Source organism: Bos grunniens, chromosome 7 (genome assembly GCF_055505025.1).
Source record: "Bos grunniens cultivar Pamir isolate PY7600 chromosome 7, Bosgru_T2T1.0, whole genome shotgun sequence".
Taxonomy (NCBI): domain Eukaryota; kingdom Metazoa; phylum Chordata; class Mammalia; order Artiodactyla; family Bovidae; genus Bos; species Bos grunniens.
In genome coordinates, this window is record NC_141171.1 from 72,984,306 (window position 1) to 73,561,021 (window position 576,716).

Consider the following 576,716-nt stretch of genomic DNA (forward strand, 5'->3'; position numbering starts at 1 on the left):
AAATTCAACATTCTTTTATGATAAGAACTCTCAACAAACTGGGTATAAAGGAAGCATCAGATCAGATCAGATCAGTCGCTCATTCGTGTCCGACTCTTTGCGACCCCATGAATCCCAGCACGCCAGGCCTCTCTGTCCATCACCAACTCCCGGAGTTCACTGAGACTCACGTCCATAGAGTCAGTGATGCCATCCAGCCATCTCATCCTCTGTTGTCCCCTTCTCCTCCTGCCCCCAATCCCTCCCAGCATCAGAGTCTTTTCCAATGAGTCAACTCTTTGCATGAGGTGGCCAAAGTACTGGAGTTTCAGCTTTAGCATCATTCCTTCCAAAGAAATCCCAGGGCTGATCTCCTTCAGAATGGACTGGTTGGAACTCCTTGCAGTCCAAGGGACTCTCAAGAGTCTTCTCCAACACCACAGTTCAAAAGCATCAATTCTTTGGTGCTCAGCCTTCTTCACAGTCCAACTCTCGCATCCATGCATGACCACAGGAAAAACCATAGCCTTGACTAGACGGACCTTTGTTGGTAAAGTAATGTCTCTGCTTTTGAATATGCTATCTAGGTTGGTCATAACTTTCCTTCCAAGGACTAAGCATCTTTTAATTTCATGGCTGCAGTCACCATCTGTAGTGATTTTGGAGCCCAGAAAAATAAAGTCTGACACTGTTCCACTGTTTCCCCATCTATTTGCCATGAAGTGGTGGGACTGGATGCCATGATCTTTGTTTTCTGAATGTTGAGCTTTAAGCCAACTTTTTCACTCTCCACTTTCACTTTCATCAAGAGGCTTTTGAGTTCCTCTTCACTTTCTGCCATAAGGGTGGTGTCATCTGCATATCTGAGGTTATTGATATTTCTCCCGGCAATCTTGATTCCAACTTGTGTTTCTTCCAGTCCAGCATTTCTCATGAGGTACTCTGCATATAAGTTAAATAAACAGGGTGACAATATACAGCCTTGACAAACTCCTTTTCCTATTTGGAACCAGTCTGTTGTTCCATGTCCAGTTCTAACTGTTGCTTCCTGACCTGCATACAAAGGAAGCATACCTCAATATAATAAAAGCCATATGTGACAAGCCCACAGTTGACATCCCACTCAATAGTGAAATAGCTGAAAGCTTTTCCTCTGAGACAAAGATGCCCATGCTCACCACTTTCATTAAACATTATACAGGAAGTTGTAGCCAGAGAAATTAGTCAAGACAAAGAATAAAAGACATCTGAATTAAAAATGAAGAAGTAAAATTGTCTCTTTTTGCACATGACATAATATTTTGTATAGAAAACTAAAGACTCCACCAAAAAATGTTAGATCTAATAGATGATTTCAATAAAGTTGAAGGATATAAACTCAATATACAAAAATCAGTTGCATTTCCATACACCCAACAATGAACTATTAGAATGAGGAATTAAGGAAACAACCTTACTTAAAATAACATCAAAAAGAATAAAACACTTAGGAATGAATTTAACCAAGGAGGTGAAAGATCTGTACACTGAAATCTATAATACGCTGATGAAATAAACTGAAGAAGAAACAAATAAAAATATTTCATATTATGGATTGGAAGAATTAATATTATAAAATATCCTACTAACCAAAGTGATCTACAGTTTAAATGTGATTCCAATGTCATTTTTCACAAAAATAGAACAATTTAAAATTTGTATGGAACTAGAAGACTCCAACTGGCCAAAGCAATTTTGAGAAAGAAGAACAAAAGCGAAGGCATCTCACTTTCTGATTTCAACCTATATTATAAAGCTATAGTAACCAAAACAGTCAAGCAAGGTGGGAATTTTCCTATCCATATTACAGATGAGGAAACTGAGGCCAAGCAGAGAAAATGACTTGATGCCAAGAAACTATTTAAGGTGTTTATTCATTTAATGTCTGTCTATATTTCAAGAAAGCAGAGACTTCTTTTTAGTTCATCCCTGCATCTCTAGTATATAATACAGTGTTTAGCACATATGCACTCCTTAAATGATGAAGAAAGAAAATAGAAAGGGAAGAATGAAAAATAAGATTGAAACCCAGGTCTATCTAATTTCAAAAGTTGCTCTTTGTTGCAATCCAAATCCCTCTGAGGAATATTGGCTAGATACCAGTGACCTACAAGGTCACTTCTGATTGGAGAAGTTTCAAGAATAAAGGGGGTGGAAGCAGGAGGAGAGAAGCAGACTGGAAGCTCGCCTCTTGGCCTGGTACCCAAAAAAACTGCACAGTATGTTCAGCGGAGGAGGTCCAACTACAGAGTGAATTATTTTTTGAATTTAGAATAAGACAAATTTCATCCAGATTGTAGACGGGCTTTACAGCAAATTCCTAAATACATTCCATTCGATGAATGGGTTGAGGCTTGTTTCTTGAGGATTCCATCCTAAGGGCAGTGGATATATGTAAAAGCTATATCTTCTGGACCCACATGATCCCAAACTGTTGCTTGTAAACCCATTTCTCCATCTTATTTTTTTCTTTTCTTTCTTTTTTTTTTTTTGGTAGCTTCTCACTGCTGCTGAGGCCAGATGCTCACACAATATGTTTGTAGCAGCATTTCCTGGCAGGCTCTTTCTCAGAAAGCCAGTCTTGTTTTTGGCCTTTCCAGTTGACTGTATGCTCTAAAGCTCACCCAGGATGAAGAATCAGGAGAATACCTATACCTCGAGATAAGCAACTGCCAGGGTCAGGTCAAAATTAGTGAGATAAAAAGCAGAGTCTTGGTGTTTGGAGCTGGAGACGGCCTGGTCGCTGGCGGAGCGGCCGCCTGAGGGAGAAGACACTTAGGATGCCCATGGTGACACGGAGGCTGAGGGATCCTGACGTAAACCCTTGCTTGTCGGAATCAGACGCGTCTACCAGATGCATGGCCGAAAACAACTATGACAAGGAGAGCTGTTCTTCTCACTTCTTGAAGTACAAGAACTGCCGGAAGTTCTGGGACCCTTGGGCACTCTCGTTGGGTGCCTCAACCCTTCCCACGTGTGAGGATTAATTAAAAAAAAAAAAAAAGCAGAGTCTTGACATTCACTGTTTCATATCAACACAAGAATGACAATAGCAGCAGCAATAACAACATCTCAGAACATTTACTTAAAAGGCTTAAAAACAGCGAAACATTGCTGAAGACTACCTAGGTAGCTGGCAGAATCAAAGTGCGTGGGAGGACACAGTCCTTTCCAGTTTTTTCTCAGACCCATGAAATTAGACTCTATATGGGTCAAGTCAAATCAGCTCAATCACAAGAGAGGAATATCTTGACTCATGTAACTGAAAAGTCCTGGGTTTTGTAAACAGTCTCAATGGTAAACTCTTCCTCTTCCCCCTCCCTCTTTTCTCAGCTTGAGGGAAAGAAAAAGAAAAGAGATCTTTCTTCAAGTGTGTATGTTATTGTTCTTCAGTGGCTAAAAGTCATGTCTGACTCTTTGCAACCCCATGGACTGCAGCACGCCAGGCTTCCTTGTCCCTCTCCATCTCCCAGAGCTTGTTCTAACTCATATCCATTGAGTTGGTGATGCCACGCAACCATGTCATTGTCTGTAGCTCAGTTCTCCTGCCCTCAATCTTTTCCAGCATCAGGGTCTTTTCCAATGAGTTGGCTCTTCAGATAGGGGGCCAAAGTACTGGAACTTCAGCTTCAGCATCAGTCCTTCCAATGATATTCAGGATTAATTTCCTTTAGGATTGACTGGGTTTGATCTCCTTCCTTTCCAAGGGACTCTCAAGAATCTTCTCCAGCACCACAGTTTGAGATCATCAGTTCTCTGAAACTCAGCCTTCTTTATGGTCCAACTCTCACATCAGTACATTACTACTGGAAAAACCATAGCTTTGACTATATGGACCTTTTTTTAGCAAAGTGATTTCTCTCCTTTTTAAAACATGGTCTACATTTTTCATAGCTTTCCTTCCAAGGAGCAAGGGTCCTTTAATTTCATGGCTGCAGTCACTGTCCACAGTGACTTTGGAGCCCAAGAAAATAAAGTCTGCCATTCTTTCCATTTTTTCTCCATCTACGAGTGCATATGAATCTCTCCAAGAGGACTTCACATGGCCTGAGGGTGACATGCCTTCCCCAGTACAAATCACTGAGGTGAGGAGGACTGGCTGACTGCTTCACAAAGCCCAGTCCAGAAGTGGGGAATGTGGGTACCTTGACTGATAGTCCCACCTGGACACAAGGAATAGGGCTTCTGATGGGTCTATCCAGTTGCTTCTTCAAATTCAGAAAGCCAAGAAGTTGAGTTGGGGTTCCCAGGTTCATATGAACAGGACAAGCACTGCACGTCTTCCATCCAGTACCAGGGCTCAATCTTCTTAGAATATTTTCATTTTTCTCTTGTCATGTAAAGCAAGGTTTACCCCTGCATTCTCCTGTGCTTGTTACAGCAGAAATGGGAGCATATTTCTTATTGGTTCCTCTCCTCCAAGGGCCTACTCATTAGAATTAGTGGCTTTCTTTTTTTATTGGATTAACTGATTTATTTATCCCAGGGAAAGGAAGTTTTAGTAACACAAAAGACTAAAACTACTGGAGGCTGAAAGTTTGCTTCTCTTGTTTCTTATCACATTATTTGACGTGAGGAAAAATAATTGATATCTATTCTTGTTTTGTTAATCTTTCAGGTCAATAAAACCATAAACAGAATATTCAGATAGACCTATATTAAACAAAAGTTACCAGTTATAAAATCCAGCCATTCCATGTTCTGACACATTCTTTGGCACTGGTCATTGTCTGTATTTTTGATTAATCATTTCCTATCTTGGACCTTATTGAATATATCTACAAAATAGTAGGAACTTTAAAAATATTTACAAATTTATAAAGAAGAATAAGTATTAGTCTGAATGTGCAGATAATGAGACTCAAAATGAGAATATTTAAATTGTTCAAGCAAGGCTACAAAGTTAATAAGGAGAGGAGCTGAGATTCACAGCCAGACCTGTCTGGCTCCAAGCCCATCCACCCGTCTCTCAGGACGTCATATTGTTTATGCATGAGACACCGTGTTCTTTATTATTTGTTCAAAGATGTCTTTCAGTTGACTAGCTCTTATCAAAACAGCTAAGTGAAGGCCCTCTTAAATAAAGAATGCTGTTTTTTGGTGAGACTGGGGAATACCATTCATCCAAACCTTCTGGATCATTAATAGTTAATTTGTTTCTACATCCTGACTCTCACATAGTTTTTTTTCCTTTTTCTAACTCTCCTCAGATTAGTAAATGAGTTTAAATGGTCAGTGCATAAATACCACAACAAAATCTTTAAGAAGGTGAAATAAAATTTGAGTCCACACTAATGCCTCCCCTGAAAAAGGAAGAGAGGCAATAATTATCACAGGGAAGAGTTTGCAATAGCAAAACCTTTGGGAGCTTGTTAAAAAAAATGGAACTGCTTTAGGTTTCAATCACTGAGCCTATGTTTGGGTAAATCTAGAATAGGACCGGCCAGATACAAGCATTTCACTTGCAGGCACACAACTGGGAAAATCTTGGTGCAGCAACGCAAAAACAAACCTGATGCTTGTAATGTGTGGTCCCATCCCTCATGCCCCATTGCTAGATCAAAGTCTAGTGATTATGACCTCAGATACTGACATATAGGGAACTCTGTCATGCTGCAGTTCATGGGGTTGCAAAGAGTTGGACACGACTTAGCGACTGAACAACAATGATATTGGAAAGTCACATTGTAATGATAGAAGACTGGACTAAGTGCCAGGAATCCTGGGTTTGAATCCTCTCTTGGTCTTAGTTTTCTGCTTTGATAAACATTCAATAAGCACATTTGGAAAAGTTAAAATTAAACAATACAAATGCAGAGGTTTTTTTGAAGGATTTCTGAGATGCAGCTTCTAGAGTTGAAGAACTGACAAAGGGGCTCTGAATATGACTTTTATTCTGCATGAAGACAACATTTGTGAATCTTGCCACTTATTTCCCTCAAGGATCAAACAGAGTTCTGAGGCTTATACGAATTTCTTCTGAAAGAATTTTCAGTAACCTAAGTCTATTTCCCCAGCTTCTTCTATTATTCAGAAACCCTAGATGGGAATTTAAGTGTCCTAAATCTATACACTTATAATATGTACATAAGAATCATTGATAGAAGAACAACAAAGAACACTCCTTGACAAAGATAGGCATACTGCATTCAGGTCATTCACTAGCAAGAGAGAAAAAGCAAATAAATGATCCAGAGGTAATTAGAAATAATATAACTTTTCTTACATTCTTCAGGAAAGGTTATTTGTGAGTTTTGTTTCCACTGTAAGCGGCTTGTCATTTCACTGAATTCAATTCTATTTAACCTGATAGCTCAGAATTGTGTCTATTTTCAAACTTGCCATTTCCACACAGCTCATAAAAGAAGTAAAAGTGGCCGATAGACACATGGAAATACTTGATCTCACTAACCGCTGAAGACATGTAAAGTAAAATGTTTTTTTCATGAATAAGAAATTGGAAAATAAGATGAGCAAAAATTATAACAATGTTGGGGAAAGTTGGGAAAACAGATACTCTCATTTAGCACTGATAAGAAACACAATGTGATGAGATGTATAAAATTCTCAAGAGTCCATATAATTTGACTTAGCAATTCCCTTTAGAGAATAACACATAAGAGTAAGCATGAACTTGTCCAAGATCTTCCAAAGGCTGTGGTGTGACTAGTTAAGAAGCTCGTCACTACAGACAACTTTAGGGAAAGGCTGCATGGAAAGTGACCCTGGTGAAGCATTGAAAGAAATCAGTTCTGGGTGACCAAAAGCTGGAGCCCGGGCCCTTGATCATGCCACAGGGAGGCGGTGGTGGTGGTTTAGTCACTAAGTCATGTCTGACTCTTGCAACGCCATGGACTGTAGCCTGCCAGGCTCCTCTGTCCATGGGATTCTCCTGGCAAGAATGCTGGAGTGGGTTGCCATTTCCTTCTCCAGGGGATCTTCCTGACCCAGGAATTGAACTGATGTCTCCTACATTGCAGGCAGATTCTTTACTGGCTGAGTTGTGGGGGAAGCCCACAGGGAAGAGGGGCTTCCCAAGTCACAAGCATTGATGTGACGAATTCCGTCCTATTGGTTGCTACACTGTTGTTTTTGTTTAGTCCCTAAGTCGTGTCTGACTCTTTAAGACCCCATGGACTATAGCTTGCCAGGCTCCTCTGTCCATGGGATTTCCCAGTCAAGAATACTGGAGAGGGTTTCCATTTCCTTCTCCAGAGGATCTTCCCGACCCGGGGATTGAACCTGCATCTCCCGAGTTGACAGGTGGATTCTTTACTGCTGAGCCACTGGGGAAGCCCAGTTGCTATATTACACAGCTACAAAATATGAAATTCTGAGATTCAGTAGAGAAAGATGATAGATATATAACTAGTAATGCTCTCCCTCTAGACCACAGGTTTCTCAATGGCATGGAAAAGGACAGCGGCTGTTCACCTTTCAATTTATGGTTCATAGCAGTTTACTGCCAAAGACTATTGGTGTTGAGATTGATAACAGCATTAGTTAATATTATTTACCTGGGACAGAAATTCCACACTCACTTTCTGCAATCAACTCAGATTTTTTAAAAGGTAAAGATGGGATCAGTTCAGTTCAGTCGCTCAGTCATGTCCGACTCTTTGTGACCCCATAAATCGCAGCACACCAGGCCTCCCTGTCCATCACCAACTCCCGGAGTTCACTGAGACTCATGTCCATAGAGTCAGTGATGCCATCCACCCATCTCATCCTCTGTCGTCCCCTTCTCCTCCTGCCCCCAATCCCTCCCAGAAGCAGAGTCTTTTCCAATGAATGAGTCAACTCTTCACATGAGGTGGTCAAAGTACTGGAGTTTCAGCTTTAGCATGATTCCTTCCAAAGAAATCCCAGGGCTGATCTCCTTCAGAATGGACTGGTTGGATCTCCTAGCAGTCCAAGGGACTCTCAAGAGTCTTCTCCAACACCACAGTTCAAAAGCATCAATTCTTCGGCGCTCAGCCTTCTTCACAGTCCAACACTCACATCCATACATGACCACAGGAAAAACCATAGCCTTGACTAGATGAACCTTTGTTGGCAAAGTAATGTCCCTGGTTTTGAATATGCTGTCGAGGTTGGTCATAACTTTCCTTCCAAGGAGTAAGCGTCTTTTAATTCCATGGCTGCAGGCACCATCTGCAGTGATTTTGGAGCCCCCAAAAATAAAGTCTGACACTGTTTCCACTGGTTCCCCATCTGTTTCCCATGAAGTGATGGGACCGGATACTATGATCTTCGTTTTCTGAATGTTGAGCTTTAAGCCAACTTTTTCACTTTCCACTTTCACTTTCATCAAGAGGCTTTTTAGTTCCTCTTCACTTTCTGCCATAAGGGTGGTGTCATCTGCATATCTGAGGTTATTGATATTTCTCCCGGCAATCTTGATTCCAGCTTGTGTTTCTTCCAGTCCAGTGTTTCTCATGATGTACTCTGCACATAAGTTAAATAAACAGGGTGACAATATACAGCCTTGACGTACTCCTTTTCCTATTTGGAACCAGTCTGTTGTTCCATGTCCAGTTCTAACTGTTGCTTCCTGACCTGCATACAAATTTCTCAAGAGGCAGATCAGGTGGTCTGGTATTCCCATCTCTTTCAGAATTTTCCACAGTTTATTGTGATCCACACAGTCAAAGTCTTTGGCATAGTCAATAAAGCAGAAATAGATGTCTTTCTAGAACTCTTGCTTTTTTGATGATCCAGCGGATGTTGACAATTTGATCTCTGGTTCCTCTGCCTTTTCTAAGAACAGCTTGAACATCAGGAAGTTCACAGTTCACATATTGCTGAAGCCTGGCTTGGAGAATAGTATTTTCTAACTGAGCTCTTTTTTGCTTTCACTTATTTATCAGCATTTGTTTTGGTTTCTGTTGAGTTAGCAAATAATTGGTCAACATCCTCTTAGTAATAAATTACATCTTGTATAATTTTACTATGAAGCTGAGCCAAAATGTTACTTCTCCAAACCAATCTTAATTCTTTTTTATTTATGACATCTTTCACACTGCTTTATCTTTCTTTTTTGGTCTTTTTTTTAATCCTTTCCATTGTTTCCGCAAACTTTGTAACATATTGAACACAACATCACCGACTCGATGGACATGAGTTTGGGTGAACTCCGGGAGTTGGTGATGGAAGGGAGGCCTGGCGTGCTGTGATTCATGGGGTCGCAAAGAGTCAGACAAGACAGCGACTGAACTGAACTGAACTGAATACAACTCTTACAAGAATACAGGTCTCATTGTATGAGGAGCAGTCATGTAGACATTGTTGCCTCCCAGTAATCTTGCCCATCAGGAAAGCCAGGCCTTTACTGTTTCACAATTTGAGCCATTATTTTAGCACCTCTGTTTTTCTTAAATAAATGGAAGGCAAGCTGAAATCAGGCTGGACACCAGAGAGGCTAAAGGGGGCAAAAGAATCTCTCCTTATTATTTATATAAGCAGATGGATTCTCCTTTCTGGCTCCAGATAATGTAAGTTGGGCTTCTATTACTTGCACCTTGAAAAGACTTCAACAGAGATTATGAAAAGCTCTAAAAGAATGATTAAGAAAACAAGCTGTGAAAAGAATGCCTAAGTGTCACAAAGGCTGTGCTAATGAGGAGAAAAAAGATAACAGGAATATGATCTAGGCTGTAAATGCCTATTTATGTGCTGAATATTCTATGGTAATTAAACATGTCATCCTCATAAAGAAAGTCCTGAGACTGATAAAGTTATTTAACACTCCTTATTCACAAATGAGGATAAGAAAGCAAAGAGTGGTTAGGAAATTTGCCCCAAAACTTGTATAACAGGGACAAGGGCTAGGTTTCAGTTCTACAACCAGTGATGTTAAGCCTTGACTTTTTAACTATGACATTTATTTCTACTGAAAATAGAAAACAATAACATTGATCTAGTATTTCCTCTTGCTTTTTAGCTGCTTATGCCTCCCTTTGCCACTGAAGCTGTGGTAACTCCATAGACCTCACCCATTCCATTTGAGTAGCCAAACTTTCTAACCTCTGTTTTTAATTTTTTTTTAATGGACACCTTGGATATTTTCAAGTATTTTTTGCCTTAAATAACATCATAAACATGCTCATTCAATGTTTCTGTACAACATACTGGCTGGGTTCCTGCCTTGTGAAGGGCATGACACTAGGCACTGCGGATGCACAGAGGACTAGCCCCTTTTCATGTTGCCCTGGTTACCACAGAGTTTAGTCTTCGGGATAAATGCCTTTCTATGAAAGAAAAATAATAGTGAAAGTTATAAGAAATAGTCTCATGAGACATGTTGATATACAGCTTCGGGAAAAATTGTTTTCATCCTAGTGTCTGGAAGTGAGAGGTTATGAACCATTAAGTGTCTATAATAGGGTGTTGAATCACCGGGTAAAGAGAAAAAAGTATTAGTTGCTCAATTGTATCGGACTTTTTGCGACCCCATGGATTGTAGCTCACCAGGCTCCTCTGTGCATGGAATTATCCAGGAAGGAATACTGGAATGGGTAGCCATTCCCTTCTCCAGTGTATCTTCCTAAACCAGGAATCAAACCTGGGTTTCCTACACTGCAGGCAGAGTCTTTACCATCTGAGCCACTAGGAAGCAAAAGTTGGCTATCAAATAAAGCCACTTCTTCTGGGAATGTCAGAGAAAAAGAAGCTGGGGTGGCATACGCAACTAAAAAGCAAGAGGAAATACTAGGTCAATGTTATTGTTTTCTTAAAATGAGATAATGCGACATAGCAAACTTCCAAATCTCAGTGCCAACCATTTGTTTATTGCTTATGAGCCAATACAAATGAAGACAAGAAATAGGGAGACAGATCATGTCTAGATGGCATCATTTTACCACACGGAGAGAGTCACCTGTACCTCCACTTTCTAGAATCAGAAAGCTCCATGATAGTTTCAGTCTTTGCTTATCTGCTGAGTTCATTCTGCTGGGAAAGGGTGTTGATACCAGACCTATTTCTTTTGCTTCTCCTTTTTGGGTTCAGTGACTTTAGGAGCACTCCATTCTCATGGTAGATGGCAGGCCATGCTCTATCTGAAGGCTTTGGGAGAGGACCCTTCTTTTATTCCTAACTTCTAGTGATCACTAGCAATTCTTGGCATTCCACCGCTTACAGTATTGTAACTTCAGCTTCTATCCATGTCTTAACATGACCATCTTCCTCTGAGTCTCAGTGTATACCCATGACTGATTCATGATGATGTATGGCAGAAACCAACACAATATTGTAAAGCAATTATCCTCCAATTAAAAATAAATAAATTATAAAAAAGAGATTAGTCATTGAATTAGGGCCCATCTTTACCCACTATGACATCATCTTAACTTAATTTCATTTCCAAACGTTGTCTTTTTCCACCTCCCAGACTTCATAGTCACTCAGGCCACTCTTTGTGCATGAAGTATACGCTCCTTTCTTTGCTAGTCATATCCTACTTCAAGGCCTAACTCAATACACTTGCAACCTCCATTATATCCTAAATTTAGTGTGGACAGATTTGAAGACTTCCAAATGCACATTTTTTAATACTATTTGGTATTTGATGGGTACTCAGAACAGTTTGTTGAATTTATTTTAATAGAGAAAAAATTGTTTAGTGATTGCTCTGGTGGAGAATATGCTAAACTCAACTCTAGGCAAAGAATTTTACTCTGCCATAATGTGCAGGAAAATATGCCCTTCTCTAGGAAAGCAGATTAAAGGGAGATGGCATTGAAATAAAGAGCTTCTATTTAGAATTCTAATAAATGATGCTATTCAGTGTGATTTTCTGAGATATCTCTAATTGGAGGCATGCCTTATTCAGAAGTGATTAAAGGTGTCATTTAGGCAAAAAATCAAACTTCTCTTTTTGATCACATCTGTAATTATAATGCATTAACAGAACAACTGTAAATACAGAAACCTCATGTGCTTTGACATCAAAATGTAGTTGTAAAAGCAATAAAAATGACTCAGCTGCCATGGAAGCTAAAGTCATGTTAATTACCTTAGATATTCCATGTCATCAATCCAGGTCTTAGTGTGTTATAGAGAGAGTGTTTTGTATGGCTAATTTATGTTTTGGAAGGTGATTCAAAGTCCTTCTATTTTCATATCTGGACCAACTTCCAAAATTGCCATCATATGTCAGGGTGTGTCTGAGCTATGCTTAAAAACTTTTGCATCTAGGATAACTTGAATTATCCAGCAATCATTTCTTCAACTTTCCCCCTTCTCACTTTGTATGTGGTAAAACTGAGGTAACTTCCTTGACTGGGTGATAACCTGATGCTTAACTTCTGACAGGAAATAACTTTCTACTCATGTGCCTCCTGGTGTAAATCAATCTCCTTCAACAACGTCTTTTACCTTGGCTGTTGTGTTGTGCTTAGTTGCTCAGTTATGTCTGACTTTGCAACTCCATGGACTATACCCTGCCAGGCTCCTCTGTCCATGGGGATTCTCCAGACAAGATTGCTGGAGTGGGTTGCCATGCCCTCCTCCATGGGATCTTCCCAACCCAGGGATCAAACCCAGGTCTCTTGCATTGCAGGTGGATTCTTTACAATCTGACCCACCAGATCAGATCAGATCAGATCAGTCACTCAGTTGTGTCCGACTCTTTGCAACACCATGAATCGCAGCACGCCAGGCCTCCCTGTCCATCACCAACTCCTGGAGTTCACTCAGACTCACGTCCATAGAGTCAATGATGCCATCCAGCCATCTCATCCTCTGTCGTCCCCTTCTCCTCCTGCCCCCAATCCCTCCCAGCATCAGTCTTTTCCAGTGAGTCAACTCTTTGCATGAGGTAGCCAAAGTACTGGAGTTTCAGCTTCAGCATCATTCCCTCCAAAGAAATCCCAGGGCTGATCTCCTTCAGAATGGACTGGTTGGGTCTCCTTGCAGTCCAAGGGACTCTCAAGAGTCTTCTCCAACACCACAGTTCAAAAGAATTCCTTTATCTTGGTGATCTTCAGCATGTAAGTGGTCAAAACCCAAGTCAAACTAGCATGGGGCTTTCTGATTCTAGAAAGTGGAGGCACAGGTGTCTCTGCGTGACATAATGATGCCATCTAGACATTATCTCAATCTTCCCATTTCTTGTCTTCACTTGTGTTGGCTTAATTCACAGGCAGACTCCTTGTCCTGGAAGGATGGCTGCTAGAAGTTGCCACACTTGCATCCTATCTCATCCTCAAATCTTGCTGAAATAAAGAGGATATCCTACCTGCTACACACAGAAGTCCATGGTGGCAAAGCATTGATTGGACTGACGTGGTCACTCATTTGTCTCTCATGAATCACTGTGGACAGGAGGGATAAATAGAATAACTGTTCAGGTATTGATCAGGTGTCCACTCTGGCGTCTCCAGGACTGTGAGCCCTGGCAGACCACAAAGATTATGTGTGGAAGAGGGAGGAACCCAAGGTGGAGGTGGGGCAATGGAAGGAGTCTTCCAACTTTGGAAGAAAAATGAGCTTTGAACATTCGGAGTTGGAGATGTCCATTAGACACTCAATTACATTATATTAATGTCAAGAAAATGCCTGGAGTTTAGGGGGGTAGTATGTCTTGATATCTGGTAAAGTGAGCCCCTATGCTATTATTTTAATTTTTATAGTAATTATTTTTGTATTTTGCTCTTTGTTATTAAAGATTTCCTTCTTTACTGAAAACAAACAAACAAAAAAACTTGACCTTGGTGGAGTTATAGGGCAGAGGATATTATGATGGCTAATTTTATGTGTCACCTTGGCTGGGCTATAATACTCAGATATATAATCAAGCATTATTTTGGATGTTTCTGAGAGGGTGAATTTTGGATGAGCTTAAAAACCGCTTGAAACCACTGACTTGGAGTAAAGCAGATTGCCCTAAGTAAATGAGTCTCATCCAATTAGTTTCAGGTCTGAATATAAATAAAAGATTGACATCCTTGAGTAAGAAGAAATTCTGCCAACAGATGGCCTGTGGACTTGAACTACAGTATCAGTTCTTCCCAATCTCTAGCCTGAAGGCCTTTCTATTTGAATTGCAACTTCAGCTCCTCCCTGAGTCTCCAGCCTGCTGGTCTACCCTGCAAACTTTGGATGTACCAGCCTCCATAATCACACGAGCAAATCCTTAAAACAAATTTCTTGTTCTCTATACAGACATTCTTTGGCTCTGTCTCTCTGGAAACCCCTGACTAACATAGCTGAGAAGGGGAGACTGGAGGCAAGAGGATTCACCAGGCTCTGCATATGCTGTGTAGAAAGCTCCCTGAGCACTTGATTTTCCCTGCACACTCCACACTATCTCAGAGAAGCCATCCTGAGTGCTCCAAGCCTGCTCCTGGCATGAGAGCCAGAGCCAGGAGCCAGCGTCCATATTATCTGCCAAAGCTGGGCCAGGGAAAGCTCTCTTCAAACTGGCAAGATCCCCCCTGCATTTTACTTTGAGATAAAGATTCTTAAACATTTAAAAGTTTTTATTTATTAATTTTATTGTCCTTTGTATGCATCCATAGTTTTATCTTATCCAGAGGGATTCTTGAAATGTTCAAATGAATTCCTGGCAAGTAGAATGAGAAGTAAGAATGAATAAATAAAGAGTTGGCAAGCCACTTCTGAAATGCTGCCAACCTCAAATGGATCTTTGATCCATACAAGGGTGTTCTGAAGCATGGAGAGAAAACTATGCGTAAAAAGAATCACTCTATATACACGCATTAATATATGGTATTTGTTTTTCTCTGATGACCTAGAAAGGTGGGATGGAAGGTGTGGGAGGGAGGTTCAACAGGAAGGGATATATGTATACATATTGCTGATTCATTTTGTTGTACAGCAGAAACTAACATACCATTATAAAGCAATTATACTCCAATAAAAATAAATGCAAAAAAAAAAATCCTTCCATTTTTTGGTCAGACTCGGTCCAGTCAGAGAATGAGAAACATGAATTCTCCCCTTGCCTACACCTGTATCATTGTTTGAAGAACCCTGATACTTCCCTGGCATGGATCTCACATAAGTTCAGGAGCATTTATTAACCTGCACACTTGCACATTCAGAACCTCCTTCAATCTCTTGGGAAACTTCAGGCTACTGGCCAGGCTTCCTCATGTCCAGCTAACCAGCTGACAAGAGAGATGGGCTTCTTCTCTCTGTATTGTCTTAGCTACAGTGAAAGGTACAACTTTTACTGCTGAGATTTAAATAACAACACCGAAAGTTTCCACATTATAAAGTATTGCTTTTGTAATTTATAATTTTAGACAAGGAAGACAGAGAAAAAGGAATGGTGTTTAGAGAACAAGAGAAAGAAAGTAGATTTTCAAAATCCTTTGAGAGATGTGTTTAAGTTACTTGTTTATTTCAACAACTCTCTGCTTTCACCCAAATAAATTAAGGGAAACATCAAAATGTCTAGAAATTGGCATTCTGTTTTTAGAATAACATTTTAGAAATGTAAAACTATAAACATAAAATGGAAACTCAGGAGTAAACACTTCTCTCTTTTTAATCCCCTAAAGATGTTGGCCTTGTTTCTAACTTTACTCTCAAAGATGCTGTATATCCAAAAGCTAAATTGAGGCTGGGAATATACAGGGTAGCAGCAGAAAAAAGGCATTAAGGGCATGGGATTTGGGGCTGACCAGCTCTGGGACGCAATACCCATCTTTGCCATTTTATGTCCTCTGCATCATAGATGTGGCGGTAGTTCACACCTCACACAGTTGTTCAGAGAATTAAATTCATATGGATTTCGAGGAGGGGAGCATGTGTCAGGTCCTGAAAACATTTCTCAAGTTCTTTATCCCTTCCTCTCTTTATTTCATCTTGTCCTCTTCCCCTTCTTCCTCTTTCTCTCCTTGCCCAGGACACAAACGGCGGGGTCAGGTTTCCCTGCACAGTATGGGAATCATGGATTAATGATTTTCCTTGCACAGTATGGGAATTACCATGGATTAGTGATTTTCAAACTGTTTTGTTTCTCAGCTATATACATTTTGTTACTCTGATTAGGATGAAATTTCATTTATAATTTCTTTCTCCTATCATTGCTGCTTCACCTCCAATATTTCTGGATAATTTTTAAATTAGTTTTTCACTTTCAGGTTTACTCACTAAATCCCAGTCTATGCAGGGTCCTAGGGGAGGTGGAAATGTTTGGGTCACTTCCACAACCCATTGAATTTGTGCTGTGCTTCATCCCTGGAGCTGACGTAGTAGAGAATCTTAGAGCTCATGACCACCCCACCTCTACCCTGTCAGTGACAAAGTGCCCAGAGCCTTACCCTTCCTTCACTTTTCTCCCTCTGTTGTTTTCCCAGCAGTTCCTTGCCCCTTCACCATTATCTGTTCCTCTCTCAAATCTTTGTCGAGCAGCTTTGCCTTATTCTCAGTCAGGTCCACTTACTTGCTGAGCGGGTTCAGGAGGTGTTAGGGGAGGGTGAGGGGCTTCTGCTCCACAGGTAGGAGAGAATCAAAGGCCCGCTGAGTGAGTGATCTAAAAGCCAACCAGACTGTTCATGCTGTGAAAGCTTCTGCTGAGCTTTCTGAACCTGTTTCTACTAATAGAAGTTTCTCTATTTTTTGTTCTGGGAGAATACAAAAGTACCTTACTTTCTTACATGTGCTTCCCTGGTGGCTCAGATAGTAAAGAATCTGCTTACAAGGCAGCAAGACCCTGGTTTGATCTCTGGGTCTGGAAGATCCCCTGGAGAAGGGAATGACAACCCACCCAAATATTCTTGCCTGGAGAATCCCATGAACAGTCCATGGGGTCACAAAGAGCTGGGCATGATTGAGTGACTAACACTTCATTTTCTTTTGCGCTCCAGGAAAGGGAAGCAAATTGATCTTGTCAGTATTCTAATGCACAGAAGCTGTTCAATCTACACACTCTCATGGAGCCTGTCATATGTTCCTTCCTCAACGGCTACAGAACATCAGCATGGAGATTTTGTTCCAAGAAAGATGGAAGCTTGTGTGTCTCTCTGGCTGTACTGTGCTGCTAAGTCACTTCAGTCGTGTCCGACTCTGTGCGACCCCAGAGATGGCAGCCCACCAGGCTCCCCCGTCCCTGGGATTCTCCAGGCAAGAACACTGGGGTGGGTTGCCATTTCCTTCTCCAATGCAGGAAAGTGAAAAGTGAAAGTGAGTTCACTTAGTCGTGTCTGACTCTTTGCGACCCCATGGACTGCAGCCTACCAGGCTCCCCCACCCATGGGATTTTCCAGGCAACAGTACTGGAGTGGGGTGCCAATGTACTTGCCCATCAAGCACAAGGTTCAGTGCTGTGGGAGTTTCCTCCATTCTCAGATTAATCTGGCATTATTGGGCCTGCAGTTCTTCAAGATGACTTCCAGATGGGGTTCAATAGTGACTGCCTCTTCAGATAGAGCTTGTTCCTCACCAGTTACCCATGGTCCCCACTGCTCTCTGTGGTATTACACCAGGCCTATATTATTTGCCTACAATTCCATTAAGGCTTGTGTACACATTTGAGTTTCCAAGACATAAGATATACTGTAAGATATGATACACCATAAGATATAAGATATAGCATAAGATATAAGATGTATCAATCCTTTACCTAAAATTTGCATTTCATTAGCCCTTTAACTTTCAGAACTTTCAATTATTCCCCACCCGTCTTTGGACATCTACTACTAGAAACAATATATTACTGCTCCAATATCAAATTCATCGTACTATATTTCATAGTACTTTCCGATGTGGAGCGACCAAGGACCCACTAGGTCCCAGATGAGATTGTAGTGATGAGCCTAATTTCTTAGATGAAGCTGTAGAGGAAAATCCACATTTCTTTTCTTCCACCATGTTGCAGCCTGTTTGATTCTTTCACTGGTCAAAGACTTTGCCACTCTAGAGGCCCGCCTGGGGCAGCGCCAGGGGCTGGCCTTCTAAGCCTCACTGTGCCATCTGCCCTGAGGTCTGCCATTTCCCCAGGTCACCACCGCTGAACATGTGCAGGTCTCTGTGTCCATGAAACATGCTGCTTTTCTCCTGCCCAGACTCAAAGAAGGCATCCCTCCCTTTCTCCTTACCCTGAAAGACACTCATGTTCCTCAGTATTTGTGGGGTGCTAAGCATCATCTCTGAGTCTCTTCCAGCAGTGTTTCCATTCTATCCAATACAAATCTCTGAAATGGAAAGATAAATATGTAGATAAATAGTAATAATCTAGCTGGCTACCTGAAAGAAAAAGATCAGGGCAGGCACAAATGAAGACATTGGTTAGAAGACCTGCCAAAGAAACCTAGTCATCTGGGGCTTGTCTGGAAGTTGTCATCCCACGACCACTCCTTGTTCTAGTTCATGTAGAGGGATGATGCTGTAGAGGGTAATATAGGAGAAGGCTGCATATTTGGCTAATGTTTTTATACAGAGACTTGAAGAGATACGAATGTGTTTGGGGCTATCCGCTTTAGGAAATCAAGACTGGTGGATTGAATGTGTCTCATGATATCCCTGAAAATTGTTCTCACTAAACTGGTATTATTCTGGGAGGTGGATCTCATGGTTTAGAGAAATACTCTGCATGGGAAATGTCATAATATTTCATAATTTTATAAAAGACTTCTTATGGATTTTCATTTCAACTATAAAATAGCTCTGTGAAGGAGGTACAATTAAATCTTCACTTCAGATAAGAACACTGAGAGTAAGATAGATTAAATAGCTGTACAATCATACATGTAATATGATTGTGACAAGTCACAGTGCAAACTCAAGACTGCCCTACAGCCAATCCCAAGTGTCCAAATTTTTCACTGCTTTTTGCAAAAGCTATACTTCTACAATAGAACTCATATTGATAGTTCAAAAAATTTCTGAACTCAATGAGACCACTTATACACACATCTTTTTAAGTTTTATTTATACTTCTTAGTTCAAGAATTACACACTAGTCAACATTATTATATATTTACATGCTGAAACTGGCTGTAATAAGTTTAAATTCAAGAAAATAATTCTTATGTGCTACTCATTTATAATCCTCATTTGTTACTATCTCATGTATCCCAGAGATTGTAGTAGTCCCGTTTTTAGAAAGACATGAAAATAGATGCAATGATATCCACTTGTATTTTGCATTTTCTAGCCATTGGAAAATGTGCATTATGTGCATATTAAGAAAGGCTACAAGGTAATTAGTAAGGCTGAAAATCACTACATTGTGAAGAAACTAGAATATCACTTGTTAGAAAAGGACAATTCAGAACTGTGCAGGGACAATATTTAAAATGGAACTATTTAAACACCCATGCAAATAAAAACTTTAAAATGTCATGGAATTTAAATTATTTTCAACACTTTGAATTAATACACTTAAAATGACCATTGAACACAAATTATTGAAATAAAAAGAGAAAGATACAAGCTGATGGAACTGTCAACTTGCTTCAGATGGTGCCAGGACACAGATATGGGCATCAGAATAACGACACGTGACAAGAGAGAGAGATTTGGCTTTCAAGTTAAAAAAAACACAAGTTTTTGTTTTTGTTCATTTTGGATCACATTTAACTTTATCACAAAACAAATTCTCAAAGCAAATTAAAATCTGATATTAGCATTTTGCACACATCTATATATCTACAGAAATGTTTTACTTCAACTTTCAAATAACTAATAGATGTTTAATATTTTTTTCCCTTAAATTATTTCCTTAGGGCAGTATCTTAATTAGCATTCTGTTGGGTCCTTACTACTTTTTTTACAATGTCCCTGGTATATTTGGAAAATATTTTTTAAACCTTTGGTGTGAAGCAGTGTCTTTTTTTCTCCTATTTTCCCTCACTTTTCCATTTTTCTTTCTTTTTTTAAAATAATTATGGAGTCTTTGGTTAAAAGGAAAAATGCTATCTAACGACAAATGCTATTATTAAAAAAAAAAGTCTTCTCTATGTGCTATTGTGTAACATATATCTGGAGCAGGTATATAATAAGCATTTGTTTTTCCTGTAGTGCCATCAATATAAACTTTTAGTCTTTGAAAATTGAGATTTAAGTTATGAACTTTGGTTTCTTAAACTCTTATGTATAAAAAGATCTATCAAGTAATCAATGATCATTTCTGCTTTTCCCATTTCTAAGTTGCCATTTCTAAGGCTATCTCTTGGTTGTTATAAACACTACAGTGTTTCCCATAGATGGGGTATGAGTGGGAGTGGCAAGAAAAAGTGTGTGTGTGTGTGTGTGAGAGAGAGCGAATTAAAACCCTTCTGTCTGGGATCCCAAAGCATTTATGCAAAAGAGTGTTTTAATTTCTCTGCTGGGGCTGCAGTAACTATTTTTACTTAGTAAAAATTAAATAAAAACTAAAAAAGAAAAAAACTAAACAATGATTTGTATCTATTGACTATTCATTTACAGCATGTTTAATTATTTACATAATAACACAGCAACTTAAGCCATAAACAGAATTTGCACATTGCCTTACCATAAAATACAAATTAGAAGTTAAAAATATTTAAGAAATCTGTTTTAATATTTACACACGCTCAGTGAAAGTTATGGTTGCTCACATTACATGGACTCTGTACATTTAGCAAAATGGCATGATTGCTACAGTTGAGAGTATCTGCCCTAACCAACATGGTGGGGTTTAGTTATTTTTTTTCCTCCTCTTGGGAGGAATATATATATATATATATTTTTTTTATCATTTTCTGTTTTCTTAAGACATTTTTGCTTTTAAATCACCATTGAACAATGCTAGTTGTTTCCTTGAAAAAGAGAATAAGTAGACAAGCAATGTGAGAACTAGTTGATTTCCATGTTCTGAGGTACAGTACTATTAGAGTGTCAAACTGTGCAGTGGTTCATAAGAACTGTAGGCATTGATTCGCTGATAGAGAAATGCTCAGTACCCTGTATTACTTGTTTCAATATGTTGATTTGTCGGCTGCCGAATTAAAAATATTCATACATTGGTTTAATGAAGGAAATAAAACATATTAGCTTATTCCTTTTGTTTTCCAACATATGAATGCATATATATGTATGTATGTTTATATGGATCTATATATACACATATATACATGTAAATATGTGGTAAGACCTGTTTGTTGGCTGTTTTTGTATGAATTCAATCATAAAATTGGAACACAGTTACCTATAGAAAATGGAAATTGTCTTAGTAGACAATTTAATGCAGGTCTTGCTTAAAACAAACGTGATTCATTTCTCCATTATGCATCCCCACTGAACTTTCTCTATGCGTTGTGCTTTTGTAAGCTGACAGATTTTTTTTGTGTTCCTAATACTAGAATGTAAAGTCTTTTGGTTCCTAAACCATTTTTTATTATTACTATTTTTCACTTAGCACTGCTTTTGAAGAAATGAGGAAAGGTCTAGATGGCACTGCTTATGTCTTTTTCCCTGTTATTAAATTGCAGTAGAAAGAATTGTAACATTCCTTATGCAAACACATGATTATGTTGCATGAGTTTTCAATTCTGAAAATGCATTTCATACCTACTAGCAGTCATGTACAGTATATATATATACAGATTGAGATCAAAGATTTCATTGAGAGTGTGCCTTTTAGAGTCAGAATTTACCTATGAATTTCACAGAGATGAAAAACACCTTAATTGCTGGCTATCTGGCTACTTCATAAACAAAAGAAAAACTATACATATATGTATAAGCTGATAGTAATGCTATATCAGAATTGCCAAAACATACTTTTGTGGTCCTGGATGCCAAGCTGACTGGTCTCTTTTGAAGACTTAAAGATCTAGCTCCCCTCCCTTCCCCTCCCCCAATCTGGTAACTAAAATTCAGTTCAACTACAAAACAAACGATTGTTTAAGAATAAATTCTATATCTACTGTTATCTCTGGGTGGGATGAGTCAGGTTTTTCTACCTATATGGTTACTAAATGCCAATCAATGGATTTTACTCTAGGGTTTCTATTCCACTGTCCCATCTTTTTCCTTTCCCCAAGATTTTTCCTAACACTGCAGTCAGAAATGAATCCCTGGTCATATGCTTTTGAAGCTCATGCAGCTAAGTTGCTTCTTCTGTCCACTTTGATCTAGATTTCTCTGTTGACTTTCCTGGACATCAAAATTTTGTTGGAACCATATAACAATATCAAGGATTTTTATGGCTTTTACGGTAATTGCAGATAAGAACCACTTCTAGGCTGGAGCTCTGAGTTGTCTCTAGAAAAACCTTTCCAGAATGGCATTTTGGAGTTGTGAACCTGAGTTATCAATATGCTCCTTCTTGATATATGCTACTCAAACTTTAACCCCTAGTGACAAGGGGCAGGCACTTTTATTAGTGTGATGTCTCAAAATGACTGCCCAGGGGAAAGTGTGTCCCTGGAGAAACTCGAGGAGTCTCTGCTCTGAGCCCATGGGCAACGCATCGGTTGGATTCTGCCCAAAGATCATACTCAGAGGTGTTCAGGTGTATAAACAAAAATATAAGGGCCAGAGCTCCCTATGCTGGTGGAAAAAAAAAAACATCCTATATAGGGGACAACTTCAGAAGGATGCTAAACTTTTTTTTTTTTCTCTCTGACAGTGAAGAATAGAAGGGCAGCAGGACTCCATCATATTCTAAGCTGCTGAATCATCAGGGAAAGAAAACATACATTTATCCACAGGCGGATACTGGCCTTAGCTGCTACGCACAATTAGGGATGTTACTCTAAAAAGAAGTGCTGTTTTTTTAAATAGAAATAGCAAAGTCATCCTCTAAGAAAAGTTTCAATCAAATCTAACTTTAAGGAAAAATGAGGAATGCACTATTTCCTCGGAGAAAGGCAAAATATGAACTTCACATTGATAGAAATAAAATATCTGAGCTTATTCTTTTCTCTTTGTCCAACATATGAATGCATATATCCAATTAGTATAGAAAGAAGCACAATGACATAATTTAAAAATTGAATAAAAGTAATATATCATGCCTGCCTGATTATCAGCTATATATTTTTCTGCAGTATCAACTGAGGCTCATAACAGTCACCATGTACTATGGCTTTGTTGTTCTTCTGTTTTCCATGACTTCCTATTTGATTAGGCAGACTGCAACATATACAACGAAAGCACCCTAAAAAAATCAAACTCTCCAAATCAACAACTAAACCTATTTGTGCACATAATCTCTTGAGTATTGTTTGCCATGAAAGACAAAGGTGAACTTCATTGTACATAAAGAAATACAGTTCTCTTAAAATCTCTCCAAAGACTTACTCTGTCTGTCTCTTAAGAATATAATCAGAATTTCAGAAACAAGAAAAGTTGGAAAAGACCATTAAGCCCGCTAAAGAAATGAACAAATCCTTCTTTTGAAATACCCTATTAAATTCAGAAATAAACTGCAGGAAAATGTTGTAGAGTCAGAGAAAAGCATCTTGTCTGCTAGCTCTGTCTGTGCTTTATATTCATATATTGGGATCACTCCCAGTGTAACCTAAGATGCTTCTAATTCTGCTAACATTTCTGTTTAGGGGTTGTCTTTTGATCAGGTACACTATAAAAACTTCTTCAGGTATGCTGTCAAAAGCTTGTGAGTTTGGAGGGAAAGAAATCTCTTTCACTCTACCTTCTGCCACTGAACACAGAATGTGTGGACCACATGCTTGTAATGGGCGAAGGGTCATGCTGCTTGCGTGCTTTAATTTTGTTACAACCGTTGTCTCTGAATTTTCCACTCCGTTCTGGGATATTAACTCTTATTTTTAACTGCCTCAGAAATAGCATTATAGAAAAATTTCTTTTGGCCACCAGGCATGATAATGTTTAGAAGTCTCCCCGTCTCTAAACGTCAAAATGGAAGACGTCAGCGTTGATTCCCAAGCTCAAGCAAACATGGCCTGGCCAAATTGGTTTCCTGAGTCTCTGTCTTGACTCTCCCTATCTTGTTTGAATTACATAAGAACCTTCTAGAATCCGGTGGGAATTAACTTCCTATGGCACCATCATCACCTCAATAAGACAGGCAGATATTGTCTTCAGTAAGGATGTTTGCATGGCATGGAAGATCGCATGACAACCTTAGGAATGAAAATGGGGAGTATCTGGATATGACCACATCTCAGCAAGATGACTGATGACACTACTGAGCCTTCTGGAATACCATCTAAATTATTCCCCTCCGTATAGGCTGTGTACTAAGCAGATAAGGTGGAACACAGATTCAGTCTTGCCAGCACATGTACAAATCACTTGCATTTTAACTGGAAAACCCCGAGGACCTTAGCATTTTCATGACTTAGCAGAAGCAACCCAAATGGTATGAATTGGACCACAGGATAGGCCAGCAACTAAGGTATTTTAGCATCACTTTTGTCCTGGATTGATGTGTTTTCCAAGTTCTATGTCAGGCTGTACATCTGGTTTGAGGAGGAATCTAGTCCTTGCTTCCCATGGGAAGCAATGTTTTAGTTCACATAATAAAGCCAGTAGACGATGTTGAAGAAGGAGAAAACCACTGGGAAGAATATGCGGGACCACCGATCTATGGCATTCACATCAGTCAAGTCGGGAATGGTGATTTTCAGCTGGGAGGCGCGTCTCCGCAGGCGGCTTTTCTTCTGTGCCACGTGCCGTTCCAGGGCATTTCGGCCAAAACTATGCCTGGGCAACCCGGCTTTCCGATACTGGATGCTGGAGGCATCATAGGCCAGCATTGTGCTCCTTGGGTCTCCAAGTCCCATCACAGCCTCGGAGGTGGCCATTTCATTTTTTATCTCAAGAGTGCTCAGTAAGATGTTCTCATGGGGGTCCATCTGCAAGGGGGAAGAAACAAACGAGACTTTCAAAACAGAAAGCCTTTACTGGTGAGTTTTACACAAGGTGCTATGATTTGTAGTTTGGATATTCATGATTAAGAGAACTGGCTTTGTGTCCACATGCTCTCAATTTGAACTGTGGTTCTGCCACTATAAACTGTGAGTTTCAGTTTCTTCATCTACTAAATGGTATAATAATCCCCTCCAAGAGGATGGTTGTAATGATGTAATGGTATAATAGATTGTTGCTAGAACCATTTTCATGATTTCCACATAGAGCATGCAGAGAAATGGAAAGCATGACCTCCCCCTTTAAATAATTTACAGTCTTGATTAAAAATACCTAAAAAATCTAAACTGAACTAGGGCTGAAATAGTATTAGGGGATGAATTACTAAATTGTGCTCACAATAGAAGCCTAATTCCAGATGAATTCATGATAAAACCAGAACTAAAAGTAGTAGGTAACACATATAAAGCACTTGATATATACGCCAGAAACATTTTTATGTAACTTCATTTAACTGATGCTTCTTAACGCCCACACAGTTACAAGGTGTCACCTTAAATTTTCAGTGTCAATATAAATAGGTGTAAGGAAGAATTTTGAACAACAAAAATGCAGGAAACACATGACTTGCCAAAATGCAAGAGAATTCAAAACAACGAGGAACTTGAAAATAATAGTTGAACAGACTATGGGTGGTGTGGGTGGTCAAAGGGTGAGTGGGGTGACTTGCCAGGGAAGAGAAGCGGACAGGAATTAAGAGTTAGACACGAATTCTCTGTACTGAGCTGAATTCTGGGCCCAGGGAGTAGAATTAAGGTGGCTGTGCTGACAGGGTGATTCTTTTTTCTCTTGGATTATTTCTTCTTAGCAAGTCTAAAAGTAAAGGATGAATACTGAGATCATGATTCTCCAAAACTATATGATTATGTAATGCTTTTTGTTCTGTTGAAAGGGGAAAATTTGTGTATCTTATTTTTAAGAGGCCTCCATTGCTACATAGATAATAAAACCTAACCACAACAAGCTATTATTAATAATACAGTATATTTATTTTAGTAAAGACTTGAAATATATCTACTGCCAATATTTTTTTATAATCAATTTTTGTATATTTTATTTTGTTTCCAGTTTTATTGAGAAATAATTGATACATATCATTGTAAAATTTTAAGGTGCACAGCATGATAGTTCAATTTATATATATTATGAAATGACTACCACAATAGGTTAAGCTAACATCCATCTTTTCATATAAATATGATACAAAAAGAAAAAAAGAAAAAAACAAGGAAAGAAAATTGTGGTGAGAACTCAAGAAATAAACGCTGATTGAATGAAATTCATTTTATGACACTTAAAACTCAATGTGTTCCTGTATCATCAATAAGATGATTCAATCTACAACACCATTGTGAAGATGGGAACTGCGTGGGACTGTACGTCTTGAGTCCCTTTCCTGCTCTAAGGCTTCCACCTCTATTTATAGAGGTCTCTTGCTAGAGCAGCAGGCTCAAGCACCTGAGATATGGAAACATTTCCCATGGTACCCGGGACCACTTATATGACAGATGTCCCATTTTTATGCATGAGAAGGGAATTTAGTGAGCAGTGCCTAGTAGCTTATTGTTGTTTAGTCCCTAAGTCCTGTCCGACTCTTTCATGATGACCTCATGGACAGTAGCCCACCAGGCTCCCCTATCTAGTAGCTAAGGCTAAGTAATTTACATATTGACTTTTCCATTTCCAGTAGTCCAGTGGGATCAGCATGTATCTCAAGCTCAGAAAATAAGGCACAGAGAGGTTAAGAAATTAACACAAATTCACCCAGTGAACAGGTGACAGAGCAAGAACTGGACTCAGGTCTCTCTCACTATGCCAAGCTAAGAACAGAAACAGCCCCCTCCCCCTATAGTTCTCTACACTCATAAAAGAAGACCTTCTCAGTGCGGGGGAGGGGCAGTACCTGGAGGCTTGCAAAATGTCCTTAATGAGGATGGAGGTAAGTGTCTTGATTTAAATACATCACTAAAGATTAGAACTAATGTAAAGTCCTATTAACTGTAACATTGTCAATAAACATCTGCGATTTGAACCTTCAACAGCCCCACTAGCAATAATTCTATTTAAGGAAGCACCACTTCCCCTCTCTCAGTTACTGTGCTTCTGATGTGGCTGGAGTCAAGCAGAGCAATCCTGACACAGAGTTTGTTTCAGTGACAGACACACGCCCATTTCAGAACCAATGGCATGTCATGAGCCTTCAGGTGGGCATACTAAAGACTCTCAAACATTTCCACTGGGTTTGTACCCAGAAGTATGTGGCCCTGAGTCTAATGAATTTGTTGAGATGCTCCAGCTGCAAGAGGTGATCCTAAGTTGAAAACAAACCAACACTGGGAGACACAGAGAATCCATGACCTGCTGAGAGTGTCTGTATCCCATATGCCTGATTTGCTGACGCTAAACAGATAATACACCTCACTCTCTCTCTCTTTCTCTTTTTTGTATAAGACAGCATGAGTTGGGTTTTCTATTACTTAAGACCCAAAAAATTGTAACTGAGATATGATTCATCTTTATGTATCTGAACAACCCTATAATATAGGCAGGGCAGGAAAGATATTATTGATGTTACACCTGTAATAAGGATGTTTCACAACTCAAATTGAAATTTAAGAAATTTGTTACAGTAATACAATCTTCAGTATGCAGAAGAGTGTTGGGTTTCAATCCTTCCGGCTGGGACCAAAAGCATCTAGGGGCTGCTGGGTTTGGTGGCTGGCTGGTCAACTGGCTACATTTATTTTCCCCCCTTGTCTGTTTTCCTTTAAAGGATGTGAACTGTGTTGGCAGCAAAGGTCAAAGGTGAAGGCTTCTACTATGTGTTTCAACAGGCTTTTACATGTAACTCAAATGGTAAAGGGGGAAAGGCTTTTTAATTGATTCCGTTGAGCTTCCATTAGTAATCTGTAGAGTTTATTTACTCTGGGTGGTGCTAGTGGTAAAGAGCCCGCCTGCCAATGCAGGAGACAGAGATGCAGGTTTGATCCCTGGGTTGGGAAGATCCCCTGGAGAAGGGCATGGCAATCCACTCCAGTATGCTTGCCTGGAGAATCCCATGGACAGAAGAGCCTGGTGGGCTACAGTTCATAGGAATGCAAAGAACTGGACATGACTGAAGCGACTTGATATGCACCTTGTTTAAATAAAACATTATGTTCATTTCACATTATGCATGTGAAATTGAACAACTATTAACTTTCCTTTTTCTTTTTGAAATACTTGTTTTTGGAAGGTGACTGCTGATTGAGGTTTATTATGTTTTTTTTTTGTTTGTTTGTTCTTTTTGAGGGACCTCCTTACTGAATCATTGCAGAATATGCTGTATTTCCATTTTACAGGGCAGGAAACTGAAGTTCAGAAAAATGAAGTGAGTTAATTAAAATCTTACTACTCACAAGTAATAAAATAGTGTAATAATTCTTTTCTATTGATGATTATCTCAATGCAATAATATTCCATGCTGCCTCCAGCATCTCCCAAATCAATCTGGGAAGTATGGCTCAGGTAGTGGTTTGGTGGGTTGATATAGTCTATTTTAGGGGCTCCAAAACTTTAATGAACCTCAGAATTCCCTGGGAAGTCTTGTTAAAACACACATCTCTTGGCACCCCTTCCCAGAATTCCTCAGTTAGTAAATACGGGATGAGGCTCAATAATCTGCATTTCTAACAAGTTCCCAGGTGATGAGGTGATGCTGGTCTGGGGTTCACATTTGGAAAACTACTAGTCTGCTGGACTGCAGCGAAGGACATGACTAAACAAAGCGGCAGGAAATACCTTGGGAAACAATGAAGCAGCTGAAGTTCTAACCACAGGCCTTACCACTTAGAGAACACATGAAACTTCTGTTCATTATTCACTACAGACAGGCATTGTGTGACACAACTTTACACAACTTTCAAGACCATCCCCAAGGGGAAAAAAAAAAAAAAAAACACTGCCAAAAAGCAAAATGGCTGTTTGAGGAGGCCTTACAAATAGCTGTGAAAACAAGGGAAGCAAAAAGCAAAGGAGAAAAGGAAAGATATACCCATTTGAATGCAGAGTTCCAAAGAATAGCAAAGAGAAATAAGAAAGCCTTTCAAGAAATCAATGCAAAGAAATAGAGGAAAACAACAGAATGGGAAAGACTAGAGATCTCTTCAAGAAAATTACGATACCAAGGAAACATTTCATGCAAAGATGGGCTCGATAAAGGACAGAAATGGAATGAACCTAACAGAAGCAGAAGATATTAAGAGGAGATGGCAAGGATACACAGAAAAACTGTACAAAAAAGATCTTCATGACCCAGAAATCACGATGGTGTGATCACTCACCTGGAGCCAGACATCCTGGAATGTGAAATCAAGTGGGCCTCAGGGAGCATCACTATGAACAAAGCTAGTGGAGGTGATGGAATCCCAGTTGAGCTATTTCAAATCCTGAAAGATGATGCTGTGAAAGTGCTGCACTCAATATGCCAGCAAATTTGGAAAACTCAGCAGTGGCCACAGGACTGGAAAAGGTCAGTTTTCATTCCAATCCCAAAGAAAGACAATGCCAAGAATGCTCAAACTACTGCACAATTGCACTCATCTCATATGCTAGTAAAGTAATGCTCAAAATTCTCCAAGCCAGGTTTCAGCAATATGTGAACCGTGAACTTCCAGAGGTTCAAGCTGGTTTTAGAAAAGGCAGAGGAACCAGAGATCAAATTGCCAACATCCGCTGGATCATGGAAAAAGCAAGAGAGTTCCAGAAAAACATCTATTTCTGCTTTATTGACTATGCCAAAACCTTTGACTGTGTGGATCACAATAAACTGTGGAAAATTCTGAAAGAGATGGGAATACCAGGCCACCTGACCTGCCTCTTGAGAAATTTGTATGCAGGTCAGGAAGCAACAGTTAGAACTGGACATGGAACAACAGACTGGTTCCAAATAGGAAAAGGAGTACATCAAGGCTGTATATCGTCACCCATGCTTATTTAACTTCTATGCAGAGTACATCATGAGAAACACTGGGCTGGAAGAAGCACAATCTGGAATAAAGATTGATATTTGGGAGAAATATCAATAACCTCAGATATGCAGATGACACCACCCTTATGGCAGAAAGTGAAGAGGAACTAAAGAGTCTCTTGATGAAAGTGAAAGAGGAGAGTGAAAAAGTTGGCTTAAAGCTCAACATTCAGAAAACGAAGATCATGGCATCTGGTCCCATCACTTCATGGGCAATAGATGGGGAAAGAGTGGAAATAGTGGCTGACTTTATTTTTTCGGGTTCCAAAATCACTGCAGATGGTGACTGCAGCCATGAAATTAAGATGCTTATTCCCTGGAAGGAAAATTATGACTAACCTAGATAGCATATTAAAAAGCAGAGACATTACTTTGTCAACAAGGTCCGTCAGTCAAGGCTATGGTTTTTCCAGTGGTCATGTATGGACGTGAAAGTTGGACTATAAACAAAGCTGAGCACCGAAGAATTGATGCTTTTGAAGGGTGGTGTTGGAGAAGACTTTTGAGAGTCCCTTGGACTGCAAGGAGATCCAACCAGTCCATTCTAAAGGAGATCAGTCCTGGGTGTTCATTGGAAGGACTGATGTTGAAGCTGAAACTCTAATACTCTGGCCACCTGATGTGAAGAGCTGACTCATTTGAAAAGACCCTGATGCTGGGAGGGATTGGGGGCAGGAGGAGAAGGGGACGACAGAGGATGAGATGGTTGGATGGCATCACCGACTCAATGGACATGAGTTTGGGTAACCTCCGGGAGTTGGTTATGGACAAGGAGGCCTGGCATGCTGTGGTTCACGGGGTTGCAAAGAGTCAGACACGACTGAGCTGAACTATGTAAACTTAAAAAAAAATTTTTTTTATATGATTTTGAAAGGTTACTTTCCATTTACATTATCCTAATACATTAGCTATATTCCTTGTGTTGTACAATACATTCTTGGCCCTGTCTTATATTCAGTATTTTGTACTTTCCACTCCCCTACCGTATATTGTCCCTCCTCCCCCGTTCCCAATGGTAACCACTTGTTTGTTCTTTGTATCTGTGAGTCTGCTTCTTTTTTTGTTATATTCACCAGTTCTATTTTTAAGATTTCACATATAAGTGATATACAGTATTTGTGTTTCTCTGTCTGACATATCACTTGGCATAATGTCCTCCAAGTCTATCCACATTGCTGCAAATGGCAAAATTTCATTCTTTTTTATGGCTGAGTAGCATTCAATTGTGTGTATGTGCCACATCTTCTTTATCCATCCATCTGCTGATGGACACTAAGGTTGTTTCCATATATTGCCTCTTGAAAATAATGCTGCTATGGACACTGGGGTGGCATGTATCTTTTCGAACTTATGTTTTTTTTTTGGATATATATCCAAGAGTAGACTGGCTTGGTTATAATGATCTTGACAATAATGTAACAAGGGAGTTATTATTAACAGTCTCATTTTAAAAATAAGGAGATTGAGAATTAGGACTAGTGATTTGTCTAGAGTTGCAGTGTAAGTAGTACATTTGGCATTTAATCTGTTTGTTCCAATGTTCCTGTTCCTACTGACAAGACTATACAGTTGCTTATCTTGACACTTTTCTTCAATTATAAGTTCAGTTTTGGAACCTGTATCAGCTTGTACTTAGGTAATGAGATTTCATAAAATGGAAGGAATAGCAACTGTCACATGAATTTAGCTAATGCTTTTAAAAAACGGATCTCTTCCCCACCCTCTCCAGCTTTGCCCAAATGATTGTCCTAATTGCCTTTCTCTTGAGCAGTGGAGACATGGGAGAAACCACTAAATCATCCCTTTTTTTGGTTACAACATAAACAAAACATAGTTCCTCTTTAACTTATCAGAAAGGCCATGGAGCAATCTCTATTGCCCTGGAAAACACAACAAAATACTGGTCATCTGTTTTGTCTTGTAATTTTTACCTATTTAAACAGGCATGAGAATACTGCTGATGGTAATTAAAACAATGGAGAAAAGGAAACCAAAAATATATGAAAGAAAACAGATGAGAGAGAGAGAGAGACTAATAAATAAATTGACATTTTATATAGATAAGCTACATTTGCAAGAAGCTTGCTGCAGGTCTTGCTTTAAGGGTCTATACTACTTGCTTTCTAGAGTCAACTTTTAACTCACAAGTATCCATTCCTGACACAAGGGTTTTGGGAGAGGCCCTATTAAGTAGTCTAACACCAAAAAAAAAACCCCCCAAAATCCCCAAAAAACTCTTCTGTTCCCCATTCAGCAATCTGCTCTTGAAATTATGCTTTACTTGGAATTATTGTGCTCATCCATCAAGAATGAAATGCTGAGATTTTGGGAAACAGACTCATTTATTTGCACCAGCATTCTGGACTCTCCTCCGAATGACCCCCTGTGAACAAGGGCAGTTTTCACATTGATCTTTCAGCTGTTCCACTAGTTAGAGAGAGATGCACTTCTGTTTCAGGCTGACCCATGCACGGATGGTTCTAACAAAGGCAAAGTCATGTTAAACACTTGGATTAGGAGGTTTTCTTTTCCTTCTTCTCATTCCCCATTCCAAAATCTTTTCCAAAAAGAAAAGAAACACATTTAGTTAACAGTTCCATTTTGCTTAAAAGATATTGCATTGAACAACATAGAGAGGACCTTATTTTTTATAAAATAAGCTAATTTCAGGACTGGTTTCAGGGTTGCTGCTTCCTTTCCCGGACCTTTGTCAGTGATAGCTGTATGTTCTGGAGAGATGCCCTTGCCCTACTGTCTTATACAGACATGCATAATGCTACCCTCAGTGATCCAGTGGCATCGCATGTTTATCTTGGGAAGCACAATGGGGCTATTTTAGATTCTAGTTCACCACTCATATCATTCAAAAAAGAGTAAGAATTTGGAAAAAAAAATTTCAAAAAATCCTAACTCTGGTATTTTCAATTACTTTGACTAGTGTGTGGGTAGGAAGCCTTGTTTTATCTTCCATGAATTGACACTGTGACCTGAGTAACTTTAAATGCTAAGGCAATGAACTGTTAAGCCACCTGGGAATGTCCAAAGCACTCTTTCCAAAGGAAAAATACTCTGTAACTACCTAGCCTGCACTCAGCCTTCTAAGAGGTGAAAGCAAATTTACCCAGCTAGAATATGAAATGGAGATTCCTTCCAAGAGGGCAAGTGAAGGGCAACATCTTTGACTTTTCAAATTCCTCTATTGAAGCAAAAAGAGAAACAGTAACCAGATACGGAGCTTAGAACTGGAATATAAATAATACGAGAGCGCTGCTGAAATCCCAGGTAGTTTCAGAAGGATGATCTTTTAAAAAAAAAATGTTTTTGAACTTTTTATTTTGTATTGAGGTATAGATGAATAACAATATTTTGATCGTTTCAAGTGAACAGCGAAGGGACTCAGTCATACACATACATGTATCTAGTCTCTCCCAAACTTCCCTCCCACCCAGGCTGTCAGGTAACACTGAGCAGAGTTCAGTGTATTATACTGTAGGTCTTTGTTGGTTATCCATTTTAGGTTACCCATTTTAAATATAGCAGTGTGCACATGAAGGATGATCATTTTAAATAAAAGCTAGTAGAAAAATAAAAGGACTGAGATTCTCTTTAATGTCTTTTTTCCTTCTATGATGCTACTGTGTTTGAAATCTCACAACCATACCATGAGAAGTTTGTACTAGGAGCATTTTGTAAATCTTTCCCACCAAAATTCTGAAGTTCATGGGTAGTTAAGTGGTAAAACAATCATTCAAATTTGTAGACTCAAACCTTGTTTTTCCTACTAAATATTTTCACTGTGTGGTAAAATACTTATAAAGTGATCACTAGTGGCACTAAGATATGAGCAGTTTAGCTGTTGTTTTGCTTTTCGGTTTTTAAATTCTCATGGGTAGATCATGGGAGTACCCATCTTGAGGATTACTTAGCAGCCTGATACTTTGTTAAGGAATCACATTAACGCATCTCTTCTTTATGGATCAGTCACTTGGTTGACTTTTTCTGGTTGTCGTAAGGTGGAAATATTCTGCCTCAGTCACAAACCAAAATAATCCATCTGGACAAGGGATAAACCAAGTGAGCATGGCGAGGTTTTGAGTTGTTATTTCAGGTGATAGTGAAGCTTTTAGAAGCAGAGTTAGACCTTGGGAGCAGAAAGAGAAGAGTAAGACACTTCTCTCCAAAGGACCCCAGAAGAGAAACCTTTTATAGAACTTATGACTAATACAAGGTCAGTTGTAAAAAGACACTCAACAAGCCTGGGCTGTCCAGTGGACTAAGGCTCCTCCTCTTTCTAATCCCCTTATGTGGATCCCTGCCCCTTTCAACCCTCCCAGCAGAGTTAGAACAAGCTGGTTCTAATCTTGGCTTACCCCAGGCCTCAGTGCTCTTCTAGAAAATCTAGGTGGGTTTAGGGATGTCCTTGCTAATTTCTTCCACCTGGATCAATCTTCCTGCTATAATCTCCCTGAACCCTTGTTTCCTTCATGATGGCAAGCATGGGCATGTTGCTTACGTGTCCCTAATGCTGATCACTACAGTCCATACAAAACAAGTACTTAAAATAAAACTTGCTGAATTGAATTACTGAGAGGGTTAGACTAAGCCCAGGATCACACATTCAAATCCGCTAGGAAAGTCATATCAAAGCATGAAGTAGTTGTAATGGAGAATGGGAAGAAGTTGGCCCTAGTATAGCTAACCAGACTATAAAAATACAGGCTTGCCTGAAGGACATTTAAATTCAAAATTTTAAAGATTATGGCAGGGGTCAAAATCACATCTAAGGGTTCAATCCACAAGCTGCTGCATTAAATTCCTTACAGATTTAATGTATTAAAAAACTGTCTTTCAGTTCTATTTAATCTATAATTACCAACTGCTTTAAAAAAATGTGGCATAAAATAGGACTAATGAATAATGAAAATTCACCCAGAAAAAAGCCTAAGTCTCAGAGCTCCCTTGTAAACTGTGATCTTGATATCAGGCTAGTGTTCCTTTCCTAACCATGTAAGGTCTTGTTGTGGCAAATTCTGCAGTATTTCTCTGTGTGGGAACTAAAGTAGCCTTCCTAATTTTTGTAGTTTAATCTCTTCCATTCTTTTTATTCTCACACAATCAAATTAATTTCTCTTGAACAATTATTACTTTTCAGTTATGTGTTAATTTGTATGGAATCCACTGGAAAAGAATTAAGGGCAGGAGGACAAGGGGGTGACAGAAGGTTGGATGGCATCACTGACTCAATGAATATGAGTTTCAGCAAACTCTGGGAGGATTGAGTTCCCCAACTAGGGATTGAATCCAGGCCCATGGCAGTGAAAGCCCCAAGTCTTAACCACAGGATCATCTGGGATTCCTGACAGTACATTTGAATTGCTACATTTTATAATAATAAAACACAATAAAATATATGATGAACTGAATACTTTTTAAAAGGTTGGTAGAATTCTCTTTGGGTTCTACTTCTTAACTTAACCAAGTATAAGCTACTACTTTCAAATATAGTTGAAAGCCAGAAGTCATTGTAATTGTATGGAAAAAAATTAAAAGATTGGGGTCATATAGAAATCCACAGAAGGAGGAAAAAGTGAAGGAAACTATACTAACAATCTATGCTTTTAATGGACCTTCCTTTCTTCCAAAGGAGGGTCTCACTTTAAATTATTACAGATCCTCAGGCTCTGTGGAATGAGCCAGGTTTGACAATGAACTCACTTTAAGTTCAAAGTCCTCTTTTCACACATTTCGAAGGTAGATGTGAGAATCTGCATACTTAATTCTGATAACTTGAAGAAGTTTTAATACCCAGGAGCTTATATCCTGAGAGGCAAAGGCTCATTCTAGTTCAATTTTCATCTGAATTATTGACTCAAGTCCCAAGCTGGAGAGACGATTGATCTAATCTTTTCATTAGCTGGTTCATACAACTCAAAGCATTATGTATGATGACTTGTTAGAGATTTTTATACACACCACATAACTGGTAATTCACAATTTCCAATACATTTTAAAATAATACCATAGAGGACATTTGGTTTCTTTCCACAAGGCTGGAAACATTACAGTCAAGTGTTTACAAGGTACAGGTGTATAGGGAGGGGAATTAGGGGTAAACTTTAGCAGAAGAGGAGGAAAATTTTCCCCTGGGGCTTTACACACATCACTGAGAGAAAAAAGGGATGTCTTTTCCAGACACACATCCTTCCTCTTCATAATATTCTAAAACCCGGGACAGTGAGTAATAAATGTGGTAGATGATCAGGTCAAGTTTCAAGACTTTAGGGCAGGTTGTGAAAGTGTTTGACTCTCTGTGGCTCCATGAGCCCACCAGGCTCCTCTGTCCATAGCATTTCCTAAGCAACGATATTGGAGTGGGTTGCCATGCCCTTCTCCAGGGGCTCTTCCAACCCAAGGATTGAACCTGGGTCTCCTGCATTGCAGGCAGATTTTTCACCATCTGAACCACCATGACTGACCTAAAGGCTGTAATCCAAATCATCCCAGGTCATTGGGAGACTCATGGTTTCCTCTTGGCCCTAGGTTTTGAAACTGATGCCAACCTTGTCCCATTAGCTAATGAGGATAGGTTTGAACATACAAAATCTCCCATTGTCTCCGTTCTGGGTCAGAGAGAAATTATAATCTGCTTCTAGCTTTCAGCTAAAAAGCAAAGAAGTCAGGGTTTGGTTTCTGTCCTCCTTAAACAAGGAGCCAATGTTTTAATGCATCTAAAAGCCTGAACGCTCCTTTCCCTGGAAGGTATTGACTCAAAAAGAGAATCATACTACATACTTCAAAACTCCATCCATGGTATAATCAGTTCCACTCACATATATCAGAGACACCCCTTCCACGGTGTCTTACCCACTGCCTCTTATTGTTTTTTATTTAATTTGGCTAAGAACAGAAAGCTGACCTAATGCAGACCATATGGGCTGGATTCCCGTGACTATAACAAAAGGGCAGCAGAAAGAAGCAGCGCGTACAACTCTACAGAGATGCAGGAACACAGCCAGTGACCTTTGCTTCCACGGATTTAGAATTACACTCGGCTATTGAATGGCAGGGGGCATGGGGGTGGCGCTGAAATGGATCTCTTGAATAAAGACAGGCTGATGGCGAGGGTGCATGGATTCACACTGATTACTAAATCCTGTGAAGGGGAGTTTAGACACATGTTTACTCATAACCAGCAATGGATCTAGTAGCTGCATTTTAAAAGAGTGCACTGGTGAAAAGTAACTCAATAGTAATTTAAAAAACTAATACAATGATGATGACATAAAGTAAATACTTATAAGCAAGTATCCACTATATACAACAAAGGCGAAATAAATGATGCTAAAAGTTGTCATAGATTACAGAACAAATGCCTTTCAACGAACAGAAGAAAGCAAATATCTATTTACAATGAAAGTATTTATAAGCACCGATTTCTCACTAGAACATTATGATACTGAATACTATGTAGCTGTTGAACAGGACCAAAGGATTTCTAATATTTGCTTCAACAGGTAATTGGGAGTTGTTGCTGTTGTTTGGTTACTAAGCTGTGTCTGACTCTTTGCAACCCCATGGGCTGCAGCACGCCAGGCTCCCTGTCCTTCACCATCTCCTGGAGCCTGCTCAAACTCATGTCCATTGAGTCGGTGATGCCATCCAACCACCTCATCCTCTGTCGCCCCCTTCTCCTCATTGGGAATCCCTATTCGTCCTTCCTCACTCTTATGTATCTTGCAGACCTCAGTTCAAATGTTCCTTCCATCAGGGAGTCTTCTTTGATCAAACCTCAGTCTGTCAGGTCCTCTGATATATGGCCTCACAGCAACATAAACACTTTCCTCACTGTGCTTATTTACATTTATAATTATACATTATTTCTCTAGATACTTGTTTAACATGCATCCTTTCAAGATGTGGTCTCTGTGAAGCCAGGAGCATGTCTGGTAGGGATTCAGGAAGTATCTGATGAATTAGCAGATAACCCCATTAGGCAGTATTGAGTACATATTCAGGTATGTACTTTCCTGATGGTGCAGTGATAAAGAATCCACCTGCCAATGCAGGAGATGCAGAAGACACAGGTTCAATCCCTGTGGTGGGAAGATCCCCAGAAAACAGGCATGGTAACCCACTCCAGTCTTCCTGCTTGGTGAATCCCATGGACAAGGAGCCTGGAGGTCTATGGTCCATGGGGCCACAGAGAACCAGATGCGACTGAGCGACTAAGCACACACACAGTGTACCTTCCACTCTACAAGCACTCTACAAGCACTCTACATGGATGAGTGCATCTTTGCTCACCACCGTCTTTTGAGGTGGGTACTCTGATGAATGCTCACTTCAGAGATGTGCAAGCTCAGGTTACCGTCAGTCACTCCTGAAAGAATCACAACAAGTAAATAAGGGACTGGGATTTGAACCAAGGGTGAGTTAACACACTTAAGACAGACGGTACATTGGGACCCATGATATGTCCCCTTGAAAGAGTGAAATTCCCTCTTGTTTTGAGACATTTTGGAAACACAAACACACTCTGTGGAAGTGAAGGCACAGTGAGAGAAGAGGCATGGAGGCATGGCGGGTCAGAGAGGGTGGCCTGAGAACAGAGAGCAGGCAGATAAAGGAAGGCAGCCCTGGGCCTCCGTGAGGGTGGGCTCAGAAGGCACCCACCTCTCGGGCCCAAGGAGAGAAAGTGGGAAAGCAGACAGAGGCCTCTAGGCCCACAGAACCCTCCGTCCACTAGGTGCCCAGTGAGACTCTTGATCCTGTCTGTTCTCTCCGGACCGTTCCTTCTCACTTTGTGTGGCTGCATTGTAGGGAGAGCCACTTGGTGAAATGAGAGGTTAGATTTTCAAAAAAGCTACTACAAATACCCAAACTCTTTAATTCCAGCTGTAGGGATTCTCGACAGGGGAGCCTGGTGGGCCACAGTCCATGGGGTCACAAAGAGTTGGCCACAACTGAGCGCATGCATGCGCATGCACACACACACACACACACACACACACACACACGAACTCTCAGAGCACACCTGTAAGCATTCATTTTTATTTGGGCTGAGGTGACAGGGACTCTGAAACCAGGCTGCTTGGGTTAAAAGCAGAATGGGTTAAAGGCAAGGTCACAAAGCCTTGTGATTTTGGACAAGATATTTCACCTTTCTGACCCTTAGCTTTCTAAACTGTGGGAAAGGTATGTTATGTTCCAGCCTGTATGGGAGGGGAGTTTGAGGGAGAATGGGTACATGAATAAGTATAGCTGAGTCGCTTTGCAGTCCACTGGAAATGATCACAAAATTGTTAATTGACTATACTGCAATACAAAATGGGCTTCCCTGATAGCTCAGTTGGTAAAGACTCTGCCTGCAATGCAGGAGACTCTGGTTCAATTCCTGGGTTGGGAAGATCAGTGGAGAAAGGATAGGCTACCCACTCAAGTGTTCTTGGGCTTCCTGCATGGCTCAGCTGGTAAAGAATCCACCTGCAGTGTGGGAGACCTGGCTTCAACCCCTGGGCTGGGAAGATCCCCTGGAGAAAGGAATGGCTACCCACTCCAGTATTCTGGCCTGGAGAATTCCATGGACTTTATAGTCCATGGGGTTGCAAAGAGTCAGACACAACTGAGCGACTTTCACTTCAATTCACTTCAATACAAAATAAAAAGCTTTTTTAAAAAATTAGAACCAAAAGAAAGGAAAGGGATAACATTATCTTCCTTATTGGGAGGTTGTAAGGATTGATGGTTTCCCAGGTGGCGCTGTTGATAAAGAATCTGCTTGCCACGGCAGGAGACATAGAGACGCAGATTTGATCCCTAGGTTGGGAAGATCCCTTGGAGAAGGAAATGGCAACCCACTCCAGTATTCTTGCCTGGAGAATCCCACGGACAGAGGAGATAGTCCACAGGGTTGCAAAGAGTAAGACACGACTAGAGCGACTCAGCATGCATGCACACACACGAGGACTAAATGAGATAAAAGCACCTAAAGCAATGCCCTATTTGAAAAACTCAAGGAATAGTAACTTTAATTATAATAAAAGTAAGCAGGGGAAGGAACTGAACTTCTGCTTTATCATGATCAGGAGAAGCCCCCACTACATTAAACCAGTAGCGTCAAACCAGTTCCCAACTTAAACAGCCTTGAAAGTGGTGACAGAGGGGGACACACAGCATTTGCTTCATCACTCTTTACGACACACATGAATGTATTGGTACAGTTGTGCTTCTCTTTGCAACAGCCTGTTGGCAAGGAATCTTCTAGTTTCAGTCTCCCAGCAAAGTATCTAAAAGTTGAGACCTCACTATTCACAGGCTTGAGAAAAGAAAGTGCAAATAATATTTCTCGGTTCCAAATAGGAAAAGGAGTACATCAAGGCTGTATATTGTCACTCTGCTTATTTAACTTATATACAGAGTACCTCATGAGAAATGCTGGACTGGAAGAAACACAAGCTGGAATCAAGATTGCCGGGAGAAATATCAATAACCTCAGATATGCAGATGACACCACCCTTATGGCAGAAAGTGAAGAGGAACTCAAAAGCCTCTTGATAAAAGTGAAAGTGGAGAGTGAAAAAGTTGGCTTAAAGCTCAACATTCAGAAAACGAAGATCATGGCATCCGGTCCCATCACTTCATGGGAAATAGATGGGGAAACAGTGGAAACAGTGTCAGACTTTATTTTTCTGGGCTCCAAAATCACTGCAGATGGTGACTGCAGCCATGAAATTAAAAGACGCTTACTCATTGGAAGGAAAGTCATGACTAACCTAGATAGCATATTCAAAAGCAGAGACATTACTTTGCCAACAAAGGTCCGTTGTTGGTTCTGTGGTCATGTATGGATGTGAGAGTTGGACTGTGAAGAAGGCTGAGCGCCAAAGAATTGATGCTTTTGAACTGTGGTGTTGGAGAAGACTCTTGAGAGTCCCTTGGACTGCAAGGAGATCCAACCAGTCCATTCTGAAGGAGAGCAGCCCTGGGATTTCTTTGGAGGGAATGATGCTGAAGCTGAAACTCCAGTACTTTGGCCATCTCATGTGAAGAGTTGACTCATTGGAAAAGACTCTGATGCTAGGAGGGATTGGGGGCAGGAGGAGAAGGCGATGACAGAGGATGAGATGGCTGGATGGCATCACTGACTCGATGGATGTGAGTCTGAGTGAACTCCAGGAGTTGGTGATGGAGAAGGCAATGGCAACCCACTCCAGTACTCTTGCCTGGAAAATCCCATGGACGGAGGGGCCTGGTGGGCTGCAGTCCATGGGGTCGCTAGGAGTCGGACATGACTGAGCGACTTCACTTTCACTTTTCACTTTCATGCATTGGAGAAGGAAATGGCAACCCACTCCAGTGTTCTTGTCTGGAGAATCCCAGGGACGGGGGAGCCTGGTGGGCTGCCGTCTACAGCGTCGCACAGAGTTGGACACAACTGAAGCGACTTAGCAGCAGCAGCAGCAGCAGGGAGGCCTGGCGTGCTGCGATTCATGGGGTTGCAAAGTGATGAACATGACTGAACGACTGAACTGAACTGATGCTTAGTGTGGGGACCTTGCTTGGTTCCTTATCCTTATAGTGGGCAGAAGCAAGAGGTAACTAAAATGTTGCATTTTGTTATTTGCCAAAAGGATCAGTCAAAGGTGGGGAATTCATGAAGCTGTAAATAAATCTGAAAGCTCATGCACAACTAAGTTTTCAGATTTATTTACAGCTTCATGAATTTATGGGAAATAAGTCTCTTTTTCTCCAAGTTAAATGCATGTACAAAGAGAGTTTCATTATAATAATCGTGATAACATGAAAGTGCATTTTAAATTGCAGTGTAGATAATAACATCTACATAATTAAGTCTTGAAGACAAGAGTTTTTGAATCAGCTTTGAATTCCAGCTTCTCTATTAATTAGCTGTGTGACCCAGGGCAAGCTCCACAGCTGAGCTGAGCCTCAATGCCCTCATCTTTAAAATGTAGCCATCACCTCATCTTTGAAATGGAGCTACACCCTGTGGTTTGTTTAAAAACTGTGGTAAGATATTTAAGGAGTTGACCATGACAGCTGGCACACAATTGGGTATGTAACAAAAGGTAACCACTGTTATGGTATTTATAACTTTAAAATTTCACAAGTGGGAGAGCAGACGTCAATTCACTGAATTGTATAGGCAGGTAAAGCGAATTCGTTATATTTTCTCATTAACCCCTTGCAGTGGATGTTGTAGTTGAAGCTACCCTACCCCTTTAACAGAGAGTAGAGACTGTTTTCCTGTTTTAGATGTGGGCCTGATTGCTAAACCAGTCTTGGTATTTTCCCTCCCATTGCCAGCCACTGGTACAGGGATGGGAGGTCTAAGTCAACTGAGCTATTGTCAAAAAAATGAAAGGTTTGTTGGAAACTTCATATTTTAAAACATCCCCAGCTCCCCTTCTATATATGAACGAAGAAACAAGGGGCCTTGTTGTTCCTGGCAGCCCGGAACAAGAAGATATCCTTGACAAGATTTGGGCTGGCTGTGTTGATCTCTTTCTCCCTCTTTCTCTTTCTGTCTCTCTTTCTTCCTTCCTTTTTCAGTTTCTCTCTTCTCCATGCTTCTATGCATGCTTTGCACAAACTGGATATATTAAAGTGAGCAGAAAGTCAAAAAGGCCTCACTGATAAAAATCAAATAGTAACTTTTAATCATTCTAAATAAAATTGAACCTAAGACAATGGTAAGTGCATGTATTTTATGTGTGTGCGTGTGTGTATATATATAATGTATATATATTTACATTTCCAAATTCAATAGCCTATGAGAAATTTTTATTATCCTAAAGCAGTTTAATAAAAATGCCCTCAATTTATTTGTCACTTATGTTTTTTCAAATGCGTTTCTTATCTTTTATCTCCTTGCCTTCTACAACACCAGAATAAAACTGAAAGATGAGGGAAGGACTTCCTCATCTCATGGATAACAAATCCAAGTCCCAGAGAAATTCTTCTCTCAAAGTTGCAAAACTTTTCAGAAGTTAAGCCAGGCTTAACTAGCCAGGTTCTTATCCTGGTCTCTTGTATCCATATTGGACTCTGTGGCTTATTCTGCCAACTATAGAACTGAGGAAAGATACTTTAAAACAGCTTCACATGTAATCTGTGATTAAAATGTGCAGCTCAGAGAGAGAAATCTAGGATACATTTAATTTAGTCCCATCTCTACCACTAACTGATACTATGACCCTGAGCAAGTCACTGACATTTCTGGGTTTCAGTTTCTACATATAAAAATGAGACATCACAAAAATATAACTTTGTAGGGTGATGGATATTAACTGGATTTACTATGGTGATCATTTTTGCAATAAGTACATATATCAAACCATGACATTGTATACCTATAAGTAATACAATATTATGCCAAATATACCTCAAAAAAAACTAATTAACAAAAACTCAGAAATTAAAAAATGTTGTAAAAATGCAACTACAAGTAAAAAGAAGTGCTAATTAAAAAAAACAAAACAAACAGAGACTCTTTTGAGGTGAAGTTTCTTCTGAAGCCTTTGGTGACCTGGGGAATTGACCAGTTGGTCCCAGAGTCAACTACGGAATCCTTAGTCTAGTTCTCAAGACACAGTCATTAGTTGTTCAAGTCTGATCCTCAAGGTGTAACTCATTTATCTTCCCTGGGTGAGGTCCCTGCTATTAAGGGTGGTGCAGAGCGACTTCACTTTCACGCATTGGAGAAGGAAATGGCAACCCACTCCAGTGTTCTTGCCTGGAGAATCCCAGGGACGGGGGAGCCTGGTGGGCTGCCGTCTATGGAGTCGCAGAGTTGGACACGCAGCAGCAGAGATCAGCAGGTTTGGCATCAGCAGGACTCGGTCAGAAATGTAGAATCTGAAGTCTCACCCTAGACGTACTAAATAAGAATCTGCCCTTTAACCAGAAGTGTGCGTGCATGCGTGCTCAGTCACTTAGTTGTGTCTGACTCTTTGAGACCCTATGGACTATAGCCTACCAGGTTCCTCTGTTCATGGGATTCTCCAGGCCAGAATACTGGAGTGAGTTGCCAACCTGCGCTCCAGGGGATCTTCCCGACCCAGGACTTGAACCAGCCACCTCTTACATCTCCTGCATTGGCAGGCAGGTTCTTTACCACTAGTGCCACCTTACGCACACTTGAGAAGCACTAGGTTAGATCATCTCTTAGATCCTTTAAAGTTCTAAATGTCAAAAACTGTAGGATTTTCTAAAACTAAAAAGGCCATTTTTCCATGAAGCTTGGGTGTTTCTCCAAATGTGTTAAAGGATGTTTCCATCCTCTGTACAGTAAAGGGATGCAGGAGATAACTAGTAATGATTTTTGAGCTCCCCTTTAAGAATATCCAATGAATCACAACCAAGGAACCAACTAACTCTCAGGGGAAGACTGAACTGGAGATAAACCCTGACATCCATCTCAGCCAGACATCCCTTGTACAACTGCAGTCTGAAGGCTTCTGTGCATTTAGCCAGTTACGTGGTGAATTACCCCAGTGAGAACTGACCAGTGCACTAGCCACCCTCACAACCCAATCCTTGTTAGAAGAATTGCTCTTAATATGACACCACCTTGTCAGACATCTCTGTTCCATTTTAACACGTGATGACCATCAGCTCTGAGATCTGCAGATGAGGATAAACAATGAAAGTGACTGAACTTCACAAAACATTGGCTGCGGGTTAAATTGAGAAATGAAGAAAATTATGAGTTTGGAAAAATAGGGAAGAATCTCAAGCTCAGCTGTCAATCTGGGATGCTTGGCTAAAGAATAAAACCTCAGCTGGACTTGAAGTCACATATTAAAAATCCTCAAAAACAAAACAAACAAAAAGACATGGATTCAAATCCTAAATTTGCCACTTATGAGATATGTGCCTAAATATGTTACCTCTCTCTGGGCCTCTCCTTATGTCTAAAGTAGAATTTTAAAGGGTTATGAGATCATGGTATATTAGCAAGCTTCAAACTTTTATGAGCATCAGAATCATCTGGGAAGCTGGCTACAATGTAAATTCTTAGAAGTGTTAGTCGCTCAGTCATGTCCAACTCTTTGCAACCCCATGGACAGTAGCTCTCCAGGCTTCTCTGTCCACGGAATTCTCCAGGCAAGAATACTAGAGTGGGTTGCCATTCCCTTCTCCAGGGGATCTTCCTGACCCTGGGTGTCACACCTTGCAGGCAGATTCTTTACCATTTGAGCTGAATATGTTACCTCTTTCTAGGCCTCCGCTTTTGTCTTTAGTAGGATTTTAGAGAATTATAAGAGTACCTAAGAGCACCTAGTATATCAGCAAGCTTCAACTTTATGAGAATCAGAATCATCTGGGCATCTGGCTACACTTAAAATTCTTAGGCTGCCAGAATTTCTGATTCAGTAATTCCAGTGATGGGGCTGGGGATCAGCACTTATTAGAGTATTAGTGATTCCAGTGTTGTGTGAAGTTTTTCCTGAACAGGCATCGGATAAGTCCCCATGGATAAGTCCCTATAAGACACTGCTATGGGGCAGTGGATGGTAAGGGATAACTGAAGTAGAGCACCTGTAAGCTCTTGGTAAATGTCAACTTTGAGAAGACATTAGTACTAGTTCAGATGGGGGAGTATTTTGCTCCAGGTTACACAGTAGGTAGGAGCAGGCAAAAAGCTTTTTCCAATGGACCAGAATGATTTCCTGTTTATCAACTTTTCTCAGAGCTTAGTTGGAACAATGTGAGAGACTGAGTAAGGATGTAGGTCAAACTATCATGTATTGTCAAACCAAGGAATGAAAAGCAGTGCTGTGCAATGGGCAGGTTATGCTAAAAAAAACTGGGGTCTTTGCTAGTAAATTGCTGTGTGTCCTTGGACTTGTCACTCCTTTCTGGGTATCAGTTTTGTCATTTATAAAATAAAAGGATCCTTCAATATTGTTTCAAGGGTTCCACTATTCTTGTTATACCATAGCTGTAGAACCTGTCTGGGAGGAACAGCTCCTTGCTCCTTTTGAAATGGAATGCATCTTTCACTCTGTGAAGTTTTTCCTGAACAGGCATCAGAACATGACACCTCTCTCCTCTGAGATGTAGTGGGATGCATCATCTATGACATGTTCTATTCATTCTGAAATTACCTTGTACAATTTGGAGGAATATTATACAGGCAGTTGACTCTCCCAGCAGACTAAGAGGGGATGGTGCTTGTGAGCCCTTTTATGGTCCACATCACATCACAGTTACTGCTATAACACTTAGTCTCAGCCACCCAAGCATTTTCCATGTACTTCCATAATCCTTAAAACTATCTTCTGAGGGTAGAACTGCCGAATCCAACTTACAATTGAGGAAACCGAGGCTCAGACTGCTTTCCCTTGCTCACAGAGTTAGTAAGGGACAGTTCTGGGGCTTGAACTCAGAACTGTCTCAAATCCAAAATCAGGTATAAGTGACTAAGCTAGGTCTGCCCATGCTCTTCACCATTAGGCTACCCTCCAGGAGTAGAACCTGGCAAAGTACTTGCTGAATGACCAACACATTTGTGATGTTCTTTCCAAATCTGTCTTACTTATGAGAAGCTGAAAGTTATCTTGCAGCTGCCTACAATGACAGGAGCAGAGTGTAGCTGAAAGCCATGGCTTTGACTTCGGGGGATCAACATTTGAAAGTGCTGAACCAAAATCAATCCTGTGGTCCTGGGCTGAGGATGGGCCAGGGAAATCTGCAATGCTCTAAAGCAGTATTCACTGTTGAGGACTTCTTACTTCAGTGCACTCTCAGGGGTTAGCAGGCTTGGCCTCCACAACTCAGAGGTGCTTCCCTCCCTGTAGGGAGTCAAGGCAAGCATCCTGTGACTCACTGGAGAAAGCCAGCGATGGTGCCCTTGAAGCCAGTCCAGCTCCCAGACACTTTCTGCAGCAGAAGCTAGCGGAAATGTTGAGAGGCAAAGAGACAGCTTGTTTATTGCTGGGGGAGTTTTCAAAATGATGTCAGGGTCCATTTTGGTTATGTCTCCCCAGGTGCTCTTTGCCAAAATTAAACAAGCATCAAGCAATCCTGCAAACCTCTTCTCAGAAGAGGCTATAAAATATTCCTAATTTCTTTAGGAACACAGGGTTGCTGGAGGTACTGCAGTTTTGTTTGTTTTCCCTAACAAAATAATTTAACATTAATAGAGATATGGTTAATAAGAATTTAATGCCAGTGCTTGATTCCCCAAGCTACCCATGGAACACTCAGTTTTCTTTCTCTTTCTCAACAGCTTATAATCTTTCCAGTGTTTTCTTAGTAATAGTTGTATTCATGGTACTAGGATTGTTACTTTATTTCCTAGAATCTGAGATTTCTATCAACTGAACATTTATTGATGGGTATTTATAAATCAGAAAAGAAATTAAATACCTATAGTATCATACCAACTTGGGGTGCTTTAATAAGTGAATCTGCTTTAAAAACTGAAAACTTGTGCATGCTGCTCTGGAAAGACTTTTAATAACACTGCAAAGTGGGCTTGATTTCCAGCACTGATATAACAACAAGGTAACATAATAGTGTCCTATTTTCAAATTCTAGAATGGAACAGAGAACTCAAAGAGCTAAAGTATTACTGTGCAATGTGAAAAGTTACAAAGTGTTACATATGAACTTTTTATGCTATTGATTAAGTCTTGGTTAGTAGAGAAGGCAATGGCACCCCACTCCAGTACTTTTGCCTGGGAAATCCCATGGAGGGAGGAGCCTGGTAGGCTGCAGTCCATGGGGTCGCTGAGAGTCCGACATGACTAAGCGACTTCACTTTCCCTTTTCACTTTCATGCATTGGAGAAGGAAATGGCAACCCACTCCAGTGTTCTTGCCTGGAGAATCCCAGGGACGGGGGAGCCTGGTGGGCTGCCGTCTATGGGGTCGCACAGAGTCGAACCCGACTGAAGCGACTTAGCAGCAGCAGCAGCAGCAGTGGTGACCTGGGCATTCTGATAGGGTAAGTATTCTCCAAAATTTAATTCCTTGGGAATGATTCTCACTCTAGGAAATGCTTAATTGAAGGAAATAAGTCATAGTAAGTGTCTGCATCCTTGCAGGTCAGGAGATGACCAGGTTCACTGAGTCAGAAGGAATTCACAGGGAAACTCACCTTGCAGTAGCAAAGAACATGACAGGAAGACTCGAGGGGCTTTGGTCCTGACAATTTTTCACTGATGATGACTTTCCAGGTGTGTCCCATTTTCTCATCTACAGAATGGGGATTATATCTAGCCTCTGTGCTTCTGCTGATTTTTGAGATAATTAAATGAGGTACCCCAGGAAGCACATTGAAAAAGCATAAATACTCCACTGAGGCACATGATCATCATCTAATGGATCTGACTCATTGGTTATTTACTTTTGTGAAAAGGTGAAAGTGTTAGTCGCTTAATTGTGTCTGACTCTTTGCGACCTCATGGACTGAAGCCCACCAGGCTCCTCTGTCCATGGAATTCTCCAGGCCAGAATACTGGAGTGGGTTGCCATTCCCTTCTCCAGGGAATCTTCCCAACCCAGGGATCAAATCTGGGTTTCCTGCATTGCAGGAAGATTCTTTACCATGTGAACCACTTCCACTATTTAATTTACATCCTAATTAATTCAATATAAGAAATATACCTTTTTAGATGAGTAATTTCTAGAACAGGAGCTGTATATAAAGTACTTTTAGTTGTTCCTAATCCAAGAAAGTTATTTTATAATATTTCTCCTTATAAACATTTTTCACATTGTTTTCAAAAGGAAACTTGTTTTAAAGACAATGGTTTTTAACCACAGAGCCTGATATGTACTCTGTGTAAGTATCTGTAAATTTTAAATTAGTAAGCAATTGCTTGTGGCAAAATAAATGATAATAGGTTTAACTGGAAGCCAGCTATGGAACTAATGAATTTCAGGCCAGAATATTCCAGAAACATTCTGAAACTATACTATTTTTAAGGTGGAGGAGAACTTGGAGACTACACCTTTATTTTATAAGACTGGTGACTTCTCTGATACTACAAATATGGCTTCAGTGTCAGAGGTGAAACTTGAATACTGAGTTTCCTGAGGTTCAGTCCACTGCGTTGTTAGAAAATTACTATTTTTTGATAGGGAGCTATATTTGCAGGAAGCTGTGAACATTGTTGCTACAGGTACATCCAAGCCTGGAAAAAATATCTGAGATCTCTAACTGTGTCACTGGAATCTTGAATTTCTGGTGACAGCATCGATGAGAAAGCAGGACAGCATGGGCTTGGATGCTCCCAGAGCAATTACTAAGCAGTCCAGGCCCTCCTCTTTCGGTCTTTCTTCTCTCTCTTTTCCTTTCTGACAGCAATTGTTATTAGAATATAAAGAATAACCATTAGAAATGAGCATGTGTTATTTATATGTAATTACCTTGAGTTAATCTGATTAAGTAATATAGGAAGCATTGGGAAAAGCAGGAAATGTGTGTGGTATGTGTGTATATATATGTGTGTGTGTGTATATACATATATCGATGTGGAAGGTATGGGGAGCTTGTCTGCATGTGAGAGAGAGAATATAATAAAGGATTATAGGAGATTATAGGATCATATTGGCAAATCAGATAAGAATATGTATACATACACATACATAAGTTTTCTTAAATTTAAAAAGTAATATATACTCATTGTAACAGTTTAAACAATATAGAAAGATATAAAGTGAAAGAAAGTATTCCTACCAGCCTATATCCTCCAAATGTAGCCACTACAAAAACAGAAAGCAAAATCAAAGTAATGCAGTAATGACTGTGTTACTTGTGTTGTACTTGGGACCTTAGATACAGCTACAAGTTAGAGGAAAGGGTGGGTTAGTTAAATGGTACTATATTTAAACATCCCCCAATGGTCATCAGTTGTCACTGCTATTTATTAAATAACTCAAATGTATCCAAGATGTGAAATGATACTATTATGAAGAACTTTATTATATTTCTAACTCATCTTCTTACTCTTTATTTAGCCAGCACTGACTCAGTGCTAGACTACATTAATCACTGTGGTTTTTTAATTTATTTAAATTTCTAGTAGAGCTATTCTTTTCTATTTTTCACTTTCCTGAGTCTTCCTATATATCTTTCTTTCAAACAAACTTTAGAATTGCTGTTTCAAATTTCAAAAACAAACCATTAAAAAAACAAAACCCAAAAACGAAGCCCATTGAGATTACACTACACTCAGAATATTTTAGAAAGAACAGATTCCTTTAAAATGCTACCTTAAAAAAAAATCAGTTATTTTTAAATAAAGTTTTCTTTCCTTAAATACATTTTGGGGAAAGGGTTCTGTTTTTCCTTTCCATTTATATTTTAATTATTATTTATACACTCTTTATATAGAAAAGCTATGGAAATGTTTCTAACTTTTCATATGATTTCTAAAGGTATTTCTCAGGTCTCTTGGATTTTGCTTGACTAATTTTTTTTGCTAAGGGTAAAATTATTTTTCCTTCTTGTCTAAATTTTTTTCTCTCATGTAATTTCACTGGCTAATAATTTTGAAAAAGTTAAATAATGGTGGTGATGGTGAGATTCACTTCTTGTCTCTGCCTTTACTATCCCACGTTTAGACAAGAGGTAAGAGATAGAGCCTTTGGTTAAATAGATAGATAGAGAAACCATAGCAGGGAAGCAGTCATTACTCCCCAATTTCCTAAAGGATTCTATGTTTATAATCAAGAATGAATTGTTATTGTTGTTGTTTAGTCACTAAGTTGTAGCCAACTTTTGCGATCCCTTGAACTGCAGCCCGCCACAGCTCCCCAGTCCATGGAATGCCCCAGGCAAGAATACTGGAGTGGGTTGCTATTTCCTCCTCCAACCAAGAATGAATACTGACTTCAATAGATACCTTTGAAACCTTTTGGTATCTACTAAAAGGATGAAAATCTTGTCACCTCTTCAATTTATTAATATGGTAAATACATTTTTATTTTGAAGTTGTACTATGTGGTTATTTTGTTTAGCTTGCTTTTTGTATTCTCTGGATTCAATGTGAAAAGTTAATTTAAGAATTATTATTTTCCCCCACTGATGTTCATTAGTGAAGTGGATGCACAGTTGCCTTTAGGTACTTTTTTTCTTTTTTACATAGGTTTTGGCATCTTATTGATGTTATACCACTCTCTAAATCATTTGCAAGTTTTTTTTTTTTTTTTTCCTGCTAGGATCTGCTAGAGTTTAATACCCATGGAGGTATTTGCTTTTGAAAATTTGACAGGACTGATTGATGAAACTTTCTAGGACAGTTGACCTTTTGCAATGTGAGTTATGTTTTTCTGTCCATTATCTTAGTTTTATCTTTGGTAATTAATCTGTTTTTGTTTTCTCTTTCTCTTAGGCTCAGTTTTGATCATTTATAATTTCTAAGGATATCATATATTTTAACCATGTTTTCTAACATCCACATAATTTTCTTTTAATTGCATCTTTTTATATGATTATCATGCTTTTAAAAAAAAATGTCTATTGTGATATATCCATATTGGTTCCCTATTGGCTTCTTTAATAAGCTCTTCCTTGGTCAATTACTTCCTGATTGTACTTAACTTTTTAAATAGTAACTGACTTACTTGTAAATTATTTAATTTTCTAATTTGTTAATTTACAGTATAAATTATTTCTTTCTTCTTTAAGATATTTGGTTGATATTTTAACTTCTTGAATTACATATGTCTACTTTCTAAAATTAGTTACTAGAGATTTATTTGAAACTACAACTTTCTATTAACTATTTTAGCCACATCCCTTAGAATTAACTCTGTAATATTTTAAGCTGCCATTATTTTCCAAATGTTCTGCAAATTAATTTTTATTGTATCTTTGATACATGAAAGTGAAAGTTGCTCAATCATGTCTGACTCTTTGCAACTCCATGGACTGTGACCCCATGGAATGCTCCAGGCCAGAATACTGGAGTGGGTAGCCTTTTCCTTAGCTGTATAAAAATAAATTTATACAACTAATTAACTTTATTAAATCTACTACTTAGGTAATGTTTCTGTCATTTTTGTCTCTTTACTTTCAATCATTCAAATTTATTTGGATGCTATTTCAATTTTAGTTTTATGAATTATATATGAGTTATAAACCAATGATTATATCTTTGATTTTGATTACAATAATTATATTTCTCAATCAATATTTTTTAACTTCAAATCATCCTTATATAGTAACAATATTCAATCTTCATTTTTTTTAGATTTATATTTACTTCATTTGTTTTTGTCTGAGTTTACTTATTATATTTCTCCATAAATAGTTTTTTATTGGGTTTAGTTCTTGATTTAAGAATCTTATTCTTTTAATATGTGAGTTGATATATGTTTTAGTTATAATAGTTAAGACAATGGTCTTAATTCATTCATCTTAATTTCTACTCTACATTTTTTTTAAGTTGTCCTTGTCCTTATTCTGATGTCTAGCTTTACATACATTATCTGTATCTTTTTTTCAGTGAAATATAGTTGACATGTGTATGCTCAGTTGTTCAATTGTGTCTGACTCTTTGTGATCCCATGGACTGTAACCTGCTAGGCTCCTCTGTCCATGGGATTATCCCACAGGGAATACTGGAGTGGGTTGCCATTTCCTCCTTCAAGGGATCTTCCCAACCCAGGGATTGAATTTGTATCTCTTGTGTCTCCTACTTTGCCAGGTGGATTCTTTACCACGGCACCACCTGCATAATGTTTTGCTAGTTCCAGATGCCCTACATAATGATTTGATGTTTGTTTCCATTATGAAATTATCACCACAATAAGGCTAATGACCATCTGCCCCTACAAAGGTATTACGTTATCATTGACCAATATCCTTTATGATGTCTGTACCCTCCCTATTTATTATATAAATCAAAGTCTGTACCTCTTAATCCTCTTCAGCTATTCTGTCCATAGAGTACAGACACCCCTCCCCCTCTGACAAATAGCTGTTTAATTTTATATCTATGGGTATATTTTCATATTATTTGTTCATTTGTTTTTTGAATTCCACAAGTAAGATCATGTGGTATTTGTCTTTATCTGTCAGACTCATTTTACTTGGCACAATGCCCTTTATATCCATCCATGTTGTCATAAATGACAATATTTCATTTTTCATGGATCAGCAATATTCTACTCTATACACCACATCTTTTTCTATTTGTCTTTTGATGGGCACTTAGGTTGACTTCATATTTAACTAGAAAATAATGTTGCTCTGCATCTCTCTTTTGTTTATTTCTACCTGATTTTCTAAGGTTTTATAAGATGAATTATCAGTTCTTGATTCTTCTTCGTCCATAATGGCTCAGATTTCATGCTTTAGTGTAACACCAAAAGTTCTTAGAAATGGAAAGGTCAATTCCTCACCATTCTTGCTCAACATTTTGACTTATGTTTTGGGGGGAAGTTAGTCTTTAACCAAACATCTCAGATGACCCTAAGGTAGTGTATGGTAGACCCTTTAAAAAACATAGTTGTGTAAGTTATCTATGTTAATTTAAAAGATATTCTTAACCTTCAAATCCTTGATTCATAAACTATAAGAATAAAATGCAAATATTGAGTCCTTGCTATGAATTAGAAAACAAATATTCTCTCTATCATTGTCACACCTATCCTGATTTATATTTTTAATATATTTTCTGTATCTAATTTTTTAAAAATATTTCAGTTATCTTTTATTTCTAACTTAAATTTTGGAGTCATAGAGTTTTAGTTATACATCCTACCTTCAGTTCTACATACTAGCATATACTAACTTTTTCTATTCTAAAGTTCTTTATTTTGACTATCTTCTGTTGGGAGGCAGATTTTTAAAATTACGCCATAATATTTTTCTTTGGTTGTTCCCTTAGATTTTGCATACTAAGGATAGATTGTCCTTCTTTTGCCTTGAAATAATACCAATAATGAAAGGGAAAGTCGCTCAGTTGTGTCCAACTTCTTGTGACCCCACAGACTTTACAGTCCATGGAATTCTCTGTTATATTTTCTCCCCCTCCAAACTCTGTAACATTTTTTTCCATTGTCTTATAAAATTTAATATTGCTGTAGAGTAGTTTCAGATTTATTTTCCCTTCCTCATAGGTCATTCACTTTTTCTGATTGAAAGTTTAAGTAATTTTAAAGGAACATAATAAAGTGGCAATGGTATTATATAATTTTTATCTCAGAACTCAGTATATCCTTTATGCCTAATGATTAATTTCATTACTGGTATGTATAAACATAATGTATAGCATAGTAGTTAGAATGTATCCTTTGGTCATAATTTCTGTTCAACCATTTCTTAGTCATCCAACCTTAAGAAGATTAATTACACTCTCCAGGCCTCTGTTCACCATCTATAAAATTATAACAACTGCAACATAGGGTGGGCTTCCCTGGTGGCTCAGAGGTTAAAGTGTCTGCCTGCAATGCGGGAGACCTGGGTTCCATCCCTGGGTTGGGAAGATCCCCCGGTGAAGGAAATGGCAACCCACTCCAGTATTCTTGCCTGGAGAATCCCATAGGTGGAGGAGCCTGGTGGGCTACAGTCCACGGGGTCGCAAAGAGTCAGACACGACTGAGCAACTTCACTTTCACTTTTCACAACATAGGGTAATAATGACTTATGTCATAACAAGATATGTAGAGTGTCTAAGCAGACACATGGCATTCAAGAAATATTAATCATCATCATTATAATCAGTTAATGATGTCAGATTTAAATATTTTTTCTATTTTCTTTTTGTTTCATCCTATATTTCACAAAAACCACAGTTCTGTATGCTTACTCTGCTGTACCTGTCCTGTATATTTATTGTTTTCTCTAAGTGGTTTTTATCTGTATTTCTCTTTTTTTCTTTTTCTATATTGGACATGGTTTTCTATAGCCTGAACTTTGTGGTATTGCCTTGATGTTTTTGCCATACTGATTTTCTTTCTTAGAATTTTAGATTTAATTAGTGTCTAAGAAAATTGTTTATACTTGGCCTTTTGTTTCATATTCTCTTTTTTTAAAAAATTTTATTTTATTTAACTTTACAATATTGTATTGGTTTTGCCATATATCAAAATGAATCTGCCACAGGTATACATGTGTTCCCCATCTTGAACCCTCCTCCCTCTTTCAATTTTTCCAAGAAAAACACTTTTAAATTAAAGTGTTAATATATCCTGAAGTATTTTTTTCCCATAAAGAGTCATTATCTTTTGCATGCTGAGTTCCTCTGTCTCCACCAATGAGTGAGAGACAGAGAAAGAGAGACAGAGGGAGAGAAGTATGTCGTCTGAGAGCTTTCCTGTATAGCTGCCATGCTGCTTCTTTGTTTAGATGCTTTATTTTGAGACAGACTTTCTCTATAGGGTTTCCTACTATTGGCTCTCCTTATGCATTTCTGTCTCTCTGCAGAGTTTCAGTTGTAGTCGGGTACTGATTATTTTGCTTTTCCATTGCCATTTTATCCTCTATGGCTTTTGGACACAGAAAACTGCACATGGGTTTTGGATTCTTATATCTCAACTTCTCTAACACTTTTTACAACAGAAAACAGAGATCAGTTTTCTATTTTTTCATCATTTTAAGGACTAGGTGGTGTGTGTGTGTGTGTGCACATGTGTGTGTACCGCCACACTCTCATAGTAGGTATATAAACCACAATAGAACGTTTCTAGGGAACAATTTGAAATATGCATCACAATTTTAAGGCATATGCTTTTAGACTCAGAAATTTCACTTTAAGAAATGTATTAGAAATCAATGGTGTACAAACATGTCAGTAACGGAACACTTATTTGAGTTGTTTATAATTGAAAACTACTTAGAAACCATGCACCAACAGGTGCTCGTTGTATAAATCCTGGTACATTCAAGGAAATAGTTTGTGGTTATTAGAAACGCTGTATACTTAAAGACACAAAAAAGGTACGTAGAAAAGAGCATACATTCAATAGTAGAGCATAATTATTTATATAAAAGTATGGGACTAAATGAAAAAAGGGCAATGTTAACAAGGTGTCAACCCTGGAGGTTTTCATAGCCTTCTGCATATTTTTTTAAAAAAGTATGGCCAAGAATTAGTTTCATAATCATAAAACAGTAATAGATCTAACAAAATAAAAATTAGGAAGGATATACACTGCTACCATCCCCAGAACAGTGACTATTTATAGAGTGCTCTATGCCTGGTACTGTATAAGACCGCAACAAATTATCCTCTCAGTGGTCCCATGAAGCAAAAATTAGTGTTTCAGCTTTCAGTTGAGGAACTTGAGGGATAGAAAGGTTAAATAAGTGAAATATTACTCAGCTCATAAAAGACCATGCCTGGCTGTGAACCCAGTTCAGTCTAACAGCTACCATCATCCAGGGGCACCCTCCTAACTCTAAGGATTGTCAAATACATTTTAACACTTTTTCAGGTGAAAGGTTTAATAGCTCAATATTTAAACTTTTGAATATTGACCCTTATTTCATACTCTAAACATGAACTTAAAAGAGAATTCAAAGGACAGAGTAAACACATACCCAACAAAAAAAAACCATAAATGCAGAAGATATTAAGATTCATATTTCAATGTAAATCATTCCTTTTAACATACTGTTTTATGAATTAGAAAGAGTCCTTGACACATGAGGGTCCACGTCATAGCATCAGAGAGTATCATTAACTTTTTCAAGCCATCAGTTGAAAAGAGCACCAAAGAGGCACATTTTCCTTCAAATATTCTCATAATCTGAGGCAATTCCTGAATTTTCATGTAACTTTAACCCAGTGTAAATCAAAGACGAATCATGAAGTATACTCTGGTTTTGAAAAATACAGTATTTTTCAACCATTTTCATTATAAGCCCAAACTCTGTCAGACATGTTTCTACATGATTAGCATTCTGCCTAGAATACTGCCCAATCAAATCAGTCTACTTCCACTTCCACAATAGTGGCTTCGGTTAAAAACAAGAACAGCAGCAACACCATAGCCTAAGGGAATAGGCATAGTAGGGGATTAGAACTAAAATAGTTGAGTAATGAAGTTTCAAACATCTCTTCTTCTGGAATCTACCTGATACCCTTTATCAGACTCTTTGCTATGTATAACACACCAAGTAACAAAGTTTAAAAAGCAACTTAAAATAGCAAAGCAAACTAGCAATTTAAGAGGTTAACCATACCTGTCTCCCACCAGAAAGGCAGTAACAATGAGGAATCAAGGAATTTGGGGTTAGAGGCACAAAACTAAGGAAGAACATGATACTTCAAGATATAGTAATGACAACTCATCTGGCATCAAGTCCTCATAGGAAAGATTTACAGATTCAGTACCATTTGTGGCCTCACCGAGAAATAGAAGAAAACTGAGAGACACATAGGAGATGATAATCTGGAATGGTGACTATTATCATCTCCCTTTCCCTCCTCCAATTGGGATGGCAAGGTGAACGACAATTTGCCAATTAAGACGTGTAAACATGTCAGGATTCAGAAACCAAACTCCAAGTTTTGGCCCTCAGTGGACTTTCTTTGGAGTTCATTTAAGTCAAGAGCATTGACAAAAAACAATCTCAATTACTGCCTCTTTTCTATCATTATAGCAACACTGGGCCTGCTGAGATAATACTTATTTATAAAATATAAATAATAATAAAGAAATAAGGACTTGATGCAAACATAACATTCTCAGACACAAATGAATAATCTAGGACAGAAAAATATAGGTTCCTGAATTCTGAGCCAACCTAGGGAGGGACTATAATTTTCCACCTATTCCAACAACCAGAAAAAACACAAGAAAACTAAGAAAGGCCGGGGCATATAATGACACTCCATGTTCTCAATACAAATGAAAAGGAGCTCTCAAAACATGATCCATCTGGTTTCTTTCTTTAGCACAACAATAATGACTGAATGGAACACTGCAGTTTAGATTCATCATAACTACATTAAAAAAACACAAAAAACCCAAGAAAATCCCATTAGGGTCCCATGAAAACGTTTAACACATCCCCACGTCTCTATGGATATAAGTCCATAGGTTATCTGTAAAAACTCCCATACATTATTTTAACGGGAACAGCTAAACAAATTGGCTCCAACAGAAATACAAATAAATGGATTAAAAACTCGCTATCTAACCGTATAGAGAGAGAAATCGTAATTGGTAGTCCGTCTAGTTGGGGAGAGGTTTCCAGTTGGGTCCCACAGGGATCGATATTGGGTCCCATTTTGTTTAATATCTTTATAAAAAATCTGGAAGACAAAGTAGAGAATGTGCTAATTAAGTCGACTGATGCCACTAGATTAGGATTGGTGGTTAAAGTAAATTGGATATAGATAAATGCTACTGGCCTTTAGAAAGACCGACCTTAACAGAAACTAGGACTTCTAGTTATATCTTTTTAACGTTATCACTTAAAAATCTAATTCCAAACATTATAAATAAATAAATTTAAAAGATCTTAGGTTCAATGAAAAAGACAACTTAGAGACTCATAAAACCCATGAATGCAGAATGAAGGATGTCCCCCCGATAGAGATATTCTCAGCACAGCTTTATTTGGAAAACTGGTGGCTGTGGGTTTCTCAATACAATAAGGACACTGCAGGCAATTCACATATCCAAGAATAATGGTACTGAAAAGATGAAGTAACTACATTCTCAAAAATATATGTATCTAGTTATTGGCAGAAAAATAAACAAGAAAACAACATAAAGCTTAAAAGAAAAAAAGAGCTAAAACTTGGAGGCATAGACAAGAAAAGTGGGTGAAATTATTAACAGAAAATTCTACAAGCACACACACAGACACACACACAAAATAGAAGAATGCAAGGTGTAACAGGAGGACTTTCCTAACATTTGAAAAAGATACTGCATTTTTTTTTAAACTACTTCTAAAGATGCTTGGGAAAAATATTCAGTAGAACTCTTACTAGTTTGAGGTTTATGTTTTAAAATCTTAGTATTTTACAATTTAATTTGTCACATGGAGACAACTGTGAAAGTAATAGTGATTGACAGTTATGGATTCTTGTGTATAGACAGAAAGGTTTATTTTAGGTGATGTTAACTGAACTGAAAACATGGATAATGTGGAATCGACTTTTAAATTTTATTGGATAAGGACTGGAAAACCTAGATGGCCTCAGAATCTTGTTAACTCTGCTATGCTACCTCGGATATTTCATTTTCCTTAAGAGCCTTAGTTTTTGCATCAGTTTAAACACAAGGCTAAGGATTGTTCTAAGAGCTGCAGATACTCTTGTTAAAATAAGACCTTACATGAAGCTTATACAGAGATTAGAAAGCTGGAAGTACAATTTTGAGCACCAGTGAGTGGGCTCCCACCTGGCTAGGCTTCCCATTCTCATCCCCCTCTGACGTCAGGACACAGAATAGTTTAAAAATCACTTTAGATTATCTGACATGCTGCCTCTGTCTCTTAAAAAACTATCAAAAGAACCTGTAAAAGTGAATCCTTCTCCTCATGACTGATTTCTCCAGAGCATCCAACAATACTTAGTTGATTATATGTGCCTGAGCTTTAAAAAAAAAAAAAAAGACTGTAGAATTACAGTTGAAAAGAAGGAACATTCTTGATAATAATGAAAATAGCATTATTCATAATGCCAAAAAGAAAGACAGTATTGTGCAATCAGAGTCCTCTGTGGGTCTCCTCTAACCTTTCATGCTGGGCTAAGAAAAAAAAAAAAAGGAGTCTGGTATTAGATAGTTACCTTTTAAAATCTAATCAAATGGCTGTAAGTATTCTGGCCTAAGAAATAGCTGATACAGTTTTTGGTTGGTCTGTTACAGATTTTATAGCTAGTGTCTGTTGAAAAATGATTTCTTTGCTTTGATTTTAAAATTTCCAACGTGAAACATTCCTCTAGATGATACTCTTGTTTTAGAGATGGGATTGCATCCTACATATCAGAGCATGTAAAATGCAGAGGCAAGTACCACCAATAGGACTGGAGACTGCAAATTTTATTATTAAAATAATCATGCTTATAATTTTATTAATATTCATCAGTTACATAGTGCCAATCATATTCTGAGAACTATGCTATTCTCTCTACATTTTATCATAACTTCATAATAACTTCTAAATAAGGACAACTCCATTTTACAGATGAGAAAACTGAAGGGTCAGAGAGGGTTTTTGGCCTATTATCATATAACTATTAAATGGTAAATGTCAAATCTGACTCCAAAATATTTGTTCAGAACTTTGTGCTAAATGGTAACTTCTGAAACCATGATGTTATGCATGCTGATTGAGAAAGCAGAGAAACAACTCATACAATTTATGCTAAAGAGTTTTAAGAACAGGGCAAGCATCTTATATTTTTCTCAAGTTGGAAACCGGAGGATTGGACTAGCACAGGGTTTTTCAACCTCAGAAAGACTGACATTTTGGGTTGGATAATTGTCATGCGGAGGCTGTCCCATGCACTATTCGATGTTCAGTAGCACACCTGGCCTCTACCCACTAGATACCAGTGATAATTCCCTCCTCATGGTTCTGACCATCGAAACCTCTACAGACATTGTCAATACTCTTCCAGGGGCAAAACTGCCTGTGATTTGAGAACCACTGCACTAGAAGAACTCTGATATCTTTTTTGTTCTCTCACATTCTCTGCTCTGAATTGCAAATCCAACATTAGCCAAGAGGATGGGTTCTGCATCATTATGGGGTACCTGCCCATTGAACCATTCCCTGCCTCCATCTTGTACACTGAATTTAAAACTGTCTGAAGCTCTCCAGGTTCAGTTTGCAACAAAACTGCCACTCTCTGGTACTTAAATGTATCATTTAAATGCAAATTGATAAGTAAAAAATAGGGTCGATGAAAGTAAAAAGAGATCAGATGTAATCTTAAGTTAGCTTTGCATTAGGCAATTGATTGAGTCTCATTTCAAACTGCAGTCCTATGAGATAGTTTTATTTATTTATTCATTTTCTCTTCTTTACTAAAGCTACTCTTATCAGGAAAATCATAAAATGGATTTAAAAAGCATTCTCTCATTTGATAGCCTGAGAGGGCCATAATGCTACCTTGGAATCTATTAACAGATCCCGATAACTGAAATCGAGAGCACTTTAAAGGGATTGACAACTTTCTAGACCCTGTGGTTTACTGACTTATAAGGGCCACACTTAAAATTTGCATTATTATGAATATCATCTCCTGGAAAAGGAATGCCTTTGATTTACAGAATAGTCCAAAATCAAATATCAGACCTATGGATATATGGAAAATATCAGTGAGTCAGAAATTTTCACTGGATTTGCTCCAAATAAAATTCAATGGCAGAGATGATTTATGGTATGCTATCCTTGGAATTAAATTGAAGTTAGAAATATTAAAATGTCAATTAAATAATTATTGGATGGTTAACAATTCCAGATGGCTTAAAAGTATTACCATTTTCTTAGTTCCATCACTATGAGCTATTTATCAAATCCACATTACGTACTACTTTATAAACACTATTTATGGGATATATTAAAATAAGATCTTGTTTTTCTCATATATTTTGAAGGGTCTAAATTTGGACTCAGGGAAAGCATGTGCATAAATATTCTGCTCAGTGCAGAAAGTTACCAGTGCAGGAAGCCAGGTGAAGTATTTTTGAAGTATAGACAGGTAGATCTATTGGAACTGCTATCAATAGGCTCAAAATGGAAATTCTAAATATTGAATGCAAATTAGAATAATATTAGGATAATTTTAAAAATTATGATGCTTAGGCATACCCCAGGACAACCAAATCAGAATTTCCAGGGAAGAAACCTAAGCTTCAGTAATTTTTAATACTTTCCTTGTCATTTGATTGGGCACCCAAGATTGAGAACGATTGCTTTAAAAAATAGTTGGATTTAAAACCGTATGGAAATTGTTTTTTGACTATGCTTGACTTAAGCAACATGGTGGCCTCCTGTATGCAAATGCTTCAAGGATTTTAGGTGGTAATGTGAAAGGCATTAACTAATTATCTGTCACTTAGAAGGTTATTCTTTTTTTCCCTTCCACTTCTCTTTCTATCCATCTGATGACTTCACAAACGAAGTGCCAGTTTGTTGCTGGTGAGTCTTTAACACAAGTCTGTACTTGCTTATTTCTCTTTTAAATCAAAGAGAATGCAGAGCTCAGGCCCATAGCCTCTATGTAATATAACCTAGAATTAATAGTGTAGTTTCGTTTAAGATTATCTTCCAGCAAGTAATACTGATATAACTGATATGAAATTTCCTTTATAAATAAATTTAGATAAAATGAGTTAATTTAGATAAACATAAAGTAAAAAATATTACACATTCTGCTCATAAATGGAAAAAGTCACAAAAGTGGTCTCAGATGACCGCAGTTTGGGCCACCCTAGTGTTAAGGTAAAGGGCATCTAAATGTGTCATAAATTTGGGCCCTAATTATGTCTCCATCACAAATGATGTCTTCCCTGGGCTTTAGTTTTCTTATTTGTTAACAAGACCATGAACCTATATGGCAGGCATTCTTCTATGACTTTAAGAAGCAAGGAGGGCTTGCCCTTTGAACCTACCTTGTTGACATCCAGGCGCATCTTCTCATTGTTGGCACTAGCAGCCTTTTCAGCTGCTTTCTTTTGGCGTTGAGGTCCCCTCCCAAAAAAGATGTAGTTGACCAAAGCATATTCCAGAAGGGCCATGAAAACAAAGACAAAGCACCCCATCAGGTACATGTCAATGGCCTTCACATAAGGGATCTTAGGGAGAGTCTCCCGGAGGTGGGTATTGATAGTGGTCATTGTTAGCACAGTTGTAATTCCTGCAAAAATGAGACAGAATAATAATGTTTGTATTTGCTTGCTGATTTCATCATAGCTGGAAAGGTTAACTATACTCTTTTACTTTTTCACATATCCCACACAATATATGAGTGAGTGGGTGAAAGTCACTCAGTCAAGTCTGACTCTTTGCAACCCCATGGACTATATAGTCCATGGAATTCTCGAGACCAGAATACCTGAGTGGGTAGCCTTTCTCTTCTCCAGGGGATCTTCCCAACCCAGGGATCAAATCCAGGTCTCCCACATTGCAGGTGGATTCTTTACCAGCTGAGCCACAAGGGAAGCCCAAGAATACTGGAGTGGGTAGCCTATCCCTTCTCCAGCAGATCTTCCTGACCCAGGAATCAAACCAGTGTCTCCTGCATTGCAGGCGGATTCTTTACCAGGTGAGCTATGAGGGAAGCACATGATATACACTGGGCAATTATTATATATCAGCCCTGTGATAGGCCTAGGAAATATGCATAAATCATTAATTTATAATAAACATTAATCATTGGGGACATTTTCTTTAATCATAGCTTTATGGTTATAGTTATGTATCTAGTGTGGGACTTGGAGATGCGAATTAAATGCTATGCAGACATGTGTGTAAGACAGGGGTTGAGAAAACAGAGTGGATCATAATTTAGCTCATGATGTGGCAGGGGAACGATCAGGAAATCCCACCTTTGGAGCTGAGTCCTGGAGAATGAGTGGGAGTTACCCAGGCAACCAAAACCTGGAGATCAAAAGTGATAGTAGATCTAAGGGCACTGGTAGTGGAGAGAATTTTTTTAGGGAGGTGCTTTGTGGGGATGAAAGTACACAGCCCATCAAAACAATCTCAAGAAATTCATTGTGGGTACATTAAAGGATATGATGGGAAGAAGGATGAGAAAAGTGGAGATTAAGTAAGGCCCGAATAATGGAAAGCCACATACAGAGAGCTTAATGCAGAGCTTGAACTTAAAATTGAAGGCAACATGGAGCCACTGACCAGCTTCAACCAGACAGGCATTAGGGACAAACTGTGTTTAGACAATCGCTCTGGCACCAGAGTGGAGCACAGACGGGAAGCATACAAGACAGGAAATAGAATACCAGCTTAGAGTCTTTCAGAATAAGAAAGTAATGAAGGGGAAATAAAATAATTGTGTGTGTGTATGTGTGTGTGTTTAGTTGCTCAATCATGACCAGCTCTCTGCAGTTGCATGGACTCTAGCCCACCAGGCTCCTCTGGCCATGGAATTTTCCAGGCAAGAACACTGGAGTGGGTTGCCAGTTCCTACTCCAGTGGATCTTCCTGACCTAGGGATCGAACCTGCGTCTCTTTCATCTCCTGCATTGGCACGTGGATTCTTTACCACTAGCGCCATCTGGGAAGCCCCCAAATAATAGTAATAGTACTGAAATCAATGAATGCATATTGAAATCAATGAATAGATGCTATGAACAAATGATGGCAAAAATATGGAAACTAGAGGTGGAAAGTAACGGAAGCAGGTCTATAGCCTTTGTGTTTTGGGGTTGGGAATGTAGGCACATAATGCACAGATTAATACTACAGAAGTATCACACGATGCTTTATGGGAAATGCCATACTAGCTCAGGTTATAATTTTTTGCCCAGCTGAGGGAGCATCTTCAACAGTGGGGAGTAGTTTCCCTCAAAGCTATAACTGGAGGGACAGAAAAATGCTGGATAAAAGCACTGGGAGTTTAAAGTCCTGAGGTTTGATAAGGTCCAGCTTTGTAGCAAAACAGTAATATGAAAATAGGAGTCAGAAGTCAAGATCACACAGATGTGAAGTTGTAGAGTCAACATCTGGACTGGGATCTCTCTAATTCCAAAACCTGTGTCCTTAACACACTACCCAATGACACAGCCCAATGTTAATTTTCAATTCTATTATTTTTTTAGGAACATATGTTTTCTGATTTAATTTTGTCTAATAAGATCAATCATACTTTTTGTCTTGTTTGTCTACATGTTCATGAAATAGACACAGAAAAAATAAATTTGAGCATCTGATTCTGAGCATGGCCAGAAAACCATGGTTATATTTTAGATCTAGGTGTTTTATAGTTCTCATATCTTTTCTGTATTAGTTAGTTTGATACATTTTCCAATTTCACTTTTCATTATTTCATCTAGAGCTTATCTTGTATGACATGACTATTACATGTGTATTATAAAACTGACAATACTGATTTCACTACTTATCTAAATCTTATGTTAAGGTGTTTCTGACCTAGTATTAAACTGCTCACATAAAAGACATTTTAAACATTTCTTTAAAAAGTAAATAACTTACTTACTATTCCTATAATAGGCATAAAAATGAAAAGAGACTTTTATTTTGGAATAACAGGATATTTGCAAGTTCCATTCATTACTGTGTCCAGCAAATATTTACTGAATACCATTCACCGTGTGAGACACTACAGATACAATTGGAGCAAAATTAGGTATGGGCCTTCTCCCAAGGTATCTTCAATACTATGAAGAAAAAGGATATCACAAACCAAATAAATATAAATTATAACTGTCGTTCATGTCCAAGGGTGTTCTACAGTATTTTAGGAGACTATATCACAGGGGACTTGATTCAGTCTAAGAGGTCATCAATTCTCCTTCCATCCTAGAACCACCAAAATCTAATCTCAATCCAGCAGTCAAAGTTATTCCTTTATAGGTGAAATCATGTCACTTTGCTCAGTGACTAATTTCACTCAGAATAAAAGTAAAGACGTTATGATGGCTCCTAGACCACTTCAACATCTTTTAGTTCCCTCTGCCTGACGTCTGTACGCAGAAATTCAATCTGCACCCACCTACTGGTCACCTTGCTCACCTCTTTGGCCTGTTTCTACCTGGGGGCCTTTTCATCTCGCTGAAATAGACTCATTTAGACATTGATGTGACTCGATCTTCTTCAAGTCTTTGTCCATTGGCAATTACTGAATGAAGTTTACCCCGATGATGCTAAACTGTCCCCCAGTATGCCCTCCCCTTCTTTTGCTTACTTCTTATGTTTACTATATTATGTAATTTGCATGTTATATGCAAAATAAATTTACTTTTTACCTTTTTATGTTAGAACATAATTTCCAGAAGGGCACTGGTTTTATCTCCAGTGCCTCGTATGTATGACACATAGTAGGTATACAAAAAATGTTGTTGAAGGAATAAATAAATGACTTTGCTAAGGAAATACTGATTTAATTGAGATTTACTGGTGGAGCAGTTAACAACTTTATATTTTATAAGGATTAGTCAGGACTTAATAAAGATCAAGTAAAAGGTGATAAATTTACTATATCTTGAGTTAGCAACATAAAAATGTGCATGAACTATAATTTATTCTCTTCCTCTGATATTATAATGGAAAAACATCAGAGCATAAGATGAGTGATGCCATGGATGATTCCCCAATGTTCCTACACTTTGTTGTCTCCTGCCCCCTGTTGTGCTATTCCAAAGCCTTAATCAACCTTTAGAATTCTTTCCGCTCACTGATTTGTTACACATTGCATTTCTTTGTTTCTTACTCAAAAAAAAAAGATGGAAGATAGGTCTTTTCAGGTAAGAAAACACAGATAAAAACTGGACAATTACCAAGCAGTATTACATGAACTATGCTTCAATAAAAACATCAAGCTGATGCGACTAATTTCATTACTGACAGTTATATAGTTAACTAATTTTGACATGAAAGAGTTTTAATTAGTGTTCAATTGATTTAAACGCTGAATCAGATCATCCAACGTCTCATATCCAAATTCTTGTAATGTGTGCAGTCAGGTCTTGTCACGCATCACAAACTTGAGGGTAAGGAAAAAGTACACCAGAGCATGAACACACACACAGGCACACGCTGCAGGCAGTCAGACCCATGCCTACCTAATGCCACTCTTGCAGCAGAAGCATCGTAATTAATCCAGAAGGAGACCCAGGAAAGGATAGTGATCAAGATAGATGGCATATATGTCTGCAGGATAAAGTAACCAATGTTTCTCTTAAGCTTAAAGCTGAGGGATAACCTGGGATAGGAACCTAGAAAGACAATTTTAAAACATCATCATTATCAGTCAGTATTTATAGGATACTTTCCTTTAAAGACCCATAAACAGTTTCTATATCTTCCCTAAATTCAATTTTAGCTTCTGGTGAAGGGCACTTCCTTATACAAAAGTAGTTGAGCAAACAGGGCTTTTAATTAGCAAGACTTACTCAGTGTTGACTATATCCCACCCTCACCAGTAATTAAAAGAATTCCAGCTCTTCCCTGCTCAGCCTCCTACACTGAATCAAAGGTTTACATTCTCTACGATTGTAATGATAAGACACTTTGAGACAGTCCCTTTGTTCCCCTTTTAATTGTTTCTCAGCAAGTCCATCCTGTACATTTTTATACATAAGAATAACGATGCACACTCTGACTGTAGCGTAAGACATCTCTTCAACAAGCCCCTGGATGCATGTTAAGGTGAGGATCAGTGGCAAGGCTTCAGTTGGTGTAGCAACTCCCTGAAATTTTGTGATGCAGTATTTTATCTGATTTCATTGCGTCCATCAAAGTTACAAAGGGATTCCTGACCCACCAAAATATGGATGGAGAGTCACTTTTCCTGAGGAATATTTGTGGGGGATATAACTAAAGGATCAGATTCTTGAAACTGGGTCCTTTGATGGTGGGAATATAGGGAATTATATTTTAAACAAGACACGTAACAGAACATGGTCTTAAAACATAAAAAAGTCACACTGATAAACAGGGTGTGTACATGTAGGGCAGGGGAGAATATTCTTACTAATTGAAAGAAAGCCTTGTCTAGCCCTCATGGGCTGAAGCAAGTACGTTAATATTAAAGAAAAAATATTTTAAGTAGAAACTCATTTCCATAGTGTCTCAGGGGTTCAGAGGACCTCAAATCTAGGAAAAGTTTCTGTTGTTCTCTTTGCAAAGCTGGAGGCTATTTTGTATTCTTGGTTGAAGTAGTTTTCAGGGACAGGAAGTGCCTGAGTCCTTAGCAGAAGGACAATTCAAGATCTACAGTTATAGTACTACCTATTTCTGTGCTTGAGGAATTCATTTCAATAAGAAAAATAAAAGAGGTATATTCCTGGGGGCTTATTAATTTTCTTTTAATGAGTATGGAGAAAACTGCTGACTAAAACCAGCCTGACCTCAGTTCTGGAAGAGTAAGATGGTAAAGGCATCTAGACACTCTAAATATCTGGAAAATCTTTGAGCTTCGAACAGTAGGTAAGGCTACATAAGGAAAGTCCTGCCCTCTGAGAAAAATGTGAAATCCTCCTATCCTATTGTCTTTAGAGAACTTCACTGTGGTCAGACCTGTGCAAACTGTGACTTGGCTGTCCTCAGTGTGTTTCAAAGAATTATAATCAGTTCTGTGAGATGCATTATGCCAGGGGGACAGCTCTGACCCAGGTTGTTTCTGGGTCATTTCTCCCCATACGCCATCTCTAACCCTTATTCCCTCCTCTAGTATATGAGACACATTCGCTTTGCTGTGGGTACCTTCTTGAAAATAACTGGATGGGTTCCAAATGGGCCTGTTGGGGAACTGAGCATTTTCACAGACCTAAGTCTTCTAGAGTCCCCATTCTTTCCTGGGACCCAATCCTGATATAAATGAACTCTTCTGGCAAAATATGATAAAGCCCCTTTTCTCTTAACCATTTCCCCTGATACAAACCTGTGGAAAAAACAACCTTCTTGGTGATCAGTTTGTAATCTACAATAGAGAATTGTGGAAGCTCAATCTTGGTTACTCCTGTCACTGCGTTATCATCCCCACGCCAATAAAACTCAATGTCATCGGTTGTATATCCATCTGTAAAAGGAAACACATACACAGATACACAGGAGACAGACAAAATAGAAACAAGAACTGTTTAGAAGATGAACTATGTAAAGGATAATAGCTACAGCTAAAGGTTATTATGTGTTAGGTATCATACCAAGCACTTTAAGTATATTACCACCTTTAATCCTCACAATAATCCCACTGTGGAAGAATAATTAGGCCCACATTACAGAAATAGGCTTAGAGAAATTAACAGCTTGTATTAAGTCTTGTAACTAGGAAGTGGTATCATTGGGACTTGAACCTAGGTTTATCTGATTATGAATCTCATTCTCTCAAACATTATCATGTTATCACTTAGCCCTGGATGGTACTCTAAAAGAAGAAAAGAAGAGGAAAATCATTTATCAGTCAGCATTGAATAGTACTGAACCCTCTCCTGCCAATACAAAATATCTGGATTTCAAGTCGGAAAAGGAGTGATTATGAAGAAGTGAGCCACTAACTTTTTTAATATTCACAGACGTGATCTCTAAATTTGACTGTGTAGCATATCTAAATTCCAAAGAACTCCCTAAAAATTTATATCAACATTAATTCCAGGAGTTTTAAGAGCGTAAGTACAAATGAATAGTGTACACTGCAAAGGCACAGCACATTTAAGGGGTTTGGTTACATTCATCCAACAATTACTTATTGGACACCTACTATGCTTGTCAGTGCAGACTTGCTGTATAATAAAAACATTTTATTTATAAAATAATAAAAGGATAATGATCCTTTCAATACATGAGACAGAGTGGGGCAAACACACATTTACTAATTAATGAAAGTGAAAGTCTCTCAGTTGTGTCTGACTCTGTGACACAATGGACTATATAGTCCATGGAATTCTCCAGGCCAAATTACTGAAGTGGGCAGCCTTTCCCTTCTCCAGGGGATCTTCCCAACTCAGGGATCACACCCAGGTCTCCCTCATTGCAGGCGAATTCTTTATCAGCTGAACCACAAGGGAAGCTAACTAATAACTAATTAGTAAGCATAAACATAACTGCAATGAATAGACACATTTTATATTGTAAACAATGATGTAGAGGGAAGCATGCAGTGAAATCCAGCAAATACCAATATTATACAAACTCATCCAGCCCCCATAAATCCCCCCTCAAAGCACACAGTATATTTGTTTATCACATTGATCTCTTCAAAGAACATCTGTATCCAGATAGCTGAATTTTTACAAGTCTAGGAGCTATAAGTGGAGAAGGCAATGGCACCCCACTCCAGTACTCTTGCCTGGAAAATCCCATGGAAGGAGGAGCCTGGTAGACTGCAGTCCATGGGGTCGCTAGGAGTCGGACACGACTGTATAACTTTCAAGTAGACAACCTGAGCAACTTCACTTTTGCTTTTCACTTTCATGCATTGGAGAAGAAAATGGCAAGCCACTCCAGTATTCTTGCCTGGAGAATCCCAGGGACGGGAGAGCCTGGTGGGTTGCCGTCTCTGGGGTCACACACAGTCGGATACAACTGAAGCGACTTAGCAGGAGCTATAAGTAAGTGACAGTCACTCAGTTGTGTCCAACTCTTTGTGACCCCACGGACTGCACATCCATGGAATTCTCCAGGCCAGAATACTGGAGTGGGTAGCCTTTTCCTTCCCCAGGGGATCTTCTCAACCCAGGGATCACACCCAGATCTCCCGTATTGCAGGCAGATTCTTTACCAGCTGAGCCAAAAGGGAAGCTTGGAGAACATATATTGCTTCCCCCAATTTCAAAAGCAACAAAACAAAGACTTTTTTAAGACTTAAAAGACTTAGAAAACAAAGACTTGTTTTAAGTTTAAGTTCTTTGCCTTTTGACATGTGACTAGTTAGTGTAACACTGAGGACTAGAATGCCAATCCTCTAGTTCTTAGTTCTTGAGATTTCTAATTAACCACATTTTGCCAGAGAGAAAGTCAAATCTCTGAAAAGTGGAAGCAAATTATTTTTCAAAGAATTACAGTACCCTCTATTTGAGAATCTGTGTAAATCATAGCAATGTCAGGCAATGTCTTAACTTTTCTAGAAATATGAAGTTCTCTTTATTCAAAAGAGCAGTCATCTTTGTGTGATAATAGAAATGTAGTTTTCCTGGAACAGTTACTGAGAACTTGAACTTGTGATTCCATAATGATAGGTTTTTGGACAATAGCTAATGATTTTAAAAGGGTTATTTACTTGCCAGGGCTTCCCCAGAGGCTCAGTGGTAAAAAAATCCACCTGTAATAGAGGAGATGAAGGTTCGATCCTTGGGTTGGGAAGATCCCCTGGAGGAGGGCATGGCAACCCACTCCCATGGGCAGAGGAGCCTGGCAGGCTATAATCCATAGGGTCACAAAGAGTCAGACACGACTGAAGCGACTAAGCATGCATGGAAGCACATTTATTTGCAAACATCACAAACTGTAATAAAAATTGTGGAGTTTAAATAGATTATACATCACCAACATTTTTATCAGCATGATTACATATAGAGTCCTTTATTTTGTTAGAGAATGTCTTTTTTTCACTTAAAAGCATGATTTAAAAGTAAGTTTTTCATGATTTTAAAGGAAAGCCTAGGTTTTAAGTAAATGGCATAGCAAGCAGATTCTCAGAAAAGAGCTCACTCCTTAATAATCTACTCCATTAATATTCTCCACCTAAATCTAAGAACTCAGCTGTCTGTCCCAAAGGATAACTACTCTTTTTCTAAATGGCAAAATTTTCCTAAGGTGGCTATGGGAACACTCACAGTTCAGGACTTTGACTCAAATTTAATCCCATTTCTCATTGGTTATCGAAATACATTTCTCAGTTATAAAACTGTTTAGAGTCGATGACATTCCCACCTTCCATAAAACAACTTAAAATAACAAAAGAAGGTCAACTTACTCCTAATTTCAAGCCAGATAGCTAGAAATGTATTATAAAACTGAATCTGTGTATACACATGAAAAAAGTATTTATGAAACAAGAAGGCAATAGTTTTCTAGAATGCAGCCATCTTCAAAAGAATAGGACAAGAGAAAAGTCAACTCAGTATTTCCAGTACAGCAGTGTCCCCAACTCTGTGGCCTGTTAAGAAGTGGGCTGCACAGCAGGAGGTGAGCGGCCAGTGAGCCTGCTAAACTTCATCTGTATTTACAGCCTCTCCCCATCTCAAGCATTATTGCCTAAGCTCCGCCTCCTGTCAGATCAGTGGAGGCTCTCCTAGGAGTACAAACCCTACTATGAACTGTGCATAGGAGGGATCTAGGTTGCGTGCTCCTTTTGAGAATCTAATGCCTGATGATATGATTCACACATTATGACGATTTGTATTTTTCCATACATCGCAATGTAACAATGATAGAAATAAAGTGCACAATAAATGTACCGTGCTTGAATCATCCCCAAATCATCTCCTCTGCCCCTGGTCCACGGAATAACTGACTTCCAAAAACTGGGCTCTGGTCCCAAAAAGGTTGGGGACCACTGCAATAGAGGACTCAATCTAAACTAGTAAAGAGTGTGTTTCTGGTCCTCTAGTCTCCTTTCTTCATCCAAAACCTTGATTTAAAATAAATTTTTAAAGTAAAATTTCAGTATTTATCTTTTTTTGTTCATCACTACAAATCTTGTAACAGAAACTTTTTGCAGAGAGGCATGGAGTATCAATGTTATTTCAATACAGTTGAAGAAGAGAAGCCTAATGGTTTTTTAATAGGTAGAAACATTATAATAAAATATAGGTTTTTGTCAAAATGCCAGATATTTTACATAGTGCTTGCTAGACAATACCTTGCAGAGAACAGGCACTTGGCAGCAATTACTGAACAATTATTTACATATATATGGATTTGAACAATGGTTGTCTATCCAGATGATTGGCACTGTGATGAGACATAACTGTCTCTTGATTCTAGCAGAGTACCTGGCACATAGAGTACCTGGCCTTAAATAAATATCTTCTGAGTGAATTCAATAAAAGTCACCTGATGATAACATAGCCCTTGAGTATAATAGAAAAATCCTTCATTATACATTTCTCCTTATATATTAGTTGGGCAAGTTACCACCTTATCAGCTAGAGAAATCTGCAGGCAGGTCAAGAAGCAACAGTTGGACATGCAACAACAAACTGGTTCCAAATTGGGAAAGAAGTATGTCAAGGCTGTATGTTGTCACTCTGTTTATTGAATTTATATGCAGAGTGCATCATCCAAAACGCCAGGCTGGATAAAGATGCAATCTTCATGCCAGGCAAGATGCAATCAAGATTGCCAGGAGAAATATCAATAACCTCAGATATGCAGATGGCACCACCCTTATGGCAGAAAGCAAAGAAGAACTAAACAGCCTCTTGAAAGTGAAAGAGGAGAGTGAAAAAGCTGGCTTAAAACTCAACATTCAAAGAACTAAGATCATGGCATCCAGTCCCATCACTTCACAGCAAACAGATGGGGAAACAGTGAGAGACTTTATTTTCTTGGGCTCCAAAATCACTGCAGATGGTGACTGCCCCCATGAAATTAAAAGACGCTTACTCCTTGGGAAAAGAGCTATGATCAAACTAGACAGCATATTAAAAAGCATAGACATTACTTCGTCGACAAAGGTCCATCTAGTCAAGGCTATGGTTTTTCCAGTAGTCATGTATGGATGTGAGAGTTGAACCATAAAAAAGCTGAGCGCCGAAGAATTGATGCTTTTGAACTGTGGTGTTGGAGAAGACTCTTGAGAGTCCCTTGGACTGAAAGGAGAGCCAACCAGTCCACCCTAAAGGAAATCAATCCTGAATATTCATTGGAAGGACTGATGCTGAAGCTGAAACTCCAATACTTTGCCCTCCTGATGCAAAGAATTGACTCATTGGAAAAGACCCTGATGCTGGGCAAGAAGGAAGGCAGGAAGAGAAGGGAATGACAGAGGATGAGATGGTTGGATGGCATCACTGACTCAATGGACAGGAGTTTGAGCTAGCTCTGGGAGTTGGTGATGGACAGAAAAGCCTGGCATGCTGCAGTCCATGGGGTCGCTAAGAGTCAGACACGACTAAGTGACTGAACTGAACTGAACTGAAGTTACCTAACCTCTCTTGATCCTCAATTTTCTCACACGAAAATTGAGATAATAATAGTAATATCTATGTCACAGAGTTGTTAAGCACGAACAATAAACTGTTCCTTGTAAAACACTTTAGAAAAGTACCTAGTAGATAGTGCTCAAAATTTAATACTTTCTTTTTAAACAAGAATTATTTAAAATAAATGAAAACGTGTATTTGGTTACATGCCACTTTGCTATTTCATAAAAACATATAAGCATTTTCACAGTGAGAAAACTTAGCTGCTCAGTGACATTTCTAGGACTGTCCAAAGTGATAGTCAAAACATTTGAAGGTTATTTTGATGTCTGAGATTATGGCATCTGACACAATGGAGCAGTATATTGTAGATACTCCTTGGCTACTGCTGGCTTAAAAACCCAACCTTCTTGCCTTCATTTTGGGTTAACCAAGTATAGAATATTGTAAATGGAAAGCAAATCTAAACTCCTGCATCATTGATTTTTGTAGATGAAAGAACGACAATCCATAACAGTGCCAGGGTGGTCAAGTTCAAAAGCCAGCTCAACATACTGTATAGGATTAGCTGAAAGCAGACCTAGTTTTCTTCCTTTCTTTGAATTTTCTCTGAAGGAATATTTAGCAGTCTCTCAATGTGATTAAAAAATAAAAGAAAACATATGCAAATACGTAAGACCTGACTTTACAGCTTTCATAATGATAATGAGTAAAAAATAATTAGATATCTTTTAAAGGATATCAGAAGCAAGAGATGCACTGATGCTCCTCATTAGTGTCTTGCAAGTTAAATTCATCTTTTATATTTTATTCATGGGATTCTAGAAACTGAGTGATTAAATCGAATTGTTATCATTAAAACATAACACACATCAATTTAGATGGGCTACAGATAAACCAAAATACGAATTTATTGAAATTTATCTAGGAGGAATTAAAACTGCATGAAATGTTACTAAACCCTGATCAGGAAGGACAAATATGTTAATCTGTAAATCTATGTAGACATGAATGATAGATATTGGTAAATGTATGTACTAACTAAATGAGATCTAAGGAGGAAAATACACCATTTTAAAAACATTTATGAAATAGCTGAACAGGTTCTCACAACTCTTACATATCTAACTATGTAACATGGCACTTAAATAAGCTTTTTCCTTATTTTAGTTATAGTTTATATATTCATTTTGTTATCTACTAAGTAAATATTATATTTTATAAGGATATTAATATGCCAAAAATATGAACCTGTACCAAGATATTAAACAGTGGAGGCTGATGAGAATATTTAGAAGAATTAACTGAATTATCAATGGTGCCATTTTTTTCCCAGTGGAAAATTAAAGCAATTTATTATTCTCCTGATACTTACTTTAACTTTGCCAATTGGACTGTTAAATGTTCTTAGGTAGTTATCTGTATTCTGTCTCCATTGATTCAACACAGCAACAGCTACATAGTACAGCTGACCTTTAAACAACATGGTTTGGACTGAATAGGTCCATTTGTAGATGGATTGTTTTTCAATAGGAAATACTATAACACTACATGATCCATGGTTGGCTGAATCCATGGATGTGGAACTGAGGATGCAGAACTGTGGATACGGAGAGCCGACTATAAATTAGAGGGGGATTTTCAACTGTGTTGATGGGTGGGCCCCTAACATCTGTGTTGTTCAAGGGTCAACTGTACTGCCATTTAGGATGAGAACAAGAATGCAAACATTCTTCTCACGACTAACTCAGTGACCAGATTAGAAGGCTATCAGTCCATAATCAGAATGGACTCTACTCCATGCAGAGGCCTGTACATAAGTGCAAAGGTGCAATTGAGTACAGTCAATTAAAGTTACAGGGATCTTTCAAGAGGGAGAGAGAGAGAAACTCACTTGTCAGCCACAGCTCTTCAAATTCAGCAATGAAAGTGTTTCCAAGACACTCTGAGTGATTGCTCTGACTCCTTAATTGCACCTTATTCTTCACTCTGCTCTTTAAGATGGACTGCCAGACACAAATGTTCTGCTGTCAAATTGTTTCTAGACCTCGAGCAGCCTCAAATAATTGGCCTAGGATGGGTCAGACTTGATTACCTAGTGGCACCTTAGTGAGGACATCATCAAGTCATGACCCAAAATTTGTCCCACATCAGAGATAACTGAGTTTTTTGTTAATCCCATTTTCAAATTCAAATTGTATGATGTAAGAGAATAGGAAATCGATCATAATCAAGCAAAATGTCAGATATTGTACTTTAAAGATCATTTCTTTATTGGATTTCAATGCAAAACTCAGTATTTACTGTCTCTGTATGGAGCAGGGTGAAGTGGTAGGTCTTTCTGCCAGTTTAGCTCCATGAAGTGTTTCTTAAGCTTCCCTGTGATTGGAAAGTTAAAGTAATTAAAATAATATTTCAGACATGAGAAAGCAATTGAAAATAATAATAGGCAAAAACAGCCACAACAATCATAACAGTAGCTGTGGTTTACAAAGCCTTCTGTGTCAGACACTGCCTTAAACTCTTTAAAATGGTTCTGTCTTGAAAGGAGAACTTGACTGGGTTATGGTTACTAGGATTCCTCTCCATCTCCCAACCCTGATTTTTCCACATGCATGAGCCCTAAATCCTGAAGCAATACAGAAAAGAGAACCTTTAGCTAAGAAAAACAAACAAACAAACAAACAAACAAGCTGGTGCTTCTCAAATTTAGTATGCACAGAAGTCACTTGGAAATCTTGCTAAAATGCAAACACTGATTAAGTAGGTAGAGCCTAAGATTCTGTAGTTCTAACAAATCCTAGGTAGAAATGATGCTGTTTGTTCATGGACCATCCTTTGGATAGCAACTGAGTATGAGTTTTTATGGAGAAAAATTCATTTACTTTGCCATGGGAGTCAGGAAAGGCATATCTGGTATCTATCCTGACCTAGAGAACAAAGTTGCTTCTGCATTAAGTTTTTATAAGCTCCAAAATTAAAGTATCTTTTCCCAGTTCTTCCTCTCTTATAAGGGACAAGAGGTGATATTTCTGATGCCACCACTTTTCAAGGTCTGGTTTTCTTTAATAATCTATGACCTATGTTCACCAGTAATGAAATAATAGAAGAGAAAGGAAGATGGGGCTACATCTAAAGGTTTTCTGCAAAATTGTATTCATTCAAGTTTTATTTGAATATTTGACGCTATTCTACTCTTGCATTAGATCTTTGCATCTTTTATTTTTATTCCTCAATGGACTAGTCAACAACCTTTTAGGTGTTGCCCCTTCCTCTAATCTACACTGAACATGCTGCTATCATTTCTTTGTTTACAAAGAAGTTGATGATGCTTCTTCTATGCCTTAAAAGGCAAACAAAAATATATGGAGAATTTCTTGATGGCCTTCCCAGCAGGTTCAGAATTAAATGCAAATTCTTAGTCAGGCATTCAGAACTGTTTATTGTAGCCTCATTTGTTATATTTCTACCTCTTTTAAAGCCGGTCTTCTGCCCACAGTCATTAGTAACACTTTGACTGCCTAGCCTTGGTTCAAATTATGAAGTTACTTGCAATAGCTTTATCTTTCACATCACATTTCTGCATACTTTCAGGGCCCATTTCAACTTCCATATTTCTCAAGACATGGTCTCATCTTCCCTCAGTGGGGATTTTTTTTCTTTTTTCCCCTGAGGTTTTCCATGGCACTGTGCTAGAATCCTTATTCATATTCTTCATCACCAGTTTTGCAATAGAGGATCTGTGGATGTGTTGGTCTTCGTCAGTAGACTAACCTGGAGGCTGAAGAACCATGACTGATAATTTCTCTCTAGCATTTCTCCTACTTAATACATATTTTACTAAGGGTGGCATGTGTACAAAAATTCTGAATCAAACTGTTTGACATGTGACATGGCTTCCCAGGTGTTGCTGCTGCTGCTGCTGCTACTGCTGCTAAGTCACTTCAGTCGTGTCTGACTCTGTGCAACCCCAAAGACGGCAGCCCACCAGGCTCCCCCGTCCCTGGGATTCTCCAGGCAAGAACACTGGAGTGGGTTGCTAGTGGTAAACAATCCACTTGCCAATGCAGGAGAGGTAAGAGACACAGGTTCGATCCCTGGATCAGGAACATCACCTGGAGAAGGAAATGGTAACCCATTCCAGTATTCTTGCCAAGAGAATCCCATGGACAGAGGAGCCTTGTGAGCTACAGTTCTTGGGATCACAAAGAGTCAGACACAACCGAAGTGACTTAGCACACACACATGCTATCCATTAGCTGTGGCCCACCAGATCCCTGCTCCCTTTGAGAGAGTAGTGATGAACAGAAGCCATTTGCTTAACTGCAAGATGAAAGAATTGCAAACCTGCACACTGTTTATGTTTTGGGACGTATCACTCCCATGTACCAGCCTCAAAATCATTAAAAAAGGCAGTGTTCCTGGTTGTTGTTCAATCACTTAGTGGTGTCCGATTCTTTGTGACTTCATGGTTTGCAGCACATCAGGCCTCCCTGTCCTTCACCATCTCCCTGAGCTTGCTCAAACTCATGTCCATTGAGTCAGTGTTGCCATCCAAGCATCTCATCCTCTGTTGTCCCCTTGTGCCTTCAATCTTCCCAGCATCAGGGTCTTTTCCCAATGAGTCAGTTCTTAGCATCAGGTGGCCAAAGTATTGGAGCTACAGCATCAGTCCTTCCAATGAATATTCAGTGCTCCTTGTACCAGTTCATAAAAGGGAGTACCAAGTTCAAGCAAAGACCCTATGTTGAAAGAAACTTCCTGACGTTGCTGACTTTTAATATATACCATCATTCTTTGCTGAAGAAAATTATTCTTAGAATGGCCATGGCCCTCTGGTAATGACTTTCTCTGGGCTGACAGATTTTGGAAACCAATTTGCCACAATAGTTTCCAGAAGCAGCCAGTACCTCTTGCTCAAATGGAATAATGGTCCCTGGTGAAAAAGGGATATGGTCACACCAAAGTGTTTGTTAACTCAAGAGTGATAATGGAAGATGTTTAAATTTAACAAGGCCAATTGAATGGCTTAGTAGATATGCACAGCTGTACAATAAAATGCCATCAACTGTTACACCAGCCCATCTGCTTTCTAAACAGGGGTGGCAGAGGAAGTGCAGGCCTTGCTTACTGATGCTGGAAGTTGGCAGAGCTTCTCCATCTTAATCCATTCTTCCATGTACCTTCTTTGTGATGGAAGGTCAGCTGAGGATGTGCACATTTAAGGATGTCAGGATGGGCTTGCAGAAGAATTTTTGGTCTAAAAGAGTGGCTGAGCTGTGATACGAATTATTAGCATGTGTTCTGACTAAAAAACAAACCAAAAAAACCCAAAAAAGTACTGCTCTCAAACTCCATATATGGAACTCCTTCTGTGCCCGCATAATCTCTTCTGTTAGAACTCTGTATAATTTAAATGTTATCTATTAAGGAATCCACCTCCTATACTCAACTGTGGGTTCTTATTTAAACAGAGAACACACATTTCTCAAATTTGTAATGATGGCTTGGAGCAGAAAGGTGGCAAATACCAGATATTTAGTACATTTGCTGAGATGAAATAGAATTGTGTTGAGTGAGAGGGCTTATGTGAAGAGCAGGAAGGAGGCCTCTGGGGCTGACTGGCACACAAGCTGTTCTGCAGGCATACACCCATCAACATGGCATTGCTATTTCGTCTGGGGGAGGGTCAGGAAGAATCCTTTGAGCTGAATGAATGCACGGTATTTTAAAAATCACTACTGGATGACATTTTAAAAGCATTTCCTGTGTGAAGCCAAGTGTTTCACAAGCATCATCTCATTTAAGCCCTTTGAGGTAGAAACTGTTACTATCCCCATTTTACAGAAGGCGCTACAATTTAAAGAGGGTAAGTGCTCAAACGTCAGAAATGAGATTTGAACTAAATCCTCTGTAGACTTGAGTCCAATTCCTATTACTATATTTACCACCTCATAACATTATTCGATGTCATTATTTTTAAATTATTTTGAAATATTATGGAAATCCATCTGTAATTACTCCTCTCACTGTGTCCATGCTCCTTTGCACCATAACACTGCAGCTCCTTTCAAAAATGGGACCTAATTAACCTTAAAAGCTTCTGCACATCAAAGGAAACTATCAGCAAGGTGAAAAGACAGCCTTCAGAATGGGAGAAAATAATAGCAAATGAAGCAACGGACAAACAACTAATCTCAAAAATATACAAGCAACTCCTACAGCTCAACTCCAGAAAAATAAATGACCCAATCAAAAAATGGGCCAAAGAACTAAATAGACATTTCTCCAAAGAAGACATACAGATGGCTAACAAACACATGAAAAGATGCTCAACATCACTCATTATCAGAGAAATGCAAATCAAGACCACTATGAGGTACCATTTCACACCAGTCAGAATGGCTGCGATCCAAAAGTCTACAAATAATAAATGTTGGAGAGGGTGTGGAGAAAAGGGAACCCTCTTACACTGTTGGTGGGAATGCAAACTAGTACAGCCACTATGGAGAAGAGTGTGGAGATTCCTTAAAAAACTGGAAATAGAACTGCCTTATGATCCAGCAATCCCACTGTTGGGCATACACACTGAGGAAACCAGAAGGGAAAGAGACACGTGTACCCCAATGTTCATCGCAGCACTGTTTATAATAGCCAGGACATGGAAGCAACCTAGATGTCCATCAGCAGATGAATGGATAAGCAAGTTGTGGTACATATACACAATGGAGTATTACTCAGCCATTAAAAAGAATTCATTTGAATCAGTTCTAATGAGGTGGATGAAACTGGAGCCTATTATACAGAGTGAAGTAAGCCAGAAGGAAAAACACCAATACAGTATACTAATGCATATATATGGAATTTAGAAAGATGATAACAATAACCCTGTGTACGAGACAGCAAAAGAGACACTGATGTATGGAACAGTCTTATGGACTCTGTGGGAGAGGGAGAGGGTGGGAAGATTTGGGAGAATGGCATTGAAACATGTAAAATATCATGTATGAAACGAGATGCCAGTCCAGGTTCAATGCACGATACTGGATGCTTGGGGCTAGTGCACTGGGACGACCCAGAGGGATGGTATGGGGAGGGAGGAAGGAGGAGGGTTCAGGATGGGGAGCACATGTATACCTGTGATGGATTCATTTTGATATTTGGCAAAACTAATACAATTATGTAAAGTTTAAAAATAAAATAAAATTAAAAAAAAAAGAAAAAAAAAAAAGTGAGTGAAGTATCTCCCTACATCTTGAGTCTGAGCTGCCCTTGCCACTTGCTTTAATCAAAGGGGCAATGGTGAGCTAGTTCTGAGCTTGGTCTACTGGAGGCTTGGCAGTTTCCCCTGGCTCTGTTGGAATCCTGCTGTCTCCATGGGAATAGCACTTGGATAACCCATGGAGGATGAACGACATGTGACCCACTCACCCCATCACAGCAGTCAGCACGTGAGGACCACACATGCAGGCTAAGCCTGGCTCAGAGCAGCAGAGCCTCCCAGATGACCTGCAGCCCCCTGAGCAATCATAAACAGTACTTGTTTTAGTTCACTAGGTTTTGGGGGGTAGCTTGTTAAATAGCAACAGCTAATGGAAAACACTAGGTCCTGGAGAAAATAGAAGAGCAAACATTTTTCTTTATAGAATAGAATCTGTACCTGTATTTCCAGGTTAACATTCATATTCATCTTTGGGCATTACTTCAGAGCATCTCCTACTGGTTTTATGAATATTATAGGCTGAGCCATATGGCATAACCCAAATCAGGAGATCTACCTGGATTTCCGTTCCAGTGCTGCTACATATGAGCTGTAGAATTTTGGGCACATCATATTCTCTTTGGAACTTAGATTCTATAGCTGAAAAATAAAGCTGTTTTTCTAAAACAGCCATCCTCAAATTTCTGACCTCAGAATCCCTTTGTACCCTGAAAAATGACTGCTGCTGCTGCTGCTAAGTTGCTTCAGTCGTGTCTGACTCTGTGTGACCCCATAGACGGCAGCCCACCAGGCTCCCCCGTCCCTGGGATTCTCCAGGCAAGAACACTGGAGTGGGTTGCCATTTCTGTCTCCAGAGCTTTTGTTTGTGGGGTCGTACCATGATACTTATCATGTTATAAAATGACACTGAGACATCTAAAAATTCATCAATTCATTTAAAGTAATAGTAATGATTCCATTACATGTCAATATAAATAATATTATTATGAATAATTACAATATTTACAAAGAAGAAAGTATTATTGAGAAGACTGGCATTGTTTCATATTTTTGTAGATCTCTTTAATGATTGGCTTAACAGAAATTAGCTGGATTCTCATGTTTGCTTTTGCCTTCAGTGGCTGTGATAATGTGGCCTCTGGAAAACACGACTGTACATTTTGAAAGAATGAAAGTGAAGAAGGCAAATAAAGTCTTGGTATTACAAATGGAGCTCTGACCTCAAGGACACTCTGAAGGGGTCTCAGTACTCCCCACACTCTAGACCACACACTGAGAATCACTGCTTTAGAGTATTTCTAATCTGAAATTGGCTTCCTAGGTGGCACAGTGGTAGAGAATCTGCCTGCCAATGCAGAAGACATAAGAGACACAAGTTTGATCCCTGGGTAGGGAAGATTCCCTGGGGAAGGAAATGACAACCTACTCCAGTATCCTTGCCTGGAACATCCCATGGACAGAGGAGTCTGCGGGCTGCAGTTCATGGGGTCACAAAGAGTAGGACGTGACTTAGAGACTGAGCATGCTATAGTAATGCTAATCTGAAATTATGTTATTTGAGGAAAACCACAAATAATTCAATTTACTAAGTTATTAAATACCCAAAACTAGCAATCATATTTTTCTCTATATTACAAATAAAAATAATTTACTTTTGAATAGCTAGGAACATTGAAAGGTCATTTTTATTTCTTAGACTAAGTTTATATATTTACATATATAAATATATACACACACACATACACATATAATTTGAAGCCATTAAATGTAAATCATTAGCCTCTTCTTTGGCAAAGTGAAATCTGAGTATTTTTTAAAAAATGAAGAGAAAAACAAATATCGTATATTAGTGCATAGATATGGATTCTAAAAAAATGATACTGATGAACCTATTTGCAGGGCAGGAATAAAGGTGCAGGCTTAAGAGAATGGACTTGTGAACTCATGGGGGAAGGAGAGGTTGTACAGCACAGGGAGCTCAGCTCCGAGCTCTGTGATGATCTAGAAGGGTGGCATGGGTGGGAGGGAGGCTCAAGAAGGTATATGGATACACATAGCAGATTCACGTGGTTATGCAGTAGAAACTAACACAACATTGTAAAGCAACTATACTCCAATAAAAATTTTTAAATTAAAAAAAGAAACATGCACGTGAATACAATGGAAGGTGTGTGTGTGTGTGTGTGTGTGTGTGTGTGTGTGAATAAAGTGAACTTCTGACCTCATTGGCCTCTAAATGTCTATGCAAAATAACTCACATAAACAAGAACCTGAAAGTGCCTTCATTAGTGCGGGCTGAAGAACTAACATGTGGGGCTTCTAAAATGGAATAAAACATTTCCATCTTGCCATATAGGAAAACAGCTCAAGTAATGCCTAAAGCCTTGACCGATATTTATGCAAATCTTCTCTTTTCTAAACTATTGATTATATTCTGGGTTTGAGAAAAGGACTGTTTTTTAAATAGAATTTTTAAATGTTTACCCCGAAGATGAAATGCATGACATGTGGAAGGTACTGAAAACTAAATAACTATCTGATATGACCCAAATTCAGCCAAGCCAAGTCCAACATCCTTCTGTTCATATAGTTCTTTTTTTTTTTTTCAAGAGAGAATAAGCATGCTGTGGTAATTTTAAAGTTATAGCCACTGACTCTTTGATATTCTTACCCACAAATGGTGGAGCTTTAGTTCTCTTCTCATGGAGTGTGGGCTAGATTTAGTGATGCACTTTCAGAATAGAGAGCATAGCAGAAGTGACAGGATTGGCTTATAAAACATCGAGGCTCTGTCTTGGAAGTACTCTTGCTGTCTTTTCTCTGTCCATCTCTGTTTCCTTCACTTCTTCAGTTTCCTTGCTCCATCATGTCATCAGCTATCCCGTGGAGCAACTCATGTGGTAAGGAACTGAGGGAAGCCTCCAGCCAACAACCAGAGAAACCGAGGCCCTTAGTCCAACAGGAACACTGTGAGGAACCTGTCACAGCTCTGGGAGTGAGCTTATAAGCAGGTCCTTGCCAGCTGAGTCCTGAGACAACACCATAATGTTGAACAATCTGACCACAGTCTCATGAGAAACCCTGAGCCAGAATCACCCAGCTCAGCCACTTGTGATTCCTGACTCTGAGGAATTCTTGGATAATAATTGCCTGCTGTTTTAAACTGCTAAGCTTTAGGGTAATTTATTATTCAGAAATAAGTAAAATAAACCTGTTATCTTGGAAATGCACATGGTCCAGTAGGACAAACAAATGGGTTTTCATTCAGATACTGCCTTCTTTCAAAGCCTAGCTTCTCTAAGAAAAGTGAAGAATGCCACTTCTATTTTTCATTTTGTTCTGAGAACTAGAGAAAATGATTGCAAAGCAATTAGCATACTGGCTTAATGATTACTGGCCATTATTACTCTGATTATTGATATTCACAGTTAAGGTAAAGTTTTTACTCTAATTCAGAAAGATAGATGCACCCTCAATATTTACAGCAGCATTATTTACAATTGCCAAGATATGGAAGCAACATGTGTCCATCAACAGATAAATGTATAAAGAAGATGTGGTAAACATTTACAGGGGAATATTACTCAGCCACAAGAAAGAATTAAACTTTGCTATTGTAACAATATGTAAGAGCTTTACAGGAGAAATATCAACAACTTCAGATATACCACTGAAGTGGCAGATGATACCACTCTAATGGGAGAAAGTGAAGAGGAACTAAAGAGCCTCTTGATGAGGGTGAAAGAGGAGAGTGGAGAGTGAAAATGTGGCTCACCATTCAAAAAACTAAGATCATGGCATCCAGTCCCAACACTTCATGGCAAATAGAATGGGGAAAAGTGAAAACAGTGACAGATTTTATTTTCTTGGGCTTCAAAATCACTGAAGATGGTGACGGCAGCCATGAAAATTAAAAGATGCTTGCACCCTGGAAGGAAAGCTATGACAAACCTAGACCATGTATTAAAAAGCAGGGATATCATTTGGCTGACAAAAGCCTGTATAGTCAAAGCTATGTATTTTCCATTAGTCATGTATGGATGTGAGAGTTGGAACATAAAGAAGGCTGAGCACTGAAGAATTGATGCTTTCAAACTGTGCTGCTGAAGAAGACTTCTGAGAGTCCCTCAGACTGCAAGGAGATCAAACCAGTCAATTCTGAAGTAAATCAACCCTGAATACTCATTGAAAGGACTATCACTGAAGTTGAAGCTCCAATACATTGGGTACTTGATGCAAAGAGCTAACTCATTAGAGAAGACCCTGATGCTAGGGAAAAGATTCAAGGCAAAGGAGGATGGGTGGTAGAGGATGAGATGGTTAAATAGCATCACCGACTCAATGGACAAGAATTTGAGCAAACTCCAGGAGACAGTGGAGAACCAAGGAACCTGGCATGCTGCAGTCCATGGTGTCAGAAAGAATTAGACACAACTTAGCAACTGAACAACAACATGGATGGACCTGCATGGTAATGCTTAGTGATGGAGTCACATAAAAGACAACTATTGCATGCTATCACTTACACGTGGAATATAAAAAAATAAAATAAACAAATAAGTATAATACAATGGAAACAGACTCATAGATACAGAGAACACACTGGTGGTACGCAGTGGAGAGGAGGATGGGGGGATGGGCAAGATATGGGAAAAGAATTAAGAGGTACAAACTGTTAATACTAGGTATAAAATAAATAAGATACAAGAATATTTTGTACAGCACAGGGAATACAGCCAGTATTTTATAATAATTCTAAATTGAGTATAATCTATAAGCATACTAAATTACTATGTTCTACACGGAGAAGGCGATGGCACCCCACTCCAGTACTCTTGCCTGGAAAATCCCATGGACAGAGGAGCCTGGTAGGCTGCAGTCCATGGGGTGGCTAGGAGTCAGACACGACTGAGCAACTTCACTTTCACTTTTCACTTTCATGCATTGGAGAAGGAAATGGCAACCCACTCCAATGTTCTTGCCTGGAGAATCCCAGGGACAGGGGAGCCTGGTGGGCTGCCATCTATGGGGTCACACACGGTCGGACACGACTGAAGTGGCTTAGCAGCAGCAACACCTAAAACTAATATAGCACTGTAAATCAACTATCATCAATTAAAAAAATAAAAATTTATATTTTTATATTTTATATAAAAATTAAAATATGTAAAATTAAAAAGTCTCCAAATGTAACTTCTGTGGTCAATTCAAGTTAGAAATGATTGTTCATTTACTATGCAAAAACTACTAAATACTCACTCTGAGGGATATAGAAGTGGGTAAATCACTTACTGTCTATTTTAAGTAAATAATAGGCACAATCCTTAATACATGATAGAGTATTATTCTTTCTCTTGGAGTGTCTGAACGGAGCAGCAAAGATAGGAAATGGACTTAATGGTTATTTGTCCCATACTACCAGTACTGGAGTCAAAATATTTGGTAGTCAAACAAGTGTCAAGATTTTCAAAAGCTTTAGGAGTCAAGCAAATTAAGTAACATGCAAGTTTTGATGATAATGCTAAAGTGGAAATCATATTCCCATATCTGAAAGAATTCAAAATCAAGAACCATCACCAGAAATAGTGACTTTGTGCAGGACAAAAAAAAAAAAAACAAAGAATACACAAAACATGTATATTCTGGATACATTTGTTACCTGCACCTAAGTGTTTCAATCTTAAATATCACAGAAGTGCATTTCCATACTTGTGGAGTAATCTGATGGTCATAGGTGCCATTGCATTGCTTTACAAATTGGGTAAGGCCACTTTGGTTAGAAATGTGGTAATCTCTTCTCTCCACCATTCATTATTAACAGACAGAAAAGCTTTGTGCTTGTCTTAAGTTAATGGTAACTAAGTCAGTGATTTCAAGCCAATTAATATAAAAATAAACATAATTTTCAAGATGGTGGGGGTATTTAGGTGGTTTGTGCAAGTGGTTGCCAGCCTCCTAAATTGCAGTGCTAGCATTTGCATTTTGAACATTTATTATCTAGCTTGTCCAATGCAAGTTGCTTGAATATATAAAAAATAATGTACAAAATACAATGTACAAGGTGAAAGTGAAAGTTGCTCAGTTGTGTCTGACTCTGCGACCCCACGGACTTGTCCATGGAATTCTCCAGGCCAGAATACTGGAGTGGGTAGCCTTTCCCTTCTCCAGGGGATCTTCCCAACCCAGGGATCTAACCCAGGTCTCCCTAGTCTCCTGTACTGCAGGCAGATTCTTTACCAGCTGAGCCACAAGGGAAGCCCAACAATACTGGAGTGGGTAGCCTATTGCTTCTCCAGCGGATCTTCCCAACCCAAGAATCAAACCAGGGTCTCCCGCCTTGCAGGTGGATCTTTACCAACTGAGCTATCAAGGAGGCCCATGTACAAGGCAGCTTACACTAAACCTAGTAGTCCAAATCCAGTTTTTAATTATAATTCTTCTGCACAGAATTTGGATATTCTTCAGTATGCATCACAGGAGCAAACTCTCCACAAAAATTTAATAAAGCAAAACAAAGAAAAAAAACCCAAATGACTAAAACGTACTTAGTCCCCAAGGATGTACAATTGCAGATAATAGGGCAATTTTCATACTGGAGAAGAACTCAAATGGTTTTCAAATTCAAGGGGCAGTTTTATCCAAACCATATTATCTTTACAGAACTATGGTTTTACAATACAGGTGGTTTTTATGATGAGCGGGGAAACATAAAAGACTAATATTATCAACACAGCAAATTGGTACTTAACACAATAGCTCTAGGACTTAAAGAGTAATTCATCTCAGGAGTGTCCTCAAATTTAGTAAACCAACACATCACCTCCAGCATCTATTAAATATTCCCATTCTTGGGTCCTTCCTACTGAGAGGCTAACTGTGAGGGCACATTAATAAATGTACCAGCTGATTCTGATGCATGGAGCACACTTCCAGGCAGGGAGAGAAATTCTGCCCCAAAGTCTGAAAAATTCCTTAAAAATTCAAGAATGTCCTAGGATATATATATATCTTTATATGTAATTAGATATAAGAACACACAAAGTTCATACTTTCTAAGAGTGTTTTTGGTTTATTTGGCGGTATCAGGGGTACCCTAGGGGTTACGGGACTCTATAATCTTGGTGTCAATATCTGAGACAATTGATCTTTCCTCTGACTTAAGGCATCTCTATCTGCAAATTTGTCTCTTCACTTCCATATGTCCAAAATAAAACTACTAAGTGTTTTCTGGACTCTACCTTCAAAATATACTTATGTAATTCTATTTCTCACTACTAATATAAGCCATGACCATATCATCTCATGCCTACAAAACTGTTAGAGCTGCCTAATTGGTTTCCTAGCTCCCATTTCTCCTGCTACAATCAAGGGTAGTCAGTGAGCTTTAAAAGATTAACCCTGACCACGTTACTCTGCTCAAAATCTTCCAATGGCTTCTCATTTTATCTTACCAATAAAACACACAAACCTCCTTACATGATGGACTCTGGCCCTGCTTACTTCTCTGAAGTCATCTTCTATTACTTTTCCTTTGCTCTTTTAAACAAACTATATTTGTCTTCTCTTTGCTCTTTGAGCACCAGAAACTCTCTTCTGTCTCAAACTCTTAGCATTTGCCTTCACATGGATGTTTGTATTCCTTATTCAGATTTCAGCATCAGTGACCTCCTCATAAGCCTGGTCTCCTTGTCTTATGCTGACCTGCTGCTGCTGCTAAGTCGCTTCAGTCATATCCAACTCTGTGCGACCCCAGAGACGGCAGCCCACCAGGCTCCCCCGTCCCTGGGATTCTCCAGGCAAGAACACTGGAGTGGGTTGCTATTTCCTTCTCCAATGCATGAAAGTGAAAAGTGAAAGTGAAGCTGCTCAGTCATGTCCGACTCCTAGTGACCCCATGGACTGCAGTCTACCAGGCTCCTCCGTCCATGGGATTTGCCAGGCAAGAGTACTGGAGTGGGGTGCCATTGCCTGAGCAGTTACAGTTTTTCTCCACAATAGTAGCTGTCTACATTTTTACTTTGTTTAATTTTCTTTATAAATGATCATTCATAAATGAGCTTCTCAATTTGCCTATTCCACTGTCTGTCTCTACACTGTAACATACATTCCTATAGGGAAGGAGTGTAAAAGTGTGTCTATTTTGTTCACTGTGGCATATAAGACACCTTGAATATGACTTGGTACATAGTAGGTGCTAAATTAAGGTTTTTGAATGAATAAGTAAACCCTGTTGATTAACATCTAGAAAGATAACAATGGTTTCATCATCAGCATGTGTTAAAAAATACTCCCACAAATAAACCAAAAGCATCTTTAGTAAGGATGAAGTTTAAAATCTATCAGATTAATAACTGACTTTTTAGACTCAAACCACATCAGATAAGATCAGATCAGTCGCTCTGTTGTATCCGACTCTTTGCGACCCCATGAATCCCAGCACGCCAGGCCTCCCCGTCCATCACCAAGTCCCGGAGTTCACTGAGACTCATGTCCATCGAGTCAGTGATGCCATCCAGCCATCTCATCCTCTGTCGTCCCCTTCTCCTCTTGCCCCCAATCCCTCCCAGCATCAGAGTCTTTTCCAATGAGTCAACTCTTCGCATGAGGTGGCCAAAGTACTAGAGTTTCAGCTTTAGCATCATTCCTTCCAAAGAAATCCCAGGGCTGATCTCCTTCAGAATGGACTGGTTGGATCTCCTTGCACATCAAACATACACAAATGCACAGATAGGAACACATCCTGATGTTTCTTTGTTTAGATGGGACACTTGTCACTTACTATTTTGTAATAGGTACAAGAGCATAGAGAAGATTGTTTAGTATTCATAGTACAACGGAATAGGTCCTCTAAGTCCATGCTTTACACAGTTGGAAAACTTTCAAAAAGTGTTTCATTTATATCACAAAAATATTTTACTCAAAGAAACTTCTGTTATGAATTTAATGACATACTATTTTAGTTCTCATTCCTTATATTGTCAACTTCAAGTTTCTCCAAAATAACAAGGCACTATGATATACTACATTGGAGAAGGCAATGGCACTCCACTCCAGTACTCTTGCCTGGAAAATCCCATGGACGGAGGAGCCTGGTGGGCTCCAGTCCATGGGGTCGCTAAGAGTCAGACACGACTGAGCAACGTCACTTTCACTTTTCACTTTCATGCGTTGGAGAAGGAAATGGCAACCCACTCCAGTGTTCTTGCCTGGAGAATCCCAGGGACGGCGGAGCCTGATGGGCTGCCGTCATGGGGTTGCACAGAGTTGGACACAACTGAAGCAACTTAGCAGCAGCATGATATAATACAGTTTTAACAACAACAAACAAAGGATGGATGTAACAAAGCAAGGATGAAGTAAACAAAATTTAAAACCAGAGTTTAGAGCCAAACACATACACATACTAGAATCAGGTGAAGACAAAGGAGGATGGATGTCCTTCCACATTTTTCAAATTTGCAAACCTACTCAAATTTAAGCAAATAGATCACTAAATAGGCTAACTGGATACCATATTTTATGATCTGTTATAATAAAGAAACTCAGAATAATTTTTTTTTAAGTGGCAATGTGACCTAAGAGACCCTACTTGATCTAAATCTGTTTTCCATCTATCTTCACAACTTTAATGATAGAGATACACTATATTAAAAATGATAATTGTAATGGATACATTTAGGGTTTTCTATCTACCAAATGTGATACCCCAGTGGCTCAGTGGTAAAGAACACACCTGCAATGCAGGGGCATGGGTTCAGTCCCTGGGTCAGGAAGGTCCCCTTGAGAAGGAAATGGCAACCTACTCCAGTGCTCTGGCCTGGGAAATCCCATGGACAGAGGAGCCTGGAAGGCTACAGTCCATGGGGTCTCAAAGTATTGGACATGGCTTAGTGACTAAACAACAACAACCCACCCTTCATCTCTTACTTACATTACACCAACAAACCCAGGTGGCTTCCAGTTCCACCCTCGCCCTGCTGTGATCCAGCTCCTTCAGGGAAACCACAGTGAGCATTTTAACATGCAACTCTCATCATCCATCCAAAGTCAACCTCAGTGGGAAATGCTTTTCTCCATACCCTGGGCTGAAACCTGGATGGTATCCATATCTCTTGCTCTCATGCTTAGTCACTCAGTTGTGTCCAACTCTTTTTGACCCTATGCACTGTAGCCCATCAGGCTTTCTGTCCATGGGATTTCCCAGCAAGAATACTGGAGAGGGTTGACACTTTCTTCCCTAGGGGATCTCCCCCGACCCAGGGATGGTACCCACATCTCCTGTGTCTCCTGTACTGCAGGTGGATTCTTTACCACTGAGCCACCAGGGAAGCCCCCTGTATCTCAGCCATGGCTAATCATACTTGGTTAGATGTCTTGGTTGGATCAAACATATTCCTTTTCTAAGAAACTGAAATCCAAATACTGAGAGACTAAGTCAGTATATTCTCCAGTAGAATAAGAAAAAGGCATGATTTGGAAAGGGAAGGGAGAAGAGAAACAAAGATATCATAACTATAAGAAAATAGAGGAAGTCAATATACAGACAGAACAATGAAGCATAGATATAATGAGAAAAGGTACATGCGACTCCTGAGAAAATCAGACAGAGGCATGGTCAGAGGTACTCTGGTTCCTAAAGCCTAGTGTAGGTCCCCAGTTTCCAAAGAATCCTGGATATCCTTGAGATCCTGGATTTTCTGAGACAGGCTTAGACATCATTTATGGGGATATCTCTGAGATTGCTTATTGTGTTCTCAAACAATAAATACTTATTGAATGCTTACTATGGTCGGGAATAGCTCTCAGGATTTATGGTACATTGATTAATAAATAAAGATTTTTTTAAAAAACCTGCCCTCACTGAGAATACATTCCAGTGAGGGGTGGGGTGGGGTAGGGTCAGGGGACTGACAATGAATAGTAGGCATAACAAACAGATGAACATCAGAAAATAACATGATTTATATGTGTTAGGGACAAATAGAGTAAATAGAGTAAGGTGAGAAGTGTGTGGAATCTTGAAATGGTACTAGGGTTGCAATTTTAAATAGGGTGGTCAGTTTAGATTTTATTGGAAAGCTGACAAATGAGCAAAGATTCAACAGTGATGAAAGACTTAGCCATGACCCTCTCTATGGAAGAGCATGTGGGATCTTCCCAGACCAGGGATCGAACCTATGTCTCCTGCATTGGCAGGCAGATTCTTTACCAATGAGTCACCAGGGAAGCTCCCAGAAGACTCCTGTATAGGAATCAAAGTAAGAGATAATGGTACCTTACAGCACAGGGGATACAAAAGAGGTGGTGAGAAATTATGGAATTAGAAATATTTTGAAGTTTCAGATAACAGGATTTCATTCAGGATAGGAAAGAAAAAAGTAGACAATTATACTCAAGCAAATAGAAGGGTAGAGTTGGTATTAAATGAGTTGGGAAAGGCTGCATTCGTTACAGATTTTAGAGGGAAGGAGTTCAGCTTTGGATCTGCAATTGTACACACACACCCTGATGTTTGGGAGAGAAGTCTGGGTTGGAGAGAAATATTTGGATGCACTCAGCATATTAATGACATTTACAGCCATGAAACCTTATGAGATAGTCTAAAAAGTGAATACAGATTGGAAAGAAATCCAACAACAGTCCTGGTGTGCTCTCATATTAACAATTCAGGCTGAAGAGAAAGGAATTGCAAAGGAGACTGAGAAAAAAATTAAAAGTGAGATAAGAAGGAAAGCTAGAGAGAATATAGCAACTGAAATCAAAGGAGAAAAATATACAGAGGGGAAGGAAATAATCAATAGTGTCAAGCGATCCTGCTTGTGTCGAGTGGTCGCATGAGATGAGGACCAAAGACTGTCCATTTGAGTTAGCAGTGTGAAGGTCATTGTCACAGATGACAAATGCAGTCTGGACGGCATAGTAGAAGGGAAAGGTAGACTGGAACAGTTTTACAATAAGCTGAGAGAATAAGTGACTAAGTTTGCTACAAAAGGGAAAAAAAGATGGGGCATGGCAGTTCAGTTCAGTCACTCAGTTGGGTCTGACTCTTTGCGACCCCATGAACCGCAAGATGCCAGGCCTCCCTGTCCATCACCAATTCCTGGAGTTCAACCAAACCCATGTCCATCGATTTGGTCATCCACCCAACCATCTTATCCTCTATCATCCTCTTCTCCTCCTGCCCCCAGACCCTCCCAGCATCAGGGTCTTTTCAAATGAGTCAGCTCTTCGAATCAGGTGGCCAAAGTACTGGAGTCTCAGATTCAACATCAGTCCTTCCAATGAACACCCAGGACTGATCTCCTTTAGGATGAACTGGTTGGATCTCCTTGCAGTCCAAGGGACTCTCAAGAGTCTTCTCCAACACCACAGTTCAAAAGCATCAATTCTTCGGCACTCAATTTTCTTTATAGTTCAACTCTCACATCCATACATGACCACTGGAAAAAACATAGCCTTGACTAGACAAACGTTTGTTCGCAAAGTAATGTCTCTGCTTTTGAATATGTTGTCTAGGTTGGTCACAACTTTCCTTCCAAGGAGTAAGTGTCTTTTAATTTCATGGCTACAATCACCATCTGCAGTGATTTGCAGTCCAGAAAAATAAAGTCAGCCACTGTTTCCACTGTTTCCCCATCTATTTCCCATGAGGTGATGGAACCGGATGCCATGATCTTCGTTTTCTGAATGTTGAGCTTTAAGCCAACTTTTTCACTCTCTACTTTCACTTTCATCAAGAGGCTCTTTAGTTCTTCTTCACTTTCTGCCATAAGGGTGGTGTCATCTGCATATCTGAGATTATTGATATTTCTCCCAGCAATCTTGATTCCAGCTTGGCTTCCTCCAGCCCAGCGTTTCTCATGATGTACTCTGCATATAAGTTAAATAAGCAGGGTGACAATATACAGCCTTGATGTACTCCTTTTCCTATTTGGAACCAGTCTGTTGTTCCATGTCCAGTTCTAACTGTTGCTTCCTGACCTGCATACAGGTTTCTCAAGAGGCAGGTCAGGTGGTCTGGTATTCCCATCTCTTTCAGAATTTTCCACAGTTTATTGTGATCCACACAGTCAACTGTGCATAGTCAATAAAGCAGAAGCAAATGTTTTTCTGGAATTCTCTTGCTTTTTCGATGATCCAGCAGATGTTGGAAATTTGATCTCTGGTTCCTCTGCCTTTTCTAAAACCAGCTTCAACATCTGGAAGTTCATGATTCATGTATTGCTGAAGCCTGGCTTGGAGAATTTTAAGCATTACTTTACTAGCGTGTGAGAAGAGTACAATTGTGTGGTAGTTTGAGCATTCTTTGGCATTGCCTTTCTTTGGGATTGGAATGAAAACTGACCTTTTCCAGTCCTGTGGCCACTGCTGAGTTTTCCAAATTTGCTGGCATATTGAGTGCAGCACTTTCACAGCATCATCTTTCAGGACTTGAAATAGCTCAACTGGAATTCCATCACCTCCACTAGCTTTGTTCACAGTGATGCTTCCTAAGGCCCACTTGAGTTCACATTCCAGGATGTCTGGCTCTATGTGAGTGTAAGTGATCACACCATCATGATTATCTGGGTCATGAAGATATTTTTTGTACAGTTCTTTTCTGTATTCTTGCCACCTCTTCTTAATATATTCTGCTTCTGTTAGGTCCCTACCATTTCTGTTCTTTATTGAGCTCATCTTTGCATGAAATGTTCCCTTGGTATCTCTAGTTTTCTTGAAGAGATCTCTAGTCTTTCCCATTCTATTGTTTTCCTCTATTTCTTGCATTGATCATTGAGGAAGGCTTTCTTATTTCTCCTTGCTATTATTTGGAACTGTGCATTCAAATGGGTATATCTTTCCTTTTCTCCTTTGCTTTTTGCTTCCCTTATTTTCACAGCTATTTGTAAGGCTCCTTAGACTGCCATCTTGCTTTTTTGCATTTATTTTTCTTGGGGATGGTCTTGATTCCTGTCTCCTGTACAATGTCATGAACCTCCATCCATAGTTCATCAGGAACTCTGTCTATCAGATCTAGTCCCTTTAATCTATTATTCACTTCCACTGAATAGTCATAAGAGATTTGATTTAGGTCATACCTGAATGGTCTAGTGGTTTTCTCCATTTTCTTCAATTTCAGCCTGAATTTGGCAATAAGGAGTTCATGATCCAAGCCACAGTCAGCTCCTGGTCCTGTTTTTGCTGACTGTATAGAGATTCTCCATCTTTGGCTGCAAAGAATATAACCAATCTGATTTTGGTGTTGACCATCTGGTGATGTCCATGTGTAGAGTCTTCTCTTGTGTTTTTGGAAGAGGGTGTTTGCTATGACCAGTGCGTTCTCTTGGCAGAACTCTATTAGCCTTTGTCCTGTTTCATTCTGTACTCCAAGGCCAAATTTGCCTGTTACTCCAGGTGTTTCTTGACTTCCTACTTTTGCATTCCAGTCCCCTATAATGAAAAGGACATCTTTTTAGGGTGTTAGTTCTAGAAGGTCTTGTAGGTCTTCACAGAACTGTTTAACTTCAGCTTCTTCAGCATTACTGGTTGGGGCATAGACTTGGATTACTGTGATATTGAATGGTTTGCCTTGGAAACGAACAGAGATCATTCTGTCATTTTTGTGATTGCATCCAAGTACTGCATTTTGGACTCTTTTGTTGACTATGATGGCTACTCCATTTCTTCTAGGAGATTCCTGCCCACAGCAGTAGATATAATGGTCATCTGAGTTAAATTCACCCATTCCAGTCCATCTTAGTTCACTGATTTCTAGAATTTCGATGTTCACTCTTGTCATCTCCTATTTGACCACTTCCAATTTGCCTTAATTCATGGACCTAACATTCCAGGTTCCTATGCAATATTGCTCTTTACAGCATTGAACCCTGCTTCCATCACTAGTTCCATTCACAACTGGGTACTGTTTTTGCTTTGGCTCCTTCCCTTCATTTTTTCTGGAGTTATTTCTCCATTGATCTCCAGTAGCATATTGGGCACCTACTGACCTGGGGAGTTCATGTTTCAGTGTCCTATCTTTTTTCCTTTTCATACTGTTCATGGGGTTCTCAAGGCAAGAATACTGAAGTGGTTTGCCATTCCCTTCTCCAGTGGACCATATTCTGTCAGACCTCTCCACCATGACCCGCCCGTCCTAGGTGGCCCTACATGGCATGGCTTAGTTTCACTGAGTTAGACAAGGCTGTGGTCCATGTGATCAGATTGGCTAGTTGTCTGTGACTGTGGTTTCAGTCTGTCTGCCCTCTGATGCCCTCTCTCAGTGCCTTCAGTCTTGCTTGGGTTTCCCTTACTTTGGACGTGGGGTCTCTCTTCACAGCTGCTCTAGCAAAGCAAAACTGCTGCTCCTTACCTCTGATGCAGGGTACCTCCTCTTGGCCACTACCCCTGCCCTCGGGTGCAGGGTAGCTAGCAGGGTTCATTTAAGAAAGTTGTTTTTTTTTTTTTTTTTTTTTAAGTTGGAAGAAAAAAACAATGGCATGTTTATAATATTGGTGAGAATAATCAGCAGAGAATTAAAAATGGATGAGGTAGGAAAGAACACATTGCTGGAGTCATCGCCTTGAGTGGGCAAGATGAAGGAATTATATTTAGACGGAAGCATGACAACAGCAGTGGGAAAGCGTATGTGTGGGTGTGAATGCTGGAAGGTGTGTAGGTGTAGCGGGTGTATTCTAAGTTCTCCTATGATGATTCAGCTTTCATAGTGAGGTGGGAAACAAGGTCATTAGCTGAGAGTGGTAATGGTGAAGGAGGTCTTAGGAATGTAACAAGAAGTGGAGGAGGTAAGAAGGAGAAAGGGATAATGAATAGAACAGGCAGGTATATTATTCAGCAGTATTAATGATATACTTGAAGTCTGTGGTCATGGATACAAAGGTAGACCAATCATGTCCTTTACGACACCTAGCTTAAATGAGCTGTTTCTTCGTATCCAAAAGCCTTGACCAGAATACAAAATTACATGGAAAGCAATTTTTCCTTCTGGGAAATTGGTGGGAGACAACTTTTTATTTTTGTGTTTTAATAATGAGAATCTAGGACACCATTATGTGTGGTCTGGTTATCTTTTTTTTTTGCATTGGAAGGTGGAAAAAAAAAACAAAACCTAACTCATCTTAGCCCATCTGAGCAGACTTAATCCAAACTATTAAGGCTTCACAAGTTAGACATACTAGAAAAAAATTTATCTTCAAATCTCAAGAAGATAATTTTTGAAATATTTGGTATTTTGCCTGACCTATGTTGTTTTTCCAGTCCCTCACTATTGGTAATATACTGTATAGTTTTAGGACCTCTGCATAAGAAAACTGATAAAGTTCTATAAACTTCAAATTTGTTTCTTTATTTTAAGCAGCTAAATTAAAATAAAATACCTTAAGAGCACCACATTGCATCTTGCACTAGACTGAATAATTTTGTCCCCCACAAATTTATGTATTGAAACTTAATCCCAAATGTGATGATACTGGGAGATGGGTTCTTTGAGAGATGATTAGGTCATGAAGGTGAAGGTCTTATGAATGGATTAGTGACCTTGTAAGGAACTCCAGAGAGTTCCCTCATCCCTTCCACCATGTGAGGAAAAAGCAAGAAGATGGCTGTCTATGAAACAGGAAGCGGGCTCTCACCGAACACTGATTCTGACGGCATCTTCAACTTGGACTTCCAGTTCCTAGGACCATGAAAAATAAATGTCTATTGTTTATTAACCATGCAGTCTACAGTATTCTGTCATAGCAGCCCAAGGATTAAGACACATCCTAAGCACAGATACGTAGAGTTTCTGAAGACACATGATTTCTCTCAGGGCATAAAGGTGGTAGGAAGATAGGTATATTTTTACTAGAATATTGATGATGATAATAATGCTGAATGATAATAATAGTCTGTTTATGGAAACCTTACCATATATCAAACATTATGAATGCTTTAAATTATTTTTTAATATTTATAATAATTCTATGAATGTATTATTTCTATCCCAATTTTCATTTATAAGCTCTTAGAAACACTGACAGAAAGAACAACGAGGTAATAAGCAATTCTTTAGGAAATCATGCTGTATTTTATCTTACAATTTAAAAAGAACATATATTTTTGAGATCTAGCCACTGAAAAGGCATCAAAAGTGACCCATCCTGTAACAATGAGCACCTCAGTTGCCAAGACTATAGTCTCTTATTCTTTTCCACTAAAAAGAACTAAGACTACTTAGAAAAATGGCTAATTCCCAGTATGTAGCATGAAATGTAGAAGATGAACCTATAACATCTTCAAAAGCAAGCAAGGAATGGACGAATACCAGAGTAGATCAACAAAGCTTAGATGTCAACTAAAAGGGGATCCTGGGCTTCCCTGGTAGCTCAGCTGGTAAAGAATCTGCCTGCAATGAGAGAGATCTGGGTTTGATCCCTGGGTTGGGAAGGTTCCCTGGAGGAGGGCATGGCAACCCACTCCAGTATTCTTGCCTGGAGAATCCCATGGACAGAGCAGCCTGGTGGGCTACAGTCTATGGGGTCGCATAGAATCAGACACAGCTGAGTGATTAAGCACACACACACACACACACACACACACACACACAGGAGGCTCCTACTGGCAAAAATAGTGGGATGATTTGAACATCAGCAAAGATGGTATCTGCAATGCGCTGAAATACCATGAACTGTTACATACACACACACACACCCTCACACAGAGGCCATTCAGTGGTCAGCACTGGAGGGTGCCAACTCATTTTGAAAACTGGTTAATAAAGAGGAAGAATCAGGCATTTATTCTGTTTTTTCTATTCTCAAGGTCGCTCAGCTGTGTCCAACTAGATATAGATATAAAGGGATTGTTTTTCTATAGAAATATACCATCTAATAAATTAAGATAGAATGATAGAATAAGAATACAACCATCGCACAAGTATTAATAATATATTGAATTTAGGCTGCTATTACAAAAAGAGAGTCAACCAAATGTTATACATTTTCTGATGCAAAGATGATTCTCATTATGAAGTTTTTTTGACAAAACAAACAAACAAATAAAAACTATAAAGTGACTCTAAGTCTCTAGGTCTAATTTAAAAAACTATGGGAAATAGAAAAAAGATAAAAGATAAGATTATGTTAAAAGATATTATAATAATGAAATCAGAAATCCTTCAGATTGTGGAAAACTCTAAAGGAAAATGGCACTCATTTTTTTTAACCTAAAGATTATAAGAAAAAAGAAGAAGCAATGAATGATAGATTAAAAATTAATTATAAGACTGAAATGATTACATTTTTATGGGCCTCATTTGAATTTAGATTTGAACAAACTGTTAAAAAAGATAACTATATACATTTGTGCTGAATTTCCAAAGTGGGGTTTGTGAATGACCCTACTTTCTGTCTCTGGAATCTGACTTTAGGGACACAAAGCCCTTGGGTGGACTTTTTACCTGTACCTGGCAGGTATTACGTACTTCAGGTGTCCAAAGAGCTGGCATTAAAAGTTCTCAACTCATCTAGGATGAGCTCTGTAAAGTCAGCTAAAGCTGGCACTTTTATGTCAGGGAGCATTTTGTTCTGCCCAATTCCCCAGAGACTCAATGTTATAAAAAGTAACCTAGATTCTAAAGAATACAATAAACCATTTCAAACGGAAATGACAGTCATAGAAAGGGAATCTCTTTCAAAACTGCATCTAAAATGAAAGTATGGCTGGCACAGCTAGCTCCCAGGCAGAATGCTGCTGATGAAGCAATGACCAAAGAATATCTATTATCTCTCCACCATCTAAGGATTTCTGTGTCTCCATTGCTCTAAGCTATAAAATAGGCAAGTGATTGTTCTCCATATTTAGATACTTGAATCTCATTCAAGTAAATGTGCACAAAGGACTATAAATTTAGAACCAATCATTTGACATTATCTGTACAAAATCAGCAGAGATCTAATTATCCAAAGAAAAAATTCTATCCAAATGCCAGTCACTTGGGTACCTTGAAAGCAGAATAAAATTCACCACTGTCCCACTAAGCACGTAAAGTGCTCAATTAGTTCTGAACTGAAAGGATGTATGTATGCATGTACACATGAATGAATGAACAGTGCTCCATTTTTAATTGAAAAATCAGGGCACAGTTACTAGGTTGAATTGGTATACAAAGATATACAAAATGCTTTTTTTGAAGAGAAATTAGCCTTTTAGAAATTCAGATATTGTTCTAAGATATATTCCACCCATAAGGAAAAAAACTGTGAAAAATAATAAACACATTTCCTAATTTATTAATATTCCAAGTATTTAGTTAGGAATCTCTTGATATCAATACTCCATATTCAGTTCTTTCATTCTTTGAATTTCTTTTCTTCGTGATTTAGTATTTTTATAAATTATCTCAAATAGTAAACATGAAAAAAAATTTCTGTATATGATTTTAAAAACACATTAAAATGCTATAACGGAATTCAAACACATGGGGTTGTTGGGAAAACCTAATGAGATAATCTATATGAAATGTTCAGCATGAGGCCTGGCACATGTAAGAGCTGAATCAATGTTAGATATTCTCATTTTTGTTGTTGTTGAAAATTCAAATAAAATGTTAAAGATAATTACACATTTTGAGTTCGCTAAAATATTATGAATTAGCACTTTTTTCTCTCCATAAGCAATGACTAGGGATTATCATCTTAAGTCCACTCCAATTTGTACACTGGAATTTCTGGTTTATTTGTTGTATTTACTTCATTTCTTCCCCCTTCCCCTACATTTCCTACTAACAGCACAGTTAATATGCACATATGCATTTAGAATAGATTGTATCTTTCTCAGATTCATTATTTAAAGACCAATTTTTCCCTATCTTCAAAACACCCGAGGAAATATCACTCTGAGTGTCAGAAAATGTTACAAAATGCTTCAAAGTTCAGTGGGAATCACATATACATCCAAAGACCAAGTTTAGCTTCAAAACATTAACACTAGGAAATAGTCAACAGAATGTCACAGCATTAAATGTCTCCTCCAAAGATAAGGAGGCATTTTACTGAGAAATTTTCAAGTTTCTTCTGGAATAAAACTTCATAATCTGTCTATAGTCAGGCCACTCAGCAGAGATTCAGTTCACTGCACACAGCATACCTGATGAAGAAATCCCAAATCCATTATCCAATATGCACGATTAAGTCTAAGCTGCCTGCAAAATTGTGCTTTAACTTTATGACCTCGTTTTGCACAAATATCCAGTTTAATTTACAATCCAATTCTCAGATGGACATTGCTCCCCCACCGTTTCCATTTCCTAAAATATTTAAAAGATCAAGTACAGAGGGAAAAATAAATATTTGGGAAGGGACGAAAAATTAGCCCTCTCTCAATAAAAGACAAGTATTTCCACAAAATACTAATGTTTTTATAGGATTAAGTGCTGAAAAGTCAATTAAAGTCACAGTCAATGGCCAATTATAAGTCAGTGATTTGATCAGAGGCCTCTATGTCACTGTGCTGGATATTATAAGTCAAGAAATAGGATGACAAACACCACAAATGCCTATGATACCCATAACATTTGCCTTTACAGAACCAGGGAAGTGAAATTTTTTGAGAGTAGCATTTTGGGAGACAAGCATATTACTTCAGATTCAACTACTGATCATACGCATGACCCTAGACAAGCTCAGTCTCCCTTGAATACCCCTTTCTAACAGACAAAATGGAGATCTTACTACTGGTCCCAACTCACAAAGCCACTGCAAATATTCAGTGAGAAAATGCATGTGAAATAGAAAAACATTAATGCCACAATGTCTTACATACAGTAAATAAAACGAGTCATCTTTTAAATGAATAGACTGACAGAATGTAGAGAAAAGAGCGGCAGAATCTCCCAAATCCTTACCTGTTACTGAGACTTTTGATACGTGAACTGCTTTTGCTTCCTAACTTTCATTGATATTTTTCTAACTATGTTGGGTTTTCTACTCATTCCAAAATTTCCAATTTATCAGTTCAATTTTTTCTTTCCTAAACCAGGACTAACCATAAAGTTAATATTCAATACATCATAAACTGTGCCCAAAAGCCATCCAACACAGCTATCAGTGAACTACCTAAATGTAATAACGAACAAACCCTGAACAAACCTCTTTTTTAAAATAAAAATTCTGATTTGATACTGTAAGCCATGAAAACTGTATTAAGTTCTTGAGCAGCAAAGTATAACATGAGGCAAGTTTTGGAAAGCTTTATCTAGCAATGTTTTAGAGATTACAATATAAGATCAGATCAGATCAGATCAGATCAGTGGCTCAGTCGTGTCCGACTCTTTGCGACCCCATGAATCACAGCATGCCAGGCCTCCCTGTCCATCACCAACTCCCGGAGTTCACTGAGATTCAGGTCCATCGAGTCAGTGATGCCATCCAGCCATCTCATCCTCTGTCATCCCCTTCTACTCTTGCCCCCAATTCCTCCCAGCATCAGAGTCTTTTCCAGTGAGTCAACTCTTCACATGAGGTGGCCAAAGTACTGGAGTTTCAGCTTTAGCATCATTCCTTCCAAAGAAATCCCAGGGCTGATCTCCTTCAGAATGGACTGGTTGGATCTACTTGCAGTCCAAGGGACTCTCAAGAGTCTTCTCCAACACCACAGTTCAAAAGCATCAATTCTTTGGTGCTCAGCCTTCTTCACAGTCCAACTCTCACATCCAAACGTGACCACAGGAAAAACCATAGCCTTGACTAGAGGAACCTTTGTTGGCAAAGTAATGTCTCTGCTTTTGAATATGCTATCTAGGTTGGTCATAACTTTCCTTCCAAGGAGTAAGCGTCTTTTAATTTCATGGCTGCAGTCACCATCTGCAGTGCTTTTGGAGCCCAGAAAAATAAAGTCTGACACTGTTTCCACTGTTTCCCCATCTCTTTCCCATGAAGTGATGGGACCGGATGCCATGATCTTCGTTTTCTGAATGTTGAGCTTTAAGCCAACTTTTCACTCTCCTCTTTCACCTTCATCAAGAGGCTTTTTAGTTCCTCTTCACTTTCTGCCATAATGGTGGTGTCATCTGCATATCTGAGGTTATTGATATTTCTCCCGGCAATCTTGATTCCAGCTTGTGTTTCTTCCAGTCCAGCGTTTCTCATGATGTACTCTGCATATAAGTTAAATAAACAGGGTGACGATATACAGCCTTGATGTACTCCTTTTCCTATTTGGAACCAGTCTGTTGTTCCATGTCCAGTTCTAACTGTTGCTTCCTGACCTGCATACAAATTTCTCAAGAGGCAGATCAGGTGGTCTGGTATTCCCATCTCTTTCAGAATTTTCCACAGTTTATTGTGATCCACATAGTCAAAGGCTTTGGCATAGTCAATAAAGCAGAAATAGATGTTTTTCTGGAACTCTCTTGCTTTTTCCATGATCCAGCGGATGTTGGCAATTTGATCTCTGGTTCCTCTGCCTTTTCTAAAACCAGCTTGAACATAAGGAAGTTCACGGTTCACATATTGCCAAAGCCTGGCCTGGAGAATTTTGAGCATTACTTTACTAGTGTGTGAGATGAGTACAATTGTGCGGTAGTTTGAGCATTCTTTGGCATTGCCTTTCTTTGGGATTGGAATGAAAACTGACCTTTTCCAGTCCTGTGGCCACTGCTGAGTTTTCCAAATTTCCTGGCATATTGCGTGCAGCACTTTCACAGCATCGTCTTTCAGGATTTAGAATAGCTCAACTGGAATTCCCTCACCTCCACTAGCTTTGTTCATAGTGATGCTTTCTAAGGCTCACTTGACTTCACATTCCAGGATGTTTGGCTCTAGGTCAGTGATCACACCATCGTGATTATCTGGGTTGTGAAGATCTTTTTTGTACAGTTCTTCTGTGTATTCTTGCCACCTCTTCTTAATATCTTCTGCTTCTGTTAGGTCCATACCATTTCTGTCCTTTATTGAGCCCATCTTTGCATGAAATGTTCCTTTGGTATCTCTGATTTTCTTGAAGAGATCCTTAGTCTTTCCCATTCTGTTGTTTTCCTCTATTTCTTTGCATTGATCGCTGAGGAAGGCTTTCTTATCTCTTCTTGCTATTCTTTGGAACTCTGCATTCAAATGTTTATATCTTTCCTTTGCTCCTTTGCTTTTCACTTCTCTTCTTTTCACAGTTATTTGTAAGGCCTCCCCAGAAAGCCATCTTGCTTTTTTGCATTTCTTTTCCATGGGGATGGTCTTGATCCCTGTCTCCTGTACAATGTCACGAACCTCATTCCATAGTTCATCAGGCACTCTATCTATCAGATCTAGGCCCTTAAATCTATTTCTCACGTCCACTGTATAATCATAAGGGATTTGATTTAGGTCATACCTGAATGGTCTAGTCGTTTTCCCTACTTTCTTCAATTTAAGTCTGAATTTGGCAATAAGGAGTTCATGGTCTGAGCCACAGTCAGCTCCTGGTCTTATTTTTGCTGACTGTATAGAGCTTCTCCATCTTTGGCTGCAAAGAATATAATCAATCTGATTTCGGTGTTGACCATCTGGTGATGTCTATGTATACAGTCTTCTCTTGTGTTGTTGGAAGAGGGTGTTTGTTATGACCAGTGCATTTTCTTGGCAAAACTCTTATTAGTCTTTGCCCTGTTTCATTCCGTATTCCAAGGCCAAATTTGCCTGTCACTCCAGGTGTTTTTTGACTTCCTACTTTTGCATTGCAGTCCCCTACAATATAAGATAGAAAACCTAAAAGCTGGGAGCTATAGCATCAGAAGCCGCTAACCGCAGACCTCAGGTCTGGTCTGGCTAACTGACATTATTTATTGATAACACTTAAAATAATGGGAGATTTCTAATTTCTCTTGGGGAAAAAAAAGTCTATATGGAAATAATCTACTGAAGTTGAGCAGAGGCTGCCTGAGTATTGCTGTTGCATACTCTTCCTACCTGGTACAAATGACTCATTTAAATATTTCACCTGGTTTAGGGTGTGGGGGAATTTTTCAGTTCTAGTCTAAGAATCTATTGTGATTGAATAAGACATGATAAAAGTTTTGGCTAGAGAAGAATTTGTGGACTTACACAAGGGAAAAAACTAACAGATATTGTGATGAATGAGGAGAATCTGTTAGCGAGTAAGCAGAAAGAGTAAGGTATGTTTTAGTTAATTATGTCTTACAATTTTTTAGATGGATAGTACTGTTTATCTCATCTCTGTGGGAGGTAAAATTTTCATATTTACAAATGTTTGAAAGTATAATATGCTGCTGCTGCTAAGTTGCTTCATTCGTGTTCGACTCTGTGAGACCCCATAGAGGACAGATAGTATCCTGTATATCAGCTTTTATATTTATGAAAGAATCAATCCATAGATCCTTTAAAAAAAAAAAAAAAAGAGAGAGAAGCTAGAAATCAATCCAATTATAAGTGCTGACAACTAAGTAATGCCTATGGGTCCCACGGGACCTGAAGGTCTTACCTTTGGTAACTTCTAACCCTGGCGATGCTTGCCTTCATATTTCTTTAGGTTTTATTATTAGGACTTAGCAATTCTGATCAAGTTCCCAGTTTGTCTTGTGTGGCTGTGAATAGATTAGGCTGCCCAAATCCATGCTGCAAAATAGATTTCCTGCAGGGAAAGCGGCAGCTCCTGCTGAAAGACCACTGGATTGTTCTCAATTAAGGAGTTTTAGGAGCAACATTTTTTTAAAATGATATTTAAATAGTAGTTCTATTTTTAAACCATGTAACTAAGGATATACATTAAAATATGCATATATACTGCATATTTCTTACATGTGAGTGAATTTCTCCCCTTTTTTTGTAAAGATGAAATATATACAAGACAGAATCTAACCTTCTTTTAAATTAGAAAGAACAAATGACTTAGTCTGATCATTTAAATAACACATGAAGAAAACCTAATTTATGAAGGGGGGAAATGAGAGCCTTTTTGTCTCTCTCTCAGAGAGAGAGAGAGAGAGAAGGGTTAAAGGGAAATGAGAGCCTTTTTGTCTCTCTTTCTCAGAGAGAGAGAGAGAAGGGTTAAAGAGAAAAGGAAAGACAGAGGAAGGAAAAAAGGAAAGATGGATAGAATGAAATGGAAACTGTACTCTTTGACATGGAGTAGTTAAATTTATCAACATTAGAAATTAAAGTGCTTAAAAAAATGGGTAGGACAACAGCAAAAAAAAACCCCAAAAAATAAAAACACTCTTGTGTAGCAAGGGAAACCATCAACAAAATAAGATAACCTACATACTAGGAGAAAATAGTTGCAAATCATATATGTAAAGAAGTTAATATCCAAATTACATAAAGAATATATACAACTCAACAAAGAAACAACAATCTGATTAAAAAATGGCAGAGGAACTGAATGGACATTTCCCCAAACAACAGATACAAATGGCCAAAAACTACATGAAAAGATGCTCAATATCACTATTCATGAGGAAAATATAAATCAAAACCACAATGGGATACCATAGCACACCTGTTACAATGGCTGCTATGAAAAGCAAAGAGATAACAAGTGTTGGTGAACGTATAGAAGAAAGGAAACCCTTGTGCACTATTTATAGGAATGTAAATTACTACAGCCACTATGCAAAACAGTGTGGAAGGTCCTTCAAAAATTAAAAACTAGAGCTACCATTTGACCTAGCAATTCCACTTCTGGATGGAGACGCCTATCTATCTATCTATATATATGAAATGAACCACTATTTTGAAGAGAGAGCTACACTCCTGGGTTTATGAGAGCTTTATTTACAATAGCCAAAATAGGAAAAAAAAGCCAAAGTGCTCACTGATGAATGAATGAATGGATAAAAAACTAGTATATACACACACAAAATGGAACAGTATTCAGCCATTAAAAAGGAAACCATACCATTTGTGACAACACAGACGGACCTTGAGCACACTATGCTAAGTGAAATAAGTCAGACAGAGAAGGAAAAGCACTGTATGATCTCATTTACATGATGAATCTAAAACAACTGAACTCATAGAAATAGAATGATAGGTGGTTGCTAGAAACAGGTGGTGTGGGAAAATGAGTTAAGAGAGTCAAAAGGTATAAACTTCCAGTTATGAGACAAGTAAGTTCTGGGGATGTAATGTACAGCATGGTCACTACAGTTAACAATTCTTTATTATATATTTAAAAGTTGCTCAGAAAGTAGATCTTAAAAGTACTTACTTCACAAAAAAATTGTAACCACAAGGAGTGATAGATGTTAACTAAATTTATCATGACAATCATTTTGTAATATATCCATATGCCAAATCATTTTATACTTTAATACAATGTTAATGTCAACTGTATCTCTAAAAAACCAGAGAAAAAGAAACTAGGCAGCTGATATACCTGGAGAAAAAAGTTTCTTTTTGCTTTTGAAAATGGATTTCCCAAGCTGCATTCAGAAATTTCATTACCAGTTGGCTATCTTCTCCAATAACTAGAATTCAACCACGTTAATACGGATCTGAAAACTTTAAAGTAATATTCTTTAGTACCTGTGCTTATTTGTATTTCTTCAGATTTTGACATTAAATGATGACTTCCTTACATGCACCTAACTTGAGAAGGTAAGGAAGTTTTTATATTGGTCTTTTCAAATTTCTCCTGTGTAAAAAAAATTAAGTTACTTTTGCTTGTTAGTCTCATCATCCTTGAAGATCAATCTGTGTCTAGAATCTCCTGGTAAGTTTTTTATCTATAATCTCAGTGATAGCTAAAGCTTAGTATAATGAAGTTCTCAACAGAGCTAAAAAATCATAAGGCTAGTTATAAAGAAAAAACAAAGGTGAGACATAGTTTAGCAGTACATGGTGTTAGAATATATGATTTTCAAGAGAATGTTTCTTTTTCAAAATGAAGAGGAAAAGCTCCAAGTTGTAATCAGGAAATCAACTGAATTATTTACTATAAAGAAGAAACAGTGAGTTAGAGCAAGCGTCATTTGGTCTCTTATCCTTCTGTGAAAGGTAGGCTTAGCTTAGTCTATCAATCACAACACTGATAAGCCTGAACTAACCTCTAGTTTTAAGACATCTGGCTTGTGTGGAAGCAGAGCTGAAAATAATTCTGGGAGAATACGTGACTTGGGGTCGCCCATCTAGAAAGAGAAATGTGAACAGATCTAGTATCTCCATTTATCAAAATGTGCCAGGGACTTTGCAGCCAAACTCTGTAAATCTGTCTTTCTGCCTAGAGGAAACTGTGTTCTGTAATTTCTCTTTAGCTGTGGATCATCCCTAAAAATCTGCTCTTTTTTTTTTTCTTCTCCAGCATTCAGTTTGGCATTTTGGCAAGACCAGGCACTCAGCATCTTTCAGGCAAGGAATTAAATCTTCTGCTATTTATAAATAAGGTAACAACTTGGTAGTCCACACACCTCCTTCTTTCACAGAGGTAGCAATGAGACAGAAGCCATTAGGCAGTATTTACCTTTATTATTCACTGTAAAATCTTAACATGGAAGACTTGATGTATGGTCATTAAAGATGTCCCACTGGTGACCAGATTGGTGGAAAAATCGCTGATGTGGACAAGAAATACCAGCCTTCAGCTTTTAAGACATACTTTTCTATGGATTTCCTAGAGTGCAGGAACTAATATTTCTAGTCTATACTCTGAAAAATTATGAGACAGTATGTTGTTATTATTTAAGAGTTCTGAGGTTGGTATTCCTGTACTTATTCTCACCTCTCCCTCCCCCCCTTTTTTTTAGCTCTCACAGCTGGTCAGACTGAATACCAGTGATGTACTAAGCCATATTCTTATCTACTAACCTCTCTCTGGTAAAATTAACTTCCAGAATATAAGAGTAGATAGTGTTATTAGTGGAGAAGGCAATGGCACTCCACTCTAGTACTCTTGCCTGGAAAATCCCATGGATGGAGGAGCCTGGTAGGCTGCAGTCCATGGGGTCGCTAAGAGTCGGACATGACTAAGCGACTTCACTTTCACTCTTCACTTTCATGCATTGGAGAAGGAAGTGGCAACCCACTCCAGTGTTCTTGCCTGGAGAATCCCAGGGATGGGGGAGCCTGGTGGGCTGCTGTCTATGGGGTCACACAGAGTAGGACACGACTGAAGTGACTTAGCAGCAGCAGCAGTGTTATTAGTAGAAAACTCCTTGTTTCTTAGCCATGGCATCGTCAGAAACTTTCTCGGAAGTACACTTTCAGAATAACCTTGATGTTAAAAGATGAAATAAAAATAATGACCATTAATTTAAATTTAAATTTAAACTTAAACACAGAAAACTGTAGTAACAACACCTACACAACTATATCTATCCATGCATCCACCCACTTATCCTATCCTATCTATCACTGATCTATCTATCATTAATCTATCTTTTCTATCCACATATTTTGGGCTATTTCTAAGTCACTAAAATATGTATCTAAAGAGAAGACAAGGCATAGCATTATTTCTCTTAACAGTCTTAAATGCATCCTGTGGACTAGAAAACCTTAAAAGCTCATTGGTTTGAATTTCTTTGAAAACAAAGCATTGATGGAATGACAGAAAATAGAACCAAAATTTTCCATCCAGAGCTGGTTGTCAGAGACAACAGTATGATAAGAATTTTCTTTCTTTTTTTTTTTTAAAAGTTTTTAAATATGATATTGAATGAGAGGAACTGTATGTATTTTATACTAACAGTCTAAGGATGGGAACAGGAGCCCTTCTCTGATATAGGTACTATAATCTCCAACAATTGTGAAAGTTAGAGAAGTAAAGAAAATAAAGCAGACCATGCACACAGCAAAAGGATGTTGTGGTTGATGATGGCACCCCACTCCAGTACTCTTGCCTAGAAAATTCCATGGACAGAGGAGCCTGGTAGGCTGCAGTCCATGCAGTCGCTGAGGGTTGGACACCACCGAGCGACTTCACTTTCACTTTTCACTTTCATGCATTAGAGAAGGAAATGGCAACCCACTCCAGTGTTCTTGCCTGGAGAATCTCAGGGACAGGGGAGCCTGGTAGGCTGCCGTCTATGGGATCACACAGAGTCGGACATGACTGAAGTGACTTAGCAGCAGCATAGTACCTATATGGGGTCATTTCTAAACTATGTCCATAATATTGGGGAAGCATATTCATTGAGATGTGCCCTAAGAGTCAGAATAACCTACCATCCACTAAGATATGGTAATCTTAATGGTTCCCTCTTTTATATTTTTCTCTTCATTGTAAGGAGCATTCATGCACACTGCCTTCCATCAACATCATTTAGATAATATGCATAATAATAAAAACACTTATTTGTTGAACGCTTACTCTTTTCCAGACGCTGAAGTTTCTGTAAGATTCATTCATTCATTTAAAATTCACCTCAGTTCTAGGCGATAATTGCTATCTCTGCTTTACAGGTAAGGCAATTAAATGAAGGACCAGTTACAGAAGCAGTGGTAGAGTTGGGATCTTTGCCCCTGCAGTGTGGTTCCAGAGCCAATCCTCTGCCCTGCTATGCTGCATGCACTCAGCTCTACTGCATTAAATCACTGGGACAGGGCTCCCCCACTCAAGAAATGAGCAGCTTCTGGCATGTTCAGGAACAAAGCACTCACATATAACCCTTACTTACTGGGAAAGTCAAAACCATGAAGTGCTAGGGAAACTCACACACTTGCTGTTCTTTAGGTTGGAACCATATATTCTTTTTCCTTCCTGGGAATTCCACTGCAAGTTGAAATTCCATATGCAAATGTGTGTTACATAAAGACATCCCTTGGGGACCCAGGTACAATCACCATGAGTAGATAATCATTTAAAAAAAGATCAAGTAATGATCCCTTCCCAGCTCACACACAAGAGAGGAATCAGACACACAAGTTCTGCCTTTCTGGGCTAAGTGTCCCCACAGATTTCCACCAAGTCTGTGACTTTGAAGCATTTCAAATACACAATACACTTCAAAACACCCATAAAACTAAGAAAAAACAAAACAACAAATAATACACCTGACTGCACTGGTACCTATATTAATTCCAGAACTACCGCTCTTCTTTGAGGCTTTTGCCCAAGGAGATTCTCATTTGAAAAACTCACCTCTCATCCACTGTTCCCCTGAGAGGATACATTTTATCAGCCTTTTTTTTTTTTTTACTAACTCTTTTTACTTTCACAATGCAGCATTGTACTCTCTCTATCAATAATAAACCATCTTTGGAATAGATTCCTATGATCTAGAAATATCCAGGACTGTCCTGAAATATGGGAGACTCAAGTCTTCTGATTCTTTCTCACCTACTTAGCATCACCTCTAGCCTCTATGCCAGTCAGGGTTTTGTTTCCTTCAACTGTGTTTATTCTATAGCTCCTCCTTCACTTGAGTCCATCTCATTATTAAGTGTTTTCTAGATTTTTCAGATCCTAACAATGCCTTCATTTTCTGAACACCCACACAACTTCATATTTGTGCCACTGACTTGAGTTTCTCCTTTTCGTTTTCATGTTGCCATCTCTAACTTAGTCTTTTCTTCTGAGCTCTTACTTCCTGGGTCCAAGTGCCTCCTTGACATTTCACCTAGACTTGAATGACTATAAGCACTTCAAGCTTAACATCTTCAAAATGGAAATCTTCATTTCTATATAAACTCTGTTCCTCACATGGAAAAAACAACCTCAGAAAATGAAACCTCCATTCCTCCAATTGTTGTCATCCTTGACTCCTCATTTATCTTCAGCTACATACTGACCTTCAGTACGTGCTACTGGTATTTCCTTCTAAATATACTTCAGTTCAGTTCAGTCCAGTCCCTCAGTTGTGTCCGACTCTTGCGGCTCTTTGCGACCCCATGACCTGCAGCATACCAGGACTCCCTGTCCATCACCAACTCCCGGAGTTTACCCAAACTCATGTCCATTGAGTCGGTGATGCCATCCAACCATCTCATCCTCTGTCGTCCCCTTCTCCTCCTGTGCCCAATCCCTCCCAGCATCAGGGTCCTTTCCAATGAGTCAGCTCTTCCCATCAGGTGGCCAAAGTATTGGAGCTTCAGCTTCAGCATCAGTCCTTCCAATGAACACCCAGGACTGATCTCCTTTAGGATGGACTGGTTGGATCTCCCTGTAGTCCAAGGGACTCTCAAGAGTCTTCTCCAACACCACAGTTCAAAAGCATCAATTTTTCGGTGCTCAGCTTTCTTTATAGTCTAACTCTCACATCCATACATGACCACTGGAAAAACCATAGCTTTGATTAGATGGACCTTTGTTGACAAAGTAATGCCTCTGCTTTTTAATGTGCTATCTTGATTGGTCATAACTTTCCTTCCAAGGAGTAAGCGTCTTTTAATTTCATGGCTGCAATCACAATCTGCAGTGATTTTGGAGCCCAGAAAAATAAAGTCAGCCACTGTTTCCCCATGTATTTGCCATGAAGTGATGGGACCAGATGCCATGATCTTCGTTTTCTGAATGTTGAGCTTTAAGCCAACTTTTTCACTCTCCTCTTTCATTTTCATCAAGAGGCTCTTTAGTTCTTCTTCACTTTCTGCCATAAGGGTGGTGTCATCTGCATATCTGAGATTATTGATATTTCTCCCAGCAATCTGGATTCCAGCTTGTGCTTCCTCCAGCCCAGTGTTTCCACCATGTACTCTGCATATAAGTTAAATAAGCAGGGTGACAATATACAGTCTTGATGTACTCCTTTTCCTATTTGGAACCAGTCAGTTTTTCCACGTCCAGTTCTAACTGTTGCTTCCTGAACTGCATACAGGTTTCTCAAGAGGCAGGTCAGGTGGTCTGGTATGCCCATCTCTTTCAGAATTTTCCACAGTTTATTGTGATCCACACAGTCAAAGGCTTTGGCATAGTTAATAAAGCATAAATAGATGTTTTCTGGAACTCTTTTGCTCTTGATCTAGCAAATGTTGGTAATTTGATCTCTGGTTCCTCTGCCTTTTCTAAAACCACCTTGAACATCTGTAAGTTCATGGTTCACATATTGCTGAAGCCTGACTTGGAGAATTTTGAATATTACTTTACTAGCATGTGAGATGAGTGCAATTGTGTAGTAGTTTGAGCATTCTTTGGCATTGCCTTTCTTTAGGATTGGAATGAAAACTGACGTTCTCCCGTCCTGTGGCCACTGCTAAGTTTTCCAAATTTGCTGACATATTGAGTGCAGCACTTTCATAGCATCATCTTTCAGGATTTGAAAGAGCTCAACTGGAATTCCATCACTTTAAGATCCAATTATTTCTCACAAACTCTGCCCTGTCCAAGCTATCAAATCTCTTATCTGAACTATCAGCAAGAGCCTTCAAATGGTTTCCTCAGGGCCTTTTCATTTACTTTACTTTCTTCCTAGAAATGACCTTCCCTCAATTTGCCTATAGCTCAGTCCCTAACTGCCTTCAGGTCTTGTTCATCACTAATTGGAATGACCATCTGTCATAACCGTATATAAATTAGCAATCTCTTTTCTATCATTCTCTATTCCACTACCTTACCTTATGATCATCATAGTGCATATTACTACCACTCACTCAAGTTATATATTTATTGGCTTATTGTATGTTTCCTCCAGTAGAACCTAATCTCTTCAAGAGAAATAATTTTTTTAAACTGCTTATCTCCAGTGCTGAGGATAGTACTTCTTGGCACACAGTGAATATTTAAAGATTTGTTGACTTGAAAAATGAACTTCTGGTAGACAAAAAAAAACATGTTTTATATGTTTTACTATCCCTTATGGTATCTAGCTCAGTTGAAACACAAAAAGGAGATTTAGAAACTGATTATTTGTTTCTTACATCGTCCATTATTCAGGAAGCCATTTGAGTGCACGAGCTGAGCTAGTTCTCAGACAGTCGCATAAATCACAGACCACAGTAAGTATTCAATAGCTATTTATCAAACAAATGACTTCAAAATACAAAGCAGAAAGAGAACAAGTTAAATCTTTAGGAGAGGCAGCTGGCCAGGGGGCTAAATATTATTATACACTAGTGTTGCTTAAAAATACTTTCACATAAAAATGTAGGTGTCTAGTTGCCTTTGAGAAATCAGAAGATCTAGCAACAAGGGCATGGCATCTCCTTTTGGAGCCATCACCTAGTGTGGAAGAGTAGCTCCTTGCTTTAGAAAGGGGCCATGACAGAGCCTCCATATATTCTGCCTCCCTCAGGGAGGTTTTCTACCTGATCCCCACAGTGATTTGTCTTTGTGATTTTGCCTCTGCATAAATAACAGTCCCCATCATTCCATTAAAAAAAATGGCTTCTGGAAAAACAACATTATAGCAAGGATAAAAGTGAGTAAAATAGACTTGATTTCCAGTACTGACTGCATCACTTCTATCTGGATGGCTAGGAAAACTTTGAACTGAATTCCCTAAATCTCAGTTTTATTATATGGAAAACAGGGGCAACACAAGGACATGGTGAGGCTTAAATAAGATAATGTCCTTAAATATCCTGGCATTTATAATGTATTCAATGAGTGTTGGCTATAATAATAATAATGTTTTGGATGATGATTCTTGACCAACCAGAAAAAAATCCTATTTTTTGTCTTATAATTAGAAGATACGGTCAGTGTTTTAGGCTGTATCATTGACCATATCATTGGGTATATTAACCTGCTATTGCTTCTACTTCATACTTAGTCAAGATGAAATATTACCTTGGATAAGGATAGAAGCGGGCATCTTGATTTTTTTTGTCAAAAACCACTTCATCCACTAAAACCACAGTATTTATTTAGCCATTTAGGTCTGTATGCATCATTTAAAAGTTTCATAAATTAAAAAAAAATAGAAATCATTTATTAGGTATCACAAAAATATAGCCTCAGACTTCTTGAAAGAAGAGATAAAATAAACATGAGAGGAAAGCCTCTTTGGGATATCAGTGGTGATTTGATGGACACAGCATTGATTAATGCTTAGTTTATAATACTAATATAATAGAAATAATGAATAATAGAAATAATAAAATAAAGAAATGACGGTAATGGAGCCAACTTTCCATATATGCAAATGATTGAGCTAGAATCAGCCACGGTGTGAAGAGAATTCTAAGACAGAGATGAATTTAAACTTCACAGGTACCTGGCATGGTTAATAAGGGCCAATACAGGTAAATGTGGGAAATCAAGCCCAAATTGTGAAGAGATGAGAAATCATGTCTCTTTCCTAAGTTGTAGGTAGTTTAAAAGAATAAGAATAAAAATAGATATTTAAGAGTTACGAGGAAAGGCTGCAGACATCCTTAAACTTTGGGTTTCATCTGCTATTTGTCATTTGTGTCTGACTCTTTATGATCCATGAACTGTAGCCAGGCAGGCTCCTCTGTCCACGGGATACTCCAGGCAAGAACATGTTCCCTTCTCCAAGGGAGTCTTCGTGACCCAGAGATTGAACCCTGGACTTCTTCATTGCAGGCATGCTCTTTACCATCAAGGTCACCAGGGAAGCCCCAATGATATTTATAGTGCAGTTAAATTTTATAGAGAATTAATCAATGTAAAACAAATTTATAACTAAATGTACTTATTTGTGCTGAAACATTTCCTGCCCTAATATTAACAAATATCAAGGACATTATCAACATCTTGAATGTTTATAAAAAACAATATAAACTGCTCCATACCCCATTTCCCATAATGCATCTTAATTAGAACTGTTGTTGCTAAGTTGTGTCCGACTCTTTGCAACCCCATGAACGAAAGCATACCATGCTTCTCAGTCCATCGTATCTCCCTGAGTTTCCTCAAATTCATTTTCATTGAGTCAGTGAGGCCATCCAACCATCTCATCCTCTGTTGTCCCCTTCTCTTCTTACCCTCAATTTTTCCCACCATCAGGGTCTTTTCCAATGACTCAGCTTTTTGCAGCAAGTGGCCAAAGTATTGGAGCTTCCGCTTCAGCACCAGTCCTTCCAATGAATATTCAGGACTGATTTCCTTTAGGATGGACTGGTTGGATCTCCTTGCAGTCCAAGGGACTCTCAAGAGTCTTCTCCAGCACCACAGTTTGAAAGTGTCAATCCTTCAGTGCTCAGCCTTCATGGTCCAACTCTCACATCCATACGTGATTACTGGAAAAATCATAGCTTTGATGGACCGTGTTGGCAAAGTGATGCCTCTGCTTTTTAAAACACTGTCTAGGTTTGATGTAACTATTCTTCAAAAAAGCAAGCATTTTTTAATTTCGTGGCTGCAGTCACTGCATTGATTTTGGAGCCCAAGAAAATGAGATCTGACACTGTTTCCACATTTTCCCCATTTATTTGCCATGAAGTGATATGACCGGATGCCATGATCTTAGTTTTCTGAATTAAGCCAGCTTTTTCACTCTCCTCTTTCACCATCATCAAGAGGCTCTTTAGTTCAAAATGTTTAAAAAGGCAGCCATGTACTATATAGCACAGTGAATTTATAAAAGAAAACTGTAAATGATGAGGGAGGGAAAGAAGATGAAAGAAGAATAAAGAGTAGAAGTAGAACCTAGGCAGCTTTTTAAATATACTTGTTCCAGTGATAACATTGAAAGCTTTACCTAAGAGACATTTAAAATATTCTGTTCCATATCCAAAATGAAGTATTTCTTTCAAAGTAAGTCACAACTGCCAAGCTTTGAAGTTTTGGTAAATAACCTGTAAAAAATGAAAATGGGCAGTGGACTCTAAGCCGTAACACTTTTGAATCATGATGTTGTATGCCTGAAACTAATATAATTTAGCAGCTCTATGTACAATAACCAAAAGGTAGAGACAACCCAAATGTGCATCAACAGATAAATGAATAAATAAAAATAGTCATTGAAAAATAAAATAAAATAAATTAAAAAATGAATATGGGCATAAATGGCACTTTTTGAATTTTGAGTGTCTAAACAGCCAGTGTGTAAGTATGTGGGCTAACACTCAAATGGAATAAGTACTAATAGTCTAGCGTTATGAAAAACCCAACAGAGGAGCAGTGCCTCTATATCTCAGATTTGCTCTCTCAGAGTATTAATCATGGTTCATCTCCAGGAATTAGTTATAAATCTGTGAAGCAAGCTTTACATTTTTACAGAGAATGTTTACTGAGGGAGAAATAGAATGTATGATACCATTACTGAGAGATTAGACCCACATCTGAGAAAAGTATATTTTCAGCAACAAATACAGTTAAAATCAGTCTGACAAGAATTTTTCTGCTATTTAACTATTTGAAGTCTTTATTAAACACACATACACACACACAACAAAGTTGCTACTGCCTACTAAAGAGAAAAGAACAACAATTGTTCTAGGCTTCAAGTTCTTTGATGTCAAGGGCTACCATAATCTGGAAAGAAATTTATACAAAGATAAACCCTTAAAGTGTTATTAAATGATTAATTTTGGCTAAGTCATGTGTGGCCTAGGAGCCCAGAGAGCTCAGAACTCATTTTCTCATTATAGAAAGGACTTATTTAATTTATAAACCAGTTATTTGGCATGTAAAACTTACTTTCCTGTATAAAACACAGAGAATGGCTGGCCTTGCAGATCAGCTCACAAAAATCCTTTCAACTCATAATTTGTCTGAATGTAGTATTTTACTTATTGCTAAGTGTTTAATCACAATGTAAAATGATATTTATACTGGAAATCCAGTTAGAATTTCCCTCTCTGGAATCCAGTTTCAAATTTTCTACTTTCCATTTCTCTGAGATTGATAACTTTAGGGCCTGTGAAGCTAAACATTTAAGAAAATAGGCTTACTAGTTTTAAGACTTTGCAAAATTTATTTAACCTTGGAAGCTGTGTTATATCATCTGTGTACTGAAAGAATAATCATAGCCAATAGGTAGTTGTATGGCTTAAGTAAGCTAAATTATGCCTCTTGGTAGCATGTAGTAAATTCAATAAAAATTGTTAGCGTTAATTATGTAAGTAAACATATTCAGTCTTAAATATACTGAAATATGAACTTCCTGAGGGAAGAAGCCATTATTTCTACATAAATCTTAATTTCCTATAATACCTGTAATTAAATCAATTCCCAATGAACTTAGTCTAGTCATCAAAATAAGTTAATGGCAAGACATATTTGGATCAAAGCCATATGATTTTTTTATAGTTCTGAGGGCAAACACATGTTTTTACCAACTGTACCATTTACAGCTTTAACAGCAATTGGTAATGTTTTTACCATGATGCACAAGTAAAAAAGCAGTTAGAATTTGTAAGACTGAATAAAAGGCATATTTCCCTATATTCTAAGTTGCTAAAAATGAAATTTGATAAAAGATTGCAATTACTTTGGTTTGAAAGATATAGTCATTAATGGTATAATATCACAAAACCACTAGTGTTAATAATGTAATATATAGTGCATTTGAAAAGCACCTAGTTAAATTTTGAAAAAAAAATTAGGAGTTATGACAACAGAATCAGTAATAGCTTAATTCAAGTCAGAGTTCCCAATGGAATTTTAAACATAGGTGTAGAGGGGTCCACCCACGCAGGTCACAGGGGAGCTAGCTGAACCATGAACCTTAAACATAAGGCACTCTAGAGAAGTAGTTAGTCAACTAGACTAGAAATTTGACCTCTTTATCTTTACCAGTATTCATTAAACAATACTCTCTTACTTTCTGGTTTAAAGTACTCAGAGTTCATGGATAAGCTCTTATAGTTTCCTGGCAGTATCTTTAGGATTTTCTACATATAGTGTAAGGTCATCTGCAAACAGTGACACTTCTACTTTTTCTTTTCCAATTGGGATTCCTTTTATTTGTTTTGCTTCTCTGATCACTCTAGCTAGGACTCCCAAAGCTTTGTTGAATAAAAGTGGTGAGAGTGGACATTCTGGTCTTGTTCCTGATCTTAGAGAAAATCCTTTTAGTTTTTCACCCTTGAGTATGATGTTAGCTGTGGGTTTGTCATACTATGTTGAGGTAGGTTCTATCTATGCCCACTTTCTGGAGAGTTTTTATTATAAATTGATGCTGAATTTAATTGAAAGCTATTTCTGTATCTATTGAGATGATCACATAGCTTTTATTCTTCAGTTTGTTAGTGTGGTATATCACACTGATGCATTTACAGATAGCGAAAAATCCTTGTATCCTTGGGATAAATCCCACTTGATCAGGGTGTATGATGCTTTTTAATATACTGTTGGATTCAGACTGCTAGTATTTTGTTGAGGATTTTTGTGTCTGTGTTCATCAATGATATTATACATGATGGTGTTGTATATGTATGCAATGGAATATTATTCAGCCATAAACAAGTATGAACAAATGCCATTTTCAGGGACAGAAATGGACTTAGAGACTGTCCTACTAACTGAAGCAATCCAAACAGAGGAAGATAAATACCACATGATACCACTTAAATGTGAAATCTAAAAAAAAATAAAAAGATACAAATGAACTTACATACAAAACAGAAACAGACCCACAGACATAGAAAGCTTATGGTTACCAGAGGGGAAAGAGGGAGGGATAAATTAGAAGTTTGGGATTAACATATTCATACTATTATGTACAAAATAGATAACCAACAATGACCTACTCTATACCATAGGAAACTATAGTCAATATTTTAGAATAGCCCATAAGGGAAAAGAAGATGGAAAAGAATATGTATATGCAAATGAATCACTTTGCTGTATACCTGAAATTAGCACATTTTTGTAAATAAAACTAAACTAAAAAATAGAGTACTTAGAAGTGGCATTAATTATCATTGTTGAATGACACACATAAAACACACTTTTGGGCTTTAATGAAACAGGTACCTGGCCCTTTCTACACACTTATCCTAAGTTAGGTGCTGGGCATACAGAGGATGACTAAAACAGAAAGGTGAGTAGAGTTGTCTTAAGCAATTTAAACACCTGTTGAACCTGACCACCAGCAAAACTAAAAGACCAACAACATAAGTCTTGATATGCATTTCCAGTCTTATAAGGGGTTTTAAACACACTTCCTTTATGTTCCAAAACAATCACTACTGCAGGGTTGTGAATGGGTCTTTAAATTTCCTGAGTTTTAAGGGTTTGTTTTTTCATTTTTTCCTGAGACATGTGCTTGTAGTTACAAACATTTCAAATATTGAAACAAAAAAAATCACATGGCAATCACAAAGGAATATATCTATAAGATAATCTCTATTAAGATACTTTAGATAACATTTTTTCATATTTCATTCCATTCCTATGACAATAGTTCTCCCCTTTCAGGTGCTGAAGTACTCTGGATGATGAGTCAACAGTCTCTAGGCATAGAACAGACTTTTATACATTATACATTATAAACAGTAATTTATACTTCCAATTACCTCCTTTCCTTGATCTAACTCAAATTGCACCATTAGTACTTCATTCCTTTGGCTGAAATGAAGCTTAGGGTTTAATGGAAGTTAAATTGTAAATGTGGCTCCTGGCAGGGATAATCTTTGAAACCATTGTCTGTGTTCCTGCCACAGTGTAGAAGTGCTGAATGCATTTTTTTCTAAAGAGCAAATGTGAAAAAAATACAGAAAAAAGCCTGAAGGAGGAAAGTAGTAGGGTACAAAAAGAGAGGCAAAGAACATAACTAACTACAGTAATTAATAAGAAATACTGAGAGCTCAATAATTGCCAACTTTATAGTGTTCACCTCATTTAATTACTTTATAAATGACTTTTCTATCTGTCCTTATTTTTATTTATTTTTCACTTGGGGCCCTACCTATATAGAGTCAGATTTGTTCAGTTTTAGTCCTGGAGTCTATATTTAAGCAAATAACCTAGGTCAGTTTGGCCCAAGAGGTCCAAGGACCACACATTATCAAACATGTCCTCTGAATACTTATTTTATTATTATTGGAATGAGGTCTGCCTTATTTCACAGCTCTATAATGAAAAAATTTTCTTCAACAAAATTTTACCTTCAGGAACTTAATTTACCCTGGAGAGTATGAATTGCACCCAGGCAATAGAAAGCGACTTTATTATTTTATGGAAAGCCAGGTTGCCTTTGCTGTACTTTATAAAAATTCGAGACTTCATACATTCCTTTCTCTTTCATTTTCTTAATGGCGTGCTCGAATGTTCTATATCCTTCTCTTTAGAATCCAAGTGTATCAGTTTTTTACCAATTTGATTCGTAAGAAACAATTTCTGACTCTGGGAGATGAGAACTGAACTGCATTGCAACTCTTGGTGGGTATTAGCTTCCTGTGCAAAATTTCAGGAGCAATGCTGAGTCACTAACCTTTCTGTTAAGATGCAATGCTCTTATGAAAAAGGAATTTCACTTTTGAAAATTAGGAGCAAAGAAGGTCTAAAGGTGAGTTCAATCGCGCTTTTAGTAATGTGGAAATTTTTGACAACACAATGCTATCTATACGTGAGAGGGTGAACACACACTTATCACAGGCAGCCTAAATGCAAGACGATACAATGAGGTAGAAGTAAAATGGCTGTATGGATATAACACGATAAGACAAGAGATCAATTGTTCTCAAGTTTGTACAAAGGGAAAAAGAAATGGGGTTTACTGAATGTGAGGGTAAGAGAGGGTCAAAGCAAAGAATAAAAAAGTTACTGACTCAAAAATAAACAGATCTTTACCTGACTTCATAGGCACTACCACAAAACTTTAGAACAGGAAATGTCGGAAGGCAGATTCTTTTTTTTTTTTTTTTTTTAAATTTTGGAGTTTATTTATTTATTTTTATTTTATTTTATTTTTTAACTTTACAATATTGTATTGGTTTTGCCATATATCAAAATGAATCTGCCACAAGTATACATGTGCTCCCCATCCTGAACCCTCCTCCCTCCTCCCTCCCCATACCATCCCTCTGGGTCGTCCCAGTGCACCACCCCCAAACATCCAGTATCCTGCATTGAACCTGGACTGGTGACTCGTTTCATATATGATATTATACATGTTTCAATGCCATTCTCCCAAATCATCCCACCCTCTCCCTCTCCCACAGAGTCCAAAAGACTGTTCTATACATCAGTGTCTCTTTTGACAGATTCTTGTACACAAGTGGCAGATTTAGGTGGGACCTTCAACCTTCTCTTTACATATTAGTTTGTTTTTAATCTTTTTCGGTAGAATAAGCATAAACTCTGGAATCAGTGAGAGGTTCAAATCCCAGCATTAGCATTTACCAGGCCGAGTGACCTTGGGCAAATCAAGCAAACTTTCAGATCCCCGGTTTCCACAGCTATACAATAGAGGTCACAGTGTCTAAGGTTGGGACTACTATTAATCTGTTGAGCACTGAGTAAAGCTCTTTGGATATATGAGGTAGTCTATAAATGGAAGCCATCGCTCCCAGCAGTACCACCACCACTACAATCTCATCATAAGGATTTAGGATATGAAGTGAACTTATGTCCTCTTCTGTAGATACGACAAAAGTGGTATGCAGGATAGGGGATTAGTGATAAAAGGAAAGTCTACAGATGATTTGGATGAATAATCCATTTGTTACATGTAGAGATGTATTCTGACCTGTTTCACTGGTTGAGGTCTTAGGATGAGGCTATGTACCAAAGCGAGGCGATGGACTTTATTCAGAAGAGAGTGAGTGCATATTCACTGCTCTTTACCAAAGGAAAAATACCCTCTGACACTTGGAGACATGTCAGGAGGCAAGAAGGGTGATACCCTTTAGAAGTTGAAATAAAAAAATATATTGAAGTGGTTTAGAGGCTGAGCTTTAGAGTATTCAAACACTCATTTAAGCTCAGGTTCTATTATTTCTTAGCTTTGTAGTTTAGAATTGGAAGAGTTAAAATGCAGTTCTGTTCTAAACTATTGTCTGTGAGTGCTCAAGTTGCTTCAGTCATGTCCAACTCTTTGGGACTCTATGGACTATAGCCCACCAGGCTGCTCTCTCCATAGGGATTATCCAGGTAAGAATACTGGAGTGGGTTGCCATGCCCTCCGCCAGGGGATATTCTTGATTCTGGGATCGAACCTGCGTTTCCTGTGTCTCCTGCATTGAAGACAGATTCTTTACTGCTGAGCCACCCACAGAAACCCCCAGAACTACTGTAGTTTAGACTAAAAGGTTAACTTTATTGTTCTCTTCCATTAAATGAGAATATTTATTTCATAAATCTGGAATGACGATCAAAACTAAGACAATATGTACAAACACACAGTCGGGTGTGTGTACTTTCAATGCATATTAATCCCTTACTATTATTCATAAGATATATTATCTGGCTGTGTGTTAAGTTTTCTTTTCATTTCCTCTTTGATATTGTCACACCTTCAATGAAGAGCTATCCAGTCAACCTAATCTCAGCATTCCTGTTCAGATTAAGATAATATTTCTTTTGTCTATACTTGATACAAGACAGCAAAAAGAAGGGGAAAAGGAGGAGAGGAGGAGGAAAAGGGAGATGAGCCTACCAGTGGCTGAGGACACATGTCAGGACCACATGGCTCAGCTTCCCTTACCTCCCAGAAAGAGCTCTACCATCTCGAACCAACCTGAAAATTTGGACAGTATGTTGTTATAGCATAATGAAATATCTTATCAAAGACCCTCCCAAAGTTATTTACGTTCTCAGCAGATCAGAGGGATGTAAAATTGATGCTCCCCATCTCCTAGTGCAGCACAAACCCATCCATTGTCCATTGCTTCTGATTATAGTTTGAGCTTTTACAATCCTCTATCTATGGTGTTGGAGAAGACTCTTGAGAGTCCCTTGGACTGCAAGCAGATCCAACCAGTCCATTCTGAAGGAGATCAGCCCTGGGATTTCTTTGGAGGGAATGATGCTAAAGCTGAAACTCCAGTACTTTGACCACCTCATGCGAAGAGTTGACTCACTGGAAAAGACTCTGATGCTGGGAGGGATTGGGGGCAGGAGGAGAAGGGGACGACAGAGGATGAGATGGCTGGATGGCATCACTGACTCAATGGACGTGAGTCTGGGTGAACTCCGGGAGTTGGTGATGGACAGGGAGGCCTGGCGTGCTGTGATTCATGGGGTCGCAAAGAGTCGGACACGACTGAGCGACTGAACTGAACTGAACTGAACTGATCTGGGTCACAGTCTTTAAAAGTGTAAGTGAATGATTCCTTATCAGTAATACTTCTGCCTATTCTCAGCCTTTCTCTTTCCTTGTTAAGTGTAAATGAACATTTCATGACTCTGATTCCACGTGTCCTTGGTCACCTTTCACTCCAGGCCCTGTTCCTTCCCAGCTTTGTTCACTGTCACAGGATCTTCCTTGCAAGGACCTAATTCTACGCATGGCTCCTATGATGTCATATTTCTGTCTCCTCTTCACTATAGGGGTGGTAGCACTGTAGCTCAATTCTAAATAACAGTTTCACACTCAGCCTGCAGTCTGGTCATATAGGCCAACTCTTCATTTTGACAAATCAAGCTTTTATTTTCCACTCAAGCAACTCTTTGGAGTCTGAGCCAACCAGTCATGCCATGCACGCCTTTGTGACAACCTATTCTGAGGAAACACTGCCAGGAATCCAACAGACCTCTCATCATTCATCAAAAGATGCTCTGGACAGACATCAAAATGATAAGGTTTGAATGATTTGAATTTTTCCTCTCCTTCTGTCTATTCAAGTGGGTTTTCCCCCCAATATTCCTATTTTTCAACTTCAGAAAATATTTTAATTTTTTATTATAGTAAGAATATTTAATATCATATTTACCCTTTAAATAAATCTTTAAAGTATACGAAACAGCACTGTTAATTATAGGCCCAATGCTATAGAGCACATCCCTAGATCTTACTGATATTGTATAATGTGGACTTTTTACATGCTGAACAACAACTCTCCAACCCTGGCAATTACTTATTATGCTTTGTTTCTGACTTTAATTATTTTAGAGACCTCATATAAAGAGAATCACATAGTATCTGTCCTTCTGTTATTGGCTTATGGTACACTTTTCTAAACATATAATCAAGGAAACAGTTTAAATAACAGTCATATTCCCATCTCCCAGCTTTAGGTATTATCACTTCATGGTGAGCTGTATTTATCTGTTCCTATACTGTTCAGATGGAGAAGGCAATGGCACCCCAATCCAGTACTCTTGCCTGGAGAATCCCACGGGCAGAGGAGCCTGGGGGGCTGCAGTCCATGGGGTTGCAAAGAGTCGGACATGACTGAAGCAACTTAGCATACTGTTCAGATGGAGAAGGCAATGGCACCCCACTCCAGTACACTTGCCTGGAGAATCCCACGGGCAGAGGAGCCTGGTGGGCTGTGGTCCATGGGGTCGCTAAGAGTCAGACACGACTGAGCGACTTCACTTTCCCTTTTCACTTTCATGCATTAGAGAAGGAAATGGCAACCCACTCCAGTGCTCTTGCCTGGAGAATCCCAGGGACAGGGGAGCCTCGTGGGCTGCCGTCTATGGGGTCACACAGAGTCGGACACGACTGAAGCGACTTAGCAGCAGCAGCAGCAGCATACTGCTCAGAACAGTAGTTATTTGATATTTAATTAAAGTTAAGTAACAAAAAATTTCAGTTCCTCAGGCGCACTAGCCACATTTCAAGGGTTCAGTAGCTTCAAGTGGCCAGTGAGTACAGTACTGGGCAGCGAAGTTCTACCAAATAGTTGAATATTTCCATGATCACAGAACTTTTTACTGGGTCTTCCCTACCACAGAATATTTGAATCTGTCAAATATCATGCCATTTAAACATAACACCAATAAATTAGCCTCTTGTAATATTATATTTTTAATAATATACAATAATACGAGTATATAGTAACATCAAATATGCAGTCAGTGTTAAAATTTCCCCATTTATAACAAACTCTTAAGCATGACGAGCCTTCAAGGGCTGAGCAAAAGCTCTTAGGTTTTCTACAAAAAATCTGTTAAAGGATATATATGTATATTTTCCTGGGGAAATAATTTATGCTGATGCTGCATCGCTTTAGTCGTGTCTGACTCTGTGAGACGCCATAGATGGCAGCCCCTCAGGCTTCCCCTGGGAATTCTCCAGGGGTTCTGGAATCCCAGGAATTCCCCTGGGATTCTCCAGGCAAGAACACTGGAGTGGGTTGCCATTTCCTTCTCCAAAGCATGAAAGTGAAAAGTGAAAGTGAAGTCGCTCAGTCGTGTCCGACTCTTAGCGACCCTGTGGACTGCAGCCTACCAGGATCCTCCGTCCATGGGATTTTCCAGGCAAGAGTACTGGAGTGGGGTGCCATTGCCTTCTCTGGGGAAATAATTTATGGTGGTTCTCAAATTCTGATAAAGGTTAGTTTCTCCAAATTCAAGAATCATTTCTTTGGGAAGATATGTGGTCAACTAGATAATTAAAGAGATGAAACAGTTTAATTGCACAGGCAACTGTAAAATTAACTTTATAAATGTGGAGTAAAGAATGTATTATTAAAGATATCTTTTTTCTACATATCTTTAATTCATTAGAAAGTAAATGGGTGTCTGGAGTTTTCATCTGCTATGTGTTTAGTTGGTGGAGGGCATGGAGTGGAGTGGAATATACTTCTCAGTTTGTCTTTGGTATAATTAAATTAAGACTTCTTAGAAAAATGAATAGTTTGCCCCAGCTTCTCTAGTAATAACTGTAAGGGTTCAACTTCATTCATTTATACATTCAAGTGTTGTTATATAGTATTTAGGGTAGTAAGAAAGAGAGGTGGGAATATATAGTTTTACATTTGCTATGACTCTTCTTTCATCCTCTGAGTTGTTCTCCTAATTTTCTACTCTCAAAATGGTAGGAGACTGTTGGCCTTCACATGGGTGGCCCAGACACCCATGAAATCAACTGTAGAATGAGCAAAACCAGCTGCAGCTGATGTCTCTCTGTAGAGCATTCCTAACCCCTTCCAGAAAGTTACAGGGTCTCTGATTATCTATTTTTCCCTATGCTAAGAGATGCCGTCACAAAATCTAGGATGAGTATTCCCAAGTATCTTCAAAGTACATCTGTGTATCTACACACACTGCGCGTACTCCTAACTGAATTCTAGCTCATCAATCATTTTTGAACTCTTTACTGCAAAGTCTTTCATGAATGCTTCCCTGTAAACACTTTTCCTAGCAAACTTTTCTCTCCTCACTTCTCAGGAGTGATGATGTGCAGAGGCCTTCTCATTTGGCAAATTATTTATGGAACAAACAGAAACAGTCTTGGTTAGCAATGCTTGAAACAGTCGCTTTACATTTTTCTTAGTATTTAAAGATTGCTTTCTTTTTAGGTGGGGAGAAAAGGTGCTGGGTGGCAAAAAAGGAGACAGGGAAATTGATCTTAGCTTGTCAGCATTCAGTAGTTTAAGAATTCCCACACTCATAAAATCTGAAAGCAAAATTCTTTTACTAAGTCAACAAATATCAACTGATTTTTGCTTTGCATCATGCTCTGCGCTGAATACTGAGTGACATAAACATGTTTTCCACTCTAGTGGAGAATACAATTTACAGGGGAAACAGACATTAAAAGAATGGATAGTAGAATGAATATGTAACTACGAACTACGCACTTCAAGAAGAGCTATGAAATAGGAAAATATATCATGTACCAAAACCTTAATAACAAGGGCACTTAGCTAATTTGATTGGTAAAACTTTTTTCTAAAAAAATGATAGTAAACCTGTGTGAATAAGTCCTAGCCAGGAGAATCTGGGAGACTTGCCATGAAAATATACAGCCCAGGAAGAGGAAAAGATGTCTATGAAAATAATGAGCAAAAAAGCAGGCTAGCTTGAAGAACAGAAGAGAGAATGGAAGAATGTGTGGTAAATAGAGGTGCTTTCTCAATGTGAAGCATCCCTTCTATCAAATATGGGATAAGCTTAGAGTACACTTGTTTTATTTACCTTTTTTCCCCAAGAAAAATGAATTGTCTCTTATGTATACTAAGCCCTTCAGTATTATCTTCCAATTAAAGGCAGGCAATTAATAAGACAGCAGGTGAGTCTAAAGCAACTGTGTGGAAAACCCATTTTAAATTTTAAGTTTATGGCCTCTTTGATATTGCTATTGCTCTGCTGTGCTCAGTTGCTCAGTCATGTCCAACTCTTTGTGACCCCATAGCCTGTAGCCCACCAGGCTCTTCTGTCCATGGAATGTTCCAGGCAAGAATACTGGAGTAGGTTGATATTTCCTACTCCAGGAGATCTTCCTGAGCCAGGGATCGAGCCCTTGCCTTTTGCGTCTCTTGCACTGGCAGGCAGATGCTTACTTGGGAAGCCCTTTACATTGCGGATGTAACACTTTAAAAGTATGGGTATGTTTTAGACATGCTATTTTCATTTGGTCTTTCCTGTTATTGTGAGGGAGAAAGTGGAATTAACACCCTATCCAAATACCACATTCTGTACTGGGGTCTGGCACTACCATATTTTATGTATGGACTTTGGCCACTCATTTAAAGATTGTGTCTCAGTTCCCGAACTATAAAACTAGAGTAAGAAAAAGTTCTGCTTGGGGAATTTAGCAGATGACTAGGATAATTAAATGTGATAAAGACTTTGAAAGTATCTTAGAAATATATGAAGTGCTATACAAATATTCCCTGTTGTATTTTCAGAATGGAGTTGTTAGGAGGGGCATGGTGGTTGGTGTAGTGGTTACACACTGGAATCAAAGTGCCAGTGTCCAAACTGCCTCCTTCATTCTACCTGTGCCTGCTTAAGTAGTAATTTACCTTGTTATGCTTCTATCTCTTCACCGAGAAAATGAGAAAAATAGCAGTCTCCAGTTGATACACTTATGAGCACCACGTACGTCAAGTAAAGCATATGGAACAGTGCCTGTCATATCATTAGCTGTAACTGTTACCCACCTACCTGTATATGTGCATGCATGTGTGAGCATGCATATATGTGTGCTGTGCATATGTGTGTGTGTCTGGTGGGATGTGATTTGCTGAAATACATATTCGAAAGCTGAGTGCATCCCTGGATTTCTTGGATTATTTCTTGAGGACTTCCAACTCAAAATGTTTCTTTTCTTCCATTCTCTTTTCATGTCTAAATAACTCCTCTAAAATGCCCACTAGACAACCTCCACAAATCTGTGGTTTGGTGCAATGGACTCACACAGTTATTATTTTCACCCATCTGAAGTTTGCACTTAACTGAAGTGGCCGGCATCAGTTTATTTAAGCCTGTGCTCCCTGTCAACATTTTAAATAGTGGCATGATCTCCTCCACAGAATCTCCCAGCCTAAAGGACCTGATTTAATTTAGTGCCAAAGGAATGACTTAAATAAGTTTTAATATTATTCAACTATATCTACATTAAAGATAGTCCAGAAACTAAAATACAAATTTAACTTAACACCCTGATACAGTACACTCTTACATAATGTAGACTGCCAACTCCTTCCATTTATTTGATAGAGGTACTCAGTTGTTTTCTTTATACATCTTGGAAGGAAGGCTAATGGGCATTAAGAATTCTGCCAAAGGACTTAACCACTCCAGTATTCTGGCCTGGAGAATTCCATGGACGATACAGTCCATGGGGTCACAAAGAGTCAGACACGACTGAGTGACTTTCACTTTCAAAGGACTTAAAAAGCTGAGCTTGTTATGGAAATACTGGGTTTTACCAATATATTGAAAAACATGTGCTTATACAGAAAATATTTTTATTACCTTGAGGCAGCAAAATATCATAAGAAAAACAGGATACATAAAGGTGAGAAGGCAAAAAACCAGTTGATTAGACCACATAAAAAATACAACTTCTCTATAAGGAAATTTACCATCAGACAAATGAAAGACAAATGATGAACTGAGAGAATATTTATAAACATAAGACTAAGGGTTAAACTACCAGTATAAAAAGTATGAAATATTTTAAAAAGAAAAAACATTTTCATAATACTGGCCAAAAATTGATAAAGGAAAATATCAATATCTGATAAGTATGTGAAGAGATGCTCAAATTCACTAGTGGTCGGGGGAAATGCAGGTTAATTAAAGAATCAGTTTCTACCAGTCAGACTGGCAAACAAATTTTTAAATATTGATAAAATATACTGTGAGTTGATGATTTACACATTTTTTAGAGAGCAATATGGTGGTCTCTAAGAATATTTTCAGTGGAATATACCATTCAACCAATAATTTCAGCTTTATTAATGAATATCCTAAGGAATACAAGAGAGTGAAAAGATAAGTGGACAGTGCTTTTCATTGCCTCCACTGTACAGAGAGTGAAAACTTACAGACAATCTAAAGGTTCATCAACAGGACAATGATTAAACAACTTATGAAACATCCATATAATTCAATAAATGTAAATGTTGCAAAAGTTGAGTGTTATCTATTAGTATTGACACTGAAGGAGTCCATGATATATAGAACGCGGGGAACACGGTTACAGAACACTATTGTATAGAAAAAGTTTTAAAGGGGGGTACATAATCTATTAACTCTGGTTGTCCCTGTAGGGTAGGTGGAAAGGATGAGCAGATTTTATATTTTACTTATTATATGTATATATCATAATCAAGTACAACTGTGATATTTGGTAATTAAATGAAATGCCCATCTATTAACCCTGTGGCAGGTGCTCACTGGGCCTGCCATGCTCCCTCAGTACATGGCCTTCTGAACTTCTGACTGGGCCTATTTGCAGACTGGTCTTCCTAACGACGTACATTCCTTATGTTGAAGTTGTTGGTCTAAGAGGTTTTGTTCTTCCCCACTGGTGCTTCCTGTGTCCTGGCAGTTTCTCACCCAAGACAGGCGAAGTACCAACACCACCAAACCTTTCTTGGGGAACCAAGAGGCTGTACTCACTCAAGCATTGCCCAGTCTTATATCTCCTAGTTTATCTCTGTTGAGAATATTTTCTTTGAGGTTATCAGTGTAACATCAAAAATTTCCATGATTTGTGGCTTGGAATTTTAATTTTTGACAAACCCAGTCCTGTTATAGATTTTACAGAACCAAAGAGCATGTGTTCAAAATCACTGGTGTACATTACCTGTGTGGAGAGTATACAGTATATACAGTATACAGTATATACCACACAGAATCCATCTTCCATCAAATGCCTCATTTTTCATGTCAACCATTTTTCTTTAGGAAAGAACTATATAGCTAAAACTTAATATTTAAACCTAGGAAGTTCCACATCAAATGTATTATCATCTAAGAAGCTCTTACACAGTTAAACCACTAAAGACTAACAATCTAGAAATTTTTAAACATCATACTTTTAAAAAATGAACGAGACACGATTAAAGCAGCATATATTAATACATAAATCTCAACAGTTTTTAGTGTTTAATTTCAGTGAAACCTCATAAGACTGACACATAAAGCCAGCAGCATGCTTTGAAAGACAAAGTGAAAAGCATAGGTTGGTTAGTACATAGGCACCAGAACTATGATTTGGGATCTCAAAGTAGAACGTGTATTTTTCAACTTGAAATTGGTCCTAGTCTACTAGAAGCAAAGTTTCTGGCCGTAATTCTAAGAAATCATAGGAGGATTTGTCTGTGTCTCAACACATATTCTTCTTAAGAATATGTGCACATTTTATTATGCGCACAAAGTATCTCTTGATAGATTCTTAGAATAAATAGAATAAATAGCTTTATTTTCACCAATTCATAACTTTTTTTTCCCCAGAATCGCATAATTTCTAGGAGGAAGGGACATATAACCCCAGTGTTCTAGCTCTGATTCTGTCATTAACCAGATCAATGACCTTGAAAATTATGATAACTTATCTGTAAAATTGGATTGGTGAGCTAGATAATATATAACTCTCAGTTCAGTGCACTTTGGTCTAACAATAGACTATGGGAATACTTTGATGCATCCAAGTTAATGGTTAAACTATATGAGGTTACAGTTTTAATAATCTGCAGTCATCCAGATGATCCAATTTAGCAGTATGTACCATGTCAACACTGTAGATAAATAAACTGCTAAGATACACTCCTAAAATTCTTTCTTCTACTGATTCATACTAAAAGTGTGCAAGAAGTTTGGACTTAAGTAATGTATTCATGACTTAAGTAATGCATAAATGCTGAAGCAAAGAAATTTCACTAATGAGATTTGTTTTGAAAGCATGATTCTTCATAAAGTCATATTCTATATTACATTTGTAGATAGATAAGTAGGTAGATAGATAGTAGATAGATTATAGGTACATGGATAAACACACACATATATTCATGTAAAGTGTGTGTGTGTATAGACAGATGGGAGGGGGGAGAGAGAGGGAGAAAGAGAGGAAGAAATAGAAGGAGGAGAGGAAGAAGAAGGAAATTATGGAGGAGAAGGAGATGGAAGACGAGGAAAAGGGGATGTGTGGGGAAGCGGAGGAAGCAGAAGAGGAGACTACGACTGGGAGATAAAGGAATTGTTTTGGAGTATGTTGCTACTAATATTGTTGAAAGACATTTTCATAGATGATTTCATCAACATAATGTCAGTATCTGGTATAACTTAATTAAAAGGTCTCTGGAATAGCTCTTGATTAAATATTTTCTATGGGCTACTCTCAAAGAAGGAGGAACAAATTACAGAGGACCTAAATTTTCACTGCTTAACAAATAAATAATATGGACTCTGGAGTCAGAGGGGCATAGATTTAAGGACGCATTCCACAAGAATTACAAGTTGTGCTACTGGGAAATTCATGAAACTTTTCTTTAGTTTAAATTTCCTATACTCCAAGATAAGAATGGTGATAATAACAATAATAACATTTTCTAATTCATAGGGTTGTTTTGATAACAAAATTGCGCACCATATATTAAGCAAGGAGTCTGGCACATATTACTTGGTATTATCATCCTTTGAAGAAAGTTTACTATAAAATAAATTTCCATATGATAAACTTACTACCAATATGTACACTAATAAATAATTAGTCTAGCTTAATCATATTGGCCTTTACCTGTTTACATGGAAATAATTCTAAAAGATACATGCAGCTCAATGTTTATCGCAGCACTATTTACAACAGCCAGGACATGGAAGCAACTTAAATGACCACTGACAGAGGAATGGGTAAGGAATGTGTGGTAATATACACGACGGAGTACTATTCAGCCATAAACAGCAGTTCTGTCATTTGTACGGTCATGGATGGACACAGAGACTGTTCTGCTGGGTGTAGTAAGTCAGAAAGGGGAAAATAAGTATTAACACATATATGTGGAATCTGGAAAAATGGTACAGATGGACCTATCTGCAAAGCAGATAACAGAGACAAAGACGTAGAGAACAAATGCACAGACAGCAGAGGAGGGGTGGGGGTGGGATGAGCTGGAGATGGATATGGACACATACACATTACTATGTATAAAGCAGATGATTAAGGAAAACCTACAGTATAGCACATGGAACTCTATTCAGTGCTCTGTGGTTACCTAAATGGGAAGCACATCCAAAAAAGAGAGGATGTATGTATATGTATGGCTGATTCACTTTGCTTTACAGTAGCAACTAATACCACATTGTAAAGCAACTATACTACAATAATTTTTTTTAATGGGACTATCTCAATATAGCCTGGCTCCTCCTCCTCTTGGAGTCAGCTCTGCTGGATTTTGTGTACTTTCTTAAGGAAGTAAATTAATTGTAAGAAAATATGAGATAAACTCTAGTTGAGGGACTTTCTAAATATAGTTGATCAGTATTCTTTCAAAGTATCATGGTCTTGAAACAAAAAGACTGAGAAACTATGTTAAAAGAGATAATCAAGACATGATGACTAAATGCCACATTTGGACTGGATTCTCAAACAGTTGGAAAAGTGGTGAAATCTTAATAAACACTTATGTTCATGCTCAGTTGCTCAGCCATGTCTGACCCTTTGCAATCCCATGGACTGTAGCCCACCAGGCTCCTCTGTCCATGGGATTTTCCAAGCAATAATATTGGAGTGAGTTGCCATTTCCTCCTCCAGCCAGGGGATCTACCCAACCCAGGGATAGCACATGCATCTCTTATGTCTCCTGCACTGGCAGGTGGATTCTTTACCACTCAGTTCAGTTCAGATCAGTTGCTCAGTCGTGTCCGACTCTTTGTGACCCCATGAATCACAGCACGCCAGGCCTCCCTGTCCATCTCCAACTCCTGGAGTTCACTCAGACTCATGTCCATCGAGTCAGTGATGCCATCCAGCCATCTCATCCTCTTCTGTCCCCTTCTCCTCCTGCCCTCAATCCCTCCCAGCATCAGAGTCTTTTCCAATGAGTCAACTCTTCGCATGAGGTGGCCAAAGTACTGGAGTTTCAGCTTCAGCATCATTCCCTCCAAAGAAATCCCAGGGCTGATCTCCTTCAGAATGGACTGGTTGGATCTCCTTGCAGTCCAAGGGACTCTCAACAGTCTTCTCCAACACCACAGTTCAAAAGCATCAATTCTTCAGCGCTCAGCTTTCTTCACAGTCCAACTCACATCCATACATGACCACTGGAAAAACCATAGCCTTGACTAGACGGACCTTTGTTGGTAAAGTAATGTCTCTGCTTTTCAATATGCTATCTAGGTTGGTCATAACTTTTCTTCCAAGGAGTAAGCGTCTTTTAATTTCATGGCTGCAGTCACCATCTGCAGTGATTTTGGAGCCCAAAAAATAAAGTCTGACACTGTTTCCCCATCTATTTGCCATGACGTGATGGGACCAGATGCCATGATCTTCGTTTTCTGAATGTTGAGTTTTAAGCCAACTTTTTCACTCTCCACTTTCACCTTCATCAAGAGGCTTTTTAGTTCTTCTTCACTTTCTGCCATAAGGGTGGTGTCATCTGCATATCTGAGCTTATTGGTATTTCTTCCGGCAATCTTGATTCCAGCTTGTGCTTCTTCCAGTCTAGTGTTTATCATGATGTACTCTGCATATAAATTAAATAAACAGGGTGACAATATACAGCCTTGATGTACTCCTTTTCCTATTTGGAACCAGTCTGTTGTTCCATGTCCAATTCTAACTGTTGCTTCCTGACCTGCATACAAATTTCTCAAGAGGCAGATCAGGCGGTCTGGTATTCCCATCTCTTTCAGAATTTTCCACAGTTAATTGTGATCCACACAGTCAAAGGCTTTGGCATAGTCAATAAAGCAGAAACAGATGCTTTTCTGGAACTCTCTTGCTTTTTCGATGATCCAGCAGATGTTGGCAATTTGATCTCTGGTCCCTCTGCCTTTTCTAAAACCAGCTTGGAAGTTCACGGTTCACATATGCTGAAGCCTGGCTTGGAGAATTTTGAGCATTACTTTACTATCGTGTGAGATGAGTGCGATTGTCCGGTAGTTTGAGCATTCTTTGGCATTGCCTTTCTTTACCACTAGCACCACCCGAAAAGCCCCTTTCATAAAGACTAGTTTGGTCAACTGGATTTTAAAATTGCTAATTTCTTACTTTTGATGAAATGCATCATGGTTTTGAAAAATGTTAACATTAGATGAAGTTGGGTGAAAAACCTGAGGGAACTCTCTGTACTACCTTTGCAGCTTTTCGGTAAATCAAAAGTTATTTCCAAACAAAAAGAGCTAAAAAAGTATCTGGGTGGAAGATTAGGGCTAATACTTCCCATAAAAGACCAAATCCTTGGATTAGTCTCTATTTCTTCATTCCCAATCCTTTAAGTACAGGCTTCTTCCATAACGGAAGGCTCTCTGCACTGTCTTGAGCTCACCTATGTTCTTGCGTCCATGCCAGGCCTCCAAAGAAGACATTTCAGAATACTATACCCACATTTAACCATGTACAACTTCTCAGGCTTTAAATAAGTGTCAAAAATAGAAAATTTATGGTTCAGGGACCATCAGTGTTGCTATCCAGAATTCATTCCAGATAAGTTCTAAGAACACAACATATTTTTATTACTCTAATACATTAACCAGCAATGACAGTTTTGTGGCAATTAGGTTATATAAACTTGTTACCATAAAGACACATCATTAGGTTATATTTTTAAACTTCCATATGTCACCTCAAGTTAGGCAGAAAGAAACATGCAATGCAATCTTTATGACAGATTTTCTTAAATTCACCAGTTTTCCCATTTCTCCTGACATTTTGTTGAGATTTTAATACTCTACACTTTGGCAACTGACAGGTTTGCTTCAACTAACTTAGTTAAGCTGGAGCATATGTTATAAAATGGCAAACCAAGCCCTCTTTTCCTTTGGTGAGAATAGCGGGTCAACTTAACAAGACACATTTTAAAAAATCTGTGATATCAAAGAAGCATTAATAGGGTAGACTTTTTGCAAAACAATTTTCATTTAGTTTCTTTAATCACTGAGCTATTCTCCCAGGGTGGAGTGGTGGGAGTAAGTCGAATGTCAAATAGTTTCACAGGACAGAAAAAGACCTTTCTCTAGATTATTCTGAGTTCTTACATGGCATAGAGAGCTTAACTTTATAGCCAACAATGAATATATAATATTAGAATTAGATATTGTGCCCAGAGAGAAAACGGGAACAACACATCATGAAAAGTCTCTTCCTTTCATTTTATATATGCAAAATCTAAGTAAACATGTTCAATTATTTCTACCATTAGCAAGATAACAGGTATTGACCCACAGAACTTGGCTGTGGATATCAATAAGATATAATGGAAAACTCTGTTTTTCCAGAATCTAAAAGGCTAGAACCAATAGACAACAGGCCATTGAACAAAAAGACTCAGCATTCACTGATGATTCATTAGTGGTCTCTAAGAAGGAGCTGAATCACAAGCCATGTTCCCACATTAGGAAGCCTCTCTGGGCCAAACCTTGGGCTATCAGTGCAGCAGCTGAAGATTACAGCAGAGGGATTAAGGGCAGGACTGGTGAATTATGTGTGGGGTGTACAACTAAAATGAGGGGTCCCTTTCCCACAAATTAAGAATTTCAGGACAGTGATAGCAGAGCGTGAGTCCCCTCTAATCATGGGCCCTATGAGCCTGTCTAGGGTCATGCCCTTAATGAAACCTGATAGAGATTTTAATTCCCAAGGCAGTCAGAGTTGCACTCATCTCTAGGTCTGTCACTTACTCAGACAAATGAAATATTCATCTAGGAACTTGACAAAAGGTCCACATGACAGCATTTATGATTCCCCTTGCCTCTTCTTCATATGGAAATGGTCAGACATCCAAGTAAACAATAATTACATTTTTAACTAAAACAACATCTAGTGACTACCTGGTCTAACTCTTCCACTCTCTGAAGAACTTAGTTGATTCCTGGCACTAGACAATGGCTCCAACTTCGGTCTCCTGACCCCAAATACAATGCTGCTTGAGTAAAATTGTGGTGACAGAGTGGTTGCTAACAGCTCAGACTTTGGAACCAAATAGCCTGTACCTGAATTCCAACTCCACTACTCTGTAAAACTTGCTTATTGCTTAACTTGCAAATTGCTTAACTCCTCTGTGCCTCAGTTTTCTCATCTGAAAATAGGCATATAAACAGTACTATGCAGGTTTATTTCATATAAAAATTCAAAACACTGTTGTACAGAGTTTTAATAAATATTAGCTCTTATTATTTCAAACTTCACTTCTAGAAACACCTTTTTTTTGGGAAACTCTATGGATAATCATACAGATTGGAATATGAAATGAAAGCTAACTCAGAGAGCTAAGTAGATCTAAAGTTAAATCAATAACTTTATAGTACAAGTTTGTATTAATGAGTTGGTGTGAGGATAGCAGAGCTACTCTTGTGTATTATTCATACTCTTTATCAACAGTTTATATAAAACTGTGATATGGTTAATATGGTCATAAAATTTTGTTAATGGGACATAACATTTTCAGGAAATGGTCAATGAGGACAACCATCCTCAGTCATATCTGAGGCCAACATAACTCTATTACCAAATCTTAACAAAGACATTTCCGAAAATGCAAAATTATAGTTCAGTACCCCGATGGAGCAAAAATCTTTAAAAAAATTAGAAAGTCACAATCAATAACATAAAAATGACAATTCATTATGATCAAGTGATACTTATCCCAGGAGTGTAAGGTTGGCTTATTGTTCAAATCAATTAATATAATCCACCAAAATACTAAAATGAAGGGAAAAATACATGACCATCCACTGAAGGGCTACTTAGTCTTCATTTTTAGTAAGATTGAGAAGGAGCCAGCTAATGGTTGAAACTCAGTTTCTTTATGAAATGATATACTTTAAATTCTGAGAGCTTCTAGCTTAATGAAACACATGCACTCTATTTTTCCTTCCTCTCACTTGTTTTCATAATTTGAAAAAGGTAGTGATGCCCAAAGTTTGAGTGTAAAACTGAACAGATTTCCCTGAATGTAGCAAATGATAAATACGGTTTGAATTGGCTGCTCCTTATTCATCTAAACATTCATCTATCCATCCACGCATCCATTATTTAACAAATACCTCTTGGTTTGGGAATGCTTTGCACAGAATGATTAAAAAAAATTAATAAACACATAGCTCACCTCATAGAGTTTACAGTCAATAAAGAAAGGCAGACACTGATTGTAAAATAATACAAATAGGTACTACAACTGCAACAACTTGTATGAAGAATGAGACAGATGTTTTGAGACGAGGAAACGAGAGAAGGTGACCCTAAGAAATGAAATCTAACTTTAGATTTGAAAGATGACTAGACATTAGCTAAGCAAGAATGGAGGAAAAGGATTCCAGGCAAAAAGGACAGTGACTAAAAAGTCCTAAGGCTACTGGAAAATGGTAGATACAGTTACTTCTTTCTCTGGAGCTCAGGTAAAGCTGAAGAGCCCTGACTGCTCACTTCTCCCTAATAGTTCTTCCATCCAGTCATCAAGAGGTAATTAGCACCAACTCAATGTGATTTGCAAGAATACAATAATTACTAACTCATCTTCTTTGAGAAAATGTATGAAAGTCCAGGAAAGAATTCTTCAAACAGAAGCTTTTATTCTTTGACCTTCTCCTCCTGCATTCCATAGCCAAAACAAAAGAAAAAAATTAATTTCTTTATTTATGTGGATATTTTAGACAATAGTTTTCTATGTAGCATATTGTGCTTTAGAAATTGTTCCCAGATATTTTTGAGTTAGAGTTATAGATGCCCATAATGGTTAACCAAAAAAAAAAAAGAAAGAAAGAAAGAAAGAAAAACCTTAAACTATTAGAAATAAGGTCTGGAAAAGCAATACTTTTGATTTGCTGTGTAAGGAAGCAGAGGACCAAACTGAGTCTAAGTAAATCCCATCCATTCTTCTGGTGTTGAGGCTGGATCCTGGCCCACTGGGACTTTAATATGTAAGAGCTGAGTGATTAGAGGGACTGAAGATTTCTCACTGCTCTAGAGTATCATTGATTTCATATTTAGCAAAAGAGAATTGGGCAGATTATCTGTTTGTTTGTTTGTTTGTTTTCTTTCAGGAAAACCTGATTAAACATTCTCATGGTCTCATACTTCTCAGAAAAGAGAACTGGTTAAAATAAGAATTACAACCCCGTTTTGGTTACAATAAATCCTTTTGATGGCTCTTGAACAAGTCTTTTATTTTTACACAATTTCTTCCAATTCTTTTTATGGTTTTCCAAACCCAATCCTATTAAGATACCAGTAAGTATGTGTTTAATTGAATATCAGTTACAGTTTGAAGCTGTGTTCATAAACCTGTATTGTTTTTAGTAACTAAATGAATAAGTACCACGGCCATGGTTAAATTATCAGACGCTGAAATTAGACTTTAGGGATTAAATGAACTCCAATCTCACCACTTTTGGATGTGTGTTTTAAATTCTTTAGTCCAGTTTCTGAATCTGTAAAATGGGGATAACATTATACTTAACCAAAGCGCTGTTGTTAAGATTAAATGAGATTATTAATGTATAAGGCTTAACTAAAAGAATCCACTAAAAGAATCAAAATGACATTTCAAGCAGTAGTTGCTAGCATTACATTGCATATATTTCTTCAAATCGTAAAAGGGTACTTTTTTTTTAAACTTTAAGGAACATTTTGCTAATACATCTTCACACTAGAAAATTGCAGCCTCTTAGCAAGACCTTTATTTACTTAAAAGTACTAGGAAGAGAAAGGGGAATTGGAAAAATATATACATGTAACAACTTTTTTGCATATATAAATAATTTATAATACTCTCTATCTTCTCATATATTAAGTGATTCTGATACAATTGCAATTCAAAATAGCCACAAATATTCAACTCAACGCCAGTTCAATCTCATTTTTCTCATTTCTGTGCACCAACCTTTGTCATTTGGCTGCAAATTTAATTAAGTTTGGACTTGAGCAATACTTTATGTCAGAGGCTTATATACAAACACAATGCTTCAGAACATATATCCATAATAATTATTTTTAAAGGTGGTAAAAAAGCATTTGAAATCAATTAATCTAACAATGAGTGGCTTGCTTTTAGTGAGAAATAAATCTTTAAAAAAATCTTCTGTTTATCAGAAAAAAAGAGAAACAAAGCCACTAGCATTGGTTTAAGAGGCTGTTGATATATTTATGAATATTATATTATTAATAATAAGTTACACTTAACCAATAGGATATAAAACTTCCCTTAACAGGGACTGAATGGGACTAGAACTTCATAGTTTAATATAGTTTAATGTAATGTCCAGTTTCATCACTAGCGATCATTTGACTTCCACATCATCTTCTTTGTATTTTTAAAGCAGATACAGCTGGGTGCTTATGCTTATAGAGAATAAGGTCCCTGGGGATGGACTGTCTGAGACTGAATCCTGATTCCATACCTCAGTGTGTGACCTATGTTTACTCTCTTATTCTCAAAAGGTTGACATAAAAAATAAGACAATGAATGCAAGGCACTCAGTACTTAGTAAATGCTCAACAAATTTTATCTATCTATCTATCCCTGGTAGTCAGTTCTGCTGGTAAAAAATCCACCTGCAATGCAGGAGACCCCAGTTTGATTCCTGGGTTGGGAAGATGCCCTGAAGAAGGGATAGGCTACCCATTCCAGTATTCTTGGGCTTCCGTGGTGGCTCAGATGATAAAGAATTCGACTGCAATGTGGGAGACCTGGGTTTGATCCCTGGGTTGAGAAGATCCCCTGGAGGAGGGCATGGCAACCCACTTCAGTACTCTTGCCTGGAGAATCCCCATGGACAGAGGTGCCTGGTAGATTACAGTCCATGGGTCCCAAAGAGTTGGACACGACCGAGCAACTAAGCACACACACACCTATCAAAAATGGCCACAGAACAATTCACATGAAGTCCCTAATACTTTCATTTAAGTAGCCCGAAATCACATGCCAAATGGCTAGGGAGCAAGGAGGGTGATAAACCCCAATAGAGGAGCAGATATATTTGGGAATTCCTACATCCACTATTTTGTTTTGGGAGGATCTAGATCTAGAATAAGCTTCGGTGAAATAAATGACTCAAATTAGTGAAGGATTTCTTGACTACCTGTCATTTGCAAAGAAATCTAAGAGATAAAAGATGGCATAAAATGTAACCCTTCCTTCAAGAAGCATAGCAATCAAGTTTCTTAGATGCAAGCAACAGAAACTGACTTGGGTTAAATAGAAAGGCATTTATTAATATTAAACTGATAATTAACAGCTTATAGAACATCAGAAATGTAGGTGTGGAAGCTATGAAATCAAGAACAATGTCCAAAATCATACAGGAGAACTGGTTCAGTTATCAATGCCACCCCCATAGTAGAGGTGGTGCAGTTCTCATGTGGACACCATTGACACATGTCCTTGAGGTTCTATTCCCATCAGCTGCCAAGTCTACTACTTTTCTTAGGGTGGATTGTCCACAACACTGGTTCTTAAAGCATGGGTTTCCAATTCAAAGTTATATAATTGGTAGTGTTGTGGTCTTGCACCTACCTTCTAGTTGCAAAGGAAGCTTAGACAATGAATTTTGGGCATTATTTTGGCTTTTGTTATGGGAGCTGGGCTCTGTCTCAAAATGTAGAGGATTCTTCAAACATAGTATTCAGATATGAGGCAGTCAAAGCAATAACAAATGTCTACTGAAAGCATATAATTTAGTAGGTAGGATTCATTAAGTACAGAATCATTACAAATAAATAATTTATAGTACAAAGAGAAATGTATTAATATTGTTACGCTTATAAACAAGGAAACATGTATAGTGACTAGAGATATGGGCTCTAAAATCAGGCATACATGCATGTGTGGTCAGTCATGTCTGACTCTTTGCGACTCTGAGGACTGCAGTCCGCCAGCTTCCTCTGTCTATGGAATTTTCTAGTGAAGAATATTGGAGTGGGTTGCCATTTTGTAACTGAACCAGGGATCAAACCCACATCTCTTGTGTCTCCTGCATTGGCAGGTGGATTCTTTACCACTGTGCCACCTGGGAAGCCCTCAAAATCAGGCATATCTGGGCTCAAATCTCTGCTTAGACACACTGTTCAATCCTGGATACTAAATTACTATAATATCCAGGATGACTTCTATCTATAGTTCTAAATGTGATCCAGGCTCTGCCAATCAGATACATGTGATAGAGACTTGAATTCAGAAATGAACTAAGTAGAGAGAGGTATGACATGAAATGTCTATCTTAATAGCATAGCCTGAGAGGCAGCATGGTTTTGGTCTAGCAGCTACTACTGTGGCCCACTGGCTCAGTTCAGTTCAGTCGTTCCGTCATGTTCGACTCTTTGCAACCCCATGAACTGCAGCACGCCAGGCCTCTCTGTCCATCACCAACTCCCAGACTTTACCCAAACTCATGTCCATTGAGTCGGTGATGCCCTCCAACCACCTCATCCTCTGTCGTCCCCTTCTCCTCCTGCCTTCAATCTTTTCCAGCATCAGGGTCTTTTCCAATGAGTCAGCTCTTTGCATTAGGTGGCTAAAGTACTAGAGTTTCAACTTCAACATCAGTCCCTCCAATGAACACCCAGGACTGACCTCCTTTAGGATGGACTGGTTGGATCTACTTGCTGTCCAAGGGACTCTCAAGAGTCTTCTCCAACACCACAGTTCAAAAGCATTAATTCTTCAGCACTTGGCTTTCTTTATAGTCAAACTCTCACATCCATACATGGCTACTGGAAAAACCATAGCCTTGACTAGATGGACCTTTGTTGGCAAAGTAAATATCTACTTTTTAATATGCTGTCTAGGTTGTTCATAACTTTCCTTCCAAGGAGTAAGCATCTTTTAATTTCATGGCTGCAGTCACCATCTGCAGTGATTTTGGAACCCCCAAAAATAAAGTCTGACACTGTTTCCACTGTTTCCTCATCTATTTCCCGTGAAGTGATGGGATTGGATGCCATGATCTTAGTTTTCTCAATGTTGAGTTTTAAGCCAACTTTTTCACTCTCCTCTTTCACTTTCATTAAGAGGCTCTTTAGTTCTTCTTCACTTTCTGCCCTAAGGGTGGTGTCATCTGCATATCTGAGATTATCGATATTTCTCCCAGCAATCTTATTCCAGCTTGTGCTTCCTCCAGCCCAGCGTTTCTCATGATGTACTCTGCATATAAATTAAATAAGCACAGTGACAATATACAGCCTTGACGTACTCCTTTTCCTATTTGGAACCAGTCTGTTGTTCCATGTCCAGTTCTAACTGTTGCTTCCTGATCTGCGTACAAATTTCTCAAGAGGCAGGTCAGGTGGTCTGGTATTCCCATCTCTTGAAGTATTTTCCACAGTTTATTGTGATCTACACAATCAAAGGCTTTGTCATAGTCAATAAAGCAGAAATAGATGTTTTTCTGGAACTCTCTTGCTTTTTTGATGATTCAGAAGGTGTTGGCAATTTGATCTCTTGTTCTTCTGCCTTTTCTAAAACCAGCTTGAACATCTGGAAGTTCACGGTTCACAGACTGCTGAAGCCTGGCTTGGAGAATTTTGAACATTACTTTACTAGCGTGTGAGATGAGTACAATTGTGTGATAGTTTGAGCATTCTTTGACATTGCCTTTCTTTGGGATTGGAATGAAAACTGACCTTTTCCAGTCCTGTAGCCACTGCTGAGTTTTCCAAATTTGCTGGCATGTTGAGTGCAACACTTTCACAGCATCATCTTTTAGGATTTGAAATAGTTCAACTGGAATTCCATTACCTCCACTAGCTTTGTTCATAGTGATGCTTCCTAAGGCCCACTTGGACTTAACATTCCAGGATGTCTGGCTCTAGGTGAGTGATCACACCATTGTGATTATCTGGGTCATGAAGACTGACTCAGTAGGAGTCACACTATCCTGGCAAGAGCAGAAGATGCCTTGCCAATGCAAGGCTGAGCTGCGATTTTGGGAACCATAGCCTAGAGTCTGTTTCTTTATTCCTTCCAAGAATTCCATAAGCAAAATAAGTCTCCCACTTAAAGTAGATACATGAGATTTTATATTTTCTTCAATTAGACTTTTACCTGATTATCTGTGTGGCCTTTATACATTATACAACCTCCCCAAGGCATCATGTCCTCATTTGTAAATAGAAAATAGTACTAGCAGCTGCTACATGAGAGATTTTGGGGAGATCATATCTGATGCTGGGAAAGACTGAAGGCAGGAGGAGAAAGGGACAACAGAGGATGAGATGGTTGGATGGCATCACCGACTTGATGAACATGAGTTTGAGCAAGCTCCAAGAGTTGGTGATGGACAGGGAAGCCTGGTATGCTGCAGTCCATGGCGTCTCAAAGAATTGGACACAACTGAGTGACTGAACTGATTTGGCTGACTAATGTCTGTATATACACAAAATCATATCTGGCACAAAGTAAGCATTTAATAAATGGCAATTACCATTACAGATGATGGTGATCATGAAGACAAAAAATATAATAATCATGGTACCCGCCACAGTGGAAATGGGCTAAGGGATAGACAATAGGCTCTGGAGGCTACTGTGAATAGAGAGGCATTCGATTTGCAGTGTTGAAAGCCTACTGAAAGGAACATGTCTTCAACTGCTTACATAGGGAGCCAGGTGGAGGATGTGAGAAAAGTCAGTGTGAACTGCAATTCATTGGGCTTCAGCTATCAAACAAACACCACATTGAGTCTTCTAGAAATGCTTCAGGGAAAGTCTGTGGGTGTATTTATGCCTCTGGCTTCTGATGTTCACATCAGCTTTCACAAAGTGCTTTCAGGCCTTCACTAAAAATGCTAAGAAAGTCACAAATATGGCATTTTCACTTAATTAGGATCAAGTATAAAATGAAGCTCAGCCAAGAAGAGACAGTTTTTGGAGGATAACAGCCTTGTTAGCACCTCTCCTGAGCCTATGGGCTTCCCTAGTAGCTCAGATGGTAAAGCATTCTCCTGCAGTTCAGGAGACCTGGGTTCAATCCCTGGGTTGGGAAGATCCCCTGGAGAAGGAAATGTCAACCCACTCCAGTATCCTTGCCTGGAAAATCCCATGGACAGAGGAGCCTGGCAGGCTATAATCCATTGGGTCACAAAGAGTAGGACACAGCTGACTAACACACAGCTCCTGAGCCTAAAGGAAAGCCAAGTTAACAAGTCTGTACCCCTACTACCTTCCCTCCAGGAGGTTTGCCACAGAAATATTTATCATATACAGAGTGCCCTGAAACTGCACTTTTTACTCTAATGGATAATTTCAAAGCAAGAAGTAAATGAGCAGTAGAAACATTAAAGAAAGTGGCCTTGACTCTCAGGGAGGTAAATATTATACAATGTTAGTTTCTGAGCAAAGTCTTATCCAACACTCAATGTCCTAAGGGACTCTGGAACTTATTTAGTTTTTAAGGAAATGTTTCACATTTACCAACCCATAATGAGAATCAATTTGCTTGTAATTACTCCTGGCTGTTCTTTGAGTTTCAAGCTGAGCCTGGGCCAACCCATGCCTAAACTCACAGTTGTGCATGGTCAGAGGGGTGAGCCGCTCTTGGGCTCTGAGCTCATTTAATTAGTAAGTCAGGTTAATACAGTTGAGGAATGGAAGCCAGGGAATTCATATATTATTTATTCTGATGTCCTTTCAATGTTACAGAGCTAAAAATCTAATAAGGCATTGTGTCTACTGCTAAAATGTTTCTCCTTCAATCCTCTGGATCTAAAAACTCTAAATTACAAAGGTACCTGTTGACTCATGTGGCAGTCTTGATCACTGCCAGGGTAATCCAAACCCACACGTTTGGGCCAGCAGGTATAAGTACACATTGATATTGCTGTTGTTTCATCACTAAGTCATATACGACTCTTTGCAACTCCATTGGATCATAGCCCGCCAAGCTCCCCTGTCCATGGGATTTTTCAGGCAAAAAAATCCCATTTTTCAGGAGTGGGTTGCCATTTCCATATCCCCAGAGGATCATCCCTGCCCGTGGATCAAACCCATGTCTCCTATGTTGGCAGGTGTTGGCAGGTATATATATATATTTTTAACCACTGAGCCACTAAGGAAGCTCACTGTGTGTGCACACACATACTCATAAACTGCTTTACATTGTATGCCAAGGAGAAACAGTCTAACGGTCTGCTCAGGAAAATGAACCAAGCAGGCAGATTTGCACCAGTGAGACTGACAGATACTAATTTGATAACATTGAATTTTGCTTCTTTTTGGTTTGTCCACTTAGGAATAATAAAATAATGGATTCCTTTGCAATTAGAGGAAGATATTTCTTATACTTCTTCAATTCTAATGCACTTTATGTTCCTTTTATACTTTAGAATTTTTGAAATCAGTATATATTACCAAGAGGTGAATACATTCAATGTAGACTTTTAGTATTCTTATTAATGTAACAGTGAATCTTACAACTGATTGTATTTAAGAGAAGAGAAACAGTCATTTGCCAGATACTGATATCTTGATGAAAGTGTAAGTGGAGAGTGAAAAAGTTGGCTTAAAGCTCAACATTCAGAAAACGAAGATCATGGCATCTGGTCCCATCACTTCATGGGAAATAGATGGGGAAACAGTGGAAACAGTGTCAGACTTTATTTTTTGGGCTCCAAAATCACTACAGATGGTGACTGCAGCCATGAAATTAAAAGACGCTTACTCCTTGGAAGGAAAGTTATGACCAACCTAGATAGCATATTCAAAAGCAGAGACATTACTTTGCCAACAAAGGTTCATCTAGTCAAGGCTATGGTTGTCCTGTGGTCATGTATGGATGTGAGAGTTGGACTGTGAAGAAGGCTGAGTGCCGAAGAATTGATGCTTTTGAACTGTGGTGTTGGAGAAGACTCTTGAGAGTCTCTTGCAGTGCAAGGAGATCCAACCAGTCCATTGTGAAGGAGATCAGCCCTGGGATTTCTTTGGAAGGAATGATGCTAAAGCTGAAACTCCAGTACTTTGGCCACCTCATGCGAAGAGTTGACTCATTGGAGAAGACTCTGATGCTGGGAGAGATTGGGGTAGGAGGAGAAGGGGACGACAGAGGATGAGATGGCTGGATGGCATCACTGACTTGATGGACGTGAGTCTGAGTGAACTCCGGGAGTTGGTGATGGACAGGGAGGCCTGGCGTGCTGCAATTCATGGGGTCGCAAAGAGTCAGACACAACTGAGCGACTGAACTGAACTGACTGAACTGATATCTTACAAAACAGATATCCTGAATGGTTGTAATATTGGCTCAAAGGCTGACCTATAATCTATACAATACTTCTAATATTCCTTAAGTATTAAGTTCTTTTTGCTTTTAATTCATTCATTTTCCGCCAGGAAAAATGCCCATATTACTTGCAAGTTGCACAAGATGTCACCATGAACATAAGCCAAGTGTTAAGAAAACTCTCATCCATCAACTGGAAGTTTAAATGTCCATCAACAGAGGAATGGGTAAAGAAGATATGCCACATATATACAATGGGATATTACTCAGCCCTAAGGAATTAAATAATGTCATTTGCGGCAGTATAGATGTGTATAATACGAAATGATGTAAGTCAGAAAGAGAAAGACAAACACCACATCATATCACTTATATGTGGAGACTAAAATATGACACAGATGAACTTTTCTGTGAAACAGAAACAGACTCACAGACAGCAGACAGACTTGCGGTTGTCAAGAGGTGGGCAGGTAGGGGAGGGATGGATTGGGACTTTGAGGTAAGCAGAGGCAAGATGTTATATACAGAATGGATAAACAGAATCCTACTGTATAACAAGAGAACTCTATTCAATATCCTGTAACAACCCATAATGGAAAAGAATAAGAAAAATAACATATATATATGTATTACTGAAGCACTTTGCTATAGAGCAGAAATTAATACAACATTTTAGATCAACTATACTTCAATAAAATATATTTGAACAACAGACGCACCCTTAATATCCAAGTCACTACTCTTCTAATGGTGGAAGAATTGGAAGGGCAGAAGCCTTACAGTCCAGATATACATGAGGGTCATGATAATATCTGCACAATGTGTCAGAGTCTATATACATATTCTGGTACTTTTCTGTGGTCACATGGAACTGATAATTGTTAGATGAAGTTCACATCTACCAAGGTACCTCCACACCATCAGAACTGGAAGACAAATCCTGCACTTTCACAGCACAAGATGAAATTCAAGAAAATATAAAAATAGGACAGTAATTCGAATTAAATTTGTGTCCAATGACACCATGGAGGAGCATTTGTAATGTTCTTTGCTTTCCCCTTGAAAAAAATTATGACTAAGCCTCACTGGAATGTCACAAGAATATTTTTCTAATGTAAAATAATTTGAAGATCACCTAAAATACTTGTTAGCTTCATTATTTAACACCACTATCTGCCCAGACACAGATACATGCTCATGTATATTGTCTTCTGTGTGATGCTTCTTAGAGCATTAATAAGATTGATCAAAAGCCCCAAGGGGGTTCTAGATTTAGTTATAATGATGGAAAATGTGGGGGTCTTAGACTTATTTTTCTCAGACACAACTGTAAAATGTATTCTTGTGAGAAAAATCTAAGAAAAGAAATAACATGGCAACAGACTATCAACAAAACACACACATCATTTTACTTAAAATCGTAGCAGGGATGTGATTTTCATCTTTCCTAAACAGCATTGCTCCCACAGGTATATGCATATGGGATCTGCATCTTCACTTAAACCAGTGATGTCCTAATTGTCCTTTAACTGAAGTCCTGCATATTTTTGCTGATGACAAGTAAACATCAACCCAGAGTTCTTTCAAAATAATCTAATCCTACCACTTGCCCAGTGCAAGAATTAATTCTTTCCTAGAAAATTATTTTACAGCACATGGCAACCTACCAGATTTTTTTATCAGTTGCAATTGTTATGAGCTTCTTATACACACACACACACACATATATTTCAGTTAAAAAAAAAATGTCTTTTGGCATCTTTTACCATTAGTCTAGTTTTGCCCTTAGGGCAGACATAGTTTGCTCTTTTAAGAGGACAGTCTGTGGTGACTGGAAAATAGCTATCTGTGTAAACACAGCTATCCTTTCTCTCCTAGCTTCCCTTCCTCAAGGGAAATAGGCCTCTCCTTTACTTTTTTCTGCTACTGGTTCTTCAAACTCCATGGTTTATGTGTCACTCATTTGGTTTTCTGGTTGCTAAATATCCTTCTTAAAATGCTGTGCCTCTAATTGAGCATAATATTCCAGGCATAATTTAATAATGATAATAATGATGCTATAATGAGAACAGCTGCTACTGATGGAAAAACCAGGACTAAACATTGCACAAAGATCTCCGTTTTGATTATTTCATCACAACAAGGTATCAAAATATTATACAGATGAGAAATCATGGCTTAAAAAATTTAAGTGCCCTGATTCACGAGCTTGAGGAACCATACCAGACGGCACTTAGATTCAGTGAATGTCCTCTCATCCACCATCCCCCAAGAGCTCAAAACCCTATCTGAGCACCATTTCCTACATGACAGGTATTTTAAACCTACTGACATAAGATGTCACTAATTTTCACTTTGCTACTGCTGCTGCTAAGTCACTTCAGTCGTGTCCGACTCTGTGTGACCCCATAGACGGCAGCCGACCAGGCTCCCCCGTCCCTGGGATTCTCCAGGCAAGAATACTGGAGTAGGTTGCCATTTCCTTCTCCAATGCATGAAAGTGAAAAGTCAAAGTGAAGTCGCTCAGTTGTGTCCGACTCTTAGCGACCCCATGGACTGCAGCCTACCAGGCTCCTCTGTCCATGGGATTTTTCCAGGCAAGAGTACTGGAGTGGGGTGCCATTGCCTTCTCTGAATTTTTCTCTTTAGGAGTGGAGAAACACAATGCTCTCTTTTTTCTCTAAGTTCTTAATTCTATATGTATATCTACTGAAATAGATATAGATATACTGAAATAGACCAGCACACAGCATAACCTGGATCCAAAATATAAACACTTGGAGATGGATTTCTTCTTTTTATTTGACAATTAAGTTTCACTGCCTACATGGTGATAAATATTATTAGGTCCCATTTAGTTCAGCAAATCCAATTAGTTCTACAGAGCTTCTCCATCCCTCTAAATTTAAGAAAAGTTGTAAAGTAAGCACAGACTATCCTGACCTTCTAGATTCCTCAGCACTTTATTTCAGGGCTTGCCTTAATCTTCCTTTAAGATCTTAGAGAACTAAATATTTCATCTTGGTATCACTTTTCACTAATGTGGTTTTTATATTCACTTATGTATTTAAACAATATCTATCTTCCTCATGATAAAGAGGAGCAGAGATACTGTGTTTTTCACCAGTATGTCTTAAGAGTTTATTACAATAATACCTGGTAAATAATTACTGCTCAATTAATACTTAATGAATGAAGAAATTATTGAGTGGAAACAAGCATGAATGCATTAACAATAAACTCAATCCTAATATTATCCTACTCCAAGCCTCCCAGAATCAAGTTATATCCTTCTCTCTGGAATGGAGCCAACATATTATTGATAAGGAGACAGGTGATAGTGATTTAGTAATGCAACTATTAGGCTCATTAGCATTTGAGAGAGGAAGGAAGGGAAGTAAGGAGAAGGATAGAGAGAGAGAAAGAGCAGATGAGTATCTAGAGTTTGCTTAACAGAAAGAAATAGTAAATAAGGTGAAATGTCAGGCATCAACTTCACAGTTAGTTGTTTAAGAGATAGGATCCTAAACCTGTTTCAATAAGATTGCTTAACTACCTACTTATAATAACATCTTATAAATTACTAATATAACACTATGTCTTATTCTCTATAGCAAAGATTTGCTACCTGATGAAATATGAATGCACTCCAATTTTTCATAAGGATAGACTGCTCAGTTTTTAAAATAGGGATCTTCCTGTTTATCTAGTTCATACAAAATCTAGTTGCCACATCACTACAGATTAATTGTGCCAATCATTAGGTGCATAAACTAGGGCAAATCACTTTACTTCCTCTCATCTCTTTCTGTAGTTGTAAAGACAGAAATAGTAACACATATATTATAGACATTAAACTAAAGTGCTCACAGGTGACAAAGAAGATTATTATATAATCATAAAGGTGTCAATTTATCAAGGAGATATAACAACTGTAAATATATATGCAACATCACAGCACCTTAATATATAAAGGAAATACTAACAAAACTAAAAGGAGAAATAAACAGGAATACAATAAGAGCTTCAATTCCCCACTGTTAATAATGGAGAGATCATCCAGACTGAGAATCAATAACGAAAGAGTGGTTTTGAACAATACTATAGAACAAATGGACCTAACAGCAATAGGATACAGCTTCTTCTCAAGCATGCACAGAACATTTTCTAATATAGATCATATGCTAGGTCACAAAACAAGATTAGCAAATTCAATAAGATAGAAATTATATCAAATATCTTTTTCAACCACAATGGTATGAAACTAGAAATCAGTAACAGGAAACTCACTCACACATGAAAATAAAACAACTCAATCCTAAACAACTAATTTATCAAATAAAAAACCAAAAGAGAATAAAACATTTCTTGAGGTAAATGAAATAGAAACACAACAAACTTACGGAATGCAACAAAAGCAATTCCAAGAGGAAAGTTCGCAGCTATAAACACATGTATGAATAAAAAAAATAAAGTTCTCAAATAAAGTACCTTGAAGAACCAGGAAAAGAAGAAAAAACTAGGCTCAAAGTTGGCACTACAGAGAACAGGATACCAATGAAAATAAAACAATTATAAATGAAAAGATTAAGAGCTGGGTACTTAAAAAGATTAAAAAACTGACAATTGTTAACTAGGCTAACCCAGAAAAAATGAGAAAGAGCAAAAGTAAACAAAATGATTAATGAAAGAGAAGACATTCCAGCTAATACCAAAAAACACAAAGGTTGATGAGACTTCTATGAACAACTGTATGCCAATAAATTCAACCTTGCCAGTAAGTTAAATAACCTAGAAGAAATGGATACATTACTAGAAACATACAGTTTACTAAGACTGAAATGAAGAAATAGAAAATAAAAACAAACCAATTATTAGTGAGAAGATCAAATCAGCATTGAAAAACTTCCCAACAAAAGCCCAGAAACAAATGCTTTCACTGGTGAATTTTACCAAGCATTTAAAGAAGAATTAATGCCAATTATTCTCAAACTCCTCCAAAAAATTAAAGAGAAAGGAATGCTCCTGAACTTTTTTTACAAGGCCAGGATTACCCTGACACCAATGCTAGATAAGGATACTGTAAGAAAAGAAAACTACAGGCTAATACTCTTGACATGTATAGATGCAAAAATCCCCAACAGAATAATAGTAAACCAAATTCAACAGCCCACTGGAAAAATCATACACCATAAACAAGTAGGATTCATCTCTGGGATACAAGGATGTTTCAGCACATGAAAATCAAAATGAAAGATAAAAATCATATGATTAACTCAACAGATACAGAAAAAGCATTTGGAAAAAAAATCAACATTTTTTTTTATGGTAAAAACCTTTGTCAAATTAGGTTAGAAGGGATGTATCTCAACATAATAAAGGCCATTATATAATAAGCTCACAGTTCATATCATACTCAATGATGAAAGGATGAAAGCTTTTCCTCTAAGACCAGAAATAAGGGGTCCACTCTCACCACTTCTATTCAACACAGTACTAGAAGTCCCTGTCATAGCAATCAAGAAAGAGAAAAAGAAATAAAAGATACCAAAATTAGAAAGAAGAAAAAATGTCTCTATTTGCAGGTGATATGATCTTTCACATAGAAAACCTTAAAGATTTCCAAAAAGCTGCAAGGAAACAAATTCAATAAAGCTGCAGTACACAAAATTAACATTAAAAAAATGAGTTGCAATTTTATACACTGACAACGAACTGTCAGAAAATGAAATAAAGAAAACAATCCTATTCGTAATAGCATCAAAAACAACACAATACTTAGAAATATAGACTGTTTAATCAAGGACGTTAAAAATCTGCATAATGAAATCTGTAAGACACTGATGAAAGAAACTAAAGAAGATGCAAATAAATGGAAAGATAGTATATGTTCATGAGTCAGAAGAATTAGTATTGTTAAAATGTCCACTACCCAAAGCCATCTATAGGTTCAATACATCATTTACCAAAATTTCACTGAAGTTTTTACAGAAATGGAACAATCAATCCTAAAATTTGTATGGAATGACAGAAGATCCTGAGTAGCTAAAGCAATCTTGAATAAGAATAATAAAACTGAAGTGTATCATACTCCTGATTTTAAACTATACTATTAAGCTATAGTAATCAAAACAGAATGGGTCTGTCATAAAAACACACATAGACCAATGGAACAGAACTGAGAGTCCAGAAATAAACCCTCACATTTATGGCCAGCTAATATCTGACAAGGGAGTTAAGAACAATCAATAGAGAAAAGTCTCAGTCAAAAAAAGGTGTTGGGAAAACTGGAAAACCCGTGCAAAATAATTTATATCACAGAAATGCAAATCAAAACCACAATGAATAACCACCTCACACCTGCCAGAATAATCATCATTAAAAAAAGACAGATAAGTGCTAGCTAGCTAGAATGCGAAGAATAGGGAATCTTCTGTACTAATGATAAGAATATAAATTAGTATAGTCACTATGGAAAACAGCATGGAAGTTTCTCAAAAAATTAAAAGCAGACCTACCATATGATCCAGTAATCCTGCTTCTGGGTACATATCCAAAAGAAATTAAAGCACTATTGCTAAGAGGTTCCTGTATGCACAGGTTCATTATGGCATTCTTTACAATAGCCAAGACATGGAGTCAACCTAAATGTCTACTGTTGGGATGAATGGATAAAGAAAAGGGGACACACACATACACAATGGAATATTATTCTTCCATAAAAAGGAAATCCTGCCGCTTGTGACAACATGAATGAACCATGAGGGATTTGGTTAAGGGAAATAAATCAAAGACCAATTTTGTATGATCTTACTTACCTGTGGAATCTAAAAAGAACTCATAGAAACAGTTAAAAGGTACAAACTTTCAGTTATAAGGTGAATAAGATCAGAGTATCTAATCTACAGAATGGTGACGATAGCTAATAAGGCTGTACTATGTACTTAAAGTTGCTAAGAGAGTAAATATTAGAAGTTCTTCACACACACACACCCCCCCTCATAACTATTTGAAGCAATGAATGTGTTAAATAACCTCACAGTGGTGATCATTTTGTAATATATACACATAACAAATAATTACATGGTGCATCTGAAGCTCACATAATGTCATATGTCAATTTTATCAATTAACAACATGTCAATTATATCAATTGACAATATGTCAATTTCTCAAAAAAGTTGAAAAAAATCTCTATCATTCATCAGGGTAGTTGAGAATTGAAATAAGATAGGTAAAAGCCCCTCTATAAAACTTAAACTTTCTAAAAGTCTAAAGAATTATCATGTTAATTTTAAATATTCATGTCAGAACTATGACATGGAACACTTGTGTGTTGACTGCATTATTTATTAGGCATCATCAGTATTTTTTAAAATAAAAAGACCTTGTTTACTTACCTATGAGGGTTGTGAAAGGCTCAAATGAAATAATACCAGTACAAATGCTTTAATCATGTACAATTATGATTATTTAAAATATCAGTCAAATTCTACCACAAAAAATGCTCTTACCACAAAAATTCATTACTAGTACACAGCAACAAATTTTTTTCAAATTATCCTTACATCAACTATTTGAAGCAACCAAAGAATCAGAACTTTGAGGAACACTATTCTCTAAACTGTATCATAAGTTATGAAAACACAATGCCATTTGAAAGATATCTACATAACAAATGATCAAAATCCCAGAGACCAATTTCATTAAATAGCTCCTTGTAGCAAAGATCTAATGTGAAAACAATGATGACTTGGAAATACAAGTATGAAATCAGGCTTTCAAAAAGTACATGTAAATTTAATTATCCCTCGAAGTTATTTTTTGAAATGGGCAAAAATACCAGGAATGTGTCATAAATGCTGTATTTCTGCTCAAAGCAGTGATTTAGAGTTGCACAGCTTGCCAAGGCTTGACTTCCTCTGAAAGGCAGAGGGTATAAGGAAAGTAGTCAAGCTGCTCATTATTTGGAATGCTGGATATAAAATCATCAGTTTCCAATTGTTTGATAGGATGAAATATAAAAACACCACAAAAAATTGGCAGAGAAAAAAAGATTCAAAGTCCTACTCCACCTTAAATGGCCTCACTGTGTGACCTCTGAAATGGTAATGGGTTATGAAATCAATGTTTTAGCCTACGCAAAAGTGTAGGTAGCTGGATTGTCAAGAAGGATGCTAAAACTGTGGCCTAGAGAAAGCACCAACACTCTAAACAGGTCAGCACAGGAAGCAGAGTACACATGCCTCAAACTTGCTCATCATATAGCCTTCAGCAAGAATATAAAATACATTTTATTCACTGAAAATAGTTTCTCGAAACAAAAAACAACCCACCGAGCCACAATGTATGAACACATTAACTAATTCAGAGGCCACCTTTACCCTGCACTTGCAGAGGTAATGTTTGTAAAAGGCAAAGACAATTAGGGCATCTTGTATCATCCTGCCATCTCCACCTATTTTCCCAATTGGTGCAGCTCTCTGCACCAATTCCATATAATAAATGCCCGAAATAACCATTAGTCTCCGTTCAGACTTTAGCATTTCCCTTTAATTGCTAGATTACTACTTCCCTACACTTCTCTCCTGGAATTTAAGGATGAGATGAAGAGGGTGGCAGCATCATTGAAGGAAGACATTGCCAGTGCCTCCCTCCACCAAATTTGGCAAGCTAGCACAAACCTAACAGGACTGTGGTCTGAAATGATGAGGGTAGGAAATCTATGCCCAAGGAGAACCTTAAAACCCAAGTACAGTCTAGCTGGATTCTCAAAAAACTTACAACTTTCAATTTCCAAGGTGCAGTTTTGTTCATCCAGTGGGTACCGCCTCAGGTCCATCATACAGGCAGCTGTGGTTGTGATTCTAGAAAAGAAATATCAGTGATACATGCTGTTAGCTGGTCCATGACTGAGCTGGAAAAATTAAGTCCCAAAGAAGATAGCACTGGGTCTCAAGGAGCCTGATTTAGCCTAATCTCTAACAAAAAGAGTGCTACAACTTTGGAAAACCATTTTCCCTGGTGGGCCTCATGATGCTTTGTAAATTAAACAGAGTGTACTAAGTTAGTATTCTCCCAAGATTTGGCCCATTACCTACCTGGTACCCCAAATCACCTGGAAGCACTTATTAAACAGGCAGTTTCTATTCTCCAGAAGCTCTTGTGATGGAATGGGGCCATCCCAGGACTCTATTTTACAAGCATGACAGGTGATTGAGAAAATCAATGTGGCTCTCAGTCTTCCACTCATGTTTGTTTTCTCCTTCTTTTCTTAAGATCTTAAAATCAAATTTCCCAACAATCTCAGCTTTGGTCCATCATTTTTGACATTTCTATACAGAGTGTAGTGCTTTGCAAGTGTGTTAGTATAATACACAATAAGCTTTTCATCTGTCACCTAATTTGCTCTATCCTGAATAATCTTTCTATAGCCCTTTAGAGAGTTTCCTCCTATTGGTTGGAAGGATTATTTATCTAAAACAGACAGTACCTTTATAATTTATCAGGGAGAGATGTATATGTCTCCAGTGTCTTTATATTTCTCTGTCATCATTTTTCACTAACCTCTCTTTTCACTAATAGAAGACCTACTAGAAAGAGCCAAAAACATACAGTCCTAAGTGATTATCAGTATGGTTTCTGATCAATAAGGCAGCATAATTTTATGAAAAAGCACACTTTAAAACACAACAGACAAAGGTATGAATCCTAATTCTGCCTTGTTAACACTGAGATATACATCAAAATGGTCAATATCTCCTAACCAACCTTAGTTTCTTTATCTGTAAAAAGGGGGCATTTTAATAACAATAATAATTACCTAACAGTTTCTGGATGAAGTAATATAATAATTTATGTAAAGAATATAAAAGAGGACCTATACATAACAGGCCCTTTACATCTGGTAAACAAAACCAAGGGAAAAACTGGTGTTGATGAACTTTGAGGCACTATACTTGTGTGTTGGAAACAGAGAAATAAATGCAGCCCTAGCTTGAGAGAAACAATCCATAGCTTGACCTTTTTCATTAAAAGGTCTCAGGCATTGGGCTTCCCTGATGGCCCAGTGGTTACGAATCTGCCTTCCTATGCAGAGGGTACAGAATCGATCCTCTGCTGGGGAGCTAGGATCCCACATGCTTCATGGCCAAAAAAAAAAAAAGAAAGAGAAAAGAAGAGAAAAGAAAAGGTTTTGAGCACAACTTACACAGTCCAGGTAGACTGAATCTATGAAATTCCTTGGTCAGGTTTAAGTGTCTTACGCCTTTGTTGTAGGATGAAACGCATAAGTTATTGTAAGTAGTTCCTGCCTCTTTAGTTTGATTACTGCTTCATTAAGGTTTGTGCTTTGCTAATTTTTGCTTTCCTATTTAGTCATAAGTGAGCATCCTATGACTGTTGTTCATCTTGGACTCCTTCCTCTTCTTTACCAGGAGGATTCTCTGCCTCAACTCCTCAGCCATCTGCCTTCTTCAGCATCCATGGCCCCATTGCCCCACTTCCGTGTTACTATAGGATCTCGGTCTCTTAGTCTCTCCATCTGCCTCCCTACTATTATTTATACAATGGTAAGACATTTTAAAGACACAGATAGGATTCTACCACTCCTCTTCAAAATTTTTAGAGGCTCTTCCAAAAAATTCCCAATCTTGGCTATGACGTACTGTTACCTGAATAATCTAACCTTTTCTTCTCAATATGATCTCATACCAAGTCGTCACTCACTATTTCCAGTCTTCACATCTGTTCTCTCTGCCTAGAATATGAATTTCCCCACCCCCGATACTCACAAAGCCCTATATTTTCCTTATCCTTCATCTCAAAATCACCTCTTCTGAAAGGGATTTCTTAAGCAGTCCACCCAAAGTATCTGCCTTACTCAAGCTCCATCTTAGCTATTTATTTTCTTCAAGGAATTATTACAATCTGAAATTATCTTGCTTATTTCTATTTTGTAAGAATGATGTTTCTCAGTAAACTTTAAGCCATTTAAAAGCTGAATTTTTTTCTATTTATTGTAAGAGAATCAAAAGGGATCTGTTGAAAGGATAAAGACATGAATTATAGAATGAAGCACTTGGTTTTGCTGTGCATAAATCTTTTATTTGGGGGATTATTTTATTGCATAATTTCTCTTTTTTAAAACTTATATCTTATGTTTTAGAGATTCATTTTATATTTTTAACAGTAAGTAAAACTTAATCTACTCATTAAATTATATAACTAGTTAAAGAGTTTACTATTAAACTGTTTCTGCTTTCGATGGGACTGATCAAATGTCTATAATTTATTATTTTATAAATTATAAAAATTATATAAAACCTTAACACTCACATTTGCTCAGGGTTAAAAGAGGACAATTTATTTTGGTTATGTGATACTTGGCTAAATTTTTCACTGGTCTACTGTCTTTATTTAACATGTAGATGTAACTGAATTACCACTAACATAGAGGAACTTGTGTAGAAGAGAAATTGTCAAAGGAAATAAAATTAGCTACCTAGTGGGCATACAAATTCTCATGCTATTTGAGTAAAATAGCAGATACAATCTTCATCTTGATACACTAGATAAAATTAACTTTGTTTGATAGAATGAACAACAAAGACATGAAAGGTACAAGGGCATACATAGGATAAAGAGGGACAGTCAAAAATAGATGTCTGATTGTGTAGGTGAGGTGAATTTTGCAACTGCTACTGTAATATGCTGTAGTTTACGCTTTCCACTGATGCATATTCAAGGCAACTTACATCTGTGAACACTAGGGCTGTGAGCAAGAAAAATAAATTGACTAATGCTATTGCAGAAGCAATTGGGTTTCTACTTATGCTTTAAAAATGAAGTATTAGGAAAGTGTTTTTCTCACATCAACAACATTCATATTCCCACTGATGTTTCACTTTTTTTTTTTTAAATGTTATAGCATACTTCATAAACGGCTTCCCTGGTGGCTCAGTGCTAAAGAATCCGCCTGCCAATGCAGGAGACAGATGTGGGTTCGATCTCTGGGTTTGGGAAGATCCCCTGGAGAAGGAAATGGCAACCCACTCCAGTGTTCTTGCCTGGGAAATCCCATGGACAGAGCCTGGCAGGCCACAGTCTACGGTGTTATAAGAGAGTCAGACTTGATTTAGTGACTAGTTGACTAAAAAACAACAACTTCATAAAACTAACTAAAAATATATATGTTTTCTAGTTGATGTTTATAAGCATTTGTGTCTCCTGTTGGGATTAAAATAGAAATTCTGTAGCCAAAATAATCCACTTGGAATCCTGATAATACAGAAAAAGATGAGTGACCAGGGACAAGCCACTTACACGCACCAATGTGTGGTTGCTCCTGAAACAATGAACTAAAAACCTGCCATATTGCTTTATTATGAGATGATAAAAGTAAGAAAAAAATCTGTAACACTAAATGTTCTTCATCTTTTGTTATTACTCACTGCTAATGAGTAGACACAGTGATAACTCATTTAACCAGTAGCTACTTGGTAGAGGGCATATGTATATGTTTGTACGCGTGAAGAAATGTAGAATATTCACACCCTTATAAGCAAATCAGAGCTATGATATAAATCATGTCCCAACATATAAATATTCAAAAAGAGTCATTATGTCATGTGTGTATATGAAATCCTTATTAACAAATTTTAAGACAAAGTACAGACTGAACTGAACAGACGTAACAAATCTGCATATTTTCTAGGTGTTTTATGAGATCAGAAACCACATCTATTTTTATTTGTATCTCAAAAACCTTGCCAGGTGCTGGCCTATGCCAAGATTAAAATAAAAATAATAATAACAACAACATAAAACAAACAAAATTGTCAAGGTCACAAGTATTCTCAAACTGAGGATTTTGAAACAATTCTCTAATATAAGTGTCTGATTCAATTTATTTTAAAAAGTCCTAAAACAAATTTGAAGTCAAAATCATCCTTACAGAAGAAGCCACCTTGGAATAAATTTTATTCAGAAAAGCTCAATGACCAACATCAAAATCTATTCCTTGGGACACTGATTTATAACAGAGCTACATTTCTCTAAGAATAAGTCAACAGAATAAATATAATTAATGGGTTTTTCATGAACCTGCCTTTCTGAATCCTGATAAACATCCTTAATGGGCCTTAAATTACTCAGCATCACTACATTTCAAAGAGTCTTTGAAATGTAGCTAATAACTCATTAGGCAGGTATTCTGGTTAAGTTTTAAGACCATTGGGAAATATATGAAGACAGTCCAGTTTTCAGTCAAAGGAAACAGTCAATGATGCCTCCAAAATGAAAACTGAAGAAATCGTCTATAGTTAAAACTGGAAATGTGTCTTCTTTGGGGGGCTGAATACTAATGCATGACGAGAGCTACTTTTGGTAGCACCACTGAAACTCTAGTACTTTGGCCACCTCATGCGAAGAGTTGACTCATTGGAAAAGACTCTGATGCTGGGAGGGATTGGGGGTAGGAGGAGAAGGGGACGACAGAGGATGAGATGGCTGGATGGCATCACCGATTCGATGGATGTGAGTTTGAGTGAACTCCGGGAGATGGTGATGGACAGGGAGGCCTGGCGTGCTGAGATTCATGGGGTCGCAAAGAGTCAGACACGACTGAGCGACTGAACTGAACTGAATATTCTAACTGGGCTAAGAGATCTTTAGATAAACTTTTTATTCCTCAGCCATTGGGCACAGTTATCCAAAAGATTTATGTCACAAAATACTGACATAGTGCAGGAAAACTCAGTATGTAACAAAGCATAAAAAGTCACTAGAGGCAGCTATAAAATCAAGAAATACAACTATGCCAGTATTTCATATCAAAGACATAACAGACATTTTAAAGTGCCATTAACTGAGATTTACTGATGCTAGTATATCATTCCAAGTTTGAATATGACCTAAGATAGTTATTAAGTGATAACAAATGCCTTTGCCCCTCAGCCAATAGGAAATAACTGAGAATCATCAATGTGACACATGGGGTCTTTCAGCAGATTGTTCAACAGGGGCTTTTAGGAGCTAAAATATATGGTTAATTCCCAGTGAAGAAATACTCACAAGTCTTACTTTCTGTCCTAGTCCCAGAGCCTATAAAGGTGAACCCACTGGGGCTGGCTGGGGGAGAAGAGGAAAGCTTGTTCCAGAGGGAACTGTCTGAGGGATCATGAGAGTTCCTAAACAAGGCAAAGGGGGAATAAATGACTGATTGAAAGGCACATATTTTTTTTCCCCCCTAGATCTGAAGAAAGAACAAAGCACAGATAATGGAATCCAATGTGGAAGATGTCAAAACTGAAAAATCCTTATACAGATTGCCTGTTCAAACTAGCATACAATCACTTCAGCCTTTCTAAATAAAAAATTTTTTAAACCTTCAAAAAAAAAAATAAATAAAATATATGGTTAATCATGTGCCTTAATATGTGAAAAACTTGTTAGGATTTCAACCAGAGATTATCAAAAAGTGACTCTGAACTTTTACTTTGATCTATCAAGATAACATTCCAGCTGTTCCACCAAAAAAAAAAAAAAAAATTCAGCATCTTGGCATATTTTTTAAAGAAAATTAGCTGCCTTATCCCCAACTATGTTCAAAAAACAATGTTCTAACTCACTGCATGCTTGTACTTTGTTCAAAATATACATTTATTAAACACACAACTTATTCTAATTACAAGGGACAAAAAAGGAACCTCTGGGATTAGTAGGCAGCATTAATATAGAAAAATTAGGATGTTAAAAAGGTCAATTATCAAAAAACACATTGATATTTTTGTCTGATTAAATATGTATTATGAAAATACATATTTTTCTAGCTGTAAAACAAACATTAAACATGTCCAACTATGGGGGGAAATTCCAATTACTTTATTTCAGCATAAAAGTATGAACTGAAATTTTGAGAAGTTCTAAAGAGCTCATCTGAGTCACTTCCCCTGAAAGTACTTAATTTTTTTTGTTTTAATATCTCCAAGAAAACTTGACATTATTTTGTATCTTACAACTATTCCAGTTGGGAAACTAATGTCTTACATAGATCCCCTCTTACATGTTCTTGTCTTTTGTAGAGAAGACAGAACACCTACTGCAGGAGTCAGCTGACCTCAGCTCTGGTATTCTCAATAACAACATATCTCAAATTAATTGATCTCTTACTATGTTCCAGACACCATCCAGTGTTACTGAAACATATCCTCTTCTTTAACATGAGGAGTGTCCTATCATTATTTCCACTTTATAGATAAGATAATAGAGACACAGAACGATAGAGTGATTTTCTCCAAAAGTCACAGAGGGAGTAGTGGAGTTGAGACTTAAATCTAGGATGTTAGTCTCCGAAGCCCACATAGGTAACTACCAGGCTATCACTAACTAGGCAGGTTGACCTTGATGAAGTCATTTAGCCTCTCTGGAGGACTGGCCAATTTCTTAGATCCCAAGTGAGCTTGGAAATTCTACAATGCTGTGAAAATACATTACATGTTCTATGACCCCGTATATTTTGTAATTTTGTTTTACCCACACATTCAAAGACTGTATTTCACAGCTGTTTATTCTGTTTTAGTCAATTATGTAGATTAGCCCACCCCAGACATGCAAACACAGGCCGCTCCCCTAGGAGTCCCACATATTCTCTCCCGATTGAAGGTCTCCCACAGCATTTTTCTTCTAGCCTATGCTTTTGATTTACCTCCATAGAGGCCTTCTGCTTAAATTATAATCTCCAACACTGATGCATAATTGTTTTTAAAAGTTCTTTACAAGTCCTCCTGTAGAGTCACATGGGCTACTATGCTCAACTTTGTAATCACCAAAAAAAGTAAGATTGCTAGCAATCATGCTACCATTTGACAAATCGTGCCTTTCAGACTGGAGCTATTTGTACTCATCTGCAGCTGTTGGCTTTCTGTGACTCCTTGCTCTTTTGGAATCTTATTCTCTGTAAAGATACCCTGCACAATAAAGGAAACACAGGTTTCTGCTACAAATTCAGGGATTACAATGAAAGACATTTCCTTAAGTAACATGCCTATGGAATCCAAACAGCAGTATCTCAAAACATCTCATTCTGTAAGCATATAAATCCTAATCAACCATCTGTAGTCAGTCCTGTGTTTATCAAGATTCTCCATATTACATTCTTGGTGGTCTTATTCACAAACCCTTTGCTTATCTCATAAATGAGAATATCCATTCTTCGTTCTAGATTAAATCTTAAAAGGATTCTTACCCTGAGGGGGGGGAAAAAAACTTTTTTTTTTTCTCTTTTAATTTTTGATTCACAACCTAACAACTGAAATCTGGCTTCAGATCGCTATAAGAGATTTAATTATACAAGAGCCACTTATCACTGGGAAAGACATATAGCCAGGACTCTAATTATTTCAACAATGATTTCTTTTTAGTTTGTTTTCACAATTTAAAACAGTGTTTAGATATGCCAGATACTTATTGTTGCATTTAATATTTAAAATAGTTTCTTTTTATTTATGACGCATTAGAGACATACCATTTCAGAATAAGTTCACCAGTTTTATTCCAGTCCTTTATTTATTTATTTATTTTTAACAAAATGAGAGGCTCACAGCTGCTGATCTATAGCTGGTCAGTGACTGACTGAGGTTATAACCTCAGACGGGTCTGCTGTCACTTCTCCCACATCCAGTCCCATATAATTTTAAACTGTAAACTACACATGCTGGAGGTCTTCCTTCATTTCTCCAGCTCCACCCTCCACCCTTAACCCCCAGACTAGACTGCGTAGACTTCAAAACTTCTCTGACTTCCGGCTGGATTTGGTCAATGGGGAGCAGAACAGGAGTCTGGGGAGGGGGAAAGTGAGAGTCTGGGAACTGTACTCCAGACCCCATCCCCAGGAACTTGTGAACAGGTCCCTTGACTATTCCCTCCTCTCGCTCTTGAAGTCTAGGATGCAAGGGAACAGATGGCAACCTGCTGATCCTATCTCGGGGGTGGGCAGGGAACGGTTCCTTCTCTTTATAAATTGACTCCTTCTCTTTGTAAATTACCCTTTTATTACAAGTCATCTCAAATTATCCCACTTTCACTAAGGCATCTGTTTCCTGTTGCACCCCTAACTGATAGAATGTATTATAGAAATGTATTTAAAATCTGAAGTTTCTCTAGCTAGGCTGTCAAAAAAATTAGAAGCGTATTCCATTCCTGGGTCCTTTTATCTTAGGATTTTAGGGATGTGGGGATGAAGTTTTCTTGTACTTAAAATGAACTGCCTCCTTCCTATGATTCCAGTCTCAGTTCACTGGAGCCCACCCAAAAAGCACTATCTCTCCACGCCAGCCAAAGCAACCCCTCCTCCCCTACCACTTGTCACTGTCTCGTTTAATTTTATTTCCTTCATAATACCTATCATAGGATTACCCTGGCAGTCCAGTGATTAAGACTGGACTTCCAACTGTGCTTCCAATGCAGTGAACTCAGGTTCAATCCCTGGTCAGAGAACTAAGATCCCACTCATTGTGCTGTGCAGCCATTTTTTTTTTTTTTTTTACATAAAATAACATGGAGAAAATACTTCAAAAAGTACTTATTATTACCTGAAATTAGTCTGTGTATGCATTGGCTTATTCATTACCCTCTGTCTCCCTACTAGACTCAGAGTCTATGTTAAGCTGGGTTTTTACAAAGCAGATCCTTAAGGATGCTCACTAGGGATCACCATCTGTGAAAGTGAGAAGGACCTGGACAAAGGAAAATGCTGATGCAGGATGCTAGCCCAGCAACATGGATGTTCTGACCAGAGTACTGCCATGAGAGTTACTCACATGAGACTGAAATGACCTTTAAACCACCTCCCTCTTCCACCATCACTACACACACACACACCTTCCTTGAACAGCTGGCATCTGATGGTTGAGAAAAAGATACACTCAATTAAAAGGTCAGTGGGAAACATGTTCTGAGGTTGATCCAGCCTCCAACATGCCCTCACACACATTTTCCCTGCAGTACATGGTTGTATCTGTGATCACCTAAACCAGTAAGTAAAAGAGATTTTACTGTTATTGCTCCTGCTGTTATTTTTCGAACACAAAAATAAATTACTCAAAGCAGCCTCCTATCACATACTAGCAACTCAGCTTGCACTTATGACTCCAACAAAAGCTACCAACAATGCCATCTCAGACTTATCTGCCACTCATCTCTAATGGCAAAATATTTCCATCTCAGTGGCATGTTTGCTATTTAAGTCTTTTATATAAAACAGGTACCAAATACGCAGGAGAATGTTTCACACCATTAGAAGCCACACATTTGTGTTAAAAACTTATACAGTGCTTTATGTTAATTATATTTCAATGGAAGTGGAAGAAAAGAATTAAAAGTAAATAAAAAGTATGATATGAAGTATAAAAAGATGAGAAAACACAAATTAAACCTGAGGATTATTACCTATCTAATCAGCAAAAACAAAGAAAAGATAATATTCAGTACTACACATTTTGCAGGGAAACGGACCCTTTCACACATGCTACCAGTAGAATTATAAATCAGAACACTTTCTGGATGACAGGCTTTCTGTAACAGAGAAGAGTGGCTAGCATAGCGTTCGTTGATCTTCTCTAAGTTTCGAATACACGGGGGCACAGAGGTCAAGAACAGAGGCCTTGGCAGTGACGAGTGGTGCTGGGCTCATATCTTGGCACTGCCTCTTGCTGTGTGACCTTGAGCCAACATATAGAGAGGAGCTGCTATAATACAAAAGGTCCTTTTGAATGCTGGACAATTATTTCTTCAGAATTCTAAGGAGGTATGACCCTGAGCATCCCACAGAAAAGCAAAAGACTTTCTTCTGACTTGAAAAAATCATCCTGATTCTTCAGAAGCTTTTAGCTACTTAGGATGAAGTTTTGAAGTGGGAGTAGAGGGTGTCTGTGGATAATATCAACTAAAAGGTGAAATCCAGAGAGCCCCTTATAACTGAAGACTGCTGCTGCTGCTGAAGACTAGTTTAAAGAAAAAGTTTAGAATTTAAGATGGAAAAAAAAATGTCTTTAAAAAGTTATCCCCACACATGTCTTATGATGCAGCGTGGTTAAAGAAAACAAGAGAAAAAGAAAAAAAAATTGTCTTGTACCCAAAAGATGATACACTGAGTAAGAACTGTGTGTTCCTGCTCAGTCGTGTCCAACTCTTTGCAACCCCATGGACTGGAGCCGCCAGGCTCCTCTGTCCATGGAATTCTCCAGGCAAGAATACTGGAGTGGGGTGCCATTCCCTTCTGCAAGGATCTTCCCAATCCAGGGATCGAACTCAGGTCTCTTGAGTCTCCTACAGTGGCAGGTGGATTCTTTACCACTGCACAACCTGGAAGCCCAAATAAGATTAGCTGACTAAATAGAGAACTGAAGCAGAGTGAAGTAAATCATCAAAAAAATACATAAACCCTGGGGTTCATTTTAAAGAAAACTCTTGGAGAAACAGAAAAGGCTCGCACAAAAAAGGGCATAAACACTTATGTTGAAAATGACAGACAATTTATAATACAAGTCACTAAATATTATTATAGCACAGTACAGGTCACTAAATGTTACTGTTTGTGTGTTAGTCTCACAGTCATGTCCAACTCTGTGACCCCATGGATTGGAGCCCTGTCAGGCTCCTTTGTACATAGAATTCTCCAGGCAAGAATACTTGAATGGGTAACCATTCCCTCCTCCAGGCAATCTTCCAGACCCAGGGAATCTAACCCAGGTCTCCTGCACTGCAGGCAAATTCTTTACCATTTGGGCCACCAGGGAAGCCCAAATGATTATTAGAGCACAGTACAAAAGGTACGAATGAAGACAAGCACATCCAATTCCTGGATGAAAACTGAAAACATCAGAAAAGGTATCAGAAAAGGAAAAGGTGTGTAACACCATTTTTATACAGATAATTTCATTTCCTCCAAGCTGGAAAATGGGGACAGGGTTGGAAGAATGAGAGGATGGACAACAAGGTAAAGAATGGTTGTGCTGTCAGTATTTCCCGCAGCTTGCCTGGTCTCTCTCTCTGTTTCTTTCTCCGGGGGGAAAAAAAATGGCAAACTAGCTTCATAATTCAGTAAAATGTTACTGAGTATTAAACCCTGAAAATTAATTGTTTAACAAATAGATGAGTGAGCTCTGCTGTTCCACCTGAAGAAGAAAGCAGACTGATGGATGTAATAAGAGCCTCTATTTTTACAGAGGGCTCAAGGGAGCAATGATGGGCTGTTCGCATGGTCCAAATAGGAAGCTATGGTCATAAATTCTAACATGAAGGACATGGAGGATTTAGGTTAAATAGAAAGATGACTTGGCTGATAGTGAAGGCTATAAAATCATGAAACAGATCCCTGGGTGAATGGTAGATTTCCCTTTCTGGAAATGATGTGTAAAGAAGAGGCTCATCTGTCAGGGTGATGGAGAGGGGCCCAGCACATTAGGATGGTTTAGGTGACAAGTCTGTACTTTCTGGTTCACCAAAGCAGCCTCTATCTTTAATTTCCAGCAACTAAAGCAAATGCCTAAATCCCTTGCAGCCTGAGCGTGCCTCTGATAATTTGGCTTGTAATGGATTTTAGCTTAATAAAACAGACAATAACATGAAGAGTTGCTAAAAGTAATTAAATAACTGAAGAGGTGTAATATAGCCTATAAACATTCAAGTATTTCAACGCATGCTTAATGACATCCAGGGCCAGGTAAAGATGTATTTCTGTCAGGTAATTACTAACAATTATTTAGGACTGTTCTCAGAGCACTGGGATGCAACATTAAATGTTGGTTATCATCTTCATGCTCAGTGTTCACATTAGTTAAGCATTTGTGGTACTGTAACACCATAATGTCACTAATGAGTAATTATTTCTAGAGCAATTATTTTTTAAGTGATTAAGATGCGTTGTATCACTGTGACACAACTGACTTCATATTTGCTTTCTCAATAGCTTCCTTGTCTTCCCTACAAGTTCCCTTCCCCAAAGCATATTAGACTGTCTTTTTCTCACAGGAAAAGAATAGACTAATAACTACCAAATGCATACCGTCCGTGAGAGAAATACAATGCAACAAGCTGAGGTCTGCTAATTCTTAAGCTACCATTAGGGAGCTGAAGAGAGTATCAGGATATTAAGTTGGATAATATATACATTCAAAAACCTAAAATTTGCAAGTTTATCATCACTCTGTCAATGAGCCTGAACTTTAAAATTTCTGAATGCCAATAAAGGTGCTGACCAATATTAGTTTATCCACAGTGACAGCTTACATTCTGCATGGTGCTTACTAAGCCCTGTAGAAGATTTTTAATAAAGTATTAAGATATAGTCTTTGACCTTAAGAACCTTAAAATCAAAGACAAGACACAAAATAAACTGATATATAAAGGTATTATTTGGGATCCCAGATAGCTGAGACAGTAAAGAATCTGCCTGCAATGCAGGAGATACAGGTTTGATCCCCGGGTTGGGAAGGTAACCTGGAGAAGGAAATGGGTTTCAACATTCAGAAAACTAGGATCATGGCATCTGGTCCCATCACTTAATGGGAAATAGATGGGGAAACAGTGGAAACAGTGTCAGACTTTTATTTCTGGGGGCTCCAAAATCACTGCAGATGCTGACTGCAGCCATGAAATTAAAAGACACTTACTCCTTGGAAGGAAAGTTATGACCAACCTAGACAGCATATTCAAAAGCAGAGACATTACTTTGCCAACAAAGATCCGTCTAGTCAAGGCTATGGTTTTTCCAGTGGTCATGTATGGATGTGAGAGTTGGACTGTGAAGAAGGCTGAGTGCCAAAGAATTGATGCTTTTGAACTGTGGTGTTGGAGAAGACTCCTGAGAGTCCCTTGGACTGCAAGGAGATCCAACCAGTCCATTCTGAAGGAGATCAGTCTTGGGTGTTCTTTGGAAGGACTGATGCTAAAGCTGAAACTCCAGTACTTTGGCCACCTCATGCAAAGAGTTGACTCACTGGAAAAGACTCTGATGCTGGGAGGGATTGGGGGCAGGAGGAGAAGGGGACGACAGAGGATGAGATGGCTGGATGGCATCACCGACTCAATGGACATGAATTTAAGTGAACTCTGGGAGTTGGTGATGGACAGGGAGGCCTGGCGTGTTGCAATTCATGGGGTCGCAAAGAGTTGGACACGACTGAGTGACTGAACTGAACTGATCTTTGAAGGAATTTTCTTTTTTAATATTTGATATTTCATTCTTTACTTGCCAAATTTTCTGTGCCTAATGTGTTATTTAAATATTCAGAAAACAAACTTTTACTCTTAAAAAAAAGGAAGGGAAGAAAGTGGAGGAGGGAGAGAGAAATGATATTTTCTGAATAATCCGTAGATGATGGTGGGTAGAGAGCTCAATTTTTTAAACTTCCAGTGCCTTATTTTACAGATACATGACTTCACAATATTACCAACAATTATTCTGCAAATTTGATCAGTCTCAATGGCCTATAAATATAGCTGATATGGAACAGTGATATTCTAAACAGAATAATCTATGAGCAAAACTTCTTACCTATAAGATATGTGGCTTAAATTGAAATTTGTTTTTGTTTTTGTTTTTTTTTTTCTGTAATGTCGGGGCTATAGCTAAGGAAACAAATCATTCATACTTATGTAGCTTCAAAATGAAGACTAATTTTTTTTTTGTCAATGATAATGCCATGTTTTTACAGAAAGGGAAAAAACCAATACAGAGTAATTTCAGGAGTCAAATAGACTTGGCTCAACATTCAGCTCCACGGGTACCAGATCTATGATTTCAGGCACATTATTTAACCTTTCTGAACTCCACTTTCCTATTCTGTAAAAACATATACCTCTTGGAGTGAAGTAAGTCAGAAAGAAAAACATCAATACAGTGTATTAACACATATATATGTAATTTACAAAGATGGAAATGATGACCCTATATGCAAGACAGCAAAAGAGACACAGATATAAAGAACAGACTTTAGGACTCTGTGGGAGAAGGCAAGGGTGGGATGATTGAGAGAAGAGCACTGAAACACGTACATTACCATATGTGAAATAGATCACCAGTCCAAGTTTGCTGCATGAAACAGGGCACTCAAAGGTGGTGCACTGGGACAACCCAGAGGGACGGCATGGGGAGGGAGGCGGGAGGGGGGTTCGGGACGGGGGATGCATGTGCATCCATGGCTGATTCATGCGTCCCCCGTCCCGAACCCCCCTCCCGCCCGGAATGTTTAGTGGAGCTAAACATTCCACTTATGTGTATGGCAAAGCCACCACACCATTGTAAAGCTTCCAGTTAAAATAAACTAATTAATTAAAAAACAAAACATGTAAAGTATTTAGTATAGGATACCTGGCACAAAATAATAACTTAATAAATGTAAAATAAATAATTAAGTAAGCAAATGCGTGAATAGAAAAACTAAACATAAAAATAAACAAAATACCATGAGCAAAACTAGATGATTTGTATTTACAATGCTTCAACCAATCTTGTGCAGAATTTTCTACCACCAAAACACTGAGACAGCCCTTTTGGTGGCTTGTGGCCATATGGAAAGCTTAACAGAAACTAAATCTTGCTCTTTGGCACGGAGGACTTTAACCAACAATATCAGAGATCCCCTCCCATCAGAACAGGCGGAGAGAAGGTGTATGCCTATTTGCAATGCTGAGCAAGCTGCCTGCAGAACATACAGTGCACCGCTGTTGGGGGCAGCTTTGGATTCCAAGGGTGGCTATCACCAGCAATGCCATCAGAGTCTCATCACAAAGAAGTCCAGGCACTGACACTTGCCTGTTTACCTTGCCACTGCATTCCCTTTCTGTCTCTCTCTCTCTCTTTTTTTTTTTCAATTTTTTTGATCTTGGAGTCTCCCTCTAGCCCTGTGACATGTTTTGCCATCTGTTCATGCAGATGGTGCCATCCAGAGAAGTCAAAAAGTTTGCTGTCCCCAAATCCCTCTTGATTCAGTTGGTTCTCTCTATCACAGAGCAGTAGGGAAAACAAATGAGAAACTGGAAAACACATTTCAAAGCACTAAACAGTCACAGCTCATATAAGGAATATACTGATGCTCCGTATCTGTTTGAAGTGAATGCTGTCTACAGAGGTGAGCCCTTACCCTCACATTCTCCTGAACAAAATTATGTCTACAACAGCTGATCACACCTAGAATACAGAGTCAAACATTCCTGACCCTCTCCTCACTATCCATCAGGTCAGCAACTATAGTAAACAATCTATTTTAAACGTGGCTCTGTGTATAACTTACACTCTTTTTTATCCATGCTTACAGAAACTGAAAACTTAAAAGAATAAAATAGCTTTTTTGAAATTAAGGAATGTTGTCACTGAACAACCGTAGATTGGCTTTGCTGTTGTTTAGTTGCTCAGTCATGTCTGACTCTTTCTGACCCTATGGACTGTAGCCCACCAGCTTCCTCTCTCCATGAAATGTCCTCAGCAAGAATACTAGAGTGGGTTGCCATTTTCTTCTCCATGGGATCTTCCTGATCCAGGGATCGAACCCACATCTCCTGCATTGGCAGGCGAATTCTTTACCACTGAGCCACCAAGGAAGCCAATTTGGTTTCATACAATCTAAAAATACTACACAAGATGAAACTGAGCTAAACATTCCACTTATGAAGGGGGAAAAACAAATCCAGAAGCCTGAGGATCAACAGAAAAGAGCAAAATCACAAAGAAAAGTAACAGAGGAATAGAGCCTCTTCTTTGTCTTAAGATGTCTATGACTTTTGCAATAAAATAAACTAAAACTAAAACCTATCTGCTGACACAAATTTAGTCTCCTAGGTGATTTCAGAATCGAGTTTCCCTAAATTGGAATGTTTGATAATCCATATTATTTGAAATTTTATCTCTCTGTAGGAAACTGTTTATATTATACCGAGGATCTGGAAGTTCATTTTTGCTCTGTGTTGATTTCTCCCTCTATTCTTTCAATGTATAACCCTGCCCAGACCCAGTCACCCATGCAGTAAATACAGATTTTTTCCTCCTTGAGAGTAACTCCATGTACTATCAAACAAAGACTAGACCCATGGTTTGTCTTATTCCTTTATCAGAGCTGATGATGAACTGTGTGGAGATGAAGTAACTTAACAAGGCTCCATGAATTAAGCCCTAGTGAATAACATCAGTATACAATGAAACTGGCTTCCCAGGTGGTGCTAGGGGTAACGAATCTGCCTGCTAAGGAGGAGACGTAAGAGACGTGGTTCCATCCCTGGATTGGGAGGATCCCCTGGAAGAGGGCATGGCAATCCACTCCAATATTCTTGCCTGGAGAATCCCATGGACAGAGGAGTCTGGCAGGTTACAGTCCAAAGGGTTGCACAGAGTCAGACAAGACTGAAGCAATTTGGCACAGCAATGAAATACACAATTCATTCAAAACTAAAAAAGCTAAGAAGAATCATTTGGAGTGAGGATAGTGTTTCTCATCATCAAAGCTTTCACATGGGCCTAAGGGTGATGGTTTCATCTCTTGTATCTTACTTTCCAAAAGAAAAATCAACCCATGACTCCAGAAAAATAGGCTAAAATATTTAGGGTTTGGGGAAATATTGTTTTGAACAAACCCAAGTGCTTTGATTCCCTACACAGTAAACAACCTTCATTCCCCCTACTGCCTGCCTGCCTCCTATCACACAAACACAGAAAATACATGTGTGTGCCCATGTGTGTGCACACAGGCATAGGTGTGCACAGACTCACAAATACACATATTCTGAAGTTCAGACAAGACAGTACAAGTAACATAGATATTGTCTACATCAAGCAAAGAATCTTATATCTGCTTTACCATCAATGAGAATCCATACACATTTTTATTCATAAAATATTGGATTACCATGAATAGACTTTCCCCCTTGAACTCAGTGGTAATGAATTTTCTGAGATGTGTGCCTAAAAATCTCTCATTAGAAGTGCTTTCTCAGTGATCCATTCTGTGGTAGAAGGTTAATGTGGGTCACCTAAATTCCACTTTGATACAATTCTCTCCACCTTCACCTCTCTGTATACCTTCCAAAATATCACACTGATTGCAAATGACAAGGTAATTTAATAAAACACCAGGTGCCAGTGGAAATTTCTACACAGTCAACTCATAGTTGTATTTAAGTCATGATTTGGGAAGCTGAATTCATGACAATTGCTGATCCTGTTTTGTTTTCAAAATGCCTTCTTATCAGCTGTTGAACTGGCATCACTTCAAGCTCCATCTTACCGCGAATACAATTCTTTTTACTAAGAGAAAAGAACATGGTATCTACTAGATAGGGCAGTCAGATTTTATTCACCTCATCAAAACATAATGATCTTTGATAATTAGGTATCAAATGCTATTGGTTTCATTTTATGCTTCTCCTTCTGCACCTAACTTAACTCAGTATGCAAATCCATCATTTAATTACATCAGACATGATTTTGCATGAAGGCCTGTATAGAGACAGAATAATAAATCAATTTGAGATAAACACTGAAGACACCATAGATCCCATTCAACTGATAAACTGAGTCAGGTAGTTGGACTGATAACATAGGAAATACTGTGAAGAAACTGCAATAACTAATTCATTTACATACACAAATATGTATATATATTCCACAAATGTTTTTTCAGTGACTTCTGAGACAGGCACTGATCAAGATGCTGGGATACAGTCAGGAATAAAACAGAGGTCCCTGTTCTCATGGAGTTTATATATTCATGGAGTCAGGCCAACAAAAATAGTAAATAAATAATGCATTTAGTTATAATTAAAATAAATAAATTTATATTAAAAAATTTTTTTAAATCAGCTAAAAAAAAAAAAGAACGTAAAATGCAGTAATATACGAGAGGAAACAAAGTTCAAAGTACTGAGTTCTTTAGTAGTGTTACTAAAACTTTCTCCCTGGGAGCACATGAGTTTGTTCAGCACCTTAAGACCAATTTGCTCCATCCTTTGCAACAGCAACCTGCATTCCTCAGATCACTACTGTCAGTCTTCATAAAGAACATCTTAGCTGAGGTTTCACCTTCTAAAGCAGCACTCTCTCTCTCTCTTCTACTTTTTATCAGGTCATTCATTCTGTTTAGTTTTCTTCATAACAACTTGCTATCATAACAACTTCTTTGTCACAACTTGCTATCTTCATATTTATCACTAAATAGATTTTTTTAACAGTGGCTTATGTTTTCTTCCTGAAGTGCAAGCTTCTAGAGGTAGAGTCTATGCTTGGCTTATTCACTCCTGCACCTCCAACCCCCACCTAGTGCAACAAGAGGTGTTCATTCAGTAGTTGACTGGATAGATAGATGGGTAAATGAATTAAGTGTTCAGCAATTCACTTCACGACAATGGCTTTGTTTCATTAAATATAAACTAGAACTGCTAGTATTTCCTCAAGCTTCCTTTTGGAACACTATACATTCTAATATTAGGTAGTCAAAATAAATAACTGCATTTAGTTATTAGCCTTATGAAAATTCTGAGTACGTCATGTCTTCTCCACTACCTCCCAGCCATGCACTGGGTCATTTTTCTGCATTAAACCTGTTAAAGCACTAAAGGCATGGGCTTTGAAGTCAAATATGCTTGAATTCTACTCCTAGCTTTGATGCTTATATACTTGTACTGCTTTGAACAAGTTACTAAATTTGTCTAAGGCTCAGTTTCCTCTTCTTAAAAATGGTAAAATATCAGTATCTACCTTTTGATGAAGGTAAAAGAGGAGAGTGAAAAAATTGGATGAAAACTCAACATTCAGAAAACTAAGATCATGGCATTTGGTCCCATCACTTCAAGGCAAATAGATAGTGAAACAATGGAAACAGTGACAGCTTTTATTTTCTTGGGCTCCAAAATCACTGCAGATGGTGACTACAGAAATGAAATTAAAAGATGCTTCCTTCTTGGAAAAAAAGGTATGACAAACCTAGACAGCATATTAAAAAGCAGAGACATTACTTTGCCAACAAAGGTCTGTCTAGTCAAAGCTATGGTTTTTCCAGGAGTCATGTATGGATGTGAGAAAAATGAAAGTTAAAGTCGCTCAGTTGTATCCAACTCTTTGCAACCCCACAGAGTATATAGTCCATGGAACTGTCCAGGCCAGAACACTGGAGTGGGTATCCTTCCCTTATCCAGGGGATCTTCCCAACCCAGGGATCAAACCCAGATCTCTCATGACAGCTGGACCATAACAAGGCTGAATGCTGAAGAATGGATACTTCTGAACTGTAGTCCTAGAGAAGACTCTTGAGAATCCCTTGGACTGCAAGGAGATCAAACCAGTCAATCCCAAAGGAAATCAGTCCTGAATTTTCACTGGAAGAACTGATGCTGAAGCTGAAGCTCCAATACTTTGGCCACCTGATGCGAAGAGCCGACTCATTAGAAAAAACCCTGATTCTGGGAAAGATTGAAGATAGGAGGAGAAGAGGATGACAGAGGATGAGATGGTTGGATGGCATCACCAACTTGATGGACATGGGTTTGAGCAAGCTCTGGGAGATGGTGAAGGACAGGGGGTCACAAAGAGTTGGACATGACTGAGTGACTGAACAACAATAACCAGACTGAATTATTTGAGGATTAGAAGATACAATGTATGCACAGTACATGAGATATAGGATGTACCCAATTAATTTTGAATACTATGATTATCTTGGTAACTATAATAAAGTGCAACAAATATTGGATATCTACTGTGTGCCAGCTACTTTACATAAGTGATATTATTTAATTTTGCCCATATTTCCATAAGTTAAATGATATTATAGTTTTCAGTTTAAAGTTGTTACATAACTTTTTAAAAAACCACAAAACCTGTAAAAACAAACTTCAGGACTTGGCTCGGACCTACCATTCTATTCTACCTCTTCCAGCTCTCAATTATATTTTTCTACGAAGATCTACACTTGAATCTCAAGTTTTGAATGTTTCATTTGTCTCTATGTATCACCAGCACCTAGAACATTGTTGTTACATAATAAGGATTTACCATCACCATTCCCTCTTGCCAAGTATCATCCTACACAAATCAGGATAGGAAACAGCAGAAGAAGTGAAATTTAGATACACATAACAAATTTAATAACAGCAACTAATCTTTACAGTTTAATATGTGCCAAGCACTTGACGAAATTCTTTACAAGTATTTGTCCAGATAATCCTGTCAGTAATTCTACAAGGTAGTTACTATAAATGTGGCTCAGCGGTAAAGAATCTGCCTGCTTCTGCAGGAGACCTGGATTCACTTCCTGGGTCGGGAAGATCTCGACAAGTGAAATGGCAATCCACTCCAGTATTCTTCCTGGGAAATCCCATGGATAGAGGAGCCTGGCAGGCTACAGTCCATGGGGTCACAAAGAGTCAGACACGACTTAGCAACTACACAGCAGCAGCAGCAGCAGGGACTATAAAGCCCTGTATTCCTCATGAGGGAGCTGAGGCTCAGAAAGATGGAGCGCAGTTTGTCAGTGACAGAAGAAGGCCTTGTAACAGGCTGTCAGATTCCAAACCCATGCTCCAAACATGCCAGATGAAGCTAGATATGGTCTTTATCATGGTCTTTTCAGTAACTTCCCTTCGTTGTCAGTATGCTACAGTCACTAAACTATAAAGTCCTAATTATTTTCTCTATTATTTCTACCGGGAGCAACACAACATGGAATTCGAATTTTCCTCCAAGGATTTATGACCATTTAGCATTTTCTTACTTTTTATTCTGTCCATAAGAGTGCAGATAATGAGCTACTTCTCAGAAGTAAAATAGCTTGAGCATTTCATAATATGGTGACTGTGATTTGAGTCATTAACCTATTACAGTGATTTGGCTTGCTTTATTTGCGACCTCAAGAATAAAGAGAGAGAAATGTGCTAGAAATCCACCCTTACCACCAACTTAGCAAATCAAGTAAACTTTTGTCAAAAGTCCTTTACCCTAAGAAATTTGCCAAAAGACCTTTAACCTAAGAGGTGATTTCTAGAGGCTAGATAATGTTTTATCTCCTTCATTTTTTTTTTCTACCTGTGGAGAATAAGGCTGACATAATTCTCTGTGAAATAAATCATTTTACTTGTTCCAGAAAATATATATAGATTTTCTTCCATGTACTCTGGGGTCTTTTGCGATAGTTTGGTAGACAATACTTGTCCAGTTGTTGGAAATTTAGTGATGTGGTTAATGGCTCAGTGCTCTTTCTGCTTTTCCTTCCAGGATGAGAGTATTGATGCTAGAGTGAAGAATCTCAGCAAGAGAGTATTTTAAATAATGGACATGAAAGTGTGTGTGTTACTTGGGTAACTCCTTCCTGGATTATCAAGTAAGAATGACGTTCTGAAAGCATGTGGACTCACAGGCAGTCTTTAGGGTCTCTGGGAACCACAGCAGCGATGTGGCCTTGGCCTCCTCACTTCTCTAAGGTTTTACATCTCTCACTAACTAAATGGAGACTTAATCAAATTTTATAGTGGTTGCTTTTCCCTGGTCTATAACTCTCTTGATTCTTCACAATATGGATGTGCAATTCTAAAATAGAAGAGAATTTCAAAACTCCTCTACACCAACTCACAGACTGAAATGCATTACTGTTTATCCTTGAATTGGGGTGTTCAGAAAAGCAAAACAAAAATAACTTCTGCACTTAAAAGTTGCAAAGTAGAAATCCATTTAAGAATAAAGGATGAAAGGAGAGAGTGATATTAAATTATATCTGAGGAACATACTCTATGTCAAGTTGTAGGGGGACAGCTATACCAAAATCAATGTACAGGTCCTTACTGAGGAGTCCTATTAGAGACAGAGAGAGATACTCCTTTATTTGGAATGATGCCAATGAAATTCTCTCTAGAGGGGAGACAGATGACTCTTAGAAGTTCCTCTCAGGAGCTCTGGAAATTTAGGCTCTCCATTCTTCTTCAATCAACGTTTTCAGAATTGGCTTTTCCCAGAGTCTTTTGCATCCATCTTCTTGGAACAGAGTCTCTAGGAAGACTCTCTGGGAAGGTGCATGAGATCATGGGCTTTAAGTTCAGTACAGAGACTGGAAATTCATTAGAAAGTTATCTCCTTTCTCAAAGCCTGAGTCTCCTTCAACTATAAAATGGCAATGATGGGAGCATGCTTCACAGGATTAATATAAAAAAATTCAGGGCTTGACATTCAGAAAGTACTCAACAGAAAAAGGAACCCTCCTACATGGTTGATAGGAATGTAAATTGGTGCAGCCACTATGGAAAACACGATAGACAAACATTTCTCAAAAAGGTAAAAATAGTGTTGTTTTATGATCCAGTAACCTGACTCCTGGGCATATATCCAAATAAACCTATAATTCCAAAAGATACATGCACTCCTATGTTCATAGCAGCACTATATATAATAACCAAGACAAGGAAACAACCTAAATGTCCATCAACAGATGAGTGGATACAGAAGATTTGAAACACACACAATCACACTCATACACACACAATAACGGAATACTGCTCAGCCATAAAAGAGAATGAAATAATGCCACTTGAAGCAGCAGCAAAGACGGACCCAGACTTTATCATACCAAGGGAAGTAAAAAGAGAAAAATAAATATATGCTATCACTTATCTATGTAAAATATGACACAAATTAACTTATCTTTAAAACAGAAACAGACTCACAGGCAAAGAGAACACACCTGGGCTGACACAGGGGGAGTGAAGGACGGGGAGTTAGGGACTAGCAGATGCAGACTATTATACACAGAATGGATAAAGGACAAGTCCTACTGCACAGTACGAAGAACTATAGTCAATATCCAGTAATAAACCGCCATGGAAAGGAAGGAATGTATATGTACACACACATAAATAACTGAATACTTTTGCTGTACAGCAGAAATTAAGATAAAATTGTAAAGCAATTGTACTTCAATAAAATAAGTTTTGAAAAATGAATAAATTTGTATGATGAACAATAAAAGAAAGTACGCACTAAACTTTACTACTACTATCACCACTGCCACTACTTCTCGAGGGGATCTTCCCAACTCGAGATCAAACCCAGGTCTCCCACAGTGCAGGCAGATTCTTTACCAGCTGAGCCACTAGTGAAGCCCAAGAATACCAGAGTGGGTAGGCTATCCCTTCTCCAGCATTTCTATTTGCTTCATATGAAAAATGAAGAAAGCAGAAATGACTCCATTAAATCAAACCTGAACCAATGCTGACTGTTCTCACAACTAAAAGTTTTCTTTAATCACATTTGTTGTATCTTTTGTATTACCCTAATTTCATTAAAAAATATATATATATATATACACACACATATATATCTGTGTGTGTGTGTACACCAACATCGTTAATCCATCATAGTGTAAGCAAGTAAGTGTTAGTCGCTCAGCCGTGCCCGACTCTTTGCGACCCCCTGGACTGCCGCCCACCAGGCTCCTGTGTCCATGAGATTTTCCAAGCAAGAATACTGGAGTGTGTTGCCATTTCTTTCTCCAGGGGATCTTCCCTGACCCAGGGATCGAACCCAGATCTCCTGCCTTGCAGGCAGATTGTTAACCAACTGAGCTACAAGGGAAGGCCCCATGATAGTGTGGCCCCAGGTAAATAGCAGGGAGGGAACACAGCTCCACCCATCAACAGAAAATAGGATTAAAGATTTACTGAGCATGGCCCCGCCCATCAGAATAAGACCCAGTTTCCCACTCAGTCTATGCTACTGGAGATCAGTGGAGAAATAACTCCAGAAAGAATGAGGAAATGGAGTCAAAGCAAAAACAACATCCAGTTGTGGACCAGATTGGTGATGGAAGCAAGGTCCAATGCTGTAAAGAGCAATATTGCATAGGGACCTGGAATGTTAGGTCCATGAATCAAGGCAAATTGGAAGTGGTCAAATAGGAGATGGGACAAGTGAGCAAGGATATTTTAGGAATCAGTGAGCTAAAATGGACGGGAATGGGTGAATTTAACTCAGATGACCATTATATCTACTACTGTGAGCAAGAATCCCTTTAGAAGAAATGGAGTAGCCATCATAGTCAACAAAAGAGTCTGAAATGCAGTACTTGGATGCAATCTCAAAAATCACAGAATGATCTCTGTTCGTTTCCAAGGCAAACCATTCAGTAACACAGTAACCCAAGTCTATGCCCCGACCAGTAATGCTGAAGAAGCTGAAGTTGAATGGTTCTATGAAGACCTACAAGACCTTCTAGAACTAACACCCCAAAAATATGTCTTTTTCCTTATAGGGGATGAAAAAGTAGGAAGTCAAGAAACACCTGAAGTAACAGGCAAATTTGGCCTTGGAGTACAGAATGAAGCAGGGCATGGCTAATAGAGTTTTGCCAAGAGAACACAGTGGTCATAGAAAACACCATCTTCTAACTACACAAGAGAAGACTCTAAACATGGACATGACCAGATGGTCAATATCAAAATAAGATTGATTATATTCTTTGCAAACAAAGATGGAGAAGCTCTACAGTCAGCAAAAACAAGACCAGGAGCTGACTGTAGTTCAGATCATGAACTTCTTATTGTCAAATTCAGACTTAAAATGAAGAAAGTAGGGAAAACCACTAGGCCATTCATGTATGACCTAAATCAAATCACTTACTATTATACAGTGGAAGTGAGAAATAGATTTAAGGGACTAGATCTGATAGACGGAGTGCCTGATGAACTATGGATGGAGGTTCATGACGCTGTACAGTAGACAGGGAATCCAGTTGGCCAGGAGAAATATCAATAACCTCAGATATGCAAGTGACACCACCCTTACGGCAGAAAGTGAAGAACTAAAGAGTCTCTTGATGAAAGTGAAAGAGGAGAGTGAAAAAGTTGGCTTAAAGCTCAACATTCAGAAAATTAAGATCATGGCATCTGTCCCACCGCTTCATGGCAAATAGATGGGCAAACAGTGGAAACAGTTTCAGACTTTATTTTGGGGGGCTTCAAAATCATTGCAGATGGTGACTGTAGCCATGAAATTAAAAGATGCTTACTCCTTGGAAGAAAAGTTATGAACAACCTAGACAGCATATTAAAAAGCAAAGACATTATTGTGTCAACAAAGGTCCGTCTAGTCAAGGCTATGGTTTTTCCAGTAGTCATGTATGGATGGGAGAGTTGGACCATAAAGAAGGCTGAGCACCGAAGAATTTATGCTTTTGAACTCTGGTGTTGGAGTAGACTCTTTCGAGTCTCTTGGACTGCAAAGAGATCCAACCAGTCCATCCGATAGGAAATCAGTCCTAAATATTCATTGCAAGGACTGATGTTGAAGCTGAAACTCCAATTCTTAGGCCACCTGATGTGAAAAACTGACTCATTTGAAAAGACCCTGATGCTAGGAAAGATTGAAGGCAGGAAGAGAAGGTGACAACAGAGGATGAGATGGTTGGATGGCATCACCGACTCAATGGACATGAGTCTGAGTAAACTCCAGGAGTTGGTGATGGACAGGGAGACCTGGAGTGCTGTAGTCCATGGGGTTGCAGGGAGTAAGACACAACTTAGCAACTGAACTGAACTGAACTGATAAATGGGTGGAAATGAAAGTCGCTCAGTTGTGTCCAACTCTTTGAGATCCCATGAGTTCTATAGTCCAAGGAATTCTCCTACGCCAGAATACTGGAGTGGGTAGCTTTTCCCTTCTTTCCATTCTCCAGGGAATCTTCCCAACCCAGGGATTGCACCCAGGTCTCCCGCATTGCAGGCATATTCTTTACAAGCTGAGCTACAAGGTAAGCCCAAGTATACTGGAATGGGTAGCCTATCTCTTCTCCAGTGGGTCTTTCTGACCCAGGAATTGAACCAGGGTCTCCTGCATTGCAGTCAGACTCTTTACCAACTGAGCTAATAGGGACATATACATATACCCACACAAGCATATATATTATATAACAGCAACAATTTTAATCATCCACTAGGAAATACTTTTCTTTAAGAGAAAACAAAATAAAGGTTTGGTTTCTTTCCATATCCCTCTAATATTCCTGTGACCCAGAAGATTCACTCCTAGTGACATCAGGATCATGCTAGTGCTATGTACAGCCATGCTATAGACAAGTACATTCACAAGCCAAGGAATGGCATGTCCTCATGGGTTTCTAGGCTTCTTCTCTGCAGACAAAGCCCATTTCAGTAACATCCAGTCCCCATTTTTGGGGCATCTGAAACAAGATACATATCTTTATTTGGAGCACAGCTGGTGTCTTCCCTGCTTTGCAACCCCTGGAGTCTCTGAACACACATCATTTCCACCACAGTCCTTTATATCTTCAGTTTTAGTTCTGTCACATTCAGCTCTCATTAGAGTGAAATCAATGGATATGAGGACAACTATGCACCCATTTCAATTTAGTTCAGTTCAATTGCTCAGTCATGTCCTTCTCTTTGTGACCCCATAGACTGCAGCACGCCAGGTCTCCCTGTCTATCACCAACTCCCAGAGTTTACTCAAACTCATGTCCATTGAGTCGGTGATGCCATCCAACCATCTCATCCTCTGTTGTCACCTTCTCTTCCTGCCTTCAATCTTTCCTAGCATCAGGGTCTTTTCAAATGAGTCAGTTCCTCACATCAGGTGGCCAAAGTATTGGAGTTTCAGCTTCAACATCAGTCCTTCCAATGAACATTCAGGACTGATTTCCTTTAGGATGGACTGGATGGATCTCCTTGCAGTCCAAGGGACTCTCAAGAGTCTTCTCCAACACCACAGTTCAAAAGCATCGATTTTTCTTTGCTCAGCTTTCTTTATAGTCCAACTCCCACATCCAAACATGACTACTGGAAAAACCATAGCCTTGACTAGACGGACCTTTGTTGGTAAAGTAATGTCTCTGCTTTTTAATATGCTGTCTAGGTGGTCATAACTTTTCTTCTAAGGAGTAAGCATCTTTTAATTTCATGGCTGCAGTCACCATCTGCAGTGATTTTGGAGCCCCAAAAAATAAAGTCTGCAACTATTTACATTGTTTCTCCATCTATTTGCCATGAATTGATGAGACCAGATGCCATGATCTTAATTTTCTGAAAGTTGAGACTTAGGCCCACTTTTTCACTCTCCTCTTTCACTTTCATCAAGAGACTCTTTAGTTCCTCTTCACTTTCTGCCATAAGGGTGGTGTCATCTGCATATCTGAGGTTATTGATATTTCTCCCAGCAGTCTTGATTTCAGCTTGTGCTTCCTCCAGCCCATCGTTTCTCATTATGTACTCTGCATATAAGTTAAATATACATGGTGTCAATCAATATATGGCTTTGATATACTCCTTTTTCTATTTGGAACCAGTGTGTTTTTCCATGCCCAGTTCTAGATGTTGCTTCCTGACCTGCATACAGATTTCTCAAGAGGCAGGTCAGGTGGTCTACTGGAGAAGGGAATGGCAAACCACTTCAGTATTCCTGCCTCGAGAACCCCATGAACAGTATGAAAAAGCAAAAAGATAGGACACTGAAAGATTAACTCCCCAGGTCGGTACGTGACCAATATGCTACTGGAGATTAGTGGAGAAATAACTTAAGAAAGAATGAAGGGATGGAGCCAAAGCCAAAACACCACCCAGTTGGGGATGTGACTGGTGATGAAAGTAAGTTCCTATGCTGTAAAGAGCAATATTGCATAGGAACTGGGAATGTTAAGTTCATGAATTAGCGCAAATTGGAACTGATCAAATAGGAGATGGCAAGAGTGAACATGGACATTTTAGGAATCATCGAACTAAAATGGACTGGAATGGGTGAATTTAACTCAGATGACCATTATATCTACTACTGTGGGCAAGAATCCCTTAGAAGTAATGAATTAGCCATCACAGTCAACAAGAGAGTCTGAAATGCAGTACTTGGATGCAGTCTAAAAACGACAGAATGATTTCTGTTCATTTTCAAGGCAAACCATTCAAGATGACGGTAATCCAAGTCTATGCCCCGACAAGTAATGCTGAAGAAGGTGAAGTTGAACGGTTGTATGAAGACCTACAAGACCTTCTAGAATTAATACCCAAAAAAGATGTCCTTTTCATTATAGGGGACTGGAATGCAAAAGTAGGAAGTCAATGGACCCATCTAACTGGTAGCTAATGAGACTTGCTGATTACAGGAATGTGATGAGTCAGTAATATTTGAGAAGAAGTTGGACAGATTTTCTTTTCCTCTTTAAATGTTATCTAAAAATCAGCAAAATACAGCAGCAAAAAGAGTCCTGGATGATTTCCCAGGACTGCTAAATACACACTGCCTCAAGTATATATTTCTAAGGTCTAAAGAATGGTGTAATTCTGATTCTGTTATTTTTGGTTTGGATTTTACTTATTAATATTTGCTGACATCAGTCAGACTAAGATGGCTGCAAATCATGACTAAATGACTGCAAATGACTCCAGCAACAGCAGGAACAATAACAAGTGCTGGATTAGGAGTCAGGGAATTGAGATCAGCTTCGTGCTTTGCCATCAATTGTCTGTGTGACATTCGGCCCCATCACCTCCCTCTCTGAGCCTCTCTCTTCTTAGAGGGTGAACTTGAAGATGAGAGAAATTACTTCTAAAAAAATTCACCTTTAATATAAATAATTTTATTTATACGGAAAATGATGGTCAAGAAATTTCTTTTAAAAATTAATTACAGGGACTCCCCTAGTGGTCCAGTGGTTAAGACTGTGAGCATCCAATGTAAGGGGTACAAGTTCACTCCTGGTCAGGAAAACTAAGTTCCCACATCCCACATGCTCCAAAATCACTGCGGATGGTGACTGCAACCATGGAATTAAAAGACACTTGCTCCTTGGAAGAAAAGCTATGACAAAACTAGACAGTATATTCAAAAGCTGAGGCATCACAAAGATCCATCTAGTCAAAACTGGTTTTTCCAGTAGTCATGTACAGATGTTAGAGCTGGACAATAAAGAAGGTAAAGCACCAAATAATTGATATTTTCGAACTACGGTGCTGGAAAAGACCCTTGAGAGTATCACGGACAGCAAGGAGATCATACCAGTCAGTACTAAAGGAAACCAACCATGAATAATCATTGGAAAAACACATTGAAACTGAAGCTCCAATACTTTGGCCACCTGATGCAAAGAGCTGACTTACTGGAAAAGACCCTCATGATGGGAAAGACTGAGGATGAGAAGAACGGGGCAACAGAGGATAAGATAGTTGGATGGCATCACTGACTCAGTGGACATGAGTTTGAGCAAGCTCCAGTAGTTGGTGATGGACAGGGAAGCCTGGTGTGCTGCAGTTCACGGGGTCTCAAAGAGTCGGATACAACTTAGCACATGAACAACAACACAACAAGCCATTGTTGTTGTGTTCAGTCACGTCCAACTCCCCACAACCCCATGAACTGCAGCCCACCAGGCTCCTCTGTCTGTGGAATTTTCCAGGCAAGAATATTGGAGTGGGTTGCCATTCCTAGGTTGGGTTGCCTAGTGGGTTGCATCTTCTTGACCTAGGGATCGAATCTGCATCTCTTGTGTTTCCTCTACTGGCAGGCAGATTCTTTACCACTGAGCCAACTGGGAAGCCCAACATGCCATATGCATGACCAAAAAAAAAAAAAAAAAAGGCTTTAATTTTTTTTAATTAAAAAAAATTAAATTCAGCTCTTAGGGTGGATGTATGCTTTTCTTCCCATAGAGGTAGAGGTAGATTAAGGCAATTTTTTTCCTACTTAGAAGACTGATAAATCTAGAGTACAGGGTCTCACATCCTGGCCAAAAGAACCCATATTCTTACTAAAAATCTCTGTTATTCTTCTTGACAAAATGCATTCACTCAGTATATCTATGAAAATGAATTAAACCAATTAGGAAATCAAGTAAACAATTGATATATTAATGTTTAGTATACTATATTTCAGTATGAGATGGCTATTCAGTTATTCACTTGCCTAATATCTTGTGGTAAAGCTTTAGGAGTAGAGGGAGAAGATAAAATTAATAAACCTTGCCTGTCTAAATCCATTACAGGCTAACATTATCCTTTGCCATTTTCCCAATGACAGAACATACATAGCAGGAGGTGGTTGAATTACCTTCTGCTTCCTGCTGAATCTTTCTTTAAGAATGTGAACCTTTAATCAGAAGTGACATGTTTCTGACCTAATGTTACATATGGGAGGTGTATAGACATATGAAGTCAAGGGCTCCTCCCTCATTCCAAAAGACAAACAGCTATTTTTAGATGGGTCAGAAGAGTAAGAAAGTCAGTCCTTCCATAAGAACTGTCCTAATCTGTATCAGTACATCCCCTGAGCCATTTATTTAAACAATGATACCACAAGATACAGCAGCACAAGTTAAACATTATAAATTGTGTTGGAAAAAGCTTTGCTTGTCATTAAAATAGTGAGTAAATTTGAAATAGTCCTTCATTTTATAGCAACAACCACATATGTCACCTTATATCAAAACCACAAACCATATCCTATATTGGATAAAGAAATATATCCCAGATGTGTCTTATAATGGTTAAATAATGATAGTCAGCAGAGCTTTATTGACATGATAATCATTTCTATAGAAAAATTATTCATTGTTAAAGAAAAAATAAGGTCACAAAGTCATATGTATAATATGAATCTGTTTTATGATAAACTACCTATAGGCTTTTAATGAGAAAAATATCTAGAAGAGTATGAAGCAAGGTACAGGTATGATTAACTCTGGGTGGTAGAATTAAGGGTTCAAAATTTGTTTAACAATAATTATGTAACATTGTATAACAGGAAATGGGTTTTGTTTTGTTTTTTGTTGAACAGTTTTAACAATGTGCTAAAAATGCTTAAGATATAATGTTAATGACTTAGCATAAATAATATGCAGTCCAATTGGGATTCAGATTTCAAATTTTAATAAATATATACATTTTTACATTCACAAAAAATGCCATTAGTGTATAATTCAGGTTTTCTTGTATACCTGAATGCACTGATTTTGTGTTTGCTTTCTTAATGAATCAGGAGATTTTTTTCAAGATGATAACTATGATTGCTAAAGCACATCAGTATCACTTAAAATACTGCTTTATATAAAGTAACATGGGAGTCTTAAAGTATGTATAGATTACAAGATCACACGTATTAAGATTTGAGGAGCTAAAATAAAATTTAGAAATAATTTAAAGGAATGATTATAAGAACCACTAAATAAGCCTGGCACGCTGCAGTCTATAGGGGTGGCAAAGAGTTAGACACGACTGAGCAACCGAACTGAAACCTAAGATTAGAATGCAGATCTCCTGATTCTCTGATCAGAGTAATTATTCATTAGATTTCTGAAATCTAGTAAATGACTTCTATTTTAAATAAATATTAAGTTGGTGCAAAAGTAATTTCAATTTTACATTGTTGAACTTTGCCATTTCATACTAGAATACATTATTAAATAAATGTGGTTATGTTATACATCATTTTAATGTGCATGTCATGCTTTATTTTTTTTAGTAGAGTTATTATTTGCTGTTTACAAGTATTTTAGACTATGGAAATGATGCTAGAAGAAAAGCAAATTTGAACTATTTTCTTACCCAGCTTCATAATGGATCATAAGGCAATGGAGACAACTCTCAGTATCAACCAGCATTTGGCCCAGAAACTGCTAATGAACACACAGTGCAGTTCAAGAACTTTACAAAGGAGACTAGAACGTTGAAGATGAGAAGCACAGTGACTGGCCATCAGAAGTTGACAATGACCAACTGAGAATATCTTCAATGCTGATTCTCTTACAACTACACAAAAAGTTGCCCAAGAACTCAATATTAACCATTCTAGAATCATTAGACATTTGAAGCAAACTGGAAATGCTTGATAAGAGGATACCTCATGAGCTGATCTCAAGTCAAAAAAATTGTTGTTTTGAAGTGTCATCTTCTCTTATTTTATGCAACAACAGTGAGCCACTTCTTGATCTGATTGTGATGTGCAATAAAAAGTGGATTTTCTATGACAACCAGCAATGACCAGCTCAGTGGTTGGACCAAGAAGAAGCTCCAAAGCATTTCCCACAGTCAAAATAGCACCAAAACAGGATCATGGACACTGTTTGGTGGTCTGCTGCCTGTCTGATCCCCTATAGCTTTCTGAATTCCTGTGAAACCATTACATCTGAGAAGTATGCTCAGCACATCAATGAGATGCACCAAAAGCTGCAACACCTGCAGCTAGCATCGGTCAACAGAAAGGGCCCTATTCCTTTCCACAACAGTGCCTGACCACGTGTCGTTCAAAAGTTGAAAAAACTGGGTTACAAAGTTTTACCTCATCTGCCGTATTCGCCTGACGTCTAGCCAACTGACTACCACTTTTTCAGGCATCTCAACAACATTTTGCAGGGAAAATACTTCCATATCCAACAGGAGGCAGAAAATGCTTTCCAAGAGTTCAACAAATCCTGAAACATGGATTTTTATGTTACAGGAATAAACAAACTTATTTCTCATTGGCAAAAAAGCATTGATTGTAATGGTTCCTATTTTGATTAATAAAGATGTATTTAAGTCTAGTTATAATGACTTAAAATTCAGGGTCCAGAATCATAATTACTTTTGCACCAACCTAGTAACAGTCTAAATTACACCTATGTAACATTCTTTATGAAGTGATGTCAACATCAGATTAATCTGATTTTCACTTGCTTTAGTTGGACTCATCAGCAGAAATTCTGTATTTTCTATGCCATTTTTCCTTGAAGTGTTCTGAAAATAATTTGATTAGGCAAATTTTATCTTGGTATTAAATACAATTAATCTATTGAAATATTTGCTTTATAAATTGCTAGGAATTCTTTTGCCTAGACAGTGAAAAGTCTGTTGTCACTACTTCTACAGCTGGGCTAATCCCAAGAAAATATTCTTCTTATCTCCAGCCATATCTCTTAAAGAAATATATAAATAGTATCATAAAAGAAAGGAGGTATTTTATTTTATGATCACACTGGCATAACTGAGTTATCAACTAGCCAAGAATGAAGGTATGAATCTTTACTTAAGGATATTGTTACTCTTTAGTCATAAACTATAAACTTGGACTTGAAAAATAACATTACTCATCACTTTTCTACTTTCAATAACGTTTAAAAAACAGATGCTTGATAAGACATGATGAGAATAAAAAGAAAGGCCTGGTTTAAGAGAAAATATACAATGCTTAATTACATGAAAATTAGAGTGCATGCCACAAACGAGACACTGGGCCTGTGGCTACAGGACACTTTTTAAAGGCTGTCATGACCACGTTGGTCTCAAGCCAGGCACCTAGCCTCCTTTTTCTTCATCTCAGGCTGCCAAAGCAATGGCTGGAGATAATTGGCTCCACTGTAGCTTTTTGATCTCAAATGGTTTGACAATCCTCTTAGTATTTTAGTAGTTCCCTTTTTCATATTAGACATGTCTGACCTAGACCTTTCCCATTCTCTGCAACTGACTTCCTCATTTCTGCTCCTCTTGTTCTTTTTGTTCAAGATAAAGGAGTGTCTTCAAAGAATCATGGAAAGATACCTGGGGTAAAATTCTACAATATAAAACTACTGCCTTGATAGCTAAAGCTTTCTCTGTTCTAGCCTTTTGTTTATTTATCAAATATCCACAGCATTCATTTCTTTATCAAATATTAAGTAACATGGCATACTTATTATCTACAAATTACTATGCTACTCCAAATATTTAACTTCATTTTCCAGCCTGATGTCATAATATCATTTTTTTTAATATTTATTAATCTCATTTGATTCAGAAGATGACTGGGTTATTAAAATGACATTATTTATCCCCCACCTTCTTTATTTATGAGGAAATTAAAATCTGAAGATGCTTAAGGCTAAATAAGAGGTCAAAGACAAAAGCTCAAGCTAAAACACAAATTCTATTGCCATAATACTTTGTTAAGGAAATTGGTTGCACTGAGCAATTGTGTCTCTGCACAGCATCAGAACTCTGTGCTTCTAAAATGATAATCAACCTGAAGAGTAACGGAATGACAGAGTAAGCTGCTCATCCATTCTTTTGGCAATGGGGAAACAAAAATCCAATAAGAATAAAAAAATGTTAATGGCCAACCTACAAAAACAGCAATAACAACAACAATCAGGGCTTTCCCGGGGACTCAGACAGTAAAGAATCTGCCTGCAACATAGAAGACCTGGGTTTGATCCCTGGATCGGAAAGATCACAGCCTGGTTGTCTGGAATCAAGGACCCTACCCACTGAGTACACATCCTCTAAGGTGAGATGACCTTGTTTTCACACACAGCTACTAAAAATACATGTCACATACAGGTAATTCTCTACTTCTAAGAGATGAGAAATACCATTTTCTGGCTGCAGACTTCTAAATCTTGAGTGCTATTTCCTAGATAATAGAACCAGAGATGCCAAGGCCATTTTTCTTTTCCAAATTTTATCACGAAAAATTTCAAACCTGAACACAATTTGAAAGAACAGCATGACAAACACCTGTATGAAAGTGAAACTGAAAGTTGCTCAGCTGTGTCTGACTCTCTGTGACCCCATGGACAACACAGTCCATGGAATTCTCCAGACTAGAATACTAGAATGGGTAGCCTTTCCCTTCTTCAGGGGATCTTCCCAACCCAGGAATTGAACCCAGGTCTCCCACATTGCAGGTGGATTCTTTACCAGCTGAACCACCAGGGAAGCCCAAGCACCTGTATATCCACCATGAAATTAAACAAACATTAATATTCTTTATACTATATTATCTTCAATATATTTTAATACCTAAAAATTTCACTAAGGAAACTTTACAAGAGGCATACTCAGATCCTCTGAATGACTTCAGTGACTTCCCCTCTAGTCCCCTCACCCTCGCCAATTTTTGTACATCTCAACAGAAGAAACACATAAATCCTTAAAGGATTTTGTCTTGAACATGCATGACATTCAGCCCAGAGGATTTGTTCTACCCAATTTCCTCATCACTGCCTTGATATTTAAAGCCTTCCTTCTACCAGTTTTCTATATCTAGGTTCCCTTTCAGCTCTCCTTATTCCAACTGATGAACCTTGCCTTTATCGATTTCTTTACAATGATATTTTCTATGCCCCAAGATTCCACACACCAAAAATCATCCCTTTGTAAACTGGGATTGGTGTGAATCTCAGAACCTAAACATGAACCTTCCACAGATGACTCAGGACCATAGTTCTTTAGGGACTTATTGTATTAATCAGAACAAAGTCTGTATCTGTGGATCAATGCAAGCTATTCCCATCTCACTTATTCTTTACCTTCCTTTTTTTCCTTTGCATGCTCTCAGGTGATTTCTACTATTCTTTACTTCCACTTGCAAGTACCTAAGGAGTAGGACAGAATGATAATAAAGAGCAACATCTTTGTATTCAAACAATCATGCTCTCCTGGGCAGGAGCTGTGTAACTTGGTATACAAGTTCCAGAGCTTCTTCATGTAAGAAGGAAAAAACAATCAGCCAACAAACCAACAGTGCCCACTTTGTAGGAATTAAAGTTAATATTAAATGAGATTATATAAGGAATGTTCTGGCACAGTGCCAAGTACAGGCTAAATCCTTTAATGAGTACTAACTACTAATATTAATACTATTACTATTCTAAATGCTGTTGGAAGTCAGTCACTATTGAACATAGATACAAGTTAAATTTTTTAGCAAGCTAAGGACTGAAGTCAGGGTGTAGAACAACTGAGGTCAGGGGGTAGGTAAGTAGCAGGAGGAATTAAGCAGATCTGAATCAACCCAGCAGTAGTGATTTTAATTGAGTTCCTTTCACTTATTTATTGAAAAAATGAAACTTCTGCTGTTAAAAAGGGATATCCAGCCTGCACCAAATTTCAGCCATGAAATAAATTGTTCTATCAGCTGAAAACTGGAAAGAGATATATACAAATTTCCTGAAAAACCTCTTACCAATTTCATATTCACAACTAACTATACAATTGATAGAACAATCACAATCTATGAGCCTTCTTCAAGTAGAAATGTTAATTTTATGGACATCAGATGTGTTCAGGAACTTGCATATATTGTTGACAGTCCTTGCTGGAAGCAGGGCTGAGAGAGTGATGATTTACAGCAGTGGCATCCAGTTGGTCTTGATAAGAATGAACAGCCACCACCTTTTTTGTCTGATTATTGGCTTAGTGCCTTAAAGAAGCCATATTTATCACCTGTGCTGGCCCCCTCTTTCCCTCTCAATTGTACAGACGTTCTGATTGCTGATTTTTCCCACCCATTCAACTTTGAATATGCGCATTCAGAATTCATTGACAATCTTCATTTAGTTTACTTATAGTGTAGGCGCTTTGTCAATGCAGGGTATAACAGAGAACATAACTGGTTCTCTGTTCTAAATGTGGGTATCGTCAGGAAAAACGAAGAGGGCAAGATGATTTCTACATGATTGCTGTGAAGATCTGCTGGGCAAATGCATCCAGCACTGGGTCAGATGCTTTGCCAAAACTTGCCACCCCCTGCTGAATTAGTAACTTATTTCTGTGCCTCTCTCTGCCTTCTTCAGGATTCTGACTTCTCTCAAACATGTGAATTACAACCTCCACTGCCCGTGTGATCACCATCTTATCAAGGTCTTTGTGTTGCCTTATGTTTTGTAATGGATTCCACAATATATATGCTAAGACAATTATTTCCACAAGTCCATTCAAATGCCACCACTTTGGTGGAGTCTGCAGACACTGCCAGTTAATTTGTTTTATTTTTCCTCTGTTTCCCTTTTTCCATAAGGCTTGTATGTGAGCAGTGCCTGTATCCGATGCATCTCTTTACTTTCAATGGCTAATGGAGTACAAACATGCTCTCTCTTTGCTTCACTCTCTCCCTCCCTTGATAAACAAATACTATTCTCTCTACAAACAGGATAAACAAAGAAGCTGGCTTATAAGGATCTAAGACAATGAACCAATCAGGACGCTGAATACAGCAGATAATGAAAATGAGATGTAATAGACAGGAACAATGCCAGAGAGAGAGGCATCCTAGGCTAACAGTTATGAGCTCTGGCTCTGAACTTAGAACAGGACTGGGATCCCATTTTCACTGTTTACTTCTCTGTGATCTTAGACAAGCTATACCAGCCTTCATTTGAAATAAAGACCGTAACAGTTTTAACTTATGAGGTTGTTGCAAGTCATCATAACTGTAATAACACATGGAGTGTACTAACTAATGTCTGACCCCTGACAAGTTTGTTCAATAAATGAATAACAATATTGTTATTATCATCATTATTGTGATAAAGTCATCAAGTGTTCATGTAAAACAGAATACATCAGACACATTGAACATTACAAAATATCATTTTTTTCCCCAATAATGCAGAGGAATTCTTTACCCTGAGATGTTTTCAAAGTAAGACAGGTATCTTTTTTCTTCATCATTTTCCAGGAAAATAAACTTGTGTTATAGAAGAAACTCATATTTCACAACTTATCCACCAAAGAGAGCAGAGCATTGCAATCCTTTTCTGCTATAAAAGTGCATTTAATAGTGTCAATTCACTATTAACAAACATGAGATGATGGCTTTATTTATTTGCAAGTCTGATTACTCCTTGGAGGTGAGAGGACACAGAAAGCCTTCGTGTCCTTAGAAGGCCAGACTCAGTTCACAGAGCTCAGAAACAATTCAGGAAACAGAGCATCTGCCACATTCAAATAAGTATTGGGCATTCATAACTTTTTTCCACTTTAAAGAAACCCCATGTGTAAGCTATTTTAATATTGCTTATCCCTACCTCTTAAAGAAAGCAGCTTTAGGATCAGCAGCTGATATTGGAAGATAATTCAGAAAAAAACTTAGGCTTAGCTGGGGATAAGTCCCTTTGTAAACATGCTACCCTAAGCTCTCAGATGTCTATTGAATAGGAGGTTTAACTGCTTATCAGCAGAATTAAAGGAGGACTCAGGAAAATAGCACAATATTCCCCTTCAATAAAGAGCAGAAAGTATTGTGCTCAGGAAAAGTTCAATTTTGAAACGGTCACTACAGACCTGAGGCCATAAAGGACTGTCCCATCTGGATGCAGGCGGATCATACGGTTCTTGACGGTCACTCCATGCACAAATGACTTCTTATCGTTCAAGAAGTAAGTATCAGGCACCCATAGTTGGTCTGCCACTCTGTTGTCCAGAGTCAAGTTTAAAGGTATTACGTTATAGGACAGCCTCTTATCTCTCCAAGCTTGCTGAAAGTACATTGTCAAGGTATAATCCTGTGAAATTGAGAAGATAAAAAAAAAAAAAAAAAATTGGTTATTTTGTACCTAAATGGAATTGGGAGATAAGCAAACACTTGAGTATTCACAAGAAAATATATCCAACCAAATACTATAAACATATACTATTTACAAATTCAGTTCAGTTCAGTCACTCAGTCATGTCTGAATCTGCAACCTCATGGACTGCAGCACGTCATGCTTCCCTGCCCATCATCAACTCACGGAGCTTGCTCAAACTTGTGTCATTCACATATTGGCAAATATTAATTTACTAAATCCATTCTAACTCAGCCCATACTATGCACTGGGCACCACAATAAGTACAAAAGTGAAGAGAGCACATTCTTTTGAAATTTGCTATATATTACTCAGGAAAAGAGCTTCCCTTGTGGCTTAACTGGTAAAGGATCTGTCTGCAATGAGGGAGACCTGGGTTTGATCCCTGGGTTGGGAAGATCCCCTAGAGAAAGAAAAGGTTCCCCACTCCAGTATTCTTGTCTGGAGAATTCTATACAGTCCATGGGGTTGCAAAGAGTCAGACATGACTCTGAGTGACTTTCACTCACTCAGGAAGAAAGATGGTAAGGAATAATTATTTAGTAAGTAATTTGTCTTTCTAAAAGAGGGTACTCAGGATTGCTTTTGGTGGGAAATAAATACAATTGCAAAAAATGGTCAATTAATTACAGTAGTAATTATAAGAGTTTATATGAAAATCTGTATCTGTCTAATCAAGGTGTGCTTCCTACTGGAGGTATCATTTATATTGAGACATTGCAAATACCTTTCTACCTATCAAACAATATAAGTTCAGTTAGTATTTCACTCAGTTCAGTTCAGTTCAGTGGCTCAGTCGTGTCCGACTTTTTGCGACCCCATGAATCACAGCACACCACGCTTCCCTGTCCATCACCAACTACCGGAGTTCACTCAAACTCACGTCCATTGAGTCGGTGATGCCATCCAGCCATCTCATCCTCTGTCGTCCCCTAATTTTAGAAATTCTGGATCATCAGACGAGTCTCCTTACTTTGGAGAAACAGTGGTTGTTATAAATTGAGCACTGGAGTCCCAGGCTCCAGAATTTCCTAACTATTTCTAGGACATAAATTTACATAACTTCTTTTCACTTCAGTTCCATTAACTATAAATGGGGCTTTTAATATATCTTTGATCTATCAAAAGATTATTATGACAATTAAATGTGTAACTCAAATGTAATCTATGAACTACAGAAAGCTATATATTATGAATAAAGGACTTACATACATCTCGTGACGTGTTTTCTCCCTTAGCGGCTCATGGCTTCAGTGTAATTGCTCTCTCACCCTCATTTGAATGACTAAATGAAGGACTAAGTATTCATTTGAAAAGGATAATTACCATTCTATTTTAAAATCAGTTCACAATGCCCTACTTGAGGGCTTAAAAAAACACAAAACTAGAATCAAGTATTAATCATCTCTGCAACCTCAAAGCCAGCACAGTCCTAGGGCACAAATAATGAATGAATGAATGAATCAATGTTCAATAAACTAAGTCTATTGGATTTCTGCACATACCTGATTACTCTTTTGGATAAAATACACACTTCAATCTCTGTGAAGTCCCTGAGTTTCTCCAACCCTTGCTGAGATTTCTACATGCTAATATGGCTATTGAATTTTAGAATATGACTTACAAGGTATTACCTGATAAAAGCATTAAAGAGTTTCATAGGAAAAGTATAATCCTCTGGCAAAAAAATTAAATATTTTTCCTGGTTTCACAAACATACACATTTTTATCTCATTTAGGAGTCAGTATGGAGCTGACTTCTGAATGAGAAGTACCGAATCAAATTAATATTCTAACAGAAGAATATTAATATCATAAAAGGAGTCAGGCAATACTGAATGACTAACACCCCTACACAAAAGATATGCCACCAACTCAATGAACATGAATTTGAGCAAACTCTGGGAGATAGTGAGGGACAGAGAAGCCAGGGTGCAGTCCATGGTATCGCAGAGTCGGACACGATCTAGAGACTGAACAACAAAAGTATATTAAATAATTGTAGGTGAAATTTTCTTCAGTGTGTTACTTTAGTCAGTGCTTTGAACTGTTTCATCACACTCTAATTCTTAATAAAGAATTAGTCTGAGTATCTCTAGCATAGCATCTTGATTTATAATAAAAGCAAAGTTGAAGATATGAATTATATAACTAGAGAACAGAAAATGGATCAGACACATTTTTATACATCTCTGTGTAAAAAATGGCCTAAAAACTTGGCCATAAATAAAACAAACAATTTATGGTGTGCTCGAGAGAACACACTTAGTGATTTCTAATTCTTAGACATAAAATGGAAAATTTGATTATTATCTCTATTAGAAGATAAAGGTACATAAGCCCTCTAAAGATTTAGGGGAGATAACACAGTTTGGAAGGTGCTGGGGTTTATCAGTCAGCTGAGATGTGTTAGGACACAGGAAATTGTATTTTCTTTGGGGCTAAATAAATGGTGATATTGTGAGATCTTGAGTCATATGCTAACTCCTGTTATTTGTCAGCAGGGCAATGCCTGCTAAGAAATGCTCCCAGACAGACCCTGGTGATTCTGCTAACTGTCACATCAATTTTCATTTATTTTAGTTTTAAATGACACATTAAGACACTGTCAAGAAAAGAAGAAGTTCCTGAATCAAAATAAATGCTATTGGACATAGAAGGAAGGAAAGGTTCTATGTTTTATGCTTTCTCTCCCGGGTCCTCATGCCCCTAGAATGAATGCTCTGAGCTTTCATGTAGAAAACATACTCTTTACACCCATCCAACAAGGCTGCTTTCAGGAAGTTGTCTCAGAGTTGGTTCACTCAAAATGAAAAAAAAAAAAAAGTAAATCACTTCTGGGTGCTCCATAGTTCATGGCATCACCATGCAAGAAGGACTCAGATAATCATAATCAAAACTAAAACCAATGAACTTTCAATGCCGAACAAAATGGAGTATGCCTACTACAAGCTCTCTTTCCCACTAATCACAACTAACCATCCTGAAAAGAATTAAAAAGCTACTACCTAAGGACGGTGCAAAATAAAATCTAGTAGGCAGACTGGCAGAGAATCAAAATGTGAAGAAAACCTGTTACAATGGTGAGTTTCTTATTTGTTTTGTTTTTTCTTCCTTTTATCTTCTTAAAGTAATACACACTCACACAAACACAGCCAAAGTATAAATAAATGGAGAGATACACCAAGTTCCTGGATTTGAAGAAATGAGCATTTTTAAGATGTCAATTCTTCTCAAATTGCTCTATAGATGAAATTTAATCTCAATTAATATTTGAGTAGGATTTCTGTAGATACGCTGATTCTAAAATTTATATGGCAAACAAAGGAATAAGAATAAGCAAAACAGTTTCAAAGGAAAAGAATAAAATTGGAGGATTCACACTATCTGATTTCTAGACCTACTAGGAAACTACATTAAGACAGTATGACAGTGGAGTAATGATAGAAACACAGATCAATAAAACAGTAGAATCTACAAAGAAACCCACATAAATATACTCAAAGATTTCTGAAGAAGGTAAAATGGTAGTAGATTTGAGAAGACATAAAATTTTCAGCAAATAATGTGAATCAACTGGAGCATGCAAATGTAAATAAATGATTAAATCAGCAAATAAACAAGGAAACACGTAAGCAAGATAGATGTCTAAGATCTCGCTTCTGAGTATGAGACCCACAAATTCACTGTTGCATATGTGAAATTTGTAAACGTGACATGCCCACATCCCCAAAGTAAGTGTTCTCCAAACTTTAAAACTGTCTAAGTAATTATGTTAAACAAAACAAAAGCACAACTGACCATTTCAATTGCTGATGATGATTCAGAGCAACTAAAACTGCAATGGCAGGTGGGAATACAAATAGTCAACCACCTGGACAATTTCTTATAACGTTAACAGACATTTCACACACAAGGCAGCAAACCCACTCCTGAGCACGTGTCGAAAGCAGCTCCTGATACGTGCAACATCATCACTGGTTTTCAAAGAAAGTTAAGTCAAAGAAGCAAGATTTTTAAAAAAATACATAATATATGATTCCATTTACATGGTATTTTGGAAAAACTTAGGGACCAAGAATAGATGAGAGCTTATCTTGGATTTGAGATGGAGGAGAGCATGACCACAAAGGGACAGAATGAAGGAATGATTTGGGGTAGCAGAACTGCTCTGCATCTTAACTGCAGTGGTGGTTAACAACTTTAGATGAGTTAACTCATAGAATGATACACCAAAATGATTGCATCTTCTGTATGTAAATTTAAAAAATAAAATTTAAAACTGCTTGAGTAAAAACAAACAAACAAGCCCATGATCTCTAAAAGATAAGACACACTCAGGTTCTTCCTCAGGTATTTTCATGTCCCTCTGTTGTAACCCTGGTTGAGGTGAAGGAGTCTCTGTTTCCAACTCAAAAGAAGAAAGTCAAGCTAATTAACTTAGAAATTGGGGTAAAAAAGAGCTGTTCTGACATCTGGAGACAAGAGAGCCATGCTACAAAATAAGTCACCTATGCGTACCAGGCAACATGATACCTCATCAGCCTTCCACTAAGCGGTTACAGATTCAGTTCCCCATGTGTACAATGAGACAACTGAACTAGGGAATTTTCAAGTCCATCTCTAGGAATAATATAATTCCATTCTTTTTTTTTAAATTTTTTTTTAAATTTTATTTTATTTCCAAACTTTACATAATTGTATTAGTTTTGCCAAATATCAAAATGAATCCACCACAGGTATACATGTGCTCCCCATCCCGAACCCTCCTCCCTCCTCCCTCCCCATACCATCCCTCTGGGTTGTCCCAGTGCACTAGCCCCAAGCATCCAGTATCGTGCATCGAACCTGGATTGGCAACTCGTTTCTTACATGATATTTTACATGTTTCAATGTCATTCTCCCAAATCTTCCCACCCTCTCCCTCTCCCACAGAGTCCATAAGACTGTTCTATACATCAGTGTCTCTTTTGCTGTCTCGTACACCGGGTTATTGTTACCATCTTCCTAAATTCCATATATATGCGTTAGTATACTGTATTTATGTTTTTCCTTCTGGCTTACTTCACTCTGTATAATAGGCTCCAGTTTCATCCACCTCATTAGAATTGATTCAAATGTATTCTTTTTAATGGCTGAGTAATACTCCATTGTGTATATGTACCACAACTTGCTTATCCATTCATCTGCTGATGGACATCTAGGTTGCTTCCATGTCCTGGCTATTATAAACAGTGCTGCGATGAACATTGGGGTACACGTGTCTCTTTCCCTTCTGGTTTCCTCAGTGTGTATGCCCAGCAGTGGGATTGCTGGATCATAAGGCAGTTCTATTTCCAGTTTTTTAAGGAATCTCCACACTGTTCTCCATAGTGGCTGTACTAGTTTGCATTCCCACCAACAGTGTAAGAGGGTTCCCTTTTCTCCACACCCTCTCCAGCATTTATTATTTGTAGACTTTTGGATGGCAGCCATTCTGACTGGTGTGAAATGGTACCTCATAGTGGTTTTGATTTGCATTTCTCTGATAATGAGTGATGTTGAGCATCTTTTCATGTGTTTGTTAGCCATCTGTATGTCTTCTTTGGAGAAATGTCTACTTAGTTCTTTGGCCCATTTTTTGATTGGGTCGTTTATTTTTCTGGAGTTGAGCTGTAGGAGTTGCTTGTATATTTTTGAGATTAGTTGTTTGTCAGTTGCTTCATTTGCTATTATTTTCTCCCATTCTGAAGGCTGTCTTTTCACCTTGCTAATAGTTTCCTTTGATGTGCAGAAGCTTTTAAGGTTAATTAGGTCCCATTTGTTTATTTTTGATTTTATTTCCAATATTCTGGGAGGTGGGTCATAGAGGATCCTGCTGTGATGTATGTTACAGAGTGTTTTGCCTATATTCTCCTCTAGGAGTTTTATAGTTTCTGGTCTTACGTTTAGATCTTTAATCCATTTTGAGTTTATTTTTGTGTATGGTGTTAGAAAGTGGTCTAGTTTCATCTGGTCAACCACTTGTAAAAGAATATAATTCCATTCTAAGATATGCTTTGTCACACTTGTATTCAAATGTTTTTGCTTTTCAAAATCTCCTAAATATCTAAAATACTTTTATAATTAATTCTTGCTATTTTGGGAATCCATTTCTAATACCAAGATTCAAAACCCTTTTATTTATTTGGTGTAGTGTTCTATAAAATATATGGCATGAAATAAGTTGTGTATGTGTTTACTATCTTTTCTAACTTTATTATTTTGTGAATTGCCTATTCTTGCTCTACAAACATTTTTCTGCTACATGTTTACTTCCTACTATTGTATATTGATAGATGGATATCTATCTATATAAAACATTTTATTATTTTGCTATTTTCTTTTAAATTTATTTTTATAAGTATTTAACTTTAGTTAAAACAACAATTAGTTCAGAAGGCTTCTGTATACTTTTCATACAGCCTTCTCTAAGATTCACATTTTGCATGGTCACAGAACAATATCAAACGAAAATGTTAATATTAATATAATACTACTTACTAGACAACAGACCTTATTAGAATATCACCCATTTATTCACTAATGTTCTTCTTCTGTTCCAGGGTCCAATCCAAGATACCACCATGCATTTAGTTGTTCCGTTCCTTAGCATCCTTCAATCTGTGAGAGTTCCTCAACCTTTCCTTGTCTTTGATGACGATAATGCTTTCAGAATACTGGTCAGTAGATCTTGTAGAAAGTCTGTCAGTTTGAGTGTGCTCTCAATTAGATTTAGCTTACATACTTTTGGCCAGAATATCACCAAAGAACACTGTATCCATCATATAAGGGGTACATGATGACAATATCAACTGCAGGGAGTGTCAACTGCAAGGAGATCCAACCAGTCAATCCTAAAGGAAATCAGTCCTGAATATTCATTGGAAGGACTGATGCTGAAGCTGAAACTCCAACACTTTGGTCATCTGAGATATGCAAAGAACTGACTCATTGGAAAAGACCTTGATGCTGGGAAAGACTGAAGGCAAAAGGAGAAGGGGATGACAGAGGATGAGATGGTTGGATGGCATCACCAACTCAATAGACATGAATTTGAGCAAACTCCAGGAGTTGGTAATGGATAAGGAAGCCTGGTGTGCTGCAGTCCATGGGGTTGCAAAGAGTAGGACACTATTGAGCAACTGAACAGAACTGATGTCAATATGTCTTATTACTGATGAGGATATTAATCTTAAATGGTTAGTTAACAGTGCATCTGCCAGGTTTTTCCACTAGGACATTACTATTTTCCTTTATAACTAATAGATATCTTGGGGTAGGTACTTTAGAACTATGAAAACAATGAGGTTATTAGGCTGACTTCTATAACCACTGTGTTTTGGCGTTTTGCATGTTTCCAAATTTCTATTTCTCTTCTTTCACCTAAACCTGAATCAACATATTTAGTCAGCTGACTATGCTTAACTAATAAAACAAATCAAAAGTAGTAAATACTGACATAAGCCATTTAAGATGTTTTATCATTAAATAATGAGAAGCATCTTCTTGAGACTCATTCCTTCTGCCTATTCCTTTCATAGACTAGTGGCATCATTCTGGCCACAGAGGGTTCCTATTTTCAGTACAGACTTCCCGTCTGGATGGCAGCATCTTATCCTGGTCTCAAGCCTGCAAGTTGCACTTGGGTGGCATGTAATCCCACCTGGGCTTGCTTCAGCATTCTCCCTACCTTCATTAATGTCTATGGTTCTTAATATGCATTTTCTTCTCTGGAGCTTTCACCATTCCCAATCTATGTAGCTTTCCTCTTTTTTTGCAATGCATGTTTATATATATGGAAACAATTGTAAATGTAATTATGGCATTTCCCCGTGTGTGTGTTTTTTTTTTTTTTTCCTATTTCTCTATTTGGGGAGAAGATGGTGTTGCAGGGAACTGGGTTCACACATGTTTGTTCTGCCATCTGAGTACACAAGGACACCCAACAATTACTTTTGTAATGATCAGGGTTTAAGGCTTATTTTCACCACTGATAATGTGTGGTTTGTTTAATTTACTTTACCTATTGCAACTACATCACCTAAGGTTTGAAAATTGCTGCTGCTGTGCCAGATAGAATCTTGAACTTTGGTGATTAATCTTGCTTCTTGGTCTTATATGTAATAATGTTGTCTTAAAAATTAGATAACTTTAGAGAAATCTCTATCTGCTCAGGACTTATAATTTTCAAAGAGTATTTTTTAGCTTCATCTTAATTACCCATTGCTGAAATAATCAGATCAGATCAGATCAGTCGCTCAGTCGTGTCTGACTTTTTGTGACCCCATGAATTGCAGCACGCCAGGCCTCCCCGTCCATCACCAATTCCCGGAGTTCACTGAGACTCATATACATTGAGTCAGTGATGACATCCAGCCATCTCATCCTCTGTCGTCCCCTTCTCCTCCTGCCCCCAATCCCTCCCAGCATCAGAGTCTTTTCCAATGAGTCAACTCTTCGCATGAAGTGGCCAAAGTACTGGAGTTTCAGCTTTAGCATCATTCCTTCCAAAGAAATCCCAGGGCTGATCTCCTTCAGAATGGACTGGTTGGATCTCCTTGCAGTCCAAGGGACTCTCAAGAGTCTTCTCCAACACCACAGTTCAAAAGCATCAATTCTTCAGCGCTCAGCCTTCCTCACAGTCCAACTCTCACATCCATAAATGACCGCAGGAAAAACCATAGCCTTGACAAGATGAACCTTTGTTGCCAAAGTAATGTCTCTGCTTTTGAATATGCTATCTAGGGTGGTCATAACTTTCCTTCCAAGGAGTAAGCGTCTTTTAATTTCATGGCTGCAGTCACCATCTGCAGTGATTTTGGAGCCCAGAAAAATAAAGTCTGACACTGTTTCCACTGTTTCCCCATCTATTTCCCATGAAGTGGTGGGACCGGATGCCATGATCTTCGTTTTCTGAATGTTGAGCTTTAAGCCAACTTTTTCACTCTCCACTTTCACTTTCATCAAGAGGCTTTTGAGTTCCTCTTCACTTCCTGCCATAAGGGTGGTGTCATCTGCATATCTGAGGTTATTGATATTTCTCCCAGCAATCTTGATTCCAGCTTGTGTTTCTTCCAGTCCAGCGTTTCTCATGATGTACTCTGCATATAAGTTAAATAAACAGTGACAATATACAGCCTTGATGAACTCCTTTTCCTATTTGGAACCAGTCTGTTGTTCCATGTCCACTTCTAACTGTTGCTTCCTGACCTGCATACAAATTTCTCAAGAGGCAGACCAGGTGGTCTGGTATTCCCATCTCTTTCAGAATTTTCCACAGTTTATTGTGATCCACACAGTCAAAGGCTTTGGCATAGTGAATAAAGCAGAAATAATAACTGAGTCTAATAGGGAGAAATATCAATAACCTCAGATATGCAGATAACACCACCCTTATGGCAGAAAGTGAAGAGGAACTCAAAAGCCTATTGATGAAAGTGAAAGTGGAGAGTGAAAAAGTTGGCTTAAACCTCAACATTCAGAAAACGAAGATCATGGCATCCGGTCCCATCACTTCATGGGAAATAGATGGGGAAACAGTGGAAACAGTGTCAGACTTTATATTTTTGGGGTCCAAAATCACTGCAGATGGTGACTGCAGCCATGAAATTAAAAGACGCTTACTCCTTGGAAGGAAAGTTATGACCACCCTAGATAGCATATTCAAAAGCAGAGACATTACTTTGCCAACAAAGGTTTGTCTAGTCAAGGCTATGGTTTTTCCTGTGGTCATGTATGGATGTGAGAGTTGGACTGTGAAGAAGGCTGAGTGCCAAAGAATTGCTGCTTTTGAACTGTGGTGCTGGAGAAGACTCATGAGAGTCCCTTGGACTGCAAGGAGATCCAACCAGTCCATTCTGAAGGATATCAGCCCTGGGATTTCTTTGGAAGGATTCATGCTAAAGCTGAAACTCCAGTACTTTGGCCACCTCATGCGAAGAGTTGACTCATTGGAAAAGACTCTGATGCTGGGAGGGATTGGGGGCAGGAGGAGAAGGGGATGACAGAGGATGAGATGGCTGGATGTCATCACTGACTCAATGGACGTGAGTCTGGGTGAACTCCGGGAGTTGGTGATGGACAGGGAGGCCTGGCGTGCTGCAATTCATGGGGTCGCAAAGAGTCGGACACGACTAAACAACTAAACTGAACTGAACTGAACTGAATATACTATCATATGCTATTTTCCTCTAACTTAGCTAGTCAATCCTAAGGGAACTCAACTCTGAATATTCACTGGGAGCACTGATACAGCAGCTGAAGCTCCAATACTTTGGCCGCCTGATGTGAAGAGCCTACTCATTGGAAAAGACCCTGATGCTGGGAAAAATTGAGGGCATGAGGAGAAGGGGGTGACAGAGGATGAGATGGTTGGATGACATTGCCGAATTAATGGATATGAGTTTGAGCAAACTCCAGGAGATTTGAAGGACAGGGGAGCTTGGCGTGCTGCAGTCCATGGGGTCGCAAACAGTTGGACACAACTGAGCAACTGAACAACAACAAGAACAACTGAACTAGATAAAAATTGAGGTTTTGAGCTAAGAATATGAGCTTCTGGCTTTTGTAAGACAGGGCTAAGGAAGCAAAAGCTGTGATACAGAAACTGAATGCAAATTTAATTTAATTTAAACATAATGCAAGTTTTCTGTGAATAAGACTCCATGATACTTTATTAAAACAACACATTTATAACTTTCACTATCATTTTCTGCATAGTCTTTTAATTTGGGGAATGTTTAGAAAAGTCTTTGTTTTTGTTTGGCTTTTCCACCATTCAAAAGGTAACCCAAAAGGACTGAATTCCAAAGATTAGGATGGAAGATTATTTCCTTTATTAAAAACTTCTGTTTTTACTCCCTCGTGGGAGTAAACATTACTTCTGATGTAGAAATTATTACCTAAAAAACACCATAGTAAGCAGAGTGAGCACATTCATAGTAACTACATGGTAAGTACATGTTCAGCATCATAAGCTGTTATCCTCTTGGGAGCAATGATTGGTCCTTACGCCTGTGTATACAGTACTGTGCACAGTAAATAAACGGGAGAAACTACCACTACCTGTTAAGTGGTACACATTTCCTTGAGAATACTTGGAAACCTGTGCAGAGGTCTCTCTCTGTGCATACCTTTTGTCCTGATATTTGCGTCCCAAGGATATTTGTAGAAAATAATTAAGCAGTACATGTTGACAGTTTCTCTCCAAATATTACCACAACTCTCTTACTGTTCTGTTTCCAGCACTAATAACCTAGCCTCAGACATCACGGTGTGTGATCACGATGCCACTGTTATTGTTTCCTTGCTTCTGACTCTTTCCCTCACATAGCAACGGAAACAAAAAGCAGATCACATTTCCACCTTCGTTAACTGTCAAAGGCTTTTCAATGCCTTCAGAGTAAAACACAAACTTAGGACTTTGGCCTTAAAGGTCCTATATAACTTGGACTCTGCACACTTCTTTGATCTCACATCCTATTATCTCTGCTCGTCCCTCACCTCAACTCACTAAGACCATCCACGCTAGCTTTTCTTCTCTTTTACAAATATCACAAGCTCTTTTGGCCTTAGAAACCTTGTTCTAACTAATGACTAATTGGAAAAATTATGTCCCCAAGTACAATTGGTTCTCCCCACCTTGGGACTCAGAACTCAACTAAAAGGTAAAATCTATTCAGTGAGACTTTCTTTGAGACTAACTCCCAACCCCTTCAAACATTAACACAGTCCATATTTTTTTTTATGTTTATAGCACTGATCACTTTTTTCAACATGGCTCAGATGGTAAAGTGTCTGCTTACAATGCGGGAGACCCGGGTTCGCTTCCTGGGTCAGGAAGATCCTCTGGAGAAGGAAAAGGCAACCCACTCCAGTACTCTTGCCTGGAAAATCCCATGGACAGAGGAGCATGGTAGGCTACAGTCCATGGGGTTGCAAAGAGTCGGACTTGACTAAGTGACTTCACTTTCACTTTTCAATCATTTATTGGTTACTTTTTAATTGTTCATTTCTCTCAACTAGAAGGTAAGTTCCATGAAAATATAAAACGTTCCTAAATTGTTCATCACTGTATCTCAATGCTTGAAAGAGGGCTTAGAAAAGTAATGATAAAGTCTATGTACTGAAAGATGTGAAAGAATAAATGAAAGACAATGTACATTTATCCCCTCCAAAATATGTACTACTCTATTAGCAATAAAAGAGAACACCTAAGTGTTCATCAGCATGAAACTGAGTAAATACAACAAAGCATTAATATATAATGGAATATACAGAAATGGACAGAAGTGGTATGGATACAACAGAATCAGAAGATATTAATTAAGAAAAGGTGGAAAGAATACACAGAAAAACTATACAAAAAAATATCTTCATGACCCAGATAATCATGATGGTATGATCACTCGCCTAGAGCCAGACATCCTGGAATGTGAAGTCAAGTGGATCTTAGGAAGCATCACTAAGAACAAAGCTGGTGGTGGTGACGGAATTCCAGTTGAGCTATTTCAAATCCTAAAAGATGATGCTGTGAAAGTGCTGCACTCAATATGCCAGCAAATTTGGAAAACTCAGCAGTGGCCATAGGACTGGAAAGGTCGATTTTCATTACAATCCCAAAGAAAGTCAATGCCAAAGAATGTTCAAACTACCGCGCAACTGCACTCATCTCACAGGCTAGCAAAGTAATGCTCAAAATTCTCCAAGACAGGTTTCAACAGTATGTGAACAGTGAACTTCCAGATGTTCAAGATGGATTTAGAAAAGGCAGAGGAACCAGAGATCAAATTGCCAACATCCGTTGGATCATCGAAAAAGCAAGAGAGTTCCAGAAAAACATCTACTTCTGCTTTATTGACTATGCCAAAACCTTTGACTGTGTGGATCACAACAAACTGTGCAAAATTTTGAAAGAGACGGGGAGTACCAGACCACCTTACCTGTCTCTTAAGAAATCTGTATGCAGGTTAGGAAGCAACAGTTACAACTGGACATGGAGCAATAGACTGGTTCCAAACAGGGAAAGGAGTACATCAAGGTTGTATTTGTCATCCTGCTTATTTAACTTATATGCAGAGTATATCATGTGAAATGCCAGGCTGGATGAAGCACAAGCTGGAATTAAGATTGCCAGGAGAAATATCAGTAATCTCAGATAAGCAGATGACACCAACCTTATGGCAGAAAGCAAAGAGGAACTAAAGAGGCTCCTGATAAAAGTGAAAGAGGAGAGTGGAAAAGCTTGCTTAAAACTCAACATTGAAACAACTAAGATCATAGCATCCAGTCCCATCACTTCATGGTAAATAGATGGGAAAACAATGGAAACAGTGAGAGACTATTTTGGGGGGCTCAAAATCACTGCAGATGGTGATTGCAGCCATGAAATTAAAAGGCACCTGCTCCTTGGAAGAAAAGTTATGACAAACCTAGACAATATATTAAAAAGCAGAGATATTACTTTGCCAACAAAGGTCTGTCTAGTCAAAGCTATGGTTTTTCCAGTAGTAATGTATATGTGAGAGTTGGACTATAAAGAAGGCTGAGCGCCGAAGAATCGATGCTTTTGAACTGTAGTGTTGGAAAAGACTCTTGAGAGTTCCTTGGACTGCAAGGAGAGCCAACCAGTCCATCCTAAAGGAAATCAGTCCTGAATATTCATTGGAAGGACTGATGCTGAAGCTGAAACTCCAATACTTTGGCCACCTGACACGAACTGATCATTGGAAAAGACCCTGATGCTGGGAAAGATTGAAGGTGGGAGGAGAAAGAGATGACAGAGGATGAGATGGTTGGATGGCATCACTGACTCAATGGACATAAGTTTGGGTAAATTCTGGGAGTTGGTGATGGACAGGGAGGCCTGGTGTGCTGCAGTCCATGTGGTCTCAAAGAGTCAGACACGACTGAACAACTGAACTGAACTGATAGGGGAATCAAATAACATTGTAAAAATATTAACAGATGTTCTCAACATACTGTTATTACTGTACTATTATTATTTTATGAAGAATACTGCAAAACAATATGCACAATGTGATTCCATTTTGGAAACACAGATATATATTTGAGGAAAAGTATCTAAAACAAATCTAAATATCAACAGTGGTATATCTGTGTGGCAAGATGACAAGTGATAGCAATGCTTTTTGCTTTTGCTTTGTTTTATATTTTTTAAAATACAAATTATGTCTGAAACAAAACTATATAATCAATTCCTTGTTGAATTAAAATTTGAAAAGAAACTAGCATTACAAATATGTCTTTATTCTCCACATAATTTAGAGCTCAGTGTGAAGAAAAAAAGAAATATGCTATGTCCCATTAGTCATGTTCTCCTCTGTGTAACCCCATGGACTGCAGCCTGCCAGGCTCCTTTGTCCATGGGATTTCCCAGGAAAGAATACTGGAGTGGGTTCCTGTTTCCTACTCCAGGGGATTTTCCCAACCCAGGGATCAAACACGTCTCTGTTACGTCTAACCTGCATTGACAGGTGGGTTCTTTACCCTTAGTGCCACCTGGGAAGCCCATAAATATAGTCACAAATAAATGAGAAAGTAACAGCCTTTCAGCTTGTTATTAACAAAGTACACAGCTCCTTTGTATTGACCAAAGGCTTTGATCTAGAATCACATAAGAAGAGCTTTAAGTGATCATTCACTTAAAAGGGAGGTCCTGGGATCTTCCTCTGGCACTAACTCCAGTCTTCTTCACTCTGTTAGGAAATTTCATTTTATGTCTAATGTAAAGCTTTCACATGTATTTCTCATTTAATACTCAGAGGGATGAATACACATACACACATGCCTGTTAATTCTAGTTTTAGCTTTAACAGCCTCCTCTATACTGCACTGCAGAATCAAGTTTATAGATTCTTCTCCAAAGGTATTCAAAGAGATTCCATTCTTTGTATTAGTCCCAACTCCTTACAAGGCTTTTCCCCATCTGTTCTAGTCACGTCACCTCTCTGCCCCTGTATCTTCATCCAAAGTGAACAAACTGAGACACAGTGAGGATCCCCAGCTGAGATGTTCTAGGATTCTAGTCACTCCATTTATCTCAACCAAGCATCTTCCCGAAACTTCTGCTTGAACCAAACTTTTCTGCATTCCTTCAGACACATCTTTTACTTTCCATTCTGCTTTTCTTTTTCCCCATACACCTCCTTCGTTGCACACCCCAATCCTACCTATCCTCCAAGCATTCACATGAAGCCTCCACTACTCCCCATTACGGTTCACATTCACCCTCCCGAGTCCTTTAATGCAGTGTTCTGCAGCATCCTAAGGACTGCTACCTCTTGTAATGTTATTTAGATGAGGGAGGAAATCTCCTAACTAAACCACACTGTGTTCTTTGAAGTCAGAAACAGTGCCAATACTTTTTTTACAAAATGATCCAAGCATCTGGTCTTTAACACAATTGATCCTCCATGAATATTTACTCATTGGCATACTAAAGCTGGTTCTTACCTCTTCACTCTACCTGCACTGATTTCTAATTTTGAGTCCTTAAACCTCTTTACTAATCACTATTCCTGAATTCCCCTAGAGATTTATTCTCTCCACACCCTGGCATTTGAGAATGAATTTTCATTCTATCCTTTTTCCATATGTTTCAAACACCTTCAGAGCCACTGTTCTTTCAGGTTTTCATAGCTCCTCCAGTTCTACTAGCAAAGTCCCTAAGGCTGGGGATGAGGATTTGTGAAGGACACAGTTTATCTGTCCAAAGCAAAAAGAACTCAGAAGTGTGAAAATTCCTACAAAGCCTGGCTCTTTAAAATGTTTTCCATCTTCCACACCTGAGCCCACAAATTGTTGATTCAATTATAGGTCATGGTAACACTTCCACAATCTCAGCCTCCTAAACTAGAATGTAAGGGAGTAAAACTCCCCTCCCCCTTAATAGAAGCCATCACTCCAGATGTTCAATTGCAACATTTTTGGAAGAAGCACATGGTAACAGCTCTGACTAATTGCTGGAGACACATTTGGGACATGAGAACTGAACCTAAGATCACCCATAAGGGGAATCCAAGTTCAGAAGTGCTATTTTCTTGTATGCGAATCTAAAATGCACCTGCTCAATGAGTTAGGCTTTCCTACTATTTTTGCAGAGTTCATTCTGTATTTTATTACTGATCCACCTTCTTGGCTATAATGGGACTCAATCTAAGGATGGCTAAAAAAATCAAACAAGTATAACTGGTTAAATATATCTCTTAATACAGAATACCCTCAGCAGGGGACTCAGTTCACTCCAAGATAATCAACGTTAAAAACACTCTTTATATGTATGATTTGTTCCCTCTCATTTTGTGCTTTTTAATTACTCTGTAACTTTATCTCAAATTGCTTTAGAGTAGTTTGCATTCTAATTTGTCTATCCCTTATATATACCCAACCCTTTTCACATGCATTATTTCATTAATCATCCCAACAGTTACTGACTAGATCTACCTATAAGTTACTGACTAGATCTACCAGGGACTAGCTGCTACTAGACTAACCTCCCCGAGACATCCTGTTCTGTAAAATAATGCAAATAATAGTTTCTAGTAGCAAGTAAATTTACCCAAATAAAATGATTAGTAGAATGTCTGGCCCAGATTAAATGCTCAACAAACACTGGCTGTTATGATGATCAATATCCTCATCATTTCCATTTTTCAGGTGACACATCTGAAACATTGAGAGCTGAGTGACTTTCCTGGTGTCATTCAGTCAATACTGTTCTCAGACCTGACTCAGCCAGGGTGCCCCTGGTGATGGAGCCCATGTTCTCAGTCGTGCATGAGCTGCCTCGGAAGCCCTCACCTCTGTGCCAGGTTTGCTTCTGACTTATCATTTCCCAATGTTGTATTTTTCACCTTGACACCTCACCCCAACAAAAACTAAGGGGGAAATATACCTTTACCTATGTATCTATCTACTCAGCCACATATACAACAACAAAAAACTAGAACAATAAATTTTATGTTTACTGGCGAGAGGAGGGCATGAATGTTTAATCTGAGAACTCTTTGGGATTTGAATACTGAAGTTGTGCATACAGGCACAGGCACATGTTCCTAAATACACATGCAGAGGCACAGTTTTACACAAAAGGAGATTACATGAACTAATTTGATCTTGCAGAATGATGAAAATATCTGTTTTTGTTTGTTTGTTTGTTTGATTGCAGAATATATGCCTTACTCCAGAGAAGCCCAAAGTAACCAGAAGGACTGTAGGGCAGTATGTGTAAGGATGCTCTTACTCAGAAATAATTTAATTGGAAAAATATTTCTAGCAAGCTAAAACAAGCTTACTCTAACCATTTCAGGAAGTTTTTTCAAGAGAATGGTGGAATGATTCCTTAAGTCTTAGACTGAGCCACAAGAGATTGACATTTTTTTGTGAGTTTGAAAGTGTTCGAGTGTTGGCAATTTTATACAGCTCAACACATAGTACCTACTATAAGAGTAAAGTTAATAAATTTATTTTCTAAAATTAGCAATTTTAGGTTCTAAATAATTTGTAACATACGAATACACACTAATTTTGAAAAAAGCTTATTATAACTGCATTTTTAATGGTTCTTAAATTTTTGTTCAGGATAAAACTCAGACATAAACCATTATAAATGCAATTATAAAAGTAATAAGCTTTTTGTGTTTCAAAATATGGATGTAAACATTCCTTTTTTGTATATTTCTTAAAAAGCTACATTTTTAGGAAAATTTATTATTATAAGAAAATTACATTACAATGTAACAGACACTACCCTAGAGTCTGTCTCTTTCCTTTTCTATGCTCACACAAATTAATTGTTTTCAAATATGTTAATAACTACATGATGCAATCAATTATACATCCCAAGGTCCTTTTTATTATGAGTTAATTTCTTGGTCTCCAAAATCACTGCAGATGGTAATTGCAGACATGAAATTAACAGACTCTTGCTCCTTGGAAGAAAAGCTATGACAAACCCAGACAGCATATTAAAAAGCAGAGACATCACTTTGCCAACAAAGGTCTGTCTAGCCAAAGCTATGATTTTTCCAGCAGCCATGTACAGATGTGAGAGTTGGATCATAAAGAAGGCTGAGTGCTGAAGAACTGATGCTTTTGAACTGTGGTATCGGAGAAGACTCTTGAGAGTTCCTTGGACTGCAAGGAGAGCCAACCAGTCCATCCTAAAGGAAGTCAGTCCTGAATATTCACTGATGACTGATGCTGAAGCTGAAACTTCAATACATTGGCCACCTGATGCAAAGAACTAATTCATTTGAAAAGACCTCGATGCTGGGAAAGATTGAAAGTGGGAGGAGAAGGGGAAAACAGAGGATAAGGTGGTTGGATGGCATCACCAACTCGATAAACATGAGTTTGAGTAAGCTCCAGGAGTTGGTGATGGACAGGGGCAGCCTGGCGTGCTGCAGTCCAAGGGGTTGCAAACATTCAGACATGACTGAGTGACTGAACTGAACTGAACTGAATTTTATATACACGGGCCCACCATTATAAGAATGATCTTCCTACAATGCATCTAGTTTTAATATCTCTGAGATCTGGGTGCAATAAACTAAAAGTTAGCTAGTGAAAACATGATGTTTTCTGCTATGCAGTCAGAGAAGCCAAAGTGTCAAGGCACCAGTGGACGGGTTCAGAGGAGCCAAAGGAAAGAACACTGAATGGGAATGTAGGAGATCTGACTGAGGGCTTCCTCCATTACTTATTTTCTGATGATCTCAGAGAAGTAGCTTACCTCTCTACATTTCAGTTTTCACTTCTGAAATTTCAAATGAAATATGAACACTAATAACTGTACCTGAGAAGCATGTCCCTTGTAACTTTACCCAAAGACACATGTCAAACATTACACGTGAAAGCTCTCATTAATGTCTATACGTGGGAAGCAGCATAGCCTAGTGTTTGAGCACAAGGATTCTGGATTCCAGAGGGCTGGTTGAAATTCCAGCTCTATCACTTACTTCATGTATAATCCTAGGTACATATTTTAATATTCCAAAGCTTGGGTTTCCTCAGCTGTGAAATAATAACTACTTCACTGACTGCTGGCAGAAATAAATGAAATAATATAAATTCAAACCCTGATTATTATAGCACTCAAAAGGAGGTAGTGTATACCATTAAAGCATTAATTTAAGAGTACTGATTTTTATTACTTGTTCATAAAAAAGTTAAAGAAAAAGCCAAGAGGAAAAATGACTGCTATTGCTAACTTTGCTTACGAAGATAAAAATTTACTATTATTTCCCCGTTTACAACTGAAACAAAATGACACAAAATTATATTGGGGCCCACCCAATAAGAAAAGTATAGGACTTGATGACTTCATTGGTGAATTCTATCAAACGTTTAAAGAAGAATTAGCACTGCTACTGCTGCTGCTAAGTCACTTCAGTCGTGTCTGACTCTGTGCAACCCCATAGACAGCAGCCCACCAGGCTCCCTCGTCCCTGGGATTCTCTAGGCAAGAACACCGGAGTGGGTTGCCATTTCCTTCTCCAGTGCATGAAAGTGAAAAGTGAAAGTGAAGTCGCTCAGTCATGTCTGACTCTTAGCGACCCCATGGACTGCAGCCCACCAGGCTCCTCCATCCATGGGATTTTCCAGGCAAAAGTACTGGAGTGGGGTGCCATTGCCTTCTCCCAGAATTAGCACTAATTTACCCCAAAATCTTCCAAATAATTGAAGAGGAAGGAACCTGATACCTACTACCAAAATCAGACAAAGACACTACATGAAAAGATATCTATGGGCTGTAGTCTTCTAAGCTCCTCCATCCATGGGAGGTTCCAGGCAAGAATACTGGAGTTGGTTGTCATTTCCTTCTCCAGGGAACCTTTTGGACCTGGGGATCAAACTCAGGTCTACCTGAACTGCAGGCAGACTCCTTACTGTCTGAGCCACCAGGGAGACCTAGAAAGATACCTACCAACCAATATCTGTGAGGAACAGTGATGCAGAATTCTCAACAAAATACCAACAAATGGAATTCCATAAAAAATGAAAAGAACAATACACCATGACCAAGTGGGATTTATTCCTAAAAATCATTTCTATGTATTTCAACATACAAAAACTAATCAATGCAACATAAGACATTACCAAATGAAGGGGAAAGGCCATGTGACTATTTCAATTGATGCAAAAGAGCATTATATAAAATTCAATACATCTTCTTGATAAAAACACACACAAAAAAACTAGGAATAGAAGGAAATTACCTCAATATAATAAAGGCCATAAACGACAAGCCCACAGCTAACATTGTATTTAACGGTCAAAGTCTGATAACTATTTCTCTAAGATCAGGGACAAGAATGTCTACTTTTAGCACTTTACTCAACACTCTATTCAATACTGAAAGTCCTAGCCAGAAGAATTAAGCAAGAAAAAGAAATAAGAAGCACCCTAATTGGGAAGGAAGAAGTAAAATTCTCTCTGTTCACAAATAACATGAAAAATCTAAAGATGAAAGGTAGAAAAATCTAAAGATGCCAAACAGAAGCACACACAAATACAATAACTGTCAGAATATATGAATTCATCAACACTGCAAAACATAAAATCAATACACAAAAATCAGTTGAGTTTCTTTGTGCTAACAATGGACAACCCAAAAGAGAAACTAAAAAAAAAAAAAAAAACCACTATGTTTACAATAGCATCAAAAAGAATAAAATATTTAGGAATAAACACAACCAAGGAGGTAAAAGACTTGTACTCTGAAAACTACAAAATGTTGCTGAAAGAAATTAAAGAAGCCACAAATAAGACACCCTATATTCAGGGTTTGGAAGGCTTAATATTTTTAAGATACTTACAGTATTAGTGCAATAGCAATCTTTTGTAGAAATAAAAACACTCATCCTAAAATTTACAAGGAATCTCAACAGATTCTGAATAGCCACCTAATGATTTAAAAATTTATTACAAAGCTTCAGTAATCTGAACAGTGTAGCACTGGCCTAAAGACAGATAAACAGATCAATAGAGTAGGACAGAAAGTCAAGGAACAAACTTTTGTATATATGGAAAATTATTTTCAACAAGAACCTAAATGTCCATTGGCAGACAAATGGAAAAGAAAGCTGTGGTACATATACACAATGGAATATTACTCAGCCATTAAAAAGAATGCATTTGAATCAGTTCTAGTAAGGGGGATAAAACTGGAGCCTATTATACAGAGTGAAGTAAGCCAGAAAGAAAAACACCAATACAGTATATTAACACATATATATGGAATTTAGAAAGATGGTAACGATGACCCTATAAACGAGACAGCAAAAGAGACACATGTAAAGAACCGACTTTTGGACTCTGTGGGAGACGGTGAGGGTGGGATGATTTGAGAGAATAGCATTGAAACATATATATTACCATATGTGAAATGGATCAGGGCCAGCGCACTGGGATGACCCTGAGGGATGGGATAGGGAGGGAGGTGGGAAGCGGGTTCATAATGGGGAACACATGTACACCCATGGCTGATTCATGTCAATGTATGGAAAAAACCACTACAATATTGTAAATTAATTAGCCTCCAATTAAAATAAATGAATTACTTTTTAAAAAAAGAATGCCAGGACCACCCAATGAGAAAGCAACAGCAATCTCTTCAAAAAGTTGTGTCAGAAAAAGTGGAGATCCACATGCAAAACAATGAAGTTGGACACTCATCTTCAGATCAGATCAGTCACTCACTTGTGTCCGACTCTTTGCGACCCCATGAATCACAGCACGCCAGGCCTCCCTGTCCATCACCAACTCCCGGAGTTCACTCAGACTCACGTCCATTGAGTCAGTGATGCCATCCAGCCCTCTCATCTTCTGTCGTCCCCTTCTCCGCCTGCCCCCAATCTCTCCCAGCATCAGAGTCTTTTCAATGAGTCAACTCTTTGCATGAGGTGGCCAAAGTACTGGAGTCTCAGCTTTAGTATCATTCCTTCCAAAGAAATCCCAGGGCTGATCTCCTTTAGAATGGACTGGCTGGATCTCCTTGCAGTCCAAGGGACTCTCAAGAGTCTTCTCCAACACCACAGTTCAAAAGCATCAATTCTTCGGCGCTCAGCTTTCTTCACAGTCCAACTCTCACATCCATACATGACCACAGGAAAAACCATAGCCTTGACTAGATGAACCTTTGTTGGCAAAGTAATGTCTCTGCTTTTGTATATGCTATCTAGGTTGGTCATAACTTTCCTTTCAAGGAGTAAGTGTCTCTTAATTTCATGGCTGCAATCACCATCTGCAGTGATTTTGGAGCCCAAAAAATAAAGTCTGACACTGTTTCCACTGTTTCCCCATCTATTTCCCATGAAGTGATGGGACTGGATGCCATGATCTTCGTTTTCTGAATGTTGAGCTTTAAGCCAACTTTTTCACTCTCCACTATCATTTTCATCAAGAGGCTTTTTAGTTCCTCTTCACTTTCTGCCATAAGGGTCGTGTCATCTGCATATCTGAGGTTATTGATATTTCTCCCGGCAATCTTGATTCCAGCTTGTGCTTCTTCCAGTCCAGCGTTTCTCATGATGTACTCTGCATAGAAGTTAAATAAGCAGGGTGACAATATACAGCCTTGACGTACTCCTTTTCCTATTTGGAACCAGTCTGTTGTTCCATATCCAGTTCTAACTGTTGCTTTCTGACCTGCATACAGATTTCTCAAGAGGCAGGTCAGGTGGTCTGGTATTCCCATCTCTTGAAGAATTTTCCATAGTTTATTTTGATCTACACAGTCAAAGGCTTTGGCATAGTCAATAAAGCAGAAATAGATGTTCTTCTGGAACTCTCTTGCTTTTTCGATGATCCAGCAGATGTTGGCAATTTGATCCCTGGTCCCTCTGCCTTTTCTAAAACCAGCTTGAACATCAGGAAATTCATGGTTCATGTATTGCTGAAGCCTGGCTTGGAGAATTTTGAGTATTACTTTACTAGCGTGTGAGATGAGTGCAATTGTGCGGTAGTTTGAGCATTCTTTGGCATTGTCTTTCTTTGGGATTGGAATGAAAACTGACCTTTTCCAGTCCTGTGGCCACTGCTGAGTTTTCCACATTTGCTGGCATAATGAGTGCAGCACTTTCACAGCATCATCTTTCAGGATTTGAAATATGGAATTCCATCAACTGGAATTCCATCACCTCCACCAGCTTTGTTCATAGTGATGCTTTCTAAGGCCCACTTGACTTCACATTCCAGGATGTCTGGCTCTAGGTCAGTGATCACATTATCGTGATTATCTGGGTCGTGAAGCTCTTTTTTGTACAGTTCTGTGTATTCTTGCCATCTCTTCTTAATATCTTCTGCTTCTGTTAGGTCCATACCATTTCTGTCCTTTATCAAGCCCATCTTTGCATGAAATGTTCCTTTGGTGTTTCTGATTTTCTTGCAGAGATCTCTCGTCTTTCCCATTCTGTTGTTTTCCTCTATTTCTTTGCATTGATCACTGAAAAAGGCTTTCTTATCTCTTCTTGCTGTTCTTTGGAACTCTGCATTTAGATGTTTATATCTTTCCTTTTCTCCTTTGCTTTCCACTTCTCTTCTTTTCACAGCTATTTGTAAGGCCTCCCCAGACAGCCGTTTTGCTTTTTTGCATTTCTTTTCCATGGGGATGGTCTTGATCCCTGTCTCCTGTAGAATGTCATGAACCTCATTCCATAGTTCATCAGGCACTCTATCTATCAGGTCTAGGCCCTTAAATCTATTTCTCACTTCCACTGTATAATCATAAGGGATTTGATTTAGGTCATACCTGAATGGTCTAGTGGTTTTCCCTACTTTCTTCAATTTAAGTCTGAATTTGGCAATAAGGAGTTCATGATCTGAGCCACAGTCACTCTCAGTCTTGTTTTTGCTGACTGTATAGAGCTTCTCCATCTTTGGCTGCAAAGAATATAATCAATGTGATTTCTGTGTTGACCATCTGGTGATGTCCATGTGTAGAGTCTTCTCATGTGTTTTTGGAAGAGAGTGTTTGCTACGACCAATGCATTCTCTTGGCAAAATTCTATTAGCCTTTGCCCTGCTTCATTCCGTATTCCAAGGCCAAATTTGCCTGTTATCCCAGGTGCTTCTTGACTTCCTACTTTTGCATTGCAGTCCCTTATAATGAAAAGGACATCTTTTTGGAGTGTTAGTTCTAAAAGGTCTTGTAGGTCTTCATAGAACCATTCAACTTTAGCTTCTTCAGCGTTACTGGTTGGGGCATAGACTTGGATTACTGTGATATTGAATATTGCCTTGGAAACGAACAGAGATCATTCTGTCGTTTTTGAGATTGCATCCATCTCAAGAGACACTCATCTTACCATATACCAAAAGTAACTCAAAATGTATTATTAAAGACCTAGATATAAGATCTAAAACTGAAGAAAATATAGGGGAAAAGTTTTATGATATGGATTTGCTAATGATTTCTTTGACATGACATTAAAAGCATTGGCAACAGAAGTGAAAAATACAAATGGGAATATAGCAAATCTATATAGGACACAGTCAGCAGAGTGAAAAGACAACCCATGGAACTGGAGAAAATATTTGCAAATATGACAAGGATTTAATATCCAGAATACACAAAGAATTCCTACAATTCTGCAGTAAATCAATCAATAACGAGTCTGAAAAACAGGCAAAAAACTTAAATAGATATTTCTCCAAAAATGAAATACAAATGGCCAATTAGCATATAAGAAAATTCTAAACATCACTAATCATTAAAGAATGCTAATCAAAATTACAATGAATATAACCTCATATCTATTAGAATGGCCATAAAAGAAAGAGAGAGGAAGAAAAGAAAAAAAAGAAGAAAATAACAAGTGTTGAAGAAGATGGCAACTGTTCAAAACATTAAAAGTAGAATTACTACATGATCCAACAAACCCACTGCACAGTATATACCCAAAGGAATGAAACCGGATCTCAAAGAGATATTTGTACACTCATGTTCACAGTCGTCAAGCAGTGGGAACAACCCTGACGTTCAATAGCAGGGGAGTATTTGAACAAAATGTGGCATATATGATGGGTTCATTTCCAGCTTTAAGAATGAAGAAAATTCAGGCACATGCTACATCATGGATGACTCTTGAGGACCTTATGCGAAGCAAACTCACCTAATTACAAACAGATTCTGCTCATATTATGTATATAAAATAGTCAGTTCCATAAAAACAGAAAACAAAATGATATTTTCTAGGGGATGGGAGGAGAAGTGTATGTGGAGTTGTTTAATGAGTAGAGTTTCAGTTTTGCCAGAGGAAAACTGTCCTGGAGATTAGGGGCACATAATATGAATGTACTTATTGCTGCTGAACTGTACACTTCAAAATGTATATTAGGGACACTGAATTAGCTAAGATATTGTATGTGAAAAACTAAGAATCATTTTGCAAAGAAACAATCACTTGTTAATAACTTTGGATTTCTACACAGTAATTTATTAAATCTTTTATTTTAGATTTAAAAAAATAAAGCCATTTATTTTTAATATGTTAGAAAAATATTAAAAAACTAGAAGTATTCTCTCTCTTCTTTCACACAAATGCACTAAGAACAGACATGGAACAACAGAATGCTAGACTGGATGAAGCACAAGCTGGAACTAAGAATGCAGGGGGAAATACCAATAACCTCAGATATGCAAATAACACCACCCTAAGGCAGAAAGTGAGGAATTAAAGAGAGCCTCTTGATAAAAGTGAAAGAGGAGAGTGAAAAAGCTGGCTTAAAACCCAACATTCAAAAAATTAACACCATGGCATCTGCTCCCATCACTTCACGGCAAATAGATGGTGAAACAAAGGAAACAGTGTCAGACTTTATTTTCTTGGGCTCCAAAATCACTACAGATGGTGACTGCAGCCATGAAATTAAAAGATGCTTACTCGTTAGAAGAAAAGCTATGATAAACCTAGACAGTACATTAAAAAGCAGAGACAAACAAAGGTCCTTATAGTCAAAGCTATGGTTTTTCCAGTAGTCATGTACGGATATGAGTTGGACCATAAAGAAAGCAAAGAAAGCTGAGCACCGAAAAATTGATGCTTTTGAACTGTGGCGTTGGAGAAGACTCTGAGAGTCCCTTGGACTTCAAGGAGATCAAAGCAGTCAATGCTAAAGGAAATCAGTCCTGAATATTCATTGGAAGGACTGATGCTGAAGCTGAAACTCCAATACTTTAGCCACCTGACCCAAAGGACTGATCATTAGAAAAGACCCTGATGCTGGGAAAGATTGAAGGCAATAGGAGAAGGGGACGACAGAAGATGAGATGACTGGATGGCATCACCGACTCGATGGACATGAGTTTGAGCAAACTCCAGGAGTTGGTGATGGACAAGCAGGCCTGGTGTGCTGCAGTCCATGGGGTGGCAAAGAGTTGGACATGACTGAGTGACTGAACTGAACTAAGAACTCAAAATCAAAAAGTCACTGTTGCCACAGTGTACAGAGAGACTGTTTTTTTTATTCAGGAAAATCTCACATATGTTTATAATCTCCATGGAAAATTACATATATGAATGACATAACACCATATTTATTTTTTAAAACTTACCTTGATTAATGTTACTTGCACATCACCATTCTATTTTCAAACCAAATTAATAAAGTCATCACTGATGTAAAATATGACATTTTTTGAGATGTGATATATCTGGTCCTGGTCTTGGAAATGATCCTTCAAGATCTGTGCCATTAAATTTCAAGAATCCATTTTCTGTCTATGGCACCCTGGCCAGCAGGCCACAGTATTATTAAGTACAACAAAATGAAATTATTTACCAGATGCTTCTTGTGTTTTTTGATCCCCCATGAAGTCTGCAACAATGGTTCATTAATCTGCTACTCACAAAAGAACAACTTTACAACAGATACTAAGGAGCAGGGGATAGACAAACACCTCACCTAGATTTCCATATGCATTTCTCATGGATTGCAATGCATGTTACATCACGTTATGCATTCTTCTTTCAACCAAATTTGTCTTATTTATGCATACTTGAAAGGAGTAGAGTCCATTCTATCTTATTTGATTATTTTTTTCCTTCAATCTGAGAAGTGCTTTTTAAAGCAAAAGTGAAACATATAAGGAAATGGACAGAGAGACAGGAAGTGCTAAGTAGATCCTTTTCTGTATTTTAGACACTTATTTTTGTTCTGCTCAGCATGGGATAGGCTCATTTTTTCTGAGGCAACAGCCTCTGAAGAGATCTGACAGTATTAACAAAAAAAGGACATTTTAAAATAAGCACACATCACTGCTTTCATACTTCTGACAAGCTTGCAGAAGCTGAGTAGAAGGCCAATTTGCAGACCCAGGCTGGAGCAAAGAGAATATGCTTGGTCAAGGCTTCCAAGAGAATACCTGATGTGCTGAGATGAAACAGAAATGCATATGACCACTTTCGGAGGCAAAGCAATTTTTTTTTTTTTAATTTGAGATGAAAGTGACATTAGGTACAGAGCTTTACCACCGCTTCTGTCTGCATCAGATATTCTTCAAATCCACAGAATGCATCAACAGTCCAGCATTTTTCTGGTGCTGGACTGGTTTCCCTTTCCTTTGTGAGTATAATCACCCATTGCATTGCTATCTTCTGTGAGTGTATATTCAGCACTTGACAAGTCTTCTTAAATTGTAGGTCCTGACACCCCACACCAGTCTTGGATATGCATGAAGTAGAAGCATGCTTCTCAGGAGCCTTGAAAAATTGTGCTTATTGGTTTTTATTATTTTAAAGCTGATGATAGAAAATTTGGACACTATGTAAAGATATGATGAAGAAAATTTAAATAGCTCAGAATATCACTATTCAGGATAACCATGAACACATTAGACCTTTCTTTTAGGCAATTTTTCAGTACATGCTCTTACATTAGAAAGTTAGGATCACATGGTACATGAGTATGGTACACGTGCACACACACACAGACACACACACACACTTTATAGTCCTTGTATTTTATAAAGCCAAGCCTGGCACTATACTTCCTAGCCCTCCCCACCCCCTCTCTTTTCATCTTTTTGAGGCCATCAAATACAAGCCTGTACAACATGTCACTTTCAGATCACAGTGGCCCTCTCTTTTTTTCATTACCCTGGGGAATGACAGCACCAAAATGGAAAGAAACAGTCTCTGAGTCACACCATAAAGGAAAGCTACCTGCTAAAAAGGGAACAACTTCCCTGGTCTGGTCAGTGAGCAAGAAATAAACCTCTACTATTGTGCTTAGTTACTGAAATGTAGACATTGATTATAGAAGGTGGTACAGTAATGCTTCAGAAATTAATAAATTTATCAGATGTTTACCTATTAAATTCATAGATCATGACAGAATGGGTGCTTCAGTGACTGGATTACTAACTGCCTGTGCAGCCTTCAACAAAAGGAGGGCTGCAGTCTCCTCTGAAAGCTGGAGACAATGATGTCTACCTTGCAAGACTGTTTTAAGAACGAAAAAGCACAGCACATGTGTTTATGTCTGGAACAGATCAAATGCTCGGTGTTGATGGTTATTATTTAAACAAGTATATAAAACAGATGATAGGTATAAACAAATGATAGGTTCAGTTCAGTTCAGTTGCTCAGTCATGTTGGACTATTTACAACCCCATAGACGGCAGGACACCAGGACTCCCTGTCCATCAGCAACTCCCAGAGTTTACTCAAACTCATATCCATTGAGTCGGTGATGCCATCCAACCATCTCATTCTCTGTCATCCCCTCCAGCCTCCAATCTTTCCCAGCATCAGGGTCTTTTCCAATGAGTCAGTTCTTCACATCAGGTGGACAAAGCACTGGAGTTTCAGCTTCAGCATGAATCCTTGCAATGAATATTTGGGACTGATTTCCTTTAGGATGGATTGGTTGGATCTCCTGACAGTCCAAGTGACTGTCAAGAGTCTTCTCCAACACCACAATTCAAAATCAACAATTCTTCAGTGCTCAGCCTTCTTTATAGTTCAACTCTCACATCCATACATGACTACTGGAAAAACCATAGCTTTGACTAGATGGACCTTTATTGGCAAAGTAATGTCTCTGCTTTTTAATATACTATCTAGGTTGGTCATAACTTTTCTTCCAAGGAGCAAGCATCTTTTAATTTCATGGCTACAATCACCATCTGCAGTGATTTTGGAGTCCAAAAATAGTCTGTCACTGTTGTCACTGTTTCCCCCTCTCTTTGCCATGAAGTGATTGGATCAGATGTTATGATCTTACTTTCCTGAATGTTGAGCTTTAGGTCAAGTTTTTCACTCTCCTCTTTCACTTTCATCAAGAAGCTCTTTAGCTCTTCTTCGCTTTCTGGCATAAGCGTGGTGTCATCTGCATATCTGAGGTTATTGATATTTCTCCCAGCAATCTTAATTCCAGCTTGTGCTTCATCCAGCCCAGCGTTTCTCATGATGTACTCTGCATAAAAGTTAAATAAGCAGGGTGACAAAATACAGCCTTGACATAATCCTTTTCTGATTTGGAACCAGTCTGTTGTTCCATGCCCAGTTCTGTTGCTTCCTGACCTGCATACAGATTTCTTAGGAGACAGGTAAGGTAGACTGGTATACCTATCTCTTTCAGAATTTTCCATAGTTTGTTGTGATCCACACAGTCAAAGGCTTTGGCATAGTCAATAAAGCAGAAAGAGATGTTTTCTGGAACTCTCTTGCTTTTTTGATGATCCAGTGGATGTTGGCAATTTGATCTCTGCTTCCTCTGCCTTTTCTAAATCCAGCTTGAACATGTGGAAGTTCATAGTTCACATACTGTTGAAGCCTGGCTTAGATAATTTTGAGCATTACTTTGCTAGCATGTGAGATGAGTACAATTGTGCAGTAGTTTGAGCATGCTTTGGCATTGCCTTTCTTTGGGATTGGAATGAAAACTGATCTTTTCCAGTTCTTTGGTCACTGCTGAGTTTTCCAAATTTGCTGGCATATTGCATGCAGCACTTTCACAGCATCATCTTTTAGGATTTGAAATAGCTCAACTGGAATTCCATCACCTCCATTAGCTTTGTTCATAGTGATGCTTGCTTAAGGCCCACTTGACTTCACATTCCAGGATGTCTGGCTCTAGGTTAGTGATCACTACATCGTGATTATCTGGGTTATAAAGATCTTTGTTGAAGTAAAAAAAGATCTGGAGAAGGGAATGGCAAACCACTTCACTATTCTTGCCTTGAGAATCCCATGATTAGTATGAAAAGGCAAAAGATAGGACACTGAAGGATTAACTCCCCAGGTCAGTAGGTGCCCAATATGCTACTGGAGATCAGTGGAGAGATAACTTCAGAAATAATGAACAGACGGAGTCAAAGCAACAACAATACCCAGTTGTGGATGTGACTGGTGATGGAAGTAAAATTTGACACTGTAAAGAGCAATATTGCAAAGGAACCTCGAATGTTAGGTCCATGAATTAAGGCAAATTGGAAGTGGTCAAACAGGAGGTAACAAGAGTGAACGTTGACATTTTAGTAATTAGCGAACTAAAATGGACTGGAATGGGTGAATTTAACTCAGATGATCATTATATCTACTAATGTGGGCAAGAATCCCTTAGAAGAAATGGAGTAGCCACAATGGTCAACAAGAGTCTGAAATGCAGTACATGGATGCAATCTCAAAAATCACAGAATGATCTCTGTTCATTTCCAAGGCAAACCATTCAATATCACGGTAATCCAAGTCTATGCCCAAACCAGTAATGCTGAAGAAGCTGAAGTTGAATGGGTCTATGAAGACCTACAAGACCTTCTAGAACTAACACCCAAAAAAGATGTCCTTTTCATTATGGGGACTGGAATGCAAAAGTATGAAGTCAAGAAATACCTGGAGTAATAGGCAAATTTGGCCTGGGAATACAGAATGAAGCAGGGCAAAGACTAATAGAGTTTTGTCAAAAGAATGCACTGGTCATAGGAAACACTCTCTTCCAGCAACACAAGAGAAGACTCTACACACGGACATTACCAGGTAGTTAATACCAAAATCTGATTGACTATATTCTTTGCAACCAAAGATAGAGAACCTCTATACAGTTGGCAAAAACAAGACTGGGAGCTGACTGTGGCTCAGATCATGAACTCCTTATTGCCAAATTCACACTTAAATTGAAGAAAGTAGGGAAAACCACTAGACCATTCAGATATGACCAAAATTAAATCCCTTCCAATTATACAGTGGAAGTGACAAATAGATTCAAGTGATTAGGTCTGATAGACAAGAGTTCCTGAAGAACTATGGATGGAGTTTTGTGACATTTTACAGGAGACAGGGATCAAGACCATCCCCAAGAAAAAGAAATGCAAAAAGGCAAAATGGTTGTCTGAGGAGGCCTTACAAACAGCTATGAAAAGAAGAGAAGCAAAGGCAAAAGAGAAAAGGAAAGATATAAGCATCTGAATGCAGAGTTCCAAAGAATAGCAAGGAGAGATAAGAAAGCCTTCCTTGGTGATCATTGCAAAGAAATAGAGGAAAACAACAGAATGAGAAAGACTAGAGATCTCTTCAAGAAAATCAGAGCTACCAAGAGAACATTTCATACAAAGATGGGCATAATAAAGGACAGAAATGGTATGAACCTAACAGAAGCAGAAGATATTAAGATGAGGTCGCAAGAATACACAGAGAAGAACTGTACAAAACAGATGATAATTATTCTCAAAAGGAGAGGTACTGCTTTTCCTGTATCAAACTAAAAAATATATTTTCTTATTGCTTAGTATATCATGCTGCACCTACTTCTTAAGAGGATTTGAGTTGACAGAGTAAAAACCACATTTTCTAGGAACCATAGTTGAAACAAATTATAAAGACCAGAAGTGTTAAACTTGGTCAACTTTGGACCATTAGTACCCTTCCTAAAATTTATAAAGTGCTACTTGTATTCATTAAGAAATGAAGAAAAGCTTACAGTTTAATGGTGAATGTTATATTGCTTCTCATTTTAGTATATTTAAAATGATGGGGAAACGTTCTCACTGTCACTAAGCTAAAGGGCTATCAACTTGGGTTTTCAATCAATTATATTTTTCTGCTTCCAGTCTTGCCTAACAGGAGATGACTGATAGATGGAAAACAAATATAAACTATCATATACATATATAACATAGATACACATCGGTTTAGGCAACAAATGCATTTTACCAAGTATCGGTTACCTATAATGTATTACATGCTATGCCAAGTATAATATACAGGCCCAGTTTCAAGTATAGTGTTTCATGCACTAAAACACCGACAAAGGCAATGAGGGAAATGGAACCACAGGTTAAAAACGGCCATATGAGTAATAAGCCTACTGGCAGAGCCACAGTGAAGATGAGAGGTGATGTTTAACAAAGGGCTATGGCAAAGAATAGGAGTGAGTTTCCTTCTAAGAAGGCGTCCCCAGTGGTTCAGTGGCAAAATATCTGCCCGCAGTGCAGGAGATACTGGAAATGTGGGTTCGATCCCTAGGTCAGGAAGATCCCCTGGAGGAGGGCATGGCAACCCACTCCAGTATTCTTGCCTGGAGAATTCCATGGACAGAGGAGGCTGGTGACCTACAGTCCATGAGGTCACAAAGAGTCGGACACAAATGAAGTGACTGAGCATGCATGCTTCTTCTTAGAACTACAGTGAATTATTTCTGAAAGTAAAGGAAATTGCCAGAGATATATCAAGGTCCTATGGTAAACTGAGTTGTTCCGCAGCAAAATAAAAGTCTGATTTCACCAACATGAATATATACATGGCAATTTAAAACATTATGCACTTTTTATCCATGGTACAAATATCACTTAGAATAGGCCTGTTTTCTGAATCTTTTTTTTTTTTTTTCCCCTGTGAAAAGAAATATAACTTACCTCACTGAAAGCAAAAGCATACTAATGATGTACAATTAATTCCATCTCCAGACCTGGTATAGACCATGGTTAGCTTTAATCCATTCAAGGAACTTTAATAATAAAAATGTGGTAAGAAGCTTATATGTACATTTGACCCCATGCATTTTGAGGGAAGAGCTGTCCATGTATTTTCAATGCCTAAAGCTCATGTTCAGTTGTCAGTCACGTCTAACTCTTTGCAACCCCACGGACAGTAGCCCACCAGGCTCCTCTGTCCATGGGATTTCCCAGGCAAGAATACTGGAGTGGGTTGCCATTTTCTTTTCCAGGCCATCTTCCTGACCCAAGGATTGAACCCACATCTCCGGTGTCTCCTATATTGGCAAGCAGATTCTTTTACCACTGAATCACTTGGGAAGCCCTCAATACCTAATGCTGAACTAAAAATCCATAGGCTGAAACTAGAATGACTTTGGCATTCTTCTTTCCCAGGCTCCAGGTTAAAGGACCCAGAAGGCAACACCAGTTTTGAATCCCCCAATCATTACAGGGAGGCCAATTCTTGGATCTGGGATACTCTTTCAAGTCCAGTCTTCTGAATTTCTGAAAGGAAATCTGAAATCCTGAGACTTGTAATTGTGCCCACAACCATGTAAACACTTAAGGGCTGGGTGGAGATAGATCCCAAGCTGCCACACCACGCTATTTTGTACTCTCTCCCCATTCCCAGCCTCATCATCAACATAAGCTTTGCTGCTTTCAAATCTTCTCATTCAACATTAAAATACCTTCTCAGAATGCAGACAGGAAGGTGGAAAAGGAAACCCACCCTTCACATTGTGTACATTTGTGCCTGGGTTTCAGAGATTTAGGAAATGAAACTGTACGCTCTCTACAAGAAGGAGACCTGTCAAAATGATTCTGCTACATCAGTCTACATACTGTTCCTGGCTTCTTTTGGTTCCATGTAGTAGGGTTGGCTCCTGATTGAAAGACAGAATTTTAGATGACTTCATAGCAAGACAGTTACTGTGACAGGTTTCAAAGTCCAACATCATTTCTTCTCATTTTAATTCTTCTTTCTCAAAGGTGTCTCTGGCTGTCTGATAGAAAGTGCATCTTTAATATATGTTAATAGTGAAACTGCTTTTCCTATACAAGATATGTCTATCTTCGGGCCCCAGAAAAATCTATCTAGATCATAGTAACTATCCCCTCAATAGTGCTGAACCCAACATCCTATTCTTAAAAATAAGTGGTGCCCAGAGGCATAGGCATGATCATATTATTTCTTTTAAAGCACATACTTTATAGATCTGTATGTGATAAATATTCAAAGATATTTCCTCTGGCATACAAGTCTTTTGATGAAATATGCCCCATTGAACACAGAAGTTTGAGAAGATTATTTTAAGTTGGATACTTTGTTCCATGTTTAATTGCCACTTACAAAAGCTGTAAAGTAGGCAGCATCCATTCTGTCTGATCTTAGCATCTCTAGACTTTTGTAGAATATTTTCTACTTGACTATGCTAGGAACTTTCACATATATTATTAGCCTAGCCAAAATGCATTCTACACAACAATGGTCCCACTAAGATGCTTCTCAAGAAAAGTGTGCCATGGTCAAACACATTAGGAAAACTCTATATACACTGCATGTTGTTTTTTTTTTTTTCTTAGATATTTACCATGTATTATTAACAGTTTATTAATAGCTCCGAGAAGTCTTATAGTAAAGAAACTTATTAACCTTGTTTAAACCAGAATTTCTCAAACTCACTGCCCATATAACAAATAGAAACTAGGAGAATTCTGCAAACTTACTAAGGGATGATCACACATTACAGCAAGCACCATTTCTAATTCTTTCCCAATTTACGTGTAATGTTTTATGTTATTTAGAAAAGACCCTCTTGGCTTTTATTTCCTTCTTAGTCCACAAGCTATACCATGATAAGACTCTTCAGTCGCTTACTATAGATGACCTAACACATGGTCATGTCTCAAAAATAACTCTAAATGAGCAAACTGACAAATTTCATTATTAAAAAGATACATCCAAGAAAACAAAAAAGAACAAAACAGTAGGTTAAATATTCTACAAGGTTACTGTCTCATCTCTTTATTGAGTCAGTATTTATAAAAGGGGGATTGGAGTGGATTAAAATAGATTTAAAATGAAAAACTCTCAGATGCACACTATAATCTGGGATTCAGAATTCAGCTTTCAAAAGCCCACTGTTAAGTAAAACTTGGGAAAAATTTTAATATGGTATGTTATAGGAGCAAATATGTTGAAATAGAAAGGCAGAAATTGTTGCTAGTTTAAAATATAGCATAAAAACATACAATACATATATTTATGAGTTGGACTTAAAAAATCTGGATGCAAATACAGTAAGGTGTTAAAAGCAGTGGGATTATTATGATTTTATTTTCTTATTCCAACCTTCTTCTTTAATGAAAGCATCCTTTCTCCCAAAACCTTGACAGATGGTAACCCAAATTTTGCTTGGATGTGTCTAGTAACAAAAATCTCTACCTGGCAAGGCTCGATTTGCACTTTTGGATGGTGACAACTAAAAAATACATATATATATATATATATATATATATATATATATATATGCTCACCTAGTATTTTCACCCATAACTACACTAAAACTGATTCTATCTTTAAAGATGCAGCTGATACATGACTTGAGAACTCTGTCACACGCTATACCTCAAAGACCAAGGAAATGATCAAAAATGAGCAGAGCTTTCTTTCAATAAAGCATGCTCCATGCCTACTTGGTTATCACTCTGCCCATCTTATTTGATCTGATCCTCAAATTTTTGCATGGATAACTTCCTTACAACTACTCCTGGATTAAAAACAATAGCCCAAAATATGTCTAGATATATATTAGTGGATTTTTTTTTTGGTGGAAAAAGTCACACAATATAAAACATTTTATAATGTTTTATATTGTATAAATATTTTAACCATATTTAACTGTACAGTTCAGTGGCACTAAGTATATTCACACTGTTGTGTAACTGTTACCATCATCCATCTCCTGAATTTTTCAGTTTCTTGAAGTGAAATTCCATCCCCATCAAACACTAAGTCCCCACCCCTCCTCTTCAACCCGCCTCCAGCCCCTGGCATCTACCCATGTACTTTCTGACTCTATGAATTTGACTTTTCTTGGTGCCTCATATAAGTGGTATCCAACAGTGTCTGTCTGAACCTACTATGAAAGTGAAAGTGTAAGTTGTTCAGCGTGTCTGACTCTTTGTGACCCCATGGACTATACAGTCCATGGAATTCTCCGGGCCAGAATACTGCAGTGGGTAGCTTTTCCCTTCTCCAGGGGATCTTCCCAACCCAGGGATTGAACCCAGGTCCCCCACATTGCAGGCGGATTCTTTACCAGCTGAGCCACCATGGAAGCCCAAGGGAAGCACCTACTGTATATTGGAATTAATTTTTAAGGTTAACAATATATGTCCCACAAACAGATTGCACCTTCTTTTTTACCTCTGTGCTATACAGTAGGTTCTCATTAGTTATCTATTTTACACATAGTAGTGTATATATACTCTTGCCAGGAGAATCCCATGGACAGAGGAGCCTGGTAGGCTGCAGTCCATGCTAAGGGTCGGAAACGACTGAGCGACTTCACTTTCACTTTTCACTTTCATGCACTGGAGAAGGAAATGGCAACCCACTCCAGTGTTCTTGCCTGGAGAATCCCAGGGACGAGGGAGCCTGGTGGGCTGCCGTCTATGGGGTCGCACAGAGTTGGACACGACTGAAGTGACTTAGCAGCAGCAGTGTATACATGTCAGTCCCATTCTCTCAATATATCCTCCCCGCTTCCCTCTGCTTGGTGTTCATACATTTGTTCTCTCCATCTGTATCATTACTTCTGCTTTGCAAACAGGTTCATCTGTCCTATTATTTCCAGACCATTCATTCTTCAATTAAAAAGATGTTATGAACTTGTGTTCATTTTCCCCTTTATAGGAATTCTTTTACTAAATCTCTTCTTTGGCATGCCCTAGATCCCCCATCAAGTGGTTAAGTGTAACTGGACACTTCTCCACTGAGGAATGGCTCACCTTTCAAACTGTAACAGAGAAGCAGAAATGAGTCGTGGAGGAGACAAGTACCTGCCTGGGAGAAAAGCCTCCAAAGGAATCAGCTCCTCATAAAATTCTTCTACTCCATTTCTACCCAAAGTAAACTTTTCAAAAATGAGACTCATTGTTTTCACTGCTCATTCTATAGAAACCCTAGGTTAAGTATAAAAACAAAATACCTAAAAGAACATCCAAACTTCACAGTAAGGTATCTGCTGTATATAAATGCAGTGCACACAACGCATTTGCTTATCTCTATCCCCACAACTCCCAACTGCATTTAAGCCACCACTGTTTCCCCTGTATTATTAAAACTGTCCGTCTGGAGCCAAGCTTGTTCCCTCTCACTCACTTTACACATTTTGCCAGAGGCAGCTTCTTAAAATACAATTCTGATCACGCCATTGCCTTGTTTTTGTTTTTTTTGTTTTTTTTTTCCATTGCCTTGCTTATAATTCTTTCAATAGTGATCTATAGTCCTAGGGATAGAGTGTAAACTTCTCAGTGTGCATATCAGCATCTATGTATTTTTCCAGCCTCCTCTCCAGAAATGTCCAATCTCAAAGGTTATTTTTCAGAACACTGAACTCATTTAATTTCTGTGACTTGCTAGGCTACCCAACAGTTAGAACTTTACACAAGCTGTTTCTTCTGCCCCTTTCCCTCCTATCTAGGCATCTTCTCTTCATTTGGGAAACTTCTATTAACTCTTGCAGTCCTAAAGTACTTACTACCTCCTCAATAAAGTCGTTTCTAATGACTGATTCTCCACCTCTACTGCAATCCTCTGCCCTTGCATACACAGAACCATAGCTTCTCTCTGTCCTGGCCATAGTACTCACTATAATATCCTTACACCACTGATGACTAAAGTGAGTAGTAAATACAAAAATATCAGTTGAACACATGGAGGAGTGGATAAAGCACTTCTGAATACAGAAATGAAAGGAAAATACAACCCAACACCCTGCAGTGTGAGGAGCAGTTAAAGGAGATTGTTTGAAGACATCTGTTCAAAATTCTCCAAGCCAGGCTTCAGCAATACGTGAACTGTGAACTTCCAGATGGTCAAGCTGGTTTTAAGAAATGCAGAAGAACCAGAGATCAAATTGCCAACATCTGCTGCATCATCAAAAAAGCAAGAAAAACATACATTTCTGCTTTATTGACTATGCCAAAGCCTTTGACTATGTGGATCACAATAAACTGTGGAAAATCCTGAAAGAGATGGGCATACCAGACCACCTGACCTGCCTCTTGAGACACCTATATGCAGGTCAGGAAGCAACAGTTAGAACTGGACATGGAACAACAGACTGGTTCCAAATAGGAAAAGGAGTACGTCAAGGCTGTATATTATCACCCTGCTTATTTAACTTCTATGCAGAGTACATCATGAGAAACGCTAGGCTGGAAGAAGCACAAGCTGGAATCAAGATTGCTGGGAGAAATATCAATAACCTCAGATATGCAGATGACACCACCCTTATGGGAGAAAATGGAGAGGAACTAAAAAGCCTCTTGATGAAAGTGAAAGAGGAGAGTGAAAAAGTTGGCTTCAAGCTCAACATTCAGAAAACGAAGATTATGGCATCTGGTCCCATCACTTCATGGGAAATAGATGGGGAAACAGTGGAAACAGTGTCAGACTTTATTTTTGGGGCTCCAAAATCACTGCAGATGGTGATTGCAGCCATGAAATTAAAAGATGCTTACTCCTTGGAAGGAAAGTTATGACCAACCTAGATAGCATATTCAAAAGCAGAGACATTACTTTGCCAACAAAGGTTCATCTAGTCAAGGCTATGGTTGTCCTGTGGTCATGTATGGATGTGAGTTGGACTGTGAAGAAAGCTGAGGGCCGAAGAATTGATGCTTTTGAACTGTGGCGTTGGAGAAGACTCTTAAGAGTCCCTTGGACTGCAAGGAGATCCAACCAGTCCATTCTAAAGGAGATCGGTCCTGGGTGTTCTTTGGAAGGAATGATGCTAAAGCTGAAACTCCAGTACTTTGGCCACCTCATGCGAAGAGTTGACTCATTGGAAAAGACTGATGCTGGGAGGGATTGGGGGCAGGAGGAGAAGGGGATGACAGAGGATGAGATGGCTGGATGGCATCACTGACTCAATGGACATGAGTTTGGGTAAACTCCAAGAGTTGGTGATGGACAGGGAGGCCTGGCGTGCTGCAATTCATGGGGTCGCAAAGAATTGGACATGACTGAGCGACTGAACTGAAGTGACTGAAGGGAAAAGGAGTAATGTTCATGTAGATTCACTTTGTCATGTATTAACAAAGCCACTGCTTGTAAGGAAAAGAGACCACCATCTTTGTGTAACTCCAGAGCTAGTAACGAGGGCAAATAGGGAGAAATTCTAGAAGCAAAATTTAACTTAACAGAAGACATAATTCTATGAAAATGAGAGCTATCAAAATGTAGATGTCTGCTATAAATAAAAAGAACACCCTGTCATTCAGTTCAGTGTAGAAAAAAGATTTAAAAAATCCCTTGCTAGAGAATCATTGAAGATATCAATGATGTAGAAAAGACAGAAATATAAGATGAATATTTTAAATAGATAACATACCATAATTATAGTTGGAGTGAGAAATAAATACTACTTATGACAACTACCCCTACTAGCACCACCACCACCCAGTATTGAGGGCTTAGGGTGTGCGAGAACATGTTTCATGTTTTATAGAAGTTACTTACAGCCTTCACAAAAACTTAAAAATATTATCCTCTTTGTTTCAGAATTAGGAAGTTGAGAATTTAGTTACTTATTCAATAAACACAGTTAAATGACTGAGCAGGATTTAAACTCAGAGCTGTCTGTTTCCAAAGCCACCATAACTACATGTGAAGGTCCAGAGCTGGAATGCACGGCACTGGAGTTCAGAAGAGACAGGAGCTGCCATTCGTTGCCTCTGCCTGCCCAAATTCCACTTCTTCAATTTTTGGTTATAGCAACTTAAGCCTCTCCCTTGGGGAACAAACCCTCTCTTCCACTGTTCGCATGTTGTTCAGATGGTATTGACCTCTCACTCTTGAGATGTTCGGCTAGACTATTTCACCCTTCTGGTTTAGAGATGGTCATATGACTCCAGCTATATTACTGAGATTCAAGCCTATGACTTCTATTGCAGCAATTTGGAAAAAGAAGCTATTTTCCTTTGTGCCCTGGAACATTGAAGGTCATTTGGAAAGCATTTTTTCCTGGGAACAAAGGCAACGAAAAGCAAAGTACAGCCAAGAGATGGAGAAAGGCAATTCCTGGTAACACTTTGAGCCCCTAGACTCAGCTATGCCTAAAACCAAAACGATCCCTGGTCATTGTAATCACTGAGATAATATTGATTTACGTTTCCTCTCTGCTTCAGCCTGTCTGTGTTTCGTCACTGTTGTTGGCCTTTTAACAACCATACTTAATATATGGCAATTTACTTATGCTTAGTGTCAACAAAAGGAGCCATGACAAACTGAAAAACAGATAGGACTTGCAGAGAAAAGAGGAGAAAGGTCTTCTTCATTAGTGAAACAATTTCATTAAATGCCCACCCTGTATCAGGCCACCTACTTGAAAATAGGCATCAGAAAATTAATAAGCCACCATCTTTGCCCTCAAGGTTCTCAGATTTTGGTCTGTACACTTCATCCATCATAAGTGAAAAGTCTCCAGAACTAAATATACTGTGCATTGAATCTAAATTCCTGTAAAATAAACAGGCATGTAGTCAACGATGATGCATTAAATTTTAATCTCCAACACAAATCACTAAAAGAGATACTGATTCATCTATGATATGCTCCAGCCTGGCTCATGTAGACCAATCACAATAGCCTGGCCTCAGGACATAACTGGTTAGGCTACATTGGAAGGCACATTGATTTTACACAGGTTAGTTTGTGGCATGTTATTAGGTCAGCAGAGAAATGCATATATTTATATATTAATTCAGTGGCTTTCTTTATGCCACCCTGAAAAAGACTAATATGCTTTTTCCTCCCATGCAGTCCTATCTTTCTAGGTCTCCTCTGCAGATAAAGATAATAAATGTAAATTTCAGAGGGGCATCAACTCAACATTGGCAATCTGCTGTCTTCCAAATGCTAGACATGTCACTGTGATGAACTACTTCATAAAAATCCTGGATGTCACTGAACATAGCTCATGTGCCAATAGCTTTTGTTCATACTTTGGATTTCAGTAGACAAGGAATCTTTATCAAATTTACCAAGAAGAAAGAACAAATAACTTTTAATTCAGTAATAAACTGGGTATTCCTTAAGCTACCCAGGTGGTGCTGCTGCTGCTGCTGCTGCTAAGTCACGTCAGTTGTGTCCGACTCTGTGCAACCCCATAGATGGCAGCCCACTAGGCTCCTCTGTCCCTGGGATTCTCCAGGCAAGAACACTGGAGTGGGTTGCCATTTCCTTCTCCAACGCATGATAGTGAAAAGTGAAAGCAAAGTCGCTCAATCGTGTCTGACTCTTAGTGACCCCATGGACTGCAGCTCACCAGGCTCCTCCATCCATTTTCCAGGCAAGAGTGCTAGAGTGGGGTTCCATTGCCTTCTCCGACCCAGGTGGTGCTAGTGGTAAAGAATTCACCTGCCAATGCCAAAGACATAAGAGATGCAAGTTTGATCCCTGGGTTGGTAAGATCCCCACGAGGAGGGAATGGCAACCCACTCCAGTATTCCTGCCAGGGGAATCCCATGGACAGAGGAGTCTGGTGGACTACAGTCCATGGGGTCACAAAGAGTCAGACACAACTGAAGTGACTAAGCACAAGCAAAATCCCATAAGGTTACAAGTACTTCATTCCAGAGCCTGCTTTCATGCTGTCAAAAAGCCAGGGAATTGGAATATTTTCTAGGTCTTTCTGACTTGGGGCACCACAGGTTCTACAACTGTTCCTCCACAAATTTTCCTGGTGAAAACTATTCTTTCTTTGTTTCATGCTCTTCTTCTGAGTCAGAAGCTAATGTGAAAAATTCTTGCTTTCCTAGTGTCACAGTCTCCAATAATTTTTCCCAAAGTGGTAGAAAATGGCAAGAATTGGACTAAAGCAGGTAATAAGAGATATTTGAGAAGAGAGACATTGTAAAAAAAAAAAAAGAAGAAGAAGAAGAAGTCATATTAAACTGTAAACATAATACCATTTGGGTTGAAAACTGTTGAACCTGAATTTTTGAAAAGGAAAATTTCAAATGAATTTTTGGCTTATAGAGTCAAACAGAAAGATTTTGAAAAATATTTTAAATGTAAGGAAAATGTAGGCCTTGACTGTAGGCCATTGATGAAAGGCCCTTAGAGGTACAGCACACACATGCATGTGGAACTCAGGCATGGCAGTTCCTTTTCAGTCGTGTCAATCTGGCTAGTCATTTATCCTTTCGGTCAGTTTTCTTATTCATAAATTAGTAATATTAATGACCAATTTGGGGGGCATTAAGAGTTAAAATAACACACAAAAGGCATTTATCTCAGTGCCTAATATATACTAAACACTGGATAAATGGTAGCTAACAAAAGGGAATTATTGGTGGGCACGCAATAGTTCTCCCTTATCTGAGATTTTGCTTTCCATGGTTTCAGTTCCCTGAGATCAACCACAATCCAAAAATCTTATGTGGAAAACTCCAGAAATAAACAATTCATAAGGTTTACACTGTTTGCCACTCTGAGCAGTGTGATGAAATCCTCAGCCCTCTCATTCTGCCCTGTCTGTATGTGAAGGGTCCCCATGTCCAGTGTCCCCTGGTCACCTGGCAACCATCTCGATTGTTGAGATATTGCAGTGCTTGTCTTCAAGCAATTCCTATTTTATTTAATAATGGTCCCAAAGTGCAAGACTACATATGTTGGCAATTTGGACATGCCAAAAAGAAGTCATGAAGAGCTTCCTTTAAGTAGAAAGGTTAAACTTCTTGACCTTACAAAAAGAGAAAAAAGTCCTATGTGGGGTTGCCAATATCTATGGTAAGAATGAATCCTCCCTGTGATACTGTGATGAAGGAAAAAGAAATCTGTGCTCATTTTACGGTTTCACCTCAAGCTACAAAGTTAGATCACAGTGCATGATAAGTGCTTAGTTAAGACAGAAAAGGCATTAAATTTGTACAACAGGTATTTTGAGATAGACAGAGACCATATTCAGATAACTTTTGTTATAGTATACTGTTATAAGTGTTCTATTTTATTTTTAGTTATGCTATTAATCTCTTACTGTGTCTAATTTAAATTGAACTTCATTAGACTTTAAAGTTTAAGTTTTATGTGTGTATAGGAAAAATACAAATTTTATGTGTGTATACACAGAGTTTAATACTATGTGTGATTTTAGGCATCTGCTGGGGAACTCTGAACATATTCTCCACAGTTTAGGTCTTAGAACATATTCCCCATAATGTTATGATATGTTACCACCCAAAATACAAAAGGAGAATTTGGCAATGGCTCAGACTTAAAACTACTGGCTTCCAGATGATTCGGTGGCAAAGAATTAAAAAAAAAAAAACCTTTAAAAACTAGAAGGACAGAGTATAGGTATCTCCCTTTAAATGAAATGGACATTTTCCATTTACCTTCATGCACAAGAATAATTGACCAATTTTGTAAAACGAACAAATGAATCATTGCTCCTCCTCTATGGTTTTTTCTATTTATGGAAATAATGCCTCAAAGGTCAAAATGACTTGGATGAAAAGTGGACGACACTACAGATAGTGGAGCAGAGAAGCATGGCTTGGCATGGCGGTTTGGAGATTTCTTTCCATTTCAGTTTTTCACTTTCTTCTAAGGACCTTCAGACTCTGGTAGCTTCAAGAGACCCCTCAAGTCACTTGTGATGCAGACCCTGAAGTTCCATCCTAGAATAAGATTCCAGGCCCAGGAAGTTTTGTTCCCCAGCCTCTCAGAAGAAGAATATACAATTTCTCCCCTCTGGTCTTTATTCTTCTTTACCTCTAGCTCATTATCTCACATTAACTATGCAGTTTGGGTGAGAAATGACTGTATAAATATAGTTTTATGGCTGAAGAGATACTTATAAAACCCTTGGGGTGGGAAAAAAGTTATTGCCTCTTACTGTTTTATGATTATTGGCTTTTGATTACAGAATGTTTTAAGGAAATCTCTCAGTTGTTAAAATGGCTGATTTTTTTCACATTACCGTTATCTTTTTATTATCCTCAAGTGATAAAATTAATTTCTCTTCTAAATTCTTATCTAATCCATTCCATATGCATAGCACCAAAAAGCTTTTTTTTTAGCCTAAAGCAAAACATGTTTATCTGTTGCTTTGTTGCTAATTTTCCACAGTATCTCTTCAGAACAAAATATTTACAAAAGATATAAATTGATGTCATGGCTGTACAGTAAGCAACAGATATTATTCCCAGCTAGGAAAAAGGACTTAACAAACTCATGAATCAGAAATCTGTTCATAGCTGCACTACAAAGGATAATTATTTTTTACATTATGGTAAGTGCCTATACTTAGATTTTCTGTCAAGGAGTTAAAAGATTATTAGAGACCAGAAAGAATGCCTTCTAAAAAATTGTAAGACACACTGAAATTCAAGTTGATCATCATTTGATGGTTGGAACTGTGGACTCTAATGAAGGAGCCAACATTCTTCAAAAGAAGAGATGAGCAGTGTTGAAGGTGATGGCTGTTGAATAACAAAGCTGTAAGTAATAGGCTTTCTAATCACAGTGTCTTCCCTGCAGAGATGATCAGCTCAGTTTTTTAGGAAACTATATATCTTATAATAATACTGATACAGTAGAAGATAGACTAATCCTCAACATTATGTATTAATATTTTTATAACCCATGAAAAAGACACCATAAATGAGGACGATAATAATAGGTAACATTTATGAAGCACATATTCTGGGCCAGACAATTTCCATAGTTATCTCAACTAATTTAATGTAACCAACAACCTTAGGAGGAAGGTATTCTTGTCATCTTCATTCTCTCTTACATATGAAAAAAACCAAAGGACAGACAGACACATAAATAAATGTGCTAGTGTCACCAGGTAGGAAATGAGGTAACCCGAATTCAAATCCACGCAGTTTGACTAAAGGGCTGAAGTTTTCACTGGTATAGCATCTTAGGAAATTACTGACACAGGCTATACTAAAAAAACAAATGTATCAGGACATATGCTTAGGCAATAGTGAAGCTGCCATACAAGTTTGTTTGTTTGTTTGTTTTTTCCACTCCATACCAAGTTAAAAAAAAGAAAAGCTGCATTGAAGGATTTATGTAGTTAAGGACTGCTCTTTTGAGAAGCAAAACAAAGAAGCTAGGCCAAATAACTTCAGTTTAGTTCAGTTCAGTCGCTCAGTCATGTCCGACTCTTTACGACCCCATGAACCGCAGCACACCAGGCCTTGCCGTCCATCACCAACTCCTGGAGCCTACCCAAACTCATGTCCATTGAGTCGGTGATGCCATCCAACTATCTCATCCTCTGTCGTCCCCATCTCCTCCTGCCCTCAACCTTTCCCAGCATCAGGGTCTTTTCAAATGAGTCAGCTCTTCGCATTAGGTGGCCAAAGTATTGGAGTTTCAGCTTCAACACAAGTCCTTCCAATGAATACCCAGGACCCCAAATACTTAGCCTTAGGCTTATTAAAAACTCTCCATTTGTTGACTATAAGAATACAAGCTCTTTCACTTTATCAGATTGAACTGTTTTCATAGATTTAAGTTCTAAGTTCAGTCAAATATTTCCACTAAAGCATACCCTGGGTCTCAAATTATGGATCAAGGGGCAGCAGACAGGAAAACGCTTTTGGTAGTAGGTCAGAAAATCCAATGTTTATGCTTTAAGCATGGAAGGTGATGGCCAGACTTTAAAAAGAAATGAAATTTGCCCCACGAGTAAATGCTTTCAGTAGTTGGTTTTTGTTTTTTGTTTTTTGTTTTTTTGGAGGGGGGTATGATTAGCTCCGGTGCAATTATATTCAGTTGTGTGAACATTTAAATCACTTACCTAGACTTTCTCTCAAGGAGTCGAAATCAATTTCACAAAAATTTCTGAGACTGTCTTAGATTCTACATGCCATGTCTAAAAGCAGTTTTTAAAAATATAAAATGCATGTATGTTCGGCAGTAGGCTAAGTATTTTGAGAGATATAATAGATACAGATCTTCAAAGCAAAACGTCAGAAGAAATCATCTGTGAAAACATGATAGAGACTTGTAGAGAGTTCAGGTTTAGAGCCAGACAAATCAGGTTGATGAAGATGGTTTACAATTCATCAACAATGTGAACTTGGGTACGTCACATTAGATACCTCCTAAACCCTTTCAGTGAATCATGAAATGGGGATGACAATTCTATCTGGCAGAACCATTATGAGGCTCAATTAACATATTATTAAATATTCAGAATACTAACCAGCACAGGGTAAGTGCTCCATAAGCTTACAGAATTACCACTGTCTGCTCAAAGGGACCTGCCAATCAATGCAGGAGACATAAGAAATCAAACCCAAGATTTGATTCCTGGGTCGGGAAGATCCCCTGGATAAGGGAATGGCAACCTACTCCAGTATTCTTGCCTGCAGAGTCCCATGGACAGAGGAGCCTGGAGAGCTATGGTCCATGGGGTCACGAAGAGTAGGGCACAACTGAAATAACTTAGCAGCAGTGCAGCAGCTCAACTCTCAACATTTAGGCTATGAAACAGTTATCTCAGTTTTACAGAAGAGGCAGCATGGGTCGAAAATTAATGAGTAATATGAGAGAGTTCTCGTGGCCTTATACTGAGTTTGTCATATAGTAAGTTCACAATAAATTTTGATAAAGAGTAAAATGCATATCTGCCTCTTTGTAAATTACTTTTTTAAAAAGTATTCTACTACAGCAGAAACTAACACAACATTGTAAATCAATTATACTCCAATAAATAAAATAAAATAAAATATTCTCAAACCATACTTTTGGTGGCAAGAGATATCATGTTTTCACATACATTTACTGATCCTAAGTTACTTCTAAAATGTTTTTCTTTTAGGTCTATGCCCAAATAGCAATCAGAACAACACATATTTATAACTTTTTCCCTCAAGCTAAAATTTCATTGCAGTTCTTAATGGTATCATGTTAATAGTATCCTCTCCTATTTATAAATCTTTTTCATGAGAGAAATTGTATTTGGGAACAGATATTACCCATGGCAAGAAAAGGGATATTAAAAAAAAAGATATAACTGTTGCCCCTGTAATTCATATAAAAAATGTCAGGAAAAGGAGAAGGGCAGCGGGAGTAGGGGGAACGGGGATGGAGAAAAAGAGAAGGAGAAGAAAAGAGCAAGGGGAGGAGAAGAGAAAACAAGCTTCCTAATATAAAGGTCCCAGTAAATTATTTAAAGTAGAAAATGGGTTACTATATGCATAATGAAAACAAACACTTAATAGAGGACTAAAGTTCTTCCTTACCACGTTTAAGTAGACAACTCATGACCCGTCATTAGTATTCCTTAATAAAAGAATGCTTTCATTTACAATTCATCTTTTCAAAGCAAAATTTCTTGGGTGCAAGTGCAATTCACAGGAATTATGTGCATGAAACTGTTTAAGTAATTAAATAAAAATAATTATTTCTATCATCATCTGATAAGAACAGTACTGGTTCCAGACTCAAAGAAAGGCTTCTGAAGGTGCCAGTTGGGATCTTTTCTAGCAGCCCATCAATACTGCAAAGATTGTTCTATTCATTTGGGAAGATAATTGCTCAAGGGTATAGTGAGCAGCATCACTTTCTGGAAATCAAAATCCGGAAAGGTGTTTAGTTTTCTGGAATTTCTTCACTATAAGGTAAAAGAGAGTTGCCTAGAAAATTCTCAGCTTCAGAAATCTTTCTCCATATATTACTGGAGACTGTATCTTAGAATAAATTAAGATGCCATTCTGATTACATACGCACTGCATTTGGTCTACAAGAAAGCAGCTGTTTTACCTTTTGGCATGTATTTGGCAGCACCAATGGATCAAGAATAAGTATCAAGAGGCAGGGGGACATGTCACGTCATGAATTAGTAATAGTATTATGTGATCCAGTTAACAGAGAAATGGAGAGGATTCATTATAACTCACAGGCAAAAACAGGTCAATAGCAAAATTATTTATATTTCCAGTAAAAAGAAGCATAGTATATTTATGAATTATATTTGCTTTCATGTCCATTATCTTCTATCTTGTTTATTAGTGACTTCACTAAAAGATCTCAGAAAATAAGAATCATTAGTATGTAAGAACTCTAAAACAGGAAACTGATTCTCAATTTGTTTTTTGTGGGTACATAAAGTTTATTACTAGAGACATAGCATAACAACAAATGGGAGAACATACAGAGAAACAGTGTGCTTAGAGAAGAGAAAAGTAAGGCAGAGATTCAAACCCAAAGAGAAAGTGTGTGGTTATCCCACATAGCGAGGAACACCTGATTCTCTCATTTGAGACAGGTAGACTCACTAAATACCATTATTCATCCCTATAATCCAAGCATAAGGTCTTAAATTCTAATTTTAAAAATTCGTCTCAAGGCTTAAGTTGTTCTCATTAGATGTTATTGTAAGTACTTCTCTGTATCTTCCTCTCTATACCCATCACGTTGATCCTACCTCCTAAATACCTATAAAACTAGTATCTGGTCCTCCTCCTACTTCCAACCCCATAAAAAATCATGCACCCTTTAGATGAATTCAGAGGCTCCTAAAAGGTCTTTCTGTTACTCCTCCTATTGCCCAGCAATCCATGCATGTTTCACATGGCTAACAGCTCTATGACTATGCATTTCTTCTTTTCCTTTTCTCTTATTTTTTTCTTTCTTCTATTTTTTAGAATATGTTCACTTCATTTAAAAAAAAATAACAATTAACTGTGACAAATTCAAAGTATATAAAAAAGTAAATTTATTTATTCATCAACTGTATGCAACACCTCAAAGGTAGCCACTGCAACCACTTGACGTGGGTCTAACTGGATCATACTGTACATGTTTACCTTCATAGGCATTTTTTTCATGTCATAATACATCCAAGACATGCTTCAAATGAGTACATAGAAATGTACATTTTCTTATTTCTACCTAATGTTTTATTGTATTGATTTACAAAAATTTATACATTCATGCCCTCGTGGAGGTACTTTTATTTTGGTTTCAATTTTTTCATTAGAAATAATGTTAAGAAAGTCATTGCAAATATATATCTCTGTACTAATGCTGCTGCTGCTAAGTCGTGTCAGTTGTGTCCGACTCTGCGACCCCATAGACAGCAGCCCACCAGGTTCCTCTGTCCCTGGGATTCTCCAGGCAAGAACACTGGAGTGGGTTGCCATTTCCTTCTCCAATGCATGAAAGTGAAAAGTAAAAGTGAAGTTGCTCATTCGTGTCCGACTCTTAGCGACCTCATAGACTGTAGCCTACCAGGCTCCTCCATCCATGGGATTCTCCAGGCAAGAGTACTGGAGTGGGGTGCCATTGCCTCTCCACTGCACTAATGCTAGTATTCCTTAATTATAGATTCCTAATCAAAGACTCATCCTGGAATGTGAAGTCAAGTGGGCCTTAGGAAGCATCATTATGAACAAAGCTAGTGGAGGTGATAGAATTTCAGCTGAGCTATTTCAAATCCTAAAAGATGATGCTGTGAAAGTGCTGCACTCAATATGCCAGCAAATTTGGAAAACTCAGAAGTGGCCACAGGACTGGAAAGGGTCAGTTTTCATTCCAATTCCTAAGAAGGGCAATGCAAAAGAATGTTCAAACTACCACACAATTGCACTCATTTCACATGCGAGTGAGACAGCTTATTCTTAGGTAGGTTGATAAGATGACCGTGGCTCTGGAGGAGGAGGAAGGGACAAACTTTGTGTTTTTTGTTGTTGTTTTCTTCTACAGTCCTTCCTACTAGTCACATAAATAGTGTATTTCTTAAGATCTGAGTTGTTATGGCAACAATCTATTTCACCTAAAACTAACTTTCTTTAAGCCCCAAGCTAATGATTACAAAACAAAACAACACATCTTGCTCAAGGGTATGTTTTTTCTTAAGCTCTGTACTAATGATTATATAACAACAATGTATCTTGCTCAAGGACATGTTTCTCTTTCTTAACAAGAGCCTTCTATCTAATCCTGTTATCTTAAGATGTATGTTGTGGGAGTGGGTTTGGTAAGACCTTTACAACTTTGATTCTTTTGATCTATTGTTAGTAACCAATTGAAAAAGTATACATATATATATCCCTTGCTAAGACTAGTGACAGGACACTCTCTGTCCCCTTCTGATGTCTATGTCAGAAGTTTTCTCTATCCCTTTTTCACTGTAATAAAACCTTTGCCACACGAAGCTCTGAGTGCCTGAGCCCTTCTCAGGCATTTTAGGTCATTTAGGTCTCAATTTAGGTCATGAACCTAAATTCTCTCCTTCGGAGATCACAAATCTAACACCATTCACCGAAAGCTATTGCTAGCAAGGTAACACTCAAAATCCTTCAAGCTAGGCTTCAACAGTATGTGAACCACAAACTTCTAGATGTACAAGCTAGATTTAGAGAAGGCAAAGAAACCAGAGATGAAACTGTCAAGAACAGATTATAGAAAAAACAAGAGAATTCCAGAAAAAACATCTGCTGCTGCTGCTAAGTCGCTTCAGTCGTGTCTGACTCTGTGCAACCCCATAGACGGCAGCCCACCAGGCTTCCCCATCCCTGGGATTCTCCAGGCAAGAACACTGGAGTGGGTTGCCATTTCCTTCTCCAATGCATGAAAGGGAAAAGTGAAAGTGAAGTCGCTCAGTCGTGTCTGACTCTAGCGACCCCATGGACTGCAGCCTACCAGGCTCCTCCGTCCATGGGATTTTCCAGGCTAAAGTACTGGAGTGGGGTGCCAAATAGATTATAGAAAAAACAAGAGAATTCTCGAAAAAACATCTACATCTGCTTTATTGACTGTGTCAAAGCCTTTGACTGTGTGGATCACAACAAACTGGAATATTCTTAAAGAAATGGGAATAGTAGACTACCTTATCTGCTTTCTGAGAAATGTGTATGCAGGTCACGAAGCAACAGTTAGCATCAGACATGAAACAATGGACTGGTTCAAAATTGCAAAAGGAGTACATCAAGGCTGTATATTGTCACCCTGCTTATTTAAATTATATGCAGAATACATCATGAGAAATGCCAGGCTGGATGAAGCTCAAACTAGAATCAAGATTTCCAGAGAAATATCAATAACTTCAGATATGCAGATGACACAACTATTATGGCAGAAAGTGAAGAAGAACTAAAGAGCCTCTTGATGAAGATGAAAGAGAGTGAAAGAGCTGGTTTAAAATTCAACAATCAAAAAAACAAAAATTATGGCATCTGGGCCCATCGCTTCACGGCAAATAGATGGGGAAACAATGGAAGCAGTGACAGGCTTTATTTTCTTGGACTCCAAAATCACTGTGGACGGTGACCGTAGCCATGAAATTAATAGACACTTTCTCCTTGAAAGAACAGCGATGACCAACCCTGAAATCATATTAAAAGCAGAGACACTACTTAGCCAAGAAAGGTCTGTAGAGTTAAAGCTATGGTTTTTCCTGTAGTCATGTATGGATGTGAGAGCTGGACAATAAAAAAAGGCTGAGCACAGAAGACTTGATGCCTTCAAACTGTGGTGATGGAGAAGACTCTTGACAGTTCCTTGGACAGTAAGGAGATCAAATCAGTCAATCTTGACATAAATCAACCCTAAAGATTTATTGGAAGGACTGATGCTGAAGTTGAAGCTCAATTACTTTGGCCACTTGATGTGAAGAGCTGACTCATTAGAAAAGACACTGAAGCTGAGAAAGATTCAAAGCAGGAGGGAAAGGGCATGACAGAAGATGAGATGGTATCACTGACTCAATGGACATGAGTTTGAGCAAACTCTGGGAAATAGTGAAGCCAGGAATGCTGCAGTCCATGGGGTTGCAAAGAGTTGGACATGACAGAGCAACTGAACAACAGCAACAAATCAAAGATAGTTGTATCAAGTAACATATACAAATTCAAGATTTGTATATATTACAAATATATACATAAACTGCATTTAATTTCCATATTGACATTTTAAATTCCATATTGACATATTCTATTTCTATACTGACAATTTCCATCTTGTCAAATAACCAGCAACAATGTTTTGAAGTGCTGAGAGTGCTAATCATATTTTCATGTCTTCCAAATATAAGGAGGTATCTCTTTATTACTTTATCAGTCCTTTAATTATTTCTGAGATTAAGGCACATTTCACATATTAATTTGCCATTAATGTCTCTTCTTCTCATTTTTCTACTTTCTTTATTGTTACAAATAAGATGCTTACACATCATAGATAATAACACTTCATCCTAAGAGGTCTTGCCCCTGCAATTCTGGAAAAGCTGGAGAAAAATCTTCTGTTTTATTAATTCCATGTTTTATCATATAGCTATTAAGCATTTTAGAGATTTCACCCTTTTCTCATGGATCCTAAATTTCATCTTTTCATAGATTAAGCTTCATTGTTCTACTTAATTCAGAAACTTACTATTTGGAAGGAAGGTCTCATTTTCCCTTTTAAAAATTCCACTGAGATTTTGATATAAGTTTTATTGTATTTTCATATCAGTGAGGGAGAATTTATAACACTGGTCTTTATAACACTGGTTCCAACAGTAAGAAAAATGTTTATAAAACTATTCAGTTTTGTTTTTATTTTCATAAACAACTATGCATATTCCGGGGTTCCCTGGTAGCTCAGATGGTGAAGAGTCTGCCTGAAGTGCAGGAGACCCATGTTCAATCCCTGGATGGGGAAGATCTCCTGGGGAAGGAAATGGCAACCAACTCCAGTATTCTTGCCTGGAAAATCCTATGGATGCAGGAGCCTGACAGGTTACAGTCCATGGGTTTGCAAAGAGTTGGACATGGCTAAACAACTTCACTTTCACTTGTTCACTTTCATGCATATTTCAAGCTGTATTTCTATCATATTTTCATATATGATTATTGACCCAAACCAAAACTTCCTATTTTTGTATAATTATATGGTATCTGTCCACTGTAATATATATCTTTTTACCATCTATGGAGATTATAATATATATTTCCCTTTAATATATCAATATAGTGAACTTCAGGCTTCCCAAGTGGTGCTAGTGGAAAAGAACCTGCCTGCCAATACAAGATGTAAGAGAGGTGTGTTTCATCCCCACGTTGAGAAGATTCCCTGGAGGAGAGCCTGTCAACCCACTCCAGTATTCCTGCCTGGAGAATTCCATGAACAGAGAAGTCTGGCGGGCTATAGTCCATAGCGTCGCAAAGAGTCAGACATGACTGAAGTGACTTAGCACACACGCATAGTGAGCCACACTAATGTATTTGCTAAAGTGGAAGGATCTCAGCTAAAAATGCCTACTTGATATTATATATGCTTCTCTGAAAACAGTACAAATTATATACCTATAGTCACAATAAAGAATGATCTCTAATAAGATCTCAAACTCACATGCCTATGGGAACCAAGCAAGTGGCATATACTAAAACAGATTTAGACACAGGGAGCAGTAAAGGCTGTAAAGAACTGAAAAATAGGTATCTGGTACCTAAAAACACATGTTCCTTATGTTGCTGTTAAGTCGCTCAGTCTTGTCCGACTCTGTGACCCCATGGACTACAGCCCACCAGGTCTTCCTGTCCCTCACCATCTCCCAAAGTTTGCCCAAGTTCATGTCCATGGCATCAGCGATGCCATCCAGCCATCTCATCCTCTGATGCCTTCTTCTCCTTCTGCCCTCAATCTTTCCCAGCATATGTTCCTTACACGTGTTCCCAAAAAAGACACCAAAGATAAATTAATAAATAAGTGATGGCAGTATCTCTTGGTATGTGCTCTTTGTGTAAAAGGCATCTGTTCTTTGTTGTTCAGTTATCCAATGATCACACACTGAGGACTGATTAATGTGTGTATAGAATATCATGTTAGGTACTAAGATGGTAACAGAATGGAATAATGTGCTCAGTCATTCAGTTGTGTCCAACTCTTTGGGACCCCATGGACTGTGGCCCACCAGGCTACTCTGTTCATGGAATTCTCTAGGCAAGAATACTGAAGTGGGCAGCCATTCCCTTCTCCAGGGGATCTTCTTGACCCAGGGAATCAAACCCTGGTCTCCTGCATTGTAGGCAGATTCTTTACCATCTAGGCCACCGGGGAAGCCCTTTCACTTTCACGTTTTTCATAGAATATCATGTTAGGCACTAAGGTGGTAACAGAATTGAATAAAACATGATCTCCTTCCTAGAGAAAATTATAATCAGAAATACATAACAAAATACATCAATTACCAGATCACTGTTACATGCTATTTGAAGACTATCCATATCTGAAAACAAACAAACAAAGAATTTGGGAACTGCCTACTGGATTGTGTAATAGATTAGGGGAGATTCCAAGAATTGACTTAATTTCTCCTCTATTGCCCTAATTCCAATATGGAATGTAAATCATGGTATCTTGCAATATAGTATTTAAATGAATTAACCAATGGTTATACATAGAAATTCACCTTAACAATTCAAAAGTAGTGGGGATAAATTTATTGATTCACATGTTTTTGTGAGCATGTGTGTGCGAGTGTATTTGTAAATGGGATTAATGAAAATTCAAAATATTTTCCAGTATCTCCTGAAGTGTAAAGAGTAAATTTATTTTTCTATGTGAAAAAAAAAAAAACATTAAATAAGAAGCAAATTTTGACCCATATAATGTACTTTGTATTTTACCAGGCAGTATACAATGCTCAAAGTTGAAACATTAAATGTTACTTGGTGTCTTTCTTTTAAAATCCTACTAAAGAAAAATTCAAATAAGTAAACAAACATTTCATAGCCATTTCTTCTATATCCTCCTGGAAGAGACAGTATATCCATTAGTTGGCAACTCTATATGCATACAGGTAGGAAAAACTTAGAAAACTAGTTTGTACAGAGACTCTGGCTTCCTCCCTTTCCCAAGAGTTTGACATGTAGCATTTTAATTGGCTTACAAAATAATTCCATGTTTAACGAGGTTGCTGTTGTTACTGCCATTGCTGTATAAAGCCCCAAATCAGGTTAAGTCACAAATTAACATCCAGTTCAGTTCAGTTCAGTCACTCACTCATGACTCACTCACTCACTCTGACTCCTGGCAACCCATGGACTGCAGCACGCCAGGCCTCCCTGTCCATCACCAACTCCTGGAGCTTGCTCAAACTCAAGTCCATCAAGTTGTTGATACTATCCAATCATCTCATCTTCTGTCATTCCCTTCTCCTGCCTTCAACCTTTCCCAGCATCAGTGTCTTTTTCAATGAGTCAGTTCTTCACATCAGGTGGCCAGAGTATTGAAGTTTCAGCTTCAGCATCAGTCCTTCCAATGAATATTCAGGACTTATTTCCTTTAGGATGGACTGGTTTTATCTCCTTGCAGTCCAAGGGACTCTCAAGTCTTCTCCAACACCACAGTTTAAAAACATCAAATCTCTGGCACTCAGCTTTCTTTATGGTCCAACTCTCCAGTTACTCCTAAAGCTATAATGTCCATTTTTGAACACTTTAAAACTCACTTCTCAAGTATTAATCTGTTATTGTCTGATTAAATGTTAGATTAATGGATCACATTATAATGACACTTTCTTGAATAAACCCTGCTTTACATGCTCATGAGAAGACTCCATTATTTATGGTATTCACTGCTGTTTGAATTCTGCAAGTTTGATCAAAAGTAAATATGAAACATAAAGAAACAGCAAGTATTATTCCATAACAAAATATTATAGAAGAAAAGAAACACTGATTTACATAGTAGAATAATTTGAAAACAAATGAATACTTTAATGCCGTTAGACCTTTTCTTTAAAAAAAAAAAAAAAGAAGCTCGTTTCACTCAGTTTAAAGATTTTGCTTTTGCACTTTGTTCTTCTATAGAAAAAATTTAAAGACAGTTTCACAGAGTCACCCTGAATTTCTGCTATATCAACGTACCCTTGAGAAATTAAATGTCAACAATTCAAAAAAGTGGTTTCTATACTCCAGAGGCTGAATGGTATTCAAGCCTCAATGATTAAAACTGTGGCCACAAACGGAAGACTTCTCTGCTACATTTAGTAGGGTTTCAACCATGTTATTAGCTGAACCAGAAATAAAGTCAGGGACACACTGCAAGGAAGTATGTCACTCTAAAATAGAGATAGAGTGATCCCCCTCATAGTTGGCAGCATGCAAGAAAGGCGTTTTATAATTTTATGCCCTTATGCTTTCTTCTTTAATGAGTTGGGAAACTAAATGGAGGCAGACATTTAATGTGTAAGCTTCCTCTGATCTACTGCTGTAAACCTTCACATTACACTTTCTGTAATCAAGGAAGCCTCCATTTCCATCCCTAACTGGATATCTAGAATGATGCTACAACCTATACTGGGAAGAAGCAGCTATTAGCAATGGTGACAAGCACCGATCAATCTCTTTTTTCCAAGGCTGATAGGCCATTGACAAGAATCCATCAAAATGCCTTCAGGGAGGCAACGTGGGCACAGCTGACAGATTCAGAGAAATCTGGTAGTCATCCCTGAGTCTACTCCTTACTATAACAGCTATGTGATTTGACTTTGGACAAGTTATGTAACTTCTGATTCTTTTTTCCTACTAGCAAAATAAGGACTGTGTTATATACCTTAGAGGATTTATAGGAGGATTAAATAAATTAACCATTCAAAGTGCCCAATAAGTATAAGGTACACAGTTGCTGCTCAGTACATATTAATTTTTCAATTATTTTGTCTCCAGATAAGATCATTTTTCACAAAATGAAAAGAGATTTGTTTTTCTCATAAAAATAATCCATAATAATTATAGAAAGACTAGAGATCACAGGAAATAATAAACCACAACATACCACCTAGAAATAGTCAGTTAAAAAACCGACATATAACCTTCCAGAAAACAAATACAAACATTTATATAACCATATTATACATGTTATTTTTAGACTTTTTTATTTAAACACATCATTTTAATGTCGTTCTTTTAATTAACATGTTCAATATCCTCAATGTTAGAAATCACTAATATTCTCTTGATTAATGTGCTTTTTCTTCTGTAAAGTTTTTTCCTATTAATATTAATAAATTTTCAAGGAGCATTCTTAAATATTCCATTTTTACACACTTGCCAAAATATTTGCTTAGTAAGTATTTTATATCTATTATTATTATTTGATATAACTACATAATAATAGCTGTATTCTGCATAAGACTCATCCCACCTCAGCTGCCCTTAGAAGTGAATTTTAAAAGTTCCATTTAAAAAGTGAATAACCTAACAATACTCAACATTTGAGGGAAGGTGCCCCCCAAGGTGGAAGTTTTGAATCTTATGTATGAAATGTTGTGTTTTTTTTTTAATTTTAATTTTATTTTTTAACTTTACAATATTGTATTGGTTTTGCCATATATCAAAATGAATCCGCCACAGGTATACATGTGTTCCCCATCCCGAACCTCCTCCCTCCTCCCTCCCCATACCATCCCTCTGGGTCATCCCAGTGCACCAGCCCCAAGCATCCAGTATCGTGCATCGAACCTGGACTGGCGACTCGTTTCATATATGATATTATACATGTTTCAATGCCATTCTCCCAAATCATCCCACCCTCCCCCTCTCCCACAGAGTCCAAAAGACTGTTCTATACATCAGTATCTCTTTTGCTGTCTCGTATACAGGGTTATTGTTACCATCTTTCTAAATTCCATATATATGCATTAGTATACTGTATTGGTGTTTTTCTTTCTGGCTTACTTCACTCTGTGTAATAGGCTCCAGTTTCATCCACCTCATTAGAACTGATTCAAATGTATTCTTTTTAATGGCTGAGTAATACTCCATTGTGTATATGTACCACAGCTTTCTTATCCATTCATCTGCTGATGGACATCTAGGTTGCTTCCATGTCCTGGCTATTATAAACAGTGCTGTGATGAACATTGGGGTACACTGTCTCTTTCAATTCTGGTTTCCTCGGTGTGTATGCCCAGCAGTGGGATTGCTGGGTCATAAGGCAGTTCTATTTCCAGTTTTTTAACAACATCACTCATTATCAGAGAAATGCAAATCAAAACCACTATGAGGTACCATTTCACGCCAGTCAGAATGGCTGCGATCCAAAAGTCTACAAGCAATAAATGCTGGAGAGGGTGTGGAGAAAAGGGAACCCTCTTACACTGTTGGTGGGAATGCAAACTAGTACAGCCACTATGGAGAATAGTGTGGAGATTCCTTATGTATGAAATGTTAAAAAAAACTTGAGTTCAAAGTTATGGAACCTAACAAGATGAGTTCTAAGTCTATTATGCTTCAGACTTAAAAAAAATTACTTCAAGCTCAAACATAATTTTTTCCACATGATTAAATAAGTACATAAGACAGCAGGGAATCTTAGCAATATTTCACTCAGCATCTGGCAAAACTCTCCCAGGTCCTCAATTTTGAGGCTTGCCAGACGACTAAATCTGAAGGACACAGCCCCAGGTAGGGTGATGGTCATCAGCACTGCGCAGGTAGAAAGCACCACTGAGTCCATACTGAGGTTGCTGAAGTGTTCTATCTAATGGGCAGAATCTAATCTGAACTCCACAGGGCATAATCACACAATTCCATAGGACTCAAGTCTAAATGTACTGCCCTTTTCTTTTTTCAGACAATGACTAGAATTTTACAGTAAGCCTGGGCAGAAGGCAGCCAGTCTCTGATGCTGATGAACACCTGTGAAGCCTAGAATATGCAGTAGCATAATCAAGTCAATAATACCAACACAGCACTGTCTTCACAAAATCCCTTTGCCTGCTGAAAGCTCAACTCCTTCTATACATCACACAAGCTAAGAGCTTTGTTACAACCTTTCTAACTGATGGGGGCAGGGTGGGGTGGGGCGGGAGGTGGGGCGGTGCAGAGTGCTCTTGGAAGGTCACTATTTCATTCCCTCTCCAGCAGAAACTGCTGGACTGTCCTCTAATTGGTCCTGACTCATAAATCCTTCTGTGAATCTGCCTCAGTTCCTGAAGTGTCACTATACTTTGCCCATAATTACTTTGAGTGAACATTTTCTTTGCTGAGGTCTCTTGGTCAAATTCAAGATTATTTAAAGATTTCTTGACTGTCTTCAATATGATATACTGGGATACTTTTTAGAGAAACATCTGGAAATCATCAACTTTTGGAAATAAAGAGGGTGAACATAGCTAATTTTCTGTGAAAAGCTACTGAAAAGTAGCACAGTCATGAAAATACAACTTTATTGCATATAGGAAACAGTAATTTGACCACAAAATTAGAAGGCTCTGCATGGATCTTTGAACATGTTTTTGCCATGTGCCAGACCCAAAGGATTAATTAATAAAACAGTGAAAGAGAAGGGTGGCTGAAATGGATGCCTTAAAATAATCACAGTTGATCCTTAAAAGCATTTAAACTGTAAAGAGTATATGCCATATAAATGTATCAAGTTAACTTTCCTTGGTATTTTCTGAGGAATCACTGCTCTTTCTTTAATAAGGAGTTAAGACAGATAACGGAGGAGGCAATGGCAACCCACTCCAGTACTCTTGCCTGGAAAATCCCATGGACAGAGGAGCCTGGTAGGCTGCAGTCCATGGGGTCGCAAAGAGTCAGACACGACTGAGCGACTTCACTTTCACTTTTCACTTTCATGCATTGGAGAAGGAAATGGCAACCCACTCCAGTGTTCTTGCCTGGAGAATCCCAGGGACGGGGGAGCCTGGTGGGCTGCCATCTACGGGGTCACACAGAGTCAGACACAACTGAAGCGACTTAGTAGTAGTAGCAAGAAAAATAAAAATTATTTCATTTCATTTCTTCTAGTCACATTTAGAGTAGCAGCAATGTCGATGCATTTTTTTAATTAAGAGCCAAAATGTCATATTCCTTTATCTCTATTGACTCTGACATTCTAGATATATAAGAACCTTAAATTTTGGTTGGAAAACTATTGCTATAAGTATCACTCACCAAATCAAGGACAGTAATCCATTAGATTCTACTTGTAGGCACCCTTTTTCAGAGTCTGTGCATCAACTCCTTTTTCCAATACTAGCTTATCATTCACTATTTTAAAAATAATTCAAAGTAGGGAAATAAAAATCACTAATACTTTTTGAGAGAGAAACATGCATTACTTCTCAACACCCAAATTATAATCAATAATAGGTGGCAAATATGAGAACAGAATCTCATTTTGAAAAGTGAGCAAATTTAGTTGTTTTGTTTTTTGTTTTAAATGGCAACCCACTCCAGTATCCTTGCCTGGAAAATCTCATGGACAGAGAAGCTTGGTAGGCTACAGTCCATGGGGTCCCAAGAGTTGGAGAAGACTGAGTATCTTCACTTTCACATTCACTTTCCTTAAACTGAATTACATATGGAGCCTATAGGGTGTGCAGTATTAGAAGCCCTAGACTGATAGTCAGAGTGACCTTGACCAAATCATTCTCATTGGGGTTCATTTCTTTATCTGTAAAATAAGAGGAATAAACTTGACTACTTAATCCTCCCTTGGCCCTTGTAAACTCAATGTTCATGACATTCCTCCAAAACATTTTAAGAGTATAATATTTCAATGTGTAGCTGAAATCTGTTAAGTATATGGACTATAACTATACATAAACAATGGAATTATCATCCCTTCCCCAGGTATTACCAATACACTGACTTTTAATGATTCCTTAGCATTTTGAAAACAATCAAAAAAAAATACACAATATAACAGAACAAAAATAAAAAGCATAACAAAAACTAATACAACAATAGTTTTTCTTCTAATATGAGAACCATCTGGGGAATATATTCAAGTCATTTATTACAATGACCACTAGATAGATCAAAGAGAAGTATAAAAAGTCCAAGTATTTTTTCTTCATTCTGGGGTAGAGGAAGGGAAAGACAAACCTCAGTGAACATGAAAGCTCACTAATTGTTTTGCTTATCTCTATTAATAATTTTTTTAAAGAAAATACTATATCTTGTTGCTCTTCACACTCTATGATGAGGAAAATTGATTTCATGGTTCAAATAGCAGGCCTACCGGCTATAAGAATTAAAAAGGTCATTCAAAAATAAACCAAGTTGTACAAAGTTCCCAGGGTAGAAGATCTGTGGATCTTATGGATGCAGATTTTTGTAATTTAAATATGCAAATTCTCTCAGAGTTCCTTTCCTAAAGTGAGTTTTATCACTCTAAGGATGACATTGCTTGAGTGATACAGAGGATAGCGGTAGGAAGGTTTAAGACTAAACATCCAGGCTACTATATACTAGCTGTGTATTGTTTTTAAATAAACTAAGTACCTTTATCTTTCTGTGACCTAATTTCTGATCTTTGGTTGTTTGGTTATTTTTTCTTTTTCCTCCCTCACGCACCCTCCTGCCCATATATAAAACAAGGGGCTGAGCTGAATGACCTTAAAGTCAATATGGAGTAATGAAAAGACATGGGCTTAGGGATCTGGCAAATGGGGTTCCAATTGTACAATGGATATAATACAATTACTTTGGGGATTAATTAGTAAATGTACATAAAGTGACTATTATTGTGGATAATCCTTAATGGGAAGTGGGTGAATGATCTTTCCAGTTTGCTTGCTTTTTATTGCTATTTTTGTTGCTTTTAATCTGTTTTCTTTCCCATCTCTCTTACTTTATAATTCTTTTTTCAAATGATATCAAACCTCTAGCATGGTCTCCTTGAAGCTTTCAATAAGTAGAGATCCATATGTACAATACTCTTTATATTGTAAAGTAAAAATTCATATAATTTAAGGGAGATCACTGATGGTGATTGCAGCCATGAAATTAAAAGACACTTACTCCTTGGAAGGAAAGTTATGACCAACCTAGACAGCATGTTAAAAAGCAGAGACATAACTTTGCCAACAAAGACCTGTCTAGTCAAGGTTATGGTTTTTCCAGTGGTCATGTATGGATGTGAGAGTTGGACTATAAAGAAAGCTGAGCACCGAAGAATTGATGCTTTTGAACTGTCGTGTTGGAGAAGACTCTTGAGAGTCCCTTGGACTGCAAGGAGATCCAACCAGTCCATCCTCAAGGAGATCAGTCCTGGGTGTTCATTGGAAGGACTGATGTTGAAGCTGAAATTCCAATACTTTGGCCACCTGATGCGAAGAGCTGACTCATTTGAAAAGATCCTGATGCTGGGAAAAATTGAGGGTAGGAGGAGAAGGGGACGACAGAAGATGAGATGGTTGGATGGCATCACCGACTCAATGGACATGGGTTTGGGTGAACTCTGGGAGTTGGTGATGGACAGAGAGGCCTGGCGTGCTGCGGTTCATGGGGTCGCAAAGAGTCAGACATGACTGAGCGACTGAACTGACTGAACTGACTGATCAGTGAATGCTACTCCAGGTTTTATGCCATTAAAAGATGTTTCCAAGCATGTCAAACTCATAAAATTTTCCCAAATATTTTAATCTCAAATTATTATTTTTAATCTAGTTTTTCCTGATATATTTATTTTAAAATTGACTTATATCATCTAATGGGCCTTCCTTTGTGTCTCAGACAGTAAAGAATCTGGCCACAATGCAGGAGACCCACGTTCGATCCCTGGGTTGAGAAGATTCCCTGGAGAAGGGAATGGATACCCACTTCAGTATTCTTGCCTGGAGAATTCCATGGCTGTGTCCCTGGGGTCACAAAGAGTAGGACACAACTGAGTGACTAACATATCATCTGATACACAGAATGTTTTAAATAATAAATTTTCAGTGCTTAGTGAGAACATTTAAAAGGTTCTGAATAAGTGTTCCTATAAAGAAAATGCACATTAAAAACTCACTGGCCAGAATATAACACCATCTTGAAAAGAAAAAAAAAAAAAAAAACTACGCTATATATGAGAGCTACCTTCCAAAAGTCTGAATTTCTTTTTAAAAATCTTTATGCCAAGTCGTAGTTACAAAAAAAAAAAGTGCTATGAGTGGTATTCAAAGGATGAGAAAATAATTTGCCTTTAGCAAGGCGGAATTAATTACCTTTCAACCACAGATCTAAACAGACAGTTGTGATTTTCCATTATCCGTTTTAAATTGCAGTGGCCTTTTGAGTATTTTATTTTCTAAAATGCTAAACTGTGCAACTTTCCCTTTCCCTTTTGACAATTTAAGAAACAGCAACCTAATCAAGCTCTTATTTTTCAATGCTAATGGCACAATTTTAGAGACTTATCAGCTGAAGTTGTTTCATCTTAAGTTACTGCTACACATCCAATATTGTACAGATATTGAGTGTACTTTCCAGTAAAATCTAGTAAAACTTCTTTGATAGTGAATCTGATTTTCTATTAGGTATTTTGTGTATGTATTTAAATCTAAGTATTTATCTGTTTCTTCTTTTCTACAATTAAATGAAAGCTTGAGAGATATGTTAGATAACTAAAACTGTAAACTCTCTTAATTAAAGTTATTTCATTGTTAAAATTATTTTATATAAAGTATAAAATGCATATATAATAGAAAAAAGAAATTACTATGAATACTTAATTATAATTATTTTCTAAATTGGTTTTATATTTCTATTTTATTTATATGCTTGTATATTTAATATAAACATGTTATAAATGTGAGAATAAATTATATACATGCTATAATATTTACAATATTATATAAAATACTTTATATAATATATAAAAATTATTTATATTTCTATTATGTCATGGAACCTAAGTATAACTTCACTATGTTGACAGAGAAATTGTGATCTAAATCAAAATAAAAAATAAAGTGAAAAAGTAGAGTTGTCTTTTCAGTACAAAGAGCTCCACTACAGTAAGACTTACATATATACCACTTCAAGTGATGATAAACAAAAGTATGATATATAGATTGTTTAAAACATCAGTACTTCCATTATTCAATATATTCACCATAAAAGAGACAAGTTATTAGAATAAATATGAAATGTACACATGCATCTGCAAATGAATGAATTGCATGATCTACAAATCAAAAGTTAACTTGAACATGAACATGAGATTAACACTGATTTGAAACTTTCAGTTCTAGTTATGAGGACTAATGGGTATTACACTTAAATCACCATATCTCCTGTTTCTCCTCCATTTACTCCCTGCTGTAAAAAAACTATAAAACCAGATATAATATGAAGCAACTCTGTTCCAGTACTGGACCATCAGACAGCATAGGGCTATAATCCTTGGAAGAAAAGAAACACAGGAAGTGAGAATCATAAGCTCCATAACCTCTTGCCCAGGAGCATATCCAAAGCACAGCAATGGTAAGTATATCTTAAGCAGGGAGCAATAGTTTGGTCAGTAGAAGAAATGGATCTTGGGATCTGTGAGCTAAATGGGAATTCCATAAGACAGTGATTAATCACAGACATAGCAGTTTAAAGAACCAGAGAACAAAGACTTTTAGAGGAAAATGCTAGTCATTCAGTTGAGATTCAAAGAAGCCTTTTCTTGGAGTCAAGCTTCTCTTCACTTCTCTTCACGCCTCTCCTTTGCCCCCAAGAATAAAAAGCCTAAAAATCAGCCTCAACAAGACCAAACTAATATACTAGTAATTACTAACTAGACCACTCAACAAATTTTAAGTGAAGAAAACAAAATCTGAACTATTGATAGTATAGCATTTTTAAAAATTGAATTCAAATATTACTCCTGGGGGAAGCAGGAAAAATGACTGAAAAATGGGAGAGAAACAGTTAAAAAAGAAGACCAAGGATTCTTTCTTTCTTTCTTTTTTTTGAGCGGGCTGCATTTTTGGTATTCTTAGGTAAGGACTTTAAAAGAGCTTTTATAAACATTCTCATGGATTCAAAAGAAAAGAAGTATATAATAAAGAAGCAAATGAGAAATCTCAGCAGAGATACAGAAACTATTTTTTTTAATCATTTGGAAGTTCTGGAATTGAAAAAGAGAAGAAAATGTAACTGAAAAATCATCAGTAAATTAAAATGTGGTAGGAAGAATTTTTTAAAAGAAACAAAAAAGTAAATTGGATAAATGAAACTGAAATAGTAATAGGGTTGATTTAAGCCCCAAACAGTTCAATAATTACACTGAATGTAGTTGTAAATAGATGAGATACCTCATTCATACAGAGACTGTTGAACTAGACAAGAAAGACTCAATTATACGCTGCCCACAAGAGAGAGATTTTAAATATAAAGATCCAGGGAGATGTAAAACCACACACAAACACACACTCAATTCTAATACTAACAATAGGAAAATCAGAATGGCTAATTAAAAATTGACACATTAGACTTTTAGGCAAGGAATACAACTACACATAAAGACAAACTGTCACACTCATAAAAGCATCAATTTATCAAAAAGACAACATGTAAATGAGTGTGCCACCTGACTGTAGAGCTCTGAAATATATGAAGCAAAAACTAACAGATCTAAAGGAAGAAAATGACTAATCTACAACTAGGGATGGAAATTTTAACAACTCTCTCAAATAGCTGATGAATAAAGTAGACCAAAAACTCAATAAGGATACTGAAGATCTGAACGAAAAACAAGATACACGAAATAGTATTTATAGAATACCACACCCAGACAGAAGAATACACATAATTCTCTGGTGCACATGGAATATTCACTAAGATAGGCTACATACTGGGGCACTCAATTAGTTCAAAAATTTCTAAGAACTGATGTATGTGTGTAGCATGCACGTGTGTGTGTGTATTCTGACAATAACAGAATAAAATTAGATTCCAAAAACAACACAACACTGTAAAAACACAAAATATTTTTAAACAACTTATAGAGTATGTAAGCAAATACATGGAATATTAAAATATTTTGAATTGAATGATGACAACAGAATAATTCAAAATTTGTGGGATTTATCCAAAATAGTTTTTATGGAGAAATTCATAGTTTTTATATGGAATAAAGAAGAGTTTAAATATAATGACATTAGTGGAAAAACTGGGGAAATCTGTATAAAGTCTGTAGGTTATTTAATACTTTTGAAAAATGTTATGTAAGATGTTAACAAAATATTAGCACATAAAATCTAGTAATATATTAAAAGAGTAATTCAGCATGATTAAATGGAGTTTATCATAGGCATACAACATGCTTTAATATTTTAAAATCAATCCATATATTTCTTTCACCCACTAACCAAATAGACAAGAAAAATAATATGACCATATTAATAGGTTTAGAAAAAGCATGTTGTAAAAAATACCAATTTGTGATTTAAAAAAAAAACACAGCAATTAGAAATGGAAGGGAAATTTCTTACTCTAATAAAAAGACATCTCTGAAAAATTTCAGATAATATCATACTTAATATTCAGAATCTTATTTCCCCCTAAAGTGAGAAATAAAGCTAGGATCTCTGTTATCATCACTTTTATGTCTATCAAATGTTGTACTAGAAATCGAAGCCACTGTAATAACTAATAAAGATTAGAAAGGCATAAAACTGTTCACAGATGATATGACTATATACATAGGAAATCCTAAAAAATACACAAACAAAAATACTAAGTTTGATAAGGGAACTTAAGGAAGCTCATAGAAGGCAAGGTGAATGACCAGATGTTGTTATTGTTTGGTTGCTAAGTTGTGTCTGATTCTTTTGTGTCCCCTATGGACTGCAGCCAGCCAGGTTCCTCAGTCCATGGGATTTTCCAGGCAAGAATCCTGGAGTGGGTTGCCATTTCTTTCTCCAGGGAATATTCCTGACCCAGGAATTGAACCCATGTCTCTTGTATCTCCTGCGTTGGCAGGTGGGTTCTTTACCACTGTGCTATCATGGAAGCCCAAACAGTGGAATGACTGGAAGATAAATTAACTCACCATTTATAAAAACATTGAAAATATGTACACAAAATATGTACAGACCATTTCAACAAAGCATGTGCAATATCTCTATACAAACATTCATGAGATAAATTAGAGAAGGCCAAAATAAATGAAGAAATACATCATGCTCATGCATTGGACTACAAAATATTGTTAAGCTGTCAATTCTCCCCAAATCGATGTATAAATTCAATGCAACCAAAATAAATCTTCCAGCAAGTACTTCTTTTTCCCCCCAAAAATGATAACTTTATTCCACAATTTATATGAACTTGCAGATGACCTAGAAAAGCCAAAATAATTGCAAAAAAGAAGAATGAAGTCAGAGGACTTGCATGATCTGATTTCAAGTCTCTGCTTTAGAGTGGAAACTACTGCCCAGAGGCTGGCTGCTTCTTTTTTTTGTAAATAAAATTTTAGTGCTGCACAGCAACAGCCCTCTCTTACATACGGCTGCTTACATACACTTACATATGGCTGCTATCCTCGACTACAGAGCTAAATCATTGTCAGAGAGATCTTATCTCCTACAAGCTCAAAACACTTACTATTTGCCTCTTTTAGAAAAAGTTTATCCACTGTGATCTAAAGTTACAGTAATCAAGATGGTTATAACAGCATGAGACAACAACAATGGAGCAGACTAGAATTCAGCAAGAGACTCATACTTATGTATTTTAATTTTTGTCAAAGGCACTAAAAAATATAATACAGTGGAAAAGGGTCATTTTTAAAAAACAAATAATGTTGAAAAATTGTTATTCATAAAAAGAACCTCAATTCCCTATGTCAATCCATAGAGAAAAAGTTAATTCAGTTTGGATCACAGATCTAAACATAAAAGCAACAACTATAAAGCTCCCTAAAGAAAACATAGAAGAATATTTATAACTTTGGATAGTCAAAGATTTTTTGAACAGGACACAGAAAGCATTAATTAGGTAAGAAAACACTACTAAACTGAACTCCAAAAAGTTTAAAACTTCTGCTTATAAAAAGGTGTTAAACCCAAACTGAGGCATATTCCAAAAAATAAATGACCAGACTCCAAAAAATTTCTGAGATCTGGAAAGCCCAGGAAGCTATCACACATTGCAGGAGACTATGTATGTGTGTGCTCAGGCATGTTTGACTCTTTGTGACCCCTCAGACTATAACCCACCAGACTCCTCTATCCATAGAATTTTCTAGGCAAGAATACTGGAGTGGGTTGCCATTTCCTACTCCAGGGGATCTTCTTGACCCAAGAATTGAACTTGCATCTCCTGCACAGGCAGGCAGATTCTCTACCACTGGGTCATCTGAGATGCCCATAGGAGACTAAGGAGAAATGAAAACTAAATGTAATGTGGTGCTCTAGAATGGATTCTGGACCAGGAAAAGGACATTACTGGAAAAACTGGAGAAATCTGCATAAAGTCTGTAGGTTATTTAATAGTATCGTACCAGTGTTAATTTTTTTAATTTAATTTTTTTTTAATTTTATTTTTTAACTTTACAATATTGTATTGGTTTTGCCATATATCAACATGAATCCACCACAGGTAGACACGTGTATACATCCTGAATCCTCCTCCCTCCTCCCTCACCGTACCATCCCAGTGTTAATTTCTTAGCTTAGAAAATTGTTATGTAAGATGTTAACATTAAAAGAAGCTAGATGAAGGGCACTTGGGAATTCTCTGTACTATCTTTGAAACTCCTTTGTAAAACTAAAATTATTTCAAAATAAAACTAATGGAGGTGAGAAAAGGTTGCTATGAAAATGAATAGACAAGTCACAGACCATATACATTCACACACACACACACATATACACACATATGTATATATACACACACATACATATACTGAAAGGGACTATAAGTAGAATGTGTGCATAACTGCTACAAATCAGTTATAAAATAACAAACCATTTAAAAATGAACAAAAGACTAAAGCAGACACTTCACAAAAGAAGATATGCAAACTGGTCAATAAGCATATGAAAAATTGCTCCATAGCATTAGTCATCAGAGAAAATGCAAATTAAAATCACAGTGAGATACCATTACACCCCCACTAGAATGGCTAAATTTATAAAGAACACCACCAACGGTTGGCAAGGATGTAGAACAAACCAAATTTTTCTAACTACTGGTGGGAGGGCAAAGTGAAATGACCACTTTGGAGAACAGGTTGGCAGCTCCTTATGAAGTTAATCATATATCTACACAAAACCTTCTAATTCCACTTAGTATTAGATATTTATCCAAGATAAATGGAGATATATCTACACAAAAAAATGTTCAAAGACTGTTTTAAAAGGAAAGTTGTTTTAATACTAACTGGTGGCTCATGGTAAAGAATCTGCCTATCAATGCAGGAAACACAGGTTCTAAGTGAAGATTCCCTGGAGAAGGAAATGGCTACCCACTCCAGTATTCTTGCCTGGGAAATCTCATGGACAGAGGAGCCTAGTGGGCTACAGTCCATGGGGTCACAAAGAGTCAGGCGTGACTTAGCACCTAAAAATGAAGTAAAAAAGATTCTTTTTCAATCAAGAAATGCCTATTCTCTCACAGGCACTGTGTTAAGAGCTTTAGAAATACAAACTTACTTAACCCTCACAAAAACACTACATAGATACTTAAATTGCCTATTCATTTATTCACAAAGATTTAAGAAGCTATAGTGTGTCAAGCAATGCTCTTGCACATAACAAACTGCATGTCAATTTCCCTATTCTCATAAAGCTTGCACTCTGGATAGGGAGAAGGCTGGTAGATAAAGACAACATGGATAAATTACCAACATGTTACATGGGTAACAATGTTGTCCACATTTTAGAGATGAGGCTTGAGAGATAGAAGCTGGGATTTGGATGGAGTTTCTCTGGCCCAAAATGTAGAACCCTGACCATGACACTATCCTGCCAAAAAAAAAAACAAAAAAACAAAACACTGCAACTCCTTGTCTCTCAAGATGGCATCACTCTTTTCAGGCTGCCACTTTAGCAAACAGATGTTAAACTCAAATAAGTAATTTTCAACTAAATTTGCTAAAAGGAAGATAAACTGTCCAGGTTTCTGAACAGAAAATAGGATGAAGCTTGTGATTTCCATGAAGAAGAGAGGCAATTACAAAGAGACCTGAAGGATGCAGTTAGTAAGGGATAAGTCACAGCATCTGGCCCTGGCACCGATTCAGAACAGGGTAAGCCAAATTATTCTTCCTTGCTATTCTTTTACCTTTTCACATGGCCCTAGAATTCTTAAGTTTTTGCTCACGTAGTAAAAATAAGGCATGTAAATCTGTAAACCACCATTGTATAAGTAAGGTAGAGTTAATCTGCCAGAGTAACCCAATTTTCTCTAAGCTATTCTGTCTCTGGAGAGGCTTTGTGGCTCCCTTTTAAACCAGCCACACTTAACTCCATTACAGAAAGCTATATAAAGAAATGAGGCAACACTACATAACTGGAGTGCTAGATCGCTCTTATTTCATTTACTCTGCATTAAGTCTCAAAATATTAATAACAGACGTAAAACATGCCACAGAAAATTCACTCTTTGATTAAAGTACCTCTACAACTAATAAATATCAAATACAAAATACATTCAGTATGATTAGCTGAGGGAACTGCAATGATTTTCATCAAAATCACATGAAAACACCCCAGTGTTTCGCAAGACGAAACTGCTTCACAGTAATATGCCTAACATGCCTTCTTGTATTGTACAGTATATGTTAGCAAGGCCAGTCCACATGTACATCCCTGAATACCATGCTCAGTTTTATTACTTTGAAAATTGGGCACATGCTGTTTCTTTTCCCTCGAAAGCTTTTATTTCAATTTTTTTATAGGAGTAAAATCAGCTCAGGCATCACATTCCTATAAAAGTCTGGCATCTTCAGAAAGAGTCAACCATTGTTATCTTAGTATCAGTTCTATCTTACACTCACCCACGTTGATTACTGCACTCATAGCATTGTGTTGCATCATTATTCACATCTGTCCTTTCAACTCTCCATCCTAAATGTTTCTCAACCCTCTCTTCACATCACTTCTTCCCATGAATCACACTAAAGATACTGTGTGTGTGTGTTAGTCACTCAGTCATGTCCGACCCTTTGCCACTCCATGGACTGTACCCCACCGGCTCCTCTGTCCATGGGATTCTCCAGGCAAGAATACTGGAGTGGGTTGTCATGCCCTTCTCCATGCATTCTTCCTAACCCAGGGATTGAACGTGAGTCTTCTGCACTGCAGGCAGATTCTTTACCATCTGAGCCACCAAGGAACACCAAAGATGGTATACTCAGTGTGAAATACAAACTCACCAATGAGAACAAACACTTGCCTTCTACAACCAGTACAGAGTTGACAGATAAATATGAACCTTTCCACCACAACGCATTGCCACTGTCCTGGGGAAGGTCACTGTCACCTCTGCTTCAGCCACTCATGTTACTTCCTATAGGTGTCCTTGCCTCTAAAATCACCCCTCTAGGCCCCTCTTCACACTGGGACTGACATGCTCTTTCTACACAGCTCATTCATGATTAGTCTTCTAAGATGAGGCTTGGCTTTTACCTTCTCAGAAAATTCTTTTTCTACATAATCCAAAAAATAAGGTTCTCCCACTAAACTCTTTAAAAACTTTTACTACATAGTATTCATTAATTTTATTTAAGCCTGGATTTCAACTACAGCCATCAGGACACTAGTCCAGTTTTCTTTTACAATAGTTCATTTTGTTTTTTTTATTTTTTTTTAGTTTAAGTACCTATCAAGGTATCCAGACCACTTTATATTATATCTTATATTTATACTTCGCTAAAAAAAATCACTATGGAAATGAGGCAAGAAGGAAGAAAAAAATCATTTTTCCTGATGATTTGAATTTCCCTAAGTTTTGCATCTTCCAACATACTTCTTTGGTCTTTTAAGGGTATATTCATTATTGTTAGAGGTTCAGAACCATATGCCTTCTACACCATAGTAGTCAAGTTACTGATTATCAGGTTATAGTAACAATCCTGATGCTAGGAGGATTTTGACCATATGTAACACCATAGTTTCATAGTAAAATAAAAGGGCTTGTCTATAATGACTGCAAAAGTAACAACTTCTTTGCTACTATATAGGTACTTATAGGTATCTCTTTGGAGAAGGCAATGGCACCCCACTCCAGTACTCTTGCCTGGAAAATCCCATGGATGGAGGAGCCTGGTGGGCTGCAGTCCATGGGGTCGCTAAAAGTCGGACAGGACTGAGTGACTTCACTTTCACTTTTCACTTTCATGCACTGGAGAAGGAAATGGCAACCCACTCCAGTGTTCTTGCCTGGAGAATCCCAGGGACAGGGGAGCCTGGTGGGCTGCTGTCTATGGGGTCACACAGAGTTGGACACGACTGAAGCGACTTACCAGCAGCAGCAGCAGTTATCTCTTACTCTCTACATAGGTACTAAATACATCATCATAGGTGTATTTATCATGAATAGATTTAGTCTGATGGCAGAGGTTATTATACTATTCTACATCAAAACTGAAGAGATAGATAAAAAGATAGATAGATCAACACACCTAGAAAATATTGCTCTTATATAAACTGTATGACTATTTTATTTTACACTCAGGAAAATCTTTTGCAGACTATAAAATACAGTTTGAAAAAGACTTTAAAAATAGAGAAATGTACAAAGTTTAACCATTTAAAATTCCCACAATCCAATTATATAATATAAGCTATTCTTACTTAGTCACAGATTAAAACAAAACTTCCTCATCCCTTAAATTGAAAAGCAAAGCAACAGACTCAAACAGAGTCAACAAATGCAAAATAATAATATCCGAGAATGGGAAATACACTCAAGTAGCATTTTTAGCATACATTACATATTTCTTATTTTGAAAAATTAAATGATTAAAATCATCAAACCAACCAAAATACTGGAGTTTTGATAAATCTTTACTACTCTTATTTATAAGAGGCAGGCATAGAGCTCAACTAAAAGCAATAAAAAAAACAATTCCAACAAAAAAAATTACACACACTGGAAATGTCAAACAATTGAGGTTCAAGATGACCTATAACAAGTGCTAAAACTTGGGTTCCTCATCATTTGCTTTTTTCAAAGACAAATTCATTTCAAAGTCAGGAATTTGGGGCTATATTTCATTTGAAGTAAAAAAGGAAATATAGTTATACTCATGTAGTTATATTCTTTTCCATGCCAAACATGTTAGCCAAGTATGACATCATTCCAGAACTTCATGATGACAGCTCCAGAGAACAAAATGATGTGCATGTCACCTGACACTTTTGCTTCAGTTCAGTTCAGTGGCTCAGTCATGTCCGACTCTTTGTGACCCCATGAATCGCAGCACGTCAAGCCTCCCTGTCCATCATCAACTCCTGGAGTTCACTCAAACATATCCATTGAGTCTGTGATGCCATCCAGCTATCTCATCCTCTGTTGTCCTGTTTTCCTCCTGCCCCCAATCCCTCCCAGCATCAGAGTCTTTTCCAATGAGTCAACTCTTCACATGAGGTGGCCAAAGTACTGGTGTTTCAGCTTTAGCATCATTCCTTCCAAACACCCAGGGCTGATCTCCTTTAGAATGGACTGGTTGGATCTCCTTGCAGTCCAAGGGGCTCTCAAGAGTCTTTTCCAACACCAAACAGTCACAACTGTGTTCATTAATTATCTGACTAGGGTTTTGGACACTCTTCCCTCAACTCTTCCCAAGAATGGCATCCTCTCAATCCTCCACCACAGGCTTAAATGCAACCTCTCTGCATTTAGAACCCTTTGTTTTTTTGTTTTTTAAATTTATTTATTTTAGTTGGAGGCTAGTTACTTTACAATACTGTAGTGGTTTTTGCCATACATTGACATGAATCAGCCATGGTGTACATGTGTTCCCCATCCTGAACCCCCCTCCTCATCTCATCCCTCTGGGTCATCCCAGTGCACAGCCCTGACCACCCTGTCTCATGCATTGAACCTGGACTGCAATCTGTTTCACATATGATAACATACATGTTTCAATGCTATTCTCTCAGATCATCCCACCCTCACCTTCTCCCACAGAGTCCAAAAGACTGTTCTATACATCTATGTCTCTTTTTCTGTCTTGCATATAGTGTTAGTGTTACCATCTTTCTAAATTCCATATATATGTGTTAGTATACTGCATTGGTGTTTTTCTTTCTGGCTTACTTCACTCTGTATAATAGGCTCCAGTTTCATCCACCTCATTAGAGCTGATTCAGATGTATTCTTTTTAATGGCTGAGTAATACTCCATTGTGTATATGTACCACAACTTGCTTATCCATTCATCTGCTGATGGACATCTAGGTTGCTTCCATGTCCTGGCTATTATAAACAGTGCTGTGATGAACATTGGGATACACATGTCTCTTTCAATTCTGGTTTCCTCGGTGTGTATGCCCAGCAGTGGGATTGCTGGGTCATGTTTTAAAACAGGCCCTCCAGCCTAAATTACTCTCTCATCATCTACCAGTGTATTTACTGCACTTAAATTTATGTATAGAGGATCCACAGTCACAGTAGAATTTTTGACCTTTTATAGAACTCTATCGTGCTCTGAGGTCTCCCAGATTCCTCAGCCAAAATTAATATCCACACACTATTCCATACTGCAGTCATCTCAAACCTTAGCTTAGATTTTGAGCCAAACTTGTCCCCTTCATTTACGATATATTGTGAGTTTAGGAAATTGCTTATTATTTCTAATCTCTAGTTTCTGCACATTAAATATACCTTACTCTTAGAATTATTAATGAATTTTAAATAAGAAAATGTATATATGCATGTTAATCCAAGACTTTATCAGAGCAAGTACTCATTAAGGAGTAGCTATAATACCTGTATTAGTTAGGACCAAGATGACACATAAAACTAGCCATCAGTATATCATTAGTCTATATTTGGTGATGCTGCCATTTGCAATAATACTCTATCCATTTAGACCAGTTAATTTCAGCTCCTGTTGATTTCACTTGAAACACAGCTTAGAGAGATAAGAAAAAGGACCATTTTAGCAAAAATAAACTCAGTCTTTAAATCAAACTCTTCTTTAGGTGACATCATTTTTTAAAATTAGAAATATCCCAATACCCCTAAGATTTTACACATTAAAATCTTCAAGATTTCTCTAAAACCACATTTAATATTCTACTAAATATGAGGGAAAAAAAAAAAAACTAAAGTGCAAAAAAAAATCAAAAGTAAAATAAAACTTTTATTTTCAGGACCAAGTGCTTATTATTAGAAAATATGTTCCATTCTACCCAGGAGACAATTCGCAAAACAGAATTTTTTAATTCAGGAAATGAATAAGTATATTATTACATATAAGTGTAGCTATGAGGAACTCAATTTTACTTGAGATTTTCCTGTTCTTATTTTACCTAAGCTCTGTAATTAGCTAAACAAAATATTTAAGTTCTGGTGTGCTTCACATATCCCATTAATTCCACATTAGATTTAAGTTCCTTTAAACGTCACTGATTTTTAATTACCAGGCAAATGTATTAACTAAGCTTCTTAGAGCTAAAGGTTAGAACCACATGGAGAAGAGCTGATAAAGGAATTTGCCTTTTTCCTGTTAATAACAAATATGATTTATGATTCCTATTTTGTGGCTGGAACTCTAAGATTATTTTCAATATACTAAAAATGTAATTATCAAATAGATTCAAGAGAAACCTTTAACATCTCTGTTTTGTGGGAAAGAAAACATCTTTATGAAATAATCAACAGGCATCGCTCGTAATTTAACTAGAACAAGAGAACAAGTGGCACACAGCACTAGGAAGGTATGAGAGGAGTCAGTGCCATGACTAACCACGCGTGCAAAGGTTGGTCCGGTTCCTTGGTAGCTCATCTGCCTGCAATATCGTGGAGGTTAGGCAGCAGTTTTAAGACAATGGTACCCCATTCCAGTACTCTTGCCTGGAAAATCCCATGGACGGAGGAACCTGGTGGGCCACAGTCCATGGAGTCACTAAGAGTCGGACATGACTGAGCAACTTCATTTTCACTTTTCACTTTCATGCATTGGAGAAGGAAATGGCAACCCACTTCAGTGTTCTTGCCTGGAGAATCCCACGGACGGGGGAGCCTGGTGGGCTGCCATCTATGGGGTCGCACAGAGTTGGACACGACTGAAGCCACTTAGCAGCAGCAGCAGCAGCAGGCAGCAGTTTTAGCAAATGAGCACAGACAGTTGCCTGTAAGACTCTGAGGCTTGAACCCAGCATTTACTAATGTGGGGGTCACATGTATTGCATGTTATATCTTGCTCTCACTTTCCTTGTCTGCACAGTTATACCAATTAGCATTGCCTGCATTTAATGGTACTTAAATAAGCTGAAGATCTTTTATTGTTGTTGACTAATCATAACTGCTTTACCATATATATTTCTCAGTACTTTAGCCAACATTTCCTGAATGTTTAATAGTTATAAAATGTAGAGTACCAAGGACTTTATATAGATTTTTTCATCTCATCATCACAACAACATGGTGAGGCTGATATCATCCCTGCTTTGCTGATGAGGAAACTGTGTGAATCAGCTATGGTTTCACAGCTGGTTAGTGACTGCATGACTTCCAAACTCCTCTTCTTAACCCCTGTGGATACCGTGGTTTCGGCAGAAGACACATGATTTCATCACTGTAAACAGAGGTTACTTCTGTGCCCAAATTATGGAAGAAAAAGGAGAGACAAGAAAGACAACAAAATCCGCTCCAAACACACATAATTAATAAGAGATCGAACTTGAACTCAGCTATCTTATGATTTTAAGAGTAAGGGCATTTCCGACAAGGCACACACTTCTGATAAATGAACTGTAGAATTTGTAAATGAAAGAGAAGACCTAATTCTTGTCTGGGAGGAAGATTTCAACACAATGGATTTTATTCTTGTAATACCACTGCCCAGCACATTTCATCAAACACTCTGACTGGAAAACTGTAAATTTACCTTGTCTAAAATTGTTTTGCTCAATCTGTGTTCAAATATTCAAAAATAAAAAGGTACAATGGATTGCTATCAATAGTCCAAGTGACAGACACAAAGATAGAAATGAAGCTCTGACTCAAGAACTGAAAAACACCGTCATTCACATCTATTAGTTCCCAGTCCTCAGGACGTCTATACTTTTGTTCCTAGCAACAATCTCTAATTTATGAGGACACCTCACCTCCTCTCACATAGTAAACATCTCATCTTTTTCATGTCTATAAGGCAGCATCAATTTTCCAGATATTTTACGAGGCCTTATTCTGTCTGGTGACTAAATATCAACGGGTCAGGCAGTGCCTGTGGTATGATACATGAATTAAGAGGACAGAAGCTGGTAAGATAAGGGATATTATATGAAACATTTATTATATGTTTGTGCTTAAACTTTTCACAAAGACAGCTGTGATGGGTGCAGAATTGGGACAAGACGAGTATTATCAGGTATATGTGGTTATTATTATGGTGTCCTTGAGAGGCATAACAGCTTTCCTCTTACAACCCTCATGGAGTTAGATTAGTGACCCTGAGAGAAAATCTTCTCACATCATTCTGCAAGAATAAGGTCACACTTCCCAAAAGCAACATATAAGACTATAGATCTTAAAAGATATATAAGACTGGATCATCAAGGCTGGGAGGAACTCAAATTTGAATTTCTGTCTGACAATAAATTTGTGCAGCCATGGGTGAGGTCACTACAAGAAATTTGTTAGATTTAAAAGGGTTAATTAACCTTGATCTTGACTTGTAAGTACGGTGGATAACTACTGTTTTTTTTTCCTAGTGACTTATGGTTGAACCAATTTGGGGTAATATAAAGTTGCACATATACATTTTTTTTTGTCTGCACCACTCATCATCATTGTGGCCTGGAAGAAAACCTGGAAGGGAAATCAATGTAAAATTTGGCCGAGCATTACTGCAATTACAGTGACCCACTGACTGAGTCACTCTCCGTACTTAGGCTGTCAAGTGGGTCATATTAAGTCACAGAATCATGCCTTACTGCCACAGCGGTCATTTAAAGGACCAAGTCTAAAGAACACATGCTACCTAAACTTTGGTGAGAAGCAAGTGCTACTGAAATAACTCACAAATGATGAAATAAAACTGGAAATTTCTGACTTGTTCATGAGAGAACACAGAGGTAAATGTGAAGAAAAGAACTTTCTGAAACACAAGGGGGAAGCTTGCTATTTTTTCAATACTTTATACAAAATAAAAAGTATGAACAAAAAGAATTCCCTGAAAATAGCTGTTTCTGATTTGAAAAATTCCAGTAATCTAAGCAATAACTTATAAAGAAAATAAAGAGCAAGCTTTTATCTCTGTCTAAAAAGGAGGTCTCACACAGACATCTGCAGTTGGGGACACTACCACCCTCTGTTGCTGTAACTTAACGGAAAAACAGGTCAACAGGATTGATGTTTTTAATGGTCAGTTAAAATCCTCTGACACAGACAGAGAATGGACCTGTGGACACAAGAGGGGAAGGAGAGGCTGGGACAAAGTGAGAGAGCAGCACTGACGCACACACTTCCGTGTGTGACACAGACAGCGAGCGGGAAGCCTCTGCACAGCACAGGTAGCTCGGCTCAGTCTGGGGGTCTGTGATAAACTGGAGGGGTGCAGCAGGGTTGGGGGAGGCTCAAGAGGGAGGGGATATACGTACATTTAATGGCAGATCCACACTGTTCTACAGCAGAAACTAACAACACTGTAAAGCAGGCGTAATTGCTTTAAAGCAAACATACTCCAATTTAAAAATATAAATAAATAAATAAATCCTCTGGGAGTCCCTGACTTCTGTAATAGTTCATAGTAAAAAGTATCTTTGATTGTGAAAGTTGGAAACAGATTTTATTATATTTATGATCCCACCATAAAGCAGTCTTTTATAGGTGATGCTCCTTGACCAGAGAATTATTCTTGATTATTGAGAGCATGCCATTCATAAACACTGAATCCTGCAGAAGCCAGAGATTTCTGAGAGTGGCTATAAATATACCCAGATAACAGAAAGGTGTTCTGATTCATGACAGGTAATAAAGAGACACCAATAAAGTCACTGCATATTTTGAGAAGATATCTTCAAGCATGCACATTATTTTCAAAGGCAATAAAAGACCTATTATAAATTATAATTTATAAACTAAATCAGAATTCTTTATGTCATACCTATAGCATGAGCTATTGAAATTAGTTCCAATACCAAATTCTACCTCAAAGTAGAATTTATTAACTCAAATCATTGTGGAATGCTGTAATGGCCATTTCTCAGGCACTAACCTAATGACAACTACCTTTGAGTTTTATAAGGTTAACAAAGAACAGAATGTAGCTTCAGGGTGGAATTTATGAAGTGGTAATGAACACATTCAGATGGTCATTTCAGTCTGTTAAGAAAGGTTAAGTTTAGATGTCATCGTTTTGAAAGCTGTGATGCCCCTTAGCACATACTAGAAAAGAGATTAATAGGCAGGTCAGAGGTTTCCTTCTAGAGACTCTGAGACACAGCTGAACTGATAACACTTTAAAAAGAGACTAGAAATTGATCCATGCACACATATAGACTCACAGAGTGCACTCCCCATATGTTCATTTCAATTATCTTACAATTCCAAACAGCCTTCCCTGAAGCACGGAGATTATATTTGGCCTACACTAAGATATCATCTTTTTTTGAAGAGGAACACTTTTTTTAGAAACATACCCATGAATGTATGCAGGAGGCTTTATGATCTCCCATCTAGGCATGTACCCTTTTGAGAACCATTCGACCACAAAAAGTGGCCACCCAACAACTACTGATGCAGGGAAAATCAATGAAGCCTCATGTTGAAACTTTTGAGATTCAATAAAAGCAGTTATCATAATTTTGCTAGTTAGGCTCATCAAAGATTGAAGCACCAACTAAATAAAGAATAAAGGCAATCAATAAACAGTTCATAATAAGTAGAGCAAATTAAAATAAAAGGAATAAATTCAGAAAAATCCCAGGGACACTGTTATGGGAAACTAAGATTTAAAAATAATATCCCAGTTTAAGGAGACAAAAAATGATCTGAAAGTGAACAAAGGTAAAGAAAGATGAAATTCTGCAAGTCATTCTGCAGTTTGTTTGTTCTTTAAATCTGCTAATCATGTGACAGAAAACTTAAGTCAAGGAAATCTTCCCAACAAGCCAAGCAAGGTCAAAGTGGAATAAAAAATACATTTGATTTTTTAAATGGCATCTAATGCCATGATCATATTTTCTTTGTACAGTTCTCTTTTCCAACGTTGTTTTTCCCTCTTTAGCCAGTGTAAATGTTAGATTTTGCATGAAAATGGAGCAGAAAATGGGCCTTAGCGACCCACTTAAAAGATAATTTACCACCCAGTGCAATATAAGGACATTAAAGGAAAGAGGAAAAGTTCCTAGCAATTAAAAAAAAAAAATCAAGCCTCCCACCTGGCCATGAGAATTTTGTGAGTTGTATAATTAGGAAGTATTTCTATAGCTGCCTCTAAAAGTATGTAGGGAGGCCAGGATTATAAAAGTTGGATGTCAAAGTACTTGTTCTATGTCATTTGTAACCTTGAACCTAACTGACACTCAGCTCTTCCTTCATAAAATTAGGAGACTGTGATGTGGTGACCTGTAAAATGCTCTTTTGCTTTGCTAATTTTTATTTGCATGCTTTAATTTCACAAAGAACAAATCCTTATGTAACTGTGTACTTACAAAATGAAAAGATTAGTCTGTTCAAATTCTTAATATTCAGTTTCCAGCTGTGCACTACTTCATCTTTTCCCATTGCTTCTTTAGGAAGAGTGTCCCCCAGCCTTTTTTTTTTTGACATACTGTGATAGCCAACATTCATATGTATTAAAGTTGATTTTTAATGAATGCAGAATGCTTTCTTCTCCCAGAAAGTATCCTAAAAAATTAACCTATCATATTTAATTGGCAATAACTTCAGGAAGAGATTTAGCTCATTGTACAGATGAGGAAATTGAGGCTCAGGAATTAGTAACTTGCTTGAGTTCACACGTGCTTCAGATGTTAATGGAGTCCATCTGTGTCCAGACCACATACTGTGAAGATGGTTCACGAGAATGCATATATCCTATGACAGCTGGTACCCTGGCAAATCTCAGGAGAGAAATTCTGCTGCTTTTCTATGGGCTCTAGGATCATGGATAAAGCATATCTGCCCTGATGGGACAAACACAAAAGGAACATGGCTAACCTCGTCATTACAGCTTGCCACATTAGCCTTCAACGATCAATAAAGTTTGCCAAACAATAGCTGATGCAATACATTGCCTCAGAAAACAGGTAAAACACATCATGTTTACTGATTTTGAGGGGTTGTCTACAAGAGATCTACTGTGTTGGCTGTAACTCAGAATATACGTGATTTACAACACGATGCTTGATTCAGTGTGCCAATTCTTCAGTCCTAGACAAATCTCATGGGGAAAGAAAAGCTGGAGGACCATTGGTTTTAGTGGTTTCCTGAGATTACCCAGGTGGTGCTAGTGGTAAATAATCCACTTGCCAATGCAGGAGATGCAAGATATGCAGGTTCAATCCCTGGATCAGGAAGATCACCTCAAGGAGGAAATGGAAACCAGCTCCAGTGTTCTCGCCTGGAGAATCCCATGCACAGAGGAGTTCATGGGGTCACAAAGAGTCAGACGCGACTGAGTACATACCACTGTATTGTATGTTACTGAGAATACACAAGGCATTAAAAAAACGACATGTAGCAAATCTGAGCTGCTCCTTTTGGATTAACTATTAGGTTTACAGTCTCTTTAAAGGAATGCATTTGGTGCTTATTCCAATTACCTTAACTCTGGTCACCGAAACCTCCATTACTCTTTTTTAATGCTTTAAAAAACTTTTTCCTTGATTATACTTTCACTAACTTGCTTCCTGAATTAGTAAAGAGAACACTGGATTCAAGTCTGTAAAGGATTCTAGTTCAAATTCTGCTATTTAGTTAACTATATAAGTATTAATAAGTTACTTAACAATAGGATATTTTTTGAAAAAGAGAGTGAGGGAAGGAAAAATATACAAACACTTATTATGTTCACATCTCAGAAACGATGAAAGGATCAAATGAGGTAGGCCATATTAAAAGTGCTTTTAAAATCTTCAAACGTGGTAAAAATGTTAGTATCGGTATTTTCATTGTTCAAAGTATTTATACTGAACCAGGAAATAGCCTTGGTATGTGTATGTGAAGTCGCTCAGTCGTGTCCGACTCTTTGCAACCCCATGGACTGTAGTCTACCAGGTTCCTCCATCCATGGGATTTTCCAGGCAAGAATACTGGAGTGGGTTGCCATTTCCTTCTCCAGGAGATCTTCCTGACCGAGGGATTGAACCCTGGTCTCCCGCATTGTAGGCAGACGCTTTACCGTCTGAGCCACCAGGGAAGCATTAAATTTCAAAAAATAATGTTGAAAGATGGTATCTAAACCAAACTATGGAGGGTGCTGCTGCTGCTGCTAATTCGCTTCAATTGTGTCCAATTCTGTGTGACCCCATAGACGGCAGCCCACCAGGCTCCCCCGTCCCTGGGATTCTCCAGGCAAGAACACTGGAGTGGGTTGCCGTTTCCTTCTCCAATGCGTGAAAGTGAAAAGTGAAAGTGAAGTCGCTCAGTCATGTCCGACTCTTCGAGACCCCATGGACTACAGCCCACCAGGCTCCTTCGCCCAAGGGATTTTCCAGGCAAGAGAACTGGAGTGGGGTGCCATCGCCTTCTCCGATGGAGGGCGAAATCTGAGCAACTCTGTGACATCAAAGTCATAGATTTCTGTCTTGGCAAAGCAAGTACATCAAACTTTGAAGGTAGGAAGGGCATGTACTCAACATTTGTATTTCATTTACTATTTTTCTCACTCTGAGAATGACCTTGGCAACTACTTTCAAATGAACCAGAGAAGTCTGAGCTGTCTTCCGAGCATTACTAAGTTGTACAATCAGTTCTTTTACTTCCCTCTATCACAGCAGCAAAGGGGAGTTATAAAGCTATGTTGAAGAGCATCTGCATTTCCCAAGGTGAAGTTCCATGCTATTTCCAAAAAGAAGGGTATCGTTTTCTGTATATGAACCTTTGATCTTTGTCTTTTGAAATAATGCTCTTGTTAGATTCAAGCACATTTAATAGCCCCCTATGTTATCACACTTTTAAAATTAGACATATTTGATCCAGAAAGAAAACTGCTTCTATAAGGGGCTGAGAGTAGAATTTGTATGTTGTTTTATGTTTTAGTTTCTCAATAAAATTCTTCTCAGAAATGTGAACTAATGATATTAACATAAAGAAATATTAGCTTCTAACTACTTCCTACAGCCAGAACACTCTGGGAGGAGTACACCCCTAAAGCTCTACAGAATTAGCAAAGTGCTTATTCTACAAAACAATTGCAAAATATTCAGTTGGAAAGAAGCACATTTTCTGATAAACAACACGACTACTATCTGTCAGCTTTTTTTTCTGGCCCAATAAGCAATTCTGTTTTTTCTCCCCCTAGTTCCTTCCAACTTTGGTTGCAAATTTAACACTTTAGAATCAAAAATATGTTGTTGTTGTTGTTGTTTTTAATTTAGACTTGATTTTCAGGATTTCAGAACTGGAAGGATATATTAACCCAATCTTTCCCCACTTTCCCAACAGAAATGTAACTCTGGTCCAGAGAGGAGGAAAAAATTACTTAGTTGACATTACATACTAGTAGGCACGTGACACAGATTTAGAATACAGGTCTCCAGAATCCTAGTCTAGTGACCATCGAAACATCATGATTTAAGAACTATCTTCAGGATAATATTACCCTTGATTGGGTGTCCATTCTGTATAAACGGAATTCATGAATGTGTCAGAGGTCTTGTGGATCATAGAAAATTTATGTGTATAATATTATTATCAGATACTATTTATTGAACTTTATTATATTCAAAGAACCTAAGTCTTCTATGTATATTAAATCATTTAACTTTTAGAATAATGCTTTAAGGCTAAGACTACTATTAATCCTACACTATAGGTGAGAAAATGAATAGTTTAATGAATTAAGTAATCTGGGCCGCATTACAGCTTATAAGTGAAAGTGGCAAGATTTTCAAATTCTATGAAATGCTACCAGTACTTATAAAAACATCCGAAAGAAAACATACACCCCATAAATTTTCACAAGTAAACCTGCTTTCGTCAGTTTTAGGAAAGAAAACTACGTTTCTGCCAGTTGGAGAAGTAACAACCAAATGCATTTAGTTCTCATTGAGTAATAAAAAAACAGATTGTCTTTCATTCTGTTCTTTAAATACATTTCAACCAACTTCAGAGAGAATATTAACAAAAACATTTACAGATCAAGGTTACAATTTGGCTTTATTTATCTGATAGGCTAGATTAATTCATTATTAATTTTCCTGCTCTTCTTACATATGACATATTATGACATTTTTATGAAGCATTAATTTACAACAATTATACCTCATTTTATGTACAATCTGGCACTCCTGTATAGTTCTGCCCTTTAGTTTAGTTTTTAATCCTAGCCGTGATTCCAGTATACAAACTTCAGGAGTAAATGCTACCTGCTTTAAATATGTCATGTTGGGAAGCATTTTTGAAGAGATCTGTGTATTCTGCAGTCATCTATCACTGATATGAAGATCCTTACATAACTGCAGGACTACTGTGATAATGTACAACGACTTCCAAGAGCAAATTCTGAAAAACCAATGAAAACACCCTTGAATAACAATTGCAAGTTGAATGTAAGCAAAGATCAAAACTACAATTTTGTTGCACTGCAGTCTTAAGAGCAAAAAGAACTAATAAAAGGAATAACAGGTTATTCTAATGTATTATTAATTTATTTATTATATAACTCCATGAGTTAGAACCTTTTGAACTAGAACTGGCCGTGGTTGGAATATTTAAGAAAACAGACAGGGTCCTGACCTTAGGACAGAAAGCAATGGTACCCAGTAGAGCAAAACTTTTAAAAAGACCAAGAGTAGAAGAGATTTTCTTGATTCTTATTCTTATACCAACAATGTATCAATCTTCACAAAGCATCCCTGTTATTAGTTTATAAAATTTCACAATCTGTTATAAAACAAACCTGAACCTAATTTGCTACTTTTTAAAAAAACTATCTGTGACAGTTGAAGAGCCAATCTAACATAATAAATGAGACAGAGCTTCACATTATTTTTGTTTTCCTTTTTATGCTTTAATAACCTGAATTAATAAAAATGTATTTCTCCATTAAATTACACCTTTAACATATTCTTCTTTAATTTGAATCATTTCTGTTTCAAGTAAAGTCCTAACAAACATACAAGCATGAAAACCAAGTAAAGATGTGCAATTCCATATGATATACCTTCCACTGAACTATTCCCAGAGCATTTTATATTTCGTGGCATACTTATTATATTTTATTATATAAATAAGACCATATACCCAGCCATATTTGATTTACTTCTGCTATAAAATATCAACAATCTTTTGGCCAACACTAGCTGAAAAAAGATGAGCACCAACATCAAAAGCATGCCTCCTCATTAATATCCAGCTTAAAACATATTCTAAAAATATAGCTTTGAAGAAATTTTCTAAATATCTTTTAAAAAGAGAAATAAATCTGTATTCCCTTCCATTGTGCTGTAGTAAGCTTTCTATTTATGATAGTACCATATTTGTATTTTTTATGAGTACAAAGCCAACACACAGTTGTCCAAAGACTAAGCCTCTCTTGATACATCGTCTGAATTTACTGAAATGTAGCATGTATGGGGTCACACAGAGTCGGACACGACTGAAGCGACTTAGCAGCAGCAGCAGCATGTTAATGCATGCTAAGCCACTTCAGTCATGTTAAACTCTTTGAGATCCTATGGACAGTAGCCCCGAGGCTTCTATGTCCATGGGATTCTCTAGGCAAGAATACTGGAGTATTCTCCAGTTCCCTCGTCCAGAGGATCTTCCCAACCCAGGGATCTGCCCTTGTCTCTGGCATCTCCCACACTGGCAGGCAAGTTCTTTGCCACTAGCATCACCCAGGAAGCCCCAGCATGTCAATACTTTAATACAAAAAGATTTATCTAGTATAAACATTTCATTTTGCATGTAAAAATGTGTATTTGGTAAGCACATGCAAAATAGCATGAAAATTCCAGCTCTGTTCTAGTTTGCCACTATTGAGTCACAGGAAATACACCTTCCTGCCCAGAGATGCTAAAGGTCTTTTCAAGCTGATATATGTGGCATTATTATTTCACAATATATTTCAATCTACTCATGCACGTAGCTTAAGCTCATCAGTCTTAAATAATTCAACCTGGTAAGCTGACTACTTAGTGATAAGTAATAACTTTAGAAAAATAGAACCATTTCATACTTGGTTTCATATTTATATGCATGTGTATGTATACATGTGTCTACATGCATGACAGTCAAATACTATTCACTATTAGCAATATATAATATATAAATAGGGCTTCCCAGGTGGTTCAGTGGTAAAGAATCTGCCTGGCGATGCAGGAGACCTGGGTTCAATACCTGGGTCAGGAAAATTTCCTGGAGAAGGAAATGGCAACCCACTCCAGTATTTTGCCTGGGAAATCCCATGGATAGAGGAGCTTGGCAGGCTATAGTTCTTGAGATTGCAAGAGAATCAGAAATGACTTAGCAACTAAACAACAATTTGCAATATGGGCCTAGCTTACAGAATTATTTTCTCCTACAACTTCTGAGCTCTCGCTCAGAAGGCATATCTGATTTAACCAACACAAAAGTTACAAGTCAATGAAGAAAGTGAAAGTCACTCAGTCGTGTCCGACTCTTTGTGACCCCATGAACTAAACAGTCCATGGAATTCTCCAAACCAGAATAATGGAGTGGGTAGCCTTTCCCTTCTCCAGGGGAACTTCCCAACCCAGGGATCAAACCCAGGTCTGTTGCACTGCAGGCAGATTCTTTATGAGCTGAGCCACAAGGGTGTCCCTGATAGTTCAGTTGATAAAGAATCCACCTTCAATGCAGGAGATCTCAGTTTGATTCCTGGGTCAAGAAGATCCGCTGGAGAAGGGACAGGCTACCCACTCCAGTATTCTTGGGCTTCCCTTATGGCTTGTGGACAAGACTGAGTGACTTTCACAAGTCAACAAAGGAGTCACTAAATCCAGTAAAATGTATATGGTATAGTTTCTCCAAATTTTTGTAACACACATTGAGATGTTTTCTAAAAATCTCAAACCTCAAACTAAACTATTCTAATGGATGGACTCAGAATGATAATTACAGTTGTTCAGATTGACAAGCAATGTATTTAAAACCATCAAACCAATTATGATTTATAGTTTATATAATGAAAGAGCTTGTATAGTTCTCAATACTGGTGATCAAGTCTATAGATAAAATTCAAGGTCAGATTTAGTAGTAACTCTAGCCAAGTCTTCACTCTGAAATAGGTGTTTGTGGCAATATTCACACACAGAGTGTCAGTTACACTGGTTTATTTTCTGGTTGTAACAGTTCTACAAACAAAGCTAGTGTAGGTGATGGAATTTCAGCCGAGCTATTTCAAATTCTAAAAGATGATGCTGTTAAAGTGCTGCACGCAATATGCCAGCAAATTTGGAAAACTCAGCAGTGGCCACAGGACTGGAACGGTTGATTTTCATTCCAATCACAAAGAAAGGCAATGCAAAGAATGCTCAAACTACTGCACAATTGCACTCATCTCACATGCTAGTAAAGTAATGCTCAAAATTCTCCAAGACAGGCTTCAACAGTACATGAACAATGAACTTCCAGATGTTCAAACTGGATTTAGAAAAGGCAGAGGAATCAAGAGACCAAATTGCCAATATCTGTTGGATCATTGAAAAAGCAAGAGAGTTCCAGAAAAACATCTACTTCTGCTTTATTGACTAGGTCAAAGCCTTTGACTGTGTGGATCACAGCAAACTGTGGAAAATTCTTCAAGATGTGGGGAGTACCAGACCACCTTACCTGTCTCCTAAGAAATCTGTATGCAGGTCAAGAAGCAACAGTTACAACTGGACATGGAGCAACAGACTGGTTCCAAATAGGGAAAGGAGTACATCAAAGTTGTATATTGTCATCCTGCTTATTTAACTTATATGCAGAGTATATCATGTAAAATGCCAGGCTGGATGAAGCACAAGCTGGAATCAAGATCGCCAGGAAAAATATCAATAACCTCAGATATGCAGATGACACCACCCTTATGGCAGAAAGCAAAGAGGAACTAAAGAGCCTTCTGATGAAAGTGAAAGAGGAGAGTGGAAAAGCCTGCTTAAAACTCAACTTTGAAAAAACTAAGATCATAGCATCTGACCCCATCATTTCATGGTAAATAGATGGGAAAACAGTGAAACCATGACAGACTTTATTTTGGGGGGCTCAAAATCACTGCAGATGGTAACTGCAGCCATGAAATTAAAAGACGCTTGCTCCTTGGAAGAAAAGCTATGACCAACCTGGAGAGCATATTAAAAAGCAGAGACATTACTTTGCCAACAAAGATTCATCTAGTCAAAGCTATGGTTTCTCCAGTAGTAATGTATGGATGTGAGAGTTGGACTATAAAGAAGGCTGAGTGCCGAAGAATTGATGCTTTTGAATTGTAGTGTTGGAGAAGACTCTTGAGAGTTCCTTGGACTGCAAGGTCAAACCAATCAATCCTAAAGGAAATCAGTCCTGAATATTCATTGGAAGAACTGATGCTGAAGCTGAAACTCCAATACTTTGGCCATTGGATGCAAAGAACTGACTCCTTGGAAAAGACCCTGATGCTGGGAAAGATTGAAGGCAGGAGGAGAAGGGGACGACAGAGGATGAGATGGCTGGATGGCATCATACACTCAATGGATACGAGTTTGGCAAACTCTGGGAGCTGGTAATGGACAGGGAAGCCTGGAGCGCAGCCTCCATCGGTCACCAAGAGTCAGACACGACTGAGTGACTGAACTGAACTGAACTGTTCTCAACATGAAATAGCTCCTCTTGAACTATTTGTAATTGAATCATCCATATTTCAAGGAATAGACACCAGAGTTTAGATGTAGCATATGCTGAAGGTAGCACTAATGGTAAAGAACCTGCCTGCCAATGCAGGAAATTTAAGAGAAGCAGGTTCAATCCTTGGGTTGGGAAGATCCCCTGCAGGAGGGCATGGTAATCCACTCGTGTTTTTGCCTGGAGAATCCCATGGACAGAGGAACCAGGCAGGTCAAAGGGTTGGAAAGAGTCAGACATGACAGAAGCGACTTAGCACGCACAAGCACATGATGATAATTTGGCCTCCTATATCCAAATTTCTTATTTTCATAACGTTACTATGTGCAAAATAAAATGGCATATATTAGGCAGAGGCTATTGCTTTAAATCTAAACTTCACTCAATAAGGTTAAAGGAAGAAATGAGCTCTTTAAGACTATACCCTCAGTGGTCTTTATGTTGGTTCTATTGGGCCAAGTAAATGAATCCAAAGTAGAAGACTGAAGTTGAAATGAAACAATCATTTTTAAGATGCTTACACTGATTGGAAATATAACAAACTGTGAAAAAAATGCACAATTTTTTTACATACACATTTTAAATATGTTAGTGATACTCACGGCACCTCATGCATAAATTGAAATGGAAATGGTGTTCTGGGTTGTAAAATTAAAAGATACCCCTTCTAGGGTGGTTATATGGCATGTGTTCTTTTGGCCAGGAATCAAAAGTAGTCATTGGATACAAAATCTCATTCTCAATAACCATAAAAACTGAAAAGCACTGAATTTAACAAGAATTATGTAAGGCCTATAGGAATAAATTCAATAAGAAGTTTGCAAAACTTACATAGGGAAAAATAAAATTTTACAGAAGGACATAAAAGAATATGTATAAATGATGAGACCTAGTATGTTCTTCAATAGGAAGAACTAATCCTATTAAGAAGTAAATTTCCTTCCACATTCCTTCATAAATTGTAGTGCAATTACAACCAAAATACAAGTAGCATTATTTTTAACTTGCTAAAATTTAAAGATTGTATGAAGGTATAATTGTTTCATAATGGTTAAGTATAACTAAGTAGAAACACTATGAAGGGAGATTTGTCTTATTTTAAATTATAATTGACATAAAACATTATATTAGTTTTATTGTAAAGACAGTGAAAGTGCTAGTCACTCAGCTTGTGCCCGACTCTGTGATCCCATGGACTGCAGCCTGCCAGGCTTCTCTGTTCATGGAATTCACCAGGCAAGACCACTGGAATCAGTAGCTATTACCTTTTCCAGGATCTTCCCAACTCAGGGACCAAACCAGGTTTCCCACACTGGAGGCAGATTCTTCACCATCTGAGCCACTAGGGAAACCCAAGTAATAGAGTATCTGTACATGTTGTAAAATGATCTCCATGGTAAGTATACTTAACATCTATCACCACACAGCTACATTTTTTTTTCTTGTGACAACTTTTAAAATTTACTCTCTTGGGAACTTTCAATATACAAAACAGTATTACCAACTATAGCCATCATGTTATAAATTGCACCCCCATGACATTTATTTTAAAACTTTACACTGTATTTATTTACATAAAAGTCTGTATTTTTGACCCCCTTCACTTACTTCACCCACTTCCCAGTCCCTGCCTCTGGCATCCATCAATCTCAATTTGTTCTGTTTTATTGATGAGTTTGTTTTTTATTTGATTTTAGATTCCACATAAAAGTGAGATCAAGCAATATTTGTCTTCCTCTGATTTATTTCTTTTTACATAAAGCTCTCAAGGCCCACCCATATGGTCACAAATGGTAAGACTTACTTATTGTTGGTCGGAATAATATTCCATTGTATATGTATCTTTTATATATTTACATATCATGTTTTCTTTATCTATCCATTGATAGATTTTTTTCCATATCTTGGCTATTGTAAATAATGCTTCAATGAATATGAGGATATATATACAGGCAGGTAGGTAGAGAGAGAAATAGATAAAGTATCTAAGTTGGTGGTTCATTTCCTTTGGATAAATACTCTGAAGGGGAACTGCTGAATCATATGGTAGTATTTTTATTTTTATTTTTACCATATTTTAGTATGGTATTTTTTATTTTTATTTTTTTGAGGACACTCCATACTGTTTTCTTTAGTGGCTGAATCAATTTACGTTACCACCCACTCAGCACAAGAGTTCCCTCTTCTCCACATCCTTATCAGTACTTGTTATTTCTTGCCTTTTTGATGATAGTCATTCTAACAGGTATGAGATAATACATCATTGTTGGAAATTTATCTTGATATTTAAAATCAGAATAATTAAAACCATCTAGTGTTGGTACATGGAGAAGGCAATGGCAACCCACTCCAGTGCTCTTGCCTGGAAAATCCCATTGGAAGAGCCTAGTAGGCTACAGGCCAAAAGGTCGCTTAGAGCCACTGACTGAGTGGCTTCACTTTCACTTTTCACTTTTCACTTTCATGCACTGGAGAAGGAAATGGCAACCCACTCCAGTGTTCTTGCCTGGAGAATCCCAGAGAAAGGGGAGCTTGGTGGCCTGCCGTCTATGGAGTCGCACAGAGTTGGACACGACTGAAGCGACTTAGCAGCAGTAGCAGCAGCAGTGTTGGTACAACAATATAGGAAAATACTAACGAGGTAAATAACAGAAATAAAAGCAAAGACCTAAGGACATATGAGATTTCTTATATGATAAAGACAACATTTCAAATCATTAGGAAAATAATAGATTGTATTAAATATTATTGTGACACCTATCTACGTTATCTATGTATATTCCTGCTTCAAAACTTACTCTAAACCACATTTCAAATGAGATTTGATATTTACATAAAAATACCTAAAATAATAAAGTATGATTTGAACACTTTTTTAATCTTATGGGACACAAGACTTTTCAAAATCTAAAAACTAAGATCAAAATCCATAATACTCTTTTAGTACATCAAAAGATAGTATTCACAAAGTTATTACATAAGGAAGTATGTTTATAATATATGACAGAGGGTCATAACCTTAACATACAGAAAGTTCCAATAAATCACTAACAAAAAAAATTATTCTAAAGAGAAAAAAAATCAGTAATGACATAAAAAGTTCAGAAAAGCACTGAAATATGTATATTGCCATATGTAAAATAGATGACCAGCGCAAGTTCAACACATGAAGCAGGGTACTCAAAGTCAGTGCTCTGGGACAACCCAAAGGGATGGAGTGGGGAGGGAGGTGGAAGAGGGGCTCAGGATGGGGGGACACATGTACAGCTGTGGCTGATTCACGTCAATGTATGGCAAAAACCACCACAATATTATAAAGTAACTAGCCTCTGATTAAAATAAATAAATATTTTTTAAAAAGGCAATTCAGAGAGAAGAATGCAAATGGCCTATTACACTGTTGGTGGGAATGCAAACTAGTACAGACACTATGGAGAACAGTGTGGAGATTCCTTAAAAAACTGGAAATAGAACTGCCTTATGATCCAGCAATCCCACTGCTGGGCATACACACCAAGGAAACCAGAAGGGAAAGAGACACATGTACCCCAATGTTCATCGCAGCACTGTTTATAATAGCCAGGACATGGAAGCAACCTAGATGCCCATCAGCAGATGAATGGATAAGAAAGCTGTGGTACATATACACAATGGAGTATTACTCAGCCATTAAAAAGAATACATTTGAATCAGTTCTAATGAGGTGGATGAAACTGGAACCTATTATACAGAGTGAAGTAAGCCAGAAAGAAAAACACCAATACAGTATACTAACACATATATATGGAATTTAGAAAGATGCTAACAATAACCCTGTGTACAAGATAGCAAAAGAGATACTAATGTATAGATCAGTCTTATGGACTCTGTGGGAGAGGGAGAGGGTGGGGAGATTTGGGAGAATGGCATTGAAACATGTATAATATCATGTATGAAACGAGTCGCCAGTCCAGGTTTGATGCACGATACTGGATGCTTGGGGCTGGTGCACTGGGACGACCCAGAGGGAGGGTAGAGGGAGGGAGGAGGGAGGAGGGTTCAGGATGGGGAACACAGATATACCTGTGGCAGATTCATTTCGATATTTGGCAAAACTAATACAATATTGTAAAGTTTAAAAATAAAATAAAATTTTAAAAAATTTAAAAAAAAGAGAGAAATGCTGGGCAAATGAGCTTTGTAAACTCATAGGTAAATGATACAAATGCAGCACTCTAGAGTGTTTTTAAAACTTAATTGTCAGCGCAGTAACAATTAGTCTATCTTGACATGGTTTATATATATGTATATATACATAAATGAAGTTAAAACTGTTAAAAAAAAAAAAAAGAAAAGGTATTAGAGATAGTTGTTATTGTTCTTGTTTAGTAGCTAAGTCAAGTCCAACTCTTTTTTGATCCCATGGACTGTACCCTGCCAGGATCCACTGTCCATTGGATTTCCCAGGCAAGAATACTGGAGTGGGTTGCCATTTTCTTCTCAAAGGGATCTTCCTGACCCTGACCCTGGGTCTCCTGCATGGCAGGCAGATTCTTTACCACTGAGCCATCTCAGAAAGCCCATTTGTGATAGTTACTTGGCAATAAAAATTTTAAGTGATAAAGGGAATTACTAATTTCACCTTAGAGATTCACAAAGGTGGCAAGTAAGAATATCCTGAGGGAGATATCCAGGACTGGTCTGGGTATGTGCAAATGGAACTCACATATACTTGCGGTGTGAACATTAATTAATATTTTTAAGGAAGCATATCTCTGTATCAGGCTTCCCTGGTAGTTCAACTGGTAAAGAATCCACCTGCAATGCAGGAGACCTGGGTTTGATCCCTGAGTTGGGAAGACCACCTGGAGGAGGGCATGGCAACTCACTCCAGTATTCTTGCCTGGAGAATCCCATGGACAGAGGAGACTGACAGGCTAGAGTCCATGCAGTCGAAAAGAATCAGACATGAATGAGAGACTAAGCACAGCACAACACAGCTCTGTATCAAAATCTATACATATAAATATATAAAATATATCAATATCTAAAATATGTATCAATCCCGCTTTGGGTTCCGTATTCCTACTTATAATATTTTTTAGTGAAAAAGTGTTACAGTTGCATCAAATATGAATACAAAGGATATTTTAATACAACTTAGTTCAAATAGTGTGTACTCAGTCGCTCAGTCGTATTTGACTTTGTGATTCCATGTTGCCCACTGGCTCCTCTGTCCATGGAGATTCTCCAGACAAGAATACTGGAGTGAGTTGCCATGCCCTCCTCCAGGTGGTCTTCCCAATTCAGGGATCAAACCCAGGTCTCCTGCATTGCAGGTGGATTCTTTACCGACTGAGCCACCAGGGAAGCCTTAATGACAATGTCCATCAACTGAGGATTGATTTAATAAATATGGTGTAGCCATACAATGAAATTCTATACAGCCCCTGAATATTTTGTTACAGAAAAAATTTAGATAGCATCAAAAGATGTTCACAAAATGTTAAGTGCAGAAATAATATAAAATATTATGTATTTGCTGATTCTATTTCATGTACATGCATGCAAATTCTCAAGAAGTCTTGAGGTTTAGTGATCATTTTGCTACCAACATTTATTTCTGAGAGATATTAATAGAGATCTACACTTTTCACTATAGTTTATTAGTGATTTTTCTGTAATGATAGAAATAAGTAATAAAAGCAATACAGATTAACATATTCCATACTCTTAAGAAAATCATGTGACAAACAAATTAACCTGCTTTACAAAGTAAACATAGTAAGAGGCTGGAAGTTACCTTATATCTTTCATTTATTTTTTTCATTTTCAAAAGTAGAAACTCTAAATGAGAATTTAAGAAATTTTTACAAAGTTTTATCACCAGTGACAAAATCAGGACAAATTCAGAACTTCCCAGTCCTTGCTTTTGATGTAAACACTGACCTTTCCACAGTAACTACAGAAATAATCTCTAAAGAAATGCAATAGCATATTTTATTCTCAGGATTGCTTGCTTTCAAAACAAATATAAAACTTAATAATTATTTTTAAATTATATATGTTAATATATTACATACTGTTTTTAGATATACATTATATACTTGGTTTAATTTTATTCATAATTTTTATCAACTCAGTTGGACATTTGAAAGAGTAAAAAAAAAAAGGGATAAGAAACATTTTGTCTAAGCCAAATATTTTCCCATCCTTGAATAACACAAATCTATTTCAACTGAAGTCTTTTGAATTGACCTTGAAATGCATCACAATTATTATTTCACATACATATGTGTCATCATTTTAATAAGGATTTTATATTCCACTTCATTAAAATAACAAGTAAGATATGAAGGGCTGATATTTTCTTGGTTCTAAAAAATCTGTCTTAAATTTAATTAGTTTTTTTGTTCTTAATTCTCAGGATTACCAAATATATTTTTTCAGAGAAGAATTTTGTTTTGAGTCAGAATTGAATTCATTCCCTAATGATGAAAGATGATTTAAAACAACCAAAAAAAATTAAATCATAATTTTCAATTTATCCACAAACCCTAATGATACTGAAACAGTGATAATTACTATTTTATTTCTAAACAACTTAGATTGTCTATTTTTGCATACTACAAATTTTATCCTTTAGGTTCTATTTGTTTGATTTTTTATAAGCTTACCAAAGTCACCTGGAAAGCTAGAATGTAGACTACTAACAATTATTTTGAGAAATCATAATGGAGGCGGGTCCATTCAATTTTTTAAATTTCCCTTTCCTTTAACTTAAGAAAAATACGAAACAAACAGGATAGGAGACAAACTAGCTGGGCTCTAATTCCAGGTTCAGCACTTTCGAGCTACACAAATGAGGGCTGTAATGTCTTGGTATGTATATAATTCACATATATCTTCTAATCCCCAGTTAACACATCTATAAACTTCCCTGGTGGCTCAGAAGCTAAAGAATCTGCCTGCTATGCAGGAGACCCGGGTTCAGTACATGGGTCAGGAAGATCCCCTGGAGAAGGGCATGGCAACCCACTCAAGTAGTCTTGCCTGGGGAATTTCATGGACAGAGGAGCCTGGTAGGCTACAGTCTGTGGGGTCACAAAGAGTCGGACACAGGTGAAGGACTAACACACACAAATTGTGATAACACTTCTCATTTCATAGAGGTTTTTGAGAATTACATGTGGAGTCACTGAAAAATTACACTTCATTTTAAAAATATTTCAATAAATGGTAGTGATTCTTATTAGTGTTATTAATCATAATAAAATATATCCTGGTAATAGGTCAAAGATATAATGCAACTAATTTTTTTTTAGTTGCATTTTTTTTTAATTTTTTTAATTAAATTTTTATTTAATTTTTTTTAATTAAACTATTTGTTTACAAACTATCAAATGCTTAAAAGAACAAAGAGAATCCATATACACTTTGATACTATTGATTCCACATCACATTAATTCAAAAGGACTGTCCCTGATTATATACATTCTTATATGGCAAATCCTAGTAGCGTATTTTAAATGATATTCATTTATACTAAACAAAAACAAGAACAAAATATTTTATTTTTTTTTAAAAAAGGCCTTCTGCCATTTCTCAACTATTGAAAATAATTACAAACTCCTCAAGGACAGGAATCACGTATGTCTCTCTCTCCCTCCAGCTCCCTTTCTGAGTCTTTCTCATTCTCCCTCTAACAGCAGAAGCAGCATTTAATTTAATCAGGTTTTGTTCTTGCCATGATTGCATTATGCACTAAAACAACAACAAAACAGGAAAACCAGAGCTCCAGAACTGTGGCTATTTTTTAAAATGAGAGCATAAACACTTAAGAGGTATTATACCCAAATCTGGGAATTTTACAACCAGGACACATTTCTAACATTTGCCACTTTGACTAAAGCATCCTATTTAAGAAAGTTTCATTTCTACCTACGTGGTCTACCTGGTGATGATGATCATATTCTGTTAGTAAAATAACAAGATAAAACCATTTTAAAACATGGTTCTCAAAACTGGCTCATTAAATAGAAAATTGGTTTCCAAAACCTAAAATCTCAAACAAAGCATCTAAAAAATCCAAAGGAAATAAAGAAACTCTATTTTTCATATGGTCTATAATTCCACAGATCTTTCACCTGTAAGCTTGGCAAGTGCTTAAAATATTATGACTTTTAGAACAAAGGTATCATTCTCTAATGAATTCCCTTAGAAAAATGGTTTGCCATACAGGCATACTAATGGGATTCAAGTAATGAGCATTCTTCCAACACACAAGCCAGATGCAAATTTACACAGCCTAGCAGATCAGCCCTACCAATGTCCAGAGAGAGTACTGGCTTAGTAGTGCTGGAAAGAGGAATGGTGTACACAGCTGATAGATGAGAGAACATTTCAAGAGATTTTCAGCTTATTAACTTACACTCTCATTTGGCAAAAACAAAAGACCAAAAAAACACCAAAAATATGTATTTACAAAATCAGTCTTTCTTTGTCTGTAGGTCAAGGGAAACAAAAAGAAAAGTTACTTAAACTTCCTTTTTTGAAGCACTGTGGCTTCAATTCAGTGAAAACACAGAATGACGATTTGATTCTACAGCCTAATAACTTGGTTTACAGTCACAATTCTTTAACATTTATGATAGCCTTTTAAATATCCTACAAATAATTTAAGATTAATATTTAAAAATATTTCTCGAAAGATTTACAGTTGATGAATAGTTAACACCACAAGAATGAACAATTTTTAAAGATGATCTTCGTATATTTGTTTAAAACCCAGTTGTCTGAACGTATATTTTTTTGTCAATCCAGTTAACTTATAGTCCTAGGAAGCAGGAAAATTCAGTAGTTAGTTTAAAACAAATGGTGCCTCCTGGAATGGATGAACAACACACTCTGAAACCTTATTTTTCCTATGTTAATTCTTCAAAGGTTTCAAGGGAGAAATAAATAGGCTATAGCCACAGGAAATAGCAGTCACCTTAGAATTATCTATATTACAAGCCCTACTACCAAATATTTCCCACTAACAGAATAAGTTGAATCGAACAATCTTTAATTTTCCATTATTATTCACTACATTTATTTTCGTGGGAAATTAAAAAAACTCTAAATATCATGGTGACTATGAGATAAAAAATACTGTAACTGCACACATTCTTATCAAATACTCTTTAGCTCTATATTTTCAGGTGTTTTATAATAGGCATTACATATTGGTATATAGATAAACAGACATTCACTTATTGAGAAAGTCAAGTCTGAGGTTCAGTTCTCATGATGCCACTATCAGCTCTGTCTAAATTAATTAAAAAAAAAACACACAGCAGAATAAAAAGCAACTTTTAGAGATTAGTTAAAAGAAAGACATGTAAAAGTCAGTAGATAAACTATTAAAAAATTTACTAATTTGATGCTCTTAGATAAGTCCAATTCAATTCAGTTCAGTTGCTCAGTCATGTCTGACTCTTTGCGATCCCATGAATTGCAGCACACCAGGCCTCCCTGTCCATCACCAACTCCTGGAGTTCACCCAAACTCATGTCCACTGAGTCAGTGATGCCATCCAGCCATCTCATCCTCTGTCGTCCCCTTCTCCTCCTGCCCCTAATCCCTCCCAGCATCAGAGTCTTTTCCAATGAGTCAACTCTTCACATGAGGTGGCCAAAGTACTGGAGTTTCAGCTTTAGCATCAGTCCTTCCAATGAACACCCAGGACTGATCTCCTTTAGGATGGCCTGGTTGGATCTCCTTGCAATCCAAGGGACTCTCAAGAGTCTTCTCCAACACCACAGTTCAAAAGCATCAACTCTTCGGCACTCAGCTTTCTTCACAGTCCAACTCTCACATCCATACATGACTATTGGAAAAATCATAGCCTTGACTAGACAGACCTTTGTTGGCAACGTAATGTCTCTGCTTTTGAATATGCTATCTAGGTTGGTCATAACTTTCCTTCCAAGGAGTAAGAGTCTTTTAATTTCATGGCTGCAGTCACCATCTGCAGTGATTTTGGAGCCCCCCAAAATAAAGTCTGACACTGTTTCCCCATCTATTTGCCATGAAGTGATGGGACCAGATGCCATGATCTTAGTTTTCTGAGCTTTAACCCAACTGTTTTCACTCTCCTCTTTCACTTTCATGACCAAGATAATCACGATGGTGTGATCGCTCACCTAGAGCCAGACATCCTGGAATGTGAAGTCAAATGGGCCTTAGAAAGCATCACTACGAACAAAGCTAGTGGAGTGGAGGTGGCGGAATTCCAGTGGAGCTATTTCAAATCCTGAAAGATGATGCTGTGAAAGTGCTGCATTCAATATGCCAGCAAATTTGGAAAACTCAGCAGTGCCCACAGGACTGGAACAGATCAGTTTTCATTCCAATCCCAAAGAAAGGCAATGCAAAGAATGCTCAAACTACTGCACAATTGCACTCATCTCACACTCTAGTAAAGTAATGCTCAAAATTCTCCAAGCTAGGCTTCAGCAATATGTGAACCATGAACTTCCAGATGTTCAAGCTGGTTTTAGAAAAGGCAGAGGAACCAGAGATCAAATTGCCAACATCCTCTGGATCATGGAAAAAGCAAGAGTTCCAGAAAAACATCTATTTCTACTTTATTGACTATGCCAAAGACTTTAACTGTGTGGATCACAATAAAACTGTGGAAAATTCTGAAAGAGACGGGAATACCAGACCACCTGACCTGCCTCTTGAGAAACTTTTATGCAGGTCAGGAAGTAATAGTTAGAACTGGACATGGAACAACAGACTGGTTCCAAATAGGAAAAGGAGTATGTCAAGGCTGTATATTGTCACCCTGCGTATTTAACTTCTATACAGAGTACATCATGAGAAACGCTGGCTGGAAGAAGCACAAGCTGGAATCAAGATTGCTGGGAGAAATATCAATAACCTCATATATGCAGATGACACCACCGTTGTGGCAGAAAGTGAAGAGGAACTAAAAAGCCTCTTATCAATTAGGCACTAAATTACTGATCTGTAGAGAACCAAACTCAAGATGGTTAATCACTGAGACCTTAAGTTTAAGCACATAGTTCAAGCCATAAATAATTTATAGGAAGCTACTTCAATGACATTTTGCCTACATGTAAATGTGTAATACTACTAATACTAACTAGTACCAATCAAATAGCTAACTTTTTAAACAAGAAAGAATAGTCAAAGAATACTATCCTAGAATGTATATTAAAATATCAATCTTTCTGATATTTTCTAAACCTCTTTAAACTGACATAACTATTAAGAACTTATAGCTAGGTGCTAATCCCTCCCCTCATTTCACAAATTGTGTTTGACCTTTTAAAATATAGAACTATATTTAAATATAGAACTGATGATTATTATCATCATTTGTGTCAAAAAATTAGTAAGAAGGTTCCAAAGGGCATTTTATAAAAATGAAAATCAGATCTGGAAAATGTTTTTTAATGCTCTCATTCTCATCCTTAATAAGTGACCCCTGCTTTCATTCCTTGTGAAGGTGCTTAAGACTCATCATTCATAGCAGCTATTCAAGAAATTTCAGTGTCTCCTCTGCAGAGCTGGCACGGTCTGATGCAATTAAGCTTCACCGTACGTAGTCATACCTTACATGTGTACCCTACCATTTCTATACACTTATATTCTCTGTGTGATCTTAGAAATTATACAATCCCTCTAGTCCTTGTCTCTACACTTATAGAAGAAGATGATGATACTATTATCTGGTTCATGAGACAATAGTGAACATTAAGTGGGATAGTTATATGCACTGTTTATTTTTTCAATATTATTATTGCTAACATGTAATAGCTTTCTTCACACTCTCTCCTCCCTACACTATCTCCTCCCACAAGACTGTTCTCCCTATTTTCCATCCATTTAGATTACACTAATCCTTCTTGTTCAGCCCAGATATCCCTCTTTCATCAAGTCTTCTACAAATCTCACCTACTCTGACCACTTGGATCTTTACCATCACAAAAACCCATGTTATAACTAGACACTAGTTCTGTTTTCAAATTCCTTCATTGAGATTGCATGAGTTTCCACCTTCACTATAAAACTGCTGCTGCTGCTAAGTCACTTCAGTCATGTCCGACTCTGTGCGACCCCATAGACGGCAGCCCACCAGGCTCCCCCGTCCCTGGGATTCTCCAGGCAAGAACACTGGAGTGGGTTGCCATTTCCTTCTCCAATGCACGAAAGTGAAAAGTGAAAGTGAAGTCACTCAGTCATGTCCGACTCTTAGTGACCCATGGACTGCGGCTCACCAGGCTCCTCCATCCATGGGATTCTCCAGGCAAGAGTACTGGAGTGGGGAGCCATTGCCTTCTCTGACTATAAAACTAGTGTTCCTCAAACATCAGCCCTCAGACAGTACTTGTGTCAATCATACAGAGAGCTGTTAAGCATGTGAACTCCTGAACTCCATCCCAGATCTACTGAATAGACTTTGGGCATGTGCCCTGAAAATACAAATATTAATGCAAGACTCAGGTGATTCTGTTGCACAAAAAAGCCTGAGAATCACTGTAAAAACCTGGATCTCAACCTTCAATTCCTGTACCACAGGGATACATCACTCTTCTCTCCCTCCATCTGAAACACTCTTGTCTACATCAACCCTCACCTCCTTCTTCAGGCAATTAAGATCACTCTTGTCTCTAGAGTGAGCCTTAGGTCCAATGTAAGAATGATTTCATATCCTTACACAAAATGGTTGAACTGGCAAGGAGCTGGTTGAGTAGCACTAGATAAGTATTTCCTGGTAGCTGATATACTACAGTCTTTCAACTACCCCCTCCAACAACCCCATATTTGTTGAGCATCTACTGTCAGACACTATGCTAGGCACTGAAGATGCAGATAATGCCCCTACATTTGCATAGCTCAATAGCTCTAATATTTCTCCATGGCTTATTCATGTATCACTTTTCTAAGATACACATAGATTCACCTTAAAATTTTCATTACTTTAGTTCTGGCTATTGTGTTAGGAGAAAAGTTATTTCATCTTTAATTGCCCAAATAATTACTTCTAAGTTAAGACCTCTTGGCAGGTAAGTGGACAGTAGGTGTCAAATTATAGAGCAAGGAACATGAGACTTGGCAGTAAAAATGTCAATAAAATGTTTACAAAATGAGCACTAGTAAGAGCCAATGGGTTAGAGACATGCCTATATTCTTCCAAGGGAGAAGGCAATGGCACCCCACTCCAGTACTGTTGCCCGGAAAATCCCATGGATGGAGGAGCCTGGTAGGCTGCAGTCCATGGGGTCGCACGGAGTCGGACACGACTGAAGCGACTTAGCAGCAGCAGCAGCAGCAGCAGCAGCAGCATATTCTTCCAAATAAATAGGGACAGAATAACATAAACCCATTTTCCTCTTTGTTTCATAAAATACATATTTTGCAAATAAAATGTATGACTGGAAGCAACATGTAAATTTGGGGGTTGTATCTTAAAAACTCATTACCATCTACTTTCTCATTCTTCTTTTAACTATTTAAAGTATTTTTTAATGTCATCCAACAATGTAAATTGATTTGGGAAAACAACTGAGTAATATCAGGCTAGAAACACAGTAATCTGTAGATGAGAGTCAAAGTGATGTAGAAAATTTTAACATTTCCATTTATACATTAACCCACTTCTCTATTTCATATGTGATTTTCATGTAATTGTTAATAGCACACAAAAAAGGAAATTATATGCTTATTTTCAAATAACCTATAGGTAGAATTATGACTAATAATCTACAAAATGTATTTTTAATTATTTTTTGAAATAATACACAATGAGTAAGAAAGAAAATGTCAATATACTTATATGCTTATACATGTTTGTAAGATTACCAAAAAAGAATACAAGAATATATATCAGTCTACACTGTTACTGGTTGAAGTGTGTATCTTTTTTTGGAGAAAAAATAAAACTATAAAAATACATGTGATCTGTTAAGTGAAAATGCAGACTATAAAATTCTCACTACAAAATAAGTGCAATGTATAACGTATGAATAAGCAAACAGACAAGAATTAGAAGGTGTTATAGGCAAATTAAAACAGCTTTAATGAAGTGATAGGGATGTGGATAATTTTTGCATTTCATGTTGGTGATCTTTTAAAACTAACTGTGTCCCAATGTACCACTGAACATAAATGAAAATGGCGATTTAGTACAAAAGCCACTACTCAATGGCCCCAAACAGAGCGTGTGCTGGCCAGAATTAGCTGGCCCCAAATGCCAAGAGCACCAATCACAAATAAATGCTACAGAATGAATTAGGACAAAACAAACCAACTCCCCACCCTGAAATTCATCAGTATTCCTCCCACAACGTTAAGTAAAATACTTTCTCTGATTTACATTTTTAAAATTTATTTACTTTTAATTGAAGGATGATTGCAATGCTGTGTTGGTTTCCACCATACAGCAATATGAATCAGCCACAGGCATACATAGAGTCCTCTCCCTCTTGAGCCTCCCTCCCACCTCTCACATATCCCACCCCTCTAGGTTGTCACAGAGCCCTGGTTTGAATCAGAAATTCCCAAGACTATTTCACCATGAGGTGGGAGGAATCATGCTAAAGCACACTTTGAGATATTTCTAAAATATGCAACTTGAGATATTTCCATCTTCCTTCTCTTGCAGAGTAAGCTCATAGTCAGATTTTTATTTCATGTCACAGTCAAGCAAGAACACTGTTTAGGGTCCTACAGAGTGACAGCAAAGGACCTGCCCTAAGAGTTAACTGCAAGAAGATCATTTATAAACTGCCTATTTCCTGTGAAATTAATTACAAATAGATGAATAAGTTTTCTTGAAATGTAATCTCTATAATGAACCTCATCTGTATTGTGTGGGACAGATGGAGTAAAGATTCAGGAAGAAAAGAAAAATAGCCACTCTTAAGAGAACTACTTGTAGACATAATTTATCAGAAATCACAAAAATGTGATCTCAAAGGAAAAACTCAATTGAAAATGAGGTCTTGACAATAAAAGAAAAAAAAGGGGAAGGGTATTTTTATATAGTGTCCATCCAAAGCTTAAAACCACTGACATGGTTTACAGTTCTTGAACTTTATCAGTCAACATTTTGTGACAAATTTTGGCCTTAATGGTTATATGACATATTCTACTTGAGCAACACGACAATTATTGGACAAGTTAACAGTACACATTCTTAAGGAAAGAAATTATGACATACTTGTGTTCAATAGACATAATATAAAGCATAAATTTCTCAAGGACAGAAACCAATGCTCATATTTAATACACGCTGAATAAAGTACCTATTTAAAAAAATCATTTTAATGAAATTAAGACTTCTTTCAAGGTAGAGAAATTGAAGAGTAACAGTAACATCCTGTATAGGCTTAGTTTATCTGACTCAACCACTGCTTCCAAGAAAAAAAAAAAAAAAAGGAATAAAAACAAACAACTACAAAAAAACAGAGTCCATGAGAAATGAAAAAAAAAAAAAATATATATATATTTTTAATGATGGCTAGTTGGCATCACCGACTCGATGGACATGAGTCTGAGTGAACTCCGGGAGTTGGTGATGGACACGGGGCCTGGCGTGCTGCAAAGAGTCGGACACGACTGAGCGACTGAACAGAACTGAACTGCCACACCTAAAACTGCAGTACAATCAGAGGGCTAAGATTGAGTGATGGTAAAGTCAATTATATGCTAGCTGGATGACCTTGAATAAGTCACTTAACCTCTCTGGGCCTCAAATCCTCTTTTACAAAAAGGTGGACAGTTGCCATATCACTGTTTTTATAGGATTGGATGAGGTAACATACACCAGGAGGATACCTGCACAAGTTAAGGGTTCAAATGAGTAATAACTGTGATTGTTTTCTTATATTAGTGTTGTGATGGTAGAAAATGTTGGGTACTGCACAGGAGGAAGAGGAGAGGGGGAAGAGAAGGTTAAGCAAGAGAAGGCAAAAAAACAACAGTTTGCTAAAACTGGGCAGGAGAGCTTCAAGACATGATTTATTCAGAATGAAGCCTGGTCAGTTGAGTGTTCACACCTCCTTAACCTTACTTCTCATTCCACCACCAACCTCACCTCCCGTTTTATATCTGCAACCTACTTCCTTCTAGGGCTACTCCTCCTACAAATGACTTTTTTTAGCAATTGCCCTCTCTTCACTCAGCTTCAGATCCATACTTTTCAAAGGTATAGCCTTCAAATACTCAAACTCCTCTAGATCTATTTACCAGCATGCTCCTATTACTATGTCAGGGAGACGAGTCTCAGAACTTATTTCAATTGATCGTGGTGGCATGTGACACAGATGACCATTTCCTTTTTAAACTCTCCTGTGCCTCAGCTTTGAAGACATTATCTGCAGGTCCCCCGACTAACCCTCTGGCTGCTGCTTAGCTGTTCATTAATCTTTATGGGCTCCTTTTCAGCATTCCACTGCTTAAACGATAGTGCTTACCATATAGTGATCTCCATTCTTAGTAGCTATCTCACTTTCCCTTTTGAATTGTATTTATTTATACAGTTATAACCACCACTTACATGTTGACAATGTCCAAGTTCATGTAGATAGTAATGACTTCTTGCTAAGCTCTAGACTTGTATTTTCCAATCTCCATTTAGATATTCCATGTGTGGGGAAAAGTCAGGATTTCTCAAATTGAACTCATCTGCCCACACACCTCATCCCCTATCCCACCTGCAACCTGGCTGCCCTCTCCCCATATCAATAAATGATCCCATCAGAATCTTAGGATTTTCTCCAAGTCCTGTCACTTCTGCCTCACAAATGCTCTAATTTTGTATCTTCTCTTTTATGTCCCTGTCTCCATTCACCAATTCTTTCTGGATTTTTTTAGTGGATTTTCATCTCATCTCCCAGCCTTAGGTCTTGCTCCACCCTCCACACTTCAAAAGCTTCTTCCTTAACTAAGAATTTGTTCAAGCAATTCTCCCAGTGACATCCCTTCACAGGTCCCTTTGGCCTTTAGAACAAACTATAAACTCCTCTGCAAGCTACAAAAATGATCTTTATAACTTGATCACCACTTATGATCTCAATACCAACTCTTATCACCTCCTCACCCCCACTCCCAAATCAAGCCATTTAAAGCTACTTGCAAATCCTTAATCCCATTTATTTTTCCAGATTTTTCTCCTATATGACATTCATTCTGCTTGGAACATTTTCCACAGACTTCTAAGCCCCATTTTCACCTTGAAATTTCTATGTGATACCTCAGAATTCTGTATTCCTAATATGTGTATTTCTGCGTTCAAAGAACTCAGTGATCCTACATTGTAATTCTTTTCACATTTCTTGATCAAAATAGTAATTTAAACCATGCCTTGAATCTGAGGACTATAATTCTATGCTCTTTCTCTCCACAGATATGATACTGTGTCTAATGAATAATAACGATTTACTGTTCTAAAAGCAAATAGTTCACCCAATATCTGTGGCATTCACTGAGTCAAACAACCAACCAATCATTGGATAAAGAGCAAAACCACATGGAGATAACATAACCTCAGCATGTTGTTTTAGTCGTTAAGTCATGTCCAACTCTTTTGCGACCCCATGGACTGCCTGCCAGGCTCCTCTGTCCATGGGGTTCTCCAGGCAAGAATACTGGAGTGGGTTGCCGTGTCCTCCTCCAGAGGATCTTCCTGATCCAGGGATGGAACCTGCATCTCCTGCATTGGCAGGCAGATTCTTTACCACAGAGCCACCAGGCAAGCCCATAACCTTGGCTACCTGTATTTTATATACACAAATTAAGATGGCAGAAGATGTATGTAACGTATTGCGTGTAGTCACTCAGTCGTGTCTGACTCTTTGCAACCCCATGGACTGTAGCCCACCAGACCCCTCTGTCCATGGGATTCTCCAGACAAGAATACTGGAGTGGGTTGCCATTTCCTTCTCCAGGGGATCTTCCCAACCCAGGGATCGAACCTGGGTCTTCCGCATGACCGGCAGATGCTTTACCCTCTGAGCCACCAGGGAAGTCCTATGTAATGTATTAGGCAATTTCAAATATCAAATAACAAGTGAACAGTGAAATCAACAAGGGATAAAGAAATGCATGGGAAATAGAGACCACTAAGTACTCAACTGGCTACTCATAAAAATTTTTAGAGAAAATACTTATGTTAAACCTAAGTACAACAGGAGCCTGCAGAAGAATTAACATTAGTAAACACCAGATATTAAGTTTTATGAGGTCAGGGAACAAGTCATTCATGTTCACTACTCTGTCCTTAAGGCCTAACACATGGCTAGATCATAGTAGCTGCTAAATAAGAATTTGTGTCGAACTGAATTTTAAACTGTGCAGCTGGTGATGCAAGAAAACATCTGTTTAAAAAAAGGCAGCACTTTTTGCCATTCACCATTCCATAAAAAGGTAATTTGTATATGTGTTTACTAGAATTCTTTCCTCAAAAGTGAAATATTGCTTCACTCTTTGGTTGGCAAATGTGTTGTTTCAAGATGGAGAAGAATCTGCTTTAAATGAAGAGAAAGCTATTTCAGTCCATAATCCTTCAGAGCCAATTTTGGATCTTAAAACGCATTTTCATCAAAGAATCTTAACAAAAAGATTCCTGCCAATTTAACCAAGACATCTAAAAATGTTTCAAGCTAAAGCCAAGCTTTCTGCTCAGGAACATTTAATTGAGATCATGTTCTCTTCCAAAGTTCTTCCACTGGGTCAACAGTCACCTGAATCACATGGAGGAGTAACAGACCATGATCACCCAAGAACTCACAGCTGCATTCCATTTAGGAATTCTTTATTTTTCTATCATTTAAGCTGGGTTTCAAGTCCTGAAATTCCTTTGTTCCCTACAGAGCTATTGTCATAAACCAAAGCAGAGACACATGTGCCTTTGACTTATAAGTTAATTTGACACGTCCCTCTTATTTCCAGTATATGGAAACTGAGACCATGTAATATAAATTATTAACCCAAGTACACTTAGGGCAGCAGCTGGGATGGATACTGGCTCTCCTCAGCTTTCTACATAAGCTATGTTCATGGAACACCAATACTTTCACTTGGATCATTGTATTAATTCTGGTAGTCACCTGAAATACTTAAAATGGGACTATTATTCCTTTTCAACAGGCGAAGAAATCAAGCTCCTTCGAGCTGTCAATTCCCTCAGGTTGACTGAGCAGCAGAAGCAAAACTAGTATTCAAGTCTTTCTATTATTGTCTTTTACCAGGAACACCACATTGACAAGGGCCTTTTTTCCTTTCAGTACAAATGATCCAATGACAATGGAAATTATCTGGTACCTACCATTCTTCAAAGGAAGATTTGCTATAATCAAAGAGAGTTACAATTAGCAGAGGTTGCAGGCCACAAAGGATAATGAGGCAGAAACATGTGTGTTAATCAATTTTGAGGTTTCACTTAAATAATCAACCATTCTTTCAAAGCTGAATCCAATCAAAAGATACTAACCCTTTTAGACTTGTATACAGTGGGCAATATGCCATAAACATCTTTTATTTAGACATTAGGAATGAAATTTCCCATCTGTTGCTTCAAATCAAATAACCATACTTAAAAAATAATACCCTATGTGACAAAATTTTTCTTTGAAGGATTAAAGTCACTATGACTGTTAATCATGAAATGTTAATTCTTAGCAAGTAAAACTGGGTCTGGACAAGTCCACGTGTATTAGCAGTAGGCTAATAAAGGAATCTAGCATGGAATTTTTAACACTTGGTTCTAATCATTAATGCTGCAGTACTGGCCTATTTACAACCTGACATTTATTTTTGCACTTTCAACATCCCATGACTTTGATGCAACAGTAAATAGCTTTAAGAGATGACACTGTGCCTTAGCTGGGTCTGTATTTTGACTAGGAGGTCTTGGCATCATGTCCAGTTCTGATACCTCTCCCACATGCTACATGCTGGTGAAAAAAAAAAAAAAAAACCTTAAAAAAATGCTACTGCTCTTAAGCCATTTGGAGATATAACAGGTCTAAGTTCTTAGCTAACTTATACATCCAAGTTCTACTGCAGCAACTTCTAACCACATCATTGTTTCTTTAGATTCTTAATTTTTTAGATTCTTAAATATTTCTTAATTTTTCCATAAAGTCCCACATTTCTAATGTTCTGAAGAGGAAGGTAACAAATTAAAATGTGGGGGAAAGAGCATAAATAAAAATTCAAAAGACAAGACACACAGAACTACACTTGATTTCCATTATCTCTTTTCAGCCACACACTTTCTATTCGAGTACCTAGGATTTGGCAGGTATCCATATTAGGACATTCCTAGTTTATGGTACAATTCAAAATATAAACTGATAAAAGACCTCTAAAATCTCACAAAAGTGAGTATTTGTATATATGAGGAGTTAAATAGTTTCCCAAGATATATTCTATACGTACACAGGAGATTCTTACAATGTGTGGGAAGTCCATGGTTCTGAATCATCCAACAGTGTCTGCAGTCTGGGTTTATATCCTGTTACCATACAAAACTTTCCCAATAATCAGACTATAACAAGATAAATGTTGTCACGAACATCATTGAAAGAGTTGAATATTCTCTGAAGTAATGACAGATGTTTCATAAGCTTGTGATAGCTCAGGATTTCCACTGAACTTTGGACATTGTAGAAGGTTGGGCTGGTTATTTGGGCTTCCTCTATAATTTGAATTCTGGAGTGATGAACATTTATACTATGTTGAGAACATATCCACTACCTAGTATTTGGCTCTCTTGAGTGAATTAATAAGTGTCCTAACTGTCGAGTCCTGATGGCTGGCTTAGAACTGTTCTGCTTAAAATCTCACACACTAGACCCTCTTCTTTAATAGTACACCCCATTTTCAGGCAGAACTACACTGCAACACATTCTTCTGAAATGTGCTGTATGCTATCAGGACTGAAGGTAACACTGGCATCTTACATTCAAACGTGGCCATTCTAGAGAGACTTTTCCAAAGATGAAAAAGTCGCTGGAGAAATGGCCCAAGTAAACAGGGGTATCTGGGACACTTGACATTGTCCTGTCTGCAGTGCCCCAACATGGGCAGCAGGGGGCGCTCCTGCATGAAGCAAACCCTCCCCTCCCCCCAAGAGCTCCCCAAAGGGGAAGACGGAGGGTTTTTCTCTTAGCACTTGCGCCAAGTCCAAGGAGGAAGCAAGGAGTGGTGCTGTCCATAAATCACACATGATTTGAATACCATTGCAGAAGTGACCAGAGATGATATATGGGTCTGAGTGTGCGTTTTGAAAACAAGCTTGTCAATTTTTATTTTTATTTTTTCTATTTTGGTGAGCAAGAAGGGTTAAAGGACCAGGTAAGCAATTGGCAGGGAATGGGGCTTGCCATCCGCTGTAAAGACATAATGTTGCAAAGCAACAAGTGGCTATCAGTACCTGAGGGTCATTTCCTAAGTCTCTCTGCTACAGTTTAGTTCCCAGGTTACATTCTCGGTGAAATGTCAATCAAACCCCTCCCTCTTTCTCCCCTCTTCTCTCTTTCTCTAAGCATACCCCAAACTCAGAAAAATCACTTGATAAAGCAGATTTTTTCACTGAACCTTAGGAAATATGACTTCTGCCGGGGTTCTCTTGCATGTGGCTTATGTTTTGCAGGTGAGTGTGTGATGCATTTTACACCCTCTTTGCCAGGTCCCAGGATTTCAAATCAGATTGGAAAAACCCTTAAGGACCAGAAACAGCCAACTCTGAAATCTCAAAAACAGTGCCTTCACCCCACTTCATACACATTCTCACGCATACCCCACCCCCACTGGCCGGATCCTTTCTCCTTCCTGTCCCCAAATGAAGGTCTGTGGAGACACAGCTATAAACCTTAACACTCACCATGTTGACTTCAGAAACCATGTCGATGCTGGCAATGTCAATGTTCATTCCCACTGCCACAGGGGGACCTGAAAACCAAAAGGACCAGCCACGTGATTTCTCAGAACTTCGTGCACTCTTAGCAAGAGTCCCCGGGCATGGGCATGGGACAGTCCTCCCCAAATCCCTCCCCACTTCTAACCCTCAAATTCTTCAAATCTCTGCTCCTTTCATTTAAGAGAAGGGTGGCAGGTAGTCCTCTGAGAGAAATGCTCTATTAAACAGGCATGCACGTGCCCCAGTGGGTGAGGGATTCCAGCTCTTCTACATATGCAGATGTCTCAGCATAAGAATACACACAACCCACAAAAGCACCTGAATCCGGCTGGGCTAGCTCAAGGGAAATGTTGTATAAAGCACTGAAACCCCTTTCTTATTCTTCCCACCCCCTACCCCCTTCAGTGCAGGTTTTAACTCTTTGAGATTTGTTAGAGTCTGGAGTAAAATTAAATGGACATATCATTGTATCTAAGGCTGAAACAAGAGAGATCTCTGGCCCTTCTCCCTCTACCCTCCCTGTCCTGCAAGCCCCACAGGTCCCCTCTAGCCCCATCCCAGCTGTCCCCCGCAGTGAGGCTTCCAGGACTGGATAATATCCAGAAAGCAGCCAATTTAAACCATGGCCTGAACTCCTCCAAAGGAGGCGGGCACAGGGGGTTAATGCCACTTCTCAACCAACTGTCTGCATATCTTGTCCTCAAAAACGTTTCTGGTGGCCTTCAGGAAGCCAGGTTCACTGGCACAACATTAATTAAACTTAGGAGGTTTGTATCTCAGCAAAACAAAGGCGGTGAAGCAAAAAATTTAAACAGTGAAGCTGGAAGACAGCGGTCTCCAGTATAGGCTAAGAGGGTATCTCTGAAAGACCACCTAAGTGCTGGAGAGTAACACACAGGCTTAAATTTGGATCATTTTCTCAATATGGTAACACAGAGACTCAGTCAATACACCACATGCAACCCACAGTAAGGGAGAGGAAAGACAGCACACAAAGCTCAAAAGACAGCTTAGGCAATAGCTGCTGGGCTGTTTCTTATTACCAAGGCAACCCCATTACCTCCAAAATCTGGTCTCAGCCGAATATCATAACCTTTCAGAAGTCTATCCACCGTCTCTTTAACCAGCGACATATTACTAGGGTCATTGACACTAAAGAAAGAAAAGACAATAAACAGGCATCAATAAAACAGCAGGCACAGCGCTTCAGTAGCTATCTGATCCTCACTACCGATCCTTGCTCACAGAGGTATGCAGACAGAGCCCTTCAAAGTGAAAAAGGAAAAAGAGAAACGCTAGGCACACTTACCTTTGCGCACAGACGGCGGCGATTATTAAGGGGAATGACCAAATCCCAAAGTAGTCCTTTTTCCGGACTCTCCACATCCCTTTAGTTTTGGATGGGTTGAGGGTTTCACTGAAGAGAGGAGATCCAACTTAGTCTGCCCAGTGCAGTAATTCTAATGTGAGGCGCATGCGCACGGTGTACCAAAACATCAAAGGGGCAGCAGCGGTTGCCTGGGACCGAAAAGATTTTCTTGTTAAAGGGGAAAAAAAAATTAAAGGGAAAACATATATATATAAATATATATGTACAATATATACGTATTTGAATAATATAGAAAAGTCACCCTACGGAAGGACCCACGGTAAAAAAATTTTGTTGTCCTTTTGTTAAGACAAAAACAACTAGAGTGTCTGGTAAGTTTTGGTAGTGGCAGGAGGCGGTTTCGCACCTCGCGGGTTGTGGGATTTTGGGTGTGTGTGTGTGTGTGTGTGTGTGTGTGTGTGTGTGTGTGTTTCCTCATAAATATGCAGAACCAGATTAGGAATTTAAAGGAGAGCAGGTGTGTAGTGCTAGGGGAAAATGAGTGCCTGGGAGTCGACTTCTGGTCTCAGCAAGCGGCGGGGAAAGGAATCTGAACTTTATTTCCAAGGCACAGAGCATCCCCTGCCTGGGGCGAGTTGGGTGCTGGAAGTGGGGGTTGTGTGGCGGAGGTGGGGAGGTGAGGGAAGGAACAGGAATGGTGGGAGCGGGAGTGGAAGGTGGAGGGAGGGAAGAAACCGATGGGAGGAGTGTTGAGCAATGGGTTGGATTTGGGGCCGGGAGTGGAGAGGGTACGTAGCGTGGAGAATAAGACATGGAAATATATGTGTGTGTGTGTGTGTGTGTGTGTATTATTTGTTTTTTAAGAAGAAAATGATGCCTGGTCTTTTCTAGGGGTCAAGGAGCAAGCTTTTCTTCACTACTCACGAACGATTTGTCTCCTCCTCCTCCTCACCCTTTGCCCCCTATTCCCAGAGAAGAAAACCTCGGGGTCCAGGTTTCTGGCCGAGTGACTTGCCTGACCCGCCAGTCCAGATTATTTATAGCAGGAAGGGCGGGGGCCGGGAGGGGGGCGCGAGGGGAGTAGAAAGCGCAGTCTCTCCAGGTTTCTCTCTGCTTCTGCACTGGGAAATCATTAGCAGGGAGGGTGGGATTTGGAGGAGGGGGGATAATGGGACGTGGGGACTTAGGGATGCTAGGGGGACAAGGGACTCCGACCGCGATCGGGTGCAGGAAGCGCCGGCGGGCCGCCCACGCCCCCTCAGAGCACGCGCACTGGCGCGCACACGTGTGGCAGCCGGCCCGCCCGCCGCGCGCCCCTCCTTACCTCGCTGGCCTGCGCTCGTCGCCCACTCCCGCCGCGCGGCGCTGGTGCCCCCCACCCCGGACCCTCCACCTTAGGCCCCTTGGCCACGGCCAGGGAAGGAGGGTGGTGAGGACCGACACCCGGCGGCGCCTCGGGACCTGAAATACCCGAGCGGTGCCCAGAAGGCAGGCAAAATGAGGCAGGGGCCGGGCGGGTCGCCCGGGGCTGCGCACCTCCCGCGGGCTTCACGCCACCTCTTCCTCGCTTCCCTGCTCGGGGCCAGGAGGGGCTAGCACACCCCGGGGCTGACTCTTCCCTCCTGCCGGAGGCTTGACCCGGCTCTCCGCGGCCGCCGGGACACAGAGGCAGCAGCGAGCGAGCTCGGGGGCTCGAGAGGGAGGGAGATACACTGAAGAAATCTTTCTTCCGCTGGAGAGAAAGAGACGCCCCGCAGGCGCCGGGAGACGCTACTAGGCTCCGGCAGCGGGGCCGTCTGAAGGCGCCCCGGGACGGACTCTCCGGGTTCTCCGAGGTTTATTGGTAGTTGAGGGGCTGGGAGGGGAGGGCAGGGACTCCTGCTACCCTCCCACCACACCTCCTTTGTGAAGAACGAGAAAAGTAGGAGCTCGAACCTGTGTTCCGAACCCCAAAGCGGGAACTTGTAACTCCTCCACCTAATCAGCTTAGCCAGTAACTGAGCGCCTACTGTGTGCCAGGAGTGCTTCACTTAGTTCATTCTTGCACGCCCAGGTGCATTAGGTAGCACCCCACTCTCCCCACATCATGGATTTAGAAGCTGGTGGGCTCAAGCTAAGAAACTTGCCCAAGGTCACCCAGGTGGCCCGAGGTGAAACCAAAACTGGACTCGAAAGCCCTAACCATTAGACCAGACCGTCTTGACTCTCACGTCACGACCTTGCGGGCTGCGGGCTCCTCTTGCGGCACAGCTCCCGCGCCCGCCGAGCCCCCGGCGGCCTCCGGAGGTGCGGGCAAGCACACCACACCAGGCAGACCCCCACCCCGCGTCGGCTGAGAGGAGGGGGCGCCGGCCGCCGCACAGGGTCTCTTCAAGGCCCGGGTCCCAGCGGCACTCTTGACCTATTTTACGTCTTGACAGTCTTCCTCCTCCCCAGCCTAGGTCAGGGGTTATCCTGGGACTGCCGAGGAATGACTCCCGGGGAAGTGTGGAGGCGGGAGGGCTGCGAGGTGAAGTGGGAATCCAGTTCCGCGGGGACAGAAGGCGGGGGGCACGGGGCGGGGGGAGCATGTGCCCTCACCCGCACATGGAGTTTCTGCATTTGAGACCGTGAAACAGCCCCTTAAACACAGCAGCTTCACAGAGCTACAGCCTGGCGGGCTACCCGGCTCCTAGGAGTCCCTCCAGAGACACAGCATGAGAGAGAGAGATAGAGAGATAGACACAGAGGAAATGAATCTATAAGTCTCCTATCTGTAATTACTTGGGTAGAGAGTTACAGGAATCAAAATACAGACCAATGGCCCGGGAAAACTGCCGATTTCTCTCTATCCTTTGTCTTACAGAGACAACGGGAATGTTTTACATAGGCTCACTCTTTTGAAGGGGGACGGGGGATAGTTTAAATGATTATTAATAACATTATACCAGAGGATTCCCAAAACAGTTTGACATCATCAGCTGGTGAAGCCCTAGAAAGCTTTTCCTCCTCTTGAAAACACCTTGAAACAGGATTTTCCTTCTGACCATTAGGTATCCATATTGCGTTTGCTGCACTACCATCTCATCTTTATTTAGGCTCAGTTCAATTTCAGTTGAAAGAACAAACAGAACAAAATAAGGAATACTTCCATTCGTCTTCCAATAATAATAATAATGGTCTAGTGAAACGTTAAACAGTATTTATTGAAGACCTAATATATACAGAAAATCAAGGGAAAGGAGGGCAAATAATTAAAAGAAAATTGCATCTCAGCAAGTAAGACAATAGCACAGACTTTTGGGCTCAAATCCCAGTTCAAATACTTAGTGTCTTTGGGGTTTGGACAGGTCACTTAACCTTTCTAAATCTTAGTTTCCTCTTCTGTAAAAATTAAAATAAATACAATGCTTTTTTTGTTGTAGAATGGTATAAATATATGTGTAGCATTTGGTACATGATTAATAAATATTAGGAATTTTTAATGAATAAGGCATAATGAATGGGAAGGAAAGCAAACAAGGTTTAATGGCATTAGTCTATAAAGACCGAGTGGACGTAAATTTAGTGTAATTCTGGGAAAGCATAGATTAGTTTAAGAGAGGATCAGATATTTCAAGGGAATTATCAAAAAGATAAGGATAAGAGGAAAATATATTCAAGACCCAAGCAGTAATCAAAAGGAGAAAAGACAAAGTCATAGTCATTTTCCTTTTGTGGTACCATCTCAGTGTTATTTCTTAATAAGAACTGTAACTAATGCAAACAGGCATTCTTACTGGTTACAAAATCCAAGATCAATTTATATCTAAAGTGGGTCTCTATTTTATAGCAGAATCAGCACTAGGACATCTCTCTGGAAGATTTGGCTGATAACACTGCCTAGGAATGTGAAAATTGGAACAATAATGTGCAAGGGAAGGCACTACTGGATTCTGGAAATGGGTCAGTTGCTGGAGAGCATCCTCCATGATCCCAAATGGATAAAGGGAAGGCGATGTGTAAGTACTCTGAAGAGATCATGATTCAGAATCATCTCTTGAGTATGAAGCATATAAATGCCAAGTGATAACAGTCACTAATCATCTGGTATTTATCTTTGCTATAATATTTATTCATTTGTTCAGTAAATATGTATTGGATATTTGTGGTGATTGCTCATTTGTGTCTGACTCTTTGCAAACCGTCCAGGCTCCTCTGTCCATGAGAATCTCCAGGCAAGAATCCTAGAGTGGGTTGCTAGTCCCTTCTTCAGGGGATCTTCCTGACCCAGGGATCAAACCTGGGTCTCTGTATTGCAGGCAGATTCTTTACCATCTGAGCCATCAGGGAAGCATAACTGCACCCAACTTGTGATCCAAACCCATGACGCTGGGATTAAGAGTTCCATGCTCTCCTCACTGAGCATTTGCTCTATGTCAAACATTATTTGATAAGCACTGGGGGATAAAGTGTTGAAAAGGCAGCCATTGTCCTTAACCTTTTGGAGCTTTTGAGTGTGGAGAGAGGAGAACAGAATAACACATGTAGAAGGTATTGTGAAGAAGATAGGACATCAGGAATCCATAATTAGTGCAAATAACTCAGCTTGAGGGTTTGGGTGAAACTTGCCTGCTGAAGTGATATTTTAACATGAGATTTGAAAGATGAGTTAGCCTGATGAAGAGTTAGGGAAAGAACATTCTAGGAAGAAGATATAGTATGTGAAAATATCCAGGGCCAAGAGAGGATGGAAGGAAGAACAAAGACTAGGGTACAAAGGTGGTGGGAAGTTGGGCCAAAGCAATTTGGTTCCATTAATCAGTTGAAATAGAGGAATGACAGTTAAAGAATCTGCCTGCAATGCAGGAGACTAGGGTTCGATCCCTGGGTTGGGACGATCCCCTGGAGGAGAGCATGGCAATCCACCCCAGTATTCTTGTCTAGAGAAAACCCATGGACAGAAGAGCCTGGTGGGCTACAGTCCATGAGGTCTGAAAGAGTTGGACATGACTGAGCAACTGAGCACAGGCCAGAGGAGTGACAAGATGAGTTTTAATCACACTGGAGGAAGGTGTTGATGGCTATAGGGGATCTCTTATTGCAAGAATCCAGGTGAGAGGTGATGTTGGACTGAATTAGGATAGTGACAGTGAAGCTGGAGAAGAAGTGGCTAGAGTTGTGTGGGAGAAATGGTTAACTTTGTGATGCATGGGCTATGGGGAAAGAGGGAGAGGGGTTCAAGAATGACTCATACATTCTGGTTTGAGCAACTCATTGGTGGTGGTAGAAGAAAGTTGAATCATACATTCAGTTTGAGTCATGATGAATATAAAGTCCCAACTAGCCAGCTGAGGTGCACTGGACATTTTGTTACATGGACAAAAGCATGAAGTGAGCACTGAAGTGGAGCCAATACAAACTTTCTGTGTTGCAAACTGACACTTTACTTCCCTTTCTGTCTGAATTTTTCTTTTTAGGACATATTACTATCTAGCATATTTTATTTTGCCTATTGTAATTCTGTCTTCCTACATGAAATGAAAGTTCAGAAAAACAGAATTATGCCTGCTTTCCTAAGTACTAGGATCCTGGTGGACTACAGTTCATGGGATCACAAAGAGTCAGACAATACTGAGTGAATAACACTTGGCCCAGGGCTGTAGAAGAAACCTAATACATATGTTCTAATGAATAAGTCATTATTTGATGATCCTGCAGATCATCCTCCCACTTAAATCATGAGAGTTTATGACAACTTATACAAGGAAGATATATAGAGTAAGAAAGGAATCTTCTGGAAATCGACAATTTACAGCCTTCCAGAAGGGTGAAAATAGAAATGCCCGCCCCCCCCAAAGGCAAGAGGAAAACCACAGTGATATGATCAAAGCCAAGGAAGGAGAATCTTCTAATAAAGAAGAACTAGTCAACTGTATTGAATCCTTAAGAGGTTTTAAAGTTTCTGCATAGATTACATGCTTGTGGTATACAAGATGAGCCAGTATTTCCCTCTGCCACCCTGATTTCTTCCTCAGTCTTGCATAGTTCAGTCGGGGGGAGGCAGAGGTGATATTCCACATCATAGCCTTTTATCCTGTGCAAAATACATATACGATATGTACCCAAGTGCCAGAGCACCTTTTCTGACTTGCTGCTGCTGGTGTAGCCTCAGAGATGATGATCATGGATGAGGTTCTCACGGAACCTGGGTAACCGCTTTGCCAGATTGATTAAACATAAGTGTTTATTATTATTTTTTTAAATGAATAATGAATACCTTAGCTTTGAATATTGATTAGCATCTTTTTAAATAGTGTTCCAAAATTTCAGGAATACTGAAAAGTAGGAAGAAAGTAAAAAATATATATTGAAAGAAAATATACATTTATTGCTTTCAGTACCCACTTACTAATTACTACCAGTGTTTCCAAGTCTACAACTTCCTCAACCTACTGCAATTTATAAATAAGAACCATTTTTAAATAACCTCTCCAAGTACAAAGTATCTTATATATGAATGCACCTTTATTTATTTTTATATGCTAAAGAATATTCCTGTGAAGTGAAAGTCACTCAGTTGTATCCAACTCTTTGCAACCCCATGAACTATAGCCCACCAGTCTCCTCTGTCCATGAAATTCTTCAGGCAAGAATACTGGAGTGGGTTGCCATTCTCTTCTTCAGGGGATCTTTCCAACCCAGGGATCGAACCTGAGTCTCCTGCATTGCAGGCTGATTCTTTACCATCTGAGCCACCAGGAAAGCCCAAAGAATATTTGTAGATTTTATCAAATATTTTTCCCTTACATTAGTCAGAAATAACTTTCTGTATTTGTCTGGCAAACCTTGCATCACAGACACCAGAAAGGTATCTCATATATTACCATAAATTCCAAGTTATAGACTTACAGTTTAATGAGGGTTTGCTCTGCAGAATTTCTATGCCCACTGAGCCCTATTTGTTTCTCCTTCAGCAAGTAGCACTAACATTAAACCTGAGTGTCTAAAAAAGTTTTAACCAGAGTAAGACTTATGACATATAGATCAATTTAAATTACTTAACTAAAATATAATATGTAGTAATAATAATAAAATTGGTCTGTCAGATGCTGTTCGAAATGCTCTCTATATAGTAATATATTTAATCTTTACAATGTGTCTATAAAATATTAATAATTATTACTCCCATTTTACCTATAAGGAAACAGAAGCAGAGATTAAATATCTGTATAAGAAATATATCTGCACCCAGAGCCCCTGCCCCTGCGGCAGTCCACTGCTCACCCATTCCTCTGCAGGAGACACTTACACACAGTTCTGTCCCTGTCTCTGTGGGGTCTCTGGGTCCTAAAGAAAGGCAGTGCCAAAGAATGTTCAAACTACTGCACAATTGCACTCATCTCACATGCTAGCAAAGTAATGTTCAAAATTCTCCAAGCCAGGATTCAACAGTACATGAACTGTGAAATTCCAGATGTTCAAGCTGGATTTAGAAAAGGCAGAGGAACCAGAGATCAAATTGCCAACATCCGTTGGATCATCGAAAAAACAAGAGAGTTTCAGAAAACCATCTACTTCTGCTTTATTGACTAGGCCAAAGCCTTTGACTGTGTGGATCACAATAAACTGTGGAAAATTCTTCAAGAGATGGCAATACCAGACCACCTGACCTGCCTCTTGAGAAACCTGTATGCAGGTCAGGAAGCAACAGTTAGAACTGGACATGGAACAACAGATTGGTTCCAAATAGGAAAAGGAGTACATCAAGGCTGTATATTGTCACCCTGCTTATTTAACTTATATGCAGAGTACATCATGAGAAACGCTGGACTGGAAGAAGCACAAGCTGGAATCAAGATTGCCGGGAGAAATATCAGTAACCTCAGATATGCAGATGACACCACCCTTATGGTAGAAAGTGAAGAAGAACTAAAGAGCCTCTTGATGAAAGTGAAAGAGGAGAGTGAAAAAGTTGACTTAAAACTCAGCATTCAGAAAACTAAGGTTATAGCATCTGGTCCCATCACTTCATGGCAAATATATGGGGAGACAGTAGAAACAGTGACAGACTTTATTTTCTCAGGCTCCAAAATCACTGCAGATGATGACTGCAGCCATGAAATTAAAAGACGCTTGCTCCTTGGAAGAAAAGTTATGACCAACCTAGACAGCATATTAGAAAGCAGAGACATTACTTTGCCAACAAAGGTCCGTCTAGTCAAGGCTATGGTTTTTCCAGTAGTCGTGTATGGATGTGAGAGTTGGACTATAAAGAAAACTGAGCACTGAAGAATTGATGCTTTTGAACTGTAGTGTTGGAGAAGACTTTTGAGAGTCCCTTGGACAGCAAGCAGATCCAACCAGTCCATCCTAAAGGAAATCAGTCCTGAATATTCACTGGAAGGACTCATGCTGAAGCTGAAACTCTAATACTTTGGCTACCTAATGAGAAACCTGACTCATTGGGAAAGACCCTGAAGCTGGGAAAGACTGAAGGCAGAAGGAGAAGGGGACGACAGAGGATGAGATGGTTGGATGGCATCACCAACTCAATGGACACGAGTTTGAGTAAACTCTGGGATTTAGTGATAGAAAGGGAGGCCTGGCATGCTGCAGTCCATGGGGTTGCAAAGAGTTGGACATGACTGAGCAACTGAACTGAAGATTGCATTTTATAAGAAAACGTTAATGGACTCAGGCTCTTCCTGATACCTGTGTGACTTTATATATAAAACTCCCACAGATTTGTCTACAGTTCTCAGCTTCTCTCACCCATTGCGTTAATATAACAGAAGTAAAATCTTAGCTCAGACAGAGGGTCTCCGTACCTAATGGAGATTTGATTTAACAATCAAATGAGCAATGGAAATTTTGAGAGCTGGAGTTACCAGACACCTTTTGAAGGAAAACACTTTTTAGCATCACCTCAAATGAATCGATCTTCAGGAGTACAGTGCAAAATGAAATTACTGATGCTCCAAATGGAGGTGAAATTGTTAGATGAGGAAATTACCTGAGCTCTGACACCATGGGGATTCTAATTATATTCATGCACAGTCTCAGAAGCAATAGAACACCACACCCCTTATACTAGAAAAGGCTAGAGTGGGAGAGAAGTCCTTCTTACCAACTGCTTCTCCAGACCTGCACGGGAGGAGAGGTGAGCTTATCAACATAAATAAATGAGTAAAACTGATGTATAAGCAGTGACATTGACAGTCCTAAGGAGTAATTTCTCCATGTCTCTCTCATCAGGTTGGTTTTTAGCGATGGTCAGTGAGAGATGGCCAAAGATAAGTGTAAATTCAGTGTCCAAAATGGAGTTTTCCATAATGTGGGTCACACAATCTGAGGCCTCTCCTGATGCTTTTCTTCCAGGATTGTTTTTCTAGTAGATCCCTGAGTTAGAAAGCCTAGGGTTTACAAGCCTTCTGAGGGCCTATAAAAATTTTTGGAATTCTGAAAAAAGTGCATATTGGATCCAAATTTTAAAAAGTAAACTGCAATGTAGAAATTAAATGTTTAATTAAATGTCTATAAAAATTTAATACTATTCTAATTATACAGATTTAAATTTCATACGGGAAAGGTGCATTTTAATGTGCTTTATATTAATATTATGTGTCGAGGGCCTCCTAAAGTTAAAGGCCTTGGACATATGAAGGTCTTAAAAAGCTCAAGCTGTCTCCAGCCTCAGGCAGAATTACTCTCCCTACTACTATGCAGGTAATGTCAAGTGTGTGTGCATGACTGCTAAGTCAGTTAGTCGTGTCTGACTCTTTGTGACCCTATGGACAGTAGCCAGCAGGCTTCCCTGACCATGGGATTCTCCAGGCAAGAATACTGAAGTGGGTTACCATGCCCTCCTCCAGGGAATCTTCCCGATTCAGGGATCGACCTGCGACTCCTGCATTGCAGACGAGTTCTTTACCACTGAGCCAAAAGTGTAGTGTCTTGCTTGTTTGTTTCTATTTTGGTTTTGATTTTGTTTTTGCCTTTAAGTCCCCTTTGGAAACATCTCCATTTGCTAATTCTACAAGGAACTTTCACTCTTGTGTTTAATTATTCCCCAGGCTCAGTGCATTTACCTAACTTTTATAAACCACTCAGTAATTGATAAATTATAATTGCAGTTCTTATTGATAGCTAATACTGAGTGCTTGCTCCCTAACTGGCTCACTTTCTGCTAACACCAATGATTACTCATTTAATTCTTTGTAGTAGATTTATTATTGAGCAGTATATTATTCAGTGACCTTGCGGTTGAAAGTGACAATAACTGAATTCAAAGTAGCTACAGGAAGTGCCCATTAAAAAACTGGAAACAGAACTGCCTTATGACCCAGCAATCCCACTGCTGGGCATACACACTGAGGAAACCAGAATTGAAAGAAACACGTGTACCCCAATGTTCATCGCAGCACTGTTTATAATAGCCAGGACAAGGAAGCAACCTAGATGTCCATCAGCAGATGAATGGATAAGAAAGCTGTGGTACATATACACAATGGAGTATTACTCAGCCATTAAAAACAATACATTTGAATCAGTTCTAATGAGGTGGATGAAACTGGAGCCTATTATACAGAGTGAAGTAAGCCAGAAAGAAAAACACCAATACAGTAAATGAAACTTAAGGGTGTTCAGCTTTAGCTACAGGTGGATTCAGAGGCTTAAACTACTTCATCTACTGATTCTGTTTTATGAAAGTTGGCTTCATTCTCAGACAGGCTATCTTCCAAAGGGCTTCCCTTGTGGCTTAGCTGGTAAAGAATCTGCCTGCAATGCAGGACGACCTGGGTCTTCTGAAGATGACGATGGGCTGCTCTGGTTTAGCAGCCCTGAGAGTATTAGCAATTTACTCCCTCCACTAAAGTTAGATGGTAGGAGTCAGTGGAGGCTGGGGGACTTGATCACAGTTCTACCTTCAATCTGTCACTTGCTCTGATGGGTGGGCCTGTGTTCACGCCTGGTCCTGAAGCTGGGGTGGTAGTGTAGTGTAGTGTCAGTCACTCAGTCGTGTCCAGCCTTTGAGACTCCATGGGCTGTAGCCCGCCAGGCTCCTCTGTCCCTGGAATTCTTCAGGCAAGAATACTGGAATGGGTAGCCATTCCCTTCTCCAGGGGATCTTCCCAACCCAGGGATCCAACCCGAGTTTCCTGCATTTCCTGTGTTCTTTAACCATCTGAGACACCAGAGAAGCCCAAAGCTTGGGTATACCATATCCAAACCTTGTGGACTGGGGATGGTTCAGGAATAATTATCCAAGGAAAGACGAGGCATGGATGCTGAACAGATAAAAGTCACAGATGTCTACTAAATGTAGGATAGGTGTTACTATGACCATATCTTTTTGATAAATAAATAGTTCCATAGGGACTTGGATCTGACTAGAAGAGGGACCCAGACTCACCATATCTGTCTTACATGAATGTCCTTGCAGCTAGCTGATAAGACTGAATGAATGCATACATCAGTCTAGGACATCTGATTTCTCAGATCCGTGTCAAGAGGGATGGATGAATGATTGCTACTCACATTTCAGCAACTCACATAGTCATCAATGAAACAGTCATCCTCACAATTATTTTAAAATAGTCATAAATACAAGAATCAATGGAAAAATTGAACAAAATTATAGATAAGAATGACTAGAGATAGAAGATTCTTAGTAACTGAAAATTTGGGTAACTGAGACCTATTGTTAAAAATATTGTATGTCAATATCAAATAATTGCATGTGTTCCATGTATACACAGTGAAACCTATCTGTATTAGTTAAGTCAACTTTTGAAAGAGTGAATTCCACAGCAAACTTCTTTGCTATTTAAGCATTTAAATAAAATAATTCCTATCAGATCAGATCAGATCAGATCAGTTGCTCAGTCGTGTCTGACTCTTTGCGACCCCATGAATCACAGCACGCCAGATCTCCCTGTCCATTACCAACTCCCGGAGTTCACTCAGACTCACGTCCATCGAGTCAGTGATGCCATCCAGCCATCTCATCCTCTGTCGTCCCCTTCTCCTCTTGCCCCCAATCCCTCCCAGCATCAGAGTCTTTTCCAATGAGTCAACTCTTCACATGAGGTGGCCAAAGTACTGGAGTTTCAGCTTTAACATCAGTCCTTCCAAAGAAATCCCAGGGCTGATGTCCTTCAGAATGGACTGGTTGGATCTCCTTGGAGTCCAAGGGACTCTCAGGAGTCTTCTCCAACACCACAGTTCAAAAGCATCAATTCTTTGGTGCTCAGCCTTCTTCACAGTCCAACTCTCACATCCATACATGACCACAGGAAAAACCATAGCCTTGACTAGATGAACCTTTGTTGGCAAAGTAATGTCTCTGCTTTTGAATATGCTGTCGAGGTTGGTCATAACTTTGCTTCCAAGGAGTAAGAGTCTTTTAATTTCATGGCTGCAGTCACCATCTGCAGTGATTTTGGAACCCCCAAAAATAGTCTGACACTGTTTCCACTGTTTCCCCATCTATTTCCCATGAAGTGATGGGACCAGATGCCGTGATCTTCGTTTTCTGAATGTTGAGATTTAAGCCAACTTTTTCACTCTTCACTTTCACTTTCATCAAGAGGCTTTTTAGTTCTTCTTCACTTTCTGCCATAAGGGTGGTGTCATCTGCATATCTGAGGTTACTCATATTTCTCCCAGCAATCTTGATTCCAGCTTGTGCTTCTTCCAGCCAGCGTTTCTCATGATGAACTCTGCATATAAGTTAAATAAACAGGGTGACAATATACAGCCTTGACGTACTCCTTTTCCTATTTGGAACCAGTCTGTTGTTCCATGTCCAGTTCTAACTGTTGCTTCTTGACCTGCATACAGATTTCTCAGGAGGCAGGTTAAGTGGTCTGGTACTCCCATCTCTTTCAGAATTTTCCACAGTTTATTGTGATCCACACAGTCAAAGGCTTAGGCATAGTCAATAAAGCAGAAATAGATGCTTTTCTGGAACTCTCTTGCTTTTTTGATGATCCAGCGGATGTTGCAATTTGATCTCTGGTTCCTCTGCCTTTTCTAAAACCAGCTTGAACCTCAGGAAGTTCACGGTTCACATATTGCTGAAGCCTGGCTTGGAGAATTTTGAGCATTACTTTACTAGCATGTGAGATGAGTGCAATTGTGTGGTAGTTTGAGCATTTTTTGGCATTGCCTTTCTTTGGGATTGGAATGAAAACTGACCTTTTCCAGTCCTGTGGCCACTGCTGAGTTTTCCAAATTTGCTGGCATATTGAGTGCAGCACTTTCACAGCATCATCTTTCAGGATTTGGAATAGCTCAACTGGAATTCTATCACCTCCACTAGCTTTGTTCGTAGTGATGCTTTCTAAGGCCCACTTGACTTCACATTCCAGGATGTCTGGCTCTAGGCCAGTGATCACACCATCGTGATTATAATTCCTATACTTATAGTCATAGGATATTTCCTTCCTCATTAGTGTTAACACGTGTGTGTGTGTATGTGTGTGTGTGTGTGTGTTATTCACTCAGTTGTGTCTGACTCTTTGTGACCCCATGGACTATAGCCTGCCAGGCCACTCAGTCCATGGAATTCTCTAGGCAAGAATATTGGAGTGGGTTGCCATTCTCCAGGGAATCTTCCCAACCCAAGGATGGAACCTGGATCTCCCACCTTGCAGGCAGATTCTTTACCATCTGAGCTACCAGGGAAGCCCAGTGTTAACACATAATTTTTCTTAAATATTAAACAAGGGTTAATTTTAATTATTAACTATGACAAGTCATCGCTGATACTAAATGACCTTTCCTGATACTTATAGTCCAACCTTTCTACACCTCACTTAATTTTCACAAAATACTATGAGGTAAGTTCTAATATTATCCCCATTTCACAATATTCTGAAAGTGTCACATTGGGATTAAGAAAAGCTTCTCTTCAGAAAAAGAGGAATGGAGAAAAACTAGTCAAAGTCTATCAGAGTGAAGATTTTCTTTAATTGGAAACTTAAAGAGTAGGTGATAATAACCACTGTTTCCTTCCATTTGTTTTAGCATAATTCTTCCGTAATAGAAACTGCATGAATCATGTTTTGTTCCTATTTCCTGAGAAGATGAATTTAGTTTTAGGTTCAAATAAATGATTAAGAGCTGTGAGTGAAAGTGTTCCTACCGAGGGCTACGTACGGCATGTATTAGTCTAGAGCGTAGCCATCTAGCCGTTGTCTGTAAAATAAAGAAAGACACTTTCAGGCCAGAAAGTCCAACAACCAGTAGCTACCACTATTTACTATTTAAAATGTAACTTAACTGGAGTTTAGACTTAAATCCCTTTGTTTTGGGGGGCCAACGATGTATCAAAACAAGAAGCAAAGAGTACTTTGGAAATCTGGTATGCTCCAGTCATATACTTTATCTAGAAGTTGGCATGTAGATCCTTGATAGTTAAGAGATGATTTTGAATGTTATATAGATACGAAAATCTCAGTTTGATACTAAGATGCCATCGGCATTCTTCTATGACTTGTTACTTACCCATTTTAATTGAAAGGAGTGAGTCTTTAAGATGCAGACCATTCAGATACTCTTTGATTGTTTTAATTGGGGGTACAGTTGCTTTACAATGTTCTGTTAGTTTCTGTACAGCAAAGTGAATCAACCATAGGTATACATATATCCCCCTTTTTTTTTTGATTTCCTGCCCATTTAGGTCACCACAGAGCATTGAGTAGAGTTCCTTGTACTATACAGAAGGTTCTCATTAGTTACCTATTAATATTTTATACATATTAGTGTGTATATGTCAATCCCTATCTCCCAGTTCATCACACCCACCCCTTTTCCCCCTTTAGTGTCCATATGTTTGTGCTCTGTGTCTGTATATTGATTTTGGCCTTGTAAACAGGTTCGTCTGTACCATCTTGCTAGATTCCATATAGGTGTGTTAATATATGATACTTGTTTTTTTCTCTTTCTGACTTCACTCTGAATGACAGTCTCTAGGTCTATTGGTTTTTATCATTATGACTATATTTCATTTTTGGTCAACAGTACTAGAGTTCCATACAAGGCAGTGAAATTACCTTTATTTAATAAAAAACATTTAAGTTAAAGGTGAGTAAATAAAAGAAAATATCGATAAAATAGCAGAGCAGGTGGTATGTGGATTTGACATAAAAATAATGTAGGCGGTGTGCAAACATTTGGCAATCTTTGACTACACAATTTGGGCAGGAACAATCTGCCAAAGTTCTGTAAGAGAAATTGTCATAGTTTAGATTGATGTGTTACTGCTACTGCTAAGTCACTTCAGTCGTGTCCGACTCTGTGTGACCCCAGAGACAGCAGCCCACCAGGCTCCCCCGTCCCTGGGACTCTCCAGGCAAGAACACTGGAGTGGGTTGCCATTTCCTTCTCCAAAGCATGAAAGTGAAAAGTGAAAGGGAAGTCACTCAGTCGTGTCCGACTCTTGGGGACACCATGGACTGCAGCCTACCAGGCTCCACCATCCATGGGATTTTCCGGGCAAGAGTACTAGAGTGGGATGCCATTGCCTTCTCCGAGATTGATGTCAGGGCCTTCTAATTTTAAGGAATCTATGATCATCAGAAATCACTCATGTAAGTGATCAGCATACAGGAAATGCGAGGTGAACCTGAACATCTTTAGACAGCAGGGTTGTCTTTATGACACAGATGTCAAAATCAAATTTGGCACATCAGTGAGTATACTGAGCATCTATTCACGTAGACATGGGCTCAGTTTTGCAGGGAGCAAAAAGATGAATTAGACAAGGTTTCTCCCCTCAAGGAGCTAAATTGTAGCAGGCGAGAATGAGGAAGCTAGCAAAAATGATTAAGCAGTAGAATATTAATGTCACAAGAAAGGCATAAACTTAGAAGAGCATAATCCAAGGAGATTTCAGGAGAAAGAGATCATGGCTGGTTAGAATTAAAGGGAAAGCCTTTGCTGTCAAGATGCTATTCTAAATAAATCTAGAAGGGTAGGTAAAATATTACTGTAGTTATTAGCAGGCAATTGGGGAGTTTGAGGTAAGTTTCTTCATCCACAAATCAGTGTCTGGCTAAAGAGAGATAACTGGCTGGCAAAGGCAGCCACAACGTGGAGAACCTCGATGTCAGAATGAGGATTTCAAATTATGTAGATAGAGGAAGGGTTCCCTGGAATCCAGTCACCCTTTAAACGCTTATCAGCAATGTTATATTTGCCACATCATTTTGAACAAAATCAGCAAACTTTTTTGCAGGCTACTCAATTCTGCAGTAGTAGCATGAAAGCAACCACAGACAAACATAAACAATAAGGGTGAGTCATGGGTTAAGGAGTAATAGAGAACGAAAGGAAAAAATCCTACTGGGAAAATATAGTGAGAGTTTCCCAGGAAAGAAAACAAACAAGCCAACAACCAAGACACTTCACCTATCATGTAAATGGCACTAGTGATTTGAAAGTCTTTTATGTCATTTCTATATTCAAAATGGCTTTCCAGGTGGCTCAGCAGGTAAGGAATCTGCCTGTGATGCAGATTCAATCCCTGGGTGGGGAAGATCCCCAGGAAGAGGGTATGGCAACCCACTCCAGTGTTCTTGCCTAGAGAATTCCATGGACAGAGGAACCTGATGGGCTACAGACCATAGAGTCTCGAAGAGTCCGACACAGCCTGAGCAACTGAACATGAGCATGAGCCCTGTAGTCAAAAGGGCAAGAGAGGATTTGGCAAGTGTGGCATGGCGTCAGAGATAGTTTTAATCTTAGTGCGAAGCTGAGCTGACTTGGGAAAGAAACATGATATCCTAGATGCTTTTAAAATTAAAAGAAACCTAAATGGTAAAATGAATGCCTGCCTATTCTTTTTTCCCTCTCAGGAGCTAGGAGTTCGTGGTCTACAAGGAGCTGTTTGAGACAGGAAAGTACAAATGGGACATTAGAGAAGAAAACCATTGAGATCTTATCTTGACTAAAATGTCATTCTACCAGGAGAGAAAGTTGAGTAACAGAAAATGATATAGTGTTTAAAAAGATTAAATTTAAAAGTTAAAAAAAAAGCAGGTACAGTTAAAATACGTTTTAAAGACAGCAAATCAAATTTGTAGATTTGGGAAGACTCAGTAATCATTGAGATGTTGAGACAATATAAGATTCATGTAAATTTTTATAGATTAAATGAAAAACTTTAAATAAATATCTGGTTTGCAATAGGAATCTCTGGTCTGTAACTTCAAACAAGTTCATTTATTTATTTTCCTGTTATTAAGGTTGTGCAGGAGACATTGCAAATGTTCAGCCCAAATTCCATCAGATCATTTTTGTATTCCAACCCCACACCAAACACACACATATAACATATTTTGAGGGATAAATCTGTGGCTAGTATCTGCATTCAGCCTCTTCATTTTGCTACTCTTGGGCTATAGTGGCAGCCATTGGCCACTGGGAAATACCTGGAAAATTTGCAGCCTCCCAGGGTGCCTCTGAAGTAGGTCTCTTTTCATCCTCAACATTTTTTTTAAGTCTGATGAGGAAATTGAGACAAAGGTCAACTCACTTGCCCAGGTTTATAGGGCAAGTAATGGGAGAGCCAAGACTCACATTCAGTCATTCTGCTTGCAGAGTTAGCAATTCTAACTAGAGCACTGAGCTACCCTGATTTGGGAAGGCCACAATGAAAATGAATGTTGAATCCTTCTGATCATAGTGACTATGCTGTGTTTATTTTGTCTTTAGTAGCAGGGTTAACATTAACAGGAACGCATGTGGAAGCATGAATGGAGGAGAGGGAAGGTGTCGGCAGGTTCAACAAAGTTGTTAGGAAATAACACCAAGAATAAAATATGGCCTGCTTATTTTTTCACCATCACATGCAGTCCTAAAATGTAGTTACATGTTTTTTTCCTTTTTTTTCTCTTATGGTGCAAATCACAGACACGTTCACAAACAAATTCACAACTAAGATGCTTGACTTAGTCTTCACATGCTAGCTTCTTGCGTCTCTGGAGTGGAACAAATCATTTTATGCCACTTCTCACTTCTCATCCCCTTCCACTTCCTTTGAGATTGCAGTTCTGCTTAGGCGACATGATGAATGACAATGCCTTGGGTAGACAGTTTTACTTTTGAACAATCCACAATATTACAGTGCATCAGCAGAGTCTGTCTTGGGTTGTTTTTTGTTTGGGAGCCTATTGACATAAATTCTCTCAAAATATATTTGTATATCCTTTTCCAATGAGGTGGCTTTTCATTTGGATGGAACAAGTGCATATACTGATGTAAGCTAAAGGTGAAGAAAACATCCAAAAGAGGAAAAGATAGACATTTTTCTATTTATCTTCCTTAAATGACATACTGGATTTCGATCATGGAGAAGTAGGGGATTGGCTAATATGAATTCCTATTTCTTTAATTTTTTGGTTACATATTTTGCCACTCACTATTTCACCACTCACTATTTTGACAATTGTAAAATATGAACTTGGTTCAAATACCTGGTTTTATTCTTTATAGCTTTAATTTAACTCCATTCTTCATGTAGGTAAAGTGGATGATAACATTCCTTATTCTGCCCAGGTCACATCTCCTAACATAACCATTTGTAGTAATGTCTGCATTGTGATGAAATCAGTTTCTCTGTCTCTGTCCCTCTTCGTCTATGTGTGTGTGTGTCTTTGTGTGTTTTACATTGCCATTGTTAACCAACTGCCTAAGAACATAATTGTGCTTGCCACTGTGATAAGTACTTAATATGCTTCATTTAAACTTCATATGCGTCTCTGAGGTTGGATTTGACATCTACCATTTTCAGACGGTTGTAAAAAGTTGTAAAAGTTAACGGACTTGCCCAAAGTCACTTGACCAATTAATAATATAATAAAGATTCCAACTCAGGTTAGTCTGCTTCTGTCTTAACCCTATACAAGAACCCAAACAATTAAGATATAGAAATTCTCATATATTAGGGTAAATCAAGATGTAGATTGCCTGTGGTGCTCAGACCTTATGACAAATCTAAATCAAAAGGGTGAAGGTAAAGAAATTTTATTACCAAGGTCAAGAACAGATTGATAATATCAATCATCATGATAGATGAATAAGCATTTATTCTGGTTAGAAGCTTCATAGAGATCAGGGATTTGTGGCCAGGAGTCTGATGTTCTTAGCATCTAGGCTAAGATGCAACTTAACAGAAAGAAGGTAGAGTATATTGTGGGTAGCAGTGGGAAGCATTTTGGCACACAACTACAAACTTAGATAAATGTATATTATAAAGTGGTATTATAAGCTTATAAAAAAAAGTTCTGATAACTTAGGAAAGTTGCAACGTTTGGGTGGTTTTAGCAAATTTATTTAAAGAAAGCAAAGGGACAGAGTATCATGGTTTTGAAAACACCTATTATTTAAATAGTATCTCCTTGATTTGAAAAATGCACATCATTCCTCACCACATTTTAATGCTGTGCATGTGGATTCCAGACACATAAACCACTGAATCTGCCTCTGAGACTGGGAAAGGATAAGGGAAGTGAAAGTCGCTCAGTCATGTCCAATTCTTTGTGGTCCATGGAATTCTCCTGTCCAGAATATTGGAGTGGATAGCTGTCCCCTTCTCCAGGGGATCTTCCCAACCCAGGGATCGAACCCAGGTCTCCCACATTGCAGACAGACTGACCAACTGACCACAAGGGAAGCACAACAATACTGGAGTGGGGAAGAATAAAGAAAATAAAGAAAAAACTAACTATAAAATCTCTGATTAGTGATCTAAAAAGGTCATGTCCAACTCTTTGTGAATCCATGGGCTGTAGCCCATCAGGCTCCTCTATCCATAGAATTCTCTGGGTTCTCATAGAACCCACTGGAGTGGGTTGCCATTTACTTCTCCAGGGGATCTCCTCAACCCAGGGATCAAATGCAGGTCTCCTGCATTGCAAGAAGTTTCTTTACTATCTGAGCCACCAGGGAAGTCCCTTCAAAGCAGAGAGGCTGTTTAAAAATATAAATGTTGCCTTCCTAATATTTTACTTTTGGGAGGATTCTCCATGTAGAATATAATGCATTTGGAATTTAAGGATTTGATTTCTCAGCATTGTCTCATTAAGATTTGACCAAGGAGAAAACTGAGTTCAAAGTGAAGAAACAAGCCATGGAAGGTATTAGTATCAGTGATGAACTTCTGTTGACAGTCATTGGTAGATACCTTTTAGGAAAAACTAGAATTTACATAATCAAATTTCCTTTGCTTAAATCTAAAGTACTATTCTAAGAATTTATGCAGATGATGACTTTATATTTCAGCCAGGCTCATTTTTCCCTCCTGGGGCTTAGGCTCTGTTTTGTTTTGTTTTGTTTTGTTTTTATTCTGCAGTAGTTTACTTGCAGTGTTTTCCTCAACAATTTGAGGAGGTGCAACAAGTGCCTCTAGTCAAATTCTTTTGCTCCAGGCCTTCCAGGTACTCTGTGTTACAGCCCAGAATTGCTTTTGCAACCTCACCTCAATGACTGTCTCTCCTTCACTCTTTCTATTGACTCTGGCCTTTATACCAAGCAGGCTCCTGCCTCTGAGCTTTGCCCTTGCTGCCCTTCTGCCTGCAAGACTTCCTCCAGATCTTCCCATGATGAGCAGCATGTCCAGGTCTCATCTTTCATAGGACCTACTCAGCATGGCCGTCCCTGTAATTCTACAACTCCAGTCAAGCTCTTTCGATCTTATTACTGCCTTTCATGCCCTTCTCTTCTGGACTATGTTCTATAACTTGTTTATTATCTATTTCCCCCTATTAAAATATAGAATTCATGAGATCGTGTCTGTCTTCTTCGACAGAGAATCCAAAGGATCTGACACATAATAGGTCTAAAGTAAAATGGATATTGAATGAATGGCTAACTTTCAGATTTACCCTTCTCCATGGATCTTTCTTCCTTGACTTAATATTGCTTTTTTCTTCCTCAAATCAGAGATAAAGTTGCACATTTTTGAGATCTATTATGTGAGACACTTTGCATATTTTAATCCTTGAAACTACTCATCGAGGTAACTGTTAATATGCCTATGGAAACTGACAAAGCTAAAAATAATCAGAACCAGAATATTAAACAAAAGTCAGGTGATTTCAAAGCTGCTGATTTCATTAAGCTATGTGGATGCCCTTTAGTTCTTTTTCTTCCCTGATTGCTCTTGCTAGGACTTAGTCCTGTGTTGCCTAGGAGTGGTGAGAGTGGACACTCTTGTTTCTGATCTTAAAGGAAAAGCTTTCAACCTTTTCCAGTGAATGTGATGTTAGCTGTGGGCTTGTCACACGTGGATTAAAATGAGGTCCTAGGTGCTCAGTATCCCCCTTTATTACATGCCATCTCCTATGCTTTTTCATTCCAACCTCTCCCCTACTCCAAATTTTGGGTTTTATCCTGTAACCTTGGTATTGTTAGGAGTTCCTTGAATATTATAACTTTCTTTTACATTCTAATAGCAAGGAATATTATGAAAGTCACACTGTAAACATGTTATTGCTTGTTGAAGTAAACTGACTAAATGAATGGATAGATGATAAAAACCAGAAAAAATCCCTTAGAAAATTCTTGAGCATTCACACTGTTATCAGCACTGAATGGAAGCTATGGTCCAAACAAATATGGAGTCTGAACCATCCTTGTATATATTTTAAGGTGAATTACTGTAAGAGAGTAGTATAGTTGTATAGTTTGTATAGTTGTATAGTTTCATAGTATATATGAAAATTAACCAATTATTTTAAAATGTATTGAAAAATCTTAAGAAATTGGCTGAAGTAAAATACCGTGCCCCCTAGATTAACAGATTATATTCCTCTGTCTCAAAATGGACTGGTTACTTTTTGCCTCTAGGGAATTTTCTTGAATTTACATTGATTCTCACTGATTTCATATAAGTAAATGGTTTTCAAAAGACTAGTAGGCCTACATATTGAATTGGGCTTTACTTTTAAGCATCAGTTGAAGACACTGAAGTGAGAAAAATAATTATAGTAGTACCTCTCATCCATAGGTGATCTATTCCAAGACCCCAGTGGATGCCTGAAAGCCATGGATTGTACCACACCCTATATATATTATTTTTTCCTATTCATATATATCTTTAATAAAGTTTATGTTAAGCACAGTAAGAAATTAACAATAATAATTAATAATAAAATAGAACAATTATAACAATATAGTAAAATAAAAGTTATGTGAATGTGGTTTCTCTCTCTCAAAATATCTATTGTACAAATTCAGTGCCTTTTCCATAGTAACTAAGTACTTTATCACACACAGTAGCCATAATTTTTATAGTTCAAGGTGTGATAGTATAAAGTTAGCATGTATTTCTTTTTCTTTCTTCACAATTTCATTGGTAGAAGATGTGTTCTTACAAAAGATCTTGGCAATGTCACATACAACTTTTTTCCTTATTGAGAACTTATACCTTTTCACTTAAAGGAAGCACTTTACAGCTCCTCTTTGGCAAATCTGAATTGCCAGCAATACTACGCTTGTGCCTTGGAGTCATTATTAAGTAAAATAAGGTGACTTGAACACAAGCACTGCAATAGTGTAATGACCCATCTGATAACCAAAGATGGCTAATGGGTGGGATGTGATGGGCAAAGGGATGATTCACATCCAGGACAGCAGAGAGCGGGATGACACGAGATTTCATCACACTACTCAAATGGTGCACAATTTAAGATTTAGGAATTATTTACTTCTGGAATTTTCCATTTAAAATTTTTGGACAGCAGCTGACCACAGGTAACTGCTGAAGGAGAAGCATTGGGTAAGTGGGGACTATTGTATACATAATTTAGATCCTGTAATAAGACTGGGATTTTTAGAAATCAAACCAGTTACTTAAAAACACTCTATGTTCAATGTTTTTACTGAAGACCTACTGAGTGTCAGGTAATTTTAGGCACTAGAAATATGGTGTCAAGCAAGACATTATCCCTTTGTTCAAGGAAGGTACATTTTAGTGGGGAAATCAGTTATTGAATAAATAAGCCAAAATAACAAATTGTGATAATGTGTTTTAAAAAAAGAAGGATAATAGTGAGGAGAACTGACAGGAAGAGGAGGTGGTGAGAAGTCACTAAATACCGTGTGAAAAAAAATCCCATGTTCATTGGAATCTGGAGGTATTATGCAGGCATGGAATGGTAGAAATGGTGTTGGGGTGGAAAGAGGGGAGAGGAGTAGGAAGAGATGAGGCTAGTGGAGAAAACAGCAAGTGTGATGTCCTCCCAATTTGGAGACAGGAAAAAGACTGACTAAGGAGCTCCAGTGTGCTAGCGTACATGAGCAAGTGAGAGAGTAAACGCAGAGAATCAGCCATATTTGGCAGGTAAACCAAGTAAGGTGGAGCTACTGGCAGTGGCTGTTAAAAAGACAGGCATGTCACGTGGATACACAGCCGTCATCATGTGTGTTTTTCAGTGATAGGACTGATTTAATCAGATGCCTCTGTATTCTTTTACAAAGTCCCATGAGTTCACATATTTCTTCACTTACAAAGCTGTTATTAATTGCCTGCAACATGCACGGCACCACACTGTATCTAATGGCATTTGGAAATGAGCCATCATGCCAAAACAGACCTGAGCATTGACAAACTGAATCACAGAATACACTATTTTCACATTAAAAAAAATACTTTGTAGCCAGTAGCCTTGGTTCAGGGTGGGAAAGCTGAATGAATATATGAATGATTCTCAGAATCTGAATGGACCAAGCATCAGGTTGTAAGTCTTGCTCCCTTAGGTTGAATCCTGGCTCAAGTGCCTCCTGAGTGTAGGCAAGTGCATTCTTTTCTTTGAGCCTCAGGTTCCTATTTTGTAAACTGGGGATTGGTCTCCCCTGGTGACTCAGAGGTAAGTTATCTGCCTACAATGCAAGAGACAGGCCAGAGATGCGGGTTTGATCCCTGAGTCAGGAAGATACACTGAAGAAGGGAACAGCAACCCACTCCTGTATTCCTGCTTGTAAAATCCCATGGACAGAGGAGCCTGGCAGCTACAGCCCATGCAGTTGCAGAGAGTCAGATATGACTAAGCTATTGAGCACTCACAAACTGGGGCTATGGTAGAAAGCTTACTTGACACATGAGTTATCTAGGAGGGGAACCCCAAACAGAGACTGCAGATGGAACACAGATGGCAGTGTTTGTCATATCTCATGGACCTAATAAATGGCAACCATTATATTTTACTCCACACACTGAGCCAGAAGAATGGTTTCTATTTTATTGTAATTTTCAGTTTGAGGGCAAAAATGGCAACCCACTCCAGTGTTCTTGCCTGGAGAATCCCAGGGACGGCGGAGCCTGGTGGGCTGCCGTCTAAGGGATCACACAGAGTCAGACACGAGTGAAGCGACTTAGCAGCAGCAGCAGTTGACTCTAGCTGCACCTGGCTGCTTGTTAGAATTACTGGAAATAATCATTTGTTTGGTCTGGGGATATGGCTGGGCAGCTGGAGTGTTTAATGCTCCCCAGGTGATTCTAATGTGCAGTGATGGTTGCAAACCACTGACCTAGAGGCTGCTTCAGGAGGATGACAACACCAAGCTCCACTCTGCATCTTGAACTACCTCAGGTAAGAATTCAAGTAAGTGGTGAAACTGCCAAAGGGCAGGTGCGAGTAGGCACACACTGCAGCGTTGAGAAACCTGAAAGATTCATCAAGGCCCTGTTTGCCCTACATTTTCTGTCATTTCGGTGTTAGTTTCTAACTGGCTCTGAACATTCTTTTATCCCTGGGATTGTAGCCCCCATTGCCTCTTTGCAGAACCAGTGACACCAAAAGCTAAAATTACCTTTTCAGGTTATTAAGAGGAACATCTCTGCATCACAAAACGTTTGTACATTTAATAACATCCTGGCACTCTGAAAAAGCCTATGTATTTCTGAAAGTGTCTGCTGGACTTGGAGGGGTATTTTACAGATGGACAGTTTGAGACTTCAGATCATCATGTTCTTCAACAAATGGTCCTCCTCCTTCCAATGTTGCTAGGAAAATCTTCCTAAGCCACCTCTTTATTATGTCATTCTTCAGTACAAAAACTTCAACTGTCTCCCTATGACTACAGGAAAAATTCCTTAAACATGGCTGTCAAGTCTCTTGACTATCTGGATCAGACACCATTTCTAGACATCTCAAACTTTTTTTCTTGCCCAAAACCTGTATTTTAGCCAAATGGTCTGTTAACTGTACCCTGAACTTCAGTTCAGTCAGTTCAGTTGCTCAGTCGTGTCTGACTCTTTGCGACCCCATGAATCGCAGGACACCAGGCCTCCCTGTCCACCACCAACTCCCGGAGTTCACTCAGACTCACTTCCATTGAGTCGGTGATGCCATCCAGCCATCTCATCCTCTGTCGTCCCCTTCTCCTCCTGCCCCCAATCCCTCCCAGCATCAGAGTTTTTGCCAATGAGTCAACTCTTCGCATGAAGTGGCCAAAGTACTGGAGTTTCAGCTTTAGCATCATTCCTTCCAAAGAAATCCCAGGGCTGATCTCCTTCAGAATGGACTGGTTGGATCTCCTTGCAGTCCAAGGGACTCTCAAGAGTCTTCTCCAACACAACAGTTCAAAAGCATCAATTCTTCGGCTCTCAGCTTTCTTTATAGTCCAACTCTCACATCTATACATGACCACTGGAAAAACCATAGCCCTGACTAGATGAACCTTTGTTGGCAAAGTAATGTCTCTGCTTTTCAATATGCTATCTAGGTTGGTCATAACTTTCCTTCCAAGGAGTAACCCTGAACTTACATTATGTTTTTTGCCCTCTATACCGGTGAGCAAATTTTGAATAGAATATGTATACAAGTCATTTGGGAATCTTGTTAAAGATTTAGTATTTATTAGTGAACACATTATTAGTGTTTGTGGGTCTGGGGTGGGATCACAGTGAGGCTCTGCATTTCTAACAAATTCCTGTGTATTGCAGAACTTGCTGATGCTAGAACCACACTTGGGTGGCAAGACTACACACAGAGGCCAGGAAAATCTCAGGTGAACTATGTCCTATTTAGTCCTCTTTGCTTGTCTCATTCCTACTTGTCTTCGATGACTATGTGACAGAGTGACTCAATGAGATCCTAATTTGCTTTATCTCCTCACAGTCCTTTCCCATTCTCCACCCATTTCACAAAGGTAGTATGACCCTCTGTGTCTTCCTGTGGTTTCAGGAGAGATTTCTGTTTCTGGGCTGAAAGAAAGGTGACTTCCAAGACACATCCTAGTCTGGGTTTTGCCTTCTTGAGGCATAAGCTATTGACAAGAATTCTGCTGGGTTTCCTGGGCAGGAGGAGATGGAAGCCCTTTGAGAAGAGCAGCAGTCAGGAGAGTCCCCTGTCTGTGAAGGGGATGGAGGTCTGAGGAAGTCACATGCCTGAGGGTATGGCTGAGTTTTGTATCTAGTGCACTGAAAGTCTAGCAACAGAGCTCTCAGCCTTGCCAGATGCAGGCACCCCAAGTTCAGCATATAAACTAGAGGATCTTAAGCACTGAAGGGGAGAAGCTGCTTCCTGTCCATTTTAAAACAAATTCACAGCCTTGGTACAAATGGCCAGAGGTGGAATAAAAATAACTGATATGATGTTCCACAGGCTAGGAAGCTGAGAAAAAAGATTTTAGGTTGACTTATGGAAAATAAATGGATACTTCCTTTAGGGCTGAATGTTTGAATCAAGTTTCATATGTGCTAAACTTATTTCCAATCCAGTCTCTTCCCTGGAGCCTGAGTTGATGTGTTTAAGGGTATGGTGGCAGAGACAAGAAGTCCTGACTTTGTAATTCTGATTGAATTCCTGATTTCAAATGGATATGAGCCCCAGAGTTCTCATTTGTAAAGCTGTGAGTCCCAGCACTCAGTTCATAGGAGGGTTGAGAGGGCTAGAAATATTAAATGTAGAGCATGTGGCATGTAGTGTCTGATTACTAAATGTTTGCTACTCTTATACCCACCCACTCCACTACTACTGTTATAACTACCATGAACACTTCTACTATAATCAAGGCAGCATTTTATCCTCACAGTTTAACATCAGCAACGTTCCTAAAACAATGCCATGCACATCATTTATTTGAGTATTATTCAGAATCCCCCTGCATAGCAACCAGGCTCTAAATAATAAACTTTGATCATGATGATGTCTATGAATTTATTACCTACTCTTGATAGTTATTTTTTTGTATCACTCAGTGCCGTATCTGTAGCATAAACTTGGAAGAAAGAAATTATTTTTTGTATCTCTTTGCAATCCATTAGTTTTTAGTATCTTGTAAATAGTAGATACTCAGCCAACATGTGGCAACTAGTTGTTGCAAACAGTGAGTTTTGATAGTTTAGGAGAAGCCTAGTTGACAGAAATGTTAGATATAATTTTAGCAATCTGGGATTAGAGAAGCACTGCATTTTACTCTATATTATCTCCATATTGCTTCAAACTTAATTATATCCAAAAGCAGCTTAAGTTTTGTTACTTGCCAAGTAGGCTAAATATTAGGGTTCATGCAGCTATGGAAACAAGAGCTGCTGCTGCTGCTGCTAAGTCGCTTCAGTCGTGTCCGACTCTGTGTGACCCCATAGATGGCAGCCCACTAGGCTCCTCTGTCCCTGGGATTCTTCAGGCAAGAACACTGGAGTGGGTTGCCATTTCCTTCTCCAATGCATGAAAGTGAAAAGTGAAAGTGAAGTCGCTCAGTCGTGTCCAACCCTCAGCGACCCCATGGACTGCAGCCTTCCAGGCTCCTCCATCCATGGGATTTTCCAGGCAAGAGTACTGGAGTGGGATGCCATTGCCTTCTCCAGGAAACAAGAGCAGAGATAAGCAAACCACTAAAGAGAATCACTTTTCCTTCATCTGTTATATAAATATTTTTGTCAGGCTTTTGAACCTAGAGTAACAAGGAAGAAATCATCATGCTCTTAATCAAATTAATAACTCGTATTTTTAAAGTAATACCCTCGTGTGTGTCAGCAAAACATAACAATTCTTTTGAATTCGGTTAGTCAGGGGTTAAATTTCTAGCAACAGAAACTTTACAGCTGCTGTCAGAAATACAGTAATTACTTTGGTCAACATTCTCCAAGAAACTCCAGCTGTCTTATCAAGTGCGCTTTGTCAGAAAGACTCCTTTCCTGTTAGGGGGCATGAATTGTAGAATAACTACCATGGAGCCAGTGAAAGAGTTGGAATAAAAAATATTTCCAAAGCCATATTGTGGCTTTTTTTTTTGGCTTGAATCTGACATTCTGTTCATATTTACTGTGCTTTTTAGACAACCTTCCACCAAATTTTATGGACTGAAGAAAATGAGAATCTGCAGAATTTTTTTCTTTGAAATTAAATCCATAGGAAATCATTGCTAACTACAGCCACCAATCAAAATCTCTACCCACCCAATGTAAACAAAAATGAAGATAGCAGTAATATATACCTTCATGCTTTAAGGTTTTGTCACCTTAATGTGATGACTCTCTCAACAGAAGCCTAGTTCTAGAGCTTGTCAGAAGTCAAGAATGGTTCATCTTCTCAGTGTAAATATTCAGGGAAATCCTCATTATTCATGGAGTTGAGTCATTCCGAGGTGACTTTTAGTTTATACAATTACTCATCCTGTCATTTTCCTTTTCCTCCTCTAGGGGAGGATTTAGCAAGGAAGAACCAGGGACCCGTTAAACTTACAATCAGGTGACAAGAAAAGGATATATGAGGAAAGAAAAGTAAATGTGTAGTGTGAATGGAACTGATTAAAGTACAATTAGAGACCAAACCCCATACTGTAGCACTTAGTGATGCTATGTTCCAGTAGAAAACTAGCACTGATTGTTATTTCCATTTCATCTAGAGCAAAATGCAAACTTCTTACCCTGACTTACCCACTATCATCAAGTGCCTGACTACTTTTTCAGTTCTATGTCATACTGATACTATGCTTTAGACACTCAAACATTTTGAATCCTCAGACTTAACCAAGCTTGTTCTTAATTTAGAGATTTTGCACTAGTTCCTTCTGCACGTGTTGCTGTTGCTGCTGCTGCTAAGTCGCTTCAGTTGTGTCCGACTCTGTGTGACCCCATAGACAGCAGTCCACCAGGCTCCTCGGTCCCTGGGATTCTCCAGGCAAAAACACTGGAGCGGGTTGCCATTTCCTTCTCCAATGCAAGAAAGTGAAAAGTGAAAGTGAAGTCACTCAGTCGTGCCTGACTCGTAGCGATCCCCATGGACCGCAGCCCACCAGGCTCCTCCATTCATGGGATTTTCCAGGCAAGAGTACTGAAGTGGGGTGCCATTGCCTTCTCCGCTGCATGTGCTATCACCCCTTAATTTTATTTATATGGCTGGCTCCTGCCTCTCATTAAAATTGCAGCTTAAATGCCTCATCCTCCCAGAGGTCTCCTTTCCTCACCATACATAAGGTCGTCATTCACTAGCTTTCTATCTGTTTTAATTATCTTAACACTTAACATTTCCTCCTGTTCTTACCCATTTTATTATCATCTTCCTCCATGTGAAGGTAAACTCCATAGATGCAAGGTTCTGGTTGGTTTTGTTCATTCCAGTGTCCTTGGAAATTACAAAGCTGACAGGTATATTATGGATTCTCAACTAAAATTTTTGAAGGAATGAATGAATTTAAGAACAAGAAGTTACCATGTTTGCCAGAGGGGGAAGAGTAGGGGTAGAAATAGTTAGGGAGTTTGGGATCGACATGTACACACCAGTGTATTTAAAATGAAAAACTAACAGGGACCTACTGTATCGCACAGGGAACTCTACAATATTCTGTAATAATTTAAGTGGGGAAACAATTTGAAAAAATAGATACATATATTTGTATAACTGAATCACTTTGGTGCCTACCTGAAACTAATACAACATTATTAATCAAATATACTCCCATATTAAAAAATGTTTAAAGAAGAAGTTACATTAGGGATTTTTAGTCAAGGTATTATTAAATTAAAACCCATAGATTATGTGTAAGCCTGCCATTGCAGGAGACATAAGAGACATGAGTTCAATCCCTGGGTTTCGAGGGTCCCCTGGAGAAGGGCATGGCAACCCACTCCAGTATTCTTGCCTGGAAAACCCCATGGATGGAGGAGCCTGATAGTCTGCAGTCCATGGGGTCGCTACAAGTCAGGCACGACTGAACGACTTCACTTTCAGTTTTCACTTTCATGCATTGGAGAAGGAAATGGCAAGAATCCCAGGGACAGAGGAGCCTGATGGGCTTCCATCTATGGGGTCACACAGAGTCGGACACGACTGAAGTGACTTAGCAGCAGCAGCAGTGTTATTAGTAGAAAACTCTTTGTTTCTTAGCCATGGATAGAGGAGGCTGGTGGGCTACAGCCCACAAGGTCACAAGGAGTCGGACATGAGTGAAGCAATTTAGCACACGTGCTCGCACACATGCAACTTTGCATGGATAATATAGTACTTTTTTCTGAAGAGAAGCCATGGTTTTTAGCAGAAATTAAAAGTCTGACCCTCTGTCTCAAGTCTTGAGTTCCCCAGAAGTGGTTCTGAGATGAGGATTCATGTGGAAGTGATGCATTGGGAAATGTCTCCAAGAAAAACAGGTTGTGAAGTGAGGAAGTGAGGCTGGGAATGGAAGAGGGCCAAGCAGGGGTTAGCTATCAAAGCATGTCTACTAGGGGTACTGTTGGATTCACTTTATAGGAGAGCTCTGGAGATTGCATAACCTTCACTCAGAGCTGTGCTTATCAGTGCCTAAGAAGCAGGAACATTTATACTCTGCATCCCTAGTCATCAGCTCATGGCTTCCTGAGGCAGAGGTGGGGGTTATAGTTTTGACTTCCTCAGTTTGCAGATAAAGCTTTCTTAGGGAAACTGAAGGCAGTCTTCCAATGAAGAGAGGAAAGTTCTAGCTGTTGAGAGTAAAAAAAGACTAGAATCTGATGTTCATGAAAGTGGTAAAGAGTTCATAGAGGTATAGGTGGAACGCTGACTGTGTCGGCTGTACCTCCTTTGAAAGAAAAAAATGCTTAAGAATTACCAATCTAGTCTAATTTCCTTCATTTAAAATAAGGCCTCCTGAGGTAAGGTTCTTTTCCAACAGTTATGTAATTAATTGGCGAAATTTATTTGGGTCAGATCCAAGGTCTTCCAGTTACCAGCTAATTCACCAACTATTAATTTTTCACATTTCAAATTAAGATGCTTTTTAAAAAATCTCTGTACAAAAAAAAAAAAAAAGATACAGAGAATACAAAGATGAATAAATTACTGCTCCTGTTCTTAGTGATTTTATAGCCTAGCAGGAGATAAAAGATGCATATAAACAAGCAAAATTATAAATTATTATATAAGAAAGAATACATTCTTCAGATCAGATCAGATCAGATCAGTTGCTCAGTCGTGTCCGACTCTTTGCAACCCCATGAATCGCAGCACGCCAGGCCTCCCTGTCCATCACCAACTCCAGGAGTTCACTGAGACTCACGTCCATCGAGTCAGTGATGCCATCCAGCCATCTCATCCTCTGTTGTCCCCTTCTCCTCTTGCTCCCAATCCCTCCCAGCATCAGAGTCTTTTCCAATGAGTCAACTCTTCGCATGAAGTGGCCAAAGTACTGGAGTTTCAGCTTTAGCATCATTCCTTCCAAAGAAATCCCAGGGCTGATCTCCTTCAGAATGGACTGGTTGGATCTCCTTGCAGTCCAAGGCACTCTCAAGAGTCTTCTCCAACACCACAGTTCAAAAGCGTCAATTCTTCAGTGCTCAGCCTTCTTCACAGTCCAACTCTCACATCCATACATGACCACAGGAAAAACCATAGCCTTGACTAGACGAACCTTTGTTGACAAAGTAATGTCTCTGCTTTTCAATATGCTATCTAGGTTGGTCATAACTTTCCTTCCAAGGGTAAGCGTCTTTTAATTTCATGGCTGCAGTCACCATCTGTAGTGATTTTGGAGCCCAGAAAAATAAAGTCTGACACTGTTTCCTCTGTTTCCCGAACTATTTCCCATGAAGTGGTGGGACCGGATGCCATGATCTTCATTTTCTGAATATATTCTTAGGGAAACTCAAAACAGAGAGTAATCACTTTCAGTTTAGGGATGTGGGAAAGTTGACATTGAGGCATTTGATCTTGGTGTATCATTCTTCTTATAAGAAAATACACTCATTCAAAGGTAGGGCTGGGAATAAGTTGGTGAATGAAAAAGGCAAAGTATTTATTCTCATATAATTTACATTCTAATTTGGTAAGATAATAACCAGGAAGAGTAACAAATATCAAAGAGTGATAAGAATTATACAATAAAGGCTATGAAAGAAGAAAAGTTGAGGCTATCTTAGATGGAACGATTAGGGAAAGTCTCTGACATTTGAAATTTGAATTGAGACCAGAAGGATGAAAAGTGTCAGAACCAAGGAGAAAAACACTTAAGTGAGAAAAGAAAACCCAGCAAAATGAAGGGCAAAACCCCTGGGGCATGGAAAAAAGTTTGTAATACTTTAAGAAATTAACGAAGAGTAATTGTGAACTTCAGGATCAAAGGGTAACCTGGCTTGAGATTAGTTTAGAGAGACTGGCAGAACATTGTAGACGAGAGTAAGGAATTTGCATTTTAAGAGCAGTGGTTAAACATGACATTGCCTTATGTTTCAAACTTATAGTACTATTTGTACCAGCTATAAAACTTGGAATCTGAAATTAAAAATATTTACATTCTCAAAAAGGAAGGAGCTGGGTATAAATCTAAGAAAATATGCACAAGATCTGTAGGAAGAAAACTAAAATTATACTGATGAAAGAAGATCTCAATGAGTGGAAATGTATGTTCATAGATTGGAAGACTCAGTGTTGTCAAGATGTCAGTTCTTTCCAACTTGATATATAGATTAAACCCTCTCCCAATCTAAATTCTAGCAAGCTATTTTGCAGATATTGACAAACTGATTCTAAAATTTATACATAGATATAAAAGATATGGAATAGCCAACTGAAGAAGCAAATTTGGATGAATAAACTACTCTACTTCTAAATTAACTATGAAGCTACATTAAACACAGCACTTTATTTGGGGGTAAAGAATAGCCATACAAATCAATGTGACCAAAAAAAAAAAAAAGCTTAGGAAAATACCCACACAAACTGAGTTATTTTTAACAAATGCACAAGACAATTCAATGAAGAAAGGATTTTCTTTTCAAGGAATAGTGCTGGAAAGATAGTTATTTCACCAGCGGAGCTGAAAAAAAATTTTTTGGAAGTCCAAATAAAAATATGAGCCTAAATACAACATTATAAAGCAACTAAACTCCAATAAAAATTGACTTAAAAATATAAGCCTAATCACAAATATTATACCTTACACAAAAATGAATTTATAATAGATCATATATATAAATGTAAAATGAACAACAATAAAAAGCAGAGACAAAAACACAGGAGAACATCTATGTGCCATTGAGTTTGGTGATGACCTTTTAGATACAACACTAAAAACATATTCAGGAAAGAAAAAAAGATGGTATGTTAAACTTTATTAAAATATTTTAATCTGTGAAAAGACATAGATGAGCTTATAGGAGCCCTTTTTCTAATACTATTCTTCAAATAAAAGGAGCCAAGACTCTTGGAAGAAAAGCATGATTCTCTGGGGTACTTATGGACTGGGGTACATATATACACGGTGAGACTGGAGCATACTGTGGTGCGAGAAAGTAAGGAAGCACTCAAAGCAAAACAGAACAGAATAAAATGCCGTACACAACTGCAGAGTACAGCAAGGGCACAGAAGCCAGCTGGAAGAACTCCCAATTGACAAAGCTACCTGGAGACTCCCATGGAGGGAAGAACCTGGTAGGCTACAGTCCATGGGGTCACAAAGAGTTGGACACGACTGAGTGACTTCAGAGCAGTTTGAGGAGCAAAATAAATAATATAGTATTGGGTTATAGCATAAAGTATAAAGTAAATGAGTCCATATTTATATATAAATGATTTAATAAATAAATGGAGAAGAGCAAAATTTCCTCTGCAGAAAAATTCCAAATAAGTTTTGTAGAAACTCCCCTAAAGGGAGTGAGCATAACTCTCCACCCCATAAGTGTGAGCTGTGCACATGACTTCCTTCCAAAGAGTGCCTTATGGAAAGAAGGAAAAGAATAGTTTATAGGAAAAAGCTGACAAGCACCACCTCAACCGAGTGATCACGTTTTGTATCCATGGTGATGTCATGTTGGTAGCATGAACTCTTCCTGTGATGGAATGGAATGGCACCTTATCTCTGTAGCAATTTTCCCAAAACCCCATAACTCCATTTTGGTCATCAAAGAAGAGACCCCCAATTCAGAGATACTCTAATAAAAATATGCCCCTCTGCTGCTCTTGAAAACACTCAAACCCATTAAAAACAGGGACAAGTCTGAAAACTGTCACAGTCTAAAGAGACCTAAGGAAACATAGCAAGTGAATGCACTATGGCATTCTGGATGGAGTCCTGGAATAGAGAGACAACATTAAGTAAAATCTAAGAATATCTCACGGAGAAGGCAATGGCACCCCACTCCAGTACTCTTGCCTGGAAAATCCCATGGACAGAGGAGCCTGGTAGGCTGCAGTCCATGGGGTCGCTGAGGGTCGGACACAACTGAACAACTTCACTTTCACTTTTCACTTTCATGCATTGGAGAAGGAAATGGCAACCCACTCCAGTGTTCTTGCCTGGAGAATCCCAGGGACGGGGAAGCCTGGTGGGCTGCCGTCTATGGGGTTGCACAGAGTCAGACACGACTGAAGCGACTTAGCAGCAGTAGCAGCAGCAAGAATATCTCAATGAAGTATGAACTTCAGGTAATAATAAGTATCAACATTGGTTTATTATTGTGACAAAAAGATCACATAAATGTTAAGATTTTAATAACAGCGTAAGTTGGGGTTGGGGTATATAGGAACTCATTTTACTATTTTCAAATTTTTCTGTAAATATGACTATTCTAAAACAAGATTTTAACTGAAAAATTACTGTGATGTAATTTAAAAAAAATGGGAAATAACTCAAGAGCCCATTAGCAGTAAAATAGATAAATCAGGTCCAGCAGCAGCAGCATGCTTACAATGGACTATTAAACTGCACTAAAAATAACACACTTCTCATGTATGCAACAACATGAATGCTTTTCAAAAATACTATGGTGAAGAAAGAAGCCAGAATCAAGAGTACATAGTGCATGGTTTAATTTATATAAGAGTCCAAGTGGAAGAAATCAAAATATTGATTTCCTTTGAGGGATGCAGATTGGAAGAGGTGAAGAGAGAAATTTCTGGAGTTCTGAAAATGTTCTGTATCACAGTTTTGGTAATAGTTACATGAAGTATATATTTATCAAATTCATTGAATTGTATTTTTATTATCTGTGCCTTTCGTGGCATGTAAATTTTACTTCAAACCACCTACATGATGATTTTAAAAATACTTGGCCACTGTGGGGAGAATGAATTTTAGTAAGTTAGAGTAGTATCAAGGAAATCATTTAGGAGTCTAATGTGGAATTCTGAAGGAAAAAATGAGTGATAGATGATGAGAGAAATAGATGAATTGGGGATATATTTTAGAGCTGGAAGCACCAAGGACATACTGTTTTATGAAATGTGGACAGCTAGAAATTCTTGTGGAGTGAGCCTTGGATTTAATCAGCAGAGCCAGATATGAATTTCAGCTCTGCTACTTCTCAACTGAGTGATCACACATAAATAGCTTCATGTATTTGGGTCTTTAATATCTCATCTTTGAAGTGAGCTAATTGGAATTATCTTACCTTGGTTTCAGTTTCCAGAAACAATCAAGTGAAGTAATTTGTATATAAACAGTTTATAAATTATAGTGTATTATAGATATTGTAGTTATTAAATACACTGCATAATAAATGTGGCAGTACTGGAAAATGTATCATAGGTACTTTAATCATCAACCGTGAGCAATAAAATACCCTAACTTAATAAATAGCTCTACTTCTCTAGGTGAATAGTACTAATAAGAATCTCAAATTTAGACTTTAAGAATCCCAAACTACAGGTTAGAAAACAAAGCTTGGATACCTGGTAAGAGATCAAGGTTGCAGTACTGAGAAAACAGAGCTGTGTAGTTTGTTACAAGAGTCTTTAAAATTCCATACACAGTTCTTCGTGCAACACAATGGCACCTCAAGCTCAGTGTAGTTTGCATTTGTTTGCAAATAAGCACAGATATGCATTGTTATATCTTCAAAACAACTTAGCTGGGGCTATGCCACTCTGACTCTGTGCTCAGAACTCTCATGATAAGTCCAAGATGACAGCCAATCAAATGGTACCCTACTAAGGTTTCCTAGGCAACTGACACACAGCTAAAGAAACAAATTGCACATAGTTGAGAAGAAAAATATTGCAGCAATTTCACCTTACTGATATTTTTCTTTATACATATATATATATATATATATATATGGACCAATTTTGGAAAAACAGAGCATGAGAGCCAGAATAGCAATGAGAAAAAGGACCAGAATGCCCTTGTTGTTTGAACCTACAAATACTATTGTCTTCTGAAATACAGTTGTAGATGATAATATTGAAAATAGTGTGATTTCAAATATTTTTTTGACTTCCTGGAAAAGATTTTGGGGATAGCGTTCTTATTCTGTCCTCATTCTAACTTGAGATTTGGATATTGTTTTTGTATAAAGATCAGATTGGGTGGGATTGGGAAACATATTTTTGCTTCTTAATTCACAGGATATAGAACATACTCAAGACACAGTAGGCTCTCAATAAATATGATTGCATCAATAAAGAAACAGCAAGGAACTTTCTGATTCTCTAATGTCCTTGTTCTATACTCATCTCAAGGAACACTCAAGATCAGTTCAACGGATGATGAGCAAGCACTGGATTTAGAAGGCAAAGGAACAGTAGTCTTTGGCCACTTCCTCTTTCAGATTTGCCTTCCCTTTCTGCATATCTATTACATAATCACTATCTTCCAGCTAAAGTCTAAGTAGATGAAATGAACCCCTGCCTCTCACCTTTGTGTTCCAATGTGTGGAGTTAGCACCTTGAGAAAAGAGGAACCTAAGTAATTAAGTCATTAAACAAAGACATATTAAGTCCTCAAGATGTGCCACATGCTGGAAATGCTGACTGATTTCATGATTTTGAACAAATACTTAATAACCAAGAACTCACTGTATATAAGGTCTAGCGAAATACGGCAGACTTTTAGAGCTGCAGAGAACTATGTTGGCATGTGACTAGATTCAGGATCTCTAAACCCTTGAACACTGTCTTATCAGCAACCAGGAAAGGAGACTAGAAACTGAGTGATACACAGAAAACAAGCCAGATAAATGGATTTTCTTTATTAGCTAGACTTTAAATCCTGCCTATTTGATCTCTTGCCCTGATATTCAAAATATGAGCCTCTAGAATTTCAGAATTAACTCCAAAATCTAGACTAGAGGAAGGTTTAAGTATCCAGAATATACAGTTGGTAGATGGGGAATCCTATCTGCTTGTTTACCCCTGCATCTTGAGTACCAAGCACGGAAGCTGAGCTTAGTAAACTTTTACTGAGTGGAAGAAGTCCTTTCCGATTTTCTGTCCCAGGACCCATCTTAGCAGACCACAGGATAGAGTATGAATACCTGAGAGGAAGCCTTGACCCTCCTGGAGAGATTAGATGAAGTCACTAAGATTCAGGAGTCATTTATTCTAATTCTCTCACTGAATGAATACACATAATGAATTCCAAGGAAGGTAATGTTTGCTGAAGGTCATATGTCTACTTAGTGGGAGAATTTCTGAGTTTCTTCTATCTGCCTACTGTATCACAGAAGGAATTAATGGACTGTCGGATGATGAACCTCAGGGTAGTTCCTTTCAAAGGAAACACCTGTATTCTTAACCTTCTAGAGGGCAGAATCTAGACCACTAAGAGTAAATGTCTGCAGAGTAATGATAATAAAAAAGTAATGCTATTAAAATAAATTCATACTTAGGCTTTTAAATCATACTACATTTCCAGATGGTCTGTAGATTCCATTTTTGAAAATTTTCTGTGTATGTACACGTGGAAAAAACTGCATAGAGTGATCTATAGTGAATGCTATCGGAGATCTCTGAGTGTTAGAATTTTATGCATCTCATGGCTTCCCAGGTGGCTGGGTAAAGAATCCTCCTGGAAGATCCCCTGGAAGAGGAAATGACAAACCACTCCAGTATTCTTGCCTGGGAAATCCCATGGACAGAGGACCCTGGTGGGCTACAGTCCACAGGGTCACAAAAGAGTCAAACACAACTGAGCACGAGCACACAGTACCCAGTTATTGAACAATGAGAGTTATTCCATGACCATTTTAGCTAACATATTCATCATTAGGTTTAAGACAAATATATAAATGTACAATGTTAGACATAAAGATATCAGAGTTTGTGTATAAATATAATGCTTGGAATATGGTAGATATTTAACACATTTTTTTTAGTTTGTTATAAATTTTATGTTTTAAAAGTTGTTTTTTTTTTTGATGTGGACCATTTTTATTGTCTTCATTAAATTTGTAACACATATTGCTTCTGTTTTATGGTGTATCAGGGGCTAGGGTGGTTTGCCCCTGAGGCTTGTAGGATCTTAGCTCCCTGACCAAGGATCAAACCTGCATTTCCTGCATTGGAAGGTGAAGTCATAATCACTGGGCCACCAAGGAAGTCCAGTTTTGAATGCATTATTTATAATTTATGGATATATAACCATACTAGCAGTAGAACTCTTTTGACTACTTGATAAATTATTATATAGTTCAGATAATTTGAAATGGACCAATTCAGATTTTTGTCTATATGATGAAAGCATTAATTGTAAATTTTCCCCTCCTAATTGGAGTTTATACTTTATAATGAAATGGCTTATGCTATCTAGAATTATGTTGCTTCCAGAGTTTGGGTTTAATGAAAATCTCATATCTTTTATATGGCTTCAGGCATACATCTGAAGATATCCCAAGCTGAATTATTTGAAAAAGAAAGCAGGGCTGCAAATGAAAAGAAAGGCAGTCTTGCTTCTCTTAGAATGATACACTTCACCAAAGAAAAATCACTGAAGTCATTACATCCTTGATTATTGTTTTAAAACTGTCAAAATAGTCACTTCCAAATATCCTCTGTCTTCTCCTGCTTGTGGATAGCCAAAGATATATGGGGGTAGAGGGGAATGACAGAAAAAAAAAAAAAGTCCTGCCCAATACAGCTATTCTGAGATGGTTCTCTCAGGTGGTTAATCACTGGGATTAATTAGTAGCAGATACTGTGAGAACTTGTATTTTTTCCTTGATTCTTAGTCTTACATCACCAGGTATTTTCTAAAATCAGGCTGAACTCATCCATAAATTAAGTCTTGAAGCTTGCCCCTGAGGGAAGAATCCTCACAGGTATCCATCCCGACAGTGGGAGTCGTGCTCTGAATGCAGAGTAAAGCAGTGACTCGAAAATACATTTGTTCCCACCCACACCTTCTCCCACTGACAAATGCTGCGGCTCTCCAGGCCAGAATTCTACTTCAACAAATAGACTTACAAAAATAAAAGGAAAAGAAAGAAGGTGGGGGGGCCCAGAGAAGAAAAGCCTGTCGGAGATGGAACACCTGCATAAAATGGAATATTTAATTGTGCCCACACCCCCAAAAATAGTACTTTCCAGAGCAACTGAGAGTTGCTATCTCAAAACCAGTGCATGTGTCTAAAGAGGCCCATAGTTATCACATCTGGACATGGGTCTGATGGGCTATAAAATATGAAGAGGCTTGCTGTAACTGATTATCACAACCATTCTTTCATAACTCCTGATTCTCAGCCAGTTAAGAATGCTACCTACTTGCAGCCACCTCAGTCTGGAGCACCATATCAAGAAGCATGACTAGCATTTCATACATAACCACCCAGGTACCTGAGTTGGCATTCAACATCCTCATTCGTTTTCTAATGCACATTTTTGGGCCTGTGCTGGAACTATGTGGAGAAGGCATGGCAACCCGCTCCAGGACTCTTGCCTGGAAAATCCCATGGACAGAGGAGCCTGGTAGGCTGCAATCCATGGGGTTGCAAAGAGTTGGACACAACTGAGCGACTTCATTTTCACTTTTCACTTTCATGCATTGGAGAAGGAAATGGCAACCCACTCCAGGGTTCTTGCTTGGAGAATCCCAGGGACGGCAGAGCCTGGTGGGCTGCCATCTCTGGGGTTGCACAGAGTCGGACACGACTGACGTGACTTAGTAGCAGCAGCAGCAGCTGGAACCATGTAAAGGGGGCCAGGGGAATGAGGGGATGGGAGTAGCCACCGCCACATAAATATGGCCCATTCTTCTTTTGTGGGCATTATGGTTTCATTAATTCAATATTATATATAGTATGATTTATACATTTGTGATATTGTACAGAATACTTTTACATTTGACATAAAAAATAACAGAGCCTAGATATTTATCCTTATCTAATTCTTATATTTATTCTTATATAATCTTAACAATTGGCACCAGGTTTCAGAAGAATGGACAACTGTAAAACTAAATGTAAATTAAAGAGGTAATGTGCAAACCATCTAACTAAAAATGATATTGCCAGTTGGGTGTAGTACATGCTCAGGAACTATGCTAGTCACTCCATGAATGCCTTTGTTTTCCATTTTTCTCCCTCTGACTTGCTATCTGTAATTGTCATCAGGATTAGAAGCTGGGATATTTTTGGGATCACAGAAAGTCAACCTGAATCACAGTCTCCACGCAGAATGGAAGAACAGTCAGAGGGCTTCCAGGGAAAGAACCGCAAAGTCATTTTAAAAGCAGGACCTATTTGCAAGTTTTATCCCTTCTTTGAAGCATCAGGAATGATAGCTCTGGGCTATCTCTCAATAAAAAATAGATTCAATGCATATCACACAGGGACTTCTTAAGAGCTCAAACTGCTTTGCAATATCATATAATATTTTCACAGTCACAATATTTCTCTTTGAGATTATTTTTTAAGGGAGAAAAACAAATATTTAAGGGAGAGAGAAATTATTATCTGTTATTATAAAATAACCTAGACACTCAAGTATCTGATTCTCCAGCTTTCTGCTTCACTGGTCAAAGCATTTTAAGTGTAGATGATTGAAATCTCAAAATTACTTCTGTGTGTAAACACAAGATAACTGGGATAACAGTAAGTACATCATAACAAAATATAATTGACCACGTATTATGATAAGCATTTCATACTTATATAATTTTATAACAACTTGCTTGTGACAATGATTATATTTCTAATTCTTCTCCAAGTATCTCCTTCAAATATTTCCAGTGGTCCTCCAAGGTCTATGAGAAGATTACACTACTCTGCCCCCTTGAAGTTGAGTGAGGTCATGTGATTTTCTTTGGTTGGTGAAATGTATGCAGTTATAGGCAAGTCAGTAAATAATTACTTGCTCTCATTTTCTCTCTGCCTTAGTTATCAACAAAATTTTATGTGGCTGCTATTCTGTCAACAAAGTTCCAGAGTGAGAAGTAGGGGAGAGCTCCTCAAATGACCCACAGAAGACATTCAGCATGAATGAACGCGAAAAACAGAGCTTTGTTGTATAGGTCACTAAAATTTTGGAACTGTTTATCACCTGTCCTAGCCTATCCTAATTAATAGGGTATCAAGTACATATTATCTGCATTTTACTCATAAATAAAGACTCACATGAATATTCTAACTTGTTCAAGGTCAAGGTGTCAATAAAAGACAGAACTGTGATGTGAATAGTTCTTTCTGAATTTAGAGCCCAACTCTTTACCACTGAGCTTATTTCATGGACTTGAATTAGTGCTTGCAATACATTTACTTTTATGTGAACTTCCTTAGACTTAGTGGTTCTATAAAAGACTTGTTTGTGATACTGTTTCTTCAGAATATCTTTTTAAAGCTAAACCAAGATAATAAAAATACCTTCTATAGCTCTTTATGATTTACAAAGCATTTTCACAAAATGGTAACATTATATCATCACAATAAACCTGTGACTTAGAAAGGCAGGTATTAACTTGTTATTCCAGGTGAAGAAAATCACGACACAGGAAAGTTGATAGTTGACATGCTCAAGGTCAAACAGCTGGGCAAATTCTGGGACAAGAGTCTCAGAGTCATGAATTATTCTCTAATGACAACAGCAGGAGGGAGGTCTGAAGAGGTAGTGATCATTCCTGGCACAGTAGAGAGAAGCCTGTTGTTCAACTCAGCTCTGCAAACAATTTGCAATTTTATTTTGCAATCAGGATCATTGATAACATTTTCAAATCATTCTTCACTGCAATCAGTTCTAAAAATAGAACTGATTAACATTGCCATAAAAATAGTAGAACAATTCAGGCTTAGATTGCAAGATGATCACAATTAAAAAAGTAACTCAAACTAAGTCCTAGACCCAAAAGAAAATACTTTAATAGAGTTTATTTCTGATCCTTAAGCATCACTTTCCAAATGAGAGTTTATAAAAAAGAAACAAAATTGTAAAGAAAAATTACTGGATCTATGTGTAAAAGCAAACATATTCTGTATTTGAGAAATTATATTTTTGACAGTATAAACTGTTATTGCTATGCTATGCTAAGTCACTCGTGTCCGACTCTGTGCGACCCCATAGATGGCAACCCACCAGGCTCCCCCATCCCTGGGATTCTCCAGGCAAGAATACTGGAGTGGGTTGCCATTTCCTTCTCCAATGCATGAAAGTGAAAAGTGAAAGTGAAGTCGCTCAGTCGTGTCCAACTCTTAGCGACCCCATGGACTGCAGCCTACCAAGCTCCTCTGTCCATGGGATTTTCCAGGCAAGAGTACTGGAGTGGGGTGCCATCGCCTTCTCCATAAACTGTTATTAGGTGAACAAATTTGGATTTCTTTCAATTTCAAAACAGCAATTTGCTTCTCATTGTTGATTACAAATATTAATTTCTAACTTAATGAAATTATTGATCACTACTTAAGGATATGCTTAATTTAATGTTTATTTTAATAATTCCACATTATTTTTTGATTGTATGGCTAGAAGTAAGTTTATAGCCTTCAGTTACAAAAATGTGATTTTTTTAGGAAAAAATTCCAAAAGCACCACATGATCATAGGTAAATTTTAGCATGATAGTGCCTATTCTTTCTATGGACAGTTCACAAATTCATTTCTGTAAATGAATTTAGAAGGGAAATGAAGGTGTCTGTCTTCCCTGCCAGAAAGAAATGAGCAAGAGAGACAGTTTCACTTGGGTAAGTTTGCACAGCAAGTAGCTGAGCCAGGGAACTCAGAACTCCAAAGTATCAGTTCCTTAACATTGGATCTCACTACCTTAAAATGGTCAATAATCTATTAGTACACAATGGCTTACCAGACCATCATGAACGTTATCAAGGTGTAATCTGATAATGACAGAGGAAACAGGCCTGAATATTTCACATAGACCCACTCCAGTATTCTTGCCTGGAAAATTCCATGGACAGAGGAGCCCGGTAGGCTACAGTCCATGGGGTCACAAAGAGTCGGACACGACTGAGCAACTTCACTAACTTCACTTATTCCTTTTGCATTACCAGTGGAATTTCAAACGTCATCTGAAACCACAATCAGATTCGCTCCAGAGAGCAAAAACTCAGCTTCAAAGCACACATTTTCTAATTCTTTTGAAGGATGTTTGTATTCACATTTCAAGTGTCAGACACAATGCTAATTCTGCTTTTAGCTCGTCTCTGACGGAAGGATCATAATAATTCTGGAAAGTGCTCTGAACTCAAACATTTCAAGACTTTCCTCATCATTTTTAGCTTTGCAAATGCCTTAGTATTCGGGACTTTTGACTTTGCCTTTGACCTATTTTTAAATGATATTTTGATTCTTTGACTATATTATTAAATGTGTATATGTGTTTGAATCTATATAATCTCTATAGATTAATCTATGTTCATAACTGCATCTGTATCCACAAATATAACTCATCCATGTCCAAATATGCACATATATCTTTATTTAGACTATCTATAACTATAGAGTTTGTGCATGTATGCTAATTGCTTCAGTTGTGTCCAATTCTTTGCAACACTATGGACTGTAGCCCACCAGACTCTGCTGTCAAAGGGATTCTCCAGGCATGAATACTAGAGTGGGCTGCCATTTCCTTCTCCAGGGGATCTTCCTGACCCAGGGATAGAACCCATGTCTCTCACGTCTCCTGCACTGGCAGGTGGGTTATTTATCATTAGTACCACCTGAGAAGCCCTTAACTATAAAGCTATATGTTATCTACATAGAGAGATAAATGTATGGAAATCTGGATCTGTATAGACATATCTATAATTAAATCTATAGAAAATATAGATATAAATATGTACACACCTATACATATTTAATTATATAGGTGTAAAAGGAAAAAGTATAAATATTTGAAAAACTGGAAATAAATATTTTTAATTAAATAATTTCCATCTGCTGCTGCTGCTGCTAAGTTGCTTCAGTCGTGCCCAACTCTGTGCGGCTCCATAGACAGCAGCCCACCAGGCTCTTCTGTCCATGGGATTCTCCAGGCAAGAATACTGCAGTGGGTTGCCATTTCCTTCTTCAATTCATGCATGCATGCATGCTGAGTCGCTTAAGTTGTGTCCGACTCTGTGCGACCCCATAGACAGCAGCCCTTCAGGCCCCTCTGTCCACAGGATTCTCCAGGCAAGAATATTGGAGTGGGTTGTCATTTCCTTCTCCTAATTTCCATCTACCAAAGCCTATTTCAAATACTAAATCCTTCCAAAAAGTCTCCCCTCCAAATCAGAAGCTGGAATCAAGATTGCCAGGAGAAACATCAACAGCCTCAGATATACAGATGACACCACTCTAATGACAGAAAGTGAAGAGGAACTAAAGAGCCTCTTGATGAGGGCAAAAGAGGAGAGTGAAAAAACTGCTTTAACGCTCAATGTTCAAAAAACTAAGATCATGGCATCCAGTCCCATCACTTCATGGCAAATCGATGGTGAAAAAGTAGAAGCAGTGACAGATTTTGTTTTCCTGGGCTCCAAAATCACTGCTGGTGGTGACTGCAGCCATGAAATTAAAAGATGCTTGCTCCTGGGAAGGAAAGCTATGACAAACCTAGATAGTGTATTAAAAAGCAGAGATGTCACTTTGCTGACAAAGGTCCATATAGTCAAAGCTATGGTTTTTCCAGTAGTCAGGTTTAGATGTGAAATTTGGACCATAAAGAAGCCTGAGTGTCAAAGAATTGATGCTTTCAAACTGTGGTGCTGGAGAAGACTCTTGAGAGTCTCTTGGACAGTAAGGAGATCCAACCAGTCAATCCTAAAGGAAATCAACCCTGAGTATTCATTGGGAGGACTATGCTGAAGCTCCAATACTTTTGCCCCCTGATACAAAGTGCTAATGCATTGGAAAAGACCCTGATGCTGGGAAAGATTGAAGGCAAAAGGAGAAGAGGGTAGCAGAAGATGAGATGGTTAGATAGCATCACCGACTCAATGAACCTGAATCTGAGCAAACTCCAGGAGATACTGAAGGGTAGGGAAGCCTGGTGTACTGCAGTCCATGGGGTCTCAAAGAGTCAGACACGACTTAGCAACTGAACAACAGCCATATGAAAACTGTTATTGCCTCCTTTGAACCCCTCGACAACATACTCTTCTTATGAAAATTTCTCAATAATTCTTAGAATAATAAGAGTTTTCATATGTTGATGTGCCAGACACTATCTAATTAACCCAGTCTCCAACTCAAGCCTGAGAAATAGCTTTTATTCTCTTCTTTTGAAGGTGGAGAAGTTGAGATAGAAAGACTGATATTTCCAGGCTCAAGTAACAAAGTGTAGAAGAGGAAGTTGAACTAAGATGTAACTGACTTCATGTGTGATTTAGTCTCCTTTATTTATTAATTTCAAAATATTTATTGAGCCTTGCTATGTGCAATAGTCCATATAAATTCCAACCATTTGGTGAACTATGAACTATACACATATGAGACAAACTCCAAGTTTACTAGCTAGGTTAAAATAATTGAGTAGAGATTTCAGAGTCTGGGGATGGTGTGTGGAGATTGAATTCAGCAGATTAGCAGCCTGATAATAGAACACAAAATAAATCCTTTTCATAAGAGCATAGTAAAATCCAGAGTCTCTATAACAAATGACTGACAATATTTGGGATATAACCCAAAGTATAATATATACACACATATATATGTATACATATATACAATCAATGGAGACTCACCCAAGATGACCCAGAATTTGGAATTAGCAAACATTTTCTAGTAGCTATTATAACTATAGATGTAAGGGAAAATAAGGTCATAAAGATTGAAAAGCTAGAAAATGTCACCAGAAAACTATGAACTATAAAAAGAATCAAATGTAAATTTGAGGACTAAAAAATATAATGTCTAATGTAAACAATTTACTGGATACCTTTCATAGCCTATTTAAGCTGACAGGAGAAAGAACAGGTGACAGTAAATCAATAGACATTTTTCAAATTGAAAAACAGAGGGGAAAAACATTGAAAAATGATGAGCATGGACTCAGAGATTTGTGGAGAAATATGGAGATGCCTCACATATATGTAAATTGGAGGCTTAGGGCTACAGGAGAGAGAAAATGGGACAGAAAAAAATTTTTCCAAAATTTGAATAAAGGCAGAAGTTAAATTATTTTAAAAGCTCATTAGCAAACCTCAAGAAGGACGAATAAAATGCAAACTTCATTTGACACGTTACTGTCGAACTATTGAAAAACAAAGATGAAGAGAAAAATCTCAGTACGGAGAAAATGATGCATTATATACAAGAGAACAATGACAAATTGTTGCTAAATTCTCATCAGAAACAATGGTGTAAAGAAGACAGAAGATAATTCATTTAAAGTTCTAAGAGAAGAAAAATCTGTCACTCAGAAATTTATATTCAAGAAAAATGTCACTCCAGAATGAAGGAGAAATAACAATATTTTAAAAAACATATTCATATAGCTGCAGACCTGCACAAAAAAAAATACTGAAGGAAGTTCTGGCTGAAGACAAATAATCCTAGATGAGACTTGATGTTCAGAAAAGAATGGAGATTACTCTGAATAGTAAATACGTACATAGAAAAATAATATATTTCTCCTAAGAGCTCAAATATCAATAACCTCAGATATGCAGATGACACCACCCTTATGGCAGAAAGTGAAGAGGAACTCAAAAGCCTCTTGATGAAAGTGAAAGTGGAGAGTGAAAAAGTTGGCTTAAAGCTCAACATTCAGAAAACGAAGATCATGGCATCCGGTCCCACCACTTCATGGGAAGTAGTTGGGGAAACAGTGTCAGACTTTATTTTTCTGGGCTCTAAAATCACTACAGATGGTGACTGCAGCCATGAAATTAAAAGATGCTTACTCCTTGGAAGGAAAGTTATGACCAACCTAGATAGCATATTCAAAAGCAGAGACATTACTTTGCCAACAAATGTTCATCTAGTCAAGGCTATGGTTTTTCCTGTGGTCATGTATGAATGTGAGAGTTGGACTGTGAAGAAGGCTGAGCGCTGAAGAATTGATGCTTTTGAACTGTGGTGTTGGAGAAGACTCTTGAGAGTCCCTTGGACTGCAAGGAGATCCAACCAGTCCATTCTGAAGGAGCTCAGCCCTGGGATTTCTTTGGAAGGAATGATGCTAAAGCTGAAACTCCAGTACTTTGGCCACTTCATGTGAAGAGTTGACTCATTGGAAAAGACTCTGATGCTGGGAGGGATTGGGGGCAGGAGGAGAAGGGGACGACAGAGGATGAGATGGCTGGATGGCATCACTGACTCGATGGACTTGAGTCTCAGTGAACTCCTGGAGTTGGTGATGGACAGGGAGGCCTGGAGTGCTGCGATTCATGGGGTCGCAAAGAGTCGGACATGACTGAGAGACTGATCTGATCCGATCTGATCTGAAGAGTTCAAAATCTACATACTGTTTAAACTGAAATTATAGTAGTGTATTGTGGGCTGTATAACAAACGTAGACATAATATACAGGACAACTTACAGAAATGGGAAATAAAGTCATATGATTTGTGGATCTTTCATTTTACATAAACCAGCACAATATTTCGTCTAGTTAGAGTGTAGAATGTTTAAGATGTAAATTTCAATGTCTAGAGGAAACACTGAAAACCAATAATGAAATGAGGAATAGCTAAAAAGCCAATAGAGAAATTGAGATAGAATTTTAGGAGGTATTCAAATCAAAAGAAGGAAAAAAAGAAGGGACAGGGGGAAAAAAATAAAAGATGGGACATGCAGAAAATGAATAGAAAAACAGTTGGCCTAAATCAAACCATATTATAATTACATTAAATGTTGATGGATTAAACATGCCCATTAAAGACATAGATTATCTGGCTAAATTTAAAAAAGAATACTGGACTTGTGTTTTCTATAAGAATTGCATATTGAATATGAAGACACAGGTCAGTTGAAAGTGAAAAAAAAAAAAAAAAAGGAAAAAGATAGACCTTGCAGACACTAATTACAAGACGGCTAGACTAGGTATATTACTATCAGATAAAGTAAACCTTGTTATAGTGGTGCATCACCATCCATGAAGTGAGAGTGTTTTCAATTATAAAAGGGTCAGTTTGTTGGCAAGACATAAAAATCCTAATACCTATACAGAGCATCAAAACAGGTAAAGCAAAATTTGACTGAATTAAAGGGAGAAACAGATAAATACATTTAGAGATTAACACTCCCTCTCAGTAACTGAAAAAAAGTCAAAAGAACTAGTAAAGGCAAGAAGATCTAAATAAGACTATGAAACAGTCTGACTCAAGTAACATATTTAGAATTTCAGTGACTATATTATCTAAAAACCATAGAATTAAATTAGAAGTCAATGACAATGAGTTATCTAGGAAATTTCCAAATATTTGAAAATACAGCAACACTGTTAAGAAAATTAAAAAGTAAGTCACAGATTGGGGAAAATACTGACAAAATACATACCTGATGAGATATGTATATCCAGAAAATAGAAAGAGCCTCTAAAATGCAGGAATAAGTAGACCACTGAATTAAAAGGAGGCAAAGTGTATGAACATGTGAGTTGCCATTTTGTGCACAAAAATGTAGTCAGCATTATTAGTTATCAGGGAAATGTAAATTAAACCACTGAGACATGATACACACCAGCCAGAATGAGTAGTTTTAAAAGACGAAGAACTCCAAATGCTGATGAGCATTTGGAGTAACTAGAACTCTCATATATTATCAGTGTGAGAATAAAATGTTACCACCACCACTTTGGCAAAAAAAGCTTGGTTTCGTAAAAGACTGAACAAACATCTACTATTTTCATCAATTCTGCTTCTAAATATTTACCCAAGAGAAATGATAATATGTTCCACAAAAAGACTTCCAGAGAAGTATTCACAGCATCTTTGTTCACAACAGCTAAAAATTGAAAACAGTCTGGGAATCCATCAGCAGGAAAGTGATTTAAACACAAACACACATATACATGTACCCATGCTTAAGCAAAACTGGTGTTTATATATTCAGTTTCAGCATTAAGAAGAAAGGAACTGATACATTCAAACACCATGTATCTCAAAACAATATGTTGAGTAAAAGACTTACCCAAAAGAGTACATGCTAAATGATTTAATTTATCTGAAATTCTGAAGCAAGTGAAATTAATCATGATGAAAAATAATAAGAACAGGCTTTGCCTCTAAGAATGACAGGGAACAGATTGACTAAGAAGGGGGCATGGGGAACTTTGCTGAGATGACGGAAATGCTATATATTTTGTTGGGATTTTGATTTCATGATTGTATTCACTTGCTAAAACTTTTGAATGAGTCACTTAAAATTAATGTATTTCAGGGAACTGCCTCCTTCATCACAACAGAAGGAAAGGAGGAAATCAGACTATTTCCCTTTTGTACTATAACATTCAGGGATTAGGTTTTATTTATCTTTGATTCTTCATCATTGTCAGCAGAGTCTTCTCAGATATATTCTGCTTGGTAAATGTTAAAGTAATGTCTCTGTGATCTCTTTCTGTTTTCCTCTTTCTTAAACTTTTAAACTATAGTAAGAGATAGTAACAATAGTTAATGATGCCATTGTCAAGAATTTTAATAGGTAAATACTAGTTTTAATTCTCACAATATTTGTGTGGTTCATGTTGCTCAGAGTCACACATATGTAGCTAAACGAAAGTGAGGCCAATGTCTAACTCTCTCTGCCTGCTCAGGTAAAGAACCATGGTGGGAAGTACTTGGTCTGAGTGAGATTTTCATTGACGTTATTTCCACCTGGTAATGAAAACCATTTCAGTCTGGTGTTCGGCAAATCACCCTGTTTAGTGGAATATAAACCCAAGTAGTTTTATGAAGCAATTTGAATCTGTTTACTTCTTAAAGCAGTTTTCTTAACATCAGTGAATTGGAGGTAGAAACATCTAATATTGGAAATCCTAATCATTTTATAACAGAGGATTACAGAAGGAAGGAAAAACCAGCTGACCCAGCTCCTTACTTTAAATTCCCCTGACCAGTGTTTTTTTTTTTGGGGGAAGTTGTCCAGGAAAGATCATAAGTCATCTCAGGTCCTCATCAAGAAAGATCTCTTTGAGTTGGATCACAATTTCCCTTGCTTTAATCAAACTTCTTATCTTATAAAATAGAAGCCAAAATGTATAAAAAACAGGAAGCTACAGACCCTCATGTCAAATATTAATTTTCTTATTTCACTTCAATAACTCCAACTGCAGAATCTGTTACCATACTCTATCTGATGAATCTTCCCATGTTCTTCATCTATTAAATATAAAACCTCGTGTGTGTGTGTGTCTGTATGACTTTTCTGGCTAGGATACCTATGTTTAATGGATGTAGCTTTGTTTCTACTCTTGTTTTCAGAAATAATTTCTAGAAGTCATTCAAGTCTCAGTTGAACTTAGAAATTGGAAAATAAGGCAATCTTCATACCTCAGACTTAGCACTTTCGAATTGCAAATTAAAATCAAATCAGAGCTAAAAAACTTTCCACAGGTGAAACCAATTCATGCAGTGTTAGCTGAGCCAGAAAGTTCTAATTTTAAGGTTTCTGAAACTACGTGAGTGTGTGTGTGCGTTCTGTTGTAATCAGGATGAATCAGCTGTAACTTTCATAATACTTGTCATTGGACGTATTTAACGTCTTTTTAAAATACTTTGTCAAAATTATCTTAATAGACCTGGATTCCAAAACTAGTTTTAATAAACTGTTATTATTAGATATAATGGTCTATAAGTTTCTGTCTTGAAGATGAGAATATTTCTGAGGCCAGAGTTTTATAGGTTGTATTGTTTCCACTCCCCCAAAATGGATATGTTGAAGTTCTGGCACTTAGTACCTTCAGAATAAAACCTTATTTGAAAATAAGGTTGTTATAGGTATAATTAGGATTAAGACATTCTGGAATACAGTGGGCTACTAATCCAGTACAAATGCTATCCTTATAAAAGGGGAAATTTGATACAGATTCATACACAGAAGAAAACTATGTGAACATAAAAGCAGATATCAGCTTTTATGGGACACCTAAATATTGACAGCAAACCACCAGAAGCTAGGAGAGTGATGTGGAACAATTTTTTCCTCATACCCCTCAGAGAGAATCAATTCTGCCAACACCTTGATTTTTTGGACTTCTAGATTTCATAACTGTGAGATAATACATTTCTATTGTTTTAATTCACCCAGTTTGTAGCACTAGGAAACATACAAAGAGCAGTAATAAGGCCCACTTTCAATGTGACCAGGAAGTAGCAGAAGAAAAGAAGTTATAGCTGATTTAAAAATTAAGTTATTATGCCCAATCTGCCCTGAATCTTACTAACAAGCCATTTCACCAATGAAAATGCCCAATGGACATGTCTATGTAGGGAGCCTTTACTTTTGAGACTTCTGAGACTGTTAGCTGGCACTTTACATGTCACAACCAAAAATGGTTGTTAGATGCTAAGAATGGTGGCTCCAGATGGATGCCAAGGCTATGAAGGGATCACAGAGTAATGAAACCCTTAGTAATGATGGAGTACAGTGATGATGGATTAATGATGTTAATGACTTAAGACCCTAGAGTAAGAAATTTTTATTAGATAAAGGCTGTTGTTTTGTTTTGCTCATCTTTCCTTTACTCTTTTTTTGTTTTTAGCATGTAACTTTTTTAGCTTGGAAAACATTAACTATTGACAGAACAACTATTTAAGACTATATGTCTCCTGTTGTTCTTTTCTTCAACTTGCATGATGCTGACATATTCTGAATAAGTTAATTGTGTTATATGGAATATAGATTTGTGTTTGTGTGTGTGTGTGTGTGTGTTTTGCTTTTAAAAGTGATAGAACATTTAACTTAAGTTAAAATGAACTTTAATTTTAAAATTGAGGAAATCTAGGATTGTTGTGATAGATTCAGAAATGACTGAGTCTAGGAACTCAAATGACTATGACAGTGACAGTGATAGGGAACTGTTTCTGTTTCTCAGCTCTGTATCCTTCCCTCTTGAGTAATAGATGTGAAGCTATAGAGAGCTGTATTGGAAGCACACCTCCCCATGGAAGCTCTCTGGAAAGTCCTGATTCACTCTGGACAGACCTGGGTCATGTGCTCACTTATGAGCCAATCACTCTGCAAATCCTTCAGATTGGCTTGGACTTAGGTTACATACATATGTCTGGAGTATTGATGGAGCATGGATTAAAGGCAGGTATAAATGTTTTACCAAAGAAATTAAGAGGTTGTAGTAATAATAATGGGGAAGTGATTCTGTTCTGGTAAATACAAAATAATTCTACTTAATTAACTCATCCAAAAAAAACCTTAAAATGAACAATGGCTCTGTAGAAAGTACTCTGCTAGGAACTGAATATCAGAGTTGAATAAGACATGTTCCTATATTTGAAGAGTTTATATTCACCTGGTGAGAAAAATGTATAAGCCAATAAAAATTTGGTGTGCTGTGTATTGTGTAACAGAAGGACAAGTGGCATGCTATGTGAAAAGAGAGGAGGTGAAAATTATTATTTTTTCTGGTACCACGTGGCAGGTCTAGGAGTAGATGGAGATGTCTAGAGGGACTGCACAGTTGTTTGAACATGTCTTGAAAGAGAAAGAAAGAACAAAAGAAAGAAAGGCATTGAGGCAGAGGAATGAGATATTTTCTAGCAGTTAGAGACAGGAGATATAACTTTTGTGAGGCAAGCATACCAACCACTAAACTACAGAACCAAAGACTTTAGACCTTATTCCCTGGCTGTTTGTGTGCCTGTCCAATCCTTAGCTTTATGGTTCTATTTTCTTTCTTTTTTCAATTGTAGGTAAGCAGTCAAGAGTGGAGTCTAACAGACCTAGTGTGTTTAAATGATGGAAAATTCTTTAATCCTTATAGCAAAGCTATCTCATGAACATGGAAACATTTAATTTTACCCCAATGCTATTTTGTGGCTCCATATTATCTTTTCTGCATCTTTCCTATGGGAATATCTCTGTAAATACTGAAATTCATGGGAAACCTGAAATTTTTTATGCACATGCCTATTAGTGTTTTTATACTGTAGTAATTAAGGGAAGTGCCTTTAAAACAGATGATCTTCTGTTTGAATCCTGGATCCTCAGCACCAGCTGTGTTATCCTATGAAATTGAGTCCTCTGGGCCTCTGTTCTATAATAATAATATAACCCCTTAGGATTTTTATGATGATTAAATGGGACAATCTATGCAAAGAATTTTTGGCACAAAATAAATATTCAATAAATTTAACTGTTAGAATGATAGTAAAAATGATTTGATGTTTTAATAACTAAGTTCATTTTGAGAAGGATTAGCACAGACTCATTTGTCCCGAAAACTATTCTCCAGTATCTAATTCAATGCTGCTTCAGTCATATGACTCCACTGCTTAAAACCAGTTTTTACTGATAGAGCACTGGACTCAAGAGTGAGTGAAATAGGGTCCCAATCTTGATTCTGCCACAGTTAGCTTGAGGTTGGGCCGGAAACCCAAGCTACTCTCAAGACTTCAGTTTCCGTATCTATAAGATGATATTAATGACATCCATGACATCCATTGGCTTCCAACTAAAAAATTCTCTAATTTGGATAACATGTGGAACTCTCTGCAAAACACCATCTTGCTCATCAGTCTAGGATTATATCAAAAAATGTATTGTTACAAGCAGTATATGCAGGCATCAAGTCAGAATATGAAAATGGTGATTCAGCAAGACGTTATAGTTCCATTTTATGGTGGTGCGCTTTGTGGAGGTATATGCGCTAAACATCAACTACAGCATGAACATGCCCACTTAGGTGTAAATATATGTATATGTGACATTTATAATCCTATAAATAAGCCACTGGGTGTACAAAGAAAGCAAAAAGATGTTTAAATATTTATTCTCTAAGCCTGGCTCGGAAAGATTTCACTTCAAGCTCTGTGAGCCTACCAGAAAAATGTTGGCCTCAACTAAAAACTTTGCAATGTGTCTTAGTAGACATTAGACTCTTGAGGATGCAGTGTGTTAATGTCAGTGTAGTCGTCAGTCAGGCATCTGGAACTCCAAGTAAAGTCCATATCGATGTATGATTCTGATGGCATTACGTAGCTGAAAGAGATATGATTCCTATGATACAACATCAATCCAAATGCTTTTGATAGTCTCCAAAAAGCAGAGCCAAGCATAGTAAAGAGAGTAAAGACCTGGGAATTCAGAGTAGTCTTCTAGCTTCAACTCTGTAAAAGGTTATTTGAGGGCAATACTAATCCTCGGTGATCCTTTGCCCGCTCCAACTGAAGTAACTACTCTATCCCGGCAGATGTGTTTATTTGGTTTTGATGCTGATGTATATTGCCTATTATGGACAGTGGGCAAAAGGACTGGACACCTCTATAGTGTACACCATGATAAATAAATACAATAAGACAAAAATAAACATAAGAGAAACTTACTTTCTGAGATGATTATTTGAACTTGGTATATTTTAAAGGGAAGAATGCATAAGCTTAATTCTCTGAAGAACTATCCACTGTACAGCATGGCAGTTGAGACTATTTCTGCCATTTTGAGTAAAGAACTGTGAAGATGTCTATAAGGTAGGTACTACAAAAATTCAGATTACCCAAGATAAGTAGAAGAGGAGTGGAACATAAACTAGAAAATAGCTTAGATACTATTTAGAAAACATTTTCTAAAAATGCCCTGTTAACGTATATATTGTTATATAATATTGCACATTAAATAATACAAAATTATGTGTAAAAAAATAAAAAACTATTTAGAAAATATTTTCTAAAAAACTATTTAGAAAATAGTGTAATGTAAATTATTTAGAAAATAATACTTAACAATAGACAAGTAGACTCAGAATGAAGCCTTGAACCTTCCATTAATTGAGTCAAAGACATTAGCTGAATCACTTAACCTCTCTGAGCTTTATCTGTAAAGTGGAACCTGTTGCATTTGTCTAGTTTCCCCCCATGTTATTTGATATGTGGAGTAAGCAAGACAAGTGATATAATGAGTTAAAGTAGTTTACACACTTTATTGGCTAATGCAAAATTTAAATCTTCCATCTCCTCGAGTATCTGAAACACTTCAAGAAATACCTAGACAGAAGATGGGTTAATTTTCTTCAAGTTTTTCCAGTGTAGTCTGGAAACAAGTCACTTATATAAATCACATAGAGATGAGAGACAATGAATGATGGTGTCATTTAAACTACATATGCACAGAATCTAAAGACATCAGAGAATGTCTTAGAGGGCTTCCCTGTTGACTTAGCGGTAAAGAATCTGCCAACAGTATAGGAGATGCGGGTTTGATCCCTGGCTCAGGAAGATCCCTTGGAGAAGGAAATGGCCACCCACTTCAGTATTTTTGCCTGGAGAATCCCATGGACAGAAGAGTTTGGCGGGCTACAGTCCGCAGGGCTGCAAACAGTCAGACATGACTGAGTGACTAAACAACAACAACAACAACATGTCTATAGAATTTTATTTCCTTCTCTTCCAAGCATTTCCTGCCTGGACTCACTTCTAATAGTTTCTTACATAAATATTCCCTCAAAGCTTCCTCCCAACCCTCTTTCTTGTATCCTTCTCCTGGGGTGAATTCAATTACATTTCTATTCAGGCAGGGTATACCTTCCATGGTGTTCACTAATCCCAGCTGCTTACAATCATCAACTCTTCTGATTGCGCAAAGTGTGCATGCTGAGTCACTGTAGTCATGTCTGGACTCTTTGTGACTCTTTGGACTGTAGTACAACAGGCTCCTCTGTCCACGGAGTTCTCCAGACAAGAGTGCTGGAGTGAGTTGCCATGTCCTCCTCCCGGGGATCTTGCCAATCCAGAGATCAAACTCACGTCTTTCATGTCTCTTGCATTGACAGGTGAGGTCTTTATGACTACAGCCACCTAGGAAGCCCTGATTGCCCAGTGAAAGTGAAAGTCACTCAGTCATGTCCAATGCCCATAGACTGTACAGTCCATGGAATTTTCCAGGCCAGAATACTGGAGTGGGTAGCCTTTCCCTTCTCCAGGGGACCTTCCCAATCAGGGGATAGAATCCAGGTCTCCCACATTGCAGGCAGGTACTTTACCTGCTGAGCCACAAGGGAAGCCCAAGAATATTGGAGGGGGTAGCCATCCCTTCTCTAGCTGATCTTCCCGACCCAGGAATCGAACTGGGGTCTCCTGCACTGCAGGTGGATTCTTTACCAACTGAGCTATCAGGGAAGCCCATTGCTTCAGGATTGCCCAATGCTCACGCCTTATTGCCCATTGTCCATGCTGGCCTGGTTATTAACTCTCACCTCTGCCTTGGGTAACTCATGCCCCACATTTCCAACTTACTTTTCAAACATGCACCTGGAAGTCTCACCAACCTGTCAAACATAATCACTAAATTTGAACTCATTGTTGGCTTTGCATGAACTGGCTTTCTTCCCTCTAGTGCTTATCTTAGTATATGGCATGATGATTTTCTTTTCACTCAGCCTTGAAAACTAGAGTTGATTTTTCTTGTCCCTCTCCCTCCACCACTCAATAATTGCTCTACTTGTCATTTCTACTTTGTAATACCATTTGCCTAACTCCTTCACTCTTTTCTCAATTTTAGTACCTAAGCAGAGGGCTGTTTGCCTGAATCATTGCACTCATTTCTCTGCTTCCAGTTCATCTTCCATATATTTCCCCTTCATAAACAGTGTTTCCAGATTAGTCCTGATTATGTCACTTTAGATTTTTTCAAAAAACCTTCAATTCTAGTTCACTATTTAATAAAACCACCAATCAAATGGCTTCATGTTCTGAGCCCAAAAGCCTTCTCTTTCATATCTCTATTCCTGCACTCTATACACTGCTCAAATGCACAGAAATCATACTCACTAATGACAATAAGAAAATACATCATGGAATAAGTAGTATATGATAAGTATTAGGATCCCTGCAATATGTTTATATAAAACAGTGCATTGATCCCTCATAATGTTAATGTTGAACTGTGAATTTCCAGATGTTCAAGCTGGTTTTAGAAAAGGCAGAAGAACCAGAGATCAAATTGCCAACATCTACTGGATCATGGAAAAAGCAAGAGAGATCCAGAAAAACATCTATTTCTGCTTTATTGACCACGCCAAAGCGTTTGACTGTGTGGATCACAACAAACTGTGGAAAATTCTTAAAGAGATAGGAATACTGGACCATCTGATCTGCCTCTTGAGAAATCTGTATGCAGGTCAGGAAGCAACAGCTAGAACTGGACATGGAACAACACACTGGTTCCAAAGAGAAAAAGGAGTATGTCAAGGCTATATATTGTCACCCTGTTTATTTAACTTATATGCTGAGTACATCATGAGAAATGCTGGGCTGGAAGAAGCACAAGCTGGAATCAAGATTGCTGGGGGAAATACCAATAACCTCAGATATGCAGATGATACCACCCTTATGGCAGAAAGTGAAGAAGAACTAAAGAGAATGGCATTGAAACATGTATAATATCACATAAGAAATGAATCGCCAGTCAAGGTTCGATGCAGGATACAGGATGCTTGGGGCTGGTGCACTGGGATGACCCAGAGGGATGGTATGGGGAGGGAAGTTCAGGATTGGGAACATGTGTACACCTGTGGCAGATTCATGTTGATGTATGGCAAAACCAATACAATATTGTAAAGTAATTAGCCTCCAATTAAAATAAATAAATTAAAAAAATAAAAATAAATAAAGTATAGAATATTATAAATAAATAAATAAAGAGCCTCTTGATGAAAGTGAAAGAGTGAAAAAGTTGGCTTACAGCTCAACATTCAGAAAACTAAGATCATGGCATCCGGTCCCATCACTTCATGGCAAATAGATGGGAAGACAGTAGAAAGAGTGGCAGACTTTATTTTTTGGGGCTCCAAAATCACTGCAGATGGTGACTGCAGCCATGAAATTAAAAGACGCTTATTCCTTAGAAGAAAAGTTATGATCAACATAGACAGCATATTAAAAAGCAGAGACATTACTTTGCCAACAAAGGTCTGTCTAGTCAAGGCTATGGTTTTTCTAGTAGTCGTGTATGGATGTGAGAGTTGGACTAAAGAAAGCTGAGTGCTGAAGAATTGATGCTTTTGAACTGTGATGTTGGAGAAGACTCTTGAGAGTTCCTTGGACAGCAAGGAGATCCAACCAGTCCATCCTAAAGGAGATCAGTCCTGAGTGTTCACTGGAAGGACTAATGTTGAAGCTGAAACTCTAATACTTTGGCTACCTGATGCGAAGAACTGACTCATTTGAAAAGACCCTGATGTTGGGAAAGACTGAAGGCAGGAGGAGAAGGGGACGACAGAGGATGAGATGGTTGGATGGCATCACTGACTCAATGAACATAAGTTTGAGTAAACCCCAGGAGTTGGTGATGGACAGGGAGGCCTGACATGCTGCAGTCTATGGGGTCACAAAGAATCGGACATGACTGAACGACTGAGCTGAACTGAACTGAATATTAATCTTATACTAGATTAAAAGCCCAAATCCATCCACCTCGATACCTTCCCTAATTTCCACCCAGTAGAATGTGGTTTCTCCCTATATGGAAACTTCATAGGGTTCTGTCCTATTTAAAATTGGCTTACCAATTTCTGCCTTCATTATGATTGTTTTTTTGTGCTTGTCATTTCCCTTGTTTAGATTTCAAGCTCTTTGAAAGCAGGGACTTCATTTTTGATTCTCTGCAGTATATTCTTCCAGTATTTGTTGAATTGGAAAATTCTAATAGGCAAAGTAATGCTTTTTTTGATTCTCATTTCCAAGGATGTAATTTAAACGAAATCATAAAATACTGTAAGTATTGTTTTTGTTCAGTTGTTCAGTCATGTCCAACTCTTTGCAACCCCATGAACTGCAGTATGCCAGGCTTTCCTGTTCTTCACTATCTCCCAGAGTTTGCTCAAACTCATGTCCATTGAGTCTGTGATGCCATCCAACCACGTCATCCATAAGTATATGTGTGTGTATATATATATGTATTATAAATATATACTAAAAACTGTCATCAATTCTGAATGAATTTTTCCTCCTATTAACAAATTTGAAGAAACAATTGCTACTAATTTTGCTTGCTTGTCTAATATATTTTAAGATAATATTTTATTCCATTGGAAAGTAAAATCAGTGCTTCTGGGGAAATTAAAATTGGCTAAACTATTTCTTTTTTTTTTTGATTCATTCTCTAGTTGAATGAGACTTAAAAAGGGCTGTCAGTTCACAAACTCATCTTTCTGAAAGCTACATGGCAATTTTGGCAACTTTCCCAGGTGATGGTGTTCCTGTAGCTGTTTAAACTCAGTTAAAATTTCACATACAATAATGGATTCTATTAATCTTTTTAAAAGACAGTCACTTTAAATGACATGGCAGTTAAATGCGATTAAGAGTGATGGTACCCTATCAATATACAGAGTGAAGTTAGAAGTCTTTGCACTGTATCTCCATCCACTGAGGTCACCATCATGAAGATAAACTATCTTCTTTTTGCATAGGATGGCCCTTGGTGACATTATCTGAACCAGGATTTGATAAGGATGGACCTCAGGTATAAATTATTGTGAATGTACATAAAATTTTAATGTTCATTCCTTCTTTCAATAAAGTTTTATTAAATATCCACAATGTTTTGAGGATAGCTATATCACTAAAGCAGAGAAGGCAATGGCACCCCGCTCCAGTACTCTTGCCTGGAAAATCCCATGGATGGAGGAGCCTGGTGGGCTGCAGTCCATGGGGTCGCGAAGAGTCGGACACGACTGAGCGACTTCACTTTCACTTTTCACTTTCATGCATTGGAGAAGGAAATGGCAACCCACTCCAGTATTCTTGCCTGGAGAATCTCAGGGACTGGGGAGCCTGGTGGGCTGCCGTCTATGGGGTCGCACAGAGTCAGACACGACTGAAGTGACTTAGCAGCAGCAGTGTAAAAAGGGACAAATGAATTTATCTGGTGATATTTTATTTAAGACAGCTGTCTTATGGAAGGCCAGTGAGTTAAACAACACTATTTTAGAGGTTGTGAACAAGAACAAGAGATTTCTACCACTTTAAGACTCTCTTTTTAATGTAAGAATGATTCTTTTTTATGTATTACAAAGAGAGGTAAATTTTTACTGTCTGCAACTCTATAGCTATTGTGACTTTGGATGATATCACTTCTGCGATCTTCATGCTTTTTACACGGTCTAACATACTTATTTTAGGCCTAAAAATCTCTTATTCTATGAAACAATGTGGATATGTCAGAACTGTGGTGAAAATGACTGTAAGGCAATTCAATACACAATATTTTCTACTTGTCCCAGTTGAAAACATGTGTTTATCATGAGGTTATTTGAGAATACCAATTCATGGGTAAGCTCAGTTAATAGCCACTTTGGGCAAATGTGCTTTGGGGGAATACATGATGCAAGTGGCTTTGAATATACAGTTCAGAGATTGCAACAGTCTGATGAGTCATTGAATATGAGTAAGTCACAAAAGTAACATCACAGCACATGTGGTATAAAATTGAGTTGCATGGTCCTTTTTCAGAGCCAGAGAAAATATCTCATAGAAAATATTGTAGAGAAAGTATATATTTGAGCTGTCAAAATAACAATCGAGACACATTTTTAATCACTTTCTGTTATTAAGATAAAAGGACTAGTTTAAAGGTGCAATATATAATAGATTGCCTAGTTCTAAAACCCTATGCTGCCTCCTTCAAGTTATGGACTTAGTGGAAATTATCCTCATTCTCTATGTTACAGTTTTATCATCTAAAAAATTAGAAGAATAGTAGTAGAAGACTTTTATGATAATTAAATGTTAAAATGAATGTAAAATAGTACCTGGCTTTTATAAAGAGTGCTCAACTAATGTTAGCAATTTTTAAAGTTAATATTCTGAATTACTGTTTTCAGTAAAGTTAGAGTAGCTTGATTCATACTAATCATCCTACTAATGACAAGTGAAAACTTTAGACAGACATTAAAACAAGAATTATAAAACAATTATTTAAAAGTTGTGGGGAAAAGCAAAAGAAGGTGGAAACTACAAAATAAACATTGTTTAACAGCAAGAGAAATAAACTATGTGACTCAAAATTTAATAGCTTGAACTTGAAGCTGAGATCATCTTTTTACTGGGATGATGAGACAGAGGTTGGAATTTGGAGCTGCTAAAATGGCTGGAAATTGAGGGAAACAGTCCTCAAAGGAAGCTACCACAGAGGGAAAAGTACCAAAGTTGTGTACAAATTCTGCTTAAATAGTAGCTGATGTGTAAACTGTGCATATGCAAGGTGATACAAAAGGAATACAGGAAAAAGGATGCTACTGGGCAAATAAAGACTTGAGCAGAAATTTGTACAACCTATGGTTGGAGAGACATTTGGAGTTCAATTCCCAACAGATTAGAGGGAGGTGGTAAACATTTTGGATTTTCCTTGAAATCCCAGAAGATCCATGCCTTAAGAAGGATCTCAGGCTACATTCTAGTTCTAGGAGTAAAGCCAAGGTTCTTAAAGGGTCCACTTAAAATTTTTTTTAAATTAGATCAGGTCAGCCTTCCAGTTTCCTAATTTTTTATTGGAATGAAACACAATATTCCTACAATTTTGATGACATAACTCAGATTTTCTACAATATATATTATATATAATATCCAGTATATGGTTCAAATTTACAAGATAATGATAAGAGAAAAATTGGATGTAAAATTCAAAATAAAGCCAACAGAAATACATTAAAATATGATTTAGATATTAGAATTAGCAATAAACACTTTAAGCCAGGTTTAATAAACATATTAAAACAGGTATTATAGATACTGAAAAATATGGTGAAAATTATCGAACAGAAATGGAGAATCACAGCCAAGAAATGGAAAAACTTAAAAAAGAATCAAATGGAATTATTATAAGAGAAAAATACATGTAACATATAAAAGATCTTTGAATTGGCTAGACAGAGCAGAGAAAATAATCAGTAACAAAGACAGATCAGTTCAAAATATAAAAATAAAAGCCATAACAGATAATTTGAGATCTATTATAAAATGCCAGATAGTAATATATAATTGTGGTCCCCTAAGTGGAGAGAATAGGAAAATAAAACCAAATATTTGAAGAGATAATAATCTAAACATTTCTAAAACTGATTAGGATATTGTCACAGAAACAAAAATCTCAGAAAAGCATGAGCAAGGAAAATACAAAAAAAAAAAAAAATACACCTGTGGGCATTATTGTCAGAATGCTAAAAACAAAAGATAAAGGGGGAAAAAAGAAACATGGTATTCCACAGAACAAGAATGAAGACTGACTTCTTATTGGAATAAATCCATGGCAGGTGATAATAGAAAGATGTAAAAATTTGTATAGAGACACAAAAGAAACAGAGGAGCCAAAGCTATCTTGAGAAAGAAAAACACAACTGGAGGAATCCGGCTCTCTGACTTCAAACTAGACTACAAAATTACAGTCGTCAAAACAGAATGGCACTGGCACAGAAACAGAAATACAGATCAATGGGAGAGGATAGAAAGCCCAGAAGTAAACCCATGCAGCTATGGTCAATTAATCTATGACAAAGGAGGCAAGAATATATTGTGGAGAAAGAACAGTCTCTTCAAAATACAGTGCTGGGAAAACTGGGCATGTACATATAAGAAATGAGATTAGAACATTCTTTAACATCTTACACAAAACTAAACTCATAAAGGGTTAAAGACCTAAATGTAAGACTTGGTACCATAAAACTCTTAAAGCAAAGTATTGGCAGAACACTCTTTGACATAAATCACAGGAAAATCTTTTCTGATGTCTCTCCTAGAGTAAGGAAAATAAAAACAAACAAATGGAACCTGATCAAGCTCAAAAGCTTTTCACAGAAAAGGAAATCATAAACAAAACCAAAGACAACCCACAGCATGGGAGAAAATATTTTCAAATTGTGTGACTGATAAGGGATTAATCTCCAAAATTTACAAATAGCTCATGAGGCTCAAAGTAAAAACAAACAACTCAATAAAACAAAGGTTTATACAAAAAGTCTAAGCAGACTTTTCTCCAGAGAAAACATACAGATGGCTAAGAGACACATGGAGAGATGTTCAACATCGCTAATTATTACAGAAACACAAATCAAAACTACAATGAGATATCACCTAACACCAGTCAGAATGGCCATCATCAAAAAGTCTGCAAAAAAAAAAAAAAAAATCTGCAGATAATAAATACTGGAGAGGGTGTAAAGAAAAGGGAACTCTCCTTTGGAATGTAAATTGGTACAGCCCTCTGGAGAACAGCATGAAGTTCTTAAGAAACTAAAAAATAGAGTTACCATATGATCTAGCAGTTCCATTCCATATCCAGAAAAAAACATGATTCAGAAAGATACATGCCTCACACTGTTCATGGCAGCACTGCTTACACTAGCCAAGATATGGAAACAACCTAAGTGTCCATTAACAGAGGAATGGATTAAGAAGATGTGGTACATATATACAATGCAATATTAGTCATAAAAAGAATGAAATAATGCCATTCACAGCAGGACAGATGGACCTGTAGATCATCATAGTAAGTGAAGATAAAGACAAATATCATATGATATCACTTACATGCAGAATCTAAAAAAATGATACAAACTTATTCATAAAAAAGAGAGACTCACAGACTTGGAGAATGAATTTATGGTTACCAGAGGGGAAGGGTGAGGGGTAGGAACAGGTTGGGAGTTTGGGACTGACATGTATACACTGCTATATTTAAAATAACCAATAGGGACCTACTGTACAGCACAGGGAAATCTGCTCAATACTCTGTAATAATCTAAATGGGAAAATAATGTGAAAAAGTATATATATATGTATGTGTGTGTGTGTGTGTGTGTGTGTGTATATATATATATAAAGATATATATATCTGAATTATCTTGATGTACACCTGAAACTAACACAACATTGTTGATGAACTGTGCTCCAATGTAAAATAAAATTTTTAAAAAGAGAAAGAGATCTTCTAAGTGCTCGGGGGAGTAAGCGAAGTCGCTCAGCCATGTCTGACTCTTTGGGACCCCATGGACTGTAGCCTACCATGTAGTCTACTGTAGCTCCTCTGTCCATGGGATTCTCCAGGCAAGTGTACTGGAGTAGGTTGCCATTTCCTTCTCCAGGGGATCTTTTCAACCCAGGGATTGAGCCCAGGTCTCATGCATTGCAGGCAGACGCTTTACCATCTGAGCCACCAGGGAAGCCAATAAATAAAGGATGGTAAGAAAATTGTGAACCTAGAATTCTAGAATCTGTCCTCAAATATCTTTCATAAATGGAGAAGAGATTGACAATTTTTTAGAGAGGGAAAAGATAAAAACTGAACTAATTTATCATAAAAAAAACTAATAGAATTTCTTCAGGGTGAAGAAAACTAATCCACCAAGGAAACCCAGATGCAAGAAAAGAATAAGACAACTGGAAGTAGTAAATATATAAGTCTATAAGATGGATTGTATTTTTCTTAATTTCTTTAAGTGTCTTTTGACTGTTTAAAAGGAATTGATAATGATATTAATAGAAGTAAAATATATGATAACAAAAGCAGACTGGCTAAATTAAATTATATATGTTACAGTATATTAATTTAAGTTAGACAATGAAATATTAATGGTTCAAAGCAACCATTGAGAAATTAAACAAAGAAATGAAACTAGTAGATTAAGAGGAGATAAAATGAAGTGTAAAAAATACTCACTGCAAAAGAAAGAAGAAATAAACAAAATGCCATTCAGGACATATAGAAAATAAGAAGCCAAAACATAGACTTCAATCTAATATGTCAAATGGCATTTATTATATATGCACTAAACACAGCAATTCTGGTGATGTCCATGTGTAGAGTCTTCTCTTGTGTTGTTGGAAGAGGGTGTTTGCTATGACCAGTGCGTTCTTTTGGCAAAACTCTATTAGCCTTTGCCCTAGTTCATTCTGTACTCCAAGGCCAAATTTGCATGTTACCAGGTGTTTCTTGACTTCCTATTTTTGCATTCCAGTCCCCTATAATGAAAAGGACATCTTTTTGGGGTGTTAGTTCTAGAAGATCTTGTAGGTCTTCATGGACACATGGACACATGGACATCACCAGATGGTCAACACTGAAATCAGATTGATTATATTCTTTGCAGCCAAAGATGGAGAAGCTCAATACAGTCAGCAAAAACAAGACCGGGAGCTGACTGTGGCTCAGATCATGAACTCCTTATTGCCAAATTCAGACTTAAATTGAAGAAAGTGGGGAAAACCACTAAACCATTCAGGTATGACCTAAATCAAATCCCTTATGACTATACAGTGGAAGTGAGAAACATATTTAAGGGACTAGATCTGATAGACAGAGTGCCTGATGAACTATGGACAGAGGTTTGTAACATCGTACAGGAGACAGGAATCAAGACCATCCCCAAGAAAAAGAAATGCAAGAAAGCAAAATGGCTGTCTAAGGAGGCCTTACAAATAGCTGTGAAAAGAAGGGAAGAGAAAAGCAAAGGAGAAAAGGAAAGATATACCCATTTGAATTCAGGGTTCCAAAGAATAGCAAGGAGAGATAAGAAAGCCTTCCTCAGCGATCAGTGCAAAGAAATAGAGGAAAACATAAGAATGAGACAGACTAGAGATCTCTTTAAGAAAAATAAAGACATCAAGGGAACATTTCATGCAGTAAAGGGCTCAATAAAGGACAGAAATGGTATGGACCTAAGAGAAGCAGAAGATACTAAGAAGAGGTGGCAAGAATATACAGATCACAACCCAGATAATCACAATGGTGTGATCACTCACACTCACTTAGAGCCAGACATCCTGAAATGTGAAGTCAATTGGGCCTTAGGAAGCATCACTATGAACAAAGCTAGTGGAGGTGATAGAATTTCAGTTGAGCTATTTCAAATCCTCAAAGATGATGCTGTGAAAGTGCTGCACTCAATATGCCAGCAAATTTGGAAAACTCAGCAGTGGCCACAGGACTGGGACAGGTCCATTTTCATTCCAATCCCAAAGAAACGCAATGCCAAAGAATGCTCAAACTAAGACACAATTACACTCATCTCACACACTAGTAAAGTAATGCTCAAAATTCTCCAAGCCAGGCTTCAGCAATATGTGAACTGTGAACTTCCTGATGTTCAAGCTGGTTTTAGAAAAGGCAGAGGAACCAGAGATCAAATTGCCAACGACTGCTTGATCATCAAAAAACCAAGAGAGTTTCAGAGAAACATCTATTTCTGCTTTATTGACTATGCCTAAGCCTTTGACTGTGTGGATCACAATAAACTGTGGAAAATTCTGAAGGAGATGGGATTACCAGACCACCTGACCTGCCTCTTGAGAAACCTGTATGCAGGTCAGGAAGCAACAGTTAGAACTGGACATGGAACAACAGACTGGTTCCAAGTAGGAAGAGGAGTATGTCAAGGCTGTATATTGTCACCCTGCTTATTTAACTTATATGCAGAGTACATCATGAGAAATGCTGGGTTGGAGGAAGCACAGACTAGAATCAAGATTGCCGGGAAAAATATCAATAACCTCAGATATGCAGATGACACCATCCTTATGGCAGAAAGTGAAGAAGAACTAAAGAGCCTCTTGATGAAAGTGAAAGTAGAGAGTGAAAAAGTTGGCTTAAAGCTCAACATTCAGAAAACGAAGATCATGACATCCCGTCCCATCACTTCATGGCAAAAAATGGGAAACAGTGGCTGACTTTATTTTGGGGGGCTCCAAAATCACTGCAGATGGTGATTGCAGCCATGAAATTAAAACACGCTTACTCCTTGGAAGGAAAGTTATGACCAACCTAGATAGCATATTAAAAAGCAGAGACATTACTTTGCCAACAAAGGTCCATCTAGTCAAGGCTATGGTTTTTTCCAGTGGTCATGTATGGATGTGAGAGTTGGACTGTGAAGAAAGCTGAGCACCAAACAATTGATGCTTTTGAACTGTGGTGTTGGAGAAGACTCTTGAGAGTCCCTTGGACTGCAAGGAGATCCAACCAGTCCATTCTGAAGGAGATCAGTCCTGGATGTTCATTGGAAGGACTGATGTTGAAGCTGAAACTCCAATACTTTGACCACCTGATGCGAAGAGCTGACTCGTTTGTATAGACCCTGATGCTGAGAAAGATTGATGGCAGGAGGAGAAGGGGACGACAGAGGATGAGATGGTTTGATGGCATCACCGACTCAATGAACATGGTTTTGGGTAGACTCCGGCAGTTGGTGATAGACAGGGAGGCCTGGCGTGCTGCAGTTCATGGGGTCACAAAGAGTTGGACACCTTTGAGTGACTGAACTGAAGTGAAACACACCAATTAAAAGAAAGATTGCTAGATTGATTTTAGTGATGAATGGCACTAAAATTATATGTAAATATAATATATAGACTGGTTGAAATTAAAGATGAGAAAAAATAGACCAAGCAAACCAATCACGAGAGTCACATTAACAGCAGACAAGGTGAGCATCAAGAAAACGAGTATTACCAAGATGCAAAACGGGAATATTTTATAATGATAAATTATCTTCCTGAAAAAATAATAGAGTGCAGGGACAAAATATATGTAAGAACACAGAAAAATTGTACAACACTTGTAACAACTGTGACCAAACTGACATTGCTGAATACTTCCTGAAACATTTCAGAATGCATTTTTTCAGGTGCAGATAAAATCAAAACAGATCATATGCTATACTCTAAATTAAGCATTAACTGATTCAAGACTGAAAACATACAGTCTATATTCTCATATCACACTGGAATTAAATTGGAAATAAATAACAAGAAAATTAGAAAATGCCCTTATATTTGAAACTAGGTGAACCACTTCTAATTACCCATGGTCCAAAGAAGAAACCAGAAGGATAATTAAAAAATATGTTGACTAAATGACAATTAATAAAAAATTTTAAAATCCTGTGGAGATAAATATTTTTAGCTTTAAATTTATAGTTTTCAAAGGATTAAAATTTTGAAATAAATATCTCAAGTAATTTTTTGAGGATAAACTCAAATAGAAGAGGGTAAAGCAAATAAAAATAACATAACAGATTTGAATAGAGAATAAACAATTCAAAAAGTTAACACAGCCATATGTTATTTCTTTTAAAAAATAGTAAAATTAATAATATTGATAAAATCAATAGCAAGACACACAAAAAAGAATACAAATTAACAATAGCAGGAAGGAGATAGAGCATATTGCTATGTAGCTTATAAACACTGAAAAGATAATAAGGGGATATTATGAAAAATGTTAGCCTAAATAAATTCAACAACTTTACATGAAATTGACAGTTTCCTTGAATATCACAATTCACTAAAACTAACATATGCAAAAGAAAACTCATATCTTATAAGTTCACTGTAATTAGAAATGAAATAATTACTAAAAATTTACCCACAAAGAAAACTACAGGCCAAGATGATTTCACTGGTGAATGCTATCAAACATTTCAGAGTCAAATAATACCAATTTTTAATAATTCTTTCAGAAAGAGAAGGTGAAGGAATATGTACCAACTTGTTTTATGAGGCAATAACACTGATACCAAAACTCACAATAAATATGACAAGAATATAAAATTTTAGATCCATTATTAGCACAGATACAAACACTTTAATGCCAAAGATGTTCAAACTATCACACAATTGCACTCACTTTACACTCATAATGCTTAAAATCCTTCAACTTAGGCTTCAGGATTACGTGAACTGAGAACTTCCATATGTACAAACTGGATTTAGTACATATCCAGTACTAGGTTGAGGAAGCGGAGATCAAATTGAGGATCACGATCCATCTGTTGGATCATAGAAAAAGCAAGAGAATTCTATAAAAACATCTACTTCTGTTTCACTGACTACACTAAAACCTTTGACTGTGTGAATCACAATAAACTGAAAATTCTTAAAAAGATGGGAATTCCAGACCATCTTATCTGTCTCCCAAGAAACCTGTATGCAGGGAAAGAGGCAAAAGTTAGAACTAGACATGGAACAATGGACTGGTTCAAAATTGGGAAAGGAGTACATCAAGGCTGTATATTGTCACTCTCCTTATTTAACTTAAGTTCAGAGTACATCATGCAAAATGCTGGGCTGGATGAATCACAAACTAGTGTCAAGATTACTGGAAAAAATATCAATAACCTTAAGATATGCAGATGATACCAATCTAAGGGCAGAAAGCAAAGAGCAACTGAAGAGCCTCGTGATGAGGGTCAGAAAGTAAAAGTGAAAGTCATTCAGTCGTGTACACCTCTTTGTTACTGTCCATGGAATTCTCCAGGCCAGAATACTGGAGCAGGTAGCCTATTCCTTCTCCAGCAGATCTTCCTGACCCAGGAATCGAACCAGGGTCTCCTGCGTTGCAGGCAGATTCTTTACCCAACTGAGCTATCAGGGAAGCTCCTAGGTAGTCTTTCCCTTCTCCAAGGGATCTTGATGAGGGTCAGAGAGGAGAATTAAAAAGCTGGCTTGAAACTCAACATTCAAAAACTAAGATGATGGCATCCAGTCCCATCACTTCATTTCAAACAGATGGGGGGAAAGTAGAAACAGTGACAGATTTGATTTTCTTCAGCTCCAGAATCATTGTGGATGGTACTGCAGCCATGAAATTAAAAGACACTTGCTCCTTCGAAGAAAAGCTATGACAAACCTAGACAGCGTGTTAAAAAGTAGGGACATCACTTTTGTATAGTCAAAGCTATGGTTTTTCCAGTAGTCACGTCTGGATGTGAGAGTTAGACCACAAAGAAGGCTGAGTACCAAAGAATTGCTGCTTTCAAATTGTGATTCTGAAGAAGACTCTTGAGGGTCCTTTGGACAGCAAGGAGATCAACCCAGTCAATCCTATAGGAAATCAAGCCTGAATATTCATTGGAGGGGCTGATGCTGAAGCTGAAGCTCCAATACTGTGGCCACTTGATACGAAGAACCGACTCACTGGAAAAGACCGTGATGCTGGGAAAGTTTGAGGGCAGGAGGAGAAGGGGACGACAGAGGATGAGATGGTTGGATGTCATCACTGATTGAACAGACATGAGTTTGAGCAAACTGTGGGAATTAATGAAGAACAGGGAAGCCTGACTTGCTGTAGTCCCTGGCGTTACAAAGAGTTTGACATGACTTAGCAACTGAATAGCAACGCTTTAATGAAATATTAACAAAATCCAACAATACATTAAAAAATGATACTAAACTACAAGTAAATTCTTCTGGACTTCTTCCAGAAACATTAACTTGGTATAACTGTTAAACTCAATCAGTATAATTCATAACATAAGAAGAATAAATAAAAACCATATGATTATCTTAATTCAAAAATACCTCTGATAAAATTTAACATTTTCTTTTAATGAAAAGTTATAGAAAACTGGAAATTGAAAAGATATTATTCAATCTAAAATTAATCATCTACAAAATGAACATACAGCTAACATCATGCTTTTAGAAAAATATTTAACACTTTTCTTCTAATGCCGGGAACGGGTAGGGCTGACATTTTTATACACCCTACCAAGGCAGTAGTTAGCAAGGATGTGACTAAAATCCTTTGATGGATTCCTTCCTGGTTCAGGAAGATCCCACATGCCACAGAGCAACTAAGCTCCTGCACTACAACTCCCGGGCCTGTGTACCTGGAGACCGTGCTCCAGAGCAACAGAAGGCACCTCGGTGAGAAGCCTGTGCACCACAGGTAGAGTGCCCCTCCTCATCGCAACTAAGGAAAGCCTAGCACAGCAACCAAGACCCAGTGCAGCCAAAAAATAAATAAATTAAAAAAAAATCCTCTCTCCATGCTGGAGAAATATCTGGTACACCTAGTAGTAAATTTATAAAATTTGCAAAGTAATATTTCAGGTCAGAAAAAAAAAATTAACTATGTACGAAATGAAATCAGAGCAGTGCATATACCTATGCATGCTCCTGACATCTTAGTCTGGTATTTTGAGTTACAAAAGCAGATTTAAATCTATTTTTTCATTGCCTACACTATGCTAAGTGTTGGGTTAGATGATTTTATATATTTGATCTTATTATTTAAGAAATGAATAATAGAATATTATAGTTCTGGGTGTTCCTCAGCAGTCATTTTCTTGGATCTTTTCATTGCCCTGGTATATAAACTTGAATAAATCTGGATACATGTACATGTATGGCTGAGTCCCTTCGCTGTTCATCTGAAACTACCACACATTTTTAATTGGCTATACCCCAGTACAAAATAAATTGTTTAAAGTTTGGAAAAAAATAATTCCTAGTTTCCCCATTTCTAAACTACAGTCAAGGACAGTGTCTCTTTAACAATTGTATCTCTAGTGTATAGTTCAATGCATGGCATATGGTAGGTAATTAGTACAACTTTGCTGATGCTTGGTAAAATGAATACAAATATTCATCTCTACCTTAAACTCTTTGCTACAAATTCAGATTTGATCTCTTCTTGCTCTAATCACCAGTGGCAAATTGTAGGATTTGAACAGTTGCTTTGTTCCAAGAATTCTGCTAGACACTTTATGTATTTTATTCTTCATCTTAATATTATAGGGTCAAATTTTTTTTCATTATATGTATGACTGTCTATTCTATACTCTTGCCAAAACAACATACATTAAAAAATAATTTCTTTTAAAACATCTTGAAATTTGTGGATTAGAAGATGAAAACTGTGTCACTTGTAAATGACAATTTTGCACAGTCAATTAAACAAAAGCATTGCATAAACAGAAAATGCTATACTAATGCAGATGATATCTATGCTTCTGGTGAACATTTCAGAAAAATTACAAACTGATTTTATTATATTGTCAGTTATGATTTTTTAGTACCATTATATTCAAAATGATTTCTACTGTGATTCAAATGTAATTATTTGGAGGGAATAGAGCTAACATAAATTATCAACACTGATTATAATTTACTTCCAGGACAAGTAATTTCATCTATAAGTCTGTGTCAAAAGCACAATGCTTTCAACATCCATTATACAAATCAATTTTCACATTTTTTCATAATTTAACTATGTTTACTCACCTAAATGACTATAGAATTCATGGAAAATAATTAGGGCAAAAATGAGTGTCTCATTTTAATAGGTTCATAAATATATCTGTGAAGTTTGTGCTACATATTTTGTGTTATTCCATAATAAAATAAGTTTCTCTAAAATCAAACTTATTTTTTATTGCAGTAATTTCACCCTGGGATGACATTGTTTAATAATAATGCAGTTATCACATTCTTTCAAGATTGCTAGCAGATCTAGAGTAGGAATATGTCTTCTAATTCATGCCCCAAGATTATTGTTTATTTTCAATTGACTCCCAAGGTAGCTTTTCTGTAGGAAGATATTGTTCTTTCTATATGAAGAAATAATATTAAGCAAATATTTTTCCTTCTCTTTTTCCATTCTATCAGATTCTTCTATAAAATGAGACATTTTTAGCAAAATACCTCTGATCTCTTCTTCCTCCTTATCGCTATATAATTTAGCATCCATTGCTAAGGCTAGCAGTCATGAACTAGCACAGTCAACGAGAGTCAGAAGCAAGTTTAAAAAAGCATCTTTCTTCCTGGGAAAAGTGCAAATTACTATTCACAGTTTAAGAGTTGGGTCAAAGGTCATTTCCTCTATGCAGTTTCCCCAACTTTTCAGAGTCATCCACGTGCTTCTCTGGCATTTCTGTCCCTCACATGACTGTCACATGCCAAACATGTAATCGACACACTGGCAACTCTTCAGTGGCAGAAATTAGTATTAATCTCAGCAACCCCACCCCTGGGGCTTAAGGCAATGTTTTACACAAAATCAGAAATCAGTAAACATTTGTTCGTTGAAAAACCAAAAAATTTTTAAATAAAATAATGCAATATATTAAGAATAGAGTTTTCATTCAAAAAAGAATTCTGTTCTTTTATTCTTATTCTCTAATAAGCTTGCTCTTCAACAGAAAAGTCAGATTTCCTGCACAAGATTTTAAGCAATTTTAAATCCTATAGCAATAATTACTGTGCCTTTTATAAACAGGGACTCATGAAATAACAGAGTATTCAGTGACAAAATGCCATCCTACTTCCTACTATCATTTCTTAGAATAAGATGTTTAAGGTAAGTTAATTCCTTCTAATTAAGTCAGTGCTTGTGATCCTCCCAAGAACTGAATATTAGTCACTTCTTTAGATTATCACTAATCTAAGAAAAGAAGGAACTGCACATGATAATATATTACAGTGACTTCTAAAAGGCATGATATTTTGACTTCTACATAATAGAAGATGCCTGGTGGCTCAGAATTAAGGCACTTGCTAAAATTAGCAACATACTAGTAAAGAGTTAGTATCCCAAGTTCCTGGCTTTCAGTCAAAGTTTTGTTACTATTCTGTGTAAATGTGTTCAATGCTTGTTCTCTTCCACTTGTGTTTCTAGAGGGAGGAGGAGACTTTCTATTCTCAGGGAAGAATATTTGAATGGACATTTCTTTCCTTCACCTCCTCCATTGATGCAAATAGATATCAGTATAAGAATGCTCAAATACCGCACAATTGCACTCATCTCACATGCTAGTAAAGTAATGCTCAAAATTCTCCAAGCCAGGCTTCAGCAAAACGTGAACCATGAACTTCCAGATGTTCAAGCTGGTTTCAGAAAAGGCAGAGGAACCAGAGATAAATTGCCAACATCAGCTGGATCATGGAAAAAGCAAAAGAGTTCCAGAAAAATATCTATTTCTGCTTTATTGACTATGCCAATGCCTTTGACTGTGTAGATCACAATAAACTGTGGAAAATTCTGAAAGAGATGGGAATACCAGACCATCTGATCTGCCTCTTGAGAAACCTATATGCAGCTCAGGAAGCAACAGTTAGAACTGGACATGGAACAACAGACTAGTTCCAAATAGGAAAAGGAATATGTCAAGGCTGTATATTGTCACCCTGCCTATTTAACTTATATGCAGAGTACATCATGAGAAACGCTGGGCTGGAAGAAGCACAAGCTGGAATCAAGATTGCCGGGAGAAATAGCAATAACCTCAGATATGCAGATGACACCACCCGTATGGCAGAAAATGAAGAGGAACTAAAAAGCCTCTTGATGAGAGTGAAAGAGGAGAGTGAAAAAATTGGCTTAAAGTTCAACATTCAGAAAATGAAGATCATGGCATCTGGTCCCATCACTTCATGGGAAATAGATGGGGAAACAGTGTCAGACTTTATTTTTGGGGCTCCAAAATCACTGCAGATGGTGACTGCAGCCATGAAATTAAAAGACGCTTACTCCTTGGAAGAAAAGTTATGACCAATCTAGATAGCATATTGAAAAGCAGAGACATTACTTTGCCAACAAAGGTCTATCTAGTCAAGGCTATGGTTTTTCCAGTGGTCATGTATGAATGTGAGAGTTGGACCTTGAAGAAAGCTGAGTGCGGAAGAATTGATGCTTTTGAACTGTGGTGTTGGAGAAGACTCTTGAGAGTGCCTTGGACTGAAAGGAGATCCAACCAATCCATTATAAAGGAGATCAGTCCTGGGTGTTCTTTGGAAGGATTGATGCTAAAGCTGAAACTCCAGTACTTTGGCCACCTCATGCAAAGAGTTGACTCATTGGAAAAGACCCTGATGCTGGGAGGGGTTGGGGACAGGAGGAAAAGGGGACGACAGAGGATGAGATGGCTGGATGGCATCACTGACTCGATGGACGTGAGTCTGAGTGAACACCAGCAGTTGGTGATGGACAGGGAGGCCTGGCGTGCTGTGATTCATGGGGTCACAAAGAGTCGGACACGACTGAGCGACTGAACTGAATAAGAATGTAACTTTAGCAATAGGTCTCCCAAATGCATGATAATATTTGGTACATTTCTAGCTACCACATTCTCCACATCCTTTTTACAGCAACACAGAGAACTCTGCTTTATTTGGCTAATTGCATCTATTTACCAGTTTGTTAGAAATCTTAGGAGAGGAGGGGTGGATAATCAAGTGACACCACAACTCCAAATGTTGGAACAGTTTCATCCATTACTTTATACCCTCCCCTTTCCAGTTCAGATTCTAGAGTGCATCCCAGTCTTCCTCACACCATGGCACATATATAAAATCCTATTCTTCATCACATCAGGGTGAACTGAGAAGGCATCCTGGCAACAGCAAGTGCAAGGATCAGCTATCCCAGATGCAGACCACTCCCTCTCAACTGCAAAGAATATCTTTTTTGGAATGCTTACTAAACTTGATGCAAGGTTCTTTTATTTTAATTTCTTTGTTTCTTCAAACAGTTGCTAAAGAATAATAATCATAAGGAAAAGGTATTCTCACTGCATAAACCTCAAATACTCATGGAAATCTAGAATCTAGCCTATTATAACATAGATACCAGTAGAGGCCAGTCTTACTTAGCTGGTATTTTGATATGATAATTATAACTATTCTTTATCAATTCCTTAAAATAGACATCACTAGGCAACTAAAGAAGGTAGAGAATTGCAATTATTCATGTATTCAAATAAATAGCACTTAGTATTGTAAGACATCTTATCTTTTCTTCAAATGAGTCTTTATTAGGCTAAAATCATCATGGAAAACAAGACAATGTTGGGGGTTTTATCCATTTGAGAAGCTTCTGTCATTCAGAACGATTAACATTTTTTGTTCTGATTCCATCCTCCTCCTCCAATTAAATGATTAAATACCAACTGATTTATTTGGAAGTGTATTAACCTATCAATATATTATCTCTATGAGACTCTATAATTCACTCACATGATCTAGATGAATTAACTCCATCGTCTGTTGGTTTACTTGGTTCAGAAAATGAAAACTGAGGTTTTTGAAATTACAGAAACTTAAGGCAGAAAGTCCTAAGTAAGCACTTAAACTAGAGATTAGCAGTATTTTTCTGGAAACAATCAGATAGTAAGTATTTTTGACTCTGTGGGCTAGACAGTCTTCCTGGGGATAGCTCAACACTGCTGTTGTGGGGCAGCAGAAGGGACCACAGTCAAAACCTAAATAAATGAATGTGGCCACATTTGGCCCACAGGCTGTGGTTTGCTGACCACTGATCTAAATGTATTTCCATTTGGAGACAGAGTGCTATCCAGAAAGGACAATCTTGTCTCTGGTTTCAGATCCATGGTGGGAAGTCAGATCTCCTATCTCGCAGATGCTCACTCTTTGCATGTTGTTACATTATTTTGGTTTTAGGAAAAAATAGGAAATGAACGGTGTTAAAATGATCAGGGATGTTTCATTCAGCTATTCAACTATTAAAAAGTTAAATCAATACTAATAACTAATATATATTTATCCAGTGCTATATATTATATAATATGCTAAGTTTTTACATCATTTTTATTTAATCTTGACTTAACCCTATGAGGTAGATTCTTTTATTATCTCTCATTTAGGTATAGGAGACTGGGAATCAGGTAAATTGCCCAGGACACAGGATTGTAATGGAAACAGCTAAGATTCCAACCCAATGAACAAAGCTGGTCCTCCTACTCATCCATCATATCATATTGTCTCCATTTACAAATATGGAGATCATAGTGGACGTTTATTGTTTCAGTTAAGTTGAGTCACTCAGTCATGTCCAAGTCTTTGCGACCCCATGAACTGCAATATGCCAGGACTTCCTGTCCATCATCAACTCCCTGAGTTCACCCAAACTCATGTCCATCGAGTCGGTGATGCCATCCAGCCATCTCATCCTCTGTCGTCCCCTTCTCCTCCTGCCCCCAATCCCTCCCAGCATCAGAGTCTTTTCCAATGAGTCAACTCTTCGCATGAGGTGGCCAAAGTATTGGAGTTTCAGCTTTAGCATCAGTCCTTCCAATGAACACCCAGGACTGAACTCCTTTAGGATGGACTGGTTGGATCTCCTTGCAGTCCAAGGGACTCTCAAGAGTCTTCTCCAACACCACAGTTCAAAAGCATCAATTCTTTGGCACTCAGCTTTCTTCACAGTCCAACTCTCATATCCATACATGACCACTGGAAAAACCATAGCCTTGACTAGATGGACATTTGTTGGCAAAGTATGTCTCTGCTTTTGAATATGCTATCTAGGTTAGTCATAACTTTTCTTCCAAGGAGTAAGCGTCTTTTAATTTCATGGCTGCAGTCACCATCTGCAGTGATTTTGGAGCCCCCCAAAATAAAGTCTGACACTGTTTCCCCATCTATTTCCCATGAAGTGATGGGACCAGATGCCATGATCTTCATTTTCTGAATGTTGAGCTTTAGGCCAACTTTTTCACTCTCCTCTTTTACTTTCATGAAGAGGCTTTTTAGTTCTCCTTCACTTTCTGCCATAAGGGTGGTGTCATCTGCATATCTGAGGTTATTGATATTTCTCCTGGCAGTCTTGATTCCAGCTTGTGCTCCCTCCAGCCCAGCATTTCTCATGATATACTCTGCATATAAGTTAAATAGGCAGGGTGACAATATACAGCCTTGACGTACTCCTTTCCCAATTTGGAACCAGTCTGTTGTTCCATGTCCAGTTCTAACTGTTGCTTCCTGACCTGCATATAGGTTACTCAAGAGGCAGATCAGGTGGTCTGGTATTCCCATCTCTTTCAGAATTTTCCACAGTTTATTGTGATCCACACAGTCAAAGGCTTCCGCATAGTCAATAAAGCAGGAATAGATGTTTTTCTGGAACTCTCTTCCTTTTTCCATGGTCATCCAACTCCAAGTTCATATTATTTGGTAACTGTAATCTAATAATAGTTACTCAAAGCCATCACGTCTTAGTCTCTAGAACGTAAAAAGTTTATATTTGGGAAAAGGATATTTGCACATGTAAACAAAGATTTTGAGATGAGATGATTACCCCAGATTTCCAAGTAGGAGGACCTAAATAAACTCCAATATTGTTACAAGAAAAAGGCAGATGGAGTTTAGATAGAAACAAAGAAGAAGACACAATGTGACAACAGAGGCAGACAGTAGAATAGGCACAAGCTAAGGAATGCTTGGAGCCATGAAAAGTTAGATGAAGCCTAGAAGGGATTCCACCTTAGAGGAGTGGAAAGAAGCAGTGAGGCCCTTCCTACCTGATTTTGAACCCCTTGCCTCAGTTCAGTTCAGTTCAGTTCAGTCGCTCAGTCGTGTCTGACTCTGCAACCCCATGAATCGCAGCACGCCAAGCCTCCCTGTCCATCACCAACTCCCGGAGTTCACTCAGACTCATGTCCATTGACTCCGTGATGTCATCCAGCCATCTCATCCTCTGTTGTCCCCTTCTCCTCCTCCTGCCCCCAATCCCTCCCAGCATCAGAGTCTCTTCCAATGAGTCAACTCTTCACATGAGGTGGCCAAAGTACTGGAGTTTCAGCTTTTGCATCATTCCTTCCAAAGAAATCCCAGGGCTGATGTCCTTCAGAATGGACTGGTTGGATCTCCTTGCAGTCCAAGGGACTCTCAAGAGTCTTCTCCAACACCACAGTTGAAAAGCATCAATTCTTCGGCACTCAGCCTTCTTCACAGTCCAACTCTCACATCCACACATGACCACTGGAAAAACTATAGCCTGAACTGTTAAAAAAAAAAAAAATCACTAACAGTGTGTTTTCTTTGAAGCCACCAAGCTCATGGTAATCTGTTACAGCACTTTCAGGAAACCAATATAAGTAACCATACCTTGTTGTTCCTCTGGAACACTACCCCTTCCCTACTCTACTCATGGGTTGCTTATTGAAAACAACTACACTCTTATTTCTAGGCATGGTTTTTCTGGCCATTCCTAAACAAATCACAAAATTACATCCCTTTGGCCCTCATAATTGGCTCAGAAATAGATGCACAAACTAGACATCCAATTAAAGTGAATATGTGAAGTGCATAGATATCAGAGATACTTTATCTTTCCTGCTTAAAAAAAAAAAAAAGAGCATGTAGTTTAAGCACTACCTTGCAGACATCCTGCAACCATGAGGGAACAGGTTGCCTAATAACAAAGTTAACCCAGAAGAAGCCAAGTCAGAGATAAATAAAACTGAGTCCTCGTAGATCAGTCAGTAAAGAATCTGCCTGCAATGCAGGAGACCCAGGTTTGATTCCTGGATTGGGAAGATCCCCTGGAGAAGAAAATGGCAACCCACTCCAATATTCTTGCCTGGAGAATCCCATGGACAGAGAGGCCTGGCAGGCTACAGTCCATAGGGTCTCAAGAGTCAGATATGACTTAGCAAGTAAACCACCAACCACCACAGTCAGGATTCTCCAGAGTAATAGAGCCAGCGGGAGATAGGTAGGTAGGTAGATAAAGAGATTGTTTACTAGGGACTGGTTCATGAGATTATGGAAGCTGAGAAGCCCCATGATCTGCCCCCTGCAAGCAAGAAACCTATTAAAATGAGTGGTATAGTTGTAATCCAAATGTGAAAACCTAAGAACCAGGGAAGCCAATATTGTTCAAAATCTTGAGAACTAGAAGCACTGATGTCCATATAAGATCAGAAGCTGGATATCCCAGCTCAAGCAGAGAGCAACTTGGCCCTTTCTCCACCATTTCTTTGTTCTATTAAGAAATCAGTGGATCAGATGATACCCACCTTTATTGGTGAAGGCAATCTTCTTTACTCAGTCATCTGAATAAGCTCTAATTTCTTCCAGAAACACTCTTATGGACACAGTCAATAATAATTTTTTTTACCAGATATCTGGGCATTGCTCAGTGAAGTTAACACATAAAATTAACCACTATAAGTAACTACTTTTGAGCCCATGCATATAGCTTCCCTGGTGGCTCAGACAGTAAAGAATCTTGCAGTGCAGGAGACCTGACTTTGATCTTTGAGTTGGGAAGATCCCTTGAAGAAGGGAGTAGCTGTCCTCTCCAGTATTCTTGCCTGGAGAATCATACGGACAGAGGAATCTGGTAGTCTACATTCCATGGGGTCACAAAGAGTGGGACGTGAATGAGTAATTATAATAAAGCTTAACATAAAGCTTCAAGTCCCAGCTGTTAGACTCCCTAATTTCATAAGCCCACAAATTTCTTTTATAGTTGAAGCCAATTAGAATTGAGATGTCATGGCATCATAAAGACTCATAATGTACAACAGACTAAACATTTTTAGACTTTCTATAAATTAAAATAAAAATATAATTTTTAATCTCATTGAAATGCAGAATCAGAAAAACTATTTGGCACATAAAAATAATTTGTGCAAAGTCTAGTTTATATTTAATCATATTGCTTTTTGTGGATTAAAAATAGAACCTGTGGATTTTTTTCATTCTTCATTCTCTCTCTGCTTACATGGTGGTCTCGCCACCTTAAAATCATTTTATCACTTTCTGTTTATTCTATAAATCCACTTTTCTGCTTTCAGCATTATTAAATTCTTACAATTTTGTCACTGTTTCTCCATTGCTTCATTAATATTTTCTTTCTTTTTCATTATTAACTCATAGTTTTAAACATTAACTTTATTTTCTTTAGAAACAATAACCAGAGGGAGACATTATTTGAAAGATGCTTTTGTATTTTACCTCAGTACAAAAGACATCATCATGATAATCTGCCTCCAAAATGATAATATCTCTTCATAAGCTTCCCTGATAGCTCAGTTGGTAAAGAATCTGCCTGCAATGCAGGAGGCCCCAATTTGATTCCTGGGTCAGGAAGATATGCTGGAGAAGGGATAGGCTACTCATTCCAGTATTCTTGGGTTTCCCTTGTGGCTCAGCTGGTAAAGAATCCTCTGGCAATGAGGGAAACTTGGGTTGGATCCCTGGGTTGGAAAGATCCCCTGGAGAAGAGAAGGGCTACCCACTCCAGTATTCTGGCCTAGAGAATTCCATGGACTGTATAGTCCATGGGGTTGCAAAGAGTCGGACATGACTGAGCAACTTTCACTTCACTTCACTTTAGTTGGTATATAACCAAAATCTTAAAACTAACTGAAAATTCAAACCTTCAGTCTGGATGCTTGGATTCTTAGACAAATCAGTGTCTGTTTTATGGAATAACACATTCAAGAGGGCCTTTTTGAATTTATTAAATGCCGGTTGATAGTATATAGTATAGCAAGGAAAATAACATTGCTTACTCAATTATCCAACATTTAAATATTTCCAGGTTAGTTAGTTTCAAAATATTCTTCTTTTGTCAGCCTCTAAATAGAAAAGATGGCTGAGCATATACCACAGACTTAAAAAAGATAAAATATCATGTTAATTATTTCTCAGTAAAACCAGAAAAAAGGAAACAATGCATCCATTAGGTATGCACACTGACAATCATTACAGTATAATGCCATTTTTAAATCCTTTGAGTGTTTGATTGTTAAAAAAATTATTGAATATGTGAAGTTTTGATAGAGACAGCAGATAAGTTAATAACTCTGCAATAATCAACTTACTACATTGTCATGTAAAATAAAATTGCTTTTATAGTATAGCTCTCTTGGGGGTTCCCATGCATCTAAGAAATGTCATCATCACAGCTATTGCTAACGCACTAAACAAAAGAAAAATGTGGGGTAATTTGACCATATGGAATATGAGAAGTTGAAAACTTTGGAAAACAGAGTGACCATGTGAAATATGGCTCCCTAATGCATTTAGCTAGGTTGTCTGTGTGGTGACTGAGCTAACTGCCTGAATAACAGTGCTCACCACTCTATATATAATTGATTCTACAATTAACCTGGGTTGGTTGTTCCTATGGCTCAGTTCAGTTCAGTCGCTCAGTTGTGTCCGACTCTTTGCGACCCCGTGGACTGCAGCACGCCAGGCCTCTCTGTCCATCACCAACTCCTGGAGTTTACCCAAACTCATGTCCATTGAGTCGGTGATATCATCCAACCATCTCATCCTCTGTCATCCCCTTCTCCTCCTACCCTCAATCTTTCCCAGCATCAGGGTCTTTTCAAATGAGTCAGCTCTTCACATCAGGTGGCCGAAGTATTGGAGTTTCAGCTTCAACATCAGTCTTTCCAATGAACACCCAGGACTGATCTCCTTTAGGATGGACTGGTTGGATTTCCTTGCTGTCCAAGGGACTCTCAAGAGTCTTCTCCAACACCACAGTTCAAAGGCATCAATTCTTCGGCGCTCAGCTTTCTTTAGAGTCCAACTCTCACATCCATACATGACTACTGGAAAAACCATAACCTTGACTAGATGGACCTTTGTTGACAAAGTGATGTCTCTGCTTTTTAATATGCTGTCTAGGTTGGTCATAACATTCCTTCCAAGGAGTAAGCATCTTTTAATTTCATGGCTGCAGTCACCATCTGCAGTGATTTTGGAGCCCAAGAAAATAAATCAGTCACTGTTTCCACTGTTTCCCCATCTATTTCCCATGAAGTGATGGGACCAGATGCCATGATCTTCGTTTCCTGAATGTTGAGCTTTAAGCCAACTTTTTCACTCTCCTCTTTCACTTTCATCAAGAGGTTCTTTAGTTCTTCTTCACTTTCTGCCATAAGGGTGGTATCATCTGCATATCTGAGGTTATTGATATTTCTCTCGGCAATCCTGATTCCAGCTTGTGCTTCCTCCAGCCCAGCGTTTCTCATGATGTTCTCTGCCTATAAGTTAAATAAGCAGGGTGACAATATACAGCCTTGATGTACTCCTTTTCCTATTTGGAACCAGTCTGTTGTTCCATGTCCAATTCTAACTGTTGCTTCCTGACCTGCATACAGATTTCTCAAGAGGCAGGTCAGGTAGTCTGGTAAGGCTCAAATCACTGGATAACCAGAATTGTTCTGAACATCAGATTTTGCTTTATCTTAGAAGCATATTCAAAATATAACCAGGAATAGAGTATGCATATCATAGACACAGTGTTGTGTGCATACTTGGGCCATGATGGACATCTTTAACAAGAAAGACTTTTGTTTGGCTTGTTGCTTTGAGAATAGATGTCAATTGAATTCATCTCCCTGCATGGGTCATCCTTCCTATATCTTGTACTATTATCCTTTTTCCAGAAGATGTCTCCTTTTCCCTTCATTTCTATATGTTGAATATACAAATATGACAATCATTACACCATCAAGCCTTCTTTATTTTGATTGGTGTTTAAGTTGTGTGCTAAGACAATGAGTATAGGAAGTTATTGAATATAGGAGTGTTCTGAATGGTAGAAAAATAATGGATAAGCTAAAAACACTGCAATTATTGTCAAACATTGAAGTTTCAAAAATCCTCTCACATGAGAAATACATCTACATTGGTCTCTGGTGGTTATATTTAAGAAATGCAGAATATAGGGTGATAGAAAGAGGACTAAAACATAAGCTTGGAGCATATAATCTAGAAGAATTGTGATACTGGTTTAACCAGAGAGTCATAAGGTAATCCTTGTTTCCTACTGAAGTCATTCTCGGCACACCTTAATGGGGATAGAGGCAGATGGTATATCAAGAAGAAAAAAAAAAGGCTATTCATTGACTGCATACTTTGTTCCAGAAACTTTGTTCAGCACTCTTCATGCCATGCTGCATGTGATACCATGATCTTATCATGACTAATGAAGTAGATTAAGTCATTGATAGAAAAATCAAAGAATATTTTCAGATCAACAGATGAGAAGATGAATTATTCCGTACTTATTTTGGTAAAGAGAAAAGCAATTTAGGGAAAAAAAGTATGCACCAAAATGGATTTCAAATGAAATAACAAGTTAAACATAGTAAATGAAATGCAGCTTAATGAGAGAATCATAATCAAATAAACCAACAGTTTTTTACTACAAATAAAGACATTGGGCTAGGCTTTATAGTTAAGATAAAAGTTATACATATTTTGGTTTTTCTAAATATCATGAGGTTGAAAAAAAAGTGAAAGTGTTAGTCACTCAGTCATTGTCCGACTTTGTGACCCCAAGGACTATATAACCCGTCAGGCTCCTCTATCCATGGAATTCTCCAGGCAAGACTACTGGAGTGGGTTGCCATTCCCTTCTCCAGGAGATCTTCCCAATCTAGGGACTGAACCCAGGTTCTTTACCATCTGAGCCACCAGAGTTACTTGGAAACAACTGGATTTCAAAGTAATTTCCCTAATGAAGGTGGGAGTAAAATGTATTAAATACCTCTGTACACCTTCTCAAAATCTTCTGGCTTCACCTCTCATTTTGGTACTGGTTCTGTGACCATTTCAGAACAGGTTCTGATTGGTTCATTTATCCAGATAGAACCTCCTAACTCCTGTAGCTGGCTCTAGGGCTTTTACTAGGTCTGCCAAGATATGCAGTCTGGAGATGTGCCCGAATGAATGGCTTTCAGGACACTCCTGACTAGTGTAGGATAGGAGTCTATGGATAAATAACTCCCCCTTTCATCTCCAGACAGTTTTGAGGACATATTTCCTATAGCTTCTTAGGGTTTTCATAAGGATGGTAAATCAGAAGAACATTAGTGGCGGCAAACTGGATAACACGTTTGCAATGGCATACCCTCGTTTCCCATTTCACTCCTCCTGTTCTTCACTCTAGCTGTCTGGAATTGGGCTCAGGAATCAGCAAGACTGAGGTAAAAATCCCATCTCCATTCATTGAATACACTGACTTCAGGGTAATTAATTAATACATCTAAGCCTCAATTATGGGCAAAAAACTAATCATGATGGAATTATTGTGAGTTTAATGTGATAATGTTTGGCAAATAGTAAGTATAAAATAAAAATAGATGACAATTTTTAAAGTAGAGGGCAGTAAAGAATTAGAAACCAAGAGAAACATGTTTGTGTCATGTATAGTTACATATTTAGTAGGATATATTTAGGTCATACTCAAAATCCTGTTATCAGGGTCTTCACAGATAGAAAGAAAATATTAAAAGCTATGCATGGGCATTATCACTCATGTTTATTGGAATTGTCTGCTATAGAGATAAAACTGATCTGATGGAGATGCCAAAAAAAAATTACCACTGATTAATTTTCATTTCTTATCTACTGTTTATAACAACATCTTATCAGAGAGTAAAGTGAAATCAATAAAATAAATGTTTTTTATACATTAGGAATTCTTTACCAATTTATTTTCTAAGATTTCTTACCCTATCAACAGCTCTAACATCCTTAAGGGAAAGTTCAATATTTAAAGATGGAAAGATGGGCAACATTTTGGCAGGTGATAGAAAAAAAGAAAAAAAAAGATGTGATTGATACCTGCTGCAAAATTTCTTCTATACAAATTTTAGTATAAAATCTATAATATAATGCTTTCTTAATATTGATGTTTGGTTACTTGCTAAGTGATCCTTGTTAAAGAAAATTCAAAGTTTCATTTTTTATGTAGAAAGTATCTTCTAAGGAAGACTGAAATAAAATAATACCTTCTGTTCCTTGTCAGATTTGACATACATTTATCCCTATTTGCAGTAATATTTATTTACCCTTTTTCTCAGTATAATATGGTGACAATGCTAATGCATGGAAGTCTCAGAAAGTATGTAAAAGCAGATTTGTAGCTATTGTTTGCCAAGTTATTCCAGTATATTAATTTCCTTATCACAGTTATCTATTTCAACTGAAAAATGTTTGATTTCTACTTGGTCTTTATAATCAAATTAAAATTTTTGTTACCATATATTAAGTTCCATGTTCATCATTTTTGCTATGTTTTATTTTTTGGTTATATGGATATGTTAAAAATGGCTATAGTATTATTGGTTTGTAGTGATGCTTCCTAAGGCTCCCTTGACTTTGCATTCCAGGATGTCTGGCTCGAGGTGAGTGATCACACCATCGTGATTATCTGGATCATTAAGATCTTTTTTTTCTACATTTCTGTGTATTCTTGCCACCTCTTCTTAGTATCTTCTGTTTCTGTTAGGTCCAGACCGTTTCTGTCCTTTATTGTGCCCATCTTTGCATGAAATGTTCCCTCGGTATCTCTAATTTTCTTGAAGAGATCTCTAGTCTTTCCAATTCTATTATTTTCCTCTATTTCTTTGCATTGATCGCTGAGGAAGGCTTTCTTATCTCTCCTTGCTGTTCTTTAGAACTCTGCATTCAGAAGTATATATCTTTCCTTTCCTCCTTTGCCTTTCACTTCTCTTCTTTCCCTGTTTATTTAACCTATATGCAGAGTACATCATGAGAAACGCTGGACTGGAAGAAACACAAGCTGGAATCAAGATTGCCAGGAGAAATATCAATAACCTCAGATATGCAGATGACACCACCCTTATGGCAGAAAGTGAAGAGGAACTCAAAAGCCTCTTGATGAAGGTGAAAGTGGAGAGTGAAAAAGTTGGCTTAAAGCTCAACATTCAGAAAACGAAGATCATGGCATCTGGTCCCATCACTTCATGGGAAAAAATGGGAAACAGTGGAAACAGTGTCAGACTTTATTTTTCTGGGCTCCAAAATCACTGCAGATGGTGACTGCAGCCATGAAATTAAAAGACTCTTACTCCTTGGAAGCAAAGTTATGACCAACCTCGACAGCATATTCAAAAGCAGAGACATTACTTTGCCAACAAAGGTTCATCTAGTCAAGGCTATGGTTTTTCCTGTGGTCATGTATGGATGTGAGAGTTGGACTGTGAAGAAGGCTGAGCACCAAAGAATTGATGCTTTTGAACTGTGGTGTTGGAGAAGACTCTTGAGAGTGCCTTGGACTGCAAGGAGATCCAACCAGTCCATTCTAAAGGAGATCAGCCCTGGGATATCTTTGGAAGGAATGATGCTAAAGCTGAAACTCCAGTACTTTGGCCACCTCATGTGAAGAGTTGACTCATTGGAAAAGACTCTGATGCTGGGAGAGATTGGGGGCAGGAGGAGAAGGGGATGACAGAGGATGAGATGGCTGGATGGCATCGCTGACTTGATGGACGTGAGTCTGAGTGAACTCCGGGAGTTGGTGATGGACAGGGAGGCCTGGCGTGCTGTGATTCATGGGGTCGCAAAGAGTCGGACACAACTGAGTGACTGATCTGATCTGATCTCTTCTTTTCTCAACTATTTGTAAGGATTTCTCAGCCAACTATTTGCCATTTTGCATTTCTTTTTCTAGAGGATAGTCTTGATCACTGTCTCCTGTACAATGTCACAAACCTCTGTCCATAGTTCTTCAGGCACTCTATCAGACCTAACCACTTGAATCTATTTGTCACTTTCACTGTATAATCATAAGGGATTTGATTTAGGTCATACCTGAGTGGTCTAGTGGTTTTCCCTACTTTCTTCAATTTAAGTCTGAATTTTGTACTCAATATGCCAGCAAATTTGGAAAACTGAGCAGTGGCTACAGGACTGGAAAAGGTCAGTTTTCATTCCAATCCCAAAGAAAGGCAATGCCAAAGAATGCTCAAACTACCGCACAATTGCACTCATCTCACAAGCTAGCAAAGTAACGCTCAAAATTCTCCAAGCCAGGTTTCAATAATACATGAACTGAGAACTTCCAGATGTTTAAGATGGATTTAGAAAAGGCAGAGGAACCAGAGATCAAAGTGCCAACATCTGCTGGATCATAGAAAAAGCAAAATAGATCCAGAAAAACATCTACTTCTGCTTTATTGACTATGCCAAAGCCTTTGACTGTGTGGATCACAACAAACTTGGAAAATTCTTCAAGAGATGGGGAGTACCAGACCACCTTACCTGTCTCCTAAGAAATCTGTATGGAAGTCAAGAAGCAACAGTTAGAACTGGCCATGGAACAATGGACTGGTTCCAAACTGGCAAAGGAGTATGTCAAGGCTGTATATTTTCACCCTGTTTATTTAACGTCTATGCAGAGTGCATCATGCAAAATGCCAAGCTGGATGAAGCACAAGCTGGAATCAAGATTGCTGGGAGAAATATCAGTAACCTCAGATATGCAGATGTCACCATCCTTATGGCAGAAAATGAAGAACTAAAGAGCCTCTTGATGAAAGTGAAAAAGGAGAGTGAAAAAGCCGCCTTAAACTCAACATTCAGAAAACTAAGATCAAGGCATCCGGTCCAATCATTTCATGGCAAACAGATAAAGAGACAATGGAAACAGTCACAGACTTTATTTTCTTGGGCTCCAAAATCACTGCAGATGGGGACTGCAGCCATAAAATTAAAAGATGTTTGCTCCTTGGAAGAAAAGCTATGACCAACCTAGATAGCATTTTAAAAAGCAAAGAGATTCCTTTGCTGACAAAGGTACTAGTCAAAGCTATGGTTTTTCCAGTAGTCAGTATGGATGAGAAAGTTGGACCATAAAGAAAGCTGAGCACCGAATAATTGATGCTTTTGAACTGTAGTGTTGGAGAAGCTTCCTGACCATCCCTTGGACTGCAAGGATATCACACCAGTCAATCCTAAAGGAAATCAATCCTGAATATTCATTGGTAAGACTAATGCTGAAGCTGAAGCTCCAGTACTTTGGCACCTGATATGAAGAACTGACTCATTGGAAAAGACCCTGATGCTGGGAAAGATTGAAGGAAGGAGGAGAAGGGGAAGACAGAGGATGAGATGGTTGGATGGCATCACCAACTCAATGGACATTAGTTTGAGCAAGCTCTGTGAGTTGGTGATGGACAGGAAGGCCTGGCATGCTGCAGTCCATGGAATTGCAAAGAGTTGGACATGACTGAGTAACTGAACTGAACTGAACTGAACTGACAATATTGTTTAGATGGAACAGAGTAATAAAAAGATTGCTGAATGTTATTTCATAGTTAAAATGTATGGAAACTATAGTCATAATAACTTGAGTTGAGACTAAATAGAGAACAATAACTTTGTGCTATATATATGCTGGTCTATTGACTTTTCTTTGCTTTTTTTGCTTTGATACCTAAATTTTTCCATTTTTCTGGCAATAAAGCCTTCAATTTATATTTTTTCACTTTGATTTTTACTCATAAAGTTTTTAATCATTTCTATAAGTAAATTAAGCAATGCCAACTTACAATTCAATGCTTGAACTAAAGTCTGTATACATATTATTGAAAAAATAAACTTTCATCTTTTTCTATGAATACAACTACTAAATTCAAACCATTAGTCAAATATTTCCAGTTTACAGAATAAGCAACTTACACATTTAATTAAATTCATGTTTTATGTGGGTTTTTATATTAGTTCAATAACTTCTTTAAAGTATACCATAAACAGTATACTGCTGAGTATTGTTGTCTTGATTCCCATATAGGAATCAATATTTTAACATACCAACATTTCATTTTGGTTTCTAGCTTACCTTCATGAGCAATTTTACCTTGGGCTCCAAAATCACTGCAGATGGGGACTGCAGCCATGAAATTAAAAGATTTTTATGAAAATCATTTATGAAATTCATTTTTCTTCTTTATTTCAGTAATAATCAACTGAGATTAAAGGTCATCATTGTCAAAGACACATAGGAAACATACAGTCGTTGTTGAATATTTCAATTCATATCTTCAAAGGCACCAAAAATCAAAGTCAATATAATGGAATGAATGTAAAGTGGTGTATTACAAGAGATTATATGGTAATTAATAATACAAACACCACCTGTCTGGAGCTCTGTGGTGAAACCTACAGCCTAAGAAATTGCATAGCTATAAAATCCTCCATTGTCTTCTCTTCCAGAAAACTTGCAGAAAAGAAATACTCTTTTCTGAAACTTCAATTTGCCATTTTGCTTTCAAACAATAATCACTGACAAGACGGCGTTGGGATCTGAGGTGTGAAAATGGAATGATGGCTGTGAAGAAAATCCCTCCTAAAATTTTATGTAGGTGTTAAGTCAATAATGTTAGTGACCTCCACTTACTCACGTTGGCATTCTATCCTTCGAACATATGTCCAGCATCAAAGAATTTTCCCTGAAACATCCTTGGATCAAACCAAAGTCAGGTGACACGTGTGAGGCTGACAGATCTGTGAAGATGACATTTTCAGGAACTGGAAGAGCTCTAAGATTCTCACACTGTCAATACGGAAAGGACACAGAAGGTGCTGAAATATCCTGTGTCTTCACTTCCTGGCAAGACTGGCATGTATATGAGCGGTTTTCAGACCCTCTATGAAGACACTTCTCTTGATGAAATTATGTTGGTGAACTTAAGTTTTTCTCATGTAAAAATCTAGTCTTTTAAAAACCCATGTCTCTTCTGAAGTGCAAAGACAGGAAATTTTCTAGCCAAAACACATTCAGAAGTAGACTGAGGCTAAATCAAGTAAAAGATTGCAGAAATGCCTGCTCTCTCCCATTCACACAACTTTCCCTTCCTAGGGCTCTCTTCTGAAGCAAGCAGCTTCCTTGAGATATTGGCAAGAATCATCCCCCAAAGTACTGTGAACTTGAAAGGAAAATGGTATTTGTAGATATTTCCAAAGTATCACTCACCTCTCTGCCAGATCCAAAGTGCCTCTTTTCTTCCAATTTGATTTCCATCCAAACAGAGTGAATAACTCTATGCCAGAATACTTCAGGCTGATATACCTGAATTGCCTCATTGTAACCAATCCCTAAAAGCCTTTTCAATGTTACAGATACAAACAGTTTAATTGCTACCAAGAAAGGATGTTGTACTTGATGTTAGGATCAGTGAGAAGAGTACTCAATAACCTTGAGAAAAATGTTACAAGGGTTTGAGAAATAGTTGTATTTGAGTGCAATTTAAAGTACATGGATGCTAGCAATATTTATCACAAAACTCTGAAGGAACACCATGTTATAATACATTTTGCAAATAGAACAGAGAAAAGAAATGCATTCTATCTGCCAGAGGGATGGCTTGACAATGAGTTCTCACAACTGAAGCTCTGAATTTGTAAGGGAGTATGTACCTCTAGTAGGTATAGAAGCAAAATACAATACTTTATTCATCTGTTTTCTAGAACATATAACATGTAGCCTGAAGGCAAGTGAAAGAACTGTTCACAGGCTACCATTTCTACCTCTTCTCTGTTACACTAGTATCAATGATGTGTCTGGAATTAAGTTCTACACAGTCTGAATCTCTGTTTTCAGAATTTGAAGTCATCAACTTTAAACACCCTGATTGAATTTATATTTCTTGTTAGCATTATAGCCTTTGGCCTGGGGAATTCATTTGTCTTTTTATTAGATAGCAAGCTAATACTTGTTTACATCACGGAGTATAATTTATAAAAGAGCAAAATTCCATGGGAGTAAGCACCACAGAGTACAAAGTAAAGAATTTAGAAATTGCCATTGTATTTCTTCAGATTTCAAAACCTTAAGAGCCATGGGTTGTAAAAATATAGGTAAAAAAAAAAAAGAAGAAGAAGTCACTCTTTGCATCTGAAAATCTGTTGTATCGGACAATCCCTTGCAGCGCTATTGTCAAAATCAACATTGACGGAGCATGAGAAATGAAATTGGGATGAAGTATGTGGTGAGCCAGGGAGATGCAACAGACTCCTTTAATAAAAAAAAAAGGGGGAGCAAAATGATTTTTAGAAGTCTAGTACAGCAAAAGAAAACATGTTCATTAAAAATAAAAAGATCTGACTAGGTAAGGACTCCACTATTCACTACAATTGGATAGGGGACAAGCAGTTTCATCTGGCTTAGATGGAATTATTTTATATCATATAGAACACAAATTCACACCGAAAATGGAAATGTGTTTCTGTTCTGTTTTACTGCTTAACTACAGATGTTAGAAACAATAAAGTTTGAACTTTAGTTGTGCAAAATATTTATATCAAAGAACTGAATCTTATTTCTAGCAGTGTGAGCACTTTCCAAGGAATATAGAACAGCTAAATAGTTTGAGGAAGTTCCTTTTCTCACATCTAGATATCATATCCACAAACTGATTATCTGATGAGAAGCTGGAAGAATTCACATTTAATTTTTCTAATTAAAAGAGCTTTTGATACGATTTTTAAAACCTTTATCACAATTTTTACTCTTATCATCCTTTTCCTGTTTTCTTGTTAGTAGAGAGCAAAATAAACTGACAAAAAAATGAAATTAATAGCCAAAATGCAACTAATCATCAAACATTTGTTGTTTTAATAAATTTTATAATTAGTTTTAATATTTAAATATACATATATCATATAGCAAAATATTATCATTTTCTCACTTGTTTTTCTCTCATCAATTTTTATGCCAAGAATATGTTTAATTACTTTTTATTAATTTATATAAACAAAATTATTTACTTATCTTTATTTTGCATAGATATAAAAGAATAATCTTGATTTAGAAGATTGATTAAAAATATAACTATTGTTTAATATTTTTCTCTGTCAAGGTTCTTTTAAAGTTATTACTATTTATTATTTTGGCAATAATAATCAATTATTATTATTTTATTCTTTTAAAGTCTTATCTTAATAGACCATATAAGTTTACTTACTGTTTGATTCTCCCTTAAACCTGTTATTATAGAAAATTTTAATTATGAATGTATTCCCCCTTGCTCAAATAAATTCCTAATTTTACAAATAAAGCTGGGATTAATTCATATTTTATTATCATTATTTTCTATTTTTACAAAATTTTATGGTTATAATCTTGGAAAATTAGAATATTATCCCTATATATAGATAACTATAAAACACTGGTGAAAGAAATCAAAGACGACACTAATAGATGGAGAAATATACCATGTTCATGGATTGGAAGAATCAATATAGTGAAAATGAGTATACCACCCAAAGCAATTTATAGATTCAATGCAATCCCTATCAAGCTACCAACGGTATTCTTCACAGAGCTAGAACAAATAATTTCACAATTTGTATGGAAATACAAAAAACCTCGAATAGCCAAAGCTATCTTGAGAAAGAAGAATGGAACTGGAGGAATCAACCTGCCTGACTTCAGGCTCTACTACAAAGCCACAGTCATCAAGACAGTATGGTACTGGCACAAAGACAGAAAAATAGTGGAACAAAACAGAAAGCCCAGAGATAAATCCATGCACCTATGGACACCTTGTCTTTGAGAGAGGAGGCAAAAGTATACAATGGATTAAAGACAATCTCTTTAACAAGTGGTGTTGGGAAAACTGGTCAACCACTTGTAAAAGAATGAAACTAGAAAACTTTCTAACACCATACACAAAAATAAACTCAAAATGGATTAAAGATCTAAATGTAAGACCAGAAACTATAAAACTCCTAGAGGAGAACATAGGCAAAACACTCTCTGACATACATCACAGCAGGATCCTCTATGACCCACCTCCAGAATATTGGAAATAAAAGCAAAAATAAACAAATAGGCCCTAATTAAACTTAAGAGCTTCTGCAAAACAAAGGAAACTATTAGCAAGGTGAAAAGACAGCCTTCCGAATGGGAGAAAATAATAGCAAATGAAGCAACTGACAAACAACTAATCTCAAAAATATACAAGCAGCTCCTACAGCTCAATTGCAGAAAAATAAATGACCCAATCAAAAAATGGGCCAAAGAACTAAATAGACATTTCTCCAAAGAAGACATACAGATGGCTAACAAACACATGAAAAGATGCTCAACATCACTCATTATCAGAGAAATGCAAATCAAAACCACAATGAGGTACCATTTCACACCAGTCAGAATGGCTGCGATCCAAAAGTCTACAAGCAATAAATGCTGGAGAGGATGTGGAGAAAAGGGAACCCTATTACACTGTTGGTGGGAATGCAAACTAGTACAGCCACTATGGAGAACAGTGTGGAGATTCCTTAAAAAACTGGAAATAGAACTGCCTTATGACCCAGCAATCCCACTGCTGGGCATACACACCGAGGAAACCAGAATTGAAAGAGACATGTGTACCCCAATGTTCATTGCAGCACTGTTTATAATAGCCAGGACATGGAAGCAACCTAGATGTCTATCAGCAGACAAATGGATAAGAAAGCTGTGGTACATATACACAATGGTGTATTACTCAGCCATTAAAAAGAATACATTTGAATCAGTTCTAATGAGGTGGATGAAACAAGCCGATTATACAGAGTGAAGTAAGCCAGAAAGAAAAACACCAATACAGTATACTAACGCATATATATGGAATTTAGAAAGATGGTAATGATAACCCTGTATATGAGACAGCAAAAGAGACATTGATGTATAGAACAGTCTTTTGGACTCTGTGGGAGAGGGAGAGGGTGGGATGATTTTGGAGAATGGCATTGAAACATGTGTAATATCATATATGAAATGAGTCGCCAGTCCAGGTTCGATGCACGATACTGGATGCTTGGGGCTGGTGCACTCGGACGACCCAGAGGGATGGTATGTGGAGGGAGGAGGGAGGAGGGTTCAGGATGGGGACATGTGTGTACCTGTGGAGGATTCATGTTGATATATGGCAAAACCAATACAATATTGTAAAGTTAAAAAATAAAAACAAATTTTAAAAATAAAACATAATAAAAAGAAAAAGAATAAATATTCCTCTTAAGAATAATCCCATATAATACAAGACAGGAAGACTGTGGTTATCTGTCTACGTAATTTTTATTCACTTAGATCATGAAATTCCTATCTGCTGTACTACAGTGCATTGCAATATTTACATTGCATTGCAATTTGGTGTTAAATCATTTCAGTGGAAGAAAGCATTTATGGTCTGTAAAACATTAAACTCACAAAAGCAAAATTTTTGTGGCAGTTCTTTCAATAATAAAGCTACTTTTATAGCCTTAGTTTATATTGTTATGGTAAGGAGAAATAACTTATTGGTTGATTGGAACCAACTTAAAAGAGATTCCCTTATTTGTTCTTCAAGCAACACAGTTCTTTGCTTTCAGCACAGTTTGTAACCATGAAGAGTATATTTTAAATAAACAACAATAGGAATTAGCTATTCCATTTTAAAATATAATCCTTTATAGAATAAAATTTTCCTGCATTTTAAGATATTGGATGATGATAACCTGAGCACAGGTGACAGTTAACTGTGGATCTTAGGCAAGTCTTTTCCTAATTTTGAGCCTCAGTTTACTAATCTGCAAAGGAAGGAAGGTGCTTCCCTCGTGGTTCAGGGCTAAAGAATCTGCATGACAATGCCAGAGATGCAAGTTTAATCTCTGGTCCAGGAAGATCCCCTAGAGAAGGAAATGGCAAATGACTCCAGTATTCTTACTTGGGAAATCCCAAGGACAAAGGAGCCTGGTGGGCTACAGTTCATGGGGTCACAAAGAGTTGGACATGACTGAGCGACTGAACAACAACAAAGGAAGGAATGGCATATATATCCTTTATGCAGGGACAAACAATATGCACAGATGGAAGATTAAGAACCCAAATTTTAGGCAGACAGGTCAAAGGAAAACCTCACTTTCAGAAGTGTGAAATGATATGATTTTGGGCAAATTACTTTACCTCAGTAAATACTAGCTGTATTTGTAAAATGGGGATTACTATATCTGCCACACAAGGAATGATAAATAGAACTATCATGTTGGGAATATAACGGAGGATGTATGCAACAAGAAACAAAGCCAGATGTGTGGCAAAGAGGGTTGTGGCATTATACATGCAAAAGATGCTGACTCAAAGCAAAGCAGAAGCAGAAGAGTTGATGAGATCAGATTAGGTTCAGGATATATTTTGAAGGAAAAGCTAAGAGAACTTGCTAATTAATTGAGTATGAAAGGGGAAAAAAATGGAGAATAATTCTTGAAACTTTGACCTGCATAATTAAGTGAACATTACTTTGTCAACAAAGGTCCGTCTAGTCAAGGCTATGGTTTTTCCAATGGTCATGTATGGATGTGAGAATTGGACTATAAAGAAAGCTGAGTGCTGAAGAATTGATGTTTTTGAACTGTGGTGTTGGAGAAGACTCTTGAGAGTCCTCTAGACTGCAAGGAGATCCAACCAGTCCATCCTAAAGGAGATCAGTCCCTGGATATTCATTGGTGGGACTGATGTTGAAGCTGAAACTCCAATACTTTGGCCACCTGATGCAAAGAGCTGACTCATTGGGAAAGACCCTGATGCTGGGAAAAACTGAAGGCAGGAGGAGAAGGGGACGACAGAGGATGAGATGGTTGGATGGTGTCACCAACTCAATGTATACAGGTTTGGGTGGACTCCGGAAGTTGGTGATGGACAGGGAGGTCTGGTGTACTGCGGTTCATGGGGTCGCAAGGAGTCCGACATGAATGAGCAACTGAACTGAACTGAACTGAGAAAGAATCTAAGAAAGCACAGCTGAGAGCAAAGGGGTGCTTGGTGAAATATTAAGAGGTCAGTGTTGACTATTCTAATTTGAGATGTGTGTTCCCTAGTGAAGAAAATAATTCAACTGGGTTAAATACTAAGGAACTAAGACAGGTTCAGAAATTAAATTTAGGAGTATTGAGAGCCATAGTTGGTCCAAACAAAAATAGTTTCTGAGTAGTAGTAGAAACAAAAATTTGATTAGGGTAGAAAGATAAGATGTGAAGAAGTAGAAAAAGCAAATGGAAAGATTTTTCTCGAAAGAGATACCCTGGTATGGAAAGAGATGAATAAGGAGATATGGAAAGGGCCACATATTTAAAGGGCAGGATATTATGGCATATTTTACACTGATGAAGTGATTCAGTAGAGAGAGTAGAACTGATAATGTAGTGGAGGATGAGGAGATGATTGCAGAAGCAAAAACCTTGACTAGGTACAATGGTGCTGTTTTTTGTATTTATGTATTAAGATTAGCCTTAGAAGAAGCAGGAGTAGTTTGATCACAATTACAAGAGTGAAAGCAGCATATTTTGTTACAGCTTCAGTGGACTCATGTATCACACACACACATGTACATAGATCTTAATTATTTTACACCACGAAAGAACCACCAAAGCCCAAATACTGATATTCTTGTGTAACTTGGGTCATAGTATAAAAAGAATAGTAGTTGTAACAGTAATTAAACATTCCATAGGGGAATTGAGCAGAGATTATGAAATCAAGGAAGCCCATAAGTGTTAGTCTATTTGGAAAATAACTTCCAAAATACTAAAATAATAGCTCCTCATTTATTCACTGTTTTAATACTCTGGCTTTTTTTTTACTATAAGTGACAGAACCCAACTCAGACTAAAGCAAACGAGAATTTATTTGCTCAGGGAACTGAGAATTTCAGAGATAACTGCTAATTTCATATATGAACTAAAGTTCATATGTGTCATTGAATATCTGTCTCTCTCTAGAGTCAATCAGTGATTTGCTCTGGTTACATTTGTTCTCATGGATATTTACACCTTATGCTGGAAGGTGGCAAAGAGCAACTCTACACTTACAATCTTCCAGCTCAGCAGCTTCTCTGGGAAATATGGCTACCCTTTCCTAATAACTCAAAAACTTTCCCAAGATTGAGTTTTAGTAGCCCAACTGATGTCATCATTTACTGCTTCTTAAAAGTACTGTGGTGTTGGAGAATACTCTTGAGAGCCCCTTGGACTGCAAGGAGGTTCAACCAGTCCATCCTAAAGGAGATCAGTCTTGGGTGTTCATTGGAAGGACTGATGCTAAAGCTGAAACTCCAATACTTTGGCCACCTCATGCAAAGAGTTGACTCATTGGAAAAGACCCTGATGCTGGGAGGGATTGGGGGCAGGAGGAGAAGGGGACAACAGAGGATGAGATGGCTGGATGGCATCACCGACTCAATGGACATGAGTTTGAGTGAACTGTGGGAGTTGGTGATGGACAGGGAGGCCTGGCATGCTGTGATCCATGGAGTCCAAAGAGTTGGACATGACTGAGCAACTGAACTAAACTAAACTGGAAAGAACAGTGGGATGCCCCAGAATTGAATCATGTAATCATCTCCACTGAATCTTCATGGACTGAGAGTAAAGTGGCAGCTCCAGGGAAATGAATCTTGATGATGAATTGAATAAGGCTCAAATTTTAACAAAAATCAAGTGACTTCAATGTTCTTAGCTTGGAAAACTGAGTATATGTTATAACAGTGAAAATGGATAAATGTAAAAACATAAACAGCAGTAATTTTAAGGCGAGAGTAGGATAACATCCAATTTTGAACAACTGACTTTCAGGTGACATTAAGATACTTAATTGGAGTGTCACAAAGGGTCAGACTTGACTTAGTGACTGAGCAACAACAATAACAACAAGAAAGAAATACATGTTCAGCTGGAGAGGGTGTGGAGAAAAAGGAACCCTCTTGCACTTCTGTTGGGAATGTATATTGATACAGCCTCTATGGAAGACAGTATGGAGATTCCTTAAAAAATTAGGAATAAAACCACCATTTTACTCAACAATTGGAGAAGGAACCCACTCCAGTATTCTTGCCTGGAGAATCCCATGGACAGAGGAATCTTGCCGGCTACAGTCTATGGGGTCGCAAGAGCAGGACATGACTGAGTGACTTTCACTACTACTACTCAACAATACCATTTTTAGGCATATACCCCGAGGAAACCAAAACTGAAAAATACATATGTACCTCAGTGTTCGTTGCAGGGCTGTTTACAATAGCTGGGTCATGGGAGCAACCAAGATGTCCATTAACAGATGAATGGATAAAGAAACTATGGTACATATATACAATGGAATACTACTCAGCTATAAAAAGAATGCATTTGAGTTAGTTCTTATGAGGTGGATACACCTAGAACCTATTATACAGAGTGAAGTAAGTCAGCAAGAGAAAAACAAATATCATATATTAATGCATATATATGGAATCTAGAAAGATGGTGCTGATGAACCTATTTAGAGGGGCAGCAATGGAGACAGACAGAGAGAACAGATTTATGGACAAGGGAAGGGGTGAGGAAAGAGGGTGAGATGAATGGAGAGAGTAACATGGAAACATACACACTACCATATGTAAAATAGATATCCAATAGAAATTTGCTGTATGGCTCAAGGAACTCAAACTGGGGCTCTGAAACAACCTGGAGAGGTAGAGAAATGGTGGGAAGTTGAAGTGGGGTTCAAGAGGGAGAGGACATATGTACACCTATGGCTAATTCATGTTGATGTATGGCAGAACTCAAACCAGGATTGTAAAACAATTATCCTTCAATTAAAAATTTAAAGAAACAGATTTTCAGAGACTATGTAAAAACTTAGTAAATGAAGAAGTTTCTGTTTATCTAATACATTAATTGCATATTTTATTTTGAGTTTTACATAAATATAATGAGGTTTTAAAATTGATCAGAATCCTTGTGTAGAGTACACCAGGTGTCTCACTGTGAAACTGGTTGCTTCACATAATGAGTATGATACAGTGTTTTGTTATTCTTTGAGATTAAATAAATGAAAACATAAACAGTGATCCTTTAATAAAGATTGAAATAGTGACTAAAATCTTTATTTTACTAGATAACTCAGATTTTTAATAACTAAAGGATGTCTGATATGTAAAATATATACAAACTTAAGAATCTGATCTTAGGTTGCTTCTGCTAAGTCACTTCAGTCGTGTCTGACTCTGTGTGACCCCACAGACGGCAGCCCACCAGGCTCCCTCGTCCCTGGGATTCTCCAGGCAAGGACACTGGAGTAGGTTGCCATTTCCTTCTCCGATGCATGCAAGTGAAAAGTGAAAGTGAAGACATTCAGTTGTATCCGACCCTCAGTGATCTTAGGTTAGTACAATCTTAATAAAATGTGACTGCTATTTTTCCTCTGTCCCCAAAATGACTTTCTTATTCCCTTGGACAGCAAAAAAGTCCCAGTTTCAGGAAAAAAAGCTATTAATACAAAATTTTTAAATAAATTGTTTGGCCCTAAATAAAGGTAGCAAAACTGTCTATAGTCAGTCATAACTCATAGAGTCTCTTTAACACAACTAAATGGATATTTAGTATTTTTATATTGTCTGTAAACAGGACATTAAATAGCATGATGGTTTATGAGATTCATATCTGAAATATATGTTTATGTGAAAAAATATATATGTATGAAACTGTGGTCCAGTATAGTCACTTGGGTTCTTTGACAGCAATCAATGAGGCTGATTTAGTCTGAGCAAGACAAAATATATATGTATATTTGGAAGTTCCAGTTTAGTCATAGAATCAAAGGGATTATGGACTGTATTGTGCCCCCCTAAAAACATATGTTGAAGTCCCAATTCCTCAGTACCTCAGAATATGAACTGTATTTGAAGACAGAATCCTTAAAGAGGTAATTAAAGAGAGGTCTTATGGGTGGACCCTAATTCAATATGACTAATGTTTTTATAAGAGGAGTTTAGGACATACGCACGCAAAAAGGCAAGACCACGTGAACACAGCCATCCACAAGCCTAAAAAGAAACCAACCCTTGATCTTGGACTTCCAACCTCCAGAACTATGTGAAAATATATTTCTATTGTTTAAGTTTCCTAATCTGTGGTACTCTGTTACGGAAGTCCTAACAAATATGTTACTGAACAACCAAGTCTCAGAAAGAATGCAAGTAAGGCATTGTAAAAGCTAGTCAATATTTATTTCAGAATCCCATCCCTTGCATTAAATAAGTGTGAAGTCTGTCCATCATTACACAAGTTCAAAGTACAAAATTCCAGAAGAAAGAAGCTGAATGGTAAAGGTTGAGTAACATTCCTAACTCTTGGCCAGGACAAAAAAATTATCTTGTTTTACAGCTATACCAAAACTGCATAAAACAAGAAAAAGAGAGTACCTAAATAATATAATAAATACATCCTATTACAACTCTTAACATCTTCCAGAATATCACACTCTCAGCAGAGGAAGATCAAGTATGGAATCCTAAACTCTACAGAACAGGAAAATCCAGGATAGCCCAAGACTAGACAGAAACTCTGCATGTCTGGAGAGGGATGGGAGGGCTATTATTAGAATATCAAATCAGAGAGAAAGGGGGAGAGGGGCCTGTCTTTTAGAGATGATTTCATAGGTCACAGAAAGAAGTTTACATTTATTTCTCAGTGCAATGTGAAACCACTGCAGTTTTATTTAGGCCTCAGATTGCCTAATAAGACTCAATTGGGAAAGTTTTTGAGTTATTAGTAACAGCCATATTTCCTAGAGAAGCTGCTGAACTGCAAGACTGTAAGTATGGAGCTGCTCTTTGCCACCTTCCATCATCCACAACAATGTGAATATATTAAAAACTACTGAATTGTATGACTTTGAGGTGAATTTTAACTTAAATTATATATCAATAAGCCTTTACTGAAAAAACTTGGTGATTTAACAGTGAAACAAAATTGAAAATGAACTGATCAGAAAAATTTTAATCTATTACTATTGACCCAATCTTTAATGAATTTCTTTTATGTGGGTGATTTTCAATGGAGAAACATCTAAAAAGTTACTTTCTTTTATTTCTTTACAGCAATCTGAGTAAGAATATCTCTATTAAACAAACACATTCTGTTCCTTGGATATTTACAGCCTTCTGTGAACATGGGCTAAGGTGGGAAAGGCTTAAAAAGTCTGTATTGCTCCATATCTCCATCTGATGCAATAACCACAGATATTTGGATTTTTTTAGGTGAAGCATGACACGCTAAGGAATCTATTAATGAGTTATTTAAAAATATTAAAGAATGGGAAAAGATTTCTCAGTACAAAGAATTAAAGTTGCAAAATTTCCCAATATTTTTCTTCACCTTTCCTTCCCCTTTTGCATGTGGGTGTTTCTGGTGTTCAGTTCTGTACTGTCTCTCAGATAAATTAAAAATCTACATAGATTCTAGCAAAACAAGAGCACCAAAGTCATAAAATTACTGAAATAATTTCATGTAGGATATGCTTTAAAAACCACAAAAGCTGTCATAAATAAAAAGATAATAAAATGTTTTTTGACTTCCTTATGGTAAAGAATCTATCTGTAATGCAGGAGATCTGGGTTTGATCCCTGGGTCGGGAAGATCCTGGAAAGGGAATGGCAACCAACTCCAGTATAATTGCCTGGAGAATTCCATGGACAGAGGAGCCTGGTGGGCTACCGCCTGTGGGGTCACAAAGAGTCAGACATGACTGAGCAACTAACACTTTACTTTCACTTTTCACTCATTTTATTTGGGAAGTTGTGTAATTTGAAATCCATATACAGAAACATGATCTTTGTTCAGTAATGCTTTAAGGGTGTTATACTGGACATATTTCATTAGAAGTAGAGCAATTGACAAATGGTTGAAATTGATAAAATCTCCTTGCACATCTGTTTTATTAGCTTTGATGGTATCAATAAAATCTCCTGAATCTTTACTGCTTAAATATTTCCTGTGGAATCATAGCACAGAGAGAGGATGGTCCTTATTAACTGGCTCAGAGAGAAGACTTAGGCATTAGAGAACATGGGGGCTCAAGCTGACCAAGAATAAGTCAAATGAGTGATGAATGCATAGAAAATTATGGAAATTTTGGACACTGTGGATTTAGTGTGTTTATAATCATAATGGTTAAATTATTTTCTTCAATAGTAGACAGCATGAGAAGATGTTTGATGTTTAGATCAGAGTTTTTTGTTTTTCCTGCCAAATATATTAGTTAAAAAGTGTGCTATCAAATGGGCTACTGGGTACAGTTGACACGATCAATCTTGTCAGTCAAGCCAGGAGGAGCCAGTTACATGACCTGTAAATATATCATGTTTATGGCAGGTGTCTTTGTGGAGGTGAAAGCTGTACATCATGTTTCTAAATGAATGAGACCAAGTAACTCTGAGCAGAGTGGTTAACTTCAGGTTTTCTCTCATTTCTCCATGCAACTAACATTTGACCTTCTCTGCCTGATTCTCTCTCTATGTCTTCAGCTTGCTGACTGTAGATCCTGATACTTTTCAGCCTCCATAATCCTGTGAGCCAATACCTAATAATGACTTTATACATTATTGACTCTATTTCTCTAGAGAATCCTGATCAACACAAGGAATTAACAAAATTTGGGTAGGTATTTTTGCCTCTAGTATTGATATCTATCCTATTCCTTCCCCTTTTTGTCTTCATACAAATTCTCAGAACATCCTTATTTGTTCCACTGAATTTCTGATCTATCAGAGGATACTCAGTGGGCACTAACCAAGACAATAATTTAATACGAATGCTTGAGGATTGATTTTTTTTTTTTCAACTTTAACAATGTCTATAGATTTCCAAGAAGCTTCTCAGAGTACATAGGACCTCACATGACTAATTCATCTACACATTTACCTAAAAATAGGAATTCACACAAAATAAAATAAACACTTTTAGGACAAAGCAATACTTTAATGCCCATTGAGATATCCTTATAAATACCCCAAGTGAAGAACATGAAAAGTAGGTATACATTTATATCCATATTTCTATTACAGGAAAAATATGTATAAAGTGTCTTATTTCCTTAAAATATCCATATACACTTGTATTATTTTCACACTTGGCACTTATTAGTATGTTTGAATAACATTATTTATAACTGTGTAAACATTTTTATAGCTCTTAAATATATTTTAAATTAAATAATCAAGTTAAACACTATCATTATGCTATTTCCTTAATGTAAATAATAAATAAAAGTAAGATTTAAATGAAGTATATCAAAATATAAGTCAAGGTGAGCACCTTTTAAAAGTTGTTTCTTAGTTTTGTGCATCAGAAATACAAATAAAATAGAAATGACAAGGGTTAGCTTAATGATTATTTTAAGTTACTAAGACACCTTGAGGATAATTTCAGAGTTTTGGATCCAGGTCATGCTATACAGAAATGAACTGTTACTGGGTTTCATATCTAGAATAATATTTTTTATTAGTGACTAAAGTGAAGGCAACACCCTTGAACAAGGTACTTGGGCAAAAGTGAGGTCGTCTTTTTCTTTTATCATTCACAATCTTAAGGGACTTGTGTTTATAAGAGATGTGAATATACCTGATTGACGTGATGTCACAAATTGCATGTAGATTTTAGTGATTTGATTGGGACACTGTGGGAATTGCATTTTTCTTTTGACATATTCATTTTCCATCATTTGATGATGCTTTCTGCCAACATCCACTGGATTATGGAAAAAGCAAGAGAGTTCCAGAAAAACATCTACTTCTGCTTTATTGACTATGCCAAAGCCTTTGACTGTGTGGATCACAATAAACTGTGGAAAGTTCTGAAAGAGATGAGAATACCAGACCACCTGACCTGCCTCTTGAGAAACCTGTATGCAGGTCAGGAAGCAACAGTTAGAACTGGACATGGAACCACAGACTGGTTCCAAATAGGAAAAGGAGTACGTCAAGGTTCTATATTGTCACCCTGCTTATTTAACTTATATGCAGAGTACATCATGAGAAACACTGGACTGGAAGAAACACAAGCTGGACTCAAGATTGCTGGGAGAAATATCAATAACCTCAGATATGCAGATGACACCACCCTTACGGCAGAAAGTGAAGAGGAACTCAAAAGCCTCTTGATGAAGGTGAAAGTGGAGAGTGAAAAAGTTGGCTTAAAGCTCAACATTCAGAAAACGAAGACCATGGCATCCGGTCCCATCACTTCATGGGAAATAGATGGGGAAACAGTGGAAACAGTGTCAGACTTTGTTTTTTGGGGCTCCAAATTCACTGCAGATGGTGATTGTAGCCATGATATTAAAAGACACTTACTCCTTGGAAGGAAAGTTATGACCAACCTAGATAGCATATTCAAAAGCAGAGACATTACTTTGCCAACAAAGGTCCATCTAGTCAAGGCTATGGTTTTTCCTGTGGTCGTGTATGGATGTGAGAGTTGGACTGTGAAGAAGGCTGAGCACCGAAGAATTGATGCTTTTGACCTGTGGTGGATACATTTCAATATTTGGCAAAACCAATACAATATTATAAAGTTTAAAAATAAAATTAAATTAAAAAAATAAAAATAAAACAAAATTCAAAAATCAAAAAAAAAAAAAAAATGAAATGTGTTGGAGGACTCTTGAGAGTCCCTTGGACTGCAAGGAGATCCAACCAATCCATTCTGAAGGAGATCAGCCTGGGATTTCTTTGGTAGGAATGATGCTGAAGCTGAAACTCCAGTACTTTGGCCACCTCATGCGAAGAGTTGACTCATTGGAAAAGACTCTGATGCTGGGAGGGACTGGGGGCAGGAGGAGAAGGGGATAACAGAGGATGAGATGGCTGGATGGCATCACTGACTCGATGGACATAAGTCTGAGTGAACTCTGGAGGTTTGTGATGGATAGGGAGGCCTGGAGTGCTGCGATTCATGGGGTCACAAAGAGTCGGACAACTGAGTGAACTGAACTGAAGTGAACTGAACTCTGGCATTCAGATTCTGCCAACCAGCATACATTTTGCGTGTTAGAGGTACACAATTAAATTTTTATCAATGACTTTCTTGGCATAAAAAGCTAACATCAGTTCAGTCAGTCAGTCAGTTCAGTCGCTCAGTTGTGTCCAACTCTTTGTGACCTCATGAACCACAGCACACCAGGCCTCCCTGTCCATCACCAACTCCCAGAGTTCACCCAAACCCATGTCCATTGAGTTGGTGATGCCATCCAACCATCTTATCCTCTGTCATCCCCTTCTCCTCCAGCCCTCAATCTGTCCCAGCATCAGGGTCTTTTCAAATGAGTCAGCTCTTCACATGAGGTGGCCAAAGTATTGGAGTTTCAGCTTCAACATCAGCCCTTCCAATGAACACCCAGGACTGATCTCCTTTAGGATGGACTGGTTGGATCTCCTTGCAGTCCAGGGGACTCTCAAGAGTCTTCTCCAACACCACAGTTCAAAAGCATCAATTCTTCAGTGCTCAACTTTCTTTATAGTCCAATTCTCACATCCATACATGACCACTGGAAAAATGATAGCCTTGCTTAGATGGACTTTTGTTGGCAAAGTAATGTCTCTGCTTTTTAATATGCTATCTAGGTTGGTCATAACTTTCCTTCCAAGGAGTAAGCGTCTTTTAATTTCATGGCTGCAATCACCATCTGCAGTGATTTTGGAGCCCAGAAAAATAAAGTCTGACACTGTTTCCACTGTTTCCCCATGTATTTCCCATGAAGTGATGGGACCGGATGCCATGATCTTCGTTTTCTGAATGCTGAGCTTTAAGCCAACTTTTTCACTCTCCTCTTCCACTTTCATCAAGAGGCTCTTTAGTTCTTCTTCACTTTGTGCCATAAGGGTGGTGTCATTTGCATATCTGAGCTTATTGATATTTCTCCCAGCAATATTGATTCTAGCTTGTGCTTCATCCAGTCCAGCGTTTCTCATGATGTACCCTGCATATAAGTTAAATAAGCAGGGTGACAATATACAGCCTTGACATACTCCTTTTCCTATTTGGAACCAGTCTGGTGTTCCATGTCCAGTTCTAACTGTTGCTTCCTGCACTGCATACAGGTTTCTCAAGAGGCAAGTCAGGTGGTCTGGTATTCCTATCTCTTGAAGAATTTTCCACAGTTCATTGTGATGATCCTTCAGATGTGCAAACACATGAAGAGCACTCTGGAGAGAAATATAACTGAATAACAACCTTGAATTGGTCTCCCTGAATATGCATTATTGGAATGCTATGCAAGTTGATCCAACAGCAGAAGCTGCAGAAAAGAATGCTAAAAATCCTTTACTCATTTTGCAGCTTTTCACTAATCTCCTATGAAATGTTACCATCTGAGTTTTTCCTAATCATTATAAAAAGACAGTTATTAAAAATTTTGTGTTTTCACAGACTATATGCATGTATATACACATATACACACAAGTGTGTGTGTGTACATTATTGGGAAGAATGGAAGTTTATGAAATGAAGTTTATTCATTTACATGCTCACTCAAACAATAGGAATTAAATATATTTTCTGTGTCAAACATTGTACTAAGTACTATGGAAGGAATTCTTTAAACATCAGCTTTCTTCTTAAGTAGGAGGAAGGGTTGCTCTTATTGTTTTGTTGCTAAGTTGTGTCTGACTCTTTGTGAACCCATGGACTGTAGCCCACCAGGCCATCTTTCCATGGAATTTCCCTGGCAAGTAGAGTGGGTCGCCATTCTCTTTTTCCTGACCCAGGGATTGAACCTACATTTTCTGCACTGGCAGGTGGATTCTTTACCGCTGATTCATCAGGGAAAGATATGATTAAACAAAGAATTATATAAAATATTTATCTACTATTATGATAAGTGAGCAATAGACATACTATGTTCTGTAAGAATATACACCTGAAGAACCAAAACTATTTATTTGGATGAGAAAGTTGGAAATAGGTAACTGTGAAACTGATATTTAAATTGCAACTTGGAGTATGAAATGTAAGGCCAAGTGAATTACCAAGTGATATCTATCATAATAGACCTATTCCTTGGATTATAAATTCAGAAATCTCTGAGGGATATGCCTCAGTGGAAAAGACTAATAAAAGCTGGCAGCAAGTCTGTGAATAATTACCAATACCCCTACCATCATTACAGATGAAATATCATTTTTCAGCTGAAGACTGAGGCCAAAAAAATGTTTTTGAGATGAAAACTAGTTTACTGCTTTTATTTCTCTGTTTCTGCTCCTATTTTCTTCATAAACCCTTTTTTCATTTTGACCCCCAAGAGAGTCCTGAGAAAGGATTATGAAATATTGAAAGAAGCAGGATATGAACAAAAGACAAATAATAAACAGAAAAACAAAATATTATACCTTTGTTGCAGACATAAATCTCTGTTGACAAATCTGGCCGACAAAATACAAAAATTCTCTCTTCCTGATGCTATAGCAATAGGGTCTAGTTTGGTGCCAAGACATGGACTGGGGACAGGACATCTGTTCTCCAGAATCAGTTCACAGAATTGACAATGGAATTTCACTGTCCCTGCCTGCAGGTCCTGCAAGATCTCGTGGCTCTCCATGGCTTCTGAGCTCTTCCTGGGGGACAGACATCTGCTTGTAGTCTCATTTGTATAATTGACCAGGCCGTCATTTCAATCTTGTGCCTTGCCTCCCAGGTGGTATAGCTGGGAAGCATGGCACAGCTCCCTTGCTCTTCCCCAGTCTACATACATTTCCATGTTTTCCTACGCCTGTACCATGGGGAGATCTATTGTAGTCTGAGTGAAATCTCTTTTTTCATAATTCTTAAAATCACCTTGTTTAAGCCTACCACCATGAGAAATTTTGGAAGCAAAAGCTAAAGTGTGTTCATTACTTTCTGATCTGCAGTAAGGGAGCATAGAATTTGCTGCCTGCTTTACTGGGGGAAATATAAAGGTTAAATGAAGAGGAAGAAATGGAATATAAAGATTTCAAAGTATTTCCCAAGTAAGTAAGGAATGTATGGTCTAGAAAGTGAAAGTGAAAGTGAAGTCGTGTCTGACTCTTTGTGACCCGTGGACTGTAGCCCACCAAGCTCCTCTGTCCATGGGATTCTCCAGGCAAGAGTACTGGAGTGGGTTGCCATTTCCTTCTCCAAGAAGGAAGAGATGGTCTAGAAGAGACGCTTAAAAATGAAATAAAAATAGATAATCCAGTGACAAGTGAGATAAAACTGAGCCTTCAAGCACAATCTACAAATCTAAATTTCCACTGTCTTCTGCACTTCCACATTTCTCTGGTAATAGCCTGTTTGCAATATGGTCATTGCATACTTCTGTTCTTCCTTGAGACAGATGCAGCCTCTTACTTTTATTGTCTTTTCTTCCTTAAAAACTACTTCAATATTTTACATATAACTTCCCACTATTTGCTGAATAAATAACTGAATATAGAAAGGACTATTTTTAACCACAGCATTTCAAATACATGAAGTTCAAAAGAAACATTGATGCAGTACTTAAAAAAGTAATCAAAAGCTGAGGAAAGAGTTTCATGAATGACAGTGCTGAGCCTTTTTATTTGATTTCTGATATTCATGTAAAGTCTAGTACTAATAGATCTAAATGCTTGTCAGAATTTTCCAAAAACTGTAGTAAGTATATCTTTATAATCTTTCAAAATACTCTTTAGTGGTATTTCTGAAATTATATATATGGCCTAATTCCTTATTATGCTATACCTACAGATCTTCTCAATAATAGATAGGTTACCACTTAGAAATATACAATACCAAAGTTCATGTATGAGGAAAAGTTTGTTCAAAATGTCACAAACTGGCAGGCTGCCAGTTAATCGGCACTGAGTCATTGGCTGCCTCCCCTAGAAAGCAGATTCTGAACCAAAGGTTAGCAGGCAGGCAGTTTACTAGGAAATACTATTGGAATTATGCCTGTGGAATGGGAGGATTGGACTAGAGAATATGCAGGCTCAGCAATGGCCCCAGCAAGCCCCATGGGAGCTTTGAAGCTGAGGTCCCTCTCTATTTGTCCCAAGTTCTGGGGAGGGGACGAGATATTTGTATCCATGCTATTGAATGTTGGCTGCTCCAATATTTGTGCTTAGCAACAAAACTTGTTAGCTGAAGGAATTTGGAAAAGGACTCTAGCACTTCTAGGAGGTAAAGAAATGTGTGCTTCATTCTTAAAAGAAGACCTGCAGGAAGAAGCATACCATGACATCCATAAAAGACAGTATTATAGAAAGGAAATGGAAAACAATGGTGTGCATCTAAGCAAGTCAATGGAACGAAACTGAGAACCCAAATATATCCCCAGGCAAAAGTGGGAAATTATTATACAATAAGAGGGGATATCATAAATCAGTGAAGAAAAGATAAGCCATCTTATACTTGGTACTAGAATAATTGCATTATAATTATAACAAGAAAAAAGATCCTTAATACTACACATTCACAAAACTATATTCCAGATAATTAAGGATTTTAATGGAAAATAATTCAAAATTATAAGAAATATACTAGAAGTTTTTATTTATAGAAGTAATTTATTAGATAAATTCTGAGATTATTTGTTATTAAGGAAAAACAAAGTTGACACCATTAAAATTTTAAAGTATGTGTGACAAAATATATTGGAAACAAAATAATTTATTGGGAAAATGCAATTCTCCCAATTGAACATGTAACAGTAAGATATTTTTATTTATATTAATATTAAATTTTATAGTTTTATTAATTTACAAATTGATACAAAAGATAAACAACTAAGTAATAAAATAAAGACTATAAATAAGTGATTCAACTAGGAAGAAATCCAAAAAAGCCATAAGATTTTTTTTTAATCTTAATAGTAAAAATATGAAAGTTAAAACAACAATGAGATATGTCAAATGTATAAATCAAGCAGAAAAAAATGTCTGACAATATCAAGACTGGTGCAAAAGAGACAAGAATTTTCATGTATTAGGGCTGATGAATTGATGTAGTGGTAAAACAACTTTAGAAAACCATTTACATTTCTTATTTGAAAAACTCTTCAAAATAAAATAACTATTGTCTCTAAGTCATTTTCCAACTCTTTGTGACCCCATGGACCCTGTAGCCCCTGAGACTTCTCTGTCTATAGGATTACCTAGGCAAGAATACTGAAGTGAGTTGCCACTTCTTTCTTTCTTTCTCCAAGGGATCTTCCTGGCCCAGAGGTCAAATCCGTGTCTCCTGCTTGGCAGGCAGATTCTTTACCATTGAGCTACCAGGGAGGAGATGGAGCTTCAGATGTCAGTTCTTCCTAATGATCTATAGATTCAATACAATCCCTATAAAAATACCACCAACTTGTTTTACGGACATTGACAAATGGATTCTAAATTTTATATGGAAAAGCAGAAGATACAGAATAGCCAATATGCTATTGTAAAAGTATGTGATGCCTCTTTGAGGCATCAACAACCCTAAGACACAATCCATGCAAGAAATAAGTAGTAAGGTAGACTTCATTCAAACTGAAAACTTCTGCTCTGCAAAAGAAAATGTGAAGAGAATAAGAAGATTAGCCACAAACGGGGAGAAAATATTTGCCACATATACATATGATAGAAGAAAGACTGTAATCCAAAATATATGAAGACCTTTAAAAACATAAAAATAAGAACACAACCTGATAAAATAATGGGCCAAAGATAACTAAATGAAGTGGAGATAGGCAACTTTCCAGGAAAAAAAAAATTCAGAATAATTATAGTGAAGATGATCCAGGATCTCAGAAAGAGAATGGAGAAGATGCAAGAAATGTTTACCAAAGACCTAGGAGAACTAAAGAACAAACAAACAGAGATGAACAATACACTGGAAGGAATCCATAGCAGAATAACTAACACAGAAGAACAGATCTGAAAGACAGAATGGTTGAAATCACTGCCACAAAACAGAATATAAGAAAAAGAATGGAAAAAAAAAAAAAGTGAAGACAGCCTAAGAGACCATGGGACAACATTAAATGCACCAACATTTGTATTATAGATGTCCCAGAAGGAGAAGAGAGAGAAAGGACCAGAGAAAATATTTGAAGAGATAATAACTGAAAAATTCCCTGACATGGGAAAGGAAATAATCAACAAACTCCAGAAAGCACAGAATCCCAGGTAGGATAAATCCAACGAGGAATACACTGAGACACATAGTAATTAAAGTGACAAAAATTAAAGACAAAGATAAAATATTAAAAGCAGTAGGGAAAAATGACAAATAACATACAAGGGAACTCCCATAAAGTTATCAGCTGGCTTTTCAACAGAAACTCTAGAAGCCCTAAGGGATGACATGATATATTTAAAGATGAGAGGCAAGAAACTGCAACCAAGAATATTCTACCCCAGCAAGACTCTCATTCACATCTGATGGAGAAATCCAAGTCTTTCCAGACAAGTTAAGAGAATTCAGCATCACCAAACTAGCTTTATAACAAATGCTAAAGGAACTTCTCTACGCAAGAAACAAGAAAAGGAAAAGACCTACAAAAAATAAACTCAAAAAAATCAAGAAAATGGTAATAGGATCATATATATTGATAATTATCTTAAATGTAAATGGCTTAAATGCACGAATGAAAAAACACAGACTGGCTGGGCAGATGAAAACAAATGCATAAGGTACTTCCACTTACCACATCACTCTATTTAACCCTTCAAAGTGTATGTCATTATTTTATTTTGTTACGTTAATCATGTTTCATTCTGGCTTGCAATTGTGAGTGAAAGTCGCTCAGATCAGATCAGATCAGTCGCTCAGTCGTGTCCAACTCTTTGCAACCCCATGGACTTCTCCTTGGAATTCTCTAGGCCAGAATACTAGAATGGCTACCTTTTCCTTCTCCAGGGGATTCTTCCCAACCCAGAGATTGAACCCAGGTCTCCTGCACTGCAGGTGGATTCTTTCTCAGATGAGTCAGAAGGGAAGCCCTGCAATTGTAGTTATCTTTTATTTTTTGTCTGGCTATTGATTGTAAAAACTGATAAAGATCTTTTACTATTGTGATTATGTAATTATTATGTTTAACACCATTGTATCCTGATTAGTCAAAAGAAAATAATAGAATTCTATGTCACTAAAATCACCATTTAATAGAAAAACTTGTAATCACTTTTTAAAATCCAGATGCAATTAGAATTTTCTTGGAATTTTTTGAAAAATACAAATTCCCAGTTATTATTTTTATCTCCAATGTTCCAGATGTGATTCTAATGAGCAACCATGTTTAAAAACAACTGGACTATATGATGATCTTTTTCTTTTACTTAGTTCATTTCACTTTTTATATTTCATATTCAGTCTTCCCATCTCATTAATTTATGTTTTCCAATTTCTGCATCTCTTTTTTGTTATTGTTCTTTCTCAAGCCTTTATCAAGTGTAGTAGAAAAGCTTTTGTATACATATATATATATATACATAGTATATATAATATAATCTGTATATTTTAGAAAACTTGTGATTTTTTGCCTAGCTAAAAAATTTATGACATTTTGATTCCACTTGTTTGACTAAGGATGAATAGAATGTTAGATTTCTAATTTATATTCACTCAAAACTTGATATTGTTCTATTTATTCTCACAACTAGTATTACTAATAAAAGTCTAGAAAGCTTATTATCTTAGTGATTAAAAAAATATTGAATGAGGCTTGAAACTTCAAATTCAATTCTGAGAATATTAAGGAAAAAATATGCTCAAAAAAAAAAAAGCAACAGGAAATTAATGTGGGATACAATATTATTAACTAAAATATAGATTTTGTTCAAATTTCACAAAAGTTTATGCCAGTGTCCATTATTTGTTTTCATACCTTATTCAAGATTCCACATTTTATTTAGTTGCATTTAGAGCACCTCCAGCCGCATACAACAAATTCTGATAAATTGTCTTTTCATTTTTATTCTGTTACAAATATTTTCTAATTTTCCTTGCTATGGCTTCTTAGATACACCCATCATTTAAAATATTTGGCAAAACTAATACAATTATGTAAAGTTTAAAAATAAAATAAAATTTTAAAAAAATGAATAAATTTGGTTACAAACAGATTTAAAATAGGAAAAAAAATAAAAATAAAAGTGAACATTTAATTGCCAAATACATAGTGATTTTAAAGTAAAGTTACAGGAGGCAATCTGAAAAGTTATATACTATATGATTCAAAATATAAGACATTCTGGAAAAGGGAAAACTATGTAGAGAATAAAAATATCAGTAATTTCCAGGAGTTGTGCTGAGGAGGATTGAATATGTGGATCACAGAGGTTTTTAGGGCAATGAAAATTCTCTGTATGATATTATAATGGCAAATACATGTCATTCTCTATTTTCCAAACTCAGAGAATGTACAAAACCATGAGGGAACCCCATGAAACTGTGCACTTTGAGTAACAGTGATGTGTTCATGTACATTCTTCAGTTGTAACAAATGGACCTCTCTGGTAGGTAGTTCGTTGTTGACGTTCAGTTGCTAAATCATGTCTGATTCTTTGCAAACCCATGGACTGCAGCATGCCAAGCTTCCCTGTGCATCACTACCTCCTGGAGTTTGCTCAAACTCATACCCATCGAGTCAGCGATGCCAACCCAACTATCTCATCCTTTGTTGTCCCCTTCTCCTCTTTCCCTCCATCTTTCCCAGAATCAGGGTCTTTTCCAATGAGTCAACTCTTTGAATCAGGTGGCCATAGTATTGGAGCTTCAGCTTCAGCATCAGTCCTTCCAGTGAATATTCAGGGTTGATTTCCTTTGGTCTTGACTGGTCTGATTTCCTTGCTTGAAAGCCTCCAAGAGGCTTTCAAGAGTCTTCTTCAGCACCACAATTTGAAAGCATCAATTCTTTGGGACTCAGCCTTCTGTATGGTCCAACTCTCACATCCATATATAACTACTGGAAAAACCATAGCTTTGACTAACAGATCTTCGTCAGCAAAAGTGATACCTCTGCTATTTAACATGCTGTCTAGTTTTGTCATAGCTTTCCTTCCAAGGAGCAAGCATCTTTCAATTTCATGCCTGCAGTCACCATCTGCAGTGATTTTGGAGACCGAGAAAATAAAATCTGTCATGTTTCCATTTTTCTCCATCTATTTGACATAAAGTGATGTTGCTCGATGCCATGATCTTAGTCTTTTGAATGTTGAATTTTAAGCCAACTCCTTCACTCTCCTCTTTCACCCTCATCAAGGGACTCTTTAGTTCCTCTTCTCTTTCTGCCATTAGAGTGGTATCATCTGCATGTTGGAGGTTACTGATATTTCTCCCGGCAATATTGATTCCATCCTGATTGATGCAGCCCGGCATTTCACATGATGTACTCTGCATACAAGTTACATAAGCAGGGTGACAATATACAGCCTTGACGCACTCCTTTCCTAATTTTGAACCAGGCCATTGTTCCATGTCTGGTTCTCACTGTTGCTTCTTGACCTGCATACAGGTTTCTCAGGAGACAGGTAAGGTGATCTGGTATTCCCAGCTCTTTAAGAATTTTCCATAGCTTGTTGTGATCCACAGTCAAAGGTTTTAGCTTTGTCAATGAATCAGAGGTAGATATTTTTCCAGAATTCCCTTGCTTTTTCTACGATCCAATGGATGTCGGCAATTTGATCTCTGGTTCTGTTACCATTTCTAAACCCATCTTCTTCATCTGGAAGTCCTTGGTTCATGTACTGCTGAAGCCTAGATTGAGAAGCCTAGGTAGGAAAATCTCATAATTGAGAAGGCTGTGGATGTGTGGGAATTGGGGATATGTGTCGAATCTTTGTATGTTCTTCTTAATTTTGGTGTGAAAGTAAAATTTCTCTTACAAAGTGCAGTTAAAAGGTGTAACGTTTTTACCACATAAATAATATATGAACACTATTTCCTTAACTATTTCCTTCCACTATTTACTTACTTAAAAGTAAGAAGCTATCCAACAACCTCACTCCTGGACATATATCCAGACAAAATTACAATAGAATTCAAAAAGATACATGTATCTCTGTGTTCACAGCAGCACTATTTATAATAGCTAAGACATGGAAGCCACCTAAATGTCCATCAACAGATCAATGGATAAAGAAGATGTAGTATGTATACACAAAGGAATACTACTTATCCATAAAAGAGAATGAAATAATGGCATTTGCAGCAACATGGATAGACATAGAGATTATTATATGAAGTGAAATAAGTCAGAAAGAGAGACAAGTACCGCATGATATCACTTATATGTGGAATCTAAAATATGACAGAAATGAACTTATCTATAAAATAGAAACAGAGTCAGATACAGCGAACAGACTTATGGTTGCCAAAGGAGAGGTGTAGGGGAGAGAAGTATTGGCATTCTGGGAATAGCAGATGCAAACTATTATATACAGGACAGATGAACAGTGTCCTATTGCACAGGTTACCATATTCAATATCTTACGGAAAATCATAATGGAAAAGAATATGAAAAAATATATATATATAACTAAATCATTTTGCTATACAGTGGAAATTCACACAGTATTGCAACTCAACTGTATTGCAATAAAATTAGAAAAATAAGAATATATGTAGCATTTTGCTAATGTAGTTTCAAAGTATAAATTGGCCAGAGCTTCCCAGTAACTGCCTCTTTCCTGTAAAATATAGTATCTCCAATTTAGTGTCTGATTTCTAGTTTTGCTAGAATCAACTGAATTGACTTTCCTCTGATAATTAATGCCTTCTCTATTCTGTAGTATTCCATTTTATCTTAGGTTTTAGCTCAAACACTAGTCCAAATGAAGTAATCAATGGATACTTGATCCAGTCAATAAAGTTGATCCAAATGACTAAGTGAAAATCATCAATAATTGTTTCATTGACTGATATTTACTTATATCCTATCTTCTTCCCTGAAAGTTTTGAGGAGTCTCACAAGAAAAAGCAAAAGTATAGAATAGAAATAGAAAAACAGATACAGGAAGAAGAGAGGATGGGCACACAAAAGTCAGTTATAATTCAGTTTTGTCTTTGAGTTTCCAGGCAGCAAGGTCAAAAGGAGGAACATGATCCACTATATAGTCTGTGAAAGAATGAATATGTCAATTTCTCATCAAGACAAAGATCTTCCTGTCACTTAGTTTTATAAGAGATGTCCCAGAGGACTTAATATAATGGATACTAATTGATGTAATAGGTATAATTTATTTTGATTATTTCCTGTAGTAAACATAAATCTGTTTTTTTTAAATTTTATTTTATTTTTAAACTTTACAAATTGTATTAGTTTTGCCAAATATCAAAATGAATCCGCCACAGGTATATATGTGTTCCCCATCCTGAACCCTCCTCCCTCCTCCCTCCCCATACCATTCCTCCGGGTCGTCCCAGTGCACCAGCCCCAAGCATCCAGTATCGTGCATCGAACCTGGGCTGGCAACTCGTTTCCTACATGATATTTTACATGTTTCAATGCCATTCTCCCAAATCTTCCCACCCTCTCCCTCTGCAACAGAGTCCATTAGACTGTTCTATATATCAGCGTCTCCCCTGCTGTCTCGTACACAGGGTTATTGTTAGCATCTTTCTAAATTCCATATATATGCGTTAGTATACTGTATTGGTGTTTACAAATCTGTTTTTAATATAGCAATGCAACCAGGAAGTGTAATTCTAGGAGGAGCTAAACTATGGTGGTTCAACTATTTAGGCCTTTGACGGGCCAGATGCTTTAATTGAATATCAGGTCTCTATTAGCCCTTGGATAGTGGCTGGATTAATCATATTAGATGACAATGGAATTTAGCAGAATATCTTAAAATATTAAGAAACATAATAAGAAAAATATTAGTTGGCCAAAAATTCATTTTAGTTTTTCCATAATAGGTTATAGAAAACCAAACACAGTTTTTGGCCAGTCCAATATTTCTCAAATTCTGGAGCCTATCACAAGTGTCTGCATGTATTTGTACAGACTGTGCCTGGTCTGGAAGCTGAATGTGCCAGTGGCAACAGAAACATAGCCAGCACTCTACTCCCTATGCCTACAGCTCAGAGTAAGGGGGGTCTTGTAATTAATCTACCTACGGGGGTTCCCTGCCTGTGAAAGGCCTCTTAGAAGGCAATTTAACATTCATTCATCTTCCTTGGCCACCTACCTTATAAAGGGTGACAAAACTAATACAAGAATATCCCTTGTTGTTGGAATTAGTTCACTCCTTGGAACAAACTTTTTGTGGGATTCATCTGAACATTTACCTGTAGCCAGGGATTTCTTACAACTTTCTCAACTCCCTCTTTAGCTAGAGGTGGCCCTACCACTCAGTCTTTTACTTGTTGAATGAAGATATGATGACTGAAACACAAGTAACCATATTGCTAGGGTGACATGAAAATCAGCATCAGCACTGGCATTACTTTGCTGCTAAAGCCCGAGGCTTCCTACCTCCATTCTCTTTCTGCTGTAAGAAAAAAATAAGCCACATGTTTTTATATCACTACAGGTTGGGTTTTCTGTTGTTACATCTATTGTATTCCTCACTGATATAGTGCTATAATAATAAAACAGGCAGCAATGACAACAATAAAGTCCCACGAAGTCCACAGAGCTATGTAGCTCTTTTAATTCTGATGTATCAGATAATCAACTCCTAGCATGCTATCTTCAAATCCTGGTAAAAGTTTATGTAAAAATAACCCTTCTGTTTCTCTGATGGTCAAAGCTTGTTAGAGAGCCTTTACCATTTTTTTTTTTTTTTTTTTGGTGCAATATCATCAGTCACTGATGAGTCATTAGCTCAAAACTGCGTTAAACACCTCTTAGCTGCTTCTCTGAAGAGTCCTCCACCCCCATCACTTATTTTTTTTCCTCTCTCAGATTAAATCATTCAAATATAAATGGAAATCCTCTACATTTTAAGAAACATTAAGTCATTTAACATAACAACATGAAGGACACAATCGTTCCCATCCAGGCCTCTGACCTTTCCATGGCACTTTCAAATATTTATTTTTATCACTTGCTTTGAGAATATCCCTTTAGGAGGTGGTAAGTTTGGAATTTATACCTTATCCAAGTCCAACAGAATCCATGCTAAAAGACTTCCATTCTGCTTGCTCTTCTATAATGTTTCCCCAAAGTGCATCACTGGGCTTAAACCCAAAATTCTGTCCTGTCATTCCCATACTCCAACCATCTGATAAATAGGCAAACAGATTCTAGGCCCTGGGTAGCAATGCCAGAAGATGATGCTCAGCAGTCCCCTAGTGGCCTGAAAGAGTTCATGCATGTACTAAACTGCTTATTCTACTCCATGGAGGTGTGAGAGATTTATGAAACAGCAAGATCATTAAGTAACTGCCAATTAGTACATTCCTTTCCAGAAGGTCTGGGAAGTACACTTGAGAATCTATTTAATACATCGTCTGCATTTACTTCCTAGTGGGTTGTGCAGTCCATCAAAATGCCATACTATGTCATCACAATCTGAACTTTTACTGTCAAGTTTGGCATACAGTCTCCAGAGTTAAAAGGTTTCTTTTAGGAGCTAGTGACAGTAAGCTACTTCAGTTTAGTTCAGTCGCTCAGTCGTGTCCGACTCTTTGCGACCCCATGAATTGCAGCACTCCAGGCCTCCCTGTCCATCACCAACTCCTGGAGTACACTCAAACTCACGTCCATCGAGTAGGTGATGCCATCCAGCCATCTCATCCTCTGTCATCCCCTTTTCCTCCTGCCCCCAATCCCTCCCAGCATCAGAGTCTTTTCCAATGAGTCAACTCTTCGCATGAAGTGGCCAAAGTACTGGAGTTTCAGCTTTAGCATCAGTCCTTCCAAAGAACACCCAGGGCTGATCTCCTTCAGAATGGACTGGTTGGATCTCCTTGCAGTCCAAGGGACTCTCAAGAGTCTTCTCCAGTAACCTACTTACCTGAAGCCAAAAAGAGGACTTTATAAGAAGGATACAATGCTTTCAGGAGGAACTCAAGGGCAGAAAGATACCTAGATAACTAAGGAATGAAATCAAAGAGGCCATCAGAAACTTATGTAGCTGCTCTCTCAGATATGTGGGTAATTTTTGACTCCACTTCTAAATAATGGAAATAGAAGACTTAATTTGACCAAAGCCAATGATGACAGCAGTGAATATGGTGATAAGTGTGGTAGTGCTGTTGATGGAAGTTTTTTCTCATTTACTGTGGACAATTCCCCATGATAAACACCTTCATATACTTTTCACTTAATTCTCATGGAGATTCTGTAACACCATTTTATAGGTGAAGAAGATGAAGCCTAGAGATGATAAATAATTTGGCAAGGTAACTTGCCTGCTAATGAACCCGTTACCTAATTCCTCAAGGGAGGGTTGATATGGGGTCCAACAGTACAAGCATGATGAATAAGACTCCACTGTATGAAATATCAGGGCAATTCTCAGAGAAAAAGTGCTCTTATGAATTGTTTAGACAACCCCATTGTGGTAAAGTAGAGACGTCCTTGCCTTTTCTCAAGTCCTTCAGTGAGGAGAATGGACATCTTTCTCTATGGGACTCAGTTTTCTCTTCCAGTGTTTTCATCCATTACATTCTTCCTTATTTCATATATTCCTATTTCTCAGAGCTATTTGTTTATAAACAATGTCAATTACCATGTCTCTGAGCTCATCATGAAGCCAGGGAAGTCCATTTATAATCTACTAAGTTCGTTCAACTGCTGAAATTCAGTGAAAATGTCTGGAAATAATTTTTCATGAGATAATTACTGACCCCTCCTTCACTATACAGATGCCTCCCCACTCTGTCTTTCCAGAAGCACAGTCAGTAAATTATATATTTTGCACTCAGCATTTTGTCTGCCCAATTAAACTGATTACGAATATCTACCATGTGAACTTCCTGAGGGCAAACATTTTTAAAAATTCCTATATTCTCAACATATGACAAACATAATTAAAAAAAGGTTAAACTGAACTGGTACTGGTTAAACAGGCAGAAATCATGAATTCATATCCCGTGTTCTTTTAGGTATGACATTTTGGTCCTTCTATATTTGTGTCTTGAGGTTTGAAATCAGTATTTCCTGCCTATCCTTCTGGGGGCATCAAAATGCCCTGTAATATGTTCAACATTCTATTCCTAACCAAGCCAGAACAATTTAAAGCTGCAGTACAGAAAATTGCCCTTTATTGTCCTTTGTTTCCCAGAGCAATATTATCCTTATTGCACTGAATTCCCAAGAGGGACTGCATGGGGATTTCCTACAGTGTCCACTGAGAGGTCACTTATACCATAACAAAACTGTAAACAAAAAAATATATTGTTGGTCCAGAGAGTCTGAGTCCTAACTTTAGAAAATGATATCAAAATAGAAGGCTAATAGACACATAAAAAGACGCTCAACATGGCATATATTAGAGGAATGCAAATCAAAACTACAATGAGGTATCACCTCAACTAGTCAGAATGGCCATCATTAAAAAGTCTACAAGGAACCTTCTTACACTGTTGAGGGGAATGGAAATTGCTACAGACATTATGGAAAATGGTATGGAAGATTCTTAAAAAACTAAAATTAGAGTTAATATATGATCCAGCAATTTCACTCCTGGGAATATATCCAAAGAAAATTCTAATTCAAAAATATACATGCACCCCTATGTTCATAGCAGCTTATGTTCAACAATGTTGAACAATGTTGAACATAGCAACTCTGTTCAACAGTTTACAACACCCAAGGAAACAACCTTACATGTTCATCAACCACAGATGAATAAAGGAAATGTAGTGTGTGTGTGTGTGTGTGTGTGTGTAGCTTCCCTTGTGGCTCAGATGGTAAAGAGTCTGCCTGCAATGCAGGAGACCTGGGTTTGATCCCTGGGTCAGGAAGATCCTTTGGAGGGGGGCATGGAATATTCCATTCCAATATTCATGCCTGGAGAAACCAACGGACAGAGAAACCTGGTGGGTTACAGCCCATAGCGTCCCATAGAGTCAGACATGACTGAATGGCTAACACACACACACACACATAATGGAATATTGATAAAAAAGAATGAAATACTGCCATTTGCAGTAACATGGATAGACTTAGAGATTATTACACTAAGTGAAGTCAGACAGAGAAAGACAAATATCATATGTGTGTGTGTGTGTGTGTGTGTGTGAAGTCACTTCAGGCATGTCCGATTCTTTATGATCCCATGAACTATAGCCCGCCATGCTCCTCTGTCCATGGGATTTCCCAGGCAAGAATACTGGAGTGGGTTGCCATTTCCTCCTCCAGAGGATCTTCCCAACCCAGGGATCAAACCCATGTCTCATGTCTCCTGCATTGGCACACAGGTTCTTTACCACTAGTGCCCACCTGGGAAGCCATATCATTTGTATGTGGAATCTAAAAGATGATACAAATGAACTTATTTACAAAAGAGAGACAGACTCACAGACATAAAATTCAAATTTAAGATTACCAAAGAGGAAAGGAGGAAAAGAAAAATTAGGAGTTTGGGATTAGCAGATACAAGCTAAAATAAATAAAACAGAAAAACAACAAGGTCATACTGTGTAGTTCAGAGAACTATATTCGATAGCTTTCAAAAAACTATAATGGAAAATAAAAAGAATATATGTGATTGTGGGTATATAACTGAATCACTTTCTTATGCACCAGAAACCAACATAACATTGTAAATCAAACATATTTCAATTAAAAAAAAAAGACAATTATGTCAGATCTGTCATATGCAAGCAGTGTATAAGACTGTGTACTTTTGAATTAGAGATACTTACTAGCTTTGGAGCATTAGGTAGGTATATAGCTAATGTACATACCTTTGTAAGCCTCAATTTACTCTTTTGTGCAATGATGATAAAAATGGCTACTTTATAAGGCAGTTACCCATATTAGAGATAATATCAATGTATATAGTTGCCATCTAGTATGTGTTCAATAGATATTAACTATTATTTTATAATCTACTACTTATCTTCCTCCTTTAGTACAACTTAGTAGGACCTCTCCATTTTTCTCTTCCAATGTTCCTCCAAAGTACATTTTACCACCAAGATCCTCTTTAAACATTTTCCTCCTCACTTTATTCCAGAAATGCTCCATACCTGATTCTTTGAACCCAAATATTCATTCAAAGTCTCTATCAAACAGTTCTTATTTAGGATGTACCCAGATAACCTCAAGATTCTGCTAAATGTTCTTAGGTATTCTTAGGGACCATGTAATTTCCTCATGAAACAAACATTCATAAACCCATTCCTGGTGTTCCAGGCCATAAGAACACTTTCAGTAACAAAAAAAGAAACTTTTTCTTCTTCTATGGTAGTCCATTCCATCTTTGGATAAATAAATAAAAAAGAAATTGGTCTTTTAATAGAACTGAAACTTATATTTCGTTGGATTCTGCGCCCCCCAGCATTAGTTTGTCCCTTCTTGCTTTTGATTTAGACAAGCTGGTTTTAAATTGTAATTCTTCATTTACTAGTTGTGTGAGATTAAGCAAGTTAAATACTTACTGATCTACAAAAGGACTCACTTAGAGGCAACTCGTAGATTTTTGTGTTAGCAGTGAAGAAATTGGAGTATGTGGAAATCTTAACATAATTCTTGGCACATGGTAAATGTCAAATATTTGGTAGTTGTTATTAATACTATGCTAATTTCCACTTGGGCTTCCCTAGTAGTTCAACTGGTAAAGAATCTGCCTGCAATTCATGAGACCCTGGTTCAATTCCTGGGTTGGGAAGATCCCCTGGAGAAGGGATAGACTGTGCTGTGGTTGCTTAGCCGCTTAGTCGTGTCCAACTCCTTGCAACCACATGGACTGTAGTCCGCCAGGCTCCTCTATCCATGGGGATTCTCCAGGCCAGAATACTGGAATGAGTTGCCATCCCCTCCTCCAGGGGATCTTCCCAATCCAAGGGATGGAAGACAGGTCTCCCGCCATGCAGATGTGTTCTTTACCATCTGAGCCACCAGGGAAGCCCAGGGATAGGCTACCCATTCCTGTATTCTGGGGTTTCCCTGGTGGCTCAGACAGTTAAAAAAGTCTACCTGCAATGTGGGAGACCTGTGTTTGATCCCTGGGTTGGAAAGATCCCCTGAAGGAGGGCTTGGCAACCCAATGAAGTATTCTTGCCTAGGGAATCCCCATGGACAGAGGAGCCTGATGGGCCACAGTCTATGGGGTCACAAAGAGTTGGACATGACTGAGTGACTAAGCACAATTTCCACTTACAGTCTTAAATTGCATTTATTGACTGACTGACTGGCTTTCCATAACCATTTCTAAAACAAACAGGGAAAATGTTTCAAGTCCTCTAGTATTAGGTGGGAAGTAGTTATACAAATACTGAAATCCTTTGGTTCAAGTTCCTCAAACGTAAGAACATTAATGCTCAAATAGTAAAGTTACTTTGTTAAAGTTATTATTTGACAAAAAAAAAAGAGCTACTGGGTTTCTGAGGCTCAATTCTAATATTGTTTCTTTCTTTCTTTTTTTTTAAATTTAAGCCCAGTGGAGATTTGCAGTGAGAAAATGCAATCATGTGTTGTTCAAGAGACAATTCCATTCTGATCTTGAAGATTTTGATTGTGTTTTCTGTTTACTTATGTATAAATGCATAAATATATGTATTGGTTCTTATTTATCATGGAAAGTACTATTTAGCATCTGGTGCCAAGTTTGCTTTTTCTGTGCAATAACCTCCTCCAATCATCTCTGAGTCCTTGGTTAATTTCTTTTTTTTTATTTATTTATTTTAATTGGAGGTTAATTACTTTACAATATTGTATTGGTTTTGCCATACATCAACATGAATCTGCCATGGGTGTACACATGTTCCCCATCTTGAACCCCCCCTCTCTCCTCCCTCCCCGTACCATCCCTCTGGGTTGTCTCAGTGCATCAGCCCCAAGCATGCAGTATCATGCACGGAACCTGGACTGGCGATTCGTTTCATTGCAGCACTGTTTATATATGGAAACAACCTAGATGTCCATCAGCAGATGAATGGACAAGAAAGCTGTGGTACATATACACAATGGAGTATTATGCAGCCATTAAAAAGAATACATTTGAATCAGTTGTAATGAGGTGGATGAAACTGGAGCCTATTATACAGAGTGAAGTAAGCCAGAAAGAAAAACACCAATAAAGTATACTAATGCATATATATGATTAATTTCATACACACAAACCTGGGGTGCCAGGAGTTCAAAGTTTAGGACAAAGAAAGGAGATAGATTTTTTTCATATTGTCCTTTTGCAAAGTGCAGCATATTAATAAGAGTATTATTGGAGAGGATGGTAGTTCTAGGCTTTCCAGTGGAGAGGAACAGCAGAGCAAGCCAGTGGTCACCCAAGGTGATTTAAAAACATATTTAGGAAAAACAGCTGTGAAGTAGACAGGTGTGAGACAAATGTTTTCTAATTTTCCAGAAGAAAGTAATTCACTAAATAAGGGGAATTCCTAAATACTTGGTTTGCATAGACAAAATGCTACATAAATGACCACGCATTTCTCAAAATAATTGCTCAAAGAGTCATGTTTTTGAACTCCTTTATGGCTAGTTCCATAGGAAAATAATAACTGTAGTCAAACATTAATGTTGTTATTAGAGCTTGTCTGCCAATTCTGACAGAGATGTGTGAAGAGGTGACTTCCTTATGTTGTCACCAACATATAAATCAGATAAACAGAAGTACAGAATTTGAGTCCCTTAGGTCCAGCACATTCATTTAAAGGTGAGATCTGCAAAGTGAGATGGCTAAGATTACATACCCTTATTATCCTTCCAGATTTAAGATTTTTTTTTCCTATTTAGACTAGAAAACAGATTTCTTCTCCTTCATTAAACTACTAATTAAAACTCATCAGAAAATAGAATCAAATATGTTAATCTTCTCTTTAGAGACAAATATAATAATAACTATTTCTTTTTTCAATAAATACTTTGCAGGAGGAAAACATGCCTATTCAAAAAGAATATGTATATAAATGTAACACCTCACCAATGATCATCTTTTTAACACATAAAAAAAAAAAATCAGTCTAGACACCTCACTAAGCTTGAGGATGATACAAATCAGAGATGGATAGTAAACAAAATGATGGATAAAAATGATACAAACTTGCAGGGATAAATGTAGAGTCCTATGATGAATAAAAACAATACATTGTATTAATAATGATCAGAGAATTACTTAATAGCATCAGATCCTTAGGATTTAGTGCAATCAATGGAATTGAAAATGCTATAGTGATTAGTTGTATTATGTTTAAAATAAAGTGAAAAGAATAAGAAGAAATACAAAAACCAGGTTCTGTAATCAATAAAAAATGATTTTTGGAGTCTTAGCTTAAATTAGAGAGGACATGATAGATATCTTTGTTTATGTGATTGCTATGTAGTTTTGCTCTGAAATAATATTATTTTGTGTAGCTTCAAAGGTGAGAACTAGGACCAGGGTACAGATTTCAACCCAACACAAGTAAAGCAAAGTGAGAAATCAGATGCTGAATACCACTTGCCAGGAATGCTGGAGGGAATTCAGGTTTTTGATGAGTAACTAGAAAATTCCGTGTAACAGATTCAAAAATTTAAAAAAAATTCATAAGAAATTTTGGACTTTTCCTGTTTCTACTGTTGTCATTGTTGTTTTGTTTATAGCTAATTTCTTGAAATTTTTCTCAAATTATTTATGTCACATCTTCAGAAATAATGCTTATGACTGTGCTATATAGCTTTAAGTTACCATCACTTGTGTAGAATTTAGGTGCTGAAAATACAGACTGTGAACTAGGTAGATAGTGGGTGGATCTGGCAGGAGGATAGTGAAGAAGACATTTGCTTCTGGCTCTTATGTTCCTGAATTAAAAAAAAAAAATATATATATATATATATATACACACACACACACATAAACACACACATACACATTCATAATACTTTATTATTTTTATTTAAAGATTAAAACGACAAGGCTTAAAGAGACTTATATTACTCCAACTTTCCCAGACTAGGGGGAGAATGCTGTTCCTTGGTTTCAAACATTCCACTTTGACCTGTGACAAGCCTAATAGTGCCAGCAACATCATCATTGACCATGTTTACGGATACTTTATTCTTATAGCATTTCTACATGGAAATCTTAGTAAGCTCTTTCCAGACATTATCTCTTATAGGCAGCATTCGACTTTATAACTTTGCTCGAGATGCCATACATTTCACAAGAAGAATCAGCAAAGTACTGCCAAAAAAATAAAAAACAGAACACTAATTCAACAGCAGGATGGTCAGGAGTTGTTCTGATGTGTTCTAGGTGCTTTTTCAAAGAAGAATGAGAACCAATATTTAAATAGAGAGGAAAGGGGTAGCTGAAGCAATAAAGCTGGTGAAATCAGAAAGAGCATCCAAGAAAACCTCAATATTGTTAGACTTTTTAAGCAGTGAGAGCTATGTAGAAATCCTTCTGTGAACCATAGAAATAATAAATGCTGAGCCCACTGGAACATAATTTCAATCAGCAAGATGCCACTGCCGTCCAGATTTCCTCACAGGGCCCTGCTAAGTCCATGCCAAAACTAGCAGTGAATTTCTCCCTTCTAATCTCCCCTAATGCCTTACTTGATTATTGTCACTGCTCTCTGACCATGCACTGTCCCTCCAGACTCTCATTCCCCAACTGATCAGTCAGAGGAGGATAAATGTCCACTGGGACATACTCTAAGACCCCAAACCACCTTGTTCCATGTGAAAGGACAGAACGGAGAGAGAAGAGATCAAGGGGAACCCTCCACGTTTAGCTGGCAACCTTTCCATCTTCATCTACTGGATTACTGGCTGGACACAAACAAGAAGGGCTATGAGTGGTCCCGGAGAGCGCTCTAGTTAACTGGAAAAGGGGAACTGGCTGGGAGGAGGAGAAGGCAGGCAGAGGGTAAGCCGGGCACCTCAGTGCACCGCAGGATGGTGTCGCCTCTGCCCTGTCTGTACATTGTTCTCTGGTAAGACTTTGTTTTCTGACTTTTCCTTTTAGCTCTAAGGAAAGGGCAAGCATACATCCACTGGGTGACTTCTATACCAAATCATAGAAGCAGCCTGGATGGCATGGCTCATCTGTATGGTGGGGTAGATGAGGCTGGAATGAACAGCCTATTTTTGGGGGGCCTGGGAGGGAGGATCATTGATTGTCTACTCACAGGGTAGAAAATGCTCTAGGGAAACTTGAAGATGAAGGAAACTTCTATTCCAAAAACATCAGTCGGATCCTGGACAACTTGCTTGAAGGCTACGACAATCGGCTGCGACCGGGATTTGGAGGTAAGAGGCTGAGTCCTTCCTAGACTATATGTGACATGTGTGCCCTTCTTCCCCCTTAGTGCCAGTCCAAGGCCCAGAGGCCTCAGGATAGCAGAGTGGGAAGTTGCAGGGCACTGGGGTTGGGGCAGGGGGCCATCCAGTCCCTGTCCCTCCCTCAATTCCTGAACTTATATGTGAGTTATTTGAACTCTCTAAGCCTCCACTTTCTCAACAGTGGTGGGGTGTATGAACAGTGCTTGTCTCATAGGGTGTGTGAATGTAAATGAGATTCTTCACATAAAACACATTTTTAAGCATTTGTTCCATTAAAGCTATCACTAAACATTATTACTGTAGTTGTCAGAACACTAACCCAGTTTTCCTTCATTCCTTAAACTTTGCAATTTGGCCGGAATAAACTCAAAATAATGCAACTAATCTGAGTTTTTAAGAGCTGAAAAACTAAAGGACCCTTGCTACTGGAATTACTTTAGGATGGGTTATAGATTCTGGCTGAGAGAAGGGACTTTGTGAAACAGTCGTTCCATTCAATCTCCTTAACATCATTGATGATAAATGTCCCTATGGGCTAATTTCAGGTGCTGTCACTGAAGTCAAAACAGACATTTACGTGACGAGTTTTGGGCCCGTGTCAGACGTGGAGATGGTGAGTGAGCTGAGTGAGGAGAGTAATTTGCTTAAAGGAGGACCGGACTGAGTCCCAGAATGAATGATAATGGACATTGTTAACAAACTTGGCTCCAGATCTAAAAGCAATATATGCACTCATGCTGGGAAGGAATGGTCATTAGAGCAGATTATTGGCCAAATCTCCTTCACATTTCACTAAAGGCTCTGCTTGAACATGAATCTGAGGAGACTTTTAAGATGACATCTTCTCTTCTGTTCACATATCAAGCGCCAATTCTTCCTTACAAAGAGAAGATTCTCCCCCATCTTTATGAAGTTTTAGGAAATTTATGGAGGAGTTAAAAAACAACAAAGATGGAATGCCATGTAAGAGTATATTGAGAAGATCTATTAAACATAAAACGTGGCTGTTTTGGCAGTGCCCCATTCTCAGTACATGTTAATAAAACAGTAAAGGGAGTCCTTTGGAAAGACTACTGCATTCCACCTTTTATGTTTGCAAGTGGACCAGTAGGTGTTCTGGGAACTCTGTTCCAGGTACAGATGGCCGTAGGATTCGTCAGAGGGTATTTATAGTAAGTGGCAGTGAACAACTGAACCAGTTTTTTAGAACAAAGTATATCATGATATTCTTTGACGTTTCTCAGGTAGTGTGTCCCCCTAAAAATAAAATGTAAATACTAAAACCGAAGAAAAACATAACTCTTTAAAGTGGTGCATTAAATGAACTAGGGGATGTAATTCTAGATTAACAGCTATTAGAGATTTTCATTTTCTGCTTTTTGAGCTGAGAATATAAGCAGAAAAGAAAGGAATAGAAATTTAAAGAGGGGGAAAGGAGTGAAAAAGGGAAGAGAAAGGAAAGGAGAAAAGAGTAAAAAAAAAAAAATAACAAGAGGGGCAGAGACTAAGGAGCACTTTAGGAGATAAATGTCTTAAGAGGTGAGAGAGAAGAGTCAGCATTCCTTCAGAATCCTCAACAATTTAACTATCAATTTTTTTCATTTGAGTATGATTCACACCAAGAATAAATAATCACAACTATATTCTACTGTAGCATTGCAATCTGGGGACACTTAGAATTTTATTTTATGCGTGTGTCTCTTTTTTAAGTGTATTTATACAAGAGAGGCTTGTTATAGCCTGGACCACCATTATATGGATATACTGTATGTCAAATTATATTTTTAAAATATAATCACCACTTGCAGTAATGGGTCTCATAAAGAAAAATATAAAGGATACAAAGCAATTCTTGGCAATATTTTGACATAATTATAAGTTGCTATTTATCATTGACTTTAGCAAAGGCCTTCAGCATAATACTTAAGTTCTTAATGTTATTTCATAAAAGCCACAAATTAAAACATAATTTTGATTATGCATACTTAAATGAGGCTCTGTTTGAGTAATCATGGTAGTATTTGCTTTTATGTTCTCTGAGAACTATATAAAATAATTATGATGTGCAGACAAAGTACGCTTATCAAGTAAAGTTTCTCTATCCTTGGAACTGTACTAAGTGGCACTGTGTTGCTCAGATATATTTTTGAAGGTAAACAAGTTGCTAAGAGGAATGATTATACTAACTGATGGTAGGAAGGCCAATCCAAAACCTAGATTAAATCTTATATTTTTATTCTAAATTAAACAAGAGAAATCAGGAGGTCAGTAGATAGAGACATGGATTACTGATAGAAAAAAGGAAGAATGTTGAAGGTGAAGGTGGAGAAGGGAGGTTTATACAATATCAACATGACCGTCTATAATAACATTACAATCTTACAGTGTGAAAAATAATAATTCACTGGTTATAGTTCTCCTGATAGGCTATTGTCATAAAAAGTTGCTTTATTTCTTAAATTTTAGTATTGCGTATGTAAGCTAGTGAATAAACTTATTCTTAATGAACCATCTACCCAGCATGCATGAATATCTTACTTTCTCTTAGGAATACACGATGGATGTTTTTTTCCGCCAGACTTGGACAGATGAGAGGTTGAAGTTTGGGGGGCCAACTGAGATTTTGAGTTTGAATAACCTGATGGTCAGTAAAATCTGGACACCTGACACTTTTTTCAGGAATGGCAAAAAATCAATTGCTCACAACATGACAACTCCTAATAAACTCTTCAGAATAATGCAGAATGGAACCATTCTATACACCATGAGGTGAGGCTTCCTCAGTTCTTTGTCCTCTGCTCAAAGGATTTGTCCATCATACTAACTCAGAACTATTTATTTCAATGTTCCTTAGGCTTACCATCAACGCTGACTGTCCTATGAAACTGGTTAACTTTCCTATGGATGGGCATGCTTGTCCGCTCAAATTTGGCAGTTGTAAGTGACAAAATGCTTCTGAGAGTTAAATAATGTATTCAAAATACATAATTATTTGGTTTTAGTCAGGCTGAAAAGCAAAAGAGAAATACTACTTTGATATTCTCTGTATAATTCCTAGAATTAACTTACTTAATCATGTCCGTCAATCTTACATAGAGGTTTTAGTCCCCAGGATTAAAGAAAAAAATTGTTTTTTTTAAATTTATGCTTGTATTTTCTTTTCATAATGGACAAGATTTGCTTTGAAAGGGAAAAAAAAAAAAACACAACTAGCCAGATTTACTGCAATTTGTTTAAAAAATTCAGATGCTTACCCCAAGAGTGAAATCATATATACATGGAAAAAAGGACCACTTTACTCAGTGGAAGTCCCAGAAGAATCCTCAAGCCTCCTTCAGTATGATCTGATTGGACAAACAGTCTCTAGTGAGACAATTAAATCTAACACAGGTAAGAATTTAACCAACATGTGAATGGAATCCTACAAGGTGACTCCAGTGCACATTTTCAAAATATGTTTGTTTTTCCTCTGCATTAGCCATTCTCAGCTAAACTTGCAGTTTTAAAGTGATGAGTAGCTTTAAGATGGATTTTGCAACCATGTGCATATATAAAGATTTGAATAGCCTTAGAGTGAGTAGTTTTGTATGTGTGTGACACAAAGAACTCCACAGAAAACAATGAGCTGATGCATTTATCATCTGCTGATCGACTAACTTTGCCATACATTGAAAAATGTCTTTGCTATTTTCTTCCTACACATATTAATTTAAGGATCTGTAAGGTTTATTCTAACTGCACTCTTTTTGCACGTTGTCAACAGCAATAATACTGACATACCTGTCTTCCAACAGGTGAATACGTAATAATGACAGTTTATTTCCACTTGCAAAGGAAGATGGGCTACTTCATGATACAGATCTATACTCCTTGCATTATGACAGTCATTCTTTCCCAGGTGTCTTTCTGGATTAATAAGGAGTCTGTTCCAGCCAGAACTGTCTTTGGTATGCTTCACTCTTTGGGCTCTACTTTCCATCATCCTCCAGCTCACATTGCTTGTGTATTTTAAGGGGAATATTCACACCAGTGAATATTTTTCAATATATATATTGAATATCAATATATTTTTCAATCCACAAAGGAAATAAACTCCTATCTCATTCAGACACATGTTTCATATGAAGTAACCTTCATCTTATCACAATTTGTGTGGTGAATCAACAAAAGATTTGTCTCAGCAAGAATTCTGGCTGGTTTCCTATGACTTTCACGTGTCCTATTTTGGAGAATTTCTTATCTCAATTTGCTTTTTCATAACTAGAAAAAGTAGGAAATTTAAAATGACATGTAATTCAATGAAATCAAAAGTTAAGATATTGAACCCATGAATACACAAAATATATCTCCCTTTTATTTAGGTAGGATCATAAAAAATTTTGCCATTTTTTTAGGTCTTCAGTTCAGTTCAGTCACTCAAGCTTTGTCTGACTCTTTGCGACCCCATGAATCGCAGTTAAATATCACCAATTTCCTATTGTTCAGACTAAATATTTAGTTACATTTATGTTATATAGAATCACTAACAGTGTGACGGAACAAAATGAAATAAGAAAAAGAGCTGTAACAGAAAATATCTTCTGTAACAAAACCCAATTTTTTTCTCAGCTTTCATGATTATAAGTTTAGTAGTTCATAGGGAAGACCTGAGTTTAATTGAAATCTCAGACGAATTTTGACTTTTTAATTTACCATACTAAAACAGATCTCTTTCTGCAAGTTATAAAAGAATATATATATAATGACGCTAACCATCTTTGGATTATATAAATCCTCCAAGACAGAAAACTGCTGCAAGATGAGTGATGAAATTATTTGCTTATGATTAAATATTTTATCTTAAAAAACCAATCTAGAAATTAAAATATTGTGAAATCTAATTTTATATTTATCATCTATACAAATATTTATTAATATGATGAAATTTTATATCAGCATTAAATATGCTCACAAGTTCAAGATTGTATTACTCATGTACTAATAATTTGCTATTATATTATTATTGTTAAACTAAGTCACTTCAAAAAATAACTTTGAGCAACTACAATGTATGCGAGGTATTGAAGGATACAAAAATATGAATGCCTATGGTAATAACTGTGAACAATTAGAAATAACAAAATAACAAAAATTACATTTGTAACTGAAATCTCCAACAAGTTCCCATTTGAGCCTGTTATTCGATTGCAAATGCTAATACTGCATTTCTCATTCTGTTTCATTTTAGGAATCACCACTGTTTTAACCATGACCACTTTAAGCATCAGTGCCCGGCACTCCTTGCCAAAAGTGTCTTATGCAACCGCCATGGACTGGTTCATAGCTGTTTGCTTTGCTTTCGTCTTCTCTGCTCTTATTGAGTTTGCTGCTGTCAACTACTTTACCAATCTTCAGACACAAAAGGCCAAAAGGAAGGCGCAGATTGCAGCCTCACCCCCAGTGACAATAGCAAAAGCGACTGAACCCCTGGAAGCTGAGATTGTTTTGGTAATTGTTTACTTTTCTAATGTTACCCACACTGTATAGGAAAAGGCAGCCTGAATAGTTATTGCAAACAAGTAGATAGTCCAAAAATAATATTAGTAATAAAGTTATGTAACTTTGGTTCCAAGGTCAACTTCTCCAACCTCACAGGAAAAGCCAAGCAACAATCCTTCATTGATCTTTGCTCTGAACTTTTGGTATTCCTCTTTCATCATCCTCAGTAGTACTGGCAGATTCCAAGTTCTCAGAGGAGACGAGAAAATTCTCAGCCTTTAGATGCTTCCTTTGAATGGGTTCCCATATACCGACCAGGGAGAATAAAGTTAAAAAGAAAGATAAAAAAACGTTCTTAATGAGGTTCCACAGTCTGAAGGAAACAAACAGGGACTCTATGAACAATTTTTGTTAGAAATCTGCTTGTTGCTTTAATCCAGAAGGGAAAGATGTGTATATGAGATTCTGTGAATGCTGAGTCATAAGCCAAGTTTTTGATTCACATGAAAACATTCTCATATTCACATTCATGTTATATGTATAAAATATGCATATTTATGTATATTAATTTTTGCAAAGACTTAATCAGTGAAAAATACCTATAAAATTAAGTTTAGATTTGTGGTGACTAAGTGCTGGTCCCCAAAGCATTTTTTAATAAAAAATAAATGATAGCATTAATAATTCAAGGGTCATAAATGTGCCCTTAAATTTCAATTATGTATATGAATAAATTCTCACAATTAAGTTGCATGTACTTCTTAAAAAAGGATTGTAGAATTGATGGACAAGTATACATTTTTACTTCAATACAAACTCCAAACTGTAGCTCTTGAGCAAAATCAAGTAATGCAGACAATTTGAATTGAAAATTTGTTTATAATTGATCAATTCTCACAAATATTTACAAATCACAAAACTAGTTAATCCTTGCTTAAGTTTTACAATAAAAATTATAACATTATATGTATTTTATTTTCCAAATACTGAGCTATTTATTGGCTTTAAAAGATCATTTTTATTGAAACGTTTCTCTTTGATAAACTAAGAAACTTGTTTGAGAATTTGCATTTTCTCCAAAGGATAAGACCAGTCCATGATAAGTGGCAATTCATCATTTAAAAAGTTTTTCCTTAAATTAGACCTCATTAAAAAAGAAGTCTGCCATCCAGTAATCCAGTCAAATTACATTTGAAAATAAAAAACAGAGGCTCAGAGAAGGGAAACATTAATCACTTAGAAAAACTAAGAATTGATTCCAGAAATCCTAATATTCACAACTACACAGAGGCTGATGCCCTAACCTCCCCAGCACTTGCTCAGAGACTGAACTATGAAAGAGTACATACCACTGGGTAAAAAAGACCTTTTCTGAATGTAGGTAAGGTGATTTCCAAAATTCTTTCTTTCATTTAATGATGTTTGGGTGGCGCTAGTGGTAAAAAAACCACCTGCCATTGCAGGAGACGCCAGAGATGTGGGTTTGATCCCTGGGCTGGGAAGATCCCCTGGAGGAGCAAGTGGCACCCCACTCAAGTATTCTTCCTTGGGAAATCTTATGGACCGAGAAGGCTGGCAGGCTACAGTCCATGAAGTTGCAAAGAATTGGACATGACTGAGCATGCACACATCCCCACACATGTATTTTCAAAGGTCACAAAAATATAAATTTATAACAAAAATATGTTAGTCTGAAGACCTAGTTCAAATGAGTTGAAAATTGTATTTTTCACAAAAGATAAATTCTAAGTATTTTTGAGAATTATTTTGTTTGTAAAAACATGTGATTATGTTACAACCTGTCTGTACTTAACATAGACACATAACTATTATATTGCCCAAAGGTCATATACTAACATATATCTAGAAAGGAAGAAGAACTAATATTTATCAAAATACCATTTAACAGTGTCTTATTTGACAAGTACAGTAAAAATAAGAGGAGAAATTCATGAGAAAAAGGGCAAGAAAAGTGATTTTGAATATAGTCATTGATCTGATATTGAGACAAAAGGAAAGACCAACTTCCTTACTTCAACATTTTTAAAATATGGATTACTGAGAAGGATATGATCTCAAATCCTTGGAGAAAGCACAGAGTTATCATTCCCTAAGTCTATTATTTTAAAGGTATAATTTATTAATAAGATGGAATTTAAGATCTCAGGTCTTCATATAGACTATCTTCTAATAGTTCGAATATAGTAACATATAATTAGGCTGTCCTTTGGAACTTGTATAAACAAATTGGATTCAAATCATCTCAAAGTACTTTTTTCCTTGCAAGTGGACTCTTTTTTCCTATGAAAAATTATATTTCTAAACCTGGCTCCACTTATAATATTTCAAGGCAATGAAAAGGAGACTTTTGTTTCTGAAAGGCTAAGTCAAAGTATAAAAATAAAAACCAAAAGTAACCAAACCTAACAATATAAACCTTGTAAGCATCAAGAAATAAATACAGATGATTGCATAGAACATGCACATTTTATTTATTTATGTCAAAACTTGGCAATTGCCTTTTATAATATAGAGGAACAAACATAAATTACGTATTTGGAATTTATACAGCACAATGGTATATTTTGATTACAAGGCCATTTTTTCTTTCAAATACCATGACATTTAAAAATGCCTATTCAGTTGTAATCAAAATAACATTATTTGGGTAAGCTGGACATTGAAATAGCAATCCAATATGGCAAAGCTGAAATGAGATTAAGTGCTTGGATATTTCATGTGATTCTAAATTGTATGTTTTAAAGTACACATTGTTTTTCACAGGAAACTGGTTAGAATGAATGTGAAAACTTTATTGCTTTGAATTTGACCTTGAAATTTATAATAATGATAAAGAAATTCAGACATTTAAAATCTAGTACTCATACCTGAAGAGACTAAATCTAAATCTTCAGAAGTGTTCTACAGATTAATAACCTTTCTGTTTTTAAGGCATTTGGAAGTGGACTTTATATTTTTAGATTTTGAGAAGAAATTCTCCAGTGCTTCTTTCCCGCTTATATGGTATCTTTCCATATTGTTTTTATATGATATGCTATTTAGGCATTAGAAAGTACTCCTGTATTTATGTTTCAGAACTTATTATTTGTCTAAGGTGTACTTATTTTGTCGATAAGACTGAGTTTAGACTCTGATCTCTTTTGGAATGTTTTCCTAGTATTTTTTTTTATTTTAAACATCTAAGTCCTCAACACCAAGTTCTTAAGAATGAATCCTCTGCCCCACTACTCAACACATCCAACGTGACTTCTCTTTTTCATGGAAGGTGTGATGTTTTTCACAAATTATCTATAAAGTTGACCAAAATTTAATTAGTTTAGAGAATAACTGTGTTTATACTGATTGCATGGTTTATTTTTCTTGTCACCTGACACCAATTTATAGAGTACCTATGTGTTCTTTTCATACCATAAGCATTTATTAAGTGCCTTTATATGCAGACCCTTTGTAGAACATTGAGAGTTCATTAGTAAGCAACATCAATAGAGCCTCTTCTGTCCTGGAACTGCCCATCAAGCAGGAAGAGAGGGAAATCAAGGAGCCCCGCCAATGCTCTGTGATAAAGCTTGTGGTTACAGACGTATAGGAGGCTGAAGAAGGGCCATGCAAGAGTGTTCACACAGTCTGGAGCAGGTGATTCTGGAGGAAGTGGTGCCTATGTTGAGAACGGAAAGATGAGCCTGGCCCTGATCTAGAGACACTAAGTCAGTTATTCACAACTTGGGCACAGAGAGGCAAGTAAGACACGTTGTCCTTTCTGTACCCTTCAAGGTTGAAACATCTGCTGGGCCATAACCATGTTGCCCTTCACCTGTGTAGAGAAATATGAAGCATAGATTTACCTCCCCTGTTCCTAATATTGCTGAGATTTCTTTGAGTACTATCATTATTCCAAAGAATTAGCAATTGAATTAAGACCATCAGAGACTCTGAGCACCAGAAAGACCATGATGCCCCTTCCCCATGGTAGCACCATCATATGACTTATAGAGAGGGTGGGGTGGGTCAGATGAGAAGTGTAGGCAATTAGCTCTTTCCCTATATCTTCCATCAAATCCCCATCTAGTATTCCTTTCAGGACTCTCCAAATATTTCAGTGTGGTTTTCAGACATGTCTCTAGCACCACTGACCTACCAGATTGCTACTAATCAGCTGCTTCTCTGTAGATATTCTGGAATTGTCTCTGCTCCCAGTTCTACCAGTTATAAATGTAATGACATTTGACAGAGTTCATTTTCTCCGTAATTTTTAATACTATCATTTTATAAATGGTCAAATACTAAATGTTTTAAAAAATATGTTCTCTTGTTTTTGGTGCCCCGGTTAAAAGCAGATGCTTTGTTTGCCCTATAGTAATGCAGCCCTTGTTGAAATATCTCCCCTACGAGGTAACCCATTGCTCCCTCCTCTTTAATATATTAGGTTCACTGAATATTGTATCAAAATTGCTCTTAGTACTTCCCAAATGCCTTATCCCTATACCAAATAACTGACTGTCACAATGTCCAGTTTGACTCCAAGTACCTTTGCAATATGGCGTTACCTAAAACAAAGCAATGTTCTAAAAATACCCAAAGCAGGATGGCACTGAGCAGCAGGGGAGCCCTGGAAAAATTCAAAACCACAGGTGTTCCACTCAAAACAGTGACAGCCCCAAGCTGAGCCCTCATCTGGACTCTGACAAAAGCCTATTTTACCATCAACTGAAGCTGCTGAGCTTACAATGGGGCAGGCAGAATCTGATGCAAACCTGTAGCTTGAATGGCTTGCAAAATTGGCTTTCTTTTCATTTCAGAAACTCAATGAGATTCTTCTAAATTTTAGATGTCCAGTCTCTATACTGCCGATTTCTAATTATCCAGGAACTGATTATCCAGCTTGTGGGTTATTCAGCTCTCTGGCATTTCCTTGAGAACCTTGTACTTGTTGCCTGCTAGAAGGCAATGGCACCCCACTCCAGCACTCTTGCCTGAAAAGTCCCATGGACGGAGGAGCCTGATGGGCCGCAGTCCATGGGGTCGCTAAGAGTCGGACACTACTGAGCGACTTCCCTTTCACTTTTCACTTTCGTGCATTGGAGAAGGAAATGCCAACCCACTCTAGTGTTCTTGCCTGGAGAATCCCAGGGACGGGGGAGCCTGGTGGACTTCCGTCTATGGGGTCGCACAGAGTCGGACACGACTGAAGCGACTTAGCAGCAGCAGCAGAAACTTCCCAGGTGGCACTAGTGGTAAAAAACCTGCCTGCCAATGCAGGAGACATAAGAGATATGGGTTCAATCCCTGAATCAGGAAGATCCCCTGGAGGAGGGCATGACAACTCACCCCAGTGTTCTTGCCTGGAGATCCTCATGGACAGAGAAGCCTGGCAGGCTACAGTTCATAGGGTCACAAAGAGTTGGACACGACTGAAGTGACTTAGCACAGAAATCCCCCAGCCATCGCTGTACAATGAGACAGTGTAATTCTAAACCAGTGATGCTCAATGGTGGGTGTCCTCAGAGGACGTATGTCATGATACAAGGACATTTTTGATTGTCAAAACTCTGAGGATGTGGGTGCTACAGGTATCTTATGGATAGAGGAGAAGGATGATACTCAACACCCCATGGTGTACAGGACAGTCCCCACAACTAAGAAGTACCAATATGTCAGTAACTGTGGCTGAGAAACAACTGTGCCCTAAACCCTAAAGCTGATGGGAAGGAAAAACAGTATTTATTAAGATTATGCTCTTAGCAGTGGTCTCCAACATTTTTGGCACAAGGAATCGATTTCATGGAAGATAATTTTTCCATGAACTGGGGTTGGGGGTGGTTTGGGGAGGATTCAAGCACATTACATTTAATGTGCACTTTATTTCTAATCTATTGCTGCCTCTCATCTGACAGGGGTCCCCAAGCTCTGTGTGGCCCAGAGCTTGGGGACCCCTGCTCTTAGGCATCTAAGGGGGACTGAATTCAGGTGCTACCACTTGTCACTTGTGTGAGCTCCCTGCTTATACCTTCATTAGCTCAACTCTAAAACAAAATATTATTACATTAGAGATTCTTTCTAGGAATAAGCAAAATAATGCAGGCAGAGTGCCAGGCAGTGCTTGTAAATGGTAAGTGTTTAGATATGGTACCTATGTGCATGCCTGTGTGCTAAGTTGCTTCATTTGTGTCCAACTCTTTGTGACCCTTTGGACTGTAGCCCACCAGGATCCTCTGTCTACGGGGATTCTCCAGGCAACAATATTGGAGTGAGTTGCTATGCCCTCCTCCAGGGGATCTTCCTGACACAGGGATCAAACCCATGTCTCTTATGTCTCCTACATTGGCAGGCAAGTTCTTTACCGCTAGTGCCATCTGGGAAGCATGGTACTTATAATATAATGTAATATAAACAATATGCTAAAATAGAAAATAATCGAGAAATATTTTGTTCCCTTCTCTTTGCCTGAAAACTCTTGTAAGTCTCAGAAAATGTTTCGATTTTCATTCATTTATTGATTTAGCATATGCTTATGAAGCATTCACTGTGTTCTATGCACTGGCTAGGTAGTTTGGAGTACTTAACACATGAAAATAATATGCCCTCTACCATTAAGAGAGATTTCTACATTAAGGAGATTTCAAGTCAGGAAGGGGGATAAAGCACAACAGAAGTAATGTTTACAGGGAAAATATGATAGCAAGAAGAACTGTAACAGCTAAGTAGGCAGGAAGCATATAACGAAGAGACATTTTCTTTCTCAAGTTCTTAAAGAAAGGGAAAAAACCCTTACAGATGAAATAATTATTGTCTCTAACTTTATTTATTTATTTTTTGTCTCTAACTTTAAAGATGGAAACTTTAAGCTTAGGAAGAATTTATGACTCCTTTGCAATGTGTAAGTCATACAGCAGATAAGTAGTAAATGTGGAACTGCAGACTAGGGCTTTCTGACTCTGTTTCCCTCTAACTCCTAAGCAACCCTTCATAGAGACTGCCTAGGGAAGCAGATGAAGAAAAGAAGGATCCTGTCATAGGAGATGTTTAATTCCAAGCTAATGCTATTATGCATAAATTTTTCATGCGTTAGGTCTTGAACAATCTTGCTTAACTCTGAACAAGGGCTATCTGGCAATTCTCATTAAGTCATTTGTGACACTGTGACATGCCAAGAGATTGACAAATAACTTCTCCCCACATCTCCAAAAGAGAGAGGGAGATAAAACAATACATTATATTTTTATGCTGGATTATAATTTACACTTTTCCATCTCAGTGAACTCGTTCACGTCTGCCCTCTTTCTCCCTTAAAAAGAAAGAAACATAGGTGACAGATAGACAATGCATGCTATTAAAAATCAAGACAGGTTTGGAAAGAAGATCTGCTCTAAAGCCTTGCCCTCTTTATTCTCCAGTAAGATACTTAGAAAATTTATTAGAGTAAAATATTTTCATGTTCTGTGTATCTGGAAGGAGGAGAACTCTTTTTAAAGGATTAAACAGTGACACATTTTTCTCTTTCAGGTGAAGAACATTTTGATAACATATATAATAGTTGAAAATTCAAATTAGAATTTGGGAAACATGATAGAAAGCTTTGGCTGACAATGTTATATTTATCTTCTAAGACAGGCAGCACATATTGAGACTGGGATACCACTACACTGGTCCTATCCACGCACTACTGGTGACCCTAGGCACAACTGTCCTCAGTTGTCACAGTTTTTTCAGTTGTTTAACAATTTATTGGTAAAACAGACTAACACACAGGACAGCTGTGTACAATGTCAGATATTACACCCATATATCAATATCTAGATTGAAAATTGTATATTACAGGTGTAGGCACTGAAAAGAAAGAATGATCAATAAGGGCACGAGAAATGAAAGGAGGCTCCAGTAAGAAAGTGAAGCTTAAAATTGACTTTGAGGAATGAATAGAATTTATGAAAAGAGAGTGACAATGGTTTATAAAGCAAAGAATCAAAGAAGGTTGTCACATATCTTTAATAGAAAATGTCACTTATTTCCTATTCAAGATCAGTACACTGGGCAATATTCTATTTGAAACTCTCTCCTGCCTCCAACACCTTTGATTTATTTATTTCTGTCCACAGGGCCTAGCCCAATATCTGGTCAACAGATAACAGGTAAAGATATTCTTTGCTTGAAATTCACCATGGTCAAGTCAAATCAGACTTTACAGTGATTTATTCTTGCTTTTGGTAAAGAAACAGCATTTACTATGGCCCCCCAAAGCACAGTGGGCTTGAATTCTCTATGATGACTATTACTATTTAGATGTTCAGGAACATCCCCGACAAATCAAAGCAAAATTCAGGAGTAGAGGGAGAAGAGGTTCTTGGGGTTGTTGTTTTCCCAGAGTCCAAGTGTCACCGCATCAGCGGGCCATTCCGGTCCCGCGGTTCCACCAGCACCGGGGAGGTGGCCGCCTCATGCTGTTGCCATGGGGCTGCTCTCTAAAGCCATGGGAGTCTGTCCATGTGAATAACACACCCTGCCAGGCAGCAAAGTGGTGATTTTGCTGCCAGAGAGGAAACAAGGCAGTTTTACAAGAGCAGGGATAATGTACAGCATGCGTGTGAAGGCAGGGACTCAGCAAGGACAACCCAGCCACAAGGACAGTGATTATTACAGGCTGTAGACAAGAAAAAGTAAGAATCAGAAGAAGCCCCCCTAGTCTCCACCATGTTGAAAGGTGTCTAAAGCAAACAGAATTAGAGTCTCTGAAGCAGACTCGATACTATAGAGTGAAGAAGAGAAGATGCTGGGATATAGCAAGCACTGAGATTAACCAGGCTGGTTGATTACTGGCTGTGAAAGCGTGGGTGAAGCAATTCCCACATCTAGATCTCAGCCTCTCATCTGTTACTTAATGCACTGAATATCCCTTTCAAGACTAGAATTGGTTGTCCTCTGATTTCAGTGGAACAGAAAAGCTAATGATGGAAAAGAACATATAATAATTATGAGGTTAATAAATGTATCATTTTTGGTAACTTAAGATGGAAGGAGACAGTAGAGAAGTTCTGAACAGGAAGCAGAAAGCTCACAACACAGAACTCTGGACCAAGAGGCAGTCACATTCAAGGGAAGAATAGTATGGATATTTCTACTTTGTGCCTAGCTTTTGAGGTACATGAGCATTTTAAAATTTGTTTGCTATTGTTCATACCTCAGTTGGTTCAGATATATGAATGTGTGAATATTAGGCTGTAGGCTGGGAACCTGTCTAGAAGAATGCTATCATTTAACTGAGCTGTTATTTTATGGTATTAACTAATTACCCACATACTACAAAATGAAATTCCCTGTCATCGTGACATTCCCTCTCATTGCCTGTACACATTGCCATATAGGTTTATGCATAACTGGGGTGGTGGGTGGATAAACCCTTATAACCTGGCTTATCTCTTCCTAATAGTACAATACTCAACACAGTTCCTGGGACATGGATCATGCTTGGCATCAATTGCTGATGTATTAAATTATAGGATATTAAGTGAAATTTGCTCAGTCATGTGTGACTCTTTGAGACCCCATGGACTATATAGTCCATGGAATTCTCCAGGCAAGAATACTGGAGTGGGTAGCCTATCCCTTCTTCATAGCATCTTCCTGACCCAGGAATCCAACCAGGGTCTGCTGAATTACAGGCAGGTTCTTTACCAACTGAACTATCAGTGGCTGTTAGTAAATCAATGTTTTTAGAATTTGTTTTACCACTTTCTTGGAAAAGTAGCACTATCAAATATTATTAAGAATTTGATGACACTGCCCTGGTGATCCAGTGGTTGGGACTTTGCCTGCCAATTCATTGCAGGCACAGGGGGTGCAGGTTCAACCCCTAATCAGGAAGCTAAGATCCCACATGCCTCATGGCCAAAAAATCTAAACATAAAACAGAAGCGATAGTATAACAAATTCAATAAAGACTTTAAAAATGGTCTACTTCAAAAAAAAGAAAAAATAATTTGCTGGTACTTTAACTTATATGATAGAAAGAGAAAGAAAGTGAAGTTGCTCAGTTGTGTCTGACTCTTTGTGATCCCATGGACCGTAGCCTTTCAGGCTCCTCCATCCATGGGATTTTCCAGGCAAGATTTACTGGAGTGGGTTGCCATTTCCTTCTCCAGGGGATCTTCCTGACCCAGGGATTGAACCCCGGTCTCCCACATTGCAGGCAGACTCTTTACCATCTGAGCCACAGGGAAGCTCAACTTATATAATAAAGTGTCAGCAAACATCTGTCAATGATGATAAAATGAATGACTAATGTCTGTTCCTTTACCTAAGCAGAATATATATGTATATTTTTCCTCTACAGCATCCTGATTCCAAGTACCATCTGAAGAAAAGAATCACATCTCTGACATTGCCAATAGTTCCATCCCCTGAGGCCAGCAAAGTCCTCACAAGAGCTCCCATCTTACAGTCAACACCTGTAACCCCCCCACCCATCTCACTAACCTTTGGAGGTACCAGTAAAATAGACCAATATTCTCGGATTCTCTTCCCAGTTGCATTTGCAGGATTCAACCTTGTATATTGGATAGTTTATCTATCCAAAGATACAATGGAAGTGAGCAACAGTGTGGAATAGCTTGCAGCCATAATAACCTGTTTTCAGTAAGTTCTTGTTTTCTGAATTTTTAAAAATAGCAATGAGACTTGTATAGTTGCTTTTCTGAACATGAAATCAAAATTGAAATCTCTAACATATAACTTTGAGTAAGCCTGTATGGGCAGAAAAGCAATAATGTTACTTTTCACAATTGGAAAGTGGAGGTTGCTAAAGAATATGACTTTTCTGTACATTAGAGAAAATTTTATAAAAGGATACAATGGATTCAGGATGAATTTGTCAATCTTTGTCCTTCATTGTTCAATATTTTAATTGTCACTGTGAATAACATTTGTCACAAAGCAGATAAAATAAGAAATGTTGACACTTCTAAAGGTTGCCTTAAAATATATTTATTTTTGGCTTAGTTCTGAAGAGAACAAAATATAAATAGTCTAAATATTTATCAGGAGGTTAATACCAGCATGTTGGAGGCCTTTATGCTAGTAAAATGGCTTTCAGGGCACTGTAAAGCCTGCATTGAGCTTAGCCATTTGTTTCAAACCTTGCTGTGCTATTTTACATCAATAAAGTATGTTGTTTTTATACATATGAATTATACATAGATCATAAACTATATATGCATTGTATATAGCTTCAGTTGGACTGCAGTACAGGGTTGTTTTATCTCATTCAGTTCTTCTTTTAAAATAATATGTTCATCATAATTCCATGAAGTGGTAGAAGGCTTGTATATTATAACTGTTCTTATATCTCATATTCTTTATCTTTCTAAGTGTATCACTAAATGAAACAATAATAAACATGGTTGTCTGGATCTGTTTAATAGAGCTCAGAAGAGTTTCCTCAGTATGGGGATGTGAAGTGTCTACCTCCCCAGTGTTAGTGTCCCTCGGGATTCTGAGAGGTAGAAAATATGAGTAGCAGACTTGGTCATCCAGTTCTAAAAAAAAAATTTGTATTCCAGTAGTCAAGCCTTCATCTCCTTTCTGCTCATTCAACACTCTTTCTGTTATAAGATAAATAGGGTCTGAATGGTGACTATAGTTGATAACATTGTATAGTATAATTGAAATTTTCTAAGAGAGCAGAAATTAAATGTTTTCATCAAAAAAAGTAAATACATGAGATGATGGATATGTTAATTAACTTAAAAGAGGAAATCATTTCACAGTGTATGCATATATTAAATCATCCCATTGTACACTTTAAATATCTTATAACTTTATCAATTGTACCTCAAGCTGAAAAAAAATGAATGAGACTATTTTTATCCCTTTCTATTCCAGCTCCTCCTGATGCTAACTCTACCCATATTTCTCCCACATAGATTGATGTTAGGGAAACAGGAATTAGAAACAGGAGGAAGCATGTGGTATGGTTTGTGCAGATCAATAAATTCCTCACTAACCATAGCTGGGTCTTAAAAATCACTGAGATCAGCTAGAGCTCTGAACCCAGAAAGAAATATTCTGGAATTACTACTCTTGCCTTTATCCAGGAAAATACCAAAAAAAAAAAAAAATTCTATGGTCAAACAAATTAAAGTTTAATTGAAATAGCTCTACTAAGGGTGAGGAAGCTAATCTCCATCTAACTTCCCTATTAATTAGCTCCATGACCAAATCTCTTAGACTCTGGGAGACGTAGTTTTATAGGATGAGGGAGATTGAATAGACATCCTCTGAATTTCCTTCCATTTTGAACAGCTTATATTAATTTCATTACTATTTTTTTTTATTATCTAAATTAAGTCATTATACAAGGCCTTTTCCTGTTTTTGAGACTACATGAAATAATTAAGTGCAAGTTGGTGTTAATCACATTATATACTATGTTATACTTAATTCCTTCACAAACTTGTGAAATATACTACTGTTAGCTGCATTTAAAGATAAGAAACCCAGGGACAGTGAAGACAAATGATTTTGTTCAGAATCAAGTGGTACTCAAGGGCTAGAGCTGAGAGTCATACCTAAGCAGTTGAATCCATAGCTTGTTCACTTAACCATATGTGAGTCTGTCCTATAATCCCCTCCCAAATTCTCTCACTTTGTCTTTCATTTCCTGAAATAATTTTCCTGGTGTTCTAACATTCTTCCTGCCCTGCCTCAACGTTTACTATACATTTCACTACAAAGCACATTACTATCAGTCAACATCTATGCTTAGAGCTGAAAAAGATAAATAAAACCCATTAGATCTATTATATATTATAGGCATTATATTTCTCCTCAATGAAAGTATCTTGAAAAAAAAATCTGCAAAACTTTGGAACTGCTAAGAATTTCTCAGTGTATGTCATAGAGCGGTAAGAGAGGTTAACTGAAAAGAGAAGAGTTTCCTGAGTTAAAGAATTTTAGGGGAGATATTGAATCAAAGCAAAATAGGTTTCTTTCCTGCTGGGCTTCTCAGAGCTTATGTGCATTGTGATTCTCTCACAGTTTTCTAGAGTAGTTAACATTTCCCAAGTCCGCATGGCCATGAGTATTATTTTGCAAGAAGGAAATGCTTGACGAGCATTTCTCAGAAAACAAGTTGTGAAAGACCAGTTATTATTTATATTCCTCCTTCTGTAACCACAACCCCCACCCTCTAGTTAAACAGATAAGGGACTGAGTGTTTGAATGGGAAGATGACTTATCCTAGTTCATACAACTCTTAGAGATCAAATTAAGACTGCATAAAATAAAAACCAGACAAGATATTTCAACAGAGAGAATTTAATACAGAAAGAACTGTTAAATGAGTTAGAGATAGTAACTAAAGGAGTCAGACACCAAAGGGAGGAAGATAGTGTTAGTTCAGTTCAGCTCAGTTCAGTTGCTCAGTCATGTCCAACTCTGCAACCCCATGAACCACAGCATGCCAGGCTTCCCTGTCCATCACCAACTCCTGGAGTTTACTCAAACTCATGTCCATTGAATCAGTGATGCCATCCAACCATCTCATCCTCTGTTGTACCCTTCTCCTGCCCTCAATCTTTCCCAACATCAGGGTCGTTTCAAATGAGTCAGCTCTTCGCATCAGGTGGCCAAACTATTGGAGTTTCAGCTTTAGCATCATTCCTTCCAATGAACACCCAGGACTGATCTCCTTTAGAATGGACTGGTTGGACCTCCTTGCAGTCCAAGGGACTCTCAAGAGTCTTCTCCAACACCACAGTTCAAAAGCATCAATTCTTCTGTGCTCAGCTTTCTTTATACTCCAACTTTCACATCCATATCTCACATCCAACTCTCACATCTCATATCACAACTTAACAAGATAGTGTTAAGAGAACCTAAAAACTCACACAAGAGGCCTTTTAGAGCTGGACTCAATCATCTGTACAGAGGACATCCCCTGAATGGTACTTCAGCAGCTCAAAGAAGAGAACCCCAAAGCTGGGAATCGGACCTTTAAGAACAAGTTGCTACTCAACTATGTGATTATCATGGGTAATCAGGGAAGAGGTTCCTCAGAGTGAGGTCTCAGACGTCTGAGATTTTCTTACATGCTGCTATTAACAGCATCTCAGGAGCTGGTGAGAGGACACTTACACATTTGAGAGCAGACTCACAGGGAGGAGGGACTGCCTGATTGAAGCTGCTACCTTTGGGAGAGCAAAATGGAGCTTGTTCTTGGAAAACCCAAACTGGAGACTGGAATCAACTGCTGTCTCAAGGTGAAGGGTGACATTAAAAGGCAAAGTAAGACTGTAACAGGGAGACTATTCCTTTCCCCTTTCATCTGCTTTCTTGTCTCTCTTGAGTTCCTCCTACTGGAAGAAGCTGATAGAAATCCTAGTGGCAGAGGAAAAATGAAAACTAAGCAGTTTAGCTGAAGCATCACAAACTTTTTAGAGTATAGAAAGTTGCATTTTGAACTGACAGAAAAGTGCTTAATAAATGAAATAATTCACTCATCTGGTTATTTGGTACCATATACACACTTCTGTACATATTCATACAATTTCACAATAAGATGCAATGACTCTTTATACAAACAAAAAGTGCTCTCTTCATTTGTCCAAAAAGGAGATATGCAAAATCCAAACATCCATCATGTTCATTTCTAAGTAACAATCACAGCATCCATTTATGATGATATTTAATCCATTACAATTGCAGTCCTGCCTGAATATTCTGTTTCCTAAAGACTCAATTGTAAACCTATCTATGATGAAACCACCTTTATAAAAATAGTAAGTGGATAGGATAGAGGAAGTCAAAAGAAAGCACATAATATATACAAATATTAATATGTCTAAATGTCTATGTGGTCTTTACAGATAGGCAGAGATATATCTATCTCTCTCTAAATAATACCAGGCAAGGGATAAGCTATGTATAGCTCCTGGAGTCCCCATTTCTGTAATTAGTTATTCATGACTGGAGTTGATATAAATAACTTCTTTTTTATTTATTGATACTATCCTTTTCTGTTATTGGCATCCCAGATGGTTGGTCTGGAATTCTTTATCTCACAAAAGTACTGAAGGGTCTTAATCCCAGGGCAGGACAGTTTTCTCATATCCAGGCAGACAGATTGCTTCCACTACTAAGAACTCTCAGAGAGCCTTGGAGTTCTACCATTCGGCACCCAACTCCAGTACTCTTGCCTGGAAAATCCCATGGACGGAGGAGCCTGGTGGGCTGCAGTCCATGGGGTCACTAGGAGTCGGACACGACTGAGCGACTTCACTTTGACTTTTCACTTTCATGCATTGGAGGAGGAGATGGCAACCCATTCCAATGTTCTGGCCTGGAGAATCCCATGGACGGGGGAGCCTGGTGGGCTGCCGTCTATGGGGTCGCACAGAGTCGGACACGACTGAAGTGACTTAGCAGCAGCAGCAGCATTGTTCAAGTCCACTCAGATGTCACCATGAGTAGATGAATATTTTAATTATACTGATTTCAGAAGTACAATATAAGTCAAAATCTTACACTTGCTATGTCTATCAGGAAAAAGTGAGGATATTAACAGGGAAAGTGAGGCTGAAATTTTCATGGTGACATCTTAGGAGAATATTCCCAACGGCTGGGGCTCAGACCTTTAAGAAGGGGTCAATGCCTGGGGCGTGATGAGGCTGTTCTGGGAATGCAGTAAGAACCAGGTCGAGGTCTGCCAAAGTAGAAGGCCAACATGGGGACACTCCTTAAAGAAGAGACTTGGATGGAATAAGAAAGTCCCTTCTTACTTTTCCTTTGTCTTCACATCTCCCTATAGTGCCTCCTATTCTCAGAATTCAGTGGGAAGCACCTTAAAAGGAGAAATGAAATTTGTGCAGTTTGATGCCAGCGTTCGCAAGTACAGAAGGGTGGATTTGCAACTAAGAGACAATAGCTTAGACACAAACAGAGTCTGAGACGTAAACTATTTAGGTGTCCAGTGTAAGCTCTTGAGAATTCTTCTTTAATGGTTGAATTCCAAAAGCCACAATGAGCTGCTGGGGGACCCATATGGGAACAAGGAGACATATCAGAAACACTTACTGATAAAAACTCAGTTCCATATGTTAAAATCGAATGAATTTTTATCTGTAAATTGCTCAGAACAGTGACTGGCATATTTAAAGCACCATAATAAGTGATTGTTTATAGTAGTAATAGTATCATCATCATAGTATCTTACTATGTGCTAGTATTAAAAATTGATATACAATTAATAAAATTAAGGTTAAAAGCATTTTATGTCAGGTTATGAAATGTATAATCATGAACTTCCTGATAACAGATATTAGCAGGTACAAAAATACCTGGTTGCAGTGCCGTTCTCCATACCTGAGAATGGTGTGTGCTATTGGTGTGTGCTATTACACTAAAACCAAACAAACAAACAAAAAAATAGTCACAAATAACTGTTGAAAAGTTTGAATGATGCCCCAAAGGGTAAATTTTCTAAGAGCTTCCTGTAAAGTTTGGCTATTTGATTATGTGTTAGGGTTTAATGATGTTCTTAACCCATGATTTTGGCAGTCTAATGCTTTCTGTCCCAGAAAAATCAGTGATAATTATTGTCTTAAATCCTCCAGAACCTGAGCTACACTCATTTTCCTGATAGCATGGGTTAGTGAGCATGTGGGTAAAGACTGAGGGGAAACTGGAGACGAGCACTAGGATAACATACCATTCCTTGGACTGGGAATTCTTACAGACTAGACGACTGATGTAGAGTCAGAAAGACTCTACAAATAAACTTTTCTTATATTTCTTAAATTAATTTGCTTGTTTCTCAATTAATACAAATTGTACTGACAGACTACCTTTCCTATTTAAATTTTACATTTCTGTTCTAATTCAGCACATTAATGTCTTCAAATTTAGTTATTGTTCATGGAATATTTTTTGTTGGTGGCAATGCTCGGTCATGAATTCATTGTCAATGTCTAATATTCACATATATCCAAATGTTAATGCAACAATGGCTCACATTTATCGGTAGATCACTTTCTGGGATTTTAGTTCTTCAGAAAACTAATCACCTGATGCTCAGCCCAGAATTTTTGTGAACTCCCACCATTATCCACAACTGTGAAATAGTCCGAATAAATAAACCAAAATAAAGGTACTGAAAGCCACATATTTTGCTCACAGCAGAGTCACTCCACCCTCACTCAAAGCCTACGCATTTATATTTTAAACCTAGTTCCACTAGTGAATTTGTTTCTTAGCCCAATGTGGATGAGAGAAGTAATGTGTGGAGGGAGGTGTATTAGAATCAGATATATAAAAAGTAGAAATGACAGCAGAGGGAAAGTGGTTAGAGAGAAGAATATATAAATCAGCTTTAAAATTGTGAATTCATCGTGCCTTGGGGCACACAGCCCTCCAGTGTAAAGTAAAGTACTGCAGTCTCAATACCCTGGTATAAGTGCACTGGAACATGTTCCTGCATTAGGAGAGGTGAAACCATGGACATGTCAGTTACTTCTCTGGGCCTTTATTTCTACATCTTTATAAATGGGGGTTTAATTAGATGATTTTCAAAATCCTTTAACAACCTAAATGTCTGTTTTATAACAATTTTAAAATGAGTTTCCCATGACCTCCATTTAAAATATCAGAAGGGTATGGGATACCTTTTTAAATATTTCTTCCAAACACAGTTAAATGAAGTAAATGTGGTTTGGTTTTAATTGTAGTAAATACTTGTTATTTAGCAGAAGTGAAACATTTTTATAAGTAGTTACATATATTTTTATATAAGCTCGACAACCATTCAGTAAAGTCAATTCTATTTATGTGCATTGTATAATTGAGAAAACTTAGGTTCACACAGATGGCATTAATTACACAGTATCTCATGATCATTCAGGATTCAATGTCCATTTTTATAATTTGCAAAACTTTATACTCCTTCCCAAGATTCACATGTAAGTTCCAAGTACTTAGAAGGGTGCTTCTGCTTTATTCCTGAGTCACAGACCACTAGCAAGTTTTTGATTCACAAGGGTAAACAAATAATTTGTGTTAACCCAATTATATCTCATTGATAAAGAGCATGGCCCCTGGCTGCATGCAGCCATTGATCCCGTCCTGTAACAAGGTACATCAAGAATATTCAAGTGATTAAATATGAGTCTCACTGCTGTGCCCCCATATGACTTGAACACTAATTTACCCCTAAGAGACTGATGATAAGTGGAGAGATTTCTTTTTGACTATGTCTAAATAGCCATTTATCTATTTAAAAAATCTGTCATTTCTGTGTAAGTGAGGCAAATCAGTCAGTTCAGTTCAGTCACTCAGTCGTGTCCGACTCTTTGCGACCCCATGAATCACAGCACACCAGGCCTCCCTGTCCATCACCAACTCCCGGAGTGCACTCAAACTCATGTCCATCGAGTCGGTGATGCCATCCAGCCATTTCATCCTATGTTGTCCCCTTCTCCTCCTGCCCCCAATCCCTCCCAGCATCAGTGTCTTTTCCAATGAGTCAACTCTTCGCATGAAGTGGCCAAAGTATTGGAGTTTCAGCTTTAGCATCAGTCCTTCCAATGAACACCCAGGACTGATCTCCTTTAGGATGGACTGGTTGGATCTCCTTGTAGTCCAAGGGACTCTCAAGAGTCTTCTCCAACAACACAGTTCAAAAGGATCAATTTTTCAAGTATGCATAAATATCTTCCTGTAATAATTTGATCAGAATTCATTGTGCCCTTTCTCTAACAGTGGAAATAATACTCATGAGGCAATGACTCATAGGTGAGAACATGGGATTGTGAAGGCTCTCTGGGACAGCTAACCACTTTATACCATCTTAGGCAAACTTACTTAAACTCTCTCAACCTTGATGTAGGGCTGCACCCCACAGGCCTACAAGCTCTGGACTTGCCTATCAGTGAGACTGAAGAAAGCGCCCAGAGCAGTGAAAGAGACATCCATAGTTTAATGGATGGAGGATATTACATGCCTAAAGCAAGGTCCTGGAGTGACACCCCAACATGTGATACAGACAGTGGGCAGGAAATGGCAGCTGTCCTCACTTCCAGGGGCAAGTGGAGGTTACCAGTTATAGGGGGAATTGGCCCCAGCTTGTCTCATCCCTGACTAGGGAAAGTAGCAGAGAGCTGTATCTCTCATGACCCTTTTGATACACTGCCCTGGTGGAGACATTCTAATATAAATCACTAACTAGGGCAGGGGCAAGTCTGTAGGAAAGTCAGTCATGTGAATGGGGGTATAGGAGGACCAGGCACTGGTCAAACGGGATGTAGAGAGAGTAAGAGAACAGCTTTCTTGAGTGGCCAGATCACACACTCATCACTCTTACAATACCCTGTTCAGCCCTTAAATGTGAGTCTGCCCCTCTCCTGCACATCCCTGGGGTCAGGTATGGGGAACGGCACTGCAAGCAGAGACCACAAATACAATACAGATACCAGAAGCTAGAGTATCAGGAGTAAGTTACCTAGCATGCTCAGAACAGTCATTCACCAGGATTTGGGCAAATTTTGGAACCAAGCACTCAGTGAGTCAATGGAGAGGGGGTCAGTGGTGGTAGCATTCTATCCAGTGAAGAGAAAGGTAGGCCACCCTCGTTTTCACAAACCCAGAGCCACCCCCATGGAGAAGGGAAGGCCCTGGCTCTAAAAGAAGCATCTTGGTGGCCTAACCAGCAGTCAAAGTACCAGTCTGCTCACTCCACGATATGTTGAGTGCCATTAGGGGTGGATCCATTTAGTCTTTCCTAACAAAAAGAAATTAACCCCAGTAATTGGACTCATGGGTGTCCAGAAGCCAGTTTATTCCATTCCACACAGCATAGCCCAGGGGTGTTCATCGGGAGTTAGTTGTACAGTACCGTTTAACAATGGGGGTCCTTCTGACATAATGGTATATGGGAAGGGAACATGGCAAGAGTCTTTGCCCCCACTGTTAGTCATCCACACAGAATCACATTAGCTGGGCTCGTTTTCATGGAAATCTAGACGAAGCCTACAGTGGCATTCCACTGTGGACCCTACAGTTAGACTCATTTTATAGTAAGGTTGTGGCTGCTTCCCAGTCCTCAAACAGATTTCCTTCACTCAGGCTAATGATGAAATGTAAGACATCTAACAGGCACAATACAGAGAAGATCATGACCAGATAATACTTTTGGTTTTTGTCCTGGTCTTCCATGGTTCAGAAAAACTCAAGTTTTCAGTAATATAGGAACATGTCCTTAATCACATTTACAATGGCCACCGAGTTTTATCTTGGATGTCTGAACCACAGCTATACCAGTTTGACTTTAAGATGAATTTCCCCTCACAATGACCAAAACAGATGTAGAAAATATGCTCAATAGGGAAAAAACAGGCCACTCTGGTCAATAAAGTTTAAGTTAAACCATGATAAGCCAGAATGCCTTCCCAATACCTCTATATGTGAAGATTTTCCAATAATTTCCCCTTCTGATTGCAAATCTTTCAAAGATCAATATGTCACAGGAAGCCAGTGTGAATGCTGCCTGACTGCCCTGGGTCCAGATCATGTCCCTCTGTGCTAGGCTTCCTTCATATTGGCCTAGTTATCCATATTGAGGGGAAACTGATCAGATATTGTGGATCAGTTCAGAGGCATGTTAAAGAGAAAACATAGGCTATATATTGTATCACTTATACCAAAATATTACACAAACACTGTACATGTGCTTTTAGCAACAGATTGAAAGCAAGTAGTCATACATCCTGAGTAGTTATACTCTGTGACAACTTCACTAGATAATTGTCTTTCCATCCTCAATATCGGGACAAAAGTGAGGCTAACACAATAACTTTCAGAAACACAGACCTCAATTAACAGGAATAGAATTTAAAATCCACTGAAACATAGTATTTTTCTCTCTAAATTTCCCTTATCTCCACAAAACACAGCCAAATCAAGACTAATTTATTTGCAAAATAAGTCTGGTCAATTGTCTACATATGCCCCTCCATACTGATTGTGGTAGAATTCCTCAGAAGGAATCTGACACTGAATTCTCAAAAGACCTCTGAAGGTCAGGAAAGCCATGCTAAGGACCTGCCATCTGCTTCTGCATCAGTGTATTTCTCTCATCTAGAGGTACCCCCAAATCAAGATTCCTGCAGTAGAACAGGAGACAGCCTTTCCCAGTCACCTGAGAAGTCTGCTTGGAACCCAAGTGTCTCAATTTCTTGAGAGACCAGGCAGAGAGAAAGAAATTTTTCAAATCTACTCACAAGAGTAATTTACCAAATCGCTTTAAGTCAAAACTAACTAAAGTGGAAGAGCTTTCCTATTTGGAAAACACAGATCAAAACCAGTAATAATCCAGATAAGACCTTAAAAATTATCACCATATTCACCAGTTTACTCTAAACAATTCTTTTTTAAAGCCTTTTATGAAGCCATTAGGTTTTCCACTAGGATCTTTCATTTCTTACCCAGTTCAATGGCACAATATGAAATTTATTATATTTAAACTTGCCAAAAGTTCCTTTCTATGTACCTTCTTGAAGATGAAGCACTTTTACAAAAGCATCAGGTACAACTGTTTATAAGCAACAAAGACTTTTAAAAAGTCACGGTTAAACACTTAAATACAATGTAACTGACAAAGAAACTTGGTTACAATAACCAGAATTATGACTGATTATAATTTTAACTCTTAAAATCCTAATCTCTGGTAAAAACCAAGCAACAAGTAATTATAAACGTTTGTCATATCAGCATTTCCTGATTGGAAATCTTACGTTTTAGTCTTTTTCTCCAAACAAGGCAAAGGTAGGTAAACTTAGACCCACCCAGTAATTAATTTTCTAATATTTTACCCTATTTGAAATGACCTAGACAGTCAATGAATTCTCTTGATTTAATTCAGTTTGTTTGCAAGTTACCAAAAGCTGGAAAGACTATTTTAGATAAATATTCCCCAAACATAGTTATTCCTATAGAGTTTACCTACAATCCTTTATCTCATTTACATCTGAAAGGCATGAAAAAAGAAATACCAGTTCCTTCTATATAGAAAGCTAACTTCCTCTGAGGGCATAAGCAAAACCCAGTTTTAGAATGTCAGGGATTTTTTTTTTTCAGTTTCTAAATTGCCAATATAGTTTAAACAAATAACAGTAACAGGCAATAATATAACTCGTTCACTCATATTCACATGTCTCACTTCCAGAGGAACCAGAATCAGCTTTCAAGCTAACCTTCACCCGGGTGGTCAGCTCAGCCCCTTATGGCCTTTCTCAGTACAAAAAGCAACAGACAGCCCACAACTGCGGCCTTCTTTTTTCCCCACTGGAAAGACAGCCAATTTCTCCCTAACAGCCTTAGGGTTGTCTCAGTTCCTCATATTCCCTGGGTGGCTCCTATTTATCTGGGGCAGTCAAAAAAGGGCCCCACATATGAGTTCGGCCGCACAAGGATCACCCTGCAAATTTAGGACCCCATGTATTCAAAGCTTCAAAACTTTTGATCCACTGTCCTTATTTCCTGACATCTCAGTGCCAGAGAGAGTCTCCTCCATCTCCTGGCTGCTCTGCCAATAGCTGGGCTGCACCACACAGGCCTGCAAGGCATGCCCAGGTTCCAGATGGAAGAAAGGGTCTGGCCCAGAATCAGCGACAGAAGTAGTTGTTTAATGGATAGGGGAACTTACTGTTCTGAAGCAAGGTCCTAAAGTGACACCCCACCATGTGTAACAAAGATGGGTAGGTCTTGGCATCAGTCTTTGGTTCCAGGGGAAGGGGGAGGTTAGAAGTAACAAGGGTAATTGATATCAGGTGGACTCATCTGTTACCAGGGAGACCAGGAGAGGTGCAGGCAGGCCCCTCACCCACCCCTTTGGTGAGATGTCTGATCTAAAATTTAGAATGATCTCTGGCTGGGATGGGGGCGAACACGTAGGTGGGTAGGTCATGTGAGCAGAGTGGAGCTGAAGCAGGGACTGGTCAAGCAGGGAATGTAAGAGAGAAAAAGAACAGCCATCTTGGGTGACCTGATCATATACTTTGTTTTCTCCTCTAAAACTGGTGATAATAATAGTTCTTAGTTTAAAAGTTGTTGTGAAGATCAAAAGATTATGTATGTAAAACAGCATCTGTAAAAAACACATGAGATACTATTAGCTGCCTCAGAACCATTGCTTAACAAGCTTACTGATAATTGGAAACACCTGAAGGCTATACTGAGGCTCTATTTCAATTCCCCAGTTCCTAGTGCAGTGCACGCATGCCCAGATGATAGGTTGGATCAGACTGTTTACAACCCCATGCACTGTATGAAGCCCGTCAGGCTCCTCTGTCCATGGAACTTTCCAGTCAAGAATACTGGAGTGGGTTGCCATTTCCTACTCCAAAGGATGTTCCAGACCCAGAGATCGATCTGTACTTCTTATGGTGTCCTGCATTGGCAGGTGGGTTCCTTACCACTAGGGCCACCCAGGAAGCCCCTATTAGTGCTCCATAAATCAAAGGAGCATAAAAGTGCTCCTTTTAGAGGCTCCATAAATTTTTGAATGCTTGTCATTTATTTCTCTAGGTTGTAATTTTTTTCATCTCTCAGTTCAGTTCAGTTCAGTCACTCAAGTCGTGCCCAACTCTGCGACCCCACGGACTGCAGCACGCCAGGTCTCCCTGTCGATCACCAACTCCGGGAGTTTACCCAAACTCTTATCCATTGAGTCGGTGATGCCATCCAACCATCTCATCCTCTGGCATCCCCTTCTCCTCCTGCCTTCAATCTTTCCCAGCATTAGGGTCTTTTCAAATGAGTCACATTAGGTGGTCAAAGTGCTGGAGTTTCAGCTTCAGCATCAGTCTTTTCAGTGAATATTCAGGACTGATTTCCTTTAGGATTGACTGGTTTGATCTCCTTTCAGTCCAAGGGACTCTTGAGAGTCTTCTCCAACACCACAGTTCAAAAGCATCAATTCTTCCATGCTCAGCATTTTTTATAGTCCAACTCTCACATCCATATATGACTACTGAAAAAACCATAGCTTTGACTAGACAGACCTTTGTTGGAAAAGTAATGTCTCTGCTTTTTAATAAGTTGTCTAGATTGGTCATAGCTTTTCTTCCAAGGAGCAAGTGTCTTTTAATTTCATGGCTGCAGTCCCCATCTACAGTGATTTTGGAGTCCCAAAAAATCTCACTGTTTCCACTGTTTCCCCATCTTTTTGCCATGAAGTGATGGGACCGGATGCCATGATCTTAGTTTTCTGAATGTTGAACTTTCAGCCAACTTTTTCACTCTCTTCTTTCACTTTTATCAAGAGGCTCTTTAGTTCTTTTGCCATAAGGTTTCTGCCATAAGTGTGATGTCATCTGCATATCTGAGGTTATTGATATTGCTTCTGGCAATCTTGATTCAAGCTTGTGCTTCCTTCAGCCCAGAGTTTCTCATGATGTACTCTGCATATAAATTAAATAAGCAGAGTGACAATATACATTTTTGACATATTCCTTTCCCGATTTGGAACCAGTCTGTTGTTCCATGTCCAGTTCTAACTGTTGCTTCGTGACCTGCATACAGATTTCTCAGGAGGCAGGTCAGGTGGTCTGGTATTCCCATCTCTTTCAGAATTTTCCACAGTTTATTGTGATCCACACAGTCAAAGGCTTTGGCATAGTCAATAAAGCAGAAGTAGATGGTTTTCTGGAACTCTTTTACTTTTTTGATGATCCAACAGATGTTGGCAATTTGATCTCTGCTTTCTCTGCCTTTTCTAAATCCAGCTTGAACATCCAGAAGTTCATGGTTCATGGACTGTTAAAGCCTGGCTTGGAGAATTTTGAGCATTGCTTTACTAGCGTGTGAGATGAGTGCAATTGTGCAGTAGTTTGAGCATTCTTTGGCATTGCCTTTCTTTGGAACTGGAATGAAAACAGACCTTTTCCAGTCCTGTGGCCACTGCTGAGTTTTCCAAATTTGCTGGCATATTGAGTGCAGAACTTTCACAGCATCATTTTTTAGGATTTGAAAGAGCTCAATTGGAATTCCATCATCTCCACTAGCTTTGTTTGTAGTGATACTTCCTAAGGCCCACTTGACCTCGCATTCCAGGATGTCTGGCTCTAGGTCAGTGATCACACCATCGTGATTATCTGGGTCATGAAGAACTCTTTTGTACAGTTCTTCTGTGTATTCTTGCCATCTCTTCTTAATATCTTCTGCTTCTGTTAGGTCCAGACCATTTCTGTCCTTTGTTGTTCCCATCTTTGCGTGAAATGTTCCCTTGGTATCTCTAATTTTCTTGAAGAGATCTCTAGTCTTTCCCATTCTGTTGTTTTCCTCTATTTCTTTGCATTGATCACTGAGGAAGGCATTCTTATCTCTCCTTGCTGTTCTTTGGAACTCTTCATTGAAATGGGTATATCTTTCCTTTTCTCCTTTGCCTTTCACTTCTCATCTTTTCTCAGATGTTTGTAAGGCCTTCTCAGACAACCATTTTGCCTTTTTGTATTTCTTTTTCTTGAGGATGGTCTTGATCACTGTCTCCTGTACAATGTCCCAAAACTCCATCCATAGTTCTTCAGGCACCCTGTCTATCAGATCTAATCCCTCGAATCTATTTGTCACTTCCACTGTATAGTCCTAAGGGATTTGATTTAGGGCATACCTGAATGGTCTGGTGGTTTTCCCTACTTTCTTCAATTTAAGTTTGAATTTGGCAATAAGGAGTTCATGATCTGAGCTACAGTCAGCTCCCACAGGTCTTGTTTTAGCTGACTGTATAGAGCTTCTCCATCTTTGGCTGCAAAGAATATAATCAATCTGATTTCGGTGTTGACCATCTGGTGATGTCCATGTGTAGAGTCTTCTCTTGTGTTGTTGCAAGAGGGTGTTTGCTATGACCAGTGTGTTCTCTTAGCAAAACTGTTAAACTTTTCCCTGCTTCATTTTGTACTCCAAGGCCAATTTTGCCTGTTACTCCAGATATTTCTTAACTTCCTACTTTTGCATTCCAGTCCCCTATAATGAAAAGGACATCATTTTGGGGTGTTAGTTCTAGACAGTCTTGTGGGTCTTCATAGAACTGTTCAATCTCAGCTTCTTCAGCATTGTTGGTCGGCGCATAGACTTGCATTACTGAGATATTGAATGGTTTGCCTTGGAAATGAACAGAGATCATTCTGTCATTTTTGAGATTGCATCCAAGTACTGTATTTTGGACTCTTTTGTTGACTGTGATGGCACTCCATTTCTTTTAAGGGATTCTTGCCCACAGTAGTAGATATAATGGTCATCTAAGTTAAATTCACCCATTCCAGTCCATTTTAATTTGCTGCACATAACCTTGTATGCACCAGGATCCAAGAGAAAGGAGCAATGACCCCACAAGAGACTGACCCAGACTTGCCTGTGAGTGTCCAGGAATCTATGCTGGAGGCGTGGGTCAGCAGTGGCCTGCTTCAGGTTTGGGGACAATGTAGCAGTGCTACATGGGACCCTTTGAAAGAAATTTCCATTATCTTTATTACCACCACCATAGTTTGGCCTCAGGTCAAGTAACAGGAAGGGAACACAGCCCCACCCTTCAACAGAAAATTGGATTAAAGTTTTACTGAGCATGGCCCTGCCCATCAGGACAAAGCTCCCTTTCTCCCTCAGTCAGTCTCTCCCATCAGGAAGCCTCCATAAGCCTCTTATCCTTCTTCATCAGATGGCAGAAATCAACAGACAGACTGAAATCAACAATCACAGAAAACTAACCGGTCTAATCATATGGACCACAGCTCTGTGTAACTCAATGAAACTATGAGCCATGCTGCGTGGGGCCACCCAAGACGGATGGGTCATGGTGGAGAGTTCTGACAAAACGTGGTCCACTGGAGAAGGGAATGGCAAACCACTTCAGTATTCTTCCCTTGAGAACCCCATGAATGGTATGAAAAGGCAAAAAGATAGGACACTGAAAGATGAACTTCCCAGGCAGGTAGGTGCCCAATATGCTACTGGAGATCAGTGGAGAAATAACTCCAGAAAGAATGAAGGGATGGAGCCAAAGCAAAAACAACACCCAGTTGTGGATGTGACTGGTGATGGAAGTTAAAGTCTGAGTAAAGAGCAATATTGCATAGGAACCTGGAATGTTAGGTCCACGAATCAATTTTTGTCTTTAATGGGCCAAAAATCGGCTTTGCCTACCTGAAAGGATTACTATGGGTCATGGAATATGCTAAGTAGTTTATTTTTATAAAATCTCCTATGGAAGGTATTATGATTTTTTCTCCACATTCTATAGACAAGGAAAGAGCTCCCATAATTTGTTCAGTTAGCAAAAAAAAGCAGAGCCAGAATTTGAATTCAGGTGTGTCTTGTGTCTGAACCAGGATTCTTGTTGTTGTTTGTCTCTCATGAGCTTGGTTATGAGAAAGGCCTTACGCCCTTATAATGTATTTGCCTATGCCATTCAGTTTGTAACAGTGGTCTCTTAACTGAGCAGTTCTCCTCTGTGAATTATGGACTCTCTTTACCTGCTACAAGTGTACCTTAAAGACTGAGAATCAATATTTAGGGTAAATGAGGCTGGAGTGCTCTTGCCACTGTCCCACAGACACGTCAAGTGGGTCAATTATCCAGTCTGTGCATTATTCATATCCTTTTGTCTTTCTTGGAGAAGGAAATGGCAAGCCACTCCAGTAATCTTGCCTGGAAAATCCCATGGACAGAGGAGCCTGGTAGACTACAGTCCATGGGATCGCAAAGAGTCAGACACAACTGAGCGACTTCACTCACTTTCGTTTTGTCTTTCTAGTAATTCTCCAACTTTTGGCTCTTTTCTCACTCTTACTAGCAAAAACATATTTAAATCGGGCCATTGTGAAATTAATTAGTAGGTCATCTTAAAGTCACTTGGAGAAAGAAACACTAATATATGTGTACAATTATCTATGGATTTGGGTTTCCTAAGTAGTGCTAGTGGTAAGGAAACTGCCTGCCAATGTAGGAGACACAGGAGACTTGGGTTTGATCCTTAGGTTGGGCAGATCTCTTAGAGGAGGACATGGCAACCACTGCAGTATTCTTGCTTGCGGAATCCCAGGGACAGAGGAGCCTGGTGGGATACAGTTCATAGGGTTGTAAAGAGTCGGATACGACTGAAGTAACTTAGCATGCACGCTTCTATGAATTTAGTTTCATTATTTACACTTCCAACCTTCAATGTACTCATACATAAGATGAGAATACCAAAATTCCTTCACTACATTCATGAAAATTAAAATTGAAATGTACAGATCCCACTATAGTATGTGGTATTTTCAACAATCAATAAGCCACAGCATATTGTGAATAGGAATTGGGATGAAGGTTGAAGTTTTTTAAACCAAAGTAACCATAGAATAATCAACATCGAGGAAAATGTGGCTGATTGCTCACATATTATGTAAATATTGAATTCATATCAAGTGTGGCCTTCAGGTTTAGAAGAGGACTCACACAAGTAGGACTATATAGAACACAGACAAATTTAACAAGTATGGTGATCAAACATTACATATGCCAAAGTCTCCATTCTACATAGATTGTCTCTAACTCAATATATATTATATATATGTGTATGTATTTCTGTATTTTCTAGTTTTTTTTCTCATAATTATTCTGAAATATAAACTTCATTCATTCATATTGAGCACTTATCACATACCCAAGGTCTGCTGAAAGTTTTTTAAAAAGTGATATATACATTATGTCTTCAAGAAACTCAGTCTAGTGAAAAGAGAAACAACAGTTAATTAGACTCTAGGGAAAGAAATGCTAACAGAGATATTTATAACACAATATGGCAGTAATGAAGAAGACATGGGTAAGTGAGTGCTATGCTCTGCTAGAGGCATTAAGTAACGCAGGAAGGGAAGAGTGGTCTTTGCCAAATTGGCTCACACCCCAAACCTGTTAATTTTATTCTCAGTAGAAACCACTGCAATGGAAGCTAAAAGATATGGAGGCAAAATAGAAATGTTCATAGGTCGATGCTTAAGCATTCTTTATCCATGGCCTCGTCCAGGAGGCGAGTGAGAGAAGAACATCGAAAATTGAATCAAAGAGAATTCTTTCTAATCGAACAAAAATCATTCATTTGGCAGCTCTTTGGACCAAGAAGCACATCATTTCACCTCTTTTGTCACCCTCTGTTCCTCCATACATATTTTCAATATATCAAGTGCTCTGAATATATCGCCTTACTTTAGAAATTAATGACCCAGTTACAAAACTGTAAAAAAACAAGTTTGAGGTTTTGGCCAAGTCTACCTAGCCACTTAGTAGTAATCAGTTATCAAATTTATTCTCTTGCACAGCTTCAATTCTTTGGGAAAGGAGAGAACTGGACCACTTTACGACTATTGTCATGTCCCATTCTATAAATGCTGAGTACTTCTAAAGAAATCTCCTGAATTTATTTCTATTTTACCTATATTGACTTGTTCAATAAAAAATAAAAAGATAAGAAAGTGAGACCTAATTAGATATATGCCTTTTGCATGTATTAGGCATGCATAGAAATGTAACTTTTTATCTACAGTTGTACAAATTTGGGAAAGTGTTAGAATCATTGAGATTTGAAATAACTAGTCATTGTTTTCACTGGCATTTTCCATGTCAATGGGTAAATACTGATATCAGACATACTATCAATAACATTATTTTGAACTTGTATAATTCATCTAAGTAATTTAAATATTGATAGAACAACTAAATTATCAGTCTTTCATAATGAAGAACAAAAAGTTAAAAAATTTGGGCAAGAACACACAGTAAATTAATAGAGAAGCAGATACGTTTACAAAAGCTAATGAGTTCAATTGAGTGTTAAATTCTTATTTGTAAAATCAGGAAGAACTTAGAACTCACAAAGTTATTGTACATGATTACTTTTCTTTAGTCGAAGAAGGCAATGGCAACCCACTCCAGTACTCTTGCCTGGAAAATCCCATGGATGGAGGAGCCTGATAGGCTGCAGTCCAGGGGGTCGCTAAGAGTCGGACAGGACTGAGTGACTTCACTTTCACTTTTCACTTTCCTGCATTGGAGGAGGAGATGGCAATCCACTCCAGTGTTCTTGCTTGGAGAATCCCAGAGACGGGGGAGCCTGGTGGGCTGCCATCTGTGGGGTCACACAGAGTCATCAAATCCATAAAATAAAGCTGTAAGTATATAGTTTTGGCCACATGAAAAGAACATATGTGTTATTGGAGTACTTCATCATTCTCTAAGTAGAGAGGTAATTAGTGTTAAAAACCTGGAGAAGGCAATTCTTAAAGTAAAAAGGGGCATCTTTATTCATCTGCTTAAGTCCCTCAAGAAGATACTGTAATGATTAATTGGATCATGACTAGAGAGTAGTTTTTGAAAAAAATAAACTTTAATACTCAAAATTATTAGCCTGATTTCACCACAGTTATCTCCAATTTCTACCCTTTCTTGACTTAAATTTCAATTTTATTGGAAAATTGAAAGCATAAAAATCACTCAATGCCAAAGGCACACTCTCTTTTAAGAGGTTATGTAAAGGATAAGAAGAGGCAGACTTTAGTTAATACTTTGTGCAACTTGATGCCTCAGAACAACCCTGTAAGAAATCAAATTTCTGCTGTTTGGCAGCTGCATCTCAAAGGATTCAGTGAAGTTTTAGACCCATTATGGAATGATCGTGCAGGAGGGAAGGACAGAGAGCAATTAGTCTGACATCTCTGTTTCATATTTAAAAAAAACAACAAACAATTGAAAGCAGGAATAGTAAAGTGATTTGCCCCATCTAGTGCTATTGCATAATACACTTCTGACTTAAATACAATCTCTCTTTATTCTGTTGTTCAATGTTTCTCTCTTCTGTCTGTGGGCATTTTGGGTATGGACACGCATAGAAGCATCAGGCTATGTCTCCCTTACAATATATATGGAGAATGTTTTTCTGGAACAGATACTGTTTCCAACATCCAAAAACAAACACCATTTAGATTAGTGGTGAGATATGTGTGACAGCTCACTGACTTGAGTGCTTATCTACAGCATGGAGATTGCTCAGCTGATAGCTCCTGATCAGAACATGTTCATAATTAGAATTACAACAAGAGGTTGCCAATCGTGATTCTACCCTCAGCAATGTAAAAACCACTCCGGACTCTGGTAGAAAAATAGAGAGTATAGTTTCTTGGGAAAAGGAAATGTCCTCAGGTTATAACTGATGTAGCTAACTCACTGCTTGGAGCTCAGAATATCAGTGATATCAATTATTTCTCCTTTAAATAATGCAAGAAATTAAAGTCCATATTTCATATTTACAATGATGTCACCTTTAGAAGATAAATGTTTAAACTGCTTTTAGGAGGGCCAATCAATGAATGAAAATGTATCTCCATTTTTTAAGTGGCAACTTTATTTCCTTTTTGTTTTATATAAATTCTAGATTCCTGTGAAACATTGTAATTGTGCCTATCTAATCTCCTTTTTCATTGGAGAAGGAAATGGCAACCCACTCCAGTGCTCTTGCCTGGAAAATCCCATGGACAGAGGAGCCTGGTAGGCTGCAGTCCATGGGGTCGCTGAGGGTTGGACACGACTAAGCAATTTCACTTTCACTTTTCACTTTCATGCATTGGAGAAGGAAATGGCAACCCACTCCAGTGTTCTTGCCTGGAGAATCCCAGGGACAGGGAAGCCTGGTAGGCTGCTGTCTATGGGGTCACACAGACTTGGACACGACTGAAGCAACTTAGCAACAGCAACATAGCAAATCTCCTTTTTAAATCAATCAAGGATTTATCTACAGAGTCTATTTATCACAAGGTAAGCCCATAAGTTCAAATAATTTAAAAAGGAGAGACAAATGGCTGTCTGGGGAGGCCTTACAAATAGCTGTGAAAAGAAGAGAAGCGAAAAGCAAAGGAGAAAAGGAAAGATATAAACATCTGAATGCAAAGGAGGGAGGAGGGTTCAGACTGGGGAACACATGTATACCTGTGGCAGATTCATTTTGATATATGGCAAAACAAATACAATATTGTAAAGTTAAATAAAATAAAATGAAAGAAAGCCTTCTTCAGCGATCAATGCAAAGAAATAGAGGAAAACAACAGAATGGGAAAGACTAGAGATCTCTTCAAGAAAATCAGAGATACCAAAGGAACATTTCATGCAAAGATGGGCTTGATAAAGGACAGAAATGGTATGGACCTAACAGAAGCAGAAGATATTAAGAAGAGATGGCAAGAATACACAGAAGAACTGTACAAAAAAGAGCTTCACGACCCAGATAATCACGATGTTGTGATTACTGACCTAGAGCCAGACATCCTGGAATGTGAAGTCAAGTGGGCCTTAGAAAGCATCACTACGAACAAAACTAGTGGAGGTGATGGAATTCCAGTTGAGCTAGTCCAAATCCTGAAAGATGATGCTGTGAAAGTGCTGCACTAAATATGCCAGCAAATTTGGAAAACTCAGCAGTGGCCACAGGACTGGAAAAGGTCAGTTTTCATTCCAATCCCAAAGAAAGGCAATGCCAAAGAATGCTCAAACTACTGCACAATTGCACTCATCTCACACACTAGTAAAGTAATGCTCAAAATTCTTCAAGCCAGGCTTCAGCAATATGTGAACCGTGAACTTCCTGATGTTCAAGCTGGTTTTAGAAAAGGCAGGAGAACCAGAGATCAAATTGCCAACATCCGCTGGATCATGGAAAAAGCAAGAGAGTTCCAGAAAAACATCTATTTCTGCTTTATTGACTATGCCAAAGCCTTTGACTGTGTGGATCACAATAAACTGTGGAAAATTCTGAAAGAGATGGGAATACCAGACCACCTGATCTGCCTCTTGAGAAATTTGTATGCAGGTCAGGAAGCAACAGTTAGAACTGGACATGGAACAACAGACTGGTTCTAAAAAGGAAAAGGAGTACATCAAGGCTGTATATTGTCACCCTGCTTATTTAACTTATATGCAGAGTACATCATGAGAAACACTGGGCTGGAAGAAACACAAGCTGGAATCAAGATTGCCGGGAGAAATATCAATAACCTCAGATATGCAGATGACACCACCCTTAAAGCAGAAAGTGAAGAGGAACTCAAAAGCCTCTTGATGAAAGTGAAAGTGGAGAGTGAAAAAGTTGGCTTAAAGCTCAACATTCAGAAAATAAGATCATGGCATCCGGTCCCATCACTTCATGGGAAATAGATGGGGAAACAGTGGAAACAGTGTCAGACTATTTTTCTGGGCTCCAAAATCATTACAGATGGTGACTGCAGCCATGAAATTAAAAGACGCTTACTCCTTGGAAGGAAAGTTATGACCAACCTAGATAGCATATTCAAAACCAGAGACATTACTTTGCCAACAAAGGTTCGTCTAGTCAAGGGTATGGTTTTTCCTGTGGTCAAGTATGGATGTGAGAGTTGGACTGTGAAGAAGGCTGAGTGCCAAAGAATTGATGCTTTTGAACTGAGGTGTTGGAGAAGACTCTTGAGAGTCCCTTGGACTGCAAGGAGATCCAACTAGTCCATTCTGAAGGAGATCAACCCTGGGATTTCTTTGGAAGAAATGATGCTGAAGCTGAAACTCCAATACTTTGGCCACCTCATGCGAAGAGTGGACCCATTGGAAAAGACTCTGATGCTGGAAGGGATTGGGGGCAATAGGAGAAGGGGATGACTGAGGATGAGATGGCTGGATGGCATCACTGACTCGATGGACGTGAGTCTCAGTGAACTCCGGGAGTTGGTGACGGACAGGGAGGTCTGGCATGCTGCAATTCATGGGGTCGCAAAGAGTCGGACACGACTGAGTGACTGATCTGATCTGATCTGATCTGAAGTTTAAACTAACAAAGATAGCAAACAAGCCTAAATAATGCTGAGCAGACTATTGCTTTCAAGCAATCATGGCTATAAGCTCATATCTAACCAATTCAAATTATTTGCTTCTGTAGGAAAAGGAATGAACAATAAAATGACTTTTTCTGCAAGTTTCGTTAAAAGTTCCTTTTAATTTATTTTACTCCTCTTCCTTTTTGAAATTCAGATTATTTGTAAGGAGGTTTGGAATTTAATATCAATAATTTGCAATAGTGGTTTATTTATGTTTGCATGATTCAACAGATCCACAGTTTATCCTTTAGTATATTTGTGTGTGTATATTTCTATGTGTCTGTGCATGTACTTTAGTTTCACTTAAAATGCTTTTTACATCTTTTAGGTGTAATCTGTATGCTAAAAATCTGCACATATTTAATATATACAATTTGGTGAGTTTAGATACATACATACAACAGTGATATCATCACCATATCACCATGTGCTTAGTCACTCAGTTGTGTCCTACTCTTTGCCACCCCATGGGCTACAGCTCACCAGGCTCCTCTGTCCTTGGGGATTCTCTAGGCAAGAATACTGGAGTGAGTTGCCATGCTCTACTCCAGGGGATCTTCCCAAACCAGGGACTGAATCCAGGTCTCCTGCACTGCAGGCGAATTCTTTACTGATTGAGCCTCTAGCCCATCATCACTATAGTCAACTTTATAAACATATCCATTGCCTCCAAAAGTTTTCTAGTGTCCCTTTTCTTTATTTACTCTTTGTTGGATAAGAACAGTTAACATGAGACCTACCCTCTTAACAATTCTTTTTTTTTAATTTAATTTTATTTTTTAACTTTACAATATTTTATTGGTTTTGCCATATATCAAAATGAATCTGCCACAGGTATACATGTGTTCCCCATCCTGAACCCTCCTCCCTCTTCCCTCTCCATACCATCCCTCTGGGTCATCCTAGTGCACCAGCCCCAAGCATCCAGTATCGTGCATCGAACCTGGACTGGCGACTCATTTCATATATGATATTATACATGTTTCAATGCCATTCTCCAAAATCATCCCACCTTCTCCCTCTCTCACTGAGTCCAAAAGACTGTTCTATACATCAGTGTCACTTTTGCTGTCTCGTACACAGGATTATTGTTACCATCTTTCTAAATTCCATATATATGCGTTAGTATACTGTATTGGTGTTTTTCTTTCTGGCTTACTTCACTCTGTATAATAGGCTCCAGTTTCATCCACCTCAGCAGAAAAAGAAATAAAAGGAATCCAAACTGGAAAAGAAGAAGTAAAACTCTCACTGTTTGCAGATGACATGATCCTCTACATAGAAAACCCTAAAGACTCCACCAGAAAATTACTGTAACTAATCAATGAATATAGTAAAGTTGCAGGATATAAAATTAACACACAGAAATACCTTGCATTCCTATACACTAATAATGAGAAAACAGAAAGAGAAATTAAGGAAACAATTCCATTCACCATTGCAACGAAAAGAATAAAATACTTAGGAATATATCTACCTAAAGAAACTAAAGACCTATATATAGAAAACTATAAAACACTGGTGAAAGAAATCAAAGAGGACACTAATAGATGGAGAAATATACCATGTTCATGGATTGGAAGAATCAATATAGTAAAAATGAGTATACTACCCAAAGCAATTTATAGATTCATTGCAATCCCTATCAAGCCAACGGTATTCTTCACAGAGCTAGAACAAAAAATTTCACAATTTGTATGGAAATACAAAAAACCTTGAATAGCCAAAGCAATCTTGAGAAAGAAGAATGGAACTGGAGGAATCAACCTGCCTGACTTCAGGCTCTACTACAAAGCCACAGTCATCAAGACAGTATAGTACTGGCACAAAGACAGAAATATAGATCAATGGAACAAAATAGAAAGCCCAGAGATAAATTCACGCACATATGGACACCTTATCTTTGACAAAGTAGGCAAGAATATACAATGGATTAAAGACAATCTCTTTAACAAGTGGTGTTGGGAAAACTGGTCAACCACTTGTAAAAGAATGAAACTAGAACACTTTCTAACACCATACACAAAAATAAACTCAAAATGGATTAAAGATCTAAACGTAAAACCAGAAACTATAAAACTCCTAGAGGAGAACATAGACAAAACACTCTCTGACATACATCACAGCAGGATCCTCTATGACCCACCTCCCAGAATATTGGAAATAAAAGCAAAAATAAACAAATGGGACCTAATTAAACAAAAGCTTCTGCACAACAAAGGAGACTATAAGCAAGGTGAAAAGACAGCCTTCAGAGTGGGAGAAAATAATAGCAAATGAAGCAACTGACAAACAACTAATCTCAAAAATATACAAGCAACACCTACAGCTCAATTCCAGAAAAATAAATGACCCAATCAAAAAATGGGCCAAAGAACTAAATAGACATTTCTCCAAAGAAGACATACAGAGGGCTAACAAACACATGAAAAGATGCTCAACATCACTCATTATCAGAGAAATGCAAATCAAGACCACTATGAGGTACCATTTCATGCCAGTCAGAATGGCTGCGATCCAAAAGTCTAAAGCTATAAATGCTGGAGAGGGTGTGGAGAAAAGGGAACCCTCTTACACTGTTGGTGGGAATGCAAACTAGTACAGCCACTATGGAGAACAGTGTGGAGATTCCTTAAAAGATTGGAAATAGAACTGCCATGTGATCCAGCAAACCCACTGCTGGGCATACACACTGAGGAAACTAGAATTGAAAGAGACACGTGTACCCCAATGTTCATCGCAGCACTGTTCTTAATAGCCAGGACATGGAAGCAACCTAGATGTTCATCAGCAGACAAATGGATAAGAAAGCTGTGGTACATATACACAATGGCGTATTACTCAGCCATTAAAAAGAATACATTTGAATCAGTTCTAATGAGGTGGATGAAACTGGAGCCTCTTAACAATTCTTAAGTGCACAGTACCGAACTGTCACCTCTACGCACTCTGTTGTGCAGCAGATCTCCAGAATTTATTTCTCTTTTATAACTATAACTTTATGCCCATTGAATACCTTATTTCCCTCTCCTCCCATCTCCTGGAAACCACTATTCTATTATCTTCTTCTGTAAGTTTGAATATTTTTTTTAACTCATATATACAGAATCATGCAGCTATTTGCCCTTCTGTGACTGACCTTTCACACTTACAGCACCATAACTTCCAAGTCCATATATGTTGTTCTTAAGGCCAAATAATATTATAGTGTATGTACATATCATATTCTTTGTCTATTCATTTATTAATAGACATTTATGTTGCAAAGTTGCAGAACACAAAATCAATATACCAAAAATCAGCTGTATTTCTATACACTAACAATGATATATCTGAAAAGGAAATTAAGAAAATAATTCCATTTACAATAGTATAAAAAGGAACAAAATACTTAGAAATAAACTTAACCCAAGAGGTGAAAGATCTGTATCCTGAAAACTATATTGATTAAATAAATTAAAAAAAACACAAATGGAAAGACATCCATGCCCATGGATTAGAAGATAATACTGTTGAGTTCAAGTCACTCAGTCGTATCCAACCCTTTGCAACCCTATGGACTGCAGTATGCCAGGCTTCCCTGTCCATCACCAACTCCTGGAGCTTACTCAAACTCATGTCCATTGAGTCAGTAATGCCATTCAACCATCTCATCCTCTGTCGTCCCTTTCTCCTACTGCCTTCAATCCTTCTGAGCATCAGGGTCTTTTCAAATGAGTGAATTCTTCATATAAGGTGGCCAAAGTATTGGAGTTTCAGCTCCAGCATCAATCCTTCCAATGAATATTCAGGACTGATTTCCTTTACGATGGACTGGTTGGATCTCCTTGCTGTCCAAGGGACTCTCAAGAGTCTTCCCCAACACCACAGTTCAAAAGCATCAATGCTTCAGTGCTCAGCTTTCTTTATAGTCCAACTCTCACATCCATATGTGACTACTGGAAAAACCAAAGCTTTGACTAGATGGACCTTTGTTGGCAAAATAATGTCTCTGCTTTTTAATATGCTGTCTAGGTTGATCGTAACTTTTCTTCTAATGAGCAAGCATCTTTTAATTTCATGGCTGCAGTCACCATCTGCAGTGATTTTGCAGCCCCCAAAACAAGGTCTGTCACTGTTTCCATTGTTTCCCCATCTGTTTGCCATGAAGTGATGGGACCAGATGCCATGATCTTAGTTATTTGAATGTTGAGTTTTAAGCCAACTTTTTCACTTTCCTCTTTCACTTTCATCAAGAGGCTCTTTAGTTCTTCTTTGCTTTCTGCCGTAAGTGTGGTATCTGTTAAAATGTTCACATTTAAACAAATTTAAAGATCTCTTTTTAATATATTTCAATGTACATGTACCAGATGTTAATGAAATGTAAGAAAAAATGGGAGATTTTCCTAAATTTAATGATGAAAGTGAAATAACATAGACCTCTACTTGTGGGTTTATTCATTGCATGTAATTTCACTCTCTTCATCATTTTATTGATATTTTATCTCTGTCCTCATGTTTTAAACATTTCAAAGCACTTGAAATTGATTTTTTGAGTTGATCCTCTTAGAACCTCAGTGAAATTCACAGTACCATTATTCTCATTTTATGGATAAGAAAATCGAGGGCACAAGTGGTCAAGTGATTTTCCGAAGTTCCATAGGGAGTCAGTAGGGATTTGTGTAGAACTGAAATTTGTGTCTCTCAGAGTTTGGTTAACTTTATAACATTCTAATTGATGACATTATAACTGAATAGCAAATATATAAATATGATAATACGTCTCAAACTATAATAACTTATGGCAGTGTTTCCCAGATCTTTTTTTAAACATACATGGGGAGGGAGTATTACTTTTTAAGGTCAAATAAGATCTAGTCCGGTAATTGGTTTTATTTGAATAGGAGGAAAATCTTCACTCAAATCTCCATTTTACTGACAACAACATGAACATGCTAGAAAGGTAAAACTTCAGAGATTTCCCTTTATACAGGTATTTTTCTTATCTCCCAAATACTGGAAACATTTTAAGGATTCTTTGAAGAAAAGGGAACACATATTATCTCATCCTTCCTTTACATTTTAAAAGCTCTTATGGAGTATTTCTTCATAGATAAACTTATATGTAGATAGTTTCTCTATGTCTTCTGTAAACCTAAAGCGAGGTAATAATTTATGTGAAACTCCATTTACGGCAGTACGAGACAGATTTAGAGCTATTGTTCAAAGCTTTTTTGATGTGTTTCTAGTAGAAAACTGGGGAGGGAGGATAAAAGCTCTAAAAGAGTTTATACCGCTTTTATTTATTTATGCATTTTCGAGATTATACACTGTGAGGTTGGAGAAAATCTTAAAATTGCCACAAATACTGAAATAAATGATGATGTAGTATAAAGTGTAGTTTAAAACAAGGGACACTTGAGAAAAAACTCTGTTAGGTTATTTATAGATATGATGTTCCAATTTTTTCTATTTATCTTGCAGGCATATTAAAGTTTGTTATTTTATTTTCTTGAGAGGCATTATGTGGATATAGCTTATATATTCAAGGACTTGATAGAACTGTTCTTATCATATAGTATTGCTAATACTGCTTATTCAACTGCTATCTACTATTCCAAAATAATGACTTAAATTAATCCACTCTTTAGTCTCATAGATAATGAGATTCCTAGGGTAAATATTTCACAGGGGGTAGAATTTTTCCTAGAAGAGATGAAGGAGAAAACCTTTCCACATTTCATATTTGCATTGACCTTAACAATTGACTGAATATTTTACTGACCAAAATCTCTAAGTAAATGCAAAAGGGTAGTAAAAAAACAAACACCCAGAATTTCTATCATTTCATATCTCTTAAAGGCAGCTTTATTAACATTCAGGTAATGGCATTTGGTAAGTATAATATAATGAACATCCTTTTCTTGATGGCTTGAAAACCAAAAATGAAAGCTTCATAATCACTAAGATGTTAGTCTGAAAAAAGCTGAATTTAATTTATTGCTGAAATGTTGATTTTACCTTCATCATATTTCTAGTAGTTTCTAGTAGTCTTTTTCTTTTTATTATTAATACTAAAGAGTGGTATGTTTATCTGTAAATATGTTATGATACATACACAGACTCACACATATACAAATTACAGTGTGTAATCCTACCATGGAGATAATGTGAACATTTAATTTCCATCTTTAAAGATATAATAAATTGTAATTCAGGACATGAAGTTGTTTTTTCTGCTGATAACCTTAGTTTTCATTATTTGATTAAATAGGATTATCCATAACTATTAAGAACCATCTTTCTCAACCATAGCTTAAGTTATGTGTAAAAAGGAAAAAATGAAATCAGATTGCTCAATCACAATACTCCACACATCTTTAAAAATATTGGTCAGACTTGTAGATGTTTGCTGTATGCATCCCTTATGTATGATGACTGAAGTTAAAAACATGTGAAACTCAGTTAGTGCCTGTATTTTATAATGTAATTAAATATTTTTAAAAATTGACTTTCCATTTTTACTTGTGTATAGATTTCCTTATTGCAACCCCAGCAACTATTGCTTGTCATTCTGATACAATTATAGTAAGACACTGTTCTTTTCCTAACATTCTTTTCAAACAAAGGAGGGACAAACATATTTTTAAAAAAGACTTCTAGGAGGCATCATAATGTGGGCAGGACAGAAAGAGATTATTTTTTTAAAGAGCAACATTTATTTTGTCCAAAAAACTAGAGATATCTTAGCTTTTATCCTTTTGAGAAGTGCCAGTGCTGAAAGACAGTAACTTTTGTTACTGTTCAGCTACTTCAATTAAAAACAAAAACAAAAACTTTCCTGTATCTGTGATATAAAATGTTACACATTTAACATTTCTGAAATTAGGATATACGCAATGGAGAAATATAGCATATGGGATTTGCTTTCAAAGCCAGTATGCAAGGTAAGAATTATATGCTACCAAAAATAGGCTTTAATTCTTGAAAATGCCCATAGAAAATAAAATAGATAGCATGTCCAGTCTTGTTCAATACATACTAAAAGAGTCATGTGGTGAAAATTACATGTCTGTAAATACTAGAAGCCCAGATCACAAGATATATTCTGGGTAATAGGAAATGAATGAGAAAATGGGAAATTCACTTCTGTCATTTCAAGATCACTCCAGCCCATATACTCAAGTGAGAAATGGCCACTAACATAATTTATCCTTGTTCAGTCCAGTTCAGTCTCTCAGTTGTGTCCGACTCTTTGTGACCCCATGAACTGCAGCATGCCAGGTCTCCCTGTCCATCACCAACTCCTGGAGTCCACCCAAACCTATGTCCATTGAGTCGGTGATGCCATCCAACCATCTCATCCTCTGTCATCCCCTCTTCCTCCTGTTCTCAATCTTTTCCATCTTCAGGGTCCTTTCAAATGAGTCAGCTCTTTGCATCAGGTGGCCAAAGTATTGGAGTTTCAGCCTCAGAATCAGTCCTTCCATCCTTCCACCCAGGACTGATCTTCCTTAGGATGGACTGGTTGGATCTCCTTGCAGTCCAAGGGACTCTCAAGAGTCTTCTCCAACACCGCAGTTCAAAAGCATCAATTCTTCGGCGCTCAGCTTTCTTTATAGTCCAACTCTCACATCCATACATGACCACTGGAAAAACCATAGCCTTGACTAGACGGACCTTTGTTGGCAAAGTAATGTCTTTGCTTTTTAATATGCTGTCTAGGTTGGTCATAACTTTCCTTCCAAAGAGTAAGCATCTTTTAATTTCATTGCTGCAATCACCATCTGCAGTGATTTTGGAGCCCAGAAATATAAAGTTAAAAAAAAAATTGATCCTTTTAAAATTATGTTTTTCTCTTTTTCTCTATCTTATTCTCTCCCACTTTCTACCCTTCTTCTCTCCCTCCTGTCTCTCTTCACATCCCTACTCCTTCTTTCTCTTCCTCTCTCAGCAGAAAAAAAAGAAAGTTGAATTCATGTGATTAAAATACAATCACTGAAAAATCTGAAGGTGCTGATAAGGAATTAAGAGAGTGGAACATTTTCAACACAGCCATCCTGCATGAAATCTGTTGGGATTACAATTATCAATAGGTGTTATTGTAATTAAATATTTAGTGAGTTACAGTCCATAGGGTTGCCAAGAGTCAGACATGACCGAAGATACTTAGAGAAAACCATGCATGCAAGTTTTTACCATGCATGCACACAGGTTTTAACCAGGTGCATAATAGCATTTTTAGAAACTAGAATTCTATCTGGGGATGAGCATCTTTGCAGTCTCCCTCTGCCTTGCTCCAGCGGGTAGGTGCCATCTTTTTTTAAGAGTGGACTCAGAACTGAAAATAAATGCTCAAAAAAGTTATAATCCAATATGAAGATTCATTATGTCATTCCATATTCTGTTAATTAAGCCTAAAATGACATACTAGCCATACACACCATGGTTGACTTGTATTTTTCTTGCTGTCAACCCCTCAAACCCTTTTTTTCTTTTTTGAGTTTGTATATATATTTTTATTTTTTTCCACAAACTGTATAAATAGTTTTATTAAATCACATTATCCATTTCCTCCAATTCAAGGAAGTACCTGCTTGTAGTGGGGAGGTAAAGAGAAGGGAAAGGTATTATCCCTGTATATTCAAAATTATCATCCAAGAGAAAGAGTTTTAATTTTTATGTGTATAGTTCCCCAAGAATAACTCGTTAAATTAGTAGCCAGTGGATAATCCATGATAAAGTGATATCTTCTTAATAGCTTGTCTGTATAGCAGCCTTATATATCCATCAATGGATTCATCCAACAAGCATGAATCCAGCATCTACCATACACAAGTACTATGCAAGATATAGTGATCAATAACATTTGTGACTTTGCTCTCAAGCATAGAGCAGGATCTCTGTTACATAAAGGTCTTTTTCCTTTGGCTCAGTAGTAAAGAATCTGCCTGCCATGCAGGTGATATAGGGTCAATCCCTAGCTTGGGGAGATCCCCTGGAGAAGGAAATGGCAACCCACTCCAGTATTTTTGCCTGAGAAATCCCATAGACAGGGGAGCCCGGCAGGCTGTAGTCCATTGAGTCACCAAGGAGTCGGCCATGACTTACTGACTAAACAATATCTTTCCTAGTTTGAATTATGAATGCTGCAGAATTCTTATCACTGCTATAGTCACAAGTATCCACAATCACTAGAATGTCATTTTCCTCAATATATTCACTGATTTAATGAATGTGTGTAAGTGTAGTTATGTGTGAATGATACTTGCAGCAACTGCTGAAGTTAAAACAGTCCAGAAATGCAGTTATGTTTTACAGACATAAATGAGAGCTGACAGTTCTATTCCTGAACTTAAAATACCTAATATCACCTGTTGTGCTTCATTATGCATTCTGGATTTCTCTGTGAAATCTCTGACATAGGAAATTATGTGCAGACAGGATAAAGCTCATTAACAAATCTACTTAGTCTGTCAGGGCAAAATTTATCCTTTGTGTAGTTATAAACTTCTGCACTGGTGAAGTAAAAGTGAAAGAGATAGTCCCTCAGTTGTGTCCTACTCTTGTGACCCCATGGACTGGAGCCCACCAGGCGCCTCTGTCCATGGGATTCTCCAGGCAAGAGCACTGGAGGGAGTTGCCACTTTCTTCTCCAGAAGATCTTTTTGACCCAGGGACCTGGTCTCCTGTATTAGAGGCAAATTCTTTACCATCTGAGCCACCAGGGAAACCCTACACTGGTAACAAAAACTTAATGATATCATCCAAAGGATTTTATTTTCTCATTGCAGTGGAATAAATAGGAACATGTTTACTCTCATTGGGTTATTTTGTACATAGATTGTATATACATGAGGAAAGAAAACTTTGTGCTGCATCAGAAGAATTTTAAAGATTTAGGAGTAAGGGTTAGCAAGTGCTTACCACAACTTGGTTTTCTTTTGTAAAAAATATTTAATACAGACTATCAATACAACATTCAAATATTTATGGAATACAGTGCAAATTATTGTAATCTGCCATGTAAGTGAAGTTCTGTAAGGAGAGTGTAAATATTAGTCCCTTACAGGTTAATCCATCTTCTTCCATAGACTTCAGATTGAACTTCTAACTTTTGATGGCTATCTTATAATTTTTTCTTCGTGTTCATAAAAACAACTTGATTAAAAGAACGTGGTTGCCTCAAGGTAAAATTATTCCTACTACTATAAAAAATCAATAGTACTTCATGCTCTGAAATCAATACATATGATTATTGTATAAATAACATCTTTGTAGAAAAAGTCAATTTTTTACCTTCAGACAAAGGTAATTCCTTATCAATTCCTCAAAAAATGCATATGTACATATATATACATGCATTTATATATATATTTATAAAGAAAGAATAAGAGAAAGCATGATATTTTTTCCTGAAAATATTATAGGGGCATATCTACATGTATATATCAATACTGAAGTTAGGTATAAAATAAGGATTTTCTTACTCTACATTCAAGGAATCAAGGTAACTAATGACTTTCGAGAATACAATTTTAAAGGATTTAAAATCTCTATGTATTCAATCTTTATGGAACAAAAGGTTACATGAACAAAATGCAGAGTATAAAATCAATAGGAAAACAAGTAAACTTTTAGAGGAATAAAACAGTAGCAAAACTAACATTTCTTTCAGTCTGTGATATTTTAAATTGACAAAAAATGAAGCAAGAAAACAAAGTGAACATAACAAATGGATATAAGAATAGAGATGCACTTTACTTTTAAGGAACTATGTACCATTTACAAAATTTGACCACATATTAGGCCTCAAAATAAAATTCTGTAGATGCTAAAAGTAGCCATTTAATAGAAATTACTTATTGTTCAAAGTGTAATTAAGCCAGAAATTAACTGAAAAACAGAAAAATTATATATATATATATATATATATATATATATCTGAGAAAATAAAGAAAATTCCCTATTTAAATTAAGAATTTGTATATTTTCTTTGGTGAGGCATTGTTCAGATCTTTTGCTCAAATTTTATCAGGTTCTGTCTTTTCTTATTTTTGAGTTTGAAAGTGTGAAAGTGTTAGTAGCTCAGTTGTGTCCGGCTCTGCCACCCCATGGACTGTAGCCCGCCAGGCTCCTCTGTCCAAGGAATTCTCTAGGTGTGAATCCTGGAATGGGTTGCCATGCCCTTCTCCAAGGGATCTTCCCAGCCCGTGATCAAACCTGGGTCTCCTGCACTGCAAGCAGACTGTTTACCATTTGAGCCACTAGGGAAGCCCATTATTTTAGTTTAATTCTGTTTTTTAAAAAGAAGAGAATAATAACAACTTTTAATATGCTGATGGAGATGATCTACTAGAGGGTGAAAGATAATGAGAGAGAGGAGAATTGCTGGAGCACAATGTGAGGATGTGAGAAAGACTGGGTATAGTCCTCAAGTCTTAATGATTTAACCACTCAATTTATGTTATATGAAAACTAAATAGTATCTATTTCATACATGCTATTCAATATACTGAATATATATAAAGCTTATACACATATATATTGTGAAAGTAGGTTTATATACTGATATACAATATGAGAAACTTAGAAAATTATGAGGTAAATCTCGTGATTGTTAGAGAAATATCATGACAGAACACTTTATTTTCCTGAAATTTTCACATTTTAAAGTGGTATTATGTTTTTAAAACTACAGTAGTAACTAGTATGTTCATTTCTTAAATTTAGAAAGAGGTTATTTTCCCCCTGTATTTCCTTTCACTACATTCCTTCTGACTTAACATGTAGGCTTGTAACATACAGGCTTGTAAAAAAATATAATAACACTATATGTGAGGTCAAGGGAAGGTCAGGTGAAAGGGAATATAGTTTATTATTCATAGTTTGTTATAAATTATTATAGTTTGTCATAAATTATTATTTAACTTATATGCAGACTGAAGCGACAGCAGCAGCAGCAGCAGAGTACATCATGAGAAACGCTGGGCTGGAAGAAGCACAAGTGGAATCAAGATTGCGGGGAGAAATACCAATAACTTCAGATATGCAGATGACACCACCCTTATGGCAGAAAGTGAAGAGGAACTCAAAAGCCTCTTGATGAAGGTGAAGGAGGAGTGAAAAAGTTGGCTTAAAGCTCAACATTCAGAAAACGAAGATCATGGCCTCTGGTCTCATCACTTCATGGGAAATAGATGGGGAAACAGTGGAAACAGTGTCAGACTATTTTTCTGGGCTCCAAAATCACCACAGATGTTGATTTCAGCCATGAAATTAAAAGACGCTTACTACTTGGAAGGAAAGTTATGATCAACCTAGTCTGCATATTCAAAGCAGAGACATTACTTTGCCAACAAAGGGCCATCTAGTCAAGGCTATGGTTCCAGAGGTCATGTATGGATGTGAAAGTTGGACTGTGAAGAAGGCTGAGCGCCGAAGAATTGATGCTTTTGAACTGTGGTGTTGGAGAAGACTCTTGAGACTCCCTTGGACTGCAAGGAGATCCAACCATTCCATCCTAAAGGAGATCAGTCCTGGGTGTTCTTTGGAAGGAATGATGCTGAAGCTGAAACTCCAATACTTTGGCCACCTCATGCAAAGAGTTGACTCATTGGAAAAGACTCTGATGCTGGGAGGGATTGGGGGCAGGAGGAGAAGGGGATGACAGAGTATGAGATGGCTGGATGGCATCACCAACTCGATGGACATGAGTTTGGGTGAACTCCAGAAGCTGGTGATGGACAGGGAGGCCTGGCGTGCTGCAGTTCATGGGGTCACAAAGAGTCAGACATGACTGAGTGACTGAACTGAATTGAACTGATAAATTATTATAATTATATTAGAATTAACTATTATTTTATTAATTATTTAACTTTATTAAATTAGTTTATTACAATGTATTTAAATTATTTATATATTAGAATAAATTTTTGATTCATTTTTAAATAATTTAGTCCTTTATTGTTATAAATGGACTAAATGAGCCTATTTGGATGCAGGTTTCTTTGTATTCTTGTCTTGTCGTTCAGTTCTCAATTTTTCCACTCTTTCCCATTCTTCTTTTTTCATGCCTTTTAGATGTTTTTTCATGTCCTTTATGATACTGGGTTTTAGTTATAGAAGAAGAGAGTTGAGCATTCCTAGATATTTTGGCTTAGTGAAACTATTCAAAGATCTTACCATCTTTGAAAAATGTATTAAAATTTCCTGTAAAACTGTTCAATCATTAAACACGTCCTCTTGCCAAATTTATAATTAAAACAATGCATTTTTCTATATCAGACTAATTTATTCTGACATTTCTATTCTGATACAGAAATGAAACATGAAAGATTCTTGGCTTTCAAGGAATTTCTAAGGGTATCAGGGAACTCTTTCAAAACACATACCCTTTTAGATGACATCCACTGACACAACTTCTGCCTTTAAGTTTCTCAGTCTTTCAGAAAGACAGTAAGTATCTTTCATCATGTATAATCTGAACTCTGTATTAGTTTCTCATATATTCCACAAAAATCTGCAACAGAATTTTTATGTTGCAGCTTGTAAATAAAAGCTACCCCACATCCAAGGTAAGGAGCAGTGGCTATGCTTTGCTGGAGCAGCTGTGAAGAGATACCCACATCCAAGGTAAGAGAAACCCAAGTAGGGTGGTAGGTGCTGAGAGAGGGCATCAGAGGGCAGACAGACTGAAGCCACAATCACAGACAATTAGCCAATCTCATCACATGGACCACAGCCTTGTCTAACTCAATGGAACTAAGCCATGCTGTGTGGGGCCACCCAAGATGGACAGGTCATGGTGGAGAGGTCTGACAGAATGTGGTCCACTGGAGAAGGGAATGGCAAACCACTTCAGTATTCTTGCCTCGAAAACCCCATGAACAGTGTGAAAAGGCAAAAAGATAGGACACTGAAAGATGAACTCCTAAGGTCAGTAAGTGCCCAATATGCTACTGGAGATCAGTGAAGAAATAACTCCAGAAGAATGAAGGGATGGTGCCAAAGCAAAAACAACACCCACTGGTGGATGGGACTGGTGATAGAAGCAAGGTTCGATGCTGTAAAGAGCAATATTGCATAGGAACCTGGAATGTCAGGTCCATGAATCAAGGCAAATCGAAAGTGGTCAAACAGGAGATGCCAAGAGTGAAGATTGACATTCTAGGAATCAGTGAACTAAGATGAACTAGAATGGGTGAATTTAACTCAATGACCATTATTTCTACTGAGGGCAGGAATCCCTTAGAAGAAATGGAGGAGCCATCATAGTCAACAAAAGAGCCGGAAATGCAGTACTTGGATGCAATCTCAAAAACGACAGAATGATCTCTGTTAATTTCCAAGGCAAACCTTTCAATATTATGGTAATCCAAGTGTATGCCCCGACCAGTACACTGAAGAAGCTGAAGTTGAACGGTTCTATGAAGACCTACAAGACCTTCTAGAACTATAGGGGATGGAATGCAAAAGTAGGAAGTCAAGAAACATGTGGAATAACAGGCAAATTTGGCCTTGGAGTACAGAATGAGGCAGCTGCTGATGCTGCTAAGTCACTTCAGTCATGTCCGACTCAGTGCAACCCCAGAGACAGCAGCCCACCAGGCTCCACCATCTCTGGGATTCTCTAGGCAAGAACACTGGAGTGGGTTGCCATTTCCTTCTCCAATGCATGAAAGTGAAAAGTGAAAGTGAAGTTGCTCAGTCGTGTCTGACTCTTCCCATGTCCCATGGACTGCAGCCTACCAGGCTCATCCATCCACAGGACTTTCCAGGCAAGAGTACTGGAGTGGGTTGCCATTGCCTTCTCTGAATGAAGCAGGGCAAAGGGTAATAGAGTTCTTCCAAGAGAATGCACTGGTCATAGCAAACACCCTCTTCCAACAACACAAGAGAAGACTCTACACATGGACATCACCAGATGGTCAATACTGAAATCAGATTGATTATATTCTTTGCAGCCAAAGATGGAGACACTCTATACAGTCAGCAAAAACAAGACCGGGAGCTGACTGTGGCTCAGATCATGAACACCTTATTGCCAAATTCAGACTTAAATTGAAGAAAGTAGGGGAAACCACTAGACCATTCAGGTATGACCTCAATCAAATCCCTTATGATTAAACAGTGGAAGTGAGAAATAGATTTAAGGGCCTAGATCTGATAGATAGAGTGCCTGATGAACTATGGAATGAGATTCGTGACATTGGACAGGAGACAGGGATCAAGACCATCCCCATGGAAAAGAAATGCAAAAAAGCAAAATGGCTGTCTGAGGAGGCCTTTAAATAGCTGTGAAAAGAAGAGAAGTGAAAAGCAAAGGAGAAAAGGAAAGATACACCCATTGGAATGCAGAATTCCAAAGAATAGCAATGAGAGATAAGAAGGCCTTCCTCAGTGATCACTGCAGACACTGAGGAAAACAATAAAGTGGGAAAGACTAGAGATCTCTTCAAGAAAATTAGAGATACCAAGGGAACATTTCATGCAAAGATAGGCTTAATAAAGGACGGAAATGGTATGGACCTAACAAGCAGAAGATATTAAGAAGAGGTGGCAAGGGTACACAGAAGAACTGTACAAAGAAGAGCTTCATGACCCAGATAATCACGATGGTGTGATCACTCACCTAGAGCCAGACATCCTGGAATGTGAAGTCAAGTGGGCCTTAAAGCATCACTATGAACAAAGCTAGTGGAGGTGATGGAATTCCAGTTGAGCTATTTCAAATCCTGAAAGATGATGCTGTGAAAGTGCTGCACTCAATATGTCAGCAAATTTAGAAAACTCAGTAGTGGCCACCAGACTGGAAAAGGTCAGTTTTCATTCCAATCCCAAAGAAAGGCAATACCAAAGAATGCTCAAACTACTGCACAATTGTGCTCATCTCACATGCTAGTAAAGTAATGCTCAAAATTCTCCAGCCAGGCTTCAACAGTCCATGAACCGTGAACTTCCAGATGTTCAAGCTGCTTTTAGAAAAGGCAGAGGAACCAGAGATCAAATTGCCAACATGTGCTGGATCATGGAAAAAGCAAGAGAGTTCCAGAAAAACATCTATTTCTGCTTTATTGACTATGCCAAAGCCTTTGACTGTGTGGATCACAATAAACTGTGGAAAATTCTGAAAGAGATGAGAATACCAGACCACCTGACCTGCCTCTTGAGAAACCTATATGCAGGTCAGGAAGCAACAGTTAGAACTGGACATGGAACAACAGACTGGTTCCAAATAGGAAAAGGAGTACATCAAGGCTGTATATTGTCACCCTGCTTATTTAACTTATTATGCAGAGTACATCATGAGAAACGCTGGGCTGGAGGAAGCACAAGCTGGAATCAAGATTGCTGGGAGAAATATCAGTAACCTCAGATATGCAGATGACACCAGCCTTATGGCGGAAAGTGAAGAAGAACTAAAGAGCCTCTTGATGAAAGTGAAAGTGGAGAGTGAAAATTTGGCTTAAAGCTCAACATTCAGAAAACGAAGATCATGGCATCTGGTCCTATCACTTCATGGCAAATAGATGCGGTAACAGTGGAAACATTGACTCAGTTTATTTTCTTGGGCTCCAAAATCATTGCAGATGGTGACTGAAGCCATGAAATTAAAAATTAATGAAAATTTAATTAAAAATTAAATTAAATTTTATTTATTTAAAAAATAAAATTACTCCTTGGAGGAAAAGTTATGACCAACTTAGATAGCATATTAAAAAACAGAGACATTACTTTGTCAACAAAGGTCCATCTAGTCAAGGCTACGGTTTTTCCAGTGGTCATGTATGGATGTGAGAGTTGGACTATAAAGGAAGCTGAGTGCTGAAGAATTGATGCTTTTGAACTGTGGTGTTGGAGAAGACTCTTGAGAGTCCCTTGGACTGCAAGGAGATCCAACCAGTCCATCCTAAAGGAGATCAGTCCTGAGTGTTCATTGGAAGGACTGATGTTGAAGCTGAAACTCCAATACTTTGGCCACCTCATGCGAAGAGTGACTCATTTGAAAAGACCCTGATGCTGGGAAAGCTTGAGGGCAGGAGGAAAAGGGGACGGCAGAGGATGAGATGCTTGGATGGCATCACTGACTCAACAGATATGGGTTTGGGTGGACTCTAGGAGTTGGTGATGGACAGGGAGGCCTGTCGTGCTTCGGTTCATGGTGTCTCAAAGAGTTGGACAGGAGTGAGCGACTAAAGTGAACTGAACTGTAAATAAAAGTGTCCCTTTGTAAATGAATACATATTAAGAAGTATAGATTTAAAGGAAACTTGCACAACTTTTTTAAAGTATTGTTCTTTACAATAAATTTTATATTTAATTTATTAAAAGGAAATCCTGCTGTGAATCTTGATTTAGTAGCAACCATTATTTTGTTTACATAATTATGGTTTTGTGAGTTCCTTCGCTCCGTACTGGAAATATAAAGTTTTCTACCTAATTTCAAATATATATGTCATAAAATACAAGAAGTCAGATCAAAGCTATCAAGTGATAATAACAGTTCCTATTTGTTGCTCGAGAATGGTCTTTCAGTGCTGTTCTTAGGGTCAAGTAAGACAGTGCAGGAAGAATGCTTAATGCAGTACCTGTTGCAAAGTCAGTGTTCATTAAATGATAGAGCTAGAAATTGTTTCATTGATCTCTCTTTTTTTAGGTTCTCCAGAGGCAGATACTAATGCAAGAATTTGAGTGTAAATAGTTTATCTAGTAAGAGATACCAGAGTACTTACATTATTAAGCTGGTTACCACTGTAAATTTAATCCTGCCAAGGAGCTCAGGAAGATGGTCCACATCACAAGATCACATCTCAGAGTTGTGCTCCACCCCCACTTCATGAGGTGAGGAAGCTAAGGACAGGTATCCAATTCACAGGCTGCCGTTGATACAAGATAGGCTTCCGGGACACTCGTTCTTTTATAATTCTGTCCTGTCCTAAGCATAGATCCATTGTACCTGTGTCCTCTCCCCCAAATTCTTCAGGTCGAGAATTATTCACATTTACAGTAAGAAGCCTTTTGATGCTGACATGAAAGCCAAGCACCCACAGAATCTGCTACTCTTTAACAATGTTTGTCATTGTTATTACTGAAATCATTTAGACTAAACAAGGGTTGCCCAGTTTAAAATATGAGAGTGAAGCTTTCCAAAGAAAGGGTAATCAATGTATGATATTTGAAAGAAGAACTTCTGAAAGTTAGAAGTTTGCCAGATAAAGAGGAAGCATCATGTAGAAAGGTCTACAGGCTCTGCAACGCCTGGTCCACTTGATAATTGAAAACAGTCTGCTCAGCCTTCAGTATAGGTTGGGAATAAAACCTCCAAGGGAAAAGAGAGAGTTTAGCAAGGCCCAGGTCACAAATAATGTCATGTGCAATGTTGCAGAGTTTGGATCTTATCCTAAGAACAATGGTGGCCCAAAGAAGCTTTTTAGCCAAAAAGTCACATGCTCCAATCTAAGATTGAGACATTTCTGTTATAAAGATTGGCCTCAGATCAAAGGCCACCAATAATCTCTTTGATCATATGAGTCAAAGTTGCCTTCCATGCACAGGATTTGCCAGGGGGACATGGCTTCTGAAATCAGAAATAAGGGTCCTTCCCATACAGAAACATTTTGGTATTTGTTATAACAACCCTAAATGGTCAGACCAGTATCTGCTTTCCTAGAAGAAAGACTTTGCATAGATAACCCTCACTATACATAAAACTAACAGTAAACACTAAAACCAGTACAGCAGTGTAATTCCACTATTGAATTATCCTCTTGGAGGGCTTTTAGTGGCATAAGAGGCCAAAGAGAGCTAAGGGATTGTAAATATATTTTATCTTCTGTTCTAATCTAATAATCTAAATACATTTATCTTCTAGCTCTACCTGATTCACAGTTACCTAGAACACTATGCTAAGAATAATTCTGAAGCTAACCTTAAATAGTGGTACCTAGTCAGACATGACTGAGCAACTTCCCTTTCACTTTTCACTTTCATGCATTGGAGAAGGAAATGGCAACCCACTCCAGTGTTGCCTGGAGAATCCCAAGGATGGGGAAGCCTGGTGGGCTGCCGTCTATGGGGTCGCACAGAGTCGGACACGACTGAAGCGACTTAGCAGCAGCAGCAGCAGCCATGGGTACAGAATGTATAAATTATATTATCTAGTGTTTTCCTTATGTTATCAAAATAAGCTTCTGTATTTCAGAGATGGCAAATTGGAAGTCCTTTGAAAGAAAAGAATGTGCTGCCTGAGATCATCTAGACTTCTAATTATACATCAATTATATGTACTTCTAATTCAGTGTAGAAAATATATATATGTCTTGAAAAAGCCTCATTTATATACTAAACAACCCTCATGGTGAATTTGCAAATAATATAAGAATCTCTTAAAAATGCAAATTTAAAGAATGAATAAAAATAGTTTCAAGTTGTCCTAATCACTGAATCCTTTTCCTTATTCAGAATTTCATAGCCTGAGCTAGCTAAGCACATCTGACTCTTGGATGTCACTTTTATTTTTAAATCCACAAACTAGCATGCCCAGACATGAGGTATCGTTTTCTCTAAATTAAATAACAATCAAGACTGTGTCATTTTCCTAATGAAGACTCGTGCATTGCACCAGTCCTTCTGAGGTATATTCAGGTGAGGATGTGCGATTTTAACATCCAGAGTTGCTAAGGGACTCATTTAAAGAAAAAGTGTCCTAAAAGGAGCTCTTGAGATTCAACACATGATTAAATAGAGAAAAGCTTACAGAACGTGGCCATTTTTCTCAAAGGAGAGCGAACGTACAAGGCTGAGATCTGCGGCTAACTCACAGCAAGGAGCACAGCAATTTCCATGAAGATGGAAAGTAGCGATGTTTAGGGACAATTCTGAGTGTTCTGGTACTTTGTGGACCACATGTACACATGGAAAAGTGGACCATATCACTTTTTCTGTCAGGATTCAGAGTTGATCTTATACACAAGTCTCTAAATATCCTTCTTTGATTGCATCGCTTGACTGAGGAGGTACCTCCTATGTCCTTTAGCTCTCATCTCAGCTGTTATTTTAGTCAGAAAGATTTTTCTCTCCCCCCAACTGGGTCTTTCATCTTTCCTATAGAACTGGACATGGAACAACAGACTGGTTCCAAATAGGAAAAGGAGTTCATCAAGGCTGTATATTGTCACCCTGTTTATTTAACTTATATGCAGAGTACATCATGAGAAACACTGGACTGGAAGAAACACAAGCTGGAATCAAGATTGCCCGGAGAAATATCAATAACCTCAGATATGCAGATGACACCACCCTTATGGCAGAAAGTGAAGAGGAACTAAAAAGCCTCTTGATGAAAGTGAGAGTGGAGAGTGAAAAAGTTGGCTTAAAGCCCAACATTCAGAAAACGAAGATCATGACATCTGGTCCCATCACTTCATGGGAAATAGATGGGGAAACAGTGGAAACAGTGTCAGACTTTATTTTTCTGGGCTCCAAAATCACTACAGATGGTGACTGCAGCCATGAAATTAAAAGATGCTTACTCCTTGAAAGGAAAGTTACGAGCAACCTAGATAGCATATTCAAAAGCAGAGACATTACTTTGCCAACAAAGGTCCATCTAGTCAAGGCTATGGTTTTTCCTGTGGTCATTTATGGATGTGAGAGTTGGACTGTGAAGAAGGCTGAGCGCCGAAGAATTGATGCTTTTGAACTGTGGTGTTGGAGAAGACTCTTGAGAGTCCCTTGGACTGCAAGGAGATCCAACCAGTCCATTGTGAAGGAGATCAGCCCTGGGATTTCTTTGGAAGGAATGATGCTCAAGCTGAAACTCCAGTACTTTGGCCACCTCATGCGAAGAGTTGACTCGTTGGAATGTATCTGATCCGATACATTTACTTAGTGTTCTTTATTCATTGGGTGATAGCACATTTCAGTGTGTTCAGTTCAGTTCAGTCACTCGGTCGTGTCCAGCTCTTTGAGATCCCATGGTCAGCAGCACGCCAGACCTCCCTGTCCATCACCAAGTCTTGGAGCGTACTCAAACTCATGTCCATCAAGTTGGTGATGTCATTCAACCATCTCATCCTCTGTTGTCCCCTTCTCCTCCCACCTTCAGTCTTTCCCAGCATCAGGGTCTTTTCCAATGAGTCAAGTTATTTGCATCAGGTTGCCAAAGTATTGGAGTTTCTGCTTCAGCATCAGTCCTTCCAATGTATATTCAGGACTGATTTCCTTTAAAATGGACTGGTTGGATCTCCTTGCTGTCCAAGGGACTCTCAAGAGTCTTCTCTAACACCACAGTTCAAAAGCATCAATTCTTTAGTGCTCATCTTTCTTTATAGTCCAACTCTCACATCCATACATGACTACTGGAAAAACCATAGCTTTGACTAGGCAGATCTTTGCTGGCAAAGTAATGTCTCTGCTTTTTAATATGCTGTCTAAGTTGGTCATAGCTTTTCTTCCAAGAAGAAAGCGTCTTTTAATTTCATGGCTGCAGTCACTATCTGCAGTGATTTTGGAACCCCCCAAAATAAAGTCTGCCACTATTTCCATTGTTTCCCCATCTATTTGCCATGAAGTGATGGGACCAGATGCCATGATCTTAGTTTTCTGAATGTTGAGTTTTAAGCCAACTTTTTCACTCTCCTCTTTCACTTTCAAAGGTTCTTTAGTTCTTCTTCTTTTTCTGCTGTAAGGGTGGTGTCATCTGCTTATATGAGGTTATTAATACTTCTCCCGGCAATCTGGATTCCAGCTTGAGCTTCATACAGCCTGGGATTTTGCATGATGTACTCTGTATATAAGTTAAATAAGCAGGGTGACAATATACAGGCTTGACATACTCCTTTCCCGATTTGGAACCAGTCTGTTGTCCCATGTCTGGTTCTAACTGTTGCTTCCTGACCTGCATACAGATTTTTCAGGAGGCAGGTCAGGTGGTCTGGTATTCCCATCTCTTTCAGAATTTTCCACAATTTGTTGTGATCCACATAACAAATCAGTGTGTTACCTTGTCTGTTTATTTGCTTTTTTTCCCCCCTGACCACATCAAAAGCTCTGTGAGGGCAGAGAGCATCCCTCTAATTTTATTGATAATTCTCCCATGCTTATAATGGTACCTACTGTATAATAATTGATTATTAAATATATCTGCATCAAAGAACAAATGAATGAATTAAAGATGTACCCATTATATTTTTAACAAGGTATTAGGAATACGAATGTCCTAGGGTCATCTCCCCATTTCTTTCAAGAGTGCTGATGGGTAATGGGCACAGGGAGGGCATTATTCCTGAGCAATTACTGAAGATATTCTGAGGAAGGCAAAATCCTGCCTTTCTGATTTGTCCTCAAAATTTAAATTACTACCTAAGTGGAAAAAAATGAGACAATAAAACCTAACCTTTTCCTCTGGTGGCCATCATATCAAAGGGACTATATTGATTTGGGATGGTATCATTTTTCACAATCAGAGCAATAAAACAATGAAAATTGTCAGTGTATAAATCTCATTAACTTGCACATTTTGAAACTGATAGAAACAAGTAAAATTTGCTTTGCTTCATTTCAGAGTAATTACTGTACTCAAAACTTAGAAAGTCAATAAATGCATTTCAATATATATGATATAATAATCACGTATTATGGTCCATTTTCAAACAAATCATAATTACTGTCTGAATATGACTCAAATCACCAAGGAACTTTCACAACTACTAAATTACTTGCAATTTGAACATGCTAAAAATGTCATGCCATTTACCACATAGAACAGATGAGCGATGGGCCAAACTTGGAAAATCCAGTTCACTGTAAGTTACATTACTAAATTTTTAACAGATGGCATGGTCACTGAGGTTACTCCAGAACTGTTTATTTTAAAAAATTGATTTTAGATATTTTCAGGCATTTCTAATTAAGACGCTTTTAAATAGTTTAAATCTTCTCTGTTTGGAATATATTAACTCAATCCAACCCAAAATTCTTTACTTTTTTTTTTTTGACAAGATGCAGAAGTCTCTCCTCTGGCCATCAAAATAATCTGAACTCTTTAAAGTCTCTCCCTGAGGTATAGATAAGTTTTTTTTTCATTTAGTTAACATATTCTAATTAAGAATCCTCTAAGTGTCAGGCTCAGCGTTAAGAACTGGTAATAAAGAGTTCAAAGACATTGTTTCTTTTCTGAAGGTTCATGGTTTAGCACAAGATGACCGTTGGTGACTAAAGGTTTGATAACATCAGTCATTCTCTCAGTAACTATAGGAGAAGCTTCCCAAGTGATGGCTTGAAAAGTGAGCACTAGGATTCAATCAGGATAGAGTGGATGAGAGAAAACTCAGAATGGCCAATAAAACTCTAGATGACTGGCAGCAGATGACTGAAGAGAAGTAGGCCAAGAGATACCTGATCATAATGGTTTTGAGTCTCATGCTAGAGTGTGAATTTTATCCTAATGGTGAAGAGATTTCATTAAAGGATTTTAACTAGACCAGTGACTCTTCACATACATATATTAGAAGAACCCCCTCTGATGGCACTAAAGAGAGCACTAAAGAGAAGCAAGACCAGGCAGATTCCAGGGCAGAGGCTGATCCAGTAATTCATGTGAGAGATTAAAGCAATTAAATGAAGATCTTTAAGAATATGGGCAAGATGTCATTCCTCATTGGGAACATCCCTGTCTGAATGACTAGTGATATAATATTCCTTATCTTGTGAGCTGGTTGGAGTAAAGTAAATCTATCTCACAGCTCAATTTAAACTGTCCAATCTAAGTATGTCATAAAATACACAAAGATACAACACAAACATTTTGAAATATGTCATAAATAATACTTTTATGTATCCATCTAACTTTATCATTTCCTTAGTTATGAAAAATGTTGCTAATGCAAATATTTTTATTAAACATTTACTATGTGTGGTGCACTGGGAGACATACAGGGAATTTACAGGCATAATCTCAATCCTGAAGCATTTAGAATTCTGGTTTGTTGTTTAGTCGCTAAATCATGTTTGACTCTTTGAGATTATATGGGCCTGCCAGGCTCCTCTGTCCATGGGATTTCCCAGGCAAGAATACTGGAGTGGGCTGCCATTTCCTTCTCCAGTGGATCTTCCTGACCCAGGGATTGAACCTGAGTCTCCTGCGTTTGCAGGAGTATTCTTTACCACCGAGCCACCAGGGAGGCCCAGAATTCTGGTTAACAAAGTATAAATTGGGATTTTCCTGATAGCTCAGTTGGTAAAGAATCCTCCTGTGATGCAGGAGACCCTGCTTTGATTCCCGGGTTGGGAAGATCCGCTTGACAAGGGATAGGCTACCCAACCCAGTATTCTTGGGCTTCCCTTGTGACTCAGCTGGTAAAGACTCCACCTGCAGTGTAGGAGAGCTGGGTTTGATCCCTGGGTTGTAAAGATTTGTTGGAGAAGGGAAACGCTAGCTACTCCAGTATTCTGGCCTGGAGAATTCCATGACTGTATAGTCCATGGGGTCACAAAAAGTTGGATATGACTGAGCAACTTTAGCTTTCAAGGTATAAATTACGAAAAGATACTTATTTAAGAACTAGTGAAGGCAACATTTAACAACATACTGAGATATTTAGGAGAATATATATTTTGAGAGTAAGGAAACCAGAGCAATTTATCTAGACTGGGATAGCATAGGAAGATTTTCTTGTAAAGATTGGACATAAATTAGGCTTTGAGGAAATGGAAAAAGATTAGAGGCTGAATCACTCTAGACTATAGAACAGAAATAAAGTTTTAGCAAGAAGAATGAATTTGGGGCATATGCTGGTGGGTACAGTAAGGTATAATGAACATCCTAGAGCTCCTGGGAGATTGACGGTTCTGCTTTCTTCCCACTAACCTGCATTTATAAGGCAAGTTCAGTCATTGAGCCTGAGAAGCTCAAAGGGTAGTTAGAAAAGAATGCAGAAATGTGCAGTCTCTACATTTGTTCTCCCTCTTAAATTTATCAACATATATGACTTTTAAAATTAGTGTGATATTTTCAGGTTTGTCTTCCTGTAAACTTATGAATAACATATTTTGGTTCATTTCTATATACTGAACTGAATGCTTATAATACTCTAAAAACACTCAGACATATTTTTGAATGGATAGAGAGATGGATAAATTTACAAGGAGAATAAAGCCGTATTTTATCACATTTATGCTCAAGTATTATTTTTGGTGCTATCACAAATATATTTTTTAAAACATTCACTTCAATAGTTTACCAATGGAGTGCTGGAAAGCAATTGGTTTATACATTGACATTTTATCCTAAGATTTTCTATTCTTGTGTATTATTTCTGGGAGTTTTTTGAGAGTCAGGAGGGGTGGTTTGGGATTTTATACATATACAATGTAGTTATCTGCAAATGAAAACATTATTATTTCTTTCCAACATGTGTAACTGTCTTTTTCTTGTTTTATTGTATTATCTAGAATCTCTAGTATAACATGGGATAGAATTGGTGAGAAATGACATTCTTGCCTTGTTCTCCCTAGTAGAAAAGCATCCAGTCCCTCATGGTTAGATATGATGTCAACTGCACATTTTTAAATAGATATTCCTAAAAAGAATATTTTTTGTCTGTTCTGGGTCTTCTTTACTTCACGGGGCTTTCTCTAGCTGTCGGGAGCGGGAGCTACTCTCTATTTGTGGTGCATGGGCTTCTCATTGCAGTTGCTTCTCTCGTTGCAGAGCAGAGGCTCTGGACTCAGTAGCAGCAGCATGTGTGCTTTGGCAGTTGTGGCTCATGGGCTCTAGAGCACCGGCTCAGTGCTTGTGGCACACAGGCCCAGCTGTTTCGCAGCATATGAAATCTTCTTGGACCAGGGATTGAACCCTTCCTTGCCACCCCCCGCCCCCTACTCCAGGGTTCTTGCCTGGAGAATCCCATGGACAGAGGAGCCTGGCAGGCTACCGTCTTCAGGGTTGCAGAGTCAGAGCTGACTGAAACAACTTATCACGCATGCACATTTACTTTTTTTGCCCCCCTAGTTAGCCCAGCTAGATATTTATCAATTTCATCAGACTTTTATAAGAACCAACATCTGTTTCATTGATTTTTCTCTACTGCATTCCTGTTTTCAATTTCATTGATTTATGCTTTAATTAGTATTATTTCTTTTCTTCTGCTTGATTTAGACTTACATTTCTTTCCTTTCCCTAGTTTCCTAAACTGGAAGTTTAGATTATTTCTTCTAAATACTTCTCTTATAAGCAGTTCATGCTATAAATTTCCCTCTAAGCACTACTTTTGTTGCATATGACAAATTCTGATAACTTAAATTTTATTTTCATTCAGTTTTAAACATTTTTCATTTCCCTTGAGACTTCTTCATTGTCCCATGTTAAAGTTAGAGCTGTACACTCAATCTCTAAATATTTTGGAATTTTCCAGCAATCTTTCTATTATGATTTCTAGTATAATTTCACTGGTCTAAGGGTATACTTTGTAAGATTCCAATTAAAAAAAATTGTTAACAACTGTTAATGTGCCTTTTATAATCCAGGCCATGGTCTGTTTATTAAACATTCCATTGAACTTGAAAATAAAGTGTATTCTGCTGTTGTGTGATGGAGTCTTCTAAAATACACATTCAGTTCAGTTCAGTCGCTCAATCATGTCCGACTCTTTGCGACCCCATGAATCGCAGCATGCCAGGCTTCCCTGTCCATCACCAACTCCCGGAGTTCACTCAGACTCACGTCCATCGAGTTGGTGATGCCATCCAGCCATCTCATCCTCTGTTGTCCCCTTCTCCTCCTGCCCCCAATCCCTCCCAGCATCAGAGTCTTTTCCAATGAGTCAACTCTTCGCATGAGGTGGCCAAAGTACCGGAGTTTCAGCTTTAGCATCATTCCTTCCAAAGAAATCCCAGGGCTGATCTCCTTTAGAATGTACTGATTGGATCTCCTTGCAGTCCAAGGGACTCTCAAGAGTCTTCTCCAACACCACAGTTTAAAAGCATCAATTCTTCGGTGCTCAGCCTTCTTCACAGTACAACTCTCACATCCATACATGACCACAGGAAAAACCATAGCCTTGACTAGATGGACCTTTGTTGGCAAAGTAATGTCTCTGCTTTTCAATATGCTATCTAGGTTGGTCATAACTTTCTAGAACAAGTTGATTGACAGCACTACTGTATTTCTGCCTCTTTGATTTGTCAATTACTGACAGATGAGTATTGAAGTCTCAAAACATAACTGTAGATTTTTCTATTTTCAGTTCTATCGATCTTTGCCTTGTGTAGTTTGATGTTCTGTTGTTAGATGAATACACATTAATTGTTATGTCATCTTGGAGACTGAAAAATTTATGATTATTTAATATCCCTCTTTATCCTTAACATTTTTCCTTGTTCTGAAATCTGTTTTGTCTTAAATTAATATAACTATTACATCTTTCAGGAGAAGGCAATGGCACCCCACTCCAGTACTCTTGCCTGGAAAATCCCATGGATGGAGGAGCCTGGTGGGCTGCAGTCTATGGGGTCGCACAGAGTCGGACACGACTGAAGTGACTTAGCAGTAGCAGCAGTAGCAGCAGTATTACATCTTTCTCTTCATTAGTGGTTGCCTAGTATAATATATTCGGAGAAGGCAATGGCACCCCACTCCAGTACTCTGGCCTGGAAAATCCCATGGACGGAGGAGCCTGGTAGGCTGCAGTCCATGGGGTCGCTAAGAGTCAGACATGACTGAGCGACTTCACTTTCTCCTTTCACTTGCATGCATTGGAGAAGGAAATGGCAACCCACTCCAGTGTTCTTGCCTGGAGAATCCCAGGGACGGGGGAGTCCGGTGGGCTGCCGTCTATGGGGTCGCACAGAGTCGGACACGACTGAAGCGACTTAGCAGCAGCAGCAGCAGCAGCAGTATAATATATGACTATATTTTGTCTTGTCTAATTTTAATTAAGCATTTTGTATTATTCCATTTTGTCTCTTCTGTTAGTATGTCACCTATATTTCTTTTTAAACATTTTTGAGTATATAACTTTCAGTTTATGATACATATTTTCAATTTATCCAAGTTGATCTTCAAATAATACTATACTATTTTACATGAAGTACAGATAATAGAACACAAAATTCCCAATTCCTCCTTACCCTTCCTTGTTGCAGTGCTATCATTTATTTCACTCATCAATATGTATAGACACTCCATCCATTTTTACTCTATTGATTCAAACAATCAATTGCCTTTCAGATGAATTTTAAAACTAAAAAATAAAAAAGATTTTACTTTTATTCATTTCTTCTCACTTTATTTTTTCTTTATGTAGATCACAGTTTCTGAGCCTTTATCAACTTCGTTTTTGGCAAATAACTCCTTTGTTTCTTTCAAGACATGTATGATGGCTATGATTCACTCTATTTTGTTTGTTTGAGAACGTTTTCATTTATTATTCTCTTTTGAAGGGTAATTTCATTGGGTATAGAATTTACTGAGTATAGAAATCTTATGTGGAAAACATGGTCTTTCATCATTAAGTCACATTAATAGTAAGGTTTTTAAGGTGTTCTTTATCATGTTGAAGTTACCTTCTTGACTAGTGTACTAAGGTTTTCTTTTTTTTTTTTTTAATCACAAATGAGTGTTAAATTTTGTGAAATGATTTTCCTATGCAACTACTGATGTGGTAGACTATAATAACTTATTTTTGACTATTGAATCAGTCTTACAACCTAAGATAAACCCCTTTGGGACAAGGCTTATTTTATTTTATACTTAACTGGATTTGATTTTTATTTATTATTTTATTGGCCTGTAGTAGCTCACTTGCTTGCCCCCCTCTCACATTTTTTTAAATGTGTTTATCTGGTTTTTACGTCTATGTAATGCTGGCTTTGCACAATAAGGTAGAGAGTCTTCTCTTCTGTTCTATTTTCTGAGAGAAGTTGTATGAGAAATGGCTAATTCTTCTTTTCATGTTTGGAAAAATTCTTCAGAGAAGCCATCTTGGCACAGATATTTCTTTTTTGGGAGTTTTTTAAAGTACAAACTTACTTTTCTAATTTATCTTTATTTATCTTAATAGTTTGTGGTTTTCAAAGAATTGGCACATTTTTTTCAAACTGTTGAAATTTTGAGCATTCCACACACATTTATCCCAGAGAAATGAAAACGTTTTTCATACAAAAACCTGCACATAAATGTTTATAGCAGATTTATTTGTGGAAGTCACAAGACTGAAGCAACCCAGATGTCCTTCAACTAGTAAACTGTTAAACAACCTGTGATACATATATATCTTGGATGACCATGTGGCAATAAAATGAAAAGAACTAACAATAAACTCAGCAAACTGGATAATCTCCAGAGAATTATGTTGAGTATGAAAAAAAAAAAAAAGAAAATTTCCAAAATGTTACATATTCTGTGGTTCATTGATATGATTTTCAATAAATGAACAAAATTAGAGAAATGGAGAGCAGGAGACTGGTTGCCAGGTATTGGAGAGGGAAGGAGAAGGGAAGTGGGTGTGGCCATAAAAAGGCAACATGAGTGATCATCTTGATGATGGAAATGTTCTGTATCTTGTTTACATCAATTTCAATATTCTGGTTGTGATCTTCTACTACAGAGCTACAAAATGTCCCCCTTTGAAGCAAACTTGGTAAAGAACACTGAGAGTTAAGATCACCCACAATCTCTCTGCATTATGAATGTGAATGCAAATCTACAATTACCTCAAAACAATAAATTTAATTAAAAAATACACTTAAGAGATACAACACTCAAATGCAACATAGGAACTTTTGGATCTTGATTCAAAAAAAGATCTCACAAGATTTTATGACTATCAAGTAATTTGAATATAGATTGGTTGTTTGATGATACTAGAAGACATACAATCATTTTGTTAGGTGTGATCATTGGCACTGTGGTTACATAATGAAAGAAAGTGTTTAATATTCATATTGCAGCAGCACCAAGATCAAAAGAATGGTGGTTTTCCTTAAAATACTTTGGAAAACAATTATTAAAATGTTAGAGGATTTCTGAAACAAAATAATAGTTGAGAAATAAACTGGTGCTATATCTGTCATCCTAGGGCCCTTGCTGCTGCTGCTTCCCACTATCCTGGCAGTCACTGCAGTAACCCCTGAAGACCCAGACCCCAGCTTCATGGGAGATCTGCACACATTCACACCTCAGACACCAGGACCTCTGCCACAGTAAGTGCACCTATGTGTTCCCCAGGACCCAAGAGCTGCTGTAATTTTGCATGCACCTGATCCCAGAACCCCAGCTCTGCTGTTGCTCTAAGTGCCAGCATACCAGACCAGGTGCCAAAAGAAACCTCCTCAACTGGAATTTACTCCCACAGGTGAAAACAAAGACAAGAAAAGCCTAGCAGTGGTAGCCTCTACAGAGCCTAATAGCCCTGGCTACCACTGCCACTCATATTCCATGGTCTTGGCCACAGAAGACCCCCCTGCAGCTTGCACTGATGTTGACCTCAGCTGATACAGCTGCATGAAGATTACACCACTACACCTTGCCATGAACCAAAGGCATAACATCCAGTCCAGCTGGCCTTCTTACAGTCACCTTCAGATGAATGTCTTTCCCCACTGAAGCTGGTCCAAAAAGGCTGGAAGAGGTGACCACAATGTCAAATACACAAACGTCAACACAAATCTAGGGAGAGAGATGGCCGTCCGGGTAAATGATGTTCAAAGATGCTCAAACAGATATAAACCAAAGAAATTTTCACTGAGACAAGTCATAATCAAGCTCTCAAAAATTAAAGACAAAGAGAATTGTGAAAGTAGCAAGGAAAAAAAAAGTATCATATAAAATGTGTGTTCAGTTGTGAATGACTCTTTGTGATCCCAAGGACTGTAGCCTGCCAGGCTCCTCTGTCCATGGAATTTTTCAGGCAAGAATACTAGAGTGGGTTGCCAATTCCTCCTCCAGGGGATCTTTCTGACCCAGGGATCGAATCATGTCCCCTGTGTCTCTTATATAGGCAAGTGGATTCTGTACCACTGAGTCACCTGGGAGCATATAAAGGGGAATCCCAATAAAGCTATAATTTGATTTCTCAGCAGAAGCCTTGCAGGCTAGGAGAGAGTGTGATGATACATTCAAAGTGCTTAAAGAAAAAACACTTTCAGCCAGAATACTCTAACCAACAAAGCTGTCCTTGATCTTAACAGAAAACCATATTCTACTAAAACCTTACTTATATTAATTAGTAAATAATTAATAAGTGAATATGCAAATAAATGAATTCTAAAGTTGCAGGACACAAAATCAACATATAGAAATCAGGTGAATGAAAATTCTTATGATAACTGATTCGAATTTTATCAAATGATTTTTTTCTGCATCTACTGAGATACATATATGGCTTTCTAATATTTTAATTTAAGGAATTTTGTGTCGACACAGGTACTATTGGGCTATAACTTTCTGCTTCATACTATTCTTGCCCTGCTTTAGCATCAGTTTTATTCTTGCCTCACAAAATTACTTGGGAATAGTTCCCATTTTCCTATTCTCTCTGGTATTTTATTTGAGATTTAAATGATCCTTTCCTTTAAAGTTTGGAAGAATTTGCCTGTAAATATATCTCGATCGGGTATTGATAACAAGGGTAGACTTGTAGCTATGGATTCACAGTGTTGAAAGGTTAGAAGTTCATTCAGATTTCCTTTTCTTTCTGTAATCAGTTATGTTAAGTACTTGTTGTCTAGGTTTTCACACGTACTCTATGTAAAATCATATACTCTTTGTGTATATATGTCTTTTCTCCTGTTGTAATTTTAGTACTCTAAAGGAAGTGTACATTTTTCATCTTTCTTTTTTTTTTTCGGTCACTTTCTCTTTTATTTATTTATTTATTTTTTAAATTTTATTTTATTTAACTTTGCAATATTGTATTGGTTTTGCCATATACCAAAATGAATATGCCACAGGTATACATGTGTTCCCCATCCTGAACCATCCTCCCTCCTCCCTCCCCATACCATCCCTCTGGGTTTTTATCTTTCTGACGCTTTCATGATTTTGCTATTGGATTTTGTTTTTCTGAAGATTTACTATGTTATGTCTTTGTGTGAATTATTTTTTATTAATCCTTTCTTGTTTTTTCATCAATTTTGGATAATCATAACTATTATCTCCTTAAATATTGGCTTTAGCTTTTTATCTTATTATCTCTGTTCTCTCTTTTTAGAACTTCTACTAGATATATGTTACAATATCTCATTTTTGTTTGAAAAAGTGTTTGTTATATTTTAACCATGATTTCCTTTGACTTTGACTCTTTCATTCACTAATATTCTCAACATTTAATGCTATCAGTCCTGAATAAATCATTTATTTGAAGGCATTCATTTATTTGTCCATTTATACATAGATTAAATATAGGTTGACTGTCAGCCGAGTGTTTGTTAGGTACCATGTAAGGCACTGAAGATACACTGGTAAACAAAACTGATATAAGTTCTGTTCTCATGGAAATTACAAATGCTAAATTCTTCTTGTTGCTAGATCTTTACACATAACCATGATGATTTCTTTTGGATATATTTTAGACATACATCTGCTGGTTGAAAAGGTGTGATATATGCTAACATTTTAATAACTGCCAATTTTTTTGCTGAGAGTTTGTACTAACTTACATATAATAGCCAATATAAAAGACAAGAACCCTCTCCCACAAAAATATGTATTGTGTGTTTATGTAGTGACAGATTTTATTTTATCAGGCTCCAAAATCACTGCAGATGGTGACTGCAGCCACGAAGTTAAAAGACACTTGATCCTTGGAGAAAAGCTATGACAAACCTAGACAGCATATTAAAAAGTAGAGACCTCACATCACTTTGTCGACAAGGTCCATGTAGTCAAAGCTATGGTTTTTTCTGTAGTCACATACAGATGTGAAAGTTCTACCAAAAAGAAGGCTGAGCACTAAAAAATTAATACTTTTGAACTTTGGTGATGGTGAAGACACTTGAGAGTCCCTTGGACTGCAAGGAAATCAAACCAGTCAATCCTACAGGAAAAGTGAAAGTGAAAGTCAGTCGTGTCCAACTCTTTGCAACTCCATGGACTATATATACATGGAGTCCATGGAATTCTCTAGGCCAGAAAACTGGAGTGGCTAGCCTTTCCCTTCTCCAGGGGATCTTCACAACCCAGGGATCGAACCCAGGTCCCCTGCATTGCAGGAGGATTTTTTACCAGCTGAACCACAAGGGAAGCTCTACAGGAAATTAACCCTAAATATTCATTGGAAGGACAGATGATGAATCTCCAATACACTGGCCACCTAACGCGAAGAGCCGGCTCATTGGAAAAGGCCCTGATGCTGGGAGAGTGAGAGCAGAAGGAGAAGCAGGTGACAGAGGATGAGATGGTTGGATGTCATCTCCGACTCAATGGACATGAATTTGAGCAGACTCCAGAAGATAGTGAAGGACAGGCAAGCCTGGCATGCTGCAGCCCATGGGCTCATAAGGAGTAGGACTGATTGAGCATGACTTGGCAAAAACAATGCGTGTATACAGTCAGTGACGGTTTCTTTTGCTCTTTTTCTTTTTCCTTTTGGATATTCTCAAGCATTTTCTATACTTTATTTTTAGAGTAAGGAAATGAAAATCAATATTAAATCAATTATGCTAGCTACTTCATAAAGGTTCATATGAATTTATTGGTTAAAATGTACTTGTTGGATTTCCTGGGGGTTCCATCAATCTCTGCTATTTCTTTGATTCTTCACAACACATGAAGTTCATAGTTGATAAGAATCCACAATTCCTTGTAAATCCTAGGAGATATTTCATTGATTTCCTAGGTTGAGAAAAATCACAATGAGAATCCTGAGTAATTTGTTTTAGCAATATTGCCTGGCCATTATTTCCACTTAAAATTATTAAATGTTAAAAATTTGATATTTTTCAGTAAGCAAAATTCAGCTAACCTTAAAAATGTTGTCAAGAGACCAGTTGTTGAAATCTGCCTAAACAAGTAGGTGAAAATTTTATATAATGGAAGTATGAGTTTATTTCAAAAGGGCTCAGATAAAGCTATCTATTAGACTAATATCTCTTGCAGAGCATTTCTAACTTTTGGATTCACACATCTGTTTCTCATGGTTTGGAGAACAAACAAACAAGCAAATATCCAACCAACCACTCTTCAATGCCCATAAATTCCATAATAGTGGACTCCTGCTGAGTGAACCACAGTGAATCAAGATCCTCCAAATATTTGTAAGCTTGATACAAAGACGTTGAAAAGGAATTGGGATTAGTTTATTTTGTTCTACATAAATTGTACTCTTGATGTTCCATAGGCAATTTTATTTAAGCCTGATTAAATAATAAGTTCAGTAGAATTACTAATGTCAGAAAATTACATGAATGATTATGGACAGAAGTGAGATTTTCTTAAAAGGAATGAAATGTTTCCTTGGCAAATATCTTGAGGTCAGTCTTGCAGCAGAAAAATGAAAACCAGGGAGCAAGTCTCAGACCATAGTGAGAAAAACTTCCTCTTCTCTCTGGGTGAGCAGTAAGGTATACTTTTGAGCTTGGAAATTCTTAGTGTGTTACTCTTGGAGGGAGTGGGGGTTGGGCTTCCTCTGGGTAAGTGGAGACAGCCCAGAGCACCACCCAGAAATAGCTCAGGCTGAGGTACTAAGACAAATTGTAACTTAGTCTTCGTATTTTACTTCCCTCCCCTTATCTCTTTTTGTCTTCCCTGGTGGCTCAGATGTTAAACAGGCCTGCAATACAGGAGACTGCCTTCCATCCCTGAATAGGGGTAGATTCCTTGGAGAAGTGAATGGCAATCCACTCCAGTATCTCCTTATCACTATCTTTCAGTCACTTATCTCTACATTTCAGTAAATGAAGGGCACCTTTCTCTACCTTTCATGAGAAAGGAGACTCTGGGCTTACAACAGTAAGTTCATGGAAAGAAAGATTTCTTCACATTTGGATGGAGTTGAAAAGTGGAAACAGGGATCTCCTCCACTGAGCTCATGGTGGGGAGTAGTGAAATGCTTACTAAATGCCGCACATCAGTTCCTTCCTAAGGATCAACACGCAGCAGCAGCAGCAGGGGGACAGAACTCAGAGGTCATAGTAAATGACCTATTCCTGAAGAGAAGTGAGCACCAACCAAAGACCTCTCTAAACACTTAACAGTCACTTAGAGGGAGACTAATTTTAGCCTGTAAGCCATCAGAAGCTCATAGTGTAAGAATGCTTGTTTGATGAGATTTTTCCCAATATTGACTTATTTTTGTTTAGAGGAAGCCAGATCTGGGCTAGAGTTTATCAAACTCATTATTTCTGAGTTTCCTGTAAGCAACAACTTTTCTATAGAATCTTCACACTGCGCTCTCCCAGTCTACACCTATTTCTTTCCTCTCTGCAGCTCCTAACAGCTCTTCAAATGTGAGAGGCATCTTAACACACTGGTAAGTGATAGAGAGTAATTCCAAGGTTGGTACTGAGGATGAGAGAGGGTGGGAGGGAGAAGGGGAGGAAGGAGATAATCACACAGATTAGCCTCTCTTACTAAAAATAAGATGTGTGATACTCTGAAAAGCAGAGATTTTAACTTTGCTGAATCCAAATTTCTAAATGGAGTGTGTCTCTTCAGGAGACACAGATTTTGCAAGAGAAATCACTAATAAATACCAAGGACCCCAGAGTCCTTGAGTCCACTTTATGCTAAGTACCCACTATGGAGGAAAATTAATCATGTATCCTAACATGAGTAGACAGCACAATAATTACCCATTTTCATTTGAAAATCCAGCACTTAGGCTTTTAGTAAGAAAAGGCCATGGTTTTGTCCTTTGTTCCCCACAGGACACTTTTTGAAGAAATTCTACTGTAGCGTTGAATGTTACGCTAAAGTGTTACATACTAAAATGTGATGATATGAGAATTATATAGGCATATAAAGTAGGAAAAGAGCTACTCAAGTCACTTGATATGGGGGGATGTCATTTTCTCATCAAGTCATTACATTACAAAGCACTTTGTGATCAATTTACACACAGGTTCTGTGTAAAGGTAAATATAAGAGAAGGGTGAATTCAAAGTGCGGAAGAGCAGCCTTTGACCGTAATTAGGTGGTTTTGTTTCCCAGTGAACTCAATATTCCCATTCTTAAGTAAACCCATGTGTTCATAGACTCCTCCTGCTTAGAGCAGTGGTCTCCAGAAGAAACCAGAGAGCGTGAAGAAATGACAGCAAGTCTTTCATTGGAAACTTAGATGCATGTATTATTCTTATGAAGCCAATTCTGTGCCAAAGTGAGCAACGTGTTGTTTTCTACTTATCTCATAGGAGTACATTTTTAAACAGGTTTATAAGAATCTCCAGAAACTGCTTCACCTCAGAAAAGGGCAGGAAAGGAGGAATGTGGAATTTAGAATTTCTGGAATCACATACACTTCAGAATATTCAACAGAAGGTATCTCAGCATCTTGCTCTTTTATTTCCCAAGCTGTCTAACTTTGAAACACAGAGGATAATCAAGGTCCTTGTAAGAACTACAAAACTTAAAAGCAAGAGAGAGATGCATAATTAAATAGGGGTGTTCCAAAGAAATCAGCTAAATCTGTGGCTTTGAAACATTTTTCCTGTGATAACTATAAAAAATCCATTTGATATCACAACCCAGTGTACACTTACAGATACATATACATTTACCTTCGGAGAAGGCAATGGCACCCCACTCCAGTACTCTTGCCTGGAAAATCCCATGGACGCAGGAGCCTGGTAGGCTGCAGTCTATGGGGTCGCTGGGAGTCGGACATGACTGAGTGACTTCACTTTCACTCTTCGCTTTCATGCATTGGAGAAGGAAATGGCAACCCACCCCAGTGTTCTTGCCTGGAGAGTCCAAGGGACGGGGGAGCCTGGTGGGCTGCCGTCTGTGGGGTCACACGGAGTCGGACACGACTGGAGTGACTTAGCATACATTTTACCTTTACTATGTGTGCTCCATTCACATATTTTCTTTTGTTTCTACTCTATTTCATTAAAAAAATTGCTTAGGATCCATTAAGTTACTATAATGACCAGTTATAGGGCTCAATCTGCTGGTTGGAAAACATTGAGTTCTACTAATGAAAAAAAATTCATGATAGACACAAAAAGCCAGTAGCCCATTTTATACATCTGTGTAACTATAACATGTGAAGGGAGCATGTGGAAAGGGTAGGCTTTCCCACTTGTTCCACCCGGCCTGAACAATGTAAACTGTTTTAATATTAAGCCTTTATAGACACCTTCGATTAATACAGGATGCTTTGCCTGGTTTTCTCTGATAACAAAACATGGGTTTGATCACAAAGAAATGCCAAGGAGAAGAGCTTATTTTTCAAGAAAATGGAAGAATGATTGGGAACAATTGGAAAAACCTGACCTTGTGGAAATAATGGAGAGTTTCCCAGGGACACAGAGAGAGAATTTACCTGGCAGGTGATGACCAGGCTCAGGATGATCAGGGAATCCTGAATAGCCAGGAGAAGTATATGCATTTTAATGAGCCACTGAAGCAGTATTCCACCTCCAAGGATGGAAAAAATGAGAGAAAAGAGAGGCTCTTTCAGGGTTGGCTTGTTTTTCTTTTTACTGGAGAAGATGAATACTAAAATGTTATAATCAAGAAAGATGAGTTCAGAGGAGATGACAGGATGCATATTTAGATGGAGCTTTGCAGAAAAGAATTAAGAATAGGGATTTTACTTTTTAAGTGAAGAAATAAGTGACTGGAAATGCAGTTTAACTAGTTTGAGACAAAAATTCCCTGAGTGAAACAAATTTTTAAGTAATGGTTTCACTTTTTTTTTTATCTCAATCTACCAAATAGTTTCAGAGAAAGTGATGTACAGAATATTTGGGGCTCCATGATTAAAAAGATAGCAATAAATTCAAATATGTACATATGAGAGCATCTGAGATGGTGAAAACTCTAGAATAAATGTTCTATTAAGAACCCCAAAGGACCTGGATGCACTCATCTTAGTGAAGCAAATGCTAAAAAGAGACAAAGTTTGTATCTACAAATATAAATTATTTTGTATAGAAAAGGATAACACGATTTTATGATTTGAATGAGTTGTACACACATCAAAAGACATGATCCTTCATGAAGAGGATGACTGAAGACATATAATACCATCTCCAACTTTAGGACTCTGTAATTCTAGATATCTACCTTATAGTATCATTGAGAAGATAAAATGAAATGAAATACATATTAAAAATATATAACATCTATACACAAATAATTAAAATATGATAAATAATAAATGATAATTATGATTAAACAGATACATTTCATTTTACTGGTAGGTTTTGGAAACCTCCTTAAAACTTTAAAAATTAAAGTTGTTTTTCTAGTCTAGTAAAAAAAATTAAATAGTTAAAATTTTAAAAAGTGAATTTTCTAGTGAATTGAATTATCTGGGTTACTTTAACAAAGATTTTCCTAATTCAATCACAAAATCACTGATTATTTTTGTAAAGGGACCAGTATAGAAAGGAATTCAGGTTTGAAGTTTGAATATATACATATACATATATATATATACATACATACAGACAGAGAGAGAGAGTGAGAGAGAGAGAGAGATTGACAAAGCAATTAGTACAATGCTTGGCACATCACTGACAACAATAATAATTAGTTTGATAACAAGACACTTCACAAATATGTTTACTTAGCCAATTAAGGCTAAATATGTCAGCAGAATGTCCAGAGGAGACAGTTACAAATACCAAAGGGAAATAACTACTACATTCGGAAAATACCATTGATTATATTAAATTATCTTTAGGGACTTATTTTAACTTCAAGCTGATGATATCTGTTTCTCTGAAAGAATGGGACCTAGATACCAATGTATCTGCAACTGTGTCAACATAAATGGATTTTTCTTTTCCTCTCTGTCAGAGAATTTTCTTTGTGAGCAACTAATAATTATGTAAACTTATGTCATTATGATTTCCTTTCTTGCCAGATATGTGCAGAGCAACTGACATAATGCACAATAGTCAGTACTTACATGGTATGAACACCCACACCATTACACTTGCACAGAAATCTAAAAAGGACACTTTACCATTATGATTATGATTTTGTTTGTTTGTTTGAGTCTTATTTAAGGTAGATACTGACAGAAAACCAAGTATGGATAAATTGTACATACTTTGTTTTAAATTTGCCTGCTGAATGTAAAGGAACACTGATAGTTTTATATATGAACTTGATTGGATCACAGCATGTCCAGCTATCTAGTTAAATATTATTTTCAGGTTTGGCTGTGACACTGTTTCCAAAAGAGACTTGTTTTTGAATTGATAGACAGAGTAAAGTAGATTGCTCTCCCCAATGTGGTCTGGCATCATATAAGCTTCTTGAGGCCTGAAGGGAAGAAGAAGAAGGAAGGAAGTTTGAAATCACTTTCTGCCTGACCACATGAGCCTAGACATCAACCTTCTTCTTCCCTTGCACTCCTGCTTCTCAGGCCTTCACACCCAGACAGGAGTCTATACCACTGGCTGTCAACTTTTCAGATCTGCAAACTCTGACATTCCTGAATATCCAGCTTTGAGATTACAGATAAGACTTGTCAGCCTTCATAGTCACATGAGCTGCTTCACTATAATAAATCTCTTTATGTAAGTATACACAAGTATAAATATAAGGTATTATATATTATCATGTGTAATATATATAATTATATTTTCGGGTCTGTTCCTTTAGAGAAACTTGACTAATAAAAACATATAAGACATGAAAGATACATACATAAGATACCCACAATAAGATATGGAAGATGTAGCAAATCTCTAGAAAACAGGAACCTGCAGGAATAAAAGTTGAAGGAACACTTGACATTTTCCCATGCTTATAAATTATTTCTGAAGAGACAGATAGTCTGAAATTTCTGGAAATTAAAATCTGGGTTTGCCCCAGCTGAAAAGCTTTGACTTTAATTATGCTGCACTGCTTATTGTTTATCAAAGTAGGAGTTCTAACAGGTGGAACTTCAGTGGACTAAGGTGGATTCATTTAGTGGATTCATTAAGTGGACATATGGATTCATTTAGCTTGTGGCTGTCGGGCTGCACCCCATGGGCCTACAAGGCCTGTACTTACCCAGCTTCAAGATTGAAGAAAGAGCTCAGAGTCAGCAACAGACATCAGTGGTTTAATGGATGGGATGGAGGATCTTACATGTCTGAAGCAAAGTCCTGGGGCCACAACCCACCATATGCAGCAGAAGTGAGCAGGACATGACTAGCTGTGGTCCTTACTCCAAGAGGGAGGGGAAGGTTACCAGTTGGTTACAGGAGGAGTTGACTGCAGGTTGGTTCATGGGTTACCAGGGAAAAGAGCAGAAGAGCATAACCCTAATTCCCTCTTTGTTAAGCTGTCATCAGGTGGAGATTTTCTAATTTAAAGGTAAGGAAAAACACTGGCTGGGGCAGGGGGCAATAGGTAGGAAGGTCAGTCATGTGAGTAGGTGTAGGTGAAGCAGGGACTGGTCAAGCAGAGGATGTATAGAGAGCAAGAGAACAGCCATCTTGGGAGGCCTGATCACACACTCCACCCCTATGTGTCTTTCATGACCCTTACAATCTTGGTCTGGCCCTCTTCTGAGACATCCCTGGGATCAGGTACATAGAAGGGCATGGCAATCAGATACAGCAAATACAACACAGACACCAGAAGCTAAGTATCAAGAGTAAGATACCCAGTAGGACCAGAACAGTGAGTCACCAGGATGTGGGCAAATTTGGGAGCCAAGCACTCAGCAGGTCAATGGAGACGGAGTCAGTGGCAGCAGCTTCTTGACAAACTGTGGTTTTCACAAACCCAGAGCCACCCATGGGGAAGGGAAGGCCCTGGTTCTAGAAGAAACATTCTGGTAGTATAGGAAGGAGTCAGCTGTCACTGTAAGTCTGAAACCCAGGTTATGTTGAGTGCTATTAGGAGTGAATCCCTTCAGTTCAGTTCAGTTGCTCCATTGTGTCCAACTCTTTGGGACTCCATGAATCGCAGCATGCCAGGCCTCCCTGTCCATCACTAACTCCTGGAGTTTACTCAAAATCATGTCTATCGAGTCAGTGATGCCATCCAGCCATCTCATCCTCTGTTGTCCCCTTCTCCTCCTGCCCCCAATCGCTCCCAGCATCAGAGTCTTTTCCAATGAGTCAACTCTTCGCATGAGGTGGCCAAAGTATTGGAGTTTCAGCTTTAGCATCAGTACTTTCAATGAACACCCAGACTGATCTCCTTTAGAATGGACTGGTTGGATCTCCTTGCAGTCCAAGGGACTCTCAAGAGTCTTCTCCAACACCACAGTTCAAAAGCATCAATTCTTCGGCACTCAGCTTTCTTCACAGTCCAACTCTCACATTCATACATGACCACAGGAAAAACCATAGCCTTGACTAGATGGCCCTTTGTTGGCAAAGTAATGTCTCTGTTTTTCAATATGCTATCTAGGTTGGTCATAAATTTCCTTCCAAGAGGTAAGCGTCTTTTAATTTCATGGCTGCGGTCACAATCTGCAGTGATTTTGGAGCCTCCAAAAAATAAAGTCTGACACTGTTTCCACTGTTTTCCATGAAGTGATGGGACCAGATGCCATGATCTTAGTTTTCTGAATGTTGAGCTTTAAGCCAACTTTTCCACTCTCCTCTTTCACTTTCATTAAGAGGCTTTTTAGTTCTCTTCACTTTCTGCCATAAGGGTGGTGTCATCTGCATATCTGAGGTTATTGATATTTCTCCCGGCAATCTGGATTCCAGCTTGTGCTTCTTCCAGCCCAGCGTTTCTCATGATGTACTCTGCATAGAAGTTAAATAAGCAGGGTGACAATATACAGCCTTGACATACTCCTTTTCCTATTTGGAACCAGTCTGTTGTTCCATGTCGAGTTCTAACTATTGCTTCCTGACCTGCATATAGGTTTCTCAAGAAGCAGGTCAGATGGTCTGGTATTCCCATCTCTTTCAGAATTTTCCACAGTTTACTGTGATCCACACAGTCAAAGGCTTTGGCATAGGTCTTTCCAAATAAAACACAGTTAAGCCCACTAGTTGGACTGGTGTGTCCAGAAGTCAGCCTTTTCCATTCCACACAGCATTGCTCTGGGGTGCTCATGGGCAGTCAGTTGCACAGTGGCATTTATTGAAGGGGGTCCTTCTAATATACTGGCATGTGGGACAGGAAGATGGTGAGAGTCTTTTTCCTCCATTGTTCACCATCCCCACATAGTCACATTAGTTGGATCAATTTCAATGGAAGTACAGAGGATGACAATGGCATCTTGCTGTGAACCCCACAATTAGACTCATTTTGCAATAAGGCCACGGTTGCTTCCCAGTCCTTGAACAGATTTTCTTCACTCAGGCTAGGGGTGAAATGTAAGGCATCTAATAGGTTCAACACAGGGAGATCATGACCATTAAGCTAAATAAAAGCAGTACTTGTATTTTGAAATATCACACTGCCTGTAGTTTTTGTCCTGGTTTGCCATACAGTCCAGAAACTCAAGTTTTCAGTAATAACAGAAACATATTCAAAATCATGTCTCCAACGGCCACCTAATTTTACCTCGGCTGTCTGAACCATAGGTTACTCCAGTTTGACTTTGAGATGCATTCCCCTCACAATGGCGTCTCAGGTGGCTCAGTGGTAAAGAATCTACCTGCCAATGCTAGAGACATAGGAGATGCTAGTTTGATCCCTGGGTCAGGAAGATCCCCTGGAGGAGGAAATGGTACCCCACACCAATATTCTTGCCTGGAAAATTCCACAGACAGAGGAGCCTGGCAGGCTACAGTCCATAAAACTGCAGAGTGGGACATGACTGAGCAATTGAGAAGGCACACCCCTCCACAATGGCCAGAGAAGATGTACAATGCATGCTCGATAGGCCACAAACCAGACCACTCTGGTCAATAAAGTTTAAATTAGATCATGTGTAAGCTGGAATGACTTCCCCATACCTCCACATGTGAAGATTTTTCCTTCATTTCCCCTTTCCATAGGCTAAAGTATATAAACCTTGAAGTCACAGTGAAAGTTGCCTGTCTGCCCTGGGTCCGGGTTGTGTCCTTCTTGCTCTGCTAGGCCTCCTTCATATTTGCCCAGTTATCTATGTTGGGGGAAAGCTGATCAGATATTGTGAATAAGCTTTGATGTTGATGGGGAAACATTTTGGAGGTTATTCATTTTATTCCTTATACTAAATTGTTACATACCCACTATACCTGTGCTTTTAGCAGCATACTTAGAGCAAGCAGTTATACATCATGAGTAGTTCTACTCTGTGACAACTTCACTAGATAATTTTCTTTTCCTCCTGAACATTAGGGCAAAAGAGAGGCTAACACAATAGCTTTCATAAATATAGACCTCAATTAGCAAGAATATGATTTAATATCTGCTGAAATATACTTTTCTGTCTAAAATTAACCTCATCTCCACCAAACATAGTCAATTCAAGACTAACTTGTTTGGAAAATAAGTCTGGTCAGTTGACTATATAGGCTCCTCCAAACTGGCTGTGGTAGAATTCCTCAGAGGAAATCTGAGACTGAATTCCTCAAAGGCCACTCAAGGACAGGAGAGCCATGCCAAAGACATGCCATCAGGCTCTGCCTTGGAGGATTTCTCTCTTCTTGAGGTCCCCAATATATTGAGATTGCCACACATGCCAGGAGATGGTCTTTCCTGTCCCCATGATAAGGCTGCTCAGAACCCAAGAGTCTTCAATTCCTGAGAGACCAGGAAGAAAGAAAAGAAAAAGTTTTCAATTCTACTCATAGGTGTAGTTTACCAAATTGCTGTAAGTCATAAGTAGCTTGAGGGAAGGGCTTCCCTGTATCTAGAAAACACAGATCAAAACTAGAAATGTTCTAGACAAAAGCCATAAAAATCATTAACATAACCATCCAGCCATTAATGTTCCAATATTTTATCCTCTTCGAAATGACCCAGACAGTCAATGAATCTTCTTCACTTAACTTAGTTTAGTTGTGTTGCTGCTGCTGCTAAGTCACTTCAGTCGTGTCCGACTCTGTGCGACCCCATAGATGGTAGCCCACCAGGCTCCCCTGTCCCTGGGATTCTCCAGGCAAGACCACTGGAGTGGGTTGCCATTTCCTTCTCCAATGCATGAAAGTGAAAAGTAAAGGTGAGGTCGCTCAGTGGTGTCCAACCCTCAGCGACCCCATGGACTGCAGCCTTCCAGGCTCCTCCATCCAAGGGATTTTCCAGGCCAGAGTACTGGAGTGGGGTGCCATTGCCTTCTCTTTAGTTGTGTTAGGTAGTTAGAATAGGGAAAAGGCGTCCAAAATGGAGGTGGCTAAAAGACAAGGAAGGGAAAAGCCCGTGAAAATAGAACAGAGGAAGGTCAAAGGAAGGTCGAGGACCAGAGTGAGGACTTCAGGTAGAACAGCACTCCTGGTTAAGCCCAATTTGCATAAGGCAGGCCCAGGGGGAAGGAAAAAACATATAAAAAGAGGAGCCAAAGGGCGCTCTCTCTCTCTCCACCGCGCGCTGGGGCGCTCTTCTCTTCGCGTTTTTGGATCTATGGATCAAGGCCCTCATGCCTCGAAGGTGGATTTTCCTGCTATCTTCTAAATAAAATAGAGCTGTAACACTGAGCTGTAACACTGATTTGTCTAAGAGTTATAACACGGTCTGTCTAAGACTCGAGAGCTGTGACGCGCCGAGGGGGTTTTAATGTCCATCATTCTGAATCTTTGTTGTGACGAGACAAAAAACCAAGGAGCATACACTCGCCTGACAGTTGCAAGTTATCGAAATTTGGACAGACTGTTATACATAGACATTCCCAAAACACATATAGTATTTTAAAGCATTTTAAAAGGCCTTGTTTTTTCTTCTCTTCTTCACTCTCAGGGATCAAGTGATAAAAGTTCCCGAGATCCCAGGTAGATCATTTACATCTCAACAGCACAAAAGAGAAATACTAATTTCTTCTAGAAAGCTAACTTCTTGTAACTGAAAGTGCAAAAAAAAAAAACAAAAACTAGTATCAGAATGTCAAAAGATTCCCATCATAGCCATTTCCAGGGATTTTTTTTTTTTTTTTAGTTTCAACAAATAACAGTAATAGATGATACATACCATTCATGTATATTCACATGTCTCACTTCCACAGGAACCAGAATCAGCATTCAAGCTAACCTTCACCTAGGCTGTTAACTCAGCCTCTGTGGCCTTTCTTAATACAAAAAGCAAAGGCCAGCCCACAACTGCAGCCATTTCTTTTTTCCTCACTGGAAAAGTGGCCAATATCTCCCCAGCAGTCTTAGTGGTGTCTGTAAGTTCTGTATTCTTGCCAGCTCCCATTCATCACAGGGCCCCACAGACTAGTGGAGAGCCACCCCAGGACCACCCTTGCAACTTCCAGGCCCTACATGGAATGCAGGAAAACAGCCCCTGCAACTTTTCATTTCCTGTCCTTACTTCTCAACATCTCAGCCCTCACAGGAGTCTCCTCAGTCTCCAGGCTGCTCTGCCAATTGCTAGGCTGCATTGTGCAGGCTTGCAAGCCCTGTACTTGCACAGCTTCTAGACCAAAGAAAAAGTGTGGAGTTGGAGAAGGAAATGGCAACCCACTCCAGTGTTCTTGCCTGGAGAATCCCAGGGACGGGGGAGCCTGGTGGGCTGCCGTCTATGGGGTCACACAGAGTCGGACACGACTGAAGCGACTTAGCAGCAGCAGCAGGGAAAGAGACATCAGTGGTTTAGTGGATGGACGAATTTACATGTCTGAAGCAAGGTCCTAGAGTGACACTCCGCTGTGTGTGGCAGAAGGCAGGCAGGATATGGAGGCAGGCTTTGCTCCTGGGAGAAGAGGTAGGTTACCAGTCATAGACGGAATTGAAGTCTGTAGGGAAATTGGCAAAGGAGCACAAACCTCACTTTCCCTTTCATAAGCTATCTCAGTGGAGATGACCTAAAGGTCAGAATAATTTCTAGCTGGGGTGGGGACAAGAATGACAGTTATGTGAGTGGGTTGTAGATGAAGCTAGGTTTGGTGGAGCAGGGGATGTACAGAGAGCAAGAGAACAGCCATCATGGGTGCCTGAAAGTACAGTGGCTTAGAGCAGAGAAAGAATATTGAAACAAACCTCTAATGGTTACATCCATTGTGTCTAAGACTTTGACACAAGATATAGTGGAATTGCAATGCCATCATTTTCTTTCATCATTCAACAAAGAAACTACTACTTTTACTGCAACCAACTTTTGATTTATTGTATCCACAGGGCTTCCCTGGTGGTTCAGCTGGTGAAGAATCCATCTGCAATGTAGGAGACCCTGATTCGATTCCTGGACTGGGAAGTTCCCCTGGAGAAGGGGTAGGCTACCCTCTCCTGTATTCTTGGACTTCCCTGGTGGCACAGATGGTAAAGAATCTGCCTGCAATGTGGGAGACCTGGGTTCGATCCCTGGGTTGGGAAGATCCCCTGGAGGGAGGCATAGCAACCCATTCCAATATTCTTGCTGGGAGGATCCACATGGACAGAGGAGCTGGGCAGGCAACAATTCATGGGGTCAAAGAGTCAGACATGACTGAGCAATTGAGCACAGCACAGCCTTGTATCCATATTAATAACATCAAAAATTCCCCAATTTTGTAAACTCGTTTTGGAAACTGCAAAGGCAATTGAGATCTTTGATATGATAAAATGTTTCTTACCCAAGCAAAGTTGTAACTGTAAGAAAATATGGGCCATCTGGCATCTTGGCACCAAATCTGGTTTGCTACTCTTGGAACAAGTTCTTCTGCCATTGTAACCCATGGGCATCAGATGAAATAAAGGATACTGCCAGCAATCTTCAAATAATTCTTGTCCACTGGCTCAAAAGTCACCAACTTTCGTCAAAAGAATGTTCTAATATACAGATAATGTATGGCTTAATATTTAAAAAAACCTTAGCGATATTTGAATAAAATTCAGGCATAAGTTTCACCTTAAGAAGAAAAATGTTCAACTTGAAGAATAGTTTGACAACAAAGAGTTTATTAATTACTTGGATTAATTAGCAAAATGCTTAAGCCATATGAATAAAATTCATTTTATTATTCAATGTTATCCATTTAGCCACCTCGAAGTGCTATCCTAAGGTTACTACTAAATGAATTTGCCATTGTATAATAAAGTATTGATGACAACAAATAATTGGGCTTTCTTGTGCTGGAGGAAATGCTTCTTAGCGGCAAATCCTGTTGATTTCCCTGTAGGTAAAATCTGGCTCACAGAAGCAGGGTCAAATTTTCCTGAAGGTTAATTATTGATAAATTACTTTAGAGCTGATTTATGGATTTCTCTTCCTTTACTATGTTTCAGATTATGGATGACCTGAAATTTGCTAAAGACAATATTGTGAACAAATGAAATGCTTCAAATCTAATCCCCTGATGAAGTCCTGTAGAATCCTGTTAATCATTAATGCATAAGTATCAATGTCCAACAGCTTTTATGTAATTTGCCACTTGTCTGAGCTAGTGTTTTCAACATTATCGTAAAAAAGCAATTGAAATCAATAGAAATAAAAAATAAAATGCAAGTTACCAGAAGAAACATCATTCCCAAAATTTAACTTCATCTTCAAAACAAACAACATTGGCTTTTGAAAAAATGCACGTTTGAACGAAATTGAGGTTTAGTTTTATTTTGTGCTGCTATTTAGAATTATTTAAAATGCCTTATGACCCAGCAATCCCAGTGCTGGGCATACACACTGAGGAAACCAGAACTGAAAGAGACACGTGTACCCCAATGTTCATCACAGCACTGTTTATAATAGCCAGGACATGGAAGCAACCTAGATGTCCATCAGCAGATGAATGGATAAGAAAGCTGTGGTACATATACACAATGGAGTATTACTCAGCCATTAAAAAGAATGCATTTGAATCAGTTCTAATGAGGTGGATGAAACTGGAGCCTATTATACAGAGTGAAGTAAGCCAGAAGGACAAACACCAACACAGTATACTAACACATATATATGGAATTTAGAAAGATGGTAACAATAACCCTGTATATGAGACAGCAAAAGAGTCACTGATGTATAGAATAGTCTTTTGGACTCTGTGGGAGAGGGACAGGGTGGGATGATTTGGGAGAATGGCATTGAAACATGTATAATATCATATATGAAATGAGTCACCAGTCCAGGTTCTATGTACGATACTGGATGCTTGGGGCTGGTGCACTGGGACGACCCAGAGGGATGGTAGGGAGGAGGGTTCAGGATGGGGAAGACGTGTATACCTGTGGCAGATTCATGTTGATATATGGCAAAACTAATACAATATTGTAAAGTTAAAAAATAAAATAAAAATAAAATTTATTAAAATGAAATCAACAGAGATGTTGCCTTTGTAAGGATAAGTTTTCAATCCATGTGAAGGACATTAATTTCAGACTCAGTAAAATAAACTGCAGATGTATGTTCCTGGTACTTAGAAACATTTTTATCTACTCTTTGTCTAATTCATTATTTTATGTAGGTTTCAAATCAATCCTTAATTTTTGAGAAAAGTGTTTTCTGACTGCCTTTAACCAGGCAAATTTGCCTATTTTATATTCTCACATGACCAAATATCAGCCCTTCAGAGTACTTGCCATAGTGAAGTCAAGGTGGCTTAGTCGTGTCTCTTTGCAATCTCATGGACTATACAGTCCATGGAATTCTCCGGGCCAGAAAACTGGAGTGGGTAGCCTTTTTCTTCTCCAGGGGATCTTCCCAACCCAGGGATTGAACCCAGATCTCCCACAGTGCGGGTGGATTCTTTATCAGCTGAGCCAGATTTTTTAACTAATATGTTCTTTTACTGCCTACAACTTCCATGAGAGCAGGGACTGTGCCTGGTGTTTTTTTTTTTTTTTTTAAATTTTATTTTTTATTACTTTCTTCTTAGCACCTAGAAAAATGACTGCACGTGGTAGAAAGATATAAAATTTTAATTTAAGAATGATGAAATCTTATCAAATAGAAAACTTCTTGAAGCTGAGAAAAAAGATGTATAGTTCTGTGGTGGAGAAGACTAACACATTCTGGGAGACATGACTATATCCCTCAAGTTTCTAGGCCATTGATTTGCTCAGGTTCCAGAGATAGACAGTCAGGTAGACAGATATACTCAGGAAAATTGCAGAACATGTTAGACTAGATAATTATGTTGAGCCCTTAAAATGAGATCCATTGTGGTAGTCTTGTATATTTTACTATTACCTATGCATACAAATATGCATATATTATATATATATACAAAAAAAATATATTACATAAATATATGTTTAAATGTTCTATGTAAGTGTAAAAGCACATTATCTTCAGTGCATCATGATTCTTATGTGTACATTCTAAGCACCCTATAAAATAAAGTGTATACAATTATCCCAAAGTAATTATGTTTGTGAACTGCTTTTCCCATGTTTCCATTCGTGACTACTAAGAGACATGACAGTTTTCCAACTCTTTACCAGGGAGCTCCAAAGTTGGAAAACTATTCTTTCAGTTCAATAGAAAAGTGTTTATTTTTTTCTCCTAAACTATGAAGAATATAATCTTACTATCCAAGCTGTTTAACATGAACAGATTTTTCCAAGATATAAACAAATACTTTTCTGACAAGTTTTTATTTTTGCTTTTAACTAACTATATAACACCACTAATAAATAAAGTGCCAAGATTAAAAACATCACTAGTAACTAGTTATTTTGATAATCTGGCTAGTAAATGCATGATTTTTACCATATTATGAACAGTAGGTGATTTTGTCAGCTGGACTTTTTACAGCGTGTTCAAGATGTTCACTTGTTGGGGGAACTGTAATGAGTCAGACAGTAGTTGGAAACACATCATGACGTGCAACAGCACTTTGCACCTTGCACAGGAGACCATGTTTTGCAACCTGTTAATCTGTAGTGTAAGGTAACTGCCACCTTCTTTAACACCCACTTCACCCTGATGTGACTTAAACACAGCTGCTATTAAAAGCAAATTCAGATCATTACTAACTCTTGTGGCTGCTTAATCATCCAAGTGCAGTGCTGAGATGGAGAATTCAAGTGACATTCTTAAGTCTCCTTAATTGCTAATAATAGAAAATACACCTCAAGGAGAAAGCTCGGAGTTATAAGAAGACATAATTATTCCTCTCTGCTCACAGACCTTCAGAGTTGATTCATAGTTACTTTCAATAGTTTGTCAGAATAGAATCCTCACTTTTGGTTTTAGATGGCTGTCCTGGCCATATGGAACACAAAATTAAATCTGAGAGGACATTCACAACCCAGTGTCCAATGACACTAGATCTTTGCCCAGCCACAGCAAAGGGCTGCGTGGTTTTGATGAACTTATTAGTGCTAGTGTTTAAAACTCACATGTTTAATAAATTTCTATTCTTTATTAAAATTTCCATTCAAAATCAACCTGAAATGTTATATCTCAAGATCCTAAAATTTATATGTATTTTTGTATATATAGTGATATATATGGAGAAGGAAATGGCACCCCACTCCAGTATACATGCCTGGAAAATCCCATGGACAGAGGAGCCTGGTAGGCTGCAGTCCATGGGGTCACTAAGAGTTGGACACGACTGAGTGAATTCACTTTCACTTTTCACTTTCATGCATTGGAGGAGGAAATGGCAGCCCACTTCAGTATTCTTGCCTGGAGAATCCCAGGGACGGGGGAGCCTGGTGGGCTGTCTATGGGGTCGCACAGAGTCGGACACGACTGAAGCGACTTAGCAGCAGCAGTAGTGATATCTAATTAAATGTATTTTTGTTCATACACTGTACAAATTATTATCTCACACATTAATGTTTATTTAGTTCAGTTCAGTACTCAGTCATGTCCGACTCTTTGCAAACCCATGGATGGCAGCACTCTAGGCTAGTCGATCACCAACTCCTGGAGTTTACCCAAACTCATGAGTTGGTGATGCCATCCAACCATCTCATCCTCTGTCATCCCCTTCTCCTCCTGCCTTTCTTTCACAGCATTGTGATCTTTTCAAATGACTCAGCACTTCCCATCAGGTGGCCAAAGTATTGGAGTTTCAGCTTTAGCATCATTCCTTCCAAAGAACACCTAGGACTGATCTCCTTTAGAATGGACTGGTTGGATCTCCTTGCAGTCCAAGGGACTCTCAAGAGTCTTCTCCACCACCACAGTTCAAAAGCATTAATTCTTCGGCATTCAGCTTTCTTTATGGTCCAACTCTCACATACTACCATACATGACTGCTGGAAAAACCATAGCCTTGAGTAGATGGACCTTTGTGGCAAAGTAATGTCTCTGCTTTTTAATATGCTGTCTCGGCTGGTCATAATTTTCCTTCCAAGGAGTAAGCGTCTCTTAATTTCATGGCTGCAATCACCATCTGCAGTGATTCTGGAGCCCTCCAGAATAAAGTCTGCCACTGTTTTCATTTTTTCCCAATCTATTTGCCATGAAGTGATGGGGCCGGATGCCATGATCTTAGTTTTCTGAATATTGAGATTTAAGCCAACTTTTTGACTCTCCTCTTTCACTTTCATCAAGAAGCTCTTTAGTGCTTCTTCACTTTCTGCCATAGGGTGGTGTCATCTGCATATCTGAGCTTATTAATATTTCTCTCGGCAATCTTGATTCCAGCTTGTGCTTCATCCAGCCCAGCATTATTCATGATGTACTATGCATATATGTTAAATACGCAGGGTAACAATATACAACTTTGACATACTCCTTTTCCTAATTGGAACCAGTCTGTTGTTCCATGTCCAGTTCTAACTGTTGCTTCCTGACCTGCATACACATTTCTCAAGAGGCAGGTCAGGTGATCAATTATTCCCAACTCTTTCAGAATTTTCCACAGTTTATTGTGATCCACACAGTCAAAGGCTTTGGCATAGTCAATAAAGCAGGAATAGATGTTTTTCTGGAACTCTCTTCCTTTTTTGATGATCCAACAGATGTTGGCAGTTTGATCTCTGGTTCCTCTGCCTTTTCTAAAACCACCTTGAACATCTGGAAGTTCACAGTTCATGTTATTGTTGAAGCCCGTCTTGGAGAATTTTGAACATTACTTTACCAGCGTGTGAGATGATTGCAATTGTGCAGTAGTTTGAACATTCTTTGGTATTGCCTTTCTTAGGGTTTGGAATGAAAACTGACCTTTTCCAGCCCTGTGGCCACTGCTGAGTTTTCCAAATTTGCTGACATATTGAGTGCAGCACTTTCACAGCATCATCTTTTAGGATTTGAAAGAACTCAATTAGAATTCTATCACCTCCACTAGCTTTGTTCATGAGAAGGCAATGGTACCCCACTCCAGTACTCTTGCCTGGAAAATCCCATGGATGGAGGAGCCTGGTGGGCTGCAGTCCATGGGGTCGCTAAGAGTCGGACACGACTGAGCAATTTCACTTTCACTTTTCACTTTCATGTATTGGAGAAGGAAATGGCAACCCACTCCAGTGTTCTTGCCTGGAGAATCCCAGGGACGGGGGAGCCTGGTGGGCTGCCGTCTATGGGGTTGCACAGAGTTGGACATGACTGAAGCGACTTAGCAGCAGCAGCAGCAGCTTTGTTCATAGTGATACTTCCTAAGGCCCACTTGACATCACATTCCAGGATGTCTGGCTCTTGGTAAGTGATCACACCATCGTGATTATCTGGGTTGTGATATTTTTTGTACAGTTCTTCTGTGTATTCTTGCCACTTCTTTTTAATATCTTCTGTTTCTGTTAGGGCCATAACATTTCTGTCCTTTATTGAGTCCCTCTTTGCATGAAATGTTCCCTTGGTATCTCTAATTTTCTTGAAGAGATCACTAGTCTTTCCTGTTCTATTGTTTTGCTCTATTTCTATGCACTGATTGCTGAGGAAGGCTTTCTTATCTCTCCTTATCTGTTCTTTGGAACTCTGCACTCAAATGGGTAATCATTCCTTTTCTCTGTTGCCTTTAGCTTCTCTTCTTTTCACAGCTATTTGTAAGGCCTCCTTAGACAGCCTTTTTTTTTTTTTTTTTTCATTCCTTTTTCTTGGGGATGGTCTTAATCCCTGTCTCCTGTACAATGTCACAAACCTCTGTCCATAGTTCATCAAACACTCTGTCTATCAGATCTAGTGTCTTAAATCTATTTCTCACTTCCACTGTATAATTGTAAGGGAGTTAGGTCATACCTGAATGGCCTAGTGGTTTTCCTCACTTTCTTCAATTTAAGTCTGACTTTGTCAATAAAGAGTTCATGATCTGAGCCATAGTCACATCCTGGTCTTGTTTTTGCTGATTGTATAGAGCTTCTCCATCTTTGGCTGCAAAGAATATAATCAATCTGATTTCAGTGCTGACGATCTGGTGATGTCCATGTGTAGAGTCTTCTGTGTTGTTGGAAGAGGGTGTTTGCTATGAATAGTTCATTCTCTTGGCAAAACTCGATTAGCCTTTGCATTACTTCATTCTGTACTCCAAGGCCAAATTTGCCTGTTACTCCAGGTGTTTCTTGACTTCCTACTTTTGCATTCCAGTCCCCTATAATGAAAAGGACATCATTTTGGGGTGTTAGTTCTGGAAGATCTTGTAGGTCTTCATAGAACCGTTCAACTGCAGCTTCTTCAGCATTACTGGTCAGGACACGGTCTTGGATTACCGTGATATTGAATGGTTTGGCTTGGAACCAAACGGAGATCATTCTAAAGTTTTTGAGATTGCATCCAAGTACTGCCTTTTGGACTCTTTTGTTGACTATGAAGGCTACTCCATTTCTTCTAAGGGATTTTTGCCCACAGTAGTAGATATAATGGTCATCTGAGTTAAATTCACCCATTCCAGTCCGTTTTAGTTCGCTGATTCCTAAAATGTTGATGTTCATGCTTGCCATCTCCTGTTTGACCACTTCCAATTTGCCTTGATTCATGGACCTAACATTCCCGGTTCCTATGCAATATTACTCTTTACAGCATTGGACCTTGCTTCCATCACCAGTCATATCCACAACTGGCTGTTGTTTTTGCTTTGGCTCTGTCTCTTCATTCTTTTTGGAGTTATTTCTCCACTGATCTCCAGTAGCATATTGAGCACCTACCGACCTGGGGAGTTCCTCTTTCAGTTTCCTATCTTTTTGCCTTTTCATGCTGTTCATGGGGTTCTCAAGGCAAGAATACTGAAGTGGTGTGCCATTGCCTTCTCCAGTGGACTACATTTTGTTTATTTAAAACACCTATTATTACTTTATTCAAAACAGTAAGCCATATTATAAGATTTGACTATAATTCCATGTGTTATACAATATATCTTTGTTGCTTACCTATTTTATATATAATAGTTTATATCTATTAAGCCCCTATGCTAATTTGTCCCTCTTCCCTTTCCTCTCCCTTTTGGTAACCACAAGTTAGTTTTCTATATCTGTGATAATGATATATGCATGATACTGAATCACAGTGCTGTACATCTGAAAATAATAAATATTGTAAATCAACTGTACTTTTATTTTAAAATGGAAAGACATACAGTGGGATTAATAAGAAGGGTAACAGCAAGCTTTCTCATCAACATGCCCTTACCCAGTGTATCTATCATAAATCTGCAAAGGGGTCCCCATGTGTCTGTTGTTGAAAACTAAAATATGCATACCTTGAATGAAACTGTTAAAGACTGGGCACAAAATAACTGGTCCTCCCCAGTGGCTCAGCAGTAAAGAATCTGCCTGCACTGCAGTAGACTCAGGAGACTTCAGTTCGATCTTCCTTGGTCAGGAAGATCCCCTGGAGGAGGTCATGACAGCCCACTCCAGTATTATTGCCTGGAGAATCTCATGGACAGAGGAGCCTGGAAGGTGACTGTCCATAGGGGCACAAAATAACTAGGGAGCTATAAACTAAAACATTCTCATAGTTCACTCAGGGCTAGGAAAACTTAAATTCTAAGAAGCCAGAAGAAGTATTTATTGAACACTAATACCATTAAGCAAAGAACACAGAATATTATGACTTTGGGTCTAACTAGCCCTACAGTAAACACTACAATTGTTGTTTAGTTGCTAAATCTACTCTAGCAAAGCAGAAAACCATGCTTTTTAAAGGATTCAGGTGTTCTGCAAGTAACTTACTGTCAACCAGGAAAAAAGTGCATTAATCTATAAAGAAAACACCAAAATACAATTGTAACAATGTAATATTCAAAATTTGAAGCAACTCCTATAAAGTTATTAAGTGAAAAAGTGCAAAAAAGAGAAGCAATAGCCAGGAGAAAAATTAGTCAGTAAAAAAGACCCAGAAGTGACTGAGATAGTGGAATTAGCTAGCAATCAAGGAATTTATACTACTCAAAATCTAAAAGAAAAAATAATAGAATGAAGATATGAGTAAAGTCATAAAGTAGAACCTAATGGGACTTTTGTAACTGAAACATCCAGAATTGAAATAAAATTCACTGGATGACATCAAAAGCAGTTTAGACATTTCAGAAAAAAAAAAAGAACAGAGAATTTTAAGAGTTTGTATTGAATCTATACAAATTAGCATCAAGACAACTGTGAATTTGACAAGTTCTTATGTGCAAAAGTATATGAATTTCATAGCAAGATAAAATAGTTTTTTTTTTCCATTACATAAAATCACTAATAGCATTTCAAGGTATTTTAAAGTATTTATTATTTTGCATAAAATTTATTTGACATAAGTGATATTTATATTATAATATAAAGGATGTTAATATAAAGAGGTGTTATGTAATAGGCTATATTCACCATTTGCCCTCTATCCATACAGGCAGTTGCTCAAGGATAGGAGTCATTCTTGACCTACTGCTTTCATTCTCTGAGCCTCATAACACACAATTTTATCACGAGTTTTGTTAACCCTCTGCCTTAAAACCTCTCCATCCCCCTCTCAAACTCCACTGTCTAGAATTGCTCCAAATATGTCCAAGTTGGTCTACTTGACTCAGTCTTGCCTTCTATAATCCATTCCTCACGTTGAAACTATGTTGATCTTTGTAAAACACAAATTTGATCATAGAAACCTTAGTTAAATTCTTTCAATGGTTCAGTGATCAAAATATGAAGTGTGGTCCTTTCAGCATGGTTTATAGTGTCCTCTATGAACTGGCTCCTAATTACTTCTCCACTCTTGCCATTCTGAGGGCTACACTGGTAGTGAGTCTCAAGCAAAGAGTTTATTACTATAATCCTTTAGGACAGAATCTAGACGGGTTCTTTATTTTTATGCTTACAACTATAAAAAGGGATACTAAAAAATTTCTGTGGTAGGTGACTAAAATTATAAACTGTTTTTTGTTAGCAAGTTTGGGATATTTGTACATATATTTTGATCTTAAATTTCAGGCAACTTCTTGTTCAAGGAAATATCTTGAGCTGAAAAAGAATATTTTCCCTTACTAGAAAAAAAAGTCTTTCATTTCTGCTATGCATTTCAGAAGGAACTGATTTTTTGTTTGTTTGAGGAGAACTGACTCCTAAATTCAAAACTTTTCTCACAATATCAAATCATAGAATGGCTTATGAATTACAATATCAGAGACAGATATTGCTTTAATACTGATTAATAGACAAAAGTATCTGTAATACTAATTATTCTGCTTATGTTAGTTTTTATTATATTTTTTATTTTGCTTTAATAATAATTGACACAAACTAGTTTATATTTGCAAAATAATATATTTTGATAAAACACTGAATATTTTTGTATCTATTAATATGAAAAAACAACTTGGAAGATAAATAAATAAAACTTTTAAAATTTTACAAAATTTATTTAGTTTTGCTGTCTCCTTTCATCTTCAAAATTGACTCATACCATAGAGAAGACATTTGAAAAAAAGTCTCATTACAATTATCACTTTTACTTTTGATCTATGTAAACATATAGAATGATTCAATAGACATATTTTGAGCACAGTTCATCTCATCTATTATAGTCTTAAGACCTAATACATTTGAGACACTAATAAACACTTGTTGAACTTATTGATCAGGACAAGTTTTTCTGTATTTTATGTTTACATGATAATTATGAGTATCTAGTACCTGAAACATTCTATCCTAGTTGTTGGGACAGATACAGAGATATAAGACTACACTAAATATATTCTCTACTCTTCAACTTAATTAGAATGATGGTATGTATACAAAGTGGTGTATTTAGAGTCTGTATATGTGTGCATTTTTCATGTTTTATTTCAATGTGCTTTTCTAATTGTAGAGTTATTTCCTCAAATCTCTTTAGTTCCAATGCAATACTTTGCACCTTTTTTGTAGTATGTGTCATTTTTTATTCTGTATTAGAAATATTTACAAGACTTATTTTTCTGCTAAATTGTAAGCAAATAGAGGCCACGTCCATGTTTGATTCACTGTTGATTCTTTCAGAGTTCTTAACAAATGAAAAAAGATCAAAGTTTTTATTGAAATGATAAATGATGTAACTACTCTACTAGAAAGTGTATAATGAATGCATATGAGTGATCTTATATGATTCAGAAAAGTAATAAACCATTTCCAATTAGAGATATTTTTTCATTTAATAAGCATTTGCTTATTAGCACTGTGTGTCAAGCATTATACTGGGCACCATCATACAGAAGTCAGTAAGATAAATATGGTCTCTATTCTTCTGAAAATAAACATTAATTATTTTACTAATAAATAATTTTAATATGAGCCAACTTTATGAAGAAACCTCAGGATATAGTGAAAACAGGAAATACAGAGGTCTGACCTGGTGAAGGAAGTGAAGAAAGGGTCTGTCACAATTTGCTTTCACAGCAAAGATTGATCTGGCTCAGGAACATGAGAATATGGAGAGGGAGAGATTAAAGAGATGGAATACAGGGCAAATGGGAATGAAGAGGTGAAATTAGAAAATGAGATGGATGAAACTGGAACCTATTATACAGAGTGAAGAAAGCCAGAAAGAAAAACACCAATACAGTATACTAACGCATATATATGGAATTTAGAAAGATGGTAACAATAACCCGGTGTACGAGACAGCAAAAGAGACACTGATGTATAGATCAGTCTTATGGACTCTGTGGGAGAGGGAGAGGGTGGGGAGATTTGGGAGAATGGCATTGAAACATGTATAATATCATGTATGAAACGAGTCGCCAGTCCAGGTTCGATGCACGATGCTGGATGCTTGGGGCTGGTGCACTGGGACGACCCAGAGGGAGGGTATGGGGAGGGAGGAGGGAGGAGGGTTCAGGATGGGGAACACAGGTATACCTGTGGCAGATTCATTTCGATATTTGGCAAAACTAATACAATATCGTAAAGTTTAAAAATAAAATAAAATTAAAAAAAAAAAAAAAAAGAAAATGATGGGGCATGTTATAGGTCCTTGAGTAGACCAGGAATAGGGAGAAATACTAATGGGGTCAGGAATGTCAAGTTCTGGAGGACCCTTACAGATTTTATATTTCAGTTTCATCCTGCAGTAGCATACGGGGTGTTTGGACATGGAAATTTGGGGGAGAATACTGGCAACATAAGCAAAGAAGCTTATGTATTAGACACAAAACAGATTTGGGATAGAGAAAAGGAGGAATAAGGGAGAATGTGAAAGAGGAAAGTTGAAAATTAAAGATATTTGTTAAATTAATTCTGCAATTGTTCAGTAATGAGCCTGACTTAGGATAAAGAGGATTTTGAATGACTTTCTTTAAAAGTTAAGAAATCTCAGCTCTTCTTTGAAAGGTCAAGGTCTGTGAATGTCTCAGAGCACAAAAGTCACTTTATATTGAAAAACACTATTCAAATTATAGTAAAACTTGCACCACTTTGGTACCAAACATCTTCCAAAACTGATAGAAATGAAAAAGGTAAGGGTAATTAAAGGGTAAAGGCCGTGGAAGAAGCAAACTATTACTAAGATACAGTAAGTATAAGGGTTCTAGATTTCTTGATTCTTCCTTGCTTGCTAGTAGCTTCAGTTACGTCCTACTCTCCAACCCTATGGACTATTACCTGCCAGGTTCTTCTGTCCATGGAATTCTCCAGGCAAGAATACTGGAGCAGGTTGCCATGCCCTCCCCCAGAAGATCTTTCTGACGCAGGGATTGAACCCGTGTCTCTTATGTCTCCTACACTGGCAGGCAGGTTCTTTACCATTAGTACCAACTGGGAAGCCCAGACCCAATTCTACTGCATGTACAAAAGAACATGAACAGAAGTTCATCCAGATCTACAGATATTTCCTTCAAATAGAAAAAATCTATTTGTTAATTTTCTTCTTATTAACATGGATAAAATATAACCTGTTTTTTTCATTGATTTATTTTTATTATTATTATTTTTTTACTTTACAATATTGTATTGGTTTTGCCATACATCAACATGAATCCACCATGGGTGTACACGTGTTCCCCCTCCTGAACCCCCACTCCCTCCTCCCTCCCCGTACCATCCCTCTGGGTCCTCTCAGTGCACCAGCCCCAAGACGTAAGCAGTAAGGAAGACATTTCTACAGTTCTCTAAAAATTTTTTAAAAACCATGCAGAAAAGGTCTATTTCCAACCTGAAAGATGAAACTCTACCTCTCAGTAAATGAAAACACCACTTACCATAAAAACCTTCAGTAGGAAGAGTGAAGTTTTACCAATATTAATTCCATGACCAGTGCTCCTTTAGCAACTATATCCCCTGGGGACTACATGAGGCTCTGAAAGTGTCGTTCAAAATGATGCAAGGAGCTCAAACCCGGTGCCCTGTGACAGCTTAGAGGGGTGGGAGGGGGTGGCAGGTGGGAGGGGGGTTTAGGAGGGAGGGTACCTGTGTGTACCTATAATTGATGCACACCGATGTATGGCAGAAACCAACACAATATGGTAAAGCAATTATCCTTCAGTTAAAATTTAAAAAATTAAAGTATTTGTTTAAAAAGGAAGCAAAGAGGCAGAGATTACAGAGATAATGTCCGTGGGGTAGGACTTTGATGTTGAGCTTCTGCCTTTAGGACTGTTAACCAACACAGGTAGGCATACATGCTAAAGCTATCTGCAGAGAACATCACAAAGTTGTGGAAGAAAACATACTGATACAGATTCTTAAAAGCTGGTTTGTTAAAAGTTTAGAAAAGTAATAATACAGTTTCACAATACAGGAACACAATGGGAGGAAATGGCCATAGAGGAAAAAGGAAGATTGAGGATCTGCTGTATACCAATAAAAGAAGAATTAAATAAGTGAATAACCAAACTTGGTATTGGATTTTTATCCAACAAAAAGGATCCCCTGCAACTAAGAATCAAGTTTCAAACAACATGAATTGTGTAAGATGTACCTGAAATCTCTAGTTGAGGGTTTCCAAAAGTGACCACTAAGGCACACAGATCTCCTAAGGTGCTTTTACTTATTTTTTAATTTTTTTTTAAATTTTATTTTATTTTTAAACTTTACATAATTGTCTTAGTTTTGCCAAATATCAAAATGAATCCGCCACAGGTATACATGTGTTCCCCATCCTGAACCCTCCTCCCTCCTCCCTCCCCATCCCATCCCTCTGGGTCGTCCCAGTGCACTAGCCCCCAGCATCCAGTATCGTGCATCGAACCTGGACTGGCAACTCGTTTCTTACATGATATTTTACATGTTTCAATGTCATTCTCTCAAATCTTCCCACCCTCTCCCTCTCCCACAGAGTCCATAAGACTGTTCTATACATCAGTGTCTCTTTTGCTGTCTCGTACACCGGGTTATTGTTACCATCTTTCTAAATTCCATATATATGCGTTAGTATACTGTATTTATGTTTTTCCTTCTGGCTTACTTCACTCTGTATAATAGGCTCCAGTTTCATCCACCTCATTAGAACTGATTCAAATGTATTCTTTTTAATGGCTGAGTAATACTCCATTGTGTATATGTACCACAACTTGCTTATCCATTCATCTGCTGATGGACATCTAGGTTGCTTCCATGTCCTGGCTATTATAAACAGTGCTGCAATGAACATTGGGGTACACGTGTCTCTTTCCCTTCTGGTTTCCTCAGTGTGTATGCCCAGCAGTGGGATTGCTGGATCATAAGGCAGTTCTATTTCCAGTTTTTTAAGGAATCTCCACACTGTTCTCCATAGTGGCTGTACTAGTTTGCATTCCCACCAACAGTGTAAGAGGGTTCCCTTTTCTCCACACCCTCTCCAGCATTTATTATTTGTAGACTTTTGGATCACAGCCATTCTGACTGGTGTGAAATGGTACCTCATAGTGGTTTTGATTTGCATTTCTCTGATAATGAGTGATGTTGAGCATCTTTTCATGTGTTTGTTAGCCATCTGTATGTCTTCTTTGGAGAAATGTCTATTTAGTTCTTTGGCCCATTTTTTGATTGGGTCGTTTATTTTTCTGGAGTTCAGCTGTAGGAGTTGCTTGTATATTTTTGAGATTAGTTGTTTGTCGGTTGCTTCATTTGCTATTATTTTCTCCCATTCTGAAGGCTGTCTTTTCACCTTGCTAATGGCGGAGGAGTAGGACGGGGAGAACACTTTCTCCCCCACAAATTCATCAAAAGAGCATTTAAACGTCGAGTAAATTCCACAAAACTAAGGTGCTTTTAAAAAATCAGTGCTTACACAGATTTGGGTAAAATGATGTACTATATTCTCTGTCCCTCTCTTTTGGAAATATGATAATATCAAAGGTTTCATGGACTACTTAGAGGAAGAAATGTATCTAATGCTGTGTTTATGCTGCTGCTGCTGCTGCTGCTGCTAAGTTGCTTCAGCTGTGTCCAACTCTGTGAGACCCCATAGATGGAAGCCCACCAGGTTCCCCTGTCCCTGGGATTCTCCAGGCAAGAACACTGGAGTGGGTTGCCATTTCCTTCTCCAATGCATGCAAGTGAAAAGTGAAAGTGAAGTTGCTCAGTCGTGTCCGACTCTTAGTGACCCCATGGATTGCAGCCCACCAGGCTCCTCCGTCCGTGGGATTTTCCAGGCAAGAGTGCTGGAGTGGGGTGCCAGAGTATACAGTGCTGTATACAGAGTATACAGAGATTATACAGTATAATCTCCGGTGTTTATGCTAGTTTTTCTCAAATTTAATTGGCACTTGTTCCCATTATTGAAGTCATGCTGTTAAACTTTGCTGGGTACCATTTCAGGAAATGGCAACTTAAACACAGAAAGATTTGGAATGGAAGTATAGCAAGTCAGTTAAAGAAGTAAAGCATAATGTTTTTCCTATATCATTTCATACCTTACTTTTATTCTTGACTATTCAGACAAGGGGAAAGACATCTATGGATACTTTGCTGAGAGCTTTTACAATTGCTTCCCAGACACTAACATATTCAAGAAAAATCTGATTAGGGGAAGACATGTTTAACTTTCTATTATTCATTCTGCTTGACTTCCTTCATAGCTAAACGGATATAGTCAATCAATTAAATAATCAATCAGTACACATTCTCCTTGTTTACAATGCATTCTGTAAGACAGATGTTGAATCTGCATCAAAGAGCTTGCAATTTAATTGAGGCAGCCAGGCCTGGATATCCTGACAAATTATATAACTATGTGATGTTAAATATACATCATCAGAAATGTCTCAAGGCAGGCATGATTAATTGCTGAGTGAGTATCATGGGTTGTTCATATGCTGTGAGTTCAGAAGGAGTGAGGTCACAGTGGGTGATGGTGACTTAAAATTGCTAGGGGGGTTCCTGAGATTCACATATTGTGAAGCATATATTTATAGCCATGTCCAGGCAGAGTTTGAAAAATGGCAGAAAGTTTGAAAGCAAGCAAGTACCATAACACATTTGAATTTCTGAATTAGAAAAGACAGTTGCTGATAAGAAAGGAAGAAAAAGAAGTTAGGAAATTGGCTACTCTGCCAAGCTTCAAGAAGAGGACTTTGAAGGAAAATAGTTAAATGAAACAAGGGACTAAAATATATGTATTAATTAATTGAACATCACTTAATCATTGTTCATTATCTTTGTTCACTTGTAAAGGAATAGACACATAAAGAAGTCTACATTTAGATGTGGCTAGAAGCTGGAGTACAGAGTGGAAATTGCCCATTGAGGCAATTATAAGCTTTGGCTCAGAGATTCCATGTGAAGTTAAACATTAGAAATTAAATGAAGACATGTTTCTCTGATTCTATAAATCAGAAATTAATTTAGTTAACAAAAGAGCCTGGAGAGAAATATACTACATAACTAGATATAATCTAACTTCTAAGACCTATGATGTATTTCCTAAGTAGCATGGGATTTACTGTATTTTTATATCTGGAAATTGCTATGTATTTATCACTTGAATAGGGAAATTTTGTTTAGCACACTTTGATGTAGATATGTACTTTTCACAGATATGTGTATAGGCTACACAGATTTTTTTCCAGAATTTTAAAGCTCTTAAAGGAAACCCACATCTCACTGAGTTAGGCACGAAGCACCAGAATTGTGCACATGAATACATACCTTTATAGAAGACACAGGGATATATGTATGTATATATCTATAGTAATACCTGTATTTCAGCATGTGTCTTAGAGAAAACTTGTATGTGTGTGTGTATATGTGTATATTACTAAGGTTATCACTAAGGAATTTAATCTGAATTAACTAGAAACTGAACCAAAGCATCCTCAAAACTGAATCCCAATCCATATCATAGTTCAAAACATTTTCATAGAAATGTTAAAAATGCTAATCTAATATTAATATGCCAAACCTAAACACTGCCTAAACAGTTTCAAAATCTATTCTGAGCCAAAATTATCCACTGTGAGTGAGTTATTCTAATTCCCTTGCTCAAGTCCAGTTAGTCCAAACCATGTTATGCCCAGTCATCAGAGAGAACTAGACTCATCAAGGAACCAGCATTAGCACTGAATCAAAAGTTTGGAATTAGGTCAGAATATGATCTGCTTTTTGTTTTTCCTGAGAATTTTAAAGAGATATCCAATGTATTCAATCTAAAAATATTTATTGAACACCGACTGTTCTCTCAGCACTGAAAACAGCTCTGGGAGGTACTAACGAAAACTTGAAAATGGTTTTGCCCTTGTGGAATGTACTAGATTGGGGCTTCTCTGGTGGCTCAGACAGTAGAGAATCTGACAGCAACGCAGGTGATATGGGTTCAACCCCCAGGTTGGGAAGATCCCCTGAAGAAGGAAATGGCAAACCTCCAGTATCCTTGACTGGGAAATCCCACGGATAGGGGAGCCTAACAGGATTTATAATTCATGGGTTCAAAGAGTTTCAGACCCTGAGCGACTTAATGCTTCACTTCACAATTTCTAGATTAGCAGAAGAAAACAGGTATTAAGCAAATACTTTCCCCAAAAATGCATTCAGTAGATTGTGAGGTGTGTGCAGAAGCAGCAGCAAAAGCACTTACAAGAGAGGATATACAGGATTCTCCTCAGCAAATGCAGTCAGAAATTTGAGACTGAATCAAAATGCTCTCATCTGTTAAACTAAATTTGGCTGGTGAGTGAATTTTTTCTGGATGTGTAAGTGATGCAAATTTATGCAAATACTTTATATCCTGACTCTTCACACCCCTTTTCATATAATTTCCTTATTGGGCTCACTGCAGTTAAAATAATGTTTATACTATAGAGAAAGTCTTAAGACTGCATGGGATTTGACATGCTGAAAAAGTTTAGAACTGGCTTTTTGTCTTTGCAACCTTATAAATCTGCCACTTTTCAGACTGTTTTAAAAGGTGAATATATTTATTTTAGCAAATTTATTCTTTTAGTCTGATAAAATCTCTGGGTTATATTTAATTGTGATTTAAATAACTTTGCAGTATTTAGTTCATGTCTAATTTATTTTATTTCTTACTTTATTTCATTTCTCTAACTAGGAGAGGTGCAAGTATGTATTACAAAAAAACATAGAAATATGCTTGGAGAAAAAAGTATGAAAGGAAACAATAATAAAAACATAAACCTGAGTGTTATTCTATCTTGAAAAACATACAGTAAATTTAAAATTATCTGCTACCCCTAGGTTACTAATCTGAAGATTCAAAATAATGTATAATTCAATATCTTTTAAAAATGTGTGGTGATGACAGTAGACTTTGCTGATTTCTTTCTGCATTTGTTTGTTTCCATTCTTCAAAGTGACTTTTTTCTTTGAATTAATTTTTTTTTTTGAATTGTGGACTGCTTTTCATTACACCTTGCTTTGTAAGGTTTACAAAAATCTCCCAACAACAGGAATATAAAGAGGGATGTAATTTGGGAGGTTATAAATGACATCTCTTAACTGTAATAAAATCAGCAAGGATAAATAAAACTGGTTTAAATTGAAGCCCATTAGTGAGTTATGAAACAACACGAAAAGGGACTGGAAGGATTTAGCAGCAAATCTGCAAGGATGTTCCTTTGTGCGATAAATGGCTGATTGTGGTGAGAAGCCTCCTCCAAGGGTCCTTGCACGTGCCAAGTGATGCACTGCAGCTAAGAGGAGAAGAACCACGTTGTCTGTGTACACAACAGTGCCTCACTTGCATCTTTGAGAAAGAAGTTAAAAGTTCTGAACCATTGAAATCAAGTCTAATTCTACAATAGCTTATTGTTAATTCTGTCAGTGACTTCCATTATGTAGACAGTGGCTTCTCTTGGTTCTTATCTCCAGCTTCCAATACCTGAGTTCTGCTGTTACATGGTGGTGGGCGGGAAGCAGAGGGAAGGAAGAAGGTTAAGATGACTATGGAAGCTTAAGTCAGGTAGTCACGTATCCCATACAAGTGGCATCATTTCAGGCAAGTTACTTCACTTTCCAAACCTCAGTTTCTAAATCTGTGCAATGGTATAATAATAGTCCTACCAGAGAAGATTGTTGTAAAGACAATGAAATGTAGCCTTACATGCTCTAGACAGTGCAGCATATAACAAGCTCATAATTATGAGGAAAATTAAAACAGAAGAAAGTATATAGTAAACACTGGATAAGGACTGGAAGTAGATATAAGCATAAAGAGAAGCTCAGAGAAAAGAGGGCTGTAAATACAGTAGCACTGATGTGCAATGCACGGGAGTTTCACACATAAATGAAGGTGACACCACCAACAGTCTTAGGAATTATAGTCAGATGTTGGTTTCAGAAGCCAGGTAATCCTGAATCTGCCTCCTTTGATTCCTGAATTTTACATTATAGTCATAATACACGAATTTGCTTTATAGTCACTTAAAGAGCATTTTATTGGTTTAAAAATTCACATGGGTGTTACTCGTCACTACCAGTTGGAAATACTGAGGAGGTTTCAAAGCACTGATTTGGGATGAAGACTGTAATGTCTCTTAGTAACTGTCACGCATAAAATCCACCAATGGTATTTATTATTTTAACTGATACTAGACGAAGGTACAGAAATCCCGGTGCTTAAATTTCTCAGTTTATGGAATCCTTATGTTAATTCTTATGTTAAATACTTTCATTCCAAACATATCAATACATCTGAAAAATTCTTAAGTGCTATCAGTGAGTTGGGTAAACCAGAAGGGACCAATTAGATGGGAACGTACAAATAAATTGTTCTGTTCGCCCCAAACATAAATGCAGCTGACTCTCCTTAGTGACAGAGTATAAATAGACCATGTTATATAAGGCACATTGAGTTTTTTTTAACCTTCCAAAGAATTAGCATTGCACATAGCATTACTATTTAAGAATTTCCTCCACACAGAACATGGTGTTTGAAAATCTACCCCCACTAACTCTCACCAGAACCAGGAGAGCAAACAAAGATTGAGAATCTGCATCTTGAGGAGTCCTGGTTTATGAACATAGACTGGTGTAGGCTTTGCCACGAATATTTGAACAATGCTGAAAGTAGGTATCTGGTTATTTAAATTTCTATTTAACAGAGTTAGCAGCAACAGCAGCAGCATAAATCTTAGTTACCTGTCACCAAAGTAAGGTGGAGAAGGGAGAAGGCAATGGCACACCACTTCAGTATTCTTGCCTTGAGAACCTCATGAACAGTATGAAAAGGCAAAAAGATATGACACGGAAAGATAAACCCCCCAAGTTGGTAGATGCCCAATATACTACTGGAGAAAAGTGGACAAATAAATCCAGAAAGAATGAAAGACAGAGCCAAAGTGAAAACAACACCCAGTTGTGGATGTGACTGGTGATGGAAGTAAAGTCCGATGCTATAAAGAACAATATTATATAGGAACCTGGAATGTCAGATCCATAAATCAAGGTAAATTAGAAGTGGTCAAATAGGAGATGTCAAGAGTGAACATTGACATTTTAGGAATCAGTGAACTAAAATGGACTTGAATGGGCAAATTTAATTCAGATGACTACTGTGGGCAAGAATCCTTTAGAAGAAATGGAGTAGCCCTTATAGTCAACAAAAGAATCCAAAAGGCAGTACTTGGGTGAATCTCAAAAATGACAGAATGATCTCTGTTCGTTCCAAGATAAATCATTCAATATCACAATAATCCAAGACTATGCCCAAACCAGTAAAGCTGAAGAAGCTGAAGTTGAATGGTTCTATAAAGACCTACAAGACCTTCTAGAACTAAAACCCAAAAAAGATGTCCTTTTCATCATAGGTGACTGGAATTTAAAAGTGGGAAGTCAAGAGATATCTGCAGTAACAGGCAAATTTGGCCTTGGAGTACAGAATGAAGTAGCACAAAGGCTAATAGAGTTTTGCCAAGAGAATACACTATTCATAGCAAACACCCTCTTGAACAACACAAGAGAAGTCTCTAAACATGGACATCACCACGTGGTCAATACCAAAATCAGATTGATTACATTCTTTGCAGCCAAAGATGGAGAACCTCTATACAGTCAGCAAAAACAAGGCTGGGAACTGCCTATGGCTGACAGCGTGAACTCCTTATTGCCAAATTCAGACTTAAATTGAAGAAAGTAGGGAAAACCACTAGACCAATCAGGTATGACCTGAATCAAATCACTTATGATTATACAGTGGAAGTGACAAGTAGATTCAAGGGATTAGATCTGATAGACAGAGTGCCTGACATGGTACAGGAGGCAGTGATCAAGACCGTCTCCAAGAAAAAGAAATGCAAAAAGGCAGAAAGGTTGTCTGAGGAGGACTTACAAATAGCTGACAAAAGAAGAGAAGCTAAAGGCAAAGGAGAAAAGGAAAGATATACCCATTTGAATGCAGAGCTCCAAAGAATAGCAAGGAGACATAAGAAAGCTTTCCTCAGCAACCAATACAAAGAAATAAAGCAAAACAATAGAATGGGAAAGACTAGAGATCTCCTCAAGAAAATCAGAGCTATCAATGGAACATTTCATGCAAAAATGGGCACAATAAAGGGCAGAAATGGTATGGACCTAACAGAAACAGAAGATATTAAGAAGAGGTGGCAAGAATACACAGAAGAACTATACAAAAAAGATCTTCATGACCCAGATAACTACAATGGTGTGATCACTCACCTAGAGCCAGACATCCTAGAATGTGGAGACAAGTGGGCCTCAGGGAGCATCACTGTGAACAAAGCTAGAAGAGGTGATGGATTTCCAGTTGAACTATTTCAAATCCTAAAACACGATGTTGTTAAAGTGCTGCACTCAACATGCCAGCAAACTTGGAACACTCAGCAATGGCCACAGGATATTCTAATCCCAAAGAAGGGCAATGCCAAAGAATGTTCAAACTACTGCACAATTGCACTCATCTCACACACTAGCAAAGTAATGCTCAAAATTCTCCAATCAAGGCTTCAAGAGTACGTTAGCTGTGAATTTCCAGATGTTTACGTTGGATTTAGAAAAGGTAGAGGAACAAGAGATCAACTTGCCAACATCTGTTGGACCATCGAAAAAGCAAGAGAGTGCCAGAGAAAAACCTACTTCTGCTTTATTGACTACACAAAAGCCTTTGACTGTGTGGATCACAACAAACTGTCGAAAATTCTTCAAGAGGTGGGAATACCAGACAACTTTACCTGCCTCCTGAGAAATCTGTATGCAGGTTAAGAAGCAACAGTTAGAATCGGACATGGAAAAACAGACTGGTTCCAAATAGGGAAAGGAGTACATCAAGGCTGTATATTGTTATCCTGCTTATTTAACTTATATGCAGAGTATATCGTGCAAAATGCCAGGCTGGATGAAGCACAACTTGGAATCAAGATTGCTGGTAAAAATATCAATAATATCAAATATGCAGATGACATCATCCTTATGGCAGACACTGAAGAGGAACTAAAGAGCCTCTTGATGAAAGTGAAAGAGGAGAGTGAAAATGTTGGCTTAAAACTCAACATTCAAAAAGCTAAGATCATGGCATCCAGTCTCATCACTTCATGGCAAATAGATGGGGAAATGATGGAAATAGTGACAAACTTTATTTTATTGGGCTCCAAAGTCACTGGAGATGGTGACTGCAGCCATGAAATTAAAAGAGGCTTGCTCCTTGGAAGAAGAGCTATGATCAATCTAGACAGCATATTAAAAAACAGGGACGTTACTTTGCTGATCCAGTCTGTCTAGTCAATGCCATGCTTTTTCCAGTAGTCTTGTATGGATGTGAGAGCTGGACTATAAAGAAAGCTGCTGCTGCTGCTAAGAAACTTCAGTCGTGTCCGACTCTGTGCGACCCCATAGACGGCAGCCCACCAGTCTCTGCCATCCCTGGGATTCTCCAGGCAAGAACTCTGGAGTGGATTGCCATTTCCTTCTCCAATGAATGAAAGTGAAAGTGAAAGAGAAGTCGCTTAGTCACATCCAACTCTTAGCGACTCCATGGACTGTAGCCTACCAGGCTCCTCTGTCCATGGGAGTTTCCAGGCAACAGTACTGGAGTGGGTTGCCATTGCCTTTTCTGAAAGAAAGCTGAGCCCTGAAGAATTTATACTTTTGAACTGTGGTGTTGGACAAGACTCTTGAGAGTCCCTTGGACTGCAAGGAGGTGAAACCAGTCAATCCTAAAGGAAATCAGTCCTGAATATTCATTGGAAGGACTGAAGCTGAAACTCCAATACTTTGGACACCTGATGCAAAGAACTGACTCATTGGAAAAGACCCTGATGCCAGGAAAGAACAAAGGTGGGAGGAGAAAGGGACAACAGAGGATAAGATGAATGGGTTGCATCACCAACTCAATGGACATGAATTTGATCAAGCTCTGGGAGTTGGTGATGGACAGGGAGACCTGGCATGCTGCAATCCATGGGGTTGGAAAGAGTCAGAGATGACTGAGTGACTGAATTGAACTGAACTGAACTGAAATCAAGGTGGCAAATTTTCCTGGCTTAGAAAATCGAATCATATGTGAAAGTGTCCTTAAACTACACAACTACCTTAAACAGTGGAAACAGTGTCAGACTTTATTTTTGGGGGCTCCAAAATCACTTCAGATGGTGACTGCAGCCATGAAATTAAAAGATGCTTACTCTTTGGAAGGAAAGTTATGACCAACCTAGATAGCATATTCAAAAGCAGAGACATTACTTTGCCAACAAAGGTCTGTCTAGTCAAGGCTATGGTTTTTCCAGTGGTCATGTATGGATGTGAGAGTTGGACTGAAGAAAGCTGAGCACCGAAGAATTGATGCTTTTGAACTGTGGTGTTGGAGAAGACTCTTGAGAGTCCCTTGGACTGCAAGGAGACCCAACCAGTCCATTCTAAAGGAGACCAGCCCTGGGTGTTTGGAAGGATGCTAAAGCTGAAACACCAGTACTTTGGCCACCTCATGTGAAGAGTTGACTCATTGGAAAAGACTCTGATGCTGGGAGGGATTGGGGGCAGGAGGAAAAGGGGACAACAGAGGATGAGATGGCTGGATGGCATCACCAGCTCGATGGACGTGAGTCTGAGTGAACTCTGGGAGTTGGTGATGGACAGGTAAGCCTGGCGTGCTACGATTCATGGGGTCGCAAAGAGTCGGACACAACTGAGCGACTGAACTGAACTGAACTGAACCTTACAAGTTTCAACTGTATTTTTACTTGCTGTTAGTAGCATGATAGCCCAGAAATGTCAATCTGGTTAATTTGCATTGGAAAAGACCACAGATAGACTGAAGTCTCAGCTTTCTGAGGATGGAATGCTTTAGAAATTCATTATTTACAGTAATATACATGGTTCGCTGTTATTTGATCCAGTGAGCATTTAGGCAAATGTCTCAAAATCCATTAGGGAATATCCAGAATAGTGCAATCCTTCTTCATCCTGTGCCAGTCAATTTGATAATGATAAGACCAAGCTTCTTGAGAGGATCTTTACATTGTATGGTGGATAACTGACAGCTGGGCATCGTTATGTACATGTGAAAACATGGGCAATTTGCCCTTCTTCTCCAGTGCAGCTCTTGCCTGCCCTCTTTAAGCCAGGTTGGAATTGCACCCACCTCAAAGGACATCAAATCATTTCCCTACATTTATGGGTTTCCCTAGTGGCTCAGAAGGTAAAATATCTTTCTGCAAACCAGGAGACCCAGGTTTGATCATTGGGTCAGGAAGATCCCCTGGAGAAGGGAATGGCTACCCACTCCAGTATTCTTGCCTAGAGAATCCCATGGATAGAGGAACCTGCTGGGCTATAGTCCTTGGGGTTGTACAGTTGGACATGACTGAGCAACTAACATTTTCAGTACACTTTTCAGGTCTATGGCATCTTTTCATCAATCACTCTCACCAGTGCATGGAACAGTTATTTGTGCATTATCTGGGGAATTTGTTGGGGTCCAGATATTGTACTGTTCTCCTCTCATCTCACAGGCCTGGCAACTTCACTATTATGAGACAAGTGTTAATTGTGAATACAGGAATATTATAAGCTGAAATGGTTATATTTTCTCAACCAAAGCATATTTTAATAACACTTGCAAATATTTAAATGGACAAACTTAACTTTATAACTTTTCTGCCAGAAAGTAAATTGGTTGATGCTTTAGAAAACATAAGGCCAAAAAAGGAGGGAGAATGAACCTAAATCTCATTTCATTTTAAAATCTGGGCTGACTAGCCATATAATTAGCTAACTAATTAGAAAAATAATTAGCATCTTAAGACTTTTACTTCATCATTTGTACTTTGGAGACTTTACTTCTCTGGAACGATTTGTCGAGAGTTTTCGATTCCTAAGAAAAAGTGTATTAAACCACACTTGAGGGCTATAAAATATCATCTTATAAGAAACTATTAGCACCAATTACTTGTTTAAAAACTAAGAATGAGTAGCCAACAAAGAAGTTAGTTACATTATGCTCAGAAAATTTTTTGGATAATTAATCTAATATAAATGCACTTATTTGTACAGGAAAAAACAAAGGAGAAGAAAATATATTTAGAACATTTTAATACTTTTTCTCAACAATTTTTTTTAGCTAAACTTGTCCTGAGCAAGAACATGATAAGAAAGCAACTGAATAACTTTGTAGATTGCCAGAGGGTTAATTTTGTCATTCCAAAGACCTATCCTCTGTTTTGTTAATGGACCTGAAATAAAAGAGGGGAAAAAACAAAAGAAAGAAAAAATGGGCTAATGCTTAAGAATAAAGGGAATACATTTTTGACCTGATTAAAAAAATCATCTTTATTTAAAAGAAATTATAAAATTACAAAACAATAGAAAAATGAGTTAATTGATAAAACATCGCAGTTACTTTTGCATTTTTTATTTTAAAGACCACTACAAAATATTAACCTGAGACTAAAATAAATAAATGAATGGTATTTTTATGTGCTTTTGCTCTTCATCTCTTGAATATCACAAGATACAACAATTTTGGAATCATTGGAAATCAGTTCAGTTCAGTTGCTCAGTCGTGTGCAACTCTTTGCAACCCCATGAATCACAGTATGCCAGGCCTCCCTGTCCATCACCAACTCCCGGAGTTCACTCAAACTCACGTCCATCGAGTCAGTGATGCCATCCAGCCATCTCATCCTCTGTCGTCCCCTTCTCCTCCTGCCCCCAATCCCTCCCAGCATCAGAGTCTTCCAATGAGCCAACTCGTCGCATGAGGTGGTCAAAGTAAAGTACAGCTTTAGCATCATTCCTTCCAAAGAACACCCAGGACTGATCTCCTTTAGAATGGACTGGTTGGATCTCCTTGCCGTCCAAGAGACTCTCAAGAGTCTTCTCCAACACCACAGTTCAAAAGCATCAATTCTTTGGCACTCAGCTTTCTTCACAGTCCAACTCTCACATCCATACATGACCACTGGAAAAACCATAAATGTTGCCTATTTATCTGGCTTCTTTCTTTGACTTTAGCTAGTATCCAATCTAAACTATCTCATATGTGGATAAAAGTTAGAACCAAAACAATCAGAGAAGTATGAAAGAATTTTAGAATGGATGTCTTAGTTCTTTCTTATCACTCTGCTGATGATAGAAACAAGACCCAGAATGGTTCTAAGCTTTACCTGAGGTCAGATACCTACATTAGAAGCAGAAAAAAGAAAACTATGTCTTCTGACACTGGCTCCTGTCTCCCTTCCAATATACCATGCTGCCAACATTTAAAACTTGAAATATTCATCAATGAACTCTTTAATGGATTCATTGGTGATTTTACTGGAAATTAAAAGGTAGTTTTCTCAGGGAACAGTGAAAGAGCATATTATTAGTACTTCTTAAAATAATATTTCTATTTTATGTTTTAAATACTTCATTAAATATCCATTATTTAACTACAAAAATATATAAAGTAAAAGTGGAAAACTCCTTTCTCTTTTCCTAAACCCACGTTTCCCATTATTTTTCTTTGTTAATTGATATGCATTGTCCTATCTTTTTTCAATGAATTGATGTCCTCACGTGACAGTGTGTGATCAGTCGGTTCAGTCATGTACAACTCTGTGTGACTCTATAGACTGTATCAGGCTCCTCTGCCCATGGGATTCTCCAGGAAGGAATACTGGAGTGGGTTGCGATGCTCTCCTCCAGGGGAACTTCCTGACCCAGGGACTGAACCCATGTCTCCTGTGGCTCCTACATGGTAGGCAGATTCTTTACCGCTGAGCCACCAGGGAAGCCCTGATAGGCTCATAGACATACACAAACATGTAAAATCTCAAAACGATTTTGTGCGCAATAAGCTAAATGTACAAAAGAATCCAACTTGAGCACTAAGGACACTTATTGACTCACGTTACCAAAAGTCTAGATAAATGTAAATTTCCAAGTTGACAATTAAGTGTCTCTGGCTACATTTCCTGTGATTCCTTGTTGAACTCTACCTCCTCTGTGCACTGACTTTTAGTTGGATAGGTTCAGCAGTTCTGAGACTTACACCTGCATACAAGAACATCCTAATAAAGACAGAGCTGCTCTTCGAAAAGACCCCATAGGGATTGTCTTCCTAGGGAAGAAGAGTTTTCCTAAAAGGTTCCCAGCAAACTTCCTCTCATAGGGCTGGCTCTATTGGGTCATATTCTTGAACTAATCACTAGTAAAGAGGGAGGATATGGAGGACCTAAGGTCCATGGAGACATGTAGGATGCATGGAACAAATTTCTGAAGACAGTTCGTATTCTGGTAAGAAGAAAGGAGAGTACAGACACTAAGTAGATATTTTACAATGTTTATTACACACATACAGATAAATATCTCTCTGAATGTATAAACATAATATACATATACAAACATACATACCTTGAACATCTTTTATGCCATCATACAGCTCTGCCTTATTCTCTTTCACTGCTTCATAATAGCTCATAGTACTATTGTATTATAATATTTAACTGATACCCTAGTGATATTTTTAAGTTATCAACTGTGTTTCCTAAATTTGGATGAGGCTTGAGTGAGAAATCTTTAACTAACTTTTATCACAAAGCTAAAGCCAAACAAAAAGCACATTCCTAGGTTAGGTATTCATGTGAAATTACCTTAGGGAGTAGCACTATATGCCTGGCCCCATGTGCTTTGCATGTAACCAAATAGTAGTTAATGAAGTTTCTTACACCATGTTTCTCTGTTCCTTATGAACTACAAAATGGAAATTCTTCAGTTGTGGCAAAAAGGAAACTGAGAGTGGCAAAATATTTTATTTGAAAGAGTTAAAGTTCCAACTGAGACCAGAATTTCTTCCCAGTAATTTTTTTTAATTAAAATATGGTGGAATTGGATCTTAAACATTTGAAGAATATCTAACTTCCCAAATTAACTGAGTGATGTTTAATTTAATCTTCATTCAATGTAATACTTAGAATTTACCTTCCTGCACTGGACTGCAAATTCATAAGATCAAAAACAATATTTTTCTTATTATTGCATCCCCAGAACTTAGTACAATGTTGGAAAAAAGGAGGCACTGGATAAATAATTGTTGACTGAATAAATAAATGAATAAAATAAACAGCAGTAAAAAAATGGCATGGAGCTTGCCTTTTATTGGGACTGATGGTATAGAAACAGTTGTGTTGCAAGATCAAATATCCTAAGTGCTGTAAGAAATGATTAGTCCTATATGACAAGTGAAATTAATAACAATAGGTGAGGTCAATAGAAATGCTGCTGTTGCTGCTAAGTCGCTTCAGTCGTGTCCAACTCTGTGTGACCCCATAGATGGCAGCCCACCAGCCTCCCCCCATCCCTGGGATTCTCCAGGCAAGAACACTGGAGTGTGTTGCCATTTCCTTCTCCAAGGCATGAAAGTGAAAAGTGAAAGTGAAGTCGCTCAGTCGTGTCTGACTCCTAGCGACCCTATGGACTGCAGCCCACCAGGCTCCTCCGTTCATGGGATTTGCCAGGCAAGAGTACTGGAGTCGCTTTCCATTGCCTTCTCCTCAATAGAAATGATGACTTATTAAATCTTTTAATGACCAACAGTCTTATATATCCTTCCTACATGAATATGAAAAGCCTCATGTTATTTAGGATCATTTTAGTTGCAAGGAGCTGTGATATTAGTGATTTCAAGGAAGAAAGAAGAGGAGATTTATTTAATTTGACATGTATTTCATTGAGTACTGAGGTACAGAAATGACTACAAATATTAACTGGGAAGCATAGGAACAGGAAAACCGCCAGAACTAGACCTTGCTCTTTCTGTCCCTCTCAGGAACTGAACATGATGTGTGGTCCAGTCTTGTTAATCTGGACCAGCCTGGTTTTCTCTCAAAGCTCGGCCTCTGCTTCTTTGTGTTCTTAGTGTATCATAACTGCAGTTTCCTTCTACCTCCTAGGGTTCTATTGTCTCTTTATTGATTATACCACTTGTATTGAATCTTTGGTTCCAAGTGCTAACTGATTCACACCCGGATATCTTATTTTTTAAATATCAAATGAAATATTTCCTTTGTCAAGTTTCTGTCTTCTGTTCAGACAATAAGTAACTAGTCACCCAAGATAGACTAAATTGAGGGCAATTTGTGGCTAAGGGTCATGTGGCATGTGACCTTGCAGCAGGGGTGTAAATAATTACAGATTTCTGAGAGGAAACCATGGAAAAGTGGACAGGCACAAAATAGATCTATTATTTTATTAGATATTTATTAATTAAATAAAGTTTATTAATACTTATCAGCTATCTTTTTCAGATTAAAAAATAAATACAGGATTAAAGATAATGTATTTTATCTTTATAACACTGAATCATTCCATGTATCCTGGTGTTTTCCTCAGTCTATTTTTCTGCATATATTTCCAATACTGTGTAATGTTTACCTTTTTTTTTTTGGTGGTGGTGGGAAGAGATGGGATCTCACTCTGTATTTTGATAGATCTCCCATTTTCCTTGATTATTTATACTACTTACTCTCTTTGAAAACAACATTGATTTAAATGACTATATAATATTCTTTTTTAGAATTCATCATCTTTATTTACTCCCCCTGCTCTCAATTCCAGCCAAGAGATCTGTAGACCTAATGATACTGCAGCAAATATCCTTTTACCTAAATATCTCTTCATATTCTGATTAGGTCCTTGGGTTAGATTCCTAGAAATGAAATTACTGGATAAATTGACTTGAACATTTAAAAGGTTACTGAAATGTATTGCCAAATTGCTTTTAAAAGTTTGTGTTTACTTTTACTCTCAGTAATTGTATAAGAAGCTATCATTTATTTCTCATTAATTATCCCTAGCGTGGGGCTAATGACTGTTCCTATGAAGCTGAAAAGACAGGATTTCTAAATAATAGAAGAGTGGGCTGTTAATGCTTGAAGTATTGAAATCTAGAATCAAATGAGTATATATTTCCTCTTACGGAGCTGTTTTCTGATTTGTAATAGTCTAGACTGAGTGACTTCACTTTCACTTTTCACTTTCATGCATTGGAGAAGGAAATGGCAACCCACTCCAGTGTTCTTGCCCGGAGAATCCCAGGGATGGGGGAGGCTAGTGGGCTGCCGTCTATGGGGTTGCACAGAGTTGGACATGACTGAAGCGACTTAGCAGCAGCAGTAGCAGCAGGAGGCAAACGACATAAACTAAATCGTGTTACAGTTTTAAAAGCATAGGATATTGGACCATAAACCATCAGTATAATTCCCCACATTTTAAAATTAATTCATTTATTTGTTCTGTTATTTTTTTGTTCTCAAAAATATCAGACGTCAATTGTAAGCTTAGGTTGTGCTCAGATGGCTCTGATGGTAAAGCGTCTGGTGGCTCGGATGGCAAAGCATCTGCCTGCAATGTGGGAGACCCAGGTTTGATCCCTGCATCGGGAAGATCCCCTGGAGAAGGAAATGGCAACCCACTCAGTACTCTTGCCTGGAAAATTCCATGGATGGAGAAGCCTGGTAGGCTACCGCCCATGGGATTGCAAAGAGTTGGACACAACTGAGCAACTTCCCTTTCTTTCTATTTGTTCTGTTATTTTTTTGTTCTCAAAAATATCAGATATCAACTTTAAGCTTAGGTTGTGCTAGGCACTAGGGACAAAAATATGAATAAAAGGTCTTTTCATACCCCCAAACCCCAATATGGTAGAAAGACATGGAAACAATCTATTACAATGTAATATTTTAATGATATGAAAGAAGAAAATACACAGAGCTGTGGGTTCCACAAGGAAGAGGCGGCTAACTCTGCAACAAGAAACAAGCAAGGGAGGTTTCACAGGGAAAATGATAATACTTTGATATTAACACTGAAATACTAGGCAAACCATGAACCAGTTAAGCTTACAGTTGGAGAAGAGAAAAAAAAAGGAGATAGATTGGGGTAGTGAAGCTTCTTTCATGTAGTTCGGAATTTACCTTGAAAGCAAAAACAAGCCACTGAAGGCTAGAGCAAATTAGAGGTCATTGGAGTGATCCAGGGAAAGATGAAGAGTTGCTGATAATGCTGAGTCCCTGGGGAGCAGTGTAGAGAACTTGTTGATATTTGAGAGATAAAGTCAATGATGTTTATCAACCAATTAGATGTGGATTCCAGAGAAATGGAAGCTGAGTTGTTTCAGTGGAATTTTTAGTACATGGTGGATCTGTGGATATACATGTCAGAGTCAGAGTCAGTTTGAGCTCTATTAAGTTTGAAAAGAATGAAAAATATGAATTTGCATATATAAAATTGGAATTCTATAAATAAGTGGAAACTGATGATTAAAATTTGAGAGTTAAGAGCATATAAATAGGTCATAAGCCATATTTGAAATTATCAACAGGGGAGAGTATAAAAGGTAAGAAGAATATAGGGTATAAAATGGAACCCTAGGAACAGTGATTGTTTTTAGAATTGTATGTGAGAAAAGGGCAACTAAAGGAGACCAAATCCGTGTTTCTAAAGGCTCAGTGCTATTCAAGAAAAGAGTAAGTGCTTTAGAAGCTCAGAAGAGAAGGAATGGACAACTTTGTCAAACACAGCACAGAGATCAGGTAAAATAAAGGCTAAAATTGCCCAGAGGACTTTGTAACTGGAGGTCACCATAGACCTGGGCCATTTACAGTGGCTTTTGTGGAGCTATAAATCATATTGTGGTATAAAAAGCAGAGAATGGTAGTTGGGAATTAGCTAAAATATAGACTACTATCTTAAGAATTCAATAGTGATGTAAAGACTATACATAATCATAATCATAAGGGATTTCATAGTGGAATGAAGTTATGAATAGCAAAGTCTCTGAGAATGGAGAGTTTGAAGATAAAGGAAGAGGATATTTAGTGATAAGAGACTAGAAAGAGCCTGATGACCCACTGATTTAACTTAAAATGACAAAAGTAAGAGTATATTTTGATTCAACATTGAAGCTATGTTTTCAATCACTTTTAAAATTTTTATATAACTTTTAAAGATTACTTTTCATTTACAATTATTATAAAATATTGGCTATATTCCTTATGTTGTACAATACTTCTTGAGCCTATCTTATATTCAACAGTTTGTATCTCCCATGCCCTGACCTCAATCCCTGTTTCCCCACAGATAACTACTAGTTTGTTCTCTATTTATGTGAATCCATTTCTTTTTTGTTATATTCACTGCTGCTGCTGCTGCTAAGTCGCTTCAGTCATGTCTGACTCTGTGCGACCCCATAGACGGCAGCCCACCAGGCTCCCCCGTCCCTGGGATTCTCCAGCAAGAACACTGGAGTGGGCTGCCATTTCCTTCTCCAATGCATGAAAGTGAAAAGTGAAAGTGAAGTCTCTCAGTCGTGTCCGACTTGTAGTGACCCCATGGACTGCAGCCCACCAGGCTCCTCCATCCATGGGATTTTTCAGGCAAGAGTACTGGAGTGGGGTGCCATTGCCTTCTCCAGTTATATTCACTAGTGTGTTGCATTTTTTAGATTCCATATATAAGTGATATCATACAGTATTTGTCTTTCTCTGACTAATTTCATTTGGCATAATGGCCTCCAAGTCCATCCATGTTGCTGCAAATGGCAAAATTGTGTGTCTTTTTGTGGCTGAGGAGTATTCCATTTTGTGTGAGTGTGTGTGTGTATGTGTATATATAAATATATATATGTATGTATGTATATGTAATATATACCTATACACACACACAGACACACACACACACAACACACATATATATATACACACACATCTTCTTTATCCATTCATATATTGATGGAGATTTACATTACTTCTGTCTCTTGGCAGCTATATGTGTTTAAAATTTTACATAATTGAGATTAAGTGCTTATACAGTGTACTAGGTTTATAAAATGAGTATTCCTAATTCAAAGATATAAACCTCTGGATTTCAACTTGTGACCAGAGTCAATATTTCCAAACCATTTGACCGATTCCATTAATATGCACTTTGTTAATTTCAAATAACATGGCCGTGGCCTAGAAAAAATGTAGAAAGACATTTCAACAATAAACAAATTGGTAAATAAATAAAACATAAAAAGACACAATACTTGGTTGGATAAAATTGTCTACACAGTTGCAGCCTGGAAACCCAATAGACTGTTAAATCTATGAGTGGAGAAACTCTATCTTCTTCATTATTTTATCTCCAGGACCTCACACAATTCCTATTACATACTAAACATAATCGAGTGCATTGTGTAGGTGAGTTTTAGGAGCATCAGACTGCGGAGATTATCAAAATCATGGAAAACTGATTTATTTTATTATCTGTTTGTGCAACTTAGCAGAGAACCAGACAAGACATTTAAAAGTCTTGACTCTATATTTGATTTCCAAAAGCAAATTGATACTGGAGAAAAGATAATCTTTTCATATGTATAATCACTCATGTGTTTCCTCTGCTTTTCTATATGTGCTTCCTACATGTTCTATAATCATAAATCTATTACCCCTTGTTTTCTCTCCCTATTTGTCTTCCTTCTTTCCTTACTGGTGAACTCTTGGCATTTATTTTTGGCTATTTTTACCTGAAGGAAAGTAATAGCCTCCTAACTGGTGCCCTTCTACTGTAATATCTAAAGAACTACTAGTGTCATCTTTCCAAATTGAAACTGATGTCCTGCTCTAAAATGTGATGGCTCCATATTGCTCCCAGAAACAAGTCCAAAATTCTATGAGGTTTTTTAAGTCCATGCTTAACCTGGCCATCCCTAACTCCTAGTTATTAGCTCACGTCCCGTTCTCTCTCCCTCACTGTGTTGTTCTACTGTTGCTATATCTCTTCCCAACTAGAGACTTTGGGCCAGCAGTGCCAGAAATGATCTTTCCAACACACTTCCCCTTTTCTTGCAACTAGCTGGTGCTGGCTACAAAAATCACAGCTGTTTTCCTAGTTCAACTTGTTCAGGACAGGCTGTGTTCTTTGTAACAAACATCATATAGTTGTTAATAAACTTTTCCCTCCTTTCTTTCTCTAAAGAATATATATTCCACGAAGTCAGAGATTTATCCATTTGTTTATATATATGTTCCCATTGTCTGATACACTCACTGAATATAATTGGAAAAATAAATGAAATGATTAATATTGAGAAAAAAATGTTAATTATCTCTCACAATTAGTACAATTTTAAAGTGATTTTTAAGGATAAGTATCTGGGGCCATAATACAGAGAAAAAATCCAATTCTTTTTCAGTCTTCCACACATGCAAGTCTAATGGTCCATATTGTGGTGAGAAAGTTATGAATATGATTAACTTAAGTTCTTAATGTTCTCAAGTTAATGATCTTTTAAGGGTTTATGTTAATTAAAGAACAAATTTTAACTCAATATTGGCATCTTTCTCCATTTAATGTAAAACAATCACAGGTTTTTTCCACTGTATTATATAGCTTATATAATCTAGCATAAATTCCCAGAATTAAATATTTACAAATTCACAATTTTGATACTGAATAATAATTTATTTTTTCCTGATTTTCCTTTAATTTATTGTTCACTTTTACTGAAGTATAGTTTATTTCCAATGTTTGTGTTAGTTTCATGTGTATAACAAAGTAACTCAGATATCTTTTTCAGATTCTTTTCCGTCATGCTGCTGCTGTTGCTAAGTCGCTTCAGTCATTTCCCACTCTGTGCGACCCCATAGACAGCAGCCCATCAGGCTCCCCCGTCCCTGGGATTCTCCAGGCAAGAACACTGGAGTGGGTTGCCATTTCCTTCTCCAATGCATGAAAGTGAAAAGTGAAAGCGAAATCACTCAGTCGTGTCCGACTCTTAGCGACCCCATGGGCTGCAGCCTACCAGGCTCCTCCATCCACAGGGTTTGCCAGGCAAGAGTACCGGAGTGGGGGGCCATTGCCTTCTCCCTTTTCCATCTAGGTTATTTAAAAACACTGAGTATAGTTCTCTGTATTATACAGTAGGTCCTTGTTAGTTATCTGTAATTATTTATTTTTTGATGACTAAAAGTTTTAATCAGCCTCTGGGCCCACAGTCTGTATGTCAGAAACTGCAAACCATGTTATACTAAATAATCAAGAAAATAAAGCAATTGAATGTTACTTTTAACAATGAGAGCAGGACCAACAGAAGAATTTTTTGGTAAATACCAATGAACCAGAAATCAACTATTTTTGAAGATACTTCTCTCCCAATATTTTTTGTTGTGGTTGTGGCAAAATATATGCAAAATAAAATTTATCATTTTATCCTCAAATGTTAAGGTTAAATAAAGATGTAATATACATGGCAGGGGCTACTTTGCTGTTCTCCAGAGCTGTGTTTTCTATCCTTGTACTTATAGCTGTCCTTTATTTTCAGGTGTGCTATTAGTTTGGTGTGGCCATATGGCTTGATCGTAGCTCTTGGAATGAGGTATGAGCAGAAGTTAACATTCTCCCCATCCACACTTGCTCTATAAAATACTTCCATCGAGAGTTCCTCCATGCTTTTTGCTCATCTAGTGGTTGAATGACAGGACTGAAAGGCCATAGAGGAGAGCAAACTCACAAGAGGAAAAGATGCTGGTTTCCTGAATGATCACTTGGAAGGTGAACTGACAAAATGGAGCATTTAATGCCATCACTTAGTGTGGTGTGGAATTAGGAATTTTGATGGTCACAGATATAGAATCCAGTATTATCCTAACAAATACTATGCGCTCTCCATAGCAGGTACAAATACGGACTGCTAGACTTTCCAGGTATTGAACTAGCAAAACATATAAGGGGTGCCTTTTCTTTTGTTTGCTTTCCTCTTAATTGACTAGTTTCTGGAAATTGATGGTAGCAGTTGAAGAGACAAGTAAAACGACCCTATATTACTAATAGCAGGAAGAAAGGCTGGGATGAGCAGCACATCCTTTAGGGGATGGCATAATTCCCTACAGAATGCCTGAGGCCGACCTGAGTTTGCATCAGAATGTAATGATGGTTGCCACAGCAATGGGGTGGTAGCATTTATTTCTGTTGAAAACATCTGAAGCACATGATGCACCTTTTCCAAATCAAATGCTCTACTTAGAAGTCATTTGCCCAGATTCTCTATCCTAAACTGCTACGATTCCCTGTTGAACTCCACTCCTTACTATAAAGGGCAAAGGGCCTCAGCACATATTTCCAATATGTGCTGTTCCAATATGTGACTGTTCACTCCACTTTCAGCTTATCAGAAAGACTAGAGGGGAATACAGAAGGATTCCTTTGACTGGGGAGGATATGAACCATAAAGGTGATAAGGTATAAACTGTTCCCTGTGAGAAGGAGGAAGTCCTTCTTAATCACTACATATGGATGTGTCTGATAGTGAGGCCTGCTAGAGTAACTTAACAGACAATATAGTTCTACTTTCTCTTCTTAAAGAGTTAAAACAATACTCTTAGGAAGATCTGGGGGATGGGGAGATCTCTGGATTAATGAAGCTCACCTAAAATGACTTGTAAAAGCAGCCAGATTAGCAGAGAAATTACTCTCTTGTTTAAAATATGTCAGTGGCTCCATGTTGGGATACCAGACATGGAACAACAAACTGGTTCCAAATTGGGAAAGGAGTATGTCAGGGCTATATATTGTCACCCTGCTTATTTAAGTTGTATGCAGAGTATATCATGCGAAATGCCAGGCTGGATGAAGCACAAGCTGGAATCAAGATGGCTGGGAGAAATAACAATAACCTCAGATACACAAATAACATCACCCTTATGGCAGAAAGCAAAGAGGAACTAAAAAGCCTCCTGATGAAAATGACAGAGAGTGAAAAAGCTGGCTTAAAACTCAACATTCAAAAAACTAAGATCATGGCTTCTAGTTCCATCACTTTATGGCAAATAGATAGGGAAACAATGGAAACAGTGACAAACTTTATTATGGGGGGCTCCAAAATCACTGTAGATGGTGACATCAGCCATGAAATTAAATGACACTTGCTCCTTGGAAGAAAAGCTATGACCAACCTAGACAGTATATTAAAAAACAGACATTACTTTGCTGACAAAGGTCCATCTAGTCAAAGCTGTGGTTTTTCCAATAGTCATGTATGGATGTGAGAGTTGGACCATAAAGAAGACTGAGCACTGAAGAACTGTTGCTTTTGAACTATGGTGTTGGAGAAGACTCTTGAGAGTGCCCTGGGCTCCAAGGAAATCAAACCAGTCAATCCTAAAGGAAGTGAACCCTCAATACCTCCTGATGTGAAGAACTGACTTATTGGAAATGAGCCTGATGCTGGGAAAGATTGAAGGCAGGAGGAGAAGGGGATGACAGAGGATGGGTTGGTTGGATGGCATCACTGACTCGATGAACATGAGTGTGGGAAAGCTCTGGGAGTTGGTGAAAGACAGGGAAGCCTGGTGTGCTGCAATCCATGGGGTCACAAAGAGTTGGACATGACTGAGCGACTGAACTGAATTGAACTGATGTTGGGATAAATGGTTAAATTCTTGCTGCTGCTGCTGCTGAGTCGCTTCAGTCGTGTCCTCTTTTCTCCTGGATTCCAGAATATGTGGAGGAGAGTTGCAACTGACCCATAAGGAATATTAACTTTCAGTTCCGTTGAGTTCAGTGGCTGAGTGGTGTCCAACTCTTTGCGACCCCATGAATTGCAGCACGCCAGGCCTCCCTGTCCATCACCAACTCCCGGAGTTCACCCAAACTCACGTCCATAGAGTCAGTGATGCCCTCCAGCCATCTCAACCTCTGTTGTCCCCTTCTCCTCCTGCCCCCAATCCCTCCCAGTATCAGAGTCTTTTCCAATGAGTCAACTCTTCGCATGAGGTGGCCAAAGTACTGGAGTTTCACTTTTAGCATCATTCCCTCCAAAGAAATCCCACATTAGCAATAAATAATTAAACCTTTATCATTGTGTAAGTCACAGAGACTTGGAATATGTCTGTTATTTGAAGAAAATGTAGCAAAAGCTGACTAATGCACTGTCATATTTCACTTTTTTTTAAATAAGAGGAAGTATAGCAAAGTAGTATTAAACAGGCTGTAAATTCAAACTACTATATTCAATGTCCATTCTGCCACTTGATGCTTTGTGTTTTTAGACATCACAATTAACGTCTTTGGCCTCTGTTACTTTACTTGTGAAATGGAGATGATACTAGTATATACTTCATAAGGTGGTAGTCAGGATAAAAATAATTAATATTAAGGTTCAGTTCAGTTCAGTTCAGTCACTCAGTCGTGTCCGACTCTTTGTCACCCCATGGACTACAGCACTCCAGGCCTCCCTGTCCATCACCAGCTCCCTGAGTTCACCCAAACCCATGCCCATCGAGTCGGTGATGCCATCCAAACATCTCATCCTCTGTCATCCCCTTTTCCTCCTGCCCTCAATCTTTCCCAGCATCAGGGTCTTTTCCAATGAGTCAGCTCTTCGCATCAGGTGGCCAGAGTATTAGAGTTTCAGCTTCAACATCAGTCTTTCCAATGAACACCCAGGACTGATCTCCTTTAGGATGGACTGGTTGGATTTCCTTGCAATCCAAGGGACTCTCAAGAGTCTTCTCCAACACCACAGTTCAAAAGCATCAATTCTTCAGTGCTCAGCTTTCTTTAAAGTCCAACTCTCACATCCATACATGACCACTGGAAAAACCATAGCCCTGACTAGACGGATCTTTGTTGGAAAAGTAATGTCTATAATTTTTACTATGCTGTCTAGGTTGGTCATAACTTTCCTTCCAAGGAGTAAGCGTCTTTTAATTTCATTGCTGCAGTCGCCATCTGCCGTGATTTTGGAGCCCAGAAAAATAAAGTCAGCCACTGTTTCCCCATGTATCAATATTACCTTCTCCAAATTAAATATTACACCTGTGCCTAGAACAGAACAAGCCCAGAACAAGTGTCAATTATTAGTATTCATAGGACTTAGCAAATTTTTCAATCATAAATTCTCTATGATTATTTGATTAAAGTCTGTTTCCCCTATTAGACTGTTTGAATCCTGAGAGCAGAAACCTCACCAACTTGATTCACTTTTATCTCACTAGTGAATAGCATAAACTTGGCACATAATGAGCACCTGACAAATATTTGTTCTATAATGAATTTTTTAAAATTAATGAATAAAAATAATAGCCCAAAGCTAACATCAGTCACTGTATTGAAAAGAAGAAATGGTAAATACTATTAATATTTTAAATTACTTGTAAGAGGAGCAATATTTCAAGCAATTCCAGCTTTGTCCACTGAAATTATATAAAATCTATACTGATGGAAAAACTATATTTTTTTTGGATGAAATTTGCAGGAAAAGATTTCCTGTGGTAGATTGCACTGCTGCTATTACAAAGGCCACAATTGTGTGAAATATGGGAAGGTTGGCATTTGTTTTTATGTTTCTCAAAAAAATACTTCAACAATGACCCATCTAATTATTTAATTTTATGATGAATAAAGTCAGTCCTAATGTCGATATAATTCCTGTTTTCATATTCTTTCACCGCCCCTTTCTGCCTCTCTTAGAAGACATTGCCTAGTACCCCACGTTGGCCACCATTTTTGTAACATCTGATGTGACTGCAACTTCATGTCCATCCATCTCTGAGAACAGGTCTCTATTTTTTAGGTACTTTGCTTTCCATTTCAACATTGTGTACCAGGCAATGTCCTTTCACAGAGGCTTGAAATTCAAAAATTAGATTGTATGGCATAAGATACATGACTGGACTGGTAAATTAAATTGGACTCTGATGTAGATGAGTAACCTGGGAGAAAAGACTGGGATACAAGTGTAAGGCTTAGTGAAGTTAGACCTTTGGAAGGTAGGATGAGCACTCCATGAGAACAGAACTGGCAGCAAGACCCTTGGTATTGCGAGGTATGTGTGAGCCACTGAACCAGTGAAACACTGGTCTGTTGTTAATAATTCTGCAATCAACATGAGAGAGCAGACAGCTCTTTGAAATCCTGATTCCTTTTCTTTTGGATTTACATATATACAGAAGCAGGACTGCTGGGTCACATGGCAGTTCTATCTTTAATTTTTTTGAGAAACCTCATACTGGTTTACATAGTGGCTATACCAATTAACACTCCTTCCAAGAGGGCCCTTTCCCCCCCCGTATCCTTACCAACCCTTTTTGATAACAAACAGGTATGAGGTGGTATCTCATTGTGGTTTTGATTTCCATTTCCCTGATGATTAGTGATATTGCACACCTTTTCATATACTTATTGGCTATTTGCATACCATTTTTGGAAAAATGTCCATTCAAGTCCTCTGCCAATTTTTATTTGGATTGTTTAACTTGTTGCTATTGAGTTGTATGTGTTCCTTATATATTTGGGGTATTAACCTGTAATTAGGGAGGAAGTTTGCAAATATTTCTCCTATTCTTTATGTTGCCTTTATATTGTATTGATTTTTTTTTTTACTTTTTACTTTACAGAACTGAAAAGTGCAGAAGCTTCTCAGTTTGATGTAGTCCTGCTTATTGATTTTTGCTTTTATTGCTTGTACTTTTTGTGTCATATCCAGAAAATTGCTGCCAGGACCAATGTCAAGTTTGTTTTTTTTCTGTTTTCTTCTAGGTGTAGAGTTTCAAATCTTATGTTTAAGTTTTTAATTCATTTTGAGATAATTTTTGTGAGTGGTGTAAGGTAGGAGTCCAATTTATTTTTTGCAAGTGGTAATCCAGTTTTGCCAGCAACATTTATTGAATAGACTATCATTTCTCCATTAAGTATTTTTGGCTTCTGTGTCAAAAATTAATTGACTGCTAATGGAAGGGTTTATTTTTAAGCTCTCTATTCTACTCCATTGGTTTATGTGTGTATTTTTTTTTTGCTAGTATCATGTTTCTAAATTACTGTAACTTTGTAATAAGTCTGAAATCAGGAAATATGATAATTCCAGTTTTATTCTCCTTTCTTAAGACTGCTTTGGCTAGGAGAGGCTTTCTGTGGTTCCATACAAATTTTAGTTTTCTATTCTCTATTTTGGTGAAAAATGCCATAGGAATTTTGATAGGGATTTTACGTAATCTACAGAAGGCTTTGGGTATTATGGACATTTTTACAACATTAATTCTTCTGATCCCTAAGCTTGGGATAGTTTTTCATTTATTTGTGTCTTCTTCCTTCAACAAAGTCATATAGTTTTCAGTGTACAAATCTTTAATCTCCTTGGTTAACTTTACTCCTAAGTATTCTACATTTTTTAAACTATTTTAAATGGGATGGTTTTCTTTACTTCTTTTTCAGATATTTCACTGTTAGTATTTAACTGTGTTTAAGTTAAAGCATACATATTATCGAGTGATTTTAATTCTTAGAAGTTCTTTTTGAAAACCTTGGTCTGCAAGCCCTTGAGACTGAGAAACTTGGAAATATCTCAGTGGCGGTTAGATAAAAACATGTGCATGTTTTATTACAAGATAAACAAACATAATAAACACTTAACAAGTCAGGTTTGTTGTTTTTGTTCACTTTCTTTGCCAGTGAGTGTTTTTGAACTCTACAGAGATGATATCTGGAGATATCTAAAAGGGACAAGAAACAGGCACTTTGATTTTCAATTGATGGTATTTGGGGATAATAATTTTGTAGATTACCTTTCCTTAATTTGTCAAAAATTTATTACATTATGAATGCGTGAGGATGGGAAGGGACAGGCAAGGCAAAAATGTTTAGGAGGTAGAAAAATGGTAACAATGTATTGATCCATTAATTAAATGATAACGCATAATAGCTCAGTCCAGTTCAGTTCAGTCGCTCAGTCATGTCCGACTCTTGGCAACCCCATGGACTGCAGCACGTCAGGTTTCCCTGTCCATCACCGACTCCCAGAGCTTGCTCAAACTCATGTCTATAGAATCGGTGATGCCCTCCAACCATCTCATCCTCTGTTGTCTCCTTCTTCTCCTACCTTCAATCTTTCCCAGCATCAGGATCTTTTCCAATGAGTCAGTTCTTTGCATCAGGTGGCCAAAGTATTGGAGTTTCAGCTTCAACATCAGTCCTTCCAGTGAATACTCAGGACTGATTTCCTTTAGGATGGATGGTTGGATCTCCTTGCTGTCCAAGGACTCTCAAGAGTCTTCTCCAACACCACAGTTCAAAAGCATCAATTCTTTGTCACTCTGGTTTCTTTATAGTCCAACTCTCACATCCATACATGACTACTGGAAAAACCATACCTTTGACTATAAGGACCTGTGTTGGCAAAGTAATGCCTCTGCTTTTTAATATGCTGTCTAGGTTGGTCATAGCTTTTCTTCGAAGGAGCAAGCGTCTTTTAATTTCGAGGCAGCAGTCACCATCTGCAGTGATTTTGGAACCCCCCAAAATAAAGTCTGTCACTGTTTCCCCATATATTTGCCATGAAGTGTTGGGACCAGATTAGCATAGTAGCTATTTGATCAAAAAACTGTATTTTTTTAAGATTTATTCAGAAGTAGATGTCAGTTTCTGTTCTCAAATTATTATATTTTATATTTTACAGTCAAGAATATCCATGAGTTACAGAGAACAGACTTGTAGTTGCCAAGGGGAAAGTGGAGAGGGATGGACTGGGAATTTGGGGTTGGTAGATATAAATTTTTATGTTTAGTATGGACAAATGACCAGGTTCTACTGTATAGCACACAAAACTATATGCAATCTCCTGGGATAAATCATAATGGAAAAGAATATTTAAAAAAGAATTTACATATACATGATGGAGTATTACTCAGCCATTAAAAAGAATACATTTGAATCAGTTCTAATGAGGTGGATGAAACTGGAGCCTATTATACAGAGTGAAGTAAGCCAGAAAGAAAAACACCAATACAGTATACTAACACATATATATGGAATTTAGAAAGATGGTAATGATAACCCTGTATGCAAGACAGCAAAAGAGACACAGATGTATAGAACAGTCTTTTGGACTCTGTGGGAGAGGGCAACTATGGGATTTGGGAGAATGGCATTGAAACATGTATAATATCATATATGAAACGAGTCACCAGTCCAGGTTCGATGCACGATACTGGATGCTTGGGGCTGGTGCACTGGGATGACCCAGAGGGATGGTAGGGGAAGGGAGGAGGGAGGAAGGTTCAGGATGGGGAACACGTGTATACCTGTGGTGGATTCATGTATGGTTGATGTATGGCAAAACAAATGCAATATTGTAAAGTTAAAAAATAAAATAAAGAAACAAACAAAAATAAATTAATTAATTAAAAGTAAAAAAAAAGAATTATATATGTCTATGACTGAGTGACTTTGCTGTAGAGCAAAGACTGGCACAATGTACATCAAGTATATACTTCAGTGAAAGAAAGGAATATTCAGGAAAAATTTAAATGACTGAGTAAAATGTATTCAAATTAATTAAGACTACATTCCTAAGATAATAGATGAAATTGGTGTGGCAGTAAATGTTTTTCCTTGAATAAAGAGCAGAGACAGTTTATAACAATAAATAACAACATTTAATCTAATCAAAGTTTAACAGTACAATAAGCTTTGGAGTCTAAATTTCTTGCCATGTTATCCCTATAAATACGGATCTGACTTCCTTAGAAAACCCGGGTGCTTGTTTTACTATATAATATTTTCTTGAATTATATTTTATGGTCCCAAAGAGAACTGTGATATCTCTGATATATAACGCACACGTCCAGGCTCCTGTTTTTGTGGGAGCGATTCCTTGTGTGCTTCATCCCGTTAGCCCTGAGTGGATTGTGGGCACACTTAATCTGGGCAGGAAACCAAAGGGACAAAAACACATTTCTTAGTTTTTACATAAAGCACTTCATTTGTCTAGACCTGGCACCAAAGAATGAAATATCAATTATTGCAAAACAGATTTTGGGCACTTAGAGGCACATTACTCATTCTTCGATGTGGAATGGGAATTTGTGTTTCCAGAAGAGAGATGACAGGTGCAGCGAGAAGTACTGCAGTAAAAATTCCCTTACAAAGAGAGATGCTGTGTGTAGAGAATGTCTGCAAAACCTCCTGCATTGCTTAATCCATTTTTCTTGGGTACAGAAGCCAGTTTACATTTTCCAGTGAACCATATCCATTGATGATTGCTATGATTTCACTGAACACGAGGCTTAACAAACAGCCAACGGATTTATGTTTTAGGGGAAAGCCTGGCATAACCTTCATCAGAAAACCTCCTTCAGAAAGTACTGATGTGCTTAGACTGCCAAATGCATTTAAGTGTTGCAACAGTCTAAGAAAACAGGACATATGTGTGCCACGTTCACCAGGCTGAGTGTCCTCTGAATAACCCCCTTGGGGACAAGTCCACACACAAAAGATTTCACATGCTTCCTGACCTTAGCAACTTCTGCATCTCTCTAGTTGGTGCTATTGAGGCTGAAAAAAATCTATGTGATGATAAGATTTTTTTTTTCCATTTTAGTGATTTGTACCTTTAAGAGCTGTTCATTTTTAAGTCATCCATTTCGTTCTCTGTTGAGGGCAAAAGCAAGATATGCTTTTAAAAATATGTGTAGATAGTACAACGTATCAATTAAAATATCATTTTCCCTAATTGTAAGACTTGAATTGCAAACAATGACAATTTTAACTGCTTTATTGAAGTATGATTAACAAATAAAAAGTTGTAAAAATTTAATTTATACAACTTGATATTTCAAGGTAGCTATACACTCTTGAAGGGCTTCCCAGGTGGCTCAGTGGTAAAGAATCCACCTTTAATGGTGCAGGAGACACCAGTTCGATCCCTGGGTCAGGAAGATCTCCCAGAGAAGGAAACTCACTCCAGTTTTCTTGCCTGGGAAATCCCACGCACAAAGGAGCCTTATGGGGTCACAAGAGTCAGACATGACTGAGCAACTGAACACCATCACCATATACTCTTGAAACCATGAGCACTATTAATACCATAGTTATCCATCACTTACATAAGTTTCCTCTTCCCCCAATCTGTTACTTTGTTGTTATTGTTTGGTTGGTTTTATGGTTTTCCTTTTTGTGTTAAGAGCACTTTGCCATAAGATCTAGCCTCTTCTTGAGTCTGTTGGGCCCCAATTAGAAATAACCCAGTTGCCAAAAGTGAGACATCTGGGGGCAACCAGAACCCCATCACATCATAAGGGTCTGCTTTGTTTTTCAAGCAGGGATACTGCCTTTGGGGAAGTTTCAGGAAAAAATATGGTATTGAATATGATTTCTGTGGCTGATTTCTATGTTGATAATACAGAGACATTATTTTCTGCAGTCTAGATGGAGGGAGAAGAAGACTGAGGCCAAAAACTTATTGATCTTTGATTTACAAGACTTTGTATTCAAGCAGGTTCTGTGGACTTTATCCAAGCTCTGCTTCATTAGTAGTTATAATTAGAAAGTAACTGTTATCCGTTCCTATGGTATTCTGATATAAAATTTGGGAGAGACACGTGCTTTATTGATTTTATATTTGTGCAATATATGAGACTTTCAAAAATTATTTAATTGGAGGATGATTACAATATTGTGATGGTTTTTGAGATTTTTAACTGAAAAATCTTTCCTTATTCATAAGTAATCTTTAAAATTCTATTTAAAGGCACTTATTCCTCACATATCAGCCTGGCATCTTCAACCTGTGAGGCACCATGTACTTGAACTTGACCCCTGCTGTTCCTTTCATCCAGAACGGCTCCTCAAACAGCACAGGTCCTTCTCCCTCATGTCACGATGCTGCTCAGATATCATCTGCTCAGTGAGGTCTTCTACGGTCACTCTATTCAAAATGGCACCTCCATATTTATACTTCCTATGTTCCTTCCAAGCTTTATTTTTCTCTCCAGGATTTAACACCTTATAGAAAAGTATATAATTTTACCTTGCTTATATGACCTCCATTCACAAAGATGAAAGCTCCATGTGGGCAGAGGTTTTCAGCTGCTTTTGTACTAAAACTAACCAGCTTAGAACACTATTTTACACCTAATATATATATATTTGTATATATACAAATATAGCGTTGGTTGAAAACTATTAATACAAAAAAATTAGCAATATATAAATACAACTACGTATATCTTAGATCCATTTTTGTAAACTACACATAATTAGGGACTATAGTAGCAATAACCAAGGATACTTGTCTAAATATTTATAATTCCACATTTAGATAATTATTTAAAAATAAAAAAGGCTGTATTACTTTTAAATGGAATAATTTATCATGGCTTTAGACATCAGTTCCTGAAATCTTTCAAAATTTGTTTTGCAAGGTGTATTTTAGCCTAAACGATATTACTGCTTTCAAAATATTTTCCCAATAACAAGAGAAAAAAAATTTGCTTACATTTAAGAAGAGTCCATAAGAAATTATAATAGAGATTTACTTGATTTCATTCATTAAGTGAAAACTCCTAAAACAAGAAAGTGAAAGTGAAGTCGCTCAGTTGTGTCCGACTCTTTAGGACCCCGTGGACTGTAACCCACAATCCTCCTCTGTTCATGGGATTTTTCAGGCAAGAGTATTGGAGTGGGTTGCCATTTCCTTCTCCAGAGGATCTTCCTGACCCAGGGATCGAACCCAGGTCTCCTGCATTGTAAGCAAGACCAGCTGAGCCACCAGGGAAGTCCTAAAACAAGAAAGGCCAGGACCAAAACAAAAACAAAAATTACACCCTAAGAAGAATAACAGCATTGCAATCTAAGATTCTATGGACTTTTTTTTCCCCTTAGCACTGTCTTTCCCACCTGTGTTTACTGGCAGTGGATCCAGCTTCATAAGATCTGTTTTCAAAGAGACATTAGCGACCTGATGTATAAGTTAGTTTTCCATGTTAAAACTGACTAGGAATTAATTGCCAAATAAAGGATTGCATATTAATTCATCATTCATTTATTCATTCAGCATGTATGTATGTGTGTATATATTTAGCAAAAGCCCACTATGTAAAAACATTAGGCTTTGTGCTACCTACAAGAATAACAAAACACAATCTTGGTCTTCAGGCAGCGTGCATGCTATGGGAGAGAACAACTGGAAAATCCAAGCTACGTGTGGTGATACCATGAAAACTCCCATGGGGGCCTTCATAGTATTGCTCCCTCCATGAGGATCTCTATAGCACAAGTGAAGAGCTGTGAAGAGCACAAGTCATCAGGTCAGGAAGTATAGGTTGTGATGGAGGTAATTTTATCAAATAAGGCAGGAGAGTATAGGTGCTATTCAGGAGGTGTAATCAATGTGTTGTGAGAGTAATTAATTCTAATTCAAAGACTGGAGGGTGGGAAAGGGGTGACAGGAACTGCAAGTGGTGTAATGTGAATTTTTTCCCAAAGCTAGGAAGGTTATTTGGCTTAAGTAGACTCTCACTTTCACTTTCTTCAGACTTTTAGAGTAATTAAACATACAAAAAAAAAGAAAACATTTTACAGATAATTTATACTTCAATATCTTTGTTTTATTGATCCAGAAACTGAAGCTCAGAGAAAGAAAGTGGTATGTCCAAAGTTACAGAGTTAGTTAAATCTAGTATGAAATTCTAATCTCATTTATTAGTTATTACTTACTATTTGATATTATTTGCAATCTAGAGTTTTTTCTTTACTTTTTTCAATGAAGCTAATCTTTCTCTTAATCTCTTGATTATTCAAGTGGTCTCTTATTAAATGCTAAGAGAATTATAAGGTGATACTGTATGAAAACTTTTTTAGATAACATCATGTGTTAAAAATCTGCTTCAGGCAAGAAAATTATTATTATTATTTTTTTTTATTCTTCCAATTTTATTTTATTTTTAAACTTTACATAATTGTATTAGTTTTGCCAAACATCAAAATGAATCCGCCACAGGCATACATGTGTTCCCCATCCCGAACCCTCCTCCCTCCTCCCTCCCCATACCATCCCTCTGGGCCGTCCCAGTGCACCAGCCCCAAGCATCCAGCATCATGCATCGAACCTGGACTGGCAACTCGTTTCCTACATGATATTTTACATGTTTCATTGCCATTCTCCCAAATCTTCCCACCCTCTCCCTCTCCCACAGAGTCCATAAGACTGTTCTATACATCAGTGTCTCTTTTGCTGTCTCGTACACCGGGTTATTGTTACCATCTTTCTAAATTCCATATATGTGCGTTAGTATACTGTATTTATGTTTTTCCTTCTGGCTTACTTCACTCTGTATAATAGGCTCCAGTTTCATCCACCTCATTAGAACTGATTCAAATGTATTCTTTTTAATGGCTGAGTAATACTCCATTGTGTATATGTACCACAACTTGCTTATCCATTCATCTGCTGATGGACATCTAGGTTGCTTCCATGTCTTGGCTATTATAAACAGTGCTGTGATGAACATTGGGGTACACGTGTCTCTTTCCCTTCTGGTTTCCTCAGTGTGTATGCCCAGCAGTGGGGTTGCTGGATCATAAGGCAGTTCTATTTCCAGTTTTTTAAGGAATCTCCACACTGTTCTCCATAGTGGCTGTACTAGTTTGCATTCCCACCAACAGTGTAAGAGGGTTCCCTTTTCTCCACACCCTCTCCAGCATTTATTATTTGTAGACTTTTGGATCGCAGCCATTCTGACTGGTGTGAAATGGTACCTCATAGTGGTTTTGATTTGCATTTCTCTGATAATGAGTGATGTTGAGCATCTTTTCATGTGTTTGTTAGCCATCTGTATGTCTTTTTTGGAGAAATGTCTATTTAGTTCTTTGGCCCATTTTTTGATTGGGTCGTTTATTTTTCTGGAGTTGAGCTGTAGGAGTTGCTTGTATATTTTTGAGATTAGTTGTTTGTCGGTTGCTTCATTTGCTATTATTTTCTCCCATTCTGAAGGCTGTCTTTTCACCTTGCTAACAGTTTCCTTTGATGTGCAGAAGCTTTTAAGGTTAATTAGGTCCCATTTGTTTATTTTTGCTTTTATTTCCAATATTCTGGGAGGTGGGTCATAGAGGATCCTGCTGTGATGTATGTCAGAGAGTGTTTTGCCTATGTTCTCCTCTAGGAGTTTTATAGTTTCTGGTCTTACGTTTAGATCTTTAATCCATTTTGAGTTTATTTTTGTGTATGGTGTTAGAAAGTGGTCCAGTTTCATTCTTTTACAAGTGGTTGACCAGATTTCCCAGCACCACTTGTTAAAGAGATTGTCTTTAATCCATTGTATATTCTTGCCTCCTTTGTCGAAGATAAGGTGTCCATATGTGCGTGGATTTATCTCTGGGCTTTCTATTTTATTCCATTGATCAATATTTCTGTCTTTGTGCCAGTACCATACTGTCTTGATAACTGTGGCTTTGTAGTAGAGCCTGAAGTCAGGTAGGTTGATTCCTCCAGTTCCATTCTTCTTTCTCAAGATCGCTTTGGCTATTCGAGGTTTTTTGTATTTCCATACAAATTGTGAAATTATTTGTTCTAGCTCTGTGAAGAATACTGTTGGTAGCTTGATAGGGATTGCGTTGAATCTATAAATTGCTTTGGGTAGTATACTCATTTTCACTATATTGATTCTTCCAACCCATGTACATGGTATATTTCTCCATCTATTAGTGTCCTCTTTGATTTCTTTTACCAGTGTTTTATAGTTTTCTATATATACAGGCCAATATCACTGATGAACATAGATGCAAAAATCCTTAACAAAATTCTAGCAATCAGAATCCAACAACACATTAAAAAGATCATACACCATGATCAAGTGGGCTTTATCCCAGGGATGCAAGGATTCTTCAATATCCGCAAATCAATCAATGTAATACACCACATTAACAAATTGAAAAATAAAAACCATATGATTATCTCAATAGATGCAGAGAAAGCCTTTGACAAAATTCAACATCCATTTATGATAAAAACTCTCCAGAAAGCAGGAATAGAAGGAACATACCTCAACATAATAAAAGCTATATATGACAAACCCACTGCAAACATTATCCTCAATGGTGAAAAATTGAAAGCATTTCCTCTAAAGTCAGGAACAAGACAAGGGTGCCCACTCTCACCATTACTATTCAACATAGTTTTGGAAGTTTTGGCCACAGCAATCAGAGCAGAAAAAGAAATAAAAGGAATCCAAATTGGAAAAGAAGAAGTAAAACTCTCACTATTTGCAGATGACATGATCCTCTACATAGAAAACCCTAAAGACTCCACCAGAAAATTACTAGAAATAATCAATGACTACGGTAAAGTTGCAGGGTATAAAATCAACACACAGAAACCCCTGGCATTCCTATACACTAATAATGAGAAAACAGAAAGAGAAATTAAGGAAACAATTCCATTCACCATTGCAACAGAAAGAATAAAATACTTAGGAATATATCTACCTAAAGAAAATTATTTTGTAAAAAAATTTTTGTGCTGTTTTTTTTTAACTAAATGAACCAAACTTATGATTCCATACTTTTCAGTTTTTTCTCAGGCTAAAAAAAAAAATGACTATAGCAAAAATAACATGTTATAGCAATAGTGAAGGGGATTAATATGTTATTTAGAGATGTGGAAAACTATTTCTAACAAAGCTAAGCATTTCTTTAAATCCTTTAAGTCTACTGTGACTAAAAGAATTAGAGTTGGAAAAGTTCCCTCAGGAGAGTATAAATCAGAAAGTGTATGGCCTTGGTGTGGGTTCTATTTCTGATTTCACTCCCACCTTTTTTCTTTCATGATGGCTCTATTGGGAAAAAATATTTCATTTAAATACTATTTACTTAAAACTGAAGAAATATTTGTAAAATTAAAAACAATTTAAATTATTTTTTCAATTAAAAAATTGTTCTAAAGCCTTAGAAAATTAGCCACCAAATCTTGAATTTACATTTACCTATATATGTAAAAGTCAAGAGTGCTCATATTCTATAGGCATAGGAATTTAATGGCAATGGTATACCATTATATACCCTTTATATATATATATACATATATGCACATATATAAAAATACATATTCATACATATTTACAAGTATATTTTATACACACATATATAAAGCATATATATATGTAGGTAATATATATATATACATATATATTTATATACACATATATATTGGAGAAGGCAATGGCACCCCACTCCAGTACTCTTGCCTGGAGAGTCCCATGGACAGAGGAGCCTGGTGGGCTGCAGTACATGGGGTCGCTAAGAGTCGGACACAACTGAGCGACTTCACTTTCACTTTTCACTTTCATGCATTGGAGAAGGAAATGGCAACCCACTCCAGTGTTCTTGCCTGGAGAATCCCAGGGATGGGGGAGCCTGCTGGGCTGCCGTCTATGGGGTCGCACAGAGTCATACACGACTGAAGCGACTTAGCAGCAGCAGCATATATATATATATATATATATATATATATATATACATATATATTTTAGCCACAATGTGATAGGCATACAAAAATTTTAAAAAACAATGTTCTGTGCTTAATGCTTTGTATCTTCTTGGCAAATCATTAGAAATTATTGTTTAAACTAAATTGAAAATGCCCTTTGAAGAGTATTAAATGGGAAGGTTGATTAATAAATTTACATACATGGAAAAATGTTATGCACTGGGAATAAGAATGAGAGTAACTAAATTTTTGAAAGATTCTAGTTCTGGTAAAGTATCCTTAAAGTATAGAGGCATTATGAAAATATTAATTAAATAAATTATTTAAATTGCTGCCAGCCTAAATATAAATCCATCCCATTTATGGAATGCAGGATTAACTTTAGGGCCATGTTAATACTGTTCACTAACTTTAATCTGGATTTCTAAAAGTGCTCATTATTTTACAGCATTTATGAACAGGAAAAGAGAATAATTTCTATGTGTGGGTATTTATTTTCCCATGTAGGGCAAAAGTTAAAGAGAATGAGAAATAAACTATTAATGATAAACATACTTGAACAATGAGATTATTGTTGCATTTTTCCATGTTTTAAATTTCTAAATCTTTTACTATTTTAGGTTTAGTATGTGCTGTATCTATCACTTGGAAAAACAACCATGACTTTAAAATAGGCAAAACAGCAACAAAACCAAAACAAGTATTTTCTCATAAGATTCCTTGGTATATATATTTTTTTACCTATAAGTAAAACAGAGCCAACATCTGTTGGATCATTGAACCTGTAAGTAAAATCCAGAGCCAACATCTGTTGGATCATTGAAAGAACAAGAGAGCCAGAAAAACATCTACTCCTGCTTTATTGACTATGCCAAAGCCTTTGACTGTGTGGATCACAATACACTGTTGAAAATTCTTCAAGAGATGGGAATATCAGACCAGACCACCTGAACTGCCTTCTGAGAAATCTGTATGCAAGTCCAGAAGCTACAGTTAGAACCAGACATGAAATGACAGACTGGTTCCAAATTGGGAAAGGAGTGTGTCAAGGCTGTATATTGTCACCCTGCTTATTTAACTGATATGCAGAGTATATACTGCGAAATGCCAGGCTGGATGAAGCACAAGCTGGAATCAAGATTGCCGGGAGAAATATAAGCAACGTCATACATGCAGATGACACCATCCTTATGGCAGAAAGTGAAGAAGAACTAAAGAGCCTCTTGATGAAAGTGAAAGAGGAGAGTGAAAAAGTTGGCAGAAAACTAAGATCATGGCATCTGGTCCAATCACTTCATGGCAAATAGATGGGGAAACAATGGAAACAGTGGCTGACTTTATTTTGGGGGGCTTCAAAATCACTGCAGATGATGACTGCAGCCATGAAATTAAAAGATGCTTGCTCTTTGGAAGAAAAGCTGTGACCAACTGAAACAGCATATTAAAAAGCAGAGACATTACTTTGCCAACAAATGTCCAACTAGTTAAAGCTATGGTTCTTCCAGTAGTCATGTATGGATGTGAGAGTTGGACTATAAAGAAGGCTGAGCACCAAAGAATTGATGCTTTTGAACTGTGGTGTGGAGAAGACTCTCGAGAGTCCCTTGGAATGCATGGAGATCCAACCAGTCCATCCTAAAGGAAATCAGTCCTGAATACTCACTGGAAGGACTGATGTTGAAGCTGAAACGCCAATACTTTGGCCACTTGATGTGAAGAAAAGACCCTGATGTTGGGAAATATTGAAGGCGGGAATAGAAGGGGATGACAGAGGATGAGATGGTTGGATGGCATCACTGACTCAATGGACATGAGTTTGAGTAAGTTCTGGGAGTTGGTGATGGACAGGGAAGCCTGGTGTGCTGCAATCCATTGGATCGCAGAGTCAGACAAGACAGTGTGAATGATATGAACTGAAAATAGAGCCAGATAGAAAGGGCTTCAGAAAAATTTGCAAGAAAATATACCACAAAATAATTAAAAATCCATAATTATTGAAACATTTATTGACGATGACTGATTTAGTGGTTTTATGTGAACTGAAAAAATGGCAATAATCCACCATGTCTTTGAGTTATATGGACTACGGATATACCACTTGGTCTTATTCTAGGGTTCACCATGTCCATATTCTGGGCCAGCTAATGAAACATAGGCAATAACTCAGCAGATGGCACTCCTGTCCTTAGGTTGAGACTAAAACCAAGTCTAAAGATGTGTGTTTCACACCTCAGTATAGAAATAGCACTGAGAAACCTGTAAAAATGATTTATCATAATACTAAATGGATCAATGCATTCCCCACCAAAAGCTCAGCAAGTCGTTTTGTGGATATCAATAAACTCAATTCTAAACTTTATGTGTGTGTTCATTCAGTCGTGTCCGACTCTTTGAAACCCTATAGACTGTAGCCCACTAGGCTCCTCTGTCCATGACCTTCTCCAGGCAAGGATACTGAAGTTGGTTGCCTTGCCCCCCTCCCAGGGGATTTTCCTGATCCAGGGATCAAAACCACATCTCTTATGTCTCCTGCACATAAGAGACATGCAGGCAGGTTCTTTACCACCAGCACCACCTGGGAAGCCCTCTCAACTTTATATAGAAAGGCAAAGACCCAGAATTGTCAACACCAAATTGGAGAACTGACACTAGCGGGTCTCAAGGTTTACTATAAACCTGTAGTAGGCAGTTCAAATCAGGACGGTGGTATAAGAGGAGCATGGAGCTCACCTCCCCCATCAACACACCAAAAATGCATCTACAGGTGGAATGGTCCTCACTGAAGTCTACCCGGAGACTGTCAGAAGGACTCCTGAAAAACCAAAGCTATACTAAAAATATACTGGGTAGGAAAGGAAGAAAAGTGATTGGATCAAGACCTGTGCCCTTGTGAGGGGTCTCAGGGGTAAAAATAGATATTACACAGGAGGACACCCTGCCTGGGTAGTGAGCAGTTAGAGCCACAGATGGGTTACCCTGTTCCTGGGGTCCTTTGAGAGGGAGACAAGCCCATTGGCTGGCTGGAGGACCACTGGGCCTAACAATGGCTGTGGGAAGCCTGAATTCCACTCAAGAGGAGCACACAGCTGGTTTGCCTCAGAGGCAGGGTGGAGAGAGGTTGTTCTAAAGGCTGCTGGATCTCCAGCTACCACCTTGCTGTGAATCTCAGTCTAAGCTTTGCAAACACTTAAACCCCACTCACTCCACGTCACATTGCGGCACTGGATCTGTGGTGACTATGACTGGGGCAAAGACTGGACCATGGGACACAGAGTAACTCAATCCTGGGACAGGTTGGGTAGTATTCCAGTTGGTGCTTATTCAGGAAGTTTCTCAGAAATAACTCAGATCCCTGACAGCAGCGGCACAACCACAGCTCACCTCCTGAGACATGCCAAGAATGCACATGGGCCCTGCCCACCCTGCAAAGCAGCTCCATAACAGAGCAGGGGGAGCAGAGGCTAGGGTCAGGGATCAGCTGTGATGGACAAAGGAGACTTGCACTCAAGGATGTGTCTCAGAAGAGCCGCTGGGGCCTGCACTCGAGCTTAGAACCTTCAGGGGCCTCACTTCCCTCCTCCAGGGCACTGCCTCCTCCAGGGCAATGTAGGGAAAAAAAAACACACACACTCTGAGGGA

At 38.0% G+C, this 576,716-nt stretch overlaps 2 protein-coding genes, 1 long non-coding RNA gene, 1 other non-coding gene and 1 pseudogene across 10 annotated transcripts; 4 read left to right on the plus strand and 1 right to left on the minus strand.

Annotated features, from left to right (window-relative positions):
• Window positions 1-2,703: 2,703 nt before the first annotated feature.
• LOC147369826 (coiled-coil-helix-coiled-coil-helix domain-containing protein 7 pseudogene) lies at window positions 2,704-3,005 on the plus strand (annotated as a pseudogene).
• Window positions 3,006-18,894: 15,889 nt separating this feature from the next.
• Window positions 18,895-463,474, minus strand: GABRB2 (gamma-aminobutyric acid type A receptor subunit beta2). 7 transcript variants are annotated; one of them, XM_086413757.1, is made up of 11 exons: window positions 463,315-463,474; window positions 306,986-307,194; window positions 306,737-306,828; window positions 305,641-305,708; window positions 194,359-194,579; window positions 156,100-156,182; window positions 68,418-68,555; window positions 66,598-66,750; window positions 62,446-62,690; window positions 58,011-58,124; window positions 18,895-24,800 (listed from the first exon to the last, which is right to left on the minus strand). In XM_086413757.1, exons 2-11 carry the CDS (start codon window positions 307,060-307,062, stop codon window positions 24,453-24,455), a joined length of 1,539 nt encoding a protein of 512 aa, XP_086269883.1. In that variant the 5' UTR covers window positions 307,063-307,194; window positions 463,315-463,474; the 3' UTR covers window positions 18,895-24,452. The 7 variants fall into 7 exon arrangements, with proteins under 7 accessions (XP_086269883.1, XP_086269884.1, XP_086269885.1 ...); XM_086413758.1 differs by lacking the exon at window positions 463,315-463,474 and adding an exon at window positions 308,331-308,771; XM_086413759.1 differs by lacking the exon at window positions 463,315-463,474 and adding an exon at window positions 307,931-308,260.
• Window positions 161,368-161,493, plus strand: LOC147369828 (small nucleolar RNA SNORD22). Its single transcript, XR_015168680.1, has one exon. It is a non-coding gene; the product is annotated as a small nucleolar RNA SNORD22 (small nucleolar RNA).
• LOC147369829 (uncharacterized) lies at window positions 331,481-348,712 on the plus strand. The gene is made up of 3 exons (XR_015168579.1): window positions 331,481-331,566; window positions 332,922-332,986; window positions 348,480-348,712. It is a non-coding gene; the product is annotated as an uncharacterized LOC147369829 (long non-coding RNA).
• GABRA6 (gamma-aminobutyric acid type A receptor subunit alpha6) lies at window positions 434,748-451,804 on the plus strand. The gene is made up of 9 exons (XM_086413831.1): window positions 434,748-434,785; window positions 434,983-435,101; window positions 435,680-435,747; window positions 437,683-437,903; window positions 437,989-438,071; window positions 438,381-438,524; window positions 438,929-439,081; window positions 440,362-440,621; window positions 450,958-451,804. Exons 1-9 carry the CDS (start codon window positions 434,748-434,750, stop codon window positions 451,231-451,233), a joined length of 1,362 nt encoding a protein of 453 aa, XP_086269957.1. The 3' UTR covers window positions 451,234-451,804.
• Window positions 463,475-576,716: the final 113,242 nt, after the last annotated feature.

Excerpts from the sequence above, each read along its gene's own strand:
- GABRB2 (XM_086413757.1), bottom strand. The coding sequence starts at position 307,062 with ATGTGGAGAGTCCGGAAAAAGGACTACTTTGGGATTTGGTCATTCCCC. Across the intron at positions 306,829-306,985 it reads GCCGCCGTCTGTGCGCAAAG|TGTCAATGACCCTAGTAATA; the intron begins GTAAGTGTGCCT and ends TTCTTTCTTTAG. Across the intron at positions 58,125-62,445 it reads TGCGCCTGGATGTCAACAAG|ATTTTTTATAAAGATATTAA; the intron begins GTAGGTTCAAAG and ends TTTGTCTTCCAG.
- GABRA6 (XM_086413831.1), top strand. The coding sequence starts at position 434,748 with ATGGTGTCGCCTCTGCCCTGTCTGTACATTGTTCTCTG. Across the intron at positions 437,904-437,988 it reads ACCATTCTATACACCATGAG|GCTTACCATCAACGCTGACT; the intron begins GTGAGGCTTCCT and ends AATGTTCCTTAG. Across the intron at positions 438,525-438,928 it reads GACAATTAAATCTAACACAG|GTGAATACGTAATAATGACA; the intron begins GTAAGAATTTAA and ends GTCTTCCAACAG.